The sequence below is a fragment of the Calonectris borealis genome, unplaced genomic scaffold (assembly GCF_964195595.1).
Source record: "Calonectris borealis unplaced genomic scaffold, bCalBor7.hap1.2 HAP1_SCAFFOLD_40, whole genome shotgun sequence".
Taxonomy (NCBI): domain Eukaryota; kingdom Metazoa; phylum Chordata; class Aves; order Procellariiformes; family Procellariidae; genus Calonectris; species Calonectris borealis.
The window spans coordinates 515,074-1,086,573 of NW_027441454.1; the positions used below are offsets into that span (position 1 = coordinate 515,074).

General features: G+C 54.0%; 2 protein-coding genes, 1 long non-coding RNA gene, 9 other non-coding genes and 10 pseudogenes across 12 annotated transcripts; 7 read left to right on the forward strand and 15 right to left on the reverse strand.

Moving 5' to 3' along the window:
* Positions 1 to 15,764: 15,764 nt before the first annotated feature.
* Positions 15,765 to 16,674, reverse strand: LOC142076276 (olfactory receptor 14C36-like; annotated as a pseudogene).
* A 20,724-nt stretch (positions 16,675 to 37,398) lies between these two features.
* On the reverse strand, positions 37,399 to 331,413 carry LOC142076277 (scavenger receptor cysteine-rich type 1 protein M130-like; annotated as a pseudogene).
* On the reverse strand, positions 73,850 to 77,145 carry LOC142076247 (olfactory receptor 5AP2-like; annotated as a pseudogene).
* TRNAF-GAA (transfer RNA phenylalanine (anticodon GAA)) lies at positions 89,941 to 90,013 on the forward strand. The gene has a single exon. It is a non-coding gene; the product is annotated as a tRNA-Phe (tRNA).
* On the reverse strand, positions 96,948 to 98,958 carry LOC142076257 (antigen WC1.1-like). The gene is made up of 4 exons (XM_075138627.1): positions 98,708 to 98,958; positions 98,255 to 98,290; positions 97,833 to 97,970; positions 96,948 to 96,961 (listed from the first exon to the last, which is right to left on the reverse strand). Exons 1-4 carry the CDS (start codon positions 98,916 to 98,918, stop codon positions 96,948 to 96,950), a joined length of 399 nt encoding a protein of 132 aa, XP_074994728.1. The 5' UTR covers positions 98,919 to 98,958.
* LOC142076258 (scavenger receptor cysteine-rich type 1 protein M130-like) lies at positions 182,605 to 263,848 on the forward strand. The gene is made up of 13 exons (XM_075138628.1): positions 182,605 to 182,614; positions 183,590 to 183,904; positions 190,442 to 190,456; positions 236,757 to 237,062; positions 238,341 to 238,346; positions 239,711 to 240,017; positions 248,119 to 248,200; positions 249,039 to 249,342; positions 249,429 to 249,743; positions 250,021 to 250,335; positions 250,946 to 251,260; positions 251,678 to 251,739; positions 263,678 to 263,848. The coding sequence occupies exons 1-13, from the start codon at positions 182,605 to 182,607 to the stop codon at positions 263,846 to 263,848; spliced, it is 2,523 nt and encodes an 840-aa protein (XP_074994729.1).
* On the reverse strand, positions 193,463 to 193,534 carry TRNAA-CGC (transfer RNA alanine (anticodon CGC)). The gene has a single exon. It is a non-coding gene; the product is annotated as a tRNA-Ala (tRNA).
* Positions 202,009 to 202,081, reverse strand: TRNAF-GAA (transfer RNA phenylalanine (anticodon GAA)). The gene has a single exon. It is a non-coding gene; the product is annotated as a tRNA-Phe (tRNA).
* TRNAA-CGC (transfer RNA alanine (anticodon CGC)) lies at positions 261,454 to 261,525 on the reverse strand. The gene has a single exon. It is a non-coding gene; the product is annotated as a tRNA-Ala (tRNA).
* Positions 264,033 to 264,105, reverse strand: TRNAF-GAA (transfer RNA phenylalanine (anticodon GAA)). The gene has a single exon. It is a non-coding gene; the product is annotated as a tRNA-Phe (tRNA).
* On the reverse strand, positions 278,868 to 279,818 carry LOC142076259 (olfactory receptor OR9H1-like; annotated as a pseudogene).
* TRNAA-CGC (transfer RNA alanine (anticodon CGC)) lies at positions 311,307 to 311,378 on the forward strand. The gene has a single exon. It is a non-coding gene; the product is annotated as a tRNA-Ala (tRNA).
* LOC142076252 (uncharacterized) lies at positions 316,317 to 317,271 on the reverse strand. The gene is made up of 3 exons (XR_012671132.1): positions 317,213 to 317,271; positions 316,864 to 317,016; positions 316,317 to 316,635 (listed from the first exon to the last, which is right to left on the reverse strand). It is a non-coding gene; the product is annotated as an uncharacterized LOC142076252 (long non-coding RNA).
* A 53,967-nt stretch (positions 331,414 to 385,380) lies between the features above and the next one.
* Positions 385,381 to 386,364, reverse strand: LOC142076278 (olfactory receptor 5AP2-like; annotated as a pseudogene).
* A 27,847-nt stretch (positions 386,365 to 414,211) lies between these two features.
* LOC142076248 (olfactory receptor 14C36-like) lies at positions 414,212 to 415,121 on the reverse strand (annotated as a pseudogene).
* A 15,116-nt stretch (positions 415,122 to 430,237) lies between these two features.
* On the forward strand, positions 430,238 to 430,310 carry TRNAF-GAA (transfer RNA phenylalanine (anticodon GAA)). Its single transcript has one exon. It is a non-coding gene; the product is annotated as a tRNA-Phe (tRNA).
* A 4,902-nt stretch (positions 430,311 to 435,212) lies between these two features.
* On the reverse strand, positions 435,213 to 447,640 carry LOC142076279 (scavenger receptor cysteine-rich type 1 protein M130-like; annotated as a pseudogene).
* Positions 447,641 to 474,149: 26,509 nt separating this feature from the next.
* On the reverse strand, positions 474,150 to 477,444 carry LOC142076280 (olfactory receptor 11L1-like; annotated as a pseudogene).
* A 21,067-nt stretch (positions 477,445 to 498,511) lies between these two features.
* On the forward strand, positions 498,512 to 498,583 carry TRNAA-CGC (transfer RNA alanine (anticodon CGC)). Its single transcript has one exon. It is a non-coding gene; the product is annotated as a tRNA-Ala (tRNA).
* Positions 498,584 to 501,680: 3,097 nt separating this feature from the next.
* On the reverse strand, positions 501,681 to 513,253 carry LOC142076281 (scavenger receptor cysteine-rich type 1 protein M130-like; annotated as a pseudogene).
* Positions 513,254 to 547,835: 34,582 nt separating this feature from the next.
* On the forward strand, positions 547,836 to 554,328 carry LOC142076282 (olfactory receptor OR9H1-like; annotated as a pseudogene).
* A 16,986-nt stretch (positions 554,329 to 571,314) lies between these two features.
* TRNAA-CGC (transfer RNA alanine (anticodon CGC)) lies at positions 571,315 to 571,386 on the forward strand. Its single transcript has one exon. It is a non-coding gene; the product is annotated as a tRNA-Ala (tRNA).
* The last annotated feature ends 114 nt before the right edge of the window (positions 571,387 to 571,500 follow it).

Genomic DNA, 571,500 nt, shown 5'->3' on the forward strand with positions numbered 1-571,500 from the left:
TCTCTCAGAGGACCCTTCTGTTGTGGGGTTGTTAAAGGTCCAAGAACAACAGGTGCCGACCGCTACCACAACAGTGCACCGGCGGCAATACCGCACCAACCGAGACTCCCTGATCCCCATCCATGAGCTGATTCATCGACTGGAGAGCCAAGGAGTGATCAGCAAGACTCGCTCACCCTTTAACAGTCCCATATGGCCAGTGCGAAAGTCTAATGGAGAGTGGAGACTAACAGTAGACTATCGTGGCCTGAACGAAGTGACGCCACCACTGAGTGCTGCTGTGCCGGACATGCTAGAACTTCAATACGAACTGGAGTCAAAGGCAGCCAAGTGGTACGCCACCATTGATATCGCTAATGCGTTCTTCTCCATCCCTTTTGCAGCAGAGTGTAGGCCACAGTTTGCTTTCACTTGGAGGGGCGTCCAGTACACCTGGAACCGACTGCCCCAGGGGTGGAAACACAGCCCTACCATTTGTCATGGACTGATCCACACCGCACTGGAACAGGGTGAGGCTCCAGAACACCTGCAATACATTGACGACATCATCGTGTGGGGCAACACAGCAGAGGAAGTTTTCAAGAAAGGGGAGAGAATAGTCCAAATCCTTCTGAAGGCTGGTTTTGCCATAAAACGAAGTAAGGTCAAGGGACCTGCACTTGAGATCCAGTTTTTAGGAATAAAATGGCAAGATGGACGTCGTCAGATCCCAACAGATGTGATCAATAAAATAACAGCCATGTCTCCACCAACTAACAAAAAGGAAACGCAAGCTTTCTTAGGCGTTGTGGGCTTTTGGAGAATGCATATTCCAAATTACAGTCAGATCGTAAGCCCTCTCTATCACGTGACCAGGAAGAAGAACGACTTCAAATGGGGCCCTGAGCAACGACAAGCCTTTGAACAAATTAAACAGGAGATAGTTCAGGCAGTAGCCCTTGGGCCAGTCCGGGCAGGACAAGATGTGAAGAATGTGCTCTACACCGCAGCCGGGGAGAATGGCCCTACCTGGAGCCTCTGGCAGAAAGCACCAGGGGAGACTCGAGGTCGACCCTTAGGGTTCTGGAGTCGGGGATACAGAGGATCCGAGGCCCGCTACACTCCAACTGAGAAGGAGATATTGGCAGCATATGAAGGGGTTCGAGCTGCTTCGGAAGTGGTTGGTACTGAAGCACAGCTCCTCCTGGCACCCCGACTGCCAGTGCTGGGCTGGATGTTCAAAGGGAGCGTCCCCTCTACACATCATGCAACCGATGCTACGTGGAGTAAGTGGGTCGCACTGATCACACAACGGGCCCGAATAGGAAACCCCAGTCGCCCAGGAATCTTGGAGGTGATCACGGACTGGCCAGAAGGCAAAGATTTTGGAATATCCCCAGAGGAGGAGGTGACACGTGCTGAAGAAGCCCCACTGTATAATAAACTACCAGAAAACGAGAAGCAATATGCCCTGTTCACGGATGGGTCCTGTCGCCTTGTGGGAAAACATCGGAGATGGAAGGCTGCTGTATGGAGTCCTATACGCCAAGTTGCAGAAACTGCTGAAGGAGAAGGTGAATCGAGTCAGTTTGCAGAGGTGAAAGCCATCCAGCTGTCCTTGGACATTGCCGAACGAGAAAAATGGCCAGTACTTTATCTCTATACTGACTCATGGATGGTGGCGAATGCCCTGTGGGGGTGGTTGCAGCAGTGGAAGCAGAACAACTGGCAGCGCAGAGGTAAACCCATCTGGGCTGCCGCATTGTGGCAAGATATTGCTGCCCGAGTAGAGAACCTGACTGTAAAAGTACGACACGTAGATGCTCACGTACCCAAGAGTCGGGCCAGTGAAGAGCACCAAAACAACCAGCAGGTGGATCAGGCTGCCAAGATCGAAGTAGCTCAGGTAGATCTGGACTGGCAACATAAAAGTGAATTATTTATAGCTCGGTGGGCCCATGACACTTCAGGCCACCAAGGGAGAGATGCAACATATAGATGGGCTCGTGATCGAGGGGTGGACTTAACCATGGACACTATTGCACAGGTTATCCACGAATGTGAAACATGCGCTGCAATCAAGCAAGCCAAACGAGTAAAGCCTCTTTGGTATGGAGGACGATGGTTGAAGTATAAATATGGGGAGGCTTGGCAGATTGATTATATCACGCTCCCACAAACCCGACAGGGCAAGCGCTATGTGCTCACCATGGTGGAAGTAACCACAGGATGGCTGGAAACATACCCTGTGCCTCATGCCACTGCCCGGAACACCATCCTGGGCCTTGAAAAGCAAGTCCTGTGGCGACATGGCACCCCAGAAAGAATTGAGTTAGACAACGGGACTCACTTCCGAAATGCCCTCATAGACACCTGGGCCAAAGAGCACGGCATTGAGTGGGTCTATCACATCCCCTACCATGCACCAGCCTCCGGGAAAATTGAACGATACAACGGGCTGTTAAAGACAACACTGAGGGCAATGGGTGGTGGGACATTCAAGCATTGGGACACACATTTAGCAAAGGCCACCTGGTTAGTCAACACTAGGGGATCTGTCACTCGAGCTGGCCCTGCCCTATCCAAACCCTTACGTGCTGTAGATGGAGATAAAGTCCCTGTCGTGCATATGAGAAATATGCTGGGGAAGGCAGTCTGGGTTGCTCCTGCCTCTGGCAAGGGAAAACCCATCCGTGGGGTTGCTTTTGCTCAGGGACCTGGGTGCACTTGGTGGGTGATGAGAAAGGATGGGGAAGTCCGGTGTGTACCTCAGGGGGATTTAATTTTGGGTGAAAATAGCCAATGAACTGAATTGACGATGTTAGTTATTACATAGTACTGTATGTCATCACTTTTATGGTTACCATATGCCATATTAACAGTATTACAGTAAGAATCACCCAGATTAATTTAGGATGAACGCCGATGAAACTGAGCAAGGTGCAACAATGATAGAACCAGACGAGCGCCCAGAACTGGCCTCCGCATGCAAGAGCCCGACACCACACACCATCTCTCCTGCCCTGCAAGACTGTTACGACAGGTGGAACCCGAAGTCATGGACTAAATGAACTCAACGGACGTTTTAGAGGGATGGCCCATGGACTAAGGGAATGATATCTCTGTGTGTGTATATATATCAAAAGGCAGGGAAAAGGAGCGGTGACTAATTGGAATGTATGGGAAAATGTGAGACCTGGGCATGATGTAGATGGTATAGAATAAGGGGTGGATATTGTCCTGGTTCCAGCTGGGACAGGGTTAACTTTCTTCCCAGTAGCCTGGGGGGTGTGCTGTGTTTTGGGTTCGGTGTGAAAGGAGCGTTGATGGCCCATTGATGCTTTGGCTGTTGCTGGGTGATGCTTACACCGGGAGGGGGGAGCACAGCCGGGGTGGTGGACCCAGCTGGCCAATGGGGTATTCTATACCACGTGACATCATGCTCAGTATAAAAACCGGTGTGTGGCGGGGCTCGCCCCCCCGTTCGTGACACGCGGTCGGTGAGCGGTTCTGTTGTGCATTGCCTGCTTTGTGTATTCTGTTATTGTTGTTGTTCTCACTGTTATTATTACTGTTCTACTTAGTTTTATTTCAATTATTAAACTGTTTTTATCTCAACCCGGGAGCTTTCCTACTTGTGCCCTCCCAATTCTCTCCCCCATCCCACCGGGGGGGGGGTGATCGAGCGGCTGCGTGGCGTTTATTTTTGCTGGCTGGGGTTAAACCACGACATCGACCCACGAGCCTTTCATTATATTTTCTCTCCCCTGTCCAGCTGAGGAGGGGGAGTGGTAGAGCGGCTGGGTGGGCACCTGCGTCCGGGCAGGGTCAACCCACCACACCACACTTCCTGAAACAGCAATGTAGGCACTTGCTAATTAATTGTAATATCACCCATATTATGTCATAATGAAGTATTTGAGCTCTACAAGCAGTTGGTAAGCTAACTTGAAGCAAGTGCAAAGAACTCCTGGGTGATTTCACACTTTCCCAGGAGCCCAGATGGGAGGATCACCAGCAAATGCTGCACAGTCAGGTGCTTTTGCTGCAAGAAAAGCAGCCCTCTCCCAGCCACGGCAAAGTAGAGCTTTGTAAGGAAAAAGGGGGCAGGGAGGGGTGGGGAAAAGGGAAACGGGTTTGTAGCTGATTTTACCACGGGTGTCCTCAACGTGCCGTACACCTCTCTGATCCTCATTTTACCTGGTGTTGCTGGGACTGAGTATTTGGGTGCAGGGCTGGTGAACTGGGCCATGACAGGGTCCCATGGGCGATGAGGTCTCTAGGGCCCCACCCAGGCTCCGTCCATGCTGGGAGATGCTTACAAAGCCTGAGGAAAGAGCAGAAGAGTTACTAACGGGCTTCCCTGAAAGCAGCCAGGTTTTGGTTTGTTTAGTTTTGTTTTTTTCTATTTCAGTTAAAATTTCTCCACTTGGTCTTGGTCCTGTACCATCCGAGTCCTGTCTTACCAGAGAATACCAATGCTCTTGGTAAAAGAACATTTTTACGATGAGGGTAACCCCTGGAACAGGTTGCCCAGAGAAGCTGTGGGTTCCCCACCATTGGATTTGTTCAAGGTCAGGTTGGGCGGGGCTTTGAGCCACCGGATCTAATGAAAGATGTCCCTTTCACTAGGCAGGGAAGAGCATCTAAAAGCTAATTGGCTTGTGCTTGCCTCAGAGCTGGATGGATCATTTGCTCTGTGCACCCTGTAATGGGAGAGGAAGGAGGGTGATTGCCACCATTTCAGTCCTCCCTCTTAATAAAGAAGAGTCTGAAATTATTTCTCATCCTATAGAATAAAATTCAAGCCTAGTGATGAAATTCCCATCAGGCACAATGGAGCTCATCATTGATGCTAAACTATGGCGAGGAAGGACGAGTCTCAGTTCTTCACCCGTCTCGGCCGCAGCAGTTGAAGGGATGCGGACGACCTTGTCTGCGGCTTCTGCTCTCCGTCACTGAGCGTGGGGAGTGGTGAGGGCAGGCAGAAATCCAGCAAGAGAGGTTGTGGTGTCAGCTGCCAGGTGACCTTGGGGAGAGCACGGGATCCTCACGGAAATGCACTATGACATCTGGAGCCTGGGTGATATAATCTGTGCTACTGCATCACCGGGCTGATGCGGGGCTGGGGATGTCCAGCCTGCAGGGCCAGACCTTCATGAGATCTGCTTGTCCTGTCTCAATGCGTATTTTCAGAGTGCCCGCGAGACAGAGTTTGAACGTCAGCAGAGACCGAGGGAGCTTTCAAAAGCGCCTGGTTTTTGCACTGTCCTTGCACTCAGTGACAGAGGTGACAAGTGACGAGCAGTCGCAGAGGACAGCTGGGCGGCAGAGGGTTCGCCTGCTGAGTCTTCTGAGGAGACAGGCAACCCACAAACTGAAGTGAGGGAGGAAGGGAACCCGCACAGGTTTTTGAAGAAGAGAATGAGCACAGTAGTGCTGGTGCTGGGAGAGACTTTTCTGCAGGTGCTGGGTTGTGGAGAGCTGGTGCGTGGCAGCCAGAGAGAGATCGCTGCAGGGTTGAGAGCAGCTGAGCCCAGCTGAGCAGCGAGCCCAGCTGGAAGCTCCACAGCAGCATCCACTGGCAGTGTTGGAGGATCTGAAATGGGGATTTGCTGAGCCCAGAAATTAGAAGAAGGGAGAATCGGCGTAAAAGAGGTAGTGGCAAAAGAGCTTAAAGGAAAAGTCCTGAATCAGCAGGGAGTGGTGCTTCGCTCGTAGAGAAGGTTGTGAAATATTTCAGGAGAAACATGAGCAGCAGCTACCAGCAGTTTGTGAATAAGGAGGACAGGCCAGGAGTCAAAAAGAAAATGCCTGAACAGCATTGATCTGAAAATCGTCTGCCACTCTGGCAGAGTTTCACATGCATGCCATCCCATGCTGTAAAAATAACGTGGCTTTTGGGGAAAAGGAGGAAAAAAACCGCACCAAACCTAAACCAAGGTCTTTTTTTTTCAGACCAAACCTGCTGCCTGCCACACAAACCTCTCACTTGTGCTCTGGTTTTCCCTGTTGAAAGGCTTCGCTTACGCGGTTCTCTTACCCTCCTGCAACAACCACCTCTCCAGGACTAAAGCACTCCTCCTCTCATTTTACCGTCTCCCTCCTCTCCAAAAGCCTTGGCTTATCACAGGTGGGATGTTTCCTTTGGCCTTGCCCGCGTATCTGTTAGGAACTCCTTTGTCCTGGATTGACTTGGGTCTGGATCTGCAAATGGCCTCTCCTGTCCTGTGCTCCAGCCGTACCAAACCGCTAACAAAGTCCTACCGTAGCTGGAGGAGGAGCCTTTTTCCCAAGCTTGGGGAAGACTGTGCAGTGCAGGTGAGTAGGAAAGGAGGCAGCAGCGACTTTGGTTCTTGTTTCTGCTCCTCTGGTAAGATGGGGCAGTTCCCAACGCTGCTCTCACCTGGGCTGCAGAGGGAAGGGCCTGGGGGGAGCCTGGACTTGGATGATTTGCGATGGCAAACCGAACATTTCCACTTGAGCACTCTAACTACGACGTCACGATCCCAAGCCTGTAAGATTTGGAAAGACTTAGTTGAGAAAATAATGAGCCCAAATGAACAATAGCTCCACGGTGTGAGCAAAGCAAACCTCCACTTTTCTACACAAATGCTAGCGATCTCCATAGAAAGAAAGCTGGTTTCGCCAGTTCTCCTCCAAAGCCCTCACATTGGTAAACCCAAACAAACAGGAAGGCCCTTCTGCAGATAGCCAGAGCAAGCAGAAAGGCAATCCTTTGTTACATCCATCTGGAAACCCATTCCAGCAGAAAACAGAATCCTTACCGGACTGTTAGCAAAACTCCCCACATCTCCGGGCCAGAGGGACATCAGCAACATATCCGCACCTTTGACGTTTGGGGTTGTCCTGGTTTCGGCTGGGATAGAGATAATTTTCTTCCTAGTAGCTGGCATATTGCTGTGGTTTGGATTTAGCATGAGAATGATGTTGATAACACGCTGATGTTTTAGTTGTTGCTAAGTAGCGCTTGTACTGAGTCAAGGACTTTTCAGCTTCCCGTGCTCTGCCAGGTGCACAAGAAGCTGGGAGGGAGCATAGCCAGGATAGTTGACCTAAACTGGCCAACGGAATATTCCATACCATATGATGTCTTGCTCAGTAAATAAACAGGGCAGAATTGGCCGGGGAGTAGCAATTGCTGCTCAGGGACTGGCTGGGCATCAGTCAGCGGGCGGTGACCTGTTGCATCACTTGTGGTTTTTTGCCCCAAGTTTGGATGCTCGCTCTCCCTTCCTCTCTCTCTCGTTGTTTTACTTTTCATTACAAGTTGTTGTTGTTGTTGTTGTTGTTGTTGTTGTTGTTGTTATTATTATCATCTTTTATTTCAGGTGTTAAACTGTTCTTATCTCAACCCATGAGTTTTCTTACTTTTGCTCTTCTGAGTCTCTCCCCCATCCCACCGGGGGCGAGGGGGAGGGGGAGCGAGCGGCTGTGTGGTGCTTAGTTGCCGACTGGGGTTAAACCACGACAGGGGTCCACCACAAAGATGGTTTCCACTCTGTCACATCCTCTGACTTAAAACTGTCGGCAGGAGCTGGCTCATCCTGGGACTTTGTGTCACCCACGCACATGACCTGCAGACCAGAAGTACTCCTGAAAAGACCTCAACAGCCTGCATTAACACACCAGCGTGCACCCGAGATGTAAACACTGCCAAGTCATCTCTTATTTGCAACAGGTATAGAGGACCAAACTCAGCAAATCTAGCCTTACTTCTACTGAAACTTTCCTTACAGACAGCTCATCTTCTGTGTTTGTAAACTGTAATAAAGACCTGTTCTAGCGCAAAGGCTCGAACCCTGCCTACAGTGAAGAAGCCCCAGTTTTCTTTCCTCCCTGCTGCCTTGCCTCCCAGAAATCAATCAATACCCAAAGCTCTGGATGAACACTGCATAAAAAAGCCAACTGCAAGTGCCTTTACTCGCTACTACTTTTGTGAGGCAGCATTCTAGGAAGAAACTAGCTTTTCCCACTAGTTTGGCTACAGCTTCATTACCTTCAAAGACGACACTTCTTACCTCCGCTACGCCAATACAGCCTCACAGCTCAGCAAAATCGTACTGCAGGTAGGAACCCTTCACCGTACAAAGACAGGCAGGCTACAGGAATACGTTACTCTCAAAGAACAGACTCTTTCAACCACTCTTCCCTTTGCTTACCAAAGTTCAGAGAGCATTAGAAAACAACAACAAAAAAGCAGGGTTCTCTCTCACATTTTACGGAGTCCATTATATCGGCTGTTCTACATTAAGTCCAACTCCAGCCTGAACCCCCGAATAAGAAATGCCATCTTAAAATTTCCAGAATGTGCTGGTGCATTTCCCCCCTTCCCTGGGCCACTCTAGGATCTCAGGAACTCCTGTTAGGCCTTAGCCATTGTGTAACGAGTTGGGCAGCTGAGCGTCCCTTGACCGTAGCAGGCACTCTTGCATGGCTAAGGTGGGGAGCGACACTGATGGCACCAGGAACACCAGCTACCTGATCAAGGTAGGGAACAAGAGCAGGGGGTAATTCGTCATCTCTGACAGCCCTGAAGCGTTCCCTACCTGGGTCATAGCTCAAGTGGAATGATACCATGGTTACCATGGAGCAATACCATAATTACTACCCCGGACCATCTCGGATAGTGGCCAAGATGGAAATTTACTGATGACTAAAGCCAATCATCTTGCAAACCTATGAACAGCGGTCCCAAGCGAGACCCTTTGAGTTCTCCTGGACCGCAGCGGGCTGCGCCTAGAGCCTCCCCCTGAGTGGGACGCCTCTCAGAGTTCACAAACTCTCCAGTTTGTGATGTTCAGAGGACGACTGGAACCTGGGCTGAAACACTCCTCGGCCGAGACACTCCTTGGGGCTCACCCCTTCGCCCACTGAGAAATGCCCAGGCATTTAACGTGAGTATTTCACAGACTCGAAGGGAATTTTTAACCGATATCTTTATCTAGCTATAAGCCTTTGTCTGTCATGAATTTACCTAGCTATGGGCCCCTGCGTGTGAATAGATCTATATTGTGTGTGTGTGTGTATTGATTTAGACAACTAACAATACGCATAATCTGTAATTTAGTAATTGTAGTAAACTTGATTAACTTGCTTTGTAATTGTTAAATTAGGCAATGATTAAGTGCTGTCAAAATCTTATGATCTACCTTAAAACTGTAAATGAACTTTAGATTGCTGCTGGACACTTTAAATTGCTGAACATATATAACATCTTAGGCATAAACCGTTGCCCAAGTCTGAGACTAGGGGTAGATCCAGCCGCACCTGGACTCCTGTCTGAGAAGGAGTTTAGAAAGCCAGGGGGTCTACTCTGAACCTCGTGACTCAACGGGAGGGTCTTCCTTACCCTTTTTGTTCTTGGTCTTTCTATCAATCATTCCAACGTAATTCTGACGCGATTTTCCCTGTGTATACTTAATCCATGTAATGAGTAATAGAGTGAACCTTGCCATTGAATTCTGTTAAGTCGCGCTTTTACAAATTTCTATTAAAATCACCTTTTGCTGATACCTTTGCCACTGATTCTTTAAGTGGCCTCAAAACCACTCACTCGCAACAAATTGGCATAGCCGGCAGGATCCTAAATCAGTATTTCGCAACACGGAAGAAGGAAGGGCTTTAAAGTGGCAAGACCAGAGCATGTTCATGAAAGCACCGTCATGCAAGTACACATCCCTTATCACAGACCAACTGCATGGTGACCTCAGTAAGTGACGTTGCCTGCTAATTTGCAGCTCAGGGTCTCTTCTTCATCAGCGCCGAGCAGTAGGTTGGAATTGGAGCTGGGAAGAAAACCATATGCAGTCAGTCTGGTTTCGTTCAAGTTCACATTTACTAGGAATCACAGCAGGTCCCATCTGTCTCTCCAGACCCCAACACCACTTCTGTGCAGCGTCCCGAGGAGCAATGAGCGCAGAACAAGAAACCTTCCTTCAAAATAAGGCCCACAGCCTGCTCTTTCAACAGGACGCACAGAGCACCAGCTGAGAACAACCTCTGCTTTAACTATGCCTAGCTCCGCTGCCTACGTAAGGAGACCAGCTCCTAAATGATCCCTAGCCCTAAAACCACAGATCTTCCCTAGGGCAATGCTAAGGAAATACCAGAGCCCAGGGACACCTGGTCACTCAGCTTCAGTTGACGGGGAGAAGGACAGTGGACTAGAAAGAGAAAAATATGGTGAGAGAAAAGATAGAGGAGCTGAAGAGAAAGAAAGGTATGGGGAAAAGGCTAGAGAGCTGGAGAAATCAAGAGAAATAGGGATGAGGAGCCCTGCAGAGAGATGGAGGAAGAAAAAGCAGGGTCAAGGAGCAGGACAGAGAGGCAGAGATGGGCGTGGGGAAGGAGAGGAAGAAGGAAGGGGGGGCTAGGGAAAGACAGGGACAGGGAGCAGGACGTCCAGATGGAGAGAGAGAAGGAAGGACAGGGAGCAGGACAAAGGGACTGAGAAATAAAGAGAGGGTCAGATCCTGATGAAGAGACCAAGAAGGGGGAAAAAAATCAGCCACGGGCTTGAGGACAGAGACAGGGGAAGAGGAAAAGAAGGCTGAGAAGCAGAAAGAGGAAGAGAGGACAAATAAAAGGGAGAGCCAGCTGGACGGGGTGGCAGGGTATAACAAGAAATGATGGGACAGGCAGCGGGACAGAGAAATAAAGACAGAAACGATGGGGACAGGAAGCAGGGCAGAGGGACAGCGAGAGGAAAAAAGGGGCAGGGAGCAGGACAGAGGTGGAAAAAGAAGCAGCAGGAACAGAGGGGGAGAGAGAAGAAAAAGAAAGGTAGGAAGAAGGACGGGAGGCAGAGAGGGAAAGACAAGGAAAGGGAGTAGGACACAGATTGTCAGGGAAAGACAAGGACAGGGAGCAGGACAGGGCGATACAGAGAGAGAAGAAAGGCACAGGGAGGCAGGACAAAGGGAAAGACAGGCAAAACTAAGGGACGTGGAGCAGGACACAGAAGGAGGTAAAAGAGCCTGGGCTGGGCAGCAGGACAGAGAGATGGAAGGAAAAAACAGCACTGGGCTGCAGGACAGAGATGGAGTGAGAAATAGCCGCGGCAGGGAGCAGGACAGAGTGAGAGAGAGGGGGGGAACCTGAAAAGGGAGTAGGACAGAAAAATAGGGTGGGGGAGAGACAGGGAGCAGGACAGAGAAACAGAGAAAGACTTAGAGGGCCAGGGAGCAGGACAGAGAGATGGAGCAAGAAGGGGAACAGAGATGGGCAGCAGAACAAAGGGAAGGAAAGACAAAAACAGCAACTGGGAGCAAGAGAAAGGGATGGGAGAAGAAAAAAATAGTGACAGGCTGCAGGACCGAGATGGAGGAATTAAAAAATGGACACAGGGAGCAGGCCAGAATGACTGCGAGATAAAAAAGGAACGGCGGACAGGACGCCATTGGAGGGCAACGCCAACTGTGATGGGCAGTGGGACAGAGAGATGAAGAAAGGAAAAATACAGAGCAAGACAGAGAGGAAAGAAGGCACAGCCAGCTGGGCAGGGCGGGTAGTGAGAAAGGGTGGGACAGGGCATGGGACAGAGAGACAGAAAAGAGAAAAAGGACCGAAGGACAGCAAGAGAAAAAAAAGGACAGGGATCTGGACAGAGGTGGAGAAAGAAGCAGCAGGGAAAGAGGAAGAGAGCAGAAAGAGGGGGAGGGAGCAGGAGAGAGAGAGAAATAAGGGCTAGGGGCAGGACAGAGGTCGCAAGAGATGAACAGTAAGGAGGACAGGGACAGTGGGATACAGAATGGAAAACCACAGTGGCGGAGATAATTCAGTTAGAGAGAGTGCCTGTTTGGGGGTTTTAGGAGTTTGAGGACTGTGGTGGTGCATTCCCCCTCCCCTCCCCTTCCTGGGCTGCTCCCCGATCTCAGAAACTCCCATTAAACCTTGGCCTTGGTGTAATGAGTCAGGCGGTGAAGCGTCCCCTTACTGTACCAGGAACTCCGTGGAGCTGAGGTGGGGGAATGTACTCATTGTACCAGAAACTTCCGCCGCCTGGCCCAAGCGGAGGACGAGGGCAAGGGTAATTGTCGTCGTCTGATACCCTTATCTGAGTCATAGCTCAAGTGGAACGATACCACTGAGAGTTTTGACGGATGGCTGAAGTCAATCATCTTGCGACCCTATAAACAGCGGTTCCAAGTGAGGCCCTCTGAGCTCTCCTGGACGGCAGCGGGCTGTGCCCAGAATCTCCCTCTGAGTGGGACGCTTCTCAGAGCTCGTGAACTCTCAAGTTTGTGATATTCAGAGGACCGTCACGACTGGCATGGGACCTGGGCTGCAACACTGCTCGGCCGAAACACCCCTCGAGGCTCAACCCTTTGCCCGTTGAGAAATGCCAAGACATTTGACGTGAGCATTTCACTGAACTCAAGGGGAATTTTTAACAGGTATACCTTTGTATATTTATCTATTTTTTGTGTCTATGCGTGCGTGTGTGAATTGATGGAGGTACCTACTAGCAAATACAGTTTGCTTAAATCTTATGATCTATCTTAAGATTGGGAATGAACCTTAGACTACTGCTAAACACATATCATCCTTTAGACATAAACCGTTGACCAAGTCTGGGACTAGAGGTGGATCCAGCCGGGTCTACTCTGAATCGTGTGACTCAATGGGAGGGTTTCTTTACCCTTTTTTATATTAGATATAAACCGTTGTCCAAGTCTGAGACTAAGATTGGATCCAGCTGAGTCTTCTCTGAACCTCGTGACTCAACAGGAGGGTCTCCCTTAACCTTTTCATCCTCAGCCTCTGTATAAGTCATTCCAACTCAATTCTAACACGATGTTCTGGTTTTGGCTGCGATAGAGTTAATTGTCTTCCTAGTGGCTGGTATAGTACTCTGTTTTGGATTTAGTATGAGAATAAGGTTGATAACAGACCGATGGTTTAGTGGTTGCTAGGTAGTGTTTACCCTAGTCAAGGACTTTTCAGCTTCCCATCGTCTTTTCCTTCGTGTGCTTCATCCGAGTAGTAAGTGATAGAGTGAACCTCGCTATCGAACTCTGTTAAGTCGCGCTTTTATAATTTTCTATTAAAATCACTCTCTGCTAACACCTTTGACAGTGATTCTTTGAGCGGCCTCTAAACCACTCATTCGTGACACCTCACCATGAGCTTCTGAACCACATGACTGCTGCTGGCCTTTCAGCTTCTCTGATGGACACGACCAAGGCACGTGCCTGCTACTGTCGCATCATGGACGCAGGTGGAATGGACGTGACAACTCGCATACAAGCCCTTTTCCTGGAGAGGGCCTATGGGTACTTTGGCAGAGGTACTTTCCCAGCCATGTTCCTGCTGCTGGCCTATCGCCTCCAGAGACAGAACCGACCTCACAGTCCCCTTCACAGCCATGTGCTTCCTACTGGATTATGGGTTTCTGAGACACAGCTGACTTCATAATACCATGCCCATCCATCACTCTCCTTGTGGCCCAGGACCTGACCAGATAAAAGTATGCTTGTTTGGTCAAATCTATCAAATATATTTCCTACCAACGATTTGAGTGGAGAAATTTTCTTCACAGGAACTGCTGTATTTATGTTGACACATTTCATATCTCCTGCCTCTCTTTTTTTTTTCTTCTTCCTCTGCCTATTCTGTCTTCAAAAATCTCTCCAAGGGAAAGATTCACTGAAGCATAGAATAACTCAGGAAGGGATCCCTGAACATCATCTCGTCCGACTCTCATGCTCAAGGCAGAGTGAACTAGACGAGGTTGCTCAAGGCCTCTGCCCAGCTTTGTATCATCCACAAAGGAGCTGAAAGTGCACTCCGTCACATCATACAGGGGGATAGTAAAGACGTTCAACAGTGTTGGCCCAAGTGTTGGTCACTGAGAGATGCCGACTGGCTTCTAGGAGGACTTTGTACCACTGATGGCATTTGGGCCTGGTTATCCAGCCAGCTTCCCACCCCTCATAACATCCACCTCTTCAGCCCAGATAGCACCATCTGGCTGTAAGGACACCATGGGAGACCAGGTCCAAGGGCTTGCAAAATTCCAGGTACACAACATGCTCTTCTTTCCCCCGGACCATTTTGGTTCAGCAATCCCTTTCTTGTCCTTCAAGTGCCTGGAAATGGCTGCAGGAGGATGTGCACCATCACCTTTCCAGGGACGGAGGTAGGCTGACCAGTCTGTAATCCTCCCAATTCTTGCTCCTGCCCTTCTTGAAGATGGGTTTGACATCTGCCTTTTCCAAGGACCCCAGAACCTCTCTGATTGCTTCTGGCACTTCTGAGGGCATAGTCCAGAATCCCAGGCAAGGGTGACGTAGCAGACAGGAGCACTTGCAATGAACCTGTCCAAGGCAGCTGAGATGAATGTCACTGGGACAGTGAGGGTTGTTCCTGGAGTAACCCACAGAAATGTCAGGATTCTGTCAGGTGTCCACATCTGAGCTGCCTTTGTGCACTCCTTATGTACACAGGGGTGGTCAGAGACAGAGTCTTTCCCTTTTACACACAGAGGCAGCGCACTGCAGGAGTCACAGTGTCTCTCTGAATTCCTCCAGAGGATAGGAGACATCTCAGCCCTGCGGTGTATCACCCTGCTCTGCACCCATCTGAGATCCCCCAAGGCATGAAGAATGGACACAGGGACCTCAATTCAAGGGATTTCCCTGGTTTCCCAGGGAAAGTTACTCTCAATGTGAAGTGACCTCAAGGCACTCTCTCTCAGGCCTTCATGGAACCCCTGGGAATAGCCGGTGGCATTTGTGCTCACTGGGGTTCATCTCACCTCACATACATGATGTGCATGCTTACGTCTCATCCCTACAATGCAAACAGGGACTTCTGACCTAGTCATTCGGTGTCCCTCCGTGGAGGGACAAAGGACCTCTCCGGGCTGGGGTGAGAGGCCAGTGCTGGAAATGGTGCTTTTGAGGGGCTCGTCCATTATGATTGCCCTGGGGCAGCTTCCCCAGGGTGTCCAGCGAACACGGGCACAGAGCAGGCCCTGCTCTGCTGGTCCTTCAGGTCTCTCGCAGGAGGCCTGGCTGTGCAAGGACATTGCTGCATGCCCCAACCTTGCACACTCACATTGTTTAGCTGTTCACTGGTGTTTTCATCTGCGGGCCACTTGCTTGGGCATGTTCTTGAGAGCAGCTTTGGAACAAGACCTAAGCCTTCAGGCAGTGCCCTGAGAAGATCACCTTGCTTTATGGAAATGCTGTTGTGGAGGCCAGCTCTGTCCCAGAAGTGCCCATTGCCTGTCCCTGCCTGCAGTCACAGGACTACCACGCAGCAGGACTGTGACCAAGCTGCCAGAGCACTCAGGCCTTACACCAGCGCAAGAGCTGAGAAGGACAGGGTAGAAGTGGAAAGTGAGCAGCTCTGGAAAGACCAAGCGCTGGTGCTCCCTGGCAGTGCTGCTGTGCTGGGACTCTTTTCCCCTCCACCTCTGCACACCGGCACTGCCCCTGTAGCTCCAGAGAAGGTCTCGAAGGAAGGATCTCAGACAAGACACTGCGGGGTTCATTGTTTTGTTTAAACACACAGACAGCACAGCTCCTTATTTACACAGACTCTGGGTAACACCAAAGTTGGATAGACACGTAATTAAAAATGGCACAAATAATGACATTTCTTTAGGGACAACATTCTGTGAAGTAAAACAAAGCAAATAAACCCCAACCCCACAACCAAAACCAACAAAAACTACAGAAGATGGGCTTGGCCTGTAAGGAGTTACGTTATGAGTGATTTGCAGAAGATGAAAAGCAGTTTATTGCTTTTGAAAATCATCTGGTCACCAGTCTCCACACTGCATCCTTGAGCTCCTTGTTCTTCGTGCTGTACATGACAGGGTTCACAGCTGGAGGCACCACTGAGTCCAGAACTGCCACCACCAGATCCAGGGATAGGGAGGAAATGGAGGGAGGCTTCAGGTAGGCAAACGTGCCAGTGCTGATAAACAGGGAGACCACAGCCAGGTGAGGGAGGCACGTGGAGAAGGCTTTGTGCCGGCCCTGCTCAGAGGGGATCCTCAGCACAGCCCTGAAGATCTGCACATAGGACAGCACGATGAAAACAAACACCCAATTCTACACAGATACTAACCACAATGACCCAAACTTCCCTGAGGTAGGCATCTGAGCAGGAGAGCTTGAGGATGTGGGGGATTTCACAGAAGAACTGGTCCCCAGCATTGCCTTGGCAGAGTGGTATTGAAAAGGTATTGGCAGTGTGTACCACAGAAGTGAGTGAACCACCACCCCAGGCAGCTGCTGCCATGTGGACACAAGCTCTGCTGCCCAGGAGGGTCCCGTAGTGCAGGGGTTTGCAGATGGTAACGTAGCGGTCATAGGCCATGATGGTGAGAAGATAAAACTGCTGTAGCACCGAAAAAGAAAAAAAAGACCTGTGCAGCACATCCCAAGTAGGAAATGGCCCTGGTTTCCCAGAGGGAGATGGTCATGGCTTTGGGAACAGTGGTGGAAATGGAGCCCAGGAGGGAGAGGTTGAGAAGGAAGAAGTACATATGGGGGTGTGGAGGCGGTGATCACAGGCTACGGCGGTGATGATGAGGCCATTGCCCAGGAGGGCAGCCAGGTAGATGCCCAGGAATATCCAGAAGTGCAAGAGCTGCAGCTCCCATGTGTCCGTGAATGCCAGGAGAAGGAACTGGGTGATGGAGCTGCTGTTGGACATTTGTTCACTCTGGGCATGGGGGACTGCTGAAAGAGGAGAAGACATTGACTTCTTTGAGCCAATCCTATGCTTGTTTCCCAAAAAATCCCCCCCCAATTACTTCTCTTTCTTTGGTGTAACTTTGTTCTGCTCCTTATGGTGATCTCAGGTTTGTGCTGCTGAGTGCGGGCACTTTCTCTGAAGGGGCAGAAATCATCATCTTCCACATTGCTCTCCGCCTGAACACTGGTGAGCCCTGAGGGACAAAAGGGTTCCCTGTGCCCCCCAGTGCAGAATCAGGAGAGCGGCTCTGCCCGCGAGTGACCTCCTGGTCACCACACGGGTGCCCTGTGCTTACACCACTCTCTGCTGCAGGATGACATCACTAACAACATACTTGAAGAAGAAACTGGACTTTTGTGAGCGTGGAAGAGTCCAGTTTCAAATTCCATTACTGTTCTCCTTCCCTGTGCAGCTGAGCAGAGAGGGATGCAGAGGGGTGGCATGGCTCCCTGCTACCTGGAGCTGTCCCTGATGGGGGCTGTTTCTCTGTCGCCAGCTCTCCTCCCTGTCAGTGCATCCCACCCTCTCTGTGCTCAGCTCTGCCCTGAAGACACCTTCTGGCAGCAGGGCACTGCCCAGGGGCATCTCCCTGTTTTCAGGTCCTAAGGAGCAAATCAGACAAAACCTCAAGCCTCAAGCAAAGGCGATGTCGGTGCTGTCTGTAGGTAGAGAAGTGGTTGAAGGCACTTTCTGAGGTTTCTGGCAGATCTGCTAATCCCTCAGTGTAACAGTTCAGGAGTCTCGGAGACTTATTCAAACTTGACAGCCGCTTTCCCCTTTTCCTTAGAAGAAAGCTGAGATCACAGACCCTGAAAAGGTCCTCGTCTTTAAGGTAGCCCCTGCCTTGACTTTACTCTTGAAATGCGCAGCTTGAGGCCATTTCCTCTCGTCCTATTGCTGTTACTTGCGAGAAGAGACCAACCCCCACCTCGCTACAACCTCCTTTCAGGTAGTTGTAGAGCACGATAACGTCTCCCCTCAGCCTCCTCTTCTCCAGGCTAAACAGTCCCAGTTCCCTCAGCTGCTCCTCATCAGACTTGTGCTCCAGGCCCTTCACCAGCTTCGTTGCCCTCCTCTGGACACGCTCCAGCACCTCCATGTCCTTCTTGTAGTGAGGGGCCCAAAACTGAACACAGTATTCGAGGTGTGGCCTCACCAGTGCCCAGTACAGGGGCACGATCACCTCCCTGCTCCTGCTGGCCACACTATTTCTGATACAGGCCAGGATGCCGTTGGCTTTCTTGGCCACCTGGGCACACTGCCGGCTCATGTTCAGCCGGCTGTCGACCACCTGTCCCTCACACATTGCTTAGGGCTCTTCTAGGGGCAGTGTGATGTGGGGATGTGCAATGCCTAGTGCAGGACTACAGCACGACCCTTCTGGGTCTCTCCTGGGTGGGGCAAAGCGGTGATGAGGTCTTGGTGAATAAGGGTAAGGTATCTCCTGGCAGGCCTTGTTTGCAGAGACAACAGCCATAGCCAAGGTGACGAAAGGTCAGCTCTGTTGTGGGCTTTCAGCCTTGTCACAGCTCCACCACAGTCTGTCCTACGGTGTCCCATGCCTGCAACTCTTTCTTTGAAGACTGTGGACACCCAAGTCTCTTCTCACTCCAACATCTCACTACCCTTACTGATAGTTCTCTGGTCATCCCTGGCTGTTCCTTGAAACACAAAGCCATGGGCTGATCCAGACTCCCTCTGGGTGGCCTGTTATACCACAGCACTGCCTTTGGAATGACATTTCTTTCTGCTCATGTCTAGTCTCAACCTCCCATGGTGCACTTTGTGTCACTCTTCCGTTCTCCTGCTTTTTTCCACTATGAAGAAAAGCGCCACCGTCTCAGAAACCACCCTTCAAGCTGTTGCATGTTCTGACTGTGCTGCTCTGAGCCTCCACTTCACCAGGCTGAAGAAGCTCAAGTCCCTCAGCCTCCCACACCGGCCATGTGCTTGAGGCCCCAAACCCCATCTTGGCAGACCTCCTCTGGACCCTCTCCAGTTCCTCCTCACTTGTCCAGAGCAGGAAGCCCCACAGAGGGGCACACTAGTCCACTAGTGGCCACACCGGGGCTGACTAAAGGAGGATATTTACTCCACTTGTCTGGGTGGCCACCTTCTTCCTCATGAAGTCCTATATGCAGCTGGCCTTATTCATGGTGAGCGTGCACCACTGCCTTGTATGGTGTCCCTCATAGTGCCCAGGCCCTTTTCCTCAAGGTCTTTGCTCAGCTTGTCAGGTCCCAGCCTGCCCTGTTGTATGGGGTTATTCTCCCCGCCTCAAGCAGGACTAGCCACTTCTCCTTGTAAACTTTAAGAGGTTTCTGTTGGCTTAATCACAAAGTTTCTCAGGGGCTCCCTGGACTGAAGCTTTCTTTGGTCAGGTGTTAAAGTTTGTCTACAGATGGCTCACCCTGATGGTGGTGTCTCTTACGAGATAAGAGTACGAGGAGTTACAAGGCACTACAAACACTAAAAGGAGGTACTACTTTAATGGAATTGCTGTCCAATGTAGTATTAACCACTGTCGCAAAATCCTGATGTAGTATCCTGCCAACTCTGCAATTTGTTGTGAATGAGTGGTTTAGAGGCCGCTTCAAGAATCACTGTGAAAGCTATTAGCAGGAAGTGATTTTAATAGAAATTTATAAAAGCGCGACTTAACAGAGTTCGATGGCAAGGTTCACTCTATCACTCACTACACGCATGAAGCACACAAAGGAAAAGAGCATGGGGAACTGAGAAGTCCTTGGCTAGGGTAAACACTACTTAGCAACAACTAAAACCTCAGCGTGTTATCAACATTATTCTCATACTAAAGCCAAAACACAGCACTATACCAGCTATTAGCAAGAAAATTAACTCTATCCCAGCCGAAGCCAGGGTATCATGTTAAAACTGAGTTGGGACGATTTATACAGAGGCCGAGAATAAAAAAGTTTAAGGGAGACCCTCCCGTTGAGTGACGAGCTTCAGAGTAGATCCGGCTGGACCTACCCCTAGTCCCAGACTTGGTCAACGGTTTATGTCTAAAGATTATGTGTTTAGCAGCAGTCTAAAGTTCATTCACAACCTTCAGAAAGATCATAAGATTTTAGCAGACTCTGTTTGCTAGCAGGTACTTCCATCAATACACACAAACATGCAGACAGATGCACAGATGGATAAATATACAAAGATACACCTGTTAAAAATCCCCCTCGAGTTCAGTGAAATACTCACATAAAATGTCTTGGCATTTCTCAACGGGAGAAGGGTTGAGCCTTGAGGAGCATTGCAGCCCAGGTCCCGTGCCAGCCGGTGACGGTCCTCCGAATATCACAAACTCGAGAGTTTGCAAACTCTGAGGAGCATTCATCTGAGAGGGAGATTCTGGGCACAGCCCGCTGCGGTCCAGGAGAGCTCAAAGGGTCCCACTTAGGACCACCATCTATAGGTGCGCAAGATGATTGACTTTAGTCATCTGTAAATTTCCATCCTGGCCACAGTCCAAGGCGGTAGCGACTAAAATTCTGACGGTTTAAGTGTTTTTACAACTGAGCTACAACTCAGATAAGATGGCGCCTGGGCCAGGCAGGGGGAGTATGTTCCCAGCCTCAGCCGTGCAGAGTTTCTGATATGGTCAAGGAGCGCTCAACCGCCAGACTCAGTGCACCAAGGCCGAGGTTTCACGTGAATTTCTGAGATCAACAAGCGGCCTAGGGAAAAGGTGTGGGTGGGGAGGCACCACCACACCAACACAAAGGTGTGTGCATCACAGCTCAACACACACACTCCTTGTTTCGGGAGTGCTGGTACATGGGAGACCCTCATGCAGGGGAAGCCAGTGCAGCTCAGCTCTCACAGCGTATCTCTGGCTTCCAGTTGCCCTTTGGGAAAAGCTGAGAATCAAATCAAAGCCCTGTGTCACATCTCCCCAGCTCCCTTGGCCCTCTCAAAGACCCAGGAGCATCAGAATAGTCCCAGAGATACATGTCAGAAGATGAAAGGATAATTCAGGTTGGAAGAGACCTCCAGAGGTCAAACCTCCACTCAAAGCAGGGTCAGTTCTGAGGTCAAACCAAGTGGCTCAGGCCTTTATCCATCAAGTTTTGCAAACCTCCAAGGATGGAAACTGATCAGCATCCCTGGGTAACCTCTTCCAATGCTTAATTGTCTTAGTGGGGAAAAATATTTTCCTTCTCTCCAGTCTGAACCTCTCTTCTCTCAAGTTCTGCCCGCTGCTCTCATCCTCTTCCTTGGCACCACTGTGAGGACCCTGGTGGTTCAATCTCGTTGACAGCCTCCTGCCCCTTCTCTGCTAGTATTTCCCTTCTCTCTAAAGCCATCTCTTCTCCAGGCTCAGCAAGCGACTTTTCTTAACCTCTCAGGAAATGACTTGCCAGCAGCGTGGGGCAGATACTCAGAGGTCATGAAGGGCATCACAAAGCTGCCCCCAACAAGATGACACATTTGGGGAGGCCAAGAGGAGCCTGGATGAGAGAGATGGGAGATTTGGGGGAGGGAAGAGGGGCTTGGCCAACAGAGATAAAGATTTTGATAAGGTAAAAAGGGATTCAGGTAATGTTGATGCCTCTGCCACGCTGACTGTGAAAACATTCATGATAGGCCCTTACCCTTTTTCTATCCAGTAACCTTACGCCCTAACCCTACCATTAGATGTTACTTCTCATCCCAACAGGAATCCACTACTGTAATCCCTAACCTCAAACCTTACTTCTAAGCCAAAACCCAAACTCCTAACTGCCTAGCCTTACTCTGGCCTTATCTCTCACCTTAATCCCTAGCCCATTTTCCTAGCATTAAAATGTTGGCCTTAATCCTAGCCCTCACCCCAGCCCTTAAAAAAACCCTAACCCATAAAGTTAGCCCATATCCTAAACACTAACCAGACACCCTAAGCAGAACACCAGAGCTTTCCCCTAAGCCTCTGCCTAATCCCTAACCCTGAAAGGCAAGCTCTAATCCCCAAACGCTAACCTGAACACCTAATCCCTGAAGCCCTCTTTCCTGTGCTCGAACCTGCTCATCTTTGTCCCCTCCCCAACCCTAACTTAAGTGGCTTGGCCAGGGCAGGGATCGTGAGATCCTGGAGCAGTTGCATGGCATTGGAAGAGGAAAGTGAGGTGACCTGTATCTGATCAGCTCATAGGCCACAAGGAGGAGATGGGTGGGAATGCTATGATAAGTCAGCTGTGCCTCGGGATCTTAAGGCCCAGCAGGAGGCACGTGGGCTGTGAAGGCGGCTGTGAGCCACTTCTGTCTCTGGAGTTGAAAGGCCAGCAGCAGGAACAGGGCTGGGAAAGGGCCTGTGAGATCACTTCTTTCTGAAGCAGCTGATAGGTCAGCCCTTGACTCATGGCTGGGATATGTGCTCTCAGGCTCACATCTGCCAGTATCTTTGACAGGCGAGAGGTATGTTGATTGTGAGAATCCCTTTCCCTAAGTACCTGGTAGACCCATCCAGGAAGAGGGCTTGGATATGGTTTGTCACGTCCCTTTCACCTGAGTACATGATGGCTTAGTCATGTCCACCTGAGAAACTGAAAGACCAGCAGCAGGCACGTGGCTTGGAAGATCATGGTGAGGTTACTTCCATCTGGTCAGTTGATAGGCCACAAGAAGGCTGATGAGTTGGGCTATCATTATGACATTAATTATGTCTGAGAAGCTCACAGGCCAGTAGGAGGCACATGGCCATGAATGCAAGTGTGAGGTCATTGGAGACTCCAATCTCCTTGGGTGACTGGCAGTCAGCAGACCAGTTTGTTACGACCCCAGTAAGAAAGGCACTCAGACTCTGTGAAGTCTCATTTAAAATGCCATTTGTTAGAGCCAACACCATCCACAAAGAGACAATTGCGTAGGCTATATTACGTTCCTTCAGATGCTGGGAACACTGAGTTGACAGCATGGCAAGAGATGTGGTGCAGCAAGATGTGCAGATCCCACCCACGGCAGGGTTATCCCATTTTGGTCCTGCGAGCTCTTGAAGTGTTTTCTTACAGGGAAAAATTCTAGTCATAATTTCTACTGGTTTAGGATGAGATGTGCACTTGGGAATTTGTAACTACAGTTTCAGAGAAAGGTAGGGACATGCGGTTGGCCTAAGCGCCAGTAGCTTCCTGCAGACTTCTCTGTTACAATCAAGCTCATCCTGCAAGCCAGGGATAGACTCAGCACAGCACGGCCTGAAGGCCAAGCTGTCCACGGAGCACAGTCCAGCACAGCACAGGCCTAGGCCTGTGCAGGTTTACTGTTACGTGGATCGCTAACTCCTCCATGCACAATGGTCTTCTGCTCAGGATCACCAAACCTCCTGGTGAAGGTTAGAAGGAGGATGACATCTCCTTTAGACAAATAGAGGAACGGACACAGTTTTAGGCCCTGGTAATCACTGAAAAATTTGAAGACCATGGACCTTTACTTGAGGGCCTGGGTTGAAGGGAAGGTAGATGGTGATCCCTGACCTGACATGGGGCCATGCTCTCCTGGACTTGTTTTTAACAAAAAGACAAGGCAGGACTGGTGGAAGATGTGGAGGGTGACTTTGGCTGAAGTGTGGGAGAAGGTGGTAGAGTAGAAAACGGCGAGGGAAGTGAGCAAGACAAATTGTAGCAGGGCTGAGTAGAGAGGAGGGATCACCTTCACCAACCCTCTGGCAGTGCTCTTCCTAACGCAGCCCAGGATGCCGTTGGCCGTCTTTGCTGCAAAGGTGTAAACCAGGAGAGGACAAGGCTTTGGGGAGACCTATTAACAACCTTCCCATATCTTCTTGGGTATCAGCAAGAAAATGCAGGCAGGTTCTTCCCTGTTGTGCACGATGAGAGGATGAGGGCCAGCGGGCTGAAACAAGTGAGGAAAAACTTTCTCCCCATCAAGACAGTCAAGCACTGGAGCAGATTTCCCAGCGAGCTTGTGTCATCTCCATCCGTGGAGCTTTTCATGCCCAAGACGAATAAAGCCCCGAGCAGCCTGCTCTGACTCTATAGCTGACCCTGCTGTGAGCAGGAGGTTGGCCTAGAGACCTCCTGACCTCCCTTCCAGCATGAAGGATTCTGCATTTCCATCCACCATGGATCTTGCCTTCATGATGGAAAGGAAATCACGCAGGTTCCTGGTGACCACTGAAGCCAAACAGAAAGTTTGGTCAGATGATCGGTGGCTTTCTTGTCCCACTCCAGGCATTGTTGCTCAGATGCAGGGCTGCTTGGCAGGTCCCCCAAAGCAGCCCTGATTAATGCCTATTCTCCACCTTTTCTTTTCTTTTTCCCTTTTTTCCCTGCTCACAATTTCTTCCCCTTGACCATCCTTGTATGCTCCCAGGCAAACAGCCCACCTGTGTTTTCCCTTTTCTCCCTGGCCCTTGTTTTACTTCCTTTGTATGCTCATTTGGTGTTTCTGAGCTTGTCACCATAGAAATTCCGACCTTGGTCAGCAATATCATTGAATGAGTGCAGCGTCCTGCAATTTCTCATGCTGTTATCTTGTCAGAGGCACCCCATGTCAGCATGAGCCATCTGCGTGCACATATTAAAAGCTGGTCCAATGGTGCTTCACTCCTGGGGCACCTTGAAAAACTCTGGGATTTGGCAATAGAAACCTCATGAAGTTTTACAAGTAGAAGTGGTCAGTCCTTTACTGGGGGCAGAGTAACCCCGTACAAGAGGGCAGGTTGGGACCTGAACAGCTCAGGACTTACCCTGAGGAGAAGGGCCTGGGCATTAGGAGGGATGCCATATGAGCCAGTGGTGCACGCTCACCATGCATAAGGCCAGCTGCTGTGGGGCTGCATTATGGGGTGCGTGGCCACCCAGACAACAGAGTTATCATTCCTCTTATCTCAGCACTGCTGTGGCCACATCTGGATTATCGGTGTCTGGCTTTGGGGCTCCCTGGTCTGGAGGAATGGGGAGGAACTGTAGAGGCTCCAGAGGAGATCTGCCAGGAGGAAGTTTGGAGCCTGTGTAGGCTGAGGATCCTGGAATTCTTTAGACTGGTGAAGTGGAGGCTCAGGGCACATCAGTAGTAGCCAGCAACTGCTTGAAGGGTGGTTTCAGAGATGATGGAGCTTTTCTTTGTAGTGGGAAGAGAAGAAAACCTCCACAGATTGCAGCTTGGAAGGTTCAGACTGCAGGTGAGGAAAAAGAAATGTTAATCAAAGGGTCATGTTGTGGTGCAAGAGGTCACCCAGAGGGAGTCTGGATCATCACATGGTTTTGTATTTCAAGGTACAGCCAGCGAAGGTGGAGCGATGTCAGTGAAGGCAGAGAAACTCCAGGGTGAGAGCTAGATGGGAAAGCAAGATGGGTGTCTGCAGCCTGAATGAAAAGAGGTGCAGGCATGGACAGTGTAGGACAGCCTGCAGTAGAGATGGCCACGGGTTCTGGCAAGGCTGAAAGGCCCAAGGGAACCAAGGTCTTTGTCCCCTTGGCTATGGCAGCTGCCTCTGCCACCAAAGCCTACCAGGAGAAACTTTATTTTGAGGCTCTGGACTTTGTTTCTTCTTCACCCCTTCTTGGAGAGGCCGGGAAGGGTTGCACAGTTTTTCTACACTTGGCATTCCTCACCCTCACACCCCACTGCCCCGGGAAGAACCCTGGTCTAACGAGGGACAGGATCTGCCTTCCCAGGGTCTGGGGTCAGGGCTTGGCCTTTCTGCTTCATAAAAGAAACCAAGGGTTTTCTCAGCATTACAGCCACCTGCTCAGTGCCTTTGCCTACCTGCAATCACAGCCTCCAATTATCTGCTCTAACGAGTCCATGGGGAGGCTTTGTCAGTGATGGTCCTCAGTGGGGCCAACTAATGCTTCAAGGTACTTTGAGTTTTGTTTCTCACTTTGACTTCTTGAGCAATTTGTTCAGTCTTCTCTCAGTGTCTGTGGTTCATGGACAGCCCCAAATACCACATGGGGGTCATTAAAATACAGAAAGCCCTAACAAGCCCTGTCTCTTCCTGTAATTTTATTCAAGTCTCCAAGGCTTGTACAGCTAATTGGAGTCGTTTCATAGTGTAGTTACAGAGGAAGATTTCAAAGTGCACCTAATAAAAAACATTTTTTATTTTAAAGGTTATATTTTATTACTTTTCAGTTTAGAGAAGAGGTGATAGCGGCATTCTCCAATTGATATTGATCCAGAGTGTCTCCTCAGAAGGTCTGGACAGCTAGGAAAATCAGTCTCTTGAGTCTGACACTGTATGGACAACCTTGCTCCTCACCTCCCAGACCCCACCATTTCTGTCATTGGCCACCAGGGATTTACATCACTTTGCCTTACATCAGACTTCTCCACTGAAGTCTGCAGCTGAATGTTACAGCTCCTTTGCACCATCTCCCACCAGCTCTCCTTGGAGAACTGGCTGTGCACAGGCACAGAAGGATTCTTCTGTTTGCAAGCAAAGAAAAGTAAAGCATGATAAATTTTCAAAAACAACAAAACACACTCTGCAATCATATGCTAAGTATAAGATGCCTCTAATAAGGTTGTCTTTCTGCAAGGGATAATTTATGAGAAATGTTCTCGATAGATAGATACAAAAAGCGAGATATGAACATAATTAAAGAGTTGGCTAAAGAGAAAATGAGACTACTGAAAGACAGGCCGGCTTTTAGTCCCTGCAGTTCAAAACAGCAGCAGAGGTTAGAGGTATCTGAATGAACGACCAGTAAGAGAGACATGTGGAAAGATTACAGCCGCCAGCCAGGTGAGTGGATTGCTGCCTGGCTGCTCTGATGAACACAAAGAAGATCAAACCGCTGTCTACCCTGCCCGGCCTCTTGGAAAATCCCTTTGTTATGGGACTGCTGCAAGTTGAAATACAACTGCCGATTGCTACCAGGACAGTGCACCAGCGACAACATCGCACCAGCCGAGACTCCCTGGTTCCCATCCATAAGCTGATTCAGCGTCTGCAAGGCCAAGGAGTGATCAGCAGGACTCACTCGCCTTTTAATAGACCCATACGGCCAGTGCAAAAATCTAACGGAGAGTGGAGGTTAACAGTGGGTTATCGTGGCCCGAATGAATTCACGCCACCACTGAGTGCTGCCGTACCAGGCATGCTGAAGCTCCAACATGAACTGGAGTCAAAGGCAGCCAAGTGGTATGCTACAACTGACATTGCCAATGCGGTGTTTTTCAATTCCTTTGGCAGCAGAATGCAGGCCACAGTTTGCTTTCACTTGGAGGGACGTCCGTTCACTTGGGGAACCGACTGCCCCAGGGGTGGAAACACAGCCCTACCATTTGCCATGGACTGATCCACACCGCACTGGAACAGGGTGAGGCTCCGGAACACCTGCAATACATTGATGACATCATTGCGTGGGGCAACACAGCAGAAGAAGTTTTTGAGAAAGGGAAGAGAATAGTCCAAATCCTTCTGAAGGCTGGCTTTGCCATAAAACAAAGCAAGGTCAAGGGACCTGCACAGGAGATCCAGTTTTTAGGAATAAAATGGCAAGACGGATGTCGTCAGATCCCAATGGATGTGATCAACAAAATAACAGCCATGTCCCCACCAACTAGCAAAAAGGAAACACAAGCTTTCTTAGGCGTTGTGGGCTTTTGGAGAATGCATATTCCAGATTACAGTCAGATCGTAAGCCCTCTCTATCAAGTGACCAGGAAGAAGAACGACTTCAAATGGGGCCCTGAGCAACATCAAGCCTTTGAACAAATTAAAGGGGAGATAGTTCAGGCAGTAGCCCTTGGGCCAGTCCGGGCAGGACAAGATGTGAAGAATGTGCTCTACACCGCAGCCGGGGAGAATGGCCCTACCTGGAGCCTCTGGCAGAAAGCCCCAGGGGAGACTCGAGGTCGACCCTTAGGGTTCTGGAGTCGGGGATACAGAGGATCCGAGGCCCGCTACACTCCAACTGAGAAGGAGATATTGGCAGCACATGAAGGGGTTGGAGCTGCTTCGGAAGTGGTTGGTACTGACGCACAGCTCCTCCTGGCACCCCGACTGCCGGTGCTGGGCTGGATGTTCAAAGGGAGGGTCCCCTCTACACATCATGCAACCGATGCTACGTGGAGTAAGTGGGTCGCACTGATCACACAACGGGCCCGAATAGGAAACCCCAGTCGCCCAGAAATCTTAGAGGTGATCACGGACTGGCCAGAAGGCAAAGATTTTGGAATATCCCCAGAGGAGGAGGTGACACGTGCTGAAGAAGCCCCACTGTATAATAAACTACCAGAAAACGAGAAGCAATATGCCCTGTTCACTGATGGGTCCTGTCGCCTTGTGGGAAAGCATCGGAGGTGGAAAGCTGCTGTATGGAGTCCTATACGCCAAGCTGCAGAAAATGCTGAAGGAGAAGGTGAATCGAGCCAGTTTGCAGAGGTGAAAGCCATCCAGCTGGCCTTGGACATTGCTGAACGAGAAAAATGGCCAGTACTTTATCTCTATACTGACTCATGGATGGTGGCAAATGCCCTGTGGGGGTGGTTGCAGCAGTGGAAGCAGAACAACTGGCAGCGCAGAGGTAAACCCATCTGGGCTGCCGCGTTGTGGCAAGATATTGCTGCCCGAGTAGAGAACCTGGCTGTAAAAGTACGTCACGTAGATGCTCACGTGCCCAAGAGTCGGGCCACTGAGGAACATCAAAAGAACCAGCAGGTGGACCAGGCTGCTAAGATTGAAGTGGCTCAGGTGGATCTGGACTGGCAACATAAGGGTGAATTATTTATAGCTCGGTGGGCCCATGACACGTCAGGCCATCAAGGAAGAGATGCAACATATAGATGGGCTCGTGATCGAGGGGTGGACTTAACCATGGACACTATTGCACAAGCTATCCATGAATGTGAAACATGCGCTGCAATCAAGCAAGCCAAGCGAGTAAAGCCTCTTTGGTATGGAGGACGATGGTTGAAATATAAATATGGGGAGGCTTGGCAGATGGATTATATCACGCTCCCACAAACCCACCACAGCAAGCGCTATGTGCTCACGATGGTGGAAGCAACCACCGGATGGCTGGAAACATATCCTGTGCCCCATGCCACTGCCCGGAACACCATCCTGGGCCTTGAAAAGCAAGTCCTATGGCGACATGGCACCCCAGAAAGAATTGAGTCAAGGGGACTCACTTCCGAAACACCTTCATAAAAACCTGGGCCAAAGAGCATGGCATGGAGTGGGTCTATCACATCCCCTACCATGCACCAGCCTCTGGGAAAATCGAACTATACAACGGACTGCTAAAGACAACACTGAAGGCAATGGGTGGTGGGACATTCAAGCATTGGGACACACATTTAGCAAAGACCACCTGGTTAGTCAACACCAGGGGATCTGTCACTCGAGCTGGCCCTGCCCAATCAAAACTCTTACGTACTGTAGAGGGGGATAAAGTCCCTGTCGTGCACATAAGAAATATGCTGGGGAAGACAGTCTGGGTTACTCCTGCCTCTGGCAAGGGAAAACCCACCCGTGGGATTGCTTTTGCTCAAGGACCTGGGTGCACTTGGTGGGTGATGCGAAAGGATGGGGAAGTCCGGTGTGTACCTCAAGGGGATTTGATTTTGGGTGAAAATAGCCGATGAACTGAATTGTATGATGTTAAATGTTATATGATATTATATATCATTATTTCTATGGTTGCTATCAATGGTATAGCAGTAAAAATCACCCAGATTAATGAAGAATGAACTAACTCTGATGAAACCGAGCAAAGTGCAACGATGATAGAACCAGGCGAGCGCAGCAGTACCGAAATGAGAACTGGCTTCAGGATGCAACAGTCCAACACCACACACCATCTCTCCTGCCCTGAAAGACTGTTATGACAGATGGAGCCCAAAGTCATGGACTAAATGAACTCGATGGACATTTTAGAGGGATGTCCCTTGGACTAAGGGAATCATATCTGTGTGTATATATAAACATAAAGACAAGAAAGGTGATGGTGATTAATTAGAATGTATTGGAAATTGTGAAACCTAAGCATGACGTAAATGGTATAGCATAAGGGGTGGATACTGTCCTGGTTTCAGCTGGCATAGAGTTAAATTTCTTCCTAGTGCTGTGTTTTGGATTCAATATGAGAAGAATGCTGATAAGACACTGATGTTTTCAGTGGTTGCTAAGTATCTTGTCAAGGACAACTACCCTCTGCTACCAAGCTAGACTGGGAGGAGGGAACACAGCCAGGACAGCCAGCCCAGCTGGCCAACGGGGTATTCCATACCATGTGACATCATGCTCAGTATATGAATGGTAGGCGTGATCCAGGAAGTACCGATCGCTACTTGGTTATCGGTCAGCGTGGGTGGTGAGCAATTGCATTGTGCCTCACTCATTTTTTTGTATTCTATCATTATCATTATTATTTTCCCTTTTCTGTTCTATTAAACTGTCTTCATCTCAACTCACGAGTTTTTCTCACTCTTACCTTTCCGATTCACCTCCTCTTTTACTAGCAAGACTGGCCTTCAGGAATACCAGGTGGCAGAGATGAGGGGGGCAAGTCTGGAGCCCAGCAGACATACTCCTGGTGCAAGAGGATCAGGTCAGGGAGTACTTACGTGACCTGGATATACATAAGTCCATGGGCCCTGGTGCGATGCACCCATGAGTGCTGAGGGAGCTGGCAGATGTCCTTGTGAGGACACTCTCAATAATCTTTTATCAATCATTGAAACTGGGGGAAGTGCCTGAAGACTGGAAGAAATCAAATGTCACTCCTATTTTCAAGAAGGGCAAGAAGGAGGACCTGGGGAACTACAGGCCAGTCAGTGTCTCCTCGATCCCTGGGAAGGTGATAGAGCACCTAATCCTGGAAAATATTTCCAGGTACATTGCACTGGTTTTGGCTGAGATGGAGTTAATTTTCTGCAGAGTTAATTTTCTGCAGCTCTCACAGACCATAGGTGCTATGGTTGGGATTTATGACCAACACGGTGTTGGTGTGGTCACACTGTGACCACATCACATTGGTATGTTGTAGCTATTGGCTGGACAGTGCTTTCACAGCATCAAGGCCTTCTCTGTTTCTCTCTCTTCCTTCCCAGCAACTAGGTTGGATTTCTTGATGAGGGAAGAGCAGGGGATGTCATTTAGCGAGGCAAAGATTTACACGGCGTATTGGTGTCCATGTCCAGGTTTTGGTAGTGAGGGGGCTGCATGTGTGGCCTCTCTGAGGTAAGACCAAGGGCTGCCTCTGTGCCGGACAGGGCTGGTTCCAGCCAGCTTCAGAATGGACCCACCGCTGGCCAAAACTGAGCCCATCAACAAAGCTGGTGGAACCTCTGTGACAAAGTATTTAAGAAAGGGAACAATTGCCAGACTGGGGTAGGAGTTAGGAGAAAAAAAGAAGTGTGAGTAACAGCCCTGCAAGCACCGTGGTCGGTGAAGAAGGAGGGGCAGGAGGTGGTCCAGGCACCAGAGCACATATTCCCCTGCAGCCCATGGAGAATACCCCAGCAGAGCAGGTCTTTTCCTGCAGCCCATGGAGAAGACCATAGTGGAGAAGGTAATCCCCGCAGTCCGTGGAGGAGCCAACACCAGAGAAATTGAATAATTCCTGGAAGAACTGTGGCCTGTGGAGAGCCCACAGTGGAGCAGGTTCACCTCGAAGGACTGTAGCTTGTAGGAGGAACCCCATGGGAAAAGTGTGAGAAGGAAGGAGCAGCAGAGCGGAACTGTTATGGCCTGACTACAACCCCCATTCCCCATCTGCTAGCGCTGCTCAAGGGGGAGGAGGTAGAAGAGCTGGGAACAAAGGAGGGAAGTTGAGCTGGGGCAAAAAGGGTGGGGAGGAGGCCTTCCATGGGGAAGGAGATAAGGTCTTCCAACAGCCCCACACTTCTTCCACCCTCAGCCTGTGCAGTTCCACGTGCTTGGCCTGCCCCCTTGCTTTGCCACTGTCGTGTTGGTACTAAAGTCCCCCACACATTTTGGCATGCTCCAAATCTGGAGCCCACCTGGCCATGGAGGCAGGGAGAGGCCAGGCCCCCTCTGCCCAGGGCTGGGAGCAGCTTTTCCTGGGCTATAGTCCCACAGCAACGTGCATGTTCTAACCCTGTGCGGTTCTGGTGCCTCATAGCTGGCTCCTCAGGGATGCACCTCCAGAGAAGTTCGGCTTTTGTCGTGAGTGATCGCAAGTGCGAGGAGGGGAGAGGGAGAGACGGTCTATCCAAGCAAAGTTACTGTCTTGTCAGCTTTGAGCACGAGCTTGAAAATGCTTGGCCGCGGGGGTAGTGCCTGCAGGATTATCACTGCTCCAAAAGAGTCCTTCTAGATCTTTCTGGAGCAAGAACGGGAGAGTCATTGCTGAGGATAGGCTTTGGGGCCATGTATGCAAAGCAGAAGAGATGAGCAGTCCATCCCCTTAACTCCACTCAACAACTCCAGAAGTTCACAGTGACTGTGGTCTGGTTTTGATTCCCCTAAACCCTCTCTGCTAGGCAGGGGCTCAGCAGGGAAAAATCTATGGCATTGGGCAACACAATTGCTCCAGCTGTACCACCATGAGGACACCATCCCTGCGTGTGGTTGTCCTGGTTTCAGCTGGCATGGAGTTAAATTTCTTCCCAGTGCTGTGGTTTGGATTTAGTATGAGAAGAATGTTGATAAGACACTGATGTTTTCAGTGGTTGCTAAGTACCCTGCTGGTCAAGGACTTTTGAGCTTCCCATGCTCTGCCAAGTGCACAAGCCGCTGGGAGGGAGCATAGCCAGGACAACTGGCCCAGCTGGCCAACAGGGTATTCCATACCATGTGACGTCATGCTCGGTATATAAATAAGTGGTGTTTGGGCATTGCTTGGCGGGTGGTGAGTAATTGCGTTGTGCATCACTTACTTTGTATATTCTATCATTGTTATTATTGTTATTATTATTATTTTCCGTTCCTTTTCTGTTCTATTAAACTGTTGTTCTCTTAATCCCTGAATTTTACTCATTTTCTGATTCTTCCCCCATCCCACTGCGGGGCGAGGAGTGAGCGAGCAGCCGTGTGGTGTTTGGCTCCCTGCCGGGTTAAACCACTCCAGCGGTCAAACCCTCACCTTTGAGTTAAGAGCTGCACATGCCCACCCCCCCTGCCACAGAGACCCCAGCCAGGGCCGTCCAGGGCACTGCTTTGCTGTCAGGACAGTCACCAGTGCTGGAGGAACGGGAAGGTCCCTGAGCCCGACCCACCTCCCCAGCCCCGTGGAGATGGAAGCCTGTGGTCCAACTCACCTCCAGGGAGGCTGGGAACAGAGGGGTGCAGGGGGAGGCCCGGTGCCCGGAGGAGGGCGTGTAAGATGTCTGCCTCCATGTCCCCTCCATGGCATGCCCTGGGATGCCATCAGAGCCTGGGGGCACATCAACCCAGGGAGCGCATTTCCCTCACCCTGCTGCACTGCTCCTGCTGTGGAGTTCGGGACAGATGTGGCCCAAAGGGGTGTTGCTCTGGGTGGCAGAGGAGGCTCAGGGGAAGGGGTTTTCTCCTCTTCATTGACCCATGCTGGAGTGGGCCCGAGCGTGGGAGCAGCACCCGCAGCAAGAGCCTTCTCCTGCCCCCTTGCCCTGCAGAGACGTTGAAGGGGCAGCGCTCTGCAGTGCAGCCCTGTGCCAGGATCAGACCCCAGCGGAGATGCAGTCCCAACTTCTGCCATCTCAGGAGGATTCAAGTGCTGTTTTCTGCAGAGGGTCCCTGGGCACCCAGGGGACAACAGGGCTGTGCTGTCATAGACACGTCACGGGAGGAGGGTGTCTCTGCCGCTGGCCGGTGTCAAGGGGATGTAGCTCAGTGGCAGAGCGCCTGCTTCGCGTGTGGAAGGTCCTGGGTTCAACCCCCAGCATCTCCAGGGGTGCTTTTGCCCTGACTCCCCAGCCTCAGGCAGGTGTGGGCTGGAGCTGGGCACTGGTCCTCCTGCCCACCCAGGGCTGGCTGTGAGGTGAGGAGGGCTGTGGGAGGGCTGTGTGCCCTGCTGAGTCCTCTCCTGGAGGAGAAGCTGTGCTGGACCTGAGCTCAGGGTACTGCCCTGCGCCACAGACCCACCCCACCCGCTGCCCAGGGACAATGCTTGGCAGCAGAGTGTGCTTGTGGGGAGACCCAGGGAGGGGACAGATGTCAGCAGCACACTACAATCCTTTCTGGCTGCACCGAGAGATGTGGTGTGAGGGTGCTGGTCCAGCCCAGGTGTCCTCTGGGACCAGGGCCACTCTGCCCTGGTGGCTTTCCAGGGGTAAGGGTCTGAGATTGTCTCCAGGTGGAGATCCCATACCACATGGGAAGCACCCCTCTGTGCCAGCAGGTAGGGGCGTCTGAGTTGGACAAGCCTGGGCAGGGCTGTGGGACTCCCAGCTGGAGGAATGACATTTCTTACCCTGAGCCTGTCTCCAGGTCCTTCTTCCACCATCACCGCTGGCTTGAGCAGAGCTTCAGCTCAGGGAACCTGGAACTGCTGAGGTCAGGCACAGCCCTGCAGAGGTGGGACTGGTGGGGCCGGTGCCCACCTCTTGTTCCTGGGGTGTTTGGTGTCTCTGTCGACGCTGTGCCGGTGGGATCAGGGAGGCACAGGCCTGTCCACAGCCGTGCACAGGCGGGGAGGGCCAGATGGTGCCTCGGCTGCACCCCCAGCAAAAACACCCACAACAAAAATGGGGAGCGAGACACCTTCCACTGCAGGGTGCCCAGCCCCTGGGAATGGTGACCCCAGACTAAGAGCAATAAGGCTGCTCTGCCATGGGCTTTCCACAGCCGTGCTCTGCCTGGCGTGGGGCAGCAGTGCTGAGGGTTGTTCTCCCTGTGACCACCCTCAGTTCCCCCTCGGGAGCTGCAGGAGAAACCACAGGTCTGGGGCACAGTGACAATCCTGCTTTCATAGAATTATAGAATCATTAAGGTCGGAAAAGACCTCTAAGATCATAAATTCCAACCGTCAACTCAACACCACCATGCCCACTACACCATGTCCCTAAGGGCCTCATCTACACGTCTTTTAAATACCTCCAGGGATGGTGATTCCACCACTTCCCTGGGCAGCCTGTTCCAAGGCCTGACCACTCTTTCAGTTAAGAAATTTCTCCTAATGTCCAGTCTAAACCTCCCTTGGTGCAACTTGGGGCCATTTCCTCTCGTCCTATCGCTTGTTATTTGGGAGAAGAGACCAACACCCACCTCTCTACAACCTCCTTTCAGGTAGTTGTAGAGCGCCATGAGGTCTCCCCTCAGCCTCCTCTTCTCCAGACTAAACAACCCCAGTTCCCTCAGCCGCTCCCCATCAGACTTGTGCTCCAGGCCCTTCACCAGCTTCGTTGCCCTCCTCTGGACACACTCCAGCACCTCCATGTCCTTCTTGTAGTGAGGGGTCCAAAACTGAACACAGGATTCGAGGTGCGGCCTCACCAGTGCCGAGTACAGGGGCACGATCACCTCCCTACTTCTGCTGGCCACACCAGTTCTGATACAGGCCAGGATGCCGTTGGCATTCTTGGCCACCTGGGCACACTGCTGGCTCATGTTCGACCAGCACTCCCAGGTCCTTTTCCTCTGGGCAGCTTTCCAGCCACTCTTCCCCAAGCCTGTAGCATTGCCTGGGGTTGTTGTGACCCAAGTGCAGGACCCGGCACTTGACCTTGTTGAACCGCATACAATTGGCCTTTGCTGCAGAGAATGGACCCAGCCTGCAGGGCCAGACTGTTCAGGTCCCAAAACGCCGTGAAACAGGCTCTTTCTGCTCAGGTGTGCTGCCCCCCAAGCACACCCAGGCCTGTGGCTTATCTCCACGAGGAATAGGAGGCAAACCTTTACCAGGTGCCAGAGTAAGGGAGAAATATTCCACCTGTGGGAGGGCAGAGCTGGTGGAGAGGTGGCACAGGACAGGCACTGGGCTCTTCTCCCCGGTCCCCACTTGGGCCACCTTGAGTCTGAAGGTCAATGTCCATGCTGCCCATAGGCCCCCACCGTCCTGCGTTCAGAAGAGAACACTCCCCTCTTCTTCTTTACTTCACTTTTATACCGTATTTCTCCGAGATGCAGGGCTGGAGCTTACCCTAGTGGGAGTTTTCCAGGGGAAGTAGGCTGGGTTTGCAGTGCCCATGTATGTCACCCATCACCGTGGGAGTCTCACCCTGGGCACGCTGCTCTCCCACAGGGGCTGCCAGCAAAAAGGCTCCAGGGTATGGAGCAGAGGGATGTGGCAGCCTGGGCTTCCTCCAGATCCCCCCAGGGTGACCCCAGGGGTGGAGTAGCTCCCAGCAGGGAACAGGGCAATGATGAAGTGGGAGAGGATGTTGGCAAGAGCTGCCTCCTGCCCTCTCCTCCTCCAGGGCCAGACCCTGCTGTTGGCAGCAGTCCTGAGATGCAGCAGCTCCCACAGGGAGCCAACGCACCTTCCAGCCTGCAGCAGAGGAGCCTTTCAGGGAGGAACCGGAGGGTGTGCAGACCCACCAGCGGGAGAGGGAGGGCACTTTGGGCTCCAGGTCCTGCCCAAGTGCAAAGCCTTCTCCCCGCCTGACTCCTGTGTAAGAGGGTTTTCTGCCCATGGGCACTGGGGCTGGTGAAAGCCCTGGCCAAGGGAGAGGGACCCTGGCTCAGCTCCCAGCAGCACCTCTTTTAGGGGAGGGACACAAAATCTCCTCTGCCACGGAAACGTTCCCGCATGAGCGTCCTCCTGGATGGGCCCTTCTCCAGGCCAGGGGCTAGACCATGGCTTTTGGCTGCTGCACGCGTCTCACGGGGATCCTTTCTCCATCCTCCTGGCCCTCCAACAGTGCTGAGGGAAAGGTGCCCCCAAGCCCCCTGCTCCCATCCCTCCTGTACCTGCACACGAGTGCTGCCCCGACACAAACCCAAACGGACGCCTCTGGCGAGGCAGCAGGAGGACAAGGGTGGGGGCTGGAGGGGAGCAGGGGAAGGGGGTCTCAGGGCTGCTGTGGGGCCTTACAGCCCCTGCTCAGGAAGAAGGCAGCTCTGTGGCTGTGACAAGAGCGCTCGGGCTCTGCGAGGGCCCAAGGCAGCAGGAACAGCTCATGGAAAGTGGGGCACTGGCAGAGCATGAGGAGAGGGAATCCCAGCCCCGTGTGTCCCAGAAAGTGGCTCTGCACCCTGTGCTGGGGCAGTGGGGAGCAGAGCTGCCTCTTAACCATTGTGGGAGTTAATCCATGGGCCGTGAGGTCCCCTGGGGCTGGCTGGGGTGTTCAGGGCACTGCGGCCACCTTCGGGCTCACTTGTGTGGGGCCACAGCCCAGGGCTTACCCTGACACGGCAGCTCTGTTATGGCCTCTGCACTGTGGGCCCAGCATGGCCCGGGCAGGGCCTGGGGGAAAGAGCAGCTGGAAAGCCAAGGGTGAGGAAATGGGTGCTCCCGCTGGGGTGCATCACGGGACCATCAGAGAGACACTTGGACTAGAAACTGGCTGTGGGCAGCAGGATGGAAATGCCTCTGTCAGCAGGATTATTCCCCAGGGACCATGGGCTCTCGCAGCCCCACAGCCTGACCCCAAGCCTGCTGTCCCTGAGACGCGCCCCTTCCCTACCACCGTGTCCTTCTTCTCTGCGCCCCCTCATCAGACTCAGGGAGACAACCCGACACCTGGGCCCGCCAGCACCAGCTCTGGGTCAAAGTCCTCACAGACTTTTCATAGGAACAAATATGGATGCACCGTGTAAAAATGGGAATAAAGATAGAGGAAACACCAGGCGGTTTCTGCTGCCCATGGCACCGGGAGATGTTTCACAGCTCACAGCTCTCCCAGCTGCACAGACCTCTCCTCCCTCCTGGCGGCACCCAGCGGCACAGCAGAGATGGGCTCTGCTGGCCTGGGGCTCAGGGACGGTTGCGTAGCAAGCTCTGGTGTCACAGCCTTTGTGTCCTCACGGGGATGTGCCAGAGACACCTCTTCAGCATCGTCATAGCCCATGCTCCCCAGGGTCAGGGATGAGGTGTCTCCTTCAGCTCCAGGGACCCCGTCACTTCTCCGGGAGCACAGGCTACCCCCTGCAAGCAGCAAGGCAGGACACTGCAGTTCGTCCCATGGGGTCTGTACATCACCTTCCTCCCTGCTCCTCACCACATTCAGCTCCTTCTCCCACGCCCAGTCCCTCCAAGGAAAACTCCTGGGTCAGGTTCCCCCTTCCCAGGGGGTTTGGGTGTCAGTACGGTAGAGACTTGGGTGGCACCAGGGATGGCACCCCAGGAACCAGCAGCGCGCTCTTTCCCTCTCACCTCCCAGTGCATCCTTGGGCCCTGCTCCCTCCTCTGGTGCCCTGGGCATTTCCCAAGCTCCCTGCCCAGGGGCAGCATCATCGCCAGGGTCAGAAACCTCCCTGGCATCATCATAGCCATCTGCTGGGTCACCTCCGGGCAGGACAAGAACATCTGAAAGGAGAGGGGAGCTGGTGACAGGGAGAAGATAGGTCCTGCAGAGCAGAGGAGGGGAGGACGAGCAGGGACAGAGGGCTGAGACAATGCTGTTGGCAGCACCATGTCCTCCCCATCTCTGACGGTGACGCTCAGTGACACCCCTGTCTATCACATGTCTGCAGGGAGATCAACCCCTTCCTGCCTCCGTTACCTGGTGCTGATCCCAGACCATCCTCCTCCTCGGTGTTCCCAGGGTAGGGCTGCAGCTGGCTCGGGGATTCCTCTGAATAGGAGTCTGGAGAGATGCACAGCGCGGGTCAGGGAGTGAGCCCCACTGCCCTGCCGCATGGTCAGCACTGCGGGGGAAGGGGGACCCACAGAGCTGGGGCTGCATGGGGAGGAAGGCTGGGAATTGACCCTGCTCCCCTGGGACAAACACTGTCTCAAAGCTGCTCCCAGAGCTGCCCTAGGACAGCCCCTTCCCTCGCTCCTCGGGTGCCCCATTGGGTGCAGGGGCAGGAAGAGAGGGGCTGTCCAGCTGGTTGGCGGAAGCTCCTCTCCCGGGCCCAGGACCTCGATGCTCTCCCCACAGACCACATGGCCCCAGCACTGCAGGAACCATGGGCTGGGGGGCTTCAGGGGATCAGCCCTGGTTGGGGCCAGGGGAAAGGGTCCTGCAGATGTGCCTCCCGCTCAGGGAGGACCCCCACCCACCTGAGCGACCAAACCTTTCCTGCTTCTCCCACGCTGGGCTGTAACTGATCTCCTCATACACGGCCTCGGGGAAGAGCTCCTGAGCTCTCCTGGAGCCTGTGGACAGAGACAGGGCTGGCCCAGGGAAAGGCAGAGGGGGATGGGACCCCACTCTGCTCCCCCAAACCTGTTCCTTTGGCCAGCCCAGGACTGGTCCGACAGCACAGCCCAACTGTGCCGTCCAGGCACATCCCCAGTGAGGGCAACGTTGCTGTGGAGATTATCTGGGGCAGCGTCACCCTTGCATCATCCTTTCGGAGACAGCGCTCATGCCCCTCTGGCCCCTGGGTCCTGCCTCCCTTGCCTGACCCCGGAGCAGCTCCCATGTCTCCTCTCCACCTGGAGCTGCCCCCTATCTGCCCCACGGGTCTATAGCAGGGCCCCTCTCCTGCCGGGTGGTGGGCAGGGCTGGGCAGAGGGACAGCCTGGGGGCCTGACACCACGGAGATGGGCCCTACTGCCTCACGCTCCTCCTGTTCTCTCCCTTGCCCCAGAGCCCCCTCCAGCACTACCCAGAGCGCTGCCAGCCTTGGCCATCCCCACTCTGCCATTTCCCTGCTCGCCCCATCGCGAGCTCCCCCCGCCTCCGGGCTCTCTCCACCCTTTGCTGCTCGTGCCCCACAGCCAGGCAGTCAGTGGGGTGGTGCATGAGGCAGATGGCAGCACACAGCCTCATCCCCCCAGCCCTGCCTGTGCCTGACAGCCCGCAGCACCCCACAGCCCTTCCAGCAGGCTACTCCCCCTGGCACCGCTGTGGAAGGACCCACCTCTGCGCCCAGCCCTGGCACGGAGCACTTGCCCGGCCAGGAAGGCCAGGAGCAGGCAGAGGAGGGCCCCCAGGATGATGCAGATGATGACGGGCACTGAGACTCTCCCGCTGCTGCTCAAACGGCCCCGGGTGGGATCTGCATGGGCGAGAACATGGAAGGGGCAGCACCAGGCCTGGAGAGGTGGGGGCAGCCCCATTCTGACTCCCATCACACATGGCAGCAGGGGGTGCAGAGCCCCAGGGGTGAGTGATGGGGAAGCTTCCACCCTGCTGAGTAAATTAAAACCCTCCCCAACCCCCACCACCACCCCAGTGCCTCCTCCTGGGAGTTTCACACCCCAGCAAGGAGCCCCTTCCATCCAGCAGTGGGGCACAGCCTGGCCCCGGGGATACCCAGCCCCAGCGGGAGGACAAATTACCTGCTCGGGCTGGGGATGCTGTTGTCCTGGGTGTAGCTGCAGAGGAGGAAAAGGAGAGCTGGGCTGAGAGGGTGGGGGTGTGGGTACTGGGGAGCCTCCTCCCCAACACACTGTGTGTGTGTCTGTAGATGTCCCTGGCACATCCCACCCAAATTGCCCCTCCGGTAGTGCTAGAAAGGGAGGTCAGGACAGGGTCCAGCGCCGCTGCTCTGGGCAGCAGGCAGGATGGCACAGGCAGCCCAGGGCATAGCCCTGGGGCTGCAGGACCCCATGGGCAGTGGCCGGAAGACACCCAGTCCCACCACGGCTGCTCCCCACCTGGCACCAGGCTCCTGCACTCTGCAGGAACCTTCGTGCTCTTGGCAGGTCAGGGGCCATGCCAGCACCAAGTGGGCGAAAGGTCTTCCCCAGCTCCCTGCCAATACCCGAGCAAGGGGTCCCAGCCCTGCCGCTCACCTGAGCAGCGTACGGCCGCGTCTTCCTTATGCCGGCAAGCACCGCCATCCCCGGGCCGGGCCCAGCAGTCCTGCAGGGACGGCTCCGTCCCCTGGCACTCCACCTGCTCCAGCCAGATGGGGCCGTGCCCCATCCCAAATGCAGCCTCCTTCAGGGCAGACAGCGCGGGGCCACAGCCCAGCTGCCTGCACGCCACCTCGGCATCCCGCATGTCCCAGGAGTCGTCGCACACCGTCCCCCAGGAGCCACGGTGCCAGACCTCCACTCTGCCTGAGCACCCATCCTCACCTCCCACGGCACGAATCTTCTCCCTGTCTGGAGAAAGCAAAGACCTCCCAAGGCACTGAGACAGCCCGCAGAGCCCTGCCAGACAAGAAGGGTGCACAGAGGAGCAGCTCAATACCTGTGCAGCTCGTGGAGTTGGGGCACGGGGCCAATGGGGCCGGGGACCTTTCTGGGCGTTCCCCTGAAGAGAGAAACACTGTAGTGAAGGGGATGGTGCAGAAGAGAGCGAGGTTGAGCTCTGCTTGTGCCTCCCCGTACCATCTTTGTCACGGCAGCAACTGAACCCCGGTCATTCAGCGGGCATGCGCAGGCCTGGGGGGACCCTGATTGCTCAGCCCCTAAAGGTCCCTGGTTCACAGAGCAGCAGTAGTGTGTCTGTGGAGGGGAGGCTCTTCTGAGCCCTGTCTGGTCTCTTCTGAGACCTCACCTGGGGATGCCTCTGCCTCCGCCAGGCGCTGCTGGCAACCTGGGTGGCAACTGCTGCTGGATGTGTGTGGCTGTGGTGACATTTGTGCCACCGGGGTGACATGGAAAGGAAAAGCCCCTCCAAGCTCTTTCTCTGCCTTTGTGGCAGCGGGGAGCAGGAGTTGGGGTGACACTGGTGCCCGAGTGGCTCAGAGTTACCTTTGCAGGTGATGTGGATCTCGTCTCGCAGGTCTTCGCATGACTGCGGGTCCCAGGGAGTGGAGGGACACTGCCAGAAGGAGCTGGTTTTCTCCCCACACTGCACATTATCCAGCCACGCAGGGCCAGACACCCTGCCGTAGGGCAGGCGTGTTTCCAGGGATCCTCCGTCCCCGCAGCCCAGCTCCTTGCATGCCAGCGACACCGTATCGAGAGTCATCGAGTTGGAGCAAATGCTCCCCCACGTCCCGTTGTAGAAAACCTGCAGGCGCCCGGAGCAGCCGTCGCTGTTCTCCAGCCTGAGGGCCATGAACTCTGGGAGGAAAGGCAGCAAGGGGGAAGAGGCTGGTCTGGGGCTGTGGGAGAGGGGACGCCTCTGCGCTCGCCAGGCCCTCAGCCAGGCAGGGGCACGGCCAGCACGTCCCCCTTGCACCCAGGGGCAGAGGGAGGTCCCTGATGGGCACTGAGGGTCCGCAGGACAGGCTCGGGCAGGAGCTTAGAGGCAGCCAGGGACAGCCTTGGCCATGCGCGGCTCTCCCCACGTCCTGGCCTCCCCGGGAACCAGGCTCCCACCACACCACCCAGCACAGACCTGAGCAGATGACTCCCGCGTCCTCTTTGTGCCCACAGTCGTGCTGCCCCCAGGGCCCGGCAGGGCAGTCCCAGAGAGCAGCTTCGGCCCCGGAGCAATTCACGGCACCCATCCAGATCTGCCCAGAGCCTTCCCCGAACCGAGCGGAGCCGGCCGCCTCCACCGCCCCTCCACAGCCCAGCTGCTGGCAAACGACGGCAGCATCAGAGAGGTCCCAGCCATCATCGCAGACAGTCCCCCAGCTGCCCTGGTAGTAGATCTCCACTCTCCCGGCGCAGCGCCCGGCCCCGTTCACCAGCCGGACCTGCCGGCTCCCTGCAGTGGGGAGAAACCCCAGTTGCTGCCAGGGGCTGGCTGCCCACCCACCCCATCATCTGGGGGGCCCGGGCAGTGCCGCTCACCCCGGCAAATGACTCCCACGTCCTCCGCAACCCCTGCTGCCAGCGCACTCTCGGGCAGGGAGGTGTTGCAGAGGCTCAGGTTGGTCTCATGCCCTGCGCACCGGACCCCTCGCAGCCCTACGGGGCCCGTCCCTCGCTCAGGCTTTGGGGGGTTGTAGGCTGTCTCTGCCTGTCCGCACTGCAGCTGCCAGCACACCACGTTGGCCTCCTGCACATCCCACTGGTCATCCAGGACTCTGCCCCAAGTCCCGCGCTGGAAGATCTCCACTTGCCCGTCGCACCGGCTCCCTCCACCCACCAGCCGCAGGGATGCAAAGCCGGCTGACCCTGCGGAGAGCAGAGATGCCACGGCCATTGGCGGCACTGGGGAGCACGGCACCCTTCAGGAGCAGGGTGAGGGGGAATTCTCCGACCAAACAGGACAAGATTGGGCCTTGGGCTGACGAGAAGTGAGGGCAAAGCATGGGCCCGCTCTGCAGCTCACACCCAGCTCTGCTGCTGCTGAGGCACCCAGGAGCTCCTGCCTGGGTGGTGGGATGAAGCTCTGCAGGGCGCTCTGTGGAGGTGGGATGTGGTTGTCTGCAGCCAGAGGGTGGAGCACAGCCCCACAGCCCCATCCTGGATTCATCCCACAGTAGGAAAAGCCAGGAGGCCAGGCCTGGCAGTGGCGCTGCCCTGGGGGCAGATGCCTGCTTCCGTTCAGCCCTCAGCTCTCCCACGGTAGAGCAGTCAGTCTGAGCAGGCAAAGCCCTCCAGAAGGCTCCTGGGGAAGCAAGGGTTTCTCCAGGGAGAAATTCAGCCTGGGGCTGCTCTGGGAGTCCTGCTTTGGGTGGCCATGTCGCACACAAAGGGCAAATGGAGTTAATGCAGCATTTTCCCGGCACTCACCTGAGCAAATGACAGCGGCGTTGTTCCCATGGGAGCAGGGTGAGGCCCCCAGGGTGATCCCTGGGCACTGTCCCAGGTGGGCTTCAGTCCCGTCACAGTGGAATGAGTCTCTCCAGACAGGTCCGATTCCTCTCCCAAAATGCCCTCCTCCAGGAATGGACTCAGCAAACCCGCAGTTGAGTTGACGACAGAGAACGTGGGCATCCGAGAGATGCCAGCGGGAGGCACAGAGGGTGCCCCAGGTCCCCAACACCTGGACCTCCACTCTCCCCACACACGCCGTGCTGCCGTTCACCAGCCTGAACCCTGTGTACTCTGGGGACAGAGGAGGAGAACTGAGGGTGGACCGGTGCTCTTGTACCCTTGGTAGCTGGCGGAGCGGCCAGCGGGACAGCATGCCTTTCTTCTCCTTCTGCACTCTTTTCATGCTGCAGACAACCCATCACCCCTTCTGTCCTCGTGCCCGGCCCAGCACGGTCCTTGCTCTGTTTCCCACCCTGGGGTTCAGCACCCCACCCTGAGTCCTTACGTGTGCAGGTGACAACAGCGCTGTTCATGTGGGTGCAGGGCTGGTCCCTGGGGGACCCCCTGGGGCAGGAGGCGAGGAGGGATTCATTCCCCACACACTGCAGCTCTCCGGCCCAGATGGGACCCACCCCTTCTTCAAAGGGAGCTGGCCCAGCCACAGGCAGGGCCACACCGCACTGCAACTCCCTGCAGACCACACCAGCAGCTTTGGCACCAAAGTGGGAATCACAGACAGTCTTCCACTGGTCCCCGTCATGGACCTCCACACGTCCTGAGCAGTGGCTCTTCCCTTCCACCAGCCGGAAAAATCCTGGAGAAACCAAAACAACTGAGAGCTCTCTGGCAGTTAAATGCCCACTTTCCCACATCACCTCCAAGCAAGCTGTGACCAAATTACCCATTGCGCATCCCAGAGGAAGCTGTTGGGGGACTGTTGGTGACACAAACACGTCCAGGCCCCCCAGCACCCCTTCTCTACACCATCACAGCACTAGAGGGTCTGTGTCTGTCACAGCACCAGGCACCGCTCAGACAATCTGCTGCGGCACAAGGTGCCCTGTGCTGCCCGGCGTGGTCCCCCCAGCACTGCAGTGGGGTGCGCAGATCAGGTCTGGGAGAACTGGCCCAGATGGTAATGACTGCTGCAGCCTGCTCAGCCTCTGCAGAGCTTGGGACCAGGCAGGACCATCACCCTGATGCAGCCGGAAATGCACCCTGCTCCCAGGGCTGTTCCGGGTGTTGGGAGGTTCCTGTTAGGGGCAGATGTCACAGAGCACAGAAATGGTGCAGCTGTTCCCATGGCTGGTGCCTGTCCAGACCTCTCCGATGCCTGCTCGGAGGGCACGTCCTCAGCTAGGCACACAGTGCTCTGCCTGGAGGTGCACAGGTCCCAAGCCAACGGCCAGGCAGAGGGGCAGGAGACCTGCATGCCCCCTCGGCTCGCACTGGCTCAGAGGGTAACAGCAGGCACAGATGAGAGTCAGTAAGTGCTGCCAAAGCCTCTGTTTCGTGGGGCAGTGTGGGGAGCCATGGGAAGGCAGGAGAGGTTGGGCAGCAGGTCAGCGCTGCCTGCATGGGGCCGTGTCCCCGTGGGGCTGTCACAGCCCCAGGGATGTCCCAGGACCAGCCTGGGCACGTGGTGATGCAGAAGGGAGCAGCCAGAGTCAAGCAGCTGCCAAGCTCCTAAGCCTCGCAGTGCTGGACCACACAGCCGAGCCCTGGGGACAGGCAGCCAAGGGCTCTGTGCCACCCTGTTCCTCTCCCAGGGCCCAGCGCTCACGCCCTCTGAAAAGCCCTTTGGATTCAGCTGAGGTACTCATGCCTGTGAAGGGGAATGACCCAGGGGGACCAGCATCTCATGCCATTCCTCCAAGGGGTGGAGTGCCACGCAAGTGCCCCCTGGTTTCTCCAGCACAGGGACCCTCAGCATTGTTGGCTGGGAAGTGGCAGAATGGGTAGAGATCAGTGGAGATCAGTGGACACCCCGGGGCAGGGATGGAGGATCCATCTGCAGCCCAAGACACTGACTGAAGAGGGGCTGAGACACTGTGGCAGGGTTAGTTCACCCTGGGGTGGGCTCCCTCTGGGCTTTCCCAGGGACTGGGAACACCAGCAATGACAGCCCCAGCTCGGCCGTGTGCCCGGCCACATTGGGCAATGTTCCGGTGCTCATTTGGTGCTCCCTGAGGGCACAGCCAAGGTCCCTTCCCCCATCACATCCCCAAAGGTGAGCAACAGGTTGTTCTCTTACCTGAACATGTCACTCCAGCGTCACGTCTACGACCACAGTTATGTTTACCCCATCCTCTATGTGGGCAGTCAGACAGGGCAGATTCGGTGCCATTACAGCCAACATCATCCATCCAAATGGGGCCAGATCCTGGCCCAAAGTGTCCGTACTGAGGAGCTCCAACAGCAGACCCACAGCCCAGCTGCTTACAAACCACTGCCGCATCGTTCATGCTCCAGTAGTCACCACACACGGTCCCCCACTTGCCCCTGTGTTTCACCTCCACTCTCCCAGCACAGCGCCTGCCGCCATCCACCAGCCTCACCTCTGCAGCACCTTCAAACACCAACATGGGACCAGTCAGGAGAGTGCCAAGGCCCAGCTCTGCAGGTCTGGGGGAACGCCCTGGCCATGTCCGAGATACCAGGGTGGGAGCCCTCTCCCCTCCAGGCTGTCCCCAGTGCAGTGCGGGGGTCCCTTCTATCCCCACGCGCTGCACAAGGCTGGAGGTGTGCAGTTCTGGCCCTGCCGGGTCATTCACCATCCCACCACACAAGGCACCTTTGCCCACCCCAACGGCCACCTACCCCCTGCCCACGCACACCTCCACACTGTGCCCAGCCCTGCACAGGGCACCCGCTCTTCCCCAGCCCACCCCTCTTCCCCTGAACAGCCCCGTGTACCCAGGCCGGCTTCCCATGCAAACCACCTGCCCCCGCACCATCCAAACCCACCCCCACCCCCAGGGCTTTCCGAGCTCCCACCGAGACGATTCCAATGATCTCCCCACCCACAGCCCCTCCTTGCCCCTGCTGTCAGCCCAGCCCCTGCGCTGGGCCGGGCCCCCCAGGAAGGATGTCTCTCTACGCAGATGTCCCCGTCCCCTTCTCTCTTCGGGGCACAAACTGCCCTCAGGGGGTCAGGGCTCCCCTGGAACCGGGAGGCAGGGAGCAGCACACAGACCCTCCGGGGCACCCCAGAGGTTGACAGTGCCCTGGGCATCTCTGGGTGCTGCCATCGCCAGCTGGGCCACCACCGGCTCCAGAGGCCACCACCGGCTGGGGAAGAGAGGGTCCCAAAAGGGTGTCTACGAGGGTCTATGAATCCAGCCAGGCACAGGCTGCCCTAAACGCCGGAGCCCTGGAAAAGGAGATTCTCTCTCCCACCCAGACAGGCAGGCACAGGGTCCATGGACTCGAGCACCTTCTGACCCTCAGCTCAGTAGCACCTCAAAGAAACCCATTCCCAGACAGATCCTATGACCATGCTGGCGCCCGCTGGCCCTGGGCTGTGGGACAAGGGAACGGGCACTTACCGCTGCACAGCTGTACCCAGAGGAGCAACCACAGCATCTGAGGGGACAGGAGTCCCTCTGTGCCCATCCTGAGCCTCCTGCCCTGCCAGCACATCCCTGCTGCGCCACGCTCCCTGCCTCAGCTCCTGGGGCCTCCTGGGGCCAATGATGACAGGAGGGCAATATATCTCTGCAGATCCCAGCCCAGCTGCAGGAGGAGCCAATCAAAGCAGCAGGACCTTTTTAGACATTATCGGGAGCTATCTCCCCTCCGACACAGCCCAGCCCTCCAATGAACTTCTCCAGCGCCGTTCGTGACCATATATGAGAGACGGCTCTGCTGCAGGTGTCACGTCACTGTGGTGGGGGGCCGTCACAGGACAGGGCAGGTTGTTGGGGGGGAAATGGGGTTTTCACCCCTGGAACCCTCTTGTGTTGACCAGGAGCACTGAGCATCTCCTACGCCAGGCTCATCCAAGAGCCCAAGGTGAGAGAGTCCAGCCGTCCCCGTGCCAGGGGGACCCGAGGGCTGGGATTGCAGCAGGGTCTGTGTCAGGAAGGGAAGGAAACAGCCCCTGCCCCTGCTACAGACCCCCCTCTGCTGGCAGCAGCAGCTGCGAATGGGCCTTAGCCCAGGCCAGAACCTCACCCCAGCAGTGCTGGCTCCCCCTTCCTTCCCTGGAGAGCCCATGGAAGACCCCTCCCAGGAGCCAGCGCTGGGACACGTCCCTGCCCTGGCAGCAGACGAACAGCCCAGAGGCTCAGACACATCCCTGGCTCTCAGCGTGTCACCACGGGGCCGTTATTCCCCGCCGGCGCATCGGGAGCCGCAGCCTGCAGGTGCACAAACCACAGCCCACGTGGCCTCACGGCGCTCGCCGTGCTCCCCCCGCAGCGCCCAGGCAGGAAGTCTGTGGTTTCCTCGTGGCACCGTGCCCGGGCACAGCCCTGGGGTGCCCCCGAGCCACCCCCACCCCGACTGCTCCAGCCAGGGCTGCAGGGGCTGCTCCTTCGGCCTCGCAGACACAGGGCCGGGCAGCTCCCATCCCCCGGGATGCCCTTGTGGCAGCACACGGCCGCTCTGCACCGAGCCCCACAGCCACGGGGTGCCATCGGTGCCACGGCTGCTGCCAACCTCCTCCTGCCACTGCTGCGTGCCCATGAGTTATACTGGTGGTGACCTCACACCCTCCTACTGCCGACACCGTGTGTACGAGTTACGCTGTCACACGTGTGCGCGGCGTACGGACTTCTGCTGACCTTGGTTCTTCCAAAAGGCCGCATTTGGGCATGGCCTGAATATTATTCTGGTGACATCAGAAGCACCTACACAAGCTATGTGCCAGCTCCTGGCCTATCAGCTACTCAGGCACCAGTGACAACACAAGCTCATACACAGCCCCTGGCCTATCTGCTGCTCAGCCACAGATGATGTCATAGCATCTGCCTCTCATATTGGCCTGCTCCTGGCCTATCGGCTATCCAGGCACCAATGACCTCATACCACCTACAGAGACTATGGGCCTGCTCCTGCCCTATCAGCTCCTCAGGCAGCAATGACATTATAAGCACCTACACATGTCATGGCCTATCTGCTACTCAGCCACAGATGATGTCATAGCATCTGCCTCTCATATTGGCCTGCTCCTGGCCTATCGGCTATTCAGGCACCAATGACCTCATACCACCTACAGAAACTATGGACTTGCTCCTGCCCTATCAGCTCCTCAGGCAGCAATGACATTATAAGCACCTACACATGCCATGGCCTATCTGCTGCTCAGCCACAGATGACGTCATAGCATCTGCCTCTCATATTGGTCTGCTCCTGGCCTATGGGCTATTCAGGCACCAATGACCTCATACCACCTACAGAAACTATGGGCCTGCTCCTGCCCTATCAGCTCCTCAGGCAGCAATGACATTATAAGCACCTACACATGCCATGGCCTATCTGCTGCTCAGCCACAGATGACGTCATAGCATCTGCCTCTCATATTGGCCTGCTCCTGGCCTATCGGCTATCCAGGCACCAATGACCTCATACCACCTACAGAAACTACGGGCCTGCTCCTGCCCTATCAGCTCCTCAGGCAGCAATGACATTATAAGCACCTACACATGCCATGGCCTATCTGCTGCTCAGCCACAGATGATGTCATAGCATCTGCCTCTCATATTGGCCTGCTCCTGGCCTATCGGCTATCCAGGCACCAATGACCTCATACCACCTACAGAAACTACGGGCCTGCTCCTGCCCTATCAGCTCCTCAGGCAGCAATGACATTATAAGCACCTACACATGCCATGGCTTATCTGCTGCTCAGCCACAGATGATGTCATAGCATCTGCCTCTCATATTGGCCTGCTCCTGGCCTATCGGCTATCCAGGCACCAATGACCTCATACCACCTACAGAAACTACGGGCCTGCTCCTGCCCTATCAGCTCCTCAGGCAGCAATGACATTATAAGCACCTACACATGCCATGGGCCTACTCCCGGCCTGTGAGCTACTCAGGCATGAGTGACCTCATAAGCACCTCCACATGCCATGGGCCTGCTCCTGCCCTATCAGCTACTCGGGCACCAGTGACCTCAAAACAACCTACACGTACCTGTCGTGGTTTAACCCCGGCCAGCAGCTAAGTCCCATACAGTCGCGCGCTCACTGTTTCATTAAATAGAAAGTTAATTCTGTCCCAGCCAAAACCAGTACAATGCCAGGTGCCTGCTCCTGCCCTATCAGCTCCTCAGGCACCAGGGACCTCACAAGAACATGTACACCCATTTGCCGTGTACTTGCTGTTGAGGGCCTCAGCCTCCGGTGACCTCACAAGCACCTAGAAAGGCCATGCACCTGGTCCTGGCCTATCAGCTATTCAGCCAAGAGTGACATCACAAGTACATACCCAAGCCATGTGCCTCCCTCTTGCCTATCATCTACTCAGGCATCAGTGACCTGACCACCACAAAGCCACCTACTTGCTACCTACTCGCCTACGAGATATGAAGGTACAAGTGACCTCACAAGCTACATGCCTACTCTTGGCCTATCAGCTACTCAGGTATCAGTAATGTCACAACCACTTACACAAGCCATGTGCCAGCTCTCGGCCTATGATCTACTTAGGCACCAGTGACCTCACAAGCACATACCAACCTATTTGCTATGTGCCCATGTGGGGGAGTGGCCCCATGTGGCAGCCCCCACCCAGTCACTTGCTCACTCCCCAGCAGTGGGATGGAGGAGGGAACTGGAAGAAAAAAAGCGAGAAAAAAAAATCTCCTGGGTCGAGATGAAGACAGTTTAATAAGTGCAGAATCAATCGCTCACAGCAGGAGATCAATGCCCAGCCAGTCTCTGAGGACACTTCAAAGAACACACCCTCCTCCCCAGTTTTATTGCTGACCATGATATCACGTGGTGTGGAATATCCCTTTGGTCACTTGGGGGTCAGCTGTGCTGGCTTTGTCCCCTCCCAGCCTCTTGCCACCCCCAGCCCCCTCACTGTTGGGGCAGAGGGAGAAACAGAGCAGGCCTTGACGCTGGGCAAGCGCTGCTCAGCAATAGCTACGATGTCAGTGTGTTATCAGAGCTGTTTGGGCCACCAAGGCAAAGCACGGCACCAGAGGGGCTGCTAACAAGAAAATTCACTTCATCCCAGCCAGACCCAGTACAACCTCCACCCCTTATTCCATACCGTGTGCGTCCTGCTCAGGTCCTACATTATTCAGTACATTTACATCCACCACCACCACTCCCTTCCCCATCCCTTGGCATGACACGCACACAGCATACTGGGTTTGGCTGGTGTGGCTCAGGTGGACGTGGGCAAGTGCCAGCACCCTCCTGACTTCTCCCCTCACTCATTCAGCCAGAGCTTTTTGAAACATGCAATCAGGTCATCAACCTAAGGACAAGGAAACCTATATAGCCCCCACCTGCACCCCACAGGGGTCTTACAGGTAGCTGTCAGATCCCCCACAACCACGGGGAAAGGGAGTTCCCCACCAGCACCCTTCCTCTCTCTTTGGCACCTCGAAATCCAGTTTGGAGTTCATGGGCTCATTGGCTGGTTTGTCTGGCTCACGTGATTTTTTGGGGGATTCCTTTTGCCTCTTTTCCATAGTGTCCCCACGCACATCTTCTTCTGAAGTTAACATTTTGTCCTGGTTTTCCACGTTCGCAGACAGGGCTTCCACAGGTCTGTTCCATGACCTGTGGAGTTTGGGGGTGTCCAGCCCATGTCCTGGCCCTAACTCACGGGGTCTGGGTTTTCCTGTCGCTCTCTGGTTCTGGTCCCCTTTGTCTGGTCCATGACCTGTGGGGTTTGGGAGTGTCCTGCCAGTGTCCTAGCTGCGACCCACGTGTGTTGGGGTGTCCTGTCCCTGTCTGGTCCATGATCTGTGGGTTTCGGAGATGTCCTGCACGTGTCTTGTCTCTGAGCCTCGGGGTTTGGGGTGCCCTGTCCCTTTCTGTTCCATGGCCTGTGGGGTTTGGGGATATTCTGCCAGTGCCTGTGCGCTGAGCCATGTTGTTTGAGGTGTCCTGTCCCTGTCTGGGCCATGACCTGTGAGGTTTGGGGTTGTCCTGCCCATATCCTTGCCCTGACCCTTGGGGTTTGTGATTCCGGGAGCCTGTCTGGTCCAGGATCTTTGGGGTTTGGGGAATTCCTGCCCATGTCCTGGCCCTGAGCCTCGGGGTTTTGTGTTCCCTGTCCTTCTCCGGTCCATGACCTGTGGGGTTTGGGCTTGTCCAGCCCATGTTGTGGCTTTGACCCATGGGGTTTGGGGTGCCCTTTCTTTGTCTGGTCCATGGCCTGTGGGGTTTGGGGATATCCTGCCAGTGTCCTTGCGCTGAGTCATGTTGTTTGGGGTGTCCTGTGCCTGTCTAGACCATGACCTGTGGGGTTTTGGGTGTCCTGCACGTGTCTTGGCGCTGAGCCACGGGGTTTGGGGTGCCCTGTCCCTTTCTGGTCCATGGCCTGTGGGGTTTGGGGGTGTCTTGCACGTATCTTGGCACTCAGCCACGGCGTTTTGGATGCCCTGTCCCCGTCTGGTTCATGACCTGTGGTGTGTTGAAGTGTCCTGTCCTCATCGTGGCCCTTATGCATGAGTTTTGGGGTTGCACGTCTCCGTCTGGTCCATGACCTGTGGGCTTAGGGGGTGTCAAGACCATGTCCTGGCCCACTCCCACAGGATTCGGATTTCCCTGTCCCTCTCTGGTCCATGACCTGTGGGTTTTGGGCTTGTCCAGCCCATGTCGTTGGTCTAACCGATGGGGTTTTGGTGCCCTTTCTCTGTCTGGTCCATGGCCTGTGGGGTTTGGGGATATCCTGCCAGTGTCCTTGCGCTGAGTCATGTTGTTTGGGGTGTCCTGTGCCTGTCTAGACCATGACCTGTGGGGTTTTGGGTGTCCTGCACGTGTCTTGGCGCTGAGCCACGGGGTTTGGGGTGCCCTGTCCCTTTCTGGTCCATTGCCTGTGGGGTTTGGGGGTGTCTTGCACGTATCTTGGCACTCAGCCACAGCGTTTTGGATGCCCTGTCCCCGTCTGGTTCATGACCTGTGGTGTGTTGAAGTGTCCTGTCCTCATCGTGGCCCTTATGCATGAGTTTTGGGGTTGCACGTCTCCGTCTGGTCCATGACCTGTGGGCTTAGGGGGTGTCAAGACCATGTCCTGGCCCACTCCCACAGGATTCGGATTTCCCTGTCCCTCTCTGGTCCATGACCTGTGGGTTTTGGGCTTGTCCAGCCCATGTCGTTGGTCTAACCGATGGGGTTTTGGTGCCCTTTCTCTGTCTGGTCCATGGCCTGTGGGGTTTGGGGATGTCCTGCCTATGTCCTGGAACTGAGTCATGGTGTTATGGGTTCACTGTCCCTGTCTGGTTCACGACCTGTGGGGTTTGGGGCTGTCAGACTCATACCCTGGCCCTAACCCACAGGGTTTGGGTTTCCCTGTCCCTCTCTGGTCCATGACCTCTGGGGTTTGGCCTTCTCCAGCCCATTTCATTGGTCTAACCGAAGGGGTTTGAGGTGCCCTTTCTTTGTCTGGTCCATGACCTGTGGGGTTTGGGAGTGTCCTGCCAGTGTCCTAGCTGCGAACCACGTGTATTGGCGTGGCCCGTCCCTGTCTGGTCCATGGCCTGTCGGGTTTGGGGATATCCTGCCAGTGTCCTTGCGCTGAGTCATGTTGTTTGGGGTGTCCTGTGCCTGTCTAGACCATGACCTGTGGGGTTTTGGGTGTCCTGCACGTGTCTTGGCGCTGAGCCACGGGGTTTGGGGTGCCCTGTCCCTTTCTGGTCCATGGCCTGTGGGGTTTGGGGGTGTCCTGCACGTATCTTGGCCCTCAGCCAAGGGGTTTCGGATGCCCTGTCCCTGTCTGGTTCATGACCTTTGGTGTGTTGATGTGTCCTGTCCCCATCCTGGCCCTTACACACGGGGTTTGGGGTGGCCCGTCCCTGTCTGGTCCATGACCTGTGAGGTTTGGGGCAGTCCTGCCCATATCCTTCTCCTGACCCACAGGGTTTGGCGTGTCCTGTCCCTGTCTGGTCCATGACCTGTGGGGTTTGGGGATGTCGTGCCCATGTGCTGGACCTGAGCCACGGGGTTGAGGGTCCCGGGTCCCTGTCTGGTCCATGACCTGTTTGTTTTGGGGGTGTCAAAAATCACCTCCCTGCTCCTGCTGGCCACACAATTCTGCTACAGACCAGGATGCCGTTGGCCTTCTTGGCCACCTGGGCACACTGCCGGCTCATGTTCAGCCGCTGTCGACCAGCACCCGCAGGTCCTTTTCCTCTGGGCAGCTTTCCAGCCACTCTTCCCCAAGCCTGTGGCGTTGCCTGGGGTTGTTGTGGCCCAAGTGCAGGACCCGGCACTTGGCCTTGTTGAACCTCATGCAGTTGGCCTCAGGCATCGATCCAGCCTGTCCAGGTCCCTCTGCAGAGCCTTCCCACCCTCCAGCAGATCAACACTCCCGCCCAACTTGGTGTCATCTGCAAACTTACTGAGGGAGCACTCGATCCCCTCATCCAGATCGTTGATAAAGATATTGAACAGGACCAGCCCCAGTACTGAGCCCTGGGGAACACCGCTCGTGACCGGCCGCCAACTGGATTTAACTCCGTTCACCACAACTCTCTGGGCTCGGCCGTCCAGCCAGTTTTTTACCCAGCGAAGAGTGCACCTGTCTAGGCCGTGAGCCGCCAGCTTCTCTAGGAGAATGCTGTGGGAGACAGTGTCAAAGGCTTTACTGAAGTCCAGGTAGACCACATCCACAGCCTTTCCCTCATCCACTAGGCGGGTCACCTGGTCATAGAAGGAGATCAAGTTGGTTGTCGCCTTCGTGAGGCGTGGTGACCTGGTTCAGGAACGGCACGGCGACCCCCCTCCCCCAGGGCGCTCGGGCCATCGGCTCACAGACACCAATGTGGTGAACGGCAAATGGCGTTTATTGGTATGTAACACGGCGTTATATACCTTGGGTTTACGACGTCACTTCCGTCTGCTTACTTCACAACCTAAATGCTACTGGCTATCAGGGGAGGGGTCCTATCTTTCCATACAGCGTGATATCTTCCGGCCGCCTGATCCTAACTACCCACATTTCCCCCCCCCCTATGCATAATGAAACTAGCTAAATGTAAAAATCTTAAAAAGATATATATCATAATCTTGGGTAAAAAACGTTAAAATATATACTATAAACTTGAATAGAAAATACAAGGCACGCTTATGCAAGAGATAACTAGGGTGTAACAGGGAGTAACAGGGTAACAGGGTAGAACTAGAGGTAGGTAAAAAATTCTAAGCAAGAACATTCTTAGAGCAATTGCCGGCGTTCTATCATCATGATGTTAACTTGTTCTAGCCGGCTCTTGGCAAACGACACGAGCTTATTCAATATACAGGGTCCAAAGATCAATGCTATTATGATTGTTACTATTGGCCCTATCAGGGTAGATATCAGGGTGGCAAGCCACGGTGAATGGTTAAACCATGATGCAAACCAATTTTGCTGCGCCTCTCGTTCCCTTTTTCGTTTTTCTAGTCCTTCTCGCAATTTGGCCATGGTGTCTCTCACTATTCCAGTGTGGTTGGCATATACACAACATTCTTCTCTCAGCGCGGCGCATACTCCTCCTTGTTGTAAGAACACTAAGTCTAATCCTCGTCGATTTTGCAGCACTACTTCAGATAGTGATCTAATTGAACTTTCTAACGCACTTATTGATTGTTCGATTCTAGCTAAGTCCTCATCTACTGCCATTCTCAAGGCACTGAATTCTTTATTTTGTTGCACTAAGGATGCTACTCCTGTACCCACTCCCGTCCCTGCTATGATCATTAGAGTGGCTACTGTTAGTGCTGTAAAGAGTTCCCGTTTTGACAGATGGTGTGCTGGGGTAATCTGTGAGTCATAGACAAAGTCTTCGGAATGGTAAAAGATTTTAGGGATTATAGCTACCTGGACACAATATTCCGAGGATTCATCAAATTTGCCCAACGACAAACAGGGTGTAACTCCCATAATAGAACAAACCCACTTGGTATTGTTGGCCGGTATTAACCACTTTGCAGGGGTTTTATCCTGTGTCTCATTAACACATAGGTGTTTTTTATGGTTTGGGACTTCACCTACGCACACGCCGCTTCCTACTACTCCTGCTAATGTAATCCCTTGTTTTTCTATGTCCCATGTGCACTGGGCTGGATTTGAACCATTTACTCGCATGGGCTTGTTATCTACTCCTACAGCCTCGTAAAAGGGTGGCCGTATTCCATAACACAACCAACAATGCTCCGTAAGATTTGGGTTAGTTTTGTTCAGCAGTTGATAGCTAGCTTGCATCATTTTCCAGAGAGAATTTTGGTCAGAAATTTTGGCGGTGTGTGCAATAACTGTGGTATTATTTACAATACTATATGGTAATGGTGTAGGTGTCGTTGGGTCAGGTGGCTTTTGGTGAAGAACCGGGTTAGGCCCAATTACTCGGTTGGGGCCTGCTGGCAGTGGATCTTTCGGAACAATCTCCTTTTTTATGAGGATAAAACCACCTCTGTCTGACCCTGATTCTAGTACCTTACTCCCCACATTTTCCCAAGAAGCCAAGCGTCTTCTCGGCGGTTGGTAACATTTAGAAAGAGGAATGAGCAAGCTTGGTGATGCGCTCGTTTTGGCCCTTGTGCCGGGGCACTTCCCCGGCAAGCGATCTGCCATTTTGGACGGTTTGCCTCTGCTAGCTGTTTGGAACACTTATACGGACCCCACCGGACTTTTAGGTGTTTATCCTTACCGTCACTCGGTATCCAAGTAGGGGCTATGGTCTCACATCCCCAATAACCGCAAAAATATTGATCAGGGTAGTTACAATAACCTTTCCCAGGATTAGAGCTGGGGCACATATAAAATTCCAGGTATTCCCAGCATGGGTTTATCGGGACAAGCTGACACAGAGTGGCAGTGAAGCTCGGCGCACCTGATGTAATCCGAGTAGCGATAACGTGCTGATCTTCAACTGGAATGAGGGACTATTTAAATGGACGATGGGGATGGTGTTCTGATACTGCTTGTCCCATAGCAACGAGCTCTAAAATGAAGATTAGACATTGTGGGTGTAAACATTGTAGCCTCTGCTTATGGGGGTTGTGTCGCCGTTGTCCGGATTCTGCTGGTGCGGAACTCTCAGGTGTGGGCAGGACGTTTGCTGATTTGTCGTCTTCTCCTGCTACCGGAGCATACGGATTACGAGGGCGTCCGATAATCCGGTTCTGTGGAGAAAAACTCACAATTTTTATTAGTTTTATTCTGGAGGTCTGGTTTGATGGACTTAAGCGGACACCACTTAACTGTTCCATCTCTTTTGACCGCGGCATATCCTCGCCCTGTAAGGACTAGCCTCCACCCTTGTTCCCATTCTCCTAGCTCATTTCTGATTATGACCAACGGGCCTTCTTCTAGCGCCCGAGTGGCCCAATGTTTTTGGGTGGGGCTATTTCTCTCTTCCCCCCTGGGAAATTGATTTAATGCTAAAAGAGCGGTTGCTAACAGGCGTGCTTGGTCTCCCGGGGGAATGGCGCTGGTGAAACCTTCTGTTTTTGCCAGAACCTCTAATTTAGACTTTAGAGTGTGATTCGCTCGTTCGACTATGGCTTGTCCTGTGCTATTATACGGAATGCCGTGTGTCAGGGTAATACCCCATTTCAAAGCAAATGCCTGAACTGATTTGGAGACAAAATTCGGACCGTTGTCTGTTTTGATCTGATTAGGAATGCCAAGCCACGCCATAACCGTTAACCAATGTTGGATGGTTGCTTTGGAGTTGGTTCTAAGGTGTTGTGTGGCTACGATCATTCCGCTATATGTATCTACAGTTACTGCTAGCCACGCTCGGGGTTTTAGCAACTGACAGAGCGTAAAGTCTGTTTGCCACAATTCGGAGGCTTTGAGACCTCTGGGGTTGACTCCACTGGACCACAGTGGTGTTTTCTGACAGTGGGGACATGTGGCTACTACGTGTTTTGCGTCAGTGACCGAGATTCCGCATTTCTTCGCTAGCGCTTTAGCTCCGATGTGGAGGGACTCGTGTAGCTGACGGGCGTCCCTTAGCGTCCACAACCCTTTCGCTGCGGCGTCTGCTTTGTCATTACCGGTTTGGAAAAACCCTTTGATTGGGTCGTGGCTGTTAACGTGGATGACCGATATGGTGCCTTTTCGAGAAAAAAGTGCTTCTTCCAGCATCAGGGCTGTTGTGGATGTTGACACGCCGGGCCCCGCCATGGCCAAGCAAAGTTTGGCCACGAACATCGAATCGGTCACGATATCGAGATGTTCCTCTGGGAATAGTCCACACGCCAGTACTACGGCCATCGCTTCTAGCTGCTGGGCTGAAAGCGCACAGTCGGTCATTTTAATGCAGTGCCATTTTTCTCCAGATTGCCATACTGCCGCCGCGGTTGAGGTTGTTGAGGATGCATCTGTAAAGACCATTGGTCCCTGTTGGGGCCGGTCCATGATCTTCTGTGGGAGGTCGATGTCGACAATGGCCAGCATTTGAGTCCAGGGAGGCTTTGTAGCATACCGGACTTCTCCGCCAAACCCAACAAGAGCTATAGCTAGATACTCTGACATCGCTGCTGATTGCTTTGGGAGCTGCTTGCGGAAGGGTAGGTATATCTTGGCGGGTTCAATGCCTAGGTGTCTTAGGGCGAGTTTTCTGCCTTTCATGATGAGATTACCAAGGCACTCGACTCCTGGAGAGAATGCACGTGATGGTTTTCCCAGGACTATCCATTGTATTGGTCGAGCCTTTTCAGGGGGCCCCTGGGCTAGTGCCCCTACTCCCCCGCCCTCCGTGAAATGTACATACAGATCAAGCGGTACACCAGGGTTCCACCTGGCGAGCGTGCTCGACGATACCTGTTGCTCGATAAAGTCAAGAGAGTTCATTGATTTCGTCGTCAGAGTTTTTTGTTCCCAGGGGTTTTTTCCTTTCAGAAGATCGTATAGGGGGGCCATGATTTCGGGAGGGATCAGGACAATGTTACGGAGCTATTGCAAGGATCCCACTAATTGTTGCATATCATGGAGTGTTTTGATGTTCCAACGGATTTTTATTTGGGGGGGGGTTACGTAAGAACTGGTGATCCCCACCCCCAGGAAAGTTACACATGGTCCCCTTTTGACTTTCGCGCCCACGATTTCGAACCCGTTCGTTTTTAAAGTTTCCGAAACCGCTGTTACTAGCTGGTTCACCTGATTTTCTGTCGGCGCGGCGATTAGAATATCGTCCATGTATTGAATGATAGTCGCAGTCGGATCATTGTGCCGAACCGGTGCTACTGCGCGATCCACTATAATTTGGTAGATAGTAGGCGAGTTGATCATTCCTTGAGGCAGCACTTTCCACTGGAAACGTAGGTTGGGGCGTGAGCTGTTTGGGAACACTACAGAAAAAGCAAACCGCTCTTTGTCCTCCTCATGCAGTGGTATTGAAAAGAAACAGTCTTTAATATCAAGGACGGCACACGGTTGTCCTTCTGGTATCATAGAGTTCATGGGCAGCAGCGTTTGGACGGGACCCATTGGTTGAATTTTCTTGTTTACTTCGCGCAGGTCATGGAGGAGACGAAACCCCTCGCCAGTTCGTTTGGGTATTACAAAAACTGGGGTGTTCCATGGGCTAGCGGAAGGCTCTATATGACCTCGCTGTAACTCGCGGTCGACTAGCTTAAGAAGAGCGTCCATTCGAGGCTTTGACAGGGGCCACTGCTCGACCCACACTGGGTCGGACGATTTCCACGTGAGTCTAATAGGTGGAAGTGGGTGTGCGGCAGTGGCCCTCACAATAAATTTGTCACCCTGGCTTTCAAAAGGGCTAGAGCGTCCCTTCCCAGCAGGGGTGGGACTCCTGACATAACATATGGGAAGAGGGTAATGGTTTTCTCCGGCCCTTTTTCAGTGTGAAGCGTGATTGCTGTTAGTTGAGCACTTTTCCGAGCCCAGGTTAACCCCCCGACTCCACCCACCATGGGGGCATTTTCTAATTTCCAATGCGGGGGCCAGTTTGTCTTGGGAATAACTGTAACATCTGCTCCGGTGTCAATCAAAAGGGGGACACTAATGGTGGTGTCATCTAGGGTATTATAGAGGGAACAGATGCCCCACACCACTGGCGGGCTATCGCATTTTACTGCCAGGGCCACCCTGGGGTTTCGCCCCCAGGAGATGGTTGTTGCTGCCCTTGAGGTAGGGACTGGTTCGGATGGATCGTCGGTTGGGCCATAAAGTTGGTCGTTTCTCGAGGGGGCAGCGGGTTCGGGGGTGTTGTGCCCCATCGGGGTTGGCATAACTGGGCCGCATTATGTCCCAAGTGGGAGAGGGCTGTGCGCGGCCCGGGTGCCCTCTCCCCTTCCCGTTTCCCGGGTTTTTAGATCTGCATTCTTTGGCGAAATGCCCTTTCTTTCCACAGGCCCAACACGGTCCTCTCGGTCGATTTTGGTGGGGGGGGAGCGCTGTGGGCGGGTTCCCCAACCGAGGGCAGTTTGCCACCACGTGGCCCGCCTGACCACAATTAAAACGTGCCATCACATTAGCTATTGCAGTGCGAACAGCTACCTGAATTGGGGCTAAGTGCTCTTCCTTTGCGACATGCTTGATCATGTCTGCGATGCTTGACCCCACTGGCAGTGATCGTAGGATCTCTTTGGTTGCCGAATTACACTGCTGACGTAAGCAATCTGCAACAACCGGGCCTTTCGCTTCCGCGGGCAGGGTCGAGGAGTCGACCGCTGCCTGAAGGCGATCCACAAACTGCGTAAAGCTCTCGCTTTCATTTTGCTTAATTGTGGACCATGGCGACGGCTTGGCAATAACTCTAGAAGCGGTGCGAATAGCTTCTCTAGCCGCGCGGGTAGTTGTCATAATTTCATGGGCCCGCAGGCCCTGGGCCTGCGCCTGGGGGGTAATCATGGTGGGGTCTGTACCCATCAGGCGCTGCAGGCTGGAACCATGCAGCGGGTGATCCACCCCGGCCACTTGGGCTAATTGTCTCGCACAGTTGTCCTCCCATTCTTGTTTAAAAACGATCATCCCTGCCCCATCAAAAATCAATCTACAAGTTTGTTTTATATCGAACGGGAGCATATCGTCTCCCCCAAAGACACCATCTATGAGGGTGGAGACCATGGCAGAATTAAGGCCTTTATCTGCAATCGACTTAACGATCGCTTGTACATCCTTAGGGTTTACTGGCGAGTAAACCCTCTGTCCCCCATCCGTCACTCGGACCGGGAACGCTAGCCTGGCTGATGGAACCCACTCGGCACACGCAGTCTTTATTTTCCTCCAGTCGGTGAGGGGGAGGTTTTTGTTTTTATTTTGGATGAAAGTGTTTTGGCTTTTGACTGTGTGTACTCCCATTTCCTCCTCCTCTGAGCTTGGATCAGTCACGAGCCACTCGTCCCAGCTCGTGTCTGATCCGGAGCCGGAACTCGACTGACCGGCTGCTTCCGGTTTCTGATACCTTTTTGTCGGGCTCCAGCCCCGCCCGCTTCTCCTGCGGGCGGGCCATTCCCTCCCTCTTGGCCCGCCCCTCCTTTCTGGTTCGCCCCGCCCTTTGCTCGGGGGGGGGCCTGCCCTCTGAGGGCATTTTTTCAGATGGTCGCTCTGATTGGCTTTCCGCCCTTCGCTCACGCTCCCCTCCTCCTCCTGGCCACTCCCGCCGCCTTTCTTCTTCTCGGTTTCCTCCCCTTTTTGTTCATGTGCGCTTGTTAATGCTAGCGCCTCCTCCCAGTTCCCGCCGCGGGCACCTTCGGCCCGCCCATCCCCTTTGTGCTCGGCGCCATCTTGGGGCGTGTAAGGCGGTGGTTTAGCCCGGGCTTCCTCAGACTCTGTTTTTATCGTGACGCCCCTGGCCTCCTCAGCCAACCCACCCCAGAAGGATTTAGCTCTCTCTTGCGCCTCTGTAAGTGGGTCAGGGTTCGGGGATTGAGGGGACATGTCGTCCTCTTGCAGAACTTTAGGCTCAGCAGAATCATCACCATCTAGGGGGTGCAAAGTCTGCGTGGCTGCCCCGACTCCCAATTTCGGGGTGGCCAACAAACAGTCCTTTGCCGCCCTCCAAGTCTCCTGTTCTTGTATTGCCTTCTGCAGGGCCTGTACGACTTTTCCCCACGACTTAAGGTTTTTCCCACAACCCGAGGACATCGTCTCCTCGGCTCACGCTTTAGTACATTTATCCCACACTTCAGGGTGGAGAATATCGACCGGCTGGTCAATGACCCCAATTTGCAAAAGCCTCGCAACGGCGAGAGTAAAATCTTTGGGCTTACAATCAATACCCCACTGCTTATGTAATTGCGATACGACCTTCACAAGAGCTTCCGTCTTCCTTGTTGGTCCGGGAGCGTCCTCCCTGCCGGGCTGGTCCTGCCGCTCCGGCCGCCGTTCACCCGATTCCAGGTGGGCTCTCCCGGGTTTCGGTACCACTTGTTGCCTTTGTAAGGCGTGGTGACCTGGTTCAGGAACGGCACGGCGACCCCCCTCCCCCAGGGCGCTCGGGCCATCGGCTCACAGACACCAATGTGGTGGACGGCAAATGGTGTTTATTGGTAGGTAACAGAGCATTATATACCTTGGGTTTACGACGTCACTTCCGTCTGCTTACTTCACAACCTAAATGCTACTGGCTATCAGGGGAGGGGTCCTATCTTTCCATACAGCGCGATATCTTCCGGCTGCCTGATCCTAACTACCCACAGGTTCCACCCGCTTTGTTGATGGGCTCAGTTTTGGCCAGCGGTGGGTCCATTCTGAAGCTGACTGGAACCAGCCCTGTCCGGCACGGAGGCAGCCCTTGGTCTTATCTCACAGAGGCCACACATGCAGCCCACTCACTACCAAACTACATGGACACCAATACGCCGTGTAAATCTTTGCCTCGCTAAATGACATCCCCTGCTCTTCCCTCATCAAGAAATCCATCCTAGTTGCTATGAAGGAAGAGAGAGAAACAGAGAACCATAGAATCATAGAATCATACAGGTTGGAAAAGACCTCTAAGATCATCGTGTCCAACCGTCAACCCAACACTAAACCATGTCCCTAAGGGCCTCATCTACACATCTTTTAAATACTTCCAGGGATGGTGACTCCACCACTTCCCTGGGCAGCCTGTTCCAAGGCCTGACCACTCTTTCAGTAAAGAAATTTCTCCTATTGTCCAATCTAAACCTCCCTTGCCGCCACTTGAGGCCATTTCCTCTTGTCCTATCGCTAGTTACTTGGCAGAAGGGACCAACCCCCACCTCGCTACAACCTCCTTTCAGGTAGTTGTAGAGCGCGATGAGGTCTCCCCTCAGCCTCCTCTTCTCCAGGCTAAACAACCCCAGGTCCCTCAGCTGCTCCCCATCAGACTTGTGCTCCAGGCCCTTCACCAGCTTCGTTGCCCTCCTCTGGACACACTCCAGCACCTCAGTGTCCCTCTTGTAGTGAGGGGCCCAAAACTGAACACAAGATTCGAGGTGTGGCCTCACCAGTGCCAAGTACAGGGGCACAATCACCTCCCTGCTCCTGCTGGCCACACCAGTTCTGATACAGGCCAGGATGCCGTTGGCCTTCTTGGCCACCTGGGCACATGGCCGGCTCATGTTCAGCCGGCTGTCAACCAGCACCCCCAGGTCCTTTTCCTCTGGGCACTTTCCAGCCACTCTTCCCCAAGCCTGTAGCGTTGCCTGGGGTTGTTGTGGCCGAAGTGCAGGACCCGACACTTGGCCTTGTTGAACCTCATGCAGTTGGCCTCAGGCATCGATCCAGCCTGTCCAGGTCCCTCTGCAGAGCCTTCCCACCCTCCAGCAGATCAACACTCCCGCCCAGCTTGGTGTCGTCTGCAAACTTACTGAGGGAGCTCTCGAAACAGAGAAGGCCTTGATGCTGTGAAAGCACTGTCCAGCCAATAGCTACAACATACCAATGTGATGTGGTCACAGTGTGACCACATCAACACCGTGTTGGTCACAAATCCCAACCATAGCACCTATGGTCTGTGAGAGCTGCAGAAAATTAACTCTGCAGAAAATTAACTCCATCTCAGCCAAAACCAATGCAATGTACCTGGAAATATTTTCCAGGATTAGGTGCTCTATCACCTTCCCAGGGATCGAGGAGAGGCTGAAGGTAGTTCCTGTAGTCCCCAGGTCCTCCTTCTTGCCCTTCTTGAAAATAGGAGTGACATTTGATTTCTTCCAGTCTTCAGGCACATCCCCCAGTTTCCATGATTGATAAAAGATTATTGAGAGTGTCCTCACAAGGACATCTGCCAGCTCCCTCAGCACTCATGGGGGCATCGCACCAGGGCCCATGGACTTATGTATATCCAGGTCACGTAAGTACTCCCTGACCTGATCCTCTTCCACCAGGAGTATGTCTGCTGGGCTCCAGACTTGCCCCCCTCATCTCTGCCACCTGGTATTCCTGAAGGCCGGTCTTGCTAGAAAAAGAGGAGGTGAAGGCGGCATTCAGTACCTCAGCCTTTTCCGTTCCTGTGTCACCAGGTCCCTTGCCTCATTCAAGTTTTCCCTGGTCTTCCTTTTCTCACCTGTATCATTACAGAAAACCTCCTGTTGCCGTCAACATGCCAGAATCAATTCCACTTGGGCTTCCGCTTTCCCAATGGCATCTCTGCATGCTTGGACAGTGTCTCTGCATTCCTCACAGGTTACCCATCCCTGTTTCCACCCTCTCTACGCTTTTTTCATGTTTGAGTTTTGCCGGGAGGTCCTTGTTCATCCATGCAGGCCTCATGGCATTTTTGCCTGACCACTTCTGGCACCTCCAATGATACCATGTGTTTGTGTCTGAGCAGCTCACTTGTGGCCTCCATATCCATTAACTAGCACGGGAGCTGAGACAAGGAGCTTACATGCAGGTGCCTATTTTCATAGAATCATTGAATCATAGAATCATAGAATCGTAGAATCATAGAATCATAAAATGTTTTGGGTTGGAAGGAACCTTTAAATGTCACCAAGTCCAAGCCCCTGCAATAAACAGGGACATCTTCAACTAGATCAGGTTGTTCAAAGCCCTGTCCAAACTGACCTTGAATGTTTCCAGGGATGGGGCATCTACCACCTCTCTGGGCAACCTGTGCCAGTGTTTCACCACTGTTGTGGTTTAACCTGGCAGGCAGCCAAATACCACGCAGCCGCTCGCTCACTCCCCCCCACCCCCGCAGTGGGACAGGGAGAGAATCGGAAGGATAAGAGTGAGAAAACCTCATGGGTTGAGATAAAGACAGTTTAATAGAACAGAAAAGGAAAAATAATAATGATAATGATAGAATATACAAAATGAGTGATGCACAATGCAATTGTTCACCACCCGCGCTGACCGATAACCAAGTAGCGATCGGTACTTCCTGGATCACGCCTACCATTCATATACTGAGCATGACGTCACATGGTATGGAATACCCCGTTGGCCAGCTGGGCTGGCTGTCCTGGCTGTGTTCCCTCCTCCCAGTCTAGCTTGGTAGCAGAGGGTAGTTGTCCTTGACAAGATACTTAGCAACAACTGAAAACATCAGTGTCTTATCAGCATTCTTCTCATACTGAATGCAAAACACAGCACTAGGAAGAAATTTAACTCTATGCCAGCTGAAACCAGGACAGTATCCACCCCTTATGCTATACCATTTACGTCATGCTTAGGTTTCACAATTTCCAATACATTCCAATTAATCACCATCACCTTTCTTGTCTTTATATTTATATATACACACAGATATGATTCTCTTAGTCCAAGGGACATCCCTCTAAAATATCCATTGAGTTCATTTAGTCCATGACTTTGGGCTCCATCTGTCATAACAGTCTTTCAGGGCAGGAGAGATGGTGTGTGGTGTTGGACTGTTGCATCCTGAAGCCAGTTCTCATTTCGGTACTGCTGCACTTGTCCGGTTCTATCACCATTGCACTTTGCTCAGTTTCATCGGAGTTAGTTCATTCTTCATTAATCTGGGTGATTTTCACTGCTATACCATTGATAGCAACCATAGAAAAAATGATATACAATATCATATAACATTTAACACCATACAATTCAGTTCATCGGCTATTTTCACCCAAAATAAGTTCCCTTGAGATACACACTGGACTTCCCCATTCTTTTGCATTACTCACCAAGTGCACTCAGGTCCTTGAGCAAAAGCAATCCCACGGGTGGATTTTCCCTTGCCAGAGGCAGGAGTAACCCAGACTGTCTTCCCCAGCATATTTCTTATGTGCACGACAGGGACTTTATCCCCCTCTACAGTACGTAAGGGTTTGGATTGGGCAGGGCCAGCTCGAGTGACAGATCCCCTGGTGTTGACTAACCAGGTGGCCTTTGCTAAATGTCTGTCCCAATGCTTGAATGTCCCACCACCCATTGCCCTCAGTGTTGTCTTTAGCAGTCCGTTGTATCGTTCGATTTTCCCGGAGGCTGGTGCATGGTAGGGGATGTGATAGACCCACTCCATGCCATGCTCTTTGGCCCAGGTGTCTATGAGGGTGTTTCGGAAGTGAGTCCCGTTGTCTGACTCAATTCTTTCTGGGGTGCCATGTCGCCATAGGACTTGCTTTTCAAGGCCCAAGATGGTGTTCCGGGCGGTGGCATGGGGCACAGGGTATATTTCCAGCCATCCGGTGGTTGCTTCCACCATGGTGAGCACATAGCGCTTGCCGTGGCGGGTTTGTGGGAGTGTGATATAATCCATCTGCCAAGCCTCCCCATATTTATATTTCCACCATTGTCCCCCATACCAAAGAGGCTTTACTCGCTTGGCTTGCTTGATTGCAGCGCATGTTTCACATTCATGGATAACCTGTGCAATAGCGTCCATGGTCAAGCCCTCGATCACGAGCCCATCTATATGTTGCATCTCCTCCTTGATGGCCCGAGGCGTCATGGGCCCACCGAGCTATAAATAATTCACCCTTATGTTGCCAGTCCAGATCCACCTAAGCTACTTCAATCTTACAAGCCTGGTCCGCCTGCTGGTTGTTTTGATGTTCCTCAGTGGCCCGACTCTTGGGTACGTGAGCATCTACGTGACGTACTTTTACAGCCAGATTCTCTACTCGGGCAGCAATATCTTGCCACAACGCGGCAGCCCAGATGGGTTTACTTCTGCGCTGCCAGTTGTTCTGCTTCCACTGCTGCAACCACCCCCACAGGGCATTTGCCACCATCCATGAGTCAGTATAGAGATAAAGTACTGGCCATTTTTCTCGTTCAGCAATGTCCAAGGCCAGCTGGATGGCTTTCACCTCTGCAAACTGGCTCGATTCACCTTCTCCTTCAGCACTTTCTGCAACCTCCATACATGTATAGGACTCCATACAGCAGCTTTCCATCTCTGATGCTTCCCCACAAGGCGACAGGACCCATCAGTGAACAGGGCATATTGCTTCTCGTTTTCTGGCAGTTTGTTATACAGTGGGGCCTCTTCAGCATGCGTCACCTCCTCCTCTGGGGATATTCCAAAATCTTTGCCTTCTGGCCAGTCCGTGATCACCTCCAAGATTCCTGAGCGACTGGGGTTTCCTATTCGGGCCCGTTGTGTGATCAGTGCGACCCACTTACTCCACGTAGCATCGGTTGCATGATGTGTAGAGGGGACCCTCCCTTTGAACATCCAGCCCAGCACCAGCAGTCGGGGTGCCAGGAGGAGCTGTGCTTCAGTACCAACCACTTCCGAAGCAGCTCGAACCCCTTCATATGCTGCCAATATCTCCTTCTCAGTTGGAGTGTAGCGGGCCTCCGATCCTCTGTATCCCCGACTCCAGAACCCTAAGGGTCGACCTCGAGTCTCCCCTGGTGCTTTCTGCCAGAGGCTCCAGGTAGGGCCATTCTCCCCGGCTGCGGTGTAGAGCACATTCTTTACATCTTGTCCTGCCCGGACTGGCACAAGGGCTACTGCCTGAACTATCTCCCCTTTAATTTGTTCAAAGGCTTGTCGTTGCTCAGGGCCCCATCTGAAGTCGTTCTTCTTCCTGGTCACGTGATAGAGAGGGCTTACGATCTGACTGTAATCTGGAATATGCATTCTCCAAAAGCCCACAACGCCTAAGAAGGCTTGTGTTTCCTTTTTGCTAGTTGGTGGGGACATGGCTGTTATTTTGTTGATCACATCCATTGGGATCTGACGACATCCGTCTTGCCATTTTATTCCTAAAAACCGGATCTCCTGTGCAGGTCTCTTCACCTTACTTTGTTTTATGGCAAAGCTGGCCTTCAGAAGGATTTGAATTATTCTCTCCCCTTTCTCAAAAACTTCTTCTGCTGTGTTGCCCCACACGATGATGTCATCAATGTACTGCAGGTGTTCTGGAGCCTCACCCTGTTCCAGTGCGGTGTGGATCAGTCCATGGCAAATGGTAGGGCTGTGTTTCCACTCCTGGGGCAGTCGGTTCCAGGTGTACTGGACGCCCCTCCAAGTGAAAGCAAACTGTGGCCTGCACTCTGCTGCAAAAGGGATGGAGAAGAACGCATTAGCGATATCAATGGTGGCGTACCACTTGGCTGCCTTCGACTCCAGTTCCTGTTGGAGTTCTAGCATGTGCGGCACGGCAGCACTCAGTGGCGGCGTGACTTCGTTCAGGCCACGATAGTCTACTGTTAGTCTCCACTCTCCATTGGACTTTTGCACTGGCCATATGGGACTGCTAAAGGGTGAGCGAGTCTTGCTGATCACTCCTTGGCTCTCCAGTCGACGAATCAGCTCATGGATGGGGATCAGGGAGTCTCGGTTGGTGCGATATTGCCGCCAGTGCACCGTCGTGGTAGCGATTGGTACCTGTTGTTCTTCAACCCTCAGCAACCCCACAATAGAAGGGTCCTCTGAGAGACCGGGCAAGGTGGACAGTTCTTTAATTTCCTCCGTCTCCAGGGCAGCTATACCAAAAGCCCACCGGTACCCTTTTGGGTCCTTGAAATACCCTCTCCTGAGGTAGCCTATGCCAAGGATGCACGGAGCCTCTGGGCCAGTCACAATGGGGTGCTTCTGCCACTCGTTCCCAGTCAGGCTCACTTCGGCCTCCAATACAGTTAACTCTTAGGATCCCCCTGTCACTCCAGAAATACAGATGGGTTCTGCCCCTTTAGAGCTTGATGGCATCAGGGTACACTGTGCACCGTGTCTACGAGAGCCTTATACTCCTGTGGCTCTGATGTGCCAGGTCATCGAATCCACACAGTCCAGTAAACCCGGTTGCCCCTTTCCTCCACCTGGCCGGAGGCAGGGCCCCTCTAGTTCTGGTCATAGTAACCAACTCTCACTTCTTGCAAACGTGAGTCAAGAATTTCTTCATCATGATTACAATCCAAAGTAAGATCAGCCCTGCTACTCTGTCTGGGGAACTGCTCACTGGAATCTGACCGTCGTGAGACAGATTTTTCCTGAAAACTGGAGCAGCATTCTTCCTTGGAGAACACCCTTGTGTCATTGTTTTTCCTTGCAACTCGCGTACCCCTGCCTCTAGGATGAAGGTAGGTTTTCCATCCCACTGCCTCATGTCCTCTCTGTGGTCATGCAGGTAAAACCACAGGGTGCCCCGTGGTGTGTACTTTCTATATCCTCTCTCTTGAGTAGAAGAACACTGACTCCTAATGGCTGAGATACTGGTCCGTACAAGTGGCGGATAGGACCTATCATCTTTGAGTTGCTGGAGCTCCCGGGACAGTTTCTCCACAGCTGAGACAAGGGAGGAGGCGACAGTTTCTTCGAAATCCCAGAGTCTGCTAACCACGTCATCCACCATTGGTGCTTCTTCCTTTTTCCAGCACAGTACTGCCAACAAACTGGCATGCGACGCTGGTGCACTCCGTACAAACTTCCACCACATGGGTCGTGTGCACTGGACTTCATCTGGATCTTTGGGCATTTGGTTGTTGTCCAGGTCACTATAAACCACCTCCAGCACGCCTAATTCTCTCAGGTACTGGATACCTCTCTCCATAGTGGTCCATTTGCCTGGGCGATATATAACATCTTCCCTGAAGGGATACCTTTCCTTCACGCCTGACAGCAGTCGCCTCCAGAGATTGAGGACCTGTGTCCCTTTTCCCATTGCTTTGTCAATACCCGCTTCCCTAGCAAGGGATCCCAGCTGTTTGGCTTCCTTCCCCTCTAATTCCAGGCTACTGGCCCCATTATCCCAGCATCGGAGCAGCCAGGTAACAATATGCTCATTAAGGGATAGGGATCAGGTGGTTTCCATTTCGTTTATGAGTTCTTCCTCTTCTTCCTCCCCTCCTCGTGATGGCCCTGCTTTTCCATTATCCCTTTCTAAATGACCTGACCTCTGCTTCCAAGATTTCTTCTTCTGTACAGGGGCGATGGATACCAGCAAGGGTTGGTCCTCTGGTTCAGCTGTAGTGCCTGTTGCTGGGGTTTGGGTAGCTGCAGTGCTTGTCATGGGGGTTGGAGTAACTGCAGTGACTGTTGCCAGGGTTTGAGTAGCCATAGTGGTTGTCGTGGGGGTTGAAGTAGCCACAGTGCCTGTCCTGGGGGTTTGAGTAGTCACCGTGTCTGTTGCCGGGGTTGATCTCTGGACAGTATTCCTGAATAGTTGTTTAACCCTAAACAAGACCTGAACCACATTCAGGAGACATAGCAATATGAACATGCTTGTTTGAACATCACAAGGATATTCAAAATTCTCAGGGAATATTGTGGACATCTTCGTGAAGAGGATAGAAGAAAAAGGAGTTTCTGACAATATGGAAGGGAAGATGAATAAGTGGGAGAAAGTGTCCCATTCTGTCTCCCCCTTAAATTCATTCTCCGAGGAGAAAAAAGTGCAATTACTAATAATTTCTAAGAGGTGATTCCCGAGGTACAGAAATGACGGCAGTGCCGAGTACAGATACCAGATTAGACTTATGACCAATGATTTTATCACCTCATAAAACAGCAGCAAAATGATAATCTTGGCCCAGTTCCGAATAATGATAAACAGCACAATAGGGAACACATACTGCACGCAAGGTATTACATGACCCAACATTGAGAGCCAGCCCCACAACTTTGACAGCAAATACATCAACATTGTGACCAATCAATATAACGAATGCTTATAACAATTTTGCCTTAACACCCTTTGGTCAGATCTATCGTTATCTCAACCCTTCGAGCCCCACGTTGGGCGCCAAAAAGGACTGTCGTGGTTCAACCTGGCACGCAGCCAAATACCACGCAGCCGCTCACTCACTCCCCCCATCCCCACCGGGACGGGGAGAGAATCGGAAGGGTAAGAGTGAGAAAAACTCGTGGGTTGAGATGAAGACAGTTTAATAGAACAGAAAAGGGAAAATAATATTAATAAATAATGATAGAATATACAAAATGAGTGATGCACAATGCAATTGCTCACCACCCGCGCTGACCGATAACCAAGTAACGATCGGTACTTCCTGGATCACGCCTACCATTCATATACTGAGCATGACGTCACATGGTATGGAATACCCCAGTTAGCCAGCTGGGCTGGCTGTCCTGATTATGTTCCCTCCCATCTTGTGTACCTAGCTCAGTCTGTAGGCACGGGAGCTGTCCTTGGACTAGGAGGGCACTTAGCAACAACTGAAAATATCAGTGTGTTATCAACATTCTCCTCATGCTAAATCCAAAACACAGCACTAGGAAGAAACTTAACCCTATCCCAGCCAAAACCAGGACACTCCGAAACCCACAGGTCATGGACCAGACAGGGACAGGACACCCCAACACGTCGGTCGCAGCTAGGACACTGGCAGGACACTCCCAAACCCTACAGGTCATGGACCAGACAAAGAAAGGGCACCCCAAACACAATGGATCAGAGGCACGACATGGGCTGGACAGCCCCAAACCCACAGGTCATGGACCAGAGAGGGACAGTGAACCCAAAACCCTGTGGCTCAGGGCCAGGACATGGGCAGGACATTACGAAACCCCACAGGTCACAGACCAGACAGGGACTTGGAACCCCAAACCCCATGGGTCAGGGTAAGGATATGGGCTGGATCTCCCCAAACACCACAAGTCATGGACAGGACAGAGAAAGGGCACCCCAAACCCTATGGGTCAGGGCCAGGACATGGGCTGGACAAGCCCAAAATCCACAGGTCATGGACCAGACAGGAACGGGGCACCACAAAAGCCTTGCCGAAGGGTCAAGACACGTGCAGGACACCCCCACCAACGCCACAGGTCATGGTCTAGACAGGGACAGGACACCCCAAAACACGTGTGTCACAGCTAGGACACTGGCAGGACACTCCCAAATCCCACAAGTTATGGACAGACAGAGAAAGGGCACCCCAAACCCCGTGGGTCAGAGCCACGACATGGGCTGGACAAGCCCATACCCCACTGGTCATGGAGCAGACAGGGATAGGGCACCCCAAATAACCCCATGGCTCAGCGCAAGGACACTGGCAGGATATCCTCAAACCCCACAGGCCATGGACCAGAAGGGGACAGGGAACCCCAAACCCCGAGGCTCAGGGCCAAGACATGTGCAGGACACCCCAAACCCCACTGGTCATTGTCTAGACAGGGACAGGACACCCCAAACCATGTGCATCAGAAATAGGACGCTGGCAGGACACCCCCAAACCCCACAGGTCATGGAGCAGACAGAGAAATGGCTCCGAAAACCCCGTGGGTTAGAGCCAGGGCATGGGCTGGACAAGCCCAAAACCCACAGGTCATGGACCAGACAGAGAAAGGGCACCCCAAACCCCATGGGTCAGAGCCACAACATGGACTGGATAAGCCCAAACCCCACAGCTCATGGACCAGACAGGCACCCGGAACCACAAACCCCATAGGTCAGGGCAAGGATATGGGCAGGACATCCCGAAACATCACAGGTCATGGACCAGACAGGGACGGGCCACCCCAAACCCCATGCGTAAGGGCCATGATGGGGACAGGAGACCTCAACACACCACAGGTCATGAACCAGAGAGGGACAGGGCACCCCAAACCCCATGGCTCACGGCCAAGACACCTGCAGGACACCCCCAAGCCCCACAGGTCTTGGACCAGATAGCAACCCGGAACCCCAAACCCCGTGGCTTAGGGCCAGGACATGGGCAGGACATCCCCAAACCCCACATGTCATGGACCAGACAGGGACAGGACACCCCAAACCTGGTGTGTCAGGGCAAGTATATGGGCAGGACTCCCCCAAACCTCACAGGTCATGGACCAGACAGGGAGAGGGCACCCCAAACCCTGTGGCTCAAGGCGAAGACACATGCAGGACACCCCAAACCCCACAGATCATGGTCTAGACAGGGACAGGACACCCCAAAACACGTGGGTCACAGCTAGGATGCTGGCAGGACACTCCCAAACCCCACAGGTTATGGAACAGAAAGGGACAGGGCACCCCAAACCCCGTGGGTCAGAGCCAGGACATGGGCTGGACAAGCCCAAAACTCACAGGTCATGGACCAGAGAGGGACAGGGAACGCCAAACCCCATGGGTCACCGTCCGGATGGCACACAACACCTCCAAAACCCACAGGTCATGGACCAGACAGAGAAAGGGCACCCCAAACCCCATGGGTCAGAGCCAGGACATGGGCTCGTGTGGAGGAATCAATGTCTGAGAGTACAAGCAGTATCATAGCGTTGGTAAACAAGAAGCCATGGGAAGATGGGAAGTGAAAGAAGCCCTGGGAAAAAGGAAGATAAGAGGTGGCAGTTCACGGTTCTGAGGGCGTGACAAAGATAAGGAAATCAGCGGAAGAGTGTCGAGATGACCTTTGCTTAGGGGATGTACTAGGGAATTCTTTGAAGTGCACACGTGGCATAATGTGAGGTATAAAAAGGCGCTTGTGCTGTATAATAAAGGGATTTTCATCTTCGTCTTTGTGCCCTCTCAGACGGAGTCCGTGTCCTTATTCGCCACACAGGTTGGCTCTGGAGTCCCTTCCTGCAGGTGTGAGTGCTGTGGGGCTCGCTTTGGCACTGAGGGCTCTTTCCGATGCCCCCATGTCTCCCTCCTGCCTCCATTATCACTCTGCTTTTGAACCCAGCAAACCCCTTCCCAAGTCCCATTCTCTACCTGCCAGTCTCACAACCTAGTTCTGGAAGGCCTGCGGGCATCTGAGATCACGGGAAGCACCTGCATGGGGGTGGGCAGCCATGCTGAACTGGGCCTCTCCACTGAACACAGCAGCGACCGGGGTCACTGGCTGGCACACAGGCCTCTACGATGGATAGAGCTCACGTTTCAGCAGCCATCCCTTTATTCCTCCCACAGAAAGAAAACCAAGAACATTTCCACAGTACCTAAAGAAGGAACCATCAACTGGCTTTAAAGAAAGAAGCAAGTCATTGGCTTTACAGAAACAAGCAATATTTACCCAATTGTCTCCCACACCCTTCCCAAAGGAAATCTCTTCTCCCTGACCCTTCCCATCCCACAAACATGCTCAATATTGCACACTCCTAAAGCAATGTCTGGGGCATTGCGCACCACATGCCTGTCCAAGTCCTCCTTACCTACACAAAACTGAAACACAAACAATTCATTCCTGCAGGTGAAACATTATTGTGCGCCCTGGGTGCAGGCCTTGGCTTTCCTGAGCCCTTTCCTCAGGGCTTCCCTGACCTCCCTGTTTCTCAGGCTGTAGATGAGGAGGTTGACCAGGGGCGTGAGGACAGTGTAGAAAAAGGAGAGCACTTTGTTGAGCTGCCTCAGTGGGGCTGTTCTGGGCAGCAGGTAGACAACAGTGATGACGGTGAGGTGGGAAGAGCAGGTGGAGAAGGCCTTCTGCCTGACCATGCTGGATGGGATCCTCAGGATGGAAGCTATGATGTATACATAGGAGGCCAGCATGAACAGGAAGGGGAAGACAACACTCAGGAAAGACCGGATGAAGGATGTGAGTGTGACCATGCTGGTGTCACAGCAGGAAAGTTCCAGCAGAGGGGTAAGGTCTCAGGAGTAGTGGTCAATTGCCTTGGGGCCACAGAACTTCAGCTGGGATAAGAAGTCCGTGACTATTGCACACATCAGCATACCCACTAGCCAAGATGCAACCACCTGCTGAAGACAGACTTTCCAGGTCATGAAGCTTGCATAGAGCAGGGGCCGGCGTATGGCCAAGTACCCATCATAGGACATGGCTGCCAGCAGGTAGCACTCAGTACTTGCAAAGAGCCAAAAAACTAGAGCTGAGCCATACAGCCATTAGCAGACATCGCCTTGTCCCCAGTCAGGAAGATGGCCAGCAGCCGGGCAAGATGGTGGAGCTGTAGCAGGTGTCCGAGGAGGACAAGTACATGGGGGTGTGCAGATGTTACTCTGTGTTGCAAATGAGTGGTTTAGAGGCCGCTTAAAGAATCACCATCAAAGATATTAGCACCACACTGACACCACCAACACAACGATGAGGATGTTCCCAACCACGGTCATGGAATAGGTGATGAGTGATAGGAGGAAGAGTGGAGTGTGGAGTGTGGGCACATTCCCCACTCCCAGCAGCAGGAACTCGTGGGTGATGTCTGTTTGGCCTCTTTCCTTTTTTCCATACAGCTTTGGTTATTTTTGTTTTCCCAGTTGTCAGGAAGGAGGCCTGTGACAAAACACATGCATTCCTGCATTAAGTGGAAGAAGAGCTGTGATGGACAATGCTGCCAAAAAAAGATACAAACGAACAAAAATCTCATATACTTTGCCTTTGTTCGTAGTCCGTTTTGTCTCCCTCCAAACTAAAAGAAGGGACCCTTCTTCAAGAGGGCAAACCTGCTTGTCCCAAGAGCACTCCCTCTGGCCACAGGGCTGACTCTGACCATGGACCTGCCTCTTCCTCACGCTGGAATAAAAACATCATGTGCATTTGCTGAAATTTTGACATTCTGCTTTCCTGTGCTCAGGGGTTTTCCCAACATGGCCAGAATAGCTGTTTAGAACTGAGATCCTTTGCGCTCTGCCAAGGAAAACCAGTGCCATGATTCAAAATAAATTGTTTCTGTGAAACGATCAAGGCAGATGTGCTTCCTCCAAATGAGAGAAGGCTGAGCACAGTGCCGGGTGAGTGGTCTCAGCTCTGAAACACTGCCCTTCCGAGGAGAGTATTCCTGCCCTGAGCAGGCCGATTTCTTGCATTGACAAAGAGCAGGTCAGGAGTTTCCAGCTCAGACAAAGAAGGGACTGTTTAATGGGGTCATGACAGAGGATGCTTGAACCCCTCACTGTGTGTGAAACAGTAAAAAGAAGGAAAAAGTGTAACTGTGCATCAACCAGGCAGCATGTGAGAGACTTTGTGCAGGGAGGAAAATGACAGGGAGGACCATCCACTCCCCATCGTCCTCTTCTCAGCACAGGTTCCTCAGGGCTTTGGGGCTGCACGTCCAGCCCAGCGGCAGGGCCTCAGCACGGCCAGCTGTGCTCACAGGCTTCCTGCTCAGCACTGCCAGGCTGGGAGGAGTGTCCCAGGGGCGCCTGGGGGTTGAGGTGGGAGAGGAGCAGGACATGCCTGGGTGAACAGCCAGGGAGAATGCATGCCTGAGAAACAGCCCCCTGAGCCTTGCTCCTTGAAATACTTGTTACTGTAAACATTGTCAAACCCACCTCCCGGGCTGGGATGGTTTGCTTCTGGAAGAGATGAAGACAACCAGCTTTAGCAGAGCTGACCAGGGTGAATGAAGTCGCCAGCCCTCCCCACTGGATGAGAGTCAATGTGAGAAAGCTGAGGGTCTGAGCCTTTCTGGCGATGAGGGAGGGAGAAAAAAAGTAGAAGGCTGAGAAAGGACACAGCCCTGTGGGAGGAGAAGGGCTCAGGCAGTCTGGCCCTAAACACTCTTCCCAGACTCTTCCCCCATCCCAGCTGAGGTAGGTGAGTGCCCAGGCTGGCTCCAACACACCCCAGCACCACCAGCCCCTCCCCAGCATCTCTGCTCCATGGTACTGGGGCTCGGGGTATCTGTGGCAGGAGGGAGCTGGGGTGGGGACACAGGCAGACAGAGACTCAGCTCTCGCTCACAAACTTTCACTGCACAAACACCCAGAAGCACAATCAACAGTAGCCTGACTCAGGACATCCAGCACCCACCTGCAATGCTCAGCATGAAGGGGTGACCTCTGTGCTGACTGGGAACAAAGACCTGGGGTCTCACTCTCTGCCTCTGCCCCACCACATCTTCCCTTCCGTGATCTCTCTGCAAACCCTGACCCAGGTCTAATGCCCTGCTCTGGCCTTGCCCTCTTCTCCCCACAGCTCACTCAGTGAGTCTCCAGCAGCACCCGAATGCCCTCGGCTCTGCACTGTTTCCTGGGGTTTATAGCACCAACATTCCTTCAAGGACCCAGACACAGCTCGGGTCTCCCGGGGACTGCAGCAAGGGAGCGTTACTGCATTGACTCTCAAAGGAGGCTGCAATTTCTGGGCTCCTGGAAAGTTTGTAAACGCCTCTGGCAAGGCCTGCCTTTCTCCATAACCCTGAATCCTTTGAACTCTGGGTCAAGAACCTCTAGAGAGGAGGGTGAGGCAGGGCAATCATCAGGACTCATCCCAGCTCATGACACAATGCCAGAATAGTTCCCAAGGTTAAGACCGTTGTCACCTCCCTGCAGCTGACTATATATTCACTGACTCTTCTAGGTGTAGGGAGCCCTGACTGCCCGAGCTGACCCCTCCAGCCTCCCCCAGTGGTCAGAGGAAGGAAGAGGACGAGCCAGCAGGAATTTCCTCTCAGCCACAGAGACTTGGAGTGGGGTGAGACCCCTCGGATGCCAGGCTCTCTCCCTGTGGGGAGCGGCCTCCCTGAGGCACAGGGAACTTGCATGTTGGGGGCTGAAGGGAGCGGAAGTACCGAGATGTCCTCACACTTAGGGTCCATCTCTGCTACCTGGGTGGGCCCAGGGCCTCCTTTACTCCTGTTGTGGCACAAATAGGGTTGATTCCTCACGGCCCTCTTGGACTTGCATGTCATGAGATACCATGTCCTTGGCCTCTACTCTGGCTGGAAAGGCGGGAGAAGGTGGCACTGTGGGTGAACACCACATTTGTGCTGTAGCTGCTAAGGATAATGAATCTCAGCAGGAAGATTCATTTCTTATGAATACCACAATCATTTTAATGTAATGGCCAACGGTCGCGAATGAGTGGTTTAGAGGCTGCTCAAAGAATCACTGTCGAAGTTATTAGCAGAAAGTGATTTTAACAGAAATTTATAAAAGCGCGACTTAACAGAGTTCGATGGCAAGGTTCACTCTATCACTCACTACACGCATGAAGCACACAAAGGAAAAGAGCATGGGGAACTGAGAAGTCCTTGGCTAGGGTAAACACTACTTAGCAACAACTAAAACCTCAGCGTGTTATCAACATTATTCTCATACAAAAGCCAAAACACAGCACTTTACCAGCTATTAGCAAGAAAATTAACTCTATCCCAGCCGAAGCCAGGGTATCATGTTAAAACTGAGTTGGGACGATTTATACAGAGGCCGAGAATAAAAAAGTTTAAGGGAGACCCTCCCGTTGAGTGACGAGCTTCAGAGTAGACCCGGCTGGACCTACCCCTAGTCCCAGACTTGGTCAATGGTTTATGTCTAAGGATTATGTGTTTAGCAGCAGTCTAAGGTTCATTCACAACCTTCAGAAAGATCATAAGATTTTAGCAGACTCTATTTGCTAGCAGGTACTTCCATCAATACACACACACACGCAGACAGATGCAAAGATGGATAAATATACAAAGATACACCTGTTAAAAATCCCCCTCGAGTTCAGTGAAATACTCACATAAAATGTCTTGGCATTTCTCAACCGGAGAAGGGTTGAGCCTCGAGGAGCATTGCAGCCCAGGTCCCGTGCCAGCCGGTGACGGTCCTCCGAATATCACAAACTCGAGAGTTTGCAAACTCTGAGGAGCATTCATCTGAGAGGGAGATTCTGGGCACAGCCCGCTGCGGTCCAGGAGAGCTCAAAGGGTCCCACTTAGGACCACCATCTATAGGTGCGCAAGATGGTTGACTTTAGTCATCTGTAAATTTCCATCCTGGCCACAGTCCAAGGCGGTAGCAACTAAAATTCTGACGGTTTAAGTGTTTTTACAACTGAGCTACAACTCAGATAAGATGGCACCTGGGCCAGGCAGGGGGAGTATGTTCCCAGCCTCAGCCGTGCAGAGTTTCTGATATGGTCAAGGAGCGCTCAACCGCCAGACTCAGTGCACCAAGGCCGAGGTTTCACGCGAATTTCTGAGATCAACAAGCGGCCTAGGGAAAAGGTGTGGGTGGGGAGGCACCACCACACCAACACAAAGGTGTGTGCATCACAGCTCAACACACACACTCCTTGTTTCGGGAGTGCTGGTACATGGGAGACCCTCATGCAGGGGAAGCCAGTGCAGCTCAGCTCTCACAGCGTATCTCTGGCTTCCAGTTGCCCTTTGGGAAAAGCTGAGAATCAAATCAAAGCTCTGTGTCACGTCTCCCCAGCTCCCTTGGCCCTCTCAAAGACCCAGGAGCATCAGAATAGTCCCAGAGATACATGTCAGAAGATGAAAGGATAATCCAGGTTGGAAGAGACCTCCAGAGGTCAAACCTCCTACTCAAAGCAGGGTCCGTTCTGATGTCAAACCAAGTGGCTCAGGCCTTTATCCATCAAGTTTTGCAAACCTCCAAGGATGGAAACTGATCAACATCCCTGGGTAACCTCTTCCAATGCTTAATTGTCTTAGTGGGGAAAAATATTTTCCTTCTCTCCAGTCTGAACCTCTCTTCTCTCAAGTTCTGCCTGATGCTCTCATCCTCTTCCTTGGCACCACTGTGAGGACCCTGGTGATTCAATCTCGTTGACAGCCTCCTGCCCCTTCTCTGCTAGTATTTCCCTCCTCTCTAAAGCCATCTCTTCTCCAGGCTCAGCAAGCGACTTTTCTTAACCTCTCAGGAAATGACTTGCCAGCAGCGGTGGGGCAGATACTCAGAGGTCATGAAGGTCATCACAAAGCTGCCCCCAACAAGATGACACATTTGGGGAGGCCAGGAGGAGCCTGGATGAGAGAGATGGGAGATTTTGGGGAAGGAAGAGGGGTTTTGCCAACAGAGATAAAGATTTTGATAAGGCAAAAAGGGATTCGGGTAATGTTGATGCCTCTGCCACGCTGACTGTGAAAACATTCATGATAGGCCCTTACCCTTTTTCTATCCAGTAACCTTACGCCCTAACCCTACCATTAGATGTTACTTCTCATCCCAACAGGAATCCACTACTGTAATCCCTAACCTCAAACCTTACTTCTAAGCCAAAACCCAAACTCCTAACTGCCTAGCCTTACTCTTGCCTTATCTCTCACCTTAATCCCTAGCCCATTTTCCTAGCATTAAAATGTTGGCCTTAATCCTAGCCCTCACCCCAGCCCTTAAAAAAACCCTAACCCATAAAGTTAGCCCATATCCTAAACACTAACCAGACACCCTAAGCAGAACACCAGAGCTTTCCCCTAAGCCTCTGCCTAATCCCTAACCCTGAAAGGCAAGCTCTAATCCCCAAACGCTAACCTGAACACCTAATCCCTGAAGCCCTCTTTCCTGTGCTCGAACCTGCTCATCTTTGCCCCTCCCCAACCCTAACTTAAGTGGCTTGGCCAGGGCGGGGATCGTGAGATCCTGGAGCAGTTGCATGGCATTGGAAGAGGAAAGTGAGGTGACCTGTATCTGATCAGCTCATAGGCCACAAGGAGGAGATGGGTGGGAATGCTATGATAAGTCAGCTGTGCCTCGGGATCTTAAGGCCCAGCAGGAGGCACGTGGGCTGTGAAGGCGGCTGTGAGCCACTTCTGTCTCTGGAGTTGAAAGGCCAGCAGCAGGAACAGGGCTGGGAAAGGGCCTGTGAGATCACTTCTTTCTGAAGCAGCTGATAGGTCAGCCCTTGACTCATGGCTGAGATATGTGCTCTCAGGCTCACATCTGCCAGTATCTTTGACAGGCGAGAGGTATGTTGATTGTGAGAATCCCTTTCCCTAAGTACCTGGTAGACCCATCCAGGAAGAGGGCTTGGATATGGTTTGTCATGTCCCTTTCACCTGAGTACATGATGGGACAGCAGCAGGCACACGGCTTAGTCATGTCCACCCGAGAAACTGAAAGACCAGCAGCAGGCACGTGGCTTGGAAGATCATGGTGAGGTTACTTCCGTCTGGTCAGTTGATAGGCCACAAGAAGGCTGATGAGCTGGGCTATCATTATGACATTAATTATGTCTGAGAAGCTCATAGGCCAGTAGGAGGCACATGGCCATGAATGCAAGTGTGAGGTCATTGGAGACTCCAATCTCCTTGGGTGACTGGCAGTCAGCAGACCAGTTTGTTACGACCCCAGTAAGAAAGGCACTCAGACTCTGTGAAGTCTCATTTAAAATGCCATTTGTTAGAGCCAACACCATACACAAAGAGACAATTGCGTAGGCTATATTACGTTCCTTCAGATGCTGGGAACACTGAGTTGACAGCATGGCAAGAGATGTGGTGCAGCAAGATGTGCAGATCCCACCCACGGCAGGGTTATCCCATTTTGGTCCTGTGAGCTCTTTAAGTGTTTTCTTACAGGGAAAAATTCTAGTCATAATTTCTACTGGTTTAGGATGAGATGTGCACTTGGGAATTTGTAACTACAGTTTCAGAGAAAGGTAGGGACATGCGGTTGGCCTAAGCGCCAGTAGCTTCCTGCAGACTTCTCTGTTACAATCAAGCTCATCCTGCAAGCCAGGGATAGACTCAGCACAGCACGGCCTGAAGGCCAAGCTGTCCACGGAGCACAGTCCAGCACAGCACAGGCCTAGGCCTGTGCAGGTTTACTGTTACGTGGATCGCTAACTCCTCCATGCACAATGGTCTTCTGCTCAGGATCACCGAACCTCCTGGTGAAGGTTAGAAGGAGGATGACATCTCCTTCAGACAAATAGAGGAACAGACACAGTTTTAGGCCCTGGTAATCACTGAAAAATTTGAAGACCATGGACCTTTACTTGAGGGCCTGGGTTGAAGGGAAGGTAGATGGTGATCCCTGACCTGACATGGGGCCATGCTCTCCTGGACTTGTTTTTAACAAAAAGACAAGGCAGGACTGGTGGAAGATGTGGAGGGTGACTTTGGCTGAAGTGTGGGAGAAGGTGGTAGAGTAGAAAACGGCGAGGGAAGTGAGCAAGACAAATTGTAACAGGGCTGAGTAGAGAGGAGGGATCACCTCCACCAACCCTCTGGCAGTGCTCTTCCTAACGCAGCCCAGGATGCCGTTGGCCGTCTTTGCTGCAAAGGTGTAAACCAGGAGAGGACAAGGCTTTGGGGAGACCTATTAACAACCTTCCCGTATCTTCTTGGGTATCAGCAAGAAAATGCAGCCAGGCTCTTCCCTGTTGTGCACGATGAGAGGATGAGGGCCAGCGGGCTGAAACAAGTGAGGAAAAACTTTCTCCCCATCAAGACAGTCAAGCACTGGAGCAGATTTCCCAGCGAGCTTGTGTCATCTCCATCCCTGGAGCTTTTCAAGCCCAAGACGAATAAAGCCCTGAGCAGCCTGCTCTGACTCCATAGCTGACCCTGCTGTGAGCAGGAGGTTGGCCTAGAGACCTCCTGACCTCCCTTCCAGCATGAAGGATTCTGCATTTCCATCCACCATGGATCTTGCCTTCATGATGGAAAGGAAATCACGCAGGTTCCCGGTGACCATTGAAGCCAAACAGAAAGTTTGGTCAGATGATCGGTGGCTTTCTTGTCCCACTCCAGGCATTGTTGCTCAGATGCAGGGCTGCTTGGCAGGTCCCCCAAAGCAGCCCTGATTAATGCCTATTCTCCACCTTTTCTTTTCTTTTTCCCTTTTTTCCCTGCTCACAATTTCTTCCCCTTGACCATCTTTGTATGCTCCCAGGCAAACAGCCCACCCGTGTTTTCCCTTTTCTCCCTGGCCCTTGTTTTACTTCCTTTGTATGCTCATTTGGTGTTTCTGAGCTTGTCACCATAGAAATTCCGACCTTGATCAGCAATATCATTGAATGAGTGCAGCTTCCTGCAATTTCTCATGCTGTTATCTTGTCAGAGGCACCCCATGTCAGCATGAGCCATCTGCGTGCACATATTAAAAGCTGGTCCAATGGTGCTTCACTCCTGGGGCACCTTGAAAAACTCTGGGATTTGGCAATAGAAACCTCATGAAGTTTTACAAGTAGAAGTGGTCAGTCCTTTACTGGGGGCAGAGTAACCCCATACGAGAGGGCAGGTTGGGACCTGAACAGCTCAGGACTTACCCCGAGGAGAAGGGCCTGGGCATTAGGAGGGATGCCATATGAGCCAGTGGTGCACGCTCACCATGTATGAGGCCAGCTGCTGTGGGGCTGCATTATGGGGTGCGTGGCCACCCAGACAACAGAGTTATCATTCCTCTTATCTCAGCACTGCTGTGGCCACATCTGGATTATCGGTGTCTGGCTTTGGGACTCCCTGGTCTGGAGAAATGGGGAGGAACTGTAGAGGCTCCAGAGGAGATCTGCCAGGAGGAAGTTTGGAGCCTGTGTAGGCTGAGGATCCTGGAATTCTTTAGACTGGTGAAGTGGAGGCTCAGGGCACATCAGTAGTAGCCGGCAACTGCTTGAAGGGTGGTTTCAGAGATGATGGAGCTTTTCTTTGTAGTGGGAAGAGAAGAAAACCTCCACAGATTGCAGCTTGGAAGGTTCAGACTGCAGGTGAGGAAAAAGAAATGTTAATCAAAGGGTCATGTTGTGGTGCAGGAGGTCACCCAGAGGGAGTCTGGATCATCACATGGTTTTGTATTTCAAGGTACAGCCAGCGAAGGTGGAGCGATGTCAGTGAAGGCAGAGAAACTCCAGGGTGAGAGCTAGATGGGAAAGCAAGATGGGTGTCTGCAGCCTGAATGAAAAGAGGTGCAGGCATGGACAGTGTAGGACAGCCTGCAGTAGAGATGGCCACGGCTTCTGGCAAGGCTGAAAGGCCCAAGGGAACCAAGGTCTTTGTCCCCTTGGCTATGGCAGCTGCCTCTGCCACCAAAGCCTACCAGGAGAAACCTTATTTTGAGGCTCTGGACTTTGTTTCTTCTTCACCCCTTCTTGGAGAGGCCGGGAAGGGTTGCACAGTTTTTCTACACTTGGCATTCCTCACCCTCACACCCCACTGCCCCAGGAAGAACCCTGATCTAACGAGGGACAGGATCTGCCTTCCCAGGGTCTGGGGTCAGGGCTTGGCCTTTCTGCTTCATAAAAGAAACCAAGGGTTTTCTCAGTGTTACAGCCACCTGCTCAGTGCCTTTGCCTACCTGCAATCACAGCCTCCAATTATCTGCTCTAACGAGTCCATGGGGAGGCTTTGTCAGTGATGGTCCTCAGTGGGGCCCATTAATGCTTCAAGGTACTTTGAGTTTTGTTTCTCACTTTGACTTCTTGAGCAATTTGTTCAGTCTTCTCTCAGTGTCTGTGGTTCATGGACAGCCCCAAATACCACATGGGGGTCATTAAAATACAGAAAGCCCTAACAAGCCATGTCTCTTCCTGTAATTTTATTCAAGTCTCCAAGGCTTGTACAGCTAATTGGAGTGATTTCATAATGTAGTTACAGAGGAAGATTTCAAAGTGCACCTAATAAAAAATATTTTTTATTTTAAAGGTTATATTTTATTACTTTTCAGTTTAGAGAAGAGGTGATAGCGTCATTCTCCAATTGATATTGATCCAGAGTGTCTCCTCAGAAGGTCTGGACAGCTAGGAAAATCAGTCTCTTGAGTCTGACACTGTATGGACAACCTTGCTCCTCACCTCCCAGACCCCACCATTTCTGTCATTGGCCACCAGGGATTTACATCACTTTGCCTTACATCAGACTTCTCCACTGAAGTCTGCAGCTGAATGTTACAGCTCCTTTGCACCATCTCCCACCAGCTCTCCTTGGAGAACTGGCTGTGCACAGGCACAGAAGGATTCTTCTGTTTGCAAGCAAAGTAAAGCATGATAAATTTTCAAAAACAACAAAACACACTCTGCAAACATATGCTAAGTATAAGATGCCTCTAATAAGGTTGTCTTTCTGCAAGGGATAATTTATGAGAAATGTTCTCGATAGATAGATACAAAAAGCGAGATATGAACATAATTAAAGAGTTGGCTAAAGAGAAAATGAGACTACTGAAAGACAGGCCGGCTTTTAGTCCCTGCAGTTCAAAACAGCAGCAGAGGTTAGAGGTATCTGAATGAACGACCAGTAAGAGAGACATGTGGAAAGATTACAGCCGCCAGCCAGGTGAGTGGATTGCTGCCTGGCTGCTCTGATGAACACAAAGAAGATCAAACCGCTGTCTACCCTGCCCGGCCTCTTGGAAAATCCCTTTGTTATGGGATTGCTGCAAGTTGAAATACAACTGCCGATTGCTACCAGGACAGTGCACCAGCGACAACATCGCACCAGCCGAGACTCCCTGGTTCCCATCCATAAGCTGATTCAGCGTCTGCAAGGCCAAGGAGTGACCAGCAGGACTCACTCGCCTTTTAATAGACCCATACGGCCAGTGCAAAAATCTAACGGAGAGTGGAGGTTAACAGTGGACTATTGTGGCCCGAATGAATTCACGCCACCACTGAGTGCTGCCGTACCAGGCATGCTGAAGCTCCAACATGAACTGGAGTCAAAGGCAGCCAAGTGGTATGCTACAACTGACATTGCCAATGCGGTGTTTTTCAATTCCTTTGGCAGCAGAATGCAGGCCACAGTTTGCTTTCACTTGGAGGGGCGTCCGTTCACTTGGGGAACCGACTGCCCCAGGGGTGGAAACACAGCCCTACCATTTGCCATGGACTGATCCACACCGCACTGGAACAGGGTGAGGCTCCGGAACACCTGCAATACATTGATGACATCATTGTGTGGGCCAACACAGCAGAAGAAGTTTTTGAGAAAGGGAAGAGAATAGTCCAAATCCTTCTGAAGGCTGGTTTTGCCATAAAACAAAGCAAGGTCAAGGGACCTGCACAGGAGATCCAGTTTTTAGGAATAAAATGGCAAGATGGACGTCGTCAGATCCCAATGGATGTGATCAACAAAATAACAGCCATGTCCCCACCAACTAGCAAAAAGGAAACACAAGCCTTCTTAGGCGTTGTGGGCTTTTGGAGAATGCATATTCCAAATTACAGTCAGATCGTAAGCCCTCTCTATCACGTGACCAGGAAGAAGAACGACTTCAAATGGGGCCCTGAGCAACAACAAGCCTTTGAACAAATTAAACAGGAGATAGTTCAGGCAGTAGCCCTTGGGCCAGTCCGGGCAGGACAAGATGTGAAGAATGTGCTCTACACCGCAGCCGGGGAGAATGGTCCTACCTGGAGCCTCTGGCAGAAAGCCCCAGGGGAGACTCGAGGTCGACCCTTAGGGTTCTGGAGTCGGGGATACAGAGGATCTGAGGCCCGCTACACTCCAACTGAGAAGGAGATATTGGCAGCATATGAAGGGGTTCGAGCTGCTTCGGAAGTGGTTGGTACTGACGCACAGCTCCTCCTGGCACCCCGACTGCCGGTGCTGGGCTGGATGTTCAAAGGGAGGGTCCCCTCTACACATCATGCAACCGATGCTACGTGGAGTAAGTGGGTCGCACTGATCACACAACGGGCCCGAATAGGAAACCCCAGTCGCCCAGGAATCTTGGAGGTGATCACGGACTGGCCAGAAGGCAAAGATTTTGGAATATCCCCAGAGGAGGAGGTGACGCGTGCTGAAGAGGCCCCACTGTATAACAAACTGCCAGAAAACGAGAAGCAATATGCCCTGTTCACTGATGGGTCCTGTCGCCTTGTGGGAAAACATCAGAGATGGAAAGCTGCTGTGTGGAGTCCTATACGCCAAGTTGCAGAAACTGCTGAAGGAGAAGGTGAATCGAGCCAGTTTGCAGAGGTAAAAGCCATCCAGCTGGCCTTCGACATTGCTGAACGAGAAAAATGGCCAGTGCTTTATCTCTATACTGACTCATGGATGGTGGCAAATGCCCTGTGGGGGTGGTTGCAGCAGTGGAAGCAGAACAACTGGCAGCGCAGAGGTAAACCCATCTGGGCTGCCGCGTTGTGGCAAGATATTGCTGCCCGAGTAGAGAACCTGGCTGTAAAAGTACCTCACGTAGGTGCTCACGTACCCAAGAGTCGGGCCACTGAAGAACATAAAAATAACCAGCAGGTGGACCAGGCTGCTAAGATTGAAGTGGCTCAGGTGGATCTGGACTGGCAACATAAGGGTGAATTATTTATAGCTCGGTGGGCCCATGACGCCTCAGGCCATCAAGGAAGAGATGCAACATATAGATGGGCTCGTGATCGAGGGGTGGACTTAACCATGGACACTATTGCACAAGCTATCCATGAATGTGAAACATGCGCTGCAATCAAGCAAGCCAAGCGAGTAAAGCCTCTTTGGTATGGGGGACGATGGTTGAAATATAAATATGGGGAGGCTTGGCAGATGGATTATATCACGCTCCCACAAACCCACCACAGCAAGCGCTATGTGCTCACCATGGTGGAAGCAACCACCGGATGGCTGGAAACATACCCTGTGCCTCATGCCACTGCCCGGAACACCATCCTGGGCCTTGAAAAGCAAGTCCTATGGCGACATGGCACCCCAGAAAGAATTGAGTCAAGGGGACTCACTTCCGAAACACCCTCATAGACACCTGGGCCAAAGAGCATGGCATGGAGTGGGTCTATCACATCCCCTACCATGCACCAGCCTCTGGGAAAATCGAACGATACAACGGACTGCTAAAGACAACACTGAGGGCAATGGGTGGTGGGACATTCAAGCATTGGGACACACATTTAGCAAAGGCCACCTGGTTAGTCAACACCAGGGGATCTGTCACTCGAGCTGGCCCTGCCCAATCAAAACTCTTACGTACTGTAGAGGGGGATAAAGTCCCTGTCGTGCACATAAGAAATATGCTGGGGAAGGCAGTCTGGGTTACTCCTGCCTCTGGCAAGGGAAAACCCATCCGTGGGATTGCTTTTGCTCAAGGACCTGGGTGCACTTGGTGGGTGATGCGAAAGGATGGGCAAGTCCGGTGTGTACCTCAAGGGGATTTGATTTTGGGTGAAAATAGCCGATGAACTGAATTGTATGATGTTAAATGTTATATGATATTATATATCATTATTTCTATGGTTGCTATCAATGGTATAGCAGTAAAAATCACCCAGATTAACGAAGAATGAACTAACTCTGATGAAACCGAGCAAAGTGCAACGATGATAGAACCGGATAGCAGTACCGAAATGAGAACTGGCTTCAGGATGCAACAGCCCAACACCACACACCATCTCTCCTGCCCTGAAAGACTGTTATGACAGATGGAGCCCAAAGTCATGGACTAAATGAACTCGATGGACATTTTAGAGGGATGTCCCTTGGACTAAGGGAATCATATCTGTGTGTATATATAAATATAAAGACAAGAAAGGTGATGGTGATTAATTGGAATGTATTGGAAATTGTGAAACCTAAGCATGACGTAAATGGTATAGCACAAGGGGTGGATACTGTCCTGGTTTCAGCTGGGATAGAGTTAAATTTCTTCCTAGTGCTGTGTTTTGGATTTAGTATGAGAAGAATGCTGATAAGACACTGATGTTTTCAGTTGTTGCTAAGTATCTTGTCAAGGACAACTACCCTCTGCTACCAAGCTAGACTGGGAGGAGGGACACAGCCAGGACAGCCAGCCCAGCTGGCCAACGGGGTATTCCATACCATGTGACATCATGCTCAGTATATGAATGGTAGGCGTGATCCAGGAAGTACCGATCGCTACTTGGTTATCGGTCAGCGCGGGTGGTGAGCAATTGCATTGTGCCTCACTCATTTTTTTGTATTCTATCATTATCATTATTATTTTCCCTTTTCTGTTCTATTAAACTGTCTTCATCTCAACTCATGAGTTTTTCTCACTCTTACCTTTCCGATTCACCTCCTCTTTTACTAGCAAGACTGGCCTTCAGGAATACCAGGTGCCAGAGATGAGGGGGGCAAGTCTGGAGCCCAGCAGACATACTCCTGGTGGAAGAGGATCAGGTCAGGGAGTACTTACATGACCTGGATATACATAAGTCCATGGGCCCTGGTGCGATGCACCCATGAGTGCTGAGGGAGCTGGCAGATGTCCTTGTGAGGACACTCTCAATAATCTTTTATCAATCATTGAAACTGGGGGAAGTGCCTGAAGACTGGAAGAAATCAAATGTCACTCCTATTTTCAAGAAGGGCAAGAAGGAGGACCTGGGGAACTACAGGCCAGTCAGTGTCTCCTCGATCCCTGGGAAGGTGATAGAGCACCTAATCCTGGAAAATATTTCCAGGTACATTGCACTGGTTTTGGCTGAGATGGAGTTAATTTTCTGCAGAGTTAATTTTCTGCAGCTCTCACAGACCATAGGTGCTATGGTTGGGATTTGTGACCAACACGGTGTTGGTGTGGTCACACTGTGACAACATCACATTGGTATGTTGTAGCTATTGGCTGGACAGTGCTTTCACAGCATCAAGGCCTTCTCTGTTTCTCTCTCTTCCTTCCCAGCAACTAGGTTGGATTTCTTGATGAGGGAAGAGCAGGGGATGTCATTTAGCGAGGCAAAGATTTACACGGCGTATTGGTGTCCATGTCCAGGTTTTGGTAGTGAGGGGTCTGCATGTGTGGCCTCTGTCAGGTAAGACCAAGGGCTGCCTCTGTGCCGGACAGGGCTGGTTCCAGTCAGCTTCAGAATGGACCCACCGCTGGCCAAAACTGAGCCCATCAACAAAGCGGGTGGAACCTCTGTGACAAAGTATTTAAGAAAGGGAACAATCGCCAGACTGGGGTAGGAGTTAGGAGAAAAAAAAAGTGTGAGTAACAGCCCTGCAAGCACCGTGGTCGGTGAAGAAGGAGGGGCAGGAGGTGGTCCAGGCACCAGAGCACATATTCCCCTGCAGCCCATGGAGAATACCCCAGCAGAGCAGGTCTTTTCCTGCAGCCCATGGAGAAGACCATAGTGGAGAAGGTAATCCCCGCAGTCCGTGGAGGAGCCAACACCAGAGAAATTGAATAATTCCTGGAAGAACTGTGGCCTGTGGAGAGCCCACAGTGGAGCAGGTTCACCTCGAAGGACTGTAGCTTGTAGGAGGGACCCCATGGGAAAAGTGTGAGAAGGAAGGAGCAGCAGAGAGGAACTGTTATGGCCTGACTACAACCCCCATTCCCCATCTGCTAGCGCTGCTCAAGGGGGAGGAGGTAGAAGAGCTGGGAACAAAGGAGGGAAGTTGAGCTGGGGCAAAAAGGGTGGGGAGGAGGCCTTCCATGGGGAAGGAGATAAGGTCTTCCAACAGCCCCACACTTCTTCCACCCTCAGCCTGTGCAGTTCCACGTGCTTGGCCTGTCCCCTTGCTTTGCCACTGTCGTGTTGGTTCTAAAGTCCCCCACACATTTTGGCATGGCCAGTGTAAGCTGGCCTCCACCCAAATCTGGAGCCCACCTGGCCATGGAGGCAGGGAGAGGCCAGGTCCCCTCTGCCCAGGGCTGGGAGCAGCTTCTCCCTGGGAACCTCCCCAAGGAATGCTCCTCACGTGTGTCAGCGTGTGGCCTGGCAGGGGTGGAACTGGGACAAGGGCTGCTGGAACAGGGCCTAAGTAGCTCAGCTGGGAGAGCATTAGACTGAAGATCTAAAGGTCCCTGGTTCAACCCTGGGCTTCTGCAGGAGTTTCCTCCCTTAGCTTTTTGCAGAGCCTCTCAGCCTTCTTCCAGCCTACCCTGGCCCTCCTTGCTCCTTCACCTCTTGCCAGAGCACTGCCCCTGCACTGTAGCTGCAGACCTGCGGGTTAGAAGGAGCCTTCCTCTTGCACCACAAGTCCCCAGCCTCCCTCTGGGTAGGTCTCTACATTCAGTGCTTCTTTGGGGTGGTCTCCATCTGTCGCTCCTTCCCTGCTCCACAGCAACTGGGATCTTTCCTTTGTGGGGTCTCTGCAAACACCTTGTCTCTCTCCTCTTTGTCATTCTTGATGGTGCGCAGACAGCTCCCATCCTCACACACATCCTTCGCCTGGACCTTCACCTGGCAGTACCCAGACCAGAACATACTGCCCATCGGGGAGGCCACTGTCCCCCCAGTCCCAGGGAGACGCACTCCCTGGAGCTGAGGCCCCAATGGCAGCATCCTCCCTCCCTCTTGTCACAGCAAGACCTCTGACGTGCCAAGGACAGAGGACAAAGCCATGCCCAAATATACTCACCCACCAGATAGGACTGTCTAGACCAGCTGCAGCCCCCCACAGCCATCAGTCCCTGCACAGAGGAAGAAAGACCTGCTCATGAGCTCCAACAAGCTGCGGGGCTCCCCTCTTGCAGCCTCCTGCTGTTACAGAGCCTTGCTCGTCCATCAGGAACACAGTGACAGCTGTGACCCAGACCGTCTCCCTCTGTCTCCAGTCTCAGCCTCTCCCCAGTCAGGCCAAGGAATGGCACATACTGGGCTATAGTCCCACAGCAACGTGCATGTTCTAACCCTGTGCGGTTCTGGTGCCTCATAGCTGGCTCCTCAGGGATGCACCTCCAGAGAAGTTTGGCTTTTGTCGTGAGTGAGCGCAAGTGCGAGGAGGGGAGAGGGAGAGACGGTCTGTCCAAGCAAAGTTACTGTCTTGTCAGCTTTGAGCACGAGCTTGAAAATGCTTGGCCGCGGGGGTAGTGCCTGCAGGATTATCACTGCTCCAAAAGAGTCCTTCTAGATCTTTCTGGAGCAAGAACGGGAGAGTCATTGCTGAGGATAGGCTTTGGGGCCATGTATGCAAAGCAGAAGAGATGAGCAGTGCATCCCCTTAACTCCACTCAGCGACTCCAGAAGTTCACAGTGACTGTGGTCTGGTTTTGATTCCCCTAAACCCTCTCTGCTAGGCAGGGGCTCAGCAGGGAAAAATCTATGGCATTGGGCAACACAATTGCCCCAGCTGTACCACCATGAGGACACCATCCCTGCGTGTGGTTGTCCTGGTTTCAGCTGGCATGGAGTTAAATTTCTTCCGAGTGCTGTGGTTTGGATTTAGTATGAGAAGAATGTTGATAAGACACTGATGTTTTCAGTGGTTGCTAAGTACCCTGCTAATCAAGGACTTTTGAGCTTCCCATGCTCTGCCAAGTGCACAAGAGGCTGGGAGGGAGCATAGCCAGGACAACTGGCCCAGCTGGCCAACAGGGTATTCCATACCATGTGACGTCATGCTCGGTATATAAATAAGTGGTGTTTGGGCATTGCTTGGCGGGTGGTGAGTAATTGCGTTGTGCATCACTTACTTTGTATATTCTCTCATTGTTATTATTGTTATTATTATTATTTTCCGTTCCTTTTCTGTTCTATTAAACTGTTGTTCTCTTAATCCCTGAATTTTACTCATTTTCTGATTCTTCCCCCATCCCACTGCGGGGCGACGAGTGAGCGAGCAGCTGTGTGGTGTTTGGCTCCCTGCCGGGTTAAACCACTCCAGTGGTCAAACCCTCACCTTTGAGTTAAGAGCTGCACATGCCCACCCCCCCTGCCACAGAGACCCCAGCCAGGGCCGTCCAGGGCACTGCTTTGCTGTCAGGACAGTCACCAGTGCTGGAGGAACGGGAAGGTCCCTGAGCCCAACCCACCTCCCCAGCCCCGTGGAGATGGAAGCCTGTGGTCCAACTCACCTCCAGGGAGGCTGGGAACAGAGGGGTGCAGGGGGAGGCCCGGTGCCCGGAGGAGGGCGTGTAAGATGTCTGCCTCCATGTCCCCTCCATGGCATGCCCTGGCTTGCCATCAGAGCCTGGGGGCACATCAACCCAGGGAGCGCATTTCCCTCACCCTGCTGCACTGCTCCTGCTGTGGAGTTCGGGACAGATGTGGCCCAAAGGGGTGTTGCTCTGGGTGGCAGAGGAGGCTCAGGGGAAGGGGTTTTCTCCTCTTCATTGACCCATGCTGGAGTGGGCCCGAGCGTGGGAGCAGCACCCGCAGCAAGAGCCTTCTCCTGCCCCCTTGCCCTGCAGAGACGTTGAAGGGGCAGCGCTCTGCAGTGCAGCCCTGTGCCAGGATCAGACCCCAGCGGAGATGCAGTCCCAACTTCTGCCATCTCAGGAGGATTCAAGTACTGTTTTCTGCAGAGGGTCCCTGGGCACCCAGGGGACAACAGGGCTGTGCTGTCATAGACACGTCACGGGAGGAGGGTGTCTCTCCCGCTGGCCGGTGTCAAGGGGATGTAGCTCAGTGGCAGAGCGCCTGCTTCGCGTGTGGAAGGTCCTGGATTCAACCCCCAGCATCTCCAGGGGTGCTTTTGCCCTGACTCCCCAGCCTCAGGCAGGTGTGGGCTGGAGCTGGGCACTGGTCCTCCTGCCCACCCAGGGCTGGCTGTGAGGTGAGGAGGGCTGTGGGAGGGCTGTGTGCCCTGCTGAGTCCTCTCCTGGAGGAGAAGCTGTGCTGGACCTGAGCTCACGGTACTGCCCTGCACCACAGACCCACCCCACCCGCTGCCCAGGGACAATGCTTGGCAGCAGAGTGTGCTTGTGGGGAGACCCAGGGAGGGGACAGATGTCAGCAGCACACTACAATCGTTTCTGGCTGCACCGAGAGATGTGGTGTGAGGGTGCTGGTCCAGCCCAGGTGTCCTCTGGGACCAGGGCCACTCTGCCCTGGTGGCTTTCCAGGGGTAAGGGTCTGAGATTGTCTCCAGGTGGAGATCCCATACCACATGGGAAGCACCCCTCTGTGCCAGCAGGTAGGGGCATCTGAGTTGGACAAGCCTGGGCAGGGCTGTGAGACTCCCAGCTGGAGGAATTACATTTCTTACCCTGAGCCTGTCTCCAGGTCCTTCTTCCACCATCACCGCTGGCTTGAGCAGAGCCTCAGCTCAGGGAACCTGGAACTGCTGAGGTCAGGCACAGCCCTGCAGAGGTGGGACTGGTGGGGCCGGCGCCCACCTCTTGTTCCTGGGGTGTTTGGTGTCTCTGTCGACGCTGTGCCGGTGGGATCCGGGAGGCACAGGTCTGTCCACAGCCGTGCACAGGCGGGGAGGGCCAGATGGTGCCTCGGCTGCTCCCCCGGCAAAAACACCCACAACAAAAATGGGGTGTGAGGCACCTTCCACTGCAGGGTGCCCAGCCCCTGGGAATGGTGACCCCAGACTAAGAGCAATAAGGCTGCTCTGCCATGGGCTTTCCACAGCCGTGCTCTGCCTGGCGTGGGGCAGGAGTGCTGAGGGTTGGTCTCCCTGTGACCACCCTCAGTTCCCCCTCGGGAGCTGCAGGAGAAACCACAGGTCTGGGGCACAGCGAGAATCCTGCTTTGCTGCAGAGAATGGACCCAGCCTGCAGGGCCAGACTGTTCAGGTCCCAAAACGCCATGAAACAGGCTCTTTCTGCTCAGGTGTGCTGCCCCCCAAGCACACCCAGGCCTGTGGCTTATCTCCACGAGGAATAGGAGGCAAACCTTTACCAGGTGCCAGAGTAAGGGAGAAATATTCCACCTGTGGGAGGGCAGAGCTGGTGGAGTGGTGGCACAGGACAGGCACTGGGCTCTTCTCCCTGGTCCCCACTTGGGCCACCTTGAGTCTGCAGGTCAATGTCCATGCTGCCCATAGGCCCCCACCGTCCTGCGTTCAGAAGAGAACACTCCCCTCTTCTTCTTTACTTCACTTTTATACCGTATTTCTCCGAGATGCAGGGCTGGAGCTTACCCTAGTGGGAGTTTTCCAGGGGAAGTAGGCTGGGTTTGCAGTGCCCATGTATGTCACCCATCACCGTGGGAGTCTCACCCTGGGCACGCTGCTCTCCCTTAGGGGCTGCCAGCAAAAAAGCTCCAGGGTATGGAGCAGAGGGATGTGGCAGCCTGGGCTTCCTCCAGATCCCCCCAGGGTCGCCCCAGGGGTGGAGTAGCTCCCAGCAGGGAACGGGGCAATGATGAAGTGGGAGAGGATGTTGGCAAGAGCTGCCTCCTGCCCTCTCCTCCTCCAGGGCCAGACCCTGCTGTTTGCAGCAGTCCTGAGCTGCAGCAGCTCCCACAGGGAGCCAACGCACCTTCCAGCCTGCAGCAGAGGAGCCTTTCAGGGAGGAGCCGGAGGGTGTGCAGACCCACCAGCGGGAGAGGGAGGGCAGTTTGGGCTCCAGGTCCTGCCCAAGGGTCAAAGCCTTCTCCTCGCCTGACTCCTGTGTAAGAGGGTTTTCTGCCCATGGGCACTGGGGCTGGTGAAAGCCCTGGCCAAGGGAGAGGGACCCTGGCTCAGCTCCCAGCAGCACCTCTTTTAGGGGAGGGACACAAAATCTCCTCTGCCATGGAAACGTTCCCGCATGAGCGTCCTCCTGGATGGGCCCTTCTCCAGGCCAGGGGCTAGGCCATGGCTTTTGGCTGCTGCACGCGTCTCATGGGGATCCTTTCTCCATCCCTGTGGCCCTCCAAGAGTGCTGAGGGAAAGGTGCCCCCAAGCCCCCTGCTCCCATCCCTCCTGTACCTGCACACGAGTGCTGCCCCGACACAAACCCAAACGGACGCCTCTGGCGAGGCAGCAGGAGGACAAGGGTGGGGGCTGGAGAGGAGCAGGGGAAGGGGGTCTCAGGGCTGCTGTGGGGCCTTACAGCCCCTGCTCAGGAAGAAGGCAGCTCTGTGGCTGTGACAAGAGCGCTCGGGCTCTGCGAGGGCCCAAGGCAGCAGGAACAGCTCATGGAAACTGGGGCACTGGCAGAGCATGAGGAGAGGGAATCCCAGCCCCGTGTGTCCCAGAAAGTGGCTCTGCACCCTGTGCTGGGGCAGTGGGGAGCAGAGCTGCCTCTTAACCATTGTGGGAGTTAATCCATGGGCCGTGATGTCCCCTGGGGCTGGCTGGGGTGTTCAGGGCACTGCGGCCACCTTAGGGCTCACTTGTGTGGGGCCACAGCCCAGGGCTTACCCTGACACGGCAGCTCTGTTATGGCCTCAGCACTGTGGGACCAGCATGGCCCGGACAGGGCCTGGGGGAAAGAGCAGCTGGAAAGCCAAGGGTGAGGAAATGGGTGCTCCCGCTGGGGTGCATCACGGGACCATCAGAGAGACACTTGGACTAGAAACTGGCTGTGGGCAGCAGGATGGAAATGCCTCTGTCAGCAGGATTATTCCCCAGGGACCATGGGCTCTCGCAGCCCCACAGCCTGACCCCAAGCCTGCTGTCCCTGAGACGCGCCCCTTCCCTACCACCGTGTCCTTCTTCTCTGCGCCCCCTCAGCAGACTCAGGGAGACAACCCGACACCTGGGCCCGCGAGCACCAGCTCTGGCTCAAAGCCCTCACAGACTTTTCATAGGAACAAATATGGATGCACCATGTAAAAATGGGAATAAAGATAGAGGAAACGCCAGGCGGTTTCTGCTGCCCATGGCACAGGGAGATGTTTCACAGCTCACAGCTCTCCCAGCTGCACAGACCTCTCCTCCCTCCTGGCGGCACCCAGCGGCACAGCAGAGATGGGCTCTGCTGGCCTGGGGCTCAGGGACGGTTGCGTAGCAAGCTCTGGTGTCACAGCCTTTGTGTCCTCACAGGGATGTGCCAGAGACACCTCTTCAGCATCGTCATAGCCCATGCTCCCCAGGGTGAGGGATGAGGAGTCTCCTTCAGCTCCAGGGACCCCGTCACTTCTCCGGGAGCACAGGCTACCCCCTGCAAGCAGCAAGGCAGGACATTGCAGTTCATCCCATGGGGTCTGTACATCACCTTCCTCCCTGCTCCTCACCACATTCAGCTCCTTCTCCCACGCCCAGTCCCTCCAAGGAAAACTCCTGGGTCACGTTCCCCCTTCCCGGGAGGTTTGGGTGTCAGTACGGTAGAGACCTGGGTGGCACCAGGGACGGCACCCCAGGAACCAGCAGCGCTCTCTTTTCCTCTCACCTCCCAGTGCATCCTTGCGCCCTGCTCCCTCCTCTGGTGCCCTGGGCATTTCCCAAGCTCCCTGCCCAGGGGCAGCATCATCGCCAGGGTCAGAAACCTCCCTGGCATCATCATAGCCATCTGCTGGGTCACCTCCGGGCAGGACAAGAACATCTGAAAGGAGAGGGGAGCTGGTGACAGGGAGAAGATAGGTCCTGCAGAGCAGAGGAGGGGAGGACGAGCAGGGACAGAGGGCTGAGACACTGCTCTTGGCAGCACCATGTCCTCCCCATCTCTGACGGTGACGCTCAGTGACACCCCTGTCTATCACATGTCTGCAGGGAGGTCAACCCCTTCCTGCCTCCGTTACCTGGTGCTGATCCCAGACCATCCTCCTCCTCGGTGTTCCCAGGGTAGGGCTGCAGCTGGCTCGGGGATTCCTCTGAATAGGAGTCTGGAGAGATGCACAGCGGGGGTCAGGGAGTGAGCCCCACTGCCCTGCCGCATGGTCAGCACTGCGGGGGAAGGGGGACCCACAGAGCTGGGGCTGCATGGGGAGGAAGGCTGGGAATTGACCCTGCTCCCCTGGGACAAACACTGTCTCAAAGCTGCTCCCAGAGCTGCCCTAGGACAGCCCCTTCCCTCGCTCCTCGGGTGCCCCATTGGGTGCAGGGGCAGGAAGAGAGGGGCTGTCCAGCTGGTTGGGAGAAGTCCTCTCCCGGGCCCAGGACCTGGATGCTCTCCCCATAGACCACATGGCCCCAGCGCTGCAGGAACCATGGGCTGGGGGGCTTCAGGGGATCAGCCCTGGTTGGGGCCAGGGGAAAGGGTCCTGCAGATGTGCCTCCCGCTCAGGGAGGACCCCCACCCACCTGAGTGACCAAACCTTTCCTGCTTCTCCCACGCTGGGCTGTAACTGATCTCCTCATACACGGCCTCGGGGAAGAGCTCCTGAGCTCTCCTGGAGCCTGTGGACAGAGACAGGGCTGGCCCAGGGAAAGGCAGCGGGGGATGGGACCCCACTGTGCTCCCCCAAACCTGTTCCTTTGGCCAGCCCAGGACTGGTCCGACAGCACAGCCCAACTGTGCTGTCCAGGCACATCCTCCGTGAGGGCAACGTTGCTGTGGAGATTATCTGGGGCAGCGTCACCCTTGCATCATCCTTTCGGAGACAGCGCTCATGCCCCTCTGGCCCCTGGGTCCTGCCTCCCTTGTCTGACCCCGGAGCAGCTCCCATGTCTCCTCTCCACCTGGAGCTGCCCCCTATCTGCCCCACGGGTCTATAGCAGGGCCCCTGTCCTGCCGGGTGGTGGGCAGGGCTGGGCAGAGGGACAGCCTGGGGGCCTGACACCACGGAGATGGACCCTACTGCCTCACGCTCCTCCTGTTCTCTCCCTTGCCCCAGAGCCCCCTCCAGCACTACCCAGAGCGCTGCCAGCCTTGGCCATCCCCACTCTGCCATTTCCCTGCTCGCCCCATCGTGAGCTCCCCCCGCCTCCGGGCTCTCTCCACCCCTTGCTGCTCATGCCCCACAGCCAGGCAGTCAGTGGGGTGGTGCATGAGGCAGATGGCAGCACACAGCCTCATCCCCCCAGCCCTGCCTGTGCCTGACAGCCCGCAGCACCCCACAGCCCTTCCAGCAGGCTTCTCCCCCTGGCACCGCTGTGGAAGGACCCACCTCTGCGCCCAGCCCTGGCACGGAGCACTTGCCCGGCCAGGAAGGCCAGGAGCAGGCAGAGGAGGGCCCCCAGGATGATGCAGATGATGACGGGCACTGAGACTCTCCCGCTGCTGCTCAAACGGCCCCGGGTGGGATCTGCATGGGCGAGAACATGGAAGGGGCAGCACCAGGCCTGGAGAGGTGGGGGCAGCCCCACTCCTGACTCCCATCACACACGGCAGCAGGGGGTGCAGAGCCCCAGGGCTGAGTGATGGGGAAGCTTCCACCCTGCTGAGGAAACTAAAACCCTCCCCAACCCCCACCACCACCCCAGTGCCTCCTCCTGGGAGTTTCACACCCCAGCAAGGAGCCCCTTCCATCCACCAGTGGGGCACAGCCTGGCCCCGGGGATACCCAGCCCCAGCGGGAGGACAAGTTACCTGCTCGGGGTGGGGATGCTGTTGTCCTGGGTGTAGCTGCAGAGGAGGAAAAGGAGAGCTGGGCTGAGAGGGTGGGGGTGTGGGTACCGGGGAGCCTCCTCCCCAACACACTGTGTGTGTGTCTGTAGATGTCCCTGGCACATCCCATCCAAATTGCCTCTCCGGTAGTGCTAGAAAGGGAGGCCGGGACAGGGTCCAGCGCCGCTGCTCTGAGCAGCAGGCAGGATGGCACAGGCAGCCCAGGGCATAGCCCTGGGGCTGCAGGGCCCCATGGGCAGTGGCCGGAGGACACCCAGTCCCACCACGGCTGCTCCCCACCTGACACCAGGCTCCTCACTGCAGGAACCTTCGTGCTCTTGGCACGTCAGGGGCCATGCCAGGACCAAGCGGGCGAAAGGCCTTCCCCAGCTCCCTGCCAATACCCGAGCAAGGGGTCCCAGCCCTGCCGCTCACCTGAGCAGCGTACGGCCGCGTCTTCCTTATGCCGGCAAGCACCGCCATCCCCGGGCCGGGCCCAGCAGTCCTGCAGGGACGGCTCCGTCCCCTGGCACTCCACCTGCTCCAGCCAGATGGGGCCTTGCCCCATCCCAAATGCAGCCTCCTTCAGGGCAGACAGCGCGGGGCCACAGCCCAGCTGCCTGCACGCCACCTCGGCATCCCGCATGTCCCAGGAGTCGTCGCACACCGTCCCCCAGGAGCCACGGTGCCAGACCTCCACTCTGCCAGAGCACCCATCCTCGCCTCCCACGGCACGAATCTTCTCCCTGTCTGGAGAAAGCAAAGACCTCCCAAGGCACTGAGACAGCCCGCAGAGCCCTGCCAGACAAGAAGGGTACACAGAGGAGCAGCTCAATACCTGTGCAGCTCGTGGAGTTGGGGCACGGGGCCAATGGGGCCGGGGACCTTTCTGGGCGTCCCCCTGAAGAGAGAAACACTGTAGTGAAGGGGCTGGTTGGGGGATGGTGCAGAAGAGAGCGAGGCTGAGCTCTGCTTGTGCCTCCCCGTACCATCTTTGTCACGGCAGCAACTGAACCCCGGTCATTCAGCGGGCATGCGCAGGCCTGGGGGGACCCTGATTGCTCAGCCCCTAAAGGTCCCTGGTTCACAGAGCAGCAGTAGTGTGTCTGTGGAGGGGAGGCTCTTCTGAGCCCTGTCTGGTCTCTTCTGAGACCTCACCTGGGGATGCCTCTGCCTCCGCCAGGCGCTGCTGGCAACCTGGGTGGCAACTGCTGCTGGATGTGTGTGGCTGTGGTCACATTTGTGCCACCGGGGTGACATGGAAAGGAAAAGCCCCTCCAAGCTCTTTCTCTGCCTTTGTGGCAGCGGGGAGCAGGAGCTGGGGTGACACTGGTGCCCGAGTGGCTCAGAGTTACCTTTGCAGGTGATGTGGATCTCGTCTCGCAGGTCTTCGCATGACTGCGGGTCCCAGGGAGTGGAGGGACACTGCCAGAAGGAGCTGGTTTTCTCCCCACACTGCACATTATCCAGCCACGCAGGGCCAGACACCCTGCCATAGGGCAGGCGTGTTTCCAGGGATCCTCCGTCCCCGCAGCCCAGCTCCTTGCATGCCAGCGACACCGTATCGGGAGTCATCGAGTTGGAGCAAATGCTCCCCCACGTCCCGTTGTAGAAAACCTGCAGGCGCCCGGAGCAGCCGTCGCTGTTCTCCAGCCTGAGGGCCATGAACTCTGGGAGGAAAGGCAGCAAGGGGGAAGAGGCTGGTCTGGGGCTGTGGGAGAGGGGACGCCTCTGCGCTCGCCAGGCCCTCAGCCAGGCAGGGGCACGGCCAGCACGTCCCCCTTGCACCCAGGGGCAGAGGGAGGTCCCTGAGGGGGACTGAGGGTCCGCAGGACAGGCTCGGGCAGGAGCTTAGAGGCAGCCAGGGACAGCCTTGGCCATGCGCGGCTCTCCCCACGTCCTGGCCTCCCCGGGAACCAGGCTCCCACCACACCACCCAGCACAGACCTGAGCAGATGACTCCCGCGTCCTCTTTGTGCCCACAGTCGTGCTGCCCCCAGGGCCCCGCAGGGCAGTCCCAGAGAGCAGCTTCGGCCCCGGAGCAATTCACGGCACCCATCCAGATCTGCCCAGAGCCTTCCCCGAACCGAGCGGAGCCGGCCACCTCCACCGCCCCTCCACAGCCCAGCTGCTGGCAAACGACGGCAGCATCAGAGAGGTCCCAGCCATCATCGCAGACAGTCCCCCAGCTGCCCTGGTAGTAGATCTCCACTCTCCCGGCGCAGCGCCCGGCCCCGTTCACCAGCCGGACCTGCCGGCTCCCTGCAGTGGGGAGAAACCCCAGTTGCTGCCAGGGGCTGGCTGCCCACCCACCCCATCATCTGGGGGGCCCGGGCAGTGCCGCTCACCCCGGCAAATGACTCCCACGTCCTCCGCAACCCCTGCTGCCAGCGCACTCTCGGGCAGGGAGGTGTTGCAGAGGCTCAGGTTGGTCTCATGCCCTGCGCACCGGACCCCTCGCAGCCCTACGGGGCCCGTCCCTCGCTCAGGCTTTGGGGGGTTGTAGGCTGTCTCTGCCTGTCCGCACTGCAGCTGCCGGCACACCACGTTGGCCTCCTGCACATCCCACTGGTCGTCCAGGACTCTGCCCCAAGTCCCGCGCTGGAAGATCTCCACTCGCCCGTCGCACCGGCTCCCTCCACCCACCAGCCGCAGGGATGCAAAGCCGGCTGACCCTGCGGAGAGCAGAGATGCCACGGCCATTGGCGGCACTGGGGAGCACGGCACCCTTCAGGAGCAGGAGGAGGGGGAATTCTCCGACCAAACAGGGCAAGATTGAGCCTTGGGCCGACGAGAAGTGAGGGCAAAGCATGGGCCCGCTCTGCAGCTCACACCCAGCTCTGCTGCTGCTGAGGGCACCCAGGAGCTCCTGCCTGGGTGGTGGGATGAAGCTCTGCAGGGCGCTCTGTGGAGGTGGGATGTGGTTGTCTGCAGCCAGAGGGTGGAGCAGAGCCCCGCAGCCCCGTCCTGGATTCATCCCACAGTAGGAAAAGCCAGGAGGCCAGGCCTGGCAGTGGCGCTGCCCTGGGGGCAGATGCCTGCTTCCGTTCAGCCCTCAGCTCTCCCACGGTAGAGCAGTCAGTCTGAGCAGGCAAAGCCCTCCAGAAGGCTGCTGGGGAAGCAAGGGTTTCTCCAGGGAGAAATTCAGCCTGGGGCTGCTCTGGGAGCCCTGCTTTGGGTGGCCATGTCGCACACAAAGGGCAAATGGAGTTAATGCAGCATTTTCCCGGCACTCACCTGAGCAAATGACAGCGGCGTTGTTCCCATGGGAGCAGGGTGAGGCCCCCAGGGTGATCACTGGGCACTGTCCCAGGTGGGCTTCAGTCCCGTCACAGTGGAATGAGTCTCTCCAGACAGGTCCGGTTCCTCTCCCAAAATGCCCTCCTCCAGGAATGGACTCAGCAAACCCGCAGTTGAGTTGACGACAGAGAACGTGGGCATCCGAGAGATGCCAGCGGGAGGCACAGAGGGTGCCCCAGGTCCCCAACACCTGGACCTCCACTCTCCCCGCACACGCCGTGCTGCCGTTCACCAGCCTGAACCCTGTGTACTCTGGGGACAGAGGAAGAGAACTGAGGGTGGACCGGTGCTCTTGTACCCTCGGTAGCTGGCGGAGCGGCCAGCGGGACAGCATGCCTTTCTTCTCCTTCTGCCCTATTTTCATGCTGCAGACAACCCATCACCCCTTCTGTCCTCGTGCCCGGTCCTTGCTCTGTTTCCCACCCTGGGATCCAGCACCCCACCCTGAGTCCTTACTTGTGCAGGTGACAACAGCGCTGTTCATGTGGGTGCAGGGCTGGTCCCTGGGGGACCCCCTGGGGCAGGAGGCGAGGAGGGATTCATTCCCCACACACTGCAGCTCTCCGGCCCAGATGGGACCCACCCCTTCTTCAAAGGGAGCTGGCCCAGCCACAGGCAGGGCCACACCGCACTGCAACTCCCTGCAGACCACACCAGCAGCTTTGGCACCAAAGTGGGAGTCACAGACAGTTTTCCACTGGTCCCCGTCATGGACCTCCACACGTCCTGAGCAGTGGCTCTTCCCTTCCACCAGACGGACAAATCCTGGAGAAACCAAACCAACTGAGAGCTCTCTGGCAGTTAAATGTCCTCTTTCCCACATCACCTCCAAGCAAGCTGTGACCAAATTACCCATTGTGCATCCCAGAGGAAGCTGTTGGGGGACTGTTGGTGACACAAACATGTCCAGGCCCCCCAGCACCCCTTCACTACACCATCAGAGCACTCAAGGTCATGTGTCTATTGCAGACACACAGCAGACGCTGCAGACCATGGTGGCACCTTTGGGACCAAGGTGTGAGTCACAGACAGTTTTCCAAGGGTCCCCGTCATGGATCACTATATGTCCTTAGCAGGGGCTATTCCCTCTGACCAACCAGCCAGATCCCAGAGCAACCAAAGACCCCTGGGAGGTCCCACAGCCCTCTGGCAGTCCCCTGACCATATCCCACGTCCAAGGTGGCCTAAGGCAAAAAGCCCCACGACCACCCCAGCGGCTCTCAGGGGGTGCTGATGGCACAAATACAGCAGGGCCCGCCTGCCGCTCCTCAGAAATCAGCCCAGCACTTGTGGGCTTGCTTCTCTCCCAAACCCACTGCCACGGGCACTGCTCAGACAAACTGCTGCTGCCCCACAGGCCTTGGGCTGCCCGGCACTGGTCCCTGGGCACTGCAGCTCCCAGAGCACTTGGGCTCCAGGGAAATGAGCCCAGGCGCTGTTGCCTGCTGCAGCTTGCTCTGCCCCATGGAGCTCAGGGCCTCATGAGGAACCTCTTGGTGCCACCAGAAACGTGCCCTCTTCCCAGGGGGGTCTTGGGCTGTGGGGCACTGCTGGTAGATGGGACATGTCACAGGGCAAAAGAAGAGTGAGGCTGTACCTGCGGTCGGTGTCTGTGCCAGCCCCTGCTCCGGCACCTGCCCAGCAAAAAGGTCCTCAGCCATGGCCAGAGTGCGCTGCTGGATGCTCATGTCCCTGGACAACAGCCAGGCGGAGGGCGGGAGAGTGGACAGAGAGCAACCCTGGGCTTACACGAGCTCCCAGTGCAAGGGCAGGCACAGGGGAGTGCCAGTAAATGCTGGCAAACCCAAAAGTGCAAGGCAGCCAGGGGCTGGGACAGACATGAGAGGCTGGGCAGCAGGTCAGCCCTCCTGGACGGGGCCATGTCCCCACGGGCAGGCTCTCATGGGGTGACCCTGGGAAAGGTGCCACATGCCACCCCGCTCCTCAGACCAGGCCAAGCGCTCCTCCTCTCCAAGCAACCCCTTTGATTCAGCCAAGGGACTTGTGTCTGCCAGGGAGCACAACCCCAAAGTAGCTAGCCATCTCACGCCCTTCCCCGGTACTGTGGGTGGCCACCTGGGTCACTCTTGGTGCCTCTGCATGGGGGGACCTGGCCCTTGGCACTGCCAGACAGGTCCTGGGTGAACAGGAGGAGAAAGATGGGAATCAACAGACAATGCAGGGCAGGGTGGGGGATTAATCAGAGCCAGTGCAGGGGCCAGGCAGGGTATGGGCACCCTTGGGCAGGTTCCCACTGGCCTTTCCCGAGGGACCGGGGACACCAGCAATGACAGTCCCAGCTCGGCAGTGCAACCGGCCACGTTGAACAATGCTCCGGTGCCCACTTGTTGCTCCCTGAGGACAAGCCAGGTCTCTTCACCCGTCCCAGCCCCACAGAAGGGGAATAGGCTCTGCCCTTACCTGAACACATCACTCCAGCGTCCTCAGCATGAACGCAGTCATTTTCACCCCATCCTCTGTGTTGGCAGTCAGACAGGGCAGATTCGGTGCCATTACAGCCAACATCATCCATCCAAATGGGGCCAGATCCTGGCCCAAAGTGTCCATACCGAGGAGCTCCAACAGCAGACCCACAGCCCAGCTGCTTACAAACCACTGCCGCATCGTGCATGTCCCAGTCGTCACCACACACGGTCCCCCACTGGCCCTGTTGTTTCACCTCCACTCTCCCAGCACAGCGCCTGCCGCCATCCACCAGCCTCACCTCCACAGCACCTTCAAACACTGACACAGGACCAGTCAGGACAGTGCTGAGCCCACCGGCACTGTGGGTCTGGGGGAACCCCTGCCCGGGTGGAGTCAGAGGTGCCAGGGTGGGAGCCCACTCCCCTCCAGGCTGTCCCCGGGGTAGTGCAGGGTCCTTTCTATCTCCATGGGCTGTGCAAGGCTGGGGATGCCCAGTTCCAGCCCTGCTGGCTCATTCGTGGCCCCACAGACTTTGGCACCCCAGCCTTCCTTCCACCCCAATGACCCCCTGCAACCTGCCCCCGGCCCATGCCCACCCAGGGCACCCGTTCCTCCCCAGCCAGCACCCCGAGAAGAGACCTGCCCCCACCAGGACTCCCCCAAGCACACACTGCTGCTTCTGCCCAGGGCCCCGAGCTCCCCTGGACCACAGCCTGCCCTGGGCATCTGCCAGGACATCCTCCACCCTCAGGCCTTTCTGTGTCCCCTGCGGTGCAACATGATGGTCCCAGTGAGCCCTCCCAACCCATGGCCCCTCCTTGTCCTTGGGCATCAGCCCAGCCCTGCCCTTGTCTGGGATCCCCCAGAAGGTCCCCTCTCTGCCAGCCTGTGGGAACACACCCCCCAGTTCCCTTGTCTCCACAGGCACAGCCTGCACCGCCTCAAGCTGGAGCTCACCCCAGTGTTCAGCACCCCACCCTGAGTCCTTACTTGTGCAGGTGACAACAGCGCTGCTCATGTGGGTGCAGGGCTGGTCCCTGGGGGACCCCCTGGGGCAGGAGGCGAGGAGGGATTCATTCCCCACACACTGCAGCTCTCCGGCCCAGATGGGACCCACCCCTTCTTCAAAGGGAGCTGGCCCAGCCACAGGCAGGGCCACACCGCACTGCAACTCCCTGCAGACCACACCAGCAGCTTTGGCACCAAAGTGGGAGTCACAGACAGTTTTCCACTGGTCCCCGTCATGGACCTCCACATGTCCTGAGCAGCGGTTCTTCCCTTCCACCAGACGGACAAATCCTGGAGAAACCAAACCAACTGAGAGCTCTCTGGCAGTTAAATGCCCACTTTCCCACATCACCTCCAAGCAAGCTGTGACCAATTTACCCATTGCGCATCCCAGAGGAAGCTGTTGGGGGACTGTTGGTGACACAGACACGTCCAGACCCCCCAGCACCCCTTCTCTACACCATCACAGCACTCAAGGTCATGTGTCTATTGCAGACACACAGCAGATGCTGCAGACCATGGTGGCACCTTTGGGACCAAAGTGTGAGTCACAGACAGTTTTCCAAGGGTCCCCGTCATGGATCACTATATGTCCTTAGCAGGGGCTATTCCCTCTGACCAACCAGCCAGATCCCAGAGCAACCAAAGACCCCTGGGAGGTCCCACAGCCCTCTGGCAGTCCCCTGACCATATCCCACGTCCAAGGTGGCCTAAGGCAAAAAGCCCCACGACCACCCCAGCGGCTCTCAGGGGGTGCTGATGGCACAAACACAGCAGGGCCCGCCTGCCGCTCCTCAGAAATCAGCCCAGCACTTGTGGGCTTGCTTCTCTCCCAAACCCACTGCCACGGGCACTGCTCAGACAAACTGCTGCTGCCCCACAGGCCTTGGGCTGCCCGGCACTGGTCCCTGGGCACTGCAGCTCCCAGAGCACTTGGGCTCCAGGGAAATGAGCCCAGGCGCTGTTGCCTGCTGCAGCTTGCTCTGCCCCATGGAGCTCCGCGCCAGGCATGAGGAACCTCTTGGTGCCACCAGAAACGTGCCCTCTTCCCAGGGGGGTCTTGGGCTGTGGGGCACTGCTGGTAGATGGGACATGTCACAGGGCAAAAGAAGAGTGAGGCTGTACCTGCGGTCGGTGTCTGTGCCAGCCCTTGCTCCGGCACCTGCCCAGCAAAAAGGTCCTCAGCCATGGCCAGAGTGCGCTGCTGGATGCTCATGTCCCTGGACAACAGCCAGGCGGAGGCCAGGAGAGTGGACAGAGAGCAACCCTGGGCTTACACGAGCTCCCAGTGCAAGGGCAGGCACAGGGGAGTGCCAGTAAATGCTGGCAAACCCAAAAGTGCAAGGCAGCCAGGGGCTGGGACAGACATGAGAGGCTGGGCAGCAGCTCAGCCCTCCTGGACGGGGCCATGTCCCCACGGGCAGGCTCTCATGGGGTGACCCTGGGAAAGGTGCCACATGCCACCCCGCTCCTCAGACCAGGCCAAGCGCTCCTCCTCTCCAAGCAACCCCTTTGATTCAGCCAAGGGACTTGTGTCTGCCGGAGCACAACCCCAAAGTAGCTAGCCATCTCACGCCCCTCCCCGGTACTGTGGGTGGCCACCTGGGTCACTCTTGGTGCCTCTGCATGGGGGGACCTGGCCCTTGGCACTGCCAGACAGGTCCTGGGTGAACAGGAGGAGAAAGATGGGAATCAACAGACAATGCAGGGCAGGGTGGGGGATTAATCAGAGCCAGTGCAGGGGCCAGGCAGGGTATGGGCACCCTTGGGCACGTTCGCAATGGGCTATCCTGAGGGACCGGGGACACCAGCAATGACAGTCCCAGCTCGGCAGTGCAACCGGCCACATTGAACAATGCTCCGGTGCCCACTTGTTGCTCCCTGAGGGCAAAGCAAGGTCTCTTCCCCCGTCCCAGCCCCACAGAAGGGGAATAGGCTCTGCCCTTACCTGAACACATCACTCCAGCGTCCTCAGCATGATCGCAGTCATTTTCACCCCATCCGCTGTGTGGGCAGTCAGACAGGGCAGATTCGGTGCCATTACAGCCAACATCATCCATCCAAATGGGGCCAGATCCTGGCCCAAAGTGTCCGTACTGAGGAGCTCCAACAGCAGACCCACAGTCCAGCTGCTTACAAACCACTGCCGCATCGTTCATGCTCCAGTAGTCATCACACACGGTCCCCCACTGGCCCTGTTGTTTCACCTCCACTCTCCCAGCACAGCGCCTGCCACCATCCACCAGCCTCACCTCTGCAGCCCCTTCAAACACCAACATGGGACCAGTCAGGAGAGTGCCAAGGCCCAGCTCTGCAGGTCTGGGGGAACGCCCTGGCCATGTCCGAGATACCAGGGTGGGAGCCCACTCCCCTCCAGGCTGTCCCCAGTGCAGTGCGGGGGTCCCTTCTATCCCCACGCGCTGCACAAGGCTGGGGGTCTGCAGTTCTGGCCCTGCTGGGTCATTCGCCATCCCACCACACAAGGCACCTTTGCCCACCCCAACGGCCACCTACCCCCTGCCCACGCACACCTCCACACTGTGCCCAGCCCTGCACAGGGCACCCGCTCTTCCCCAGCCCACCCCTCTTCCCCTGAACAGCCCCGTGTACCCAGGCCGGCTTCCCATGCAAACCACCTGCCCCCGCACCATCCAAACCCACCCCCACCCCCAGGGCTTTCCGAGCTCCCACCGAGACGATTCCAATGATCTCCCCACCCACAGCCCCTCCTTGCCCCTGCTGTCAGCCCAGCCCCTGCGCTGGGCCGGGCCCCCCAGGAAGGATGTCTCTCGACGCAGATGTCCCCGTCCCCTTCTCTCTTCGGGGCACAAACTGCCCTCATGGGGTCAGGGCTCCCCTGGAACCGGGAGGCAGGGAGCAGCACACAGACCCTCCGGGGCACCCCAGAGGTTGACAGTGCCCTGGGCATCTCTGGGTGCTGCCATCGCCAGCTGGGCCACCACTGGCTCCAGAGGCCACCACCGGCTGGGGAAGAGAGGGTCCCAAAAGGGTGTCTACGAGTGTCTATGAATCCAGCCCGGCACAGGCTGCCCGAAACGCCGGAGCCCTGGAAAAGGAGATTCTCTCTCCCACGCAGACAGGCAGGCACAGGGTCCATGGACTCGAGCACCTTCTGACCCTCAGCTCAGTAGCACCTCAAAGAAACCCATTCCCAGACAGATCCTATGACCATGCTGGCGCCCGCTGGCCCTGGGCTGTGGGACAAGGGAACGGGCACTTACCGCTGCACAGCTGTACCCAGAGGAGCAACCACAGCATCTGAGGGCACAGGAGTCCCTCTGTGCCCATCCTGAGCCTCCTGCCCTGCCAGCACATCCCTGCTGCGCCACGCTCCCTGCCTCAGCTCCTGGGGCCTCCTGGGGCCAATGATGACAGGAGGGCAATATATCTCTGCAGATCCCAGCCCAGCTGCAGGAGGAGCCAATCAAAGCAGCAGGACCTTTTTAGACATTATCGGGAGCTATCTCCCCTCCGACACAGCCCAGCCCTCCAATGAACTTCTCCAGCGCCGTTCGTGACCATATATGAGAGACGGCTCTGCTGCAGGTGTCACGTCACTGTGGTGGGGGGCCCTCACAGGAGAGGGCAGGTTGTTGGGGGGGAAATGGGGTTTTCACCCCTGGAACCCTCTTGTGTTGACCAGGAGCACTGAGCATCTCCTACGCCAGGCCCATCCAAGAGCCCAAGGTGAGAGAGTCCAGCCGTCCCCGTGCCAGGGGGACCCGAGGGCTGGGATTGCAGCAGGGTCTGTGTCAGGAAGGGAAGGAAACAGCCCCTGCCCCTGCTACAGACCCCCCTCTGCTGGCAGCAGCAGCTGCGAATGGGCCTTAGCCCAGGCCAGAACCTCACCCCAGCAGTGCTGGCTCCCCCTTCCTTCCCTGGAGAGCCCATGGAAGACCCCTCCCAGGAGCCAGCGCTGGGACACGTCCCTGCCCTGGCAGCAGACGAACAGCCCAGAGGCTCAGACACATCCCTGGCTCTCAGCGTGTCACCACGGGGCCGTTATTCCCCGCCGGCGCATCGGGAGCCGCAGCCTGCAGGTGCACAAACCACAGCCCACGTGGCCTCACGGCGCTCGCCGCGCTCCCCCCGCAGCGCCCAGGCAGGAAGTCTGTGGTTTCCTCGTGGCACCGTGCCCGGGCACAGCCCTGGGGTGCCCCCGAGCCACCCCCACCCCGACTGCTCCAGCCAGGGCTGCAGGGGCTGCTCCTTCGGCCTCGCAGACACAGGGCCGGGCAGCTCCCATCCCCCGGGATGCCCTTGTGGCAGCACACGGCCGCTCTGCACCGAGCCCCACAGCCACGGGGTGCCATCGGTGCCACGGCTGCTGCCACCCTCCTCCTGCCACTGCTGCGTGCCCATGAGTTATACTGGTGGTGACCTCACACCCTCCTGCTGCCGACACCGTGTGTATGAGTTACGCTGTCACACGTGTGCGCGGCGTACGGACTTCTGCTGACCTTGGTTCTTCCAAAACGCCGCATTTGGGCATGGCCTGAGTATTATTCTGGTGACATCAGAAGCACCTACACAAGCTATGTGCCAGCTCCTGGCCTATCAGCTACTCAGGCACCAGTGACAACACAAGCTCCTACACAGCCCCTGGCCTATCTGCTACTCAGCCACAGATGATGTCATAGCATCTGCCTCTCATATTGGCCTGCTCCTGGCCTATCGGCTATTCAGGCACCAATGACCTCATACCACCTACAGAAACTATGGGCCTGCTCCTGCCCTATCAGCTCCTCAGGCAGCAATGACATTATAAGCACCTACACATGCCATGGGCCTACTCCAGGCCTGTGAGCTACTCAGGCGTGAGTGACCTCATAAGCACAGACACAAGCCATGGGCCTGCTCCTGCCCTTTCAGCTCCTCAGGCACCAGTGACCTCAAAACAACCTACACGTACCTGTCGTGGTTTAACCCCGGCCAGCATCTAAGTCCCATACAGTCGCGCGCTCACTGTTTCACTAAATAGAAAGTTAATTCTGTCCCAGCCAAAACCAGTACAATGCCAGATGCCTGCTCCTGCCCTATCAGCTCCTCAGGCACCAGGGACCTCACAAGAACATGTACACCCATTTGCCATGTACTTGCTGTTGAGGGCCTCAGCCTCCGGTGACCTCACAAGCACCTAGAAAGGCCATGCACCTGGTCCTGGCCTATCAGCTATTCAGCCAAGAGTGACATCACAAGTACATACCCAAGCCATGTGCCTCCCTCTTGCCTATCATCTACTCAGGCATCAGTGACCTGACCACCACAAAGCCACCTACTTGCTACCTACTCACCTACGAGATGTGAAGGTACAAGTGACCTCACAAGCTACGTGCCTACTCTTGGCCTATCAGCTACTCAGGTATCAGTAATGTCACAACCACTTACACAGCCATGTGCCAGCTCTCGGCCTATGATCTACTTAGGCACCAGGGACCTCACAAGCACATACCAACCTATTTGCTATGTGCCCACGTGGTGGAGTGGCCCCATGTGGCAGCCCCCACCCAGTCACTTGCTCACTCCCCACCAGTGGGATGGAGGAGGGAACTGGAAGAAAAAAAACGAGAAAAAAAAAATCTCCTGGGTCGAGATGAAGACAGTTTAATAAGTGCAGAATCAATCGCTCACAGCAGGAGATCAATGCCCAGCCAGTCTCTGAGTAAAGGACACTTCAAAGAACACACCCTCCTCCCCAGTTTTATTGCTGACCATGACATCACGTGGTGTGGAATATCCCTTTGGTCACTTGGGGGTCAGCTGTGCTGGCTTTGTCCCCTCCCAGCCTCTTGCCACCCCCAGCCCCCTCACTGTTGGGGCAGAGGGAGAAACAGAGCAGGCCTTGACGCTGGGCAAGCGCTGCTCAGCAATAGCTACGATGTCAGTGTGTTATCAGAGCTGTTTGGGCCACCAAGGCAAAGCACGGCACCAGAGGGGCTGCTAACAAGAAAATTCACTTCATCCCAGCCAGACCCAGTACAACCTCCACCCCTTATTCCATACCGTGTGCGTCCTGCTCAGGTCCTACATTATTCAGTACATTTACATCCACCACCACCACTCCCTTCCCCATCCCTTGGCGTGACACGCACACAGCATACTGGGTTTGGCTGGTGTGGCTCAGGTGGACGTGGGCAAGTGCCAGCACCCTCCTGACTTCTCCCCTCACTCAGTCAGCCAGAGCTTTTTGAAACATGCAATCAGGTCATCAACCTAAGGACAAGGAAACCTATATAGCCCCCACCTGCACCCCACAGGGTCTTACAGGTACCTGTCAGATCCCCCACAACCACGGGGAAAGGGAGTTCCCCACCAGCACACTTCCTCTCTCTTTGGCACCTCGAAATCCAGTTTGGAGTTCATGGGCTCATTGGCTGGTTTCTCTGGCTCACGTGATTTTTTGGGGGATTCCCTTTGGCTCTTTTCTATGTTGTCCCCATGCACATCTTCTTCCGAAGTTAGCATTTTGTCCTGGTTCTCCACGTTCGCAGACAGGGCTTACAGGAAAGTTTTTGCAATAGTGATAAATTCTCCATCTCTCTCCACAAATGACTCCCAGGATATTCCACCCAAAACTGGTGCTTTGGTGTATTATCGTTATGGGCATCATTATCATTAACTTTATCATTCTTGTTTCTTGTGGTTATTATGTTCCCAGAGAAATGTTGGAATTTGTTTCACTTCTCCGGAGGCATGAACCTGCTCTGTCTCACCTGGAGCCTGTGTAAGAGTGTGTCTAACCCTGGGGCGGAGCTCCCCCATAATCTCTCTGTAATAAAACGGGATCTCCCCAGTGCACTGGTGTATCAGCCTTTCCTCCCAATTTTGTATCATCCACAAACTTGCTCAGGATGCCCTTGGTCCCATCACCCAGAACTGAAATGAAAACTTGAATGGAACGGGACCCAGTATCAGCCCTTGGGCTACACCACTGGTGACTCTCCTCCAGCTGGACTTTGTGCCACTGGACACAACCCTCTGGGCTTCAGTCAGGTTTCCATCCATCTCATTTCCCACTTAACTAGTCCATACTTGCTCGCCTTGTCTATAGGGATATAACGGGAGACATGCTGACTGCTCCCTGCATCCTCCTCCTTGCCCTGCTTCAAGATGGGATTTACATTTGCTTTCTTCCAGTCCTCAGGAACCTCACCCAATCCCCATGACCTCTCAAACTTGATTTCAAGTGGCCTTACAATGACATCAGCCAACTTCCTCAGCACTCAGGAGTGCATGCCCTCAGGTCCCAAGGACTTACGCATGTGCAGTGTGTTTAATTGTTCCCTAACCTGAGACTCTTGCACCAAGAGTAAGTCTTCCTTGCTCCTTGTCTCTGGTCTTGGGGGCCTGGGATTCCTGAAGGTTGGTCTTACCAGTAAACTTCCTCCTCCAGAGAGGAAGAAGGCATGGAGTACCTTGGCTCTTTCTGTGTTCTCTGTCACCAGGGTCCCACCCCATCTAGCAGCAGGCCCACTTTTTCCTGAGCCTTCCTTTTGCTGCTGGCGTCATTGTTAAATCCTTTCATGATGCCCTTCGCGTCCAGATTGAATTACCAGACTGAGATCGAGATGGGCTTTGGCTTTCCTAACACCCTTTCTGAATGCTCAGGGGGTTCTTGGTGCCCTCTAGAGACCTCCTGGGTGTCTTGTGCCCTGCTGTGCTGTCCCTCAGGCAGTTGTCCAGCTGGGTAATGTCCCCCATGAGGACCAGGGCCTGCAAACGAGAAGCTGCTTCTACTTGTCTGAAGAAGGCCTCATCTGCTGCTTCTTCCTAATATGCAGACACCATAGCAGACACCAACTACAGCGTCACCAACGTTGGTCTGCCCACTAATCCTGAGCCATCAGCTCTCATCTGGCTCATCACCTGTCACCAGGCAGAGCTCCACGGTTTCCTTCTGCTCGCCCACATACCGGGCAACTTTCCTTCCTCACTGACCTGCCCCATCTTTCCTAAAGAGGCACCTTCCATCCATGGCCATACTCCAGTGGTGGTGTGTGCTATCTGACCGTGTCTCTGCTATCTAAGTGAAATTATAGCTCGGAAATTGCCCACGGACTCCTAATTCCTCCTCTTTGCTCCCCAAGCTGTGTGCATTCCTGTGTGGGCACATCAGAGGTGTGCCCAGCCATGCTGACTTCCCTGCCGAGATTGAGGGCTACTTGATAGGTGCCCACAAACAGCCCTGCTTGTACCCTTTGCTTCACCTCCGACTCTCTTCCTCCCTGTTTCCCCCCTCCCAGGTTCTTCCCTTTGGTCATCCTCAAACCCTCTCATACAAGAAGCCTGCCTCTGTTTTCCCTTTCCTCACTGGCCCTGGTTTTGCTTGCCTGGTGCCCTCTGTTGGTGGTTCTGGCAATTCTGCATTGGGAATTCTTACTTTGCTCAGCAAGTCCACTAGTACCTCCTTTTATTGTCCGTCATGTCCCACAATTCCTCATGCTGTCATCTTGTTAGAGGCACCACAGGACAGGGTGGCCAACAGAAACCTCACCAAGTTTTGCATGGAGAAGTGGCCAGTCCTGCCTCAGGGGCAGAGTAGCTCCATGTATCAGGGCAAGCTTGGAGCTGACCGGCTAAGGAGTGAGCCTGAGGAGAAGGCCATGGTTGCTACAAGGGATGCTTATAAGAGCCAGCTGACCACTTATAAGAGCTGACCACTTATAAGAGCATGCTGACCACTACTAAGGGCAGCTGCATATGGGGCTGAATTAGGAGGAACGTGGCCACCCAGCCAAGGGCAGTTACCCTCTCCCTTGACTCAGCACTGGTGAGGCCACATCTGAAATAAATCTGTTGTGGTGTGGGGCTCCATGTTCTGCAGAAGTAGGGAGGATCTGGAGAAGGTCCAGAGGACATCTGCCAAGATGGGGTGAAGGGGCTGAATCCCATGACTTGTGTGGAGAGGCTGAGGGAGCTGGGCTGCTTTGGCCTCATGATGTTGTAATAGCCAAGGGCAATGCTGTAATAGCCTGCAGCTGCTTGAAGGGTGCTTTCAGAGAGGATGAAGCTTTTCTTTGTAGAGGAAACAGCATGAGAAAGGAGAAATTTCTTTACTGAAAGAGTGGTCAAGCCTTGGAACAGGCTGCCCAGGGAAGTGGTGGAGTCACCATCCCTGGAAGTATTTAAAAGACGTGTAGATGAGGCCCTTAGGGACATGGTTTAGTGGACATGGTGTGCTGGGTTGACAGTTGGACACGACGATCTTAGAGGTCTTTTCCAACCTGTATGATTCTATGATTCTATGGTCCATGACATGTGGGGTTTGGGGGTGTCGATGCCATGTCCTGGCCCTAACCCACAGGGTTTGGGTTTTCCTGTCCCTCTCTGGTTCTGGTCCCCTTTGTCTGGTCCATGACCCGTGGGGTTTGGGAGAGTCCTGCCAGTGTCCTAGCTGCAACCCATGTGTGTTGGGGTGTCCTGTAACTGTCTGATCCATGATCTGTGGGTTTTGGAGGAGTCCTGCATGTGTCTTGTCTCTGAGCCTCGGGGTTTGGGGTACCCTGTCCCTTTCTGGTCCATGGCCTGTGGGGTTTGGAGATATTCTGCCAGTGCCCTTGCGCTGAGCCATGTTGTTTGGGGTGAGCCCATGTCGTTGGTCAAACCGATGGGGATTGGGGTGCCCTTTCTCTACAAGGTCCATGACCTGTGGGGTTTGGGAGTGTCCTGATAGTGTCCTACCTGTGACCTGGGTTGAGGTGTCCTGTCCCTGTCTGGTTCATGACCTGTGGGGTTTGGGGCTGTCAAGCTCATGCCCTGGCCCTAACTGTGACCTGGTTTGAGATGTCCTGTCCCTGTCTGGTTCATGACCTGTGGGGTTTGGGGCTGTCACACTCATGCCCTGGCCCTAACCCACAGGGTTCATTGTTCCCTGTCCCTCTCTGGTCCATGACCTGTGGGTTTTGGGCTTGTCCAGCCCATGTCGTGGCTCTGACCCATGGGGTTTCTGGTGCCCTTACTTTGTCTGGTCTATGACCTGTGGGGTTTAGGAGTGTCCTGCCAGTGTCCCAGCTGCGACCCACGTGAGTAAGGGTGGACCGTCCCTGTCTGGTCCATGACCTCTGGGGTTTCGGAGGTGTTCCTGCACGTGTCTTGGCCATGAGCCTCGGGGGTTTGGAGTTCCCTGTCCCTGTCTGGTCCATGAACTTTGGGGTTTGGGGGTGTTCTGCCCATGTCCTGGCCCTGAGCCACAGGGTTTGGTGTTGCCCGTCTCTGCCTGGTCCATGACCTTTGGGGTTTGGGGATGTTCTGCCCATGTCCTGGCCCTGAGCCACGGGGTTTTGGGTTCCCTGTCCTTGTCTGGTCCATGACCTGTGGGTTTTGGGCTTGTCCAGCCCATGTCGTGGCTCTGACCCATGGGGTTTGGGGTGCCCTTTCTTTGTCTGGTCCATGGCCTGTGGGGTTTGGGGATATCCTGCCAGTGTCCTTGTGCTGAGCCATGTTGTTTGGGGTGTCCTGTGCCTGTCTAGACCATGACCTGTGGGGTTTTGAGTGTCCTGCACGTGTCTTGGCCCTGAGCGAAGGGATTTGGGGTGCCCTGTCCCTTTCTGGTCCATGGCCTGTGGGGTTTGGGGGTGTCCTGCCCATGTCCTGGCCCTGAGCCACAGGGTTTGGGGTTGCGGGGCCCTGTCTGGTCCATGAGCTGTGGGTTTTGGGCTTGTCCAGCCCATGTCATCGCTCTGACCCACGGGGTTTGGGGTGCCCTTTCTTTGTCTGGTCCATGGCCTGTGGGGTTTGGGGATATCCTGCCAGTGTCCTTGCGCTGAGCCATGTTGTTTGGGGTGCCCTGTCCCTTTCTGGTCCATGGCCTGTGGGGTTTGGGGGTGTCCTGCACATATCTTGGCCCTCAGCCATGGGGTTTGGGGTGCCCTGTCCCTGTCTTGTCCATGACCTGTGGTGTGTTGAAGTGTCCTGTCCCCATCGTGGCCCTTACACACGGGGTTTGGGGTGGCCCGTCCCTGTCTGGTCCATGACCTGTGAGGTTTGGGGCAGTCCTGTCCATATCCTTGTCCTGACCCACAGGGTTTGGCGTGTCCTCTCCCTGTCTGGTCCATGACCTGTGGGGTTTGGTGATGTCCTGCCCATGTCCCAGACCTGAGCCACGGGGTTGAGGGTCCCTGTTCCCTGTCTGATCCATGACCTGTTAGGTTTGGGGGTGTCCAGCCCATGTCCTGGCCCTAACCCACAAGGTTCGGCGTTCCCTGTCCCGCTCTGGTCCATGGCCTGTGGGTTTTGGGCTTGTCCAGCCCATGTCGTGGCTCCGACCCATGGGGTTTGGGGTGCCCTTTCTATGTTTGTCCATGACCTTGGGGTTTGGGGACGTCTTGCCAGTGCCCGAGCTGTGAACCACATGTTTTCGGGTGCCCTTTCTCTGACTGTCCATGACCTCTGGGGTTTGGGAGTGTCCTGCCAGTGTCCTTGCTGTAACTCACGTGTTTTGGCGTGTCCTGTCCCTTTCTGTGACATGGCCTGTGGGATTTGGGGATATCCTGCCATTGGTCTTGTGCTGAGCCATGTTGTTTGGGGTGACCTGTCCCTGTCTGGTCCATCACCTGTGGGGTTTGGGCTTGTGCAGCCCATGCCGTGGCTCCGACCCATGGGGTTTTGGGTGCCCTTTCTCTGTCTGGTCCATGACCTGTGGGGTTTGGGAGTGTCCTGCCAGTGTCCTAGGTGCGACCCACGTGTGTTGCGGTGTCCTGTCCCTGTCTGGTCCATGACCTGTGAGGTTCGGAGGTGTCCTGCACGTGTCTTGGCCCTGAGCCTTGGGTTTTGGGGTACCCTGTCCCTTTCTGGTCCATGGCCTGTGCTGTTTGGGGATATCCTGCCAGTGTCCTTGCGCTGAGCCATGGGGTTTTGCGTGTCCTCTCCCTGTCTGTTCCATGACCTGTGGGGTTTGGGGGTGTCCTGCACGTGTCCTGGCTCTGACCCATGGGGTTTGGGGTCCCGTGTCCCCATCTGTTTCATGACCTGTGGTGTGTTGAAGTGTCCTGTCCCCATCGTGGCCCTTACGCACGGGTTTTGGGGTTGCCCGTCTCTGTCTGGTCCATGACCTGTGGGCTTTGGGGGTGTCCTGCCCATACCATTGTCCTGGCCCGCGCGCTTTGGGGTTCTGGGTCCCTGTCTGGTCCATGACCTGAGGGATTTGGGGATGTCCTGCCCATGTCCCAGCCCTGAGCCACGGGGTCGGGGATCCCAGGTCCCTCTCTGGTCCATGACCTGTTTGGTTTGGGGGTGTCCAGACCATGTCCTGGCCCAAACCCACAGGATTTGGATTTCCCTGTCCCTGTCTGGTCCATGACCTGTGGGTTTTGGGCTTGTCCAGCCCATGTCGTGGCTCTGACCCATGGGGTTCGGGTGCCCTTTCTCTGTCTGGTCCATGACCTGTGGGGTTTGGGAGTGTCCTGCCAGTGTCCTTGCTGTGATGCACATCCTTTGGGGTGCCCTGTCCCTGTCTGGTTCATGATCTCTCGGGTTTGGGGATGTCCTGCCCATGTCCTGGCCCTGAGGCACAGGGTCTGGGGTTGCGGGTCCCTGTCTGGTCCATGACCTGTGGGTTTTGGGGTTGTCCAGCCCATGTCGTGGCTCTGACCCATGTGGTTTGGGGTGCCCTTTCTTTGTCTGGTCCATGGCCTGTGGGGTTTGGGGATATCCTGCCAGTGTCCTTGCGCTGAGCCATGTTGTTTGGGGTGTCCTGTGCCTGTCTAGACCATGACCTGTGGGGTTTTGGAAGTCCTGCACGTGTCTTGGCCCTGAGCCACAGGGTTTGGGGTGCCCTGTCCCTTTCTGGTCCATGGCCTGTGGGGTTTAGGGGTGTCCTGCACGTATCTTGGCCCTCAGCCACGGGGTTTGGGGTGCCGTGTCCCTCTCTTGTCCATGACCTGTGGTGTGTTGAAGTGTCCTGTCCCCATCGTGGCCCTTACACACGGGGCTTGGGGTGGCCCGTCCCTGTCTGGTCCATGACCTGTGAGGTTTGGGGCAGTCCTGCCCATATCCTTGTCCTGACCCACAGGGTTTGGGGTGTCCTGTCCCTCTCTGGTCCATGACCTGTGGGGTTTGGTGATGTCCTGCCCATGTCCCAGCCCTGAGCCATGGGGTTGGGGGTCCCAGGTCCCTCTCTGGTCCATGACCTGTTTGGTTTGGGGGTGTCCAGACCATGTCCTGGCCCAAACCCACAGGATTTGGATTTCCCTGTCCCTGTCTGGTCCATGACCTGTGGGTTTTGGGCTTGTCCAGCCCATGTCGTGGCTCTGACCCATGGGGTTTGGGTGCCCTTTCTCTGTCTGGTCCATGACCTGTGGGGTTTGGGAGTGTCCTGCCAGTGTCCTAGCTGCGACCCACGTGTGTTGCGGTGTCCTCTCATTTCTGGTCCATGACCTGTGAGGTTCGGAGGTGTCCTGCACGTGTCTTGGCCTTGAGCCTTGGGTTTTGGGGTACCCTGTCCCTTTCTGGTCCATGACCTGTGCTGTTTGGGGATATACTGCCAGTGTCCTTGCGCTGAGCCATGGGGTTTTGCGTGTCCTGTCCCTTTCTGGTCCATGACCTGTGGGGTATGGGGATGTCCTGCACGTGTCTTGCGCCTGAGTCACGGGGTTTGGGGTGCCCTGTCCCTCTCTGGTTCATGGCCTCTGGGGTATGGGGATGTCCTGCCCATGTCCCCGCCCTGAGCCACGGGGTTTGGGGTTGCGGGTCCCTGTCTGGTCCATGACGTTTGGGGTTTGGGGATGTTCTGCCCATGTCCTGGCCCTGAGCCACGGGGATTTGGTTTCCCTGTCCTTGTCTGGTTCATGACCTGTGGGTTTTGGGCGTGTCCAGCCCATGTCGTGGCTCTGACCCTTGGGGTTTGGGGTGCCCTTTCTTTGTCTGGTCCATGACCTGTGGGTTTTGGGCTTGTCCAGCCCATGTCGTGGCTCTGACCATGGGGTTTGGGTTCCCTGTCCCTGTCTGATCCATGACCTGTGGAGTTTGGGAGTGTCCTGCCAGTGTCCTAGCTGCGAGTCACATGTGTTGGGGTGTCTTGTCCCTGTCTGTTCCATGACCTGTGTGGTTTTGGAGGTGTTCTGCACGTGTCTTGGCCCTGATCCTCGGGGTTTGGTTTACCCTGTCCCTTTCTTGTCCATGGCCTGTGCTATTTGGGGATATCCTGCCAGTGTCCTTGCGCTGAGCCATGGGGTTTTGCGTGTCCTGTCCCTTTCTGGTCCATGACCTGTGGGGTTTGGGGGTGTCCTGCACTTGTCCTGGCTCTGAGCCACGGTGTTTGGAGTGTCCTGTCCCTTTCTGTTCCATGGCCTTTGGGGTTTGTGGATATCATAGAATCTTGGAATCATTAAAGTTGGAAAAAACATCTAAGGTCATCGAGTCCAACCATCAGCGTAACACCACCATACCCGCTACACCATGTCCCTAAGGGCCTCATCTACCCGTCTTTTAAATACTTCCAGGGATGGTGACTCCACCACTTCCCTGGGCAGCCTGTTCCAAGGCCTGACCACTCTTTCAGTAAAGAAATTTCTCCTAATGTCCAATCTAAACCTCCCCTGGCACAACTTGAGGCCATTTCCTCTCGTCCTATCGCTGTTACTTGGCAGAAGAGACCAACACCCACCTCGCTACAACCTCCTTTCAGGGAGTTGTAGAGCGCAATGAGGTCTCCCCTCAGCCTCCTCTTCTCCAGACTGAACAACCCCAGTTCCCTCAGCCGCTCCCCATCAGACTTGTGCTCCAGGCCCTTCACCAGCTTCGTGCCCTCCTCTGGACACGCTCCAGCACCTCCATGTCCTCCTTGTGGTGAGGGGCCCAAAACTGAACACAGGATTCGAGGTGCGGCCTCACCAGTGCCGAGTACAGGGGCACGATCACCTCCCTAGTCCTGCTGGCCACACTATTCCTGATACAGGCCAGGATGCCGTTGGCCTTCTTGGCCACCTGGGCACACTGCCGGCTCACGTTCAGCCGGCTGTCAACCAGCACCCCCAGGTCCTTTTCCTTCGGAATATCTCAGAGAGGGACCCTTGTCAAATGCTCACAGCTGCTTAAAAGTCGAAGGGGTAAGGAAGCTTTCAATTTTCAGCTAAAAAGGATTTTAAAATATATATTTATTTGAGAAGGAAGCATCACTACAGATGTAGTGTGGCTTGTAAATTAATCAGTTAACGTCTCATCATTTGTAAACGCACATGGTTATGCTTTTAGGAACACAGTAGTTGCCTGTCAAAGTAAAGCACAGCCGTATCAGCCCTGAAAGATGAACTCTGCCCCTCCTGTCAGTAAGTTTAAAAATGCAACCTCACCAGACCCCACAAAACCCAAATAAAAACACCAGTCCAAGACATCAGCCATAAAAGGAACCCACCACTTTGTCTAGAAAAAGAATAAACTGCTCAAATTATTGAATTAAAGGGCTTTACCGTCAAGGAGTAGCCTTCAAAAACTGACAAAACTGGTTTCTTGTATTTTATTAGGCCACAGGCCGTACTATCCAAATAGTTTGGGAAGTGTGAGAATTTAATAGTATTCTCCTTGCTATCAGACCCAAACCAATTTTTAATAATGATGAAAACATGGGTTCAGAGCACAATCCTGTGATTTTTTTCTCCATTGCAACCACACTCCTGCCTCCCAGCTCCCTACTGGAAGAGCTTGCAGGAACAAAGTCCTCAGGCCACTGGTTAGTAATGGGCTGCAGTGCTTATTGAGGACTAATACTGACGTGCAGTTTTTCCACAAGTAAAAAGGGTAACTCGTATCTTGTTCCTTTTCCAGTATATTGAATTATATTACGCCACTAGCAGCAGTTAAGCTGACCCTAGTAAAACATTATCAGAAAGACACTTGAATCACTGCTTATTATGCCTCAAAACCATAGAATGTAAATGCAACTGCTCTCCTCAAGAGGTCACTAAACTGATCAGAAGAGAGATTAAAACCCTTCCTTGGAAAAAGCTCTTGTCCTTTATTACCTAATGTAGTGGAAGAATTCAAGGGAGCAGTTTTTGCAGACTATGGGGAAAAAAAAAATCTACATGCAAAAGATGATTCCTCACTCCAGTTCATCATGCCTTCTCTATACGTTTAGGAAAGCACATCCAACAGTACTGTATTACGAACTCAAGAGTTCTTGAAAATGGGCCTTTGGAGAGGAGCACCCAGATCTGGAAAAAAAGACCTTCTTTCAAATTTCCTTCTTTTCAGAATGTTTTGTACCTAGTTATGATAAAAAGGAAGGCTGATTAAGTATTTTGCAGCTTCACGCTCCATATGCCACTCCTTTTTACATGTGGGAAAACAGCCTATGTTCCCTCATGGCAGGCACAACCACTGTCATTTAGTGGCTTTTCAGAAGCAAACAAGAAGTTAGGAAAGCTCTCTGTTGAAGTCTAGCATGAAACAGTCTAGTATTGACCAGTAACTGAAACAGAACAGTTCATAAACTATTAACTAGTTCTTGTCTTTTTTAGGAAGCAGTTATTATATGGCCTGCAGGCAACAGACTAATTTCTTAAAGGAAATGATTGCATAACAACAATTATCAAAAGCAGCAGATAGATAATTAATGTACTATTTAGTACGTTTGCCCAAAGGCCATCTTCCAATGATCCTACATTCTTGTGTCTTTTTTTTCCCTTTAAATTTCTACTGAAGTAGAATTTCTTCCTGCCAGTTCCTCCAATCAGTCAAGTAGAAACAACATCTCCATGGAACTTGTATACAGCCCTCAGATAATACTGCAGAAGAATTGGGAAAAAAAAACCAAACCCAAAAAACAAAAACCAAACCCAAAACCCCAGCATCGACAGTCAATGTATTCACTCCCATTTCAAACAGAAGACTAAACAGAAACTAACACAAAGCAAGTGGGAAAGGGGACAGGAAATAGGAGGAACAGGCTGGTCTCACTGCTGGAGTGCTACATTTAAATTACAGTGGTTTCCTAAAACCCGATAGCTTGGCTAAACTAAAGCTTCAGCCAGGAAGGATCACAGTGGTGCTGGACGGCGCTAAAACAACGGGCATGACTCTGCATTTCTGCAGCCTGTAAGGACAAATACCAACCAGAGACCCTTGCAGTTACTGAACTAGTAACACTAAAACAAAAAGGATCCACTTTCTTGATTTGGCTGTAGTAACAGTAGGACAGCAGCACAAATTTGGAAGTGTAGAATGACAGCTAACAGAAGAGCAAGACAATGAAGAAATATTCAAAGTATAACCTTTTGTGCATCCTTTTTAAAAAAATCTCAACTAATTTTAATTTTGCTGCTTTACTGTTCAACAATAATTGGCGAGCTTTGCAGTGATTTATTCCTACCACACTAAGATCCAGGTTCTGCTTTGAAATACATACAGAAATATGTGTATTTAAAAAAAAACAACAAAAAAACCCCACCATACTTTAGACCAAGACCTGAGTTAGCTTTAAGAATAAAGCTAATTGTGTCTCCAACACCAGAAGCACCTGAGGCCGCAGTGCTTCTACAGTGAGAGAGAGAGAGGACGTGTAAAGAGAGATGCAAGGCTTCCACCCTCCCTATGGCTACCCACAACCCAAATCAGGTACAGTCAGAGCAAACAAGAAGGAATGTTTTTGCTTTGTCTTTCCTTTACTTTAATTAGTTCTAACTAACACTAAGTCTTCCCTCCCATTCCAGGATTTTTCCTTTTTTTTAATTTTTTTTTTGAGACATCTATGTTAGCTTATGGCAAGGTGCCACTTAGACATGTAATACAGACATGCCAGGGAACACACGAGACTAAAGGAATGTTAACTTTATTTATGAACACGTGATTTGTGTTTATAGACATGCTAGCAAACAAAGAGAAAAATAACTTGTCAAGAAAGAAAACCCCATCTGAATCAGATCAAATACTATAAATGCGGTTTACATAAATGCATTACATTAACTGCTAGGGTCACTGTTAAACTAACTCAAACTCCCAATGAGAGGCATTCATGTCCAAAAAGGAATTCAAACCAGTCAGTGATAGAATTACGGATGCCAGATTTAGACTTAGTGCTTTCAGACCTACCTACGAAAAGTTTTTGATTTTAAGTTGATTGTATACCATTCCACGAGAATCAGAGGCTGTATTCTTCACAGAACACAGACCAGAGTTCATGAATTTCTAGATTAAGTTATCCTAACAGCTTATCAAGTGATCAGATCCAGTGATCCAGGGTCAGTGTAATGCCTCACGCTATTCTAGTGAAGAAAAAGCAGTTATACTTAAAGATTAAATAAAAAATACCACATAGTAATTTTTATCCTATAAGGACTATTTTGAAATGTGTAGTTACAGATAGTATTTGACCCAAGCGGCAAATCAAGATCTAGACCATTACCAGCCAAGTATTTCCTTGTGTTACTTATTTCTATTTTAGCAGCAGAACGACAGTGTTTTCAAACCTGAAGAAAAATGCTGCCCCTTTTCCAAATGTAAATTCAAAGTGGCAGTATCCTAAAGAAAAGCTTAGCCTTTGGAAAATTAAAGCAGCATCCAGCCCTGAAGTCACCCAGATCCAAAAATGTACTGCAGGCGGAGGTTAAGAAAAATGACAGGGATTTTACCCTTTACAAGTGCACCAGGCTCTAACCTTGTGCCAAAATTTGTACACTGGGTTTTAGGTGTTCTCATTTGCAAACAAACTATTAAAATAAACTGCTTCGACAGATAAAGTGGAAAGATCAAATGCAGAACTTTAGCATACCACTCTGTGTAGCAACGATATTTACATTCACGGCAATCTATTAAAGACAGTTATGCACTCGGAGGGGCCCAAACAATATCACTTCAGTTAACACAGTTTTAGGAACAAATACCCAAGTCTTTAAGGACATGAAAAGGAAGCATTCAGCTGCACGGAACTGTCCTCAGAACGTATGGGATATGTTGGTTTTGGTATTTGTTTGAACCCCCAAGTCAAAAGTAAGAAACAGTACCAAGTTTAACAATAATGGTTTCTCAGTGGTTTTTGATAACATTTTCAAAAACCATTAGGCAAAAAAAAGTATTTAAAAACAAATCCTAAGTGATACAACGTCAGAATGGCAAAAAATACACTCCAAACAATTTTTATTGCAAGAAGCAAAAAGCACACAACAAGCTACACAAACATACTTATTCCTAGCTATACACAGGCAGATGTAGGACATGGCACCATGTTCAGTTGTGCAAACCTTGAACCTGCGTGATCTAAAAACGATCGTGCATTACCTGCAGAACACAAAGTCATTCAGGAAATAGTCTGGCGTATCCAATATGAAATACAATGCATTACTAGGCACGAACACCAATAGCCACATTAGAACTGTGCAAATGATGGCATTACTCAGTTTTGACTATGCTGAATCAAATACATTGTATTTACAACATATACTATGTTTTACTGGAACATATATTAAGTTAATGTTTGGAAAATTAATCCAAGGCTACATTGTTTAGAATTAAGTGCAGTGTGCAGAAAAAAGGGTGAGATTGTGTTTTTACATACTGCTTTTGGTGTTCCACTCCCTGGCTCAGTTTGACTTCTAGAAGAAGAAATAAAGGTGATCAGAACTTCAAATAAAGCACTTGTACCAAAAACATAAAGCAGTGAAAACAGATTATAAAACCTGAACATCAAAACTTTATGTTCTGATAGTCTAGTGAATGTGGAAATTTATTCGTATAAATAACCTGCTCTCTCTTGGTACATTCAGTGCAACTAAAAAAAACCCCCAAAATCCTATTTCGACTTTGTCACAAATTACTCTAAGACTTACAGGTATAGAACACAACAGTGCAAGAGGAAGTCCTCAAATATTTTGTCTCTGCTATGTATCAAAAATATGAAGTCTGTACAACAGTTCTGTGTTCTTAAATAACCATCAAAATACGAAGGTAACTTTAGCCAACCTGTCTATCGCTAGTATTACAAATAGGTACCAGATAGAGTCCTTTAGTTTCTAAGAAAGAACAGTGATAGTCTAGACACTTCCAAGTGCACGTTTACTTAAGTGAAATAAACCAGTCACCTGACAAATAACAAAAATGTCAGCAGCATCGTCTTTAGAACAGGGTTTCTCTGTGGAAGCCCAAGCACTGTTGGCTTAGCCATGAAAGTGCCAAAATACTAAATGTGTTACATATGCTATATTGACTAAAAACAGTGGTAGAAATGTCACCTGAAAGCAGGTCCTAGGCCTTTGTGCGATTTAGGAGACCTGTGACAAAAAAAAAAAAAGGTCTTTGCCAGAATTTGCTTCAAGATAATCTTGAAAATGCTACAATATTTTAGGAAATATTTATTAAATTTGAAAACTTGCTGAGATTCCACATACTCATTGATCTGTATCTGCACACTACTCATCATGAATCAGCCATGCAACCATTGATGTCGTTAACAAACAATTCACACATCATCCAAAGTGTCCCATGAGCAGAGGCAATTCAAAGGCTGCTGTGCAACTGGTGTACAAATAGAAAGGCGCATGCTCCCTGCCACTGCTAGAACACCACCAGGCTCGCAATGACAGCCACGTACCTCCTGAAGTTGAGGAAGGACAAGGACATCCTTTAGATTACCACAGCATGGATTCTTCATACATTTACCTTCAAGAGCGTACTAAAAGGAGAGTAACGCATTTTTGAAGGCCTCTCCACCATTACAGCATACATTCATCATTCCCAAACATCCACCACTCTACCAGTTGTTTCTGCAAAGCTGAAGGACTAGAAAGCTAATCTGCCTGGTTAATTTTCAACGCTACAACAGCAGTGCCATTCTTTCCTTTTCCCCACATGCAGGTATGTATTTGACCTTTGATGCTAGCAGCATCTATCCTCTCATTTTAGGGCAGCATTACAGTACCAGGAGAGGGTGCCATCCAACCAGAAACGCAGGATGCACTGACAAGACAGCACTAAGCAGACATGTTTAAACTGGTGGGAGGATCGGGAGCACAGGTAGTGTTTCCCTCGATCCCTTTAGTGGCAGGGCGGAACACTGAAAGGAACAGGAAAACTCATCGGATCAACACGTGGCTCAGGGGCTGGTGCCATCGGCAGAATTTTGGCTTCTTTGACCACGGGGAGGTTTACACGGCACTGGGGCTGCTGGCGACGGACGGAGTTCAGCTGTCTCACAGGGGGAAAAGGATTCTCGCGTGTGAGTTGGCCGGGCTCATCGAGAGGGCTTTAAACTAGATTTGAAGGGGGAAGGGGATAAAACCAGGCTCACTAGAGAAGAGCCTAGGGACCGCACGCCAATGTCGGGGGAGAAATCGGCAGCCCAGCTCAAGTGCATCTACACCAATGCAGGCAGCATGGGCGGCAAACAGGAGGAGCTGGAAGCCATTGTGCAGCGGGGCAGCTATGACTTAGTCGCCATCACGGAAACATGGTGGGATGAGTCTCACGACTGGAGTGCTGCAATGGATGGCTATAAGCTCTTCAGAAGGGACAGGCGAGGAAGGAGAGGCGGTGGGGTAGCCCTGTATGTTAGGGAGTGCTTTGACCGTCTAGAGCTCAATGGTAGTGATGACGAGGTTGAGTGCTTGTGGGTAAGGATGAGGGGGAAGGCCAACAAGGCAGATGTCCTGCTGGGAGTCTGTTATAGACCACCTAACCAGGACGAGGAGGCAGACGAAATATTCTACCAGAGGCTCACAGAAGTCTCACAGTCGCGAGCCCTTGTTCTCGTGGGGGACTTCAACTTTCCGGACGCCTTCTGGAAACACCACATGGCAGAGAGGAAAAAGTCGAGGAGGTTCCTGGAGTGTGTGGAGGATAACTTCCTGACGCAGCTGGTAAGCGAGCCCACTAGGGGAGGTGCCTCGCTTGACCTGCTGTTCACAAACAGAGAAGGACTGGTGGGAGATGTGGTGGTCGGAGGCCGGCTTGGGCTTAGTGACCATGAAATGGTAGAATTCTCGATACTTGGTGAAGTAAGGAGGGGGGCCAGCAGAACCGCTACCATGGACTTCTGGAGGGCGGACTTTGGCCTGCTCAGGACACTGGTCGAGAGGGTCCCTTGGGAGACAGTCCTGAAGGGCAAAGGGGTCCAGGAAGGCTGGACGTTCTTCAAGAAGGAAATCTTAAAGGCGCAGGAGCGGGCTGTCCCCATGTGCCGCAAGAAGAACGGGCGGGGAAGACGACCGGCCTGGCTGAACGGGGAGCTCTGGCTGGGACTCAGGGAAAAAAGGAGAGTTTATCACTTGTGGAGGAAGGGTCAGGCAACTCAGGAAGAGTACAGGGATCGCGTTAGGTCGTGCAGAGAGGAAATTAGAAAGGCAAAAGCCCGGCTAGAAGTCAACCTGGCCACTGTCGTGAGAGACAACAAAAAATGCTTTTACAAGTATACTAATGACAAAAGGAGAGCCAAGGAGAATCTCCATCCTCTATTGGATGCGGGGGGGTACGTTGCCACCAAGAATGAGGAAAAGACTGAGGTACTCAACGCCTTCTTTGCCTCAGTCTTTAGTAGTCAGAGTGGTTATCCTCAGGGTACTCAGCCCCCTGAGCTGGAAGACAAGGACGACGAGCAGGATAAACCGCCCATAATTCAAGAGCATGAAGTTAATGACCTGCTACGCCACCTGGACGTTCACAAGTCTATGGGGCCGGATGGGATCCACCCAAGGGTACTGAGGGAGCTGGCGGAGGAGCTTGCCGAGCTGCTCTCCATCATTTACCAGCAGTCCTGGTTAACTGGGGAGGTCCCAGATGACTGGAGGCTCGCCAATGTGACGCCGATCTATAAGAAGGGCCGGAAGGAGGATCCGGGGAACTACAGGGTGGTCAGCCTGACCTCGGTGCCAGGGAAGATCATGGAGCGGTTTGTTTTCAGGGCGCTCACAAGCCGTGTGTGGGACAACCAGGGGATCAGGCCCAGCCAGCCCGGGTTCATGGAAGGCAGGTCCTGCTTGACCAACCTGATCTCCTTCTATGACCAGGTGACCCGCCTGGTGGATGAGGGAAAGGCAGTGGATGTGGTCTACCTGGACTTCAGTAAGGCCTTTGACACTGTCTCCCACAGCATTCTCCTAGAGAAGCTGGCGGCTCACAGCCTAGACAGGTCCACTCTTCGCTGGGTAAAAAACTGGCTGGACGGCCGAGCCCAGAGAGTTGTGGTGAATGGAGATAAATCCAGTTGGCGGCCAGTCACGAGCGGTGTTCCCCAGGGCTCAGTACTGGGGCTGGTCCTGTTCAATATCTTTATCAACGATCTGGACGAGGGGATCGAGTGCTCCCTCAGTAAGTTTGCAGACAACACCAAGTTGGGCGGGAGCGTTGATCTGCTCGGGGGTAGGAAGGCTCTGCAGAGGGACCTGGACAGGCTGGATCGATGGGCCGAGGCCAATGTATGAGGTTCAACAAGGCCAAGTGCCAGGTCCTGCCCTTCAGCCACAACAACCTCAGACAACGCTACAGGCTTGGGGAAGAGTGGCTGGAAAGCTGCCCAGAGGAAAAGGACCTGGCGGTGCTGATTGACAGCTGGCTGAACATGAGCCGGCAGTGTGCTCAGGTGGCCAAGAAGGCCAACGGCATCCTGGCCTGTATTAGGAATAGTGTGGCCAGCAGGAGTAGGGAGGTGATCGTGCCCCTGTACTGGGCACTGGTGAGGCCGCACCTCGAATCCTGTGTTCAGTTTTGGGCCCCTCACTCCAAGAAGGACATGGAGGTGCTGGAGCGTGTCCAGAGGAGGGCAACGAAGCTGGTGAAGGGCCTGGAGCACAAGTCTGATGAGGAGCGGCTGAGGGAACTGGGGTTGTTTAGTCTGGAGAAGAGGAGGCTGAGGGGAGACCTCATGGCGCTCTACAACTCCCTGAAAGGAGGTTGTAGCGAGGTGGGGGTTGGTCTCTTCTGCCAAGTAACAGCGATAGGACGAGAGGAAATGGCCTCAAGTGGCGGCAAGGGAGGTTTAGATTGGACATAGGAGATGGGATAGGAGAAATTTCTTTACTGAAAGAGTGGTCAGGCCTTGGAACAGGCTGCCCAGGGAAGTGGTGGAGTCACCATCCCTGGAGGTATTTAAAAGACGTGTAGATGAGGCCCTTAGGGACATGGTTTAGTGGACATGGTGTGTTGGGTTGACGGTTGGACACGATGATCTTAGAGGTCTTTTCCAGCCTGTATGATTCTATGATTCTATGATTCTAAATTAACCCCTCAAACAAGGCCATGTTTATAAGCACAACGCTGTGGTGTCCGGAATTACTAGAGAGTGCCTGAAAGCACTGCAACAGCTACTGCAGGAATACGCCCAAAGTTTACATGCAGAGCCACATAAATTCAGGGTTTTTTGCTTGCAGATGCCTCGTGGGTACCGGGAGGCTGCTGTACTCTTTGTTCGAGACACACTGTAACTCATCCGTCTACTTGATTTATTGAGAACCAACATTAGAAAGACATGGCAAAACCACAAGCTAATAATATCTACTAATTGTGGCGGAGAGGCCTATCTTTAAGAAGGCTGGACCATTCAAAACAATGCTAATGTAGCTGATACAGAACTGGACTGTATGAATACATAAATGACAGCAATAATCCTCTAGTTAGGATTGCATTTGAATAGCTGTAAGTTTAATCAATACACCTAATTCTCTGTCCTCTGTAAATCTTAGGAATACAGAATTAAAACCTGGAGCACAGATATCAGCTTAGGGTAAAAACAGACTTAGAAAGATAACTACTAACATTTGGTAATGTGCTAAACTGCTTACTGAGTTTCAAGTTTGGAAAGGATTAACAATTCCTTCATCGTACTCGCACAAAAGGCCATACGCTTTAGGATATTGTTCTTTTTCTCTTGCCTGAAATGGACATTGTCTTTAGGAAACTAATAGGAATCACTTACGAATGGAACTTTTTGTTTGCGTGGTTCGCCAACTGTCATGGTTTAACCTGGCAGGCAGCCAAATACCACGCAGCCGCTCGTTCACTCTCCCCCCCACAGTGGGACGGGGAAAGAATCGGAAGGGTGAGTGTGGGTAGTTAGGATCAGGCGGCCGGAAGATATCGCGCTGTACGGAAAGATAGGACCCCCTCCCCTAATGGCCAGTAGCATTTAGGTGTGAAGTAAGCAGGCGGAAATGACGTCGTAAACCCAAGGTATATAACACCGTGTTATCCACCAATAAACGCCATTCGCCGTCCACCACATTGGTGTCTGCGCGCCGATGGCCTGAGCGGCCCGGGGCCGGTCGCCGTGCCGTTCCTGAACCAGGTCGCCTCGCCTCACGAAGGTGACAAGTGGTGCCGAAACCCGGGAAAGCCCACCTGGAATCGGGTGAACGGTGGCCGGAGCGGCAGGACCAGCCCGGCGGGGAGGACGCTCCCGGACCAACAAGGAGGATGGAAGCTCTTGTGAAGGTCGTATCGCAATTACATAAGCAGTGGGGTATTGATTGTAGGCCCAAAGATTTTACCCTCGCCGTTGCGAGGCTTTTACACATTGGGGTCATTGACCAGCTGGTCGATATCCTTCACCCAGAAGTGTGGGATAAATGTACTAAAGCGTGAGCCGAGGAGACGATGTCCTCGGGTTGTGGGAAAAACCTTAAGTCGTGGGGGAAAGTCGTACAGGCCCTGCAGAAGGCAATACAAGAACAGGAGACTTGGAGGGCAGCAAAGGACTGTTTGCTGGCCATCCCAAAATTGGGAGTCGGGGCAGCCACGCAGACTTTGCACCCCTTAGATGGTGATGATTCTGCTGAGCCTAAAGTTCTGCAAGAGGACGACATGTCCCCTCAATCCCCGAACCCTGACCCACTTACGGAGGCGCAAGAGAGAGCTAAATCCTTCTGGGGAGGGTTGACTGAGGAAGCCAGGGGCGTTGCGAGAAGGATAGAGTCTGAGGAAGCCCGGGCTAAACCACCGCCCTATACGCCCCAAGATGGCGCCGAGCACAAAGGGGATGGGCGGGCCGAAGGTGCCCGCGGCGGGAACTGGGAGGAGGCGCTAGCATTAACAAGCGCACATGAACAAAAAGGGGAGGAGAACGAGAAGAAGAAAGGCGGCGGGAGTGGCCAGGAGGAGGAGGGGAGCGTGAGCGAAGGGCGGAAAGCCAATCAGAGCGACCATCTGAAAGAATGCCCTCAGAGGGCAGGCCCCCCCCCGAGCAAAGGGTGGGGCGAACCAGCAAGGAGGGGCGGGCCAAGAGGGAGGGAATGGCTCGCCCGCAGGAGAAGCGGGCGGGGCTGGAGCCCGACAAAAAGGTATCAGAAACCGGAAGCAGCCGGTCAGTCGAGTTCCGGCTCCGGACCAGACACTACCTGGGACGAGTGGCTCGTGACCGATTCAAGCTCAGAGGAGGAGGAAATGGGAGTATACACAGTCAAAAGCCAAAACACTTTCATCCGAAATAAAAACAAAAACCTCCCCCTCACCGACTGGAGGAAAATAAAGACTGCGTGTGCCGAGTGGGTTCCATCAGCCAGGCTAGCATTCCCGGTCCGAGTGACGGATGGGGGACAGAGGGTTTACTCGCCAGTAAACCCTAAGGATGTACAAGCGATCGTTAAGTCGATTACAGATAAAGGCCTTAATTCTGCCATGGTCTCCACCCTCATAGATGGTGTCTTTGGGGGAGACGACATGCTCCCGTTCGATATAAAACAAACTTGTAGATTGATTTTTGATGGGGCAGGGATGATCGTTTTTAAACAAGAATGGGAGGACAACTGTGCGAGACAATTAGCCCAAGTGGCCGGGGCGGATCACCCGCTGCATGGTTCCAGCCTGCAGCGCGTGATGGGCACAGACCCCACCATGATTACCCCCCAGGCGCAGGCCCAGGGCCTGCGGGCCCATGAAGTTATGACAACTACTCGCGCGACTAGAGAAGCTATTCGCACCGCTTCTAAAGTTACTGCCAAGCCGTCGCCATGGTCCACAATTAAGCAAAATGAAAGCGAGAGCTTTACGCAGTTTGTGGATCGCCTTCAGGCAGCGGTCGACTCCTCGTCCCTGCCCGCGGAGGCGAAAGGCCCGGTTGTTGCAGATTGCTTACGTCAGCAGTGTAATTCGGCAACCAAAGAGATCCTACGATCACTGCCAGTGGGGTCAAATATCGCAGACATGATCAAGCATGTCACAAAGGAAGAGCACTTAGCCCCAATTCAGGTAGCTGTTCGCACTGCGATAGCTAATGTGATGACATGTTTTAATTGTGGTCAGGCGGGCCACGTGGCGGCAAACTGCCCTCGGTTGGGGAACCCCCCCACAGCGCTCCCCCCGCGCCAAAATCGACCGAGAGGACCGTGTTGGGCCTGTGGAAAGAAAGGGCATTTCGCCAAAGACTGCAGATCTAAAAAGCAGGGAAACGGGAAGGGGAGAGGGCACTTGGGCCGCGCACAGCCCTCTCCCACTTGGGACATAATGCGGCCCAGTTATGCCAACCCCGGATGGGGCACAACACCCCCGAACCCGCTGCCCCCTCGAGAAACGACCAACTTTATGGCCCAACCGACGATCCATCCGAACCAGTCCCTACCTCAAGGGCAGCAACAACCATCTCCTGGGGGCGAGACCCCAGGGTGGCCCTGGCAGTAAAATGTGATAGCCCGCCAGTGGTGTGGGGCATCTGTTCCCTCTATAATACCCTAGATGACACCACCATTAGTGTCCCTTTTTTGATTGACACTGGAGCAGATGTTACAGTTATTCCTGAGACAAACTGGCCCCCGCATTGGAAATTAGAAAATGCTCCCATGGTGGGTGGAGTCGGGGGGTTAACCCGGGCTCGGAAAAGTGCTCAACTAACAGCAATCACGCTTCACACTGAAAAAGGGCCGGAGAAAACCATTACCCTCTTCCCATATGTCATGTCAGGAGTCCCACCCCTGCTGGGAAGGGACGCTCTAGCCCTTTTGAAAGCCAGGGTGACAAATTTAGCGTGAGGGCCACTGCCGCACACCCACTTCCACCTATTAAACTGACGTGGAAATCGTCCGACCCAGTGTGGGTCGAGCAGTGGCCCCTGTCAAAGCCTCGAATGGACGCTCTTCTTAAGCTAGTCGACCGCGAGTTACAGCGAGGTCATATAGAGCCTTCCACTAGCCCATGGAACACCCCAGTTTTTGTAATACCCAAACGAACTGGCGAGGGGTTTCGTCTCCTCCATGACCTGCGCGAAGTAAACAAGAAAATTCAACCAATGGGTCCCGTCCAAACACTGCTGCCCATGAACTCTATGATACCAGAAGGACAACCGTGTGCCGTCCTTGATATTAAAGACTGTTTCTTTTCAATACCACTGCATTCGCCTACTATCTGCCAAATTATAGTGGACCGCGCAGTAGCACCGGTTCGGCACAATGATCCAACTGCGACTATCATTCAATACATGGATGATATTCTAATCGCCGCACCGACAGAGAATCAGGTGAACCAGCTAGTAACAGCGGTTTCGGAAACTTTAAAAACGAACGGGTTCGAAATCGCGGGCGCGAAAGTCAAAAGGGGACCATGTGTAACTTTCCTGGGGGTGGGGATCACCAGTTCTTACGTAACCCCCCCCCAAATAAAAATCCGTCGGAACATCAAAACACTCCATGATATGCAGCAATTGGTGGGATCCTTGCAGTGGCTCCGTAACATTGTCCTGATCCCTCCTGAAATCATGGCCCCCCTATACGATCTCCTGAAAGGAAAAAATCCCTGGGACCAAAAAGCTCTGACGACGGAAGCAATGAACTCTCTCGACTTTATCGACCAACAGGTATCGTCGAGCACGCTCGCCAGGTGGAACCCTGGTGTACCGCTTGATCTGTATGTACATTTCACGGAGGGCGGGGGAGTAGGGGCATTAGCCCAGGGGCCCCCTGAAAAGGCTCGACCAATACAATGGATAGTCCTGGGAAAACCATCACGTGCATTCTCTCCAGGAGCCGAGTGCCTTGGTAATCTCATCATGAAAGGCAGAAAACTCGCCCTAAGACACCTAGGCATCGAACCCGCCGGGATATACCTACCCTTCCGCAAGCAGCTCCCAAAGCAATCAGTGGCGATGTCAGAGTATCTCGCTATAGCTCTTGTTGGGTTTGGCGGAGAAGTCCGGTGTGCTACAAAGCCCCCCTGGACTCAAATGCTGACCATTGTCGACATCGACCTCCCACAGAAGATCATGGACCGGCCCCAACAGGGACCAACGGCCTTTACAGACGCATCCTCAACGACCTCAACCGCGGCGGCGGTATGGCAATCTGGAGAAAAATGGCACTGCATTAAAATGACCGACTGTGCGCTTTCAGCCCAGCAGCTAGAAGCGATGGCCGTAGTGCTGGCATGTGGACTGTTCCCAGAGGAACATCTCAATATCGTGACCGATTTGATGTTCGTGGCCAAGCTTTGCTTGGCCACGGCGGGGCCCGGCGTGTCAACATCCACAACAGCCCTGATGCTGGAAGAAGCACTTTTTTCTCGAAAGGGCACCATATCGGTCATCCACGTTAACAGCCACGACCCAATCAAAGGGTTTTTCCAAACCGGTAACGACAAAGCAGACGCCGCAGCGAAAGGGTTGTGGACGCTAAGGGACGCCCGTCAGCTACACAAGTCCCTCCACATCGGAGCTAAAGCGCTAGCGAAGAGATGCGGAATCTCGGTCACTGACGCAAAACACGTAGTAGCCACATGTCCCCACTGTCAGCAAACACCACTGTGGGCCAGCGGAGTCAACCCCAGAGGTCTCAAAGCCTCCGAATTGTGGCAAACAGACTTCACGCTCTGTCAGTTGCTAAAACCCCGAGCGTGGCTAGCCGTAACTGTAGATACATATAGCGGAATGATCGTAGCCACACAACACCTTAGAACCAACTCCAAAGCAACCATCCAACATTGGTTAATGGTTATGGCGTGGCTTGGCATTCCTAAGCAGATCAAAACAGACAACGGCCCGAATTTTGTCTCCAAATCAGTTCAGGCATTTGCTTTGAAATGGGGTATTACCCTGACACACGGCATTCCATATAATAGCACAGGACAAGCCATAGTCGAACGAGCGAATCACACTCTAAAGTCTAAATTAGAGGTGCTGGCAAAAACAGAAGGTTTCACCAGCGCCATTCCCCTGGGAGACCAAGCACGCCTGTTAGCAACCGCTCTTTTAGCGCTAAACCAATTTCCTAGGGGGGAAGAGAGAAATACCCCCACCCAAAAACATTGGGCCCCTCGGGCGCTGGAAGAAGGCCCATTGGTCAAAATCAGGAATGAGCTAGGAGAATGGGAACAAGGGTGGAGGCTCGTCCTTACAGGGCGAGGGTATGCCGCCGTCAAAAGAGATGGAACAGTTAAGTGGTGTCCGCTTAAGTCCATCAAACCAGACCTCTAGAATAAAACTAATAAAAATTGTGAGTTTTTCTCCACAGAACCGGATTATCGGACGCCCTCGTAATCCGTATGCTCCGATAGCAGGAGAAGACGACAAATCAGCAAACGTCCTGCCCACACCTGAGAGTTCCGCACCAGCAGAATCCGGACAACAGCGACACAACCCCCATAAGCGGAGGCCACAACGTTTACACCCACAATGTGTAATCTTCATTTTAGGGCTCGTCACTATAGGACAAGCAGCATCAGAACACCATCCCCACCAGCCATTCAGGTGGGTCCTACGAGACCCCGCACGCAGCGATAGAGTGATAAAGGAAAACATAACAACAGGTGCCCCGACTTTCACGGTAAGAGTAGGCGACTTATTCCCCATGGTGGGAGGGCCCCGCTCGAGATCATTATGGGGTACATATTGGTGCCCCAGTTCAAACCCAGGAAAGAGTTATTGTAACTCTCCACATCATTTGTTCTGTGGATATTGGGGATGTGAGACCATAGCCCCTACTTGGATACCGGGTGACGGTAAGGATAAATACCTGAAAGTCCGGTGGGGCCCGTATAAGTGTTCCATACACCTCGCAGAAGCAACCCGTCCAAAATGGCAAATCGCTCGCCGGGGACATGCCCCGGTACAAGGGCCAAAACGACCGCATCACCAAGCTTGCTCATTCCTCTTTCTAAATGTTACCAACCCCCGAGAAGACGCTTGGCTTCTTGGGAAAATGTGGGGAGTAAGGTATCTAGAATCAGGGTCAGACAGAGGCGGTTTTATCCTCATAAAAAAGGAGATTGTTCCGAAAGATCCCCTGCCAGCAGGCCCTAACCGAGTAATCGGGCCTAACCCGGTTCCTCACCCAAAAATACCTGACCCGACAATACCTGCACCATTGCCACATAGTACAGTAAGTAGTACCGAACATATTGTACACACCACCAGACTTACTGCACACACCGCCATAATTTCTGACCGACATTCTCTCTGGAAAATGATGCAAGCTAGCTATCAGCTGCTGAACAAAACTAACCCCAATCTTACGGAGCATTGTTGGTTGTGTTACGGAATACGGCCACCCTTTTACGAGGCTGTAGGAGTAAATAACAAGCCCATGCGAGTAAATGGTTCAAATCCAGCCCAGTGCACATGGGACATAGAAAAACAAGGGATTACATTAGCAGAAGTAGTAGGAAGCGGCGTGTGCGTGGGTAAAGTCCCAAACCACAAAAAACAACTATGTGTTAATGAGACACAGGATAAAACTCCTGCAAAGTGGTTAATACCGGCCGACAATACCAAGTGGGTTTGTTCTATTATGGGAGTTACACCCTGTTTGTCCTTGGACAAATTTGATGAATCCTCGGAATATTGTGTCCAGGTAGCTATAATCCCTAAAATCTTTTACCATTCCGAAGACTTTGTCTATGACTCACAGATTACCCCAGCACACCATCTGTCAAAACGGGAACTCTTTACAGCACTAACAGTAGCCACTCTAATGATCATAGCAGGGACGGGAGTGGGTACAGGAGTAGCATCCTTAGTGCAACAAAATAAAGAATTCAGTGCCTTGAGAATGGCAGTAGATGAGGACTTAGCTAGAATCGAACAATCAATAAGTGCGTTAGAAAGTTCAATTAGATCGCTATCTGAAGTAGTGCTACAAAATCGGAGAGGGTTAGACCTAGTGTTCTTACAACAAGGAGGAGTATGCGCCGCGCTGAGAGAAGAATGCTGTGTGTATGCCGACCACACTGGAATAGTGAGAGACACCATGGCCAAATTGCGAGAAGGACTGGAAAAACGAAAAAGGGAACGAGAGGCGCAGCAAAATTGGTTTGCATCATGGTTTAACCATTCACCGTGGCTTGCCACCCTGATATCTACCCTGGTAGGGCCAGTAGTAACAATCATAATAGCATTGATCTTCGGACCCTGTATATTGAATAAGCTCGTGTCGTTTGCCAAGAGCCGGCTAGAACAAGTTAACATCATGATGATAGAACGCCGGCAATTGCTCTAAGAATGTTCTTCCTTAGAATTTTTTACCTACCTCTAGTTCTACCTCTAATTGCACTGTTATTCCCTGTTACACCCTAGTTATCCCTTGCATTAGCGTGCCTTATATTTTCTATTCAAGTTTATAGTATATATTTCAACGTTTTTTACCCAAAGATCATGATACATATCTTTTTAAGATTTTTACATTTAGCTAGTTTCATTATGCATAGGGAGGGGGGAAATGTGGGTAGTTAGAATCATAGAATCATAGAATCATACAGGCTGGAAAAGACCTCTAAGATCATCGTGTCCAACCGTCAACCCAACACCACCATGCCCACTACACCATGTCCCTAAGGGCCTCATCTACACGTCTTTTAAATACCTCCAGGGATGGGGACTCCACCACTTCCCTGGGCAGCCTGTTCCAAGGCCTGACCACTCTTTCAGTAAAGAAATTTTTCCTAATGTCCAATCTAAACCTCCCTTGGCGCAACTTGAGGCCATTTCCTCTTGTCCTATCGCTGTTACTTGGCAGAAGAGACCAACACCCACCTCGCTACAACCTCCTTTCAGGTAGTTGTAGAGCGTGATGAGGTCTCCTCTCAGCCTCCTCTTCTCCAGGCTAAACAACCCCAGTTCCCTCAGCCGCTCCTCATAAGACTTGTGCTCCAGGCCCTTCACCAGCTTCGTGCCCTCCTCTGGACGCGCTCCAGCACCTCCATGTCCTTCTTGTAGTGAGGGGCCCAAAACTGAACACAGGATTCGAGGTGCGGCCTCACCAGTGCCGAGTACAGGGGCACGATCACCTCCCTATTCCTGCTGGCCACACTATTTCTGATACAGGCCAGGATGCCGTTGGCCTTCTTGGCCACCTGAGCACACTGCCGGCTCATGTTCAGCCGGCTGTCAACCAGTACCCCCAGGTCCTTTTCCTCTGGGCAGCTTTCCAGCCACTCTTCCCCAAGCCTGTAGCGTTGCCTGGGGTTGTTGTGGCCGAAGTGCAGGACCCGGCACTTGGCCTTGTTGAATCTCATACATTGGCCTCAGCCCATCGATCCAGCCTGTCCAGGTCCCTCTGCAGAGCCTTCCTACCCTCCAGCAGATCAACATTCCCGCCCAACTTGGTGTCGTCTGCAAACTTACTGAGGGAGCACTCGATCCCCTCGTCCAGATCATTGATGAAGATATTGAACAGGACCGGCCCCAGTACTGAGCCCTGGGGAACACCGCTCGTGACCGGCCGCCAACTGGATTTAACTCCGTTCACCACAACTCTCTGGGCTCGGCCGTCCAGCCAGTTTTTTACCCAGCGAAGAGTGGACCTGTCTAGGCCGTGAGCCGCCAGCTTCTCTAGGAGAATGCTGTGGGAGACAGTGTCAAAGGCCTTACTGAAGTCCAAGTAGACCACATCCACTGCCTTTCCCTCATCCACTAGGCGGGTCACCTGGTCATAGAAGGAGATCAGGTTGGTCAAGCAGGACCTGCCTTCCATGAACCCGTGCTGGCTGGGCCTGATCCCCTGGTTGTCCCGGACATGACTCGTGAGCGCCCTCAAAACCAACCGCTCCATGATCTTCCCCGTCACCGAGGTCAGGCTGACCGGCCTGTAGTTCCCCGGATCCTCCTTCCGGCCCTTCTTGTAGATGGGAGTCACATTGGCGAGCCTCCAGTCATCCGGGACCTCCCCAGTTAACCAGGACTGCTGGTAAATGATGGAGAGCGGCTCGGCAAGCTCCTCCGCCAGCTCCCTCAGAACCCTCGGGTGGATCCCATCCGGCCCCATAGACTTGTGAACGTCCAGGTGGCATAGCAGGTCATGAACTTCATCCTCTTGAATTATGGGCGGTTTATCCTGCTCGTCGTCCCTGTCTTCCAGCTCAGGGGGCTGAGTACCCTGAGGATAACCATTCTGACTACTAAAGACTGAGGCAAAGAAGGCGTTGAGTACCTCAGCCTTTTCCTCGTCCTCGGTGGCAACGTTCCCCCCCGCATCCAATAGAGGATGGAGATTCTCCTTGGCTCTCCTTTTGTCATTAACATACTTATAAAAGCATTTTTTGTTGTCTCTCACGACAGTGGCCAGGTTGAGTTCTAGCTGGGCTTTTGCCTTTCTAATTTCCTCTCTGCACGACCTAACGAGATCCCTGTACTCTTCCTGAGTTGCCTGACCCTTCCTCCACAAGTGATAAACTCTCCTTTTTTCCCTGAGTCCCAGCCAGAGCTCCCCGTTCAGCCAGGCCGGTCGCCTTCCCCGCCCGTTCTTCTTGCGGCACATGGGGACAGCCCGCTCCTGCGCCTTTAAGACTTCCTTCTTGAAGAACGTCCAGCCTTCCTGGACCCCTTTGCCCTTCAGGACTGTCTCCCAAGGGACCCTCTCGACCAGTGTCCTGAGCAGGCCAAAGTCCGCCTGCCGGAAGTCCATGGTAGCGGTTTTGCTGGCCCCCCTCTTTACTTCACCAAGTATCGAAAATTCTACCATTTCATGGTCGCTAAGCCCAAGCCGGCCTCCGACCACCACATCTCCCACCAGCCCTTCTCTGTTCGTGAACAGCAGGTCAAGCGAGGCATCTCCCCTGGTGGGCTCGCTTACCAGCTGCGTCAGGAAGTTATCCTCCACACACTCCAGGAACCTCCTCGACTGTTTCCTCTCTGCCGTGTGGTATTTCCAGCAGACATCCGGAAAGTTGAAGTCCCCCACGAGAACAAGGGCTAGCGACTGGGAGACTTCTGCCAGCCTCTGGTAGAATATTTCGTCTGCCTCCTCTTCCTGGCTAGGTGGTCTATAACAGACCCCCAGCAGGACATCTGCCTTGTTGGCCTTCCCCCTCATCCTTACCCACAAGCACTCGACCTCGTCATCACTACCATCGAGCTCTAGACAGTCGAAGCATTCCCTAACATACAGGGCTACCCCACCGCCTCTCCTTCCTCGCCTGTCCCTTCTGAAAAGCTTATAGCCATCCATTGCAGCACTCCAATCGTGCGACTCATCCCACCATGTTTCCGTGATGGCGACTAAGAATCAGACTCTTCTGAGATGGTAACAAATTATGCGTTTATGCTACAATGCGTATCTGTCTTTACTATAAAAGCAATAAAAGCAAACACATATAATAAGGAATCTCCGCACATAGAGGAAACAGGATCTAGAATTTGGGTCTCAGAACAATCAACCCCAAGAACAAACCCAGTAGAATAATTTTAAAAGTTGCCATGGTTGGAGTTCAAACTTCATGTCCCAGCAGGCCTAAAAATGTAAGTCCGCTTTGGGACAGATACATTAAAATCTACCCCATGCCAACAAAAATTAACAGCAGCTTTAACAAGAAAGAACGCCTCTGTAAACTAATATCCATAAAAAAAGTTGACACACTGAAACCCCTAACAAAGAATACAATGCTTTATGGATACTTACATAACATCGGTTTTGCCGGTAGCTTTAACTCCTCCAACAGGGATTCTTCTAACAATTACCGATGAGTTCTCAGGAATCAGGGCATTCTCATCTGTGTATTCTGAAAGCAACATACAATTCATAAGAATGTATATTCATATGTAATTACATAGCACTTCAGAGAATCCCTTTACAGATATAAAAGCAAAATTTTATATGTATCATTGCGCTTTTATCTAACATCGCGCTTTTATCATCTCAACATACTAACAGTATATTTCAAGAAATCTTCAGGTTTGAGAATCAAACACAAGCAGCCAAATCTTTTTCCTTTTTTTAAAACAGTTTGAATGCCAACAGCAAAATGGACTCAAAGGTCACTAAAGGAGAGTCTGCTAATGCACGAGGTTCTTTCCTGACCTAGCTTAAAGTTGCTTTTGCTTCCGTTAGGCTACAAAACCGATAGATCTTTGGAGAAAAACAAACCACAGCAAAGTCTCACCTGCCTAAACCAGATTCTAAAGTCTGACTAGCTTGCCCTGCAACCAAACAGGCACTTAGCTAAAGCACGAGAACTCTGCGCCATTGCTTTCATAGCTGTTAACTAAAAACCAGTCACCTGTGCTGCCAGTGCTCCAGCCTGACAGAACACAGAAGAGAGCCTGCCGCCTCTGCCTGTTTCTTGCAGCTTAATCCATCAACAACCACACTTCTCAGCTGCTCAGGGCTTTACGTTTGAATGGAAACAGAACTGGCAGTGCTAGAATTTGGATCACAGACATTTGGGGGTTTTTTTGAGCTTGCTTTCACAAGTAGGGCAGAATTGGCTCAAACTCAAGTGGTATCTCCCCTCTTAAGCTAATCATCTAGTTTGAATTAACCAAAGGGACGTGAATTCGTTCAATCGATTCCCTTTTTGCAGAGCAGAGAGGCCCAAACGAAATTACTTAGGAAGACAGCCTTGAAAAGCCTTTCAGGAACAGCGTGTGCCTGAAGCTCTCCATGCTTTGCCTTGGCTTACACCCTGTTAGTCTTCTGAAGAGGAGGAAAGCCTTCTGACCTTCTACATGAGGCCCAAACAAAAAAACACAACTACCTGAGACACTTGGACTGAGTAAGCTTAAAATGCAAAGATCTCTCCATGAGAATGCTTTTTCTATTGTACTTACACAAGCTGGATATGACTAAATATTTTAAAGCACTATCAGCAGGCATCCCCTGTAATCTGCCTACAGTTTTAAATATTCAAAGCCCTTACCTTTGCAGAGCGAACCAGAACAATGGTCTGAAAACCAAAGATACTGTATACCTCGCCAAGCTCTGTCAGGGTGGTTTTGCCCAGTGATCACACACAAAATAGGAGTATTTCAGCATTTATACTCCATCTTTCAGTATATTATTCCTACGGGCAGGAACCTCTCTTAAAGCAAAACATACCTACCAGAAGATATTATTTCAACCATGAAATGAAAATTTTACTTCGATTTCCAGATGACAGAATGCTTCTTCAGAAAACTGAGAAATCATTTTGCTGAAACTCACTCCTGCTCTTCCCCCCTAGGAACAGCGAGCTTCCTCTGGACTTCAGAGCAGTTTCAAACTGTAGGAGAAAGGACTACCAATGATGAGAACAGAAGCTTTTACAGAAGTCATATCCTGAAAGCGACCCCTAGAGCTCTTCTCAAAAGGGAAATCTCACCACTGCACCGCCACCTGCCAAGAAAGGCCTCACTGGGACTTTTTGATGGAGAAGGAGCTCACCCAGTGCTGAGGCCCAGACAAACAACGGGGAGATGCCGCCAGCTGCAGCTCTAGAAGCCCACAGCAGCTGTTCCTACCTGCTGAACGGAGTCACACAGAGTATTCCTTCTGGTCCAGATCACAAACCACTGGATTGAGGCCAGTTCAGAGGCCCATCGTTGGGTGGTTTTTTTTTTTTGTATTTTGCCTGATAAGCAGAAGAGCGCATTCTCCAGGTGTTTGGGGTCAGAATGTTACAGGGCAGGAAAGAGTACTCAAGGAACCGGAGGTCTGGAGTTCGCGGTTCTTCCACAATATTGCGAATTTATTATAAAAGACAGGTCAAGAAATTCAGATCAAATTAAAAGGAGGCAAGTTTAAATGCATCATTCTTGATTATAGGCTTTTTGAAGGGAATTCTGCCTTTGTAGAACATGCCTCTATAGCAAGCATGGGAGAGGACACACTCCCCCTCCCCCGCCTTTTCAAATAGGTCCCATTTTGCCTTCCCAGCATCTTAGAAAGAGTCCACCATATAATTTTTTTCCACTGATATTCAAAATCCTGTTTACTTTTAGCTTATATTAGCATTGCTTCTATTACCAGATTTCCATTATGAAAAGTAACAGTTTCTGAACTGTAAAAGGTTAAAGTACTCGAAAAAATCTGAACAAGTAGGCCATCTTCACTCAAGGTTCACTTTGTTCTTTCCGAGATCTTTTCAACATTTAGTCAGGACTCCTGCACAGACCAAGTTATAAAAAACCAATACTTTATGTCCACATGTAAGAATTCCAAACATCCCATTTAGGCAGAATATCCGGGTCTAGTTTTTTCCTTTATCTTCTGAAGGTGAGTTTAAGCATCTACATCTGATTAATAAAAAATGAAATTCACGGTTATGCATATAAACCAAAAATACGGCATACATATATATTACACTGAAATGTGTTCTCTAGCTTTGCTCTGTAAACCACTGGGGGATTTTTGCCTTTTCACATGGAAAACCACCCTTACGAAAGCTTCAGTAAGCACCTGTGTCACTAATATACCAAGTTCAAAACTTTATACTCATTTTACAAAGGTCAAAGTGCAACACAACCTACCTAGAGGAGGATCTTGTCACTGTTAAACAAGAGTGATGCTCTTTAAAGTACGAAAGATACTCCTTCTTTAACTTCACCGTTAGGCAACACCACATTTCACAGAACCCAGTGAAGCAGATGCTTTTTATTCACTGGATTCTGATTATGTATGAAAACAAAGCAACACACTTTGTAAAACTGGTATTATGTGTATTAGAGTAACACTTTATGGGTAACATATTTATGAGCATAAATTTTTCTTCTAAAACTTTGCTTTCTGTTCCTCACCAGTTTATTTTATGCAGCTATGCAGCATGGTACATTTTGGAAGGAACGCTGGGATGATGGATCAGAAGTTACTGAAAATGAGATGATCCTGGTAGTGTTTTATTCTCGGTGCCTGGTTTGGGAAAGAATAGACTCAAATATTCTAACATACGGATCTACTAGAGAAAAATGAGTGCAAGGTAAATTCATAATTCCTAAATTCGTGCTGCATTTGTTGCTAAATGAACGTTTTAATTTCATTCAAACGAGAAAGTAAACCAAGATTGTATCTGCAAAAGAATTTGAAGAGCTGTCTTTGTTTCCCAGAGTGAGCATACAAGCACCGGGGAGCAGTTTGCAGGATCAGACCTTCGGCCTGCTCTGGGTGATTGATAAACCTTCAGGAGAGGAAAGAGACACCCCACTTTTTTAAATAGAGCTCTGCTTCTCTTAATATTTCTTCTTGTTAAATTGTGTTGGAAGTCAGAGTCTAAGCACGTGATTGAACTGTTAAAAAATCAAGATGTTTAAGGATTATTTACTGTATTAGATCATCTTACAAGCAGTGCATTCTGTTGCCCTGTGGATAGTAGAATGGCATGACTGGTAATTTTCCTTTTCTTTTCTAGTAGAAGGATGCATTTAGGAAGGCAAAGGCAGGGTACGAGTGGTGCCCCACAACAGACCAACCTGTGAAAACCCAGACATCCACTGCCACAAAGAGGAAGAAGCTATGGGCCTTTGCTTCAGACTCTGCAAAAGATTGACCAGGCCCGAGGAAAGCGACAAAAAGTGAAGAAATGCCGCAGCGTAACTTCGGGATGGCAGGTGAGATTCCATCCTTGTTCCTCAGATGTAGCAGCCTCGTCTGGTTTGAGGATGCGGCGTTGGAATCGAACCGCAAGACCAGTTTTCTTTACTGCACGTGGTGCTGTAGTGCAAGTGCCTTTCATGTCCCAAATTAAGTTGCCAAGACTCTCGTTAAACCTCTGCGTAAGAACCTAAAATTCCTTAGTGCTTTCGAGAGTCAAGTCCAGATCTGTGGCATACCCTAACCCATACATCCATTTGGATTGGATTGATTTTTAATTCAGGCTTATGTGCTGTTAGAGATTTTAATTTTCCAGTCAAAAAGGAAAATGCTGATTGTGTGCATTCTTTTTCCCTTTCATAGAGTGTTGTACTATGTTTAGTAATTTGCTGTTTACAAAGATAATTTATGGGTGTCTATGAAGTTGGAGGCGTTAACGTTCGTGTGGATGAATGTACCAGGGGAGCTAACTTTTTGCATTTAAATCAAGAGAAGCGTAATTTAAGTTCACTTAAAATGTGCTCTTTTGCCCACTATACCTTGAAGGAGCGGATTCTATCCTTTTAAACATTTAAAAAAAAAAAAGAAATCCATGAATAAGTGTAGGTGGGGCGCCTGAACTGTTGAAAGGCAGATAATCTCTCCCTGATATCCACAAATGGCAGCCCTGTTGCAATGCTGACCTTGAAATACAGAGACGTTAATGTTAAATACTGGCAGCTTAAGAACCTAACATTCAAGGTAGAAAATATATTTTCCCCCCACCAGCCTTCTTTCTTTTTTTTTTTCTTTTTTGCATTGTAAAGTTTCTAATTTTCTAAATACTGATGTATTTGAAACTTTGTCATATCCTACCTAGTTTATGACAAGTGTGTGGCAGATAGGACTTTTCTGCTTAGAGAGATCGTGAGCTGGAGAGTGGGAAATGGTTTTCTGGAACAAGTGTGAAAGGATAAAACGGGATAAAAAGGCTTGTATACCTTTTTACCGGTTGAGTGGTATGAAAATTCCTTAATGAAATTCTTTCTGGCTATGAAGGAACTGTGAAATGTGACCAAAATAAAGTTCTAGAAGTCTCAAGCCCCTTCATCCCGTTCTGCTGTCAGAGGAATAACTCTTATGCTCCTCAAGGTTTCTTGACTTGCCAGGAAGAAGAAGTAGGAGGTCTTGGTCTATGTGGCTGCTGTCCCCACTGCTCCTGCTGGGGTATCCAGCAGTAGAGCTTCTGAGTACAGGGAGATCTTGAATCAGCACCTGTCAAAGCAGAGGACAGAGAACTTAGGAATTAATTAGAAACTGATCTAACCCACTGTTTTATCTGCAGAGCCCTTCATTTCTGAAGAAGGCCCTCTTCTGTGCTACATGTGGGTTTTTTTTAATTTTTATTTATTTGTTTATTTCCTGCAGACTGAGTCAGAGAGCACAGTAATTCACAGGGTCTCACGCCAGTCCTCACGCCAGTGAAGGCTGGCTGTTTCATGGGTATAACAATAGCCCGTAACGTAGCAACAGCTTCTGACAGAGACGTTAGCAGCATCTCGAGCATGGCAAGTCTGCCGTGCCAAACGGATTCCTGCTTTGTCAAGTATACACCAGTTTGTGGTAAATACGTTTTGTTGTATTCTCCTCCCGTCGACTTCGTGTGATAGTTCAATTCAGCTCTGACCCTTCTATCCACTAGAACCTCTTTTAAAACCCAGGCTGTGTGCTAAGAGATGAACTAAAATGTAGCTGAGCAACCGTAGAAATGCCACTGACTGTCTTGCATCTTCAGGGAGATCGTTTCCTTAGGAGAGGGATTATATGATTCCAGAAGAAATCCGGGAAATCTGTTTTACTTGTTGGTGTTGTTAATCCTGTCTCGATTGCCTTTTCCATATCACATTTCATTTTGGAAAATGTAATACAGAGAGAGTAAGACCTTCCTTTCTTTTTCTTAAGACCCACCCAGGCCATATCTCTCCTTTATTTTTGGCATTCCAGCAGTAAGCACGCCACTTTGAAGTTTCTCACGTTGACCTGTCATGGTGTCAAGAACCTGAGGTGCGGCACCAGCACTGGGCTTCTGACCTGCAGACCCACGAGCGGTGTCCTTGCTCATCCGGCCGGGAAGTTGTGATTGAGCACGTTTTTCTCGTGACACGGCTCACGTGTGATATGTTAGGGCGTAAGGCAAAGCCAACGGCTGTTTGCAGCCCCGCTCGCCCCCTGCAGCTGCCCCGGCCCCAGCCCCTCCCCTGGGGCCTGTCCCACAGTCCCAGGCCCCCATGGCCTGTCCTGGCAGCAGCGAGCGGGGCCTCGGGCGCGCTCCATCCTCCGTTAACGCGGGTGCCGCCAGCGCCAGCGCGGGGACGGAGCGGTGCCTGCAGGAGCTCCTGCAGCAGGAAGGGCTCCAGCCTGGGGCCGGCTGCGGTAATGACGGTTCTTTCCCTCTCCCAGAGGCCGCGCTGAGGGCTCGGTTGTCCGATCCTCCCCCGGGGATGTCGTTGGCTGCATCTGGCTCAGGCTGAAGGTGAAGAGATCGGAAAAAGGTGAAGCGGCTGGAGAAGGACAGGAAGGGGATCTGGCTGGAAGCTGCCCCCGTCTGCCGACAAGAGGCAGATGGCCTCTCTGGGTGAGGAAGGGTCCCTCTGAGTATTCCTCAGCAGACCAGATCGCCGACATGCACCGCGGGGGGCTTTTGCCTAACCAAAAGTGCGGTTCGGCCAGGCAGTGTGTGTGTCTGTGTGCGTGCGTGGGGCTGTGTGTCCAGGAAGCCTCATGTTGTAAGAGCTGAGAGAGGCAGGACAGAAGTGTCTGAGCTGTAACATTCTCCTGGCAGCACGGAGAGCGGGAACTGCGGTGAGTCCTGGGCCCCTGGGGCCGTGTCACCCCTCTTCTGCGTCCGGGTCCCTCCCTGTGCCCCTGCCCCCCCTGCCTTTCCCTCACTGGTGTCACCTTTTTGCTTCCCTGTGCCCCTCTTCTTCTGTCTGTTCTTGTATCCTGCTCCCTGTTCCTCCCTCTCCGGTTTCCAAGCCCCTCTCTTTCTCTGCCCTTCTACCCCCCCTTTGTTTTTTCTTGCTCCCCCTGTCCTGGTCCCTGCCCCTCTTTTTTCCTTCCTCTGTCTCTGTCCTGCAGCCCAGTGCTGTTTTTTTTCGTTCTCTGCCTCTTTGTCCTGATCTGCATCCCTCTCCGTCTTTCACAATCTCTCTGGCCTCCTCCCTGTCCTGCCTTTTCTCTCTCTGCTTATGTGTCCCCCTCCCTGTCCCCGCCCTCCTCTTTCTCTCTCTCACTCCCACTCCTTCTCTTTCTCTTTCTCTCCCTCTGTCCTCTCACCATCTCTGGGTTTTTGGTCATTCTGTATCCCACTGTCGCTGTCCTTCCTGTCCATCTCTTACTCTCGCTGTCCCTCTCTGCTGCTCCCTGACCCCCTTTCTTTTTCAGTCTTCCCCCAACTCTCCACAGGGCTCCTGACCCCTCTCTTTCTTTCTCCATCCCTCTGTGAGGCTCAAAATCCCGGTCTTTCTCTCTCTGTCGTTATTCTTGTGTGTCCCTCTGTCCTGCTCCCTGACCCTATTCCTTTTTCACTCCCTCTCTGTCCTGCTGCCCACCCCAGATTATTTCTCCATCTCCCTCTGCTCCCTATCCTTATTTTTCTTTCTCTGTCCTGCTCCCTCTTTCTGCCTCTCTTCCTCTCTCCCTGCTGCTTCTTTCTCCACCTCTGTCCTGCTCCCTGACCCTTTTCTCCTCTCGCTGTGCCTCTGTCCTGCTTCCTCTCCCATCTTTTCTGTCTTTATTTCTCTGTCCCACTGCCTGTCCCATCGTTTCTCGCTATACCCCCCGTCCAGCCGGCTCTCCCTTTTTTCTGTTCTCTCTTCCTCTGTCCTGCTTCTCGGCCTTTCTTTCCTCTTCCTCCACCTCTGTCCTCCAGGCCATTGCTGTTATTTTTCCTCTTGGTCTCTTTGTCCGGATCTGACCCTCTCTTTATTTCTTAGTCTTCTCCGTCCTGTTCACTGTCCTTCTTTTTCTCTCTCTGTCTGTATGTCGCGTTCCCTCTCCCCGCCTTTCTCTGTCCCTCCTTCCTTCTTCTCCTTCCCCCCTTCTCTATCCCTCTGTGCTGCTCCCCAGCCCTACTTTTTCTTTCTCCATCTCTCTGCAAGAGTCCTTGTCCCTGTTTTTCTTGATTTCTCCATCTCTCTGGCCTTTTCCCTGCACCTTTCTTTCTCTCTCAGCTCCTCAGTCTTTTCCCTCATCTTTCTTTTCTCTTTCTGGTCCTTCTCCCCACCAGCTTAACCTGATGACCAGGCGTCCCTGTGCTCTGGTATTTACCCGTGTCGTGGTTTAACCCGGCGGCAGCTAAGCGCCACACAGCTGTTTGCTCACTCCCCCGCAGTGGGGTGGGGGAGAGAATCGGAAAAAAGGTCAAACTCGTGGGTTGAGACAAAGACAATTTAATAGGACAGAAAAGGAAGGGAAAATAATAATAATGGTAAAAGAATATACAAAACAGGTGATGCACAATGCGATTGCTCACCACCTGCTGACCAATGCCCAGCCAGTTCCCGAGCAGCAGCCCCATCCCCCGGCCAAACTCCCCAGTTTTTTGTTCAGCATGACGTCATACGGTACGGAATATCCCTTTGGCCAGTTTGGGTGAGCTCTCCTGGCTGTGTCCCCTGCCAGCTTCTTGTGCACCTCCAGCCTCCTCGCTGGCAGGGCAGTCTGAGAAGCTGAAAAGTCCTTGACTTGGTGTGAGCACTGCTCATCGAGAACTGAAACATCAGTGTGTTATCAACATTATTCTCATCCTAAATCCAAAACACAGCACTATACCAGCTACTAGGAGGAACGTTAACTCTATCCCAGCCGAAACCAGGACAACCTAGCATTGCCCTAGGGAAGATCTGTGGTTTTAGGGCTAGGGATCATTTGGGAGCGGATCTCCTTATGTAGACGGTGGAGCTAGGCGTAGTGAAAGCAGGGGTTGTTCTCAGCTGGTGCTCTGTGCATCCTGTTGAAAGAGCAGGCTCTGGGCCTTATTTTGAAGGAAGGTCTCTTGTTCTGCGCTTATTGCTGCTAGGGAGGCTGCACAGGAGTGGTGTTGGGGTCTGCAGGGATGGGTGGGACCTGCTGTGATTCCTCGTAAATGTGAACTGGACTTCTCTTAAGGGACTTGAATGAAACCAGACTGACTGCCTATGGTTTTCTTCCCCAGCTCCAATTCCAACCTACGTCCTTTGTGCTAATAAACAAGAGACCCTGAGCTATTTTCCAGATGTCAGTGGCTGCCAGTTTGCATGGAACATGGCTTACTCAGGTGACGGTGCAGTTGGTCTGTGATCAGGGATGTGTACTTGCATGATGGGGCTTTCATGAACGTTTTCTGGTCTTGCCACTTCAAAGGCCTTCTTTTTTCTGGAAATTTTTAAGACGGCATTTCTTATTCTGGGGTTCAGACTGGAGTTGGACTTAATGTTGAACAGCTGATATAATGGGCTCCATAAAACATGGAGCGCGCTGCTTTTTTGCTGTTGTTTTCTAACACTGCCTGGACTTTGGTAAGCAAGAGGAAGAGTGAAGGTTTCCTCCTGCAGTACGATTTTGCTGGGCTGTGAGGCTGTATTGGAGTAGCACAGGTAAAAAGTGTCGTCTTTGAAAGTAACGAAGCTGTAGCAAAAGAAGCAGGACAAGCTAGTTTCTTCCTAGAATGCTGCCTGACAAAAACAGTGGCAAGTAAAGGCACTTGCAGTTGGCTTTTTTATGCAGTCTTCATAGAGAGCTTTGGGTATTGATTGATTTCTGGGAAGCAAGCCAGCAGCGAGGAAAGAAAACTGGGGCTTGTCTAAACGGCTTCTTCGCCGTAGGCAGGGTTCGAGCCTTTGCGCTAGCACAGGTCTTAACTACAGTTTACGAACACAGAAAATGAGCTGTCTGTAAGGAAGGTTTCAGCAGAAGTAAGGGTCAATTTGCTAAATTGGCTGCTCTGTATGTGATGCAAATAAGAGATGACTTGTCAGCGTTTACATCTCAAGTGCAGTCGAGGTCTTTTCACGGGTACTTCTGGATGGCAGGTTGTGTGCCTGAGTGGTCCCAAGTCCCAGGATGAGCCAGCTCCTGCCGACAGTTTTATCTCCTGGAGATACGTTTCATTTGGACTCATTTTCTCAGCTAAGTCTATCGAGTCTTACAGACTTGGGCCCCTTGGGATGGTGCCGTTGTAGTTCGAGTGCTCAAGCGGCACTGTTTGGTTTGCCGCTGCTTTGCCAAGGCAAAGCCCATTGCAGGATAACGCTCCCACAAAAAGCCTGGCACTGCAGTCTTCTCGGTAGTCGTCTGTAACCTTCACGCTGCCAGGCTGTTGCTGCTGTTTCCTCAGAAGTAAAATTCACCCTAATCCTGGGACGTCTCTCCTGCCCTCTCTGGACGGAGTAATCGCTGGTCATTCATGAACTGGTCATGCTCTGCCTTCAACCTAGGCAGGGTATTTTCCCTCATTCCCATCTTCTTCTGAAGTAAACATCACAGTTGTTATAATCATGAAAAAGCTGAATTTTTTTCTTCCTTGTACAAATACTGCTTTATACAATACTTTCTTGATTTCCCTGTTCTGTGTTGGTAGCTCTGAGCATTTAATCTGGTCTACCTGAGCCTCCTGAACCCTGAAGCAGTGTTCTGAAGGAGGCCTTATTAGGGATTTCTTCAACGCTGTTAAAATAAAGCTGCTTGTTCTGCTTTAAATCGGGGTGATGGAAAAGGCCGCTGTGGTTTTTGAGTCCTTTTTTCCCTTCAATTTTTAGATCAGCAGAGAAAACTTCTGTCGGGCTTTCTCTTTGCGTGCGTCCTGGTGCCTTTCTCGCCAGCTTTCTTTGCCAAACGTGGGCTATTGCTTAAGACTTCCATCAGAGGTGAACGCCTGTCACACAGCAAGGGTTCTTTGGGTATCGGACGATAAAACAACAGCAGCCTACAGACCACGTCTGATCAACCTCATTATAATAACATAAATTGACAATCAATATAATGAAGCCTGAGTGGAGCAAGCTGAGCATGAGCAAAAGAGAGAAGGGGGAATCTCACTTGCCGTTGTCGTGGTTTAACCTGGCAGGCAGCCAAATACCACGCAGCCGCTCACTCACTCCCCCCGCCCCCCCAGTGGGACGGGGAGAGAATCGGAAGGGTAAGAGTGAGAAAAACTCGTGGGTTGAGATAAAGACAGTTTAATAGAACAGAAAAGGGAGAATAATGATAATAAATAATGATAGAATATACAAAATGAGTGATGTACAATGCAATTGCTCACCACCCGCGCTGACCGATAACCAAGTAGCGATCGGCACTTCCTGGATCACGCCTACCCTTCATATACTGAGCATGACGTCACATGGTATGGAATACCCCATTGGCCAGCTGGGCTGGCTGTCCTGATTATGTTCCCTCCCATCTTGTGTACCTAGCTCAGTCAGTAGGCACGGGAGCTGTCCTTGGACTAGGAGGGCACTTAGCAACAACTGAAAACATCAGTGTGTTATCAACATTCTCCTCATACTAAATCCAAAACACAGCACTAGGAAGAAATTTAACCCTATCCCAGCCGAAACCAGGACAGTATCCACCCCTTATTCCATACCATTTACGTTATGCTTAGGTCTCACATTTTTCGATACCTTTCAATTAATCACCACTATCTTTTTTATATATATATACATATATAATACATATACATACATATATACATATAATACATATACATACATATATATACATAAATATATATAAATGTCCATTGAGTTCTTTTAGTCCACAACTTTGGGCTCCATCTGCCGTAACAGTCTTTCAGGGCCAGAAGGATGGTGTGTGGTGTTGAGCTGTTGCATCCTGAAGCCAGTTCTCATTTCAGTACTGCTGCGCTCGTTCAGTTCTATCATCGTTGCACTTTGCTCGGTTTCATCGGAGTTAGTTCATTCTTCATTAATCTGGGTGATTTTCACTGCTACACCATTGATAGCAACCATAGAAATAATGATATACAATATCATATAACAATTGACATCATAAAATTCAGTTCATTGGCTATTTTCACCCAAAATCAAATCCCCTTGAGGTACACACCGGACTTGCCCATCCTTTCGCATCACCCACCAAGTGCACCCAGGTCCTTGAGCAAAAGCAATCCCACGGATGGGTTTTCCCTTGCCAGAGGCAGGAGTAACCCAGACTGTCTTCCCCAGCATATTTCTTATGTGCACGACAGGGACTTTATCTCCATCTACAGTACGTAAAAGTCTTGATTGGGCAGGGCCAGCTCGATTAACAGACCCCCTAGTGTTGACTAACCAGGTGGCTTTTGCTAAATGTGTATCCCAATGCTTGAATGTCCCACCACCCATTGCCTTCAGTGTTGTCTTTAACAGCCCGTTGTATCGTTCGATTTTCCCGGAGGCTGGTGCGTGGTAGGGGATGTGATAGACCCACTCAATGCCATGCTCTTTGGCCCAGGTGTCTATGAGGGTGTTTCGGAAATGAGTTCCGTTGTCTGACTCAATTCTTTCTGGGGTGCCATGTCGCCATAGGACTTGCTTTTCAAGACCCAGGATGGTGTTCCGGGCAGTGGCATGAGGCACAGGGTATGTTTCTAGCCAGCCGGTGGTTGCTTCCACCATGGTGAGCACATAGCGTTTGCCGTGGCGGGTTTGTGGGAGTGTGATATAATCAATCTGCCAGGCCTCCCCATATTTGTATTTCAACCATCGTCCCCCATACCAAAGAGGCTTTACTCGCTTGGCTTGTTTGATTGCAGCGCACGTTTCACATTCATGGATAACCTGTGCAATAGCGTCCATGGTTAAGTCCACCCCTCGATCACGAGCCCATCTATATGTTGCATCTCTTCCTTGATGGCCTGAGGCATCATGGGCCCACCGAGCTATAAATAATTCACCCTTATGTTGCCAGTCCAGATCCACCTGAGCCACTTCAATCTTAGCAGCCCGGTCCACCTGCTGGTTGTTTTGGTGCTCTTCACTGGCCCGACTCTTGGGTACGTGAGCATCTACGTGACGTACTTTTACAACCAGGTTCTCTACTCGGGCAGCAATATCTTGCCACAATGCGGCAGCCCAGATGGGCTTACCTCTGCGCTGCCAGTTGTTCTGCTTCCACTGATGCAACCACCCCCACAGGGCATTTGCCACCATCCATGAGTCAGTATAGAGATAGAGTACTGGCCATTTTTCTCGTTCAGCAATGTCCAAGGCCAGCTGGATGGCTTTTACCTCTGCAAACTGGCTGGATTCACCTTCTCCTTCAGCAGTTTCTGCAACTTGGCGTATAGGACTCCATACAGCAGCTTTCCACCTCCGATGCTTTCCCACAAGGCGACAGGACCCATCAGTGAACAGGGCATATTGCTTCTCGCTTTCTGGTAGTTTATTATACAGTGGGGCTTCTTCAGCACGTATCACCTCCTCCTCTGGGGATATTCCAAAATCTTTGCCTTCTGGCCAGTTCGTGATCACCTCCAAGATTCCTGGGCGACTGGGGTTTCCTATTCGGGCCCGTTGTGTGATCAGTGCGACCCACTTACTCCACGTAGCATCGGTTGCATGATGTGTAGAGGGGACCCTCCCTTTGAACATCCAGCCCAGCACTGGCAGTCGGGGTGCCAGGAGGAGCTGTGCTTCAGTACCAACCACTTCCGAAGCAGCTCGAATCCCTTCATATGCTGCCAATATCTCCTTCTCAGTTGGAGTGTAGCGGGCCTCGGATCCTCTGTATCCCCGACTCCAGAACCCTAAGGGTCGACCTCGAGTCTCCCCTGGTGCTTTCTGCCAGAGGCTCCAGGTAGGACCATTCTCCCCGGCTGCGGTGTAGAGCACATTCTTCACATCTTGTCCTGCCCGGACTGGCCCAAGGGCTACTGCATGAACTATCTCCTGTTTAATTTGTTCAAAGGCTTGTTGTTGCTCAGGGCCCCATTTGAAGTCGTTCTTCTTCCTGGTCACTTGATAGAGAGGGCTTACGATCTGACTGTAATTTGGAATATGCATTCTCCAAAAGCCCACAACGCCTAAGAAAGCTTGTGTTTCCCTTTTGCTAGTCGGTGGGGACATGGCTGTTATTTTGTTGATCACATCCATTGGGATCTGACGACGTCCATCTTGCCATTTTATTCCTAAAAACTGGATCTCCTGTGCAGGTCCCTTGACCTTACTTTGTTTTATGGCAAAACCAGCTTTCAGAAGGATTTGAATTATTCTCTCCCCTTTCTCAAAAACTTCTTCTGCTGTGTTGCCCCACACGATGATGTCATCAATGTATTGCAAGTGTTCTGGAGCCTCACCCTGTTCCAGTGCGGTGTGGATCAGTCCATGGCAAATGGTAGGGCTGTGTTTCCACCCCTGGGGCAGTCGGTTCCAGGTGTACTGGACGCCCCTCCAAGTGAAAGCAAACTGTGGCCTGCACTCTGCAGCCAAAGGGATGGAGAAGAAGGCATTAGCAATGTCAATGGTGGCGTACCACTTGGCTGCCTTTGACTCCAGTTCGTATTGGAGTTCTAGCATGTCCGGCACGGCAGCACTCAGTGGCGGCGTGACTTCGTTCAGGCCACGGTAGTCTACTGTTAGTCTCCACTCTCCATTAGACTTTCGCACTGGCCATATGGGACTGTTGAAGGGTGAGCGAGTCTTGCTGATCACTCCTTGGCTCTCCAGTCGACGAATCAGCTCATGGATAGGGATCAGGGAATCTCGGTTGGTGCGGTATTGTCGCCGATGCACTGTTGTGGTAGCGATTGGTACTTGTTGTTCTTCAACCCTCAACAACCCCACAACAGAAGGGTCCTGTGAGAGACCAGGCAAGGTGGACAGCTGTTTAATTTCCTCCGTCTCCAGGGCAGCTATACCAAAAGCCCACCGATACCCTTTTGGGTCCTTAAAATACCCTCTCCTGAGGTAGCCTATGCCAAGGATGCACGGAGCCTCTGGGCCAGTCACAATGGGGTGCTTCTGCCACTCGTTCCCGGTCAGGCTCACTTCGGCCTCCAACACAGTTAACTCTTGGGATCCCCCTGTCACTCCAGAAATACAGATGGGTTCTGCCCCTTTATAGCTTGATGGCATTAGGGTGCACTGTGCACCGGTGTCTACGAGAGCCTTATACTCCTGTGGCTCTGATGTGCCAGGCCATCGAATCCACACAGTCCAGTAAACCCAGTTGTCCCTTTCCTCCACCTGGCCGGAGGCAGGGCCCCTCTAGTTCTGGTCATAGTATCCGCTTCTCACTTCTTGCAAACGTGAGTCAAGAATTCCTTCATTACAGTCCAAAGTAAAATCAGCCCTTCTACTCTGTCTGGGGAACTGTTCACTGGAAACTGGACCGTCGTGAGACAGGGTTTTCCTGAAAACTGGAGCAGCATTTTTCCTGAGAGAACCCCCTTGTGTGATTGTTTTTCCTTGCAACTCACGTACACGTGCCTCTAGGGTCAAGGTAGGTTTTCCATCCCACTGCCTCATGTCCTCTCCGTGGTCACGCAGGTAAAACCACAGGGTGCCCCGTGGTGTGTACTTTCTATATCCTCTCTCTTGAGGAGAAAAACGCTGACTCCTAATGGCTGAGATACTGGTCTGTACAGGTGGAGAATAGGACCTATTGTCTTTGAGTTGCTGGACCTCTCGGGACAGCTTCTCTACAGCCGAGACAAGGGAGGAGGAGATAGTTTCTTCAAAATCCCGAAGTCTGCTAACCACCTCATCCACCGTTGGTGCTTCTTCCTCTTTCCAGCACAGTACTGCCAACGAACTGGCGTACGATGCTGGTGCGCTCCGTACCAACTTCCGCCACATGGGTCGCGTGCACTGGACGTCATCTGGATCTTTGGGCGTTTGGTTGTCGTTCAGGTCACTATAAACCACCTCCAGCACGCCTAGTTCTCTCAGGTACTGGATACCTCTCTCCATAGTGGTCCATTTGCTTGGGCGATATATAACATCTTCCTTGAAGGGATACCTTTCCTTCACGCCTGACAGCAGTCGCCTCCAGAGGCTGAGGACCTGTGTCCCTTTTCCAATTGCTTTGTCAATGCCTCCTTCCCTAGCAAGGGATCCCAGCTGTTTGGCTTCCTTCCCCTCCAATTCCAGGCTACTGGCCCCATTATCCCAGCATCGGAGCAGCCAGGTAACAATATGCTCGCCTGGACGACGGCTGAAATCTTTCCGCATATCTCTCAGCTCACTCAGGGATAGGGATCGGGTGGTTTCCGTCTCGTTTATGAGTTCTTCCTCTTCCTCCTCCTCTCCTCGTGATGTCCCTGCTCTTTCATCATCCCTTTCTAAACGACCTGATCTCCGCTTCCAAGATTTCCTCTTCTGTACAGGGGCAACGGATACCAGCAAGGGTTGGTCCTCTGGTTCAGCTGTAGTGCCTGTTGCTGGGGTTTGAGTGGCTGCAGTGCTTGTCGCAGGGGTTGGAGAAGCTACGGTGACTGTTGCCGGGGTTTGAGTAGCCACAGGGGTTGTCATGGGGGTTGGAGTAGCTGCAGTGCCTGTCGTGGGGTTTTGAGTAGCCACCGTGTCTGTAGCCGCCCCCGAGACTCGCCGCTCCGCCTGCCCCAATGAGGCACCGCTGCTTGCCCTCCCTCTTTTCTTGTTCCTGAGGGTTGATCTCTGGACAGTATTCCTGAATAGTTGTTTCACCCTAAACAAGGCCTGAACCACATTCAGGAGACATAATACCAATATGAACATGCTTGTTTGAGCATCCCAAAGATATTCAAAATTCTCAGGGAATATTGTGGACATCTTTGTGAAGAGGATAGAAGAAAAAGGAGTTTCTGACGATATGGAAGGGAAGATGAACAAGTGGGAGAGAGTGTCCCATCCCGTCTCCCCCTTAAATTCATTCTCCAAGGAGAAACAAGTGCAATTACCAATAATTTCTAAGAGGTGCTTCCCGAGGTACAGAAATGATGGCAGTGCCGAGTACAGATACCAGATTAGACTTACGACCAATGATTTTATCACCTCATAAAACAGCAACAAAATGATAATCTTGGCCCAGTTCCGACTGATGATAAACAGCACAAAAGGGAACACATACTGCAAGCAAGGTATTACATGACCCATCATTGAGAGCCAGCCCCACAACTTTGACAGCCAATACATCAACATTGTGACCAATCAATATAATGGATGCTTATAACAATTTTGCCTTAACACACTTTGGTCAGATCTATCGTTATCTCAACCCTTCGAGCCCCACGTTGGGCGCCAAAAAGGACTGTCGTGGTTTAACCTGGCAGGCAGCCAAATACCACGCAGCCGCTCACTCACTCCCCCCGCCCCCCCAGTGGGATGGGGAGAGAATCGGAAGGGTAAGAGTGAGAAAAACTCGTGGGTTGAGATAAAGACAGTTTAATAGAACAGAAAAGGGAGAATAATGATAATAAATAATGATAGAATATACAAAATGAGTGATGTACAATGCAATTGCTCACCACCCGCGCTGACCGATAACCAAGTAGCGATCGGCACTTCCTGGATCACGCCTACCCTTCATATACTGAGCATGACGTCACATGGTATGGAATACCCCATTGGCCAGCTGGGCTGGCTGTCCTGATTATGTTCCCTCCCATCTTGTGTACCTAGCTCAGTCAGTAGGCACGGGAGCTGTCCTTGGACTAGGAGGGCACTTAGCAACAACTGAAAACATCAGTGTGTTATCAACATTCTTCTCATACTAAATCCAAAACACAGCACTAGGAAGAAATTTAACCCTATCCCAGCCGAAACCAGGACAGCCGTGTACAACAAGGCAAGGTGCAACACCTTTAACGATTAATCTTACCTGCTGATGAGCAGCAGTCGGGGAAATTGTCGACCTGTTGTGTTCTCCGTCATGACGTAAGGACATCTCCTTCGCTGGGCAGCACCCCTGGACCTCGAGTCAGTGTTGGGGCACCTTATTGATGGGATCACGCCTTCTCTGTTCAGTCGTAAGACTGACAGGTTGACGTAAGCACGACCTTTACGTACAAAGCTGGACGTGTCTCAGAAGGGCTGGTGATCCGCAAGGAGTTATATGCAATTGGTCACAGGTTTCTGTGTGCGAGTGGGTCCGTGCAGCTGTGTGAGCAGCGCAAGCACGCTATGTAAGCGCTTTCCACTGTCCCGTGCCATCCCGGAGGCCAGGAGCGTCTCGCCACACTCCACCCCTTACGGCGTGGTAACGGCGTGATCCAGCAGTGGGGGTAACAGCCCTGCAGAGTGAGAGCGCGAGCCTCTCTTGCCTCTCCACGTGCGAAATGGCTGGGCGGTGAACGGAGAGGTGGTGGAGGAGGAGGAGGGCTTTCCCAAGCGGGGGGAAATGCGAGATTAATCCCTATCAGTGTGTTTGATCGTTTGCTTCTAGGACATATGGCAAAGCAAAGCTTAATCACAATCCACACCAAACTTCTTAACCGGCTAAAGAATATTAGACTAATAAGAGTTTTTGTTCCTATGTTTTGCAAATTTACGGATGGTGCCCAACTAAACAGGTCAGAAGGTGAAACTCCACCAGGAGGTATTGCGATTTGATGTATCGTTTGTCAATGTTTGGAAATGGCACGGACGTTGTGTTCGATTTGTCGAGATTGTTAACGTCGGTGCCACAGGTGGTGTGAGTCGATGCTCAGACACCTCCTTGTTGCAGGGTAAGCACATCAAGTACGAGACGATTCGTCCTACTATCAAAGCTCAAGAAGAATTTCCCTGTTGCAAGGCTGAAGTGGCATCTACTGTGCGATTGCCTGCGGCTTCCATGGTAGCGGATAGATTGTTAAGAGCTCCTTCTAGTTCGTTTACCCCGAGTCCAGGAATTAAGGTTCTGATTAAATATCTCCATCTGGAATCATGGGGGGTTCCTCATATACTGGGGTGAAGAGGTGGAGGGTCAGATCTACGCATGCGGCCGGGGCTGCATTAACCCCCCCCCACCTCCCGCTGCACGAATGACCGCAGGCAGAGGCGCTGTGAAACGAACATCAAACCTTTAATGCCTTAAGAAAGAAAGAGAGATATGGGCGAGGGCTGGGGCTGGAGTGGGCGGGTGCAGGTCGCACGTCGCAGGGATCCGTGCTCCACGCCTTCTCTATCAGCCTATCAACAGCGGTCAGGGGGGCGTGGAGCACTTTGTCCCCTGGCTCAAGAACCCCTCAGGGTTCTGGCTCGCTTGGTGGGCACGTTGTTGCCGTGAGATGCCCTGCGCTTGCTGCTGCCCGCTTGCTGCCTGCTGCTGCCTGCTGCCGCACCGTCCCCATCCGGCTTCCCCTCCCGCAGGGTTTTTGAGTGTTTTACCACCCGGCGCACCACCATCTTCTTCCTCTTCTTGGGTGGCGTGTTGTCCCACGGGGAGGTCTCTTGTGTCCTGGGGGTGCCGGCTGGCGCAGGGCGCTTGGCCTGCTGGCCACCCTCCTCACCCGATCTGGGCACCACCCGGCGGGAGACGATGCCCAGCAACAGTGGCAAGCGGGTCAAAACCACTCGGGACTGCCTCCGCAGCGCCTCCTCCGCCAGTTGGGCCATGCGGGGCGGATGGCGCTGGGGGGCAGCCACGGGGCTCAGCAGAGGGCACTTCAGGGGATTCTCTGGAGGACTCTCTGGGCGACCCTTCAAGGGACTCTCCACAGGACTCTCCACAGAAGTCTCCACGGGACTCACCGTCAGCCCGGTGGGGAGGACCGCTGCCACCTCGCCCTGCTTCCCCTTGGTGTCCAGCAAGGGGGGAGTCGCCACTCCCGAGAAGGGGTCGGCGTCCCCCAGCATCGCTGCCGCCACTCGGCCCACGGGGCATTCGCCCTCCGCCCCGTGCTCTGAGAAGTCGGGGGGCTGGTTGGGGAAGGCGGTGCTGGTGAGACTGTCGGAGATGTCGAGGACATCAGGGATGGTGTCCTCGCTGTCTCCCAGCCCCGCCACTGACGCTGGCTCCTTGGGGCAGCTGCCCTCTGCCACGCACTTGGAGAGCTCGTTGAGGAGGGCGGTCAAGGTGCAGCTGTTGGGCTCATCAGGGGTGGTGTCCTCACTGTCCCCCAGCCCTGCGGCTGCCGCTGGCTCCTTGGGGCAGCTGCCCTCCGCCACGTACTCTGAGAGGTCGGGGAACTTGTTGAGGAGGGCGATCAAGCAGGGGCTGATGGGAACTTCGGGGACATCAGGGACGGTGTCCTTGCCGTCCATGGTGTCGAGCCAGGCGAGCGTGTCGGCGATGTCCACGCTGAACGACTGCTCGTCCTGAAACTGCAGGTTGTCCCCTGCCAGCTCAGGAAAGGCCTCAGCAAAGGCATCTGGCCCCAGGTCGGGCAGGTCCAGGGGCTTCTCCGGGGCCTCTGGGATGGTCACCCCTGCTGAAAAAGCAATCAAAGCCAGCCCAACCCCGGGGCGACGCATGCTTTCCTGGGCACGGGACGCCCGCCTGCGGCCTCTGCCATCCCCCAAACCTCACCTTTAGGCTTTGTCTCGGTTCTGCTGCGTGGCAGAGCCGGGGCGGGCCAGTGGGGGCTGGCAGCAGGGACGTTGTCCTCGATGACCACCACGTCATTGTCAGAGGCCTCCAACGGCTGCTTGGTGCTGCCGGGCAGGGTGTGGACCACAGGGAGGCCCTGCACCCAATGCTGAGCTATCAGCTGGCAGGGCACCAGCGTCCCTATCACCACCTGCTGTCCCCAGCCATAGGCAGGGGGACAGGGAGCAGCCACGGGGGTAAGTGGCACCACGCCGGGGAGCTGCACCACCTGCCCCGGGGCCCCCCGGGGCCCTGGCACCCCCTGCAAGGCGGTGTCCTGGGCCAGCTGGGAGGTGACGGTGTGGAGCTGGGCAGGCTCACAGGACACTGGCAGCCCCAGGACAGGGGGCAGCATGCCGGCAGTGACCCGTGGCGGCATGGCCGGGGCGGTGAAGCTCACGCCGGGCACCTCCGACACCATCGGGAGCCGGAGAGGGAACCTCTCTGTTGGGGGAAGCGACGAGAGGTGATGGGGTGAGATATTGGCGGGCAGCGCGGGTTGGGGGGTTACCCGGGGGGCAGGAGCACCAGGAGGAGCGGGAGCCTGCTGCTGTACCTGCCGTGGCGGTCGGTCAGAGTGGGGTTGGTTTGGGGCAATCAGCGTTCCGGGGGGTCCGTCCCCGTGGCGATCATTATGACAGCGCCTGCTTCAGCCAGCCTTGCGATGGTTTCATTTTTCATAGCACAGCAACTTCCCATCTCAGTGGTTTCCCATCCTGCTGCTGATGTCCTCTCCTCAATGCTGATTTCGCATCCCCACCATGGTTTCCCATCTCAACGATGTCTTTTTTTGGGAGGTGATTTTTGTGTCCAAGGAGAAGGCATGGGGCCAGCACCGCTGGTCCTGCGTTGCTGACGTGTGTGTGCTGCCCCATCTTCCACGATGGCGGAGATGGGAGGGGGGCCTGGGGCACTTTTGGGTTGTTTTTGTCCTCCCCCCTCTCTGGTCTGGGCCAGAGGTCAGTCTTGGTCTTGCTGTCGAGGAAGCGAAGCTCTGTGACGTTCGTGTGGCCCATGGGACTCTAATGGTATCTTTCTTAGCAGATCAGTCAGCCCCGATATTAAGAAAGACTTTTCTAAGTATGTGCCAGGATGGCAGGCGAAGGATTGGATGAAATAGTCAGCATTGCTACATCCGTGTTTAATAGAAAAGATGAAAGACAGCTCAAGCAAAAGGATAAAAAAAAAAAAAAGGAAAAGAACAGGAACAGCGAGCTAGTCTATTGGCAGCAGGGTTGAAGAATAATCCTAGATTAAGGGGGCAAGGAGATGGAGATTTCCAAGGTAGGGCCAGAGGAAAAAGTTCTAAAAGCAGTGGATCTCAAGGAAGAGGAGGCTGTTGTAAACTGTTGTAATTATTGTGGACAACAAGGGCGTTGGAAGTGGGAGTGCCCAGTATGAGAAAACAAAACGAAACAAAACAACAACCACCAACAAAAACCAGCCTCCGAAAAGGACCTCTCAATCCGATGCTGCAATCTTTCCCTGCTCTATGCAGCAGGGGCAGCTAGATTTCACCCCCGATTGGCAGTTAGCAGGGACCTATGGTGCAGTCACTGTAGGAGCCTCTGAATATGAAATACTTTCCCTTCTGATGAGAATCCGGTCTTAAACCTTTCTATTGATGAACATCATCACCCCTGTCTAGTAGATACAGGGGCAACTTTTCCTCCCTTAAATCCGTATACCTATTCATCCAGCCTTTTGCATTTACCTGGGGAAAGATAGAGCTCACACGGACAAGGCTCCCTCAGGGCTTTGCTGGGCCGTCCACTACTTTTTCTAAGGATTTTAGTAAAAGATTTGCAGGATGCTGTGTTTAAAAATGTACATTTTGGTACAATCTGTTGACGATTTATTAGTAGCCAAGGAATCTTACATAGCTGACAGCCGTACCTTGCTGTTTGCCTTTGCTGAGAAGGGCCATCGGGCTTCTCCACCTAAGTGACGATGTTTGTAAGAGAAGTGTAAAATGCCTGGGTTACATTCTCCAACAAGGGGAGTGTCGTTTATCCAAGGACTGTATTAAAGCCATTCAAAATCTTCCCCGGCCAGTTACTAAAAGCAAATGCGAGCCTTTTCAGGTGCTGTAGGATTCTGCCACCCCTCGATAGCTGCTTCTGGGGAAATGGCCAAACCCCGAGACAGACCGCTGCTCAAGATGCTGGAGCACCCCTTCACCGGACAACAGACAAGGTAAAGCCATTTGAGATTTTGGAAGCAAGCGGAGTGACTGCACTGCTCTGGGATTGCCAGACTACCTGGTTTGTACATGAAGAAATTTAACCATCCTGTCCAAAACCAGTAGAGTCTGGTAGCTCAAGGATCCTTTGCTTGTGTCCCTAGGACAGCTGCTGCAGCTCTCCTAGTTGAACAGAGTAAAAACGTGGTGCTTGGATCCCCGCTAGCGGTACCAGTACCAGATGAAATTGAAATGCTGCTGTCGCAGCACCTTACCCAGGCACTGTCACCACGGCGAGCACATCGCTGTGATGAGAGAAGGGATTAAGGAATTTTAGTAGTTGAATGATTAATAGGAGTTAGAAGATTGAATCAGTAGGTAGGGGCTTGATACTTTGCTCCTCACAAGGCCGGCTCAGCCTGATAAGGCCGACTTAGCTATGGTGTAAATTAACTGAGGCGCCTCACAAGGACAGCTCCTGATAAAGACTAAAAACTTGTCTCAAGAAGCCAGCTAAAACTGACCCTGCGGGATGGACAAAAGTAAGAAGGCAACTGAGCCTGCGCAAGAACAAAAGGTCACTAGCGGTGACGAAGAGGAACTATCAGCCTTCATCCCCACGACCCCCGACGACCACCACTAGGAGGCAATGTGCAAGCGCAGATGGGAGGGGTCTATGGAAATGACTTCTTGGAACTCATTTTAATACAAAGCGGGGACAGGTCATGCATATGTATAGGCGTATTACAAAACTCTATGAATATGTAATATTTTACTGTATATATTTATGGTGAGTGCCGCGTTGAGGCGCGCACGACTTTGGTGGGACTACCCCCCGTGCCGCCCAGCGCTGAATAAACATACCTACTTTACAATCTCATAGATTGTGCAGTCCGGTTTCCGTAAGTCAGCTTTGGCGAGCCAGGCAGGAGACTCTCTGCTTCACCGCGGGATCGGCTGGGGAGCGGATGCCCCTGGGCGCGCCCCGAGCATTTCCTCGGAGGGGACTCCGCTGCCAGCCGCTCACCGTGGGAGCAGACAAGAACCTCCTGAGCCCGCGGAAAGGAAAGGTATGTTTTAGGAGAGGGGCCTGTAAGTCGTACGCATGGCTGGGGCTGCTGGTAAATCGCACAGAGACGTCTGGCGTGCAGCATAGTCCCCGTATGGTAGGAGGGTACCCTGCACGGTAATAGGGGGCATTCGCTGACCGATAGAGCGGCCGCTAGCGATCTTGGGAGTAGATCGAGTGAATCCGAGGTTTCTGCTGTATCCCAGTGTTGGGAGCCAGGACGGACCTGCTCATGACTGGTATATACGAAGCAGGAGAAGGGTAAGCAATTGCGATTGGGTCATCTTTACGGTTGCAGCTGCTGGGTGGGAGTACAACTAGTCTGAGGAGTTGTACGTGGCATGGCCATAAATATTATCATCTGTTGCAACAACTTATTGTGTGACTGAGTGTCTGTGTTGTGTGAGTGAGACGCAGCACAGCTGCGAAGCGAGTGCGGAGTTCTGATCCGCGGTTCCGTAATCTCTGCAGGGAGAGCGGCCGGAGACGAACGAAGTGAATGATAGCATAGAGCCTTCGTCTTTCGTGTACGAAAACATTGTAGAATTTTGTGGAAAAGCAGTATTGTATATCTAGAGGGTTCTATGATAAGAAAACCTCCGATAAAATCACTGAGACAGTGTGGGAAGGAAAACCAGTCCCGGCATCTTATTAAAGGTTAAAAGAAAAGATCAATAAAGGGAAGATACGAAATGGGTAACACTCAAAAGGGAGTCTTGAAGAAAAGCCCCTTGGGCTGTGTGCTTGCTCATTGGAAAGACATTGTTGGGACTGGAGGGACAGAAAGTAAAAAGACTCTTATTAAGTATTGTAATCAATGGTGGCCGTTGTATAAATTAGAAAGTGAAGCTAAGTGGCCACTTAATGGATCAATAGACTACAATACTCTCCTACAATTGATGCTATTTCTAAGGAGAGAAGAGAAGTGGGATGAAGTTTCATATGCAGATATGTTTGTCACCCTCCGAAACCATCCGGAGTGGCAAAGGGACTGTGGAATGGTGCCACCACAGGACCCTATGGTACTCGCACTTGAGCGAGAAAATAATAAAGAATTTAAAGGTAAATTGAAGCGGTGTTGCTCGGCACGCAGTATTGGACAGAGGTGTATGAAAGCAAATAAAATTCACCAGGCACCGGAACCAGATCTAACTGACCTGTTTAAGCCTCCCCCTCGACCACAGGAACAGGATGCGGACTCGGACGAAACTTCCACCCCTCTGGACAGCCCGTACCAGAAAGAAAACTGCCCCAGTAGCCTTACAGGCACCTCTTCGAGAGGCGGTGGCGCCTGATGGCGGGACGATGCTAATCAAGGTACCTTTTTCCACTACTGATTTAGGGGAATGGAAAAGGGTTGCAAAGGATTATAGGAGCGATCTGATCAGTGTAACTAAACATTTTCAGTTTATTGTGAAACAGCATAACCCTGATTGGAAGGACATACAGTTATTATTAAACTATATGACTGAAACAGAAAAGCAATTGATTTAAAAAAACAGCAGGGAGTTTGGCTGATGAATACTATAAGACTACAGGAGGGGATGTTAAGGAATATTTCCCTCTCCAAGATCCAAAGTGGGATGTTAATAGATCTGCACATATGGAAAAATTACAGGGGTATCAGGAGTGGATTTTGAAAGGAATGGAGAGGGCTATCCCCAAAACTATAAACTGGTCAGCTTTATATGCAGTTAAGCAAGATCCCTCCGAGTCCCCATCCGAATTCCTGGATCGATTGAGGGATGCAATGCGCCGTTACACACCGCTGGATCCTGGATCCGAGGTAGGAATACAACAACTAGTCTCTCTGGTTTTGGGTCAGTCCACAGGGGACATTAGGCGCAAGCTCCAGAAGCTACGTACTACAGAAAGTAGAAATTTGGAGGTGTTGCTAGATGAAGCATGGAGAGTATTTAGTAACAGGGAAGAAGCATACAAACAGGTACGAAGGAGAATAATAGCAGCTGTCAGGGAAGAGGAAGAAAGGAGGCCTAGACGAGAACCATCTCGGTTAGGCAAGGATCAATGTGCACTGTGCAAGGAATTTGGTCATTGGAAAAGGGAATGTCCAATAAACTGAATCAAGGCTTGATGCCCCTTCAAGCCCCAGGCTTGAAGCCCTGGATGTAAAGGCTTGATGCCCCTCTTTACATCATGGTAAAGGGGGCAACTGGCCAAAGTGAAAAGGCGTATTTCTGTAAACCTTTAAAATATAAACTGGGAAAACAATGGGGAATTCACAGATTTCTATATATGCCCGACTCTCCAAAGGCCCTATTGGGAAGAGACTTGCTAGAATAATTAGGTGCAAAAATTATATTCGAAAAAGGAGAAATTTCTCTGAAAGTAAAAGATCAAGAATACATTCAAATCCTAAGTTTATTCTTAACCAGTCCTTCCATAAAAGGAGAAATTAGGGAGGAAGTCTTAAATCAGGTATACCCTGGGGTATGGGCTACTGATGTACCCGGAAGAGCAAAGAATGCATTACCTGTTGAAGTTAGACTTAAAAAGGGAAACCAACAACCAGTAAGGATTAAGCAATATCCCCTAAAGAGAGAAGATAGAGAAGGGATTCGGCCGATAATTGAAAAATTTTTACAATTCGGACTATTAAAAGAATGTGAGTCTAATTTTAACACACCCATATTACCAGTTCGTAAACCTGACGGGTCGTACCGTGTGGTCCAGGATCTTCGGGCCATAAACAAGGTAACTGAGGATCTCTACCCCGTGGTGGCGAATCCATATACTCTGTTGACTACACTAACACCTGAATTAGCCTGGTTTACTGTTATAGACTTGAAAGATGCCTTCTTTTGCCTCCCTCTCCATGAAGCCAGCCAAAGATCGTTTGCATTCGAATGGGAAAACCCCAAAACCGGTCGCAAGACTCAACTCACCTGGACGGTGTTGCCACAAGGATTCAAAAATAGTCCTACCATTTTTGGCAATCAGCTTGCAAAGGACTTGGAATCATGGGAAATCCCGTCTGAAAAGGGAAAACTGCTACAATACGTGGATGATATCCTGATTGCCACCGAAACAGAGAACGATTGTGTCACCTGGACGGTGAGTCTATTAAATTTCTTGGGGCTCCAAGGGTAGCGGGTGTCTAAGAAGAAAGCCCAAGTAATACAGCGCAAAGTGATTTATTTAGGCTATGAAATTAGTGCTGGGGAAAGAACTTTGGGACAAGCCCGCAAAGAGGCAATCTGCCAAACCCGGGACCTCGAACAGTGAAAGAGTTACGGACTTTCTTGGGAATGACTGGGTGGTGTCAGCTGTGGATTTATAATTATGGACTGCTTGTTAAACCATTATATGCCCTAATAACTACCGACCAGGGACACCTTGAATGGAACAACCAGGCCGTACGAGCCTTTGAGAAACTAAAGAAAGCCTTGATGTCAGCTCCAGCCCTGGGGCTCCCAGATGTGAGTAAGCCATTTCTCCTCTTTTCCCACGAAAAACAAGGGGTTGCTCTGGGGATACTAGCACAGAATTTGGGTCCCGATCGACGAGCAGTTGCCTACTTTTCCAAACAGTTGGATACAACTGCGAAGGGCTGGCCTGGATGCTTGCGGGCAGTCGCAGCTGTAATACTAAACATACAAGAAGCCCGAAAATTCACTCTGGGTCAGAAAATGACTGTGCTGGTGTCCCATACAGTATCTGCAGTGATATTTATTGGTATTAATTGATATTTATTGGTATTAACTGACACCTTTTCAGGTTGGCCAGAGGCATTCCTTACCAGAACAGCCAAGGCTCGGGAGGTAACTAGAACATTAATACAAGAAATAATACCATATTTTGGGGTTCCAGCAACCATATCTTCTGACAGAGGACCACATTTCATCTCCAAAGTAGTACAACAAATTAGCCGCCATTTGGGCATAGATTGGCCGCTTCATACCCCATATCGCCCTCAGTCGAGTGGCCAAGTAGAAAAAATGAACCACTTAATCAAACAGCAGATTGGGACAGGAAACTAACTTGGCCTTTTTGAAATCTTGTATGGACGACCCTACAGAGTACAGAAAGGGATGTCCACACAAGTTGGGGATGAAGTCATGACCTCCTACATGAAAACAACTTGCTTCCTCCTACATGGAAACAACTCAGGAAAGTTGAGAAATATGTGGTTGGGACTCGAAGCAGGGGTTTGGATGGGCCTGTACATAACATACAACCTGGAGACTATGTGTATGTAAAGTCTCTTGCAGAGAAAAGGCTTTGGAACTGCAGTGGGAAGGACCATTCCAGGTACTCCTCACCTCCTTCACAGCAATCAAAATCAAAGAACAGAATGCCTGGATCCATCATACCAGAGTGAAGGCGGCACACAAATCTCCATGGAAGGTCACGCAAGCCCAACCGGGAAAATTATTTTTTTCACGGTCATAATTATGATTTGGGGGTGGGAAAGCACTTCTAGCCAGGATAATACTAAGCAGCTTTGGTCTCAGGCTTATATCAAATATACTGGATCCATGGGGTATATTTGGGATCCATGGGGTCTGATCTGAGAGGCTTAAATCTATCTACTGTGGTCATACACGGAAGCCAGGTATACTTGAGAGGGGAATGGGGTAACACTACAGAAACTCATCAGCTCCAGGGGACTGTAGGAGAAGAAATCAAAGTGGGATGCCGAATGACTAATGGGACGACTACCCATAAAAAGGCATCCCAGATTAGTAATCGGAACATCTGTCCCATAGGTGATACCACAGAAGTCTGCCCTAAAAACAAGGAGGACTGCATGACAAATACAGTCTGCCCTCCAAATAACATAACGGCCTGTACCGGAAAGGAATTAGAATGTTGGCATAACTTCACACTAATACGAACCACTGAGGTGGTTTGTCTCTGGGCCAGGGATAACATTGGACTCTCATTTAAATTTAGGATAAATGCTGTGGCAAGGCCTGTTGCACCGGTCACACCGGTCACACCGGTCACACCTCATGCACTCAAGCTCAAACCTAGAGTGTATGAAGTCGGGCCATATGTAATAAGGAATACAGGACAACAAGAAATGCTATTTAACCCGGATTGGTCCCTTAAACAAGTTAAATAACAAATGCAGAACAATGTCTCAGAAATTCAACCGGCCTGTTCTCCTTTTTTGCAAACCTCTTACGAGGGGTGGACTACCTGGCTGCATAAAAGACGAATATCAAGAGACTTAACTGGTATTTTAGGTACAGGGTGAGGGGTCCTAAATAGCATTGACGCAGAGGTAATAATGAATAAATTGGCTGCCTCTACTACCGAGCCGACAAAATTACACCAGCCTTTACGATCTTCCCTATTGGCTCTGGGAACCCATCAGTGGCTACTGTCAAAAGTGTTACCTGATTGGGAAAGAATAAACAGAGGAGACCATGAGATAATCATGAACTCACTCGGTGGGCTCCAAAATAATGTTTCTCTAACTCTCAGCTGTATTCAGGCACAATTGTGGATGCAATCAGTAACTGCTTCAGTCCTAAGAGAGGGTGAAGAGGGAATCTTCCCTACTGAAATTCGGAACATAATTTGGGACAACGCAAATGACTTCGAAAACAAATTTCAGTCTTAATGGAACTTAGTGAATTTTACTTATGATCCTGCTACAAACACAGTTGAGGCTTTTGTATTAACTATTAGCAAAGCTACAGTATATATGATCCACCCTATTATAGTGTTAGGACTGAATCACAAGACTCTACTTTACCCTTTTGAACATACGGCAGGGGCTCGAAAAACAGGGAATGAGTGGCAGACTGTAAATTTAGAATCTTGCATTGTACGAGAACAACAAGGGTTCATTTGTGAGAATAATGCTATCGATACGCAAGATATTTGTCTTGACACTGATCAGAAAGTTTGTCATTTTGAAATTCACCCCAATGCTGACCTTAAAACCATATTAATATACACTGCAAAGGTTGCGTATGTTTGAGAACTACTTGTAGTTTTATATCTGTAGAGGGCACGAAGGTAGACACTAAAAATCACTCAAATTTTTGCATTTGCAATTTTACTAAAATCATAGGATGTGACTTTAATTATATAGCTCCAGTCATATCCCATCAGGTTCTTAGATCTAATTATAGATGTATAGATTACTGTACTCCCTCAGTAAGTTTGCAGACGAGACCGAGCTGGGCGGGAGTGTTGATCTGCTGGAGGGTGGGAAGGCTCTGCAGAGGGACCTGGACAGGCTGGATCGATGGGCTGAGGCCAATGTATGAGGTTCAACAAGGCCAAGTGCCGGGTCCTGCACTTGGGCCACAACAACCCCAGGCGACGCTACAGGCTTGGGGAAGAGTGGCTGGAAAGCTGCCCAGAGGAAAAGGACATGGGGGTGCTGATCGACAGCCGGCTGAACATGAGCCGGCAGTGTGCTCAGGTGGCCAAGAAGGCCCACGGCATCCTGGCCTGTATCAGGAATAGTGTGGCCAGCAGGAGTAGGGAGGTGATTGTGCCCCTGTACTGGGCACTGGTGAGGCTGCACCTCGAATCCTGTGTTCAGTTTTGGGCCCCTCACCACAAGAAGGACATGGAGGTGCTGGAGCGTGTCCAGAGGAGGGCAACGAAGCTGGTGAAGGGCCTGGAGCACAAGTCTGATGAGGAGTGGCTGAGGGAACTGGGGTTGTTTAGACTGGAGAAGAGGAGGCTGAGGGGAGACCTCATGGCGCTCTACAACTCCCTGAAAGGAGGTTGTAGCGAGGTGGGTGTTGGTCTCTTCTCCCAAGTGACAGCGATAGGACAAGAGGAAATGGCCTCAAGTGGCGGCAAGGGAGGTTTAGATTGGACAATAGGAGAAATTTCTTTACTGAAAGAGTGGTCAGGCCTTGGAACAGGCTGCCCAGGGAAGTGGTTGAGTCACCATCCCTGGAAGTATTTAAAAGACGGGTAGATGAGGCGCTTAGGGACATGGTGTAGTGGGTACGGTGGTGTTGCGCTGATGGTTGGACTCGATGACCTTAGATGTCTTTTCCAACCTTAATGATTCTATGATTCTATGATATACACAAACCCCACAGGCCATGGAACAAAAAGGGACAGGACACTCCAAACACCGTGGCTCATGGCCAAGACACGTGCAGGACACGCAAAACCCAACAGGTCATGGTCTAGACAGGCACAGGACACCCCAAACAACATGGCTCAGCGCAAGGACACTGGCAGGACACTCCCAAACCCCACAGGCCATGGACCAGACAAAGAAAGGGCACCCCAAACCCCATGGGTCAGAGCCACGACATGGGCTGGACAAGCCCAAAACCCACAGGTCATGGACCAGACAGGGACAGGGAACCCAAAACTCCGTGGCTCAGGGCCAGGACATGGACAGAACATCCCCAAACCCCAGAGGTCATGAACCAGACAGGGACAGGCCACCCCAAACCCCGTGACTCAGGCGCAAGACACCTGCAGGACACCCCTAAATCCCACAGGTCATGGACCAGACAGGGACAGGACACCCAAAACCCCACGGCTCAGCACAAGGACACTGGCAGGATATGCCCAAACAGCAAAGGCTATGGACCAGAAAGGGACAGGGCACCCCAAACCCCGAGGCTCAGGGCCAAGACACGTGCAGGACACCTCCGAAACCCCACAGGTCATGGAACAGACAGGGACAGGACACCCCAACACACGTGAGTCGCACCTAGGACACTGGCAGGACACTCCCAAACCCCACAGGTCATGGACCAGACATAGAAAGGGCACCCCAAACCCCATGGGTCAGAGCCACGACATGGGCTGGACAAGCCCAAAACCCACAGCTCATGGACCAGACAAGGACTGGGAACCCAAAACCCCGTGGCTCAGTGCCAGGACATGGGCAGAACATCCCCATACCCCAAAGGTCATGGACCAGACAGGGACCCGGAACCCCAAATCCCATGGCTCAGGGCCAGGACATCGGCAGGATATCCCCAAACCCCACAGGTCATGGACCAGAAAGGGACAGGGCACCCCAAACCCCGAGGCTCAGGGCCAAGACACGTGCAGGACACCTCCAAAACCCCACAGGTCATGGACCAGACAGGGACAGGACACTCCAACACACGTGGGTCGCAGCTAGGACACTGGCATGACACTCCCAAACCCCACAGGTCATGGACCAGACAGAGAAAGGGCACCCCAAACCCCATGAGTCAGAGCCATGACATGGGCTGGACAAGCCCAAACCCCACAGGTCATGGACCAGAGAGGGACAGGGAAATCCAGATCCTGTGGGTTTGGGCCAGGATATGGGCTGGACATCCCCAAACGAAACAGGTCATGTACCAGAAAGGGACCCGGAACCTCTAACCCCGTGGCTCAGGGCTGGGACATGGGCAGGACATCCCCAAATCCCTCAGGTCATGGACCAGACAGGGACCCAGAACCCCAAACCACGCGGGCCAGGACAATGGTATGGGCAGGACACCCCCAAAGCCCACAGGTCATGGACCAGACAGAGACGGGCAATCCCAAAACCCGTGCGTAAGGACCACGATGGGGACAGGACAATTCAACACACCAGAGCTCATGAATCAGACAGGGACACGGGACCCCAAACCCCATGAGTCAGAGCCAGGACACGTGCAGGACACCCCCAAAGCCCACAGCTCATGGAACAGACAGGGACAGGACACCCCAAAACAAGTGGGTCACAGCTAGGACACTGACAGGATCCTCCCAAACCCCAGAGCTCATGGACCAGACAAAGAAAGGGCACCACAAACCCCATGAGTAAGAGCCATGACATGGGCTGGACAAGCCCAAAACCCACAGGTCATGGACCAGACAGGGACAGGACACCCCAAAACAAGTGGGTCACAGCTAGGACACCGGCAGGACACTCCCAAACCCCCCAGGTCATGGACCAGACAAAGAAAGGGCACCCCAAACCCCATGGGTCAGAGCCACGACATGGGCTGGACAAGCCCAAAACCCACAGCTCATGGACCAGACAGGGACAGGTCACCCCAAAGAACATGGCTCAGTGCAAGACCAATGGCAGGATATCCCCAAATCCCACAGGCCATGGCACAGAAAGGGACAGGACACCCCAAAACACGTGAGTTACAGCAAGGACACTGGCGGGACACTCCCAAACCCCACAGGTCATGGACAGTCAGAGAAAGGGCACCCGAAAACATGTGGTTCACAGCTCGGGCACTGGCAAGACGTCCCCAAACCCCAAGGTCATGGACAGACATAGAAAGGGCACCCCAAACCGCAAGGTTCAGAGCCACGACATGGGCTGGACAAGCCCAAAACCCACAGGTCATGGACCAGAGAGGGACAGGGAACCCAAAACCCTGTGGGTTAGGGCCAGGACATGGGCTGGACACCCCAAAACCAAACAGGTCATGGACCAGACAGGGACCCGGGACCCTCAACCCCGTAGCTCAGGGCTGGGACATGGGCAAGACATCCCCAAACCCCAGAGGTCATGAACCAGACAGGGACAGGGCACCCCAAACCCCGTGACTCAGGCGCAAGACACGTGCAGGACTGCCCCAAACCTCACAGGTCATGGACCAGACAGGGACGGGCCACGCCAAACCCCGTGTGTAAGGGCCACGATGGGGACAGGATACTTCAACACACCACAGGTCATGAACCAGACAGGGACAGGGCACCCAAATCCCCATGGCTGAGCGCCAAGATACGTGCAGGACATCCCCAAACCCCACAGGCCATGGACCAGAAAGGACAGGGCATCCCAAACCCCGTGGCTCAGGGCCAAGACACGTGCAGGACACCCAAAACCCCACAGGTCATGGTCTAGACAGGCACAGGACACCCCAATCAACATGGCTCAGCGCAAGGACACTGGCAGGACACTCTCAAACCCCACAGGCCATAGACCAGAGAAAGAAAGGGCACCCCAAACCCCATGGGTCAGAGCCACGACATGGGCTGGACAAGCCCAAAATCCACAGGTCATGGACCAGACAGGGACAGGGAACCCAAAACCCCGTGGCTCAGGGCCAGGACATGGACAGAACATCCCCAAACCCCAGAGGTCATGAACCAGACAGGGACAGGCCACCCCAAACCCCGTGACTCAAGCGCAAGACACGTGCAGGACACTCCCAAACCCCACAGGTCATGGACCAGACAGGGACAGGACACCCAAAACCCCATGGCTCAGCGCAAGGACACTAGCAGGATATGCCCAAACAGCAAAGGCCATGGACCAGAAAGGGACAGGAAACCCCAAACCCCGAGGCTCAGGGCCAAGACACGTGCAGGACACCTCCGAAACCCCACAGGTCATGGAACAGACAGGGACAGGACACCCCAACACACGTGGGTCGCAGCTAGGACACTGGCAGGACACTCCCAAACCCCACAGGTCATGGACCAGACAAAGAAAGGGCACCCGAAACCCCATGGGTCAGAGCCACGACATGGGCTGGACAAGCCCAAAACCCTACAGGTCATGGACCAGAGAAGGACAGGGAACACAAAACCCCGTGGCTCAGGGCCAGGACATGGGCAAGACATCCCCAAACCCCAGAGGTCATGGACCAGACAGGCTCCCGGAATCACAAACCCCAAGGGTCAGGGCAAGGATATGGGCAGGACAACCCCAAACCTCACAGGTCATGGACCAGACAGGGACGGGCCACCCCAAACCCCGTGCCTAAGGGCCACGATGGGGACAGGACACTTCAACACACCACAGGTCATGAAACACACAGGGACAGGACACCTCAAACAACATGGCTCAGCGCACGGGCACTGGCAGAATATCCCCAAACCCCACAGGCCATGGACCAGAAAGGGACAGGGCACCCCAAACCCCGAGGCTCAGAGACAAGACACGTGCAGGACATCTCCGAAACCCACAGGTCATGGACCAGACAGGGACAGGACACCCCAACACATGTGGGTCGCAGCTAGGACACTGGCAGGACACACCCAAACCCCACAGGTCATGGACCAGACAAAGCAAGGGCAACCCAAACCCCATGGGTCAGAACCACGTCATGGGCTGGACAAGCCCAAACCCCACAGGTCATGGACCAGACAAAGGGGACCAGAACCAGAGAGCGACAGGAAAACCCAGACCCTGTGAGTTAGGGCCAGGACATGGGCTGGACACCCCCGAACTCCACAGGTCATGGAACAGACCTGTGGAAGCCCTGTCTGCGAACGTGGAAAACCAGGACAAAATGCCAACTTCAGAAGAAGATGTGCGTGGGGACAATATGGAAAAGAGGCAAAGGGAATCCCCCAAAAAATCACGTGAGCCAGACAAACCAGCCAATGAGCCCATGAACTCCAAACTGGATTTCGAGGTGCCAAAGAGAGAGGAAGGGTGCTGGTGGGGAACTCCCTTTCCCCGTGGCTGTGGGGGATCTGACAGCTACCTGTAAGACCCCTGTGGGGTGCAGGTGGGGGCTATATAGGTCTCCTTGTCCTTAGGTTGATGACCTGATTGCATGTTTCAAAAAGCTCTGGCTGACTGAGTGAGGGGAGAAGTCAGGAGGGTGCTGGCACTTGCCCACGTCCACCTGAGCCACACCAGCCAAACCCAGTATGCTGTGTGCGTGTCATGCCAAGGGATGGGGAAGGGAGTGGTGGTGGTGGATGTAAATGTACTGAATAATGTAGGATCTGAGCAGGACGCACACGGTATGGAATAAGGGGTGGAGGTTGTACTGGGTCTGGCTGGGATGAAGTGAATTTTCTTGTTAGCAGCCCCTCTGGTGCCGTGCTTTGCCTTGGTGGCCCAAACAGCTCTGATAACACACTGACATCGTAGCTATTGCTGAGCAGCGCTTGCCCAGCATCAAGGCCTGCTCTGTTTCTCCCTCTGCCCCAACAGTGAGGGGGCTGGGGGTGGCAAGAGGCTGGGAGGGGACAAAGCCACAACAGCTGACCCCCAAGTGACCAAAGGGATATTCCACACCAGGTGATGTCATGGTCAGCAATAAAACTGGGGAGGAGGGTGTGTTCTTTGAAGTGGCCTTTACTCAGAGACTGGCTGGGCATTGATCTCCTGCTGTGAGCGATTGATTCTGCACTTATTAAACTGTCTTCATCTCGACCCAGGAGATTCTTTTTTTCTCGTTTTTTTTCTTCCAGTTCCCTCCTCCATCCCACTGGTGGGGAGTGAGCAAGTGACTGGGTGGGGGCTGCCACATGGGGCCACTCCACCACGTGGGCACATAGCAAATAGGTTGGTATGTGCTTGTGAGGTCCCTGGTGCCTAAGTAGATCATAGGCCGAGAGCTGGCACATGGCTTGTGTAAGTGGTTGTGACATTACTGATACCTGAGTAGCTGATAGGCCAAGAGTAGGCACGTAGCTTGTGAGGTCACCTGTACCTTCACATCTCGTAGGCGAGTAGGTAGCAAGTAGGTGGCTTTGTGGTGGTCAGGTCACTGATGCCTGAGTAGATGATAGGCAAGAGGGAGGCACAAGGCTTGGGTATGTACTTGTGATGTCGCTCTTGGCTGAATAGCTGATAGGCCAGGACCAGGTGCATGGCCTTTCTAGGTGCTTGTGAGGTCACCGGAGGCTGAGGCCCTCAACAGCAAGTACATGGCAAATGGGTGTACATGTTCTTGTGAGGTCCCTGGTGCCTGAGGAGCTGATAGGGCAGGAGCAGACACCTGGCATTGTACTGGTTTTGGCTGGGACAGAATTAACTTTCTATTTAGTGAAACAGTGAGCGCACGACTGTATGGGACTTAGCTGCTGGCCGGGCTTAAACCACGACAGGTACGTGTAGGTTGTTTTGAGGTCACTGGTGCCTGAGGAGCTGATAGGGCAGGAGTAGGCCCATGGCTTGTGTCTGTGCTTATGAGGTCACTCATGTCTGAGTAGCTCACAGGCCGGGAGTAGGCCCATGGCATGTGGAGGTGCTTATAATGTCATTGCTGCCTGAGGAGCTGATAGGGCAGGAGCAGGCCCATAGTTTCTGTAGGTGGTATGAGGTCATTGGTGCCTGAATAGCCGATAGGCCAGGAGCAGGCCAATATGAGAGGCAGATGCTATGACGTCATCTGTGGCTGAGTAGCAGATAGGCCAGGGGCTGTGTATGAGCTTGTCTTGTCACTGATGCCTGAGTAGCTGATAGGCCAGGAGCTGGCACATAGCTTGTGTAGGTGCTTCTGATGTCACCAGAATAATATTTAGGCCATGCCCAAATGCGGCTTTTTGGAAGAACCAAGGTCAGCAGAAGTCCGTACGTTGTGCACACGTGTGACAGCGTAACTCGTACACACGGTGTCGGTAGTAGGAGGGTGTGAGGTCACCACCAGTATAACTCATGGGCACGCAGCAGTGGCAGGAGGAGGGTGGCAGCAGCCGTGGCACCGATGGCACCCCGTGGCTGTGGGGCTCGGTGCAGAGCGGCCGTGTGCTGCCACAAGGGCATCCCGGGGGATGGGAGCTGCCCGGCCCTGTGTCTGCGAGGCCGAAGGAGCAGCCCCTGCAGCCCTGGCTGGAGCAGTCGGGGTGGGGGTGGCTCGGGGGCACCCCAGGGCTGTGCCCGGGCACGGTGCCATGAGGAAACCACAGACTTCCTGCCTGGGCGCTGCGGGGGGAGCGCGGCGAGCGCCGTGAGGCCACGTGGGCTGTGGTTTGTGCACCTGCAGGCTGCGGCTCCCGATGCGCCGGCGGGGAATAACGGCCCCGTGGTGACACGCTGAGAGCCAGGGATGTGTCTGAGCCTCTGGGCTGTTCGTCTGCTGCCAGGGCAGGGACGTGTCCCAGCGCTGGCTCCTGGGAGGGGTCTTCCATGGGCTCTCCAGGGAAGGAAGGGGGAGCCAGCACTGCTGGGATGAGGTTCTGGCCTGGGCTAAGGCCCATTCGCAGCTGCTGCTGCCAGCAGAGGGGGGTCTGTAGCAGGGGCAGGGGCTGTTTCCTTCCCTTCCTGACACAGACCCTGCTGCAATCCCAGCCCTCGGGTCCCCATGGCACGGGGACGGCTGGACTCTCTCACCTTGGGCTCTTGGATGGGCCTGGCGTAGGAGATGCTCAGTGCTCCTGGTCAACACAAGAGGGTTCCAGGGGTGAAAATCCCATTTCCCCCCCAACAACCTGCCCTGTCCTGTGAGGGCCCCCCACCACAGTGACGTGACACCTGCAGCAGAGCCGTCTCTCATATATGGTCACGAACGGCGCTGGAGAAGTTCATTGGAGGGCTGGGCTGTGTCGGAGGGGAGATAGCTCCCGATAATGTCTAAAAAGGTCCTGCTGCTTTGATTGGCTCCTCCTGCAGCTGGGCTGGGATCTGCAGAGATATATTGCCCTCCTGTCATCCTTGGCCCCAGGAGGCCCCAGGAGCTGAGGCAGGGAGCGTGGCGCAGCAGGGATGTGCTGGCAGGGCAGGAGGCTCAGGATGGGCACAGAGGGACTCCTGTGCCCTCAGATGCTGTGGTTGCTCCTCTGGGTACAGCTGTGCAGCGGTAAGTGCCCGTTCCCTTGTCCCACAGCCCAGGGCCAGCGGGCGCCAGCATGGTCATAGGATCTGTCTGGGAATGGGTTTCTTTGAGGTGCTACTGAGCTGAGGGTCAGAAGGTGCTTGAGTCCATGGACCCTGTGCCTGCCTGTCTGGGTGGGAGAGAGAATCTCCTTTTCCAGGGCTCCAGCGTTTAGGGCAGCCTGTGCCTGGCTGGATTCATAGACCCTCGTAGAGACCCTTTTGGGACCCTCTCTTCCCCAGCCGGTGGTGGCCTCTGGAGCCGGTGGTGGCCCAGCTGGCGATGGCAGCACCCAGAGATGCCCAGGGCACTGTCAACCTCTGGGGTGCCCCGGAGGGTCTGTGTGCTGCTCCCTGCCTCCCGGTTCCAGGGGAACCCTGACCCCATGAGGGCAGTTTGTGCCCCGAAGAGAGAAGGGGACGGGGACATCTGCGTCGAGAGACATCCTTCCTGGGGGGCCCGGCCCAGCTCAGGGGCTGGGCTGACAGCAGGGGCAAGGAGGGGCTGTGGGTGGGGAGATCATTGGAATCGTCTCGGTGGGAGCTCGGAAAGCCCTGGGGGTGGGGGTGGGTTTGGATGGTGCGGGGGCAGGTGGTTTGCATGGGAAGCCGGCCTGGGTACACGGGGCTGTTCAGGGGAAGAGGGGTGGGCTGGGGAAGAGCGGGTGCCCTGTGCAGGGCTGGGCACAGTGTGGAGGTGTGCGTGGGCAGGGGGTAGGTGGCCATTGGGGTGGGCAAAGGTGCCTTGTGTGGTGGGATGGCGAATGACCCAGCAGGGCCAGAACTGCACACCCCCAGCCTTGCGCAGCGCGTGGGGATAGAAGGGACCCCCGCACTGCACTGGGACAGCCTGGAGGGGAGAGGGCCCCCACTCTGGTATCTCGGACATGGCCAGGGCGTTCCCCCAGACCTGCAGAGCTGGGCCTTGGCACTCTCCTGACTGGTCCCATGTTGGTGTTTGAAGGTGCTGCAGAGGTGAGGCTGGTGGATGGCGGCAGGCGCTGTGCTGGGAGAGTGGAGGTGAAACAACAGGGCCAGTGGGGGACCGTGTGTGGTCACTACTGGGGCATGCACGATGCGGCAGTGGTTTGTAAGCAGCTGGACTGTGGGTCTGCTGTTGGAGCTCCTCAGTACGGACACTTTGGGCCAGGATCTGGTCCCACTTGGATGGCTTTTGTTGGCTGTAATGGCACCGAATCTGCCCTGTCTGACTGCCCACACAGCGGATGGGGTGAAAATAACTGCATTCATGCTGAGGACGCTGGAGTGATGTGTTCAGGTAAGGGCAGAGCCTATTCCCCACCTCTGGGGCTGGGACGGGGGAAGAGACCTGGCTTTGCCCTCAGGGAGCAACAAGTGGGCACCGGAGCATTGTTCAATGTGGCCGGTCGCACTGCCGAGCTGGGACTGTCATTGCTGGTGTCCCCTGTCCCTCGGGAAAGCCCAGTGGGAACCTGCCCAAGGGTGCCCATACCCTGCCTGGCTCCTGCACTGTCTCAGATTAATCCCCCACCCTGCCCTGCATTGTCTGTTGATTCCCATCTTTCTCCTCCTATTCACCCAGGACCTGTCTGGCAGTGCCAAGGGCCAGGTCCCCCCATGCAGAGGCACCAAGAGTGACTCCTGTGGCCACCCACAGTACCGGGGAGGGGCGTGAGATGGCTAGCTACTTTGGGGTTGTGCTCCCTGGCAGACACAAGTCCCTTGGCTGAATCAAAGGGGTTGCTTGGAGAGGAGGAGCGCTTGGCCTGGTCTGAGGAGCGGGGTGGCATGTGGCACCTTTCCCAGGGTCACCCCATGAGAGCCTGCCCGTGGGGACATGGCCCCGTCCAGGAGGGCTGACCTGCTGCCCAGCCTCTCATGTCTGTCCCAGCCCCTGGCTGCCTTGCACTTTTGGGTTTGCCAGCATTTACTGGCACTCCCCTGTGCCTGCCCTTGCACTGGGAGCTCGTGTAAGCCCAGGGTTGCTCTCTGTCCACTCTCCTGGCCTCCGCCTGGCTGTTGTCCAGGGACATGAGCATCCAGCAGCGCACTCTGGCCATGGCTGAGGACCATTTTGCTGGGCAGGTGCTGGAGCAGGGGCTGGCACAGACACCGACCGCAGGTACAGCCTCACTCTACTTTTGCCCTGTGCCATGTCCCATCTACCAGCAGTGCCCCACAGCCCAAGACCCCCCTGGGAACAGGGCACGTTTCTGGTGGCACCAAGAGGTTCCTCATGCCTGGCCCTGAGCTCCATGGGGCAGAGCAAGCTGCAGCAGGCAACAGCGCCTGGGCTCATTTCCCTGGAGCCCAAGTGCTCTGGGAGCTGCAGTGCCCAGGGACCAGTGCCGGGCAGCCCAAGGCCTGTGGGGCAGCAGCAGTTTGTCTGAGCAGTGCCTGTGGCAGTGGGTTTGGGAGAGAAGCAAGCCCACAAGTGCTGGGCTGATTTCTGAGGAGCGGCAGGCGGGCCCTGCTCTGTTTGTGCCATCAGCACCCCCTGAGAGCCGCTGGGGTGGTCGTGGGGCTTTTTGCCTTAGGCCACCTTGGACGTGGGATGTGGTCAGGGGACTGCCAGAGGGCTGTGGGACCTCCCAGGGGTCTTTGGTTGCTCCGGGATCTGGCTGGTTGGTCAGAGGGAATAGCCCCTGCTAAGGACATAGAGCGATCCATGACGGGGACCCTTGGAAAACTGTCTGTGACTCACACCTTGGTCCCAAAGGTGCCACCATGGTCTGCAGCGTCTGCTGTGTGTCTGCAATAGACACATGACCTTGAGTGCTGTGATGGTGTAGAGAAGGGGTGCTGGGGGGCTGGATGTGTTTGTGTCACCAACAGTCCCCCAACAGCTTCCTCTGGGATGCACAATGGGTAAATTGGTCACAGCTTGCTTGGATGTGATGTGGGAAAGTGGGCATTTAACTGCCAGAGAGCTCTCAGTTGTTTTGGTTTCTCCAGGATTTGTCCGGCTGGTGGAAGGGAAGAGCCACTGCTCAGGACGTGTGGAGGTCCATGACGGGGACCAGTGGAAAACTGTCTGTGATTCCCACTTTGGTGCCAAAGCTGCTGGTGTGGTCTGCAGGGAGTTGCAGTGCGGTGTGGCCCTGCCTGTGGCTGGGCCAGCTCCCTTTGAAGAAGGGGTGGGTCCCATCTGGGCCGGAGAGCTGCAGTGTGTGGGGAATGAATCCCTCCTCGCCTCCTGCCCCAGGGGGTCCCCCAGGGACCAGCCCTGCACCCACATGAACAGCGCTGTTGTCACCTGCACACGTAAGGACTCAGGGTGGGGTGCTGAACCCCAGGGTGGGAAACAGAGCAAGGACCGTGCTGGGCCGGGCACGAGGACAGAAGGGGTGATGGGTTGTCTGCAGCATGAAAATAGGGCAGAAGGAGAAGAAAGGCATGCTGTCCCGCTGGCCGCTCCGCCAGCTACCGAGGGTACAAGAGCACCGGTCCACCCTCAGTTCTCCTCCTCTGTCCCCAGAGTACACAGGGTTCAGGCTGGTGAACGGCAGCACGGCGTGTGCGGGGAGAGTGGAGGTCCAGGTGTTGGGGACCTGGGGCACCCTCTGTGCCTCCCGCTGGCATCTCTCGGATGCCCACGTTCTCTGTCGTCAACTCAACTGCGGGTTTGCTGAGTCCATTCCTGGAGGAGGGCATTTTGGGAGAGGAACCGGACCTGTCTGGAGAGACTCATTCCACTGTGACGGGACTGAAGCCCACCTGGGACAGTGCCCAGTGATCACCCTGGGGGCCTCACCCTGCTCCCATGGGAACAACGCCGCTGTCATGTGCTCAGGTGAGTGCCGGGAAAATGCTGCATTAACTCCATTTGCCCTTTGTGTGCGACATGGCCACCCAAAGCAGGGCTCCCAGAGCAGCCCCAGGCTGAATTTCTCCCTGGAGAAACCCTTGCTTCCCCAGGAGCCTTCTGGAGGGCTTTGCCTGCTCAGACTGACTGCTCTACCGTGGGAGAGCTGAGGGCTGAACGGAAGCAGGCATCTGCCCCCAGGGCAGCGCCACTGCCAGGCCTGGCCTCCTGGCTTTTCCTACTGTGGGATGAATCCAGGACGGGGCTGCGGGGCTCTGCTCCACCCCCTGGCTGCAGACAACCACATCCCACCTCCACAGAGCGCCCTGCAGAGCTTCATCCCACCACCCAGGCAGGAGCTCCTGGGTGCCCCCAGCAGCAGCAGAGCTGGGTGTGAGCTGCAGAGCGGGCCCATGCTTTGCCCTCACTTCTCGTCGGCCCAAGGCTCAATCTTGTCCTGTTTGGTCGGAGAATTCCCCCTCCTCCTGCTCCTAAAGGGTGCCGTGCTCCCCAGTGCCGCCAATGGCCGTGGCATCTCTGCTCTCCGCAGGGTCAGCCGGCTTTGCATCCCTGCGGCTGGTGGGTGGAGGGAGCCGGTGCGACGGGCGAGTGGAGATCTTCCAGCGCGGGACTTGGGGCAGAGTCCTGGATGACCAGTGGGATGTGCAGGAGGCCAACGTGGTGTGCCGGCAGCTGCAGTGCGGACAGGCAGAGACAGCCTACAACCCCCCAAAGCCTGAGCGAGGGACGGGCCCCGTAGGGCTGCGAGGGGTCCGGTGCGCAGGGCATGAGACCAACCTGAGCCTCTGCAACACCTCCCTGCCCGAGAGTGCGCTGGCAGCAGGGGTTGCGGAGGACGTGGGAGTCATTTGCCGGGGTGAGCGGCACTGCCCGGGCCCCCCAGATGATGGGGTGGGTGGGCAGCCAGTCCCTGGCAGCAACTGGGGTTTCTCCCCACTGCAGGGAGCCGGCAGGTCCGGCTGGTGAACGGGGCCGGGCGCTGTGCCGGGAGAGTGGAGATCTACTACCAGGGCAGCTGGGGGACTGTCTGCGATGATGGCTGGGACCTCTCTGATGCTGCCGTCGTTTGCCAGCAGCTGGGCTGTGGAGGGGCGGTGGAGGCGGCCGGCTCCGCTCGGTTCGGGGAAGGCTCTGGGCAGATCTGGATGGGTGCCGTGAATTGCTCCGGGGCCGAAGCTGCTCTCTGGGACTGCCCTGCCGGGCCCTGGGGGCAGCACGACTGTGGGCACAAAGAGGACGCGGGAGTCATCTGCTCAGGTCTGTGCTGGGTGGTGTGGTGGGAGCCTGGTTCCCGGGGAGGCCAGGACGTGGGGAGAGCCGCGCATGGCCAAGGCTGTCCCTGGCTGCCTCTAAGCTCCTGCCCGAGCCTGTCCTGCGGACCCTCAGTCCCCCTCAGGGACCTCCCTCTGCCCCTGGGTGCAAGGGGGACGTGCTGGCCGTGCCCCTGCCTGGCTGAGGGCCTGGCGAGTGCAGAGGCGTCCCCTCTCCCACAGCCCCAGACCAGCCTCTTCCCCCTTGCTGCCTTTCCTCCCAGAGTTCATGGCCCTCAGGCTGGAGAACAGCGACGGCTGCTCCGGGCGCCTGCAGGTTTTCTACAACGGGACGTGGGGGAGCATTTGCTCCAACTCGATGACTCCCGATACGGTGTCGCTGGCATGCAAGGAGCTGGGCTGCGGGGACGGAGGATCCCTGGAAACACGCCTGCCCTATGGCAGGGTGTCTGGCCCTGCGTGGCTGGATAATGTGCAGTGTGGGGAGAAAACCAGCTCCTTCTGGCAGTGTCCCTCCACTCCCTGGCACCCGCAGTCATGCGAAGACCTGCGAGACGAGATCCACATCACCTGCAAAGGTAACTCTGAGCCACTCGGGCACCAGTGTCACCCCAGCTCCTGCTCCCCGCTGGGCACAGCCAAAGGCAGAGAAAGAGCTTGGAGGGGCTTTTCCTTTCCATGTCACCCCGGTGGCACAAATGTGACCACAGCCACACACATCCAGCAGCAGTTGCCACCCAGGTTGCCAGCAGCGCCTGGCGGAGGCAGAGGCATCCCCAGGTGAGGTCTCAGAAGAGACCAGACAGGGCTCAGAAGAGCCTCCCCTCCACAGACACACTACTGCTGCTCTGTGAACCAGGGACCTTTAGGGGCTGAGCAATCAGGGTCCCCCCAGGCCTGCGCATGCCCGCTGAATGACCGGGGTTCAGTTGCTGCCGTGACAAAGATGGTACGGGGAGGCACAAGCAGAGCTCAGCCTCGCTCTCTTCTGCACCATCCCCAACCAGCCCCTTCACTACAGTGTTTCTCTCTTCAGGGGGACGCCCAGAAAGGTCCCCGGCCCCATTGGCCCCGTGCCCCAACTCCACGAGCTGCACAGGTATTGAGCTGCTCCCCTGTGCACCCTTCTTGTCTGGCAGGGCTCTGCGGGCTGTCTCAGTGCCTTGGGAGGTCTTTGCTTTCTCCAGACAGGGAGAAGATTCGTGCCATGGGAGGCGAGGATGGGTGCTCAGGCAGAGTGGAGGTCTGGCACCGTGGCTCCTGGGGGACGGTGTGCGACGACTCCTGGGACATGCGGGATGCCGAGGTGGCGTGCAGGCAGCTGGGCTGTGGCCCCGCGCTGTCTGCCCTGAAGGAGGCTGCATTTGGGATGGGGCAAGGCCCCATCTGGCTGGAGCAGGTGGAGTGCCAGGGGACGGAGCCGTCCCTGCAGGACTGCTGGGCCCGGCCCGGGGATGGCGGTGCTTGCCGGCATAAGGAAGACGCGGCCGTACGCTGCTCAGGTGAGCGGCAGGGCTGGGACCCCTTGCTCGGGTATTGGCAGGGAGCTGGGGAAGGCCTTTCGCCCACTTGGTGCTGGCATGGCCTCTGACCTGCCAAGAGCACGAAGGTTCCTGCAGAGTGCAGGAGCCTGGTGCCAGGTGGGGAGCAGCCGTGGTGGGACTGGGTGTCCTCCGGCCACTGCCCATGGGGCCCTGCAGCCCCAGGGCTATGCCCTGGGCTGCCTGTGCCATCCTGCCTGCTGCTCAGAGCATCGGCGCTGGACCCTGTCCCGGCCTCCCTTTCTAGCACTACCGGAGGGGCAATTTGGGTGGGATGTGCCAGGGACATCTACAGACACACACACAGTGTGTTGGGGAGGAGGCTCCCCGGTACCCACACCCCCACCCTCTCAGCCCAGCTCTCCTTTTCCTCCTCTGCAGCTACACCCAGGACAACAGCATCCCCACCCCGAGCAGGTAATTTGTCCTCCCGCTGGGGCTGGGTATCCCCGCGGACAGGCTGTGCCCCACTGCTGGATGGAAGGGGCTCCTTGTTGGGGTGTGAAACTCCCAGGAGGAGGCACTGGGGTGGTGGTGGGGGTTGGGGAGGGTTTTAGTTTGCTCAGCAGGGTGGAAGCTTCCCCATCACTCACCCCGGGGGCTCTGCACCCCCTGCTGCCGTGTATGATGGGAGTCAGGAGTGGGGCTGCCCCCACCTCTCCAGGCCTGGTGCTGCCCCTTCCATGTTCTCGCCCATGCAGATCCCACCCGGGGCCGTTTGAGCAGCAGCGGGAGAGTCTCTGTGCCCGTCATCATCTGCATCATCCTGGGGGCCCTTCTCTGCCTGCTCCTGGCCTTCCTGGCCGGGCAAGTGCTGCGTGCCAGGGCTGGGCGCAGAGGTGGGTCCTTCCACAGCGGTGCCAGGGGGAGAAGGCTGCTGGAAGGGCTGTGGGGTGCTGCGGGCTGTCAGGCACAGGCAGGGCTGGGGGGATGAGGCTGTGTGCTGCCATCTGCCTCATGCACCACCCCACTGACTGCCTGGCTGTGGGGCACGAGCAGCAAGGGGTGGAGAGAGCCCGGAGGCGGGGGGAGCTCGCGATGGGGCGAGCAGGGAAATGGCAGAGTGGGGATGGCCAAGGCTGGCAGCGCTCTGGGTAGTGCTGGAGGGGGCTCTGGGGCAAGGGAGAGAACAGGAGGAGCGTGAGGCAGTAGGGTCCATCTCCGTGGTGTCAGGCCCCCAGGCTGTCCCTCTGCCCAGCCCTGCCCACCACCCGGCAGGACAGGGGCCCTGCTATAGACCCGTGGGGCAGATAGGGGGCAGCTCCAGGTGGAGAGGAGACATGGGAGCTGCTCCGGGGTCAGACAAGGGAGGCAGGACCCAGGGGCCAGAGGGGCATGAGCGCTGTCTCCGAAAGGATGATGCAAGGGTGACGCTGCCCCAGATAATCTCCACAGCAACGTTGCCCTCACGGGCGATGTGCCTGGACGGCACAGTTGGGCTGTGCTGTCGGACCAGTCCTGGGCTGGCCAAAGGAACAGGTTTGGGGGAGCACAGTGGGGTCCCATCCCCCGCTGCCTTTCCCTGGGCCAGCCCTGTCTCTGTCCACAGGCTCCAGGAGAGCTCAGGAGCTCTTCCCCGAGGCTGTGTATGAGGAGATCGGTTACAGCCCAGCGTGGGAGAAGCAGGAAAGGTTTGGTCGCTCAGGTGGGTGGGGGTCCTCCCTGAGCAGGAGGCACATCTGCAGGACCCTTTCCCCTGGCCCCAACCAGGGCTGATCCCCTGAAGCCCCCCAGCGCATGGTTCCTGCAGCGCTGGGGCCATGTGGTCTATGGGGAGAGCATCGAGGTCCTGGGCCCGGGAGAGGAGCTTCCCCCAACCAGCTGGACAGCCCCTCTCTTCCTGCCCCTACACCCAATGTGGCACCCGAGGAGCGAGGGAAGGGGCTGTCCTAGGGCAGCTCTGGGAGCAGCTTTGAGACAGTGTTTGTCCCAGGGGAGCAGGGTCAATTCCCAGCCTTCCTCCCCATGCAGCCCCAGCTCTGTGGGTCCCCCTTCCCCCGCAGTGCTGTCCATGCGGCAGGGCAGTGGGGCTCACTCCCTGACCCCCGCTGTGCATCTCTCCAGACTCCTATTCAGAGGAATCCCCGAGCCAGCTGCAGCCCTACCCTGGGAACACCGAGGAGGAGGATGGTCTGGGATCAGCACCAGGTAACGGGGGCATGAAGGGGCTGATCTCCCTGCAGACATGTGATAGACAGAGGTGTCACTGAGCGTCACCATCAGAGATGGGGAGGACATGGTGCTGCCAACAGCAGTGTCTCAGCCCTCTGTCCCTGCTCGTCCTCCCCTCCTCTGCTCTGCAGGACCTATCTTCTCCCTGTCACCAGCTCCCCTCTCCTTTCAGATGTTCTTGTCCTGCCCGGAGGTGACCCAGCAGATGGCTATGATGATGCCAGGGAGGTTTCTGACTCTGGCGATGATGCTGCCCCTGGGCAGGGAGCTTGGGAAATGCCCAGGGCACCAGAGGAGGGAGCAGGGCCCAAGGATGCACTGGGAGGTGAGAGGGAAAGAGCGCGCTGCTGGTTCCTGGGGTGCCGTCCCTGGTGCCACCCAAGTCTCTACTGTACTGACGCCCAAACCTCCTGGGAAGGGGGAACCTGACCCAGGAGTTTTCCTTGGAGGGACTGGGCGTGGGAGAAGGAGCTGAATGTGGTGAGGAGCAGGGAGGAAGGTGATGTACAGACCCCATGGGACGAACTGCAATGTCCTCCCTTGCTGCTTGCAGGGGGTAGCCTGTGCTCCCGGAGAAGTGACGGGGTCCCTGGAGCTGAAGGAGACACCTCATCCCTGACCCTGGGGAGCATGGGCTATGACGATGCTGAAGAGGTGTCTCTGGCACATCCCCGTGAGGACACAAAGGCTGTGACACCAGAGCTTGCTACGCAACCGTCCCCGAGCCCCAGGCCAGCAGAGCCCATCTCTGCTGTGCCGCTGGGTGCCGCCAGGAGGGAGGAGAGGTCTGTGCAGCTGGGAGAGCTGTGAGCTGTGAAACATCTCCCTGTGCCATGGGCAGCAGAAACCGCCTGACGTTTCCTCTATCTTTATTCCCATTTTTACATGGTGCATCCATATTTGTTCCTATGAAAAGTCTGTGAGGGCTTTGACCCAGAGCTGGTGCTGGCGGGCCCAGGTGTCGGGTTGTCTCCCTGAGTCTGATGAGGGGGCGCAGAGAAGAAGGACACGGTGGTAGGGAAGGGGCGCGTCTCAGGGACAGCAGGTTTGGGGTCAGGCTGTGGGGCTGTGAGAGCCCATGGTCCCTGGGGAATAATCCTGCTGACAGAGGCATTTCCATCCTGCTGCCCACAGCCAGTTTCTAGTCCAAGTGTCTCTCTGATGGTCCCGTGATGCACCCCAGCGGGAGCACCCATTTCCTCACCCTTGGCTTTCCAGCTCCTCTTTCCCCCAGGCCCTGTCCGGGCCATGCTGGTCCCACAGTGCAGAGGCCATAACAGAGCTGCTGTGTCAGGGTAAGCCCTGGGCTGTGGCCCCACACAAGTGAGCCCGAAGGTGGCCGCAGTGCCCTGAACACCCCAGCCAGCCCCAGGGGACATCACGGCCCATGGATTACCTCCCACAACAGTTAATCATAGAATCATAGAATCATAGCATCATACAGGTTGGAAAAGACCTCTAAGATCATCGTGTCCAACCGTCAACCCAACACCACCATGCCCTCTACACCATGTCCCTAAGGGCCTCATCTACATGTCTTCTAAATACCTCCAGAGATGGTGACTCCACCACTTCCCTGGGCAGCCTGTTCCAAGGCCTGACCACTCTTTCAGTAAAGAAATTTCTCCTAATGTTCAATCTAAACCTCCCTTGGTGCAACTTGAGGCCATTTCCTCTTGTCCTATCACTGTTACTTGGGAGAAGAGGCCAAACCCCACCTCGCTACCACCTCCTTTCAGGTAGTTGTAGAGCGCGATGAGGTCTCCCCTCAGCCTCCTCTTCTCCAGACTGAACAACCCCAGTTCCCTCAGCCGCTCCTCATCAGACTTGTGCTCCAGGCCCTTCACCAGCTTCGTTGCCCTCCTCTGGACACGCTCCAGCACCTCCATGTCCTTCTTGTGGTGAGGGGCCCAAAACTGAACACAGGATTCGAGGTGCGGCCTCACCAGTGCCCAGTACAGAGGCACGATCACCTCCCTACTCCTGCTGGCCACACTATTCCTGATACAGGCCAGGATGCCGTGGGCCTTCTTGGCCACCTGGGCACACTGCCGGCTCATGTTCAGCCGGCTGTCAATCAGCACCCCCAGGTCCTTTTCCTCTGGGCAGCTTTCCAGCCACTCTTCCCCAAGCCTGTAGCGTTGCCTGGGGTTGTTGTGGCCAAAGTGCAGGACCCGGCACTTGGCCTTGTTGAACCTCATACATTGGCCTCGGCCCATCGATCCAGCCTGTCCAGGTCCCTCTGCAGAGCCTTCCTGCCCTCCAGCAGATCAACACTCCCGCCCAACTTGATGTCGTCTGCAAACTTACTGAGGGAGCACTCGATCCCCTCATCCAGATCATTGATAAAGATATTGAACAAGACCGGCCCCAGCACTGAGCCCTGGGGAACACCGCTCGTGACCGGCCGCCAACTGGATTTAACTCCATTGACCACAACTCTCTGGGCTCGGCCGTCCAGCCAATTTTTTACCCAGCGAAGAGTGCACCTGTCTAGGCCGTGAGCCGCCAGTTTCTCTAGGAGAATGCTGTGGGAGACAGTGTCAAAGGCCTTACTGAAGTCCAAGTAGACCACATCCACTGCCTTTCCCTCATCCACTAGGCGGGTCACCTGCTCATAGAAGGAGATCAGGTTGGTCAAGCAGGACCTGCCTTCCATGAACCCGTGCTGGCTGGGCCTGATCCCCTGGTTGTCCTGGACATGGCTCGTGAGCACCCTCAAAACTAACCGCTCCATGATCTTCCCCGGCACCGAGGTCAGGCTGACCGGTCTGTAGTTCCCCGGATCCTCCCTCCGGCCCTTCTTGTAGATGGGAGTCACATTGGCAAGCCTCCAGTCATCCGGGACCTCCCCAGTTAACCAGGACTGCTGGTAAATGATGGAGAGCGGCTCGGCAAGCTCCTCCGCCAGCTCCCTCAGTACCCTCGGGTAGATCCCATCCAGCCCCATAGACTTGTGAACGTCCAGGTGGCGTAGCAGGTCGTTAACTGCTTCCTCTTGGATTATGGGGGGTTTATCCTGCTCGTCGTCCCTGTCTTCCAGCTCAGGGGGCTGAGTACCCTGAGGATAACCACTCTGACTACTAAAGACTGAGGCAAAGAAGGCGTTGAGTACCTCAGCCTTTTCCTCCTCCTTGGTGGCAACGTTCCCCCCCGCATCCAGTAGAGGATGGAGATTCTCCTTGGCTCTCCTTTTGTCATTAACATACTTATAAAAGCATTTTTTGTTGTCTCTCACAACAGTGGCCAGGTTGAGTTCTAGCCGGGCTTTTGCCTTTCTAATTTCCTCTCTGCACGACCTAACGTGATCCCTGTACTCTTCTTGAGTTGCCTGCCCCTTCTTCCACAAGTGATAAACTCTCCTTTTTTTCCTGAGTCCCAGCCAGAGCTCCCCGTTCAGCCAGGCCGGTCGCCTTCCCCGCCCGTTCTTCTTGCGGCACATGGGGACAGCCCGCTCCTGTGCCTTTAAGACTTCCTTCTTGAAGAACGTCCAGCCTTCCTGGACCCCTTTGCCCTTCAGGACTGTCTCCCAAGGGACCCTCTTGACCAGTGTCCTGAGCAGGCCAAAGTCCACCCTCCAGAAGTCCATGGTAGCGGTTTTGCTGGCCCCCCTCTTTACTTCACCAAGTATCGAGAATTCTACCATTTCATGGTCGCTAAGCCCAGGCCGGCCTCTGACCACCACATCTCCCACCAGTCCTTCTCTGTTTGTGAACAGCAGGTCAAGCGAGGCACCTCCCCTCGTGGGCTCGCTTACCAGCTGCGTCAGGAGTCAGTTCCTGACTGGAACTGAGTTAACGCAGTCCCGCTCATGCGGGAACGTTTCTGTGGCAGAGGAGATTTTGTGTCCCTCCCCTAAAAGAGGTGCTGCTGGGAGCTGAGCCAGGGTCCCTCTCCCTTGGCCAGGGCTTTCACCAGTCCCAGTGCCCATGGGCAGAAAACCCTCTTACACAGGAGTCAGGCGGGGAGAAGGCTTTGACCCTTGGGCAGGACCTGGAGCCCAAAGTGCCCTCCCTCTCCCGCTGGTGGGTCTGCACACCCTCCGGCTCCTCCCTGAAAGGCTCCTCTGCTGCAGGCTGGAAGGTGCGTTGGCTCCCTGTGGGAGCTGCTGCAGCTCAGGACTGCTGCCAACAGCAGGGTCTGGCCCTGGAGGAGGAGAGGGCAGGAGGCAGCTCTTGCCAACATCCTCTCCCACTTCATCATTGCCCCGTTCCCTGCTGGGAGCTACTCCACCCCTGGGGTCACCCTGGGGGGATCTGGAGGAAGCCCAGGCTACCACATCCCTCTGCTCCATACCCTGGAGCCTTTTTGCTGGCAGCCCCTATGGCAGAGCAGCGTGCCCAGGGTGAGACTCCCACGGTGATGGGTGACATACATGGGCACTGCAAACCCAGCCTACTTCCCCTGGAAAACTCCCACTAGGGTAAGCTCCAGCCCTGCATCTCGGAGAAATACGGTATAAAAGTGAAGTAAAGAAGAAGAGGGGAGTGTTCTCTTCTGAACGCAGGACGGTGGGGGCCTATGGGCAGCATGGACATTGACCTGCAGACTCAAGGTGGCCCAAGTGGGGACCGGGGAGAAGAGCCCAGTGCCTGTCCTGTGCCACCTCTCCACCAGCTCTGCCCTCCCACAGGTGGAATATTTCTCCCTTACTCTGGCACTTGGTAAAGGTTTGCCTCCTATTCCTCATGGAGATAAGCCACAGGCCTGGGTGTGCTTGGGGGGCAGCACACCTGAGCAGAAAGAGCCTGTTTCATGGCATTTTGGGGCCTGAACAGTCTGGCCCTGCAGGATGGGTCCATTCTCTGCAGCAAAGCAGGATTGTCACTGTGCCCCAGACCGGTGGTTTCTCCTGCAGCTCCCGAGGGGGAACTGAGGGTGGTCACAGGGAGACCAACCCTCAGCACTGCTGCCCCACGCCAGGGAGAGCACGGCTGTGGAAAGCCCATGGGAGAGCAGCCTTATTGCTCTTAGTCTGGGGTCACCATTCCCAGGGGCTGGGCACCCTGCAGTGGAAGGTGCCTCACACCCCATTTTTGTTGCGGGTGTTTTTGCCGGGGGAGCAGCCGAGGCACCATCTGGCCCTCCCCGCCTGTGCACGGCTGTGGACAGGCCTGTGCCTCCGTGATCCCACCGGCACAGCGTCGACAGAGACACCAAACACCCCAGGAACAAGAGGTGGGCACCGGCCCCACCAGTCCCACCTCTGCAGGGCTGTGCCTGACCTCAGCAGTTCCAGGTTCCCTGAGCTGAAGCTCTGCTCAAGCCAGCGGTGATGGTGGAAGAAGGACCTGGAGACCGGCTCAGGGTAAGAAATGTCATTCCTCCAGCTGGGAGTCCCACAGCCCTGCCCAGGCTTGTCCAACTCAGACGCCCCTACCTGCTGGCACAGAGGGGTGCTTCCCATGTGGTATGGGATCTCCACCTGGAGACAATCTCAGACCCTTACCCCTGGAAAGCCACCAGGGCAGAGTGGCCCTGGTCCCAGAGGACACCTGGGCTGGACCAGCACCCTCACACCACATCTCTCGGTGCAGCCAGAAAGGATTGTAGTGTGCTGCTGACATCTATCCCCTCCCTGGGTCTCCCCACAAGCACACTCTGCTGCCAAGCATTGTCCCTGGGCAGCGGGTGGGGTGGGTCTGTGGCACAGGGCAGTACCCTGAGCTCAGGTCCAGCACAGCTTCTCCTCCAGGAGAGGACTCAGCAGGGCACACAGCCCTCCCACAGCCCTCCTCACCTCACAGCCAAGCCCTGGGTGGGCAGGAGGACCAGTGCCCAGCTCCAGCCCACACCTGCCTGAGGCTGGGGAGTCAGGGCAAAAGCACCCCTGGAGATGCTGGGGGTTGAACCCAGGACCTTCCACACGCGAAGCAGGCGCTCTGCCACTGAGCTACATCCCCTTGACACCGGCCAGCAGCAGAGACACTCTCCTCCCGTGACGTGTCTATGACAGCACAGCCCTGTTGTCCCCTGGGTGCCCAGGGACCCTCTGCAGAAAACAGCACTCGAATCCTCCTGAGATGGCAGAAGTTGGGACTGCATCTCCGCTGGGGTCTGATCCTGGCACAGGGCTGCACTGCAGAGCGCTGCCCCTTCAACGTCTCTGCAGGGCAAGGGGGCAGGAGAAGGCTCTTGCTGCGGGTGCTGCTCCCACGCTCGGGCCCACTCCAGCATCGGTCAATGAAGAGGAGAAAACCCCTTCCCCTGAGCCTCCTCTGCCACCCAGAGCAACACCCCTTTGGGCCACATCTGTCCCGAACTCCACAGCAGGAGCAGTGCAGCAGGGTGAGGGAAATGCGCTCCCTGGGTTGATGTGCCCCCAGGCTCTGATGGCATCCCAGGGCATGCCATGGAGGGGACATGGAGGCAGACATCTTACACGCCCTCCTCCGGGCACCGGGCCTCCCCCTGCACCCCTCTGTTCCCAGCCTCCCTGGAGGTGAGTTGGACCACAGGCTTCCATCTCCACGGGGCTGGGGATGTGGGTCGGGCTTAGGGACCTTCCCGTTCCTCCAGCACTGGTGACTGTCCTGACAGCAAAGCAGTGCCCTGGACGGCCCTGGCTGGGGTCTCTGTGGCAGGGGGGGTGGGCATGTGCAGCTCTTAACTCAAAGGTGAGGGTTTGACCGCTGGAGTGGTTTAACCCGGCAGGGAGCCAAACACCACACAGCTGCTCGCTGAAATTTAACTCCATGCCAGCTGAAACCAGGACAACCACACGCAGGGATGTTGTCCTCATGGTGGTACAGCTGGGGCAATTGTGTTGCCCAATGCCATAGATTTTTCCCTGCTGAGCCCCTGCCTAGCAGAGAGGGTTTAGGGGAATCAAAACCAGACCACAGTCACTGTGAACTTCTGGAGTCGTTGAGTGGTGTTAAGGGGATGCACTGCTCATCTCTTCTGCTTTGCATACATGGCCCCAAAACCTATCCTCAGCAACGACTCTCCCGTTCTTGCTCCAGAAAGATCTAGAAGGACTCTTTTGGAGCAGTGATAATCCTGCAGGCACTACCCCTGCGGCCAAGCATTTTCAAGCTCGTGCTCAAAGCTGACGAGACAGTAACTTTGCTTGGACAGACAGTCTCTCCCTCTCCCCTCCTCACACTTGCGCTCACTCACGACAAAAGCCAAACTTCTCTGGAGGTGCATCCCTGAGGAGCCGGCTATGAGGCACCAGAACCGCACAGGGTTAGAACATGCACGTTGCTGTGGGACTATAGCCCAGTATGTGCCATTCCTTGGCCTGACTGGGGAGAGGCTGAGACTGGAGACAGAGGGAGATGGCCTGGGTCACAGCTGTCACTGTGTTCCTGATGGGCGAGCAAGGTTCTGTAACAGCAGGAGGCTGCAAGAGGGGAGCCCCGCAGCTTGTTGGAGCTCATGAGCAGGTCTTTCTTCCTCTGTGCAGGGACTGATGGCTGTGGGGGGCTGCAGCTGGTCTAGACAGTCCTGTCTGGTGGGTGAGTATATTTGGGCATGGCTTTGTCCTCTGTCCTTGGCACAACAGAGGTCTTGCTGTGACAAGAGGGAGGGAGGATGCTGCCATTGGGGCCTCAGCTCCAGGGAGTGCGTCTCCCTGGGACTGGGGGGACAGTGGTCTCCCCGATGGGCAGTATGTTCTGGTCTGGGTACTGCCAGGTGAAGGTCCAGGCGAAGGATGTGTGTGAGGATGGGAGCTGTCTGCGAGAGCTGACAGGTGAGAGAAGGGATTAAGGAATTTTAGTAGTTGAATGATTAATAGGAGTTAGAAGATTGAATCAGTAGGTAGGGGCTTGATACTTTGCTCCTCACAAGGCCGGCTCAGCCTGATAAGGCCGACTTAGCTATGGTGTAAATTAACTGAGGTGCCTCACAAGGACAGCTCCTGATAAAGACTAAAAACTTGTCGCAAGAAGCCAGCTAAAACTGACCCTGCGGGATGGACAAAAGTAAGAAGGCAACTGAGCCTGCGCAAGAACAAAAGGTCACTAGCGGTGATGAAGAGGAACTATCAGCCTTCATCCCCACGACCCCCGACGACCCCCACTAGGAGGCAATGCGCAAGCGCAGATGGGAGGGGTCTATGGAAATGACTTCTTGGAACTCATTTTAATACAAAGCGGGGACAGGTCATGCATATGTATAGGCGTATTACAAAACTCTATGAATATGTAATATTTTACTGTATATATTTATGGTGAGTGCCGCGTTGAGGCGCGCACAACTTTGGTGGGACTACCCCCCGTGCCGCCCAGCGCTGAATAAACATACCTACTTTACAGTCTCATAGATTGTGGAGTCCGGTTTCCGCAAGTCAGTTTTGGCGAGCCAGGCAGGAGACTCTCTGCTTCACCGCGGGATCGGCTGGGGAGCGGACGCCCCTGGGCGCGCCCCGAGCATTTCCTCGGAGGGGACTCCGCTGCCAGCCGCTCACCGTGGGAGCAGACAAGAACCTCCTGAGTCCGTGGAAAGGAAAGGTATGTTTTAGGAGAGGGGCCTGTAAGTCGTACGCATGGCTGGGGCTGCTGGTAAATCGCACAGAGGCGTCTGGCGTGCAGCATAGTCCCCGTATGGTAGGAGGGTACCCTGCACGGTAATAGGGGGGATTCGCTGACCGATAGAGCGGCCGCTAGCGATCTTGGGAGTAGATCGAGTGAATCCGAGGTTTCTGCTGTATCCCAGTGTTGGGAGCCAGGACGGACCTGCTCATGACTGGTATATAAGAAGCAGGAGAAGGGTAAGCGGACCTCCTTGCAATTGCGATTGGGTCATCTTTAAGGTTGCAGCTGCTAGGTGGGAGTACAACTAGTCTGAGGAGTTGTACGTGGCATGGCCATAAATATTATCATCTGTTGCAACAACTTATTGTGTGACTGAGTGTCTGTGTTGTATGAGTGAGACGCAGCACAGCTGCGAAGCGAGTGTGGAGTTCTGATCCGCGATTCCGTAATCTCCGCGAGGAGAGCAGCCGGAGATGAACGAAGTGAATGATAGGATCGAGCCTTTGTCTTTTGTGTACGAAAACATTGTAGAATTTTGTGAGAAAGCAGTATTGTATATCTAGAGGGTTCTATGATAAGAAAACCTCCGATAAAGTCACTAAGACAGTGCGGGAAGGAAAACCAGTCCCGGCATCTTATTAAAGGTTAAAAGAAAAGATCAATAAAGGGAAGATATGAAATGAGTAACACTCAAAAGGGAGTCTTGAAGAAAAGCCCCTTGGGCTGTGTGCTTGCTCATTGGAGAGATATCGTTGGGATCGGAGGGATGGAAAATAGAAAAATTCTTATTAAATATTGTAATCAATGGTGGCCATTGTATAAATTGGAAAGTGAGGCTAAGTGGCCACTTAATGGATCAATAGACTACAATACTCTCCTACAATTGATGCTATTTCTAAGGAGAGAAGGGAAGTGGGGTGAAGTTTCATATGCAGATATGTTTGTCACCCTCCGAAACCATCCGGAGTGGCAAAGGGACTGTGGAATGGTGCCACCACAGGACCCTATGGTACTCGCACTTGTGGGAGAAAATAATAAAGAATTTAAAGGTAAACTGAAGCGGTGTTGCTCGGCATGCAGTATTGGACAGAGGTGTTTGAAAGCAAACAAAATTCACCAGGCACCGGAACCAGATCTAACTGACCTGTTTAAGCCTCCCCCTCGACCACAGGAACAGGATGCAGACTCGGACGAAACTTCCACCCCTCTGGACAGCCCGTACCAGAAAGAAAACTGCCCCAGTAGCCTTACAGGCACCTCTTTGAGAGGCGGTGGCGCCTGATGGCGGGACGATGCTAATCAAGGTACCTTTTTCCACTACTGATTTAGGGGAATGGAAAAGGAATTGCAAAGGATTATAGGAGCGATCTGATCAGTGTAACTAAACATTTTCAGTTTGTTGTGAAACAACATAACCCTGATTGGAAGGACATACAATTATTATTAGACTATATGACCGAAACAGAAAAGCAATTGATTTAAAAAAACAGCAGGGAGTTTGGCTGATGAATACTATAGGACTACAGGAGGGGATGTTAAGGAATATTTCCCTCTCCAAGATCCAAAGTGGGATGCGAACAGATCTGCAGAAATGGTAAAACTACAGGGGTATCAGGAGTGGATTTCGAAAGGAATGGAGAGGGCTATCCCCAAAACTATAAACTGGTCAGCTTTATATGCAGTTAAGCAAGATCCCTCCGAGTCCCCATCCGAATTCCTGGATCGATTGAGGGATGCAATGCGCCGTAACACACCGCTGGATCCTGGATCCGAGGTAGGAATACAACAACTAGTCTCTCTGGTTTTGGGTCAGTCCACAGGGGACATTAGGTGCAAGCTCCAGAAGCTACGTACTACAGAAAGTAGAAATTTGGAGGTGTTGCTAGATGAAGCATGGAGAGTATTTAGTAACAGGGAAGAAGCATACAAACAGGTACGAAGGAGAATAATAGCAGCTGTCAGGGAAGAGGAAGAAAGGAGGCCTAGACGAGAACCATCTCGGTTAGGCAAGGATCAATGTGCACTGTGCAAGGAATTTGGTCATTGGAAAAGGGAATGTCCAATAAACTGAATCAAGGCTTGATGCCCCTTCAAGCCCCAGGCTTGAAGCCCTGGATGTAAAGGCTTGATGCCCCTCTTTACATCATGGTAAAGGGGGCAACTGGCCAAAGTGAAAAGGCGTATTTCTGTAAACCTTTAAAATATAAACTGGGAAAACAATGGGGAATTCACAGATTTCTATATATGCCCGACTCTCCAAAGGCCCTATTGGGAAGAGACTTGCTAGAACAATTAGGTGCAAAAATTATATTCGAAAAAGGAGAAATTTCTCTGAAAGTAAAAGATCAAGAATACATTCAAATCCTAAGTTTATTCTTAACCAGTCCTTCCATAAAAGGAGAAATTAGGGAGGAAGTCTTAAATCAGGTATACCCTGGGGTATGGGCTACCGATATACCCGGAAGAGCAAAGAATGCACTACCTGTTGAAGTTAGACTTAAAAAGGGAAACCGACAACCAGTAAGGATTAAGCAATATCCCCTAAAGAGAGAAGATAGAGAAGGGATTTGGCCGATAATTGAAAAATTTTTACAATTCGGACTATTAAAAGAATGTGAGTCTAATTTTAACACACCCATATTACCAGTTCGTAAGCCTGACGGGTCGTATCGTGTAGTCCAGGATCTACGGGCCGTAAACAAGGTAACTGAGGATCTCTACCCCGTGGTGGCGAATCCATATACTCTGTTGACTACACTAACACCTGAATTAGCCTGGTTTACTGTTATAGACTTGAAAGATGCCTTCTTTTGCCTCCCTCTCCATGAAGCCAGCCAAAGATTGTTTGCATTCAAATGGGAAAACCCCAAAACCGGTCGCAAGACTCAACTCACCTGGACGGTGTTGCCACAAGGATTCAAAAATAGCCCTACCATTTTTGGCAATCAGCTTGCAAAGGACTTGGAATCATGGGAAATCCCGTCTGAAAAGGGAAAACTGCTACAATACGTGGACGATATCCTGATTGCCACCGAAACAGAGAACGATTGTGTCACCTGGACGGTGAGTCTATTAAATTTCTTGGGGCTCCAAGGGTAGCGGGTGTCTAAGAAGAAAGCCCAAGTAATACAGCGCAAAGTGATTTATTTAGGCTATGAAATCAGTGCTGGGGAAAGAACCTCGGGACAAGCCCGCAAAGAGGCAATCTGCCAAACCCCGGGACCTCGAACAGTGAAAGAGTTACGGACCTTCTTGGGAATGACTGGGTGGTGTCAGCTGTGGATTTATAATTATGGACTGCTTGTTAAACCATTATATGCCCTAATAACTACCGACCAGGGACACCTTGAATGGAACAACCAGGCCGTACGAGCCTTTGAGAAACTAAAGAAAGCCTTGATGTCAGCTCCAGCCTTGGGGCTCCCAGATGTGAGTAAGCCATTTCTCCTCTTTTCCCACAAAAAACAAGGGGTTGCTCTGGGGATACTAGCACAGAATTTGGGTCCCGATCGACGAGCAGTTGCCTACTTTTCCAAACAGTTGGATACAACTGCGAAGGGCTGGCCTGGACGCTTGCGGGCAGTCGCAGCTGTAATACTAAACATACAAGAAGCCCGAAAATTCACTCTGGGTCAGAAAATGACTGTGCTGGTGTCCCATACAGTATCTGCAGTACTGGAAGCGAAGGGTGGACATTGGCTTTCTCAACAAAGATTTCTAAGATATCAGGCTATATTGGTAGAACAGGATGATGTAGAAATAACAGTCACTAACATTGCCAACCCAGCTTCCTTCCTAGAGGGAAACACAGGAGAACCAGTGCATCGTGACTGCTTAGAAACCATTGAAGCAACATACGCAAGCCGACCAGATTTGAAAGACAGCCCCATAGAAGACGGAGAAAACTGGTTCACAGATGGAAGCAGCTATGTCCTGAGTGGTAAAAGATACGCGGGATACGCTATTACCACTCGTCAGGAGATAATAGAATTAAGGCCTTTGCCCCTAAATACCTCGGCACAGAAAGCGGAGGCCCTATATAAACAACTAATCAAAGAAATTGTAGCTAGGAATCTATACACTACTGTAAGGCAAGTGACACAGCAGTGTGATCTCTCTCTCCAGACAAATCCCACGAATACCCCCAAACCAGAAATGGGCCAAATCGGAAAAGGCAACGAGCCTGGGCAACAATGGCAGATCCATTTTTCAGAACTCCCAAGGAAAGGGGGGTATCGATATTTATTGGTATTAACTGACACCTTTTCAGGTTGGCCAGAGGCATTCCCTACCAGGACAGCCAAGGCTCGGGAGGTAACTAAAATATTAATACAAGAAATAATACCACGTTTTGGGGTTCCAGCAACCATATCTTCTGACAGAGGACCACATTTTATTTCAAAATTGGTACAACAAATTAGCCGCCATTTGGGCATAGATTGGCAGCTTCATACCCCATATCACCCTCAGTCGAGTGGCCAAGTAGGAAAAATGAACCACTTAATTAAACAGCAGATTGTGAAATTGGGATAGGAAACTAACTTGGCCTGGCCTCAGTCTCTTCCTTTGGCTCTTTTGCGCATACGAACTAGGCCAAGAGCAAAGGAAGGACTGAGCCCTTTTGAAATCTTGTATGGACGACCCTATAGAGTACAGAAAGGGATGTCCACACAAGTCGGGGATGAAATCATGACCTCCTACATGGTTGCATTGGGGAAACAACTCAGGAAGGTTGAGAAATATGTGGTTGGGACTCGAAGCAGGGGTTTGGATGGGCCTGTACATAATATACAACCTGGAGAAGAATGGGATAATATAAAGAAAATTAGTATAGGGTTTAGTATAGAGTGAAAGAATTTACTAACTTTTTAGAAAAGGGGGGACTGAGAGAAGGGATTAAGGAATTTTAGTAGTTGAATGATTAATAGGAGTTAGAAGATTGAATCAGTAGGTAGGGGCTTGATACTTTGCTCCTCACAAGGCCGGCTCAGCCTGATAAGGCCGACTTAGCTATGGTGTAAATTAACTGAGGCGCCTCACAAGGACAGCTCCTGATAAAGACTAAAAACTTGTCGCAAGAAGCCAGCTAAAACTGACCCTGCGGGATGGACAAAAGTAAGAAGGCAACTGAGCCTGCGCAAGAACAAAAGGTCACTAGCGGTGATGAAGAGGAACTATCAGCCTTCATCCCCACGACCCCCGACGACCCCCACTAGGAGGCAATGCGCAAGCGCAGATGGGAGGGGTCTATGGAAATGACTTCTTGGAACTCATTTTAATACAAAGCGGGGACAGGTCATGCATATGTATAGGCGTATTACAAAACTCTATGAATATGTAATATTTTACTGTATATATTTATGGTGAGTGCCGCGTTGAGGCGCGCACAACTTTGGTGGGACTACCCCCCGTGCCGCCCAGCGCTGAATAAACATACCTACTTTACAGTCTCATAGATTGTGGAGTCCGGTTTCCGCAAGTCACTGGGGGGACAGTGGTCTCCCCGATGGGCAGTATGTTCTGGTCTGGGTACTGCCAGGTGAAGGTCCAGGCGAAGGGTGTGTGTGAGGATGGGAGCAGTCTGTGCACCATCAAGAATGACAAAGAGGAGAGAGACAAGGTCTTTGCAGAGACCCCACAAAGGAAAGATCCCAGTTGCTGTGGAGCAGGGAAGGAGCGACAGATGGAGACCACCCCAAAGAAGCACTGAATGTAGAGTCCTGCCCAGAGGGAGGCTGGGGACTTGTGGTGCAAGAGGAAGGCTCCTTCTAACCCGCAGATCTGCAGCTACAGTGCAGGGGCAGTGCTCTGGCAAGAGGTGAAGGAGCAAGGAGGGCCAGGGTAGGCTGGAAGAAGGCAGACAGGCTCTGCAAAAAGCTAAGGGAGGAAACTCCTGCAGAAGCCCAGGGTTGAACCAGGGACCTTTAGATCTTCAGTCTAATGCTCTCCCAGCTGAGCTACTTAGGCCCTGTTCCAGCAGCCCTTGTCCCAGTTCCACCCCTGCCAGGCCACACGCTGACACACGTGAGGAGCATTCCTTGGGGAGGTTCCCAGGGAGAAGCTGCTCCCAGCCCTGGGCAGAGGGGACCTGGCCTCTCCCTGCCTCCATGGCCAGGTGGGCTCCAGATTTGGGTGGAGGCCAGCTTACACTGGCCATGCCAAAATGTGTGGGGGACTTTAGGACCAACATGACAGTGGCAAAGCAAGGGGACAGGCCAAGCACGTGGAACTGCACAGGCTGAGGGTGGAAGAAGTGTGGGGCTGTTGGAAGACCTTATCTCCTTCCCCATGGAAGGCCTCCTCCCCACCCTTTTTTCCCCAGCTCAACTTCCCTCCTTTGTTCCCAGCTCTTCTACCTCCTCCCCCTTGAGCAGCGCTAGCAGATGGGGAATGGGGGTTGTAGTCAGGCCATAACAGTTCCTCTCTGCTGCTCCTTCCTTCTCACACTTTTCCCATGGGGTCCCTCCTACAAGCTACAGTCCTTCGAGATGAACCTGCTCCACTGTGGGCTCTCCACAGGCCACAGTTCTTCCAGGAATTATTCAATTTCTCTGGTGTTGGCTCCTCCACGGACTGCGGGGATTACCTTCTCCACTGTGGTCTTCTCCATGGGCTGCAGGAAAAGACCACACCAACACTGTGTTGGTCACAAATCCCAACCATAGCACCTATGGTCTGTGAGAGCTGCAGAAAATTAACTCTGCAGAAAATTAACTCCATCTCAGCCAAAACCAGTGCAATGTACCTGGAAATATTTTCCAGGATTAGGTGCTCTATCACCTTCCCAGGGATCGAGGAGAGGCTGACTGGCCTGTAGTTCCCCAGGTCCTCCTTCTTGCCCTTCTTGAAGATAGGAGTGACATTTGATTTCTTCCAGTCTTCAGGCACTTCCCCCAGTTTCAATGATTGATAAAAGATTATTGAGAGTGTCCTGACAAGGACATCTGCCAGCTCCCTCAGCACTCATGGGTGCATCGCACCAGGGCCCATGGACTTATGTATATCCAGGTCACGTAAGTATTCCCTGACCTGATCCTCTTCCACCAGGAGTATGTCTGCTGGGCTCCAGACTTGCCCCCCTCATCTCTGCCACCTGGTATTCCTGAAGGCCGGTTTTGCTAGTAAAAGAGGAGGTGAATCGGAAACGTAAGAGTGAGAAAAACTCATGAGTTGTGATAAAGACAGTTTAATAGAACAGAAAAGGGAAAATAATAATGATAATGATAGAATATACAAAATGAGTGATGCACAATGCAATTGCTCACCACCCACGCTGACCGATAACCAAGTAGCGATCGGTACTTCCTGGATCACGCCTACCGTTCATATACTGAGCATGACGTCACATGGTATGGAATACCCCGTTGGCCAGCTGGGCTGGCTGTCCTGGCTGTGTTCCCTCCTCCCAGTCTAGCTTGGTAGCAGAGGGTAGTTGTCCTTGACAAGATACTTAGCAACAACTGAAAACATCAGTTTCTTATCAACATTCTCCTCATACTGAATCCAAAACACAGCACTAGGAAGAAATTTAACTCTATCCCAGCTGAAACCAGGACAGTATCCACCCCTTGTGCTATACCATTTACGTCATGCTTAGGTTTCATAATTTCCAATACATTCCAATTAATCACCATCACCTTTCTTGTCTTTATATTTATATATACACACAGATATCATTCCCTTAGTCTATGGGCCATCCCTCTAAAATGTCCATTGAGTTCATTTAGTCCATGACTTTGGGCTCCATCTGTCATAACAGTCTTTCAGGGCAGGAGAGATGGTGTGTGGTGTTGGACTGTTGCATCCTGAAGCCAGTTCTCATTTCAGTATTGCTGCGCTCGTCCGGTTCTATCATCGTTGCACTTTGCTCGGTTTCATCAGAGTTAGTTCATTCTTCGTTAATCTGGGTGATTTTTTACTGCTATACCATTGATAGCAACCATAGAAATAATGATATACAATATCATATAACATTTAACATCATACAATTCAGTTCATTGGCTATTTTCACCCAAAATCAAGTCCCCTTGAAGTACACACCGGACTTCCCCATCCTTTCGCATTACCCACCAAGTGTACCCAGTTCTTGAGCAAAAGCAATCCCACGGATGGGTTTTCCCTTGCCAGAGGCAGGAGTAACCCAGACTGTCTTCCCCAGCATATTTCTCATATGCACGACAGGGACTTTATCCCCCTCTACAGTACGTAAGGGTTTGGATTGGGCAGGGCCAGCTCGAGTGACAGATCCCCTGGTGTTGACTAACCAGGTGGCCTTTGCTAAATGTGTGTCCCAATGCTTGAATGTCCCACCACCCATTGCCCTCAGCGTAGTCTTTAGCAGTCCGTTGTATCGTTCGATTTTCCCGGAGGCTGGTGCATGGTAGGGGATGTGATAGACCCACTCCATGCCGTGCTCTTTGGCCCAGGTGTCTATGAGGGTGTTTCGGAAATGAGTCCTGTTGTCTGACTCAATTCTTTCTGGGGTGCCATGTCGCCATAGGACTTGCTTTTCAAGGCCCAGGATGGTGTTCCGGGCGGTGGCATGGGGCACAGGGTATGTTTCCAGCCATAGAATCATAGAATCATAGAATCATAGAATCATACAGGTTGGAAAAGACCTCTAAGATCATCGTGTCCAACCGTCAACCCAACACACCATATCCACTACACCATGTCCCTAAGGGCCTCATCTACACGTCTTTTAAATACCTCCAGGGATGGTGACTCCACCACTTCCCTGGGCAGCCTGTTCCAAGGCCTGATCACTCTTTCAGTAAAGAAATTTCTCCTCATGTCCAATCTAAACCTCCCTTGCCGCCACTTGAGGCCATTTCCTCTTGTCCTATCGCTAGTTACTTGGGAGAAGAGACCAACACCCGCCTCGCTACAACCTCCTTTCAGGTAATTGTAGAGCGCGATGAGGTCTCCCCTCAGCCTCCTCTTCTCCAGGTTAAACAGTCCCAGTTCCCTCAGCCGCTCCTCATCAGACTTGTGCTCCAGGCCCTTCACCAGCTTTGTTGCCCTCCTCTGGACACGCTCCAGCACCTCCATGTCCTTCCTGGAGTGAGGGGCCCAAAACTGAACCCAGGATTCGAGGTGCGGCCTCACCAGTGCCCAGTACAGGGGCACGATCACCTCCCTGCTCCTGCTGGCCACACCAGTTCTGATACAGGCCAGGATGCCGTTGGCCTTCTTGGCCACCTGGGCACACTGCCGGCTCATGTTCAGCCGGCTGTCAATCAGCACCCCCAGGTCCTTTTCCTCTGGGCACTTCCCCAAGCCTGTAGCATTGCCTGGGGTTGTTGTGGCCGAAGTGCAGGACCTGGCACTTGGCCTTGTTGAACCTCATACAGTTGGCCTCGGCCCATCGATCCAGCCTGTCCAGGTCCCTCTGCAGAGCCTTCCCACCCTCGAGCAGATCAACACTCCCGCCCAACTTGGTGTCGTCTGCAAACTGACTGAGGGAGCACTCGATCCCCTCGTCCAGATCATTGATAAAGATACTGAACAAGACCGGCCCCAGTACTGAGCCCTGGGGAACACCGCTTGTGACCGGCCGCCAACTGGATTTAACTCCGTTCACCACAACTCTCTGGGCTCGGCCGTCCAGCCAGTTTTTTACCCAGGGAAGAGTGCACCTGTCTAGGCTGTGAGCCGCCAGCTTCTCTAGGAGAATGCTGTGGGAGACAGTGTCAAAGGCCTTACTGAAGTCCAGGTAGACCACATCCACAGCCTTTCCCTCATCCACGAGGCGGGTCACCTGGTCATAGAAGGAGATCAGGTTGGTCAAGCAGGACCTGCCTTCCATGAACCTGTGCTGCCTGGGCCATCCGGTGGTTTCTTCCACCATGGTGAGCACATAGCGCTTGCTGTGGCGGGTTTGTGGGAGTGTGATATAATCCATCTGCCAAGCCTCCCCATATTTATATTTCAACCATTGTCCCCCATACCAAAGAGGCTTTACTCGCTTGGCTTGCTTGATTGTAGCGCATGTTTCACATTCATGGATAGCTTGTGCAATAGTGTCCATGGTCAAGTTCACCCCTCGAACACGAGCCCATCTATATGTTGCATCTCTTCCTTGGTGGCCTGAAGTGTCATGGGCCCACCGAGCTATAAATAATTCACCCTTATGTTGCCAGTCCAGATCCACCTGAGCCACTTCAATCTTAGCAGCCTGGTCCACCTGCTGGTTGTTTTGATGTTCCTCAGTGGCCCGACTCTTGGGTACATGAACAACTACATGACGTACTTTTACAGCCAGGTTCTCTACTCGGGCAGCAATATCTTGCCACAACGCGGCAGCCCAGATGGGTTTACCTCTGCGCTGCCAGTTGTTCTGCTTCCACTGCTGCAACCACCCCCACAGGGCATTTGCCACCATCCATGAGTCAGTATAGAGAGAAAGTACTGGCCATTTTTATCATTCAGCAATGTCCAAGGCCAGCTGGATGGCTTTCACCTCTGCAAACTGGCTCGATTCACCTTCTCCTTCAGCACTTTCTGCAGCCTGGCATATAGGACTCCATATCGCAGCTTTCCACCTCTGATGCTTCCCCACAAGGCGACAGGACCCATCCGTGAACAGGGCATATTGCTTCTCGTTTTCTGGCAGTTTGTTATACAGTGGGGCCTCTTCAGCACGCGTCACCTCCTCCTCTGGGGATATTCCAAAATCTTTGCCTTCTGGCCAGTTCGTGATCACCTCCAAGATTCCTGGGCGACTGGGGTTTCCTATTCGGGCCCGTTGTGTGATCAGTGCGACCCACTTACTCCACGTAGCATCGGTTGCATGATGTGTAGAGGGGACCCTCCCTTTGAACATCCAGCCCAGCACCGGCAGTCGGGGTGCCAGGAGGAGCTGGGCTTCAGTACCAACCACTGCCGAAGCAGCTCCAACCCCTTCATATGCTGCCAATATCTCCTTCTCAGTTGGAGTGTAGCGGGCCTCGGATCCTCTGTATCCCCGACTCCAGAACCCTAAGGGTCGACCTCGAGTCTCCCCTGGTGCTTTCTGCCAGAGGCTCCAGGTAGGGCCATTCTCCCCGGCTGTGGTGTAGAGCACATTCTTCACATCTTGTCCTGCCCGGACTGGCCCAAGGGCCACTGCATGAACTATCTCCCCTTTAATTTGTTCAAAGGCTTGTTGTTGCTCAGGGCCCCATTTGAAGTCGTTCTTCTTCCCGGTCATGTGATAGAGAGGGCTTACGATCTGACTGTAATTTGGAATATGCATTCTCCAAAAGCCCACAACGCCTAAGAAAGCTTGTGTTTCCTTTTTGCTAGTTGGTGGGGACATGGCTGTTAATTTGTTGATCACATCCATTGGGATCTGACGACATCCGTCTTGCCATTTTATTCCTAAAAACTGGATCTCCTGTGCAGGTCTCTTCACCTTACTTTGTTTTATGGCAAAGCCAGCCTTCAGAAGGATTTGAATTATTCTCTCCCCTTTCTTGAAAACTTCCTCTGCTGTGTTGCCCCACACGATGATGTCGTCAATGTATTGCAGGTGTTCTGGAGCCTCACCCTGTTCCAGTGCGGTGTGGATCAGTCCATGGCAAGTGGTAGGGCTGCGTTTCCACCCCTGGGGCAGTCGGTTCCAGGTGTACTGGACACCCCTCCAAGTGAAAGCAAACTGTGGCCTGCACTCTGCCGCCAAAGGGATTGAGAAGAACGCATTAGCGATGTCAATGGTAGCGTACCACCTGGCTGCCTTTGACTCCAGTTCATATTGGAGTTCTAACATGTCCGGCACGGCAGCACTCAGTGGCGGCGTGATTTCGTTCAGGCCACGGTAGTCTACTGTTAGTCTCCACTCTCCATTAGACTTTTGCACTGGCCATGTGGGACTGTTAAAGGGTGAGCGAGTCTTGCTGATCACTCCTTGGCTCTCCAGTCGACGAATCAGCTCGTGGATGGGAATCAGGGAGTCTCGGTTGGTGCGATATTGCCGCCGGTGCACTGTTGTGGTATCGATTGGTACCTGCTGTTCTTCAACCCTCAGCAACCCCACAACAGAAGGGTCCTCCGAGAGACTGGGCAAGGTGGACAGCTGTTTAATTTCCTCCGTCTCCAGGGCAGCTATACCAAAAGCCCACCGGTACCCTTTTGGGTCCTTAAAATACCCTCTCCTGAGGTAGTCTATGCCAAGGATGCACGGAGCCTCTGGGCCAGTCACAATGGGGTGCTTCTGCCACTCATTCCTGGTCAGGCTCACTTCGGCCTCCAATACAGTTAACTCTTGGGATCCCCCTGTCACTCCAGAAATACAAATGCCCCTTTATAGCTTGATGGCATCAGGGTTCACCAGTGTCTACGAGCGCCTTATACTCCTGTGGGTCTGATGTGCCAGGCCATCGAATCCACACAGTCCAGTAAACCCGGTTGTCCCTTTCCTCCACCTGGCCGGAGGCAGGGCCCCTCTAGTTCTGGTCATAGTATCCGCTTCTCACTTCTTGCAAACGCGAGTCAAGAATTTCTTCATCATGATTACAATCCAAAGTAAGATCAGCCCTTCTACTCTGTCTGGGGAACTGTTCACTGGAAACTGGACCGTCGTGAGACAGGTTTTTCCTGAAAACTGGAGCAGCATTTTTCTTTGGAGAACCCCCTTGTGTCACTGTTTTTCCTTGCAACTCGCGTACCCGTGCCTCTAGGATGAAGGTAGGTTTTCCATCCCGCTGCCTCATGTCCTCTCCGTGGTCACACAGGTAAAACCACAGGGTGCCCCGTGGTGTGTACTTTCTATATCCTCTCTCTTGAGCAGTAGGACGCTGACTCCTAATGGATGAGATACTGGTCCATACAGGTGGAGAATAGGACATACCTTCTTCGAGTTGCTGGACCTTCCGGGACAGCTCCTCCACAGCTGAGACAAGGGAGGAGGAGACACTTTCTTCGTATTCCCAGAGTCTGCTAACCACAACATCTACCATTGGTGCTTCTTCCTCTTTCCAGCACAGTACTGCCAATGAACTGGCACGCGACGCTGGTGCGCTCCGTACCAACTTCCGCCACATGGGTCGCGTGCACTGGACTTCATCTGGATCTTTGGGTGTTTGGTCATCGTCCAGGTCACTATAAACCACCTGCAGCATGCCTAATTCTCTCAGGTACTGGATACCTCTCTCCATAGTGGTCCATTTGCCTGGGCAATATACATCATCTTCCCTGAAGGGATACCTTTCCTTTACGCCTGACAGCAGTCGCCTCCAGAGGCTGAGGACATGTGTCCCTTTTCCAATCGCTTTGTCAATGCCCCCTTCCCTAGCAAGGGATCCCAGCTGTTTGGCTTCCTTCCCCTCTAATTCCAGGCTACTGGCCCCATTATCCCAGCACCGGACCAGCCAGGTAACAATGTGCTTGCCTGGACGACGGCTGAAATCTTCCCGCATATCTCGCAGCTCACTCAGGGATATTGATCCGGGTGGTTTCTGTCTCGTTTATGAGTTCTTCCTCTTCCTCGTCCTCTCCTCGTGATGTCCCTGCTCTTCCATCATCCCTTTCTAAATGATCTGACCTCTGCTTCCAAGATTTCCTCTTCCGTACAGGGGCAACGGATGCCAGCAAGGGTTGGTCCTCTGGTTCAGCTGTAGTGCCTGTTGCTGGGGTTTGGGTAGCTGCAGTGCTTGTCATGGGGGTTGGAATAACTATAGTGCCTGTTGCCGGAGTTTGAGTGGCTGCAGTGCTTGTCGCAGGGGTTGGAGAAGCTACGGTGACTGTTGCCAGGGTTTGAGTAGCCACAGGGGTTGTCATGGGGGTTGGAGTAGCCGCAGTGCCTGTCGTGGGGTTTTGAGTAGCTACCGTGTCTGTTGCCGGGGTTGATCTCCTGCTGCCCACCGCCCCTGAGACTCGCCGCTCCGCCCGTCCCAACGAGGCACCGCCGTTTGCCCTCCCTCTTTTCTTGTTCCTGAGGGTTGATCTCTGGACAGTATTCCTGAAGAGTTGTTTAAACCTAAACAAGGCCTGAACCACATTCAGGAGACATAGCAATATGAACATGCTTGTTTGAACATCCCAAGGATATTCAAAATTCTCAGGGAATATTGTAGACATCTTTGTGAAGAGGATAGAAGAAAAAGGACTTTCTGACAATATGGAAGGGAAGATGAACAAGTGGGAGAAAGTGTCCCATCCCGTCTCCCCCTTAAATTCATTCTCCGAGGAGAAAAAAGTGCAAATACTAATAATTTCTAAGAGGTGATTCCCGAGGTACAGAAATGACGGCAGTGCCGAGTACAGATACCAGATTAGACGTATGACCAATGATTTTATCACCTCATAAAACAGCAGCAAAATGATAATCTTGGCCCAGTTCCGACTAATGATAAACAGCACAAAAGGGAACACATACTGCAAGCAAGGTATTACATGACCCAATATTGAGAGCCAGCCCCACAACTTTGACAGCCAATACATCAACATTGTGACCAATCAATACAATGAATGCTTATAACAATTTTGCCTTAACACACTTTGGTCAGATCTATCGTTATCTCAACCCGTCGAGCCCCACGTTGGGCGCCAAAAAGGACTGTCGTGGTTCAACCTGGCAGGCAGCCAAACACCACGCAGCCACTCACTCACTCCCCCCATCCCCAGTGGGACGGGGAGAGAATCGGAAGGGTAAGAGTGAGAAAAACTCGTGGGTTGAGATGAAGACAGTTTAATAGAACAGAAAAGGGAAAATAATAATAATAAATAATGATAGAATATAGAAAATGAGTGATGCACAATGCAATTGCTCACCACCAGCGCTGACCAATAACCAAGTAGCAATCGGTACTTCCTGGATCACGTCTACTGTTCATATACTGAGCATGACGTCACATGGTATGGAATACCCCATTAGCTAGCTGGGCTGGCTGTCCTGATTATGTTCCCTCCCATCTTGTGTACCTAGCTCAGTCAGTAGGCACGGGAGCTGTCCTTGGACTAGGAGGGCGCTTAGCAACAACTGAAAACATCAGTGTGTTATCAACATTCTCCTCATGCTAAATCCAAAACACAGCACTAGGAAGAAATTTAACCCTATCCCAGCCGAAACCGGGACACTCCGAAACCCACAGGTCATGGACCAGACAGGGACAGGGAGCCCCAACACACGTGGGCCGCAGCTAGGACACTGGCAGGACACTCCCAAACCCTACAGGTCATGGACCGGACAAAGAAAGACCACACCAAACCCCATGGGTCAGAGCCACGACATGGCTGGACAAGCCCAAAGCCAAAAGGTCCTGGACCAGACAGGGACAGGGAACCCAAAACCCATGGGTCACAGTCCGGATGGCACACAACACCTCCAAACTCCACAGCTCATGGACCAGACAGGCACCCGGAACCACAAACCCTGTGGGTCAGGGCAAGGATATGGGCAGGACAACCCCAAACCTCACAGGTCATGAACCAGAAAGGGACAGGGCACCCCAAACCCTGTAGCTCACCAAAAGTGCACTGGCAGGATATCCTCAAATGCCACAGGTCATGATCTAGACAGAGAAAGGGCACCCCAAAACATGTGGTTCACAGCTAGGACACTGGCAGGACACACCCAAACCCCACAGGTCATGGACCAGGCAAAGAAAGGGCACCCCAAACCCAATGGGTCAGAGCCACGACATGGGCTGGACAAGCCCAAACCCCACAGGTCATAGACCAGAGAGGGACAGGGAACCCCAAACCCTGTGGGTTAGGGCCAGGACATGAGTTGGACATCCCCAAACCCCACAGTTCATGGACCAGAGAGGGACAGGGAACCCTAAAGCCCATGGCTCAGGGCCAAGACATGGGCAAGTGTGAAAGACTGAATTATAGAACTTTTGTCTCAAAGACTGCTTATCTGGGCGAGGGTTCCTTTGGCTGCTGAATATGATAAGAATGGCTGCAAGGCCACAGAGATCTCCGGCTAGTAAGGTGTGAAAGATCTCCGGCTGGCACGTGCTTGGACAGTCAAGACTCAGGAATGCGGAGACATGTCATTGCCATGGAAACTGCAGCCCTCGAGCGAGAATAAAAGGGACTGCCAAGAGGACCCCAGTGCGATTGCCGACGCCGCCGAAACACCGCGGACCCCAGAGCGACCGCCCACCGCTGGAACACCGAGAGACTTGGACCCCTGGGACGCCACGGATCCATGGTGGGGACTATTCTTGCAAATCTATCCTGAATACCTGCTTGACTTCTGTCTTTTTACTCTATTCTATCCTATCGCTACTAATTTTCTACTTTTGATATTAAAAGTTGCTGGTTTGGGTATACGGCATTTGATCTCGTTTTGTGTCTTAATCTCGCTCTTGGGATCATATTGAAATCTCCCCCGACTTCGGATCGGGACATTCCTGACATCGGATCGGGACATTAAATTGGCGTCACGGACAGGATCCCTTGAGACGAGAGTGCCGTACTATTTCCCAAATACGTGAGACCTCTCAGGAAAGTAAGGGGTGCGGGTCTGTGTTTGCTGTGTTAGAAATTTACGTGCTGCCTTCCTGAGACGACCGCTTCCCGCTTTGTCTGTGTTTAAAACTTACGTGCTGTTTTGTTTTCTAAATACGTGAGACCTCTCGGGAGAGTGAAGGGGTGCAGGGCTGTGTTTGTAACTTACGTGCTGCCTTCCTGAGAAGACTGCTTTCCCGCTTTGTTTTGCAAATACGTGAAACCTCTCAGGAGAGTGAAGGGGGGTGGGTTTTTGTGCGAAACTTAGGCGCTGCCTTCCTGAGATGACCGCTTCCCCGCTTTGTATAAAGATGAGTGATACTAAAACTGTCCCTTTGGGGAGAGAAGTTTTGTTTGAGTTTTTGGAGAAATATAATGCACGACCTTCTGTACCCGGAATGGACTGGGCTCAGGGAAATTGGTATAATTTGCAGAGTGTGGTTGATCGGATGAGTGCTTTGCAAAAGGATGCGAGAGTGAGATCTGGAAGAGGAAAAGCGATTGTTTGTGCTGTTCTTGGTGCCAGTTTAGCCGCTGCTGTAGAGGTGAGAGAACGTTGTCGCGTTGAGGAATCCCTAATTGTTGAATCCCTCCAAAACCTCGTTCGGTCCCTTCAGGGGCAAGTGGCGGAATTAAAGGAACAGCTTGAAGGAGAGAGAGACCAGGTGAAATATCTGCAGATTGCTCTTAAGGAGCAACTCCTTGCGGGCACTGCCCATGAGGAAATACCCCCAAGATCGGAAACTGGTTATCCTTTTAACGACTTGCAGGCAGCAAGAGAAAAGGTAGAGAAATTGGAACCGCCCTCGCTGCAACCCTTGGTTAAGACCGAGTGTATTTATGATGATGATGAGGATCAGTTCCCCCAGGTTACAACCAAGGAGGTCCCCTATACTGCCACTGAATTGGTGAAGCTAAAAAAGGATTTTGGCCAAACCCCTAGGGAGTCGGAGACAGAGTATGTGTGGAGAGTGTCGTTATCTGGGGGGGATCAGATTTTGTTAAGTGAAAAGGAGGCGGAGGGGTATTGGGGACCGGGAGTATTTTTAACTACCGGAAATTACCACGCCCCTTGGTCTTTAACCCAGCGGGCAGCCTATTGGGCGGGGGGATTGAACCGCTTGGAGAGGGGGGATCCCCTCGCAATCACGGGGACTGTTGATCAGTTGGTGGAAAGTGTGCAGAAGGCAGCTTGCTTGCAGATGATGTATGATCGGAAGTTGGAGCCCAGGCAGGAGTCCCCGACGCTGATGCCTGTAGATCCTGAGCGAATGACTCCCCTTATAAGGGGACTTCCCGATTCCTTAAAGCCGATGAGTATACAGTTAAGGGGAAAATACAAGCAATACCTCAGGGTGAAAGAGTTGCAGCTGCTTTAGAAGGACTGACACCCGATCGGCACTGCCGGTCCCCGGATAGGAAGATGTGGACTTGGGGGGAGGTCGCCCAAGAATTGATCAATTACGGGTGCAAGTATGGCCCTGTAAACCTTCCGGCCACTAAAACAGACTCTAGAGGCCTGAGGCGAACTGAAGTAAAAATGGTTCCACACCCTGAGGGCGATGGAAAAACACCCCTCGCTAGACATCCCCAAACCCCACAGGTCATGGACCAGACAGGGACAGAACACTCCAAAAGAGGTCACAGCTAGGACACTGGCAGGACACTCCCAAACCCCACAGCTCATGGACAGACAGGGACTGGGCACCTCAGAAAACGTGGGTCACAGATAGGACACTGGCAGGACACTCCCGAACCCCACAGCTCATGGACAGACAGGGACAGGGAATTCTAAACCCCTATGGCTCAGGGCCAGGGCATGGGCTGGACACGCTCAAATGCCACAGGTCATGGACTAGACAGGGACAGGGAACTCCAAAGCCTGTGGGTCAGGGCAAGGACACGAGCTGGACATCCCCAAACCCCACAGTTCATGGAGCAGACAGGGACAGGCCACCCCAAATCCCGTACTAAGGGCCAGGAAGGGGACAGGACAAATCTATACACCACAGGTCATGAACCAGACAGGGACAGGGCACCCCAAACCCCATGGGTCAGGGCCAGGACATGGGCAGGACATCCCCAAACCCCACAGGTCATGGACCAGACAGGGAGGGGACACCCCAAACCCCGTGGGTCAGGGTAAGGATATGGGCAGGACAAGCCCAAACCCCACAGGTCATGGACCAGGCAGGGATAGAGCACCCTAAACCCTGTGGAACAGGCCTTGGACACATGCATGACACATGCAGGACACCCCCAAACCCCACAGGTTATGGACCAGACAGGGACAGGACACCCCAAAACACATGGGTCACAGCTAGGACACTGGCAGGTACTCCCAAACCCCACAGGTCATGGACCACACAGAGAAAGGGCACCACAAACCCCATGGGTCAGGGCCAGGACATGGGCTGGACAAGCCCAAAATCCCACAGGTCATGGACCAGACAGGGACAGGGCACGCCAAACACCATGCGTCAGGGCCACGTTGAGGACAGGACACCCCCAAACCCCACAGGTCATGGACCAGACACTGACAGGGCACCCCATACCCCATGGGTCAGGACCAGCATGGGGACAGGACACCTCCCAACCCCACAGGTCAAGGACCAGAAAGGGACAGGGCACTCCAAACACGGTGGGTCAGGGCCATGACAGGGACAGAGCACACCCATACCTCACAGGTTATGGACCAGAAAGAGACAGGGCACTCCAAATCCCATGGGTCAGGGCCAAGATACAGTTGGGAGACCCCCAAAGTCCACAAATCATGGACCAGACAGGGACAGTCTAACCAAACCCCATGGGTCAGTGCCAGGATACGGGGAGGACATCCCCATACCGCACTGGTCATGGACCAGACAGGGACAGGGCACCCCCAACCCTGTGGTCAGGGCCAGGATTGAGACAGGACACCTCCTAACCTCACAGGTCATGAATGAGACAGGGACAGGACACCCTAAACCCCATGGGTCTGGGTCCAGGACACTGCCAGGACATCCCCAAACCCCACAGGTCATGCACCAGACAGGGACAGGGCACCCCAAACCCCATGGGTCAGAGCCAAGATGGGGACAGGGCACCCCGAAACTCCAGAGGTCATGGACCAGACAGGGACAGGTTACCCCAAATCCTGTCTGTCAGGGCCAGGACAAGGGCAGGATATCCCCAAACCCCACAGGTCATGGACCAGACAGGTATAGGGCACCCCAAACCCCAGGGGTCAGGGCCAGGATACGGTTATGAGACCCTCGAACTCCACAGGTCATGGGCCAGACAGGGACAGGGCACCCCAAACTCCATGGGTTAGGGCCAGGTCACAGGCAGGACATCCCGAAACCGTACAGGTCATGCACCAGACAGGGACAGGACACCCCAAGCCCCATGGGTCAGCTGCAGGATAGGGATAGGCCACTCCCGAAAAAAGTTGCATATGGCAAGAGCAGAGGCAGAGAACCCCAAACCCCATGGGTCAGGACTAGGACAGGGACAGGCATCCCCAGACTCTGCAGTTCTATGCCAGGAGAGAGGAAAGCCACCACAAACCCTGATGTTCATGGCAGTTCACCCTAAAATCCAGTAAATGTCGGCAGCAGCAGGGAATCTCCAATCTCCAGAGAAAAGGGCCAGGACTGGGCCAGGGCACCTCATAACCCCATAAGTCAAGGCCAGGACAGGTGAAGGGAACCCCCAAACCCCATGGGTTGGTCAGTGAAGAAGGAAGGGGAGGAGGTGCTCCAGGCGCCAGAGTGGAGCTTCCCCTGCAGCCCCTGGTGATGACCGTGGTGAGGCAGGCTGTTGCCCTGCAGCCCATGGAGGTCCACAGCAGAGCAGATATCCACCTGCAGCCCGAGGAGGACCCCACACCAGAGCAGGTGGATGCCCGAAGGAGGCTGTCACCCCATGGGAAGCCCGCGCTGGAGCAGGCTCCTGGCAGGAGCCTCATGGAGAGAGGAGCCCATGCTGGAGCAGGTTTGCTGGTGGCACTTGTGACCCCGTGGGGGACCCATGCTGGAACAGTCCATTCCCGAAGGACTGCACCCGTGCAAGGGACCCACGCTGGAGCAGTTCATGAAGAACTGCAGCCTGTGGGAAAGACCCACCTTGGAGAAGTTCGTGGAGGACTGTCTCCTGTGGGTGGGACCCCACGCTGGAGCAGGGGAAGAGTGTGCGGAGGAAGAAGTGGCAGAGACAATGAGTGATGAACTCATCGCAACCCCCATTCCCCGTCCTCCTGTGCCACTCGGGGGGAGGAGGGAGAGAAAATGGGGAGTGAAGTTGAGCCTGGGAAGAAGGGAGGGGTGGAGGGAAGGTGTTTGAAAATTTGGGTTTATTTCTCATTACCCTGCTCTGATTTGACTGGCAATAAACTAAATTAATTTCCCTGAGTCGAGTCTGTTTTGCCCGTGACGGTAATTGCTGAGTGATTTCCCCGTCCTTATCTCGACCCACGAGCCTTTCATTATATTTTCTCTCCCCTGTCCAGCTGAGGAGGGGGAGTGGTAGAGTGGCTGGGTGGGCACCTGCGTCCAGGCAGGGTCAACCCACCACACCACACTTCCTGAAACAGCAATGTAGGCACTTGCTAATTAATTGTAATATCACCCATATTATGTCATAATGAAGTATTTGAGCTCTACAAGCAGTTGGTAAGCTAACTTGAAGCAAGTGCAAAGAACTCCTGGGTGATTTCACACTTTCCCAGGCGCCCAGATGGGAGGATCACCAGCAAATGCTGCACAGTCAGGTGCTTTTGCTGCAAGGAAAGCAGCCCTCTCCCAGCCACGGCAAAGTAGAGCTTTGTAAGGAAAAAGGGGGCAGGGAGGGGTGGGGAAAAGGGAAACGGGTTTGTAGCTGATTTTACCACGGGTGTCCTCAACGTGCCGTACACCTCTCTGATCCTCATTTTACCTGGTGTTGCTGGGACTGAGTATTTGGGTGCAGGGCTGGTGAACTGGGCCATGACAGGGTCCCATGGGCGATGAGGTCTGTAGGGCCGCACCCAGGCTCCATCCATGCTGGGAGATGCTTACAAAACCTGAGGAAAGAGCAGAAGAGTTACTAACGGGCTTCCCTGACAGCGGCCAGGTTTTGGTTTGTTTAGTTTTGTTTTTTTCTATTTCAGTTAAAATTTCTCCACTTGGTCTTGGTCCTGTACCGTCCGAGTCCTGTCTTACCAGAGAATACCAATGCTCTTGGTAAAAGAACATTTTTATGATGAGGGTAACCCCTGGAACAGGTTGCCCAGAGAAGCTGTGGATTCCCCACCATTGGATTTGTTCAAGGTCAGGTTGGGCGGGGCTTTGAGCCACCGGATCTAATGAAAGATGTCCCTTTCACTAGGCAGGGAAGAGCATCTAAAGGCTAATTGGCTTGTGCTTGCCTCAGAGCTGGATGGGTCATTTGCTCTCTGCACCCTGTAATGGGAGAGGAAGGAGGGTGATTGCCACCATTTCAGTCCTCCCTCTTAATAAAGAAGAGTCTGAAATTATTTCTCATCCTATAGAATAAAATTCAAGCCTAGTGATGAAAATCCCATCAGGCACAATGGAGCTCATCATTGATGCTAAACTACGGCGAGGAAGGACGAGTCTCAGTTCTTCACCCGTCTCGGCCGCAGCAGTTGAAGGGATGAGGACGACCTTGTCTGCGGCTTCTGCTCTCCGTCACTGAGCGTGGGGAGTGGTGAGGGCAGGCAGAAATCCGGCAAGAGAGGTTGTGGTGTCAGCTGCCAGGTGACCTTGGGGAGAGCACGGGATCCTCACGGAAATGCACTATGACATCTGGAGCCTGGGTGATATAATCTGTGCTATTGCATCACCGGGCTGATGCGGGGCTGGGGATGTCCAGCCTGCAGGGCCAGACCTTCATGACATCTGCTTGTCCTGTCTCAATGCGTATTTTCAGAGTGCCCGCGAGACAGAGTTTGAACGTCAGCAGAGACCGAGGGAGCTTTCAAAAGCGCCTGGTTTTTGCACTGTCCTTGCACTCAGTGACAGAGGTGACAAGTGACGAGCAGTCGCAGAGGACAGCTGGGCGGCAGAGGGTTCGCCTGCTGAGTCTTCTGAGGAGACAGGCAACCCACAAACTGAAGTGAGGGAGGAAGGGAACCCGCACAGGTTTTTGAAGAAGAGAATGAGCACAGTAGTGCTGGTGCTGGGAGAGACTTTTCTGCAGGTGCTGGTTGTGGAGAGCTGGTGCGCGGCAGCCAGAGAGAGATCGCTGCAGGGTTGAGAGCAGCTGAGCCCAGCTGAGCAGCGAGCCCAGCTGGAAGCTCCACAGCAGCATCCACTGGCAGTGTTGGAGGATCTGAAATGGGGATTTGCTGAGCCCAGAAATTAGAAGAAGGGAGAATCGGTGTAAAAGAGGTAGTGGCAAAAGAGCTTAAAGGAAAAGTCCTGAATCAGCAGGGAGTGGTGCTTCGCTCGTAGAGAAGGTTGTGAAATATTTCAGGAGAAACATGAGCAGCAGCTACCAGCAGTTTGTGAATAAGGAGGACAGGCCAGGAGTCAAAATGAAAATGCCTGAACACATTGATCTGAAAATCGTCTGCCACTCTGGCAGAGTTTCACATGCATGCCATCCCATGCTGTAAAAATAACGTGGCTTTTGGGGAAAAGGAGGAAAAAAACCGCACCAAACCTAAACCAAGGTCTTTTGTTTTCAGAGCAAACCTCTGCTGCCTGCCACACAAACCTCTCACTTGTTCTCTGGTTTTCCCTGTTGAAAGGCTTCGCTTACGCGGTTCTCTTACCCTCCTGCAACAACCACCTCTCCAGGACTAAAGCACTCCTCCTCTCATTTTACCGTCTCCCTCCTCTCCAAAAGCCTTGGCTTATCACAGGCGGGATGTTTCCTTTGGCCTTGCCCGCGTATCTGTTAGGAACTCCTTTGTCCTGGATTGACTTGGGTCTGGATCTGCAAATGGCCTCTCCTGTCCTGTGCTCCAGCCGTACCAAACCGCTAACAAAGTCCTACCACAGCAATTGCTGCTCAGGGACTGGCTGGGCATGAGTCAGCGGGCGGTGAGCTGTTGCATCACTTGTGGTTTTTTGCCCCAAGTTTGGATGCTCTCTCCCTCTCTCTCTCTCTCGTAGAATTTGGGTGGTTTGTTTTCATCGTGCTGTCCTATGGGTGGCCTGTTATACCACAGCACTGCCTTTGGAATGACATTTCTTTCTGCTCATGTCTAGTCTCAACCTCCCATGGTGCACTTTGTGTGACTCTTCCGTTCTCCTGCTTTTTTCCACTATGAAGAAAAGCGCCACCGTCTCAGAAACCACCCTTCAAGCTGTTGCATGTTCTGACTGTGCTGCTCTGAGCCTCCACTTCACCAGGCTGAAGAAGCTCAAGTCCCTCAGCCTCCCACACAGGCCATGTGCTTGAGGCCCCAAACCCCATCTTGGCAGACCTCCTCTGGACCCTCTCCAGTTCCTCCTCACTTGTCCAGAGCAGGAAGCCCCACAGAGGGGCACACTAGTCCACTAGTGGCCACACCGGGGCTGACTAAAGGAGGATATTTACTCCACTTGTCTGGGTGGCCACCTTCTTCCTCATGAAGTCCTATATGCAGCTGGCCTTATTCATGGTGAGCGTGCACCACTGCCTTGTATGGTGTCCCTCATAGTGCCCAGGCCCTTTTCCTCAAGGTCTTTGCTCAGCTTGTCAGGTCCCAGCCTGCCCTGTTGTATGGGGTTATTCTCCCCGCCTCAAGCAGGACTAGCCACTTCTCCTTGTAAACTTTAAGAGGTTTCTGTTGGCTTAATCACAAAGTTTCTCAGGGACTCCCTGGACTGAAACTTTCTTCGGTCAGGTGTTAAAGTTTGTCTACAGATGGCTCACTCTGATGGTGGTGTCTCTTACAAGATAAGAGTACGAGGAGTTACAAGGCACTACAAACACTAAAAGGAGGTACTACTTTAATGGAATTGCTGTCCAATGTAGTATTAACCACTGTCGCAAAATCCTGATGTAGTATCCTGCCAACTCTGCAATTTGTTGTGAATGAGTGGTTTAGAGGCCGCTTCAAGAATCACTGTGAAAGGTATTAGCAGGAAGTGATTTTAATCGAAATTTATAAAAGCGCGACTTAACAGAGTTCGATGGCAAGGTTCACTCTATCACTCACTACACGCATGAAGCACACAAAGGAAAAGAGCATGGAGAACTGAGAAGTCCTTGGCTAGGGTAAACACTACTTAGCAACAACTAAAACCTCAGCGTGTTATCAACATTATTCTCATACTAAAGCCAAAACACAGCACTATACCAGCTATTAGCAAGAAAATTAACTCTATCCCAGCCGAAGCCAGGGTATCATGTTAAAACTGAGTTGGGACGATTTATACAGAGGCCGAGAATAAAAAAGTTTAAGGGAGACCCTCCCGTTGAGTGACGAGCTTCAGAGTAGACCCGGCTGGACCTACCCCTAGTCCCAGACTTGGTCAACGGTTTATGTCTAAAGATTATGTGTTTAGCAGCAGTCTAAGGTTCATTCACAACCTTCAGAAAGATCATAAGATTTTAGCAGACTCTATTTGCTAGCAGGTACTTCCATCAATACACACAAACATGCAGACAGATGCACAGATGGATAAATATACAAAGATACACCTGTTAAAAATCCCCCTCGAGTTCAGTGAAATACTCACATAAAATGTCTTGGTATTTCTCGACGGGAGAAGGGTTGAGCCTCGAGGAGCATTGCAGCCCAGGTCCCGTGCCAGCCGGTGACGGTCCTCCGAATATCACAAACTCGAGAGTTTGCAAACTCTGAGGAGCATTCATCTGAGAGGGAGATTCTGGGCACAGCCCGCTGCGGTCCAGGAGAGCTCAAAGGGTCCCACTTAGGACCACCATCTATAGGTGCGCAAGATGATTGACTTTAGTCATCTGTAAATTTCCATCCTGGCCACAGTCCAAGGCGGTAGTGACTAAAATTCTGAAGGTTTAAGTGTTTTTACAACTGAGCTACAACTCAGATAAGATGACGCCTGGGCCAGGCAGTGGGAGTATGTTCCCAGCCTCAGCCGTGCAGAGTTTCTGATATGGTCAAGGAGCGCTCAACCGCCAGACTCAGTGCACCAAGGCCGAGGTTTCACGTGAATTTCTGAGATCAACAAGCGGCCTAGGGAAAAGGTGTGGGTGGGGAGGCACCACCACACCAACACAAAGGTGTGTGCATCACAGCTCAACACACACACTCCTTGTTTCGGGAGTGCTGGTACATGGGAGACCCTCATGCAGGGGAAGCCAGTGCAGCTCAGCTCTCACAGCGTATCTCTGGCTTCCAGTTGCCCTTTGGGAAAAGCTGAGAATCAAATCAAAGCCCTGTGTCACATCTCCCCAGCTCCCTTGGCCCTCTCAAAGACCCAGGAGCATCAGAATAGTCCCAGAGATACATGTCAGAAGATGAAAGGATAATTCAGGTTGGAAGAGACCTCCAGAGGTCAAACCTCCTACCCAAAGCAGGGTCAGTTCCGAGGTCAAACCAAGTGGCTCAGGCCTTTATCCATCAAGTTTTGCAAACCTCCAAGGATGGAAACTGATCAGCATCCCTGGGTAACCTCTTCCAATGCTTAATTGTCTTAGTGGGGAAAAATATTTTCCTTCTCTCCAGTCTGAACCTCTCTTCTCTCAAGTTCTGCCCGCTGCTCTCATCCTCTTCCTTGGCACCACTGTGAGGACCCTGGTGGTTCAGTCTCGTTGACAGCCTCCTGCCCCTTCTCTGCTAGTATTTCCCTTCTCTCTAAAGCCATCTCTTCTCCAGGCTCAGCAAGCGACTTTTCTTAACCTCTCAGGAAATGACTTGCCAGCAGCGTGGGGCAGATACTCAGAGGTCATGAAGGGCATCACAAAGCTGCCCCCAACAAGATGACACATTTGGGGAGGCCAAGAGGAGCCTGGATGAGAGAGATGGGAGATTTGGAGGAGGGAAGAGGGGCTTGGCCAACAGAGATAAAGATTTTGATAAGGTAAAAAGGGATTCAGGTAATGTTGATGCCTCTGCCACGCTGACTGTGAAAACATTCATGATAGGCCCTTACCCTTTTTCTATCCAGTAACCTTACGCCCTAACCCTACCATTAGATGTTACTTCTCATCCCAACAGGAATCCACTACTGTAATCCCTAACCTCAAACCTTACTTCTAAGCCAAAACCCAAACTCCTAACTGCCTAGCCTTACTCTGGCCTTATCTCTCACCTTAATCCCTAGCCCATTTTCCTAGCATTAAAATGTTGGCCTTAATCCTAGCCCTCACCCCAGCCCTTAAAAAAACCCTAACCCATAAAGTTAGCCCATATCCTAAACACTAACCAGACACCCTAAGCAGAACACCAGAGCTTTCCCCTAAGCCTCTGCCTAATCCCTAACCCTGAAAGGCAAGCTCTAATCCCCAAACCCTAACCTGAACACCTAATCCCTGAAGCCCTCTTTCCTGTGCTCGAACCTGCTCATCTTTGTCCCCTCCCCAACCGTAACTTAAGCGGCTTGGCCAGGGCAGGGATCGTGAGATCCTGGAGCAGTTGCATGGCATTGGAAGAGGAAAGTGAGGTGACCTGTATCTGATCAGCTCATAGGCCACAAGGAGGAGATGGGTGGGAATGCTATGATAAGTCAGCTGTGCCTCGGGATCTTAAGGCCCAGCAGGAGGCACGTGGGCTGTGAAGGCGGCTGTGAGCCACTTCTGTCTCTGGACTTGAAAGGCCAGCAGCAGGAACAGGGCTGAGAAAGGGCCTGTGAGATCACTTCTTTCTGAAGCAGCTGATAGGTCAGCCCTTGACTCATGGCTGGGATATGTGCTCTTAGGCTCACATCTGCCAGTATCTTTGACAGGCGAGAGGTATGTTGATTGTGAGAATCCCTTTCCCTAAGTACCTGGTAGACCCATCCAGGAAGAGGGCTTGGATATGGTTTGTCACGTCCCTTTCACCTGAGTACATGATGGCTTAGTCATGTCCACCAGAGAAACTGAAAGACCAGCAGCAGGCACGTGGCTTGGAAGATCATGGTGAGGTTACTTCCGTCTGGTCAGTTGATAGGCCACAAGAAGGCTGATGAGTTGGGCTATCATTATGACATTAATTATGTCTGAGAAGCTCATAGGCCAGTAGGAGGCACATGGCCATGAATGCAAGTGTGAGGTCATTGGAGACTCCAATCTCCTTGGGTGACTGGCAGTCAGCAGACCAGTTTGTTACGACCCCAGTAAGAAAGGCACTCAGACTCTGTGAAGTCTCATTTAAAATGCCATTTGTTAGAGCCAACACCATCCACAAAGAGACAATTGCGTAGGCTATATTACGTTCCTTCAGATGCTGGGAACACTGAGTTGACAGCATGGCAAGAGATGTGGTGCAGCAAGATGTGCAGATCCCACCCACGGCAGGGTTATCCCATTTTGGTCCTGCGAGCTCTTTAAGTGTTTTCTTACAGGGAAAAATTCTAGTCATAATTTCTACTGGTTTAGGATGAGATGTGCACTTGGGAATTTGTAACTACAGTTTCAGAGAAAGGTAAGGACATGCGGTTGGCCTAAGCGCCAGTAGCTTCCTGCAGACTTCTCTGTTACAATCAAGCTCATCCTGCAAGCCAGGGATAGACTCAGCACAGCACGGCCTGAAGGCCAAGCTGTCCACGGAGCACAGTCCAGCACAGCACAGGCCTAGGCCTGTGCAGGTTTACTGCTACGTGGATCGCTAACTCCTCCATGCACAATGGTCTTCTGCTCAGGATCACCAAACCTCCTGGTGAAGGTTAGAAGGAGGATGACATCTCCTTTAGACAAATAGAGGAACAGACACAGTTTTAGGCCCTGGTAATCACTGAAAAATTTGAAGACCATGGACCTTTACTTGAGGGCCTCTGTTGAAGGGAAGGTAGATGGTGATCCCTGATCTGACATGGGGCCATCCTCTCCTGGACTTGTTTTTAACAAAAAGACAAGGCAGGACTGGTGGAAGATGTGGAGGGTGACTTTGGCTGAAGTGTGGGAGAAGGTGGTAGAGTAGAAAACGGCGAGGGAAGTGAGCAAGACAAATTGTAGCAGGGCTGAGTAGAGAGGAGGGATCACCTCCACCAACCCTCTGGCAGTGCTCTTCCTAACGCAGCCCAGGATGCCGTTGGCCGTCTTTGCTGCAAAGGTGTAAAGCCAGGAGAGGACAAGGCTTTGGGGAGACCTATTAACAACCTTCCCATATCTTCTTGGGTATCAGCAAGAAAATGCAGCCAGGCTCTTCCCTGTTGTGCACGATGAGAGGATGAGGGCTGAAACAAGTGAGGAAAAACTTTCTCCCCATCAAGAGAGTCAAGCACTGGAGCAGATTTCCCAGCGAGCTTGTGTCATCTCTATCCATGGAGCTTTTCATGCCCAAGGTGAATAAAGCCCTGAGCAGCCTGCTCTGACTCCATAGCTGACCCTGCTGTGAGCCGGAGGTTGGCCTAGAGACCTCCTGACCTCCCTTCCAGCATGAAGGATTCTGCATTTCCATCCACCATGGATCTTGCCTTCATGATGGAAGGGAAATCACACAGGTTCCCGGTGACCATTGAAGCCAAACAGAAAGTTTGGTCAGATGATCGGTGGCTTTCTTGTCCCACTCCAGGCATTGTTGCTCAGATGCAGGACTGCTTGGTAGGTCCCCCAAAACAGCCCTGATTAATGCCTATTCTCCACCTTTTCTTTTCTTTTTCCCTTTTTTCCCTGCTCACAATTTCTTCCCCTTGACCATCCTTGTATGCTCCCAGGCAAACAGCCCACCCGTGTTTTCCCTTTCCTCCCTGGCCCTTGTTTTACTTCCTTTGTATGCTCATTTGGTGTTTCTGAGCTTGTCACCATAGAAATTCCGACCTTGGTCAGCAATATCATTGAACGAGTGCCTCCTTTTATTATCTGCAGCGTCCTGCAATTTCTCATGCTGATATCTTGTCAGAGGCACCCCATGTCAGCATGAGCCATCTGCGTGCACATATTAAAAGCTGGTCCAATGGTGCTTCACTCCTGGGGCACCTTGAAAAACTCTGGGATTTGGCAATAGAAACCTCATGAAGTTTTACAAGTAGAAGTGGTCAGTCCTTTACTGGGGGCAGAGTAACCCCATACAAGAGGGCAGGTTGGGACCTGAACAGCTCAGGACTTACCCTGAGGAGAAGGGCCTGGGCATTAGGAGGGATGCCATATGAGCCAGTGGTGCACGCTCACCATGTATGAGGCCAGCTGCTGTGGGGCTGCATTATGGGGTGCGTGGCCACCCAGACAACAAAGTTATCATTCCCCTTGTCTCAGCACTGCTGTGGCCACATCTGGATTATCGGTGTCTGGCTTTGGGGCTCCCTGATCTGGAGGAATGGGGAGGAACTGTAGAGGCTCCAGAGGCGATCTGCCAGGAGGAAGTTTGGAGCCTGTGTAGGCTGAGGATCCTGGAATTCTTTAGACTGGTGAAGTGGAGGCTCAGGGCACAACAGGCGTAGCCAGCAACTGGTTGAAGGGTGGTTTCAGAGATGATGGAGCTTTTCTTTGTAGTGGGAAGAGAAGAAAACCTCCACAGATTGCAGCTTGGAAGGTTCAGACTGCAGGTGAGGAAAAAGAAATGTTAATCAAAGGGTCATGTTGTGGTGCAAGAGGTCACCCGGAGGGAGTCTGGATCATCACATGGCTTTGTATTTCAAGGTACAACCAGCGAAGGTGGAGAGACATCAGTGAAGGCAGAGAAATTCCAGGGTGAGAGCTAGATGGGAAAGCAAGATGGGTGTCTGCAGCCTGAATGAAAAGTAAAGTTGCCCCTCAGCCTCCTTTTCTCCAAACTAGGCAGACCCAGAGTCCTCAGCCGCTCCTCATAGGACATTCCTTCCAGCCCTTTCACCAGCTTTGTTGCCCTCTTCTGGACGCATTCAGGTACCTTCAGATCCTTCTTAAATTGTGGGGCCCAGAACTGCACACAGTGCTCAAGGTGAGGCTGCACCAGCACTAAATACAGCGGTAGGATCACCTCTTGACTGGCTGGTTCTACTGTGTTTAACGCACCCCAGGGTGCAGTTTGCCCTCTGGGCTGCCAGGGCACACTGCTGACTCCTGTTGAGCCTGCTGTCGACCAGCACGCCCAGATCCCTTCCTGCAGGGCTGCTCTCCAGCCACTCCTTTCCCAATTTATACTTTGCCTGGCGTTATTCCGTCCCAGGTGCAGAATCCGGCATTTGGACTTGTTAAATTTCATCCTATTAATCATTGCCCAATGCTCCAACCTATCGAGATCCCTCTGCAAGGCATCTTGTCCCTCAAGAGAGTCAACGCACCTCCCAGTTTGGCATCATCAGCAAACTTGCTAATGGTGCATTCAACTCCTGCATCCAGATCATTGATAAAAATATTGAACAGAACTGGCCCTAGAATTGAGCCCTGAGGAACACCGCTGGTGACCGGTCACCAGCCAGATGTAGTCCCATTCACCACAACTTCGCCACCAAGGCGAAGGGCTCCGGAGCGGAGGATCGCGCCAGGGAACCCTTCCTAAAGCGGCAAAACCGCAGCAAAAACCGCGAAGGCAAAAGCGCAGGGAGCGAGAGGGAGCCCCAGCACCCCCCCTCCCCCGAGCCGGAGGAGCGAGCTCCTGACGAGCGGCGGCTCTGACTCAGCGCGGGCGGGGACAGGCGGGACGGTGGCCAAACCCCCTTGGTTACAAGAGCAGCGCGGAGGATGTGCGAGCGACCCGGAGCTCAGTGAACAGGGCGGGCAAACAGGGCGTGGTGCGTCAGCAGGGCGTGGCGCGGCAGTTTGGGCGGCAGTTCGCGCCGGCAGGGCGTGCGGGGAAGGCGAGCGGGCAGGGCGCAGCCCCCCTCCAGGCTCCAGAGGCTAGCTCAACTCGTGGTCATCGCCCTCCCAGAAGAGGACCTGGCCATGGTATCCACTCGGCCGAAAGCCATCGCCAGGAGAAACGTGGCGACCCAGCCCGACCCCCACGCAAACACACATCTGTCCAGGTCTCCGGCTGCAGGGAGTGCCTGAGCCTGTCCCTGGTACAGGAGGGCAGCAGAGACGACGCCTGTGTGCGCTGTGACCAGGCGGATGATCTGCTCAGCCTGGTGGCAGAGCTGAAGAAGGAGTGGAGAGGTTAAGGAGTATCAGGGAGTGCGAGAGGGAGATAGATTGGTGGAGCCGCACCCTGCCGTCCCTGAGGCAAGGACAGCACATGGAGGCTCCACAAGAAGCAGAGGATCCCCTGGCCTCTTGCCACCAGGCAGAGGGAGGGGACCCAGGAGACGGGGGGAATGGACACAGGTCCCTGCTCGGGGCGCCAGGCGAACCCCCGCCCGGCCTCCCTCACCCCAATCTTCCCAGTTGCCCTTATAGAACAGATACAGGGCCCTGGAACTTGAGGGCCAGACAAACGAGGACGCAGATGAAGGCCCATCCAGGGGGTTGCCTGAGGCGAGGCAGTCAGCCCCACGCATTACGACTGCCTCCGCTAAGAAAAAAAGGAGGGTAATTGTCGTAGGTGATTCCCTCCTGAGGGGGACCGAGGGCCCAATTTGCCCGCCAGACCCATCCCACAGGGAAGTCTGCTGCCTCCCTGGGGCCCGGGTGAAGGACATTACTAGGAAGCTCCCTAGTCTCATGCAGGCCTCCGATTACTACCTGCTACTGGTTATACAGGCTGGCAGTGAGGAGGGCCGGATGGGATCCACCCGAGGGTACTGAGGGAGCTGGTGGAGGAGCTTGCCGAGCCGCTCTCCATCATTAACCAGCAGTCCTGGTTAGCTGGGGAGGTCCCGGACGACTGGAGGCTCGCCAATGTGACTCCCATCTACAAGAAGGTCTGGAAGGAGGATCCAGAGAACTACAGGCCGGTCAGCCTGACCTCGGTGCCGGGGAAGATCATGGAGCGGTTCGTTTTGAGGGCACTCACGAGCCATGTCCGGGACAACCAGGGGATCAGGCCCAGCCAGCACGGGTTCATGGAAGGCAGGTCCTGCTTGACCAACCTGATCTCCTTCTATGTCCAGGTGACCCGCCTAGTGGATGAGGGAAAGGCAGTGGATGTGGTCTACTTGGACTTCAGTAAGGCCTTTGACACTGTCTCCCACAGCATTCTCCTAGAGAAGCTGGCGGCTCACGGCCTAGACAGGTCCACTCTTCGCTGGGTAAAAAACTGGCTGGACGGCCGAGCCCAGAGAGTTGTGGTGAACGGAGTTAAATCCAGTTGGCGGCCGGTCACGAGCGGTGTTCCCCAGGGCTCAGTACTGGGGCCGGTCCTGTTCAATATCTTTATCAATGATCTGGACGAGGGGATCGAGTGCTCCCTCAGTAAGTTTGCAGACGACACCAAGCTGGGCGGGAGTGTTGATCTGCTGGAGGGTGGGAAGGCTCTGCAGAGGGACCTGGACAGGCTGGATCGATGGGCCGAGGCCAATGTATGAGGTTCAACAAGGCCAAGTGCCGGGTCCTGCACTTGGGCCACAACAACCCCAGGCAACGCTCCAGGCTTGGGGAAGAGTGGCTGGAAAGCTGCCCGGAGGAAAAGGACCTGGGGGTGCTGGTCGACAGCGGCTGAACATGAGCCGGCAGTGTGCTCAGGTGGCCAAGAAGGCCAACGGCATCCTGGTCTGTAGCAGAACTAGTGTGGCTAGCAGGGGCAGGGAGGTGATTTTTGACACCCCCAAAACAAACAGGTCATGGACCAGACATGGACCTGGGACGCGCAACCCCGTGGCTCAGGTCCAGCACATGGGCACGACATCCCCAAACCCCACAGGTCATGGACCAGACAGGGACAGGACACGCCAAACCCTGTGGGTCAGGAGAAGGACATGGGCAGGACTGCCCCAAACCTCACAGGTCATGGACCAGACACGGACGGGCCACCCCAAACCCCGTGTGTAAGGGCCACGATGGGGACAGGACACTTCAACACACCACAGATCATGAACCAGACAGGGACAGGGCATCCAAAACCCCTTGGCTGAGGGCCAAGATACGTGCAGGACACCCCCAAACCCCACAGGCCATGGACCAGACAGGGACAGGGCACCCCAAACCCCGTGGCTCAGCGCCAAGACACGTGCAGGACACCCAAAACCCCACAGGTCATGGTCTAGACAGAGAAAGGACACCCCAAACAACATGGCTCAGCGCAAGGACACTGGCAGGATATCCCCAAACCCGACAGGCCATGGACCAGACAAAGAAAGGGCACCTCAAACCCCTTCGGTTAGACCAATGAAATGGGCTGGAGAAGGCCAACCCCCAGAGGTCATGGACCAGAGAGGGACAGGGAAACCCAAACCCTGTGGGTTAGGGCCAGGGTATGAGTCTGACAGCCCCAAACCCCACAGGTCGTGAACCAGACAGGGACAGTGAACCCATAACACCGTGGCTCAGTTCCAGGACATAGGCAGGACATCCCCAAACCCCACAGGTCATGGACCAGACAGAGAAAGGGCACCCCAAACCCCATCGGTTAGACCAACGACATGGGTTGGACAAGCCCAAAACCCACAGGTCATGGACCAGAGAGGGACAGGGAAATACAAATCCTGTGGGTGTGGGCCAGGACATGGTCTTGACACCCCCTAAGCCCACAGGTCATGGACCAGACGGAGACGGGCAATCCCAAAACTCGTGCGTAAGGGCCACGATGAGGACAGGACACTTCAACACACCAGAAGTCATGAAACAGACAGGGACACGGGACCCCAAACCCCATGGGTCAGAGCCAGGACACGTGCAGGACACCCCCAAACCCCACAAGTCATGGACCAGACAGGGACACGACAACCCAAAAAATGTGGGTCACAGCTAGGACACAGGCAGGACACTCCCAAACCCCACAGGTCATGGACCAGCAAAGCAAGGGCACCCCCAACCCCATGGGTCAGAGCCACGACATGGGCTGGACAAGCCCAAACCCCACAGGTCATGGACCAGACAGGGACAGGTCACCCCAAACAACATGGCTCAGCGCAAGGCCAATGGCAGGATATCCCCAAACCCCACAGGCAATGGCACAGAAAGGGACAGGACACACCAAAACACGTGAGTTACAGCAAGGACACTGGCAGGACACTCCCAAACCCCACAGGTCATGGACAGTCAGAGAAAGGGCACCCGAAAACATGTGGTTTAAAGCTCGGGCACTGGCAAGACGTCCCCAAACCCCAAGGTCATGGACAGACATAGAAAGGGCACGCCAAACCCCATGGGTTGGAGCCACGACATGGGCTGGACAAGCCCAAAACCGACAGATCATGGACCAGACATGGACAGGGCATCCGAAACACCCTGGCTGAGGGCCAAGATACGTGCAGGACACCCCCAAACCCCACAGGCCATGGACCAGAAAGGGACAGGGCACCCCAAACCCCGTGGCTCAGCGCCAAGACACGTGCAGGACACCGAAAACCCCACAGGTCATGGTCTAGACAGGCACAGGACACCGCAAACAACATGGCTCAGTGCAAGGACACTGGAAGGATATCCCCAAACCCCACAGGTCATGGACCAGACAAAGAAAGGGCACCCCAAACCCCATGGGTCAGAGCCACGACATGGGCTGGACAAGCCCAAAACCCACAGGTCATGGACCAGACAAGGACAGGGATCCCAAAACCCTTTGGCTTAGGGCCAGGACATGGGCAGAACATCCCCAAACCCCAAAGGTCATGGACCAGACAGGGACCCGGAACCCCAAACCCTGTGGCTCAGGGCCAGGACATGGGCAGGACATCGCCAAACCCCAGAGGTCATGAACCAGACAGGGACAGGGCACCCCAAACCCCATGACTCAGTCTCAAGACATGTGCAGGACATCCCCAAACCCCAAAGGTCATGGACCAGAAAAGGACAGTACACCAAAAACCCCATGGCTCAGCGCAAGGACACTGGCAGGATATCCCCAAACCCCACAGGCCATGGAATAGAAAGTGACAGGGCACTCCAAATCCCGAGGCTAAGGGCCAAGACAGATGCAGGACACCCCAAACCCCACAGGTCATGGACCAGAAAAGGACAGTACACCAAAAACCCCATGGCTCAGCGCAAGGACACTGGCAGGATATCCCCAAACCCCACAGGCCATGGAATAGAAAGTGACAGGGCACTCCAAATCCCGAGGCTAAGGGCCAAGACAGATGCAGGACACCCCAAACCCCACAGGTCATGGTCTCGACAGGGACAGGACATCCCAAAACACGTGGGTCACAGCTAGGACACTGGCAGGACACTCCCAAACCCCACAGGTCATGGACCAGACAAAGAAAGGGCACCCCAAACCCCATGGGTCAAAGCCATGACATGGGCTGGACAAGCCCAAAGCCCACAGGTCATTGACCAGAGAAGGACAGGGAACACAAAACCCCGAGACTCTGGGCCAGGACATGGGCAGGACTTCCCCAAACCCCAAAGATCCTGGACCAGACAGGCTCCCGGAATCACAAACCTCATGGGTCAGCGCAAGGATATGGGCAGGACAACCCCAAACCTCACAGGTCATGGACCAGACAGAGACGGGCCAGCCCAAACCCTGTGCGTAAGAGCCATGATGGGGACAGGACACTTCAACACACCACAGGTCATGAAACACACAGGGACAGGACACCTCAAACAACATGGCTCACCGCATGGGCACTGGCAGAATATCCCCAAACCCCACAGGCCATGGAACAGAAAGGGACAGGGCACCCCAAACCCCGAGGCTCAGAGACAAGACACGTGCAGGACATCTCCGAAACCCACAGGTCATGGACCAGACAGGGACAGGACACCCCAACACACGTGGGTTGAAGCTAGGACACTGGCAGGACACACCCAAACCCCACAGGTCATGGACCAGACAAAGGGGACCAGAACCAGAGAGCGACAGGAAAACCCAAACCCTGTGAGTTAGGGCCAGGACATGGGCTGGACACCCCCGAACTCCACAGGTCATGGAACAGGCCTGTGGAAGCCCTGTCTGAGAACGTGGAAAACCAGGACAAAATGCTAACTTCAGAAGAAGATGTGCGTGGGGACAATATGGAAAAGAGCCAAAGGGAATCCCCCAAAAAATCACGTGAGCCAGACAAACCAGCCAATGAGCCCATGAACTCCAAACTGGATTTCGAGGTGCCAAAGAGAGAGGAAGGGTGCTGGTGGGGAACTCCCTTTCCCCGTGGTTGTGGGGGATCTGACAGGTACCTGTAAGACCCCTGTGGGGTGCAGGTGGGGGCTGTATAGGTCTCCTTGTCCTTAGGTTGATGACCTGATTGCATGTTTCTAAAAGCTCTGGCTGACTGAGTGAGGGGAGAAGTCAGGAGGGTGCTGGCACTTGCCCACGTCCACCTGAGGCACACCAGCCAAACCCAGTATGCTGTGTGCGTGTCATGCCAAGGGATGGGGAAGGGAGTGGTGGTGGTGGATGTAAATGTACTGAATAATGTAGGACCTGAGCAGGACGTACACGGTATGGAATAAGGGGTGGAGGTTGTACTGGGTCTGGCTGGGATGAAGTGAATTTTCTTGTTAGCAGCCCCTCTGGTGCCGTGCTTTGCCTTGGTGGCCCAAACAGCTCTGATAACACACTGACATCGTAGCTATTGCTGAGCAGCGCTTGCCCAGCGTCAAGGCCTGCTCTGTTTCTCCCTCTGCCCCAACAGTGAGGGGGCTGGGGGTGGCAAGAGGCTGGGAGGGGACAAAGCCAGCACAGCTGACCCCCAAGTGACCAAAGGGATATTCCACACCACGTGATGTCATGGTCAGCAATAAAACTGGGGAGGAGGGTGTGTTCTTTGAAGTGTCCTTTACTCAGAGACTGGCTGGGCATTGATCTCCTGCTGTGAGCGATTGATTCTGCACTTATTAAACTGTCTTCATCTCGACCCAGGAGATTTTTTTTTCTCGCTTTTTTTCTTCCAGATCCCTCCTCCATCCCACTGGTGGGGAGTGAGCAAGTGACTGGGTGGGGGCTGCCACATGGGGCCACTCCACCACGTGGGCACATAGCAAATAGGTTGGTATGTGCTTGTGAGGTCCCTGGTGCCTAAGTAGATCATAGGCCGAGAGCTGGCACATGGCTTGTGTAAGTGGTTGTGACATTACTGATACCTGAGTAGCTGATAGGCCAAGAGTAGGCACGTAGCTTGTGAGGTCACTTGTACCTTCATATCTCGTAGGCGAGTAGGTAGCAAGTAGGTGGCTTTGTGGTGGTCAGGTCACTGATGCCTGAGTAGATGATAGGCAAGAGGGAGGCACATGGCTTGGGTATGTACTTGTGATGTCACTCTTGGCTGAATAGCTGATAGGCCAGGACCAGGTGCATGGCCTTTCTAGGTGCTTGTGAGGTCACCGGAGGCTGAGGCCCTCAACAGCAAGTACACGGCAAATGGGTGTACATGTTCTTGTGAGGTCCCTGGTGCCTGAGGAGCTGATAGGGCAGGAGCAGGCACCTGGCATTGTACTGGTTTTGGCTGGGACAGAATTAACTTTCTATTTAGTGAAACAGTGAGCGCGCGACTGTATGGGACTTAGCTGCTGGCCGGGGTTAAACCACGACAGGTACGTGTAGGTTGTTTTGAGGTCACTGGTGCCTGAGTAGCTGATAGGGCAGGAGCAGGCCCATGGCTTGTGTCTGTGCTTATGTGGTCACTCATGCCTGAGTAGCTCACAGGCCGGGAGTAGGCCCATGGCATGTGGAGGTGCTTATAATGTCATTGCTGCCTGAGGAGCTGATAGGGCAGGAGCAAGTCCATAGTTTCTGTAGGTGGTATGAGGTCATTGGTGCCTGAATAGCCGATAGGCCAGGAGCAGGCCAATATGAGAGGCAGATGCTATGACATCATCTGTGGCTGAGTAGCAGATAGGCCAGGGGCTGTGTAGGAGCTTGTGTTGTCACTGGTGCCTGAGTAGCTGATAGGCCAGGAGCTGGCACATAGCTTGTGTAGGTGCTTCTGATGTCACCAGAATAATATTTAGGCCATGCCCAAATGCGGCCTTTTGGAAGAACCAAGGTCAGCAGAAGTCCGTACGCCGCGCACACGTGTGACAGCGTAACTCGTACACACGGTGTCGGCAGTAGGAAGGTGTGAGGTCACCACCAGTATAACTCATGGGCACGCAGCAGTGGCAGGAGGAGGGTGGCAGCAGCCGTGGCACCGATGGCACCCCGTGGCTGTGGGGCTCGGTGCAGAGCGGCCGTGTGCTGCCACAAGGGCATCCCGGGGGATGGGAGCTGCCCGGCCCTGTGTCTGCGAGGCCGAAGGAGCAGCCCCTGCAGCCCTGGCTGGAGCAGTCGGGGTGGGGGTGGCTCGGGGGCACCCCAGGGCTGTGCCCGGGCACGGTGCCACGAGGAAACCACAGACTTCCTGCCTGGGCGCTGCGGGGGGAGCGCGGCGAGCGCCGTGAGGCCACGTGGGCTGTGGTTTGTGCACCTGCAGGCTGCGGCTCCCGATGCGCCGGCGGGGAATAACGGCCCCGTGGTGACACGCTGAGAGCCAGGGATGTGTCTGAGCCTCTGGGCTGTTCGTCTGCTGCCAGGGCAGGGACGTGTCCCAGCGCTGGCTCCTGGGAGGGGTCTTCCATGGGCTCTCCAGGGAAGGAAGGGGGAGCCAGCACTGCTGGGATGAGGTTCTGGCCTGGGCTAAGGCCCATTCGCAGCTGCTGCTGCCAGCAGAGGGGGGTCTGTAGCAGGGGCAGGGGCTGTTTCCTTCCCTTCCTGACACAGACCCTGCTGCAACCCCAGCCCTCGGGTCCCCCTGGCACGGGGACGGCTGGACTCTCTCACCTTGGGCTCTTGGATGGGCCTGGCGTAGGAGATGCTCAGTACTCCTGGTCAACACAAGAGGGTTCCAGGGGTGAAAACCCCATTTCCCCCCCAACAACCTGCCCTGTCCTGTGACGGCCCCCCACCACAGTGACGTGACACCTGCAGCAGAGCCGTCTCTCATATATGGTCACGAACGGCGCTGGAGAAGTTCATTGGAGGGCTGGGCTGTGTCGGAGGGGAGATAGCTCCCGATAATGTCTAAAAAGGTCCTGCTGCTTTGATTGGCTCCTCCTGCAGCTGGGCTGGGATCTGCAGAGATATATTGCCCTCCTGTCATCATTGGCCCCAGGAGGCCCCAGGAGCTGAGGCAGGGAGCGTGGCGCAGCAGGGATGTGCTGGCAGGGCAGGAGGCTCAGGATGGGCACAGAGGGACTCCTGTGCCCTCAGATGCTCTGGTTGCTCCTCTGGGTACAGCTGTGCAGCGGTAAGTGCCCGTTCCCTTGTCCCACAGCCCAGGGCCAGCGGGCGCCAGCATGGTCATAGGATCTGTCTGGGAATGGGTTTCTTTGAGGTGCTACTGAGCTGAGGGTCAGAAGGTGCTCGAGTCCATGGACCCTGTGCCTGCCTGTCTGGGTGGGAGAGAATCTCCTTTTCCAGGGCTCCGGCGTTTAGGGCAGCCTGTGCCTGGCTGGATTCATAGACGCTCGTAGACACCCTTTTGGGACCCTCTCTTCCCCAGCCGGTGGTGGCCTCTGGAGCCAGTGGTGGCGCAGCTGGCGATGGCAGCACGCAGAGATGCCCAGGGCACTGTCAACCTCTGGGGTGCCCCGGAGGGTCTGTGTGCTGCTCCCTGCCTCCCGGTTCCAGGGGAGCCCTGACCCCCTGAGGGCAGTTTGTGCCCTGAAGAGAGAAGGGGACGGGGACATCTGCGTCGAGAGACATCCTTCCTGGGGGGCCCGGCCCAGCGCAGGGGCTGGGCTGACAGCAGGGGCAAGGAGGGGCTGTGGGTGGGGAGATCATTGGAATCGTCTCGGTGGGAGCTCGGAAAGCCCTGGGGGTGGGGGTGGGTTTGGATGGTGCGGGGGCAGGTGGTTTGCATGGGAAGCCAGCCTGGGTAGACGGGGCTGTTCAGGGGAAGAGGGGTGGGCTGGGGAAGAGCGGGTGCCCTGTGCAGGGCTGGGCACAGTGTGGAGGTGTGCGTGGGCAGGGGGTAGGTGGCCGTTGGGGTGGGCAAAGGTGCCTTGTGTGGTGGGATGGTGAATGACCCGGCAGGGCCAGAACTGCACACCCCCAGCCTTGTGCAGCGCGTGGGGATAGAAGGGACCCCTGCACTACACTGGGGACAGCCTGGAGGGGAGTGGGCTCCCACCCTGGTATCTCGGATATGGCCAGGGCGTTCCCCCAGACCTGCAGAGCTGGGCCTTGGCACTCTCCTGACTGGTCCCATGTTGATATTTGAAGGGGCTGCAGAGGTGAGGCTGGTGGATGGCGGCAGGCGCTGTGCTGGGAGAGTGGAGGTGAAACAACAGGGCCAGTGGGGGACCGTGTGTGATGACTACTGGAGCATGAACGATGCGGCAGTGGTTTGTAAGCAGCTGGACTGTGGGTCTGCTGTTGGAGCTCCTCAGTACGGACACTTTGGGCAAGGATCTGGCCCCATTTGGATGGATAATGTTGGCTGTAAAGGCACCGAATCTGCCCTGTCTGACTGCCCACACAGAGGATGGGGTGAAAATAACTGCGATCATGCTGAGGACGCTGGAGTGATGTGTTCAGGTAAGGGCAGAGCCTATTCCCCTTCTGTGGGGCTGGGACAGGGGAAGAGACCTGGCTTTGCCCTCAGGGAGCAACAAGTGGGCACCGGAGCATTGTTCAACGTGGCCGGTTGCACTGCCGAGCTGGGACTGTCATTGCTGGTGTCCCCTGTCCCTCGGGAAAGCCCAGTGGGAACCTGCCCAAGGGTGCCCATACCCTGCCTGGCCCCTGCACTGGCTCAGATTAATCCCCCACCCTGCCCTGCATTGTCTGTTGATTCCCATCTTTCTCCTCCTGTTCACCCAGGACCTGTCTGGCAGTGCCAAGGGCCAGGTCCCCCCATGCAGAGGCACCAAGAGTGACTCCTGTGGCCACCCACAGTACCGGGGAGGGGCGTGAGATGGCTAGCTACTTTGGGGTTGTGCTCCCTAGCAGACACAAGTCCCTTGGCTGAATCAAAGGGGTTGCTTGGAGAGGAGGAGCGCTTGGCCTGGTCTGAGGAGCGGGGTGGCATGTGGCACCTTTCCCAGGGTCACCCCATGAAAGCCTGCCCGCGGGGACATGGCCCCGTCCAGGAGGGCTGAGCTGCTGCCCAGCCTCTCATGTCTGTCCCAGCCCCTGGCTGCCTTGCACTTTTGGGTTTGCCAGCATTTACTGGCACTCCCCTGTGCCTGCCCTTGCACTGGGAGCTCGTGTAAGCCCAGGGTTGCTCTCTGTCCACTCTCCTGCCCTCCGCCTGGCTGTTGTCCAGGGACATGAGCATCCAGCAGCGCACTCTGGCCATGGCTGAGGACCTTTTTGCTGGGCAGGTGCTGGAGCAGGGGCTGGCACAGACACCCACCGCAGGTACAGCCTCACTCTTCTTTTGCCCTGTGACATGTCCCATCTACCAGCAGTGCCCCACAGCCCAAGACCCTCCTGGGAAGAGGGCACGTTTCTGGTGGCACCAAGAGGTTCCTCATGCCTGGCCCTGAGCTCCATGGGGCAGAGCAAGCTGCAGCAGGCAACAGCGCCTGGGCTCATTTCCCTGGAGCCCAAGTGCTCTGGGAGCTGCAGTGCCCAGGGACCAGTGCCGGGCAGCCCAAGGCCTGTGGGGCAGCAGCAGTTTGTCTGAGCAGTGCCTGTGGCAGTGGGTTTGGGAGAGAAGCAAGCCCACAAGTGCTGGGCTGATTTCTGAGGAGCGGCAGGCGGGCCCTGCTGTGTTTGTGCCATCAGCACCCCCTGAGAGCCGCTGGGGTGGTCGTGGGGCTTTTTGCCTTAGGCCACCTTGGACGCGGGATGTGGTCAGGGGACTGCCAGAGGGCTGTGGGACATCCCAGGAGTCTTTGGTTGCTCTGGGATCTGGCTGGTTGGTCAGAGGGAGTAGCCCCTGCTAAGGACATATAGTGATCCATGACGGGGACCCTTGGAAAACTGTCTGTGACTCACACCTTGGTCCCAAAGGTGCCACCATGGTCTGCAGCGTCTGCTGTGTGTCTGCAATAGACACATACCCTTGAGTGCTGTGATGGTGTAGAGAAGGGGTGCTGGGGGTCTGGACGTGTCTGTGTCACCAACAGTCCCCCAACAGCTTCCTCTGGGATGCGCAATGGGTAAATTGGTCACAGCTTGCTTGGAGGTGATGTGGGAAAGTGGGCATTTAACTGCCAGAGAGCTCTCAGTTGGTTTGGTTTCTCCAGGATTTGTCCGGCTGGTGGAAGGGAAGAACCGCTGCTCAGGACGTGTGGAGGTCCATGACGGGGACCAGTGGAAAACTGTCTGTGATTCCCACTTTGGCCCCAAAGCTGCTGGTGTGGTCTGCAGGGAGTTGCAGTGCGGTGTGGCACTGCCTGTGGCTGGGCCAGCTCCCTTTGAAGAAGGGGTGGGTCCCATCTGGGCCGGAGAGCTGCAGTGTGTGGGGAATGAATCCCTCCTCGCCTCCTGCCCCAGGGGGTCCCCCAGGGACCAGCCCTGCACCCGCATGAACAGCGCTGTTGTCACCTGCACAAGTAAGGACTCAGGGTGGGGTGCTGAACACTGGGGTGAGCTCCAGCTTGAGGGGGGGCAGGCTGTGCCTGTGGAGACAAGGGAACTGGGGGGTGTGTTCCCACAGGCTGGCAGAGAGGTGACCTTCTGGGGGATCCCAGACAAGGGCAGGGCTGGGCTGATGCCCAAGGACAAGGAGGGGCCATGGGTTGGGAGGGCTCACTGGGATCATCATGTTGCACCCCAGGGGACACAGAAAGGCCTGAGGGTGGAGGATGTCCTGGCAGATGCCCAGGGCAGGCTGTGGTCCAGGGGAGCTCGGGGCCCTGGGCAGAAGCAGCAGTGTGTGCTTGGGGGAGTCCTGGTGGGGGCAGGTCTCTTCTCGGGGTGCTGGCTGGGGAGGAACGGGTGCCCTGGGTGGGCATGGGCCGGGGGCAGGTTGCAGGGGGCCGTTGGGGTGGAAGGAAGGCTGGGGTGCCAAAGTCTGTGGGGCCACGAATGAGCCAGCAGGGCTGGAGCTGGGCATCCCCAGCCTTGCACAGCCCATGGAGATAGAAAGGACCCTGCACTACCCCGGGGACAGCCTGGAGGGGAGTGGGCTCCCACCCTGGCACCTCTGACTCCACCCGGGCAGGGGTTCCCCCAGCCCCACAGTGCCGGTGGGCTCAGCGCTGTCCTGAGTGGTCCTGTGTCAGTGTTTGAAGGTGCTGTGGAGGTGAGGCTGGTGGATGGCGGCAGGCGCTGTGCTGGGAGAGTGGAGGTGAAACAACAGGGCCAGTGGGGGACCGTGTGTGGTGACGACTGGGACATGCACGATGCGGCAGTGGTTTGTAAGCAGCTGGACTGTGGGTCTGCTGTTGGAGCTCCTCAGTACGGACACTTTGGGCCAGGATCTGGCCCCATTTGGATGGATGATGTTGGCTGTAATGGCATCGAATCTGCCCTGTCTGACTGCCCACACAGCGGATGGGGTGAAAATGACTGCGATCATGCTGAGGACGCTGGAGTGATGTGTTCAGGTAAGGGCAGAGCCTATTTCCCTTCTGTGGGGCTGGGACGGGGGAAGAGACCTGGCTTGCCCTCAGGGAGCAACAAGTGGGCACCGGAGCATTGTTCAATGTGGCCGGTCGCACTGCCAAGCTGGGACTGTCATTGCTGGTGTCCCCGGTCCCTCGGGAAAGCCCAGTGGGAACCTGCCCAAGGGTGCCCATACCCTGCCTGACCCTGCGCTGGCTCAGATTAATCCCCCACCCTGCCCTGCATTGTCTGTTGATTCCCATCTTTCTCCTCCTGTTCACCCACGACCTGTCTGGCAGTGCCAAGGGCCAGGTCCCCCCATGCAGAGGCACCAAGAGTGACTCCTCTGGCCACCCACAGTACCGGGGAGGGGCGTGAGATGGCTAGCTGCTTTGGGGTTGTGCTCCCTGGCAGACACAAGTCCCTTGGCTGAATCAAAGGGGTTGCTTGGAGAGGAGGAGCGCTTGGCCTGGTCTGAGGAGCGGGGTGGCATGTGGCACCTTTCCCAGGGTCACCCCATGAGAGCCTGCCCGTGGGGACATGGCCCCGTCCAGGAGGGCTGACCTGCTGCCCAGCCTCTCATGTCTGTCCCAGCCCCTGGCTGCCTTGCACTTTTGGGTTTGCCAGCATTTACTGGCACTCCCCTGTGCCTGCCCTTGCACTGGGAGCTCGTGTAAGCCCAGGGTTGCTCTCTGTCCACTCTCCTGGCCTCCGCCTGGCTGTTGTCCAGGGACATGAGCATCCAGCAGCGCACTCTGGCCATGGCTGAGGACCTTTTTGCTGGGCAGGTGCTGGAGCAGGGGCTGGCACAGACACCCACCGCAGGTACAGCCTCACTATACCTTTGCCCTGTGCCATGTCCCATCTACCAGCAGTGCCCCACAGCCCAAGACCCCCCTGGGAACAGGGCACATTTCTGGTGGCACCAAGAGGTTCCTCATGCCTGGCCCTGAGCTCCATGGGGCAGAGCAAGCTGCAGCAGGCAACAGCGCCTGGGCTCATTTCCCTGGAGCCCAAGTGCTCTGGGAGCTGCAGTGCCCAGGGACCAGTGCCGGGCAGCCCAAGGCCTGTGGGGCAGCAGCAGTTTGTCTGAGCAGTGCCTGTGGCAGTGGGTTTGGGAGAGAAGCAAGCCCACAAGTGCTGGGCTGATTTCTGAGGAGCGGCAGGCGGGCCCTGCTGTGTTTGTGCCATCAGCACCCCCTGAGAGCCGCTGGGGTGGTCGTGGGGCTTTTTGCCTTCGGCCACCTTGGACGTGGGATGTGGTCAGGGGACTGCCAGAGGGCTTGGGACCTCCCAGAGGTCTTTGGTTGCTCTGGGATCTGGCTGGTTGGTCAGAGGGAGTAGCCCCTGCTAAGGATATATAGTGATCCGTGACGGGGACCCTTGGAAAACTGTCTGTGACTCACACCTTGGTCGCAAAGGTGCCACCATGGTCTGCAGCGTCTGCTGTGTGTCTGCAATAGACACATGCCCTTGAGTGCTGTGATGGTGTAGAGAAGGGGTGCTGGGGGTCTGGACGTGCTTGTGTCACCAACAGTCCCCCAACAGCTTCCTCTGGGATGTGCAATGGGGGCGATTGGGTCACGGCTTTATTGGAGGTGATGCAGGATGTGGTCATGAATCTGTCAGAGGGCTCTGGGAACTCCCAGTTATTTTGATTTTTTCCAGGATTTGTCCGGCTGGTGGAAGGGAAGAGCCGCTGCTCAGGACGTGTGGAGGTCCGTGACGGGGACCAGTGGAAAACTGTCTGTGATTCCCACTTTGGTGCCAAAGCTGCTGGTGTGGTCTGCAGGGAGTTGCAGTGCGGTGTGGCCCTGCCTGTGGCTGGGCCAGCTCCCTTTGAAGAAGGGGTGGGTCCCATCTGGGCCGGAGAGCTGCAGTGTGTGGGGAATGAATCCCTCCTCGCCTCCTGCCCCAGGGGGTCCCCCAGGGACCAGCCCTGCACCCACATGAGCAGCGCTGTTGTCACCTGCACAAGTAAGGACTCAGGGTGGGGTGCTGAACACTGGGGTGAGCTCCAGCTTGAGGGGGGGCAGGCTGTGCCTGTGGAGACAAGGGAACTGGGGGGTGTGTTCCCACAGGCTGGCAGAGAGGTGACCTTCTGGGGGATCCCAGACAAGGGCAGGGCTGGGCTGATGCCCAAGGACAAGGAGGGGCCATGGGTTGGGAGGGCTCACTGGGATCATCATGTTGCACCGCAGGGGACACAGAAAGGCCTGAGGGTGGAGGATGTCCTGGCAGATGCCCAGGGCAGGCTGTGGTCCAGGGGAGCTCGGGGCCCTGGGCAGAAGCAGCAGTGTGTGCTTGGGGGAGTCCTGGTGGGGGCAGGTCTCTTCTCGGGGTGCTGGCTGGGGAGGAACGGGTGCCCTGGGTGGGCATGGGCCGGGGGCAGGTTGCAGGGGGCCGTTGGGGTGGAAGGAAGGCTGGGGTGCCAAAGTCTGTGGGGCCACGAATGAGCCAGCAAGGCTGCAGCTGGTCATCCCCAGCCTTGCACAGCCCATGGAGATAGAAAGGACCCTGCACTACCCCGGGGACAGCCTGGAGGGGAGTGGGCTCCCACCCTGGCACCTCTGACTCCACCCGGGCAGGGGTTCCCCCAGACCCACAGTGCCGGTGGGCTCAGCGCTGTCCTGAGTGGTCCTGTGTCAGTGTTTGAAGGTGCTGTGGAGGTGAGGCTGGTGGATGGCGGCAGGCGCTGTGCTGGGAGAGTGGAGGTGAAACAACAGGGCCAGTGGGGGACCGTGTGTGATGACTACTGGAGCATGAACGATGCGGCAGTGGTTTGTAAGCAGCTGGACTGTGGGTCTGCTGTTGGAGCTCCTCAGTACGGACACTTTGGGCAAGGATCTGGCCCCATTTGGATGGATAATGTTGGCTGTAATGGCACCGAATCTGCCCTGTCTGACTGCCCACACAGCGGATGGGGTGAAAATGACTGCGTTCATGCTGAGGACGCTGGAGTGATGTGTTCAGGTAAGGGCAGAGCCTATTCCCCACCTCTGGGGCTGGGACGGGGGAAGAGACCTGGCTTGTCCTCAGGGAGCAACAAGTGGGCACCGGAGCATTGTTCAATGTGGCCGGTCGCACTGCCAAGCTGGGACTGTCATTGCTGCTGTCCCCGGTCCCTTGGGAAAGCCCATTGCGAACTTGCCCAAGGGTGCCCATACCCTGCCTGGCCCCTGCACTGGCTCAGATTAATCCCCCACCCTGCCCTGCATTGTCTGTTGATTCCCATCTTTCTCCTCCTGTTCACCCAGGACCTGTCTGGCAGTGCCAAGGGCCAGGTCCCCCCATGCAGAGGCACCAAGAGTGACCCATGTGGCCACCCACAGTACCGGGGAAGGGCGTGAGATGGCTAGCTACTTTGGGGTTGTGCTCCCTGGCAGACACAAGTCCCTTGGCTGAATCAAAGGGGTTGCTTGGAGAGGAGGAGCGCTTGGCCTGGTCTGAGGAGCGGGGTGGCATGTGGCACCTTTCCCAGGGTCACCCCATGAGAGCCTGCCTGTGGGGACATGGCCCCGTCCAGGAGGGCTGAGCTGCTGCCCAGCCTCTCATGTCTGTCCCAGCCCCTGGCTGCCTTGCACTTTTGGGTTTGCCAGCATTTACTGGCACTCCCCTGTGCCTGCCCTTGCACTGGGAGCTCGTGTAAGCCCAGGGTTGCTCTCTGTCCACTCTCCTGCCCTCCGCCTGGCTGTTGTCCAGGGACATGAGCATCCAGCAGCGCACTCTGGCCATGGCTGAGGACCTTTTTGCTGGGCAGGTGCTGGAGCAGGGGCTGGCACAGACACCCACCGCAGGTACAGCCTCACTCTACTTTTGCCCTGTGCCATGTCCCATCTACCAGCAGTGCCCCACAGCTCAAGACCCCCCTGGGAACAGGGCACGTTTCTGGTGGCACCAAGAGGTTCCTCATGCCTGGCCCTGAGCTCCATGGGGCAGAGCAAGCTGCAGCAGGCAACAGCGCCAGGGCTCATTTCCCTGGAGCCCAAGTGCTCTGGGAGCTGCAGTGCCCAGGGACCAGTGCCGGGCAGCCCAAGGCCTGTGGGGCAGCAGCAGTTTGTCTGAGCAGTGCCTGTGGCAGTGGGTTTGGGAGAGAAGCAAGCCCACAAGTGCTGGGCTGATTTCTGAGGAGCGGCAGGCGGGCCCTGCTCTGTTTGTGCCATCAGCACCCCCTGAGAGCCGCTGGGGTGGTCGTGGGGCTTTTTGCCTTAGGCCACCTTGGACGTGGGATGTGGTCAGGGGACTGCCAGAGGGCTGTGGGACCTCCCAGGGGTCTTTGGTTGCTCTGGGATCTGGCTGGTTGGTCAGAGGGAATAGCCCCTGCTAAGGACATATAGTGATCCATGACGGGGACCCTTGGAAAACTGTCTGTGACTCACACCTTGGTCGCAAAGGTGCCACCATGGTCTGCAGCGTCTGCTGTGTGTCTGCAAGAGACACATGACCTTGAGTGCTGTGATGGTGTAGAGAAGGGGTGCTGGGGGGCCTGGACGTGTTTACGTCACCAACAGTCCCCCAACAGCTTCCTCTGGGATGCACAATGGGTAAATTGGTCACAGCTTGCTTGGAGGTGATGTGGGAAAGTGGGCATTTAACTGCCAGAGAGCTCTCAGTTGGTTTGGTTTCTCCAGGATTTGTCCGGCTGGTGGAAGGGAAGAACCGCTGCTCAGGACGTGTGGAGGTCCATGACGGGGACCAGTGGAAAACTGTCTGTGATTCCCACTTTGGTGCCAAAGCTGCTGGTGTGGTCTGCAGGGAGTTGCAGTGCGGTGTGGCCCTGCCTGTGGCTGGGCCAGCTCCCTTTGAAGAAGGGGTGGGTCCCATCTGGGCCGGAGAGCTGCAGTGTGTGGGGAATGAATCCCTCCTCGCCTCCTGCCCCAGCGGGTCCCCCAGGGACCAGCCCTGCACCCCCATGAACAGCGCTGTTGTCACCTGCACACGTAAGGACTCAGGGTGGGGTGCTGAACACTGGGGTGAGCTCCAGCTTGAGGGGGGGCAGGCTGTGCCTGTGGAGACAAGGGAACTGGGGGGGGTGTTCCCACAGGCTGGCAGAGAGGTGACCTTCTGGGGGATCCCAGACAAGGGCAGGGCTGGGCTGATGCCCAAGGACAAGGAGGGGCCATGGGTTGGGAGGGCTCACTGGGATCATCATGTTGCACCCCAGGGGACACAGAAAGGCCTGAGGGTGGAGGATGTCCTGGCAGATGCCCAGGGCAGGCTGTGGTCCAGGGGAGCTCGGGGCCCTGGGCAGAAGCAGCAGTGTGTGCTTGGGGGAGTCCTGGTGGGGGCAGGTCTCTTCTCGGGGTGCTGGCTGGGGAGGAACGGGTGCCCTGGGTGGGCATGGGCCGGGGGCAGGTTGCAGGGGGCCGTTGGGGTGGAAGGAAGGCTGGGGTGCCAAAGTCTGTGGGGCCACGAATGAGCCAGCAGGGCTGGAGCTGGGCATCCCCAGCCTTGCACAGCCCATGGGGATAGAAAGGACCCTGCACTACCCCGGGGACAGCCTGGAGGGGAGTGGGCTCCCACCCTGGCACCTCTGACTCCACCCGGGCAGGGGTTCCCCCAGACCCACAGTGCTGGGGGGCTCAGCGCTGTCCTGACTGGTCCTGTGTCAGTGTTTGAAGGTGCTGTGGAGGTGAGGCTGGTGGATGGCGGCAGGCACTGTGCTGGGAGAGTGGAGGTGAAACAACAGGGCCAGTGGGGGACCGTGTGTGGTCACTACTGGAGCATGAACGATGCGGCAGTGGTTTGTAAGCAGCTGGGCTGTGGGTCTGCTGTTGGAGCTCCTCAGTACGGACGCTTTGGGCAAGGATCTGGCCCCATTTGGATGGATGATGTTGGCTGTAATGGCACCGAATCTGCCCTGTCTGACTGCCCACACAGCGGATGGGGTGAACATAACTGCGTTCATGCTGAGGACGCTGGAGTGATGTGTTCAGGTAAGGGCAGAGCCTATTCCCCTTCTGTGGGGCTGGGACAGGGGAAGAGACCTGGCTTGCCCTCAGGGAGCAACAAGTGGGCACCGGAGCATTGTTCAACGTGGCCGGCTGCACTGCCGAGCTGGGACTGTCATTGCTGGTGTCCCCTGTCCCTCGGGATAGCCCAGTGGGAACCTGCCCAAGGGTGCCCATACCCTGCCTGACCCTGCACTGGCTCAGATTAATCCCCCACCCTGCCCTGCATTGTCTGTTGATTCCCATCTTTCTCCTCCTGTTCACCCAGGACCTGTCTGGCAGTGCCAAGGGCCAGGTCCCCCCATGCAGAGGCACCAAGAGTGACTCCTGTGGCCACCCACAGTACCGGGGAAGGGCGTGAGATGGCTAGCTACTTTGGGGTTGTGCTCCCTGGTGACACAAGTCCCTTGGCTGAATCAAAGGGGTTGCTTGGAGAGGAGGAGCGCTTGGCCTGGTCTGAGGAGCGGGGTGGCATGTGGCACCTTTCCCAGGGTCACCCCATGAGAGCCTGCCCGTGGGGACATGGCCCCGTCCAGGAGGGCTGAGCTGCTGCCCAGCCTCTCATGTCTGTCCCAGCCCCTGGCTGCCTTGCACTTTTGGGTTTGCCAGCATTTACTGGCACTCCCCTGTGCCTGCCCTTGCACTGGGAGCTCGTGTAAGCCCAGGGTTGCTCTCTGTCCACTCTCCTGGCCTCCGCCTGGCTGTTGTCCAGGGACATGAGCATCCAGCAGCGCACTCTGGCCATGGCTGAGGACCTTTTTGCTGGGCAGGTGCTGGAGCAGGTGCTGGCACAGACACCGACCGCAGGTACAGCCTCACTCTACTTTTGCCCTGTGCCATGTCCCATCTACCAGCAGTGCCCCACAGCCCAAGACCCCCCTGGGAACAGGGCACGTTTCTGGTGGCACCAAGAGGTTCCTCATGCCTGGCCCTGAGCTCCATGGGGCAGAGCAAGCTGCAGCAGGCAACAGCGCCTGGGCTCATTTCCCTGGAGCCCAAGTGCTCTGGGAGCTGCAGTGCCCAGGGACCAGTGCCGGGCAGCCCAAGGCCTGTGGGGCAGCAGCAGTTTGTCTGAGCAGTGCCTGTGGCAGTGGGTTTGGGAGAGAAGCAAGCCCACAAGTGCTGGGCTGATTTCTGAGGAGCGGCAGGCGGGCCCTGCTCTGTTTGTGCCATCAGCACCCCCTGAGAGCCGCTGGGGTGGTCGTGGGGCTTTTTGCCTTCGGTCACCTTGGACGTGGGATGTGGTCAGGGGACTGCCAGAGGGCTGTGGGACCTCTCAGGGGTCTTTGGTTGCTCCGGGATCTGGCTGGTTGGTCAGAGGGAATAGCCCCTGCTAAGGACATATAGTGATCCATGACGGGGACCCTTGGAAAACTGTCTGTGACTCACACCTTGGTCGCAAAGGTGCCACCATGGTCTGCAGCGTCTGCTGTGTGTCTGCAATAGACACATGCCCTTGAGTGCTGTGATGGTGTAGAGAAGGGGTGCTGGGGGGCCTGGACGTGTCTGTGTCACCAACAGTCCCCCAACAGCTTCCTCTGGGATGCGCAATGGGTAAATTGGTCACAGCTTGCTTGGAGGTGATGTGGGAAAGTGGGCATTTAACTGCCAGAGAGCTCTCAGTTGGTTTGGTTTCTCCAGGATTTGTCCGGCTGGTGGAAGGGAAGAGCCGCTGCTCAGGACGTGTGGAGGTCCATGACGGGGACCAGTGGAAAACTGTCTGTGATTCCCACTTTGGTGCCAAAGCTGCTGGTGTGGTCTGCAGGGAGTTGCAGTGCGGTGTGGCCCTGCCTGTGGCTGGGCCAGCTCCCTTTGAAGAAGGGGTGGGTCCCATCTGGGCCGGAGAGCTGCAGTGTGTGGGGAATGAATCCCTCCTCGCCTCCTGCCCCAGGGGGTCCCCCAGGGACCAGCCCTGCACCCGCATGAACAGCGCTGTTGTCACCTGCACAAGTAAGGACTCAGGGTGGGGTGCTGGATCCCAGGGTGGGAAACAGAGCAAGGACCGTGCTGGGCCGGGTACGAGGACAGAAGGGGTGATGGGTTGTCTGCAGCATGAAAATAGGGCAGAAGGAGAAGAAAGGCATGCTGTCCCACTGGCCGCTCCGCCAGCTACCGAGGGTACAAGAGCACCGGTCCACCCTCAGTTCTCCTCCTCTGTCCCCAGAGTACACAGGGTTCAGGCTGGTGAACGGCAGCACGGCGTGTGCAGGGAGAGTGGAGGTCCAGGTGTTGGGGACCTGGGGCACCCTCTGTGCCTCCCGCTGGCATCTCTCGGATGCCCACGTTCTCTGTAGTCAACTCAACTGCGGGTTTGCTGAGTCCATTCCTGGAGGAGGGCATTTTGGGAGAGGAACCGGACCTGTCTGGAGAGACTCATTCCACTGTGACGGGACTGAAGCCCACCTGGGACAGTGCCCAGTGACCACCCTGGGGGCCTCACCCTGCTCCCATGGGTACAACGCCGCTGTCATTTGCTCAGGTGAGTGCCGGGAAAATGCTGCATGAACTCCATTTGCCCTTTGTGTGCGACATGGCCACCCAAAGCAGGGCTCCCAGAGCAGCCCCAGGCTGAATTTCTCCCTGGAGAAACCCTTGCTTCCCCAGGAGCCTTCTGGAGGGCTTTGCCTGCTCAGACTGACTGCTCTACCGTGGGAGAGCTGAGGGCTGAACGGAAGCAGGCATCTGCCCCCAGGGCAGCGCATCTGCCAGGCCTGGCCTCCTGGCTTTTCCTACTGTGGGATGAATCCAGGGCAGGGCTGCGGGGCTCTGCTGCACCCCCTGGCTGCAGACAACCACATCCCACCTCCACAGAGCGCCCTGCAGAGCTTCATCCCACCACCCAGGCAGGAGCTCCTGGGTGCCCCCAGCAGCAGCAGAGCTGGGTGTGAGCTGCAGAGCGGGCCCATGCTTTGCCCTCACTTCTCGTCAGTCCAAGGCTCAATCTTGTCCTGTTTGGTCAGAGAATTCCCCCTCACCCTGCTCCTGAAGGGTGCCGTGCTCCCCAGTGCCGCCAATGGCCGTGGCATCTCTGCTCTCCGCAGGGTCAGCCGGCTTTGCATCCCTGCGGCTGGTGGGTGGAGGGAGCCGGTGCGACGGGCGAGTGGAGATCTTCCAGCGCGGGACTTGGGGCAGAGTCCTGGATGACCAGTGGGATGTGCAGGAGGCCAACGTGGTGTGCCGGCAGCTGCAGTGCGGACAGGCAGAGACAGCCTACAACCCCCCAAAGCCTGAGCGAGGGACGGGCCCCGTAGGGCTGCGAGGGGTCCGGTGCGCAGGGCATGAGACCAACCTGAGCCTCTGCAACACCTCCCTGCCCGAGAGTGCGCTGGCAGCAGGGGTTGCGGAGGACGTGGGAGTCATTTGCCGGGGTGAGCGGCACTGCCCGGGCCCCCCAGATGATGGGGTGGGTGGGCAGCCAGCCCCTGGCAGCAACTGGGGTTTCTCCCCACTGCAGGGAGTCGACAGGTCCGGCTGGTGAACGGGGCCGGGCGCTGCGCCGGGAGAGTGGAGATCTACTACCAGGGCAGCTGGGGGACTGTCTGCGATGATGGCTGGGACCTCTCTGATGCTGCCGTCGTTTGCCAGCAGCTGGGCTGTGGAGGGGCGGTGGAGGCGGCCGGCTCCGCTCGGTTCGGGGAAGGCTCTGGGCAGATCTGGATGGGTGCCGTGAATTGCTCCGGGGCCGAAGCTGCTCTCTGGGACTGCCCTGCCGGGCCCTGGGGGCAGCACGACTGTGGGCACAAAGAGGACGCGGGAGTCATCTGCTCAGGTCTGTGCTGGGTGGTGTGGTGGGAGCCTGGTTCCCGGGGAGGCCAGGACGTGGGGAGAGCCGCGCATGGCCAAGGCTGTCCCTGGCTGCCTCTAAGCTCCTGCCCGAGCCTGTCCTGCGGACCCTCAGTCCCCATCAGGGACCTCCCTCTGCCCCTGGGTGCAAGGGGGACGTGCTGGCCGTGCCCCTGCCTGGCTGAGGGCCTGGCGAGTGCAGAGGCGTCCCCTCTCCCACAGCCCCAGACCAGCCTCTTCCCCCTTGCTGCCTTTCCTCCCAGAGTTCATGGCCCTCAGGCTGGAGAACAGCGACGGCTGCTCCGGGCGCCTGCAGGTTTTCTACAACGGGACGTGGGGGAGCATTTGCTCCAACTCGATGACTCCCGATACGGTGTCGCTGGCATGCAAGGAGCTGGGCTGCGGGGACGGAGGATCCCTGGAAACACGCCTGTCCTATGGCAGGGTGTCTGGCCCTGCGTGGCTGGATAATGTGCAGTGTGGGGAGAAAACCAGCTCCTTCTGGCAGTGTCCCTCCACTCCCTGGCACCCGCAGTCATGCGAAGACCTGCGAGACGAGATCCACATCACCTGCAAAGGTAACTCTGAGCCACTCGGGCACCAGCGTCACCCCAGCTCCTGCTCCCCGCTGGGCACAGCCAAAGGCAGAGAAAGAGCTTGGAGGGGCTTTTCCTTTCCATGTCACCCCGGTGGCACAAATGTGACCACAGCCACACACATCCAGCAGCAGTTGCCACCCAGGTTGCCAGCAGCGCCTGGCGGAGGCAGAGGCATCCCCAGGTGAGGTCTCAGAAGAGACCAGACAGGGCTCAGAAGAGCCTCCCCTCCACAGACACACTACTACTGCTCTGTGAACCAGGGACCTTTAGGGGCTGAGCAATCAGGGTCCCCCCAGGCCTGCGCATGCCCGCTGAATGACCGGGGTTCAGTTGCTGCCGTGACAAAGATGGTACGGGGAGGCACAAGCAGAGCTCAGCCTCGCTCTCTTCTGCACCATCCCCCAACCAGCCCCTTCACTACAGTGTTTCTCTCTTCAGGGGGACGCCCGGAAATGTCCCCGGCCCCATTGTCCCCGTGCCCCAACTCCACGAGCTGCACAGGTATTGAGCTGCTCCTCTGTGCACCCTTCTTGTCTGGCAGGGCTCTGCGGGCTGTCTCAGTGCCTTGGGAGGTCTTTGCTTTCTCCAGACAGGGAGAAGATTCGCGCCATGGGAGGCGAGGATGGGTGCTCAGGCAGAGTGGAGGTCTGGCACCGTGGCTCCTGGGGGACGGTGTGCGACGACTCCTGGGACATGCGGGATGCCGAGGTGGTGTGCAGGCAGCTGGGCTGTGGCCCCGCGCTGTCTGCCCTGAAGGAGGCTGCATTTGGGATGGGGCAAGGCCCCATCTGGCTGGAGCAGGTGGAGTGCCAGGGGACGGAGCCGTCCCTGCAGGACTGCTGGGCCCGGCCCGGGGATGGCGGTGCTTGCCGGCATAAGGAAGACGCGGCCGTACGCTGCTCAGGTGAGCGGCAGGGCTGGGACCCCTTGCTCGGGTATTGGCAGGGAGCTGGGGAAGGCCTTTCACCCGCTTGGTCCTGGCATGGCCCCTGACCTGCCAAGAGCACGAAGGTTCCTGCAGTGAGGAGCCTCGTGCCAGGTGGGGAGCAGCCGTGGTGGGACTGGGTGTCCTCCGGCCACTGCCCATGGGGCCCTGCAGCCCCAGGGCTATGCCCTGGGCTGCCTGTGCCATCCTGCCTGCTGCCCAGAGCAGCGGCGCTGGACCCTGTCCCGGCCTCCCTTTCTAGCACTACCGGAGGGGCAATTTGGGTGGGATGTGCCAGGGACATCTACAGACACACACACAGTGTGTTGGGGAGGAGGCTCCCCGGTACCCACACCCCCACCCTCTCAGCCCAGCTCTCCTTTTCCTCCTCTGCAGCTACACCCAGGACAACAGCATCCCCACCCCGAGCAGGTAATTTGTCCTCCCGCTGGGGCCAGGTTGTGCCGCACTGCTGGATGGAAGGGGCTCCTTGCTGGGGTGTGAAACTCCCAGGAGGAGGCACTGGGGTGGTGGTGGGGGTTGGGGAGGGTTTTAGTTTGCTCAGCAGGGTGGAAGCTTCCCCATCACTCACCCCGGGGGCTCTGCACCCCCTGCTGCCGTGTATGATGGGAGTCAGGAGTGGGGCTGCCCCCACCTCTCCAGGCCTGGTGCTGCCCCTTCCATGTTCTCGCCCATGCAGATCCCACCCGGGGCCGTTTGAGCAGCAGCGGGAGAGTCTCAGTGCCCGTCATCATCTGCATCATCCTGGGGGCCCTCCTCTGCCTGCTCCTGGCCTTCCTGGCCGGGCAAGTGCTCCGTGCCAGGGCTGGGCGCAGAGGTGGGTCCTTCCACAGCGGTGCCAGGGGGAGAAGGCTGCTGGAAGGGCTGTGGGGTGCTGCGGGCTGTCAGGCACAGGCAGGGCTGGGGGGATGAGGCTGTGTGCTGCCATCTGCCTCAGGCACCACCCCACTGACTGCCTGGCTGTGGGGCACGAGCAGCAAGGGGTGGAGAGAGCCCGGAGGCGGGGGGAGCTCGCGATGGGGCGAGCAGGGAAATGGCAGAGTGGGGATGGCCAAGGCTGGCAGCGCTCTGGGTAGTGCTGGAGGGGGCTCTGGGGCAAGGGAGAGAACAGGAGGAGCGTGAGGCAGTAGGGTCCATCTCCGTGGTGTCAGGCCCCCAGGCTGTCCCTCTGCCCAGCCCTGCCCACCACCCGGCAGGACAGGGGCCCTGCTATAGACCCGTGGGGCAGATAGGGGGCAGCTCCAGGTGGAGAGGAGACATGGGAGCTGCTCTGCGGTCAGACAAGGGAGGCAGGACCCAGGGGCCAGAGGGGCATGAGCACTGTCTCCGAAAGGATGATGCAAGGGTGACGCTGCCCCAGATAATCTCCACAGCAACGTTGCCCTCACGGGCGATGTGCCTGGACAGCACAGTTGGGCTGTGCTGTCGGACCAGTCCTGGGCTGGCCAAAGGAACAGGTTTGGGGGAGCACAGTGGGGTCCCATCCCCCTCTGCCTTTCCCTGGGCCAGCCCTGTCTCTGTCCACAGGCTCCAGGAGAGCTCAGGAGCTCTTCCCCGAGGCTGTGTATGAGGAGATCGGTTACAGCCCAGCGTGGGAGAAGCAGGAAAGGTTTGGTCGCTCAGGTGGGTGGGGGTCCTCCCTGAGCAGGAGGCACATCTGCAGGACCCTTTCCCCTGGCCCCAACCAGGGCTGATCCCCTGAAGCCCCCCAGCCCATGGTTCCTGCAGCGCTGGGGCCATGTGGTCTATGGGGAGAGCATCGAGGTCCTGGGCCCGGGAGAGGAGCTTCCCCCAACCAGCTGGACAGCCCCTCTCTTCCTGCCCCTGCACCCAATGTGGCACCCGAGGAGCGAGGGAAGGGGCTGTCCTAGGGCAGCTCTGGGAGCAGCTTTGAGACAGTGTTTGTCCCAGGGGAGCAGGGTCAATTCCCAGCCTTCCTCCCCATGCAGCCCCAGCTCTGTGGGTCCCCCTTCCCCCGCAGTGCTGACCATGCGGCAGGGCAGTGGGGCTCACTCCCTGACCCCCGCTGTGCATCTCTCCAGACTCCTATTCAGAGGAATCCCCAAGCCAGCTGCAGCCCTACCCTGGGAACACCGAGGAGGAGGATGGTCTGGGATCAGCACCAGGGAACGGGGGCAGGAAGGGGTTGATCTCCCTGCAGACGTGTGATAGACAGAGGTGTCACTGAGCGTCACCGTCAGAGATGGGGAGGACATGGTGCTGCCAAGAGCAGTGTCTCAGCCCTCTGTCCCTGCTCGTCCTCCCCTCCTCTGCTCTGCAGGACCTATCTTCTCCCTGTCACCAGCTCCCCTCTCCTTTCAGATGTTCTTGTCCTGCCCGGAGGTGACCCAGCAGATGGCTATGATGATGCCAGGGAGGTTTCTGACCCTGGCGATGATGCTGCCCCTGGGCAAGGAGCTTGGGAAATGCCCAGGGCACCAGAGGAGGGAGCAGGGCCCAAGGACGCACTGGGAGGTGAGAGGGAAAGAGAGCGCTGCTGGTTCCTGGGGTGCCGTCCCTGGTGCCACCCAAGTCTCTACCGTACTGACACCCAAACCTCCTGGGAAGGGGGAACCTGAGCCAGGAGTTTTCCTTGGAGGGACTGGGTGTGGGAGAAGGAGCTGAATGTGGTGAGGAGCAGGGAGGAAGGTGATGTACAGACCCCATGGGCCGAACTGCAATGTCCTGCCTTGCTGCTTGCAGGGGGTAGCCTGTGCTCCCGGAGAAGTGACGGGGTCCCTGGAGCTGAAGGAGACACCTCATCCCTGACCCTGGGGAGCATGGGCTATGACGATGCTGAAGAGGTGTCCCTGGCACATCCCCGTGAGGACACAAAGGCTGTGACACCAGAGCTTGCTACGCAACCGTCCCCGAGCCCCAGGCCAGCAGAGCCCATCTCTGCTGTGCCGCTGGGTGCCGCCAGGAGGGAGGAGAGGTCTGTGCAGCTGGGAGAGCTGTGAGCTGTGAAACATCTCCCTGTGCCATGGGCAACAGAAACCGCCTGACGTTTCCTCTATCTTTATTCCCATTTTTACACGGTGCATCCATATTTGTTCCTATGAAAAGTCTGTGAGGGCTTTGAGCCAGAGCTGGTGCTGGCGGGCCCAGGTGTCGGGTTGTCTCCCTGAGTCTGATGAGGGGGCGCAGAGAAGAAGGACACGGTGGTAGGGAAGGGGCGCGTCTCAGGGGCAGCAGGCTTGGGGTCAGGCTGTGGGGCTGCGAGAGCCCATGGTCCCTGGGGAATAATCCTGCTGACAGAGGCATTTCCATCCTGCTGCCCACAGCCAGTTTCTAGTCCAAGTGTCTCTCTGATGGTCCCGTGATGCACCCTAGCGGGAGCACCCATTTCCTCACCCTTGCCTTTCCAGATCCTCTTTCCCCCAGGCCCTGTCCGGGCCATGCTGGTCCCACAGTGCAGAGGCCATAACAGAGCTGCCGTGTCAGGGTAAGCCCTGGGCTGTGGCCCCACACAAGTGAGCCCTAAGGTGGCCGCAGTGCCCTGAACACCCCAGCCAGCCCCAGGGGACATCACGGCCCATGGATTACCTCCCACAACAGTTAATCATAGAATCATAGAATCATAGAATCATACAGGTTGGAAAAGACCTCTAAGATCATCGTGTCCAACCGTCAACCCACCACCACCATGCCCTCTACACCATGTCCCTAAGGGCCTCATCTACACGTCTTTTAAATACCTCCAGGGATGGTGACTCCACCACTTCCCTGGGCAGCCTGTTCCAAGGCCTGACCACTCTTTCAGTAAAGAAATTTCTCCTAATGTTCAATCTAAACCTCCCTTGGTGCAACTTGAGGCCATTTCCTCTTGTCCTATCGCTGTTACTTGGGAGAAGAGGCCAAACCCCACCTCGCTACACCCTCCTTTCAGGTAGTTGTAGAGCGCGATGAGGTCTCCCCTCAGCCTCCTCTTCTCCAGGCTGAACAGTCCCAGTTCCCTCAGCCGCTCCTCATCAGACTTGTGCTCCAGGCCCTTCACCAGCTTCGTTGCCCTCCTCTGGACACGCTCCAGCACCTCCATGTCCTTCTTGTAGTGAGGGGCCCAAAACTGAACACAGGATTCGAGGTGCGGCCTCACCAGTGCCGAGTACAGGGGCACGATCACCTCCCTACTCCTGCTGGCCACACTATTCCTGATACAGGCCAGGATGCCATGGGCGTTCTTGGCCACCTGAGCACACTGCCGGTTCATGTTCAGCCGGCTGTCAATCAGCACCCCCAGGTCCTTTTCCTCTGGGCAGCTTTCCAGCCACTCTTCCCCAAGCCTGTAGCGTTGCCTGGGGTTGTTGTGGCCCAAGTGCAGGACCCGGCACTTGGCCTTGTTGAATCTCATACATTGGCCTCGGCCCATCGATCCAGCCTGTCCAGGTCCCTCTGCAGAGCCTTCCTGCCCTCCAGCAGATCAACACTCCCGCCCAACTTGATGTCGTCTGCAAACTTACTGAGGGAGCACTCGATCCCCTCATCCAGATCATTGATAAAGATATTGAACAAGACCGGCCCCAGCATTGAGCCCTGGGGAACACCGCTCGTGACCGGCCGCCAACTGGATTTAACTCCATTGACCACAACTCTCTGGGCTCGGCCGTCCAGCCAATTTTTTACCCAGCGAAGAGTGTACCTGTCTAGGCCGTGAGCCGCCAGCTTCTCTAGGAGAATGCTGTGGGAGACAGTGTCAAAGGCCTTACTGAAGTCCAAGTAGACCACATCCACAGCCTTTCCCTCATCCACGAGGCGGGTCACCTGGTCATAGAAGGAGATCAGGTTGGTCAAGCAGGACCTGCCTTCCATGAACCCGTGCTGGCTGGGCCTGATCCCCTGGTTGTCCTGGACATGGCTCGTGAGCACCCTCAAAACCAACCGCTCCATAATCTTCCCCGGCACCGAGGTCAGGCTGACCGGTCTGTAGTTCCCCGGATCCTCCCTCCGGCCCTTCTTGTAGATGGGAGTCACATTGGCGAGCCTCCAGTCGTCCGGGACCTCCCCAGTTAACCAGGACTGCTGGTAAATGATGGAGAGCGGCTCGGCAAGCTCCTCCGCCAGCTCCCTCAGTACCCTCGGGTAGATCCCATCCGGCCCCATAGACTTGTGAACGTCCAGGTGGCATAGCAGGTCATTAACTTCATCCTCTTGAATTATGGGGGGTTTATCCCGCTCGTCGTCCCTGTCTTCCAGCTCAGGGGGCTGAGTACCCTGAGGATAACCACTCTGACTACTAAAGACTGAGGCAAAGAAGGCGTTGAGTACCTCAGCCTTTTCCTCCTCCTTGGTGGCAACGTTCCCCCCCGCATCCAGTAGAGGATGGAGATTCTCCTTGGCTCTCCTTTTGTCATTAACATACTTATAAAAGCATTTTTTGTTGTCTCTCACGACAGTAGCCAGGTTGAGTTCTAGCCAGGCTTTTGCCTTTCTAATTTCCTCTCTGCACGACCTAACGCGATCCCTGTACTCTTCTTGAGTTGCCTGCCCCTTCTTCCACAAGTGATAAACTCTCCTTTTTTTCCTGAGTCCCAGCCAGAGCTCCCCGTTCAGCCAGGCCGGTCGCCTTCCCCGCCCGTTCTTCTTGTGGCACGTGGGGACAGCCCGCTCCTGCGCCTTTAAGACTTCCTTCTTGAAGAACGTCCAGCCTTCCTGGACCCCTTTGCCCTTCAGGACTGTCTCCCAAGGGACCCTCTCGACCAGTGTCCTGAGCAGGCCAAAGTCCACCCTCCAGAAGTCCAAGGTAGCGGTTTTGCTGGCCCCCCTCCTTACTTCACCAAGTATCGAGAATTCTACCATTTCATGGTCGCTAAGCCCAAGCCGGCCTCTGACCACCACATCTCCCACCAGTCCTTCTCTGTTTGTGAACAGCAGGTCAAGCGAGGCACCTCCCCTAGTGGGCTCGCTTACCAGCTGCGTCAGGAGTCAGTTCCTGACTGGAACTGAGTTAACGCAGTCCCGCTCATGCGGGAACGTTTCCGTGGCAGAGGAGATTTTGTGTCCCTCCCCTAAAAGAGGTGCTGCTGGGAGCTGAGCCAGGGTCCCTCTCCCTTGGCCAGGGCTTTCACCAGCCCCAGTGCCCATGGGCAGAAAACCCTCTTACACAGGAGTCAGGCGGGGAAAAGGCTTTGACCCTTGGGCAGGACCTGGAGCCCAAAGTGCCCTCCCTCTCCCGCTGGTGGGTCTGCACACCCTCCGGCTCCTCCCTGAAAGGCTCCTCTGCTGCAGGCTGGAAGGTGCGTTGGCTCCCTGTGGGAGCTGCTGCAGCTCAGGACTGCTGCCAACAGCAGGGTCTGGCCCTGGAGGAGGAGAGGGCAGGAGGCAGCTCTTGTCAACATCCTCTCCCACTTCATGATTGCCCCTTTCCCTGCTGGGAGCTACTCCACCCCTGGGGTCACCCTGGGGGGATCTGGAGGAGGCCCAGGCTGCCACATCCCTCTGCTCCATACCCTGGAGCCTTTTTGCTGGCAGCCCCTATGGCAGAGCAGCGTGCCCAGGGTGAGACTCCCACGGTGATGGGTGACACACATGGGCACTGCAAACCCAGCCTACTTCCCCTGGAAAACTCCCACTAGGGTAAGCTCCAGCCCTGCATCTCGGAGAAATACGGTATAAAAGTGAAGTAAAGAAGAAGAGGGGAGTGTTATCTTCTGAAGGCAGGACGGTGGGGGCCTATGGGCAGCATGGACATTGACCTGCAGACTCAAGGTGGCCCAAGTGGGGACAGGGGAGAAGAGCCCAGTGCCTGTCCTGTGCCACCTCTCCACCAGCTCTGCCCTCCCACAGGTGGAATATTTCTCCCTTACTCTGGCACTTGGTAAAGGTTTGCCTCCTATTCCTCGTGGAGATAAGCCACAGGCCTGGGTGTGCTTGGGGGGCAGCACACCTGAGCAGAAAGAGCCTGTTTCATGGCATTTTGGGGCCTGAACAGTCTGGCCCTGCAGGCTGGGTCCATTCTCTGCAGCAAAGCAGGATTGTCACTGTGCCCCAGACCGGTGGTTTCTCCTGCAGCTCCCGAGGGGGAACTGAGGGCGGTCACAGGGAGACCAACCCTCAGCACTGCTGCCCCACGCCAGGCAGAGCACGGCTGTGGAAAGCCCATGGGAGAGCAGCCTTATTGCTCTTAGTCTGGGGTCACCATTCCCAGGGGCTGGGCACCCTGCAGTGGAAGGTGTCTCACACCCCATTTTTGTTGCGGGTGTTTTTGCCGGGGGAGCAGCCGAGGCACCATCTGGCCCTCCCCGCCTGTGCACGTCTGTGGACAGGCCTGTGCCTCCCTGATCCCACCGGCACAGCGTCGACAGAGACACCAAACACCCCAGGAACAAGAGGTGGGCGCTGGCCCCACCAGTCCCACCTCTGCAGGGCTGTGCCTGACCTCAGCAGTTCCAGGTTCCCTGAGCTGAGGCTCTGCTCAAGCCAGCGGTGATGGTGGAAGAAGGACCTGGAGACAGGCTCAGGGTAAGAAATGTCATTCCTCCAGCTGGGAGTCCCACAGCCCTGCCCAGGCTTGTCCAACTCAGACGCCCCTACCTGCTGGCACAGAGGGGTGCTTCCCATGTGGTATGGGGTCTCCACCTGGAGACAATCTCAGACCCTTACCCCTGGAAAGCCACCAGGGCAGAGTGGCCCTGGTCCCAGAGGACACCTGGGCTGGACCAGCACCCTCTCACCACATCTCTCGGTTGTCCTGGTTTTGGCTGGGATGGAGTTGATTTTCTTCCTATTATCTGGTATAGTGCTGTGTTTTGGATGTAGTGTGAGAATAATGTTGATGACACGCTGATGTTTTGGTTGTTGCTAGGTATTGTTTACGCTAGTCAAGGACTTTGCATCTTCCCATGCCCTGCCAGATGTGCAGGGGGCTGGGAGGGAGTGTGGCCAGGGCGGCTGGCCCAGCTGGCCAATAGGCTATTCCATACCATATGACGTCATGCTCAGCATATAAGGTTGGGTGAAGAAGAAGGAGGGGGGGCGGCGTTCGGAGTGATGGCGTGTGTCTTCCCAAGTAACCGTTACGCGTGATGGAGCCCTGCTTTCCTGGCGATGGCTGAACACCTGCCTGCCGATGGGAAGTGGTGAATGAATTCCTTGTTTTGCTTTGCTTGCGTGCGCGGCTTTTGCTTTCCCTTTTAAACTGTCTTTATCTCAACCCATGAGTTTTTCTCACTTTTACCCTTCTGATTCTCTCCCCCATCCCACCCGGCGGGGGGGGTGAGCGAGCGGCTGCGTGGTATTTGGCTGCTGCCAGGTTAAACCACGACAGTCCTTTTTGGCGCCCAACGTGGGGCTCGAAGGGTTCGAGATAACGACAGGTTTGATTGGAATGTGCTAGATCAAATTTATAGCTGTTACTGCTGCACTGCTGATCGTCTTACTGTGCTGTGCCTGGGAACATTCTGATAACAGCAATGGGGATGTGCCTGGGCTGGCAGGTGGCCAGGGCATCGCTGCTGCTTCTGTGCTGCTGTGCTGGGCAGGCTGGAACTGCAGCATGAACTCGAATTGAAGGGACTGTGACCTGTGGCTGAGTCCATGCGGGACAGGACACCCCGAGGCATCTGTGACTGTGGATAAGCCCATGCCCAAGCAGGTACATCTTGAAGCGTCTGTGGCCGTGATTATGTCCGTGCCGCAGCAGGTATACCTCTGAAGGGATTGTGGCCTAAGGATAAGTCCACGCTGGAGAAGGTACACCTCGAAGCATCTGTGGCTGTGGATAAGTCCATGCTGCAGTAGGTACACCCTAAGGGACTGCAGTCTGTGGATAAAACCAAGGCGGAGCAGGGGCAAGGGGAGGAGTTCATTGCAATGTTAAACCCTATGGTCTGGCCCAAAGGGACCAGGGGTGGAGATTGTAACGGATATACCTTTAAATTGTTGTAACCCATGATTTGAGTTGCATGTTATAGGAATTACTATAGCAGGAACCACCTGAACCAACGGAGGACAAACTTTACAAGAAGCAGCACAGGTGCAGCAGTGACCTGACCTGAGCTGGCTTTGGTGCCCAGTAACTCCACGCAACACACCACCTCTGCTGACCTGAGTAACCACCATAACAGATGGAGCCCAAAGTCATGGACGCAGTGGACATTTTGTGGACATTTATGGATATTTTATGGACATTTCACAGCGGTGGTCCATAGACTAAGGGAATGATATCTGTGTATTATATCAAAAGATGGGAAGGGGGATGGTGGGTAATGAGAATGTATTGGATAGTGTGGGACCTGAGCATGATGTAAATGGTATGGAATAAGGGGTGGATACTGTCCTGGTTTTGGCTGGGATGGAGTTGATTTTCTTCCTATTAACTGGTATAGTGCTGTGTTTTGGATGTAGTGTGAGAATGATGTTGATGACACGCTGATGTTTTGGTTGTTGCTAGGTATTGTTTACGCTAGTCAAGGACTTTGCATCTTCCCATGCCCTGCCAGATGTGCAGGGGGCTGGGAGGGAGTGTGGCCAGGGCGGCTGGCCCAGCTGGCCAATAGGCTATTCCATACCATATGACGTCATGCTCAGCATATAAGGTTGGGTGAAGAAGAAGGAGGGGGGGCAACGTTCGGAGTGATGGCGTGTGTCTTCCCAAGTAACCGTTACGCGTGATGGAGCCCTGCTTTCCTGGCGATGGCTGAACACCTGCCTGCCGATGGGAAGTGGTGAATGAATTCCTTGTTTTGCTTTGCTTGCGTGCGCGGCTTTTGCTTTCCCTATTAAACTGTCTTTATCTCAACCCATGAGTTTTTCTCACTTTTACCCTTCTGATTCTCTCCCCCATCCCACCCGGCGGGGGGGGTGAGCGAGCGGCTGCATGGTATTTGGCTGCTGCCAGGTTAAACCACGACACGGTGCAGCCAGAAAGGATTGTAGTGTGCTGCTGACATCTGTCCCCTCCCTGGGTCTCCCCACAAGCACACTCTGCTGCCAAGCATTGTCCCTGGGCAGTGGGTGGGGTGGGTCTGTGGCGCAGGGCAGTACCCTGAGCTCAGGTCCAGCACAGCTTCTCCTCCAGGAGAGGACTCAGCAGGGCACACAGCCCTCCCACAGCCCTCCTCACCTCACAGCCAAGCCCTGGGTGGGCAGGAGGACCAGTGCCCAGCTCCAGCCCACACCTGCCTGAGGCTGGGGAGTCAGGGCAAAAGCACCCCTGGAGATGCTGGGGGTTGAACCCAGGACCTTCCACATGCGAAGCAGGCGCTCTGCCACTGAGCTACATCCCCTTGACACCGGCCAGCAGCAGAGACACTCTCCTCCCGTGACGTGTCTATGAGAGCACAGCCCTGTTGTCCCCTGGGTGCCCAGGGACCCTCTGCAGAAAACAGCACTCGAATCCTCCTGAGATGGCAGAAGTTGGGACTGCATCTCCGCTGGGGTCTGATCCTGGCACAGGGCTGCACTGCAGAGCGCTGCCCCTTCAACGTCTCTGCAGGGCAAGGGGGCAGGAGAAGGCTCTTGCTGCGGGTGCTGCTCCCACGCTCGGGCCCACTCCAGCATGGGTCAATGAAGAGGAGAAAACCCCTTCCCCTGAGCCTCCTCTGCCACCCAGAGCAACACCCCTTTGGGCCACATCTGTCCCTAACTCCACAGCAGGAGCAGTGCAGCAGGGTGAGGGAAATGCGCTCCCTGGGTTGATGTGCCCCCAGGCTCTGATGGCATCCCAGGGCATGCCATGGAGGGGACATGGAGGCAGACATCTTACACGCCCTCCTCCGGGCACCGGGCCTCCCCCTGCACCCCTCTGTTCCCAGCCTCCCTGGAGGTGAGTTGGACCACAGGCTTCCATCTCCACGGGGCTGGGGATGTGGGTCGGGCTCAGGGACCTTCCCGTTCCTCCAGCACTGGTGACTGTCCTGACAGCAAAGCAGTGCCCTGGACGGCCCTGGCTGGGGTCTCTGTGGCAGGGGGGGTGGGCATGTGCAGCTCTTAACTCAAAGGTGAGGGTTTGACCGCTGGAGTGGTTTAACCCGGCAGGGAGCCAAACACCACACAGCTGCTCGCTCACTCCTCGCCCCGCAGTGGGATGGGGGAAGAATCAGAAAATGAGTAAAATTCAGGGATTAAGAGAACAACAGTTTAATAGAACAGAAAAGGAACGGAAAATAATAATAATAACAATAATAACAATGATAGAATATACAAAATAAGTGATGCACAACGCAATTGCTCACCACCTGCCAAGCAATGCCCAAACACCACTTATTTATATACCGAGCATGACGTCACATGGTATGGAATACCCCGTTGGCCAGCTGGGCCAGTTGTCCTGGCTATGCTCCCTCCCAGCGGCTTGTGCACTTGGCAGAGCATGGGAAGCTGAAAAGTCCTTGACTAGCAGGGTACTTAGCAACCACTGAAAACATCAGTGTCTTATCAACATTCTTCTCATACTAAATCCAAACCACAGCACTCGGAAGAAATTTAACTCCATGCCAGCTGAAACCAAGACAACCACACGCAGGGATGGTGTCCTCATGGTGGTACAGCTGGGGCAATTGTGTTGCCCAATGCCATAGATTTTTCCCTGCTGAGCCCCGGCCTAGCAGAGAGGGTTTAGGGGAATCAAAACCAGACCACAGTCACTGTGAACTTCTGGAGTCGTTGAGTGGAGTTAAAGGGATGCACTGCTCATCTCTTCTGCTTTGCATACATGGCCCCAAAGCCTATCCTCAGCAATGACTCTCCCGTTCTTGCTCCAGAAAGATCTAGAAGGACTCTTTTGGAGCAGTGATAATCCTGCAGGCACTACCCCTGCGGCCAAGCATTTTCAAGCTCGTGCTCAAAGCTGACGAGACAGTAACTTGGCTTGGACAGACCGTCTCTCCCTCTCCCCTCCTCGCACTTGCGCTCACTCACGACAAAAGCCAAACTTCTCTGGAGGTGCATCCCTGAGGAGCCGGCTATGAGGCACCAGAACCGCACAGGGTTAGAACATGCACGTTGCTGTGGGACTATAGCCCAGTATGTGCCATTCCTTGGCCTGACTGGGGAGAGGCTGAGACTGGAGACAGAGGGAGATGGCCTGGGTCACAGCTGTCACTGTGTTCCTGATGGGCGAGCAAGGTTCTGTAACAGCAGGAGGCTGCAAGAGGGGAGCCCCGCAGCTTGTTGGAGCTCATGAGCAGGTCTTTCTTCCTCTGTGCAGGGACTGATGGCTGTGGGGGGCTGCGGCTGGTCTAGACAGTCCAGTCTGGTGGGTGAGTATATTTGGGCATGGCTTTGTCCTCTGTCCTTGGCACGTCAGAGGTCTTGCTGTGACAAGAGGGAGGGAGGATGCTGCCATTGGGGCCTCAGCTCCAGGGAGTGCGTCTCCCTGGGACTGGGGGGACAGTGGTCTCCCCGATGGGCAGTATGTTCTGGTCTGGGTACTGCCAGGTGAAGGTCCAGGCGAAGGATGTGTGTGAGGATGGGAGCTGTCTGCGCACCATCAAGAATGACAAAGAGGAGAGAGACAAGGTCTTTGCAGAGACCCCACAACGGAAAGATCCCAGTTGCTGTGGAGCAGGGAAGGAGCGACAGATGGAGACCACCCCAAAGAAGCACTGAATGTAGAGACCTACCCAGAGGGAGGCTGGGGACTTGTGGTGCAAGAGGAAGGCTCCTTCTAACCCGCAGATCTGCAGCTACAGTGCAGGGGCAGTGCTCTGGCAAGAGGTGAAGGAGCAAGGAGGGCCAGGGTAGGCTGGAAGAAGGCAGACAGGCTCTGCAAAAAGCTAAGGGAGGAAACTCCTGCAGAAGCCCAGGGTTGAACCAGGGACCTTTAGATCTTCAGTCTAATGCTCTCCCAGCTGAGCTACTTAGGCCCTGTTCCAGCAGCCCTTGTCCCAGTTCCACCCCTGCCAGGCCACACGCTGACACACGTGAGGAGCATTCCTTGGGGAGGTTCCCAGGGAGAAGCTGCTCCCAGCCCTGGGCAGAGGGGACCTGGCCTCTCCCTGCCTCCATGGCCAGGTGGGCTCCAGATTTGGAGCATGCCAAAATGTGTGGGGGACTTTAGGACCAACACGACAGTGGCAAAGCAAGGGGGCAGGCCAAGCACGTGGAACTGCACAGGCTGAGGGTGGAAGAAGTGTGGGGCTGTTGGAAGACCTTATCTCCTTCCCCATGGAAGGCCTCCTCCCCACCCTTTTTGCCCCAGCTCAACTTCCCTCCTTTGTTCCCAGCTCTTCTACCTCCTCCCCCTTGAGCAGCGCTAGCAGATGGGGAATGGGGGTTGTAGTCAGGCCATAACAGTTCCTCTCTGCTGCTCCTTCCTTCTCACACTTTTCCCATGGGGTCCCTCCTACAAGCTACAGTCCTTCGAGGTGAACCTGCTCCACTGTGGGCTCTCCACAGGCCACAGTTCTTCCAGGAATTATTCAATTTCTCTGGTGTTGGCTCCTCCACGGACTGCGGGGATTACCTTCTCCACTATGGTCTTCTCCATGGGCTGCAGGAAAAGACCACACCAACACTGTGTTGGTCACAAATCCCAACCATAGCACCTATGGTCTGTGAGAGCTGCAGAAAATTAACTCTGCAGAAAATTAACTCCATCTCAGCCAAAACCAGTGCAATGTACCTGGAAATATTTTCCAGGATTAGGTGCTCTATCACCTTCCCAGGGATCGAGGAGAGGCTGACTGGCCTGTAGTTCCCCAGGTCCTCCTTCTTGCCCTTCTTGAAGATAGGAGTGACATTTGATTTCTTCCAGTCTTCAGGCACTTCCCCCAGTTTCAATGATTGATAAAAGATTATTGAGAGTGTCCTCACAAGGACATCTGCCAGCTCCCTCAGCACTCATGGGTGCATCGCACCAGGGCCCATGGACTTATGCATATCCAGGTCACGTAAGTATTCCCTGACCTGATCCTCTTCCACCAGGAGTATGTCTGCTGGGCTCCAGACTTGCCCCCCTCATCTCTGCCACCTGGTATTCCTGAAGGCCGGTCTTGCTAGTAAAAGAGGAGGTGAATCGGAAATGTAAGAGTGAGAAAAACTCGTGAGTTGAGATAAAGACAGTTTAATAGAACAGAAAAGGGAAAATAATAATGATAATGATAAAATATACAAAAGGAGTGATGCACAATGCAACTGCTCACCACCCGCGCTGACCGATAACCAAGTAGCGATCGGTACTTCCTGGATCACGCCTACCGTTCATATACTGAGCATGACGTCACATGGTATGGAATACCCCATTGGCCAGCTGGGCTGGCTGTCCTGGCTGTGTTCCCTCCTCCCAGTCTAGCTTGGTAGCAGAGGGTAGTTGTCCTTGACAAGATACTTAGCAACAACTGAAAACATCAGTGTCTTATCAGCATTCTTCTCATACTGAATCCAAAACACAGCACTAGGAAGAAATTTAACTCTATGCCAGCTGAAACCAGGACAGTATCCACCCCTTGTGCTATACCATTTACGTCATGCTTAGGTTTCACGATTTCCAATACATTCTAATTAATCACCATCACCTTTCTTGTCTTTATATTTATATATACACACAGATATGATTCCCTTAGTCCAAGGGACATCCCTCTAAAATGTCCATTGAGTTCATTTAGTCCATGACTTTGGGCTCCATCTGTCATAACAGTCTTTCAGGGCAGGAGAGATGGTGTGTGGTGTTGGGCCGTTGCATCTTGAAGCCAGTTCTCATTTTGGTACTGCTGCGCTCGCCTGGTTCTATCATCGTTGCACTTTGCTCGGTTTCATCAGAGTTAGTTCATTCTTCATTAATCTGGGTGATTTTTACTGCTATACCATTGATAGCAACCATAGAAATAATGATATACAATATCATATAACATTTAACACCATACATTCAGTTCATCGGCTATTTTCACCCAAAATCAAGTCCCCTTGAGGTACACACCGGACTTCCCCATCCTTTCGCATCACCCACCAAGTGCACCCAGGTCCTTGAGCAAAAGCAATGCCATGGATGGGTTTTCCCTTGCCAGAGGCAGGAGCAACCCAGACTGCCTTCCCCAGCATATTTCTTATGTGCACGACAGGGACTTTATCCCCCTCTACAGTACGTAAGGGTTTGGATAGGGCAGGGCCAGCTCGAGTGACAGATCCCCTGGTGTTGACTAACCAGGTGGCCTTTGCTAAATGTCTGTCCCAATGCTTGAATGTCCCACCACCCATTGCCCTCAGTGTTGTCTTTAGCAGTCCGTTGTATCGTTCGATTTTCCCGGAGGCTGGTGCATGGTAGGGGATGTGATAGACCCACTCCATGCCATGCTCTTTGGCCCAGGTGTCTATGAGGGTGTTTTGGAAGTGAGTCCCCTTGTCTGACTCAATTCTTTCTGGAGTGCCATGTCGCCATAGGACTTGCTTTTCAAGGCCCAGGATGGTGTTCCTGGCGGTGGCATGGGGCACAGGGTATGTTTCCAGCCATCCTGTGGTTGCTTCCACCATGGTGAGTACATAGCGCTTGCCGTGGTGGGTTTGTGGGAGCGTGATATAATCCATCTGCCAAGCCTCCCCATATTTATATTTCAACCATTGTTCTCCATACCAAAGAGGTTTTACTCCTTTGGCTTGCTTGATTGCAGCGCATGTTTCACATTCATGGATAACCTGTGCAATAGCGTCCATGGTTAAGTCCACCCCTCGATCATGAGGCCATCTATATGTTCTCTCATATGATGTTCTCTCATCTCTTCCTTGATGGCCCAAGGCGTCATGGGCCCACTGAGCTATAAATAATTCACCCTTATGTTGCCAGTCCAGATCCACCTGAGCCACTTCAATCTTAGCAGCCTGGTCCACCTGCTGGTTGTTTTGATGTTCTTCAGTGCCCGACTCTTGGGTACGTGAGCATCTACGTGACGTACTTTTACAGTCAGGTTCTCTACCCGGGCAGCAATATCTTGCCACAATGCGGCAGCCCAGATGGGTTTACCTCTGCGCTGCCAGTTGTTCTGCTTCCACTGCTGCAACTACCCCCACAGGGCTTTTGCCACCATCCATGAGTCAGTATAGAGATAAAGTACTGGCCATTTTTCTCGTTCAGCAATGTCCAAGGCCAGCTGGATGGCTTTCACCTCTGCAAACTGGCACGATTCACCTTCTCCTTCAGCAGTCTCTGCGACCTGGTGTATAGGACTCCATACAGCAGCTTTCCACCTCTGATGCTATCCCTATCTCCTCTAGGGATATTCCAAAATCTTTGCCTTCTGGCCAGTCCGTGATCACCTCCAAGATTCCTGGGTGACTGGGGTTTCCTATTCGGGCCCGTTGTGTGATCAGTGCGACCCACTTACTCCACGTAGCATCGGTTGCATGATGTGTAGAGGGGACCCTCCCTTTGAACATCCAGCCCAGCACCGGCAGTCGGGGTGCCCCGTGGTGTGTACTTTCTATATCCTCTCTCTTGAGTAGAAGAACGCTGACTCCTAATGGCTGAGATACTGGTCCGTACAAGTGGCGGATAGGACCTATCGTCTTTGAGTTGCTGGAGCTCCCGGGACAGTTTCTCCACAGCTGAGACAAGGGAGGAGGCGACAGTTTCTTCGAAATCCCAGAGTCTGCTAACCACGTCATCCACCATTGGCGCTTCTTCCTTTTTCCAGCACAGTACTGCCAACGAACTGGCATGCGACGCTGGTGCACTCCGTACAAACTTCCACCACATGGGTCGTGTGCACTGGACTTCATCTGGATCTTTGGGCATTTGATTGTTGTCCAGGTCACTATAAACCACCTCCAGCACGCCTAATTCTCTCAGGTACTGGATACCTCTCTCCATAGTGGTCCATTTGCCTGGGCGATATATAACATCTTCTTTGAAGGGATACCTTTCCTTCACGCCTGACAGCAGTCGCCTCCAGAGGTTGAGGACCTGTGTCCCTTTTCCCATTGCTTTGTCAATACCCACTTCCCTAGCAAGGGATCCCAGCTGTTTGGCTTCCTTCCCCTCTAATTCGAGGCTACTGGCCCCATTATCCCAGCATCGGAGCAGCCAGGTAACAATATGCTCATTAAGGGATAGGGATCAGGTGGTTTCCATTTCGTTTATGAGTTCTTCCTCTTCTTCCTCCCCTCCTCGTGATGGCCCTGCTTTTCCATTATCCCTTTCTAAATGACCTGACCTCCGCTTCCAAGATTTCTTCTTCTGTACAGGGGCGATGGATACCAGCAAGGGTTGGTCCTCTGGTTCAGCTGTAGTGCCTGTTACTGGGTTTTGGGTAGTTGCAGTGCTTGTCATGGGGGTTGGAGTAACTGCAGTGACTGTTGCCAGGATTTGAGTAGCCATAGTGGTTGTCGTGGGGATTGAAGTAGCCACAGTGCCTGTCGTGGGGGTTTGAGTAGTCACCGTGTCTGTTGCCGGGGTTGATCTCTGGACAGTATTCCTGAATAGTTGTTTAACCCTAAACAAGACCTGAACCACATTCAGGAGACATAGCAATATGAACATGCTTGTTTGAACATCCCAAGGATATTCAAAATTCTCAGGGAATATTGTGGACATCTTCGTGAAGAGGATAGAAGAAAAAGGAGTTTCTGACAATATGGAAGGGAAGATGAACAAGTGGGAGAGAGTGTCCCATCCCGTCTCCCCCTTAAATTCATTCTCCAAGGAGAAAAAAGTGCAAATACTAATAATTTCTAAGAGGTGATTCCCGAGGTACAGAAATGACGGCAGTGCCGAGTACAGATACCAGATTAGACTTATGACCAATGATTTTATCACCTCATAAAACAGCAACAAAATGATAATCTTGGCCCAGTTCCGAATAATGATAAACAGCACAAAAGGGAACACATACTGCAAGCAAGGTATTACATGACCCAACATTGAGAGCCAGCCCCACAACTTTGACAGCCAATACATCAACATTGTGACCAATCAATATAACGAATGCTTATAACAATTTTGCCTTAACACACTTTGGTCAGATCTATCGTTATCTCAACCCTTCGAGCCCCACGTTGGGCGCCAAAAAGGACTGTCGTGGTTCAACCTGGCACGCAGCCAAATACCACGCAGCCGCTCACTCACTCCCCCCATCCCCACCGGGACGGGGAGAGAATCGGAAGGGTAAGAGTGAGAAAAACTCGTGGGTTGAGATGAAGACAGTTTAATAGAACAGAAAAGGGAAAATAATATTAATAAATAATGATAGAATATACAAAATGAGTGATGCACAATGCAATTGCTCACCACCCGCGCTGACCGATAACCAAGTAGCCATCGGTACTTCCTGGATCACGCCTACCATTCATATACTGAGCATGACGTCACATGGTATGGAATACCCCATTGGCCAGCTGGGCTGGCTGTCCTGATTATGTTCCCTCCCATCTTGTGTACCTAGCTCAGTCAGTAGGCACGGGAGCTGTCCTTGGACTAGGAGGGCACTTAGCAACAACTGAAAACATCAGTGTGTTATCAACATTCTCCTCATGCTAAATCCAAAACACAGCACTAGGAAGAAACTTAACCCGATCCCAGCCGAAACCAGGACACTCCGAAACCCACAGGTCATGGACCAGACAGGGACAGGACACCCCAACACGTCGGTCGCAGCTAGGACACTGGCAGGACACTCCCAAACCCTACAGGTCATGGACCAGACAAAGAAAGGGCACCCCAAACACAATGGATCAGAGGCACGACATGGGCTGGACAGCCCCAAACCCACAGGTCATGGACCAGAGAGGGACAGTGAACCCAAAACCCTGTGGCTCAGGGCCAGGAGATGGGCAGGACATTACGAAACCCCACAGGTCACAGACCAGACAGGGACCTGGAACCCCAAACCCCATGGGTCAGGGTAAGGATATGGGCAGGATCTCCCCAAACACCACAAGTCATGGACAGGACAGAGAAAGGGCACCCCAAACCCTATGGGTCAGGGCCAGGACATGAGATGGACAAGCCCAAAACCCACAGGTCATGGACCAGACAGGAACGGGGCACCACAAAAGCCTTGCCGAAGGATCAAGACACGTGCAAGACACCCCCAAACGCCACAGGTCATGGTCTAGACAGGGACAGGACACCCCAAAACACGTGTGTCACAGCTAGGGCACTGGCAGGACACTCCCAAACCCCACAAGTTATGGACAGACAGAGATGGGCACCCCAAACCCCATGGGTCAGAGCCATGACATGGGCTGGACAAGCCCATACCCCACTGGTCATGGAGCAGACAGGGATAGGGCACCCCAAATAACATGGCTCAGTGCAAGGACAGTGGCAGGATATCCTCAAACCCCACAGGCCATGGACCAGAAGGGGACAGGGAACCCCAAACCCCGAGGCTCAGGGCCAAGACATGTGCAGGACACCCCAAACCCCACTGGTCATTGTCTAGACAGGGACAGGACACCCCAAACCATGTGCATCAGAAATAGGACGCTGGCAGGACACCCCCAAACCCCACAGGTCATGGACCAGACAGAGAAAGAGCACCCCAAACCCCATGGGTCAGAGCCACGACATGGGCTGGATAAGCCCAAACCCCACAGCTCATGGACCAGACAGGCACCCGGAACCACAAACCCCGTAGGTCAGGGCAAGGATATGGGCAGGACATCCCGAAACATCACAAGTCATGGACCAGACAGGGACGGGCCACCCCAAACCCCGTGCGTAAGGGCCATGATGGGGACAGGAGACCTCAACACACCACAGGTCATGAACCAGAGAGGGACAGGGCACCCCAAACCCCATGGCTCACGGCCAAGACACGTGCAGGACACCCCCAAGCCTCAAAGGTCTTGGACCAGATAGCAACCCGGAACCCCAAACCCTGTGGCTTAGGGCCAGGACATGGGCAGGACATCCCCAAACCCCACATGTCATGGACCAGACAGGGACAGGACACCCCAAACCTGGTGTGTCAGGGCAAGTATATGGGCAGGACTCCCCCAAACCTCACAGGTCATGGACCAGACAGGGAGAGGGCACCCCAAACACTGTGGCTCAAGGCGAAGACACATGCAGGACACCCCAAACCCCACAAATCATGGTCTAGACAGGGACAAGACACCCCAAAACACATGGGTCACAGCGAGGATGCTGGCAGGACACTCCCAAACCCCACAGGTTATGGAACAGAAAGGGACAGGGCACCCCAAACCCCATGGGTCAGAGCCAGGACATGGGCTGGACAAGCCCAAACCCCACAGGTCATGGACCAGAGAGGGACAGGGAACGCCAAACCCCATGGGTCACCGTCCGGATGGCACACAACACCTCCAAAACCCACAGGTCATGGACCAGACAGAGAAAGGGCACCCCAAACCCCATGGGTCAGAGCCAGGACATGGGCTGGTGTGGAGGAATCAATGTCTGAGAGTACAAGCAGTATCATAGAGTTGGTAAACAGGAAGCCATGGGAAGTGAAAGTGAAGTGAAAGAAGCCCTGGGAAAAAGGAAGATAAGAGGTGGCAGTTCACGGTTCTGAGGGCGTGACAAAGATAAGGAAATTAGCGGAAGAGTGTCGAGATTACCTTTGCTTAGGGGATGTACTAGGGAATTCTTTGAAGTGCATACGTGGCATAATGTGAGGTATAAAAAGGCGCTTGTGCTGTATAATAAGGGATTTTCATCTACGTCTTTGTGCCCTCTCAGACGGAGTCTGTGTCCTTATTCACCACAAATGGCGCCCGAACAGGGACAGGGACATTCTGTCTGAAAGGCCATAAAGTCGGCAATTGCCGATCCGGTGACGATCCCCCGCTTAACTGCAAAGCCGTTGAAAGGAAACGGGAGAAAAGCTATTGAAAGGAAACAGGATAGTGACGTCGCGTAATTGTCTCTGCAGAACAGAGGTGAGCAGCGGGGGGCGGTAGTCATGGGTTTAAACATGACAAAGGAGGAAAAAACTTTTTGCAGGACCATGGAATTGATCCTGAAGAAATATCAAGTAACCATGGATAATGGGGACTTGAGACGACTCCTGAAGTGGGTGACAACCACCGTTAAGGGAGTCGATTCTACTAACATTTATGATCCAAAAATTTGGGATGAAGCAGGCACCCAGCTTTGGGATGCTGCCACTCATTCGGACTCGGTGGCTGCGGGACTGCTAGCGCCTTGGAGGACTCTGAATGAGAACCTAAAAAAGCATGTCAGTGCTAAAGACAAGCTGAGAGGTGAAAACTCAGGAGGGAGTGCATCTGTGGCCAAAGGGCCTTCTGCGCCCCCGGCCACCGAGGCTGGACCGGTGGCTGCCTGCGGGGAGCAGGGTAGTGGCAGTGATGATCCCAATCCGTTCGATCCGGGACCGGTCGATCCAGAGAAAGAGCCGGATTTATATCCCTCGCATCTGCATGATGTGTGGAAGAGGATTCAAAGGGAGGCACAGAAAGAAGGGGACTCTGACCTCGCAGTTAAGCTCCGTGAGGTCCGGGCGTTCCCGGTGATTTATGAAGCTCATCAAAGGCCCCGGTGGGAGGCTCTGAATTTCCAAGTAGTGAAGGAGTTGGGAAGGGGAGTGATTGAATTTGGCCTCAGTGCCCCCTACTCTGCGAACATGCTAGGGTCGGTCATGAGGAGTTATACGTTGTGTCCGCTCGATTGCAAAACGCTGGCGCAGTTGTTGCTCTCCTCTGCTCAGTTTATGCTCTGGAATGGGGAGTGGCGGCGACGCTGTGAGGCAAAAGCACTGGAATATTCGGAGCGTCCCGTGGCAGATCCACTGAGATTCTTGGGAGTTAACGCATTGGTAGGAGAGGGTCGATATGCCACTGCCTCTGTCCAGGCACAACTCCCGATGGAAGCCCTAAATGATTCAAAGAATCCTGCCTACCTAGCATTTATGAAGGTCCCCAATGTAGGGAAGCCCCAACGCTCGTTTACTAATATTAGGCAGGGACCGCAGGAACTGTATATGAAATTTATCAAGACATTAAAAGATGCTTTGGACAAACAAGTAGAGAATGAGGAAGCGCGGAAAATATTATTACAAAAATTGGCAATTGAAAAACGCTAACGCAGATTGCCAGAAGGTTCTCCGTCCGTTAAAAAACCCTACGGTAGTTGAAATGATAGAGGAATGCAACCGTGTGGGGATCACGGAGCACCAGGCTGTGGCGATGGCTACTGCTTTTGCAAACTTTAAGTTTAGTCAAGAGCCATGCTTCACCTGTGGCCATCCCGGTCACTTTAAGAGGCAGTGCCCGCAGGCAGGCGGGCGGAGGCAGGAACTGGCTGACTCACAGCTGGGAACGTGTCCAAAATGTAGGAAGGCCCAGCACGTTGCGAATCAATGCCAGTCGCGGTATGATAAAGACGGTCAGCCTATCCAGGGAAACGGTTGCAGGAGCGCGGGGAGGGGCCGTGCGATGATACAAGCAGCCCCCCATGCGATGATGGAAACTGCCCCCAGCCCCCTGCTGGCATCCGTGCCTCCGAATTATCCGCCTGGACATGGGGAAGTGCCGGCGTGGACTTGGCCCCCTCCCACCCAGCGAACCTGACTTCTACGGCTGTTCAAGCGGTGCCCACCGGAGTGTGGGGGCCGCTAGGTGGCAGTTACAGCGCACTCTTACTGCGACGTTCATCCGCCACGTTACAGGGCTTGTTCACTCTCCCTGGGTTTATTGATGCAGACTATACGGGAGAAATTAAAATCATGTTGTGGACGCCTACTCCGCCCTGTTACGTGCCGGCAGGAGCACGAATAGCACAGCTCGTCTACTTTCGAGCTGCCCCTCCTGCGGCGGAGCCCCAGGAACAGAGGGGTGAAGGTTTTGGTTCCACCGGCACGCCACAACTCTGGTGGGCGCAGCCTGTCGCTGCGGGGCGACCGCAGTTGACTTGCTGCCTGTCAGGCGGTGGCCCTCAGCAGTCTGTGCGCATCAGCGGCCTTATTGATACCGGAGCTGACGTGACAGTCATTGTGCAGTCACACTGGCCAGCTCAATGGCCGACAAAACAGGTCCCGATTGCCCTTACAGGTATCGGAGGGCAAACAGCACCACTGCAGAATGTTCAATTAATTCAAATCGAGGGACCGGAGGGTCAGCGGGCCAATGTCCGACCGTTCGTTCTTCCGGCCCCTCTCATGCTGTGGGGACGAGACTGTTTGTCACAATGGGGAATCATGCTGGGGACAAATTTATCCTAGGGGCTACTCATCGGCAGCACACCCTGAAGTTGCAATGGTCCTGTGAAAAGCCTACATGGGTGGATCAGTGGCCCCTCCCCACGGATAAGCTGCATCACTTGCAGGACCTTGTTGCTGAGCAGCTGCGCACTGGGCACATTGTGCCATCCACGAGCTCATGGAACTCACCAGTTTTTGTTATCCAGAAGAAATCAGGAAAGTGGAGGCTCCTTCATGATCTAAGACGTATAAATGAGGCTATAGAGGACATGGGAGCTCTACAGCCAAGTCTCCCTTCACCAACCATGATACCTATGAACTGGCACAACACTATAATAGACCTTAAGGACTGTTTTTTTACCATTCCGCTACACCCAGATGACGCGCTGCGGTTTGCTTTTACTGTACCCGCGACCAATGTAGCCCAGCCGAGTCAACGGTACCATTGGACGGTGCTCCCGCAAGGCATGAAGAATAGTCCCACCATATGTCAATGGTTCGTGGCTCGGGCCCTTAGTCCAGCCCGCGCCCAATTGCCTGAAGTCGTAATTTATCATTATATGGATGATATCCTTGTAGCAACCCCCTCTGAGGCCATGATACGAGGGGCCATGGAGGTTGTCGTAACGAGCCTCCAGCATAACGGCTTGATAGTTGCCCCAGAAAAGGTGCAGCAGACCGCTCCCTGGAAATATCTAGGGTGGCACATTACTGAGCAAAGTGTGATACCGCAAGGGCTCAAGATCAGTAGTCAGGTCCACACCCTGACTGATTTGCAGAAATTATTGGGCACCATCAGTTGGGTAAGACCTCTGCTGGGAATCAACAACAAGCTCTTTAATTTGCCAAAAGGTGATCCTGCGTTGGGGTCTCGACGAACGTTAACCCCTGAGGCTCAGCAAGCGTTGTAGTTGTTGCTACAATGATATCGGCTCGGCAAGCACAGCGCTGTGATCCAGAGCTTCCTTTTCAGTTAGCAATAGTGAACACTGACTTCCAACCGTATGGTTTGTTGTTTCAATGGAAGCCAACACCCAGCAGCGAACAGTTGTTGGTCATAGAATGGCTGTTTCTTCCCCATCAATTTGGAAAAACCATCACCACTTGTCCTAGTTTCGGCTGGGATAGAGTTAAATTTCTTCCTAGTGCTGTGGTTTGGATTTAGCATGAGGAGAATGTTGATAACACACTGATGTTTTCAGTTGTTGCTAAGTGCCCTCCTAGTCCAAGGACAGCTCCCGTGCCTACTGACTGAGCTAGGTACACAAGATGGGAGGGAACATAATCAGGACAGCCAGCCCAGTTGGCCAATGGGGTATTCCATACCATGTGACGTCATGCTCAGTATATGAACGGTGGCGTGATCCAGGAAGAACCGATCGCTACTTGGTTATCGGTCAGCGCGGGTGGTGAGCAATTGCATTGTGCATCACTCATTTTGTATATTCTATCATTATTTATTATCATTATTCTCCCTTTTCTGTTCTATTAAACTGTCTTCATCTCAACCCACGAGTTTTTCTCACTCTTACCCTTCCGATTCTCTCCCCGTCCCACTGGGGGGCAGGGGGACTGAGTGAGCGGCTGCGTGATATTTGGCTGCCTGCCAGGTTAAACCATGACACCACTAGAGCAGAAATGTTTGCATCCCTGGTCATGAGAGGGAGGCAACGGTTGATAGCGCTGTGCGGAAAGGAGCCGCATACCATTTCCATTCCTGTCGTGATGCCTATGTTAACTTGGTTGATGCAAATGTCTGTACCTTTTCAAATGGCTATGGAAGGTTTTACAGGAGCGATTTCTATTCACCCTCCCAGTCAGAAATGTCTGCAGTCCCCACTACCACTGCAGCAATTGCTGAAATGTAGCGTGACCCCTTTGGACGCTCTAACGGTCTTCACGGATGGGTCCGGGCGTACGGGTAAGTCTGTCCTTGTCTGGAAAGACGACCACGATCAATGGCAATGTGATATCCGGAAACAAGATGGTTCACCACAAGTCGTGGAGTTGGCGGCAGTGGTACGAGTGTTTGAAAAATGGCAACGCCCCGTCAACATCGTGACTGACTCTGCATATGTTGCAGGGGTAGTGTCCCGCATGGAGTTTGCTCATTTGAAAGATGTAAATAATGCCCAGCTTTTTGCTCTGTTTAAAACCCTCAGAGAACGCATTCATCAAAGGATCCACTCTTTTTTTATATTACATATCAGATCTCATACTGCATTGCCGGGGGCCCTGGTTGAGGGAAACCGGTTGGCTGATTCGCTTGCAGGGGCTGCTGTTGTCCTGGGGAAATTTGAGCAAGCGAGGCGTTCACATAACTTTTATCATCATAACGCTAAGGCCTTGGCTAGAATGTTTCATTTACCACTTACGCAAGCACGCCAAATTGTCACTGCATGCCCTGAGTGCCAGTGTGCGGGCCCTCCACAGCCGGGGGGAGTCAACCCTTGTGGCTTGCAGGCGCTCGAACTTTGGCAGACTGATGTTACACATCTTCCCAACTTTGGTCGACTCAAATGTGTCCACGTCTCAGTGGATACCTTTTCGGGAGCAATTGCAGCCACAGCCTGCACTGGGGAAAAGTCCCGGGATGTCCGAAAACATTTCCTTCTTGCTTTTTCCATTCTCGGAGTACCGAGCAAAATAAAAACAGATAACGGCCCCGGGTACGTTGCCCAAGCCACACGGACCTTCCTGCAAACGTGGGGAATCACTCATATCACGGGAATTCCACACAGCCCCACAGGACAAGCCATTGTTGAGCGCGCGCATGGTTCACTCAAAGACATGTTAACAAAACAAAAAGGGGGAGTAGGGGATTTAACCCCACAGGAAAGATTGGCAAAAGCCGTTTATGTTCTTAATCTTCTCAGTCAGTGGGCTGGGGAAGGTGGACCCCCCATTTGCAGACATTTTGATTCTGTTGAAGGTCATGAGGCAATCATAAGGGACAAGGCGTGGGTAAAGGTGAGAAACCTGGAATCTCATGAGTGGGAAGGCCTGTTTTGATAACCTGGTGTCGAGGGTATGCTTGTGTCTCCACAGATCGAGGACCAAGATGGGTACCAGCGCGGTTCGTCAAGCCGTCTTTTTCGCCGTTGTCGCAGGCGTAAGCGCGTTTTGGGCCCCACTGCAGCCCAAAGAGAACGTCTGGATGGCCCTTGCGAATCAGACAGGCCAGGAGACCATTTGCCTTTCGCTCTCATCACCTGGAGATCCTTTTTGCACCTGCTTAGTGGGACTCCCGTGGAACAATTGGACCCTAGGTCTCACGGAGCCACATGCAACACTTTGTAGTGGCGGCCGCAATGTGACTGACAATTGGGACGGATGTTTGGTGTACCGTCCGCCCCTGAGTGTAGAGCCACAAGAGATAGAATTATTGGGGCTTGGCAAAATGGGTAATGAGTTTGATTGAACTGGGAATTATATGTTTGATTGTATTTGTATGTATTCTTGTGTGTGTACTATGTTTATTGCAATGTGTGAAACGAATAATAGAAAAGTCAGTTAGCTTAGTGTTTGTTGTAAAAGAAAAAGGGGGAGATGTGGAGGAATCAATGTCTGAGAGTACAAGCAGTATCGTAGCGTTGGTAAACAAGAAGCCATGGGAAGATGGGAAGTGAAAGAAGCCCTGGGAAAAAGGAAGATAAGAGGTGGCAGTTCATGGTTCTGAGGGCATGACAAAGATAAGGAAATTAGCGGAAGAGTGTTGAGATGACCTTTGCTTAGGGGATGTACTAGGGAATTCTTTGAAGTGCACACGTGGCATAATGTGAGGTATAAAAAGGTGCTTGTGCTGTATAATAAAGGATTTTCGTCTTTGTCTTTGTGCCCTCTCAGATGGAGTCCGTGTCCTTATTCGCCACACAGGTTGGCTCTGGAGTCCCTTCCTGCAGGTGTGAGTGCCGTGGGGCTCGCTTTGGCACTGAGGGCTCTTTCCGATGCCCCCATGTCTCCCTCCTGCCTCCATTATCACTCTGCTTTTGAACCCAGCAAACCCCTTCCCAAGTCCCATTCTCTACCTGCCAGTCTCACAACCTAGTTCTGGAAGGCCTGCGGGCATCTCAGATCATGGGAAGCACCTGCATGGGGGTGGGCAGCCATGCTGAACTGGGCCTCTCCACTGAACACAGCAGCGACCGGGGTCACTGGCTGGCATGCAGGCCTCTACGATGGATAGAGCTCACGTTTCAGCAGCAATCCCTTTATTCCTCCCACAGAAAGAAAACCAAGAACATTTCCACAGTACCTAAAGAAGGAGCCATCAACTGGCTTTAAAGAAAGAAGCAAGTCATTGGCTTTACAGAAACAAGCAATATTTACCCAGTTGTCTCCCACACCCTTCCCAAAGGAAATCTCTTCTCCCTGACCCTTCCCATCCCACAAACATGCTCAATATTGCACACTCCTAAAGCAATGTCTGGGGCATTGCGCACCACATGCCTGTCCAAGTCCTCCTTACCTACACAAAACTGAAACACAAACAATTCATTCCTGCAGGTGAAACGTTATTGTGCGCCCTGGGTGCAGGCCTTGGCTTTCCTGAGCCCTTTCCTCAGGGCTTCCCTGACCTCCCTGTTTCTCAGGCTGTAGGTGAGGAGGTTGACCAGGGGCATGAGGACAGTGTAGAAAAAGGAGAGCACTTTGTTGAGCTGCCTCAGTGGGGCTGTTCTGGGCAGCAGGTAGACAACAGTGATGACGGTGAGGTGGGAAGAGCAGGTGGAGAAGGCCTTCTGCCTGACCATGCTGGATGGGATCCTCAGGATGGAAGCTATGATGTATACATAGGAGGCCAGCATGAACAGGAAGGGGAAGACAACACTCAGGAAAGACCGGATGAAGGATGTGAGTGTGACCATGCTGGTGTCACAGCAGGAAAGTTCCAGCAGAGGGGTAAGGTCTCAGGAGTAGTGGTCAATTGCCTTGGGGCCACAGAACTTCAGCTGGGATAAGAAGTCTGTGACTATTGCACACATCAGCATACCCACTAGCCAAGATGCAACCACCTGCTGAAGACAGACTTTCCAGGTCATGAAGCTTGCATAGAGCAGGGGCTGGCGTATGGCCAAGTACCCATCATAGGACATGGCTGCCAGCAGGTAACGCTCAGTACTTGCAAAGAGCCAAAGAACTAGAGCTGAGCCATACAGCCATTAGCAGACATCGCCTTGTCCCCAGTCAGGAAGATGGCCAGCAGCCGGGAAAGATGGTGGAGCTGTAGCAGGTGTCCGAGGAGGACAAGTACATGGGGGTGTGCAGATGTTACTCTGTGTCACGAATGAGTGGTTTAGAGGCCGCTTAAAGAATCACCATCAAAGATATTAGCACCACACTGACACCACCAACACAACGATGAGGATGTTCCCAATCACGGTCATGGAATAGGTGATGAGTGATAGGAGGAAGAGTGGAGTGTGGAGTGTGGGCACATTCCCCACTCCCAGCAGCAGGAACTCCATCGGTGATGTCTGATTGGCCTCTTCCCTCTTTTCCATACAGCTTTGGTTATTTTTGTTTTCCCAGGTGTCAGGAAGGAGGCCTGTGACAAAACACATGCATTCCTGCATTAAGTGGAAGAAGAGCTGTGATGGACAATGCTGCCAAAAAAAGATACAAACGAACAAAAATCTCATATACTTTGCCTTTGTTCGTAGTCCGTTTTGTCTCCCTCCAAACTAAAAGAAGGGACCCTTCTTCAAGAGGGCAAACCTGCTTGTCCCAAGAGCACTCCCTCTGGCCACAGGGCTGACTCTGACCATGGACCTGCCTCTTCCTCACGCTGGAATAAAAACATCATGTGCATTTGCTGAAATTTTGACATTCTGCTTTTCTGTGCTCAGGGGTTTTCCCAACATGACCAGAATAGCTGTTTAGAACTGAGATCCTTTGCGCTCTGCCAAGGAAAACCAGTGCCATGATTCAAAATAAATTGTTTCCGTGAAAAGATCAAGGCAGATGTGCTTCCTCCAAATGAGAGAAGGCTGAGCACAGTGCCGGGTGAGTGGTCTCAGCTCTGAAACACTGCCCTTCCGAGGAGAGTATTCCTGCCCTGAGCAGGCCGATTTCTTGCATTGACAAAGAGCAGGTCAGGAGTTTCCAGCTCAGACAAAGAAGGGACTGTTTAATGGGGTCATGACAGAGGATGCTTGAACCCCTCACTGTGTGTGAAACAATAAAAAGAAGGAAAAAGCGTAACTGTGCATCAACCAGGCAGCATGTGAGAGACTTTGTGCAGGGAGGAAAATGACAGGGAGGACCATCCACTCCCCATCGTCCTCTTCTCAGCACAGGTTCCTCAGGGCTTTGGGGCTGCACGTCCAGCCCAGCGGCAGGACCTCAGCACGGCCAGCTGTGCTCACAGGCTCCCTGCTCAGCACTGCCAGGCTGGGAGGAGTGTCCCAGGGGTGCCTGGGGGTTGAGGTGGGAGAGGAGCAGGACATGCCTGGGTGAACAGCCAGGGAGAATGCATGCCTGAGAAACAGCCCTCTGAGCATTGCTCCTTGAAATACTTGTTACTGTAAACATTGTCAAACCCACCTCCCGGGCTGGGATGGTTTGCTTCTGGAAGAGATGAAGACAACCAGCTTTAGCAGAGCTGACCAGGGTGAATGAAGTCGCCAGCCCTCCCCACTGGATGAGAGTCAATGTGAGAAAGCTGAGGGTCTGAGCCTTTCTGGCGAGGAGGGAGGGAGAAAAAATGTAAAAGGCTGAGAAAGGACACAGCCCTGTGGGAGGAGAAGGGCTCAGGCAGTCTGGCCCTAAACACTCTTCCCAGACTCTTCCCCCATCCCAGCCGAGGTAGGTGAGTGCCCAGGCTGGCTCCAACACACCCCAGCACCACCAGCCCCTCCCCAGCATCTCTGCTCCATGGTACTGGGGCTCGGGGTATCTGTGGCAGGAGGGAGCTGGGGTGGGGACACAGGCAGACAGAGACTCAGCTCTCGCTCACAAACTTTCACTGCACAAACACCCAGAAGCAAAATCAACAGTAGCCTGACTCAGGACATCCAGCACCCACCTGCAATGCTCAGCATGAAGGGGTGACCTCTGTGCTGACTGGGAACAAAGACCTGGGGTCTCACTCTCTGCCTCTGCCCCACCACATCTTCCCTTCCGTGATCTCTCTGCAAACCCTGACCCAGGTCTAATGCCCTGCTCTGGCCTTGCCCTCTTCTCCCCACAGCTCACTCAGTGAGTCTCCAGCAGCACCCGAATGCCCTCGGCTCTGCACTGTTTCCTGGGGTTTATAGCACCAATATTCCTTCAAGGACCCAGGCACAGCTCGGGTCTCCCGGGGACTGCAGCAAGGAAGCGTTACTGCATTGATTCTCAAAGGAGGCTGCAATTTCTGGGCTCCTGGAAAGTTTGTAAACGCCTCTGGCAAGGCCTGCCTTTCTCCATAACCCTGAATCCTTTGAACTCTGGGTCAAGAACCTCTAGAGAGGAGGGTGAGGCAGAGCAATCATCCCAGCTCATGACACAATGCCAGAATAGTTCCCAAGGTTAAGACCGTTGTCACCTCCCTGCAGCTGACTATGTATTCACTGACTCTTCTAGGTGTAGGGAGCCCTGACTGCCCGAGCTGACCCCTCCAGCCTCCCCCAGTGGTCAGAGGAAGGAAGAGGACGAGCCAGCAGGAATTTCCTCTCAGCCACAGAGACTTGGAGTGGGGTGAGACCCCTCGGATGCCAGGCTCTCTCCCTGTGGGGAGCGGCCTCCCTGAGGCACAGGGGACTTGCGTGTTGGGGGCTGAAGGGAGCGGAAGTACCGAGATGTCCTCACACTTAGGGTCCATCTCTGCTACCTGGGTGGGCCCAGGGGCCTCCTTTACTCCTGTTGTGGCACAAATAGGGTTGATTCCTCACGGCCCTCTTGGACTTGCATGTCATGAGATACCGTGTCCTTGGCCTCTACTCTGGCTGGAAAGGCGGGAGAAGGTGGCACTGTGGGTGGACACCACAGTTGTGCTGTAGCTGCTAAGGATAATGAATCTCAGCAGGAAGATTCATTTCTTATGAATACCACAATCATTTTAATGTAATGGCCAACGGTCGCGAATGAGTGGTTTAGAGGCTGCTCAAAGAATCACTGTCGAAGTTATTAGCAGGAAGTGATTTTAACAGAAATTTATAAAAGCGCGACTTAACAGAGTTCGATGGCAAGGTTCACTCTATCACTCACTACACGCATGAAGCACACAAAGGAAAAGAGCATGGGGAACTGAGAAGTCCTTGGCTAGGGTAAACACTACTTAACAACAACTAAAACCTCAGCGTGTTATCAACATTATTCTCATACAAAAGCCAAAACACAGCACTTTACCAGCTATTAGCAAGAAAATTAACTCTATCCCAGCCGAAGCCAGGGTATCATGTTAAAACTGAGTTGGGACGATTTATACAGAGGCCGAGAATAAAAAAAGGTTAAGGGAGACCCTCCCGTTGAGTGACGAGCTTCAGAGTAGACCCGGCTGGACCTACCCCTAGTCCCAGACTTGGTCAACGGTTTATGTCTAAAGATTATGTGTTTAGCAGCAGTCTAAGGTTCATTCACAACCTTCAGAAAGATCATAAGATTTTAGCAGACTCTATTTGCTAGCAGGTACTTCCATCAATACACACGCACACGCAGACAGATGCAAAGATGGATAAATATACAAAGATACACCTGTTAAAAATCCCCCTCGAGTTCAGTGAAATACTCACATAAAATGTCTTGGCATTTCTCGACGGGAGAAGGGTTGAGCCTCGAGGAGCATTGCAGCCCAGGTCCCGTGCCAGCCGGTGACAGTCCTCCGAATATCACAAACTCGAGAGTTTGCAAACTCTGAGGAGCATTCATCTGAGAGGGAGATTCTGGGCACAGCCCGCTGCGGTCCAGGAGAGCTCAAAGGGTCCCACTTAGGACCACCATCTATAGGTGCGCAAGATGATTGACTTTAGTCATCTGTAAATTTCCATCCTGGCCACAGTCCAAGGCGGTAGCGACTAAAATTCTGAAGGTTTTGGTGTTTTTACAACTGAGCTACAACTCAGATAAGATGGCGCCTGGGCCAGGCAGGGGGAGTATGTTCCCAGCCTCAGCTGTGCAGAGTTTCTGATACGGTCAAGGAGCGCTCAACCGCCAGACTCAGTGCACCAAGGCCGAGGTTTCACGCGAATTTCTGAGATCAACAAGCGGCCTAGGGAAAAGGTGTGGGTGGGGAGGCACCACCACACCAACACAAAGGTGTGTGCATCACAGCTCAACACACACACTCCTTGTTTCGGGAGTGCTGGTACATGGGAGACCCTCATGCAGGGGAAGCCAGTGCAGCTCAGCTCTCACAGCGTATCTCTGGCTTCCAGTTGCCCTTTGGGAAAAGCTGAGAATCAAATCAAAGCCCTGTGTCACATCTCCCCAGCTCCCTTGGCCCTCTCAAAGACCCAGGAGCATCAGAATAGTCCCAGAGATACATGTCAGAAGATGAAAGGATAATCCAGGTTGGAAGAGACCTCCAGAGGTCAAACCTCCTGCTCAAAGCAGGGTCAGTTCTGAGGTCAAACCAAGTGGCTCAGGCCTTTATCCATCAAGTTTTGCAAACCTCCAAGGATGGAAACTGATCAACATCCCTGCGTAACCTCTTCCAATGCTTAATTGTCTTAGTGGGGAAAAATATTTTCCTTCTCTCCAGTCTGAACCTCTCTTCTCTCAAGTTCTGCCTGCTGCTCTCATCCTCTTCCTTGGCACCACTGTGAGGACCCTGGTGGTTCAATCTCGTTGACAGCCTCCTGCCCCTTCTCTGCTAGTATTTCCCTCCTCTCTAAAGCCATCTCTTCTCCAGGCTCAGCAAGCGACTTTTCTTAACCTCTCAGGAAATGACTTGCCAGCAGCGGTGGGGCAGATACTCAGAGGTCATGAAGGTCATCACAAAGCTGCCCCCAACAAGATGACACATTTGGGGAGGCCAGGAGGAGCCTGGCTGAGAGAGATGGGAGATTTTGGGGAAGGAAGAGGGGCTTTGCCAACAGAGATAAAGATTTTGATAAGGCAAAAAGGGATTCGGGTAATGTTGATGCCTCTGCCACGCTGACTGTGAAAACATTCATGATAGGCCCTTACCCTTTTTCTATCCAGTCACCTTACGCCCTAACCCTACCATTAGATGTTACTCCTCACCCCAACAGGAATCAACTACCGTAATCCCTAACCTCAAACCTTACTTCTAAGCCAAAACCCAAACTCCTAACTGCCTAGCCTTACTCTGTCCTTATCTCTCACCTTAATCCCTAGCCCATTTTCCTAGCATTAAAATGTTGGCCTTAATCCTAGCCCTCACCCCAGCCCTTAAAAAAACCCTAACCGATAAAGTTAGCCCATATCCTAAACACTAACCAGACACCCTAAGCAGAACACCAGAGCTTTCCCCTAAGCCTCTGCCTAATCCCTAACCCTGAAAGGCAAGCTCTAATCCCCAAACGCTAACCTGAACACCTAATCCCTGAAGCCCTCTTTCCTGTGCTCGAACCTGCTCATCTTTGTCCCCTCCCCAACCCTAACTTAAGTGGCTTGGCCAGGGCGGGGATCGTGAGATCCTGGAGCAGTTGCATGGCATTGGAAGAGGAAAGTGAGGTGACCTGTATCTGATCAGCTCATAGGCCACAAGGAGGAGATGGGTGGGAATGCTATGATAAGTCAGCTGTGCCTCGGGATCTTAAGGCCCAGCAGGAGGCACGTGGGCTGTGAAGGCGGCTGTGAGCCACTTCTGTCTCTGGACTTGAAAGGCCAGCAGCAGGAACAGGGCTGGGAAAGGGCCTGTGAGATCACTTCTTTCTGAAGCAGCTGATAGGTCAGCCCTTGACTCATGGCTGGGATATGTGCTCTCAGGCTCACATCTGCCAGTATCTTTGACAGGCGAGAGGTATGTTGATTGTGAGAATCCCTTTCCCTAAGTACCTGGTAGACCCATCCAGGAAGAGGGCTTGGATATGGTTTGTCACGTCCCTTTCACCTGAGTACATGATGGCTTAGTCATGTCCACCTGAGAAACTGAAAGACCAGCAGCAGGCACGTGGCTTGGAAGATCATGGTGAGGTTACTTCCGTCTGGTCAGTTGATAGGCCACAAGAAGGCTGATGAGTTGGGCTATCATTATGACATTAATTATGTCTGAGAAGCTCATAGGCCAGTAGGAGGCACATGGCCATGAATGCAAGTGTGAGGTCATTGGAGACTCCAATCTCCTTGGGTGACTGGCAGTCAGCAGACCAGTTTGTTACGACCCCAGTAAGAAAGGCACTCAGACTCTGTGAAGTCTCATTTAAAATGCCATTTGTTAGAGCCAACACCATCCACAAAGAGACAATTGCGTAGGCTATATTACGTTCCTTCAGATGCTGGGAACACTGAGTTGACAGCATGGCAAGAGATGTGGTGCAGCAAGATGTGCAGATCCCACCCACGGCAGGGTTATCCCATTTTGGTCCTGCGAGCTCTTGAAGTGTTTTCTTACAGGGAAAAATTCTAGTCATAATTTCTACTGGTTTAGGATGAGATGTGCACTTGGGAATTTGTAACTACAGTTTCAGAGAAAGGTAGGGACATGCGGTTGGCCTAAGCGCCAGTAGCTTCCTGCAGACTTCTCTGTTACGATCAAGCTCATCCTGCAAGCCAGGGATAGACTCAGCACAGCACGGCCTGAAGGCCAAGCTGTCCACGGAGCACAGTCCAGCACAGCACAGGCCTAGGCCTGTGCAGGTTTACTGTTACGTGGATCGCTAACTCCTCCATGCACAATGGTCTTCTGCTCAGGATCACCGAACCTCCTGGTGAAGGTTAGAAGGAGGATGACATCTCCTTCAGACAAATAGAGGAACGGACACAGTTTTAGGCCCTGGTAATCACTGAAAAATTTGAAGACCATGGACCTTTACTTGAGGGCCTGGGTTGAAGGGAAGGTAGATGGTGATCCCTGACCTGACATGGGGCCATGCTCTCCTGGACTTGTTTTTAACAAAAAGACAAGGCAGGACTGGTGGAAGATGTGGAGGGTGACTTTGGCTGAAGTGTGGGAGAAGGTGGTAGAGTAGAAAACGGCGAGGGAAGTGAGCAAGACAAATTGTAGCAGGGCTGAGTAGAGAGGAGGGATCACCTCCACCAACCCTCTGGCAGTGCTCTTCCTAACGCAGCCCAGGATGCCGTTGGCCGTCTTTGCTGCAAAGGTGTAAAGCCAGGAGAGGACAAGGCTTTGGGGAGACCTATTAACAACCATCCCATATCTTCTTGGGTATCAGCAAGAAAATGCAGGCAGGCTCTTCCCTGTTGTGCACGATGAGAGGATGAGGGCCAGCGGGCTGAAACAAGTGAGGAAAAACTTTCTCCCCATCAAGACAGTCAAGCACTGGAGCAGATTTCCCAGCGAGCTTGTGTCATCTCCATCCCTGGAGCTTTTCATGCCCAAGATGAATAAAGCCCTGAGCAGCCTGCTCTGACTCCATAGCTGACCCTGCTGTGAGCAGGAGGTTGGCCTAGAGACCTCCTGACCTCCCTTCCAGCATGAAGGATTCTGCATTTCCATCCACCATGGATCTTGCCTTGATGATGGAAGGGAAATCACGCAGGTTCCCGGTGACCATTGAAGCCAAACAGAAAGTTTGGTCAGATGATCGGTGGCTTTCTTGTCCCACTCCAGGCATTGTTGCTCAGATGCAGGGCTGCTTGGCAGGTCCCCCAAAGCAGCCCTGATTAATGCCTATTCTCCACCTTTTCTTTTCTTTTTCCCTTTTTTCCCTGCTCACAATTTCTTCCCCTTGACCATCCTTGTATGCTCCCAGGCAAACAGCCCACCTGTGTTTTCCCTTTTCTCCCTGGCCCTTGTTTTACTTCCTTTGTATGCTCATTTGGTGTTTCTGAGCTTGTCACCATAGAAATTCCGACCTTGGCCAGCAATATCATTGAATGAGTGCAGCGTCCTGCAATTTCTCATGCTGTTATCTTGTCAGAGGCACCCCATGTCAGCATGAGCCATCTGCGTGCACATATTAAAAGCTGGTCCAATGGTGCTTCACTCCTGGGGCACCTTGAAAAACTCTGGGATTTGGCAATAGAAACCTCATGAAGTTTTACAAGTAGAAGTGGTCAGTCCTTTACTGGGGGCAGAGTAACCCCATACGAGAGGGCAGGTTGGGACCTGAACAGCTCAGGACTTACCCTGAGGAGAAGGGCCTGGGCATTGGGAGGGATGCCATATGAGCCAGTGGTGCACGCTCACCATGCATAAGGCCAGCTGCTGTGGGGCTGCATTATGGGGTGCGTGGCCACCCAGACAACAGAGTTATCATTCCTCTTATCTCAGCACTGCTGTGGCCACATCTGGATTATCGGTGTCTGGCTTTGGGGCTCCCTGGTCTGGAGGAATGGGGAGGAACTGTAGAGGCTCCAGAGGAGATCTGCCAGGAGGAAGTTTGGAGCCTGTGTAGGCTGAGGATCCTGGAATTCTTTAGACTGGTGAAGTGGAGGCTCAGGGCACATCAGTAGTAGCCAGCAACTGCTTGAAGGGTGGTTTCAGAGATGATGGAGCTTTTCTTTGTAGTGGGAAGAGAAGAAAACCTCCACAGATTGCAGCTTGGAAGGTTCAGACTGCAGGTGAGGAAAAAGAAATGTTAATCAAAGGGTCATGTTGTGGTGCAAGAGGTCACCCAGAGGGAGTCTGGATCATCACATGGTTTTGTATTTCAAGGTACAGCCAGCGAAGGTGGAGCGATGTCAGTGAAGGCAGAGAAACTCCAGGGTGAGAGCTAGATGGGAAAGCAAGATGGGTGTCTGCAGCCTGAATGAAAAGAGGTGCAGGCATGGACAGTGTAGGACAGCCTGCAGTAGAGATGGCCACGGGTTCTGGCAAGGCTGAAAGGCCCAAGGGAACCAAGGTCTTTGTCCCCTTGGCTATGGCAGCTGCCTCTGCCACCAAAGCCTACCAGGAGAAACTTTATTTTGAGGTGCTGGACTTTGTTTCTTCTTCACCCCTTCTTGGAGAGGCCGGGAAGGGTTGCACAGTTTTTCTACACTTGGCATTCCTCACCCTCACACCCCACTGCCCCGGGAAGAACCCTGGTCTAACGAGGGACAGGATCTGCCTTCCCAGGGTCTGGGGTCAGGGCTTGGCCTTTCTGCTTCATAAAAGAAACCAAGGGTTTTCTCAGCGTTACAGCCACCTGCTCAGTGCCTTTGCCTACCTGCAATCACAGCCTCCAATTATCTGCTCTAACGAGTCCATGGGGAGGCTTTGTCAGTGATGGTCCTCAGTGGGGCCAACTAATGCTTCAAGGTACTTTGAGTTTTGTTTCTCACTTTGACTTCTTGAGCAATTTGTTCAGTCTTCTCTCAGTGTCTGCGGTTCATGGACAGCCCCAAATACAACATGGGGGTCATTAAAATACAGAAAGCCCTAACAAGCCATGTCTCTTCCTGTAATTTTATTCAAGTCTCCAAGGCTTGTACAGGTAATTGGAGTCGTTTCATAGTGTAGTTACAGAGGAAGATTTCAAAGTGCACCTAATAAAAAACATTTTTTATTTTAAAGGTTATATTTTATTACTTTTCAGTTTAGAGAAGAGGTGATAGCGGCATTCTCCAATTGATATTGATCCAGAGTGTCTCCTCAGAAGGTCTGGACAGCTAGGAAAATCAGTCTCTTGAGTCTGACACTGTATGGACAACCTTGCTCCTCACCTCCCAACCCCACCATTTCTGTCATTGGCCACCAGGGATTTACATCACTTTGCCTTACATCAGACTTCTCCACTGAAGTCTGCAGCTGAATGTTACAGCTCCTTTGCACCATCTCCCACCAGCTCTCCTTGGAGAACTGGCTGTGCACAGGCACAGAAGGATTCTTCTGTTTGCAAGCAAAGAAAAGTAAAGTTGCCCCTCAGCCTCCTTTCCTCCAAACTAGGCAGACCCAGAGTCCTCAGCCGCTCCTCATAGGACATTCCTTCCAGCCCTTTCACCAGCTTTGTTGCCCTCTTCTGGACGCATTCAGGTACCTTCAGATCCTTCTTAAATTGTGGGGCCCAGAACTGCACACAGTGCTCAAGGTGAGGCCGCACCAGCACTAAATACAGAGGTAGGATCACCCCTTGACTGGCTGGTTCTACTGTGTTTAATGCACCCCAGGGTGCAGTTTGCCCTCTGGGCTGCCAGGGCACACTGCTGACTCCTGTTGAGGCTGCTGTCGACCAGCACCCCCAGATCCCTTCCTGCAGGGCTGCTCTCCAGCCACTCCTTTCCCAATTTATACTTTGCCTGGCGTTATTCCGTCTCAGGTGCAGAATCCGGCATTTGGACTTGTTAAATTTCATCCCATTAATCATTGCCCAATGTCCAATCTATCTAGATCCCTCTGCAAGGCATCTTGTCCCTCAAGAGAGTCAACGCACCTCCCAGTTTGGCATCATCAGCAAACTTGCTAATGGTGCATTCAACTCCTGCATCCAGATCATTGATAAAAATATTGAACAGAACTGGCCCTAGAATTGAGCCCTGAGGAACACCGCTGGTGACCGGTCACCAGCCAGATGTAGCCCCATTCACTACAACTTCGCCACCAAGGCGAAGGGCTCCGGAGCGGAGGATCGCGCCAGGGAACCCTTCCTAAAGTGGCAAAACCGCAGCAAAAACCGCGAAGGCAAAAGCGCAGGGAGCGAGAGGGAGCCCCAGCCCCCCTGCTCCCCCGAGCCGGAAGAGCGAGCTCCTGACGAGCGGCGGCTCTGACTCAGCGCGGGCGGGGACAGGCGGGACGGTGGCCAAACCCCCTTGGATACAAGAGCAGCGCGGAGGATGTGCGAGCGACCCGGAGCTCAGTGAACAGGGTGGGCAAACAGGGCGTGGTGCGTCAGCAGGGCGTGGCGCGGCAGTTTGGGCGGCAGTTCGCGCCGGCAGGGCGTGCGGGGAAGGCGAGCGGGCAGGGCGCAGCCCCCCTCCAGGCTCCAGAGGCTAGCTCAACTCGTGGTCATCGCCCTCCCAGAAGAGGACCTGGCCATGGTATCCACTCGGCCGAAAGCCATCGCCAGGAGAAACGTGGCGACCCAGCCCGACCCCCACGCAAACACACATCTGTCCAGGTCTCCGGCTGCAGGGAGTGCCTGAGGCTGTCCCTGGTACAGGAGGGCAGCAGAGATGACGCCTGTGTGCGCTGTGACCAGGTGGATGATCTGCTCAGCCTGGTGGCAGAGCTGAAGAAGGACTGGAGAGGTTAAGGAGTATCAGGGAGTGTGAGAGGGAGATGGATTGGTGGAGCCGCACCCTGCCATCCCTGAGGCAAGGGCAGCACATGGAGGCTCCACAAGAAGCGGAGGATCCCCTGGCCTCTTGCCACTAGGCAGAGGGAGGGGACCCAGGACACGGGGGGAATGGACACAGGTCCCTGCTCGGGGCGCCAGGCGAACCCCCGCCCGGCCTCCCTCACCCCAATCTTCCCAGTTGCCCTTATAGAACAGATACGGGGCCCTGGAACTTGAGGGCCAGACAAACGAGGACGCAGATGAAGGCCCATCCAGGGGGTTGCCTGAGGCGAGGCAGTCAGCCCCACGCATTACGACTGCCTCCGCTAAGAAAAAAAGGAGGGTAATTGTCGTAGGTGATTCCCTCCTGAGGGGGACCGAGGGCCCAATTTGCCCGCCAGACCCATCCCACAGGGAAGTCTGCTGCCTCCCTGGGGCCCGGGTGAAGGACATTACTAGGAAGCTCCATAGTCTCATGCAGGCCTCCGATCACTACCCGCTACTGGTTATACAGGCTGGCAGTGAGGAGGGTGCAGAGAGAAGTCCCGAAGGGATCAAAAGGGACTTCAGGGCACTGGGGCGACTGGTGGGAGGATCGGGAGCACAGGTGGTGTTTTCCTCGATCCCTTCGGTGGCAGGGAGGAATACTGACGGGAACAGGAAAACTCATCAGATCAACACGTGGCTCAGGGGCTGGTGCCATCGGCAGAATTTTGGCTTCTTTGACCACGGGGAGGTTTACACGGCACCAGGCCTGCTGGCGACGGACGGAGTTCAGCTGTCTCACAGGGGGAAAAGGATTCTCGCGTGTGAGTTGGCGGGGCTCATCGAGAGGGCTTTAAACTAGGTTCGAAGGGGGAAGGGGATAAAACCAGGCTCACTAGAGAAGCTCCTAGGGACCGCACGCCAATGTCGGGGGAGAAATCGGCAGCCCAGCTCAAGTGCATCTACACCAATGCACGCAGCATGGGCGGCAAACAGGAGGAGCTGGAAGCCATTGTGCAGCGGGGTAGCTATGACTTAGTCACCATCACGGAAACACGGTGGGATGAGTCTCACGACTGGAGTGCTGCAATGGATGGCTATAAGCTCTTCAGAAGGGACAGGCGAGGAAGGAGAGGCGGTGGGGTAGCCCTGTATGTTAGGGAGTGCTTCGACTGTCTAGAGCTCAATGGTAGTGACAACGAGGTCGACTGCTTGTGGGTAAGGATGAAGGGGAAGGCCAACAAGGCAGATATCCTGCTGGGAGTCTGTTATAGACCACCTAACCAGGACGAGGAGGCAGACAAAATATTCTACCAGAGGCTGGCAGAAGTCTCCCAGTCGCTAACCCTTGTTCTCGTGGGGGACTTCAACTTTCCGGACGTCTGCTGGAAATACCACATGGCAGAGAGGAAACAGTCGAGGAGGTTCCTGGAGTGTGTGGAGGATAACTTCCTGACGCAGCTGGTAAGCGAGCCCACGAGGGGAGGTGCCTCGCTTGACCTGCTGTTCACAAACAGAGAAGGACTGGTGGGAGATGTGGTGGTTGGAGGCCGGCTTGGGCTTAGCGACCATGAAATGGTAGAATTCTCGATACTTGGTGAAGTAAGGAGGGGGGCCAGCAGAACCGCTCCCATGGACTTGCGGAGGGCGGACTTTGGCCTGCTCAGGACACTGGTCGAGAGGGTCCCTTGGGAGGCAGTCCTGAAGGGCAAAGGGGTCCAGGAAGGCTGGACATTCTTCAAGAAGGAAGTCTTAAAGGCGCAGGAGTGGGCTGTCTCCACGTGCAGTAAGAAGAACGGGCAGGAAAGTTGAAGTCCCCCACGAGAACAAGGGCTAGCGACTGGGAGACTTCTGCGAGCCTCTGGTAGAATATATCGTCTGCCTCCTTGTCCTGGTTAGGTGGTCTATAACAGACTCCCAGCAGGATATCTGCCTTGTTGGCCTTCCCCCTCATCCTTACCCACAAGCACTCGACCTCGTCATCACTACCATTGGCTCTAGACAGTCAAAGCACTCCCTAACATACAGGGAAGCTCTGAACGGGGAGCTCTGGCTGGGACTCAGGAAAAAAGGAGAGTTTATCACTTGTGGAGGAAGGGTCAGGCAACTCAGGAAGAGTACAGGGATCGCGTTAGGTCGTGCAGAGAGGAAATTAGAAAGGCAAAAGCCCAGCTAGAACTCAACCTGGCCACTGTTGTGAGAGACAACAAAAAATGCTTTTACAAGTATATTAATGACAAAAGGAGAGTCAAGGAGAATCTTCATCCTCTATTGGATGTGGGGGGGAACGTTGCCACCAAGGACGAGGATAAGGCTGAGATACTTAACACCTTCTTTGCCTCAGGCTTTAATAGTCAGAGCAGTTATCCTCAGGGTACTCAGCCCCCTGAGTTGGAAGACAGGGACGACGAGCAGGATAAACCACCCATAATTCAAGAGGATGAAGTTAATGACCTGCTACGCCACCTGGACGTTCACAAGTCTATGGGGCCGGATGGGATCCACCTGAGGGTACTGAGGGAGCTGGCGGAGGAGCTTGCCGAGCTGCTCTCCATCATTTACCAGCAGTCCTGGTTAACTGGGGAGGTCCCGGATGACTGGAGGCTTGCCAATGTGAGGCCCATCTACAAGAAGGGCCGGAGGGAGGATCCGGGGAACTACAGGCCGGTCAGCCTGACCTCGGTGCCGGGGAAGATCATGGAGCGGTTGGTTTTGAGGGTGCTCACGAGCCATGTCCGGGACAACCAGGGGATCAGGCCCAGCCAGCCCGGGTTCATGGAAGGCAGGTCCTGCTTGACCAACCTGATCTCCTTCTATGAGCAGGTGACCCGCCTAGTGGATGAGGGAAAGGCAGTGGATGTGGTCTACTTGGACTTCAGTAAGGCCTTTGACACTGTCTCCCACAGCATTCTCCTAGAGAAGCTGGCGGCTCACGGCCTAGACAGGTCCACTCTTCGCTGGGTAAAAAACTGGCTAGACGGCCGAGCCCAGAGAGTTGTGGTCAACGGAGTTAAATCCAGTTGGCTGCTGGTCACGAGCAGTGTTCTCCAGGGCTCAGTACTGGGGCCGGTCTTGTTCAACATCTTTATCAACGGTCTGCACGAGGGAATCGAGTGCTCCCTCAGTAAGTTTGCAGACGACACCAAGTTGGGCGGGAATGTTGATCTGCTAGAGGGTGGGAAGGCTCTGCAGAGGGACCTGGACAGGCTGGATCGATGGGCCGAGGCCAACTGTATGAGGTTCAACAAGGCCAAGTGCCGGGTCCTGCACTTCGGCCACAACAACCCCAGGCAACGCTACAGCCTTGGGGAAGAGTGGCTGGAAAGCTGCCCGGAGGAAAAGGACCTGGGGGTGCTGGTCGACAGCCGGCGGAACATGAGCCGGCAGTGTGCCCAGGTGGTCAAGAAGGCCAACGGCATCCTGGCCTGTATCAGAAGTAGTGTGGCCAGCAGGAGTAGGGAGGTGATCATGTCCCTGTACTGGGCACTGGTGAGGCCGCACCTCGAATCCTGTGTTCAGGGCCCCTCACTCCAAGAAGGACATGGAGGTGCTGGAGCGTGTCCAGAGAAGGGCAACGAAGCTGGTGAAGGGCCTGGAGCACAAGTCTGATGAGGAGCGGCTGAGGGAACTGGGGTTGTTTAGCCTGGAGAAGAGGAGGCTGAGGGGAGACCTCATCGCGCTCTACAACTACCTGACAGGAGGTTGTAGCGAGGTGGGGGTCGGTCTCTTCTCCCAAGGAACAAGCGATTGGACGAGAGGAAATGGCCCCAAGTTGCGCCAAGGGAGGTTTAGACTGGACATTAGGAGAACTTTCTTTACTGAAAGAGTGGTCAGGCCTTGGAACAGGCTGCCCAGGGAAGTGGTGGAGTCACCATCCCTGGAGGTATTTAAAAGACGTGTAGATGGGGTGCTTATGGACATGGTGTAGTGGGCATGGTGGTGGGTTGGGTTGACTGTGCGGATATGTTGCTGATGTCCCTCTGACCTGGAGATGTGGGGAGTTTTGCTAACAGTCCGGTAAGGATTCTGTTTTCTGCTGGAATGGGTTTCCAGATGGATGTAACAAAGGATTGCCTTTCTGCTTGCTGTGGCTATCTGCAGAAGGGTCTTCCTGTTCGTTTGGATTTACCAATGTGAGGGCTTTGGAGGAGAACTGGTGAAACCAGCTTTCTTTCTATGGAGATCACTAGCATTTGTGTAGAAAAGTGGAGGTTAAGTCAGTAAAGCTTACAGCGTAGTGCTGTGCTCAGACCGAGGAGCTACTGTTCATTTGGGCTCATTATTTTCTCAACTAAGCCTTTCCGAATCTTACAGGCTTGGGATCGTGACGTTGTAGTTGGAGTGCTCAAGTGGAAATGTTCGGTTTGCCATCGCAAATCATCCAAGTCCAGGCTCCCCCCAGGCCCTTCCCTCTGCAGCCCAGGTGAGAGCAGCGTTGGGAACTGCCCCATCTTACCAGAGGAGCAGAAACAAGAACCAAAGTCGCTGCTGCCTCCTTTCCTACTCACCTGCACTGCACAGTCTTCCCCAACCTTGGGAAAAAGGCTCCTCCTCCAGCTACGGTAGGACTTTGTTAGCGATTTGGTACAGCTGGAGCACAGGACAGGAGAGGCCATTTGCAGATCCAGACCCAAGTCAATCCAGGACAAAGGAGTTCCTAACAGATACGCGGGCAAGGCCAAAGGAAACATCCCGCCTGTGATAAGCCAAGGCTTTTGGAGAGGAGGGAGACGGTAAAATGAGAGGAGGAGTGCTTTAGTCCTGGAGAGGTGGTTGTTGCAGGAGGGTAAGAGAACCGCATAAGCGAAGCCTTTCAACAGGGAAAACCAGAGCACAAGTGAGAGGTTTGTGTGGCAGGCAGCAGAGGTTTGCTCTGAAAACAAAAGACCTTGGTTTAGGTTTGGTGCGGTTTTTTTCCTCCTTTTCCCCAAAAGCCACGTTATTTTTACAGCATGGGATGGCATGCATGTGAAACTCTGCCAGAGTGGCAGACGATTTTCAGATCAATGTGTTCAGGCATTTTCATTTTGACTCCTGGCCTGTCCTCCTTATTCACAAACTGCTGGTAGCTGCTGCTCATGTTTCTCCTGAAATATTTCACAACCTTCTCTACGAGCGAAGCACCACTCCCTGCTGATTCAGGACTTTTCCTTTAAGCTCTTTTGCCACTACCTCTTTTACGCCGATTCTCCCTTCTTCTAATTTCTGGGCTCAGCAAATCCCCATTTCAGATCCTCCAACACTGCCAGTGGATGCTGCTGTGGAGCTTCCAGCTGGGCTCGCTGCTCAGCTGGGCTCAGCTGCTCTCAACCCTGCAGCGATCTCTCTCTGGCTGCCACGCACCAGCTCTCCACAACCAGCACCTGCAGAAAAGTCTCTCCCAGCACCAGCACTACTGTGCTCATTCTCTTCTTCAAAAACCTGCGCGGGTTCCCTTCCTCCCTCACTTCAGTTTGTGGGTTGCCTGTCTCCTCAAAAGACTCAGCAGGCGAACCCTCTGCCGCCCAGCTGTCCTCTGCGACTGCTCGTCACTTGTCACCTCTGTCACTGGGTGCAAGGACAGTGCAAAAACCAGGCGCTTTTGAAAGCTCCCTCGGTCTCTGCTGACGTTCAAACTCTGTCTCGCGGGCACTCTGAAAATACACATTGAGACAGGACAAGCAGATCTCATGAAGGTCTGGCCCTGCAGGCTGGACATCCCCAGCCCCGCATCAGCCCGGTGATGCAGTAGCACAGATTATATCACCCAGGCTCCAGATGTCATAGTGCATTTCCGTGAGGATCCCGTGCTCTCCCCAAGGTCACCTGGCAGCTGACACCACAACCTCTCTTGCCGGATTTCTGCCTGCCCTCACCACTCCCCACGCTCAGTGACGGAGAGCAGAAGCCGCAGACAAGGTCGTCCTCATCCCTTCAACTGCTGCGGCCGAGACGGGTGAAGAACTGAGACTCGTCCTTCCTCGCCGTAGTTTAGCATCAATGATGAGCTCCATTGTGCCTGATGGGAATTTCATCACTAGGCTTGAATTTTATTCTATAGGATGAGAAATAATTTCAGACTCTTCTTTATTAAGAGGGAGGATTGAAATGGTGGCAATCACCCTCCTTCCTCTCCCATTACAGGGTGCACAGAGCAAATGACCCATCCAGCTCTGAGGCAAGCACAAGCCAATTAGCTTTTAGATGCTCTTCCCTGCCTAGTGAAAGGGACATCTTTCATTAGATCTGGTGGCTCAAAGCCCCGCCCAACCTGACCTTGAACAAATCCAATGGTGGGGAATCCACAGCTTCTCTGGGCAACCTGTTCCAGGGGTTACCCTCATCGTAAAAATGTTCTTTTACCAAGAGCATTGGTATTCTCTGGTAAGACAGGACTCGGATGGTACAGGACCAAGACCAAGTGGAGAAATTTTAACTGAAATAGAAAAAACCAAAACTAAACAAACCAAAACCTGGCCGCTGTCAGGGAAGCCCGTTAGTAACTCTTCCGCTCTTTCCTCAGGTTTTGTAAGCATCTCCCAGCATGGATGGAGCCTGGGTGGGGCCTTAGAGACCTCATCGCCCGTGGGACCCTGTCATGGCCCAGTTCACCAGCCCTGCACCCAAATACTCAGTCCCAGCAACACCAGGTAAAATGAGGATCAGAGAGGTGTACGGCACGTTGAGGACACCCGTGGTAAAATCAGCTACAAACCCGTTTCCCTTTTCCCCACCCCTCCCTGCCCCCTTTTTCCTTACAAAGCTCTACTTTGCCGTGGCTGGGAGAGGGCTGCTTTCCTTGCTGCAAAAGCACCTGACTGTGCAGCATTTGCTGGTGATCCTCCCATCTGGGCTCCTGGGAAAGTGTGAAATCACCCAGGAGTTCTTTGCACTTGCTTCAAGTTAGCTTACCAACTGCTTGTAGAGCTCAAATACTTCATTATGACATAATATGGGTGATATTACAATTAATTAGCAAGTGCCTACATTGCTGTTTCAGGAAGTGTGGTGTGGTGGGTTGACCCTGCCCGGATGCAGGTGCCCACCCAGCCGCTCTACCACTCCCCCTCCTCAGCTGGACAGGGGAGAGAAAATATAATGAAAGGCTCATGGGTCGAGATAAGGACGGGGAAATCACTCAGCAATTACCGTCACGGGCAAAACAGACTCGACTCAGGGAAATTAATTTAGTTTATTGCCAGTCAAATCAGAGCAGGGTAATGAGAAATAAACCCAAATTTTCAAACACCTTCCCTCCACCCCTCCCTTCTTCCCAGGCTCAACTTCACTCCCCATTTTCTCTCCCTCCTCCCCCCGAGTGGCGCAGGAGGACGGGGAATGGGGGTTGCGATGAGTTCATCACTCATTGTCTCTGCCACTTCTTCCTCCGCACACTCTTCCCCTGCTCCAGCGTGGGGTCCCACCTACAGGAGACAGTCCTCCACGAACTTCTCCAAGGTGGGTCTTTCCCACAGGCTGCAGTTCTTCATGAACTGCTCCAGCGTGGGTCCCTTGCACGGGTGCAGTCCTTCGGGAATGGACTGTTCCAGCATGGGTCCCCCACGGGGTCACAAGTGCCACCAGCAAACCTGCTCCAGCATGGGCTCCTCTCTCCATGAGGCTCCTGCCAGGAGCCTGCTCCAGCGCGGGCTTCCCATGGGGTGACAGCCTCCTTCGGGCATCCACCTGCTCTGGTGTGGGGTCCTCCTCGGGCTGCAGGTGGATATCTGCTCTGCTGTGGACCTCCATGGGCTGCAGGGCAACAGCCTGCCTCACCACGGTCTTCACCAGGGGCTGCAGGGGAAGCTCCACTCTGGCGCCTGGAGCACCTCCTCCCCTTCCTTCTTCACTGACCAACCCATGGGGTTTGGGGGTTCCCTTCACCTGTCCTGGCCCTGACTTATGGGGTTATGGGGTGCCCTGGCCCAGTCCTGGCCCTTTCCTGTGGGGGTTGGGGTGCCCTTTCCCTGCTGCTGCCGACATTTACTGGATTTTAGGGTGAACTGCCATGAACATCAGGGTTTGTGGTGGCTTTCCTCTCTCCTGGCATAGAACTGCAGAGTCTGGGGATGCCTGCCCCTGTCCTAGTCCTGACCCATGGGGTTTGGGGTTCTCTGCCTCTGCTCTTGCCATATGCAACTTCTTTCGGGAGTGGCCTATCCCTATCCTGCAGCTGACCCATGGGGCTTGGGGTGCCCTGTCCCTGTCTGGTGCATGACCTGTGCGGTTTCAGGATGTCCTGCCCGTGACCTGGCCCAAACCCATGGAGTTTGGGGTGCCCTGTCCCTGTCTGGCCCATGACCTGTGGAGTTTGAGGGTCTCATAACCGTATCCTGGCCCTGACCCCTGGGGTTTGGGGTGCCCTATACCTGTCTGGTCCATGACCTGTGGGGTTTGGGGATATCCTGCCCTTGTCCTGGCCCTGACAGACAGGATTTGGGGTAACCTGTCCCTGTCTGGTCCATGACCTCTGGAGTTTCGGGGTGCCCTGTCCCCATCTTGGCTCTGACCCATAGGGTTTGGGGTGCCCTGTCCCTGTCTGGTGCATGACCTGTGGGGTTTGGGGATGTCCTGGCAGTGTCCTGGACCCAGACCCATGGGGTTTAGGGTGTCCTGTCCCTGTCTCATTCATGACCTGTGAGGTTAGGAGGTGTCCTGTCTCAATCCTGGCCCTGACCACAGGGTTGGGGGTGCCCTGTCCCTGTCTGGTCCATGACCAGTGCGGTATGGGGGTGTCCTCCCCGTATCCTGGCGCTGACCCATGGGGTTTGGTTAGACTGTCCCTGTCTGGTCCATGATTTGTGGACTTTGGGGGTCTCCCAACTGTATCTTGGCCCTGACCCATGGGATTTGGAGTGCCCTGTCTCTTTCTGGTCCATAACCTGTGAGGTATGGGTGTGCTCTGTCCCTGTCATGGCCCTGACCCACCGTGTTTGGAGTGCCCTGTCCCTGTCTGGTCCTTGACCTGTGGGATTGGGAGGTGTCCTGTCCCCATCTTGGACCTGACCCATAGGGTTTGAGGTGCCCTGTCCGTGTCTGGTCCATGACCTGTGGGGTTTGGGGGTATCCTGTCCCCATGCTGGTCCTGACCCATGGGGTATGGGGTGCCCTGTCAGTGTCTGGTCCATGACCTCTGCACTTTGGAGGTGTCCTGTCCCCATACTAACCCAGATCCAAAAGGTTTAGGGAGCCCAGTCCCTGTCTGGTCCATGACCTGTGGGGTTTGGGGGTATCCTGTCCCCATGCTGGTCCTGACCCATGGGGTATGGGGTGCCCTGTCAGTGTCTGGTCCATGACCTCTGCACTTTGGAGGTGTCCTGTCCCCATACTAACCCAGATCCAAAAGGTTTAGGGAGCCCAGTCCCTGTCTGGTCCATGGCCTGTGGGGTTTGGGGGTGTCCTGTCCTCAACGTGGCCCTGACGCATGGTGTTTGGCGTGCCCTGTCCCTGTCTGGTCCATGACCTGTGGGATTTTGGGCTTGTCCAGCCCATGTCCTGGCCCTGACCCATGGGGTTTGTGGTGCCCTTTCTCTGTGTGGTCCATGACCTGTGGGGTTTGGGAGTACCTGCCAGTGTCCTAGCTGTGACCCACGTGTTTTGGGGTGTCCTGTCCCTGTCTGGTCCATGACCTGTGGGGTTTGGGGGTGTCCTGCATGTGTCATACATGTGTCCAAGGCCTGTTCCACAGGGTTTAGGGTGCCCTGTCCCTGCCTGGTCCATGACCTGTGGGTTTTGGGCTTGTCCTGCCCATATCCTTACCCTGACCCATGGGGTTTGGGGTGTCCCCTCCCTGTCTGGTCCATGACCTGTGGGGTTTGGGGATGTCCTGCCCATGTCCTGGCCCTGACCCATGGGGTTTGGGGTGCCCTGTCCCTGTCTGGTTCATGACCTGTGGTGTATAGATTTGTCCTGTCCCCTTCCTGGCCCTTAGTACGGGATTTGGGGTGGCCTGTCCCTGTCTGCTCCATGAACTGTGGGGTTTGGGGATGTCCAGCTCGTGTCCTTGCCCTGACCCACAGGCTTTGGAGTTCCCTGTCCCTGTCTAGTCCATGACCTGTGGCGTTTGGGCATGTCCAGCCCATGCCCTGGCCCTGAGCCATAGGGGTTTAGAATTCCCTGTCCCTGTCTGTCCATGAGCTGTGGGGTTCGGGAGTGTCCTGCCAGTGTCCTAGCTGTGACCTCTTTTGGAGTGTTCTGTCCCTGTCTGGTCCATGACCTGTGGGGTTTGGGGATGTCTAGCGAGGGGTGTTTTTCCATCGCCCTCAGGGTGTGGAACCATTTTTACTTCAGTTCACCTCAGGCCTCTAGAGTCTGTTTTAGTGGCCGGAAGGTTTACAGGGCCATACTTGCACCCGTAATTGATCAATTCTTGGGCGACCTCCCCCCAAGTCCACATCTTCCTATCCGGGGACCGGCAGTGCCGATCGGGTGTCAGTCCTTCTAAAGCAGCTGCAACTCTTTCACCCTGAGGTATTGCTTGTATTTTCCCCTTAACTGTATACTCATCGGCTTTAAGGAATCGGGAAGTCCCCTTATAAGGGGAGTCATTCGCTCAGGATCTACAGGCATCAGCATCGGGGACTCCTGCCTGGGCTCCAACTTCCGATCATACATCATCTGCAAGCAAGCTGCCTTCTGCACACTTTCCACCAACTGATCAACAGTCCCCGTGATTGCGAGGGGATCCCCCCTCTCCAAGCGGTTCAATCCCCCCGCCCAATAGGCTGCCCGCTGGGTTAAAGACCAAGGGGCGTTGTAATTTCCGGTAGTTAAAAATACTCCCGGTCCCCAATACCCCTCCGCCTCCTTTTCACTTAACAAAATCTGATCCCCCCCAGATAACGACACTCTCCACACATACTCCGTCTCCAACTCCCTAGGGGTTCGGCCAAAATCCTTTTTTAGCTTCACCAATTCAGTGGCAGTATAGGGGACCTCCTTGGTTGTAACCTGGGGGAACTGATCCTCATCATCATCATAAATATACTCGGTCTTAACCAAGGGTTGCAGCGAGGGCGGTTCCAATTTCTCTACCTTTTCTCTTGCTGCCTGCAAGTCGTTAAAAGGATAACCAGTTTCCGATCTTGGGGGTATTTCCTCATGGGCAGTGCCCGCAAGGAGTTGCTCCTTAAGAGCAATCTGCAGATATTTCACCTGGTCTCTCTCTCCTTCAAGCTGTTCCTTTAATTCTGCCACTTACCCCTGAAGGGACCGAACGAGGTTTTGGAGGGATTCAACAATTAGGGATTCCTCAACGCGACAACGTTCTCTCACCTCTACAGCAGCGGCTAAACTGGCACCAAGAACAGCACAAACAATCGCTTTTCCTCTTCCAGATCTCACTCTCGCATCCTTTTGCAAAGCACTCATCCGATCAACCACACTCTGCAAATTATACCAACTTCCCTGAGCCCAGTCCATTCCGGGTACAGAAGGTCGTGCATTATGTCTCTCCAAAAACTCAAACAAAACTTCTCTCCCCAAAGGGACAGTTTTAGTATCACTCATCTTTATACAAAGCGGGGAAGCGGTCATCTCAGGAAGGCAGCGCCTAAGTTTCGCACAAAAACCCGCCCCCCTTCACTCTCCTGAGAGGTTTCACGTATTTGCAAAACAAAGCGGGAAAGCAGTCTTCTCAGGAAGGCAGCACGTAAGTTACAAACACAGCCCTGCACCCCTTCACTCTCCCGAGAGGTCTCACGTATTTAGAAAACAAAACAGCACGTAAGTTTTAAACACAGACAAAGCGGGAAGCGGTCGTCTCAGGAAGGCAGCACGTAAATTTCAAACACAGCAAACACAGACCCGCACCCCTTACTTTCCTGAGAGGTCTCACGTATTTGGGGAATAGTACGGCACTCTCGTCTCAAGGGATCCTGTCCGTGACGCCAATTTAATGTCCCGATCCGATGTCGGGAATGTCCTGATCCGAAGTCGGGGGAGGTTTCGATATGATCCCAAGAGCGAGATTAAGACACAAAACGAGATCAAATGCCGTATACCCAAACCAGAAACTTTTAATATCAAAAGTAGAAAATTAGTAGCGATAGGATAGAATAGAGTAAAAAGACAGAAGTCAAGCAGGCATTCAGGATAGATTTGCAAGAATGGTCCCCACCATGGATCCGTGGCGTCCCGGGGGTCCAAGTCTCTCGGTGTTCCAGCGGTGGGCGGTTGCTCTGGGGTCCGCGGTGTTTCGGCGGGGTCGGCAATCGCACTGGGGTCCTCTTGGCAGTCCCTTTTATTCTCGTTCGAGGGCTGCAGTTTCCATGGCAACGACATGTCTCCGCATTCCTGAGTCTTGACTGTCCAAGCACTTGCCAGCCGGAGATCTTTCACACCTTGCTAGCCGGAGATCTCTGTGGCCTTGCAGCCATTCTTATCATGTTCAGCAGCTAAAGGAACCCTCGCCCAGATCTTTCACGCCTTGCAGCTGATCTTATCATATTCAGCAGCCAAAGGAACCCTCGCCCAGATAAGCAGTCTTTGAGACAAAAGTTCTATAATTCAGTCTTGGCCCATGTCTTGGCCCTGAGCCACAGGCTTTAGGGTTCCCTGTCCCTCTCTGGTCCATGAATTGTGGGGTTTGGGGATGTCCAACTCATGTCCTGGCCCTAACCCACAGGGTTTGGGGTTCCCTGTCCCTCTCTGGTCCATGACCTGTGGGGTTTGGGCTTGTCCAGCCCATGTCGTGGCTCTGACCCATTGGGTTTGGGGTGCCCTTTCTTTGCCTGGTCCATGACCTGTGGGGTTTGGGTGTGTCCTGCCAGTGTCCTAGCTGTGAACCACATGTTTTGGGGTGCCCTTTCTCTGTCTAGATCATGACCTGTGGCGTTTGGGGATATCCTGCCAGTGTCCTTTTGGTGAGCTACAGGGTTTGGGGTGCCCTGTCCCTTTCTGGTTCATGACCTGTGAGGTTTGGGGTTGTCCTGCCCATATCCTTGCCCTGACCCACAGGGCTTGTGGTTCCGGGTGCCTGTCTGGTCCATGAGCTGTGGAGTTTGGAGGTGGTGTGTGCCATCCAGACTGTGACCAATGGGTTTTGGGTTCCCTGTCCCTGTCTGGTCCAGGACCTTTTGGCTTTGGGCTTGTCCAGCCATGTCGTGGCTCTGACCCATGGGGTTTGGTGTGGCCTTTCTTTGTCTGGTCCATGACCTGTGGGGTTTGGGAGTGTCCTGCCAGTGTCCTAGCTGCGGCCCACGTGTGTTGGGGTTCCCTGTCCCTGTCTGGTCCATGACCTGTGGGTTTCGGAGTGTCCCGGTTTCGGCTGGGATAGGGTTAAGTTTCTTCCTAGTGCTGTGTTTTGGATTTAGCATGAGGAGAATGTTGATAACACACTGATGTTTTCAGTTGTTGCTAAGTGCCCTCCTAGTCCAAGGACAGCTCCCGTGCCTACTGACTGAGCTAAGTACACAAGATGGGAGGGAACATAATCAGGACAGCCAGCCCAGCTGGCCAATGGGGTATTCCATACCATGTGACGTCATGCTCAGTATATGAACGAGAGGCGTGATCCAGGAAGTACCGATTGCTACTTGGTTATCGGTCAGCGCGGGTGGTGAGCAATTGCATTGTGCATCACTCATTTTGTATATTCTATCATTATTTATTATTATTATTTTCCCTTTTCTGTTCTATTAAACTGTCTTCATCTCAACCCATGAGTTTTTCTCACTCTTACCCTTCCGATTCGCTCCCCGTCCCACTGGGGATGGGGGGAGTGAGTGAGCGGCTGCGTGGTGTTTGGCTGCCTGCCAGGTTGAACTACGCCAGTCCATTTTGGCGCCCAACGTGGGGCTCGAAGGGTTGAGATAATGATAGATCTGACCAAAGTATGTTAAGGCAAAATTGTTATAAGCATTCGTTATATTGATTGGTCACAATGTTGATGTATTGGCTGTCAAAGTTGTGGGGCTGGCTCTCAATATTGGGTCATGTAATACCTTGCTTGCAGTATGTGTTCCCTTTTGTGCTGTTTATCATCAGTCGGAACTGGGCCAAGATTATCATTTTGTTGCTGTTTTATGAGGTGATAAAATCATTGGTCATAAGTCTAATCTGGTATCTGTACTCGGCACTGCCGTCATTTCTGTACCTCGGGAATCACCTCTTAGAAATTATTGGTGATTGCACTTTTTTCTCTTCGGAGAATGAATTTAAGGGGGAGACGGGATGGGACACTTTCTCCCACTTGTTCATCTTCCCTTCCATATTGTCAGAAACTCCTTTTTCTTCTATCCTCTTCACGAAGATATCCACAATATTCCCTGAGAATTTTGAATATCCTTGGGATGTTCAAACAAGCATGTTCATATTGCTATGTCTCCTGAATGTGGTTCAGGCCTTGTTTAGGGTTAAACAACTATTCAGGAATACTGTCCAGAGATCAACCCTCAGGAACAAGAAAAGAGGGAGGGCAAACGGCGGTGCCTCGTCGGGGCGGGCGGAGCGGCGAGTCTCAGGGGCAGTGGGCAGCGGGAGATCAACCCCAGCAACAGACACGGTGGCTACTCAAAACCCCACGACAGGCACTGCGGCTACTTCAACCCACACGACAACCCCTGTGGCTACTCAAACCCTGGCAACAGTCACCGTAGCTTCTCCAACCCCTGCAACAGGCACTGCAGCCACTCAAACTCCAGCAACAGGCACTACAGTTACTCCAATCCCCATGACAAGCACTGCAGCTACCCAAACCCCAGCAACAGGCACTACAGCTGAACCAGAGGACCAACCCTTGCTGGTATCCGCTGCCCCTGTACAGAAGAGGAAATCTTGGAAGCGGAGATCATGTCGTTTAGAAAGGGATGATGGAAGAGCAGGGCCATCACGAGGAGGGGAGGAGGAAGAGGAAGAACTCATAAACAAGACAGAAACCACCTGATCCCTATCCCTGGGTGAGCTGCGAGATATGCGGAAAGACTTCAGCCGTCGTCCAGGCGAGCATATTGTTACCTGGCTGCTCCGATGCTGGGACAATGGGCCAGTAGCCTGGAATTAGAGGGGAAGGAAGCCAAACAGCTGAGATCCCTTGCTAGGGAAGGGGACATTGACAAAGCAATTGGAAAAGGGACACAGGTCCTCAGCCTCTGGAGGCGACTGCTGTCAGGTGTGAAGGAAAGGTATCCCTTCAGGGAAGATGTTATATATCGCCCAAGCAAATGGACCACTATGGAGAGACGTATCCAGTACCTGAGAGAACTAGGCGTGCTGGAGGTGGTTTATAGTGACCTGGACAACGACCAAACGCCCAAAGATCCAGATGAAGTCCAGAGCACGCGACCCACGTGGCGGAAGTTGGTACGGAGCGCACCAGCATCGTATGCCAGTACATTGGCAGTACTGTCCTGGGCAGAGGAAGAAGCACCAACGGTGGATGTCTTAGTTAGCAGACTTCAGGATTTTGAAGAAACTATCTCCTCCTCCCTTGTCTCGGCTGTGGAGAAACTGTCCCGGAAGGTCCAGCAACTCGAAGAAGGTATGTCCTATTCTCCACCTGTATGGACCAGTATCTCAGCGTTTTTCTACTCAAGAGAGAGGATATAGAAAGTACACACCACGGGGCACCCTGTGGTTTTACCTGCGTGACCACGGAGAGGACATGAGGCAGTGGGATGGAAAACCTACCTTCATCCTAGAGGCACGGGTACGTGAGTTGCAAGGAAAAACAATGACACAAGGGGGTTCTCCCAGGAAAAATGCTGCTCCAGTTGTCAGGAAAAACCTGTCTCACGACAGTCCAGTTTCCAGTGAACAGTTCCCCAGACAGAGTAGAAGGGCTGATCTTACTTTGGATTGTAATTGTGATGAAGAAATTCTTGACTTGCGTTTGCAAGAAGTGAGAGTTGGTTACTATGACCAGAACTAGAGGGGCCCTGCCTCCGGCCAGGTGGAGGAAAGGGGCAACCGGGTTTACTGGACTGTGTGGATTCGATGGCCTGGCACATCAGATCCACAAGAATATAAGGCTCTCGTAGACACCGGTGCACAGTGTACCCTGATGCCATCAAGCTATAAAGGGGCAGAACCCATTTGTATTTCTGGAGTGACAGGGGGATCCCAAGAGTTAACTGTATTGGAGGCCGAAGTGAGCCTAACCGGGAACGAGTGGCAGAAGCACCCCATTGTGACTGGCCCAGAGGCTCCGTGCATCCTTGGCATAGGCTACCTCAGGAGAGGGTATTTCAAGGACCCAAAAGGGTACCGGTGGGCTTTTGGTATAGCTGCCCTGGAGACGGAGGAAATTAAACAGCTGTCCACCTTGCCTGGTCTCTCAGGGGACTCTTATGTTGTGGGGTTGCTGAGGGTTGAAGAACAACAGGTACCAATCACTACCACGACAGTGCACCGGCGCCAATATCGCACCAACCGAGACTCCCTGATCCCCATCCATGAGCTGATTCATCGACTGGAGAGCCAAGGAGTGATCAGCAAGACTCGCTCACCCTTTAGCAGTCCCATATGGCCAGTGCGAAAGTCCAATGGAGAGTGGAGACTAAGAGTAGACTACCGTGGCCTGAACGAAGTCACACCGCCACTGAGTGCTGCCGTGCCGGACATGCTAGAACTCCAATGGGAACTGGAGTCAAAGGCAGCCAAGTGGTACGCCACAACTGACATCACTAATGCGTTCTTCTCAATCCCTTTGGCGGAGGAGTGCAGGCCACAGTTTGCTTTCACTTGGAGGGGTGTCCAGTACACCTGGAACCGACTGCCCCAGGGGTGGAAACACAGCCCTACCATTTGCCATGGACTGATCCACACCGCACTGGAAGAGGGTGAGGCTCCAGAACACCTGCAATACATTGATGACATCATCGTATGGGGCAACACAGCAGAAGAAGTTCTTGAGAAAGGGAAGAAAATAATTCAAATCCTTCTGAAAGCCGGTTTTGGCATAAAACAAAGTAAGGTCAAGGGACCTGTACAGGAGATCCAGTTTTTAGGAATAAAATGGCAAGATGGACGTCATCAGATCCCAAGGGATGTGATCAACAAAATAACAGCCATGTCCCCACCAACTAGCAAAAAGGAAACACAAGCTTCCTTAGGCGTTGTGGGTTTTTGGAGAATGCATATTCCAAATTACAGTCAGATCGTAAGCCCTCTCTATCACGTGACCAGGAAGAAGAACGACTTCAAATGGGGCCCTGAGCAACGACAAGCCTTTGAACAAATTAAACAGGAGATAGTTCAGGCAGTAGCCCTTGGGCCAGTCCGGGCAGGACAAGATGTGAAGAATGTGCTCTACACCGCAGCCGGGGAGAATGGCCCTACCTGGAGCCTCTGGCAGAAAGCCCCAGGGGAGACTCGAGGTCGACCCTTAGGGTTCTGGAGTCGGGGATACAGAGGATCCGAGGCCCGCTACACTCCAACTGAGAAGGAGATATTGGCAGCATATGAAGGGGTTCGAGCTGCTTCGGAAGTGGTTGGTACTGAAGCACAGCTCCTCCTGGCACCCCGACTGCCGGTGCTGGGCTGGATGTTCAAGGGGAGGGTCCCCTCTACACATCATGCAACCGATGCTACATGGAGTAAGTGGGTCGCGCTGATCACACAACGGGCCCGAATAGGAAACCCCAGTCGCCCAGGAATCTTGAGGTGGCCAGAAGGCAAAGATTTTGGAATATCCCCAGAGGAGGAGGTGACATGTGCTGAAGAGGCCCCACTGTATAACAAACTGCCAGAAAACGAGAAGCAATATGCCCTGTTCACTGATGGGTCCTGTCGCCTTGTGGGAAAGCATCAGAGGTGGAAAGCTGCTGTATGGAGTCCTATACGCCAGGTCGCAGAGACTGCTGAAGGAGAAGGTGAATCGAGCCAGTTTGCAGAGGTGAAAGCCATCCAGCTGGCCTTGGACATTGCTGAAGGAGAAAAATGGCCAGGACTTTCTCTCTATACTGACTCATGGATGGTGGCAAATGCCCTGTGGGGGTGGTTGCAGCAGTGGAAGCAGAACAACTGGCAGCGCAGAGGTAAACCCATCTGGGCTGCCGTGTTGTGGCAAGATATTGCTGCCCGGGTAGAGAACCTGGCTGTAAAAGTACGTCACATAGATGCTCACGTACCCAAGAGTCGGGCCAGTGAAGAACATCAAAACAACCAGCAGGTGGACCAGGCTGCTAAGATTGAAGTGGCTCAGGTGGATTTGGACTGGCAACACAAGGGTGAATTATTTATAGCTCAGTGGGCGCATGACGCCTCAGGCCATCAAGGAAGAGATGCAACATATAGATGGGCTCGTGATCGAGGGGTGGACTTGACCATGGACGCTATTGCACAGGTTGTCCATGAATGTGAAACATGCGCTGCAATCAAGCAAGCCAAGCGAGTAAAGCCTCTTTGGTATGGAGGACAATGGTTGAAGTATAAATATGGGGAGGCCTGGCCGATGGATTATATCACACTCCCACAAACCCGCCATGGCAAGCCCTATGTGCTCAGCATGGTGGAAGCAACCACTGGACGGCTGGAAACATATCCCGTGCCCCATGCCACTGCCCGGAACACCATCCTGGGCCTCGAAAAGCAAGTCCTGTGGCGACATGGCACCCCAGAAAGAATTGAGTCAGACAAGGGGACTCATTTCCGAAACACCCTCATAGACACCTGGGCCAAAGAGCATGGCATGGAGTGGGTCTATCACATCCCCTACCACGCACCAGCCTCTGGGAAAATCGAACGATACAACGGACTGCTAAAGACAACACTGAGGGCAATGGGTGGTGGGACATTCAAGCATTGGGACACACATTTAGCAAAGGCCACCTGGTTAGTTAACACCAGGGGATCTGTCACTCGAGCTGGCCCTGCCCTATCCAAACCCTTACGTACTGTAGAGGGGGATAAAGTCCCTGTCGTGCACATAAGAAATATGCTGGGGAAGACAGTCTGGGTTACTCCTGCCTCTGGCAAGGGAAAACCCATCCGTGGGATTGCTTTTGCTCAAGGACCTGGGTGCACTTGGTGGGTGATGCGAAAGGATGGGGAATTCCGGTGTGTACCTCAAGGGGATTTAATTTTGGGTGAAAATAGCCAATGAACTGAATTGTATGATGTTAAATGTTATACAATATTGTATATCATTATTTCTATGGTTGCTATCAATGGTATAGCAGTAAAAATCACCCAGATTAATGAAGAATGAACTAACTGCAATGAAACTGAGCAAAGTGCAACGATGTTAGAACCAGACGAGCGCAGCAGTACCGAAATGAGAACTGGCTTCAGGATGCAACAGTTCAACACCACACACCATCTCTCCTGCCCTGTCCTGTTATGACAGATGGAGCCCGAAGGCATGGACTGAATGAACTCAATGGACATTTTAGAGGGATGGCTCTTGGACTAAGGGAAAAATATCTGTGTGTATATGTAAATATAAAGACAAGAAAGGTGATGGTGATTAATTAGAATATATTGGAAATTGTGAAACCAAAGCATGATGTAAATGGTATAGCATAAGGGGTGGATACTGTCCTGATTTCAGCTGGGATAGAGTTAAATTTCTTCCTAGTGCTGTGGTTTGGATTCAGTATGAGAAGAACGTTGATAAGACACTGATGTTGTCAGTTGTTGCTAAGTACCCTGCTTGTCAAGGACTTTTGAGCTTCCCATGCTCTGCCAAGTGCACAAGAGGCTGGGAGGAAGCATAGCCAGGACAACTGGCCCAGCTGGCCAATGGGGTATTCCATACCATGTGATGTCATGCTCGGTATATAAATAAGTGGCGTGGTCCAGGAAGTAGCGATCGCTGTTTGGACATTGCTTGGCGGGTGGTGAGCAATTGCGTTGTGCATCACTTATTTTGTATATTCTATCATTGTTATTATTGTTATTATTATTATTTTCCATTTCTTTTCTGTTCTGTTAAACTGTTGTTATCTTAATCCATGAATTTTACTCGTTTTCTGATTCTTCCCCCCGTCCCACTGCGGGGCGAGGAGTGAGCGAGCAGCTGTGTGGTGTTTGGCTCCCTGCCGGGTTAAACCACTCCAGCGGTCAAACCCTCACCTTTGAGTTAAGAGCTGCACATGCCCACCCCCCCTGCCACAGAGACCCCAGCCAGGGCCGTCCAGGGCACTGCTTTGCTGTCAGGACAGTCACCAGTGCTGGAGGAACGGGAAGGTCCCTGAGCCCAACCCACCTCCCCAGCCCCGTGGAGATGGAAGCCTGTGGTCCAACTCACCTCCAGGGAGGCTGGGAACAGAGGGGTGCAGGGGGAGGCCCGGTGCCCGGAGGAGGGCGTGTAAGATGTCTGCCTCCATGTCCCCTCCATGGCATGCCCTGGCTTGCCATCAGAGCCTGGGGGCACATCAACCCAGGGAGCGCATTTCCCTCACCCTGCTGCACTGCTCCTGCTGTGGAGTTCGGGACAGATGTGGCCCAAAGGGGTGTTGCTCTGGGTGGCAGAGGAGGCTCAGGGGAAGGGGTTTTCTCCTCTTCATTGACCCATGCTGGAGTGGGCCCGAGCGTGGGAGCAGCACCCGCAGCAAGAGCCTTCTCCTGCCCCCTTGCCCTGCAGAGACGTTGAAGGGGCAGCGCTCTGCAGTGCAGCCCTGTGCCAGGATCAGACCCCAGCGGAGATGCAGTCCCAACTTCTGCCATCTCAGGAGGATTCGAGTGCTGTTTTCTGCAGAGGGTCCCTGGGCACCCAGGGGACAACAGGGCTGTGCTCTCATAGACACGTCACGGGAGGAGAGTGTCTCTGCTGCTGGCCGGTGTCAAGGGGATGTAGCTCAGTGGCAGAGCGCCTGCTTCGCATGTGGAAGGTCCTGGGTTCAACCCCCAGCATCTCCAGGGGTGCTTTTGCCCTGACTCCCCAGCCTCAGGCAGGTGTGGGCTGGAGCTGGGCACTGGTCCTCCTGCCCACCCAGGGCTTGGCTGTGAGGTGAGGAGGGCTGTGGGAGGGCTGTGTGCCCTGCTGAGTCCTCTCCTGGAGGAGAAGCTGTGCTGGACCTGAGCTCAGGGTACTGCCCTGCGCCACAGACCCACCCCACCCACCGCCCAGGGACAATGCTTGGCAGCAGAGTGTGCTTGTGGGGAGACCCAGGGAGGGGACAGATGTCAGCAGCACACTACAATCGTTTCTGGCTGCACCGAGAGATGTGGTGTGAGGGTGCTGGTCCAGCCCAGGTGTCCTCTGGGACCAGGGCCACTCTGCCCTGGTGGCTTTCCAGGGGTAAGGGTCTGAGATTGTCTCCAGGTGGAGATCCCATACCACATGGGAAGCACCCCTCTGTGCCAGCAGGTAGGGGCGTCTGAGTTGGACAAGCCTGGGCAGGGCTGTGGGACTCCCAGCTGGAGGAATGACATTTCTTACCCTGAGCCTGTCTCCAGGTCCTTCTTCCACCATCACCGCTGGCTTGGGCAGAGCCTCAGCTCAGGGAACCTGGAACTGCTGAGGTCAGGCACAGCCCTGCAGAGGTGGGACTGGTGGGGCCGGCACCCACCTCTTGTTCCTGGGGTGTTTGGTGTCTCTGTCGACGCTGTGCCGGTGGGATCAGGGAGGCACAGGCCTGTCCACAGCCGTGCACAGGTGGGGAGGGCCAGATGGTGCCTCGGCTGCTCCCCCGGCAAAAACACCCGCAACAAAAATGGGGAGTGAGACACCTTCCACTGCAGGGTGCCCAGCCCCTGGGAATGGTGAGCCCAAACTAAGAGCAATAAGATTGCTCTGCCATGGGCTTTGACAGCTGTGCTCTGCCTGGCGTGGGGCAGCAGTGCTGAGGGTTGGTCTCCCTGTGACCACCCTCAGTTCCCCCTCGGGAGCTGCAGGAGAAACCACAGGTCTGGGGCACAGTGACAATCCTGCTTTGCTGCAGAGAATGGACCCAGCCTGCAGGGCCAGACTGTTCAGGCCCCAAAATGCCATGAAACAGGCTCTTTCTGCTCAGGTGTGCTGCCCCCAAGCACACCCAGGCCTGTGGCTTATCTCCATGAGGAATAGGAGGCAAACCTTTACCAAGTGCCAGAGTAAGGGAGAAATATTCCACCTGTGGGAGGGCAGAGCTGGTGGAGAGGTGGCACAGGACAGGCACTGGGCTCTTCTCCCTGGTCCCCACTTGGGCCACCTTGAGTCTGCAGGTCAATGTCCATGCTGCCCATAGGCCCCCACCGTCCTGCATTCAGAAGATAACACTCCCCTCTTCTTCTTTACTTCACTTTTATACCGTATTTCTCCGAGATGCAGGGCTGGAGCTTACCCTAGTGGGAGTTTTCCAGGGGAAGTAGGCTGGGTTTGCAGTGCCCAGGTATGTCACCCATCACCGTGGGAGTCTCACCCTGGGCACGCTGCTCTCCCTTAGGGGCTGCCAGCAAAAAGGCTCCAGGGTATGGAGCAGAGGGATGTGGGAGCCTGGGCCTCCTCCAGATCCCCCCAGGGTCGCCCCAGGGGTGGAGTAGCTCCCAGCAGGGAACGGGGCAATGATGAAGTGGGAGAGGATGTTGGCAAGAGCTGCCTCCTGCCCTCTCCTCCTCCAGGGCCAGACCCTGCTGTTGGCAGCAGTCCTGAGCTGCAGCAGCTCCCCACAGGGAGCCAACGCACCTTCCAGCCTGCAGCAGAGGAGCCTTTCAGGGAGGAGCCGGAGGGTGTGCAGACCCACCAGCGGGAGAGGGAGGGCACTTTGGGCTCCAGGTCCTGCCCAAGGGTCAAAGCCTTCTCCCCGCCTGACTCCTGTGTAAGAGGGTTTTCTGCCCATGGGCACTGGGGCTGGTGAAAGCCCTGACCAAGGGAGAGGGACCCTGGCTCAGCTCCCAGCAGCACCTCTTTTAGGGGAGGGACACAAAATCTCCTCTGCCACGGAAACGTTCCCGCATGAGCGGGACTGCGTTAACTCAGTTCCAGTCAGGAACTGACTCCTGACGCAGCTGGTAAGCGAGCCCACGAGGGGAGGTGCCTCGCTTGACCTGCTGTTCACAAACAGAGAAGGACTGGTGGGAGATGTGGTGGTCAGAGGCCGGTTTGGGCTTAGCGACCATGAAATGGTAGAATTCTCGATACTTGGTGAAGGAGGGGGGCCAGCAAAACCACTCCCATGGACTTCTGGAGGGCGGACTTTGGCCTGCTCAGGACACTGGTCGAGAGGGTCCCTTGGGAGACAGTCCTGAAGGGCAAAGGGGTCCAGGAAGGCTGGACGTTCTTCAAGAAGGAAGTCTTAAAGGCGCAGGAGCGGGCTGTCCCCATGTGCCGCAAGAAGAACGGGCGGGGAAGGCGACCGGCCTGGCTGAACGGGGAGCTCTGGCTGGGACTCAGGAAAAAAAGGAGAGTTTATCACTTGTGGAGGAAGGGGCAGGCAACTCAAGAAGAGTACAGGGATCGCGTTAGGTCGTGCAGAGAGGAAATTAGAAAGGCAAAAGCCCGGCTAGAACTCAACCTGGCTACTGTTGTGAGAGACAACAAAAAATGCTTTTATAAGTATGTTAATGACAAAAGGAGAGCCAAGGAGAATCTCCATCCTCTACTGGATGTGGGGGGGAACGTTGCCACCAAGGACAAGGAAAAGGCTGAGGTACTCAACGCCTTCTTTGCCTCAGTCTTTAGTAGTCAGAGTGGTTATCCTCAGGGTACTCAGCTCCCTGAGCTGGAAGACATGGACGACGAGCAGGATAAACCACCCATAATTCAAGAGGATGAAGTTAATGACCTGCTGTGCCACCTGGACGTTCACAAGTCTATGGGGCTGGATGGGATCCACCCGAGGGTACTGAGGGAGCTGGCGGAGGAGCTTGCCGAGCCGCTCTCCATCATTTACCAGCAGTCCTGGTTAACTGGGGAGGTCCCGGACGACTGGAGGCTCGCCAATGTGACTCCCATCTACAAAAAGTGCCGGAGGGAGGATCCGGGGAACTACAGACCGGTCAGCCTGACCTCGGTGCCGGGGAAGATCATGGAACGGTTGATTTTGAGGGTGCTCATGAGCCATGTCCGGGACAACCAGGGGATCAGGCCCAGCCAGCACGGGTTCATGGAAGGCAGGTCCTCCTTGACCAACCTGATCTCCTTCTATGACCAGGTGACCCGCCTAGTGGATGAGGGAAAGGCAGTGGATGTGGTCTACCTGGACTTCAATAAACCCTTTGACACTGTCTCCCACAGCATTCTCCTAGAGAAGCTGGCGACTCACGGCCTAGACAAGTACACTCTTCGCTGGGTAAAAAACTGGCTGGACGGCCGAGCCCAGAGAGTTGTGGTCAATGGAGTTAAATCCAGTTGGCGGCCGGTCACGGCTCAGTGCTGGGGCCGGTCTTGTTCAACATCTTTATCAACGATCTGGACGAGGGGATCGAGTGCTCCCTCAGTAAGTTTGCAGATGACACCAAGTTGGGCGGGAGTGTTGATCTGCTGGAGGGTAGGAAGGCTCTGCAGAGGGACCTGGACAGGCTGGATCGATGGGCCGAGGCCAATGTATGAGGTTCAACAAGGCCAAGTGCTGGGTCCTGCACTTCGGCCACAACAACCCCAGGCAACGCTACAGCCTTGGGGAAGAGTGGCTGGAAAGCTGCCCAGAGGAAAAGGACCTGGGGGTGCTGGTTGACAGCCGGCTGAACATGAGCCGGCAGTGTGCCCAGGTGGCCAAGAAGGCCCACGGCATCCTGGCCTGTATCAGAAATAGTGCGGCCAGCAGGAGTAGGGAGGTGATCGTGCCCCTGTACTCGGCACTGGTGAGGCTGCACCTCGAATCCTGTGTTCAGTTTTGGGCCCCTCACTACAAGAAGGACATGGAGGTGCTGGAGCGTGTCCAGAGGAGGGCAACGAAGCTGGTGAAGGGCCTGGAGCACAAGTCTGATGAGGAGTGGCTGAGGGAACTGGGGTTGTTCAGTCTGGAGAAGAGGAGGCTGAGGGGAGACCTCATCGTGCTCTACAACTACCTGAAAGGAGGTTGTAGCGAGGTGGGTGTTTGTCTCTTCTCCCAAGTAACAGCGATAGGACAAGAGGAAATGGCCTCAAGTTGCACCAAGGGAGGTTTAGATTGAACATTAGGAGAAATTTCTTTACTGAAAGAGTGGTCAGGCCTTGGAACAGGCTGCCCAGGGAAGTGGTGGAGTCACCATCCCTGGAGGTATTTAAAAGACGTGTAGATGGGGTGCTTAGGGACATGGTGTAGAGGGCATGGTGGTGTTGGGTTGACGGTTGGACACGATGATCTTAGAGGTCTTTTCCAACCTGTATGATTCTATGATTCTATGATTCTATGATTAACTGTTGTGGGAGGTAATCCATGGGCCGTGATGTCCCCTGGGGCTGGCTGGGGTGTTCAGGGCACTGCGGCCACCTTCGGGCTCACTTGTGTGGGGCCACAGCCCAGGGCTTACCCTGACACGGCAGCTCTGTTATGGCCTCTGCACTGTGGGACCAGCATGGCCCGGGCAGGGCCTGGGGGAAAGAGCAGCTGGAAAGCCAAGGGTGAGGAAATGGGTGCTCCCGCTGGGGTGCATCACGGGACCATCAGAGAGACACTTGGACTAGAAACTGGCTGTGGGCAGCAGGATGGAAATGCCTCTGTCAGCAGGATTATTCCCCAGGGACCATGGGCTCTCGCAGCCCCACAGCCTGACCCCAAGCCTGCTGTCCCTGAGACGCGCCCCTTCCCTACCACCGTGTCCTTCTTCTCTGCGCCCCCTCATCAGACTCAGGGAGACAACCCGACACCTGGGCCCGCCAGCACCAGCTCTGGCTCAAAGCCCTCACAGACTTTTCATAAGAACAAATATGGATGCACCGTGTAAAAATGGGAATAAAGATAGAGGAAACGCCAGGCGGTTTCTGCTGCCCATGGCACAGGGAGATGTTTCACAGCTCACAGCTCTCCCAGCTGCACAGACCTCTCCTCCCTCCTGGCGGCACCCAGCGGCACAGCAGAGATGGGCTCTGCTGGCCTGGGGCTCAGGGACGGTTGCGTAGCAAGCTCTGGTGTCACAGCCTTTGTGTCCTCACGGGGATGTGCCAGAGACACCTCTTCAGCATCGTCATAGCCCATGCTCCCCAGGGTCAGGGATGAGGTGTCTCCTTCAGCTCCAGGGACCCCGTCACTTCTCCGGGAGCACAGGCTACCCCCTGCAAGCAGCAAGGCAGGACATTGCAGTTCGGCCCATGGGGTCTGTACATCACCTTCCTCCCTGCTCCCCACCACATTCAGCTCCTTCTCCCACGCCCAGTCCCTCCAAGGAAAACTCCTGGGTCAGGTTCCCCCTTCCCGGGAGGTTTGGGTGTCAGTACGGTAGAGACTTGGGTGGCACCAGGGACGGCACCCCAGGAACCAGCAGCGCTCTCTTTCCCTCTCACCTCCCAGTGCATCCTTGGGCCCTGCTCCCTCCTCTGGTGCCCTGGGCATTTCCCAAGCTCCCTGCCCAGGGGCAGCATCATCGCCAGGGTCAGAAACCTCCCTGGCATCATCATAGCCATCTGCTGGGTCACCTCCGGGCAGGACAAGAACATCTGAAAGGAGAGGGGAGCTGGTGACAGGGAGAAGATAGGTCCTGCAGAGCAGAGGAGGGGAGGATGAGCAGGAACAGAGGGCTGAGACACTGCTCTTGGCAGCACCATGTCCTCCCCATCTCTGACGGTGACGCTCAGTGACACCCCTGTCTATCACATGTCTGCAGGGAGATCAACCCTTTCCTGCCTCCGTTACCTGGTGCTGATCCCAGACCATCCTCCTCCTCGGTGTTCCCAGGGTAGGGCTGCAGCTGGCTCGGGGATTCCTCTGAAGAGGAGTCTGGAGAGATGCACAGCGGGGATCAGGGAGTGAGCCCCACGGACCTGCCGCATGGTCAGCACTGCGGGGGAAGGGGGACCCACAGAGCTGGGGCTGCATGGGGAGGAAGGCTGGGAATTGACCCTGCTCCCCTGGGACAAACACTGTCTCAAAGCTGCTCCCAGAGCTGCCCTAGGACAGCCCCTTCCCTCGCTCCTCGGGTGCCCCATTGGGTGCAGGGGCAGGAAGAGAGGGGCTGTCCAGCTGGTTGGGGGGAAGCTCCTCTCCCAGGCCCAGGACCTGGATTCTCTCCAGCGCTGCAGGAACCATGGGCTGGGGGGCTTCAGGGGATCAGCTCTGGCTGGGGCCAGGGGAAAGGGTCCTGCAGATGCGCCTCCCGCTCAGGGAGGACCCCCACCCACCTGAGCGACCAAACCTTTCCTGCTTCTCCCACGCTGGGCTGTAACCGATCTCCTCATACACGGCCTCGGGGAAGAGCTCCTGAGCTCTCCTGGAGCCTGTGGACAGAGACAGGGCTGGCCCAGGGAAAGGCAGCGGGGGATGGGCCCCCACTGTGCTCCCCCAAACCTGTTCCTTTGGCCAGCCCAGGACTGGTCCGACAGCACAGCCCAACTGTGCTGTCCAGGCACATCCCCCGTGAGGGCAACGTTGCTGTGGAGATTATCTGGGGCAGCGTCACCCTTGCATCATCCTTTCGGAGACAGCGCTCATGCCCCTCTGGCCCCTCGGTCCTGCCTCCCTTGTCTGACCCCGGAGCAGCTCCCATGCCTCCTCTCCACCTGGAGCTGCCCCCTATCTGCCCCACGGGTCTATAGCAGGGCCCCTGTCCTGCCGGGTGGTGGGCAGGGCTGGGCAGAGGGACAGCCTGGGGGGCTGACACCACGGAGATGGACCCTACTGCCTCACGCTCCTCCTGTTCTCTCCCTTGCCCCAGAGCCCCCTCCAGCACTACCCAGAGCGCTGCCAGCCTCGGCCATCCCCACTCTGCCATTTCCCTGCTCGCCCCATCGCGAGCTCCCCCCGCCTCCGGGCTCTCTCCACCCCTTGCTGCTCGTGCCCCACAGCCAGGCAGTCAGTGGGGTGGTGCATGAGGCAGATGGCAGCACACAGCCTCATCCCCCCAGCCCTGCCTGTGCCTGACAGCCCGCAGCACCCCACAGCCCTTCCAGCAGGCTTCTCCCCCTGGCACCGCTGTGGAAGGACCCACCTCTGCGCCCAGCCCTGGCACGCAGCACTTGCCCGGCCAGGAAGGCCAGGAGCAGGCAGAGGAGGGCCCCCAGGATGATGCAGATGATGACGGGCACTGAGACTCTCCCGCTGCTGCTCAAACGGCCCCGGGTGGGATCTGCATGGGCAAGAACATGGAAGGGGCAGCACCAGGCCTGGAGAGGTGGGGGCAGCCCCACTCCTGACTCCCATCACACACGGCAGCAGGGGGTGCAGAGCCCCAGGGGTGAGTGATGGGGAAGCTTCCACCCTGCTGAGGAAACTAAAACCCTCCCCAACCCCCACCACCACCCCAGTGCCTCCTCCTGGGAGTTTCACACCCCAGCAAGGAGCCCCTCCCATCCAGCAGTGGGGCACAGCCTGTCCGCGGGGATACCCAGCCCCAGCGGGAGGACAAATTACCTGCTCGGGGTGGGGATGCTGTTGTCCTGGGTGTAGCTGCAGAGGAGGAAAAGGAGAGCTGGGCTGAGAGGGTGGGGGTGTGGGTACCGGGGAGCCTCCTCCCCAACACACTGTGTGTGTGTCTGTAGATGTCCCTGGCACATCCCATCCAAATTGCCCCTCCGGTAGTGCTAGAAAGGGAGGCCGGGACAGGGTCCAGCGCCGCTGCTCTGAGCAGCAGGCAGGATGGCACAGGCAGCCCAGGGCATAGCCCTGGGGCTGCAGGGCACCATGGGCAGTGGCCGGAGGACACCCAGTCCCACCACGGCTGCTCCCCACCTGACACCAGGCTCCTCACTGCAGGAACCTTCGTGCTCTTGGCAGGTCAGGGGCCATGCCAGGACCAAGCGGGCGAAAGGCCTTCCCCAGCTCCCTGCCAATACCCGAGCAAGGGGTCCCAGCCCTGCCGCTCACCTGAGCAGCGTACGGCCGCGTCTTCCTTATGCCGGCAAGCACCGCCATCCCCGGGCCGGGCCCAGCAGTCCTGCAGGGACGGCTCCGTCCCCTGGCACTCCACCTGCTCCAGCCAGATGGGGCCTTGCCCCATCCCAAATGCAGCCTCCTTCAGGGCAGACAGCGCGGGGCCACAGCCCAGCTGCCTGCACGCCACCTCGGCATCCCGCATGTCCCAGGAGTCGTCGCACACCGTCCCCCAGGAGCCACGGTGCCAGACCTCCACTCTGCCTGAGCACCCATCCTCGCCTCCCATGGCACGAATCTTCTCCCTGTCTGGAGAAAGCAAAGACCTCCCAAGGCACTGAGACAGCCCGCAGAGCCCTGCCAGACAAGAAGGGTGCACAGAGGAGCAGCTCAATACCTGTGCAGCTCGTGGAGTTGGGGCACGGGGCCAATGGGGCCGGGGACATTTCTGGGCGTCCCCCTGAAGAGAGAAACACTGTAGTGAAGGGGCTGGTTGGGGGATGGTGCAGAAGAGAGCGAGGCTGAGCTCTGCTTGTGCCTCCCCGTACCATCTTTGTCACGGCAGCAACTGAACCCCGGTCATTCAGCGGGCATGCGCAGGCCTGGGGGGACCCTGATTGCTCAGCCCCTAAAGGTCCCTGGTTCACAGAGCAGCAGTAGTGTGTCTGTGGAGGGGAGGCTCTTCTGAGCCCTGTCTGGTCTCTTCTGAGACCTCACCTGGGGATGCCTCTGCCTCCGCCAGGCGCTGCTGGCAACCTGGGTGGCAACTGCTGCTGGATGTGTGTGGCTGTGGTCACATTTGTGCCACCAGGGTGACATGGAAAGGAAAAGCCCCTCCAAGCTCTTTCTCTGCCTTTGTGGCAGCGGGGAGCAGGAGCTGGGGTGACACTGGTGCCTGAGTGGCTCAGAGTTACCTTTGCAGGTGATGTGGATCTCGTCTCGCAGGTCTTCGCATGACTGCGGGTGCCAGGGAGTGGAGGGACACTGCCAGAAGGAGCTGGTTTTCTCCCCACACTGCACATTATCCAGCCACGCAGGGCCAGACACCCTGCCATAGGACAGGCGTGTTTCCAGGGATCCTCCGTCCCCGCAGCCCAGCTCCTTGCATGCCAGCGACACCGTATTGAGAGTCATCGAGTTGGAGCAAATGCTCCCCCACGTCCCGTTGTAGAAAACCTGCAGGCGCCCGGAGCAGCCGTCGCTGTTCTCCAGCCTGAGGGCCATGAACTCTGGGAGGAAAGGCAGCAAGGGGGAAGAGGCTGGTCTGGGGCTGTGGGAGAGGGGACGCCTCTGCACTCGCCAGGCCCTCAGCCAGGCAGGGGCACGGCCAGCACGTCCCCCTTGCACCCAGGGGCAGAGGGAGGTCCCTGAGGGGGACTGAGGGTCCGCAGGACAGGCTCGGGCAGGAGCTTAGAGGCAGCCAGGGACAGCCTTGGCCATGCGCGGCTCTCCCCACGTCCTGGCCTCCCCGGGAACCAGGCTCCCACCACACCACCCAGCACAGACCTGAGCAGATGACTCCCGCGTCCTCTTTGTGCCCACAGTCGTGCTGCCCCCAGGGCCCGGCAGGGCAGTCCCAGAGAGCAGCTTCGGCCCCGGAGCAATTCACGGCACCCATCCAGATCTGCCCAGAGCCTTCGCCGAACCGAGCGGAGCCGGCCGCCTCCACCGCCCCTCCACAGCCCAGCTGCTGGCAAACGACGGCAGCATCAGAGAGGTCCCAGCCATCATCACAGACAGTCCCCCAGCTGCCCTGGTAGTAGATCTCCACTCTCCCGGCGCAGCGCCCGGCCCCGTTCACGAGCCGGACCTGCCGGCTCCCTGCAGTGGGGAGAAACCCCAGTTGCTGCCAGGGGCTGGCTGCCCACCCACCCCATCATCTGGGGGGCCCGGGCAGTGCCGCTCACCCCGGCAAATGACTCCCACGTCCTCCGCAACCCCTGCTGCCAGCGCACTCTCGGGCAGGGAGGTGTTGCAGAGGCTCAGGTTGGTCTCATGCCCTGCGCACCGGACCCCTCGCAGCCCTACGGGGCCCGTCCCTCGCTCAGGCTTTGGGGGGTTGTAGGCTGTCTCTGCCTGTCCGCACTGCAGCTGCCGGCACACCACGTTGGCCTCCTGCACATCCCACTGGTCATCCAGGACTCTGCCCCAAGTCCCGCGCTGGAAGATCTCCACTCGCCCGTCGCACCGGCTCCCTCCACCCACCAGCCGCAGGGATGCAAAGCCGGCTGACCCTGCGGAGAGCAGAGATGCCACGGCCATTGGCGGCACTGGGGAGCACAGCACCCTTCAGGAGCAGGGTGAGGGGGAATTCTCCGACCAAACAGGACAAGATTGAGCCTTGGGCCGACGAGAAGTGAGGGCAAAGCATGGGTCCGCTCTGCAGCTCACACCCAGCTCTGCTGCTGCTGGGGGCACCCAGGAGCTCCTGCCTGGGTGGTGGGATGAAGCTCTGCAGGGCGCTCTGTGGAGGTGGGATGTGGTTGTCTGCAGCCAGGGGGTGGAGCAGAGCCCCGCAGCCCTGCTCTGGATTCATCCCACAGTAGGAAAAGCCAGGAGGCCAGGCCTGGCAGTGGCGCTGCCCTGGGGGCAGATGCCTGCTTCCGTTCAGCCCTCAGCTCTCCCACGGTAGAGCAGTCAGTCTGAGCAGGCAAAGCCCTCCAGAAGGCTCCTGGGGAAGCAAGGGTTTCTCCAGGGAGAAATTCAGCCTGGGGCTGCTCTGGGAGCCCTGCTTTGGGTGGCCATGTCGCACACAAAGGGCAAATGGAGTTAATGCAGCATTTTCCCGGCACTCACCTGAGCACATGACAGCGGCGTTGTTCCCATGGGAGCAGGGTGAGGCCCCCAGGGTGATCACTGGGCACTGTCCCAGGTGGGCTTCAGTCCCGTCACAGTGGAATGAGTCTCTCCAGACAGGTCCGGTTCCTCTCCCAAAATGCCCTCCTCCAGGAATGGACTCAGCAAACCCGCAGTTGAGTTGACGACAGAGAACGTGGGCATCCGAGAGATGCCAGCGGGAGGCACAGAGGGTGCCCCAGGTCCCCAACACCTGGACCTCCACTCTCCCCGCACACGCCGTGCTGCCGTTCACCAGCCTGAACTCTGTGTACTCTGGGGACAGAGGAGGAGAACTGAGGGTGGACCGGTGCTCTTGTACCCTCGGTAGCTGGCGGAGCGGCCAGCGGGACAGCATGCCTTTCTTCTCCTTCTGCACTCTTTTCATGCTGCAGACAACCCATCACCCCTTCTGTCCTCGTGCCCGGCCCAGCACGGTCCTTGCTCTGTTTCCCACCCTGGGGTCCAGCACCCCACCCTGAGTCCTTACGTGTGCAGGTGACAACAGCGCTGTTCATGTGGGTGCAGGGCTGGTCCCTGGGGGACCCCCTGGGGCAGGAGGCGAGGAGGGATTCATTCCCCACACACTGCAGCTCTCCGGCCCAGATGGGACCCACCCCTTCTTCAAAGGGAGCTGGCCCAGCCACAGGCAGGGCCACACCGCACTGCAACTCCCTGCAGACCACACCAGCAGCTTTGGCACCAAAGTGGGAATCACAGACAGTTTTCCACTGGTCCCCGTCATGGACCTCCACACGTCCTGAGCAGTGGCTCTTCCCTTCCACCAGCCGGACAAATCCTGGAGAAACCAAACCAACTGAGAGCTTTCTGGCAGTTAAATGCCCACTTTCCCACATCACCTCCAAGCAAGCTGTGACCAAATTACCCATTGCGCACCCCAAAGGAAGCTGTTGGGGGAGTGTTGGTGACACAAACACGTCCAGCCCCCCAGCACCCCTTCTCTACACCATCACAGCACTCAAGGGCATGTGTCTATTGCAGACACACAGCAGACGCTGCAGACCATGGTGGCACCTTTGGGACCAAGGTGTGAGTCACAGACAGTTTTCCAAGGGTCCCCGTCATGGATCACTATATGTCCTTAGCAGGGGCTATTCCCTCTGACCAACCAGCCAGATCCCGGAGCAACCAAAGACCCCTGGGAGGTCCCACAGCCCTCTGGCAGTCCCCTGACCACATCCCGCGTCCAAGGTGGCCTAAGGCAAAAAGCCCCACGACCACCCCAGCGGCTCTCAGGGGGTGCTGATGGCACAAACAGAGCAGGGCCCGCCTGCCGCTCCTCAGAAATCAGCCCAGCACTTGTGGGCTTGCTTCTCTCCCAAACCCACTGCCACAGGCACTGCTCAGACAAACTGCTGCTGCCCCACAGGCCTTGGGCTGCCCGGCACTGGTCCCTGGGCACTGCAGCTCCCAGAGCACTTGGGCTCCAGGGAAATGAGCCCAGGCGCTGTTGCCTGCTGCAGCTTGCTCTGCCCCATGGAGCTCAGGGCCAGGCATGAGGAACCTCTTGGTGCCACCAGAAACGTGCCCTGTTCCCAGGGGGACCTTGGGCTGTGGGGCACTGCTGGTAGATGGGACATGGCACAGGGCAAAAGTAGAGTGAGGCTGTACCTGCGGTGGGTGTCTGTGCCAGCCCCTGCTCCAGCACCTGCCCAGCAAAAAGGTCCTCAGCCATGGCCAGAGTGCGCTGCTGGATGCTCATGTCCCTGGACAACAGCCAGGCGGAGGGCAGGAGAGTGGACAGAGAGCAACCCTGGGCTTACACGAGCTCCCAGTGCAAGGGCAGGCACAGGGGAGTGCCAGTAAATGCTGGCAAACCCAAAAGTGCAAGGCAGCCAGGGGCTGGGACAGACATGAGAGGCTGGGCAGCAGCTCAGCCCTCCTGGACGGGGCCATGTCCCCACGGGCAGGCTCTCATGGGGTGACCCTGGGAAAGGTGCCACATGCCACCCCGCTCCTCAGACCAGGCCAAGCGCTCCTCTTCTCCAAGCAACCCCTTTGATTCAGCCAAGGGACTTGTGTCTGCCAGGGAGCACAACCCCAAAGTAGCTAGCCATCTCACGCCCCTCCCCGGTACTGTGGGTGGCCACAGGAGTCACTCTTGGTGCCTCTGCATGGGGGGACCTGGCCCTTGGCACTGCCAGACAGGTCCTGGGTGAATAGGAGGAGAAAGATGGGAATCAACAGACAATGCAGGGCAGGGTGGGGGATTAATCAGAGTCACCGCAGGGTCAGGCAGGTAAGGGCACCCTTGGGCAGGTTCCCACTGGGCTTTCCCGAGGGACAGGGGACACCAGCAATGACAGTCCCAGCTCGGCAGTGCGACCGGCCACGTTGAACAATGCTCGGGTGCCCACTTGTTGCTCCCTGAGGACAAGCCAGGTCTCTTCCCCCGTCCCAGCCCCACAGAAGGGGAATAGGCTCTGCCCTTACCTGAACACATCACTCCAGCGTCCTCAGCATGATCGCAGTTATGTTCACCCCATCCGCTGTGTGGGCAGTCAGACAGGGCAGATTCGGTGCCATTACAGCCAACATCATCCATCCAAATGGGGCCAGATCCTTGCCCAAAGTGTCCGTACCGAGGAGCTCCAACAGCAGACCCACAGTCCAGCTGCTTACAAACCACTGCCACATCGTGCATGTCCCAGTCGTCATCACACACGGTCCCCCACTGGCCCTGTTGTTTCACCTCCACTCTCCCAGCACAGTGCCTGCCGCCATCCACCAGCCTCACCTCTGCAGCACCTTCAAGCACTGACACAGGACCAGTCAGGACAGCGCTGAGCCCCCCAGCACTGTGGGGCTGGGGGAACCCCTGCCGGGGTGGAGTCAGAGGTGCCAGGGTGGGAGCCCACTCCCCTCCAGGCTGTCCCCGGGGTAGTGCAGGGGTCCCTTCTATCTCCATGGGCTGTGCAAGGCTGGGGATGCCCAGCTCCAGCCCTGCTGGCTCATTCGTGGCCACACAGACTTTGGCACCCCAGCCTTCCTTCCACCCCAACGGCCCCCTGCAACCTGCCCCCGGCCCATGCCCACCCAGGGCACCCGCTCCTCCCCAGCCAGCACCCCGAGAAGAGACCTGCCCCCACCAGGACTCCCCCAAGCACACACTGCTGCTTCTGCCCAGGGCCCCGAGCTCCCCTGGACCACAGCCTGCCCTAGGCATCTGCCAGGACATCCTCCATCCTCAGGCCTTTCTGTGTCCCCTGCGGTGCAACATGGTGATCCCAGTGAGCCCTCCCAGCCCATGGCCCCTCCTTGTCCTTGGGCATGAGCCCAGCCCTGCCCTTGTCTGGGATCCCCCAGAAGGTCCCCTCTCTGCCAGCCTGTGGGAACACACCCCCCAGTTCCCTTGTCTCCACAGGCACAGCCTGCCCCCCCTCAAGCTGGAGCTCACCCCAGTGTTCAGCACCCCACCCTGAGTCCTTACGTGTGCAGGTGACAACAGCGCTGTTCATGGGGGTGCAGGGCTGGTCCCTGGGGGACCCCCTGGGGCAGGAGGCGAGGAGGGATTCATTCCCCACACACTGCAGCTCTCCGGCCCAGATGGGACCCACCCCTTCTTCAAAGGGAGCTGGCCCAGCCACAGGCAGGGCCACACCGCACTGCAACTCCCTGCAGACCACACCAGCAGCTTTGGCACCAAAGTGGGAATCACAGACAGTTTTCCACTGGTCCCCATCATGGACCTCCACACGTCCTGAGCAGCGGCTCTTCCCTTCCACCAGCCGGACAAATCCTGGAGAAACCAAACCAACTGAGAGCTCTCTGGCAGTTAAATGCCCACTTTCCCACATCACCTCCAAGCAAGCTGTGACCAAATTACCCATTGCACATCCCAGAGGAAGCTGTTGGGGGACTGTTGGTGACGTAAACACGTCCAGGCCCCCCAGCACCCCTTCTCTACACCATCACAGCACTCAAGGGCATGTGTCTATTGCAGACACACAGCAGACGCTGCAGACCATGGTGGCACCTTTGGGACCAAGCTGTGAGTCACAGACAGTTTTCCAAGGGTCCCCGTCATGGATCACTATATGTCCTTAGCAGGGGCTATTCCCTCTGACCAACCAGCCAGATCCCGGAGCAACCAAAGACCCCTGGGAGGTCCCACAGCCCTCTGGCAGTCCCCTGACCACATCCCACGCCCAAGGTGGCCTAAGGCAAAAAGCCCCACGACCACCCCAGCGGCTCTCAGGGGGTGCTGATGGCACAAACAGAGCAGGGCCCGCCTGCCGCTCCTCAGAAATCAGCCCAGCACTTGTGGGCTTGCTTCTCTCCCAAACCCACTGCCACAGGCACTGCTCAGACAAACTGCTGCTGCCCCACAGGCCTTGGGCTGCCCGGCACTGGTCCCTGGGCACTGCAGCTCCCAGAGCACTTGGGCTCCAGGGAAATGAGCCCAGGCGCTGTTGCCTGCTGCAGCTTGCTCTGCCCCATGGAGCTCAGGGCCAGGCATGAGGAACCTCTTGGTGCCACCAGAAACGTGCCCTGTTCCCAGGGGGGTCTTGGGCTGTGGGGCACTGCTGGTAGATGGGACATGGCACAGGGCAAAAGTAGAGTGAGGCTGTACCTGCGGTGGGTGTCTGTGCCAGCCCCTGCTCCAGCACCTGCCCAGCAAAAAGGTCCTCAGCCATGGCCAGAGTGCGCTGCTGGATGCTCATGTCCCTGGACAACAGCCAGGCAGAGGGCAGGAGAGTGGACAGAGAGCAACCCTGGGCTTACACGAGCTCCCAGTGCAAGGGCAGGCACAGGGGAGTGCCAGTAAATGCTGGCAAACCCAAAAGTGCAAGGCAGCCAGGGGCTGGGACAGACATGAGAGGCTGGGCAGCAGCTCAGCCCTCCTGGACGGGGCCATGTCCCCACGGGCAGGCTCTCATGGGGTGACCCTGGGAAAGGTGCCACATGCCACCCCGCTCCTCAGACCAGGCCAAGCGCTCCTCCTCTCCAAGCAACCCCTTTGATTCAGCCAAGGGACTTGTGTCTGCCAGGGAGCACAACCCCAAAGTAGCTAGCCATCTCACGCCCCTCCCCGGTACTGTGGGTGGCCACAGGAGTCACTCTTGGTGCCTCTGCATGGGGGGACCTGGCCCTTGGCACTGCCAGACAGGTCCTGGGTGAACAGGAGGAGAAAGATGGGAATCAACAGACAATGCAGGGCAGGGTGGGGGATTAATCTGAGCCAGCGCAGGGTCAGGCAGGTAAGGGCACCCTTGGGCAGGTTCCCACTGGGCTTTCCCGAGGGACAGGGGACACCAGCAATGACAGTCCCAGCTCGGCAGTGCGACCGGCCACGTTGAACAATGCTCGGGTGCCCACTTGTTGCTCCCTGAGGACAAGCCAGGTCTCTTCCCCCGTCCCAGCCCCACAGAAGGGGAATAGGCTCTGCCCTTACCTGAACACATCACTCCAGCGTCCTCAGCATGATCGCAGTTATGTTCACCCCATCCGCTGTGTGGGCAGTCAGACAGGGCAGATTCGGTGCCATTACAGCCAACATCATCCATCCAAATGGGGCCAGATCCTTGCCCAAAGTGTCCGTACCGAGGAGCTCCAACAGCAGACCCACAGTCCAGCTGCTTACAAACCACTGCCACATCGTGCATGTCCCAGTCGTCATCACACACGGTCCCCCACTGGCCCTGTTGTTTCACCTCCACTCTCCCAGCACAGTGCCTGCCGCCATCCACCAGCCTCACCTCTGCAGCACCTTCAAGCACTGACACAGGACCAGTCAGGACAGCGCTGAGCCCCCCAGCACTGTGGGGCTGGGGGAACCCCTGCCGGGGTGGAGTCAGAGGTGCCAGGGTGGGAGCCCACTCCCCTCCAGGCTGTCCCCGGGGTAGTGCAGGGGTCCCTTCTATCTCCATGGGCTGTGCAAGGCTGGGGATGCCCAGCTCCAGCCCTGCTGGCTCATTCGTGGCCACACAGACTTTGGCACCCCAGCCTTCCTTCCACCCCAACGGCCCCCTGCAACCTGCCCCCGGCCCATGCCCACCCAGGGCACCCGCTCCTCCCCAGCCAGCACCCCGAGAAGAGACCTGCCCCCACCAGGACTCCCCCAAGCACACACTGCTGCTTCTGCCCAGGGCCCCGAGCTCCCCTGGACCACAGCCTGCCCTAGGCATCTGCCAGGACATCCTCCATCCTCAGGCCTTTCTGTGTCCCCTGCGGTGCAACATGGTGATCCCAGTGAGCCCTCCCAGCCCATGGCCCCTCCTTGTCCTTGGGCATGAGCCCAGCCCTGCCCTTGTCTGGGATCCCCCAGAAGGTCCCCTCTCTGCCAGCCTGTGGGAACACACCCCCCAGTTCCCTTGTCTCCACAGGCACAGCCTGCCCCCCCTCAAGCTGGAGCTCACCCCAGTGTTCAGCACCCCACCCTGAGTCCTTACGTGTGCAGGTGACAACAGCGCTGTTCATGTGGGTGCAGGGCTGGTCCCTGGGGGACCCCCTGGGGCAGGAGGCGAGGAGGGATTCATTCCCCACACACTGCAGCTCTCCGGCCCAGATGGGACCCACCCCTTCTTCAAAGGGAGCTGGCCCAGCCACAGGCAGGGCCACACCGCACTGCAACTCCCTGCAGACCACACCAGCAGCTTTGGCACCAAAGTGGGAATCACAGACAGTTTTCCACTGGTCCCCATCATGGACCTCCACACGTCCTGAGCAGCGGCTCTTCCCTTCCACCAGCCGGACAAATCCTGGAGAAACCAAACCAACTGAGAGCTCTCTGGCAGTTAAATGCCCACTTTCCCACATCACCTCCAAGCAAGCTGTGACCAAATTACCCATTGCACATCCCAGAGGAAGCTGTTGGGGGACTGTTGGTGACGTAAACACGTCCAGGCCCCCCAGCACCCCTTCTCTACACCATCACAGCACTCAAGGGCATGTGTCTATTGCAGACACACAGCAGACGCTGCAGACCATGGTGGCACCTTTGGGACCAAGCTGTGAGTCACAGACAGTTTTCCAAGGGTCCCCGTCATGGATCACTATATGTCCTTAGCAGGGGCTATTCCCTCTGACCAACCAGCCAGATCCCGGAGCAACCAAAGACCCCTGGGAGGTCCCACAGCCCTCTGGCAGTCCCCTGACCACATCCCACGCCCAAGGTGGCCTAAGGCAAAAAGCCCCACGACCACCCCAGCGGCTCTCAGGGGGTGCTGATGGCACAAACAGAGCAGGGCCCGCCTGCCGCTCCTCAGAAATCAGCCCAGCACTTGTGGGCTTGCTTCTCTCCCAAACCCACTGCCACAGGCACTGCTCAGACAAACTGCTGCTGCCCCACAGGCCTTGGGCTGCCCGGCACTGGTCCCTGGGCACTGCAGCTCCCAGAGCACTTGGGCTCCAGGGAAATGAGCCCAGGCGCTGTTGCCTGCTGCAGCTTGCTCTGCCCCATGGAGCTCAGGGCCAGGCATGAGGAACCTCTTGGTGCCACCAGAAACGTGCCCTGTTCCCAGGGGGGTCTTGGGCTGTGGGGCACTGCTGGTAGATGGGACATGGCACAGGGCAAAAGTAGAGTGAGGCTGTACCTGCGGTGGGTGTCTGTGCCAGCCCCTGCTCCAGCACCTGCCCAGCAAAAAGGTCCTCAGCCATGGCCAGAGTGCGCTGCTGGATGCTCATGTCCCTGGACAACAGCCAGGCAGAGGGCAGGAGAGTGGACAGAGAGCAACCCTGGGCTTACACGAGCTCCCAGTGCAAGGGCAGGCACAGGGGAGTGCCAGTAAATGCTGGCAAACCCAAAAGTGCAAGGCAGCCAGGGGCTGGGACAGACATGAGAGGCTGGGCAGCAGCTCAGCCCTCCTGGACGGGGCCATGTCCCCACGGGCAGGCTCTCATGGGGTGACCCTGGGAAAGGTGCCACATGCCACCCCGCTCCTCAGACCAGGCCAAGCGCTCCTCCTCTCCAAGCAACCCCTTTGATTCAGCCAAGGGACTTGTGTCTGCCAGGGAGCACAACCCCAAAGTAGCTAGCCATCTCACGCCCCTCCCCGGTACTGTGGGTGGCCACAGGAGTCACTCTTGGTGCCTCTGCATGGGGGGACCTGGCCCTTGGCACTGCCAGACAGGTCCTGGGTGAACAGGAGGAGAAAGATGGGAATCAACAGACAATGCAGGGCAGGGTGGGGGATTAATCTGAGCCAGCGCAGGGTCAGGCAGGTAAGGGCACCCTTGGGCAGGTTCCCACTGGGCTTTCCCGAGGGACAGGGGACACCAGCAATGACAGTCCCAGCTTGGCAGTGCGACCGGCCACGTTGAACAATGCTCCGGTGCCCACTTGTTGCTCCCTGAGGACAAGCCAGGTCTCTTCCCCCGTCCCAGCCCCACAGAAGGGGAATAGGCTCTGCCCTTACCTGAACACATCACTCCAGCGTCCTCAGCATGAATGCAGTTATGTTCACCCCATCCGCTGTGTGGGCAGTCAGACAGGGCAGATTCGGTGCCATTACAGCCAACATCATCCATCCAAATGGGGCCAGATCCTGGCCCAAAGTGTCCGTACTGAGGAGCTCCAACAGCAGACCCACAGTCCAGCTGCTTACAAACCACTGCCGCATCGTGCATGTCCCAGTCGTCACCACACACGGTCCCCCACTGGCCCTGTTGTTTCACCTCCACTCTCCCAGCACAGTGCCTGCCGCCATCCACCAGCCTCACCTCTGCAGCACCTTCAAACACTGACACAGGACCAGTCAGGACAGCGCTGAGCCCCCCAGCACTGTGGGGCTGGGGGAACCCCTGCCCGGGTGGAGTCAGAGGTGCCAGGGTGGGAGCCCACTCCCCTCCAGGCTGTCCCCGGGGTAGTGCAGGGGTCCCTTCTATCTCCATGGGCTGTGCAAGGCTGGGGATGACCAGCTCCAGCCCTGCTGGCTCATTCGTGGCCACACAGACTTTGGCACCCCAGCCTTCCTTCCACCCCAACGACCCCCTGCAACCTGCCCCCGGCCCATGCCCACCCAGGGCACCCGCTCCTCCCCAGCCAGCACCCCGAGAAGAGACCTGCCCCCACCAGGACTCCCCCAAGCACACACTGCTGCTTCTGCCCAGGGCCCCGAGCTCCCCTGGACCACAGCCTGCCCTGGGCATCTGCCAGGACATCCTCCATCCTCAGGCCTTTCTGTGTCCCCTGCAGTGCAACATGATGATCCCAGTGAGCCCTCCCAGCCCATGGCCCCTCCTTGTCCTTGGGCATGAGCCCAGCCCTGCCCTTGTCTGGGATCCCCCAGAAGGTCCCCTCTCTGCCAGCCTGTGGGAACACACCCCCCAGTTCCCTTGTCTCCACAGGCACAGCCTGCCCCCCGTCAAGCTGGAGCTCACCCCAGTGTCCAGCACCCCACCCTGAGTCCTTACGTGTGCAGGTGACAACAGCACTGTTCATGTGGGTGCAGGGCTGGTCCCTGGGGGACCCCCTGGGGCAGGAGGCGAGGAGGGATTCATTCCCCACACACTGCAGCTCTCCGGCCCAGATGGGACCCACCCCTTCTTCAAAGGGAGCTGGCCCAGCCACAGGCAGGGCCACACCGCACTGCAACTCCCTGCAGACCACACCAGCAGCTTTGGCACCAAAGTGGGAATCACAGACAGTTTTCCACTGGTCCCCGTCATGGACCTCCACACGTCCTGAGCAGCGGCTCTTCCCTTCCACCAGCCGGACAAATCCTGGAGAAACCAAACCAACTGAGAGCTCTCTGGCAGTTAAATGCCCACTTTCCCACATCACCTCCAAGCAAGCTGTGACCAAATTACCCATTGCACATCCCAGAGGAAGCTGTTGGGGGAGTGTTGGTGACACAAACACGTCCAGCCCCCCAGCACCCCTTCTCTACACCATCACAGCACTCAAGGGCATGTGTCTATTGCAGACACACAGCAGACGCTGCAGACCATGGTGGCACCTTTGGGACCAAGGTGTGAGTCACAGACAGTTTTCCAAGGGTCCCCGTCATGGATCACTATATGTCCTTAGCAGGGGCTATTCCCTCTGACCAACCAGCCAGATCCCGGAGCAACCAAAGACCCCTGGGAGGTCCCACAGCCCTCTGGCAGTCCCCTGACCACATCCCACGTCCAAGGTGGCCGAAGGCAAAAAGCCCCACGACCACCCCAGCGGCTCTCAGGGGGTGCTGATGGCACAAACAGAGCAGGGCCCGCCTGCCGCTCCTCAGAAATCAGCCCAGCACTTGTGGGCTTGCTTCTCTCCCAAACCCACTGCCACAGGCACTGCTCAGACAAACTGCTGCTGCCCCACAGGCCTTGGGCTGCCCGGCACTGGTCCCTGGGCACTGCAGCTCCCAGAGCACTTGGGCTCCAGGGAAATGAGCCCAGGCGCTGTTGCCTGCTGCAGCTTGCTCTGCCCCATGGAGCTCAGGGCCAGGCATGAGGAACCTCTTGGTGCCACCAGAAACGTGCCCTGTTCCCAGGGGGGTCTTGGGCTGTGGGGCACTGCTGGTAGATGGGACATGGCACAGGGCAAAAGTAGAGTGAGGCTGTACCTGCGGTGGGTGTCTGTGCCAGCCCCTGCTCCAGCACCTGCCCAGCAAAAAGGTCCTCAGCCATGGCCAGAGTGCGCTGCTGGATGCACATTTCCCTGGACAACAGCCAGGCGGAGGCCAGGAGAGTGGACAGAGAGCAACCCTGGGCTTACACGAGCTCCCAGTGCAAGGGCAGGCACAGGGAAGTGCCAGTAAATGCTGGCAAACCCAAAAGTGCAAGGCAGCCAGGGGCTGGGACAGACATGAGAGGCTGGGCAGCAGCTCAGCCCTCCTGGACGGGGCCATGTCCCCACGGGCAGGCTCTCATGGGGTGACCCTGGGAAAGGTGCCACATGCCACCCCGCTCCTCAGACCAGGCCAAGCGCTCCTCCTCTCCAAGCAACCCCTTTGATTCAGCCAAGGGACTTGTGTCTGCCAGGGAGCACAACCCCAAAGTAGCTAGCCATCTCACGCCCCTCCCCGGTACTGTGGGTGGCCACAGGAGTCACTCTTGGTGCCTCTGCATGGGGGGACCTGGCCCTTGGCACTGCCTGACAGGTCCTGGGTGAATAGGAGGAGAAAGATGGGAATCAACAGACAATGCAGGGCAGGGTGGGGGATTAATCTGAGCCAGCGCAGGGTCAGGCAGGTAAGGGCACCCTTGGGCAGGTTCCCACTGGGCTTTCCCGAGGGACAGGGGACACCAGCAATGACAGTCCCAGCTCGGCAGTGCGACCGGCCACGTTGAACAATGCTCCGGTGCCCACTTGTTGCTCCCTGAGGGCAAGCCAGGTCTCTTCCCCCGTCCCAGCCCCACAGAAGGGGAATAGGCTCTGCCCTTACCTGAACACATCACTCCAGCGTCCTCAGCATGAACGCAGTTATGTTCACCCCATCCGCTGTGTGGGCAGTCAGACAGGGCAGATTCGGTGCCATTACAGCCAACATCATCCATCCAAATGGGGCCAGATCCTTGCCCAAAGTGTCCGTACCGAGGAGCTCCAACAGCAGACCCACAGTCCAGCTGCTTACAAACCACTGCCGCATCGTGCATGTCCCAGTCGTCACCACACACGGTCCCCCACTGGCCCTGTTGTTTCACCTCCACTCTCCCAGCACAGCGCCTGCCGCCATCCACCAGCCTCACCTCCACAGCACCTTCAAGCACTGACACAGGACCAGTCAGGACAGCGCTGAGCCCCCCAGCACTGTGGGGCTGGGGGAACCCCTGCCCGGGTGGAGTCAGAGGTGCCAGGGTGGGAGCCCACTCCCCTCCAGGCTGTCCCCGGGGTAGTGCAGGGGTCCCTTCTATCTCCATGGGCTGTGCAAGGCTGGGGATGCCCAGCTCCAGCCCTGCTGGCTCATTCGTGGCCCCACAGACTTTGGCACCCCAGCCTTCCTTCCACCCCAACGGCCCCCTGCAACCTGCCCCCGGCCCATGCCCACCCAGGGCACCCGCTCCTCCCCAGCCAGCACCCCGAGAAGAGACCTGCCCCCACCAGGACTCCCCCAAGCACACACTGCTGCTTCTGCCCAGGGCCCCGAGCTCCCCTGGGCCACAGCATGCCCTGGGCATCTGCCAGGACATCCTCCATCCTCAGGCCTTTCTGTGTCCCCTGCGGTGCAACATGATGGTCCCAGTGAGCCCTCCCAACCCATGGCCCCTCCTTGTCCTTGGGCATCAGCCCAGCCCTGCCCTTGTCTGGGATCCCCCAGAAGGTCACCTCTCTGCCAGCCTGTGGGAACACACCCCCCAGTTCCCTTGTCTCCACAGGCACAGCCTGCCCCCCCTCAAGCTGGAGCTCACCCCAGTGTTCAGCACCCCACCCTGAGTCCTTACGTGTGCAGGTGATAACCGCGCTGTTCATGTGGGTGCAGGGCTGGTCCCTGGGGGACCCCCTGGGGCAGGAGGCGAGGAGGGATTCATTCCCCACACACTGCAGCTCTCCGGCCCAGATGGGACCCACCCCTTCTTCAAAGGGAGCTGGCCCAGCCACAGGCAGGGCCACACCGCACTGCAACTCCCTGCAGACCACACCAGCAGCTTTGGCACCAAAGTGGGAATCACAGACAGTTTTCCACTGGTCCCCGTCATGGACCTCCACACGTCCTGAGCAGCGGCTCTTCCCTTCCACCAGCCGGACAAATCCTGGAGAAACCAAACCAACTGAGAGCTCTCTGGCAGTTAAATGCCCACTTTCCCACATCACCTCCAAGCAAGCTGTGACCAAATTACCCATTGCACATCCCAGAGGAAGCTGTTGGGGGACTGTTGGTGACGTAAACACGTCCAGGCCCCCCAGCACCCCTTCTCTACACCATCACAGCACTCAAGGGCATGTGTCTATTGCAGACACACAGCAGACGCTGCAGACCATGGTGGCACCTTTGGGACCAAGGTGTGAGTCACAGACAGTTTTCCAAGGGTCCCCGTCATGGATCACTATATGTCCTTAGCAGGGGCTATTCCCTCTGACCAACCAGCCAGATCCCGGAGCAACCAAAGACCCCTGGGAGGTCCCACAGCCCTCTGGCAGTCCCCTGACCACATCCCGCGTCCAAGGTGGCCAAAGGCAAAAAGCCCCACGACCACCCCAGCGGCTCTCAGGGGGTGCTGATGGCACAAACACAGCAGGGCCCGCCTGCCGCTCCTCAGAAATCAGCCCAGCACTTGTGGGCTTGCTTCTCTCCCAAACCCACTGCCACAGGCACTGCTCAGACAAACTGCTGCTGCCCCACAGGCCTTGGGCTGCCCGGCACCGGTCCCTGGGCACTGCAGCTCCCAGAGCACTTGGGCTCCAGGGAAATGAGCCCAGGCGCTGTTGCCTGCTGCAGCTTGCTCTGCCCCATGGAGCTCAGGGCCAGGCATGAGGAACCTCTTGGTGCCACCAGAAACGTGCCCTGTTCCCAGGGGGGTCTTGGGCTGTGGGGCACTGCTGGTAGATGGGACATGTCACAGGGCAAAGGTATAGTGAGTCTGTACCTGCGGTGGGTGTCTGTGCCAGCCCCTGCTCCAGCACCTGCCCAGCAAAAAGGTCCTCAGCCATGGCCAGAGTGCGCTGCTGGATGCTCATGTCCCTGGACAACAGCCAGGCGGAGGCCAGGAGAGTGGACAGAGAGCAACCCTGGGCTTACACGAGCTCCCAGTGCAAGGGCAGGCACAGGGAAGTGCCAGTAAATGCTGGCAAACCCAAAAGTGCAAGGCAGCCAGGGGCTGGGACAGACATGAGAGGCTGGGCAGCAGCTCAGCCCTCCTGGACGGGGCCATGTCCCCACGGGCAGGCTCTCATGGGGTGACCCTGGGAAAGGTGCCACATGCCACCCCGCTCCTCAGACCAGGCCAAGCGCTCCTCCTCTCCAAGCAACCCCTTTGATTCAGCCAAGGGACTTGTGTCGCCAGGGAGCACAACCCCAAAGTAGCTAGCCATCTCACGCCCCTCCCCGGTACTGTGGGTGGCCACAGGAGTCACTCTTGGTGCCTCTGCATGGGGGGACCTGGCCCTTGGCACTGCCAGACAGGTCCTGGGTGAATAGGAGGAGAAAGATGGGAATCAACAGACAATGCAGGGCAGGGTGGGGGATTAATCTGAGCCAGTGTAGGGGCCAGGCAGGGTATGGGCACCCTTGGGCAGGTTCCCACTGGGCTTTCCCGAGGGACAGGGGACACCAGCAATGACAGTCCCAGCTCGGCAGTGCGACCGGCCACATTGAACAATGCTCCGGTGCCCACTTGTTGCTCCCTGAGGGCAAAGCCAGGTCTCTTCCCCCGTCCCAGCCCCACAGAAGGGGAATAGGCTCTGCCCTTACCTGAACACATCACTCCAGCGTCCTCAGCATGATCGCAGTTATGTTCACCCCATCCGCTGTGTGGGCAGTCAGACAGGGCAGATTCGGTGCCATTACAGCCAACATCATCCATCCAAATGGGGCCAGATCCTGGCCCAAAGTGTCCGTACTGAGGAGCTCCAACAGCAGACCCACAGCCCAGCTGCTTACAAACCACTGCCGCATCGTGCATGTCCCAGTCGTCACCACACACGGTCCCCCACTGGCCCTGTTGTTTCACCTCCACTCTCCCAGCACAGCGCCTGCCACCATCCACCAGCCTCACCTCTGCAGCACCTTCAAACACCAACATGGGACCAGTCAGGAGAGTGCCAAGGCCCAGCTCTGCAGGTCTGGGGGAACGCCCTGGCCATGTCCGAGATACCAGGGTGGGAGCCCTCTCCCCTCCAGGCTGTCCCAGTGCAGTGCGGGGGTCCCTTCTATCCCCACGCTCTGCACAAGGCAGGGGGTGTGCAGTTCTGGCCCTGCTGGGTCATTTGCCATCCCACCACACAAGGCACCTTTGCCCACCCCAACGGCCACCTACCCCCTGCCCACGCACACCTCCACACTGTGCCCAGCCCTGCACAGGGCACCCGCTCTTCCCCAGCCCACCCCTCTTCCCCTGAACAGCCCCGGGTACCCAGGCCGGCTTCCCATGCAAACCACCTGCCCCCGCACCATCCAAACCCACCCCCACCCCCAGGGCTTTCCGAGCTCCCACCGAGATGATTCCAATGATCTCCCCACCCACAGCCCCTCCTTGCCCCTGCTGTCAGCCCAGCCCCTGCGGGCACCCCAGAGGTTGACAGTGCCCTGGGCATCTCTGGGTGCTGCCATCGCCAGCTGGGCCACCACCGGCTCCAGAGGCCACCACCGGCTGGGGAAGAGAGGGTCCCAAAAGGGTGTCTACGAGGGTCTATGAATCCAGCCAGGCACAGGCTGCCCGAAACGCCCGAGCCCTGGAAAAGGAGATTCTCTCCCACCCAGACAGGCAGGCACAGGGTCCATGGACTCGAGCACCTTCTGACCCTCAGCTCAGTAGCACCTCAAAGAAACCCATTCCCAGACAGATCCTATGACCATGCTGGCGCCCGCTGGCCCTGGGCTGTGGGACAAGGGAACGGGCACTTACCGCTGCACAGCTGTACCCAGAGGAGCAACCACAGCATCTGAGGGGACAGGAGTCCCTCTGTGCCCATCCTGAGCCTCCTGCCCTGCCAGCACATCCCTGCTGCGCCACGCTCCCTGCCTCAGCTCCTGGGGCCTCCTGGGGACAATGATGACAGGAGGGCAATATATCTCTGCAGATCCCAGCCCAGCTGCAGGAGGAGCCAATCAAAGCAGCAGGACCTTTTTAGACATTATCGGGAGCTATCTCCCCTCCGACACAGCCCAGCCCTCCAATGAACTTCTCCAGCGCCGTTCGTGACCATATATGAGAGACGGCTCTGCTGCAGGTGTCACGTCACTGTGGTGGGGGGCCGTCACAGGAGAGGGCAGGTTGTTGGGGGGGAAATGGGGTTTTCACCCCTGGAACCCTCTTGTGTTGACCCGGAGCACTGAGCATCTCCTACGCCAGGCCCATCCAAGAGCCCAAGGTGAGAGAGTCCAGCCGTCCCCGTGCCAGGGGGACCCGAGGGCTGGGATTGCAGCAGGGTCTGTGTCAGGAAGGGAAGGAAACAGCCCCTGCCCCTGCTACAGACCCCCCTCTGCTGGCAGCAGCAGCTGCGAATGGGCCTTAGCCCAGGCCAGAACCTCATCCCAGCAGTGCTGGCTCCCCCTTCCTTCCCTGGAGAGCCCATGGAAGACCCCTCCCAGGAGCCAGCGCTGGGACACGTCCCTGCCCTGGCAGCAGACGAACAGCCCAGAGGCTCAGACACATCCCTGGCTCTCAGCGTGTCACCACGGGGCCGTTATTCCCCGCCGGCACATCGGGAGCCGCAGCCTGCAGGTGCACAAACCACAGCCCACGTGGCCTCACGGCACTCGCCGCGCTCCCCCTGCAGCGCCCAGGCAGGAAGTCTGTGGTTTCCTCGTGGCACCGTGCCCGGGCACAGCCCTGGGGTGCCCCCGAGCCACCCCCACCCCGACTGCTCCAGCCAGGGCTGCAGGGGCTGCTCCTTCGGCCTCGCAGACACAGGGCCGGGCAGCTCCCATCCCCCGGGATGCCCTTGTGGCAGCACACGGCCGCTCTGCACCAAGCCCCACAGCCACGGGGTGCCATCGGTGCCACGGCTGCTGCCACCCTCCTCCTGCCACTGCTGCGTGCCCATGAGTTATACTGGTGGTGACCTCACACCCTCCTACTGCCGACACCGTGTGTACGAGTTACGCTGTCACACATGTGCGCGGCGTACGGACTTCTGCTGACCTTGGTTCTTCCAAAAAGCCGCATTTGGGCATGGCCTGAATATTATTCTGGTGACATCAGAAGCACCTACACAAGCTATGTGCCAGCTCCTGGCCTATCAGCTACTCAGGCACCAGTGACAACACAAGCTCATACACAGCCCCTGGCCTATCTGCTAATCAGCCACAGATGATGTCATAGCATCTGCCTCTCATATTGGCCTGCTCCTGGCCTATCGGCTATTCAGGCACCAATGACCTCATACCACCTACAGAAACTATGGGCCTGCTCCTGCCCTATCAGCTCCTCAGGCAGCAATGACATTACAAGCTCCTACACAGCCCCTGGCCTATCTACTACTCAGCCACAGATGATGTCATAGCATCTACCTCTCATATTGGCCTGCTCCTGGCCTATCGGCTATTCAGGCACCAATGACCTCATACCACTTACAGAAACTACGGGCCTGCTCCTGCCCTATCAGCTCCTCAGGCAGCAATGACATTATAAGCACCTACACATGCCATGGCTTACCTGCTGCTCAGCCACAGATGACGTCATAGCATCTGCCTCTCATATTGGCCTGCTCCTGGCCTATCGTCTATTCAGGCACCAATGACCTCATACCACCTACAGAAACTACGGGCCTGCTCCTGCCCTATCAGCTCCTCAGGCAGCAATGACATTATAAGCACCTACACATGTCATGGCCTATCTGCTGCTCAGCCACAGATGATGTCATAGCATCTGCCTCTCATATTGGCCTGCTCCTGGCCTATCAGCTATTCAGCCAAGAGTGACATCACAAGTACATACCCAAGCCATGTGCCTCCCTCTTGCCTATCATCTACTCAGGCATCAGTGACCTGACCACCACAAAGCCACCTACTTGCTACCTACTCGCCTACGAGATATGAAGGTACAAGTGACCTCACAAGCTACGTGCCTACTCTTGGCCTATCAGCTACTCAGGTATCAGTAATGTCACAACCACTTACACAAGCCATGTGCCAGCTCTCGGCCTATGATCTACTTAGGCACCAGGGACCTCACAAGCACATACCAACCTATTTGCTATGTGCCCACGTGGTGGAGTGGCCCCATGTGGCAGCCCCCACCCAGTCACTTGCTCACGCCCCACCAGTGGGATGGAGGAGGGCACTGGAAGAAAAAAAAAGAGAAAAAAAGAATCTCATGGGTTGAGATAAAGAAAGTTTAATAAGTGCAGAATCAATCGCTCACAGCAGGAGATCAATGCCCAGCCAGTCTCTGAGTAAAGGCCACTTCAAAGAACACACCCTCCTCCCCAGTTTTATTGCTGACCATGACATCACGTGGTGTGGAATATCCCTTTGGTCACTTGGGGGTCAGCTGTGCTGGCTTTGTCCCCTCCCAGCCTCTTGCCACCCCCAGCCCCCTCACTGTTGGGGCAGAGGGAGAAACAGAGCAGGCCTTGACGCTGGGCAAGCGCTGCTCAGCAATAGCTACGATGTCAGTGTGTTATCAGAGCTGTTTGGGCCACCAAGGCAAAGCACGGCACCAGAGGGGCTGCTAACAAGAAAATTCACTTCATCCCAGCCAGACCCAGTACAACCTCCACCCCTTATTCCATACCGTGTGCGTCTGCTCAGGTCCTACATTATTCAGTACATTTACATCCACCACCACCACTCCCTTCCCCATCCCTTGGCATGACATGCACACAGCATACTGGGTTTGGCTGGTGTGGCTCAGGTGGACGTGGGCAAGTGCCAGCACCCTCCTGACTTCTCCCCTCACTCAGTCAGCCAGAGCTTTTTGAAACATGCAATCAGGTCATCAACCTAAGGACAAGGAAACCTATATAGCCCCCACCTGCACCCCACAGGGGTCTTACAGGTAGCTGTCAGATCCCCCACAGCCACGGGGAAAGGGAGTTCCCCACCAGCACCCTTCCTCTCTCTTTGGCACCTCGAAATCCAGTTTGGAGTTCATGGGCTCATTGGCTGGTTTGTCTGGCTCACGTGATTTTTTGGGGGATTCCCTTTGGCTCTTTTCCATATTGTCCCCATGCACATCTTCTTCTGAAGTTAGCATTTTGTCCTGATTCTCCACGTTCGCAGACAGGGCTTACAGGAAAGTTTTTGCAATAGTGATAAATTCTCCATCTCTCTCCACAAACGACTCCCAGGATATTCCACCCAAAACTGGTGCTTTGGTGTATTATCGTTATTGGCATCATTATCATTAACTTTATCATTCTTGTTTCTTGTGGTTATTATGTTCCCAGACAAATGTTGGAATTTGTTTCACTTCTCCGGAGGCATGAACCTGCTCTGTCTCACCTGGAGCCTGTGTAAAAGTGTGTCTAACCCTGGGGCGGAGCTCCCCCATAATCTCTCTGTAATAAAACGGGATCTCCCCAGTGCACTGGTGTATCAGCCTTTCCTCCCAATTTTGTATCATCCACAAACTTGCTCAGGATGCCCTCGGTCCCATCACCCAGAACTGAAATGAAAGGTTGAATGGAATGGGACCCAGTATCAGCCCTTGGGCTACACCACTGGTGACTCTCCTCCAGCTGGACTTTGTGCCACTGGACACAACCCTCTGGGCTTCAGTCAGGTTTCCATCCGTCTCATTTCCCACTTAACTAGTCCATACTTGCTCGCTTTGTCTATAGGGATATAACGGGAGACATGCTGACTGCTCCCTGCATCCTCCTCCTTGCCCTGCTTCAAGATAGGATTTACATTTGCTTTCTTCCAGTCCTCAGGAACCTCACCCAATCCCCATGACCTCTCAAAGTTGATTTCAAGTGGCCTTACAATGACATCAGCCAACTTCCTCAGCACTCAGGAGTGCATGCCCTCAGGTCCCAAGGAATTACGCATGTGCAGTGAGTTTAAATGTTCCCTAACCTGAGACTCTTGCACCAAGAGTAAGTCTTCCTTGCTCCTTGTCTCTGGTCTTGGGGGCCTGGGATTCCTGAAGGTTGGTCTTACCAGTAAACTTCCTCCTCCAGAGAGGAAGAAGGCATGGAGTACCTTGGCTCTTTCTGTGTTCTCTGTCACCAGGGTCCCACCCCATCTAGCAGCAGGCCCACTTTTTCCTGAGCCTTCCTTTTGCTGCTGGCGTCATTGTTAAATCCTTTCATGATGCCCTTCGCGTCCAGGTTGAATTACCAGACTGAGATCGAGATGGGCTTTGGCTTTCCTAACACCCTCTCTGAATGCTCGGGAGGTTCTTGGTGCCCTCTAGAGACCTCCTGGGTGTCTTGTGCCCTGCTGTGCTGTCCCTCAGGCAGTTGTCCAGCCGGGTAATGTCCCCCATGAGGACCAGGGCCTGCAAACGAGAAGCTGCTTCTACTTGTCTGAAGAAGGCCTCATCTGCTGCTTCTTCCTAATATGTAGACACCATAGCAGACACCAACTACAGCGTCACCCACGTTGGTCTGCCCACTAATCCATCAGCTCTCATCTGGCTCATCACCTGTCACCAGGCAGAGCTCCACGCTTTCCTTCTGCTTGCCCACATACCGGGCAACTTTCCTTCCTCACTGACCTGCCCCATCTTTCCTAAAGAGGCACCTTCCATCCATGGCCATACTCCAGCGGTGGTGTGTGCTATCTGACCGTGTCTCTGCTATCTAAGTGAGATTATAGCTCGGGCATTGCCCACAGACTCCTAATTCCTCCTCTTTGCTGTGTGCATTCCTGTGCGGGCACATCAGAGGTGTGCCCAGCCATGCTGATTTCCCGCCGAGATTGAGGGCTACTTGATAGGTGCCCACAAACAGCCCTGCTTGTACCCTTTGCTTCACCTCCAACTCTCTTCCTCCCTGTTTCCCCCCTCCCAGGTTCTTCCCTTTGGTCATCCTCAAACCCTCTCATACAAGAAGCCTGCCTCTGTTTTCCCTTTCCTCACTGGCCGTGGTTTTGCTTGCCTGGTGCCCTCTGTTGGTGGATCTGGGAATTCTGCATTGGGAATTCTTACTTTGCTCAGCAAGTCCACTAGTACCTCCTTTTATTGTCCGTCATGTCCCACAATTCCTCATGCTGTCATCTTGTTAGAGGCACCACAGGACAGGGTAGCCAACAGAAACCTCACCAAGTTTTGCATGGAGAAGTGGCCAGTCCTGCCTCAGGGGCAGAGTAGCTCCACGTATCAGGGCAAGCTTGGAGCTGACCGGCTAAGGAGTGAGCCTGAGGAGAAGGCCATGGTTGCTACAAGGGATGCTTATAAGAGCCAGTGGAGCATGCTGACCACTACTAAGGGCAGCTGCATATGGGGCTGAATTAGGAGGAACATGGCCACCCAGCCAAGGGCAGTTACCCTCTCCCTTGAGTCAGCACTGGTGAGGCCACATCTGAAATAAATCTGTTGTGGTGTGGGGCTCCATGTTCTGCAGAAGTAGGGAGGATCTGGAGAAGGTCCAGAGGACATATGCCAAGATGGGGTGAAGGGGCTGAATCCCATGACTTGTGTGGAGAGGCTGAGGGAGCTGGGCTGCTTTGGCCTCATGATGTTGTAATAGCCAAGGGCAATGCTGTAATAGCCTGCAGCTGCTTGAAGGGTGCTTTCAGAGAGGATGCAGCTTTTCTTTGTAGAGGAAACAGCATGAGAAAGGAGAAATTTCTTTACTGAAAGAGTGGTCAAGCCTTGGAACAGGCTGCCCAGGGAAGTGGTGGAGTCACCATCCCTGGAAGTATTTAAAAGACGTGTAGATGAGGCCCTTAGGGACATGGTTTAGTGGACATGGTGTGCTGGGTTGACAGTTGGACACGACGATCTTAGAGGTCTTTTCCAACCTGTATGATTCTATGATTCTATGGTCCATGACATGTGGGGTTTGGGGGTGTCCATCCCATGTCCTGGCCCTAACCCACAGGGTTTGGGTTTTCCTGTCCCTCTCTGGTTCTGGTCCCCTTTGTCTGGTCCATGACCTGTGGGGTTTGGGAGAGTCCTGCCAGTGTCCTAGCTGCAACCCACGTGTGTTGGGGTGTCCTGTAACTGTCTGATCCATGATCTGTGGGTTTTGGAGGAGTCCTGCACGTGTCTGGTCTCTGAGCCTCGGGGTTTGGGGTACCCTGTCCTTTTCTGGTCCATGGCCTGTGGGGTTTGGGGATATTCTGCCAGTGCCCTTGCGCTGAGCCATGTTGTTTGGGGTGAGCCCATGTCGTTGGTCAAACCGATGGGGATTGGGGTGCCCTTTCTCTGCAAGGTCCATGACCTGTGGGGTTTGGGAGTGTCCTGGCAGGGTCCTACCTGTGACCTGGTTTGAGGTGTCCTGTCCCTGTCTGGTTCATGACCTGTGGGGTTTGGGGCTGTCAAGCTCATGCCCTGGCCCTAACCCACAGGGTTTGGCGTTCCCTGTCCCTCTCTGGTCCATGACCTGTGGGTTTTGGACTTGTCCAGCCCATGTCGTGGCTCTGACCCATGGGGTTTCTGGTGCCCTTACTTTGTCTGGTCTATGACATGTGGGGTTTAGGAGTGTCCTGCCAGTGTCCCAGCTGTGACCCACGTGAGTAAGGGTGGACCGTCCCTGTCTGGTCCATGACCTCTGGGGTTTCGGAGGTGTTCCTGCACGTGTCTTGGCCATGAGCCTCGGGGGTTTGGAGTTCCCTGTCCCCGTCTGGTCCATGAACTCTGGGGTTTGGGGATGTTCTGCCCATGCCCTGGCCCTGAGCCACAGGGTTTGGGGTTGCCCGTCTCTGCCTGGTCCATGACCTTTGGGGTTTGGGGATGTTCTGCCCATGTCCTGGCCCTGAGACACGGGGGTTTGGGTTCCCTGTCCTTGTCTGGTCCATGACCTGTGGGTTTTGGGCTTGTCCAGCCCATGTCGTGGCTCTGACCCATGGGGTTTGGGGTGCCCTTTCTTTGTCTGGTCCATGGCCTGTGGGGTTTGGGGATATCCTGCCAGTGTCCTTGCGCTGAGCCATGTTGTTTGGGGTGTCCTGTGCCTGTCTAGACCATGACCTGTGACGTTTTGGGTGTCCTGCATGTGTCATGGCCCTGAGCGACGGGATTTGGGGTGCCCTGTCCCTTTCTGGTCCATGGCCTGTGGGGTTTGGGGGTGTCCTGCATGTATCTTGGCCCTCAGCCATGGGGTTTGGGGTGCCCTGTCCCTCTCTTGTCCATGACCTGTGGTGTGTTGAAGTGTCCTGTCCCCATCGTGGCCCTTACACACGGGGTTTGGGGTGGCCCGTCCCTGTCTGGTCCATGACCTGTGAGGTTTGGGGTTGTCCTGCCCATATCCTTGTCCTGACCCACAGGGTTCGGCGTTCCCTGTCCTGCTGTGGTCCATGGCCTGTGGGTTTTGGGCCTGTCCAGCCCATGTCGTGGCTCCGACCCATGGGGTTTCGGGTGCCCTTTCCATGTCTGTCCATGACCTTGGGGTTTGGGGACGTCTTGCCAGTGCCCGAGCTGTGAACCACATGTTTTCGGGTGCCCTTTCTCTGACTGTCCATGACCTGTGGGCTTTGGGAGTGTCCTGCCAGTGTCCTTGCTGTAACTCACATGTTTTGGCGTGTCCTGTCCCTTTCTGTGCCATGGCCTGTGGGATTTGGGGATATCCTGCCATTATCCTTGTGCTGAGCCATGTTGTTTGGGGTGACCTGTCCCTGTCTGTTCCATCACCTGTGGGGTTTGGGCTTGTGCAGCCCATGTCGTGGCTCTGACCCATGGGGTTTTGGGTGCCCTTTCTCTGTCTGGTCCATGACCTGTGGGGTTTGGGAGTGTCCTGCCAGTGTCCTAGCTGCGACCCACGTGTGTTGCGGTGTCCTGTCCCTGTCTGGTCCATGACCTGTGAGGTTCGGAGGTGTCCTGCACGTGTCTTGGCCCTGAGCCTTGGGTTTTGGGGTACCCTGGCCCTTTCTGGTCCATGGCCTGTGCTGTTTGGGGATATCCTGCCAGTGTCCTTGCGCTGAGCCATGGGGTTTTGCGTGTCCTGTCCCTTTCTGGTCCATGACCTGTGGGGATTGGGGGTGCCCTGCACGTGTCTTGCGCCTGAGTCACGGGGTTTGGGGTGCCCTGTCCCTGTCTGATGCATGATCTCTGGGGTATGGGGGTGTCCAGACCATGTCCTGGCCCTGAGGCACAGGGTTTGGGGTTGCGGGGCCCTGTCTGGTCCATGACCTGTGGGTTTTGGGCTTGTCCAGCCCATGTCATCGCTCTGACCCACGGGGTTTGGGGTGCCCTTTCTTTGTCTGGTCCATGGCCTGTGGGGTTTGGGGATATCCTGCCAGTGTCCTTGCACTGAGCCATGTTGTTTGGGGTGCCCTGTCCCTTTCTGGTCCATGGCCTGTGGGGTTTGGGGGTGTCCTGCACATATCTTATCCCTCAGCCATGGGGTTTGGGGTGCCGTGTCCCTCTCTTGTCCATGACCTGTGGTGTGTTGAAGTGTCCTGTCCCCATCGTGGCCCTTACACACGGGGTTTGGGGTGGCCCGTCCCTGTCTGGTCCATGACCTGTGAGGTTTGGGACAGTCCTGCCCATATCCTTGTCCTGACCCACAGGGTTTGGTGTGTCCTCTCCCTGTCTGGTCCATGACCTGTGGGGTTTGGGGATGTGCTGCCCATGTCCCAGCCCTCAGCCACGGGGTTGAGGGTCCCTGTTCCCTGTCTGATCCATGACCTGTTAGGTTTGGGGGTGTCCAGCCCATGTCCTGGCCCTAACCCACAGGGTTCGGCGTTACCTGTCCCGCTCTGGTCCATGACCTGTGGGTTTTGGGCTTGTCCAGCCCATGTCGTTGCTCCGACCCATGGGGTTTCGGGTGCCCTTTCTATGTCTGTCCATGACCTTGGGGTTTGGGGACGTCTTGCCAGTGCCCGAGCTGTGAACCACATGTTTTCGGGTGCCCTTTCTCTGACTGTCCATGACCTGTGGGGTTTGGGAGTGTCCTGCCAGTGTCCTTGCTGTAACTCACGTGTTTTGGCGTGTCCTGTCCCTTTCTGTGCCATGGCCTGTGGGATTTGGGGATATCCTGCCATTGGCCTTGTGCTGAGCCATGTTGTTTGGGGTGACCTGTCCCTGTCTGTTCCATCACCTGTGGGGTTTGGGCTTGTGCAGCCCATGTCCTGGCTCTGAGCCATGGGGTTTGGGGTGCCCTTTCTCTGTCTGGTCCATGGCCTGTGGGGTTTGGGAGTTTCCTGCCAGTGTCCTAGCTGTGACCCACATCTTTTGGAGTGTCCTGTCCCTGTCTGTTCCATGACCTGTGGGGTTTGGGGGTGTCCTGCACATGTCCTGGCTCTGACCCATGGGGTTTGGGGTCCCCTGTCCCCATCTGTTTCATGACCTGTGGTGTGTTGAAGTGTCCTATCCCCATCGTGGCCCTTACGCACGGGTTTTGGGGTTGCCCGTCTCTGTCTGGTCCATGACCTGTGGGCTTTGGGGGTGTCCTGCCCATACCATTGTCCTGGCCCGCGCGCTTTGGGCTTCTGGGTCCCTGATTGGTCCATGACCTGTAGGATTTGGGGATGTCCTGCCCATGTCCCAGCCCTGAGCCACGGGGTTGGGGGTCCCAGGTCCCTCTCTGGTCCATGACCTGTTTGGTTTGGGGGTGTCCAGACCATGTCCTGGCCCAAACCCACAGGATTTGGATTTCCCTGTCCCTCTCTGGTCCATGACCTGTGGGTTTTGGGCTTGTCCAGCCCATGTCGTGGCTCTGACCCATGGGGTTTGGGTGCCCTTTCTCTGTCTGGTCCATTACCTGTGGGGTTTGGGAGTGTCCTGCCAGTGTCCTTGCTGTGACGCACATCTTTTGTGGTGCCCTGTCCCTGTCTGGTTCATGATCTCTGGGGTTTGGGGATGTCCTGCCCATGTCCTGGCCCTGAGGCACAGGGTCTGGGGTTGCGGGTCCCTGTCTGGTCCATGACCTGTGGGTTTTGGGGTTGTCCAGCCCATGTCGTGGCTCTGACCCATGGGGTTTGAGGTGCCCTTTCTTTGTCTGGTCCATGGCCTGTGGGGTTTGGGGATATCCTGCCAGTGTCCTTGCGCTGAGCCATGTTGTTTGGGTTGTCCTGTGCCTGTCTAGACCATGACCTGTGGGGTTTTGGAAGTCCTGCACGTGTCTTGGCCCTGAGCCACAGGGTTTGGGGTGCCCTGTCCCTTTCTGGTCCATGGCCTGTGGGGTTTGGGGGTGTCCTGCACGTATCTTGGCCCTCAGCCACGGGGTTTGGGGTGCCCTGTCCCTGTCTGGTCCATGACCTGTGGGGTTTGAGCTTGTCCAGCCCATGTCGTGGCTCTGACCCATGGGGTTTGGGGTGCCCTTTCTTTGTCTGGTCCATGGCCTGTGGGGTTTGGGGATATCCTGCCAGTGTCCTTGCGCTGAGCCATGTTGTTTGGGGTGTCCTGTGCCTGTCTAGGCCATGACCTGTGGGTTTTTGGGTGTCCTGCACGTGTCTTGGCCGTGAGCGACGGGATTTGGGGTGCCCTGTCCCTTTCTGGTCCATGGCCTGTGGGGTTTAGGGGTGTCCTGCACGTATCTTGGCCCTCAGCCACGGGGTTTGGGGTGCCCTGTGCCTGTCTGGTTCATGACCTTTGGTGTGTTGAAGTGTCCTGTCCCCATCGTGGCCCTTACACACGGGGTTTGGGGTGGCCCGTCCCTGTCTGGTCCATGACCTGTGAGGTTTGGGGTTGTCCTGCCCATATCCTTGTCCTGACCCACAGGGTTCGGCGTTCCCTGTCCCGCTCTGGTCCATGGCCTGTGGGGTTTGGGAGTGTCCTGCCAGTGTCCTAGCTGCGACCCACATGTGTTGCGGTGTCTTGTCCCTGTCTGGTCCATGGCCTGTGAGGTTCGGAGGTGTCCTGCACGTGTCTTGGCCCTGAGCCTTGGGTTTTGGGGTACCCTGGCCCTTTCTGGTCCATGGCCTGTGCGGTTTGGGGATATCCTGCCAGTGTCCTTGCGGTGAGCCATGGGGTTTTGCGTGTCCTGTCCCTTTCTGGTCCATGACCTGTGGGGTTTGGGGGTGCCCTGCACGTGTCTTGCGCCTGAGTCACGGGGTTTGGGGTGCCCTGTCCCTGTCTGATTCCTGATCTCTGGGGTATGGGGATGTCCTGCCCATGTCCTGGCCCTGAGCCACAGGGTTTGGTGTTACGGGGCCCTGTCTGGTCCATGACCTGTGGGTTTTGGGCTTGTCCAGCCCATGTCATCGCTCTGACCCACGGGGTTTGGGGTGCCCTTTCTTTGTCTGGTCCATGGCCTGTGGGGTTTGGGGATATCCTGCCAGTGTCCTTGCACTGAGCCATGTTGTTTGGGGTGCCCTGTCCCTTTCTGGTCCATGGCCTGTGGGGTTGCGGGTGTCCTGCACATATCTTGGCCCTCAGCCATGGGGTTTGGGGTGCCGTGTCCCTCTCTTGTCCATGACCTGTGGTGTGTTGAAGTGTCCTGTCCCCATCGTGGCCCTTACACACGGGGTTTGGGGTGGCCCGTCCCTGTCTGGTCCATGACCTGTGAGGTTTGGGGCAGTCCTGCCCATATCCTTGTCCTGACCCACAGGGTTTGGCGTGTCCTCTCCCTGTCTGGTCCATGACCTGTGGGGTTTGGGGATGTGCTGCCCATGTCCCAGCCCTGAGCCACAGGGTTGCGCGTCCCTGTTCCCTGTCTGATCCATGACCTGTTAGGTTTGGGGGTGTCCAGCCCATGTCCTGGCCCTAACCCACAAGGTTTGGCGTTCCCTGTCCCGCTCTGGTCCATGACCTGTGGGTTTTGGGCTTGTCCAGCCCATGTCGTTGCTCCGACCCATGGGGTTTCGGGTGCCCTTTCTATGTCTGTCCATGACCTTGGGGTTTGGGGACGTCTTGCCAGTGCCCGAGCTGTGAACCACATGTTTTCGGGTGCCCTTTCTCTGACTGTCCATGACCTGTGGGGTTTGGGAGTGTCCTGCCAGTGTCCTTGCTGTAACTCACGTGTTTTGGCGTGTCCTGTCCCTTTCTGTGCCATGGCCTGTGGGGTTTGGGGATATCCTGCCATTGGCCTTGCGCTGAGCCATGTTGTTTGGGGTGACCTGTCCCTGTCTGTTCCATCACCTGTGGGGTTTGGGCTTGTGCAGCCCATGTCGTGGCTCTGACTGATGGGGTTTGGGGTGCCCTTTCTTTGTGTGGTCCATGACCTGTGGGTTTTGGGCTTGTCCAGCCCATGTCATCGCTCTGACCCATGGGGTTTGGGGTGCCCTTTCTTTGTCTGGTCCATGGCCTGTGGGGTTTGGGGATATCCTGCCAGTGTCCTTGCGCTGAGCCATGTTGTTTGGGGTGTCCTGTGCCTGTCTAGACCATGACCTGTGAGGTTCGGAGGTGTCTTGCACGTGTCTTGGCCCTGAGCCTTGGATTTTGGGTTACCCTGTCCCTTTCTGGTCCATGGCCTGTGCTGTGTGGGGATATCCTGCCAGTGTCCTTGCGCTGAGCCATGTTGTTTGGGGTGCCCTGTCCCTTTATGGTCCATGGCCTGTGGGGTTTGGGGGTGTCCTGCACATATCTTGGCCCTCAGCCATGGGGTTTGTGGTGCCCCGTGCCTGTCTTGTCCATGACCTGTGGTGTGTTGAAGTGTCCTGTCCCCATCGTGGCCCTTACACACGGGGTTTGGGGTGGCCCGTCCCTGTCTGGTCCATGACCTGTGAGGTTTGGGGCAGTCCTGCCCATATCCTTGTCCTGACCCACAGGGTTTGGTGTGTCCTCTCCCTGTCTGGTCCATGACCTGTGGGGTTTGGGGATGTCCTGCCCATGTCCCAGCCCTCAGCCACGGGGTTGCGCGTCCCGGTTCCCTGTCTGATCCATGACCTGTTAGGTTTGGGGGTGTCCAGCCCATGTCCTGGCCCTAAACCACAGGGTTCGGCGTTCCCTGTCCCGCTCTGGTCCATGACCTGTGGGTTTTAGGCTTGTCCAGCCCATGTTGTTGCTCCGATCCATGGGGTTTGGGGTGCCCTTTCTATGTCTGTCCATGACCTTGGGGTTTGGGGACGTCTTGCCAGTGCCCGAGCTGTGAACCACATGTTTTCGGGTGCCCTTTCTCTGACTGTCCATGACCTGTGGGCTTTGGGAGTGTCCTGCCAATGTCCTTGCTGTAACTCACGTGTTTTTGCGTGTCCTGTCCCTTTCTGTGCCATGGCCTGTGGGGTTTGGGGATATCCTGCCATTGGTCTTGCGCTGAGCCATGTTCTTTGGGGTGCCCTGTCCCTTTTTGGTCCATGACCTGTGGGGTTTGGGCTTGTCCAGCCCAAAAAAAAAAATACAGAAAATACAGCGCGTCTGTGGGTCAGCGGTCCCTGCAGGTTTTTATTATTTATAGCCGTTTCTACAAACACAGGACTTCACACCGCGGGTTCACACGGTGCTGTGCTGCTTGTAAACGGAATCGTTTTTACCCTTGCTGCAGTCTGGAGGTAGCAAGTGCCAGCTGATAGCTTAAGATGGAAATGAAAGCGAGCGATACGCATGCGATGGTGATCCTGCCCCAAGGCACGCTGTTTGTTGATCTGGGGAAACACGGCAGTGACTCTGTCAGAGGACAAGGGTTTCCGTGCTATTTCTGTATTTGATACCCAGGGATTTCTTCCCTCTGCCTGTGTTTCTGTGCGGGCACGTGCATGAAACAGAGGTGTTTCTCTGTGCCGTAACTGGGACTGGTGACGGCTGGGTGGGTGGGAAGATGTGCAACCACGGAAGAAACTTCCTGCAGCTGCCCTGCCACGTGCTTCAGGACAAAACAGCTCTTCTGGTCGTTTGCTGCCATGGAGAGCTGCCGAGTGCATGGGGAGGTGTTGGGCTCCTCCTCCCTGCGGTCGGCACTGGTCCTTACTGGGTAGCCTCCCCCGGCAGCCAGTGCTGTACGTCCCTGTCAGCTTTAGGCAGACCTCTGCAGCTGGAATGTGTGCCACGTTCCTCTGATTCGTCCATCCTCCACCTTGCATAGCAAGACGTTTAAAATACTGCAATGTGCTCTTTTCATTGCTGCTGACGTTCAAAAACGTTGTTTTGGTCTGGTCAGCAGGGTATTTGGAAAACCTCACTGTTGCATTCTGAGAATAAAGTGGGTTCCCATCCTTCCCCTCATCCCCCAAACTGTGCAGGATCCAGACCTTTTCCCCCCACCCCGCTGTGTGTAGCCTGGCTTCGTTCGTTTTGCTGCCTCAGACCCAGAATCTAGCAAACAGCTGAGATGTGCGCTGTGTGCTCCAGGCCAAAGGAAGTTTCAAATGGTCCCAGTTTATTTTATGCAGCCATGCAGCATGGTACATTTTGGAAGGAACGCTGGGATGATGGATCAGAAGTTACTGAAAATGAGATGATCCTGGTAGTGTTTTATTCTCGGTGCCTGGTTTGGGAAAGAATAGACTCAAATATTCTAACATACGGATCTACTAGAGAAAAATGAGTGCAAGGAAAATTCATAATTCCTAAATTCATGCTGCATTTGTTGCTAAATGAACGTTTTAATTTCATTCAAACGAGAAAGTAAACCAAGATTGTATCTGCAAAAGAATTTGAAGAGCTGTCTTTGTTTCCCAGAGTGAGCATACAAGCACCGGGGAGCAGTTTGCAGGATCAGACCTTCGGCCTGCTCTGGGTGATTGATAAACCTTCAGGAGAGGAAAGAGACACCCCACTTTTTTAAATAGAGCTCTGCTTCTCTTAATATTTCTTCTTGTTAAATTGTGTTGGAAGTCAGAGTCTAAGCACGTGATTGAACTGTTAAAAAATCAAGATGTTTAAGGATTATTTACTGTATTAGATCATCTTACAAGCAGTGCATTCTGTTGCCCTGTGGATAGTAGAATGGCATGACTGGTAATTTTCCTTTTCTTCTCTAGTAGAAGGATGCATTTAGGAAGGCAAAGGCAGGGTACGAGTGGTGCCCCACAACAGACCAACCTGTGAAAACCCAGACATCCACTGCCACAAAGAGGAAGAAGCTATGGGCCTTTGCTTCAGACTCTGCAAAAGATTGACCAGGCCCGAGGAAAGCGACAAAAAGTGAAGAAATGCCGCAGCGTAACTTCGGGATGGCAGGTGAGATTCCATCCTTGTTCCTCAGATGTAGCAGCCTCGTCTGGTTTGAGGATGCGGCGTTGGAATCGAAGCGCAAGACCAGTTTTCTTTACTGCACGTGGTGCTGTAGTGCAAGTCCCTTTCATGTCCCAAATTAAGTTGCCAAGACTCTCGTTAAACCTCTGCGTAAGAACCTAAAATTCCTTAGTGCTTTCGAGAGTCAAGTCCAGATCTGTGGCATACCCTAACCCATACATCCATTTGGATTGGATTGATTTTTAATTCAGGCTTATGTGCTGTTAGAGCTTTTATTTTTCCAGTCAAAAAGGAAAATGCTGATTGTGTGCATTCTTTTTCCCTTTCATAGAGTGTTGTACCATTTTTAGTAATTTGCTGTTTACAAAGATAATTTATGGGTGTCTATGAAGTTGGAGGCGTTAACGTTCTTGTGGATGAATGTACCAGGGGAGCTAACTTTTTGCATTTAAATCAAGAGAAGTGTAATTTAAGTTCACTTAAAATGTGCTCTTTTGCCCACTATACCTTGGAGGAGCGGATTCTATCCTTTTAAACATTTAAAAAAAAAAAGAAATCCATGAATAAGTGTAGGTGGGGCGCCTGAACTGTTGAAAGGCAGATAATCTCTCCCTTATATCCACAAATGGCAGACCTGTTGCAATGCTGACCTTGAAATACAGAGACGTTAATGTTAAATACTGGCAGCTTAAGAACCTAACATTCAAGGTAGAAAATACATTTTCCCCCCACCAGCCTTCTTTCTTTTTTTTTTTTCTTTTTTGCATTGTAAAGTTTCTAGTTTTCTAAATACTGATGTATTTGAAACTTTGTCATACCCTACCTCGTTTATGACAAGTGTGTGGCAGATAGGACTTTTCTGCTTAGAGAGATCGTGAGCTGGAGAGTGGGAAATGGTTTTCTGGAACAAGTGTGAAAGGATAAAACGGGATAAAAAGGCTTGTATACCTTTTTACCAGTTGAGTGGTATGAAAATTCCTTAATGAAATTCTTTGTGGCTATGAAGGAACTGTGAAATGTGACCAAAATAAAGTTCTAGAAGTCTCAAGTCCCTTCATCCCGTTCTGCTGTCAGAGGAATAACTCTTATGCTCCTCAAGGTTTCTTGACTTGCCAGGAAGAAGAAGTAGGAGGTCTTGGTCTATGTGGCTGCTGTCCCCACTGCTCCTGCTGGGGTATCCAGCGGTAGAGCTTCTGAGTACAGGGAGGTCTTGAATCGGCACCTGTCAAAGCAGAGGACAGAGAACTTAGGAATTAATTAGAAACTAATCTAACCCACTGTTTTATCTGCAGAGCCATTCATTTCTGAAGAAGGCCCTCTTCTGTGCTACATGTGGGTTTTTTTTAATTTTTATTTATGTGTTTATTTCCTGCAGACTGAGTCAGTGAGCACAGTAATTCACAGGGTCTCACGCCAGTCCTCACGCCAGTGAAGGCTGGCTGTTTCATGGGTATAACAATAGCCCGTAACGTAGCGACAGCTTCTGACAGAGACGTTAGCAGCATCTCGAGCATGGCAAGTCTGCCGTGCCAAACGGATTCCTGCTTTGTCAAGTATACACCAGTTTGTGGTAAATACGTTTTGTTGTATTCTCCTCCCGTCGACTTCATGTGATAGCTCAATTCAGCTCTGACCCTTCTATCCACTAGAACCTCTTTTAAAACCCAGGCTGTGTGCTAACAGATGAACTAAAATGTAGCTGAGCAACCGTAGAAATGCCACTGACTGTCTTGCATCTTCAGGGAGATCGTTTCCTTAGGAGAGGGATTATATGATTCCAGAAGAAATCCAGGAAATCTGTTTTACTTGTTGGTGTTGTTAATCCTGTCTGGATTGCCTTTTACATATCACATTTCATTTTGGAAAATGTAATACAGAGAGAGTAAGACCTTCCTTTCTTTTTCTTAAGTCCCACCCAGGCCATATCTCTCCTTTATTTTTGGCATTCCAGCCGTAAGCCCGCCACTTTGAAGTGTCTCACGTTGACCTGTCATGGTGTCAAGAACCTGAGGGGCGGCACCAGCACTGGGCTTCTGACCTGCAGACCCACGAGTGGTGTCCTTGCTCATCCGGCCGGGAAGTTGTGATTGAGCACGTTTTTCTCGTGACACGGCTCACGTGTGATATGTTAGGGAGTAAGGCAAAGCCAACGGCTGTTTGCAGCCCCGCTCGCCCCCTGCAGCTGCCCCAGCCCCAGCCCCTCCCCTGGGGCCTGTCCCGCAGCCCCAGGCCCCCATGGCCTGTCCTGGCAGCAGCGAGCGGGGCCTCGGGCGCGCTCCATCCTCCATTAACGTGGGTGCCGCCAGCGCCAGCGCGGGGATGGAGCGGTGCCTGCAGGAGCTCCCGCTGCAGGAGGGGCTCCAGGCTGGGGCTGGCTGCGGTAATGACGGTTCTTTCCCTCTCCCAGAGGCCGCGCTGAGGGCTCGGTTGTCCGATCCTCCCCCGGGGATGTCGTTGGCTGCATCTGGCTCAGGCTGAAGGTGAAGAGATGGGAAAAAGGTGAAGCGGCTGGAGAAGGACAGGAAGGGGACCTGGCTGGAAGCTGCCCCCGGCTGCCGACAAGAGGCAGAGGGCCTCTCCGGGTGAGGAAGGGTCCCTCTGAGTATTCCTCAGCAGACCAGATCGCCGACACGCACCGCGGGGGGCTTTTGCCTAACCAAAAGTGCGGTTCGGCCAGGCAGTGTGTGTGTCTGTGTGCGTGCGTGGGGCTGTGTGTCCAGGAAGCCTCATGTTGTAAGAGCTGAGAGAGGCAGGACAGAAGTGTCTGAGCTGTAACATTCTCCTGGCAGCAGGGAGAGCGGGAACTGCAGTGAGTCCTGGGCCCCTGGGGCCGTGTCGCCCCTCTTCTGCGTCCGGGTCCCTCCCTGTGCCCCTGCCCCCCCTGCCTTTCCCTCACTGGTGTCACCTTTTTGCTTCCCTGTGCCCCTCTTCTTCTGTCTGTTCTTGTATCCTGCTCCCTGTTCCTCCCTCTCCAGTTTCCAAGCCCCTCTCTGTCTCTGCCATTCTACCCACCCCTTTGTTTTTTCTTGCTCCCCCTCTGTCCTGCTCCCTGCCCCTCTTTTTTCCTTCCTCTGTCTCTGTCCTGCAGCCCAGTGATGGTTTTTTTCGTTCTCTGCCTCTTTGTCCTGATCTGCATCCCTCTCCATCTTTCACAATCTCTCTGGCCTCTTCCCTGTCCTGCCTTTTCTCTCTCTGCTTGTGTGTCCCAGTCCCTGTCCCCATCCTCCTCTTTCTCTCTCTCACTCCCACTCCTTCTCTTTCTCTCTCTCTCCCTCTGTCCTCTCGCCATCTCTGGGTTTTTGGTCATTCTGTATCCCACTGTCGCTGTCCTTCCTGTCCATCTCTTACTCTCGCTGTCCCTCTCTGCTGCTCCCTGACCCCCTTTCTTTTTCAGTCTTCCCCCATCTCTCCACAGGGCTCCTGACCCCTCTCTTTCTTTCTCCATCCCTCTGTGAGGCTCAAAATCCCGGTCTTTCTCTCTCTGTCGTTATTCTTGTGTGTCCCTCTGTCCTGCTCCCTGACCCTATTCCTTTTTCACTCCCTCTCTGTCCTGCTGCCCACCCCAGATTATTTCTCCATCTCCCTCTGCTCCCTATCCTTATTCTTCTTTCTCTGTCCTGCTCCCTCTTTCTGCCTCTCTTCCTCTCTCCCTGCTGCTTCTTTCTCCACCTCTGTCCTGCTCCCTGACCCTTTTCTTCTCTCACTGTGCCTCTGTTCTGCTTCCTCTCCCATCTTTTCTGTCTTTATTTCTCTGTCCCACTGCCTGTCCCATCGTTTCTCGCTATGCCCCCCGTCCAGCCGGCTCTCCCTTTTTTCTGTTCTCTCTTCCTCTGTCCTGCTTCTCGGCCTTTCTTTCCTCTTCCTCCACCTCTGTCCTCCAGGCCATTGTCCGGATCTGACCCTCTTTTTATTTCTTAGTCTTCTCCGTCCTGTTCACTGTCCTTCTTTTTCTCTCTCTGTCTGTATGTCACGTTCCCTGTCCCCGCCTTTCTCTGTCCCTCCTTCCTTCTTCTCCTTCCCCCCTTCTCTATCCCTCTGTGCTGCTCCCCAGCCCTACGTTTTCTTTCTCCATCTCTCTGCAAGAGTCCTTGTCCCTGTTTTTCTTGATTTCTCCATCTCTCTGGCCTTTTTCCTGCACCTTTCTTTCTCTCTCAGCTCCTCAGTCTTTTCCTTCATCTTACTTTTCTCTTTCTGGTCCTTCTCCCCACCAGCTTAACCTGATGACCAGGCGTCCCTGTGCTCTGGTATTTACCCGTGTCGTGGTTTAACCCGGCGGCAGCTAAGCGCCACACAGCTGTTTGCTCACTCCCCCGCAGTGGGGTGGGGGAGAGAATCGGAAAAAAGGTCAAACTCGTGGGTTGAGACAAAGACAATTTAATAGGACAGAAAAGGAAGGGAAAATAATAATAATGGTAAAAGAATATACAAGTGATGCACAGTGCGATTGCTCACCACCTTCTGACCAATGCCCAGCCAGATCCCGAGCAGCAGCCCCACCCCCCCGGCCAAACTCCCCAGTTTTTTGTTCAGCATGACGTCACACGGTACGGAATATCCCTTTGGCCAGTTTGGGTGAGCTCTCCTGGCTGTGTCCCCTGCCAGCTTCTTGTGCACCTCCAGGCTCCTCGCTGGCAGGGCGGTCTGAGAAGCTGAAAAGTCCTTGACTTGGTGTAAGCACTGCTTATCGAGAACTGAAACATCAGTGTGTTATCAACATTATTCTCGTCCTAAATCCAAAACACAGCACTATACCAGCTACTAGGAGGAAAGTTAACTCTATCCCAGCCGAAACCAGGACAACCTAGCATTGCCCTAGTTAGGGCTAGGGATCATTTGGGAGCGGATCTCCTTATGTAGACGGTGGAGCTAGGCGTAGTGAAAGCAGGGGTTGTTCTCAGCTGGTGCTCTGTGCATCCTGTTGAAAGAGCAGGCTCTGGGCCTTATTTTGAAGGAAGGTCTCTTGTTCTGCGCTTATTGCTGCTAGGGAGGCTGCACAGGAGTGGTGTTGGGGTCTGCAGGGATGGATGGGGCCTGCTGTGATTCCTCGTAAATGTGAACTGGACTTCTCTTAAGGGACTTGAATGAAACCAGACTGACTGCCTATGGTTTTCTTCCCCAGCTTCAATTCCAACCTACGTGCTTTGTGCTAATAAACAAGAGACCCTGAGCTATTTTCCAGATGTCAGTGGCTGCCAGTTCGCATGGAACATGGCTTTCTCAGGTGACGGTGCAGTTGGTCTGTGATCAGGGATGTGTACTTGCATGATGGGGCTTTCATGAACGTTTTCTGGTCTTGCCACTTCAAAGGCCTTCTTTTTTCTGGAAATTTTTAAGACGGCATTTCTTATTCTGGGGTTCAGACTGGAGTTGGACTTAATGTTGAACAGCTGATATAATGGGCTCCGTAAAACATGAGAGCGCGCTGCTTTTTTGCTGTTGTTTTCTAACACTGCCTGGACTTTGGTAAGCAAGAGGAAGAGTGAAGGTTTCCTCCTGCAGTACGATTTTGCTGGGCTGTGAGGCTGTATTGGAGTAGCAGAGGTAAGAAGTGTCGTCTTTGAAAGTAACGAAGCTGTAGCAAAAGAAGCAGGACAAGCTAGTTTCTTCCTAGAATGCTGCCTGACAAAAACAGTGGCAAGTAAAGGCACTTGCAGTTGGCTTTTTTATGCAGTCTTCATAGAGAGCTTTGGGTATTGATTGATTTCTGGGAAGCAAGCCAGCAGCGAGGAAAGAAAACTGGGGCTTGTCTAAACGGCTTCTTCGCCGTAGGCAGGGTTCGAGCCTTTGCGCTAGCACAGGTCTTAACTACAGTTTACGAACACAGAAAATGAGCTGTCTGTAAGGAAGGTTTCAGCAGAAGTAAGGGTCAATTTGCTAAATTGGCTGCTCTGTATGTGATGCAAATAAGAGATGACTTGGGCAGCGTTTACATCTCAAGTGCAGTCGAAGTCTTTTCACGGGTACTTCTGGACAGCAGGTCGTGTGCCTGAGTGGTCCCGAGTCCCAGGATGAGCCAGCTCCTGCCGACAGTTTTATCTCCTGGAGATACGTTTCATTTGGACTCATTTTCTCGCTAAGTCTATCGAGTCTTACAGACTTGGGCCCCTTGGGATTGTGCCATTGTAGTTCCAGTGCTCAAGCGGCACTGTTTGGTTTGCCGCTGCTTTGCCGAGGCAAAGCCCATTGCAGGATAACGCTCCCACAAAAAGCCTGGCACTGCAGTCTTCTCGGTAGTCGTCTGTAGCCTTCACGCTGCCAGGCTGTTGCTGCTGTTTCCTCAGAAGTAAAATTCACCCTAATCCTGGGACGTCCCTCCTGCCCTCTCTGGACGGAGTAATCGCTGGTCATTCATGAACTGGTCATGCTCTACCTTCAACCTAGGCAGGGTATTTTCCCTCATTCCCATCTTCTTCTGAAGTAAACATCACAGTTGTTTTAAACATGAAAAAGCTGAATTTTTTTCTTCCTTGTACAAATACTGCTTTATACAATACTTTCTTGATTTCCCTGTTCTGTGTTGGTAGCTCTGAGCATTTAATCTGGTCTACCTGAGCCTCCTGAACCCTGAAGCAGTGTTCTGAAGGAGGCCTTATTAGGGATTTCTTCAACGCTGTTAAAATAAAAGCTGCTTGTTCTGCTTTAAATCGGGGTGACGGAAAAGGCCGCTGTGGTTTTTGAGTCCTTTTTTCCCTTCAATTTTTAGATCGGCAGAGGAAACTTCTGTCGGGCTTTCTCTTTGCGTGCGTCCTGGTGCCTTTCTCGCTAGCTTTCTTTGCCAAACGTGGGCTATTGCTTAAGACTTCCATCAGAGGTGAACGCCTGTCACACAGCAAGGGTTTTTGGGTATCGGACGATAAAACAACAACAGCCTACAGACCAAGTCTGATCAACCTCATTATAATAACATAAATTGACAATCAATATAATGAAGCCTGAGTGGAGCAAGCTAAGCATGAGCAAAAGAGAGAAGGGGGAATCTCACTTGCCGTGTACAAGGCAGCAAGGTACAACACCGTTAACGATTAATCTTACCTGCTGATGAGCAGCAGTCGGGGAAATTGTCGACCTGTCGTGTTCTCCGTCATGACGTAAGGACATCTCCTTCGCTGGGCAGCACCCCTGGACCGCGAGTCAGTGTTGGGGCACCTTATTGATGGGATCACGCCTTCTCTGTTCAGTCGTAAGACTGACAGGTTGACGTAGACACGTCCTTTACGTACAAAGCTGGACGTGTCTCAGAAGGGCTGGTGGTCCGCAAGGAGTTATATGCAATTGGTCACAGGTTTCTGTGTGCGAGTGGGTCCGTGCAGCTGTGTGAGCAGCGCAAGCACACTATGTAAGCGCTTTCCACTGTCCCGTGCCATCCCGGAGGCCAGGAGCGTCTCGCCACACTCCACCCCTTACGGCGTGGTAACAGCGTGATCCAGCGGTGGGGGTAACAGCCCTGCAGAGTGGGAGCGCGAGCCTCTCTTGCCTCTCCACGTGTGAAATGGCTGGGCGGTGAACGGAGAGGTGGTGGAGGAGGAGGAGGGCTTTCCCAAGCGGGGGGAAATGCGAGATTAATCCCTATCAGTGTGTTTGGTCGTTTGCTTCTAGGACATATGGCAAAGCAAAGCTTAATCACAATCCAAACCAAACTTCTTAACGGGCTAAAGAATATTAGACTAATAAGAGTTTTCGTTCCTATGTTTTGCAAATTTACGGATGGTGCCCAACTAAACAGGTCAGAAGGTGAAACTCCACCAGGAGGTATTGCGATTTGATGTATCGTTTGTCAATGTTTGGAAATGGCACGGACGTTGTGTTCGATTTGTCGAGATTGTTAACGTCGGTGCCACAGGTGGTGTGAGTCGATGCTCAGACACCTCCTTGTTGCAGGGTAAGCATATCAAGTACAAGACGATTCGTCCTACTATCAAAGCTCAAGAAGAACTTCCCTGTTGCAAGGCTGAAGTGGCACCTACTGTGCGATTGCCTGCGGCTTCCATGGTAGCGGGTAGATTGTTAAGAGCTCCTTCTAGTTCATTTACCCCGAGTCCAGGAATTAAGGTTCTGATTAAATGTCTCCATCTGGAATCATGGGGGGTTCCTCATATACTGGGGTGAAGAGGTGGAGGGTCAGATCTACGCATGCGGCCGGGGCTGCGTTAACCCCCCCCCACCTCCCGCTGCACGAATGACCGCAGGCAGAGGCGCTGTGAAACGAACATCAAACCTTTAATGCCTTAAGAAAGAAAGAGAGATATGGGCGAGGGCTGGGGCTGGAGTGGGCGGGTGCAGGTCGCACGTCGCAGGGATCCGTGCTCCACGCCTTCTCTATCAGCCTATCAACAGCGGTCAGGGGGGCGTGGAGCACTTTGTCCCCTGGCTCAAGAACCCCTCAGGGTTCTGGCTCGCTTGGTGGGCACGTTGTTGCCGTCAGATGCCCTGCGCTTGCTGCTGCCCGCTTGCTGCCTGCTGCTGCCTGCTGCCACACCGTCCCCATCCGGCTTCCCCGCCCGCAGGGTTTTTGAGTGTTTTACCACCCGGCACACCACCATCTTCTTCCTCTTCTTGGGTGGCGTGTTGTCCCACGGGGAGGTCTCTTGTGTCCTGGGGGTGCCGGCTGGCGCGGGGCGCTTGGCCTGCTGGCCACCCGCCTCACCCGATCTGGGCACCACCCGGCGGGAGACGATGCCCAGCGACAGCGGCAAGCAGGTCAAAACCACCCGGGGCTGCCTCCGCAGCGCCTCCTCCGCCAGTTGGGCCATGTGGGGCGGATGGCGCTGGTGGGCAGCCACGGGGCTCAGCAGAGGACACTTCAGGGGATTCTCCGGAGGACTCTCTGGGCGACCCTTCAAGGGACTCTCCACGGGACTCTCCACAGAAGTCTCCACGGGACTCACCATCAGCCCGGTGGGGAGGACCGCTGCCACCTCGCCCTGCTTCCCCTTGGGGTCCAGCAAGGGGGAAGTCGCCACCCCCGAGAAGGGGTCGGCGTCCCCCAGCATCGCTGCCGCCACTCGGCCCACGGGGCATTCGCCCTCCGTGCCGTGCTCTGAGAAGTCGGGGGGCTGGTTGGGGAAGGCGGTGCTGGTGAGACTGTCGGAGATGTCGAGGACATCAGGGGTGGCGTCCTCGCTGTCCCCCAGCCCCGCCACTGACGCTGGCTCCTTGGGGCAGCTGCCCTCTGCCACGCACTTGGAGAGCTCGTTGAGGAGGGCGGTCAAGGTGCAGCTCTTGGGCTCATCAGGGGTGGTGTCCTCGCTGTCCCCCAGCCCTGCGGCTGCCGCTGGCTCCTTGGGGCAGCTGCCCTCCACCACGTACTCTGAGAGGTCGGGGAACTTGTTGAGGAGGGCGATCAAGCAGGGGCTGATGGGAACTTCGGGGACATCAGGGACGGTGTCCTTGCCGTCCATGGTGTCGAGCCAGGCGAGCGTGTCGGTGATGTCCACGGTGAACGACTGATTGTCCTGAAACTGCAGGTTGTCCCCTGCCAACTCAGGAAAGGCCTCAGCAAAGGCATCTGGCCCCAGGTCGGGCAGGTCCAGGGGCTTCTCCAGGGCCTCCAGGATCGTCACCCCTGCTGAAAAAGCAATCAAAGCCAGCCCAACCCCGGGGCAACGCAAGCTTTCCTGGGCACGGGACGCCCGCCTGCGGCCTCTGCCATCCCCCAAACCTCACCTTTAGGCTTTGTCTTGGTTCTGCTGGGTGGCAGAGCCGGGGCGGGCCAGTGGGGGCTGGCAGCAGGGACGTTGTCCTCGATGACCACCACGTCATTGTCAGAGGCCTCCAACGGCTGCTTGGTGCTGCTGGGCAGGGTGTGGACCACAGGGAGGCCCTGCACCCAATGCTGAGCTATCAGCTGGCGGGGCACCAGCGTCCCCGTCACCACCTGCTGTCCCCAGCCATAGGCAGGGGGACAGGGAGCAGCCACGGGGGTAAGCGGCACCACGCCGGGGAGCTGCACCACCTGCCCCGGGGCCCCCCAGGGTCCTGGCACCCCCTGCAAGGCGGTGTCCTGGGCCAGCTGGGAGGTGACGGTGTGGAGCTGGGCAGGCTCACAGGACACCGGCAGCCCCGGGACAGGGGGCAGCATGCCGGCAGGGACCCGTGGCGTCATGGCCGTGGCGGTGAAGCTCACGCCGGGCACCTCCAACGCCATCGGGAGCCGGAGAGGGAACCTCTCTGTTGGGGGAAGCGACAAGAGGTGATGGGGTGAGATACTGGCGGGCAGCGTGGGTTGGGGGGTTACCGGGGGGGCAGGAGCACCAGGAGTAGCGGGAGCCTCCTGCTGTACCTGCCGTGGCGGTCGGTCAGAGTGGGGTTGGTTTGGGGCAATCAGCGTTCCGGGGGGTCCGTCCCCGTGGCGATCATTATGACAGCGCCTGCTTCAGCCAGCCTTGCGATGGTTTCATTTTTCATAGCACAGCAACTTCCCATCTCAGTGGTTTCCCATCCTGCTGCTGATGTCCTCTCCTCAATGCTGATTTCGCATCCCCACCATGGTTTCCCATCTCAACGATGTCTTTTTTTGGGAGGTGATTTTTGTGTCCAAGGAGAAGGCATGGGGCCAGCACCGCTGGCCCTGCGTTGCTGACATGTGTGCGCTGCCCCATCTTCCACGATGGCGGAGATGGGAGGGGGGCCTGGGGCACTTTTGGGTTTTTTTTGTCCTCCCCCCTCTCTGGTCTGGGCCAGAGGTCAGCCTTGGTCTTGCTGTCAGGGAAGCGAAGCTCTGTGACGTTCGTGTGGCCCATGGGACTCTAATGGTATCTTTCTTAGCAGATCAGTCAGTCCCGATATTAAGAAACACTTTTCTAAGTATGTGCCAGGATGGCAGGCGAAGGATTGGATGAAATAGTCAGCATTGCTACATCCGTGTTTAATAGAAAAGATGAAAGACAGCTCAAGCAAAAGGATAAAAAAAAAAAAAAGGAAAAGAACAGGAACAGCGAGCTAGTCTATTGGCAGCAGGGTTGAAGAATAATCCTAGATTAAGGGGACAAGGAGAAGGAGATTTCCAAGGTAGGGGCAGAGGAGAAAGTTCTAGAAGCAATGGATCTCAAGGAAGAGGAGGCTGTTGTAAACTGTTGTAATTATTGTGGACAACAAGGGCGTTGGAAGTGGGAGTGCCCAGTATGAGAAAACAAAACGAAACAAAACAACAACCACCAACAAAAACCAGGCTCCGAAAAGGACCTCTCAATCCGATGCTGCAATCTTTCCCTGCTCTATGCAGCAGGGGCAGCTAGATTTCACCCCCGATTGGCAGTTAGCAGGGACCTATGGTGCAGTCACTGTAGGAGCCTCTGAATATGAAATACTTTCCCTTGTGATGAGAATCCGGTCTTAAACCTTTCTATTGATGAACATCATCACCCCTGTCTAGTAGATACAGGGGCAACTTTTCCTCCCTTAAATCAGTACACCTATTCATCCAGCCTTTTGCATTTACCTGGGGAAAGATAGAGCTCACACGGACAAGGCTCCCTCAGGGCTTTGCTGGGCCGTCCACTACTTTTTCTAAGAATTTTAGTAAAAGATTTGCAGGATGCTGTGTTTAAAAATGTACATTTTGGTACAATCTGTTGACGATTTATTAGTAGCCAAGGAATCTTACATAGCTGACAGCCGTACCTTGCTGTTTGCCTTTGCTGAGAAGGGCCATCGGGCTTCTCCACCTAAGTGACGATGTTTGTAAGGGAAGCGTAAAATGCCTGGGTTACATTCTCCAACAAGGGGAGTGTCGTTTATCCAAGGACTGTATTAAAGCCATTCAAAATCTTCCCCGGCCAGTTACTAAAAGCAAATGCGAGCCTTTTCAGGTGCTGTGGGATTCTGTCGCCCCTCGATAGCTGCTTCTGGGGAAATGGCCAAACCCCCGAGACAGACCGCTGCTCAAGATGCTGGAGCACCCCTTCACCGGACAACGGACAAGGTAAAGCCATTTGAGATTTTTGAAGCAAGCGTGAGTGACTGCACTGCTCTGGGATTGCCAGACTACCTGGTTTGTACATGAAGAAATTTAACCATCCTGTCCAAAACCAGTACAGTCTGGTAGCTCAAGGATCCTTTGCTTGTGTCCCTAGGACAGCTGCTGCAGCTCTCCTAGTTGGACGGAGTAAAAACGTGGTGCTTGGATCCCCGCTAGCGGTACCAGTACCAGATGAAATTGAAATGCTGCTGTCGCAGCACCTTACCCAGGCACTGTCACCACGGCGAGTACACCGCTGTGATGAGAGAAGGGATTAAGGAATTTTAGTAGTTGAATGATTAATAGGAGTTAGAAGATTGAATCAGTAGGTAGGGGCTTGATACTTTGCTCCTCACAAGGCCGGCTCAGCCTGATAAGGCCGACTTAGCTATGGTGTAAATTAACTGAGGCGCCTCACAAGGACAGCTCCTGATAAAGACTAAAAACTTGTCTCAAGAAGCCAGCTAAAACTGACCCTGCGGGATGGACAAAAGTAAGAAGACAACTGAGCCTGCACAAGAACAAAAGGTCACTAGCGGTGACGAAGAGGAGCTATCAGCCTTCATCCCCACGACCCCCGACGACCCCCACTAGGAGGCAATGCGCAAGCGCAGATGGGAGGGGTCTATGGAAATGACTTCTTGGAACTCATTTTAATACAAAGCGGGGACAGGTCATGCATATGTATAGGCGTATTACAAAACTCTATGAATATGTAATATTTTACTGTATATATTTATGGTGAGTGCCGCGTTGAGGCGCGCACGACTTTGGTGGGGTTACCCCCCGTGCCGCCCAGCGCTGAATAAACATACCTACTTTACAGTCTCATAGACTGTGGAGTCCGGTTTCTGCAAGTCAGCTTTGGCGAGCCAGGCAGGAGACTCTCTGCTTCACCGCAGGATCGGGTGGGGAGCGGACGCCCCTGGGCGCGCCCCGAGCATTTCCTCGGAGGGGACTCCGCTGCCAGCCGCTCACCGTGGGAGTAGACAAGAACCTCCTGAGTCCGCGGAAAGGAAAGGTATGTTTTAGGAGAGGGGCCTGTAAGTCGTACGCATGGCTGGGGCTGCTGGTAAATCGCGCAGAGACGTCTGGCGTGCAGCATAGTCCCCGTATGGTAGGAGGGTACCCTCACGGTAATAGGGGGGATTCGCTGACCGATAGAGCGGCCGCTAGCGATCTTGGGAGTAGATCGAGTGGATCCGAGGTTTCTGCTGTATCCCAGTGTTGGGAGCCAGGACGGACCTGCTCATGACTGGTATATAAGAAGCAGGAGAAGGGTAAGCAATTGCGATTGGGTCATCTTTACGGTTGCAGCTGCTGGGTGGGAGTACAACTAGTCTGAGGAGTTGTACGTGGCATGGCCATAAATATTATCATCTGTTGCAACAACTTATTGTGTGACTGAGTGTCTGTGTTGTATGAGTGAGACGCAGCACAGCTGCGAAGCGAGTGCGGAGTTCTGATCCGCGGTTCCGTAATCTCTGCAGGGAGAGCGGCCGGAGACGAACGAAGTGAATGATAGCATAGAGCCTTCGTCTTTCGTGTACGAAAACATTGTAGAATTTTGTGGAAAAGCAGTATTGTGTATCTAGAGGGCTCTATGATAAGAAAACCTCCGATAAAATCACTGAGACAGTGCGGGAAGGAAAACCAGTCCCGGCATCTTATTAAAGGTTAAAAGAAAAGATCAATAAAGGGAAGATACGAAATGGGTAACACTCAAAAGGGAGTCTTGAAGAAAAGCCCCTTGGGCTGTGTGCTTGCTCATTGGAAAGACATTGTTGGGACTGGAGGGACAGAAAGTAAAAAGACTCTTATTAAGTATTGTAATCAATGGTGGCCGTTGTATAAATTAGAAAGTGAAGCTAAGTGGCCACTTAATGGATCAATAGACTACAATACTCTCCTACAATTGATGCTATTTCTAAGGAGAGAAGGGAAGTGGGGTGAAGTTTCATATGCAGATATGTATTTCACCCTCCGAAACCATCCGGAGTGGCAAAGGGACTGTGGACTGGCACCACCACAGGACCCTATGGTACTCGCACTTGAGCGAGAAAATAAAGAATTTAAAGGTAAACTGAAGCGGTGTTGCTCGGCACGCAGTATTGGACAGAGGTGTATGAAAGCAAACAAAATTCACCAGAACCAGATCTAACTGACCTGTTTAAGCCTCCCCCTCGACCACAGGAACAGGATGCGGACTCGGACGAAACTTCCACCCCCCCGGACAGCCCTGTATCGTCCCGCACCAGAAAGAAAACTGCCCCAGTAGCCTTACAGGCACCTCTTCGAGAGGCGGTGGCGCCTGATGGCGGGACGATGCTAATCAAGGTACCTTTTTCCACTGCTGATTTAGGGGAATGGAAAAGGGTTGCAAAGGATTATAGGAGCGATCCGATCGGTGTAACTAAACATTTTCAGTTTATTGTGAAACAACATAACCCTGATTGGAAGACATACAATTATTATTAGACTATATAACTGAAACAGAAAAGCAATTGTTTTTAAAAACAGCAGGGAGTTTGGCTGATGAATACTATAGGACTACAGGAGGGGATGTTAAGGAATATTTCCCTCTACAAGATCCAAAATGGGTTGCGAACAGATCTGCAGAAATGGTAAAACTACAGGGGTATCAGGAGTGGATTTCGAGAGGAATGGAAAAGGCTATACCCAAAACCATAAACTGGTCAGCTCTATATGCAATTAAGCAAGATCCCTCCGAGTCCCCATCCGAATTCCTGGATCGACTGAGGGATGCAATGCGCCGTAACACACCGCTGGATCCTGGATCCGAGGTAGGAATACAACAACTAGTCTCTCTGGTTTTGGGTCAGTCCACAGGGGACATTAGGCGCAAGCTCCAGAAGCTACGTACTACAGAAAGTAGAAATTTGGAGGTGTTGCTAGATGAAGCATGGAGAGTATTTAGTAACAGGGAAGAAGCATACAAACAAGTACGAAGGAGAATAATAGCAGCTGTCAGGGAAGAGGAAGAAAGGAGGCCTAGACGAGAACCATCTCGGTTAGGCAAGGATCAATGTGCACTGTGCAAGGAATTTGGTCATTGGAAAAGGGAATGTCCAATAAACTGAATCAAGGCTTGATGCCCCTGGAGAACGATTACATCATGGTAAAGGGGGCAACTGGCCAAAGTGAAAAGGCGTATTTCTGTAAACCTTTGAAATATAAACTGGGAAAACAATGGGGAATTCACAGATTTCTATATATGCCCGACTCTCCAAAGGCCCTATTGGGAAGAGACTTGCTAGAACAATTAGGTGCAAAAATTATATTCGAAAAAGGAGAAATTTCTCTGAAAGTAAAAGATCAAGAATACATTCAAATCCTAAGTTTATTCTTAACCAGTCCTTCCATAAAAGGAGAAATTAGGGAGGAAGTCTTAAATCAGGTATACCCTGGGGTATGGGCTACCGATGTACCCAGAAGAGCAAAGAATGCATTACCTATTGAAGTTAAACTTAAAAAGGGAAACCAACAACCAGTAAGGATTAAGCAATATCCCCTAAAGAGAGAAGATAGAGAAGGGATTTGGCCGATAATTGAAAAATTTTTACAATTCGGACTATTAAAAGAATGTGAGTCTAATTTTAACACACCCATATTACCAGTTCGTAAACCTGACGGGTCGAACACCACACAGCTGCTCGCTCACTCCTCGCCCCGCAGTGGGACGGGGGGAAGAATCAGAAAATGAGTAAAATTCAGGGATTAAGATAACAACAGTTTAATAGAACAGAAAAGGAACGGAAAATAATAATAATAACAATAATAACAATGATAGAATATACAAAATAAGTGATGCACAACGCAATTGCTCACCACCTGCCAAGCAATGCCCAAACACCACTTATTTATATACCGAGCATGACGTCACATGGTATGGAATACCCCGTTGGCCAGCTGGGCCAGTTGTCCTGGCTATGCTCCCTCCCAGCGGCTTGTGCACTTGCAGAGCATGGGAAGCTGAAAAGTCCTTGACTAGCAGGGTACTTAGCAACCACTGAAAACATCAGTGTCTTACCAACATTCTTCTCATACTAAATCCAAACCACAGCACGGGGAAGAAATTTAACTCTATGGCAGCTGAAACCAAGACAACCACACGCAGGGATGGTGTCCTCATGGTGGTACAGCTGGGGCAATTGTGTTGCCCAATGCCATAGATTTTTCCCTGCTGAGCCCCTGCCTAGCAGAGAGGGTTTAGGGGAATCAAAACCAGACCACAGTCACTGTGAACTTCTGGAGTCGCTGAGTGGAGTTAAGGGGATGCACTGCTCATCTCTTCTGCTTTGCATACATGGCCCCAAAGCCTATCCTCAGCAATGACTCTCCCGTTCTTGCTCCAGAAAGATCTAGAAGGACTCTTTTGGAGCAGTGATAATCCTGCAGGCACTACCCCTGCGACCAAGCATTTTCAAGCTCGTGCTCAAAGCTGACGAGACAGTAACTTTGCTTGGACAGACAGTCTCTCCCTCTCCCCTCCTCGCACTTGCGATCACTCACGACAAAAGCCGAACTTCTCTGGAGGTGCATCCCTGAGGAGCCGGCTATGAGGCACCAGAACTGCACAGGGTTAGAACATGCACGTTGCTGTGGGACTATAGCCCAGGAAAAGCTGCTCCCAGCCCTGGGCAGAGGGGACCTGGCCTCTCCCTGCCTCCATGGCCAGGTGGGCTCCAGATTTGGAGCATGCCAAAATGTGTGGGGGACTTTAGGACCAACACGACAGTGGCAAAGCAAGGGGACAGGACAAGCACATGGAACTGCACAGGCTGAGGGTGGAAGAAGTGTGGGGCTGTTGGAAGACCTTATCTCCTTCCCCATGGAAGGCCTCCTCCCCACCCTTTTTGCCCCAGCTCAACTTCCCTCCTTTGTTCCCAGCTTTTCTACCTCCTCCCCCTTGAGCAGCGCTAGCAGATGGGGAATAGGGGTTGTAGTCAGGCCATAACAGTTCCTCTCTGCTCCTCCTTCCTTCTCACACTTTTCCCATGGGGTCCCTCCTACAAGCTACAGTCCTTCGAGGTGAACCTGCTCCACTGTGGGGTCTCCACAGGCCACAGTTCTTCCAGGAATTATTCAGTTTCTCTGGTGTTGGCTCCTCCACGGACTGCGGGGATTACCTTCTCCACTATGGTCTTCTCCATGGGCTGCAGGAAAAGACCTGCTCTGCTGGGGTATTCTCCATGGGCTGCAGGGGAATATGTGCTCTGGTGCCTGGACCCCCTCCTGCCCCTCCTTCTTCACCGACCACGGTACTTGCAGGGCTGTTGCTCACACTTTTTTCCCCCTAAGTCCTATCCCAGTCTGGCGATTGTTCCCTTTCTTAAATACTTTGTCACAGAGGTTCCACCAGCTTTGTTGATTGGCCAGCGGTGGGTCCATTCTGAAGCTGGCTGGAACCAGCCCTGTCCGGCACGGAGGCAGCCCTTGGTCTTACCTCACAGAGGCCACACTTGCAGCCCCCTCACTACCAAAACCTGGACATGGACACCAATACGCCGTGTAAATCTTTGCCTCGCTAAATGACATCCCCTGCTCTTCCCTCATCAAGAAATCCAACCTAGTTGCTGGGAAGGAAGAAACAGAGAAGGCCTTGATGCTGTGAAAGCACTGTCCAGCCAATAGCTACAACATACCAATGTGATGTGGTCACAGTGTGACCACACCAACACCGTGTTGGTCACAAATCCCAACCATAGCACCTATGGTCTGTGAGAGCTGCAGAAAATTAACTCTGCAGAAAATTAACTCCACCTCAGCCAAAACCAGTGCAATGTACCTGGAAATATTTTCCAGGATTAGGTGCTCTATCACCTTCCCAGGGATTGAGGAGAGGCTGACTGGCCTGTAGTTCCCCAGGTCCTCCTTCTTGCCCTTCTTGAAAATAGGAGTGACATTTGATTTCTTCCAGTCTTCAGGCACTTCCCCCAGTTTCAGTGATTGATAAAAGATTATTGAGAGTGTCCTCACAAGGACATCTGCCAGCTCCCTCAGCACTCATGGGTGCATCGCACCAGGGCCCATGGACTTATGTATATCCAGGTCACGTAAGTATTGCCTGACCTGATCCTCTTCCACCAGGAGTATGTCTGCTGGGCTCCAGACTTGCCCCCCTCATCTCTGCCACCTGGTTTTCCTGAAGGCCGGTCTTGCTAGTAAAAGAGGAGGTGAAGGCGGCATTCAGTACCTCAGCCTTTTCCATTCCTGTGTCACCAGGACCCCTGCCTCATTCAAATTTTCCCTGGTCTTCCTTTTCTCACCCATTCTTTTGCACTACTCACCAAGTGCACTCAGGTCCTTGAGCAAAAGCAATCCCACGGGTGGGTTTTCCCTTGCCAGAGGCAGGAGTAACCCAGACTGTCTTCCCCAGCATATTTCTTATGTGCACGACAGGGACTTTATCCCCCTCTACAGTACGTAAGGGTTTTGATTGGGCAGGGCCAGCTCGAGTGACAGATCCCCTGGTGTTGACTAACCAGGTGGCCTTTGCTAAATGTGTGTCCCAATGCTTGAATGTCCCACCACCCATTGCCCTCAGTGTTGTCTTTAGCAGTCCGTTGTATCGTTCAATTTTCCCGGAGGCTGGTGCATGGTAGGGGATGTGATAGACCCACTCAATGCCGTGCTCTTTGGCCCAGGTGTCTATGAGGGTGTTTCGGAAGTGAGTCCCCTTGTCTGACTCAATTCTTTCTGGGGTGCCATGTCGCCATAGGACTTGCTTTTCAAGGCCCAGGATGGTGTTCCGGGCAGTGGCATGGGGCACAGGGTATGTTTCCAGCCATCCGGTGGTTGCTTCCACCATGCTGAGCACATAGCGCTTGCCGTGCCGGGTTTGTGGGAGTGTGATATAATCCATCTGCCAAGCCTCCCCATATTTATATTTCCACCATTGTCCCCCATACCAAAGAGGCTTTACTCGCTTGGCTTGCTTGATTGCAGCGCACGTTTCACATTCATGGATAACCTGTGCAATAGCGTCCATGGTCAAGTCCACCCCTCGATCACGAGCCCATCTATATGTTGCATCTCCTCCTTGATGGCCCGAGGCGTCATGGGCCCACCGAGCTATAAATAATTCACCCTTATGTTGCCAGTCCAGATCCACCTAAGCTACTTCAATCTTACAAGCCTGGTCCGCCTGCTGGTTGTTTTGATGTTCCTCAGTGGCCCGACTCTTGGGCACGTGAGCATCTACGTGACGTACTTTTACAACCAGGTTCTCTACTCGGGCAGCAATATCTTGCCAGAACGCGGCAGCCCAGATGGGTTTACTTCTGTGCTGCCAGTTGTTCTGCTTCCACTGCTGCAACCACCCCCACAGGGCATTTGCCACCATCCATGAGCCAGTATAGAGATAAAGTACTGGCCATTTTTCTCGTTCAGCAATGTCCAAGGCCAGCTGGATGGCTTTCACCTCTGCAAACTGGCTCGATTCACCTTCTCCTTCAGCACTTTCTGCAACCTCCATACATGTATAGGACTCCATACAGCAGCTTTCCATCTCTGATGCTTCCCCACAAGGCGACAGGACCCATCAGTGAACAGGGCATATTGCTTCTCGTTTTCTGGTAGTTTGTTATATGGTGGGGCCTCTTCAGCACGTGTCACCTCCTCCTCTGGGGATATTCCAAAATCTTTGCCTTCTGGCCAGTCCGTGATCACCTCCAAGATTCCTGAGCGACTGGGGTTTCCTATTCGGGCCCGTTGTGTGATCAGTGCAACCCACTTACTCCACGTAGCATCGGTTGCATGATGTGTAGAGGGGACCCTCCCTTTGAACATCCAGCCCAGCACCGGCAGTCGGGGTTCCAGGAGGAGCTGTGCTTCAGTACCAACCACTTCCGAAGCAGCTCGAACCCCTTCATATGCTGCCAATATCTCCTTCTCAGTTGGAGTGTAGCGGGCCTCGGATCCTCTGTATCCCCGACTCCAGAACCCTAAGGGTCGACCTCGAGTCTCCCCTGGTGCTTTCTGCCAGAGGCTGCAGGTAGGGCCATTCTCCCCGGCTGCGGTGTAGAGCACATTCTTTACATCTTGTCCTGCCCGGACTGGCCCAAGGGCTACTGCATGAACTATCTCCCCTTTAATTTGTTCAAAGGCTTGTCGTTGCTCAGGGCCCCATCTGAAGTCGTTCTTCTTCCTGGTCACGTGATAGAGAGGGCTTACGATCTGACTGTAATCTGGAATATGCATTCTCCAAAAGCCCACAACGCCTAAGAAGGCTTGTGTTTCCTTTTTGCTAGTTGGTGGGGACATGGCTGTTATTTTGTTGATCACATCCATTGGGATCTGACGACGTCCATCTTGCCATTTTATTCCTAAAAACCGGATCTCCTGTGCAGGTCTCTTCACCTTACTTTGTTTTATGGCAAAGCCAGCCTTCAGAAGGATTTGAATTATTCTCTCCCCTTTCTCAAAAACTTGTTCTGCTGTGTTGCCCCACACGATGATGTCATCAATGTACTGCAGGTGTTCTGGAGCCTCACCCTGTTCCAGTGCGGTGTGGATCAGTCCATGGCAAGTGGTAGGGCTGTGTTTCCACCCCTTGGGCAGTCGGTTCCAGGTGTACTGGACGCCCCTCCAAGTGAAAGCAAACTGTGGCCTGCACTCTGCTGCCAAAGGGATGGAGAAGAACGCATTAGCGATATCAATGGTGGCGTACCACTTGGCTGCCTTCGACTCCAGTTCCTGTTGGAGTTCTAGCATGTGCGGCACGGCAGCACTCAGTGGCGGCGTGACTTCGTTCAGACCACGATAGTCTACTGTTAGTCTCCACTCTCCATTGGACTTTTGCACTGGCCATATGGGACTGCTAAAGGGTGAGCGAGTCTTGCTGATCACTCCTTGGCTCTCCAGTCGACGAATCAGCTCATGGATGGGGATCAGGGAGTCTCGGTTGGTGCGATATTGCCGCCAGTGCACCGTCGTGGTAGCGATTGGTACCTGTTGTTCTTCAACCCTCAGCAACCCCACAACAGAAGGGTCCTCTGAGAGACCGGGCAAGGTGGACAGTTCTTTAATTTCCTCCGTCTCCAGGGCAGCTATACAAAAAGCCCACCCGTACCCTTTTGGGTCTTTGAAATACCCTCTCCTGAGGTAGCCTATGCCAAGGATGCACGGAGCCTCTGGGCCAGTCACAATGGGGTGCTTCTGCCACTCATTCCCAGTCAGGCTCACTTCGGCCTCCAATACAGTTAACTCTTAGGATCCCCCTGTCACTCCAGAAATACAGATGGGTTCTGCCCCTTTAGAGCTTGATGGCATCAGGGTACACTGTGCACCGTGTCTACGAGAGCCTTATACTCCTGTGGCTCTGATGTGCCAGGTCATCGAATCCACACAGTCCAGTAAACCCGGTTGCCCCTTTCCTCCACCTGGCCGGAGGCAGGGCCCCTCTAGTTCTGGTCATAGTATCCATCTCTCACTTCTTGCAAACGTGAGTCAAGAATTTCTTCATCATGATTACAATCCAAAGTAAGATCAGCCCTTCTACTCTGTCTGGGGAACTGCTCACTGGAATCTGACCGTTGTGAGACAGATTCTTCCTGAAAACTGGAGCAGCATTCTTCCTTGGAGAACCCCCTTGTGTCATTGTTTTTCCTTGCAACTCGCGTACCCGTGCCTCTAGGATGAAGGTAGGTTTTCCATTCCACTGCCTCATGTCCTCTCCGTGGTCACGCAGGTAAAACCACAGGGTGCCCCGTGGTGTGTACTTTCTATATCCTCTCTCTTGAGTAGAAGAATGCAGACTCCTAATGGCTGAGATACTGGTCCGTACAAGTGGCGGATAGGACCTATCGTCTTTGAGTTGCTGGAGCTCCCGGGACAGTTTCTCCACAGCTGAGACAAGGGAGGAGGCGACAGTTTCTTCGAAATCCCAGAGTCTGCTAACCACGTCATCCACCATTGGTGCTTCTTCCTTTTTCCAGCACAGTACTGCCAACGAACTGGCATGCGACGCTGGTGCACTCCGTACAAACTTCCACCACATGGGTCGTGTGCACTGGACTTCATCTGGATCTTTGGGCATTTGGTTGTTGTCCAGGTCACTATAAACCACCTCCAGCACGCCTAATTCTCTCAGGTACTGGATACCTCTCTCCATAGTGGTCCATTTGCCTAGGTGATATATAACATCTTCTTTGAAGGGATACCTTTCCTTCACGCCTGACAGCAGTCGCCTCCAGAGGTTGAGGACCTGTGTCCCTTTTCCCATTGCTTTGTCAATACCCGCTTCCCTAGCAAGGGATCCCAGCTGTTTGGCTTCCTTCCCCTCTAATTCCAGGCTACTGGCCCCATTATCCCAGCATCGGAGCAGCCAGGTAACAATATGCTCATTAAGGGATAGGGATCAGGTGGTTTCCGTTTCGTTTATGAGTTCTTCCTCTTCTTCCTCCCCTCCTCGTGATGGCCCTGCTTTTCCATTATCCCTTTCTAAATGACCTGACCTCCGCTTCCAAGATTTCTTCTTCTGTACAGGGGCGATGGATACCAGCAAGGGTTGGTCCTCTGGTTCAGCTGTAGTGCCTGTTGCTGGGGTTTGGGTAGCTGCAGTGCTTGTCATGGGGGTTGGAGTAACTGCAGTGACTGTTGCCAGGGTTTGAGTAGCCATAGTGGTTGTCGTGGGGGTTGAAGTAGCCACAGTGCCTGTCGTGGGGGTTTGAGTAGTCACCGTGTCTGTTGCCGGGGTTGATCTCTGGACAGTATTCCTGAATAGTTGTTTAACCCTAAACAAGACCTGAACCACATTCAGGAGACATAGCAATATGAACATGCTTGTTTGAACATCCCAAGGATATTCAAAATTCTCAGGGAATATTGTGGACATCTTCGTGAAGAGGATAGAAGAAAAAGGAGTTTCTGAGAATATGGAAGGGAAGATGAACAAGTGGGAGAAAGTGTCCCATTCTGTCTCCCCCTTAAATTCATTCTCCGAGAGAAAAAAGTGCAATTACTAATAATTTCTAAGAGGTGATTCCCGAGGTACAGAAATGACGGCAGTGCTGAGTACAGATACCAGATTAGACTTATGACCAATGATTTTATCACCTCATAAAACAGCAGCAAAATGATAATCTTGGCCCAGTTCCGACTAATGATAAACAGCACAAAAGGGAACACATACTGCAAGCAAGGTATTACATGACCCAATATTGAGAGCCAGCCCCACAACTTTGACAGCCAATACATCAACATTGTGACCAATCAATATAACGAATGCTTATAACAATTTTGCCTTAAAACACTTTGGTCAGATCTATCGTTATCTCAACCCTTCGAGCCCCATGTTGGGCGCCAAAAAGGACTGGCGTGGTTCAACCTGGCAGGCAGCCAAATACCACGCAGCCGCTCGTTCACTCCCCCCATCCCCAGCGGGACGGGGAGAGAATCGGAAGGGTAAGAGTGAGAAAAACTCGTGGGTTGAGATGAAGACAGTTTAATAGAACAGAAAAGGGAAAATAACATTAATAAATAATGATAGAATATACAAAATGAGTGATGCCCAATGCAATTGCTCACCACCCGCGCTGACCGATAACCAAGTAGCGATCTGTACTTCCTGGATCACGCCTACCGTTCATATACTGAGCATGACGTCACATGGTATGGAATACCCCATTAGCCAGCTGGGCTGGCTGTCCTGATTATGTTCCCTCCCACCTTGTGTACCTAGCTCAGTCAGTAGGCACGGGAGCTGTCCTTGGACTAGGAGGACACTTAGCAACAACTGAAAACATCAGTGTGTTATCAACATTCTCCTCATGCTCAATCCAAAACACAGCACTAGGAAGAAACTTAACCCGATCCCAGCCGAAACCAGGACACTCCAAAACCCAGAGGTCATGGACCAGACAGGGACAGGACACCCCAACACGTCGGTCGCAGCTAGGACACTGGCAGGACACTCCCAAACCCTACAGGTCATGGACCAGACAAAGAAAGGGCACCCCAAACACAATGGATCAGAGGCACGACATGGGCTGGACAGCCCCAAACCCACAGGTCATGGACCAGAGAGGGACAGTGAACCCAAAACCCTGTGGCTCAGGGCCAGGACATGGGCAGGACATTACGAAACCCGACAGGTCACAGACCAGACAGGGACCTGGAACCCCAAACCCCATGGGTCAGGGTAAGGATATGGGCAGGATCTCCCCAAACACCACAAGTCATGGACAGGACAGAGAAAGGGCACCCCAAACCCTATGGGTCAGGGCCAGGACATGGGCTGGACAAGCCCAAAACCCACAGGTCATGGACCAGACAGGAACGGGGCACCACAAAAGCCTTGCCGAAGGGTCAAGACACGTGCAGGACACCCCCAAACGCCACAGGTCATGGTCTCGACAGGGACAGGACACCCCAAAACACGTGTGTCACAGCTAGGGCACTGGCAGGACACTCCCAAACCCCACAAGTTATGGACAGACAGAGAAAGGGCACCCCAAACCCCATGGGTCAGAGCCACGACATGGGCTGGACAAGCCCATACCCCACTGCTCATGGAGCAGACAGGGATAGGGCACCCCAAATAACATGGCTCAGTGCAAGGACAGTGGCAGGATATCCTCAAACCCCATAGGCCATGGACCAGAAGGGGACAGGGAACCCCAAACCCCGAGGCTCAGGGCCAAGACATGTGCAGGACACCCCAAACCCCACAGGTCATGGAGCAGACAGAGAAATGGCACCGAAAACCCCGTGGGTTAGAGCCAGGGCATGGGCTGGACAAGCCCAAAATCCACAGGTCATGGACCAGACAGAGAAAGGGCACCCCAAACCCCATGGGTCAGAGCCACGACATGGGCTAGATAAGCCCAAACCCCACAGCTCATGGACCAGACAGGCACCCGGAACCACAAACCCTGTAGGTCAGGGCAAGGATATGGGCAGGACATCCCGAAACAGCACAGGTCATGGACCAGACAGGGACGGGCCACCCCAAACCCCGTGCGTAAGGGCCATGATGGGGACAGGAGACCTCAACACACCACAGGTCATGAACCAGAGAGGGACAGGGCACCCCAAACCCCGTGGCTCTCGGCCAAGACACCTGCAGGACACCCCCAAGGCCTACAGGTCTTGGACCAGATAGCAACCCGGAACCCCAAACCCCGTGGCTTAGGGCCAGGACATGGGCAGGACATCCCCAAACCCCACATGTCATGGACCAGACAGGGACAGGACACCCCAAACCTGGTGTGTCAGGGCAAGTATATGAGCAGGACTCCCCCAAACCTCACAGGTCATGGACCAGACAGGGAGAGGGCACCCCAAACCCTGTGGCTCAAGGCGAAGACACATGCAGGACACCCCAAATCCCACAGATCATGGTCTAGACAGGGACAGGACACCCCAAAACACGTGGGTCACAGCTAGGATGCTGGCAGGACACTCTCAAACCCCACAGGTCATGGACCAGACATTGAAAGGGCACCCCAAACCCCGTGGGTCAGAGCCAGGACATGGGCTGGACAAGCCCAAACCCCACAGGTCATGGACCAGACAGAGAAAGGGCACCCCAAACCCCGTGGGTCAGAGCCAGGACATGGGCTGGACAAGCCCAAACCCCACAGGTCATGGACCAGAGAGGGACAGGGAACGCCAAACCCCATGGGTCACCGTCTGGATGGCACACAACACCTCCAAAACCCACAGGTCATGGACCAGACAGAGAAAGGGCACCCCAAACCCCGTGGGTCAGAGCCAGGACATGGGCTGGTGTGGAGGAATCAATGTCTGAGAGTACAAGCAGTATCATAGCGTTGGTAAACAAGAAGCCATGGGAAGATGGGAAGTGAATGAAGCCCTGGGAAAAAGGGAGATAAGAGGTGGCAGTTAACGGTTCTGAGGGCGTGACAAAGATAAGGAAATTAGCGGAAGAGTGTCGAGATGACCTTTGCTTAGGGGATGTACTAGGGAATTCTTTGAAGTGCATACGTGGCATAATGTGAGTTATAAAAAGGCGCTTGTGCTGTATAATACGGGATTTTCATCTACGTCTTTGTGCCCTCTCAGACAGAGTCTGTGTCCTTATTCACCACAAATGGCGCCCGAACAGGGCCAGGGACATTCTGTCTGAAGGGCCATAAAGTCGGCAATTGCCGATCCGGTGACGATCCCCCGCTTAACTGCAAAGCCATTGAAAGGAAACGGGATAAAAGCTATTGAAAGGAAACAGGATAGTGACGTCGCGTAATTGTCTCTGCAGAACAGAGGTGAGCAGCGGGGGGCGGTAGTCATGGGTTTAAACATGACAAAGGAGGAAAAAACTTTTTGCAGGACCATGGAATTGATCCTGAAAAAATATCAAGTAACCATGGATAATGGGGACTTGAGACGACTCCTGAAGTGGGTGACAACCACCGTTAAGGGAGTCGATTCTACTAACATTTATGATCCAAAAATTTGGGATGAAGCAGGCACCCAGCTTTGGGATGCTGCCACTCGTTCGGACTCGGTGGCTGCGGGACTGCTAGCGCCTTGGAGGACTCTGAATGAGACCCTAAAAAAGCATGTCAGTGCTAAAGACAAGCTGAGAGGTGAAAACTCAGGAGGGAGTGCATCTGTGGCCAAAGAGCCTTCTGCGCCCCCGGCCACCGAGGCTGGAGCGGTGGCTGCCTGCGGGGAGCAGGGTAGCGGCAGTGATGATCCCAATCCGTTCGATCCGGGACTGGTCGATCCAGAGAAAGAGCTGGATTTATATCCCCCGCATCTGCATGATGTGTGGAAGGGGATTCAAAGGGAGGCAGAGAAAGAAGGGGACTCTGACCTCGCAGTTAAGCTCCGTGAGGTCCGGGCGTTCCCGATGATTTATGAAGCTCATCAAAGGCCCCGGTGGGAGGCTCTGAATTTCCAAGTAGCGAAGGAGTTGGGAAGGGGAGTGATTGAATTTGGCCTCAGTGCCCCCTACTCTGCGAACATGCTAGGGTCGGTCATGAGGAGTTATACGTTGTGTCCGCTCGATTGCAAAACGCTGGCGCAGTTGTTGCTCTCCTCTGCTCAGTTTATGCTCTGGAATGGGGAGTGGCGGCGACGCTGTGAGGCAAAAGCACTGGAATATTCGGAGCGTCCCGCGGCAGATCCACTGAGATTATTGGGAGTTAACGCATTGGTAGGAGAGGGTCGATATGCCACTGCCTCTGTCCAGGCACAACTCCCGATGGTAGCCCTAAATGATTCAAAGAATCTTGCCTACCTAGCATTTATGAAGGTCCCCAATGTAGGGAAGCCCCAAAGCTCATTTACTAATATTAGGCAGGGACCGCAGGAACTGTATATGAAATTTATCAAGACATTAAAAGATGTTTTGGACAAACAAGTAGAGAATGAGGAAGCACGGAAAATATTATTACAAAAATTGGCAATTGAAAAACGCTAACGCAGATTGCCAGAGGGTGCTCCGTCCATTAAAAAACCCTACGGTAGTTGAAATGATAGAGGAATGCAACCGTGCGGGGATCACGGAGCACCAGGCTGTGGCGATGGCTACTGCTTTTGCAAACTTTAAGTTTAGTCAAGAGCCGTGCTTCACCTGTGGCCGTACCGGTCACTTTAAGAGGCAGTGCCCGCAGGCAGGCGGGCGGAGGCGGGAACTGGCTGACTCACAACTGGGAATGTGTCCAAAATGTAGGAAGGGCCGGCACGTTGCGAATCAATGCCAGTCGCGGTATGATAAAGACGGTCAGCCTATCCAGGGAAACGGTTGCAGGAGCGCAGGGAGGGGCCGTGCGATGATACAAGCAGCCCCCCATGCGATGATGGAAACTGCCCCCAGCCCCCCGCTGGCATCCGTGCCTCCGAATTATCCGCCCGAACATGGGGAAGTGCCGGCATGGACTTGGCCCCCTCCCACCCAGTGAACCTGACTTCTACGGCTGTTCAAGCGGTGCCCACCGGAGTGTGGGGGCCGCTAGGTGGCGGTTACAGCGCACTCTTACTGGGACGTTCATCCGCCACGTTACAGGGCTTGTTCGCTCTCCCTGGGGTTATCGATGCAGACTATACGGGAGAAATTAAAATCATGTTGTGGACGCCTACTCCGCCCTGTTACGTGCCGGCAGGAGCACGAATAGCACAGCTCGGCTACTTTCGAGCTGCCCCTCCTGCGGCAGAGCCTCAGGAATGGAGGGGTGAAGGTTTTGGTTCCACCGGCACGCCACAACGGTGGTGGGCGCAGCCTGTCGCTGCGGGGCGACCGCAGCTGACTTGCTGCCTGTCAGGCGGTGGCCCTCAGCAGTCTGTGCGCATCAGCGGCCTTATTGATACCGGAGCTGACGTGACAGTCATTGCGCAGTCACACTGGCCAGCTCAATGGCCGACGAAACAGGTCCCGATTGCCCTTACACGTATCAGAGGGCAAACAGCACCATTGCAGAGTGTTCAATTAATTCAAATCGAGGGACCGGAGGGTCGGCGGGCCAATGTCCGACCGTTCGTTCTTCCGGCCCCTCTCACGCTGTGGGGACGAGACTGTTTGTCACAATGGGGAATCATGCTGGGGACAAATTTATCCTAGGGGCTACTGATCGGCAGCACACCCTGAAGTTGCAATGGTCCTGTGAAAAGCCTACATGGGTGGATCAGTGGCCCCTCCCCACGGACAAGCTGCATCACTTGCAGGACCTTGTTGCTGAGCAGCTGTGCGCTGGGCACATTGTGCCATCCGCGAGCCCATGGAACTCACCAGTTTTTGTCATCTAGAGGAAATCAGGAAAGTGGAGGCTCCTTCATGATCTAAGACGTATAAATGAGGCTATAAAGCCTACATGGGAGCTCTACAGCCAGGTCTCCCTTCACCAACCATGATACCTATGAACTGGCACAACACTATAATAGACCTTAAGGACTGGTTTTTTACCATTCCGCTACACCCAGATGACGCGCTGCGGTTTGCTTTTACTGTACCCGCGACCAATGTAGCCCAGCCGAGTCAACGGTACCATTGGACGGTGCTCCCGCAAGGCATGAAAAATAGTCCCACCATATGTCAATGGTTCGTGGCTCGGGCCCTTAGTCCAGCCCGCGCCACATTGCCTGAAGTCGTAATTTATCATTATATGGATGATATCCTTGTAGCAATCCCCTCTGAGGCCATGATACGAGGGGCCATGGAGGTTGTCGTAACAAGCCTCCAGCATAACGGCTTGATAGTTGCCCCAGAAAAGGTGCAGCAGACCGCTCCCTGGAAATATCTAGGGTGGCGCATTACTGAGCAAAGTGTGATACCGCAAGGGCTCAAGATCAGTAGTCAGGTCCACACCCTGACTGATTTGCAGAAATTATTGGGCACCATCAGTTGGGTAAGGCCTCTGTTGGGAATCAACAAAGAGCTGTTGAGACCTCTGTTTAATTTGCCAAAAGGTGATCCTGCATTGGGGTCTCGACGAACGTTAACCCCTGAGGCTCAGCAAGCGTTGTAGTTGTTGCTACAATGATATCGGCTCGGCAAGCACAGCGCTGTGATCCAGAGCTTCCTTTTCAGTTAGCAATAGTGAACACTGACTTCCAACCGTATGGTTTGTTGTTTCAATGGAAGCCAACACCCAGCGGCGAACAGTTGTTGGTCATAGAATGGCTGTTTCTTCCCCATCAATTTGGAAAAACCATCACCACTAGAGCAGAAATGTTTGCATCCCTGGTCATGAGAGGGAGGCAACGGTTGATAGCGCTGTGCGGAAAGGAGCCGCATACCATTTCCATTCCTGTCGTGATGCCTATGCTAACTTGGTTGATGCAAATGTCTGTACCTTTTCAAATGGCTATGGAAGGTTTTACAGGAGCGATTTCTATTCACCCTCCCAGTCAGAAATGGCTGCAGTCCCCGCTACCGCTGCAGCAATTGCCAAAATGTAGCGTGACCCCTTGGGACGCTCTAACGGTCTTCACGGATGGGTCCGGGCGTAGGGGTAAGTCTGTCCTTGTCTGGAAAGACGACCACGATCAATGGCAATGTGATATCCGGAAACAAGACGGTCCACCACAAATCGTGGAGTTGGCGGCAGTGGTACGAGTGTTTGAAAAATGGCAACGCCCCCATCAACATCGTGACTGACTCTGCATATGTTGCAGGGGTAGTGTCCCGCATGGAGTTTGCTCATTTGAAAGATGTAAATAATGCCCAGCTTTTTGCTCTGTTTAAAACCCTCAGAGAACGCATTCATCAAAGGATCCACTCTTTTTTTATATTACATATCAGATCTCATACTGCATTGCCGGGGGCCCTGGTTGAGGGAAACCGGTTGGCTGATTCGCTTGCAGGGGCTGCTGTTGTCCCGGGGAAATTTGAGCAAGCGAGGCGTTCACATAACTTTTATCATCAGAACGCTAAGGCCTTGGCTGGAATGTTTCATTTACCACTTACGCAAGCACGCCAAATTGTCACTGCATGCCCTGAGTGCCAGTGTGCGGGCCCTCCACAGCCGGGGGGAGTCAACCCTCGTGGCTTGCAGGCGCTCGAACTTTGGCAGACTGATGTTACACATCTTCCCGACTTTGGTCGACTCAAATGTGTCCACGTCTCAGTGGATACCTTTTCGGGAGCAATTGCAGCCACAGCCTGCACTGGGGAAAAGTCCCGGGATGTCCGAAAACATTTTCTTCTTGCTTTTTCCATTCTCAGAGTACCGAGCAAAATAAAAACAGATAACGGCCCCGGGTACGTTGCCCAAGCCACACGGACCTTCCTGCAAACGTGGGGAATCACTCATATCACGGGAATTCCACACAGCCCCACAGGACAAGCCATTGTTGAGCGCGCGCACCATTCACTCAAAGACATGTTAACAAAACAAAAAGAGGGAGTAGGGGATTTAACCCCACAGGAAAGATTGGCAAAAGCCGTTTATGTTCTTCATCTTCTCAGTCGGTGGGCTGGGGAAGGTGGACCCCCCATTTGCAGACATTTTGATTCTGTTGAAGGTCATGATGCAATCATAAGGGACAAGGCGTGGGTAAAGGTGAGAAACCTGGAATCTCATGAGTGGGAAGGCCCGTTTTGATAACCTGGGGTCGAGGGTATGCTTGTGTCTCCACAGATCGAGGACCAAGATGGGTACCAGCGCGGTTCGTCAAGCCGTCTTTTTCGCCGTTGTCGCAGGCATAAGCGCATTTTGGGCCCCACTGCAGCCCAAAGAGAACGTCTGGATGGCCCTTGCGAATCAGACAGGCCAGGAGACCATTTGCCTTTCGCTCTCATCACCTGGAGATCCTTTTTGCACCTGCTTAGTGGGACTCCCGTGGAACAATTGGACCCTAGGTCTCACGGAGCCGCATGCCACGCTTTGTAGTGGTGGCCGCAATGTGACTGACAATTGGGACGGATGTTTGGTGTACCGTCCGCCCCTGAGCGTAGAGCCACAAGAGAGAGAATTATTGGGGCTTGGCAAAATGGGTAATGAGTTTGATTGAACTGGGAATTATACGTTTGATTGTATTTGTATGTATTCTTGTGTGTGTACTATGTTTATTGCAATGTGTGAAACGAATAATAGAAAAGTCAGTTAGCTTAGTGTTTGTTGTAAAAGAAAAAGGGGGAGATGTGGAGGAATCAATGTCTGAGAGTACAAGCAGTATCATAGCGTTGGTAAACAAGAAGCCATGGGAAGATGGGAAGTGAAAGAAGCCCTGGGAAAAAGGAAGATAAGAGGTGGCAGTTCATGGTTCTGAGGGCATGACAAAGATAAGGAAATTAGCGGAAGAGTGTCGAGATGACCTTTGCTTAGGCGATGTACTAGGGAATTCTTTGAAGTGCACACGTGGCATAATGTGAGGTATAAAAAGGCGCTTGTGCTGTATAATAAAGGATTTTCGTCTTTGTCTTTGTGCCCTCTCAGATGGAGTCCGTGTCCTTATTCGCCACACAGGTTGGCTCTGGAGTCCCTTCCTGCAGGTGTGAGTGCTGTGGGGCTCGCTTTGGCACTGAGGGCTCTTTCCGATGCCCCCATGTCTCCCTCCTGCCTCCATTATCACTCTGCTTTTGAACCCAGCAAACCCCTTCCCAAGTCCCATTCTCTACCTGCCAGTCTCACAACCTAGTTCTGGAAGGCCTGCGGGCATCTCAGATCATGGGAAGCACCTGCATGGGGGTGGGCAGCCATGCTGAACTGGGCCTCTCCACTGAACACAGCAGCGACCGGGGTCACTGGCTGGCACGCAGGCCTCTACGATGGATAGAGTTCACGTTTCAGCAGCAATCCCTTTATTCCTCTCACAGAAAAAAAACCGAGAACATTTCCACAGTACCTAAAGAAGGAACCATCAACTGGCTTTAAAGAAAGAAGCAAGTCATTGGCTTTACAGAAACAAGCAATATTTACCCAATTGTCTCCCACACCCTTCCCAAAGGAAATCTCTTCTCCCTGACCCTTCCCATCCCACAAACATGCTCAATATTGCACACTCCTAAAGCAATGTCTGGGGCATTGCGCACCACATGCCTGTCCAAGTCCTCCTTACCTACACAAAACTGAAGCACAAACAATTCATTCCTGCAGGTGAAACATTATTGTGCGCCCTGGGTGCAGGCCTTGGCTTTCCTGAGCCCTTTCCTCAGGGCTTCCCTGACCTCCCTGTTTCTCAGGCTGTAGATGAGGAGGTTGACCAGGGGCATGAGGACAGTGTAGAAAAAGGAGAGCACTTTGTTGAGCTGCCTCAGTGGGGCTGTTCTGGGCAGCAGGTAGACAACAGTGATGACAGTGAGGTGGGAAGAGCAGGTGGAGAAGGCCTTCTGCCTGACCATGCTGGATGGGATCCTCAGCATGGAAGCTATGATGTATACATAGGAGGCCAGCATGAACAGGAAGGGGAAGACAACACTCAGGAAAGACCAGATGAAGGACGTGAGTGTGACCATGCTGGTGTCACAGCAGGAAAGTTCCAGCAGAGGGGTAAGGTCTCAGGAGTAGTGGTCAATTGCCTTGGGGCCACAGAACTTCAGCTGGGATAAGAAGTCCGTGACTATTGCACACATCAGCATACCCACTAGCCAAGATGCAACCACCTGCTGAAGACAGACTTTCCAGGTCATGAAGCTTGCATAGAGCAGGGGCTGGCGTATGGCCAAGTACCCATCATAGGACATGGCTGCCAGCAGGTAACGCTCAGTACTTGCAAAGAGCCAAAGAACTAGAGCTGAGCCATACAGCCATTAGCAGACATCGCCTTGTCCCCAGTCAGGAAGATGGCCAGCAGCCGGGAAAGATGGTGGAGCTATAGCAGGTGTCCAAGGAGAAGTACATGGGGGTGTGCAGATGTTACTCTGTGTTGCGAATGAGTGGTTTAGAGGCCGCTTAAAGAATCACCATCAAAGATATCAGCACCACACTGACACCACCAATGCAACGATGAGGATGTTCCCAACCACGGTCATGGAATAGGTGATGAGTGATAGGAGGAAGAGTGGAGTGTGGAGTGTGGGCACATTCCCCACTCCCAGCAGCAGGAACTCCGTGGGTGATGTCTGATTGGCCTCTTCCCTCTTTTCCATACAGCTTTGGTTATTTTTGTTTTCCCAGTTGTCAGGAAGGAGGCCTGTGACAAAACACATGCATTCCTGCATTAAGTGGAAGAAGAGCTGTGATGGACAATGCTGCCAAAAAAAGATACAAATGAACAAAAATCTCATATACTTTGCCTTTGTTCGTAGTCCGTTTTGTCTCCCTCCAAACTAAAAGAAGGGACCCTTCTTCAAGAGGGCAAACCTGCTTGTCCCAAGAGCACTCCCTCTGGCCACAGGGCTGACTCTGACCATGGACCTGCCTCTTCCTCACGCTGGAATAAAAACATCATGTGCATTTGCTGAAATTTTGACATTCTGCTTTCCTGTGCTCAGGGGTTTTCCCAACATGACCAGAATAGCTGTTTAGAACTGAGATCCTTTGCGCTCTGCCAAGGAAAACCAGTGCCATGATTCAAAATAAATTGTTTCTGTGAAAAGATCAAGGCAGATGTGCTTCCTCCAAATGAGAGAAGGCTGAGCACAGTGCCGGGTGAGTGGTCTCAGCTCTGAAACACTGCCCTTCCGAGGAGAGTATTCCTGCCCTGAGCAGGCCGATTTCTTGCATTGACAAAGAGCAGGTCAGGAGTTTCCAGCTCAGACAAAGAAGGGACTGTTTAATGGGGTCATGACAGAGGATGCTTGAACCCCTCACTGTGTGTGAAACAGTAAAAAGAAGGAAAAAGTGTAACTGCATCAACCAGGCAGCATGTGAGAGACTTTGTGCAGGGAGGAAAATGACAGGGAGGACCATCCACTCCCCATCGTCCTCTTCTCAGCACAGGTTCCTCAGGGCTTTGGGGCTGCACGTCCAGCCCACCGGCAGGGCCTCAGCACGGCCAGCTGTGCTCACAGGCTTCCTGCTCAGCACTGCCAGGCTGGGAGGAGTGTCCCAGGGGCGCCTGGGGGTTGAGGTGGGAGAGGAGCAGGACATGCCTGGGTGAACAGCCAGGGAGAATGCATGCCTGAGAAACAGCCCCCTGAGCCTTGCTCCTTGAAATACTTGTTACTGTAAACATTGTCAAACCCACCTCCCGGGCTGGGATGGTTTGCTTCTGGAAGAGATGAAGACAACCAGCTTTAGCAGAGCTGACCAGGGTGAATGAAGTCGCCAGCCCTCCCCACTGGATGAGAGTCAATGTGAGAAAGCTGAGGGTCTGAGCCTTTCTGGCGATGAGGGAGGGAGAAAAAAAGTAGAAGGCTGAGAAAGGACACAGCCCTGTGGGAGGAGAAGGGCTCAGGCAGTCTGGCCCTAAACTCTCTTCCCAGACTTTTCCCCCATCCCAGCTGAGGTAGGTGAGTGCCCAGGCTGGCTCCAACACACCCCAGCACCACCAGCCCCTCCCCAGCATCTCTGCTCCATGGTACTGGGGCTCGGGGTATCTGTGGCAGGAGGGAGCTGGGGTGGGGACACAGGCAGACAGAGACTCAGCTCTCGCTCACAAACTTTCACTGCACAAACACCCAGAAGCACAATCAACAGTAGCCTGACTCAGGACATCCAGCACCCACCTGCAATGCTCAGCATGAAGGGGTGACCTCTGTGCTGACTGGGAACAAAGACCTGGGGTCTCACTCTCTGCCTCTGCCCCACCACATCTTCCCTTCCGTGATCTCTCTGCAAACCCTGACCCAGGTCTAATGCCCTGCTCTGGCCTTGCCCTCTTCTCCCCACAGCTCACTCAGTGAGTCTCCAGCAGCACCCGAATGCCCTCGGCTCTGCACTGTTTCCTGGGGTTTATAGCACCAACATTCCTTCAAGGACCCAGACACAGCTCGGGTCTCCCGGGGACTGCAGCAAGGGAGCGTTACTGCATTGACTCTCAAAGGAGGCTGCAATTTCTGGGCTCCTGGAAAGTTTGTAAACGCCTCTGGCAAGGCCTGCCTTTCTCCATAACCCTGAATCCTTTGAACTCTGGGTCAAGAACCTCTAGAGAGGAGGGTGAGGCAGGGCAATCATCAGGACTCATCCCAGCTCATGACACAATGCCAGAATAGTTCCCAAGGTTAAGACCGTTGTCACCTCCCTGCAGCTGACTATATATTCACTGACTCTTCTAGGTGTAGGGAGCCCTGACTGCCCGAGCTGACCCCTCCAGCCTCCCCCAGTGGTCAGAGGAAGGAAGAGGACGAGCCAGCAGGAATTTCCTCTCAGCCACAGAGACTTGGAGTGGGGTGAGACCCCTCGGATGCCAGGCTCTCTCCCTGTGGGGAGCGGCCTCCCTGAGGCACAGGGAACTTGCATGTTGGGGGCTGAAGGGAGCGGAAGTACCGAGATGTCCTCACACTTAGGGTCCATCTCTGCTACCTGGGTGGGCCCAGGGCCTCCTTTACTCCTGTTGTGGCACAAATAGGGTTGATTCCTCACGGCCCTCTTGGACTTGCATGTATGAGATACCGTGTCCTTGGCCTCTACGCTGGCTGGAAAGGCGGGAGAAGGTGGCACTGTGGGTGAACACCACATTTGTGCTGTAGCTGCTAAGGATAATGAATCTCAGCAGGAAGATTCATTTCTTATGAATACCACAATCATTTTAATGTAATGGCCAACGGTCGCGAATGAGTGGTTTAGAGGCTGCTCAAAGAATCACTGTCGAAGTTATTAGCAGAAAGTGATTTTAACAGAAATTTATAAAAGCGCGACTTAACAGAGTTCGATGGCAAGGTTCACTCTATCACTCACTACACGCATGAAGCACACAAAGGAAAAGAGCATGGGGAACTGAGAAGTCCTTGGCTAGGGTAAACACTACTTAGCAACAACTAAAACCTCAGCGTGTTATCAACATTATTCTCATACAAAAGCCAAAACACAGCACTTTACCAGCTATTAGCAAGAAAATTAACTCTATCCCAGCCGAAGCCAGGGTATCATGTTAAAACTGAGTTGGGACGATTTATACAGAGGCCGAGAATAAAAAAGTTTAAGGGAGACCCTCCCGTTGAGTGACGAGCTTCAGAGTAGACCCGGCTGGACCTACCCCTAGTCCCAGACTTGGTCAATGGTTTATGTCTAAAGATTATGTGTTTAGCAGCAGTCTGAGGTTCATTCACAACCTTCAGAAAGATCATAAGATTTTAGCAGACTCTATTTGCTAGCAGGTACTTCCATCAATACACACACACACGCAGACAGATGCAAAGATGGATAAATATACAAAGATACACCTGTTAAAAATCCCCCTCGAGTTCAGTGAAATACTCACATAAAATGTCTTGGCATTTCTCAACCGGAGAAGGGTTGAGCCTCGAGGAGCATTGCAGCCCAGGTCCCGTGCCAGCCGGTGACGGTCCTCCGAATATCACAAACTCGAGAGTTTGCAAACTCTGAGGAGCATTCATCTGAGAGGGAGATTCTGGGCACAGCCCGCTGCGGTCCAGGAGAGCTCAAAGGGTCCCACTTAGGACCACCATGTATAGGTGCGCAAGATGGTTGACTTTAGTCATCTGTAAATTTCCATCCTGGCCACAGTCCAAGGCGGTAGCAACTAAAATTCTGACGGTTTAAGTGTTTTTACAACTGAGCTACAACTCAGATAAGATGGCACCTGGGCCAGGCAGGGGGAGTACGTTCCCAGCCTCAGCCGTGCAGAGTTTCTGATATGGTCAAGGAGCGCTCAACCGCCAGACTCAGTGCACCAAGGCCGAGGTTTCACGTGAATTTCTGAGATCAACGAGCGGCCCAGGGAAAAGGTTTGTGGGGGGTATGCACCACCACACCAACACAAAGGTGTGTGCATCACAGCTCAATACACACACCTTGTTTCGGGAGTGCTGGTACATGGGAGACCCTCATGCAGGGGAAGCCAGTGCAGCTCAGCTCTCACAGCGTATCTCTGGCTTCCAGTTGCCCTTTGGGAAAAGCTGAGAATCAAATCAAAGCCCTGTGTCACATCTCCCCAGCTCCCTTGGCCCTCTCAAAGACCCAGGAGCATCAGAATAGTCCCAGAGATACATGTCAGAAGATGAAAGGATAATCCAGGTTGGAAGAGACCTCCAGAGGTCAAACCTCCTGCTCAAAGCAGGGTCAGTTCTGAGGTCAAACCAAGTGGCTCAGGCCTTTATCCATCAAGTTTTGCAAACCTCCAAGGATGGAAACTGATCAACATCCCTGCGTAACCTCTTCCAATGCTTAATTGTCTTAGTGGGGAAAAATATTTTCCTTCTCTCCAGTCTGAACCTCTCTTCTCTCAAGTTCTGCCTGCTGCTCTCATCCTCTTCCTTGGCACCACTGTGAGGACCCTGGTGGTTCAATCTCGTTGACAGCCTCCTGCCCCTTCTCTGCTAGTATTTCCCTCCTCTCTAAAGCCATCTCTTCTCCAGGCTCAGCAAGCGACTTTTCTTAACCTCTCAGGAAATGACTTGCCAGCAGCGTGGGGCAGATACTCAGAGGTCATGAAGGTCATCACAAAGCTGCCCCCAACAAGATGACACATTTGGGGAGGCCAAGAGGAGCCTGGATGAGAGAGATGGGAGATTTGGAGGAGGGAAGAGGGGCTTGGCCAACAGAGATAAAGATTTTGATAAGGTAAAAAGGGATTCAGGTAATGTTGTTGCCTCTGCCACGCTGACTGTGAAAACATTCATGATAGGCCCTTACCTTTTTTCTATCCAGTAACCTTACGCCCTAACCCTACCATTAGATGTTACTTCTCATCCCAACAGGAATCCACTACTGTAATCCCTAACCTCAAACCTTACTTCTAAGCCAAACCCAAACTCCTAACTGCCTAGCCTTACTCTGGCCTTATCTCTCACCTTAATCGCTAACCCATTTTCCTAGCATTAAAATGTTGGCCTTAATCCTAGCCCTCACCCCAGCCCTTAAAAAAACCCTAACCCATAGACTTAGCCCATATCCTAAACACTAACCAGACACCCTAAGCAGAACACCAAATCTTTCCCCTAAGCCTCTGCCTAATCCCTAACCCTGAAAGGCAAGCTCTAATTCCCAAACCCTAACCTGAACACCTAATCCGTGAAGCCCTCTTTCCTGTGCTCGAACCTGCTCATCTTTGTCCCCTCCCCAACCCTAACTTAAGTGGCTTGGCCAGGGCGGGGATCGTGAGATCCTGGAGCAGTTGCATGGCATTGGAAGAGGAAAGTGAGGTGACCTGTATCTGATCAGCTCATAGGCCACAAGGAGGAGATGGGTGGGAATGCTGTGATAAGTCAGCTGTGCCTCGGGATCTTAAGGCCCAGCAGGAGGCACGTGGGCTGTGAAGGCGGCTGTGAGCCACTTCTGTCTCTGGACTTGAAAGGCCAGCAGCAGGAACAGGGCTGGGAAAGGGCCTGTGAGATCACTTCTTTCTGAAGCAGCTGATAGGTCAGCCCTTGACTCATGGCTGGGATATGTGCTCTCAGGCTCACATCTGCCAGTATCTTTGACAGGCGAGAGGTATGTTGATTGTGAGAATCCCTTTCCCTAAGTACCTGGTAGACCCATCCAGGAAGAGGGCTTGGATATGGTTTGTCACGTCCCTTTCACCTGAGTACATGATGGCTTAGTCATGTCCACCTGAGAAACTGAAAGACCAGCAGCAGGCACGTGGCTTGGAAGATCATGGTGAGGTTACTTCCGTCTGGTCAGTTGATAGGCCACAAGAAGGCTGATGAGTTGGGCTATCATTATGACATTAATTATGTCTGAGAAACTCATAGGCCAGTAGGAGGCACATGGCCATGAATGCAAGTGTGAGGTCATTGGAGACTCCAATCTCCTTGGGTGACTGGCAGTCAGCAGACCAGTTTGTTACGACCCCAGTAAGAAAGGCACTCAGACTCTGTGAAGTCTCATTTAAAATGCCATTTGTTAGAGCCAACACCATACACAAAGAGACAATTGCGTAGGCTATATTACGTTCCTTCAGATGCTGGGAACACTGAGTTGACAGCATGGCAAGAGATGTGGTGCAGCAAGATGTGCAGATCCCACCCACGGCAGGGTTATCCCATTTTGGTCCTGCGAGCTCTTTAAGTGTTTTCTTATAGGGAAAAATTCTAGTCATAATTTCTACCGGTTTAGGATGAGATGTGCACTTGGAAATTTGTAACTACAGTTTCAGAGAAAGGTAGGGACATGCGGTTGGCCTAAGCGCCAGTAGCTTCCTGCAGACTTCTCTGTTACGATCAAGCTCATCCTGCAAGCCAGGGATAGACTCAGCACAGCACGGCCTGAAGGCCAAGCTGTCCACGGAGCACAGTCCAGCACAGCACAGGCCTAGGCCTGTGCAGGTTTACTGTTACGTGGATCGCTAACTCCTCCATGCACAATGGTCTTCTGCTCAGGATCACCGAACCTCCTGGTGAAGGTTAGAAGGAGGATGACATCTCCTTTAGACAAATAGAGGAACAGACACAGTTTTAGGCCCTGGTAATCACTGAAAACTTTGAAGACCATGGACCTTTACTTGAGGGCCTCTGTTGAAGGGAAGGTAGATGGTGATCCCTGACCTGACATGGGGCCATGCTCTCCTGGACTTGTTTTTAACAAAAAGACAAGGCAGGACTGGTGGAAGATGTGGAGGGTGACTTTGGTTGAAGTATGGGAGAAGGTGGTAGAGTAGAAAACGGCGAGGGAAGTGAGCAAGACAAATTGTAGCAGGGCTGAGTAGAGAGGAGGGATCACCTCCACCAACCCTCTGGCAGTGCTCTTCCTAACACAGCTCAGGATGCCGTTGGCCGTCTTTGCTGCAAAGGTGTAAAGCCAGGAGAGGACAAGGCTTTGGGGAGACCTATTAACAACCTTCCCATATCTTCTTGGGTATCAGCAAGAAAATGCAGGCAGGCTCTTCCCTGTTGTGCACGATGAGAGGATGAGGGCCAGCGGGCTGAAACAAGTGAGGAAAAACTTTCTCCCCATCAAGACAGTCAAGCACTGGAGCAGATTTCCCAGCGAGCTTGTGTCATCTCCATCCCTGGAGCTTTTCAAGCCCAAGACGAATAAAGCCCTGAGCAGCCTGCTCTGACTCCATAGCTGACCCTGCTGTGAGCAGGAGGTTGGCCTAGAGACCTCCTGACCTCCCTTCCAGCATGAAGGATTCTGCATTTCCATCCACCATGGATCTTGCCTTCATGATGGAAAGGAAATCACGCAGGTTCCCGGTGACCATTGAAGCCAAACAGAAAGTTTGGTCAGATGATCGGTGGCTTTCTTGTCCCACTCCAGGCATTGTTGCTCAGATGCAGGGCTGCTTGGCAGGTCCCCCAAAGCAGCCCTGATTAATGCCTATTCTACACCTTTTCTTTTCTTTTTCCCTTTTTTCCCTGCTCACAATTTCTTCCCCTTGACCATCCTTGTATGCTCCCAGGCAAACAGCCCACCTGTGTTTTCCCTTTTCTCCCTGGCCCTTGTTTTACTTCCTTTGTATGCTCATTTGGTGTTTCTGAGCTTGTCACCATAGAAATTCCGACCTTGATCAGCAATATCATTGAATGAGTGCAGCGTCCTGCAATTTCTCATGCTGTTATCTTGTCAGAGGCACCCCATGTCAGCATGAGCCATCTGCGTGCACATATTAAAAGCTGGTCCAATGGTGCTTCACTCCTGGGGCACCTTGAAAAACTCTGGGATTTGGCAATAGAAACCTCATGAAGTTTTACAAGTAGAAGTGGTCAGTCCTTTACTGGGGGCAGAGTAACCCCATACAAGAGGGCAGGTTGGGACCTGAACAGCTCAGGACTTACCCCGAGGAGAAGGGCCTGGGCATTAGGAGGGATGCCATATGAGCCAGTGGTGCACGCTCACCATGCATAAGGCCAGCTGCTGTGGGGCTGCATTATGGGGTGCGTGGCCACCCAGACAACAGAGTTATCATTCCCCTTGTCTCAGCACTGCTGTGGCCACATCTGGATTATCGGTGTCTGGCTTTGGGGCTCCCTGGTCTGGAGGAATGGGGAGGAACTGTAGAGGCTCCAGAGGAGATCTGCCAGGAGGAAGTTTGGAGCCTGTGTAGAGAGGCTGAGGATCCTGGAATTCTTTAGACTGGTGAAGTGGAGGCTCAGGGCACAACAGGAGTAGCCGGCAACTGCTTGAAGGGTGGTTTCAGAGATGATGGAGCTTTTCTTTGTAGTGGGAAGAGAAGAAAACCTCCATAGATTGCAGCTTGGAAGGTTCAGACTGCAGGTGAGGAAAAAGAAATGTTAATCAAAGGGTCATGTTGTGGTGCAAGAGGTCACCCCGAGGGAGTCTGGATCATCACATGGTTTTGTATTTCAAGCCAGCGAAGGTGGAGAGACATCAGTGAAGGCAGAGAAATTCCAGGGTGAGAGCTAGATGGGAAAGCAAGATGGGTGTCTGCAGCCTGAATGAAAAGAGGTGCAGGCATGGACAGTGTAGGACAGCCTGCAGTAGAGATGGCCACGGGTTCTGGCAAGGCTGAAAGGCCCAAGGGAACCAAGGTCTTTGTCCCCTTGGCTATGGCAGCTGCCTCTGCCACCAAAGCCTACCAGGAGAAACTTTATTTTGAGGCGCTGGACTTTGTTTCTTCTTCACCCCTTCTTGGAGAGGCCGGGAAGGGTTGCACAGTTTTTCTACACTTGGCATTCCTCACCCTCACACCCCACTGTGAAAGACTGAATTATAGAACTTTTGTCTCAAAGACTGCTTATCTGGGCGAGGGTTCCTTTGGCTGCTGAATATGATAAGATCAGCTGCAAGGTGTGAAAGATCTGGGCGAGGGTTCCTTTGGCTGCTGAATATGATAAGATCAGCTGCAAGGTGTGAAAGATCTGGGCGAGGGTTCCTTTGGCTGCTGAATATGATAAGATCAGCTGCAAGGCGTGAAAGATCTGGGCGAGGGTTCCTTTGGCTGCTGAATATGATAAGAATGGCTGCAAGGCCACAGAGATCTCCGGCTAGCAAGGTGTGAAAGATCTCCGGCTGGCACGTGCTTGGACAGTCAAGACTCAGGAATGCGGAGACATGTCGTTGCCATGGAAACTGCAGCCCTGAACGAGAATAAAAGGGACTGCCAAGAAGACCCCAGCGCGATTGCCGACCCCGCCGAAACACCGCGGACCCCGGAGCGACCGCCCACCGCCGGAACACCGAGAGACTTGGACCCCCGGGACGCCACGGATCCATGGTGGGGACTATTCTTGCAAATCTATCCTGAATACCTGCTTGACTTGTGTCTTTTTATCTATTCTATCCTATCGCTACTAATTTTCTACTTTTGATATTAAAAGTTGCTGTTTTGGGTATACGGCATTTGATCTCGTTTTGTGTCTTAATCTCGCTCTTGGGATCATATCGAAACCTCCCCCGACTTCGGATCAGGACATTCCCGACATCAGATCGGGACATTAAATTGGCGTCACGGACAGGATCCCTTGAGACGAGAGTGCCGTACTATTTCCCAAATACGTGAGACCTCTCAGGAAAGTAAGGGGTGCGGGTCTGTGTTTGCTGTGTTTGAAATTTACGTGCTGCCTTCCTGAGACGACCGCTTCCCCGCTTTGTCTGTGTTTAAAACTTACGTGCTGTTTTGTTTTCTAAATACGTGAGACCTCTCGGGAGAGTGAAGGGGTGCAGGGCTGTGTTTGTAACTTACGTGCTGCCTTCCTGAGAAGACTGCTTCCCCGCTTTGTTTTGCAAATACGTGAAACCTCTCAGGAGAGTGAAGGGGGGCGGGTTTGTGTTTGAAACTTGCGCGCTGCCTTCCTGAGATGACCGCTTCCCCGCTTTGTATAAAGATGAGTGATACTAAAACTGTCCCTTCGGGGAGAGAAGTTTTGTTTGAGTTTTTGGAGAAACATAATGCACGACCCTCTGTACCCGGAATGGATTGGGCTCAGGGAAATTGGTATAATTTGCAGAGTGTGGTTGATCGGACGAGTGCTTTGCAAAAGGATGCGAGAGTGAGATCTGGAAGAGGAAAAGCGATTGTTTGTGCTGTTCTTGGTGCCAGTTTAGCCGCTGCTGTAGAGGTGAGAGAACGTTGTTGCGTTGAGGAATCCCTAATTGTTGAATCCCTCCAAAACCTCGTTCGGTCCCTTCAGGGGCAAGTGGCGGAATTAAAGGAACAGCTTGAAGGAGAGAGAGACCAGGTGAAATATCTGCAGATTGCTCTTAAGGAGCAACTCCTTGCGGGCACTGCCCATGAGGAAATACCCCCAAGATCGGAAACTGGTTATCCTTTTAACGACTTGCAGGCAGCAAGAGAAAAGGTAGAGAAATTGGAACCGCCCTCGCTGCAACCCTTGGTTAAGACCGAGTGTATTTATGATGATGATGAGGATCAGTTCCCCCAGGTTACAACCAAGGAGGTCCCCTATACTGCCACTGAATTGGTGAAGCTAAAAAAGGATTTTGGCCGAACCCCTAGGGAGTCGGAGACAGAGTATGTGTGGAGAGTGTCGTTATCTGGGGGGGATCAGATTTTGTTAAGTGAAAAGGAGGCGGAGGGGTATTGGGGACCGGGAGTATTTTTAACTACCGGGAATTACCGCGCCCCTTGGTCTTTAACCCAGCGGGCAGCCTATTGGGCGGGGGGATTGAACCGCTTGGAGAGGGGGGATCCCCTCGCAATCACGGGGACTGTTGATCAGTTGGTGGAAAGTGTGCAGAAGGCAGCTTGCTTGCAGATGATGTATGATCGGAAGTTGGAGCCCAGGCAGGAGTCCCCGATGCTGATGCCTGTAGATCCTGAGCGAATGACTCCCCTTATAAGGGGACTTCCCGATTCCTTAAAGCCGATGAGTATACAGTTAAGGGGAAAATACAAGCAATACCTCAGGGTGAAAGAGTTGCAGCTGCTTTAGAAGGACTGACACCTGATCGGCACTGCCGGTCCCCGGATAGGAAGATGTGGACTTGGGGGGAGGTCGCCCAAGAATTGATCAATTACGGGTGCAAGTATGGCCCTGTAAACCTTCCGGCCACTAAAACAGACTCTAGAGGCCTGAGGCGAACTGAAGTAAAAATGGTTCCACACCCTGAGGGCGATGGAAAAACACCCCTCGCTAGACATCCCCAAACCCCACAGGTCATGGACCAGACAGGGACAGAACACGCCAAAAGAGGTCACAGCTAGGACACTGGCAGGACACTCCCGAACCCCACAGCTCATGGACAGACAGGGACTGGGCACCTCAGAAAACGTGGGTCACAGATAGGACACTGGCAGGACACTCCCGAACCCCACAGCTCATGGACAGACAGGGACAGGGAATTCTAAACCCCTATGGCTCAGGGCCAGGGCATGGGCTGGACACGCCCAAACGCCACAGGTCATGGACTAGACAGGGACAGGGAACTCCAAAGCCTGTGGGTCAGGGCAAGGACACGAGCTGGACATCCCCAAACCCCACAGGTCATGCACCAGACAGGGACAGGGCACCCCAAATCCCGTACTAAGGGCCAGGAAGGGGACAGGACAAATCTATACACCACAGGTCATGAACCAGACAGGGACAGGGCACCCCAAACCCCATGGGTCAGGGCCAGGACATGGGCAGGACATCCCCAAACCCCACAGGTCATGGACCAGACAGGGAGGGGACACCCCAAACCCCGTGGGTCAGGGTAAGGATATGGGCAGGACAAGCCCAAACCCCACAGGTCATGGACCAGGCAGGGACAGAGCACCCTAAACCCTGTGGAACAGGCCTTGGACACATGCATGACACATGCAGGACACCCCCAAACCCCACAGGTCATGGACCAGACAGGGACAGGACACCCCAAAACACATGGGTCACAGCTAGGACACTGGCAGGTACTCCCAAACCCCACAGGTCATGGACCACACAGAGAAAGGGCACCACAAACCCCATGGGTCAGGGCCAGGACATGGGCTGGACAAGCCCAAAATCCCACAGGTCATGGACCAGACAGGGACAGGGCACGCCAAACACCATGCGTCAGGGCCACGTTGAGGACAGGACACTCCCAAACCCCACAGGTCATGGACCAGACACTGACAGGGCACCCCATACCCCATGGGTCAGGACCAGCATGGGGACAGGACACCTCCCAACCACACAGGTCAAGGACCAGAAAGGGACAGGGCACTCCAAACACGGTGGGTCAGGGCCATGACAGGGACAGAGCACACCCATACCTCACAGGTTATGGACCAGAAAGAGACAGGGCACTCCAAATCCCATGGGTCAGGGCCAAGATACAGTTGGGAGACCCCCAAAGTCCACAAATCATGGACCAGACAGGGACAGTCTAACCAAACCCCATGGGTCAGCGCCAGGATACGGGGAGGACATCCCCATACCGCACTGGTCATGGACCAGACAGGGACAGGGCACCCCCAACCCTGTGGTCAGGGCCAGGATTGAGACAGGACACCTCCTAACCTCACAGGTCATGAATGAGACAGGGACAGGACACCCTAAACCCCATGGGTCTGGGTCCAGGACACTGCCAGGACATCCCCAAACCCCACAGGTCATGCACCAGACAAGGACAGGGCACCCCAAACCCCATGGGTCAGAGCCAAGATGGGGACAGGGCACCCCGAAACTCCAGAGGTCATGGACCAGACAGGGACAGGTTACCCCAAATCCTGTCTGTCAGGGCCAGGACAAGGGCAGGATATCCCCAAACCCCACAGGTCATGGACCAGACAGGTATAGGGCACCCCAAACCCCAGGGGTCAGGGACAGGATATGGTTATGAGACCCTCAAACTCCACAGGTCATGGGCCAGACAGGGACAGGGCACCCCAAACTCCATGGGTTAGGGCCAGGTCATGGGCAGGACATCCTGAAACTGCACAGGTCATGCACCAGACAGGGACAGGACACCCCAAGCCCCATGGGTCAGCTGCAGGATAGGGATAGGCCACTCCCGAAAGAAGTTGCATATGGCAAGAGCAGAGGCAGAGAACCCCAAACCCCATGGGTCAGGACTAGGACAGGGACAGGCATCCCCAGACTCTGCAGTTCTATGCCAGGAGAGAGGAAAGCCACCACAAACCCTGATGTTCATGGCAGTTCACCCTAAAATCCAGTAAATGTCGGCAGCAGCAGGGAATCTCCAATCTCCAGAGGAAAGGGCCAGGACTGGGCCAGGGCACCTCATAACCCCATAAGTCAAGGCCAGGACAGGTGAAGGGAACCCCCAAACCCCATGGGTTGGTCAGTGAAGAAGGAAGGGGAGGAGGTGCTCCAGGCGCCAGAGTGGAGCTTCCCCTGCAGCCCCTGGTGATGACCGTGGTGAGGCAGGCTGTTGCCCTGCAGCCCATGGAGGTCCACAGCAGAGCAGATATCCACCTGCAGCCCGAGGAGGACCCCACACCAGAGCAGGTGGATGCCCGAAGGAGGCTGTCACCCCATGGGAAGCCCGCGCTGGAGCAGGCTCCTGGCAGGAGCCTCATGGAGAGAGGAGCCCATGCTGGAGCAGGTTTGCTGGTGGCACTTGTGACCCCGTGGGGGACCCATGCTGGAACAGTCCATTCCCGAAGGACTGCACCCGTGCAAGGGACCCACGCTGGAGCAGTTCATGAAGAACTGCAGCCTGTGGGAAAGACCCACCTTGGAGAAGTTCGTGGAGGACTGTCTCCTGTGGGTGGGACCCCACGCTGGAGCAGGGGAAGAGTGTGCGGAGGAAGAAGTGGCAGAGACAATGAGTGATGAACTCATCGCAACCCCCATTCCCCGTCCTCCTGTGCCACTCGGGGGGAGGAGGGAGAGAAAATGGGGAGTGAAGTTGAGCCTGGGAAGAAGGGAGGGGTGGAGGGAAGGTGTTTGAAAATTTGGGTTTATTTCTCATTACCCTGCTCTGATTTGACTGGCAATAAACTAAATTAATTTCCCTGAGTCGAGTCTGTTTTGCCCGTGACGGTAATTGCTGAGTGATTTCCCCGTCCTTATCTTGACCCACGAGCCTTTCATTATATTTTCTCTCCCCTGTCCAGCTGAGGAGGGGGAGTGGTAGAGTGGCTGGGTGGGCACCTGCGTCCAGGCAGGGTCAACCCACCACACCACACTTCCTGCAACAGCAATGTAGGCACTTGCTAATTAATTGTAATATCACCCATATTATGTCATAATGAAGTATTTGAGCTCTACAAGCAGTTGGTAAGCTAACTTGAAGCAAGTGCAAAGAACTCCTGGGTGATTTCACACTTTCCCAGGAGCCCAGATGGGAGGATCACCAGCAAATGCTGCACAGTCAGGTGCTTTTGCTGCAAGGAAAGCAGCCCTCTCCCAGCCACGGCAAAGTAGAGCTTTGTAAGGAAAAAGGGGGCAGGGAGGGGTGGGGAAAAGGGAAACGGGTTTGTAGCTGATTTTACCACGGGTGTCCTCAACGTGCCGTACACCTCTCTGATCCTCATTTTACCTGGTGTTGCTGGGACTGAGTATTTGGGTGCAGGGCTGGTGAACTGGGCCATGACAGGGTCCCATGGGCGATGAGGTCTGTAGGGCCCCACCCAGGCTCCGTCCATGCTGGGAGATGCTTACAAAACCAGGAAAGAGCAGAAGAGTTACTAACGGGCTTCCCTGACAGCGGCCAGGTTTTGGTTTGTTTAGTTTTGTTTTTTTCTATTTCAGTTAAAATTTCTCCACTTGGTCTTGGTCCTGTACCATCCGAGTCCTGTCTTACCAGAGAATACCAATGCTCTTGGTAAAAGAACATTTTTACGATGAGGGTAACCCCTGGAACAGGTTGCCCAGAGAAGCTGTGGATTCCCCACCATTGGATTTGTTCAAGGTCAGGTTGGATAGGCTTTGAGCCACCGGATCTAATGAAAGATGTCCCTTTCACTAGGCAGGGAAGAGCATCTAAAGGCTAATTGGCTTGTGCTTGCCTCAGAGCTGGATGGGTCATTTGCTCTCTGCACCCTGTAATGGGAGAGGAAGGAGGGTGATTGCCACCATTTCAGTCCTCCCTCTTAATAAAGAAGAGTCTGAAACTATTTCTCATCCTATAGAATAAAATTCAAGCCTAGTGATGAAAATCCCATCAGGCACAATGGAGCTCATCATTGATGCTAAACTATGGCGAGGAAGGACGAGTCTCAGTTCTTCACCCAGCAGTTGAAGGGATGAGGACGATCTTGTCTGCGGCTTCTGCTCTCCGTCACTGAGCGTGGGGAGTGGTGAGGGCAGGCAGAAATCCGGCAAGAGAGGTTGTGGTGTCAGCTGCCAGGTGACCTTGGGGAGAGCACGGGATCCTCACGGAAATGCACTATGACATCTGGAGCCTGGGTGATATAATCTGTGCTACTGCATCACCGGGCTGATGCAGGGCTGGGGATGTCCAGCCTGCAGGGCCAGACCTTCATGAGATCTGCTTGTCCTGTCTCAATGCGTATTTTCAGAGTGCCCGCGAGACAGAGTTTGAACGTCAGCAGAGACCGAGGGAGCTTTCAAAAGCGCCTGGTTTTTGCACTGTCCTTGCACTCAGTGACAGAGGTGACAAGTGACGAGCAGTCGCAGAGGACAGCTGGGCGGCAGAGGGTTCGCCTGCTGAGTCTTCTGAGGAGACAGGCAACCCACAAACTGAAGTGAGGGAGGAAGGGAACCCGCACAGGTTTTTGAAGAAGAGAATGAGCACAGTAGTGCTGGTGCTGGGAGAGACTTTTCTGCAGGTGCTGGTTGTGGAGAGCTGGTGCGTGGCAGCCAGAGAGAGATCGCTGCAGGATTGAGAGCAGCTGAGCCCAGCTGAGCAGCGAGCCCAGCTGGAAGCTCCACAGCAGCATCCACTGGCAGTGTTGGAGGATCTGAAATGGGGATTTGCTGAGCCCAGAAATTAGAAGAAGGGAGAATCGGCGTAAAAGAGGTAGTGGCAAAAGAGCTTAAAGGAAAAGTCCTGAATCAGCAGGGAGTGGTGCTTCGCTCGTAGAGAAGGTTGTGAAATATTTCAGGAGAAACATGAGCAGCAGCTACCAGCAGTTTGTGAATAAGGAGGACAGGCCAGGAGTCAAAAAGAAAATGCCTGAACACATTGATCTGAAAATCGTCTGCCACTCTGGCAGAGTTTCACATGCATGCCATCCCACGCTGTAAAAATAACGTGGTTTTTGGGGAAAAGGAGGAAAAAAACCGCACCAAACCTAAACCAAGGTCTTTTTTTTTCAGACCAAACCTGCTGCCTGCCACACAAACCTCTCACTTGTGCTCTGGTTTTCCCTGTTGAAAGGCTTCGCTTACGCGGTTCTCTTACCCTCCTGCAACAACCACCTCTCCAGGACTAAAGCACTCCTCCTCTCATTTTACCATCTCCCTCCTCTCCAAAAGCCTTGGCTTATCACAGGCGGGATGTTTCCTTTGGCCTTGCCCGCGTATCTGTTAGGAACTCCTTTGTCCTGGATTGACTTGGGTCTGGATCTGCAAATGGCCTCTCCTGTCCTGTGCTCCAGCCGTACCAAACCGCTAACAAAGTCCTACCATAGCTGGAGGAGGAGCCTTTTTCCCAAGGTTGGGGAAGACTGTGCAGTGCAGGTGAGTAGGAAAGGAGGCAGCAGCGACTTTGGTTCTTGTTTCTGCTCCTCTGGTAAGATGGGGCAGTTCCCAACGCTGCTCTCACTTGGGCTGCACAGGGAAGGGCCTGGGGGCAGCCTGGACTTGGATGATTTGCGATGGCAAACCGAACATTTCCACTTGAGCGCTCCAACTACAACGTCACGATCCCAAGCCTGTAAGATTCGGAAAGACTTAGTTGAGAAAATAATGAGCCCAAATGAACAGTAGCTCCACGGTCTGAGCACAGCACTACGCTGTAAGCTTTACTGACTGAACCTCCACTTTTCTACACAAATGCTAGTGATCTCCATAGAAAGAAAGCTGGTTTCGCCAGTTCTCCTCCAAAGCCCTCACATTGGTAAACCCAAACAAACAGGAAGACCCTTCTGCAGATAGCCAGAGCAAGCAGAAAGGCAATCCTTTGTTACATCCATCTGGAAACCCATTCCAGCAGAAAACAGAATCCTTACCGGACTGTTAGCAAAACTCCCCACATCTCCAGGCCAGAGGGACATCAGCAACAAACCTTTGACATTTGGGGTTGTTCTGGTTTTGGCTGGGATAGAGATAATTTTCTTCCTAGTCGCTGGCATATTGCTGTGGTTTGGATTTAGCATGAGAATGATGTTGATAACACGCTGATGTTTTAGTTGTTGCTAAGTAGCGCTTGCATTGAGTCAAGGACTTTTCAGCTTCCTGTGCTCTGCCAGGTGCACAAGAAGCTGGGAGGGAGCATAGCCAGGATAGTTGACCTAAATTGGCCAACGGAATATTCCATACCATATGATGTCTTGCTCACTATATAAACAGGGCAGAGTTGGCCGGGGAGTAGCAATTGCTGCTCAGGGACTGGCTGGGCATCAGTCAGCGGGCGGTGACCTGTTGCATCACTTGTGGTTTTTTGCCCCAAGTTTGGATGCTCGCTCTCTCTCCCTCTCTCTCTCGTTGTTTTACTTTTCATTACAAGTTGTTGTTGTTGTTGTTGTTGTTGTTGTTGTTGTTGTTGTTGTTGTTATTATTATCATCTTTTATTTCAAGTGTTAAACTGTTCTTATCTCAACCCATGAGTTTTCTTACTTTTGCTCTTCTGAGTCTCTCCCCCATCCCACCGGCGGGGGGAGGGGGAGCGAGCGGCTGTGTGGTGTTTAGTTGCCGACTGGGGTTAAACCACGACAGGGGTCCACCACAAAGATGGTTTCCACTCTGTCACATCCTCTGAGTTAAAACTGTCGGCAGGAGCTGGCTCATCCTGGGACTTTGTGTCACCCACGCACATGACCTGCAGACCAGAAGTACCCCTGAAAAGACCTCAACGGCCTGCATTAACACACCAGCGTGCACCCGAGATGTAAACACTGCCAAGTCATCTCTTAGTTGCAACAGGTATAGAGGACCAAACTCAGCAAATCTAGCCTTACTTCTACTGAAACTTTCCTTACAGACAGCTCATCTTCTGTGTTTGTAAACTGTAGTAAAGACCTGTTCTAGCGCAAAGGCTCGAACCCTGCCTACAGTGAAGAAGCCCCAGTTTTCTTTCCTCCCTGCTGCCTTGCCTCCCAGAAATCAATCAATACCCAAAGCTCTGGATGAACACTGCATAAAAAAGCCAACTGCAAGTGCCTTTACTCGCTACTACTTTTGTGAGGCAGCATTCTAGGAAGAAACTAGCTTTTCCCACTAGTTTTGCTACAACTTCATTACCTTTAAAGACGACACTTCTTACCTCCGCTATGCCAATACAGCCTCACAGCTCAGCAAAATCGTACTGCAGGTAGGAACCCTTCACCGTACAAAGACAGGCAGGCTACAGGAATACGTCACTCTCAAAGAACAGACTCTTTCAACCACTCTTCCCTTTGCTTACCAAAGTTCAGAGAGCATTAGAAAACAACAACAAAAAAGCAGGGTTCTCTCTCACATTTTACGGAGTCCATGATATCAGCTGTTCAACATTAAGTCCAACTCCAGCCTGAACCCCAGAATAAGAAATGCCATCTTAAAATTTCCAGAATGTGCTGGTGCATTTCCCTCCTTCCCCTGGGCCACTCTAGGATCTCAGGAACTCCTGTTAGGCCTTAGCCATTGTGTAACGAGTTGGGCAGCTGAGCGTCCCTTGACCGTAGCAGACACTCTTGCATGGCTAAGGTGGGGAGCGACACTGATGGCACCAGGAACACCAGCTACCTGATCAAGGTAGGGAACAAGAGCAGGGGATAATTCGTCATCTCTGACAGCCCTGAAGCGTTCCCTACCTGGGTCATAGCTCAAGTGGAACAATACCATGGTTACCGTGGAACAATACCATAATTACTACCCCGGACCATCTCGGATAGTGGCCAAGATGGAAATTTACTGATGACTGAAGCCATTCATCTTGCAAACCTATGAACAGCGGTCCCAAGCGAGACCCTTTGAGTTCTCCTGGACCGCAGCGGGTTGCGCCTAGAGCCTCCCCCTGAGTGGGACGCCTCTCAGAGTTCACAAACTCTCCAGTTTGTGATGTTCAGAGGACAACTGGAACCTGGGCTGAAACACTCCTCGGCCGAGACACTCCTCGGGGCTCACCCCTTCGCCCACTGAGAAATGCCAAGGCATTTAACGTGAGTATTTCACAGACTCGAGGGGAATTTTTAACCGGTATCTTTATGTAGCTATAAGCCTTTGTCTGTCATGAATTTACCTAGCTATGGGCCCCTGCGTGTGAATAGATCTATACTGTGTGTGGGTGTGTATTGATTTAGATAACTAACAATACGCATAATCTGTAATTTAGTAATTGCAGTAAACTTGATTAACTTGCTTTGTAACTGTTAAATTAGGCAATGATTAAGTGCTGTCAAAATCTTATGATCTACCTTAAAACTGTAAATGAACTTTAGATTGCTGCTGGACACTTTAAATTGCTGAACACATATAACCCCTTAGGCATAAACCGTTGCCCAAGTCTGAGACTAGGGGTAGATCCAGCCGCACCTGGACTCCTCTCTGAGAAGGAGTTTAGAAAGCCAGGGGGTCTACTCTGAACCTCGTGACTCAACGGGAGGGTCTTCCTTACCCTTTTTGTTCTTGGTCTTTCTATAAATCATTCCAACGTAATTCTGACGTGATTTTCCCTGTGTATACTTAATCCATGTAATGAGTAATAGAGTGAACCTTGCCATTGAATTCTGTTAAGTCGCGCTTTTACAAATTTCTATTAAAATCACCTTTTGCTGATACCTTTGCCACTGATTCTTTAAGTGGCCTCAAAACCACTCACTCGCAACAAATTGGCATAGCCGGCAGGATCCTAAATCAGTATTTCGCGACACGGAAAACGGAAGGGCTTTGAAGTGGCAAGACCAGAGCATGTTCATGAAAGCACCATCATGCAAGTACACATCCCTTATCACAGACCAACTGCATGGTGACCTCAGTAAGTGACGTTGCCTGCTAATTTGCAGCTCAGGGTCTCTTCTTCATCAGCACCGAGCACGCAGGTTGGAATTGGAGCTGAGAAGAAAACCATATGCAGTCAGTCTGGTTTCGTTCAAGTTCACATTTACTAGGAATCACAGCAGGTCCCATCTGTCTCTCCAGACCTCACCACCACTTCTGTGCAGCGTCCCGAGGAGCAATAAGCGCAGAACAAGAAACCTTCCTTCAAAATAAGGCCCACAGCCTGCTCTTTCAACAGGACGCACAGAGCACCAGCTGAGAACAACCTCTGCTTTAACTATGCCTAGCTCCGCTGCCTACGTAAGGAGACCAGCTCCTAAATGATCCCTAGCCCTAAAACCACAGATCTTCCCTAGGGCAATGCTAAGGAAATACCAGAGCCCAGGGACACCTGGTCACTCAGCTTCAGTTGACGGGGAGAAGGACAGTGGACTAGAAAGAGAAAAATATGATGAGAGAAAAGAGAGAGGAGCTGAGAGAGAAAGAAAGGTATGGGGAAAAGGCTAGGGAGATGGAGAAATCAAGAGAAATAGGGATGAGGAGCCCTGCAGAGGGATGGAGGAAGAAAAAGGAGGGTCAAGGAACAGGACAGAAGGACAGAGATGGGTGTGGGGAAGGAGAGGAAGAAGGAAGGGGGGGATAGAGAATGACAGGGACAGGGAGCAGGACGTCCAGATGGAGAGAGAGAAGGAAGGACAGGGAGCAGGACAAAGGGACTGAGAAATAAAGAGAGGGTCAGATAAAAGGGAGAGCCAGCTGGACGGGGCAGCAGGATATAACAAGAAACGATGGGACAGGCAGCGGGACAGAGAAATAAAGACAGAAACGATGGGGACAGGAAGCGGGAGAGAGGGACAGCGAGAGGAAAAAAGGGGAAAGGAGCAGGACAGAGGTGGAAAAAGAAGCAGCAGGAACAGAGGGGGAGAGAGAAGAAAAAGAAAGGTAGGAAGAAGGATGGGGGGCAGAGAGGGAAAGACAAGGAAAGGGAGTAGGACACAGATTGTCAGGGAAAGGCAAGGACAGGGAGCAGGACAGGGCGATACAGAGAGAGAAGAAAGGCACAGGGAGGCAGGACAAAGGGAAAGACAGGCAAAACTAAGGGACGGGGAGCAGGACACAGAAGGAGGTAAAAGAGCCTGGGCTGGGCAGCGGGACAGAGAGATGGAAGGAAAAAACAGCACTGGGCTGCAGGACAGAGATGGAGTGAGAAATAGCAGCGACAGGGAGCAGGACAGAGTGAGGGGGGGGGGGAACCTGAAAAGGGAGTAGGACAGAAAAATAGGGTGGGGGAGAGACAGGGAGCGGGACAGAGAAACAGAGAGAGACTTAGAGGGCCAGGGAGCAGGACAGAGAGATGGAGCAAGAAGGAGAAAGAGATGGGCAGCAGAACAAAGGGAAGGAAAGACAAGAACAGCAACTGGGAGCAAGACAAAGGGATGGGAGAAGAAAAAAATAGTGACGGGCTGCAGGACTGAGATGGAGGAATTAAAAAATGAACACAGGGAGCAGGCCAGAATGACTGCGAGATAAAAAAGGAATGGCGGACAGGACACCACTGGAGGGCAACGCCAACTGTGATGGGCAGTGGGAGAGAGAGATGAAGAAAGGAAAAATACAGAGCAAGAGAGAGAGGAAAGAAGGCACAGCCAGCTGGACGGGGCAGGTAGTGAGAAAGGGTGGGACAGGGCATGGGACAGAGAGACAGAAAAGAGAAAAAGGACAGAAGGACAGCAAGAGAAAAAAAAGGACAGGGATCTGGACAGAGGTGGAGAAAGAAGCAGCAGGGAAAGAGGAAGAGAGGCAGAAAGAGGGGGAGGGAGCAGGAGAGAGAGAGAAATAAGGACTAGGGGCAGGATAGAGATCGCAAGAGATGAACAGGAAGGAGGACAGGGACAGTGGGATACAGAATGGAAAACCGCAGTGGCAGTGAGCAGGACAGAGAGAGAGAGAGAAGCAGAAGGAAGGAGAGAGAGGGGAAGACAAGGGCAGGGAGTGGGACATACAGGCAGAGAGACAAAGGACAGGGAACAGGCCAGAGAGACTGTGAAAAGCAGAGCGGGATGCAGATCAGGACAAAGAGAGAAGAAAACAACAGCAATGTGCTGCAGGGCAGAGACAGAGGAAGGAAAAAAGAGGGGCAGGGAGCAGGGGAGAGGGACAGCAAGAAAAAGACAGGGGCAGGTAGAGCGACAGAGAAAGAGGGACTTGGGGAAGAGAGGACGGGGAGCAGAACACAGCAATAGAAGAAGAGAGGTTCAGGGAAGTGAAAAAAATGAGACAGAGGGAAGTGGGAGGGGAGGGCTGGGAGGGACTGAGATGCAGAGGAGGGGGGACATGGCCCCAAGGGCCTGGGACTCACCGCCTACACTTTTCCTTTTTTCCACCTTTTCTTTCTTCCCCTTTCTCCTCAGTTGCATTCTTTATGAAAAGTAATTATGATTTGGCTTTCTGGACAGATCATAGAGTAGGTAGCTACAGGATGTAAGTACAGGCTGGTCTATATGTTCAGAGCAGTAGGCTATAGACTAGAGAGATATGGGCTACGAGTAGAGTTCCTGTTTGCTGATTATAATTTCTTTTCCATATTCTAAAATAGGTAAGCATGGGGACAGCTGTGCAGCCCTCCTGCTGAGAAGCTGGGCTCAGTCTAGAATGACAAGAAGCCCACCCTGCTGATAGGGTAGGAAGCGAGACAGAAAAGGAGCACAGCAGAGAGAGTCGTCAAAGTAGCAGCTGCAGGCCGGTCACTCGGGCATAGAAGGTGGGAAAGTGTGGGCTGGAGAGCCAGAGGGCTCTGCTGCTAACGCTGGCAACAGGTAAGCAGCAGGTCCTCTTCAGAGAAGGTGACATGCATGTGAGTTGTTCAAAAGGGGCTTCATAATTGCTGTGAACTGGGGTCCTGCGACACTGATGGTAAGGTCGTCAGCCTGCAGCTCTGCAGCAGTTAAAACCACCACTGAAACAGTTTTGCTGGTGGATGCTGGTCTGTGTTTCGTTGTGGGTACTCATTTTATTGAGCTAGAATTATTTCTTTGCAATTAGGTGACAGGGATCTTCTTGCACTGGTCTTCTCTTTCTGGAGCACGTCCTGACATCCTTTGTCATCCAGAACCTTCCCCTCTGTTCCCGAGAGGAGCGGTGGCCACAATGGGGAACGACTCCTGTGAGTAAGGGCTTCAGCAGCAGGCTTGGATTTTGTGAAGCCCAAAGGCGACGGACGTGGCTGGTGCTCCATCCCTGAATGTTGATGTGCTGCCAACCTAGAGTGAGTTCTGGGGTGTTTCCCGATAGCACCCAGACTGACCCAGGTGTTTTCTGTTAGACACAGAACTTAAAAATGACTTAAAACTGGAGAGTGTGAACACAAGAGAGCTTGGTGATGGGTGGGAAGTGGAATGGATGGTGTCCTTCTGCGGAGGCCATGGCAGTGGTCTCCCTGCAGGTGCTGGCTTGAGGCTGGACAAGCACGCATGATCCTCTCTGCACCCTTGACGCACTCTCTTCCTTCTTCCTCCCTCAATACTCGTGTGACTCCTGGGCTGACGGGTTCTATTGTTGTCATTATGGATGACCCTGCACACCATCGGTAGCTGAACTGTGTGGTGCCACAGAGAAGTAGCTCTTGATAGCCCCGGGGATCCCTGGGAATGAGGGAAATGTTGGAAGGTGTTTCACCCTCCTGCTGGGAGCAGGCACCAGGGCTTTGTTGTCAGAGAGGCCAGTGGGGAGTGCTCCTGGTTGGATGCAGCTCCCTCGGCAGATGCTTGTGCTCCTCTCTCGGCCCCCAGGTCTGATACGAGCCTTTCCCCACACCCAGGCTGTGCTGCGGGCTCTTGGGAAATGGGGGTACCGAGGGCGGATGGTTTTACCACAGCCGGGAAGTTCCCGTCAACCCGTCAGGGATGTTTTCTTGCAGTTACAGGTTTTAAAACAACCCAGCAAAGACTTTTTCCAAGGATACTGTCCCAAGGGAAGTGCAGGGTTTAGCTCTGATTGCTCTCTGTGTGAATTGTGCCTGTCCTCAGCCAGTTAGAGAGAGTGCCTGTTTGGGGGTTTTAGGAGTTTGAGGACTGTGGTGGTGCATTCCCCCTCCCCTCCCCTTCCTGGGCTGCTCCCCGATCTCAGAAACTCCCATTAAACCTTGGCCTTGGTGTAATGAGTCAGGCGGTGAAGTGTCCCCTTACTGTACCAGGAACTCCTGTGGAGCTGAGGTTGGGGAATGTACTCATTGTACCAGAAACTTCCGCCGCCTGGCCCAAGCGGAGGACGAGGGCAAGGGTAATTGTCATCCTCTGATACCCTTATCTGAGTCATAGCTCAAGTGGAACGATACCACTGAGAGTTTTGACGGATGGCTGAAGTCAATCATCTTGCGACCCTATAAACAGCGGTCCCAAGTGAGGCCCTCTGAGCTCTCCTGGACGGCAGCGGGCTGTGCCCAGAATCTCCCTCTGAGTGGAACGCTTCTCAGAGCTCGCGAACTCTCAAGTTTGCGATATTCAGAGGACCGTCACGACTGGCATGGGACCTGGGCTGCAACACTGCTCGGCCGAAACACCCCTCGAGGCTCAACCCTTCGCCCGTTGAGAAATGCCAAGACATTTGACGTAAGCATTTCACTGAACTCAAGGGGAATTTTTAACAGGTATACCTTTGTATATTCATCTATTTTTTGTGTCTGTGTGAATTGATGGAGGTACCTACTAGCAAATATAGTTTGCTTAAATCTTATGATCTATCTTAAGATTGGGAATGAACCTTAGACTACTGCTAAACACATATCATCCTTTAGACATAAACCGTTGACCAAGTCTGGGACTAGAGGTGGATCCAGCCGGGTCTACTCTGAATCTTGTGACTCAATGGGAGGGTTTCTTTACCCTTTTTTGTTGTCCAAGTCTGAGATTAAGATTGGATCCAGCTGGGTCTTCTCTGAACCTCGTGACTCAACAGGAGGGTCTCCCTTAACCTTTTCATCCTCAGCCTCTGTCTAAGTCATTCCAGCTCAATTCTAACACGATGTTCTGGTTTTGGCTGCGATAGAGTTAATTGTCTTCCTAGTGGCTGGTATAGTACTCTGTTTTGGATTTAGTATGAGAATAAGGTTGATAACAGACCGATGGTTTAGTTGTTGCTAAGTAGTGTTTACCCTAGTCAAGGACTTTTCAGCTTCCCATCCTCTTTTCCTTTGTGTGCTTCATCCGAGTAGTAAGTGATAGAGTGAACCTCGCTATCGAACTCTGTTAAGTCACGCTTTTATAATTTTCTATTAAAATCTCTCTTTGCTAACACCTTTGACAGTGATTCTTTGAGCAGCCTCTAAACCACTCATTCGTGACACCTCACCATGAGCTTCTGAACCACATGACTGCTGCTGGCCTTTCAGCTTCTCTGATGGACACGACCAAGGCACGTGCCTGCTACTGTCGCATCATGGACGCAAGTGGAATGGACGTGACAACTCGCATACAAGCCCTTTTCCTGGAGAGGGCCTATGGGTACTTTGGCAGAGGTACTTTCCCAGCCATGTTCCTGCTGCTGGCCTATCACCTCCAGAGACAGAACCGACCTCACAGTCCCCTTCACAGCCATGTGCTTCCTACTGGATTATGGGTTTCTGAGACACAGCTGACTTCATAATACCATGCCCATCCATCACTCTCCTTGTGGCCCAGGACCTGACCAGATAAAAGTATGCTTGTTTGATCAAATCTATCAAATATATTTCCTACCAACGATTTGAGTGGAGAAATTTTCTTCACAGCAACTGCTGTATTTAGGTTGACACATTTTATATCTCCTGCCTCTCTTTTTTTTTTCTTCTTCCTCTGCCTATTCTGCCTTCAAAAATCTCTCCAAGGGAAAGATTCACTGAAGCATAGAATAACTCAGGAGGGGATCCCTGAACATCATCTCGTCCGACTCTCATGCTCAAGGCAGAGTGAACTAGACGAGGCCTCTGCCCAGCTTTGTATCATCCACAAAGGAGCTGAAAGTGCACTCCGTCACATCATACAGGGGGATAATAAAGACGTTCAACTGTGTTGGCCCAAGTGTTGGTCACTGAGAGATGCCGACTGGCTTCTAGGAGGACTTTGTACCACAGATGGCTTTTGGGCCTGATTATCCAGCCAACTTCCCACCCCTCATAACATCCACCTCTTCAGCCCAGATAGCACCAATCTGGCTGTAAGGACACCATGGGAGACTAGGTCCAAGGGCTTGCAAAATTCCAGGTACACAACATGCTCTTCTTTCCCCCGGACCATTTTGGTTCAGCAATCCCTTTCTTGTCCTTCAAGTGCCTGGAAATGGCTGCAGGAGGATGTGCACCATCACCTTTCCAGGGACGGCGGTAGGCTGACCAGTCTGTAATTCTCCCAATTCTTGCTCCTGCCCTTCTTGAAGATGGGTTTGACATCTGCCTTTTCCAAGGACCCCAGAACCTCTCTGATTGCTTCTGGCACTTCTGAGGGCATAGTCCAGAATCCCAGGCAAGGGTGACGTAGCAGACAGGAGCACTTGCAATGAACCTGTCCAAGGCACCTGAGATGAATGTCACTGGGACAGTGGGGGTTGTTCCTGGAGTAACCCACAGAAATGTCAGGATTCTGTCAGGTGTCCACATCTGAGCTGGCTTTGTGCACTCCTTATGTACACAGGGGTGGTCAGAGACAGAGTCTTTCCCTTTTACACACAGAGGCAGTGCACTGCAGGAGTCACAGTGTCTCTCTGAATTCCTCCAGAGGATAGGAGACATCTCAGCCCTGCGGTGTATCGCCCTGCTCTGCACCCATCTGAGATCCCCCAAGGCATGAAGAATGGACACAGGGACCTCAATTCAAGGGATTTCCCTGGTTTCCCAGGGAAAGTTACTCTCAATGTGAAGTGACCTCAAGGCACTCTCTCTCAGGCCTTCATGGAACCCCTGGGAATAGCCGGTGGCATTTGTGCTCACTGGGGTTCATCTCACCTCACATACATGATGTGCATGCTTACGTCTCATCTCTACAATGCAAACAGGGACTTCTGACCTAGTCATTCGGTGTCCCTCCGTGGAGGGACAAAGGACCTCTCCGGGCTGGGGTGAGAGGCCAGTGCTGGAAATGGTGCTTTTGAGGGGCTCGTCCATTATGATTGCCCTGGGGCAGCTTCCCCAGGGTGTCCAGCGAACACGGGCACAGAGCAGGCCCTGCTCTGCTGGTCCTTCAGGCCTCTCGCAGGAGGCCTGGCTGTGCAAGGACATTGCTGCAGGCCCCAACCTTGCACACTCACATTGTTTAGCTGTTCACTGGTGTTTTCATCTGCGGGCCACTTGCTTGGGCATGTTCTTGAGAGCAGCTTTGGAACAAGACCTAAGCCTTCAGGCAGTGCCCTGAGAAGATCACCTTGCTTTATGGAAATGCTGTTGTGGAGGCCAGCTCTGTCCCAGAAGTGCCCATTGCCTGTCCCTGCCTGCAGTCACAGGACTACCACGCAGCAGGACTGTGACCAAGCTGCCAGAGCACTCAGGCCTTAACCAGTGCAAGAGCTGAGAAGGACAGAGTAGAAGTGGAAAGTGAGCAGCTCTGGAAAGACCAAGCGCTGGTGCTCCCTGGCAGTCCTGCTGTGCTGGGACTCTTTTCCCCTCCACCTCTGCACACAGGCACTGCCCCTGTAGCTCCAGAGAAGGTCTCAAAGGAAGGATCTCAGACAAGACACTGCGGGGTTCATTGTTTTGTTTAAACACACAGACAGCACAGCTCCTTATTTACACAGACTCTGGGTAACACCAAAGTTGGATAGACACGTAATTAAAAATGGCACAAATAATGACATTTCTTTAGGGACAACATTCTGTGAAGTAAAACAAAGCAAATAAACCCCAACCCCACAACCAAAACCAACAAAAACTACAGAAGATGGGCTTGGCCTGTAAGGAGTTACATTATGAGTGATTTGCAGAAGATGAAAAGCAGTTTATTGCTTTTGAAAATCATCTGGTCACCAGTCTCCACACTGCATCCTTGAGCTCCTTGTTCTTCGTGCTGTACATGACAGGGTTCACAGCTGGAGGCACCACTGAGTCCAGAACTGCCACCACCAGATCCAGGGATAGGGAGGAAATGGAGGGAGGCTTCAGGTAGGCAAACGTGCCAGTGCTGATAAACAGGGAGACCACAGCCAGGTGGGGGAGGCACGTGGAGAAGGCTTTGTGCCGGCCCTGCTCAGAGGGGATCCTCAGCACAGCCCTGAAGATCTGCACATAGGACAGCACGATGAAAACAAACCACCCAAATTCTACACAGATACTAACCACAATGACCCAAACTTCCCTGAGGTAGGCATCTGAGCAGGAGAGCTTGAGGATGTGGGGGATTTCACAGAAGAACTGGTCCCCAGCATTGCCTTGGCAGAGTGGTATTGAAAAGGTATTGGCAGTGTGTACCACAGAAGTGAGTGAACCACCACCCCAGGCAGCTGCTGCCATGTGGACACAAGCTCTGCTGCCCAGGAGGGTCCCGTAGTGCAGGGGTTTGCAGATGGTAACGTAGCGGTCATAGGCCATGATGGTGAGAAGATAAAACTGCTGTAGCACCGAAAAAGAAAAAAAAGACCTGTGCAGCACATCCCAAGTAGGAAATGGCCCTGGTTTCCCAGAGGGAGATGGTCATGGCTTTGGGAACAGTGGTGGAAATGGAGCCCAGGAGGGAGAGGTTGAGAAGGAAGAAGTACATGGGGGTGTGCAGGTGGTGATCACAGGCTACGGCGGTGATGATGAGGCCATTGCCCAGGAGGGCAGCCAGGTAGATGCCCAGGAATATCCAGAAGTGCAAGAGCTGCAGCTCCCATGTGTCCGTGAATGCCAGGAGAAGGAACTGGGTGATGGAGCTGCTGTTGGACATTTGTTCACTCTGGGCATGGGGGACTGCTGAAAGAGGAGAAGACATTGACTTCTTTGAGCCAATCCTATGCTTGTTTCCCAAAAAATCCCCCCCCAATTACTTCTCTTTCTTTGGTGTAACTTTGTTCCGCTCCTTATGGTGATCTCAGGTTTGTGCTGCTGAGTGCGGGCACTTTCTCTGAAGGGGCAGAAATCATCATCTTCCACATTGCTCTCAGCCTGAACACTGGTGAGCCCTGAGGGACAAAAGGGTTCCCTGTGCCCCCCAGTGCAGAATCAGGAGAGCTGCTCTGCCCACGAGTGACCTCCTGGTCACCACACGGGTGCCCTGTGCTTACACCACTCTCTGCTGCAGGATGACATCACTAACAACATACTTGAAGAAGAAACTGGACTTTTGTGAGCATGGAAGAGTCCAGTTTCAAATTCCGTTACTGTTCTCCTTCCCTGTGCAGCCGAGCAGAGAGGGATGCAGAGGGGTGGCATGGCTCCCTGCTACCTGGAGCTGTCCCTGGTGGGGGCTGTTTCTCTGTCGCCAGCTCTCCTCCCTGTCAGTGCATCCCCCCCGCTCTGTGCTCAGCTCTGCCCTGAAGACACCTTCTGGCAGCAGGGCACTGCCCAGGGGCATCTCCCTGTTTTCAGGTCCTAAGGAGCAAATCAGACAAAACCTCAAGCCTCAAGCAAAGGCGATGTCGGTGCTGTCTGTAGGTAGAGAAGTGGTTGAAGGCACTTTCTGAGGTTTCTGGCAGATCTGCTAATCCCTCAGTGTAACAGTTCAGGAGTCTCGGAGACTTATTCAAACTTGACAGCCCCTTTCCCCTTTTCCTTAGAAGAAAGCTGAGATCACAGACCCTGAAAAGGTCCTCGTCTTTAAGGTAGCCCCTGCCTTGACTTTACTCTTGAAATGCGCAGCTTGAGGCCATTTCCTCTCGTCCTATTGCTGTTACTTGCGAGAAGAGACCAACCCCCACCTCGCTACAACCTCCTTTCAGGGAGTTGTAGAGCACGATAACGTCTCCCCTCAGCCTCCTCTTCTCCAGGCTAAACAGTCCCAGTTCCCTCAGCCGCTCCTCATCAGACTTGTGCTCCAGGCCCTTCACCAGCTTCATTGCCCTCCTCTGGACACGCTCCAGCACCTCCATGTCCTTCTTGTAGTGAGGGGCCCAAAACTGAACACAGGATTCGAGGTGTGGCCTCACCAGTGCCGAGTACAGGGGCACGATCACCTCCCTGCTCCTGCTGGCCACACTATTTCTGATACAGGCCAGGATGCCGTTGGCTTTCTTGGCCACCTGGGCACACTGCCGGCTCATGTTCAGCCGGCTGTCGACCACCTGTCCCTCACACATTGCTTAGGGCTCTTCTAGGGGCAGTGTGATGTGGGGATGTGCAATGCCAAGTGCAGGACTACAGCACGACCCTTCTGGGTCTCTCCTGGGTGGGGCAAAGCGGTGATGAGGTCTTGGTGAATAAGGGTAAGGTATCTCCTGGCAGGCCTTGTTTGCAGAGACAACAGCCATAGCCAAGGTGACGAAAGGTCAGCTCTGTTGTGGGCTTTCAGCCTTGTCACAGCTCCACCACAGTCTGTCCTACGGTGTCCCATGCCTGCACCTCTTTCTTTGAAGACTGTGGACACCCAAGGCTCTTCTCACTCCAACATCTCACTACCCTTACTGATAGTTCTCTGGTCATCCCTGGCTGTTCCTTGAAACACAAAGCCATGGGCTGATCCAGACTCCCTCTGGGTGGCCTGTTGTACCACAGCACTGCCTTTGGAATGACATTTCTTTCTGCTCATGTCTAGTCTCAACCTCCCATGGTGCACTTTGTGTCACTCTTCCGTTCTCCTGCTTTTTTGCACTATGAAGAAAAGCGCCACCGTCTCAGAAACCACCCTTCAAGCTGTTGCATGTTCTGACTGTGCTGCTCTGAGCCTCCACTTCACCAGGCTGAAGAAGCTCAAGTCCCTCAGCCTCCCACACAGGCCATGTGCTTGAGGCCCCAAACCCCATCTTGGCAGACCTCCTCTGGACCCTCTCCAGTTCCTCCTCACTTGTCCAGAGCAGGAAGCCCCACAGAGGGACACACTAGTCCACTAGTGGCCACACCGGGGCTGACTCAAGGGGGATAATTACTCCACTTGTCTGGGTGGCCACCTTCTTCCTCATGAAGTCCTATATGCAGCTGGTCTTCTCCATGGTGAGCGTGCACCACTGCCTTGTATGGTGTCCCTCATAGTGCCCAGGCCCTTTTCCTCAAGGTCTTTGCTCAGCTTGTCAGGTCCCAGCCTGCCCTGTTGTATGGGGTTATTCTCCCCCCCTCAAGCAGGACTAGCCACTTCTCCTTGTAAACTTTAAGAGGTTTCTGTTGGCTTAATCACAAAGTTTCTCAGGGGCTCCCTGGACTGAAGCTTTCTTTGGTCAGGTGTTAAAGTTTGTCTACAGATGGCTCACCCTGACGGTGGTGTCTCTTACGAGATAAGAGTACGAGGAGTTACAAGGCACTACAAACACTAAAAGGAGGTACTACTTTAATGGAACTGCTGTCCAATGTAGTATTAACCACTGTCGCAAAATACTGATGTAGTATCCTGCCAACTCTGCCAATTTGTTGTGAATGAGTGGTTTAGAGGCCGCTTCAAGAATCACTGTGAAAGGTATTAGCAGGAAGTGATTTTAATAGAAATTTATAAAAGCGCGACTTAACAGATTTCGATGGCAAGGTTCACTCTATCACTCACTACACGCATGAAGCACACAAAGGAAAAGAGCATGGGGAACTGAGAAGTCCTTGGCTACTGTAAACACTACTTAGCAACAACTAAAACCTCAGCGTGTTATCAACATTATTCTCATACTAAAGCCAAAACACAGCACTATACCAGCTATTAGCAAGAAAATTAACTCTATCCCAGCCGAAGCCAGGGTATCATGTTAAAACTGAGTTGGGACGATTTATACAGAGGCTGAGAATAAAAAAAGGTTAAGGGAGACCCTCCCGTTGAGTGACGAGCTTCAGAGTAGACCCGGCTGGACCTACCCCTAGTCCCAGACTTGGTCAACGGTTTATGTCTAAAGATTATGTGTTTAGCAGCAGTCTAAGGTTCATTCACAACCTTCAGAAAGATCATAAGATTTTAGCAGACTCTATTTGCTAGCAGGTACTTCCATCAATACACACACACATGCAGACAGATGCACAGATGGATAAATATACAAAGATATACCTGTTAAAAATCCCCCTCGAGTTCAGTGAAATACTCACATAAAATGTCTTGGCATTTCTCAACAGGAGAAGGGTTGAGCCTCGAGGAGCATTGCAGCCCAGGTCCCGTGCCAGCCGGTGACGGTCCTCCGAATATCACAAACTCGAGAGTTTGCAAACTCTGAGGAGCATTCATCTGAGAGGGAGATTCTGGGCACAGCCCGCTGCGGTCCAGGAGAGCTCAAAGGGTCCCACTTAGGACCACCATCTATAGGTGCGCAAGATGATTGACTTTAGTCATCTGTAAATTTCCATCCTGGCCACAGTCCAAGGCGGTAGCGACTAAAATTCTGACGGTTTAAGTGTTTTTACAACTGAGCTACAACTCAGATAAGATGGCACCTGGGCCAGGCAGGGGGAGTATGTTCCCAGCCTCAGCCGTGCAGAGTTTCTGATATGGTCAAGGAGCGCTCAACCGCCAGACTCAGTGCACCAAGGCCGAGGTTTCACGTGAATTTCTGAGATCAACGAGCGGCCCAGGGAAAAGGCGTGGATGGGAATGCACCACCACACCACACAAAGGTGTGTGCATCACAGCTCAACACACACACTCCTTGTTTCGGGAGTGCTGGTACATGGGAGACCCTCACGCAGGGGAAGCCAGTGCAGCTCAGCTCTCACAGCGTATCTCTGGCTTCCAGTTGCCCTTTGGGAAAAGCTGAGAATCAAATCAAAGCCCTGTGTCACATCTCCCCAGCTCCCTTGGCCCTCTCAAAGACCCAGGAGCATCAGAATAGTCCCAGAGATACATGTCAGAAGATGAAAGGATAATCCAGGTTGGAAGAGACCTCCAGAGGTCAAACCTCCACTCAAAGCAGGGTCAGTTCCGAGGTCAAACCAAGTGGCTCAGGCCTTTATCCATCAAGTTTTGCAAACCTCCAAGGATGGAAACTGATCAGCATCCCTGGGTAACCTCTTCCAATGCTTAATTGTCTTAGTGGGGAAAAATATTTTCCTTCTCTCCAGTCTGAACCTCTCTTCTCTCAAGTTCTGCCCGCTGCTCTCATCCTCTTCCTTGGCACCACTGTGAGGACCCTGGTGGTTCAATCTCGTTGACAGCCTCCTGCCCCTTCTCTGCTAGTATTTCCCTCCTCTCTAAAGCCATCTCTTCTCCAGGCTCAGCAAGCGACTTTTCTTAACCTCTCAGGAAATGACTTGCCAGCAGCGTGGGGCAGATACTCAGAGGTCATGAAGGTCATCACAAAGCTGCCCCCAACAAGATGACACATTTGGGGAGGCCAAGAGGAGCCTGGATGAGAGAGATGGGAGATTTGGAGGAGGGAAGAGGGGCTTGGCCAACAGAGATAAAGATTTTGATAAGGTAAAAAGGGATTCAGGTAATGTTGATGCCTCTGCCACGCTGACTGTGAAAACATTCATGATAGGCCCTTACCTTTTTTCTATCCAGTAACCTTACGCCCTAACCCTACCATTAGATGTTACTCCTCACCCCAACAGGAATCCACTACTGTAATCCCTAACCTCAAACCTTACGTCTAAGCCAAAACCCAAACTCCTAACTGCCTAGCCTTACTCTGGCCTTATCTCTCACCTTAATCCCTAGCCCATTTTCCTAGCATTAAAATGTTGGCCTTAATCCTAGCCCTCACCCCAGCCCTTAAAAAAACCCTAACCCATAAAGTTAGCCCATATCCTAAACACTAACCAGACACCCTAAGCAGAACACCAGAGCTTTCCCCTAAGCCTCTGCCTAATCCCTAACCCTGAAAGGCAAGCTCTAATCCCCAAACCCTAACCTGAACACCTAATCCCTGAAGCCCTCTTTCCTGTGCTCGAACCTGCTCATCTTTGTCCCCTCCCCAACCCTAACTTAAGTGGCTTGGCCAGGGCAGGGATCGTGAGATCCTGGAGCAGTTGCATGGCATTGGAAGAGGAAAGTGAGGTGACCTGTATCTGATCAGCTCATAGGCCACAAGGAGGAGATGGGTGGGAATGCTATGATAAGTCAGCTGTGCCTCGGGATCTTAAGGCCCAGCAGGAGGCACGTGGGCTGTGAAGGCGGCTGTGAGCCACTTCTGTCTCTGGAGTTGAAAGGCCAGCAGCAGGAACAGGGCTGGGAAAGGGCCTGTGAGATCACTTCTTTCTGAAGCAGCTGATAGGTCAGCCCTTGACTCATGGCTGGGATATGTGCTCTCAGGCTCACATCTGCCAGTATCTTTGACAGGCGAGAGGTATGTTGATTGTGAGAATCCCTTTCCCTAAGTACCTGGTAGACCCATCCAGGAAGAGGGCTTGGATATGGTTTGTCACGTCCCTTTCACCTGAGTACATGATGGCTTAGTCATGTCCACCTGAGAAACTGAAAGACCAGCAGCAGGCACGTGGCTTGGAAGATCATGGTGAGGTTACTTCCGTCTGGTCAGTTGAGAGGCCACAAGAAGGCTGATGAGTTGGGCTATCATTATGACATTAATTATGTCTGAGAAGCTCACAGGCCAGTAGGAGGCACATGGCCATGAATGCAAGTGTGAGGTCATTGGAGACTCCGATCTCCTTGGGTGACTGGCAGTCAGCAGACCAGTTTGTTACGACCCCAGTAAGAAAGGCACTCAGACTCTGTGAAGTCTCATTTAAAATGCCATTTGTTAGAGCCAACACCATCCACAAAGAGACAATTGCGTAGGCTATATTACGTTCCTTCAGATGCTGGGAACACTGAGTTGACAGCATGGCAAGAGATGTGGTGCAGCAAGATGTGCAGATCCCACCCACGGCAGGGTTATCCCATTTTGGTCCTGCGAGCTCTTGAAGTGTTTTCTTACAGGGAAAAATTCTAGTCATAATTTCTACTGGTTTAGGATGAGATGTGCACTTGGGAATTTGTAACTACAGTTTCAGAGAAAGGTAGGGACATGCGGTTGGCCTAAGCGCCAGTAGCTTCCTGCAGACTTCTCTGTTACGATCAAGCTCATCCTGCAAGCCAGGGATAGACTCAGCACAGCACGGCCTGAAGGCCAAGCTGTCCACGGAGCACAGTCCAGCACAGCACAGGCCTAGGCCTGTGCAGGTTTACTGTTATGTGGATCGCTAACTCCTCCATGCACAATGGTCTTCTGCTCAGGATCACCGAACCTCCTGGTGAAGGTTAGAAGGAGGATGACATCTCCTTCAGACAAATAGAGGAACGGACACAGTTTTAGGCCCTGGTAATCACTGAAAAATTTGAAGACCATGGACCTTTACTTGAGGGCCTGGGTTGAAGGGAAGGTAGAAGGTGATCCCTGACCTGACATGGGGCCATGCTCTCCTGGACTTGTTTTTAACAAAAAGACAAGGCAGGACTGGTGGAAGATGTGGAGGGTGACTTTGGCTGAAGTGTGGGAGAAGGTGGTAGAGTAGAAAACCGCGAGGGAAGTGAGCAAGACAAATTGTAGCAGGGCTGAGTAGAGAGGAGGGATCACCTCCACCAACCCTCTGGCAGTGCTCTTCCTAACGCAGCCCAGGATGCCGTTGGCCGTCTTTGCTGCAAAGGTGTAAAGCCAGGAGAGGACAAGGCTTTGGGGAGACCTATTAACAACCTTCCCGTATCTTCTTGGGTATCAGCAAGAAAATGCAGCCAGGCTCTTCCCTGTTGTGCACGATGAGAGGATGAGGGCCAGCGGGCTGAAACAAGTGAGGAAAAACTTTCTCCCCATCAAGACAGTCAAGCACTGGAGCAGATTTCCCAGCGAGCTTGTGTCATCTCCATCCCTGGAGCTTTTCATGCCCAAGATGAATAAAGCCCTGAGCAGCCTGCTCTGACTCCATAGCTGACCCTGCTGTGAGCAGGAGGTTGGCCTAGAGACCTCCTGACCTCCCTTCCAGCATGAAGGATTCTGCATTTCCATCCACCATGGATCTTGCCTTGATGATGGAAGGGAAATCACGCAGGTTCCCGGTGACCATTGAAGCCAAACAGAAAGTTTGGTCAGATGATCAGTGGCTTTCTTGTCCCACTCCAAGCATTGTTGCTCAGATGCAGGGCTGCTTGGCAGGTCCCCCAAAGCAGCCCTGATTAATGCCTATTCTCCACCTTTTCTTTTCTTTTTCCCTTTTTTCCCTGCTCACAATTTCTTCCCCTTGACCATCCTTGTATGCTCCCAGGCAAACAGCCCACCTGTGTTTTCCCTTTTCTCCCTGGCCCTTGTTTTACTTCCTTTGTATGCTCATTTGGTGTTTCTGAGCTTGTCACCATAGAAATTCCGACCTTGGCCAGCAATATCATTGAACGAGTGCAGCGTCCTGCAATTTCTCATGCTGTTATCTTGTCAGAGGCACCCCATGTCAGCATGAGCCATCTGCATGCACATATTAAAAGCTGGTCCAATGGTGCTTCACTCCTGGGGCACTTTGAAAAACTCTGGGATTTGGCAATAGAAACCTCATGAGGTTTTACAAGTAGAAGTGGTCAGTCCTTTACTGGGGGCAGAGTAACCCCATACAAGAGGGCAGGTTGGGACCTGAACAGCTCAGGACTTACCCCGAGGAGAAGGGCCTGGGCATTAGGAGGGATGCCATATGAGCCAGTGGTGCACGCTCACCATGCATAAGGCCAGCTGCTGTGGGGCTGCATTATGGGGTGCGTGGCCACCCAGACAACAGAGTTATCATTCCTCTTATCTCAGCACTGCTGTGGCCACATCTGGATTATCGGTGTCTGGCTTTGGGGCTCCCTGGTCTGGAGGAATGGGGAGGAACTGTAGAGGCTCCAGAGGAGATCTGCCAGGAGGAAGTTTGGAGCCTGTGTAGGCTGAGGATCCTGGAATTCTTTAGACTGGTGAAGTGGAGGCTCAGGGCACATCAGTAGTAGCCGGCAACTGCTTGAAGGGTGGTTTCAGAGATGATGGAGCTTTTCTTTGTAGTGGGAAGAGAAGAAAACCTCCACAGATTGCAGCTTGGAAGGTTCAGACTGCAGGTGAGGAAAAAGAAATGTTAATCAAAGGGTCATGTTGTGGTGCAAGAGGTCACCCAGAGGGAGTCTGGATCATCACATGGTTTTGTATTTCAAGGTACAGCCAGCGAAGGTGGAGCGATGTCAGTGAAGGCAGAGAAACTCCAGGGTGAGAGCTAGATGGGAAAGCAAGATGGGTGTCTGCAGCCTGAAGGGAAAGAGGTGCAGGCATGGACAGTGTAGGACAGCCTGCAGTAGAGATGGCCACGGGTTCTGGCAAGGCTGAAAGGCCCAAGGGAACCAAGGTCTTTGTCCCCTTGGCTATGGCAGCTGCCTCTGCCACCAAAGCCTACCAGGAGAAACTTTATTTTGAGGCTCTGGACTTTGTTTCTTCTTCACCCCTTCTTGGAGAGGCCGGGAAGGGTTGCACAGTTTTTCTACACTTGGCATTCCTCACCCTCACACCCCACTGCCCCGGGAAGAACCCTGGTCTAACGAGGGACAGGATCTGCCTTCCCAGGGTCTGGGGTCAGGGCTTGGCCTTTCTGCTTCATAAAAGAAACCAAGGGTTTTCTCAGCATTACAGCCACCTGCTCAGTGCCTTTGCCTACCTGCAATCACAGCCTCCAATTATCTGCTCTAACGAGTCCATGGGGAGGCTTTGTCAGTGATGGTCCTCAGTGGGGCCAACTAATGCTTCAAGGTACTTTGAGTTTTGTTTCTCACTTTGACTTCTTGAGCAATTTGTTCAGTCTTCTCTCAGTGTCTGTGGTTCATGGACAGCCCCAAATACCACATGGGGCTCATTAAAATACAGAAAGCCCTAACAAGCCATGTCTCTTCCTGTAATTTTATTCAAGTCTCCAAGGCTTGTACAGCTAATTGGAGTGATTTCATAATGTAGTTACAGAGGAAGATTTCAAAGTGCACCTAATAAAAAATATTTTTTATTTTAAAGGTTATATTTTATTACTTTTCAGTTTAGAGAAGAGGTGATAGCGTCATTCTCCAATTGATATTGATCCAGAGTGTCTCCTCAGAAGGTCTGGACAGCTAGGAAAATCAGTCTCTTGAGTCTGACACTGTATGGACAACCTTGCTCCTCACCTCCCAGACCCCACCATTTCTGTCATTGGCCACCAGGGATTTACATCACTTTGCCTTACATCAGACTTCTCCACTGAAGTCTGCAGCTGAATGTTACAGCTCCTTTGCACCATCTCCCACCAGCTCTCCTTGGAGAACTGGCTGTGCACAGGCACAGAAGGATTCTTCTGTTTGCAAGCAAAGTAAAGCATGATAAATTTTCAAAAACAACAAAACACACTCTGCAAACATATGCTAAGTATAAGATGCCTCTAATAAGGTTGTCTTTCTGCAAGGGATAATTTATGAGAAATGTTCTCGATAGATAGATACAAAAAGCGAGATATGAACATAATTAAAGAGTTGGCTAAAGAGAAAATGAGACTACTGAAAGACAGGCCGGCTTTTAGTCCCTGCAGTTCAAAACAGCAGCAGAGGTTAGAGGTATCTGAATGAACGACCAGTAAGAGAGACATGTGGAAAGATTACAGCCGCCAGCCAGGTGAGTGGATTGCTGCCTGGCTGCTCTGATGAACACAAAGAAGATCAAACCGCTGTCTACCCTGCCCGGCCTCTTGGAAAATCCCTTTGTTATGGGATTGCTGCAAGTTGAAATACAACTGCCGATTGCTACCAGGACAGTGCACCAGCGACAACATCGCACCAGCCGAGACTCCCTGGTTCCCATCCATAAGCTGATTCAGCGTCTGCAAGGCCAAGTAGTGACCAGCAGGACTCACTCGCCTTTTAATAGACCCATACGGCCAGTGCAAAAATCTAACGGAGAGTGGAGGTTAACAGTGGACTATTGTGGCCCGAATGAATTCACGCCACCACTGAGTGCTGCCGTACCAGGCATGCTGAAGCTCCAACATGAACTGGAGTCAAAGGCAGCCAAGTGGTATGCTACAACTGACATTGCCAATGCGGTGTTTTTCAATTCCTTTGGCAGCAGAATGCAGGCCACAGTTTGCTTTCACTTGGAGGGGCGTCCGTTCACTTGGGGAACCGACTGCCCCAGGGGTGGAAACACAGCCCTACCATTTGCCATGGACTGATCCACACCGCACTGGAACAGGGTGAGGCTCCGGAACACCTGCAATACATTGATGACATCATTGCGTGGGCCAACACAGCAGAAGAAGTTTTTGAGAATGGGAAGAGAATAGTCCAAATCCTTCTGAAGGCTGGTTTTGCCATAAAACAAAGCAAGGTCAAGGGACCTGCACAGGAGATCCAGTTTTTAGGAATAAAATGGCAAGATGGACGTCGTCAGATCCCAATGGATGTGATCAACAAAATAACAGCCATGTCCCCACCAACTAGCAAAAAGAAAACACAAGCTTTCTTAGGCGTTGTGGGTTTTTGGAGAATGCATATTCCAAATTACACTCAGATCGTAAGCCCTCTGTATCACATGACCGGGAAGAAGAACAACTTCAAATGGGGCCCTGAGCAAAAAGCCTTTGAACAAATTAAAGGGGAGATAGTTCATGCAGTAGCCCTTGGGCCAGTCCGGGCAGGACAAGATGTGAAGAATGTGCTCTACACCGCAGCCGGGGAGAATGGCCCTACCTGGAGCCTCTGGCAGAAAGCCCCAGGGGAGACTCGAGGTCGACCCTTAGGGTTCTGGAGTCGGGGATACAGAGGATCTGAGGCCCGCTACACTCCAACTGAGAAGGAGATATTGGCAGCATATGAAGGGGTTCGAGCTGCTTCGGAAGTGGTTGGTACTGAAGCCCAGCTCCTCCTGGCACCCCGACTGCCGGTGCTGGGCTGGATGTTCAAAGGGAGGGTCCCCTCTACACATCATGCAACCGATGCTACGTGGAGTAAGTGGGTCGCACTGATCACACAACGGGCCCGAATAGGAAACCCCAGTCGCCCAGGAATCTTGGAGGTGATCACGGACTGGCCAGAAGGCAAAGATTTTGGAATATCCCCAGAGGAGGAGGTGACACGTGCTGAAGAAGCCCCACTGTATAATAAACTACCAGAAAACGAGAAGCAATATGCCCTGTTCACTGATGGGTCCTGTCGCCTTGTGGGAAAGCATCGGAGGTGGAAAGCTGCTGTGTGGAGTCCTATACGCCAAGTTGCAGAAACTGCTGAAGGAGAAGGTGAATCGAGCCAGTTTGCAGAGGTGAAAGCCATCCAGCTGGCCTTCGACATTGCTGAACGAGAAAAATGGCCAGTGCTTTATCTCTATACTGACTCATGGATGGTGGCAAATGCCCTGTGGGGGTGGTTGCAGCAGTGGAAGCAGAACAACTGGCAGCGCAGAGGTAAACCCATCTGGGCTGCCGCGTTGTGGCAAGATATTGCTGCCCGAGTAGAGAACCTGGTTGTAAAAGTACCTCACGTAGGTGCTCACGTACCCAAGAGTCGGGCCACTGAAGAACATAAAAATAACCAGCAGGTGGAGCAGGCTGCTAAGATTGAAGTGGCTCAGGTGGATCTGGACTGGCAACATAAGGGTGAATTATTTATAGCTCGGTGGGCCCATGACGCCTCAGGCCATCAAGGAAGAGATGCAACATATAGATGGGCTCGTGATCGAGGGGTGGACTTAACCATGGACACTATTGCACAAGCTATCCATGAATGTGAAACATGCGCTGCAATCAAGCAAGCCAAGCGAGTAAAGCCTCTTTGGTATGGGGGACGATGGTTGAAATATAAATATGGGGAGGCTTGGCAGATGGATTATATCACGCTCCCACAAACCCACCACAGCAAGCGCTATGTGCTCACCATGGTGGAAGCAACCACCGGATGGCTGGAAACATACCCTGTGCCCCATGCCACTGCCCGGAACACCATCCTGGGCCTTGAAAAGCAAGTCCTATGGCGACATGGCACCCCAGAAAGAATTGAGTCAAGGGGACTCACTTCCGAAACACCCTCATAGACACCTGGGCCAAAGAGCATGGCATGGAGTGGGTCTATCACATCCCCTACCATGCACCAGCCTCCGGGAAAATCGAACGATACAACGGACTGCTAAAGACAACACTGAGGGCAATGGGTGGTGGGACATTCAAGCATTGGGACACACATTTAGCAAAGGCCACCTGGTTAGTCAACACCAGGGGATCTGTCACTCGAGCTGGCCCTGCCCAATCAAAACTCTTACGTACTGTAGAGGGGGATAAAGTCCCTGTCGTGCACATAAGAAATATGCTGGGGAAGGCAGTCTGGGTTACTCCTGCCTCTGGCAAGGGAAAACCCATCCGTGGGATTGCTTTTGCTCAAGGACCTGGGTGCACTTGGTGGGTGATGCGAAAGGATGGGCAAGTCCGGTGTGTACCTCAAGGGGATTTGATTTTGGGTGAAAATAGCCGATGAACTGAATTGTATGATGTTAAATGTTATATGATATTATATATCATTATTTCTATGGTTGCTATCAATGGTATAGCAGTAAAAATCACCCAGATTAATGAAGAATGAACTAACTCTGATGAAACCGAGCAAAGTGCAACGATGATAGAACCGGATAGCAGTACCGAAATGAGAACTGGCTTCAGGATGCAACAGTCCAACACCACACACCATCTCTCCTGCCCTGAAAGACTGTTATGACAGATGGAGCCCAAAGTCATGGACTAAATGAACTCGATGGACATTTTAGAGGGATGTCCCTTGGACTAAGGGAATCATATCTGTGTGTATATATAAATATAAAGACAAGAAAGGTGATGGTGATTAATTGGAATGTATTGGAAATTGTGAAACCTAAGCATGACGTAAATGGTATAGCACAAGGGGTGGATACTGTCCTGGTTTCAGCTGGGATAGAGTTAAATTTCTTCCTAGTGCTGTGTTTTGGATTCAGTATGAGAAGAATGCTGATAAGACACTGATGTTTTCAGTTGTTGCTAAGTATCTTGTCAAGGACAACTACCCTCTGCTACCAAGCTAGACTGGGAGGAGGGACACAGCCAGGACAGCCAGCCCAGCTGGCCAACGGGGTATTCCATACCATGTGACATCATGCTCAGTATATGAATGGTAGGCGTGATCCAGGAAGTACCGATCGCTACTTGGTTATCGGTCAGCGCGGGTGGTGAGCAATTGCATTGTGCCTCACTCATTTTTTTGTATTCTATTATTATCATTATTATTTTCCCTTTTCTGTTCTATTAAACTGTGTTCATCTCAACTCATGAGTTTTTCTCACTCTTACCTTTCCGATTCACCTCCTCTTTTACTAGCAAGACTGGCCTTCAGGAATACCAGGTGCCAGAGATGAGGGGGGCAAGTCTGGAGCCCAGCAGACATACTCCTGGTGGAAGAGGATCAGGTCAGGGAGTACTTACATGACCTGGATATACATAAGTCCATGGGCCCTGGTGCGATGCACCCATGAGTGCTGAGGGAGCTGGCAGATGTCCTTGTGAGGACACTCTCAATAATCTTTTATCAATCATTGAAACTGGGGGAAGTGCCTGAAGGCTGGAAGAAATCAAATGTCACTCCTATTTTCAAGAAGGGCAAGAAGGAGGACCTGGGGAACTACAGGCCAGTCAGTGTCTCCTCGATCCCTGGGAAGGTGATAGAGCACCTAATCCTGGAAAATATTTCCAGGTACATTGCACTGGTTTTGGCTGAGATGGAGTTAATTTTCTGCAGAGTTAATTTTCTGCAGCTCTCACAGACCATAGGTGCTATGGTTGGGATTTGTGACCAACACGGTGTTGGTGTGGTCACACTGTGACAACATCACATTGGTATGTTGTAGCTATTGGCTGGACAGTGCTTTCACAGCATCAAGGCCTTCTCTGTTTCTTCCTTCCCAGCAACTAGGTTGGATTTCTTGATGAGGGAAGAGCAGGGGATGTCATTTAGCGAGGCAAAGATTTACACGGTGTATTGGTGTCCATGTCCAGGTTTTGGTAGTGAGGGGGCTGCACGTGTGGCCTCTGTGAGGTAAGACCAAGGGCTGCCTCCGTGCCGGACAGGGCTGGTTCCAGCCAGCTTCAGAATGGACCCACCGCTGGCCAAAACTGAGCCCATCAACTGGTGGAACCTCTGTGACAAAGTATTTAAGAAAGGGAACAATCGCCAGACTGGGGTAGGAGTTAGGAGAAAAAAAAAGTGTGAGTAACAGCCCTGCAAGCACCGTGGTCGGTGAAGAAGGAGGGGCAGGAGGTGGTCCAGGCACCAGAGCACATATTCCCCTGCAGCCCATGGAGAATACCCCAGCAGAGCAGGTCTTTTCCTGCAGCCCATGGAGAAGACCACAGTGGAGAAGGTAATCCCCGCAGTCCGTGGAGGAGCCAACACCAGAGAAATTGAATAATTCCTGGAAGAACTGTGGCCTGTGGAGACCCCACAGTGGAGCAGGTTCACCTCGAAGGACTGTAGCTTGTAGGAGGGACCCCATGGGAAAAGTGTGAGAAGGAAGGAGCAGCAGAGAGGAACTGTTATGGCCTGACTACAACCCCCATTCCCCATCTGCTAGCGCTGCTCAAGGGGGAGGAGGTAAAAGAGCTGGGAACAAAGGAGGGAAGTTGAGCTGGGGCAAAAAGGTTGGGGAGGAGGCCTTCCATGGGGAAGGAGATAAGGTCTTCCAACAGCCCCACACTTCTTCCACCCTCAGCCTGTGCAGTTCCACGTGCTTGGCCTGTCCCCTTGCTTTGCCACTGTCGTGTTGGTTCTAAAGTCCCCCACACATTTTGGCATGGCCAGTGTAAGCTGGCCTCCACCCAAATCTGGAGCCCACCTGGCCATGGAGGCAGGGAGAGGCCAGGTCCCCTCTGCTCAGGGCTGGGAGCAGCTTCTCCCTGGGAACCTCCCCAAGGAATGCTCTTCACGTGTGTCAGCGTGTGGCCTGGCAGGGGTGGAACTGGGACAAGGGCTGCTGGAACAGGGCCTAAGTAGCTCAGCTGGGAGAGCATTAGACTGAAGATCTAAAGGTCCCTGGTTCAACCCTGGGCTTCTGCAGGAGTTTCCTCCCTTAGCTTTTTGCAGAGCCTGTCTGCCTTCTTCCAGCCTACCCTGGCCCTCCTTGCTCCTTCACCTCTTGCCAGAGCACTGCCCCTGCACTGTAGCTGCAGATCTGCGGGTTAGAAGGAGCCTTCCTCTTGCACCACAAGTCCCCAGCCTCCCTCTGGGCAGGACTCTACATTCAGTGCTTCTTTGGGGTGGTCTCCATCTGTCGCTCCTTCCCTGCTCCACAGCAACTGGGATCTTTCCGTTGTGGGGTCTCTGCAAAGACCTTGTCTCTCTCCTCTTTGTCATTCTTGATGGTGCGCAGACAGCTCCCATCCTCACACACATCCTTCGCCTGGACCTTCACCTGGCAGTACCCAGACCAGAACATACTGCCCATCGGGGAGACCACTGTCCCCCCAGTCCCAGGGAGACGCACTCCCTGGAGCTGAGGCCCCAATGGCAGCATCCTCCCTCCCTCTTGTCACAGCAAGACCTCTGACGTGCCAAGGACAGAGGACAAAGCCATGCCCAAATATACTCACCCACCAGACTGGACTGTCTAGACCAGCCGCAGCCCCCCACAGCCATCAGTCCCTGCACAGAGGAAGAAAGACCTGCTCATGAGCTCCAACAAGCTGCGGGGCTCCCCTCTTGCAGCCTCCTGCTGTTACAGAACCTTGCTCGCCCATCAGGAACACAGTGACAGCTGTGACCCAGGCCATCTCCCTCTGTCTCCAGTCTCAGCCTCTCCCCAGTCAGGCCAAGGAATGGCACATACTGGGCTATAGTCCCACAGCAACGTGCATGTTCTAACCCTGTGCGGTTCTGGTGCCTCATAGCCGGCTCCTCAGGGATGCAGCTCCAGAGAAGTTTGGCTTTTGTCGTGAGTGAGCGCAAGTGCGAGGAGGGGAGAGGGAGAGACTGTCTGTCCAAGCAAAGTTACTGTCTTGTCAGCATTGAGCACGAGCTTGAAAATGCTTGGCCGCGGGGGTAGTGCCTGCAGGATTATCACTGCTCCAAAAGAGTCCTTCTAGATCTTTCTGGAGCAAGAACGGGAGAGTCATTGCTGAGGATAGGCTTTGGGGCCATGTATGCAAAGCAGAAGAGATGAGCAGTGCATCCCCTTAACTCCACTCAGCGACTCCAGAAGTTCACAGTGACTGTGGTCTGGTTTTGATTCCCCTAAACCCTCTCTGCTAGGCAGGGGCTCAGCAGGGAAAAATCTATGGCATTGGGCAACACAATTGCCCCAGCTGTACCACGATGAGGACACCATCCCTGCGTGTGGTTGTCCTGGTTTCAGCTGGCATGGAGTTAAATTTCTTCCGAGTGCTGTGGTTTGGATTTAGTATGAGAAGAATGTTGATAAGACACTGATGTTTTCAGTGGTTGCTAAGTACCCTGCTAGTCAAGGACTTTTGAGCTTCCCATGCTCTGCCAAGTGCACAAGAGGCTGGGAGGGAGCATAGCCAGGACAACTGGCCCAGCTGGCCAACAGGGTATTCCATACCATGTGGCGTCATGCTCGGTATATAAATAAGTGGTGTTTGGGCATTGCTTGGCGGGTGGTGAGTAATTGCGTTGTGCATCACTTACTTTGTATATTCTCTCATTGTTATTATTGTTATTATTATTATTTTCCGTTCCTTTTCTGTTCTATTAAACTGTTGTTCTCTTAATCCCTGAATTTTACTCATTTTCTGATTCTTCCCCCATCCCACTGCGGGGCGAGGAGTGAGCGAGCAGCTGTGTGGTGTTTGGCTCCCTGCCGGGTTAAACCACTCCAGCGGTCAAACCCTCACCTTTGAGTTAAGAGCTGCACATGCCCACCCCCCTGCCACAGAGACCCCAGCCAGGGCCGTCCAGGGCACTGCTTTGCTGTCAGGACAGTCACCAGTGCTGGAGGAACGGGAAGGTCCCTGAGCCCAACCCACATCCCCAGCCCCGTGGAGATGGAAGCCTGTGGTCCAACTCACCTCCAGGGAGGCTGGGAACAGAGGGGTGCAGGGGGAGGCCCGGTGCCCGGAGGAGGGCGTGTAAGATGTCTGCCTCCATGTCCCCTCCATGGCATGCCCTGGGATGCCATCAGAGCCTGGGGGCACATCAACCCAGGGAGCGCATTTCCCTCACCCTGCTGCACTGCTCCTGCTGTGGAGTTCGGGACAGATGTGGCCCAAAGGGGTGTTGCTCTGGGTGGCAGAGGAGGCTCAGGGGAAGGGGTTTTCTCCTCTTCATTGACCCATGCTGGAGTGGGCCCGAGCGTGGGAGCAGCACCCGCAGCAAGAGCCTTCTCCTGCCCCCTTGCCCTGCAGAGACGTTGAAGGGGCAGCGCTCTGCAGTGCAGCCCTGTGCCAGGATCAGACCCCAGCGGAGATGCAGTCCCAACTTCTGCCATCTCAGGAGGATTCGAGTGCTGTTTTCTGCAGAGGGTCCCTGGGCACCCAGGGGACAACAGGGCTGTGCTGTCATAGACACGTCACGGGAGGAGGGTGTCTCTGCCGCTGGCCGGTGTCAAGGGGATGTAGCTCAGTGGCAGAACGCCTGCTTCGCATGTGGAAGGTCCTGGGTTCAACCCCCAGCATCTCCAGGGGTGCTTTTGCCCTGACTCCCCAGCCTCAGGCAGGTGTGGGCTGGAGCTGGGCACTGGTCCTCCTGCCCACCCAGGGCTGGCTGTGAGGTGAGGAGGGCTGTGGGAGGGCTGTGTGCCCTGCTGAGTCCTCTCCTGGAGGAGAAGCTGTGCTGGACCTGAGCTCAGGGTACTGCCCTGCGCCACAGACCCACCCCACCCGCTGCCCAGGGACAATGCTTGGCAGCAGAGTGTGCTTGTGGGGAGACCCAGGGAGGGGACAGATGTCAGCAGCACACTACAATCGTTTCTGGCTGCACCGAGAGATGTGGTGTGAGGGTGCTGGTCCAGCCCAGGTGTCCTCTGGGACCAGGGCCACTCTGCCCTGGTGGCTTTCCAGGGGTAAGGATCTGAGATTGTCTCCAGGTGGAGACCCCATACCACATGGGAAGCACCCCTCTGTGCCAGCAGGTAGGGGCGTCTGAGTTGGACAAGCCTGGGCAGGGCTGTGGGACTCCCAGCTGGAGGAATGACATTTCTTACCCTGAGCCTGTCTCCAGGTCCTTCTTCCACCATCACCGCTGGCTTGAGCAGAGCTTCAGCTCAGGGAACCTGGAACTGCTGAGGTCAGGCACAGCCCTGCAGAGGTGGGACTGGTGGGGCCGGCGCCCACCTCTTGTTCCTGGGGTGTTTGGTGTCTCTGTCGACGCTGTGCCGGTGGGATAAGGGAGGCACAGGTCTGTCCACAGCCGTGCTCTGCCTGGCGTGGGGCAGCAGTGCTGAGGGTTGGTCTCCCTGTGACCACCCTCAGTTCCCCCTCGGGAGCTGCAGGAGAAACCACAGGTCTGGGGCACAGTGACAATCCTGCTTTGCTGCAGAGAATGGACCCAGCCTGCAGGGCCAGACTGTTCAGGCCCCAAAATGCCATGAAACAGGCTCTTTCTGCTCAGGTGTGCTGCCCCCCAAGCACACCCAGGCCTGTGGCTTATCTCCACGAGGAATAGGAGGCAAACCTTTTCCAGGTGCCAGAGTAAGGGAGAAATATTCCACCTGTGGGAGGGCAGAGCTGGTGGAGAGGTGGCACAGGACAGGCACTGGGCTCTTCTCCCCGGTCCCCACTTGGGCCACCTTGAGTCTGCAGGTCAATGTCCATGCTGCCCATAGGCCCCCACCGTCCTGCGTTCAGAAGAGAACACTCCCCTCTTCTTCTTTACTTCACTTTTATAACGTATTTCTCCGAGATGCAGGGCTGGAGCTTACCCTAGTGGGAGTTTTCCAGGGGAAGTAGGCTGGGTTTGCAGTGCCCATGTGTGTCACCCATCACCGTGGGAGTCTCACCCTGGGCACGCTGCTCTCCCTTAGGGGCTGCCAGCAAAAAGGCTCCAGGGTATGGAGCAGAGGGATGTGGGAGCCTGGGCCTCCTCCAGATCCCCCCAGGGTGACCCCAGGGGTGGAGTAGCTCCCAGCAGGGAACGGGGCAATGATGAAGTGGGAGAGGATGTTGGCAAGAGCTGCCTCCTGCCCTCTCCTCCTCCAGGGCCAGACCCTGCTGTTTGCAGCAGTCCTGAGATGCAGCAGCTCCCACAGGGAGCCAACGCACCTTCCAGCCTGCAGCAGAGGAGCCTTTCAGGGAGGAGCCGGAGGGTGTGCAGACCCACCAGCGGGAGAGGGAGGGCACTTTGGGCTCCAGGTCCTGCCCAAGTGCAAAGCCTTCTCCCCGCCTGACTCCTGTGTAAGAGGGTTTTCTGCCCATGGGCACTGGGGCTGGTGAAAGCCCTGGCCAAGGGAGAGGGACCCTGGCTCAGCTCCCAGCAGCACCTCTTTTAGGGGAGGGACACAAAATCTCCTCTGCCACAGAAACGTTCCTGCATGAGCGTCCTCCTGGATGGGCCCTTCTCCAGGCCAGGGGCTAGGCCATGGTTTTTGGCTGCTGCATGCGTCTCATGGGGACCCTTTCTCCATCCCCCTGGCCCTCCAACAGTGCTGAGGGAAAGGTGCCCCCAAGCCCCCTGCTCCCATCCCTCCTGTACCTGCACACGAGTGCTGCCCCGACACAAGCCCAGCAGGATTATTCCCCAGGGACCATGGGCTCTCGCAGCCCCACAGCCTGACCCCAAGCCTGCTGTCCCTGAGACGCGCCCCTTCCCTACCACCGTGTCCTTCTTCTCTGCGCCCCCTCAGCAGACTCAGGGAGACAACCCGACACCTGGGCACCAGCTCTGGGTCAAAGCCCTCACAGACTTTTCATAGGAACAAATATGGATGCACCGTGTAAAAATGGGAATAAAGACAGAGGAAACGCCAGGCGGTTTCTGCTGCCCATGGCACAGGGAGATGTTTCACAGCTCACAGCTCTCCCAGCTGCACAGACCTCTCCTCCCTCCTGGCGGCACCCAGCGGCACAGCAGAGATGGGCTCTGCTGGCCTGGGGCTCAGGGACGGTTGCGTAGCAAGCTCTGGTGTCACAGCCTTTGTGTCCTCACGGGGATGTGCCAGGGACACCTCTTCAGCATCATCATAGCCCATGCTCCCCAGGGTCAGGGATGAGGTGTCTCCTTCAGCTCCAGGGACCCCGTCACTTCTCCGGGAGCACAGGCTACCCCCTGCAAGCAGCAAGGCAGGACACTGCAGTTCGTCCCATGGGGTCTGTACATCACCTTCCTCCCTGCTCCTCACCACATTCAGCTCCTTCTCCCACGCCCAGTCCCTCCAAGGAAAACTCCTGGCTCAGGTTCCCCCTTCCCAGGGGGTTTGGGTGTCAGTACGGTAGAGACTTGGGTGGCACCAGGGACGGCACCCTAGGAACCAGCAGCACTCTCTTTCCCTCTCACCTCCCAGTGCGTCCTTGGGCCCTGCTCCCTCCTCTGGTGCCCTGGGCATTTCCCAAGCTCCTTGCCCAGGGGCAGCACCATCGCCAGGGTCAGAAACCTCCCTGGCATCATCATAGCCATCTGCTGGGTCACCTCCGGGCAGGACAAGAACATCTGAAAGGAGAGGGGAGCTGGAGTGAGAAGATAGGTCCTGCAGAGCAGAGGAGGGGAGGATGAGCAGGGACAGAGGGCTGAGACACTGCTGTTGGCAGCACCATGTCCTCCCCATCTCTGACGGTGACGCTCAGTGACACCGCTGTCTATCACATGTCTGCAGGGAGATCAACCCCTTCCTGCCTCCGTTACCTGGTGCTGATCCCAGACCATCCTCCTCCTCGGTGTTCTCAGGGTAAGGCTGCAGCTGGCTCGGGGATTCCTCTGAATAGGAGTCTGGAGAGATGCACAGCGGGGGTCAGGGAGTGAGCCCCACTGCCCTGCCGCATGGACAGCACTGCGGGGGAAGGGGGACCCACAGAGCTGGGGCTGCATGGGGAGGAAGGCTGGGAATTGACCCTGCTCCCCTGGGACAAACACTGTCTCAAAGCTGCTCCCAGAGCTGCCCTAGGACAGCCCCTTCCCTCGCTCCTCGGGTGCCCCATTGGGTGCAGGGGCAGGAAGAGAGGGGCTGTCCAGCTGGTTGGGGGAAGCTCCTCTCCCGGGCCCAGGACCTGGATGCTCTCCCCACAGACCACATGGCCCCAGCGCTGCAGGAACCATGGGCTGGGGGGCTTCAGGGGATCAGCCCTGGTTGGGGCCAGGGGAAAGGGTCCTGCAGATGTGCCTCCCGCTCAGGGAGGACCCCCACCCACCTGAGCGACCAAACCTTTCCTGCTTCTCCCACGCTGGGCTGTAACCGATCTCCTCATACACAGCCTCGGGGAAGAGCTCCTGAGCTCTCCTGGAGCCTGTGGACAGAGACAGGGCTGGCCCAGGGAGAGGCAGAGGGGGATGGGACCCCACTGTGCTCCCCCAAACCTGTTCCTTTGGCCAGCCCAGGACTGGTCCGACAGCACAGCCCAACTGTGCTGTCCAGGCACATCCCCCGTGAGGGCAACGTTGCTGTGGAGATTATCTGGGGCAGCGTCACCCTTGCATCATCCTTTCGGAGACAGCGCTCATGCCCCTCTGGCCCCTGGGTCCTGCCTCCCTTGTCTGACCCCGGAGCAGCTCCCATGTCTCCTCTCCACCTGGAGCTGCCCCCTATCTGCCCCACGGGTCTATAGCAGGGCCCCTGTCCTGCCGGGTGGTGGGCAGGGCTGGGCAGAGGGACAGCCTGGGGGCCTGACACCACGGAGATGGACCCTACTGCCTCACGCTCCTCCTGTTCTCTCCCTTGCCCCAGAGCCCCCTCCAGCACTACCCAGAGCGCTGCCAGCCTTGGCCATCCCCACTCTGCCATTTCCCTGCTCGCCCCATCGCGAGCTCCCCCCGCCTCCGGGCTCTCTCCACCCCTTGCTGCTCGTGCCCCACAGCCAGGCAGTCAGTGGGGTGGTGCATGAGGCAGATGGCAGCACACAGCCTCATCCCCCCAGCCCTGCCTGTGCCTGACAGCCCGCAGCACCCCACAGCCCTTCCAGCAGGCTTCTCCCCCTGGCACCGCTGTCGAAGGACCCACCTCTGTGCCCAGCCCTGGCACGGAGCACTTGCCCGGCCAGGAAGGCCAGGAGCAGGCAGAGGAGGGCCCCCAGGATGATGCAGATGATGACGGGCACTGAGACTCTCCCGCTGCTGCTCAAACGGCCCCGGGTGGGATCTGCATGGGCGAGAACATGGAAGGGGCAGCACCAGGCCTGGAGAGGTGGGGGCAGCCCCACTCCTGACTCCCATCACACACGGCAGCAGGGGGTGCAGAGCCCCCGGGGTGAGTGATGGGGAAGCTTCCACCCTGCTGAGCAAACTAAAACCCTCCCCAACCCCCACCACCACCCCAGTGCCTCCTCCTGGGAGTTTCACACCCCAGCAAGGAGCCCCTTCCATCCAGCAGTGGGGCACAGCCTGGCCCCGGGGATACCCAGTCCCAGCGGGAGGACAAGTTACCTGCTCGGGGTGGGGATGCTGTTGTCCTGGGTGTAGCTGCAGAGGAGGAAAAGGAGAGCTGGGCTGAGAGGGTGGGGGTGTGGGTACCGGGGAGCCTCCTCCCCAACACACTGTGTGTGTCTGTAGATGTCCCTGGCACGTCCCACCCAAATTGCCCCTCCGGTAGTGCTAGAAAGGGAGGCCGGGACAGGGTGCAGCGCCTCTGCTCTGGGCAGCAGGCAGGATGGCACAGGCAGCCCAGGGCATAGCCCTGGGGCTGCAGGGCCCCATGGGCAGTGGCCGGAGGACACCCAGTCCCACCACGGCTGCTCCCCACCTGGCACCAGGCTCCTCACTGCAGGAACCTTCGTGCTCTTGGCAGGTCAGGGGCCATGCCAGCACCAAGCGGGCGAAAGGCCTTCCCCAGCTCCCTGCCAATACGCGAGCAAGGGGTCCCAGCCCTGCCGCTCACCTGAGCAGCGTACGGCCGCGTCTTCCTTATGCCGGCAAGCACCGCCATCCCCGGGCCGGGCCCAGCAGTCCTGCAGGGACGGCTCCGTCCCCTGGCACTCCACCTGCTCCAGCCAGATGGGGCCTTGCCCCATCCCAAATGCAGCCTCCTTCAGGGCAGACAGCGCGGGGCCACAGCCCAGCTGCCTGCACGCCACCTCGGCATCCCGCATGTCCCAGGAGTCGTCGCACACCGTCCCCCAGGAGCCACGGTGCCAGACCTCCACTCTGCCTGAGCACCCATCCTCGCCTCCCACGGCACGAATCTTCTCCCTGTCTGGAGAAAGCAAAGACCTCCCAAGGCACTGAGACAGCCCGCAGAGCCCTGCCAGACAAGAAGGGTGCACAGAGGAGCAGCTCAATACCTGTGCAGCTCGTGGAGTTGGGGCACGGGGCCAATGGGGCCGGGGACCTTTCTGGGCGTCCCCCTGAAGAGAGAAACACTGTAGTGAAGGGGCTGTTTGGGGGATGGTGCAGAAGAGAGCGAGACTGAGCTCTGCTTGTGCCTCCCCGTACCATCTTTGTCACGGCAGCAACTGAACCCCGGTCATTCAGCGGGCATGCGCAGGCCTGGGGGGACCCTGATTGCTCAGCCCCTAAAGGTCCCTGGTTCACAGAGCAGCAGTAGTGTGTCTGTGGAGGGGAGGCTCTTCTGAGCCCTGTCTGGTCTCTTCTGAGACCTCACCTGGGGATGCCTCTGCCTCTGCCAGGCGCTGCTGGCAACCTGGGTGGCAACTGCTGCTGGATGTGTGTGGCTGTGGTGACATTTGTGCCACCGGGGTGACATGGAAAGGAAAAGCCCCTCCAAGCTCTTTCTCTGCCTTTGTGGCAGCGGGGAGCAGGATCTGGGGTGACACTGGTGCCCAAGTGGCTCAGAGTTACCTTTGCAGGTGATGTGGATCTCGTCTCGCAGGTCTTCGCATGACTGCGGGTGCCAGGGAGTGGAGGGACACTGCCAGAAGGAGCTGGTTTTCTCCCCACACTGCACATTATCCAGCCACGCAGGGCCAGACACCTTGCCATAGGACAGGCGTGTTTCCAGGGATCCTCCGTCCCCGCAGCCCAGCTCCTTGCATGCCAGCGACACCGTATCGGGAGTCATCGAGTTGGAGCAAATGCTCCCCCACGTCCCGTTGTAGAAAACCTGCAGGCGCCCGGAGCAGCCGTCGCTGTTCTCCAGCCTGAGGGCCATGAACTCTGGGAGGAAAGGCAGCAAGGGGGAAGAGGCTGGTCTGGGGCTGTGGGAGAGGGGACGCCTCTGCGCTCGCCAGGCCCTCAGCCAGGCAGGGGCACGGCCAGCACGTCCCCCTTGCACCCAGGGGCAGAGGGAGGTCCCTGAGGGGGACTGAGGGTCCGCAGGACAGGCTCAGGCAGGAGCTTAGAGGCAGCCAGGGACAGCCTTGGCCATGCGCGGCTCTCCCCACGTCCTGGCCTCCCCGGGAACCAGGCTCCCACCACACCACCCAGCACAGACCTGAGCAGATGACTCCCGCGTCCTCTTTGTGCCCACAGTCGTGCTGCCCCCACGGCCCGGCAGGGCAGTCCCAGAGAGCAGCTTCGGCCCCGGAGCAATTCACGGCACCCATCCAGATCTGCCCAGAGCCTTCCCCGAACCGAGCGGAGGCGGCCGCCTCCACCGCCCCTCCACAGCCCAGCTGCTGGCAAACGACGGCAGCATCAGAGAGGTCCCAGCCATCATCGCAGACAGTCCCCCAGCTGCCCTGGTAGTAGATCTCCACTCTCCCGGCGCAGCGCCCGGCCCCGTTCACCAGCCGGACCTGCCGGCTCCCTGCAGTGGGGAGAAACCCCAGTTGCTGCCAGGGGCTGGCTGCCCACCCACCCCATCATCTGGGGGGCCCGGGCAGTGCCGCTCACCCCGGCAAATGACTCCCACGTCCTCCGCAACCCCTGCTGCCAGCGCACTCTCGGGCAGGGAGGTGTTGCAGAGGCTCAGGTTGGTCTCATGCCCTGCGCACCGGACCCCTCGCAGCCCTACGGGGCCCGTCCCTCGCTCAGGCTTTGGGGGGTTGTAGGCTGTCTCTGCCTGTCCGCACTGCAGCTGCCGGCACACCACGTTGGCCTCCTGCACATCCCACTGGTCATCCAGGACTCTGCCCCAAGTCCCGCGCTGGAAGATCTCCACTCGCCCGTCGCACCGGCTCCCTCCACCCACCAGCCGCAGGGATGCAAAGCCGGCTGACCCTGCGGAGAGCAGAGATGCCACGGCCATTGGCGGCACTGGGGAGCACGGCACCCTTCAGGAGCAGGGTGAGGGGGAATTCTCCGACCAAACAGGACAAAATTGGGCCTTGGGCCGACGAGAAGTGAGGGCAAAGCATGGGCCCACTCTGCAGCTCACACCCAGCTCTGCTGCTGCTGGGGGCACCCAGGAGCTCCTGCCTGGGTGGTGGGATGAAGCTCTGCAGGGCGCTCTGTGGAGGTGGGATGTGGTTGTCTGCAGCCAGGGGGTGGAGCAGAGCCCAACAGCCCCGACCTGGATTCATCCCACAGTAGGAAAAGCCAGGAGGCCAGGCCTGGCAGTGGCGCTGCCCTGGGGGCAGATGCCTGCTTCCGTTCAGCCCTCAGCTCTCCCGCAGTAGAGCAGTCAGTCTGAGCAGGCAAAGCCCTCCAGAAGGCTCCTGGGGAAGCAAGGGTTTCTCCAGGGAGAAATTCAGCCTGGGGCTGCTCTGGGAGCCCTGCTTTGGGTGGCCATGTCGCACACAAAGGGCAAATGGAGTTAACGCAGCATTTTCCCGGCACTCACCTGAGCAAATGACAGCGGCGTTGTTCCCATGGGAGCAGGGTGAGGCCCCCAGGGTGGTCACTGGGCACTGTCCCAGGTGGGCTTCAGTCCCGTCACAGTGGAATGAGTCTCTCCAGACAGGTCCGGTTCCTCTCCCAAAATGCCCTCCTCCAGGAATGGACTCAGCAAACCCGCAGTTGAGTTGACGACAGAGAACGTGGGCATCCGAGAGATGCCAGCGGGAGGCACAGAGGGTGCCCCAGGTCCCCAACACCTGGACCTCCACTCTCCCTGCACACGCCGTGCTGCCGTTCACCAGCCTGAACCCTGTGTACTCTGGGGACAGAGGAGGAGAACTGAGGGTGGGCCGGTGCTCTTGTACCCTCGGTAGCTGGCGGAGCGGCCAGCGGGACAGCATGCCTTTCTTCTCCTTCTGCACTCTTTTCATGCTGCAGACAACCCATCACCCCTTCTGTCCTCGTGCCCGGCCCAGCACGGTCCTTGCTCTGTTTCCCACCCTGGGATCCAGCACCCCACCCTGAGTCCTTACGTGTGCAGGTGACAACAGCGCTGTTCATGTGGGTGCAGGGCTGGTCCCTGGGGGACCCCCTGGGGCAGGAGGCGAGGAGGGATTCATTCCCCACACACTGCAGCTCTCCGGCCCAGATGGGACCCACCCCTTCTTCAAAGGGAGCTGGCCCAGCCACAGGCAGGGCCACACCGCACTGCAACTCCCTGCAGACCACACCAGCAGCTTTGGCACCAAAGTGGGAATCACAGACAGTTTTCCACTGGTCCCCGTCATGGACCTCCACACGTCCTGAGCAGTGGCTCTTCCCTTCCACCAGCTGGACAAATCCTGGAGAAAACCAAACCAACTGAGAGCTCTCTGGCAGTGAAATGCCCACTTTCCCACATCACCTCCAAGCAAGCTGTGACCAATTTACCCATTGTGCATCCCAGAGGAAGCTGTTGGGGGACTGTTGGTGACACAGACACGTCCAGACCCCCAGCACCCCTTCTCTACACCATCACAGCACTCAAGGTCATGTGTCTCTTGCAGACACACAGCAGACGCTGCAGACCATGGTGGCACCTTTGGGACCAAGCTGTGAGTCACAGACAGTTTTCCAAGGGTCCCCATCATGGATCACTATATGTACTTAGCAGGGGCTATTCCCTCTGACCAACCAGCCAGATCCCGGAGCAACCAAAGACCTCTGAGAGGTCCCACAGCCCTCTGGCAGTCCCCTGACCACATCCCACGTCCAAGGTGGCCAAAGGCAAAAAGCCCCACGACCACCCCAGCGGCTCTCAGGGGGTGCTGATGGCACAAACAGAGCAGGGCCCGCCTGCCGCTCCTCAGAAATCAGCCCAGCACTTGTGGGCTTGCTTCTCTCCCAAACCCACTGCCACAGGCACTGCTCAGACAAACTGCTGCTGCCCCACAGGCCTTGGGCTGCCCGGCACTGGTCTCTGGGCACAGCAGCTCCCAGAGCACTTGGGCTCCAGGGAAATGAGCCCAGGCGCTGTTGCCTGCTGCAGCTTGCTCTGCCCCATTGAGCTCAGGGCCAGGCATGAGGAACCTCTTGGTGCCACCAGAAACGTGCCCTGTTCCCAGGGGGGTCTTGGGCTGTGGGGCACTGCTGGTAGATGGGACATGTCACAGGGCAAAAGTAGAGTGAGGCTGTACCTGCGGTCGGTGTCTGTGCCAGCCCCTGCTCCGGCACCTGCCCAGCAAAAAGGTCCTCAGCCATGGCCAGAGTGCGCTGCTGGATGCTCATGTCCCTGGACAACAGCCAGGCGGAGGGCACGAGAGTGGACAGAGAGCAACCCTGGGCTTACACGAGCTCCCAGTGCAAGGGCAGGCACAGGGGAGTGCCAGTAAATGCTGGCAAACCCAAAAGTGCAAGGCAGCCAGGGGCTGGGACAGATATGAGAGGCTGGGCATCAGGTCAGCCCTCCTGGACGGGGCCATGTCCCCACGGGCAGGCTTTCATGGGGTGACCCTGGGAAAGGTGCCACATGCCACCCCGCTCCTCAGACCAGGCCAAGCGCTCCTCTTCTCCAAGCAACCCCTTTGATTCAGCCAAGGGACTTGTGTCTGCCAGGGAGCACAACCCCACAGTAGCTAGCCATCTCACGCCCTTCCCCGGTACTGTGGGTGGCCACATGAGTCACTCTTGGTGCCTCTGCATGGGGGGACCTGGCCCTTGGCACTGCCAGACAGGTCCTGGGTGAATAGGAGGAGAAAGATGGGAATCAACAGACAATGCAGGACAGGGTGGGGGAATAATCTGAGCCAGCGCAGGGGCCAGGCAGGGTATGGGCACCCTTGGGCAGGTTCCCACTGGGCTTTCCCGAGGGACCGGGGACACCAGCAATGATAGTCCCAGCTTGGCAGTGCGACCGGCCACATTGAACAATGCTCCGGTGCCCACTTGTTGCTCCCTGAGGACAAGCCAGGTCTCTTCACCCGTCCCAGCCCCACAGAAGGGGAATAGGCTCTGCCCTTACCTGAACACATCACTCCAGCATCACGTGCATGATCGCAGTTATGTTCACCCCATCCTCTGTGTGGGCAGTCAGACAGGACAGATTCGGTGCCATTACAGCCAACATTATCCATCCAAATGGGGCCAGATCCTGGCCCAAAGTGTCCGTACTGAGGAGCTCCAACAGCAGACCCACAGCCCAGCTGCTTACAAACCACTGCCGCATCGTTCATGCTCCAGTAGTCACCACACACGGTCCCCCACTGGCCCTGTTGTTTCACCTCCACTCTCCCAGCACAGTGCCTGCCGCCATCCACCAGCCTCACCTCCACAGCACCTTCAAACACTGACACAGGAGCAGTCAGGACAGTGCTGAGCCCCCCGGCACTGTGGGTCTGGGGGGACCCCTGCCCGGGTAGAGTCAGAGGTGCCAGGGTGGGAGCCCACTCCCCTCCAGGCTGTCCCCGGGGTAGTGCAGGGTTCCCTTCTATCTCCATGGGCTGTGCAAGGCTGGGGATGCCCAGCTCCAGCCCTGCTGGCTCATTCGTGGCCCCACAGACTTTGGCACCCCAGCCTTCCTTCCACCCCAACGACCCCCTGCAACCTGCCCCCGGCCCATGCCCACCCAGGGCACCCGCTCCTCCCCAGCCAGCACCCCGAGAAGAGACCTGCCCCCACCAGGACTCCCCCAAGCACACACTGCTGCTTCTGCCCAGGGCCCCGAGCTCCCCTGGACCACAGCCTGCCCTGGGCATCTGCCAGGACATCCTCCACCCTCAGGCCTTTCTGTGTCCCCTGCGGTGCAACATGATGGTCCCAGTGAGCCCTCCCAACCCATGGCTCCTCCTTGTCCTTGGGCATCAGCCCAGCCCTGCCCTTGTCTGGGATCCCCCAGAAGGTCACCTCTCTGCCAGCCTGTGGGAACACACACCCCAGTTCCCTTGTCTCCACAGGCACAGCCTGCCCCCCCTCAAGCTGGAGCTCACCCCAGTGTTCAGCACCCCACCCTGAGTCCTTACTTGTGCAGGTGACAACAGCGCTGTTCATGTGGGTGCAGGGCTGGTCCCTGGGGGACCCCCTGGGGCAGGAGGCGAGGAGGGATTCATTCCCCACACACTGCAGCTCTCCGGCCCAGATGGGACCCACCCCTTCTTCAAAGGGAGCTGGCCCAGCCACAGGCAGGGCCACACCGCACTGCAACTCCCTGCAGACCACACCAGCAGCTTTGGCACCAAAGTGGGAATCACAGACAGTTTTCCACTGGTCCCCGTCATGGATCTCCACACGTCCTGAGCAGCGGTTCTTCCCTTCCACCAGCCGGACAAATCCTGGAAAAAACCAAAACAACTGGGAGTTCCCGGAGCCCTCTGACAGATACATGACCACATCCTGCATCACCTCCAAGCAAGCCATGACCCAATCGCCCCCATTGCACATCCCAGAGGAAGCTGTTGGGGGACTGTTGGTGACACAAACACGTCCAGGCCCCCCAGCACCCCTTCTCTACACCATCACAGCACTAGAGGGTCTGTGTCTGTCTCAGCACCAGGCACCGCTCAGACAATCTGCTGCGGCACAAGGTGCCCTGTGCTGCCCGGTGTGGTCCCCCCAGCACTGCAGTGGGGTGCGCAGTTCAGGTCTGGGAGAACTGGCCCAGATGGTAATGCCTGCTGCAGCCTGCTCAGCCTCTGCAGAGCTTGGGACCAGGCAGGACCATCACCCTGATGCAGCCAGAAATGCACCCTGCTCCCAGGGCTGTTCTGAGTGTTGGGAGGTTCCTCTTAGGGGCAGATGTCACAGAGCACAGAAATGGTGCAGCTGTTCCCATGGCTGGTGCCTGTCCAGACCTCTCCGATGCCTGCTCGGAGGGCACGTCCTCAGCCAGGCACACAGTGCTCTGCCTGGAGGTGCACAGGTCCCAAGCCAACGGCCAGGCAGAGGGACAGGAGACCTGCATGCCCCCTCGGCTCGCACTGGCTCAGAGGGTAACAGCAGGCACAGATGAGAGTCAGTAAGTGCTGCCAAAGCCTCTGTTTCGTGGGGCAGTGTGGGGAACCATGGGAAGGCAGGAGAGGTTGGGCAGCAGGTCAGCGCTGCCTGCATGGGGCCGTGTCCCCGTGGGACTGTCACAGCCCCAGGGATGTCCCAGGACCAGCCTGGGCACGTGGTGATGCAGAAGGGAGCAGCCAGAGTCAAGCAGCTGCCAAGCTCCTAAGCCTCGCAGTGCTGGACCACACAGCTGAGCCCTGGGGACAGGCAGCCAAGGGCTCTGTGCCACCCTGTTCCTCTCCCAGGGCCCAGCGCTCACGCCCTCTGAAAAGCCCTTTGGATTCAGCTGAGGTACTCATGCCTGTGAAGGGGAATGTCCCAGGGGGACCAGCATCTCATGCCATTCCTCCAAGGGGTGGAGTGCCACGCAAGTGCCCCCTGGTTTCTCCAGCACAGGGACCCCCAGCATTGTTGGCTGGGAAGTGGCAGAATGGGTAGAGATCAGTGGAGATCAGTGGACACCCCGGGGCAGGGATGGAGGATCCATCTGCAGCCCAAGACACTGACTGAAGAGGGGCTGACACACTATGGCAGGGTTAGTTCACCCTGGGGTGGGCTCCCTCTGGGCTTTCCCAGGGACTGGGAACACCAGCAATGACAGCCCCAGCTCGGCAGTGTGCCCGGCCACATTGGGCAATGTTCCGGTGCTCATTTGTTGCTCCCTGAGGGCACAGCCAAGGTCCCTTCCCCGTCACATCCCCAAAGGTGAGGAACAGGTTGTTCTCTTACCTGAACACATCACTCCAGCATCATCAGCACGACCGCAGTCATTTTCACCCCATCCTCTGTGTGGGCACTCAGACAGGGCAGATTCGGTGCCTTTACAGCCAACATCATCCATCCAAATGGGGCCAGATCCTGGCCCAAAGTGTCCGTACTGAGGAGCTCCAACAGCAGACCCACAGTCCAGCTGCTTACAAACCACTGCCGCATCGTTCATGCTCCAGTAGTCACCACACACGGTCCCCCACTCGCCCCTGTGTTTCACCTCCACTCTCCCAGCACAGCGCCTGCCGCCATCCACCAGCCTCACCTCTGCAGCACCTTCAAACACCAACATGGGACCAGTCAGGAGAGTGCCAAGGCCCAGCTCTGCAGGTCTGGGGGAACGCCCTGCCCATGTACGAGATACCAGGGTGGGAGCCCTCTCCCCTCCAGGCTGTCCCCAGTGCAGTGCAGGGGTCCCTTCTATCCCCACACGCTGCGCAAGGCTGGGGGTGTGCAGTTCTGGCCCTTCTGGGTCATTCGCCATCCCACCACACAAGGCACCTTTGCCCACCCCAACGGCCACCTACCCCCTGCCCACGCACACCTCCACACTGTGCCCAGCCCTGCACAGGGCACCCGCTCTTCCCCAGCCCACCCCTCTTCCCCTGAACAGCCCCGGGTACCCAGGCCGGCTTCCCATGCAAACCACCTGCCCCCGCACCATCCAAACCCACCCCCACCCCCAGGGCTTTCCGAGCTCCCACCGAGACGATTCCAATGATCTCCCCACCCACAGCCCCTCCTTGCCCCTGCTGTTAGCCCAGCCCCTGCGCTGGGCCGGGCCCCCCAGGAAGGATGTCTCTCGACGCAGATGTCCCCGTCTCCTTCTCTCTTTGGGGCACAAACTGCCCTCAGGGGGTCAGGGCTCCCCTGGAACCGGGAGGCAGGGAGCAGCACACAGACCCTCCGGGGCACCCCAGAGGTTGACAGTGCCCTGGGCATCTCTGGGTGCTGCCATCGCCAGCTGGGCCACCACCGGCTCCAGAGGCCACCACCGGCTGGGGAAGAGAGGGTCCCAAAAGGGTGTCTACGAGTGTCTATGAATCCAGCCAGGCACAGGCTGCCCGAAACGCCGGAGCCCTGGGAAAGGAGATTCTCTCTCCCACCCAGACAGGCAGGCACAGGGTCCATGGACTCGAGCACCTTCTGACCCTCAGCTCAGTAGCACCTCAAAGAAACCCATTCCCAGACAGATCCTATGACCATGCTGGCGCCCACTGGCCCTGGGCTGTGGGACAAGGGAACGGGCACTTACCGCTGCACAGCTGTACCCAGAGGAGCAACCACAGCATCTGAGGGGACAGGAGTCCCTCTGTGCCCATCCTGAGCCTCCTGCCCTGCCAGCACATCCCTGCTGCGCCACGCTCCCTGCCTCAGCTCCTGGGGCCTCCTGGGGCCAATGATGACAGGAGGGCAATATATCTCTGCAGATCCCAGCCCAGCTGCAGGAGGAGCCAATCAAAGCAGCAGGACCTTTTTAGACATTATCGGGAGCTATCTCCTCTCCGACACAGCCCAGCCCTCCAATGAACTTCTCCAGCGCCGTTCGTGACCATATATGAGAGACGGCTCTGCTGCAGGTGTCACGTCACTGTGGTGGGGGGCCGTCACAGGACAGGGCAGGTTGTTGGGGGGGAAAAGGGGTTTTCACCCCTGGAACCCTCTTGTGTTGACCAGAAGCACTGAGCATCTCCTACGCCAGGCCCATCCAAGAGCCCAAGGTGAGAGAGTCCAGCCGTCCCCGTGCCAGGGGGACCCGAGGGCTGGGATTGCAGCAGGGTCTGTGTCAGGAAGGGAAGGAAACAGCCCCTGCCCCTGCTACAGACCCCCCTCTGCTGGCAGCAGCAGCTGCGAATGGGCCTTAGCCCAGGCCAGAACCTCACCCCAGCAGTGCTGGCTCCCCCTTCCTTCCCTGGAGAGCCCATGGAAGACCCCTCCCAGGAGCCAGCGCTGGGACACGTCCCTGCCCTGGCAGCAGACGAACAGCCCAGAGGCTCAGACACATCCCTGGCTCTCAGCGTGTCACCACGGGGCCGTTATTCCCCGCCGGCGCATCGGGAGCCGCAGCCTGCAGGTGCACAAACCACAGCCCACGTGGCCTCACGGCGCTCGCCGCGCTCCCCCCGCAGCGCCCAGGCAGGAAGTCTGTGGTTTCCTCGTGGCACCGTGCCCGGGCACAGCCCTGGGGTGCCCCCGAGCCACCCCCACCCCGACTGCTCCAGCCAGGGCTGCAGGGGCTGCTCCTTCGGCCTCGCAGACACAGGGCCGGGCAGCTCCCATCCCCCGGGATGCCCTTGTGGCAGCACACGGCCGCTCTGCACCGAGCCCCACAGCCACGGGGTGCCATCGGTGCCACGGCTGCTGCCACCCTCCTCCTGCCACTGCTGCGTGCCCATGAGTTATACTGGTGGTGACCTCACACCCTCCTACTGCTGATACCGTGTGTACGAGTTACGCTGTCACACGTGTGCGCGGCGTACGGACTTCTGCTGACCTTGGTTCTTCCAAAAGGCCGCATTTGGGCATGGCCTGAATATTATTCTGGTGACATCAGAAGCACCTACACAAGCTATGTGCCAGCTCCTGGCCTATCAGCTACTCAGGCACCAGTGACAACACAAGCTCCTACACAGCCCCTGGCCTATCCGCTACTCAGCCACAGATGATGTCATAGCATCTGCCTCTCATATTGGCCTGCTCCTGGCCTATCGGCTATCCAGGCACCAATGACCTCATACCACCTACAGAGACTATGGGCCTGCTCCTGCCCTATCAGCTCCTCAGGCAGCAATGACATTATAAGCACCTACACATGTCATGGCCTATCTGCTACTCAGCCACAGATGATGTCATAGCATCTGCCTCTCATATTGGCCTGCTCCTGGCCTATCGGCTATTCAGGCACCAATGACCTCATACCACCTACAGAAACTATGGACTTGCTCCTGCCCTATCAGCTCCTCAGGCAGCAATGACATTATAAGCACCTACACATGCCATGGCCTATCTGCTGCTCAGCCACAGATGATGTCATAGCATCTGCCTCTCATATTGGTCTGCTCCTGGCCTATGGGCTATTCAGGCACCAATGACCTCATACCACCTACAGAAACTATGGGCCTGCTCCTGCCCTATCAGCTCCTCAGGCAGCAATGACATTATAAGCACCTACACATGCCATGGCCTATCTGCTGCTCAGCCACAGATGACGTCATAGCATCTGCCTCTCATATTGGCCTGCTCCTGGCCTATCGGCTATCCAGGCACCAATGACCTCATACCACCTACAGAAACTACGGGCCTGCTCCTGCCCTATCAGCTGCTCAGGCAGCAATGACATTATAAGCACCTACACATGCCATGGCCTATCTGCTGCTCAGCCACAGATGATGTCATAGCATCTGCCTCTCATATTGGCCTGCTCCTGGCCTATCGGCTATCCAGGCACCAATGACCTCATACCACCTACAGAAACTACGGGCCTGCTCCTGCCCTATCAGCTCCTCAGGCAGCAATGACATTATAAGCACCTACACATGCCATGGCTTATCTGCTGCTCAGCCACAGATGATGTCATAGCATCTGCCTCTCATATTGGCCTGCTCCTGGCCTATCGGCTATCCAGGCACCAATGACCTCATACCACCTACAGAAACTACGGGCCTGCTCCTGCCCTATCAGCTCCTCAGGCAGCAATGACATTATAAGCACCTACACATGCCATGGGCCTACTCCTGGCCTGTGAGCTACTCAGGCATGAGTGACCTCATAAGCACCTCCACATGCCATGGGCCTGCTCCTGCCCTATCAGCTACTCGGGCACCAGTGACCTCAAAACAACCTACACGTACCTGTCGTGGTTTAACCCCGGCCAGCAGCTAAGTCCCATACAGTCGCGCGCTCACTGTTTCATTAAATAGAAAGTTAATTCTGTCCCAGCCAAAACCAGTACAATGCCAGGTGCCTGCTCCTGCCCTATCAGCTACTCAGGCACCAGGGACCTCACAAGAACATGTACACCCATTTGCCGTGTACTTGCTGTTGAGGGCCTCAGCCTCCGGTGACCTCACAAGCACCTAGAAAGGCCATGCACCTGGTCCTGGCCTATCAGCTATTCAGCCAAGAGTGACATCACAAGTACATACCCAAGCCATATGCCTCCCTCTTGCCTATCATCTACTCAGGCATCAGTGACCTGACCACCACAAAGCCACCTACTTGCTACCTACTCGCCTACGAGATATGAAGGTACAAGTGACCTCACAAGCTACATGCCTACTCTTGGCCTATCAGCTACTCAGGTATCAGTAATGTCACAACCACTTACACAAGCCATGTGCCAGCTCTCGGCCTATGATCTACTTAGGCACCAGTGACCTCACAAGCACATACCAACCTATTTGCTATGTGCCCATGTGGGGGAGTGGCCCCATGTGGCAGCCCCCACCCAGTCACTTGCTCACTCCCCACCAGTGGGATGGAGGAGGGAACTGGAAGAAAAAAAGCGAGAAAAAAAAATCTCCTGGGTCGAGATGAAGACAGTTTAATAAGTGCAGAATCTTCTCTCACAGCAGGAGATCAATGCCCAGCCAGTCTCTGAGGACACTTCAAAGAACACACCCTCCTCCCCAGTTTTATTGCTGACCATGACATCACGTGGTGTGGAATATCCCTTTGGTCACTTGGGGGTCAGCTGTGCTGGCTTTGTCCCCTCCCAGCCTCTTGCCACCCCCAGCCCCCTCACTGTTGGGGCAGAGGGAGAAACAGAGCAGGCCTTGACGCTGGGCAAGCGCTGCTCAGCAATAGCTACGATGTCAGTGTGTTATCAGAGCTGTTTGGGCCACCAAGGCAAAGCACGGCACCAGAGGGGCTGCTAACAAGAAAATTCACTTCATCCCAGCCAGACCCAGTACAACCTCCACCCCTTATTCCATACCGTGTGCATCCTGCTCAGGTCCTACATTATTCAGTACATTTACATCCACCACCACCACTCCCTTCCCCATCCCTTGGCATGACACGCACACAGCATACTGGGTTTGGCTGGTGTGGCTCAGGTGGACGTGGGCAAGTGCCAGCACCCTCCTCACTTCTCCCCTCACTCATTCAGCCAGAGCTTTTTGAAACATGCAATCAGGTCATCAACCTAAGGACAAGGAGACCTATATAGCCCCCACCTGCACCCCACAGGGGTCTTACAGGTAGCTGTCAGATCCCCCACAACCACGGGGAAAGGGAGTTCCCCACCAGCACCCTTCCTCTCTCTTTGGCACCTCGAAATCCAGTTTGGAGTTCATGGGCTGATTGGCTGGTTTGTCTGGCTCACGTGATTTTTTGGGGGATTCCTTTTGCCTCTTTTCCATATTGTCCCCACGCACATATTCTTCTGAAGTTAACATTTTGTCCTGGTTTTCCACGTTCGCAGACAGGGCTTCCACAGGTCTGTTCCATGACCTGTGGAGTTCGGGGGTGTCCAGCCCATGTCCTGGCCCTAACTCACAGGGTCTGGGTTTTCCTGTCGCTCTCTGGTTCTGGTCCCCTTTGTCTGGTCCATGACCTGTGGGGTTTGGGAGTGTCCTGCCAGTGTCCTAGCTGCGACCCACGTGTGTTGGGGTGTCCTGTCCCTGTCTGGTCCATGATCTGTGGGTTTCGGAGATGTCCTGCACGTGTCTTGTCTCTGAGCCTCGGGGTTTGGGGTGCCCTGTCCCTTTCTGTTCCATGGCCTGTGGGGTTTGGGGATATTCTGCCAGTGCCTGTGCGCTGAGCCATGTTGTTTGAGGTGTCCTGTCCCTGTCTGGGCCATGACCTGTGAGGTTTGGGGTTGTCCTGCCCATATCCTTGCCCTGACCCTTGGGGTTTGTGATTCCGGGAGCCTGTCTGGTCCAGGATCTTTGGGGTTTGGGGAATTCCTGCCCATGTCCTGGCCCTGAGCCTCGGGGTTTTGTGTTCCCTGTCCTTCTCCGGTCCATGACCTGTGGGGTTTGGGCTTGTCCAGCCCATGTTGTGGCTTTGACCCATGGGGTTTGGGGTGCCCTTTCTTTGTCTGGTCCATGGCCTGTGGGGTTTGGGGATATCCTGCCAGTGTCCTTGCGCTGAGTCATGTTGTTTGGGGTGTCCTGTGCCTGTCTAGACCATGACCTGTGGGGTTTTGGGTGTCCTGCACGTGTCTTGGCGCTGAGCCACGGGGTTTGGGGTGCCCTGTCCCTTTCTGGTCCATGGCCTGTGGGGTTTGGGGGTGTCTTGCACGTATCTTGGCACTCAGCCACGGCGTTTCGGATGCCCTGTCCCCGTCTGGTTCATGACCTGTGGTGTGTTGAAGTGTCCTGTCCTCATCGTGGCCCTTATGCATGAGTTTTGGGGTTGCACGTCTCCGTCTGGTCCATGACCTGTGGGCTTAGGGGGTGTCAAGACCATGTCCTGGCCCACTCCCACAGGATTCGGATTTCCCTGTCCCTCTCTGGTCCATGACCTGTGGGTTTTGGGCTTGTCCAGCCCATGTCGTTGGTCTAACCGATGGGGTTTTGGTGCCCTTTCTCTGTCTGGTCCATGGCCTGTGGGGTTTGGGGATGTCCTGCCTATGTCCTGGAACTGAGTCATGGTGTTATGGGTTCACTGTCCCTGTCTGGTTCACGACCTGTGGGGTTTGGGGCTGTCAGACTCATAGCCTGGCCCTAACCCACAGGGTTTGGGTTTCCCTGTCCCTCTCTGGTCCATGACCTCTGGGGTTTGGCCTTCTCCAGCCCATTTCATTGGTCTAACCGAAGGGGTTTGAGGTGCCCTTTCTTTGTCTGGTCCATGACCTGTGGGGTTTGGGAGTGTCCTGCCAGTGTCCTAGCTGCGAACCACGTGTATTGAGGTGGCCCGTCCCTGTCTGGTCCATGGCCTGTCGGGTTTGGGGATATCCTGCCAGTGTCCTTGCGCTGAGTCATGTTGTTTGGGGTGTCCTGTGCCTGTCTAGACCATGACCTGTGGGGTTTTGGGTGTCCTGCACGTGTCTTGGCACTGAGCCACGGGGTTTGGGGTGCCCTGTCCCTTTCTGGTCCATGGCCTGTGGGGTTTGGGGGTGTCCTGCACGTATCTTGGCCCTCAGCCAAGGGGTTTCGGATGCCCTGTCCCTGTCTGGTTCATGACCTTTGGTGTGTTGATGTGTCCTGTCCCCATCGTGGCCCTTACACACGGGGTTTGGGGTGGCCCGTCCCTGTCTGGTCCATGACCTGTGAGGTTTGGGGCAGTCCTGCCCATATCCTTCTCCTGACCCACAGGGTTTGGCGTGTCCTGTCCCTGTCTGGTCCATGACCTGTGGGGTTTGGGGATGTCGTGCCCATGTGCTGGACCTGAGCCACGGGGTTGAGGGTCCCGGGTCCCTGTCTGGTCCATGACCTGTTTGTTTTGGGGGTGTCAAAAATCACCTCCCTGCTCCTGCTGGCCACACAATTCTGCTACAGACCAGGATGCCGTTGGCCTTCTTGGCCACCTGGGCACACTGCCGGCTCATGTTCAGCCGCTGTCGACCAGCACCCGCAGGTCCTTTTCCTCTGGGCAGCTTTCCAGCCACTCTTCCCCAAGCCTGTGGCGTTGCCTGGGGTTGTTGTGGCCCAAGTGCAGGACCCGGCACTTGGCCTTGTTGAACCTCATGCAGTTGGCCTCAGGCATCGATCCAGCCTGTCCAGGTCCCTCTGCAGAGCCTTCCCACCCTCCAGCAGATCAACACTCCCGCCCAACTTGGTGTCATCTGCAAACTTACTGAGGGAGCACTCGATCCCCTCATCCAGATCGTTGATAAAGATATTGAACAGGACCAGCCCCAGTACTGAGCCCTGGGGAACACCGCTCGTGACCGGCCGCCAACTGGATTTAACTCCGTTCACCACAACTCTCTGGGCTCGGCCGTCCAGCCAGTTTTTTACCCAGCGAAGAGTGCACCTGTCTAGGCCGTGAGCCGCCAGCTTCTCTAGGAGAATGCTGTGGGAGACAGTGTCAAAGGCTTTACTGAAGTCCAGGTAGACCACATCCACAGCCTTTCCCTCATCCACTAGGCGGGTCACCTGGTCATAGAAGGAGATCAAGTTGGTTGTCGCCTTCGTGAGGCGTGGTGACCTGGTTCAGGAACGGCACGGCGACCCCCCTCCCCCAGGGCGCTCGGGCCATCGGCTCACAGACACCAATGTGGTGAACGGCAAATGGCGTTTATTGGTATGTAACACGGCGTTATATACCTTGGGTTTACGACGTCACTTCCGTCTGCTTACTTCACAACCTAAATGCTACTGGCTATCAGGGGAGGGGTCCTATCTTTCCATACAGCGTGATATCTTCCGGCCGCCTGATCCTAACTACCCACATTTCCCCCCCCCCATGCATAATGAAACTAGCTAAATGTAAAAATCTTAAAAAGATATATATCATAATCTTGGGTAAAAAACGTTAAAATATATACTATAAACTTGAATAGAAAATACAAGGCACGCTTATGCAAGAGATAACTAGGGTGTAACAGGGAGTAACAGGGTAACAGGGTAGAACTAGAGGTAGGTAAAAAATTCTAAGCAAGAACATTCTTAGAGCAATTGCCGGCGTTCTATCATCATGATGTTAACTTGTTCTAGCCGGCTCTTGGCAAACGACACGAGCTTATTCAATATACAGGGTCCAAAGATCAATGCTATTATGATTGTTACTATTGGCCCTATCAGGGTAGATATCAGGGTGGCAAGCCACGGTGAATGGTTAAACCATGATGCAAACCAATTTTGCTGCGCCTCTCATTCCCTTTTTCGTTTTTCTAGTCCTTCTCGCAATTTGGCCATGGTGTCTCTCACTATTCCAGTGTGGTTGGCATATACACAACATTCTTCTCTCAGCGCGGCGCATACTCCTCCTTGTTGTAAGAACACTAAGTCTAATCCTCGTCGATTTTGCAGCACTACTTCAGATAGTGATCTAATTGAACTTTCTAACGCACTTATTGATTGTTCGATTCTAGCTAAGTCCTCATCTACTGCCATTCTCAAGGCACTGAATTCTTTATTTTGTTGCACTAAGGATGCTACTCCTGTACCCACTCCCGTCCCTGCTATGATCATTAGAGTGGCTACTGTTAGTGCTGTAAAGAGTTCCCGTTTTGACAGATGGTGTGCTGGGGTAATCTGTGAGTCATAGACAAAGTCTTCGGAATGGTAAAAGATTTTAGGGATTATAGCTACCTGGACACAATATTCCGAGGATTCATCAAATTTGCCCAACGACAAACAGGGTGTAACTCCCATAATAGAACAAACCCACTTGGTATTGTTGGCCGGTATTAACCACTTTGCAGGGGTTTTATCCTGTGTCTCATTAACACATAGGTGTTTTTTATGGTTTGGGACTTCACCTACGCACACGCCGCTTCCTACTACTCCTGCTAATGTAATCCCTTGTTTTTCTATGTCCCATGTGCACTGGGCTGGATTTGAACCATTTACTCGCATGGGCTTGTTATCTACTCCTACAGCCTCGTAAAAGGGTGGCCGTATTCCATAACACAACCAACAATGCTCCGTAAGATTTGGGTTAGTTTTGTTCAGCAGTTGATAGCTAGCTTGCATCATTTTCCAGAGAGAATTTTGGTCAGAAATTTTGGCGGTGTGTGCAATAACTGTGGTATTATTTACAATACTATATGGTAATGGTGTAGGTGTCGTTGGGTCAGGTGGCTTTTGGTGAAGAACCGGGTTAGGCCCAATTACTCGGTTGGGGCCTGTTGGCAGTGGATCTTTCGGAACAATCTCCTTTTTTATGAGGATAAAACCACCTCTGTCTGACCCTGATTCTAGTACCTTACTCCCCACATTTTCCCAAGAAGCCAAGCGTCTTCTCGGCGGTTGGTAACATTTAGAAAGAGGAATGAGCAAGCTTGGTGATGCGCTCGTTTTGGCCCTTGTGCCGGGGCACTTCCCCGGCAAGCGATCTGCCATTTTGGACGGTTTGCCTCTGCTAGCTGTTTGGAACACTTATACGGACCCCACCGGACTTTTAGGTGTTTATCCTTACCGTCACTCGGTATCCAAGTAGGGGCTATGGTCTCACATCCCCAATAACCGCAAAAATATTGATCAGGGTAGTTACAATAACCTTTCCCAGGATTAGAGCTGGGGCACATATAAAATTCCAGGTATTCCCAGCATGGGTTTATCGGGACAAGCTGACACAGAGTGGCAGTGAAGCTCGGCGCACCTGATGTAATCCGAGTAGCGATAACGTGCTGATCTTCAACTGGAATGAGGGACTATTTAAATGGACGATGGGGATGGTGTTCTGATACTGCTTGTCCCATAGCAACGAGCTCTAAAATGAAGATTAGACATTGTGGGTGTAAACATTGTAGCCTCTGCTTATGGGGGTTGTGTCGCCGTTGTCCGGATTCTGCTGGTGCGGAACTCTCAGGTGTGGGCAGGACGTTTGCTGATTTGTCGTCTTCTCCTGCTACCGGAGCATACGGATTACGAGGGCGTCCGATAATCCGGTTCTGTGGAGAAAAACTCACAATTTTTATTAGTTTTATTCTGGAGGTCTGGTTTGATGGACTTAAGCGGACACCACTTAACTGTTCCATCTCTTTTGACCGCGGCATACCCTCGCCCTGTAAGGACTAGCCTCCACCCTTGTTCCCATTCTCCTAGCTCATTTCTGATTATGACCAACGGGCCTTCTTCTAGCGCCCGAGTGGCCCAATGTTTTTGGGTGGGGCTATTTCTCTCTTCCCCTCTGGGAAATTGATTTAATGCTAAAAGAGCGGTTGCTAACAGGCGTGCTTGGTCTCCCGGGGGAATGGCGCTGGTGAAACCTTCTGTTTTTGCCAGTACCTCTAATTTAGACTTTAGAGTGTGATTCGCTCGTTCGACTATGGCCTGTCCCGTGCTATTATACGGAATGCCGTGTGTCAGGGTAATACCCCATTTCAAAGCAAATGCCTGAACTGATTTGGAGACAAAATTCGGACCGTTGTCTGTTTTGATCTGATTAGGAATGCCAAGCCACGCCATAACCGTTAACCAATGTTGGATAGTTGCTTTGGAGTTGGTTCTAAGGTGTTGTGTGGCTACGATCATTCCGCTATATGTATCTACAGTTACTGCTAGCCACGCTCGGGGTTTTAGCAACTGACAGAGCGTGAAGTCTGTTTGCCACAATTCGGAGGCTTTGAGACCTCTGGGGTTGACTCCACTGGACCACAGTGGTGTTTTCTGACAGTGGGGACATGTGGCTACTACGTGTTTTGCGTCAGTGACCGAGATTCCGCATTTCTTCGCTAGCGCTTTAGCTCCGATGTGGAGGGACTCGTGTAGCTGACGGGCGTCCCTTAGCGTCCACAACCCTTTCGCTGCGGCGTCTGCTTTGTCATTACCGGTTTGGAAAAACCCTTTGATTGGGTCGTGGCTGTTAACGTGGATGACCGATATGGTGCCTTTTCGAGAAAAAAGTGCTTCTTCCAGCATCAGGGCTGTTGTGGATGTTGACACGCCGGGCCCCGCCATGGCCAAGCAAAGTTTGGCCACGAACATCGAATCGGTCACGATATCGAGATGTTCCTCTGGGAATAGTCCACATGCCAGCACTACGGCCATCGCTTCTAGCTGCTGGGCTGAAAGCGCACAGTCGGTCATTTTAATGCAGTGCCATTTTTCTCCAGATTGCCATACTGCCGCCGCGGTTGAGGTTGTTGAGGATGCATCTGTAAAGACCATTGGTCCCTGTTGGGGCCGGTCCATGATCTTCTGTGGGAGGTCGATGTCGACAATGGCCAGCATTTGAGTCCAGGGAGGCTTTGTAGCATACCGGACTTCTCCGCCAAACCCAACAAGAGCTATAGCTAGATACTCTGACATCGCTGCTGATTGCTTTGGGAGCTGCTTGCGGAAGGGTAGGTATATCTTGGCGGGTTCAATGCCTAGGTGTCTTAGGGCGAGTTTTCTGCCTTTCATGATGAGATTACCAAGGCACTCGACTCCTGGAGAGAATGCACGTGATGGTTTTCCCAGGACTATCCATTGTATTGGTCGAGCCTTTTCAGGGGGCCCCTGGGCTAGTGCCCCTACTCCCCCGCCCTCCGTGAAATGTACATACAGATCAAGCGGTACACCAGGGTTCCACCTGGCGAGCGTGCTTGACGATACCTGTTGCTCGATAAAGTCAAGAGAGTTCATTGATTTCGTCGTCAGAGTTTTTTGTTCCCAGGGGTTTTTTCCTTTCAGAAGATCGTATAGGGGGGCCATGATTTCGGGAGGGATCAGGACAATGTTACGGAGCTATTGCAAGGATCCCACTAATTGTTGCATATCATGGAGTGTTTTGATGTTCCAACGGATTTTTATTTGGGGGGGGGTTACGTAAGAACTGGTGATCCCCACCCCCAGGAAAGTTACACATGGTCCCCTTTTGACTTTCGCGCCCGCGATTTCGAACCCGTTCGTTTTTAAAGTTTCCGAAACCGCTGTTACTAGCTGGTTCACCTGATTTTCTGTCGGCGCGGCGATTAGAATATCGTCCATGTATTGAATGATAGTCGCAGTCGGATCATTGTGCCGAACCGGTGCTACTGCGCGATCCACTATAATTTGGTAGATAGTAGGCGAGTTGATCATTCCTTGAGGCAGCACTTTCCACTGGAAACGTAGGTTGGGGCGTGAGCTGTTTGGGAACACTACAGAAAAAGCAAACCGCTCTTTGTCCTCCTCATGCAGTGGTATTGAAAAGAAACAGTCTTTAATATCAAGGACGGCACACGGTTGTCCTTCTGGTATCATAGAGTTCATGGGCAGCAGCGTTTGGACGGGACCCATTGGTTGAATTTTCTTGTTTACTTCGCGCAGGTCATGGAGGAGACGAAACCCCTCGCCAGTTCGTTTGGGTATTACAAAAACTGGGGTGTTCCATGGGCTAGCGGAAGGCTCTATATGACCTCGCTGTAACTCGCGGTCGACTAGCTTAAGAAGAGCGTCCATTCGAGGCTTTGACAGGGGCCACTGCTCGACCCACACTGGGTCGGACGATTTCCACGTGAGTCTAATAGGTGGAAGTGGGTGTGCGGCAGTGGCCCTCACAATAAATTTGTCACCCTGGCTTTCAAAAGGGCTAGAGCGTCCCTTCCCAGCAGGGGTGGGACTCCTGACATAACATATGGGAAGAGGGTAATGGTTTTCTCCGGCCCTTTTTCAGTGTGAAGCATGATTGCTGTTAGTTGAGCACTTTTCCGAGCCCAGGTTAACCCCCCGACTCCACCCACCATGGGGGCATTTTCTAATTTCCAATGCGGGGGCCAGTTTGTCTCGGGAATAACTGTAACATCTGCTCCGGTGTCAATCAAAAGGGGGACACTAATGGTGGTGTCATCTAGGGTATTATAGAGGGAACAGATGCCCCACACCACTGGCGGGCTATCGCATTTTACTGCCAGGGCCACCCTGGGGTTTCGCCCCCAGGAGATGGTTGTTGCTGCCCTTGAGGTAGGGACTGGTTCGGATGGATCGTCGGTTGGGCCATAAAGTTGGTCGTTTCTCGAGGGGGCAGCGGGTTCGGGGGTGTTGTGCCCCATCGGGGTTGGCATAACTGGGCCGCATTATGTCCCAAGTGGGAGAGGGCTGTGCGCGGCCCGGGTGCCCTCTCCCCTTCCCGTTTCCCGGGTTTTTAGATCTGCATTCTTTGGCGAAATGCCCTTTCTTTCCACAGGCCCAACACGGTCCTCTCGGTCGATTTTGGTGGGGGGGGAGCGCTGTGGGCGGGTTCCCCAACCGAGGGCAGTTTGCCGCTACGTGGCCCGCCTGACCACAATTAAAACATGTCATCACATTAGCTATCGCAGTGCGAACAGCTACCTGAATTGGGGCTAAGTGCTCTTCCTTTGCGACATGCTTGATCATGTCTGCGATACTTGACCCCGCTGGCAGTGATCGTAGGATCTCTTTGGTTGCCGAATTACACTGCTGACGTAAGCAATCTGCAACAACCGGGCCTTTCGCTTCCGCGGGCAGGGTCGAGGAGTCGACCGCTGCCTGAAGGCGATCCACAAACTGCGTAAAGCTCTCGCTTTCATTTTGCTTAATTGTGGACCATGGCGACGGCTTGGCAATAACTCTAGAAGCGGTGCGAATAGCTTCTCTAGCCGCGCGGGTAGTTGTCATAATTTCATGGGCCCGCAGGCCCTGGGCCTGCGCCTGGGGGGTAATCATGGTGGGGTCTGTACCCATCAGCCGCTGCAGGCTGGAACCATGCAGCGGGTGATCCACCCCGGCCACTTGGGCTAATTGTCTCGCACAGTTGTCCTCCCATTCTTGTTTAAAAACGATCATCCCTGCCCCATCAAAAATCAATCTACAAGTTTGTTTTATATCGAACGGGAGCATATCGTCTCCCCCAAAGACACCATCTATGAGGGTGGAGACCATGGCAGAATTAAGGCCTTTATCTGCAATCGACTTAACGATCGCTTGTACATCCTTAGGGTTTACTGGCGAGTAAACCCTCTGTCCCCCGTCCGTCACTCGGACCGGGAACGCTAGCCTGGCTGATGGAACCCACTCGGCACACGCAGTCTTTATTTTCCTCCAGTCGGTGAGGGGGAGGTTTTTGTTTTTATTTTGGATGAAAGTGTTTTGGCTTTTGACTGTGTGTACTCCCATTTCCTCCTCCTCTGAGCTTGGATCAGTCACGAGCCACTCGTCCCAGCTCGTGTCTGATCCGGAGCCGGAACTCGACTGACCGGCTGCTTCCGGTTTCTGATACCTTTTTGTCGGGCTCCAGCCCCGCCCGCTTCTCCTGCGGGCGGGCCATTCCCTCCCTCTTGGCCCGCCCCTCCTTTCTGGTTCGCCCCGCCCTTTGCCCGGGGGGGGAGCCTGCCCTCTGAGGGCATTTTTTCAGATGGTCGCTCTGATTGGCTTTCCGCCCTTCGCTCACGCTCCCCTCCTCCTCCTGGCCACTCCCGCCGCCTTTCTTCTTCTCGTTCTCCTCCCCTTTTTGTTCATGTGCGCTTGTTAATGCTAGCGCCTCCTCCCAGTTCCCGCCGCGGGCACCTTCGGCCCGCCCATCCCCTTTGTGCTCGGCGCCATCTTGGGGCGTGTAAGGCGGTGGTTTAGCCCGGGCTTCCTCAGACTCTGTTTTTATCGTGACGCCCCTGGCCTCCTCAGCCAACCCACCCCAGAAGGATTTAGCTCTCTCTTGCGCCTCTGTAAGTGGGTCAGGGTTCGGGGATTGAGGGGACATGTCGTCCTCTTGCAGAACTTTAGGCTCAGCAGAATCATCACCATCTAGGGGGTGCAAAGTCTGCGTGGCTGCCCCGACTCCCAATTTCGGGGTGGCCAACAAACAGTCCTTTGCCGCCCTCCAAGTCTCCTGTTCTTGTATTGCCTTCTGCAGGGCCTGTACGACTTTTCCCCACGACTTAAGGTTTTTCCCACAACCCGAGGACATCGTCTCCTCGGCTCACGCTTTAGTACATTTATCCCACACTTCAGGGTGGAGAATATCGACCGGCTGGTCAATGACCCCAATTTGCAAAAGCCTCGCAACGGCGAGAGTAAAATCTTTGGGCTTACAATCAATACCCCACTGCTTATGTAATTGCGATACGACCTTCACAAGAGCTTCCGTCTTCCTTGTTGGTCCGGGAGCGTCCTCCCTGCCGGGCTGGTCCTGCCGCTCCGGCCGCCGTTCACCCGATTCCAGGTGGGCTCTCCCGGGTTTCGGTACCACTTGTTGCCTTTGTAAGGCGTGGTGACCTGGTTCAGGAACGGCACGGCGACCCCCCTCCCCCAGGGCGCTCGGGCCATCGGCTCACAGACACCAATGTGGTGGACGGCAAATGGTGTTTATTGGTAGGTAACAGAGCATTATATACCTTGGGTTTACGACGTCACTTCCGTCTGCTTACTTCACAACCTAAATGCTACTGGCTATCAGGGGAGGGGTCCTATCTTTCCATACAGCGCGATATCTTCCGGCTGCCTGATCCTAACTACCCACAGGTTCCACCCGCTTTGTTGATGGGCTCAGTTTTGGCCAGCGGTGGGTCCATTCTGAAGCTGACTGGAACCAGCCCTGTCCGGCACGGAGGCAGCCCTTGGTCTTATCTCACAGAGGCCACACATGCAGCCCACTCACTACCAAACTACATGGACACCAATACGCCGTGTAAATCTTTGCCTCGCTAAATGACATCCCCTGCTCTTCCCTCATCAAGAAATCCATCCTAGTTGCTATGAAGGAAGAGAGAGAAACAGAGAACCATAGAATCATAGAATCATACAGGTTGGAAAAGACCTCTAAGATCATCGTGTCCAACCGTCAACCCAACACTAAACCATGTCCCTAAGGGCCTCATCTACACATCTTTTAAATACTTCCAGGGATGGTGACTCCACCACTTCCCTGGGCAGCCTGTTCCAAGGCCTGACCACTCTTTCAGTAAAGAAATTTCTCCTATTGTCCAATCTAAACCTCCCTTGCCGCCACTTGAGGCCATTTCCTCTTGTCCTATCGCTAGTTACTTGGCAGAAGGGACCAACCCCCACCTCGCTACAACCTCCTTTCAGGTAGTTGTAGAGCGCGATGAGGTCTCCCCTCAGCCTCCTCTTCTCCAGGCTAAACAACCCCAGGTCCCTCAGCTGCTCCCCATCAGACTTGTGCTCCAGGCCCTTCACCAGCTTCGTTGCCCTCCTCTGGACACACTCCAGCACCTCAGTGTCCCTCTTGTAGTGAGGGGCCCAAAACTGAACACAAGATTCGAGGTGTGGCCTCACCAGTGCCAAGTACAGGGGCACAATCACCTCCCTGCTCCTGCTGGCCACACCAGTTCTGATACAGGCCAGGATGCCGTTGGCCTTCTTGGCCACCTGGGCACATGGCCGGCTCATGTTCAGCCGGCTGTCAACCAGCACCCCCAGGTCCTTTTCCTCTGGGCACTTTCCAGCCACTCTTCCCCAAGCCTGTAGCGTTGCCTGGGGTTGTTGTGGCCGAAGTGCAGGACCCGACACTTGGCCTTGTTGAACCTCATGCAGTTGGCCTCAGGCATCGATCCAGCCTGTCCAGGTCCCTCTGCAGAGCCTTCCCACCCTCCAGCAGATCAACACTCCCGCCCAGCTTGGTGTCGTCTGCAAACTTACTGAGGGAGCTCTCGAAACAGAGAAGGCCTTGATGCTGTGAAAGCACTGTCCAGCCAATAGCTACAACATACCAATGTGATGTGGTCACAGTGTGACCACATCAACACCGTGTTGGTCACAAATCCCAACCATAGCACCTATGGTCTGTGAGAGCTGCAGAAAATTAACTCTGCAGAAAATTAACTCCATCTCAGCCAAAACCAATGCAATGTACCTGGAAATATTTTCCAGGATTAGGTGCTCTATCACCTTCCCAGGGATCGAGGAGAGGCTGAAGGTAGTTCCTGTAGTCCCCAGGTCCTCCTTCTTGCCCTTCTTGAAAATAGGAGTGACATTTGATTTCTTCCAGTCTTCAGGCACATCCCCCAGTTTCCATGATTGATAAAAGATTATTGAGAGTGTCCTCACAAGGACATCTGCCAGCTCCCTCAGCACTCATGGGTGCATCGCACCAGGGCCCATGGACTTATGTATATCCAGGTCACGTAAGTACTCCCTGACCTGATCCTCTTCCACCAGGAGTATGTCTGCTGGGCTCCAGACTTGCCCCCCTCATCTCCGGCACGTGGTATTCCTGAAGGCCGGTCTTGCTAGAAAAAGAGGAGGTGAAGGCGGCATTCAGTACCTCAGCCTTTTCCGTTCCTGTGTCACCAGGTCCCTTGCCTCATTCAAGTTTTCCCTGGTCTTCCTTTTCTCACCTGTATCATTACAGAAAACCTCCTGTTGCCGTCAACATGCCAGAATCAATTCCACTTGGGCTTCCGCTTTCCCAATGGCATCTCTGCATGCTTGGACAGTGTCTCTGCATTCCTCACAGGTTACCCATCCCTGTTTCCACCCTCTCTACGCTTTTTTCATGTTTGAGTTTTGCCGGGAGGTCCTTGTTCATCCATGCAGGCCTCATGGCATTTTTGCCTGACCACTTCTGGCACCTCCAATGATACCATGTGTTTGTGTCTGAGCAGCTCACTTGTGGCCTCCATATCCATTAACTAGCACGGGAGCTGAGACAAGGAGCTTACATGCAGGTGCCTATTTTCATAGAATCATTGAATCATAGAATCATAGAATCGTAGAATCATAGAATCATAAAATGTTTTGGGTTGGAAGGAACCTTTAAATGTCACCAAGTCCAAGCCCCTGCAATAAACAGGGACATCTTCAACTAGATCAGGTTGTTCAAAGCCCTGTCCAAACTGACCTTGAATGTTTCCAGGGATGGGGCATCTACCACCTCTCTGGGCAACCTGTGCCAGTGTTTCACCACTGTTGTGGTTTAACCTGGCAGGCAGCCAAATACCACGCAGCCGCTCGCTCACTCCCCCCCACCCCCGCAGTGGGACAGGGAGAGAATCGGAAGGATAAGAGTGAGAAAACCTCATGGGTTGAGATAAAGACAGTTTAATAGAACAGAAAAGGGAAAATAATAATGATAATGATAGAATATACAAAATGAGTGATGCACAATGCAATTGCTCACCACCCGCGCTGACCGATAACCAAGTAGCGATCGGTACTTCCTGGATCACGCCTACCATTCATATACTGAGCATGACGTCACATGGTATGGAATACCCCGTTGGCCAGCTGGGCTGGCTGTCCTGGCTGTGTTCCCTCCTCCCAGTCTAGCTTGGTAGCAGAGGGTAGTTGTCCTTGACAAGATACTTAGCAACAACTGAAAACATCAGTGTCTTATCAGCATTCTTCTCATACTGAATGCAAAACACAGCACTAGGAAGAAATTTAACTCTATCCCAGCTGAAACCAGGACAGTATCCACCCCTTATGCTATACCATTTACGTCATGCTTAGGTTTCACAATTTCCAATACATTCCAATTCATCACCATCACCTTTCTTGTCTTTATATTTATATATACACACAGATATGATTCTCTCAGTCCAAGGGACATCCCTCTAAAATATCCATTGAGTTCATTTAGTCCATGACTTTGGGCTCCATCTGTCATAACAGTCTTTCAGGGCAGGAGAGATGGTGTGTGGTGTTGGACTGTTGCATCCTGAAGCCAGTTCTCATTTCGGTACTGCTGCACTTGTCCGGTTCTATCACCATTGCACTTTGCTCAGTTTCATCGGAGTTAGTTCATTCTTCATTAATCTGGGTGATTTTCACTGCTATACCATTGATAGCAACCATAGAAAAAATGATATACAATATCATATAACATTTAACACCATACAATTCAGTTCATCGGCTATTTTCACCCAAAATAAGTTCCCTTGAGATACACACTGGACTTCCCCATTCTTTTGCATTACTCACCAAGTGCACTCAGGTCCTTGAGCAAAAGCAATCCCACGGGTGGATTTTCCCTTGCCAGAGGCAGGAGTAACCCAGACTGTCTTCCCCAGCATATTTCTTATGTGCACGACAGGGACTTTATCCCCCTCTACAGTACGTAAGAGTTTTGATTGGGCAGGGCCAGCTCGAGTGACAGATCCCCTGGTGTTGACTAACCAGGTGGCCTTTGCTAAATGTCTGTCCCAATGCTTGAATGTCCCACCACCCATTGCCCTCAGTGTTGTCTTTAGCAGTCCGTTGTATCGTTCGATTTTCCCGGAGGCTGGTGCATGGTAGGGGATGTGATAGACCCACTCCATGCCATGCTCTTTGGCCCAGGTGTCTATGAGGGTGTTTCGGAAGTGAGTCCCGTTGTCTGACTCAATTCTTTCTGGGGTGCCATGTCGCCATAGGACTTGCTTTTCAAGGCCCAAGATGGTGTTCCGGGCGGTGGCATGGGGCACAGGGTATATTTCCAGCCATCCGGTGGTTGCTTCCACCATGGTGAGCACATAGCGCTTGCTGTGGTGGGTTTGTGGGAGTGTGATATAATCCATCTGCCAAGCCTCCCCATATTTATATTTCCACCATTGTCCCCCATACCAAAGAGGCTTTACTCGCTTGGCTTGCTTGATTGCAGCGCATGTTTCACATTCATGGATAACCTGTGCAATAGCGTCCATGGTCAAGTCCACCCCTCGATCACGAGCCCATCTATATGTTGCATCTCCTCCTTGATGGCCCGAGGCGTCATGGGCCCACCGAGCTATAAATAATTCACCCTTATGTTGCCAGTCCAGATCCACCTAAGCTACTTCAATCTTACAAGCCTGGTCCGCCTGCTGGTTGTTTTGATGTTCCTCAGTGGCCCGACTCTTGGGCACGTGAGCATCTACGTGACGTACTTTTACAGCCAGATTCTCTACTCGGGCAGCAATATCTTGCCACAACGCGGCAGCCCAGATGGGTTTACTTCTGCGCTGCCAGTTGTTCTGCTTCCACTGCTGCAACCACCCCCACAGGGCATTTGCCACCATCCATGAGTCAGTATAGAGATAAAGTACTGGCCATTTTTCTCGTTCAGCAATGTCCAAGGCCAGCTGGATGGCTTTCACCTCTGCAAACTGGCTCGATTCACCTTCTCCTTCAGCACTTTCTGCAACCTCCATACATGTATAGGACTCCATACAGCAGCTTTCCATCTCTGATGCTTCCCCACAAGGCGACAGGACCCATCAGTGAACAGGGCATATTGCTTCTCGTTTTCTGGCAGTTTGTTATACAGTGGGGCCTCTTCAGCATGCGTCACCTCCTCCTCTGGGGATATTCCAAAATCTTTGCCTTCTGGCCAGTCCGTGATCACCTCCAAGATTCCTGAGCGACTGGGGTTTCCTATTCGGGCCCGTTGTGTGATCAGTGCGACCCACTTACTCCACGTAGCATCGGTTGCATGATGTGTAGAGGGGACCCTCCCTTTGAACATCCAGCCCAGCACCAGCAGTCGGGGTGCCAGGAGGAGCTGTGCTTCAGTACCAACCACTTCCGAAGCAGCTCGAACCCCTTCATATGCTGCCAATATCTCCTTCTCAGTTGGAGTGTAGCGGGCCTCCGATCCTCTGTATTCCCAACTCCAGAACCCTAAGGGTCGACCTCGAGTCTCCCCTGGTGCTTTCTGCCAGAGGCTCCAGGTAGGGCCATTCTCCCCGGCTGCGGTGTAGAGCACATTCTTTACATCTTGTCCTGCCCGGACTGGCACAAGGGCTACTGCCTGAACTATCTCCCCTTTAATTTGTTCAAAGGCTTGTCGTTGCTCAGGGCCCCATCTGAAGTCGTTCTTCTTCCTGGTCACGTGATAGAGAGGGCTTACGATCTGACTGTAATCTGGAATATGCATTCTCCAAAAGCCCACAACGCCTAAGAAGGCTTGTGTTTCCTTTTTGCTAGTTGGTGGGGACATGGCTGTTATTTTGTTGATCACATCCATTGGGATCTGACGACGTCCGTCTTGCCATTTTATTCCTAAAAACCGGATCTCCTGTGCAGGTCTCTTCACCTTACTTTGTTTTATGGCAAAGCTGGCCTTCAGAAGGATTTGAATTATTCTCTCCCCTTTCTCAAAAACTTCTTCTGCTGTGTTGCCCCACACGATGATGTCATCAATGTACTGCAGGTGTTCTGGAGCCTCACCCTGTTCCAGTGCGGTGTGGATCAGTCCATGGCAAATGGTAGGGCTGTGTTTCCACCCCTGGGGCAGTCGGTTCCAGGTGTACTGGACGCCCCTCCAAGTGAAAGCAAACTGTGGCCTGCACTCTGCTGCAAAAGGGATGGAGAAGAACGCATTAGCGATATCAATGGTGGCGTACCACTTGGCTGCCTTCGACTCCAGTTCCTGTTGGAGTTCTAGCATGTGCGGCACGGCAGCACTCAGTGGCGGCGTGACTTCGTTCAGGCCACGATAGTCTACTGTTAGTCTCCACTCTCCATTGGACTTTTGCACTGGCCATATGGGACTGCTAAAGGGTGAGCGAGTCTTGCTGATCACTCCTTGGCTCTCCAGTCGACGAATCAGCTCATGGATGGGGATCAGGGAGTCTCGGTTGGTGCGATATTGCCGCCAGTGCACCGTCGTGGTAGCGATTGGTACCTGTTGTTCTTCAACCCTCAGCAACCCCACAATAGAAGGGTCCTCTGAGAGACCGGGCAAGGTGGACAGTTCTTTAATTTCCTCCGTCTCCAGGGCAGCTATACAAAAAGCCCACCCGTACCCTTTTGGGTCCTTGAAATACCCTCTCCTGAGGTAGCCTATGCCAAGGATGCACGGAGCCTCTGGGCCAGTCACAATGGGGTGCTTCTGCCACTCGTTCCCAGTCAGGCTCACTTCGGCCTCCAATACAGTTAACTCTTAGGATCCCCCTGTCACTCCAGAAATACAGATGGGTTCTGCCCCTTTAGAGCTTGATGGCATCAGGGTACACTGTGCACCGTGTCTACGAGAGCCTTATACTCCTGTGGGTCTGATGTGCCAGGTCATCGAATCCACACAGTCCAGTAAACCCGGTTGCCCCTTTCCTCCACCTGGCCGGAGGCAGGGCCCCTCTAGTTCTGGTCATAGTAACCAACTCTCACTTCTTGCAAACGTGAGTCAAGAATTTCTTCATCATGATTACAATCCAAAGTAAGATCAGCCCTGCTACTCTGTCTGGGGAACTGCTCACTGGAATCTGACCGTCGTGAGACAGATTTTTCCTGAAAACTGGAGCAGCATTCTTCCTTGGAGAACACCCTTGTGTCATTGTTTTTCCTTGCAACTCGCGTACCCGTGCCTCTAGGATGAAGGTAGGTTTTCCATCCCACTGCCTCATGTCCTCTCCGTGGTCACGCAGGTAAAACCACAGGGTGCCCCGTGGTGTGTACTTTCTATATCCTCTCTCTTGAGTAGAAGAACACTGACTCCTAATGGCTGAGATACTGGTCCGTACAAGTGGCGGATAGGACCTATCGTCTTTGAGTTGCTGGAGCTCCCGGGACAGTTTCTCCACAGCTGAGACAAGGGAGGAGGCGACAGTTTCTTCGAAATCCCAGAGTCTGCTAACCACGTCATCCACCATTGGTGCTTCTTCCTTTTTCCAGCACAGTACTGCCAACAAACTGGCATGCGACGCTGGTGCACTCCGTACAAACTTCCACCACATGGGTCGTGTGCACTGGACTTCATCTGGATCTTTGGGCATTTGGTTGTTGTCCAGGTCACTATAAACCACCTCCAGCACGCCTAATTCTCTCAGGTACTGGATACCTCTCTCCATAGTGGTCCATTTGCCTGGGCGATATATAACATCTTCCCTGAAGGGATACCTTTCCTTCACGCCTGACAGCAGTCGCCTGCAGAGGTTGAGGACCTGTGTCCCTTTTCCCATTGCTTTGTCAATACCTGCTTCCCTAGCAAGGGATCCCAGCTGTTTGGCTTCCTTCCCCTCTAATTCCAGGCTACTGGCCCCATTATCCCAGCATCGGAGCAGCCAGGTAACAATATGCTCATTAAGGGATAGGGATCAGGTGGTTTCCATTTCGTTTATGAGTTCTTCCTCTTCTTCCTCCCCTCCTCGTGATGGCCCTGCTTTTCCATTATCCCTTTCTAAATGACCTGACCTCTGCTTCCAAGATTTCTTCTTCTGTACAGGGGCGATGGATACCAGCAAGGGTTGGTCCTCTGGTTCAGCTGTAGTGCCTGTTGCTGGGGTTTGGGTAGCTGCAGTGCTTGTCATGGGGGTTGGAGTAACTGCAGTGACTGTTGCCAGGGTTTGAGTAGCCATAGTGGTTGTCGTGGGGGTTGAAGTAGCCACAGTGCCTGTCGTGGGGGTTTGAGTAGTCACCGTGTCTGTTGCCGGGGTTGATCTCTGGACAGTATTCCTGAATAGTTGTTTAACCCTAAACAAGACCTGAACCACATTCAGGAGACATAGCAATATGAACATGCTTGTTTGAACATCACAAGGATATTCAAAATTCTCAGGGAATATTGTGGACATCTTCGTGAAGAGGATAGAAGAAAAAGGAGTTTCTGACAATATGGAAGGGAAGATGAACAAGTGGGAGAAAGTGTCCCATTCTGTCTCCCCCTTAAATTCATTCTCCGAGGAGAAAAAAGTGCAATTACTAATAATTTCTAAGAGGTGATTCCCGAGGTACAGAAATGATGGCAGTGCCGAGTACAGATACCAGATTAGACTTATGACCAATGATTTTATCACCTCATAAAACAGCAGCAAAATGATAATCTTGGCCCAGTTCCGAATAATGATAAACAGCACAATAGGGAACACATACTGCACGCAAGGTATTACATGACCCAACATTGAGAGCCAGCCCCACAACTTTGACAGCAAATACATCAACATTGTGACCAATCAATATAACGAATGCTTATAACAATTTTGCCTTAACACCCTTTGGTCAGATCTATCGTTATCTCAACCCTTCGAGCCCCACGTTGGGCGCCAAAAAGGACTGTCGTGGTTCAACCTGGCACGCAGCCAAATACCACGCAGCCGCTCACTCACTCCCCCCATCCCCACCGGGACGGGGAGAGAATCGGAAGGGTAAGAGTGAGAAAAACTCGTGGGTTGAGATGAAGACAGTTTAATAGAACAGAAAAGGGAAAATAATATTAATAAATAATGATAGAATATACAAAATGAGTGATGCACAATGCAATTGCTCACCACCCGCGCTGACCGATAACCAAGTAACGATCGGTACTTCCTGGATCACGCCTACCATTCATATACTGAGCATGACGTCACATGGTATGGAATACCTCAGTTAGCCAGCTGGGCTGGCTGTCCTGATTATGTTCCCTCCCATCTTGTGTACCTAGCTCAGTCTGTAGGCACGGGAGCTGTCCTTGGACTAGGAGGGCACTTAGCAACAACTGAAAATATCAGTGTGTTATCAACATTCTCCTCATGCTAAATCCAAAACACAGCACTAGGAAGAAACTTAACCCTATCCCAGCCAAAACCAGGACACTCCGAAACCCACAGGTCATGGACCAGACAGGGACAGGACACCCCAACACGTCGGTCGCAGCTAGGACACTGGCAGGACACTCCCAAACCCTACAGGTCATGGACCAGACAAAGAAAGGGCACCCCAAACAAAATGGATCAGAGGCACGACATGGGCTGGACAGCCCCAAACCCACAGGTCATGGACCAGAGAGGGACAGTGAACCCAAAACCCTGTGGCTCAGGGCCAGGACATGGGCAGGACATTACGAAACCCCACAGGTCACAGACCAGACAGGGACTTGGAACCCCAAACCCCATGGGTCAGGGTAAGGATATGGGCTGGATCTCCCCAAACACCACAAGTCATGGACAGGACAGAGAAAGGGCACCCCAAACCCTATGGGTCAGGGCCAGGACATGGGCTGGACAAGCCCAAAATCCACAGGTCATGGACCAGACAGGAACGGGGCACCACAAAAGCCTTGCCGAAGGGTCAAGACACGTGCAGGACACCCCCACCAACGCCACAGGTCATGGTCTAGACAGGGACAGGACACCCCAAAACACGTGTGTCACAGCTAGGGCACTGGCAGGACACTCCCAAATCCCACAAGTTATGGACAGACAGAGAAAGGGCACCCCAAACCCCGTGGGTCAGAGCCACGACATGGGCTGGACAAGCCCATACCCCACTGGTCATGGAGCAGACAGGGATAGGGCACCCCAAATAACCCCATGGCTCAGCGCAAGGACACTGGCAGGATATCCTCAAACCCCACAGGCCATGGACCAGAAGGGGACAGGGAACCCCAAACCCCGAGGCTCAGGGCCAAGACATGTGCAGGACACCCCAAACCCCACTGGTCATTGTCTAGACAGGGACAGGACACCCCAAACCATGTGCATCAGAAATAGGACGCTGGCAGGACACCCCCAAACCCCACAGGTCATGGAGCAGACAGAGAAATGGCTCCGAAAACCCCGTGGGTTAGAGCCAGGGCATGGGCTGGACAAGCCCAAAACCCACAGGTCATGGACCAGACAGAGAAAGGGCACCCCAAACCCCATGGGTCAGAGCCACAACATGGACTGGATAAGCCCAAACCCCACAGCTCATGGACCAGACAGGCACCCGGAACCACAAACCCCGTTGGTCAGGGCAAGGATATGGGCAGGACATCCCGAAACATCACAGGTCATGGACCAGACAGGGACGGGCCACCCCAAACCCCGTGCGTAAGGGCCATGATGGGGACAGGAGACCTCAACACACCACAGGTCATGAACCAGAGAGGGACAGGGCACCCCAAACCCCATGGCTCACGGCCAAGACACCTGCAGGACACCCCCAAGCCCCACAGGTCTTGGACCAGATAGCAACCCGGAACCCCAAACCCCGTGGCTTAGGGCCAGGACATGGGCAGGACATCCCCAAACCCCACATGTCATGGACCAGACAGGGACAGGACACCCCAAACCTGGTGTGTCAGGGCAAGTATATGGGCAGGACTCCCCCAAACCTCACAGGTCATGGACCAGACAGGGAGAGGGCACCCCAAACCCTGTGGCTCAAGGCGAAGACACATGCAGGACACCCCAAACCCCACAGATCATGGTCTAGACAGGGACAGGACACCCCAAAACACGTGGGTCACAGCTAGGATGCTGGCAGGACACTCCCAAACCCCACAGGTTATGGAACAGAAAGGGACAGGGCACCCCAAACCCCGTGGGTCAGAGCCAGGACATGGGCTGGACAAGCCCAAAACTCACAGGTCATGGACTAGAGAGGGACAGGGAACGCCAAACCCCATGGGTCACCGTCCGGATGGCACACAACACCTCCAAAACCCACAGGTCATGGACCAGACAGAGAAAGGGCACCCCAAACCCCATGGGTCAGAGCCAGGACATGGGCTCGTGTGGAGGAATCAATGTCTGAGAGTACAAGCAGTATCTAGCGTTGGTAAACAAGAAGCCATGGGAAGATGGGAAGTGAAAGAAGCCCTGGGAAAAAGGAAGATAAGAGGTGGCAGTTCACGGTTCTGAGGGCGTGACAAAGATAAGGAAATCAGCGGAAGAGTGTCGAGATGACCTTTGCTTAGGGGATGTACTAGGGAATTCTTTGAAGTGCACACGTGGCATAATGTGAGGTATAAAAAGGCGCTTGTGCTGTATAATAAAGGGATTTTCATCTTCGTCTTTGTGCCCTCTCAGACGGAGTCCGTGTCCTTATTCGCCACACAGGTTGGCTCTGGAGTCCCTTCCTGCAGGTGTGAGTGCTGTGGGGCTCGCTTTGGCACTGAGGGCTCTTTCCGATGCCCCCATGTCTCCCTCCTGCCTCCATTATCACTCTGCTTTTGAACCCAGCAAACCCCTTCCCAAGTCCCATTCTCTACCTGCCAGTCTCACAACCTAGTTCTGGAAGGCCTGCGGGCATCTGAGATCACGGGAAGCACCTGCATGGGGGTGGGCAGCCATGCTGAACTGGGCCTCTCCACTGAACACAGCAGCGACCGGGGTCACTGGCTGGCACACAGGCCTCTACGATGGATAGAGCTCACGTTTCAGCAGCCATCCCTTTATTCCTCTCACAGAAAGAAAACCGAGAACATTTCCACAGTACCTAAAGAAGGAACCATCAACTGGCTTTAAAGAAAGAAGCAAGTCATTGGCTTTACAGAAACAAGCAATATTTACCCAATTGTCTCCCACACCCTTCCCAAAGGAAATCTCTTCTCCCTGACCCTTCCCATCCCACAAACATGCTCAATATTGCACACTCCTAAAGCAATGTCTGGGGCATTGCGCACCACATGCCTGTCCAAGTCCTCCTTACCTACACAAAACTGAAACACAAACAATTCATTCCTGCAGGTGAAACATTATTGTGCGCCCTGGGTGCAGGCCTTGGCTTTCCTGAGCCCTTTCCTCAGGGCTTCCCTGACCTCCCTGTTTCTCAGGCTGTAGATGAGGAGGTTGACCAGGGGCGTGAGGACAGTGTAGAAAAAGGAGAGCACTTTGTTGAGCTGCCTCAGTGGGGCTGTTCTGGGCAGCAGGTAGACAACAGTGATGACGGTGAGGTGGGAAGAGCAGGTGGAGAAGGCCTTCTGCCTGACCATGCTGGATGGGATCCTCAGGATGGAAGCTATGATGTATACATAGGAGGCCAGCATGAACAGGAAGGGGAAGACAACACTCAGGAAAGACCGGATGAAGGATGTGAGTGTGACCATGCTGGTGTCACAGCAGGAAAGTTCCAGCAGAGGGGTAAGGTCTCAGGAGTAGTGGTCAATTGCCTTGGGGCCACAGAACTTCAGCTGGGATAAGAAGTCCGTGACTATTGCACACATCAGCATACCCACTAGCCAAGATGCAACCACCTGCTGAAGACAGACTTTCCAGGTCATGAAGCTTGCATAGAGCAGGGGCTGGCATATGGCCAAGTACCCATCATAGGACATGGCTGCCAGCAGGTAGCACTCAGTACTTGCAAAGAGCCAAAGAACTAGAGCTGAGCCATACAGCCATTAGCAGACATCGCCTTGTCCCCAGTCAGGAAGATGGCCAGCAGCCGGGCAAGATGGTGGAGCTGTAGCAGGTGTCCGAGGAGGACAAGTACATGGGGGTGTGCAGATGTTACTCTGTGTTGCAAATGAGTGGTTTAGAGGCCGCTTAAAGAATCACCATCAAAGATATTAGCACCACACTGACACCACCAACACAACGATGAGGATGTTCCCAACCACGGTCATGGAATAGGTGATGAGTGATAGGAGGAAGAGTGGAGTGTGGAGTGTGGGCACATTCCCCACTCCCAGCAGCAGGAACTCGTGGGTGATGTCTGTTTGGCCTCTTTCCTTTTCTCCATACAGCTTTGGTTATTTTTGTTTTCCCAGTTGTCAGGAAGGAGGCCTGTGACAAAACACATGCATTCCTGCATTAAGTGGAAGAAGAGCTGTGATGGACAATGCTGCCAAAAAAAGATACAAACGAACAAAAATCTCATATACTTTGCCTTTGTTCGTAGTCCGTTTTGTCTCCCTCCAAACTAAAAGAAGGGACCCTTCTTCAAGAGGGCAAACCTGCTTGTCCCAAGAGCACTCCCTCTGGCCACAGGGCTGACTCTGACCATGGACCTGCCTCTTCCTCACGCTGGAATAAAAACATCATGTGCATTTGCTGAAATTTTGACATTCTGCTTTCCTGTGCTCAGGGGTTTTCCCAACATGACCAGAATAGCTTTTAGAACTGAGATCCTTTGCGCTCTGCCAAGGAAAACCAGTGCCATGATTCAAAATAAATTGTTTCTGTGAAACGATCAAGGCAGATGTGCTTCCTCCAAATGAGAGAAGGCTGAGCACAGTGCCGGGTGAGTGGTCTCAGCTCTGAAACACTGCCCTTCCGAGGAGAGTATTCCTGCCCTGAGCAGGCCGATTTCTTGCATTGACAAAGAGCAGGTCAGGAGTTTCCAGCTCAGACAAAGAAGGGACTGTTTAATGGGGTCATGACAGAGGATGCTTGAACCCCTCACTGTGTGTGAAACAGTAAAAAGAAGGAAAAAGTGTAACTGTGCATCAACCAGGCAGCATGTGAGAGACTTTGTGCAGGGAGGAAAATGACAGGGAGGACCATCCACTCCCCATCGTCCTCTTCTCAGCACAGGTTCCTCAGGGCTTTGGGGCTGCACGTCCAGCCCAGCGGCAGGGCCTCAGCACGGCCAGCTGTGCTCACAGGCTTCCTGCTCAGCACTGCCAGGCTGGGAGGAGTGTCCCAGGGGCGCCTGGGGGTTGAGGTGGGAGAGGAGCAGGACATGCCTGGGTGAACAGCCAGGGAGAATGCATGCCTGAGAAACAGCCCCCTGAGCCTTGCTCCTTGAAATACTTGTTACTCTAAACATTGTCAAACCCACCTCCCGGGCTGGGATGGTTTGCTTCTGGAAGAGATGAAGACAACCAGCTTTAGCAGAGCTGACCAGGGTGAATGAAGTCGCCAGCCCTCCCCACTGGATGAGAGTCAATGTGAGAAAGCTGAGGGTCTGAGCCTTTCTGGCGATGAGGGAGGGAGAAAAAAAGTAGAAGGCTGAGAAAGGACACAGCCCTGTGGGAGGAGAAGGGCTCAGGCAGTCTGGCCCTAAACACTCTTCCCAGACTTTTCCCCCATCCCAGCTGAGGTAGGTGAGTGCCCAGGCTGGCTCCAACACACCCCAGCACCACCAGCCCCTCCCCAGCATCTCTGCTCCATGGTACTGGGGCTCGGGGTATCTGTGGCAGGAGGGAGCTGGGGTGGGGACACAGGCAGACAGAGACTCAGCTCTCGCTCACAAACTTTCACTGCACAAACACCCAGAAGCACAATCAACAGTAGCCTGACTCAGGACATCCAGCACCCACCTGCAATGCTCAGCATGAAGGGGTGACCTCTGTGCTGACTGGGAACAAAGACCTGGGGTCTCACTCTCTGCCTCTGCCCCACCACATCTTCCCTTCCGTGATCTCTCTGCAAACCCTGACCCAGGTCTAATGCCCTGCTCTGGCCTTGCCCTCTTCTCCCCACAGCTCACTCAGTGAGTCTCCAGCAGCACCCGAATGCCCTCGGCTCTGCACTGTTTCCTGGGGTTTATAGCACCAACATTCCTTCAAGGACCCAGACACAGCTCGGGTCTCCCGGGGACTGCAGCAAGGGAGCGTTACTGCATTGACTCTCAAAGGAGGCTGCAATTTCTGAGCTCCTGGAAAGTTTGTAAACGCCTCTGGCAAGGCCTGCCTTTCTCCATAACCCTGAATCCTTTGAACTCTGGGTCAAGAACCTCTAGAGAGGAGGGTGAGGCAGGGCAATCATCAGGACTCATCCCAGCTCATGACACAATGCCAGAATAGTTCCCAAGGTTAAGACCGTTGTCACCTCCCTGCAGCTGACTATATATTCACTGACTCTTCTAGGTGTAGGGAGCCCTGACTGCCCGAGCTGACCCCTCCAGCCTCCCCCAGTGGTCAGAGGAAGGAAGAGGACGAGCCAGCAGGAATTTCCTCTCAGCCACAGAGACTTGGAGTGGGGTGAGACCCCTCGGATGCCAGGCTCTCCCCCTGTGGGGAGCGGCCTCCCTGAGGCACAGGGAACTTGCATGTTGGGGGCTGAAGGGAGCGGAAGTACCGAGATGTCCTCACACTTAGGGTCCATCTCTGCTACCTGGGTGGGCCCAGGGCCTCCTTTACTCCTGTTGTGGCACAAATAGGGTTGATTCCTTACGGCCCTCTTGGACTTGCATGTATGAGATACCGTGTCCTTGGCCTCTACGCTGGCTGGAAAGGCGGGAGAAGGTGGCACTGTGGGTGAACACCACATTTGTGCTGTAGCTGCTAAGGATAATGAATCTCAGCAGGAAGATTCATTTCTTATGAATACCACAATCATTTTAATGTAATGGCTAACGGTCGCGAATGAGTGGTTTAGAGGCTGCTCAAAGAATCACTGTCGAAGTTATTAGCAGGAAGTGATTTTAACAGAAATTTATAAAAGTGCGACTTAACAGAGTTCGATGGCAAGGTTCACTCTATCACTCACTACACGCATGAAGCACACAAAGGAAAAGAGCATGGGGAACTGAGAAGTCCTTGGCTAGGGTAAACACTACTTAGCAACAACTAAAACCTCAGCGTGTTATCAACATTATTCTCATACAAAAGCCAAAACACAGCACTTTACCAGCTATTAGCAAGAAAATTAACTCTATCCCAGCCGAAGCCAGGGTATCATGTTAAAACTGAGTTGGGACGATTTATACAGAGGCCGAGAATAAAAAAGTTTAAGGGAGACCCTCCCGTTGAGTGACGAGCTTCAGAGTAGACCCGGCTGGACCTACCCCTAGTCCCAGACTTGGTCAATGGTTTATGTCTAAAGATTATGTGTTTAGCAGCAGTCTGAGGTTCATTCACAACCTTCAGAAAGATCATAAGATTTTAGCAGACTCTATTTGCTAGCAGGTACTTCCATCAATACACACACACACGCAGACAGATGCAAAGATGGATAAATATACAAAGATATACCTGTTAAAAATCCCCCTCGAGTTCAGTGAAATACTCACATAAAATGTCTTGGCATTTCTCAACGGGAGAAGGGTTGAGCCTCGAGGAGCATTGCAGCCCAGGTCCCGTGCCAGCCGGTGACGGTCCTCCGAATATCACAAACTCGAGAGTTTGCAAACTCTGAGGAGCATTCATCTGAGAGGGAGATTCTGGGCACAGCCCGCTGCGGTCCAGGAGAGCTCAAAGGGTCCCACTTAGGACCACCATGTATAGGTGCGCAAGATGGTTGACTTTAGTAATCTGTAAATTTCCATCCTGGCCACAGTCCAAGGCGGTAGCGACTAAAATTCTGAAGGTTTTGGTGTTTTTACAACTGAGCTACAACTCAGATAAGATGCGCCTGGGCCAGGCAGGGGGAGTATGTTCCCAGCCTCAGCCGTGCAGAGTTTCTGATACGGTCAAGGAGCGCTCAACCGCCAGACTCAGTGCACCAAGGCCGAGGTTTCACGTGAATTTCTGAGATCAACAAGCGGCCTAGGGAAAAGGTGTGGGTGGGGAGGCACCACCACACCAACACAAAGGTGTGTGCATCACAGCTCAACACACACACTCCTTGTTTCGGGAGTGCTGGTACATGGGAGACCCTCATGCAGGGGAAGCCAGTGCAGCTCAGCTCTCACAGCGTATCTCTGGCTTCCAGTTGCCCTTTGGGAAAAGCTGAGAATCAAATCAAAGCCCTGTGTCACATCTCCCCAGCTCCCTTGGCCCTCTCAAAGACCCAGGAGCATCAGAATAGTCCCAGAGATACATGTCAGAAGATGAAAGGATAATCCAGGTTGGAAGAGACCTCCAGAGGTCAAACCTCCTGCTCAAAGCAGGGTCAGTTCTGAGGTCAAACCAAGTGGCTCAGGCCTTTATCCATCAAGTTTTGCAAACCTCCAAGGATGGAAACTGATCAACATCCCTGCGTAACCTCTTCCAATGCTTAATTGTCTTAGTGGGGAAAAATATTTTCCTTCTCTCCAGTCTGAACCTCTCTTCTCTCAAGTTCTGCCTGCTGCTCTCATCCTCTTCCTTGGCACCACTGTGAGGACCCTGGTGGTTCAATCTCGTTGACAGCCTCCTGCCCCTTCTCTGCTAGTATTTCCCTCCTCTCTAAAGCCATCTCTTCTCCAGGCTCAGCAAGCGACTTTTCTTAACCTCTCAGGAAATGACTTGCCAGCAGCGTGGGGCAGATACTCAGAGGTCATGAAGGGCATCACAAAGCTGCCCCCAACAAGATGACACATTTGGGGAGGCCAAGAGGAGCCTGGATGAGAGAGATGGGAGATTTTGGGGAGGGAAGAGGGGCTTTGCCAACAGAGATAAAGATTTTGATAAGGTAAAAAGGGATTCGAGTAATGTTGATGCCTCTGCCACGCTGACTGTGAAAACATTCATGATAGGCCCTTACCCTTTTTCTCTCCAGTAACCTTACACCCTAACCCTACCATTAGATGTTACTCCTCACCCCAACAGGAATCCACTACCGTAATCCCTAACCTCAAACCTTACTTCTAAGCCAAACCCAAACTCCTAACTGCCTAGCCTTACTCTGGCCTTATCTCTCACCTTAATCGCTAGCCCATTTTCCTAGCATTAAAATGTTGGCCTTAATCCCAGCCCTCACCCCAGCCCTTAAAAAAACCCGAACCCATAGACTTAGCCCATATCCTAAACACTAACCAGACACCCTAAGCAGAACACCAGAGCTTTCCCCTAAGCCTCTGCCTAATCCCTAACCCTGAAAGGCAAGCTCTAATCCCCAAACCCTAACCTGAACACCTAATCCGTGAAGCCCTCTTTCCTGTGCTCGAACCTGCTCATCTTTGTCCCCTCCCCAACCCTAACTTAAGTGGCTTGGCCAGGGCGGGGATCGTGAGATCCTGGAGCAGTTGCATGGCATTGGAAGAAGAAAGTGAGGTGACCTGTATCTGATCAGCTCATAGGCCACAAGGAGGAGATGGGTGGGAATGCTGTGATAAGTCAGCTGTGCCTTGGGATCTTAAGGCCCAGCAGGAGGCACGTGGGCTGTGAAGGTGGCTGTGAGCCACTTCTGTCTCTGGAGTTGAAAGGCCAGCAGCAGGAACAGGGCTGGGAAAGGGCCTGTGAGATCACTTCTTTCTGAAGCAGCTGATAGGTCAGCCCTTGACTCATGGCTGGGATATGTGCTCTCAGGCTCACATCTGCCAGTATCTTTGACAGGCGAGAGGTATGTTGATTGTGAGAATCCCTTTCCCTAAGTACCTGGTAGACCCATCCAGGAAGAGGGCTTGGATATGGTTTGTCACGTCCCTTTCACCTGAGTACATGATGGGACAGCAGCAGGCACACGGCTTAGTCATTTCCACCCGAGAAACTGAAAGACCAGCAGCAGGCACGTGGCTTGGAAGATCATGGTGAGGTTACTTCCGTCTGGTCAGTTGAGAGGCCACAAGAAGGCTGATGAGCTGGGCTATCATTATGACATTAATTATGTCTGAGAAGCTCATAGGCCAGTAGGAGGCACATGGCCATGAATGCAAGTGTGAGGTCATTGGAGACTCCAATCTCCTTGGGTGACTGGCAGTCAGCAGACCAGTTTGTTATGACCCCAGTAAGAAAGGCACTCAGACTCTGTGAAGTCTCATTTAAAATGCCATTTGTTAGAGCCAACACCATCCACAAAGAGACAATTGCGTAGGCTATATTACGTTCCTTCAGATGCTGGGAACACTGAGTTGACAGCATGGCAAGAGATGTGGTGCAGCAAGATGTGCAGATCCCACCCACGGCAGGGTTATCCCATTTTGGTCCTGCGAGCTCTTGAAGTGTTTTCTTACAGGGAAAAATTCTAGTCATAATTTCTACTGGTTTAGGATGAGATGTGCACTTGGGAATTTGTAACTACAGTTTCAGAGAAAGGTAGGGACATGGGGTTGGCCTAAGCGCCAGTAGCTTCCTGCAGACTTCTCTGTTACAATCAAGCTCATCCTGCAAGCCAGGGATAGACTCAGCACAGCACGGCCTGAAGGCCAAGCTGTCCACGGAGCACAGTCCAGCACAGCACAGGCCTAGGCCTGTGCAGGTTTACTGTTACGTGGATCGCTAACTCCTCCATGCACAATGGTCTTCTGCTCAGGATCACCGAACCTCCTGGTGAAGGTTAGAAGGAGGATGACATCTCCTTCAGACAAATAGAGGAACAGACACAGTTTTAGGCCCTGGTGATCACTGAAAAATTTGAAGACCATGGACCTTTACTTGAGGGCCTGGGTTGAAGGGAAGGTAGAAGGTGATCCCTGACCTTTCATGGGGGGCATGCTCTCCTGGACTTGTTTTTAACAAAAAGACAAGGCAGGACTGGTGGAAGATGTGGAGGGTGACTTTGGCTGAAGTGTGGGAGAAGGTGGTAGAGTAGAAAACGGCGAGGGAAGTGAGCAAGACAAATTGTAGCAGGGCTGAGTAGAGAGGAGGGATCACCTCCACCAACCCTCTGGCAGTGCTCTTCCTAACGCAGCCCAGGATGCCGTTGGCCGTCTTTGCTGCAAAGGCGTAAAGCCAGGAGAGGACAAGGCTTTGGGGAGACCTGTTAACAACCATCCCATATCTTCTTGGGTATCAGCAAGAAAATGCAGCCAGGCTCTTCCCTGTTGTGCACGATGAGAGGATGAGGGGCAACGGGCTGAAACAAGTGAGGAAAAACTTTCTCCCCATCAAGAGAGTCAAGCACTGGAGCAGATTTCCCAGCGAGCTTGTGTCATCTCCATCCCTGCAGCTTTTCATGCCCAAGATGAATAAAGCCCTGAGCAGCTTGCTCTGACTCCATAGCTGACCCTGCTGTGAGCAGGAGGTTGGCCTAGAGACCTCCTGACCTCCCTTCCAGCATGAAGGATTCTGCATTTCCATCCACCATGGATCTTGCCTTGATGATGGAAGGGAAATCACGCAGGTTCCCGGTGACCATTGAAGCCAAACAGAAAGTTTGGTCAGATGATCGGTGGCTTTCTTGTCCCACTCCAGGCATTGTTGCTCAGATGCAGGGCTGCTTGGCAGGTCCCCCAAAGCAGCCCTGATTAATGCCTATTCTCCACCTTTTCTTTTCTTTTTCCCTTTTTTCCCTGCCCACAATTTCTTCCCCTTGACCATTCTTGTATGCTCCCAGGCAAACAGCCCACCTGTGTTTTCCCTTTCCTCCCTGGCCCTTGTTTTACTTCCTTTGTATGCTCATTTGGTGTTTCTGAGCTTGTCACCATAGAAATTCCGACCTTGGCCAGCAATATCATTGAACGAGTGCAGCGTCCTGCAATTTCTCATGCTGTTATCTTGTCAGAGGCACCCCATGTCAGCATGAGCCATCTGCGTGCACATATTAAAAGCTGGTCCAATGGTGCTTCACTCCTGGGGCACCTTGAAAAACTCTGGGATTTGGCAATAGAAACCTCATGAGGTTTTACAAGTAGAAGTGGTCAGTCCTTTACTGGGGGCAGAGTAACCCCATACAAGAGGGCAGGTTGGGACCTGAACAGCTCAGGACTTACCCCGAGGAGAAGGGCCTGGGCATTGGGAGGGATGCCATATGAGCCAGTGGTGCACGCTCACCATGCATAAGGCCAGCTGCTATGGGGCTGCATTATGGGGTGCGTGGCCACCCAGACAACAGAGTTATCATTCCCTTTGTCTCAGCACTGCTGTGGCCACATCTGGATTATCGGTGTCTGGCTTTGGGGCTCCCTGGTCTGGAGGAATGGGGAGGAACTGTAGAGGCTCCAGAGGAGATCTGCCAGGAGGAAGTTTGGAGCCTGTGTAGAGAGGCTGAGGATCCTGGAATTCTTTAGACTGGTGAAGTGGAGGTTCAGGGCACAACAGGAGTAGCCAGCAACTGCTTGAAGGGTGGTTTCAGAGATGATGGAGCTTTTCTTTGTAGTGGGAAGAGAAGAAAACCTCCACAGATTGCAGCTTGGAAGGTTCAGACTGGAGGTGAGGAAAAAGAAATGTTAATCAAAGGGTCATGTTGTGGTGCAAGAGGTCACCCCGAGGGAGTCTGGATCATCACATGGTTTTGTATTTCAAGGTACAGCCAGCGAAGGTGGAGAGACATCAGTGAAGGCAGAGAAATTCCAGGGTGAGAGCTAGATGGGAAAGCAAGATGGGTGTCTGCAGCCTGAAGGGAAAGAGGTGCAGGCATGGACAGTGTAGGACAGCCTGCAGTAGAGATGGCCACGGGTTCTGGCAAGGCTGAAAGGCCCAAGGGAACCAAGGTCTTTGTCCCCTTGGCTATGGCAGCTGCCTCTGCCACCAAAGCCTACCAGGAGAAACTTTATTTTGAGGCTCTGGACTTTGTTTCTTCTTCACCCCTTCTTGGAGAGGCCGGGAAGGGTTGCACAGTTTTTCTACACTTGGCATTCCTCACCCTCACACCCCACTGCCCCAGGAAGAACCCTGATCTAACGAGGGACAGGATCTGCCTTCCCAGGGTCTGGGGTCAGGGCTTGGCCTTTCTGCTTCATAAAAGAAACCAAGGGTTTTCTCAGCGTTACAGCCACCTGCTCAGTGCCTTTGCCTACCTGCAATCACAGCCTCCAATTATCTGCTCTAACGAGTCCATGGGGAGGCTTTGTCAGTGATGGTCCTCAGTGGGGCCCATTAATGCTTCAAGGTACTTTGAGTTTTGTTTCTCACTTTGACTTCTTGAGCAATTTGTTCAGTCTTCTCTCAGTGTCTGTGGTTCATGGACAGCCCCAAATACCACATGGGGGTCATTAAAATACAGAAAGCCCTAACAAGCCATGTCTCTTCCTGTAATTTTATTCAAGTCTCCAAGGCTTGTACAGCTAATTGGAGTGATTTCATAATGTAGTTACAGAGGAAGATTTCAAAGTGCACCTAATAAAAAATATTTTTTATTTTAAAGGTTATATTTTATTACTTTTCAGTTTAGAGAAGAGGTGATAGCGTCATTCTCCAATTGATATTGATCCAGAGTGTCTCCTCAGAAGGTCTGGACAGCTAGGAAAATCAGTCTCTTGAGTCTGACACTGTATGGACAACCTTGCTCCTCACCTCCCATACCCCACCATTTCTGTCGTTGGCCACCAGGGATTTACATCACTTTGCCTTACATCAGACTTCTCCACTGAAGTCTGCAGCTGAATGTTACAGCTCCTTTGCACCATCTCCCACCAGCTCTCCTTGGAGAACTGGCTGTGCACAGGCACAGAAGGATTCTTCTGTTTGCAAGCAAAGAAAAGTAAAGCATGATAAATTTTCAAAAACAACAAAACACACTCTGCAATCATATGCTAAGTATAAGATGCCTCTAATAAGGTTGTCTTTCTGCAAGGGATAATTTATGAGAAATGTTCTCGATAGATAGATACAAAAAGCGAGATATGAACATAATTAAAGAGTTGGCTAAAGAGAAAATGAGACTACTGAAAGACAGGCCGGCTTTTAGTCCCTGCAGTTCAAAACAGCAGCAGAGGTTAGAGGTATCTGAATGAACGACCAGTAAGAGAGACATGTGGAAAGATTACAGCCGCCAGCCAGGTGAGTGGATTGCTGCCTGGCTGCTCTGATGAACACAAAGAAGATCAAACCGCTGTCTACCCTGCCCGGCCTCTTGGAAAATCCCTTTGTTATGGGATTGCTGCAAGTTGAAATACAACTGCCGATTGCTACCAGGACAGTGCACCAGCGACAACATCGCACCAGCCGAGACTCCCTGGTTCCCATCCATAAGCTGATTCAGCGTCTGCAAGGCCAAGGAGTGATCAGCAGGACTCACTCGCCTTTTAATAGACCCATACGGCCAGTGCAAAAATCTAACGGAGAGTGGAGGCTAACAGTGGGTTATCGTGGCCCGAATGAATTCACGCCACCACTGAGTGCTGCCGTACCAGGCATGCTGAAGCTCCAACATGAACTGGAGTCAAAGGCAGCCAAGTGGTATGCTACAACTGACATTGCCAATGCGGTGTTTTTCAATTCCTTTGGCAGCAGAATGCAGGCCACAGTTTGCTTTCACTTGGAGGGGCGTCCGTTCACTTGGGGAACCGACTGCCCCAGGGGTGGAAACACAGCCCTACCATTTGCCATGGACTGATCCACACCGCACTGGAACAGGGTGAGGCTCCGGAACACCTGCAATACATTGATGACATCATTGCGTGGGGCAACAGAGCAGAAGAAGTTTTTGAGAAAGGGAAGAGAATAGTCCAAATCCTTCTGAAGGCTGGCTTTGCCATAAAACAAAGCAAGGTCAAGGGACCTGCACAGGAGATCCAGTTTTTAGGAATAAAATGGCAAGATGGACGTCGTCAGATCCCAATGGATGTGATCAACAAAATAACAGCCATGTCCCCACCAACTAGCAAAAAGGAAACACAAGCTTTCTTAGGCGTTGTGGGCTTTTGGAGAATGCATATTCCAGATTACAGTCAGATCGTGAGCCCTCTCTATCACGTGACCGGGAAGAAGAACGACTTCAAATGGGGCCCTGAGCAACGACAAGCCTTTGAACAAATTAAAGGGGAGATAGTTCATGCAGTAGCCCTTGGGCCAGTCCGGGCAGGACAAGATGTGAAGAATGTGCTCTACACCGCAGCTGGGGAGAATGGCCCTACCTGGAGCCTCTGGCAGAAAGCCCCAGGGGAGACTCGAGGTCGACCCTTAGGGTTCTGGAGTCGGGGATACAGAGGATCCGAGGCCCGCTACACTCCAACTGAGAAGGAGATATTGGCAGCATATGAAGGGGTTCGAGCTGCTTCGGAAGTGGTTGGTACTGATGCAAGCTCCTCCTGGCACCCCGACTGCCGGTGCTGGGCTGGATGTTCAAAGGGAGGGTCCCCTCTACACATCATGCAACCGATGCTACGTGGAGTAAGTGGGTCGCACTGATCACACAACGGGCCCGAATAGGAAACACCAGTCGCCCAGGAATCTTGGAGGTGATCACGGACTGGCCAGAAGGCAAAGATTTTGGAATATCCCCAGAGGAGGAGGTGACGCGTGCTGAAGAAGCCCCACTGTATAATAAACTACCAGAAAGTGAGAAGCAATATGCCCTGTTCACGGATGGGTCCTGTCACCTTGTGGGGAAGCATCGGAGGTGGAAAGCTGCTGTATGGAGTCCTATACGTCAAGCTGCAGAAACTGCTGAAGGAGAAGGTGAATCGAGCCAGTTTGCAGAGGTGAAAGCCATCCAGCTGGCCTTCGACATTGCTGAACGAGAAAAATGGCCAGTACTTTATCTCTATACTGACTCATGGATGGTGGCAAATGCCCTGTGGGGGTGGTTGCAGCAGTGGAAGCAGAACAACTGGCAGCGCAGAGGTAAACCCATCTGGGCTGCCACGTTGTGGCAAGATATTGCTGCCCGAGTAGAGAACCTGGCTGTAAAAGTACCTCACGTAGATGCTCACGTGCCCAAGAGTCGGGCCACTGAGGAACATCAAAACAACCAGCAGGTGGACCAGGCTGCTAAGATTGAAGTGGCTCAGGTGGATCTGGACTGGCAACATAAGGGTGAATTATTTATAGCTCGGTGGGCCCATGACGCCTCAGGCCATCAAGGAAGAGATGCAACATATAGATGGGCTCGTGATCGAGGGGTGGACTTAACCATGGACACTATTGCACAAGCTATCCATGAATGTGAAACATGCGCTGCAATCAAGCAAGCCAAGCGAGTAAAGCCTCTTTGGTATGGGGGACGATGGTTGAAATATAAATATGGGGAGGCCTGGCAGATTGATTATAGCACGCTCCCACAAACCCACCACAGCAAGCGCTATGTGCTCACCATGGTGGAAGTAACCACCGGATGGCTGGAAACATACCCTGTGCCTCATGCCACTGCCCGGAACACCATCATGGGCCTTGAAAAACAAGTCCTATGGCGACATGGCACCCCAGAAAGAATTGAGTCAAGGGGACTCACTTCCGAAACACCCTCATAGACACCTGGGCCAAAGAGCATGGCATGGAGTGGGTCTATCACATCCCCTACCATGCACCAGCCTCTGGGAAAATCGAACGATACAACGGACTGCTAAAGACAACACTGAGGGCAACGGGTGGTGGGACATTCAAGCATTGGGACACACATTTAGCAAAGGCCACCTGGTTAGTCAACACCAGGGGATCTGTCACTCGAGCTGGCCCTGCCCAATCAAAACTCTTACGTACTGTAGAGGGGGATAAAGTCCCTGTCGTGCACATAAGAAATATGCTGGGGAAGGCAGTCTGGGTTACTCCTGCCTCTGGCAAGGGAAAACCCATCCGTGGGATTGCTTTTGCTCAAGGACCTGGGTGCACTTGGTGGGTGATGCGAAAGGATGGGCAAGTCCGGTGTGTACCTCAAGGGGATTTGATTTTGGGTGAAAATAGCCGATGAACTGAATTGTATGATGTTAAATGTTATATGATATTATATATCATTATTTCTATGGTTGCTATCAATGGTATAGCAGTGAAAATCACCCAGCTTAATGAAGAATGAACTAACTCTGATGAAACCGAGTAAAGTGCAACGATGATAGAACCGGACGAGCGCAGCAGTACCGAAATGAGAACTGGCTTCAGGATGCAACAGTCCAACACCACACACCATCTCTCCTGCCCTGAAAGACTGTTATGACAGATGGAGCCCAAAGTCATGGACTAAATGAACTCGATGGACATTTTAGAGGGATGTCCCTTGGACTAAGGGAATCATATCTGTGTGTATATATAAATATAAAGACAAGAAAGGTGATGGTGATTAATTAGAATGTATTGGAAATCATGAAACCTAAGCATGACGTAAATGGTATAGCATAAGGGGTGGATACTGTCCTGGTTTCAGCTGGCATAGAGTTAAATTTCTTCCTAATGCTGTGTTTTGGATTCAGTATGAGAAGAATGCTGATAACACACTGATGTTTTCAGTTGTTGTTAAGTATCTTGTCAAGGACAACTACCCTCTGCTACCAAGCTAGACTGGGAGGAGGGAACACAGCCAGGACAGCCAGCCCAGCTGGCCAACGGGGTATTCCATACCATGTGACATCATGCTCAGTATATGAATGGTAGGCGTGATCCAGGAAGTACTGATCGCTACTTGGTTATCGGTCAGCGCGGGTGGTGAGCAATTGCATTGTGCATCACTCATTTTTTATATTCTATCATTATCATTATTATTTTCCCTTTTCTGTTCTATTAAACTGTCTTCATCTCAACCCACGAGTTTTTATCACTCTTACCTTACCGATTCACCTCCTCTTTTACTAGCAAGACCGGCCTTCAGGAATACCAGGTGCCAGAGATGAGGGGGGCAAGTCTGGAGCCCAGCGGACATACTCCTGGTGGAAGAGGATCAGGTCAGGGATTACTTACGTGACCTGGATATACATAAGTCCATGGGCCCTGGTGCGATGCACCCATGAGTGCTGAGGGAGCTGGCAGATGTCCTTGTCAGGACACTCTCAATAATCTTTTATCAATCATTGAAACTGGGGGAAGTGCCTGAAGGCTGGAAGAAATCAAATGTCACTCCTATTTTCAAGAGGGGCAAGAAGGAGGACCTGGGGAACTACAGGCCAGTCAGCCTCTCCTCGATTCCTGGAAAGGTGATAGAGCACCTAATCCTGGTGCATATTTCCAGGTACATTGCACTGGTTTTGTCTGAGATGGAGTTAATTTTCTGCAGAGTTAATTTTCTGCAGCTCTCACAGACCATAGGTGCTATGGTTGGGATTTGTGACCAACACAGTGTTGGTGTGGTCACACTGCGACCACATCACATTGGTATGTTGTAGCTATTGGCTGGACAGTGCTTTCACAGCATCAAGGCCTTCTCTGTTTCTCTCTCTTCCTTCCCAGCAACTAGGTTGGATTTCTTGATGAGGGAAGAGCAGGGGATGTCATTTAGCGAGGCAAAGATTTACACGGCGTATTGGTGTCCATGTCCAGGTTTTGGTAGTGAGGGGGCTGCATGTGTGGCCTCTCTGAGGTAAGACCAAGGGCTGCCTCCGTGCCGGACAGGGCTGGTTCCAGCCAGCTTCAGAATGGACCCACCGCTGGCCAAAACTGAGCCCATCAACAAAGCTGGTGGAACCTCTGTGACAAAGTATTTAAGAAAGGGAACAATTGCCAGACTGGGGTAGGAGTTAGGAGAAAAAAAGAAGTGTGAGTAACAGCCCTGCAAGCACCGTGGTCGGTGAAGAAGGAGGGGCAGGAGGTGGTCCAGGCACCAGAGCACATATTCCCCTGCAGCCCATGGAGAATACCCCAGCAGAGCAGGTCTTTTCCTGCAGCCCATGGAGAAGATCATAGTGGAGAAGGTAATCCCCGCAGTCCGTGGAGGAGCCAACACCAGAGAAATTGAATAATTCCTGGAAGAACTGTGGCCTGTGGAGAGCCCACAGTGGAGCAGGTTCACCTCGAAGGACTGTAGCTTGTAGGAGGGACCCCATGGGAAAAGTGTGAGAAGGAAGGAGCAGCAGAGAGGAACTGTTATGGCCTGACTACAACCCCCATTCCCCATCTGCTAGCGCTGCTCAAGGGGGAGGAGGTAGAAGAGCTGGGAACAAAGGAGGGAAGTTGAGCTGGGGCAAAAAGGGTGGGGAGGAGGCCTTCCATGGGGAAGGAGATAAGGTCTTCCAACAGCCCCACACTTCTTCCACCCTCAGCCTGTGCAGTTACACGTGCTTGGCCTGCCCCCTTGCTTTGCCACTGTCGTGTTGGTACTAAAGTCCCCCACACATTTTGGCATGCTCCAAATCTGGAGCCCACCTGGCCATGGAGGCAGGGAGAGGCCAGGTGCCCTCTGCCCAGGGCTGGGAGCAGCTTTTCCTGGGCTATAGTCCCACAGCAACGTGCATGTTCTAACCCTGTGCAGTTCTGGTGCCTCATAGCCGGCTCCTCAGGGATGCACCTCCAGAGAAGTTCGGCTTTTGTCGTGAGTGAGCGCAAGTGCGAGGAGGGGAGAGGGAGAGACTGTCTGTCCAAGCAAAGTTACTGTCTTGTCAGCTTTGAGCACGAGCTTGAAAATGCTTGGCCGCAGGGGTAGTGCCTGCAGGATTATCACTGCTCCAAAAGAGTCCTTCTAGATCTTCCTTGAGCAAGAACGGGAGAGTCATTGCTGAGGATAGGCTTTGGGGCCATGTATGCAAAGCAGAAGAGATGAGCAGTGCATCCCCTTAACTCCACTCAACGACTCCAGAAGTTCACAGTGACTGTGGTCTGGTTTTGATTCCCCTAAACCCTCTCTGCTAGGCAGGGGCTCAGCAGGGAAAAATCTATGGCATTGGGCAACACAATTGCCCCAGCTGTACCACCATGAGGACACCATCCCTGCGTGTGGTTGTCCTGGTTTCAGCTGCCATAGAGTTAAATTTCTTCCCAGTGCTGTGGTTTGGATTTAGTATGAGAAGAATGTTGATAAGACACTGATGTTTTCAGTGGTTGCTAAGTACCCTGCTAGTCAAGGACTTTTCAGCTTCCCATGCTCTGCCAAGTGCACAAGCCGCTGGGAGGGAGCATAGCCAGGACAACTGGCCCAGCTGGCCAACGGGGTATTCCATACCATGTGACGTCATGCTCGGTATAAAAATAAGTGGTGTTTGGGCATTGCTTGGCAGGTGGTGAGCAATTGCGTTGTTGTCCTGGTTCCAGCTGGGACAGGGTTAACTTTCTTCCCAGTAGCCTGGGGGGTGTGCTGTGTTTTGGGTTCGGTGTGAAAGGAGCGTTGATGGCCCATTGATGCTTTGGCTGTTGCTGGGTGACGCTTGCACCGGGAGGGGGGAGCACAGCCGGGGTGGTGGACCCAGCTGGCCAATGGGGTATTCTATACCATGTGACATCATGCTCAGTATAAAAACCAGGTGTGGGGGGGGGCTCGCCCCCCGTTCGTGACACGCGGTCGGCGGTCGGTGAGCGGTTGTGTTGTGCATTGCCTGCTTTGTGTATTCTGTTATTGTTGTTGTTCTCATTGTTATTATTACTGTTCTACTTAGTTTTATTTCAATTATTAAACTGTTTTTATCTCAAGCCGGGAGCTTTCCTACTTGTGCCCTCCCGATTCTCTCCCCCATCCCACCGGGGGGGGGATGATCGAGCGGCTGCGTGGCGTTTATTTTTGCTGGCTGGGGTTAAACCACGACAGTCCTTTTTGGCGCCCAACGTGGGGCACAAAGGGTTGAGATAACGACAGATTATTTAGAACATATTAAGGAATTTTATATCTGGTAACATATTCGTTTGTTCTACACCATGCTCTTGTTTTTACTGTACCTGTTAAAAATTGGAGTTGGGTTTTGTAGCCTGTTGTGCTCTGCCCTGATTAATGATGTTTTGCCTGGGAGGTTTGTTACTAAAACGCTGGCATTGGGGGTTATTTGGTATTTGGGATTCGTAATGAAGCCGTTTCTGCATTTCGGGTACCACCTCATGGAGACCATTAGCAATTATACCTTTTCCTCCGAGAGATTTTTTATGGAGGAAATAGAGAATGGCACCCTCACTACCTTCATCTCCTTTGTTAAAATAACTTGCCAGTACCTTGAACATCCCTGGGTAGTTAAGATACATCTCTTGGTACTCCTTGGGAATATTGTTGCGGTTTTATCCAAGGTTAGTAAGCAATTTAAGAATGTCATCCAGAGATCTGCCCCAAGGTTGGATAGTTATGAGTGGCAGGGCGAGTGGGATAGCATGGGCAAATGCCTAGGGCGATGGGCACCCCCAGTGTTCTGGAACTTTACCCCTGAACAAGTGAAGAACCCTGAAAAATTAGTAGAATATTTGGAAGAAGTGTGCTGTCACCCTGGCCATTCCAGGGAGACGCAAATCACTACAATGTGCTGGGGCCTGGCCCACGCCTACCGAGCCCTATTTAACACCACTCAGAACCCCCAAGGGGAAGGAAACATCTCTGCAGCTGATGACAAAGCAACAGGCCCTGCGGCTACCCCACCCCCCACGGCAAGCACAGCGGCTCCCTCACCCCCCACGGCAGGCACGGCAGCTACTCCGCCCCCTGCGATAGAGAACCAACCTGTGCCGGTATCAGTCGCCCCTATACAAAAAAGAAAATGCACAAGAAAATCAGCTCGTCTAGTAAGGGATGAAGATGAACCAGGGCCATCACGAGAACAGGAGGAGGAGGAGGCAGAACCCGTAAATGAGATGGTGACCACCCGATCCCTATCTCTGGGTGAGCTGCGAGATATGCGAAAAGACTTCAGCTGTCGTCCAGGCGAGCACATTGTCACCTGGCTGCTCCGATGCTGGGATAACGGGGCCAGTAGCCTGGAATTAGAGGGTAGGGAAGCCAAGCAGCTGGGATCCCTTTCTAGGGAAGGGGGCATTGACAAAGCAATTGGACAAGGGGCACAAGTCCTCAGCCTCTGGAGGCGACTCCTGTCAGGTGTGAAGGAAAGGTATCCCTTCAAGGAAGATGTTATATGCCACCCAGGCAAGTGGACCACCATGGAGAGAGGTATCCAGTACCTGAGAGAATTAGTCGTGCTGGAAGTGATTTATGATGACCTGAACAACGAGCAGTTATCCAAAGACCCAGATGAGGTCAAATGCACTCGACCCATGTGGCGGAAGTTTGTACGGAGCGCACCAGCGTCACATGCAAACTCATTGGCAGTAATGACCTGGAGAGATGGAGAGGAACAAACAGTGGATGAACTGGCTGGCCAGCTCCGTCAATATGAAGAAAGTCTCTCTTCCTCCCTACGAGCCTGTGTCTCTGCTGTGGAGAAACTGTCTCAGGAGGTCCAGCAACTCAAAGAGGATATGTCCTGCTCCCCCCCTGCACGGGCCAGCGTCTCAGCCATTAGGAGCAAACGTCCCTCTGCTCAAGAGAGGAGACATCGTGGGTACACACCCCGGGGCACCCTGTGGTTTTACCTGCGTGACCACGGAGAGGACATGAGGAAGTGGGATGGAAAACCTACCTCAGTCCTACAGGCACGGGTACATGAGTTGCAAGGGAAAACAACCACAAAAGGGGGTTCTTCCAGGAAAACCGCTGCTCCAGTCTCCAGTGAGTTCCCCAGACAGAGTAGAAGGGCTGATTCCACTTCCGACCTTAACAAAGGGACTTCTGACTCATACTTACAAGAAGTAGATAGCGAATATGATGACCAGGACTAGAGGGGCCCTGCCTCCGGCCAGGTGGAGGAAAGGGACAACCGGGTTTACTGGACTGTGTGGATTCGATGGCCTGGCACATCAGATCCACAAGAATATAAGGCTCTCGTAGACACCGGTGCACAGTGTACCCTGATGCCATCAAGCTATAAAGGGGCAGAACCCATCTGTATTTCTGGAGTGACAGGGGGATCGCAAGAGTTAACTGTATTGGAGGCCGAAGTGAGCCTGACCGGGAATGAGTGGCAGAAGCACCCCATTGTGACTGGCCCAGAGGCTCCGTGCATCCTTGGCATAGACTACCTCAGGAGAGGGTATTTCAAGGACCCAAAAGGGTACTGGTGGGCTTTTGGTGTAGCTGCCCTGGAGACGGAGGAAATTAAACAGCTGTCCACCTTGCCCGGTCTCTCAGAGGACCCTTCTGTTGTGGGGTTGTTAAAGGTCCAAGAACAACAGGTGCCGACCGCTACCACAACAGTGCACCGGCGGCAATACCGCACCAACCGAGACTCCCTGATCCCCATCCATGAGCTGATTCATCGACTGGAGAGCCAAGGAGTGATCAGCAAGACTCGCTCACCCTTTAACAGTCCCATATGGCCAGTGCAAAAGTCTAATGGAGAGTGGAGGCTAACAGTAGACTACCGTGGCCTGAACGAAGTGACGCCACCACTGAGTGCTGCTGTGCCGGACATGCTAGAACTTCAATACGAACTGGAGTCAAAGGCAGCCAAGTGGTACGCCACCATTGATATCGCTAATGCGTTCTTCATCCCTTTTGCAGCAGAGTGTAGGCCACAGTTTGCTTTCACTTGGAGGGGCGTCCAGTACACCTGGAACCGACTGCCCCAGGGGTGGAAACACAGCCCTACCATTTGCCATGGACTGATCCACACTGCACTGGAACAGGGTGAGGCTCCAGAACACCTGCAATACATTGACGACATCATCGTGTGGGGCAACACAGCAGAGGAAGTTTTCAAGAAAGGGGAGAGAATAGTCCAAATCCTTCTGAAGGCCGGCTTTGCAATAAAACGAAGTAAGGTCAAGGGACCTGCACTTGAGATCCAGTTTTTAGGAATAAAATGGCAAGATGGACGTCGTCAGATCCCAACAGATGTGATCAATAAAATAACAGCCATGTCTCCACCAACTAACAAAAAGGAAACGCAAGCTTTCTTAGGCGTTGTGGGCTTTTGGAGAATGCATATTCCAAATTACAGTCAGATCGTAAGCCCTCTCTATCACGTGACCAGGAAGAAGAACGACTTCAAATGGGGCCCTGAGCAACGACAAGCCTTTGAACAAATTAAAGGGGAGATAGTTCAGGCAGTAGCCCTTGGGCCAGTCCGGGCAGGACAAGATGTGAAGAATGTGCTCTACACTGCAGCCGGGGAGAATGGTCCTACCTGGAGCCTCTGGCAGAAAGCACCAGGGGAGACTCGAGGTCGACCCTTAGGGTTCTGGAGTCCGGGATACAGAGGATCCGAGGCCCGCTACACTCCAACTGAGAAGGAGATATTGGCAGCATATGAAGGGGTTCAAGCTGCTTCGGAAGTGGTTGGCACTGAAGCGCAGCTCCTCCTGGCACCCCGACTGCCGGTGCTGGGCTGGATGTTCAAAGGGAGCGTCCCCTCTACACATCATGCAACCGATGCTACGTGGAGTAAGTGGGTCGCGCTGATCACACAACGGGCCCGAATAGGAAACCCCAGTCACCCAGGAATCTTGGAGGTGATCACGGACTGGCCAGAAGGCAAAGATTTTGGAATATCCCCAGAGGAGGAGGTGACGCGTGCTGAAGAGGCCCCACCATATAACAAACTACCAGAAAACGAGAAGCAATATGCCCTGTTCACGGATGGGTCCTGTCGCCTTGTGGGAAAACATCGGAGGTGGAAAGCTGCTATATGGAGTCCTATATGCCAGGTTGCAGAAAATGCTGAAGGAGAAGGTGAATCGAGTCAGTTTGCAGAGGTGAAAGCCATCCAGCTGGCCTTGGGCATTGCCGAACGAGAAGGATGGCCAGTGCTTTATCTCTATACTGACTCATGGATGGTGGCAAATGCCCTGTGGGGGTGGTTGCAGCAGTGGAAGCAGAACAACTGGCAGCGCAGAGGTAAACCCATCTGGGCTGCCGCACTGTGGCAAGATATTGCTGCCCGAGTAGAGAACCTGGTTGTAAAAGTACGTCACGTAGATGCTCACGTACCCAAGAGTCGGGCCAGTGAAGAGCACCAAAACAACCAGCAGGTGGATCAGGCTGTCAAGATCGAAGTAGCTCAGGTAGATCTGGACTGGCAACATAAGGGTGAATTATTTATAGCTCGGTGGGCCCATGACACTTCAGGCCACCAAGGGAGAGATGCAACATATAGATGGGCTCGTGATCGAGGGGTGGACTTAACCATGGACACTATTGCACAGGTTATCCACGAATGTGAAACATGCGCTGCAATCAAGCAAGCCAAGCGAGTAAAGCCTCGTTGGTATGGAGGACGATGGTTGAAGTATAAATATGGGGAGGCTTGGCTGATGGATTATATCACGCTCCCACAAACCCACCACAGCAAGCGCTATGTGCTCACCATGGTGGAAGTAACCACCGGATGGCTGGAAACATACCCTGTGCCCCATGCCACCGCCCGGAACACCATCCTGGGCCTTGAAAAGCAAGTCCTGTGGCGACATGGCACCCCAGAAAGAATTGAGTCAGACAACGGGACTCACTTCCGAAACACCCTCATAGACACCTGGGCCAAAGAGCACGGCATTGAGTGGGTCTATCACATCCCCTACCATGCACCAGCCTCTGGGAAAATTGAACGATACAATGGGCTGTTAAAGACAACACTGAGGGCAATGGGTGGTGGGACATTCAAGCATTGGGACACACATTTAGCAAAGGCCACCTGGTTAGTCAACACCAGGGGATCTGTCACTCGAGCTGGCCCTGCCCAATCCAAACCCTTACGTACTGTAGAGGGGGATAAAGTCCCTGTCGTGCATATGAGAAATATGCTGGGGAAGACGGTCTGGGTTGCTCCTGCTTCTGGCAAGGGAAAACCCATCCGTGGGATTGCTTTTGCTCAGGGACCTGGGTGCACTTGGTGGGTGATGAGAAAGGATGGGGAAGTCCGGTGTGTACCTCAGGGGGATTTAATTTTGGGTGAAAATAGCCAATGAACTTAATTGTACGATGTTAGTTATTACATAGCACTGTATGTCATCACTTTTATGGTTACCATATGCCATATTAACAGTATTACAGTAAGAATCACCCAGATTAATTTAGGATGAACGCCGATGAAACTGAGCAAGGTGCAACAATGATAGAACCGGACGTGCGCCCAGAACTGGCCTCTGCATGCAAGAGCCCAACACCACACACCATCTCTCCTGCCCTGAAAGTCTGTTACGACAGGTGGAACCCGAAGTCATGGACTAAATGAACTCAACGGACGTTTTAGAGGGATGGCCCATGGACTAAGGGAATGATATCTCTGTGTGTATATGTATGAAAAGGCAGGGAAAAGTAGTGGTGACTAATTGGAATGTATGGGAAAATGTGAGACCTGGGCATGATGTAGATGGTATAGAATAAGGGGTGGATATTGTCCTGGTTCCAGCTGGGACAGGGTTAACTTTCTTCCCAGTAGCTTGGGGGGTGTGCTGTGTTTTGGGTTCGTGTGAAAGGAGCGTTGATGGCCCATTGATGCTTTGGCTGTTGCTGGATGATGCTTGCACCGGGAGGGGGGAGCACAGCCGGGGTGGTGGACCCAGCTGGCCAATGGGGTATTCTATACCATGTGACATCATGCTCAGTATAAAAACCAGGTGTGGGGGGGGGCTCGCCCTCCGTTCGTGACACGCGGTCGGCGGTCGGTGAGCGGTTCTGTTGTGCATTGCCTGCTTTGTGTATTCTGTTGTTGTTGTTGTTCTCATTGTTATTATTACTGTTCTACTTAGTTTTATTTCAATTATTAAACTGTTTTTATCTCAAGCCGGGAGCTTTCCTACTTGTGCCGTCCCGATTCTCTCCCCCATCCCACTGGGGGGGGGGTGATCGAGCGGCTGCGTGGCGTTTATTTTTGCTGGCTGGGGTTAAACCACGACAGTTGTGCATCACTTATTTTGTATATTCTCTCATTGTTATTATTGTTATTATTATTATTTTCCATTCCTTTTCTGTTATATTAAACTGTTGTTATCTTAATCCCTGAATTTTACTCATTTTCTGATTCTTCCCCCCGTCCCACTGCGGGGCGAGGAGTGAGCGAGCAGCTGTGTGGTGTTTGGCTCCCTACCGGGTTAAACCACTCCAGCGGTCAAACCCTCACCTTTGAGTTAAGAGCTGCACATGCCCACCCCCCCTGCCACAGAGACCCCAGCCAGGGCCGTCCAGGGCACTGCTTTGCTGTCAGGACAGTCACCAGTGCTGGAGGAACGGGAAGGTCCCCGAGCCCGACCCACATCCCCAGCCCCGTGGAGATGGAAGCCTGTGGTCCAACTCACCTCCAGGGAGGCTGGGAACAGAGGGGTGCAGGGGGATGCCCGGTGCCCGGAGGAGGGCGTGTAAGATGTCTGCCTCCATGTCCCCTCCATGGCATGCCCTGGGATGCCATCAGAGCCTGGGGGCACATCAACCCAGGGAGCGCATTTCCCTCACCCTGCTGCACTGCTCCTGCTGTGGAGTTCGGGACAGATGTGGCCCAAAGGGGTGTTGCTCTGGGTGGCAGAGGAGGCTCAGGGGAAGGGGTTTTCTCCTCTTCATTGACCCATGCTGGAGTGGGCCCGAGCGTGGGAGCAGCACCCGCAGCAAGAGCCTTCTCCTGCCCCCTTGCCCTGCAGAGACGTTGAAGGGGCAGCGCTCTGCAGTGCAGCCCTGTGCCAGGATCAGACCCCAGCGGAGATGCAGTCCCAACTTCTGCCATCGCAGGAGGATTCGAGTGCTGTTTTCTGCAGAGGGTCCCTGGGCACCCAGGGGACAACAAGGCTGTGCTGTCATAGACACGTCACGGGAGGAGGGTGTCTCTGCCGCTGGCCGGTGTCAAGGGGATGTAGCTCAGTGGCAGAGCGCCTGCTTCGCGTGTGGAAGGTCCTGGGTTCAACCCCCAGCATCTCCAGGGGTGCTTTTGCCCTGACTCCCCAGCCTCAGGCAGGTGTGGGCTGGAGCTGGGCACTGGTCCTCCTGCCCACCCAGGGCTTGGCTGTGAGGTGAGGAGGGCTGTGGGAGGACTGTGTGCCCTGCTGAGTCCTCTCCTGGAGGAGAAGCTGTGCTGGACCTGAGCTCAGGGTACTGCCCTGCGCCACAGACCCACCCCACCCGCTGCCCAGGGACAATGCTTGGCAGCAGAGTGTGCTTGTGGGGAGACCCAGGGAGGGGATAGATGTCAGCAGCACACTACAATCCTTTCTGGCTGCACTGAGAGATGTGGTGTGAGGGTGCTGGTCCAGCCCAGGTGTCCTCTGGGACCAGGGCCACTCTGCCCTGGTGGCTTTCCAGGGGTAAGGGTCTGAGATTGTCTCCAGGTGGAGACCCCATACCACATGGGAAGCACCCCTCTGTGCCAGCAGGTAGGGGCGTCTGAGTTGGACAAGCCTGGGCAGGGCTGTGGGACTCCCAGCTGGAGGAATGACATTTCTTACCCTGAGCCTGATTCCAGGTCCTTCTTCCACCATCACCGCTGGCTTGAGCAGAGCTTCAGCTCAGGGAACCTGGAACTGCTGAGGTCAGGCACAGCCCTGCAGAGGTGGGACTGGTGGGGCCGGCGCCCACCTCTTGTTCCTGGGGTGTTTGGTGTCTCTGTCGACGCTGTGCCGGTGGGATCAGGGAGGCACAGGCCTGTCCACAGCCGTGCACAGGCGGGGAGGGCCAGATGGTGCCTCGGCTGCTCCCCCGGCAAAAACACCCGCAACAAAAATGGGGAGTGAGACACCTTCCACTGCAGGGTGCCCAGCCCCTGGGAATGGTGAGCCCAAACTAAGAGCAATAAGGTTGCTCTGCCATGGGCTTTGACAACCGTGCTCTGCCTGGCGTGGGGCAACAGTGCTGAGGGTTGGTCTCCCTGTGACCACCCTCAGTTCCCCCTCGGGAGCTGCAGGAGAAACCACCGGTCTGGGGCACAGTGACAATCCTGCTTTGCTGCAGAGAATGGACCCAGCCTGCAGGGCCAGACTGTTCAGGCCCCAAAATGCCATGAAACAGGCTCTTTCTGCTCAGGTGTGCTGCCCCCCAAGCACACCCAGGCCTGTGGCTTATCTCCACGAGGAATAGGAGGCAAACCTTTACCAGGTGCCAGAGTAAGGGAGAAATATTCCACCTGTGGGAGGGCAGAGCTGGTGGAGAGGTGGCACAGGACAGGCACTGGGCTCTTCTCCCCGGTCCCCACTTGGGCCACCTTGAGTCTGCAGGTCAATGTCCATGCTGCCCATAGGCCCCCACCGTCCTGCGTTCAGAAGATAACACTCCCCTCTTCTTCTTTACTTCACTTTTATACCGTATTTCTCCGAGATGCAGGGCTGGAGCTTACCCTAGTGGGAGTTTTCCAGGGGAAGTAGGCTGGGTTTGCAGCGCCCATGTGTGTCACCCATCACCGTGGGAGTCTCACCCTGGGCACGCTGCTCTCCCACAGGGGCTGCCAGCAAAAAGGCTCCAGGGTATGGAGCAGAGGGATGTGGGAGCCTGGGCTTCCTCCAGATCCCCCCAGGGTGACCCCAGGGGTGGAGTAGCTCCCAGCAGGGAACGGGGCAATCATGAAGTGGGAGAGGATGTTGGCAAGAGCTGCCTCCTGCCCTCTCCTCCTCCAGGGCCAGACCCTGCTGTTTGCAGCAGTCCTGAGCTGCAGCAGCTCCCACAGGGAGCCAACGCACCTTCCAGCCTGCAGCAGAGGAGCCTTTCAGGGAGGAGCCGGAGGGTGTGCAGACCCACCAGCGGGAGAGGGAGGGCACTTTGGGCTCCAGGTCCTGCCCAAGTGCAAAGCCTTCTCCCCGCCTGACTCCTGTGTAAGAGGGTTTTCTGCCCATGGGCACTGGGGCTGGTGAAAGCCCTGGCCAAGGGAGAGGGACCCTGGCTCAGCTCCCAGCAGCACCTCTTTTAGGGGAGGGACACAAAATCTCCTCTGCCACGGAAACGTTCCCGCATGAGTGTCCTCCTGGATGGGCCCTTCTCCAGGCCAGGGGCTAGACCATGGCTTTTGGCTGCTGCACGCGTCTCACGGGGATCCTTTCTCCATCCTCCTGGCCCTCCAACAGTGCTGAGGGAAAGGTGCCCCCAAGCCCCCTGCTCCCATCCCTCCTGTACCTGCACACGAGTGCTGCCCCGACACAAACCCAAACGGACGCCTCTGGCGAGGCAGCAGGAGGACAAGGGTGGGGGCTGGAGGGGAGCAGGGGAAGGGGGTCTGAGGGCTGCTGTGGGGCCTTACAGCCCCTGCTCAGGAAGAAGGCAGCTCTGTGGCTGTGACAAGAGCGCTCGGGCTCTGCGAGGGCCCAAGGCAGCAGGAACAGCTCATGGAAAGTGGGGCACTGGCAGAGCATGAGGAGAGGGAATCCCAGCCCCGTGTGTCCCAGAAAGTGGCTCTGCACCCTGTGCTGGGGCAGTGGGGAGCAGAGCTGCCTCTTAACCATTGTGGGAGTTAATCCATGGGCCGTGAGGTCCCCTGGGGCTGGCTGGGGTGTTCAGGGCACTGCGGCCACCTTAGGGCTCACTTGTGTGGGGCCATAGCCCAGGGCTTACCCTGACACGGCAGCTCTGTTATGGCCTCTGCACTGTGGGACCAGCATGGCCCGGGCAGGGCCTGGGGGAAAGAGCAGCTGGAAAGCCAAGGGTGAGGAAATGGGTGCTCCCGCTGGGGTGCATCACGGGACCATCAGAGAGACACTTGGACTAGAAACTGGCTGTGGGCAGCAGGATGGAAATGCCTCTGTCAGCAGGATTATTCCCCAGGGACCATGGGCTCTCGCAGCCCCACAGCCTGACCCCAAGCCTGCTGTCCCTGAGACGCGCCCCTTCCCTACCACCGTGTCCTTCTTCTCTGCGCCCCCTCATCAGACTCAGGGAGACAACCCGACACCTGGGCCCGCCAGCACCAGCTCTGGGTCAAAGCCCTCACAGACTTTTCATAGGAACAAATATGGATGCACCGTGTAAAAATGGGAATAAAGATAGAGGAAACGCCAGGCGGTTTCTGCTGCCCATGGCACTGGGAGATGTTTCACAGCTCACAGCTCTCCCAGCTGCACAGACCTCTCCTCCCTCCTGGCGGCACCCAGCGGCACAGCAGAGATGGGCTCTGCTGGCCTGGGGCTCAGGGACGGTTGCGTAGCAAGCTCTGGTGTCACAGCCTTTGTGTCCTCACGGGGATGTGCCAGAGACACCTCTTCAGCATCGTCATAGCCCATGCTCCCCAGGGTCAGGGATGAGGTGTCTCCTTCAGCTCCAGGGACCCCGTCACTTCTCCGGGAGCACAGGCTACCCCCTGCAAGCAGCAAGGCAGGACACTGCAGTTCGTCCCATGGGGTCTGTACATCACCTTCCTCCCTGCTCCTCACCACATTCAGCTCCTTCTCCCACGCCCAGTCTCTCCAAGGAAAACTCCTGGGTCAGGTTCCCCCTTCCCAGGGGGTTTGGGTGTCAGTACGGTAGAGACTTGGGTGGCACCAGGGATGGCACCCCAGGAACCAGCAGCACTCTCTTTCCCTCTCACCTCCCAGTGCATCCTTGGGCCCTGCTCCCTCCTCTGGTGCCCTGGGCATTTCCCAAGCTCCCTGCCCAGGGGCAGCATCATCGCCAGGGTCAGAAACCTCCCTGGCATCATCATAGCCATCTGCTGGGTCACCTCCGGGCAGGACAAGAACATCTGAAAGGAGAGGGGAGCTGGTGACAGGGAGAAGATAGGTCCTGCAGAGCAGAGGAGGGGAGGACGAGCAGGGACAGAGGGCTGAGACAATGCTGTTGGCAGCACCATGTCCTCCCCATCTCTGACGGTGACGCTCAGTGACACCCCTGTCTATCACATGTCTGCAGGGAGATCAACCCCTTCCTGCCTCCGTTACCTGGTGCTGATCCCAGACCATCCTCCTCCTCGGTGTTCCCAGGGTAAGGCTGCAGCTGGCTCGGGGATTCCTCTGAATAGGAGTCTGGAGAGATGCACAGCGGGGGTCAGGGAGTGAGCCCCACTGCCCTGCCGCATGGTCAGCACTGCGGGGGAAGGGGGACCCACAGAGCTGGGGCTGCATGGGGAGGAAGGCTGGGAATTGACCCTGCCCCCCTGGGACAAACACTGTCTCAAAGCTGCTCCCAGAGCTGCCCTAGGACAGCCCCTTCCCTCACTCCTCGGGTGCCCCATTGGGTGCAGGGGCAGGAAGAGAGGGGCTGTCCAGCTGGTTGGCGGAAGCTCCTCTCCCGGGCCCAGGACCTCGATGCTCTCCCCACAGACCACATGGCCCCAGCACTGCAGGAACCATGGGCTGGGGGGCTTCAGGGGATCAGCCCTGGTTGGGGCCAGGGGAAAGGGTCCTGCAGATGTGCCTCCCGCTCAGGGAGGACCCCCACCCACCTGAGCGACCAAACCTTTCCTGCTTCTCCCACGCTGGGCTGTAACTGATCTCCTCATACACGGCCTCGGGGAAGAGCTCCTGAGCTCTCCTGGAGCCTGTGGACAGAGACAGGGCTGGCCCAGGGAAAGGCAGAGGGGGATGGGATCCCACTCTGCTCCCCCAAACCTGTTCCTTTGGCCAGCCCAGGACTGGTCCGACAGCACAGCCCAACTGTGCCGTCCAGGCACATCCCCAGTGAGGGCAACGTTGCTGTGGAGATTATCTGGGGCAGCGTCACCCTTGCATCATCCTTTCGGAGACAGCGCTCATGCCCCTCTGGCCCCTGGGTCCTGCCTCCCTTGTCTGACCCCGGAGCAGCTCCCATGTCTCCTCTCCACCTGGAGCTGCCCCCTATCTGCCCCACGGGTCTATAGCAGGGCCCCTGTCCTGCCGGGTGGTGGGCAGGGCTGGGCAGAGGGACAGCCTGGGGGCCTGACACCACGGAGATGGGCCCTACTGCCTCACGCTCCTCCTGTTCTCTCCCTTGCCCCAGAGCCCCCTCCAGCACTACCCAGAGCGCTGCCAGCCTTGGCCATCCCCACTCTGCCATTTCCCTGCTCGCCCCATCGCGAGCTCCCCCCGCCTCCGGGCTCTCTCCACCCTTTGCTGCTCGTGCCCCACAGCCAGGCAGTCAGTGGGGTGGTGCATGAGGCAGATGGCAGCACACAGCCTCATCCCCCCAGCCCTGCCTGTGCCTGACAGCCCGCAGCACCCCACAGCCCTTCCAGCAGGCTACTCCCCCTGGCACCGCTGTCGAAGGACCCACCTCTGCGCCCAGTCCTGGCACGGAGCACTTGCCCGGCCAGGAAGGCCAGGAGCAGGCAGAGGAGGGCCCCCAGGATGATGCAGATGATGACGGGCACTGAGACTCTCCCGCTGCTGCTCAAACGGCCCCGGGTGGGATCTGCATGGACGAGAACATGGAAGGGGCAGCACCAGGCCTGGAGAGGTGGGGGCAGCCCCATTCTGACTCCCATCACACATGGCAGCAGGGGGTGCAGAGCCCCCGGGGTGAGTGATGGGGAAGCTTCCACCCTGCTGAGCAAACTAAAACCCTCCCCAACCCCCACCACCACCCCAGTGCCTCCTCCTGGGAGTTTCACACCCCAGCAAGGAGCCCCTTCCATCCAGCAGTGGGGCACAGCCTGGCCCCGGGGATACCCAGCCCCAGCGGGAGGACAAATTACCTGCTCGGGGTGGGGATGCTGTTGTCCTGGGTGTAGCTGCAGAGGAGGAAAAGGAGAGCTGGGCTGAGAGGGTGGGGGTGTGGGTACCGGGGAGCCTCCTCCCCAACACACTGTGTGTGTGTCTGTAGATGTCCCTGGCACATCCCACCCAAATTGCCCCTCCGGTAGTGCTAGAAAGGGAGGCCGGGACAGGGTCCAGCGCCGCTGCTCTGGGCAGCAGGCAGGATGGCACAGGCAGCCCAGGGCATAGCCCTGGGGCTGCAGGGCCCCATGGGCAGTGGCCGGAAGACACCCAGTCCCACCACGGCTGCTCCCCACCTGGCACCAGGCTCCTGCACTCTGCAGGAACCTTCGTGCTCTTGGCAGGTCAGGGGCCATGCCAGCACCAAGTGGGCGAAAGGTCTTCCCCAGCTCCCTGCCAATACCCGAGCAAGGGGTCCCAGCCCTGCCGCTCACCTGAGCAGCGTACGGCCGCGTCTTCCTTATGCCGGCAAGCACCGCCATCCCCGGGCCGGGCCCAGCAGTCCTGCAGGGACGGCTCCGTCCCCTGGCACTCCACCTGCTCCAGCCAGATGGGGCCGTGCCCCATCCCAAATGCAGCCTCCTTCAGGGCAGACAGCGCGGGGCCACAGCCCAGCTGCCTGCACGCCACCTCGGCATCCCGCATGTCCCAGGAGTCGTCGCACACCGTCCCCCAGGAGCCACGGTGCCAGACCTCCACTCTGCCTGAGCACCCATCCTCGCCTCCCATGGCGCGAATCTTCTCCCTGTCTGGAGAAAGCAAAGACCTCCCAAGGCACTGAGACAGCCCGCAGAGCCCTGCCAGACAAGAAGGGTACACAGAGGAGCAGCTCAATACCTGTGCAGCTCGTGGAGTTGGGGCACGGGGCCAATGGGGCCGGGGACATTTCTGGGCGTCCCCCTGAAGAGAGAAACACTGTAGTGAAGGGGATGGTGCAGAAGAGAGCGAGGCTGAGCTCTGCTTGTGCCTCCCCGTACCATCTTTGTCACGGCAGCAACTGAACCCCGGTCATTCAGCGGGCATGCGCAGGCCTGGGGGGACCCTGATTGCTCAGCCCCTAAAGGTCCCTGGTTCACAGAGCAGCAGTAGTGTGTCTGTGGAGGGGAGGCTCTTCTGAGCCCTGTCTGGTCTCTTCTGAGACCTCACCTGGGGATGCCTCTGCCTCCGCCAGGCGCTGCTGGCAACCTGGGTGGCAACTGCTGCTGGATGTGTGTGGCTGTGGTCACATTTGTGCCACCGGGGTGACATGGAAAGGAAAAGCCCCTCCAAGCTCTTTCTCTGCCTTTGGCTGTGCCCAGCAGGGAGCAGGAGCTGGGGTGACACTGGTGCCCGAGTGGCTCAGAGTTACCTTTGCAGGTGATGTGGATCTCGTCTCGCAGGTCTTCGCATGACTGCGGGTGCCAGGGAGTGGAGGGACACTGCCAGAAGGAGCTGGTTTTCTCCCCACACTGCACATTATCCAGCCACGCAGGGCCAGACACCCTGCCGTAGGGCAGGCGTGTTTCCAGGGATCCTCCGTCCCCGCAGCCCAGCTCCTTGCATGCCAGCGACACCGTATCGAGAGTCATCGAGTTGGAGCAAATGCTCCCCCACGTCCCGTTGTAGAAAACCTGCAGGCGCCCGGAGCAGCCGTCGCTGTTCTCCAGCCTGAGGGCCATGAACTCTGGGAGGAAAGGCAGCAAGGGGGAAGAGGCTGGTCTGGGGCTGTGGGAGAGGGGACGCCTCTGCGCTCGCCAGGCCCTCAGCCAGGCAGGGGCACGGCCAGCACGTCCCCCTTGCACCCAGGGGCAGAGGGAGGTCCCTGATGGGGACTGAGGGTCCACAGGACAGGCTCGGGCAGGAGCTTAGAGGCAGCCAGGGACAGCCTTGGCCATGCGCGGCTCTCCCCACGTCCTGGCCTCCCCGGGAACCAGGCTTCCACCACACCACCCAGCACAGACCTGAGCAGATGACTCCCGCGTCCTCTTTGTGCCCACAGTCGTGCTGCCCCCACGGCCCGGCAGGGCAGTCCCAGAGAGCAGCTTCGGCCCCGGAGCAATTCACGGCACCCATCCAGATCTGCCCAGAGCCTTCCCCGAACCGAGCGGAGCCGGCCGCCTCCACCGCCCCTCCACAGCCCAGCTGCTGGCAAACGACGGCAGCATCAGAGAGGTCCCAGCCATCATCGCAGACAGTCCCCCAGCTGCCCTGGTAGTAGATCTCCACTCTCCCGGCGCAGCGCCCGGCCCCGTTCACCAGCCGGACCTGCCGGCTCCCTGCAGTGGGGAGAAACCCCAGTTGCTGCCAGGGGCTGGCTGCCCACCCACCCCATCATCTGGGGGGCCCGGGCAGTGCCGCTCACCCCGGCAAATGACTCCCACGTCCTCCGCAACCCCTGCTGCCAGCGCACTCTCGGGCAGGGAGGTGTTGCAGAGGCTCAGGTTGGTCTCATGCCCTGCGCACCGGACCCCTCGCAGCCCTACGGGGCCCGTCCCTCGCTCAGGCTTTGGGGGGTTGTAGGCTGTCTCTGCCTGTCCGCACTGCAGCTGCCGGCACACCACGTTGGCCTCCTGCACATCCCACTGGTCATCCAGGACTCTGCCCCAAGTCCCGCGCTGGAAGATCTCCACTCGCCCGTCGCACCGGCTCCCTCCACCCACCAGCCGCAGGGATGCAAAGCCGGCTGACCCTGCGGAGAGCAGAGATGCCACGGCCATTGGCGGCACTGGGGAGCACGGCACCCTTTAGGAGCAGGGTGAGGGGGAATTCTCCGACCAAACAGGACAAGATTGGGCCTTGGGCCGACGAGAAGTGAGGGCAAAGCATGGGCCCACTCTGCAGCTCACACCCAGCTCTGCTGCTGCTGGGGGCACCCAGGAGCTCCTGCCTGGGTGGTGGGATGAAGCTCTGCAGGGCGCTCTGTAGAGGTGGGATGTGGTTGTCTGCAGCCAGGGGGTGGAGCAGAGCCCCGCAGCCCCGTCCTGGATTCATCCCACAGTAGGAAAAGCCAGGAGGCCAGGCCTGGCAGTGGCGCTGCCCTGGGGGCAGATGCCTGCTTCTGTTCAGCCCTCAGCTCTCCCACAGTAGAGCAGTCAGTCTGAGCAGGCAAAGCCCTCCAGAAGGCTCCTGGGGAAGCAAGGGTTTCTCCAGGGAGAAATTCAGCCTGGGGCTGCTCTGGGAGTCCTGCTTTGGGTGGCCATGTCGCACACAAAGGGCAAATGGAGTTCATGCAGCATTTTCCCGGCACTCACCTGAGCAAATGACAGCGGCGTTGTTCCCATGGGAGCAGGGTGAGGCCCCCAGGGTGGTCACTGGGCACTGTCCCAGGTGGGCTTCAGTCCCGTCACAGTGGAATGAGTCTCTCCAGACAGGTCCGGTTCCTCTCCCAAAATGCCCTCCTCCAGGAATGGACTCAGCAAACCCGCAGTTGAGTTGACGACAGAGAACGTGGGCATCCGAGAGATGCCAGCGGGAGGCACAGAGGGTGCCCCAGGTCCCCAACACCTGGACCTCCACTCTCCCCGCACACGCCGTGCTGCCGTTCACCAGCCTGAACCCTGTGTACTCTGGGGACAGAGGAGGAGAACTGAGGGTGGGCCGGTGCTCTTGTACCCTCGGTAGCTGGCGGAGCGGCCAGCGGGACAGCATGCCTTTCTTCTCCTTCTGCCCTCTTTTCATGCTGCAGACAACCCATCACCCCTTCTGTCCTCGTGCCCGGCCCAGCACGGTCCTTGCTCTGTTTCCCACCCTGGGGTTCAGCACCCCACCCTGAGTCCTTACGTGTGCAGGTGACAACAGCGCTGTTCATGCGGGTGCAGGGCTGGTCCCTGGGGGACCCCCTGGGGCAGGAGGCGAGGAGGGATTCATTCCCCACACACTGCAGCTCTCCGGCCCAGATGGGACCCACCCCTTCTTCAAAGGGAGCTGGCCCAGCCACAGGCAGGGCCACACCGCACTGCAACTCCCTGCAGACCACACCAGCAGCATTGGCACCAAAGTGGGAATCACAGACAGTTTTCCACTGGTCCCCGTCATGGACCTCCACACGTCCTGAGCAGTGGCTCTTCCCTTCCACCAGCTGGACAAATCCTGGAGAAAACCAAACCAACTGAGAGCTCTCTGGCAGTGAAATGCCCACTTTCCCACATCACCTCCAAGCAAGCTGTGACCAATTTACCCATTGTGCATCCCAGAGGAAGCTGTTGGGGGAGTGTTGGTGACACAGACACGTCCAGACCCCCAGCACCCCTTCTCTACACCATCACAGCACTCAAGGTCATGTGTCTCTTGCAGACACACAGCAGACGCTGCAGACCATGGTGGCACCTTTGGGACCAAGCTGTGAGTCACAGACAGTTTTCCAAGGGTCCCCATCATGGATCACTATATGTCCTTAGCAGGGGCTATTCCCTCTGACCAACCAGCCAGATCCCGGAGCAACCAAAGACCTCTGAGAGGTCCCACAGCCCTCTGGCAGTCCCCTGACCACATCCCACGTCCAAGGTGGCCAAAGGCAAAAAGCCCCACGACCACCCCAGCGGCTCTCAGGGGGTGCTGATGGCACAAACAGAGCAGGGCCCGCCTGCCGCTCCTCAGAAATCAGCCCAGCACTTGTGGGCTTGCTTCTCTCCCAAACCCACTGCCACAGGCACTGCTCAGACAAACTGCTGCTGCCCCACAGGCCTTGGGCTGCCCGGCACTGGTCTCTGGGCACAGCAGCTCCCAGAGCACTTGGGCTCCAGGGAAATGAGCCCAGGCGCTGTTGCCTGCTGCAGCTTGCTCTGCCCCATTGAGCTCAGGGCCAGGCATGAGGAACCTCTTGGTGCCACCAGAAACGTGCCCTGTTCCCAGGGGGGTCTTGGGCTGTGGGGCACTGCTGGTAGATGGGACATGGCACAGGGCAAAAGTAGAGTGAGGCTGTACCTGCGGTGGGTGTCTGTGCCAGCCCCTGCTCCGGCACCTGCCCAGCAAAAAGGTCCTCAGCCATGGCCAGAGTGCGCTGCTGGATGCTCATGTCCCTGGACAACAGCCAGGCGGAGGGCAGGAGAGTGGACAGAGAGCAACCCTGGGCTTACACGAGCTCCCAGTGCAAGGGCAGGCACAGGGGAGTGCCAGTAAATGCTGGCAAACCCAAAAGTGCAAGGCAGCCAGGGGCTGGGACAGACATGAGAGGCTGGGCAGCAGCTCAGCCCTCCTGGACGGGGCCATGTCCCCACGGGCAGGCTTTCATGGGGTGACCCTGGGAAAGGTGCCGCATGCCACCCCGCTCTTCAGACCAGGCCAAGCGCTCCTCTTCTCCAAGCAACCCCTTTGATTCAGCCAAGGGACTTGTGTCGCCAGGGAGCACAACCCCACAGTAGCTAGCCATCTCACGCCCTTCCCCGGTACTGTGGGTGGCCACATGAGTCACTCTTGGTGCCTCTGCATGGGGGGACCTGGCCCTTGGCACTGCCAGACAGGTCCTGGGTGAATAGGAGGGGAAAGATGGGAATCAACAGACAATGCAGGACAGGGTGGGGGATTAATCTGAGCCAGCGCAGGGTCAGGCAGGGTATGGGCACCCTTGGGCAGGTTCCCACTGGGCTTTCCCGAGGGACCGGGGACACCAGCAATGACAGTCCCAGCTTGGCAGTGCGACCGGCCACATTGAACAATGCTCCAGTGCCCACTTGTTGCTCCCTGAGGGCAAGCCAGGTCTCTTCACCCGTCCCAGCCCCAGAGGTGGGGAATAGGCTCTGCCCTTACCTGAACACATCACTCCAGCGTCCTCAGCATGATCGCAGTTATGTTCACCCCATCCGCTGTGTGGGCAGTCAGACAGGGCAGATTCGGTGCCATTACAGCCAACATTATCCATCCAAATGGGGCCAGATCCTGGCCCAAAGTGTCCATACCGAGGAGCTCCAACAGCAGACCCACAGCCCAGCTGCTTACAAACCACTGCCGCATCGTTCATGCTCCAGTAGTCACCACACACAGTCCCCCACCGGCCCTGTTGTTTCACCTCCACTCTCCCAGCACAGTGCCTGCCGCCATCCACCAGCCTCACCTCCACAGCACCTTCAAACACTGACACAGGAGCAGTCAGGACAGTGCTGAGCCCCCCGGCACTGTGGGTCTGGGGGGACCCCTGCCCGGGTAGAGTCAGAGGTGCCAGGGTGGGAGCCCACTCTCCTCCAGGCTGTCCCCAGGGTAGTGCAGGGGTCCTTTCTATCTCCATGGGGATGCCCAGCTGCAGCCTTGCTGGCTCATTCGTGGCCCCACAGACTTTGGCACCCCAGCCTTCCTTCCACCCCAACGACCCCCTGCAACCTGCCCCCGGCCCATGCCCACCCAGGGCACCCGCTCCTCCCCAGCCAGCACCCCGAGAAGAGACCTGCCCCCACCAGGACTCCCCCAAGCACACACTGCTGCTTCTGCCCAGGGCCCCGAGCTCCCCTGGACCACAGCCTGCCCTGGGCATCTGCCAGGACATCCTCCACCCTCAGGCCTTTCTGTGTCCCCTGCGGTGCAACATGATGGTCCCAGTGAGCCCTCCCAACCCATGGCTCCTCCTTGTCCTTGGGCATCAGCCCAGCCCTGACCTTGTCTGGGATCCCCCAGAAGGTCACCTCTCTGCCAGCCTGTGGGAACACACACCCCAGTTCCCTTGTCTCCACAGGCACAGCCTGCCCCCCCTCAAGCTGGAGCTCACCCCAGTGTTCAGCACCCCACCCTGAGTCCTTACTTGTGCAGGTGACAACCGCGCTGTTCATGTGGGTGCAGGGCTGGTCCCTGGGGGACCCCCTGGGGCAGGAGGCGAGGAGGGATTCATTCCCCACACACTGCAGCTCTCCGGCCCAGATGGGACCCACCCCTTCTTCAAAGGGAGCTGGCCCAGCCACAGGCAGGGCCACACCGCACTGCAACTCCCTGCAGACCACACCAGCAGCTTTGGCACCAAAGTGGGAATCACAGACAGTTTTCCACTGGTCCCCGTCATGGATCTCCACACGTCCTGAGCAGCGGTTCTTCCCTTCCACCAGCCGGAAAAATCCTGGAAAAAACCAAAACAACTGGGAGTTCCCGGAGCCCTCTGACAGATACATGACCACATCCTGCATCACCTCCAAGCAAGCCGTGACCCAATCGCCCCCATTGCACATCCCAGAGGAAGCTGTTGGGGGACTGTTGGTGACACAAACACATCCAGGCCCCCCAGCACCCCTTCTCTACACCATCACAGCACTAGAGGGTCTGTGTCTGTCTCAGCACCAGGCACCGCTCAGACAATCTGCTGCGGCACAAGGTGCCCTGTGCTGCCCGGCGTGGTCCCCCCAGCACTGCAGTGGGGTGCGCAGTTCAGGTCTGGGAGAACTGGCCCAGATGGTAATGACTGCTGCAGCCTGCTCAGCCTCTGCAGAGCTTGGGACCAGGCAGGACCATCACCCTGATGCAGCCAGAAATGCACCCTGCTGCCAGGGCTGTTCTGGGTGTTGGGAGGTTCCTGTTAGGGGCAGATGTCACAGAGCACAGAAATGGTGCAGCTGTTCCCATGGCTGGTGCCTGTCCAGACCTCTCCGATGCCTGCTCGGAGGGCACGTCCTCAGCCAGGCACACAGTGCTCTGCCTGGAGGTGCACAGGTCCCAAGCCAACGGCCAGGCAGAGGGACAGGAGACCTGCATGCCCCCTCGGCTCACACGGGCTCAGAGGGTAACGGCAGGCACAGACGAGAGTCAGTAAGTGCTGCCAAAGCCTCTCTTTCGTGGGGCAGTGTGGGGAACCATGGGAAGGCAGGAGAGGTTGGGCAGCAGGTCAGCGCTGCCTGCATGGGGCCGTGTCCCCGTGGGGCTGTCACAGCCCCAGGGATGTCCCAGGACCAGCCTGTGCACGTGGTGATGCAGAAGGGAGCAGCCAGAGTCAAGCAGCTGCCAAGCTCCTAAGCCTCGCAGTCCTGGACCACACAGCCGAGCCCTGGGCACAGGCAGCCAAGGGCTCTGTGCCACCCTGTTCCTCTCCCAGGGCCTAGCGCTCACGCCCTCTGAAAAGCCCTTTGGATTCAGCTGAGGTACTCATGCCTGTGAAGGGGAGTGACCCAGGGGGACCAGCATCTCATGCCATTCCTCCAAGGGGTGGAGTGCCACGCAAGTCCCCCCTGGTTTCTCCAGCACAGGGACCCCCAGCATTGTTGGCTGGGAAGTGGCAGAATGGGTAGAGATCAGTGGAGATCAGTGGACACCCCGGGGCAGGGATGGAGGATCCATCTGCAGCCCAAGACACTGACTGAAGAGGGGCTGAGACACTGTGGCAGGGTTAGTTCACCCTGGGATGGGCTCCCTGTGGGCTTTCCCAGGGACTGGGAACACCAGCAATGACAGCCCCAGCTCGGCCGTGTGCCCGGCCACATTGGGCAATGTTCCGGTGCTCATTTGTTGCTCCCTGAGGGCACAGCCAAGGTCCCTTCCCCGTCACATCCCCAAAGGTGAGGAACAGGTTGTTCTCTTACCTGAACACATCACTCCAGCATCATCAGCATGACCGCAGTCATTTTCACCCCATCCTCTGTGTGGGCACTCAGACAGGGCAGATTCGGTGCCATTACAGCCAACATCATCCATCCAAATGGGGCCAGATCCTGGCCCAAAGTGTCCGTACTGACGAGCTCCAACAGCAGACCCACAGCCCAGCTGCTTACAAACCACTGCCGCATCGTTCATGCTCCAGTAGTCACCACACACGGTCCCCCACTCGCCCCTGTGTTTCACCTCCACTCTCCCAGCACAGCGCCTGCCGCCATCCACCAGCCTCACCTCTGCAGCCCCTTCAAACACCAACATGGGACCAGTCAGGAGAGTGCCAAGGCCCAGCTCTGCAGGTCTGGGGGAACGCCCTGCCCATGTCCGAGATACCAGGGTGGGAGCCCTCTCCCCTCCAGGCTGTCCCAGTGCAGTGCGGGGGTCCCTTCTATCCCCACGCGCTGCGCAAGGCTGGGGATGTGCAGTTCTGGCCCTGCTGGGTCATTCGCCATCCCACCACACAAGGCACCTTTGCCCACCCCAACGGCCACCTACCCCCTGCCCACGCACACCTCCACACTGTGCCCAGCCCTGCACAGGGCACCCGCTCTTCCCCAGCCCACCCCTCTTCCCCTGAACAGCCCCGTGTACCCAGGCCGGCTTCCCATGCAAACCACCTGCCCCCGCACCATCCAAACCCACCCCCACCCCCAGGGCTTTCCGAGCTCCCACCGAGACGATTCCAATGATCTCCCCACCCACAGCCCCTCCTTGCCCCTGCTGTCAGCCCAGCCCCTGCGCTGGGCCGGGCCCCCCAGGAAGGATGTCTCTCGACGCAGATGTCCCCGTCTCCTTCTCTCTTTGGGGCACAAACTGCCCTCAGGGGGTCAGGGCTCCCCTGGAACCGGGAGGCAGGGAGCAGCACACAGACCCTCCGGGGCACCCCAGAGGTTGACAGTGCCCTGGGCATCTCTGGGTGCTGCCATCGCCAGCTGGGCCACCACCGGCTCCAGAGGCCACCACCGGCTGGGGAAGAGAGGGTCCCAAAAGGGTGTCTACGAGGGTCTATGAATCCAGCCCGGCACAGGCTGCCCTAAACGCTGGAGCCCTGGAAAAGGAGATTCTCTCTCCCACCCAGACAGGCAGGCACAGGGTCCATGGACTCGAGCACCTTCTGACCCTCAGCTCAGTAGCACCTCAAAGAAACCCATTCCCAGACAGGTCCTATGACTATGCTGGCGCCCGCTGGCCCTGGGCTGTGGGACAAGGGAACGGGCACTTACCGCTGCACAGCTGTACCCAGAGGAGCAACCACAGCATCTGAGGGCACAGGAGTCCCTCTGTGCCCATCCTGAGCCTCCTGCCCTGCCAGCACATCTCTGCTGCGCCACGCTCCCTGCCTCAGCTCCTGGGGCCTCCTGGGGACAATGATGACAGGAGGGCAATATATCTCTGCAGATCCCAGCCCAGCTGCAGGAGGAGCCAATCAAAGCAGCAGGACCTTTTTAGACATTATCGGGAGCTATCTCCCCTCCGACACAGCCCAGCCCTCCAATGAACTTCTCCAGCGCCGTTCGTGACCATATATGAGAGACGGCTCTGCTGCACGTGTCACGTCACTGTGGTGGGGGGCCCTCACAGGACAGGGCAGGTTGTTGGGGGGGAAATGGGGTTTTCACCCCTGGAACCCTCTTGTGTTGACCAGGAGCACTGAGCATCTCCTACGCCAGGCCCATCCAAGAGCCCAAGGTGAGAGAGTCCAGCCGTCCCCGTGCCATGGGGACCCGAGGGCTGGGATTGCAGCAGGGTCTGTGTCAGGAAGGGAAGGAAACAGCCCCTGCCCCTGCTACAGACCCCCCTCCGCTGGGAGCAGCAGCTGCGAATGGGCCTTAGCCCAGGCCAGAACCTCATCCCAGCAGTGCTGGCTCCCCCTTCCTTCCCTGGAGAGCCCATGGAAGACCCCTCCCAGGAGCCAGCGCTGGGACACGTCCCCGCCCTGGCAGCAGACGAACAGCCCAGAGGCTCAGACACATCCCTGGCTCTCAGCGTGTCACCACGGGGCCGTTATTCCCCGCCGGCGCATCGGGAGCCGCAGCCTGCAGGTGCACAAACCACAGCCCACGTGGCCTCACGGCGCTCGCCGCGCTCCCCCCGCAGCGCCCAGGCAGGAAGTCTGTGGTTTCCTCGTGGCACCGTGCCCGGGCACAGCCCTGGGGTGCCCCCGAGCCACCCCCACCCCGACTGCTCCAGCCAGGGCTGCAGGGGCTGCTCCTTCGGCCTCGCAGACACAGGGCCGGGCAGCTCCCATCCCCCGGGATGCCCTTGTGGCAGCACACGGCCGCTCTGCACCGAGCCCCACAGCCACGGGGTGCCATCGGTGCCACGGCTGCTGCCACCCTCCTCCTGCCACTGCTGCGTGCCCATGAGTTATACTGGTGGTGACCTCACACCCCCCTACTGCCGACACCGTGTGTACGAGTTACGCTGTCACACGTGTGCGCGGCGTACGGACTTCTGCTGACCTTGGTTCTTCCAAAAGGCCGCATTTGGGCATGGCCTAAATATTATTCTGGTGACATCAGAAGCACCTACACAAGCTATGTGCCAGCTCCTGGCCTATCAGCTACTCAGGCACCAGTGACAACACAAGCTCATACACAGCCCCTGGCCTATCTGCTACTCAGCCACAGATGATGTCATAGCATCTGCCTCTCATATTGGCCTGCTCCTGGCCTATCGGCTATCCAGGCACCAATGACCTCATACCACCTACAGAAACTACGGGCCTGCTCCTGCCCTATCAGCTCCTCAGGCAGCAATGACATTATAAGCATTTACACATGTCATTGCCTCTCTGCTGCTCAGCCACAGATGATGTCATAGCATCTGCCTCTCATATTGGCCTGCTCCTGGCCTATCGGCTATTCAGGCACCAATGACCTCATACCACCTACAGAAACTACGGGCCTGCTCCTGCCCTATCAGCTCCTCAGGCAGCAATGACATTATAAGCACCTCCACATGCCATGGGCCTACTCCCGGCCTGTGAGCTACTCAGGCATGAGTGACCTCATAAGCACAGACACAAGCCATGGGCCTGCTCCTGCCCTATCAGCTCCTCAGGCACCAGTGACCTCAAAACAACCTTCACGTGCCTGTCGTGGTTTAACCCCGGCCAGCAGCTAAGTCCCATACAGTCGCGTGCTCACTGTTTCACTAAATAGAAAGTTAATTCTGTCCCAGCCAAAACCAGTACAATGCCAGGTGCCTGCTCCTGCCCTATCAGCTCCTCAGGCACCAGGGACCTCACAAGAACATGCACACCCATTTGCCATGTACTTGCTGTTGAGGACCTCAGCCTCCACAAGCACCTAGAAAGGCCATGCACCTGGTCCTGGCCTATCAGCTATTCAGCCAAGAGTGACATCACAAGTACATACCCAAGCCATGTGCCTCCCTCTTGCCTATCATCTACTCAGGCATCAGTGACCTGACCACCACAAAGCCACCTACTTGCTACCTACTCGCCTATGAGATATGAAGGTACAAGTGACCTCACAAGCTATGTGCCTACTCTTGGCCTATCAGCTACTCAGGTATCAGTAGTGTCACAACCACTTACACAAGCCATGTGCCAGCTCTCGGCCTATGATCTACTTAGGCACCAGGGACCTCACAAGCACATACCAACCTATTTGCTCTGTTCCCACGTGGGGGAGTGGCCCCATGTGGCAGCCCCCGCCCAGTCACTTGCTCACTCCCCACCAGTGGGATGGAGGAGGGAACTGGAAGAAAAAAAGCGAGAAAAAGAAATCTCCTGGGTCGAGATGAAGACAGTTTAATAAGTGCAGAATCAACCGCTCACAGCAGGAGATCAATGCCCAGCCAGTCTCTGAGTAAAGGCCACTTCAAAGAACACACCCTCCTCCCCAGTTTTATTGCTGACCATGACATCACGTGGTGTGGAATATCCCTTTGGTCACTTGGGGGTCAGCTGTGCTGGCTTTGTCCCCTCCCAGCCTCTTGCCACCCCAGCCCCCTCACTGTTGGGGCAGAGGGAGAAACAGAGCAGGCCTTGACGCTGGGCAAGCGCTGCTCAGCAATAGCTACGATGTCAGTGTGTTATCAGAGCTGTTTGGGCCACCAAGGCAAAGCACGGCACCAGAGGGGCTGCTAACAAGAAAATTCACTTCATCCCAGCCAGACCCAGTACAACCTCCACCCCTTATTCCATACCGTGTGCATCCTGCTCAGGTCCTACATTATTCAGTACATTTACATCCACCACCACCACTCCCTTCCCCATCCCTTGGCATGACACGCACACAGCATAGTGGGTTTGGCTGGTGTGGCTCAGGTGGACATGGGCAAGTGCCAGCACCCTCCTGACTTCTCCCCTCACTCAGTCAGCCAGAGCTTTTTGAAACATGCAATCAGGTCATCAACCTAAGGACAAGGAAACCTATATAGGCCCCACCTGCACCCCACAGGGGTCTTACAGGTAGCTGTCAGATCCCCCACAGCCACGGGGAAAGGGAGTTCCCCACCAGCACCCTTCCTCTCTCTTTGGCACCTCGAAATCCAGTTTGGAGTTCATGGGCTCATTGGCTGGTTTGTCTGGCTCACGTGATTTTTTGGGGGATTCCCTTTGGCTCTTTTCCATATTGTCCCCACGCACATCTTCTTCTGAAGTTGGCATTTTGTCCTGGTTTTCCACGTTCGCAGACAGGGCTTCCACAGGTCTGTTCCATGACCTGTGGAGTTCGGGGGTGTCCAGCCCATGTCCTGGCCCTAACTCACAGGGTCTGGGTTCTTCTGTCGCTCTCTGGTTCTGGTCCCCTTTGTCTGGTCCATGACCTGTGGGGTTTGGGAGTGTCCAGCCCATGTCGTGGCTCTGACCCATGGGGTTTGGGTTGCCCTTGCTTCATCTGGTCAAAGACCTGTGGGGTTTGGGTGTGTCCTGCCAGTGTCCTAGCTGCGACCCACGTGTGTTGGGGTGTCCTGTCCCTGTCTGGTCCATGATCTGTGGGTTTCGGAGATGTCCTGCACGTGTCTTGTCTCTGAGCCTCGGGGTTTGGGGTGCCCTGTCCCTTTCTGTTCCATGGCCTGTGGGGTTTGGGGATATTCTGCCAGTGCCCGTGCGCTGAGCCATGTTGTTTGAGGTGTCCTGTCCCTGTGTGTTTCATGACCTGTGGTGTGTTGAAGTGTCCTGTCCCCATCGTGGCCCTTAGGCACGGGGTTTGGGGTGGCCCCTCCCTGTCTGGTCCATGACCTGTGAGGTTTGGGGTTGTCCTGCCCATATCCTTGCCCTGACCCTTGGGGTTTGTGATTCCGGGAGACTGTCTGGTCCAGGATCATTGCGGTTTGGGGAAGTCCTGCCCATGTCCTGGCTCTGAGCCTCGGGGTTTTGTGTTCCCTGTCCTTCTCCGGTCCATGACCTGTGGGGTTTGGGCTTGTCCAGCCCATGTTGTGGCTTTGACCCATGGGGTTTGGGGTGCCCTTTCTTTGTCTGGTCCATGACCTGCGGGGTTTGGGAGTGTCCTGCCAGTGTCCTAGCTGGGACCCACGTGTTTTGGGCAGTCCTGTCCCTGTCGAGACCATGACCTGTGGGGTTTGGGATGTCCTGCATCTGTCTTGGCCCTTAGCCTCGGGATTTGGAGTGCCCTGTCGCTTTCTATTCCATAGCCTGTGGGGTTTGGGATGTCCTGCATCTGTCTTGGCCCTTAGCCTCAGGATTTGGAGTGCCCTGTCGCTTTCTATTCCATAGCCTGTGGGGTTTGGGGATATCCTGCCAGTGTCCTTGCGCTGAGCCATGGGGTTTTGGGTGTCCTGTCCCTTTCTGGTCCATGACCTGTGGGGTTTGGGGGTGTCCTGCACGTGTCTTGCGACTGAGTCATGGGGTTTGGGGTGCCCTGTCCCTGTCTGGTCCATGACCTCTGAGGTTAGGGGATGTCCTGCCCATGTCCTGGCCCTGAGCCACAGGGTTTGGGGTTCCGCGTCCCTGTCTGGTGCATGACCTTTGGCGTTTGGGGATGTTCCACTCATGTCATGGCCCTGAGCCACGGGGTTTTGGGTTCCCTGTCCCTGTCTGGTCCATGAGCTGTGGGTTTTGGGCTTGTCCAGCCCATGTCGTGGCTCTGACGCATGGGGTTTTGGGTGCCCTTTCTTTGTCTGGTCCATGGCCTGTGGGGTTTGGGGATATCCTGCCAGTGTCCTTGCGCTGAGCCATGTTGTTTGGGCTGTCCTGTGCCTGTCTAGACCATGACCTGTTGGGTTTTGCGTGTCCTGCACGTGTCTTGGCGCTGAGCCACGGGGTTTGGGGTGCCCTGTCCCTTTCTGGTCCATGGCCTGTGGGGTTTCGGGGTGTCCTGCACGTATCTTGGCCCTCAGCCACCGCGTTTTGGATGCCCTGTCCCCGTCTGGTTCATGACCTGTGGTGTGTTGAAGTGTCCTGTCCTCATCGTGGCCCTTACGCACGAGTTTTGGGGTTGCCCGTCTCCGTCTGGTCCATGACCTGTGGGCTTAGGGCGTGTCAAGACCATGTCCTGGCCCACACCCACAGGATTCGGATTTCCCTGTCCCGCTCTGGTCCATGACCTGTGGGTTTTGGGCTTGTCCAGCCCATGTCGTTGGTCTAACCGATGGGGTTTTGGGGTGCCCTTTCTCTGTCTGGTTCATGACCTGTGGGGTTTGGGGATGTCCTGCCTATGTCCTGGAAGTGAGTCACGGTGTTATGGGTTCACTGTCCCTGTCTGGTTCACGACCTGTGGGGTTTGGGGCTGTCAGACTCATACCCTGGCCCTAACCCACAGGGTTTGGGTTTCCCTGTCCCTCTCTGGTCCATGACCTCTGGGGTTTGGCCTTCTCCAGCCCATTTAATTGGTCTAACTGAAGAGGTTTGAGGTGCCCTTTCTTTGTCTGGTCCATGACCTGTGGGGTTTGGGAGTGTCCTGCCAGTGTCCTAGCTGCGAACCACGTGTATTGGCGTGGCCCGTCCCTGTCTGGTCCATGGCCTGTCGGGTTTGGGGATACCCTGCCAGTGTCCTTGTGCTGAGCCATGTTGTTTGGGGTGTCCTGTGCCTGTCTAGACCATGACCTGTGGGGTTTTGCGTGTCCTGCACGTGTCTTGGCGCTGAGCCACGGGGTTTGGGGTGCCCTGTCCCTTTCTGGTCCATGGCCTGTGGGGTTTCGGGGTGTCCTGCACGTATCTTGGCCCTCAGCCACGGGGTTTGGGGTGCCCTGTGCCTGTCTGGTTCATGACCTGTGGTGTGTTGAAGTGTCCTGTCCCCATCGTGGCCCTTACACACTGGTTTTGGGGTGTCATGTCCCTCTCTGGTCCATGACCTGTGAGGTTTGGGGTTGTCCTGCCCATATCCTTCTGCTGACCCACAGGGTTCGACGTGTCCTGTCCCTGTCTGGTCAATGGCCTGTGGGTTTTGGGCTTGTCCAGCCCATGTCGTGGCTCCGACCCATGGGGTTTCGGGTGCCCTTTCTATGTCTGTCTATGACCTTGGGGTTTGGGGACGTCTTGCCAGTGCCCGAGCTGTGAACCACATGTTTTCGGGTGCCCTTTCTCTGACTGTCCATGACCTGTGGGGTTTGGGAGTGTCCTGCCATTGTCCTTGCTGTAACTCACGTGTTTTGGCGTGTCCTGTCCCTTTCTGTGCCATGGCCTGTGGGATTTGGGGATATCCTGCCATTGGCCTTGTGCTGAGCCATGTTCTTTGGGGTGACCTGTCCCTGTCTGGTCCATGAGCTGTGGGGTTTGGGCTTGTGCAGCCCATGTCGTGGCTCTGACCCATGGGGTTTGGGGTGCCCTTTCTTTGTCTGGTCCATGACCTGTGGGGTTTGGGAGTGTCCTGCCAGTGTCCTAACTGCGACCACGTGTGTTGCGGTGTCCTGTCCCTTTCTGGTCCATGACCTGTGTGGTTTGGGGGTGTCCTGCACGTGTCTTGCGCCTGAGTCACGGGGTTTGGTGTGCCCTGTCCCTGTCTGATTCATGATCTCTGGGGTATGGGGATGTCCTGCCCATGTCCTGGCCCTGAGCCACAGGGTTTGGGGTTGCGGGGCGCTGTCTGGTCCATGACCTGTGGGTTTTGGGCTTGTCCAGCTCATGTCGTGGCTCTGACCCATGGGGTTTGGGGTGCCCTTTCTTTGTCTGGCCCATGACCTGTGGGGTTTGGGGATATCCTGCCAGTGTCCTTGTGCTGAGCCATGTTGTTTGGGGTGCCCTGTCCCTTTCTGGTCCATGGCCTGTGGGGTTTGGGGGTGTCCTGCACGTATCTTGGCCCTCAGCCATGGGGTTTGGGGTGCCCTGTCCCTGTCTTGTCCATGACCTGTGGTGTGTTGAAGTGTCCTGTCCCCATCGTGGCCCTTACACACGGGGTTTGGGGTGGCCCGTCCCTGTCTGGTCCATGACCTGTGAGGTTTGGGGCAGTCCTGCTCATATCCTTGTCCTGACCCACAGGGTTTGGTGTGTCCTCTCCCTGTCTGGTCCATGACCTGTGGGGTTTGGGGATGTCCTGCCCATGTCCCAGCCCTGAGCCACGGGGTTGAGGGTCCCGGGTCCCTGTCTGGTCCATGACCTGTTTGGTTTGGGGGTGTCCAGCCCATGTCCTGGCCCTAACCCACAGGGTTCGGCGTTCCCTGTCCCGCTCTGGTCCATGACCTGTGGGTTTTGGGCTTGTCCAGCCCATGTCGTGGCTCCGACCCATGGGGTTTAGGGTGCCCTTTCTATGTCTGTCCATGACCTTGGGGTTTGGGGACGTCTTGCCAGTGCCCGAGCTGTGAACCACATGTTTTCGGGTGCCCTTTCTCTGACTGTCCATGTCCTGTGGGGTTTCGGAGGTGTCCTGCCAGTGTCCTTGCTGTAACTCACGTGTTTTGGCGTGTCCTGTCCCTTTCTGTGCCATGGCCTGTGGGGTTTGGGGATATCCTGCCATTGGCCTTGCGCTGAGCCATGTTGTTTGGGGTGACCTGTCCCTGTCTGGTCCATGAGCTGTGGGTTTTGGGGTTGTCCAGCCCATGTCGTGGCTCTGACCCATGGGGTTTGGGGTGCCCTTTCTTTGTCTGGTCCATGGCCTGTGGGGTTTGGGGATATCCTGCCAGTGTCCTTGTGCTGAGCCATGGGGTTCTGCGTGTCCTGTCCCTTTCTGGTCCATGACCTGTGGGTTTTGGGGGTGTCCTGCAAGTGTCTTGCGCCTGAGTCACGGGGTTTGGTGTGCCCTGTCCCTGTCTGGTTCATGATCTCTGGGGTTTGGGGATGTCCTGCCCCTGTCCTTGCCCTGAGCCACAGGGTTTGGGGTTCCGGGTCCCTGTCTGGTCCATGACCTGTGGGGTTTGGGGATGTTCTACCCATGTCCTGGCCCTGAGCCACGGGGTTTTGGGTTCCCTGTCCTTGTCTGGTCCATGACCTGTGGGTTTTGGGCTTGTCCATCCCATGTCGTGGCTCTGACCCATGTGGTTTGGGGTGCCCTTTCTTTGTCTGGTCCATGACCTGTGGGGTTTGGAGGTGTCCTGCACATGTCTTGCGCCTGAGTCACGGGGTGTGGGGTGCCCTGTCCCTGTCTGGTCCATGACCTCTGTGGTTTGGGGGTGTCCTGCACGTGTCTTGCGCCTGAGTCACGGGGTTTGGGTTGCCCTTTCCCTGTCTGGTTCATGACCTGTGGGGTTTGGGGATATCCTGCCTATGTCCCAGCCCTGAGCCACGGGGTTGAGGGTCCCGGTTCCCTGTCTGATCCATGACCTGTTTGGTTTGGGGGTGTCCAGCCCATGTCCTGGCCCTAACCCACAGGGTTCGGCGTTCCCTGTCCCGCTCTGGTCCATGACCTGTGGGTTTTGGGCTTGTCCAGCCCATGTCGTGGCTCTTACCCTTGGGGTTTGGGGTGCCCTTTCTATGTCTGTCCATGACCTTGGGGTTTGGGGACGTCTTGCCAGTGCCCGAGCTGTGAACCACATGTTTTCGGGTGCCCTTTCTCTGACTGTCCATAACCTGTGGGGTTTCGGAGGTGTCCTGCCAGTGTCCTTGCTGTGACCCACATCTTTTGGGGTGCCCTGTCCCTGTCTGATTCATGATCTCTGGGGTTTGGGGATGTCCTGCCAATGTCCTGGCCCTGAGCCACAGGGTCTGGGGTTGCGGGTCCCTGTCTGGTCCATGACCTGTGGGTTTTGGGGTTGTCCAGCCCATGTCGTGGCTCTGACCCATGTGGTTTGGGGTGCCCTTCCTTTGTCTGGTCCATGGCCTGTGGGGTTTGGGGATATCCTGCCAGTGTCCTTGCGCTGAGCCATGTTGCTTGGGCTGTCCTGTGCCTGTCTAGACCATGGCCTGTGGGGTTTTGGGTGTCCTGCACGTGTCTTGGCGCTGAGCCACGGGGTTTGGGGTGCCCTGTCCCTTTCTGGTCCATGGCCTGTGGGGCTTGGGGGTGTCCTGCACGTATCTTGGCCCTCAGCCAAGGGGATTCGGATGCCCTGTCCCTGTCTGGTTCATGATCTGTGCGTTTTGGGGTTGTCCAGCCCATGTCGTGGCTCTGACCCATGGGGTTTGGGTTGCCCTTTCTTTGTTTGGTCCATGACCTCTGCGGATTGGGAGTGTCCTGCCAGTGTCCTAGCTGTGACCCACATCTTTTGGAGTGTCCTGTCCCTGTATGTTCCATGACCTGTGGGGTTTGGGGGTGTCCTGCACGTGTCCTGGCTCTGACCCATGGGGTTTGGGGTCCCGTGTCCCCGTCTGTTTCATGACCTCTGGTGTGTTGAAGTGTCCTGTCCCCATCGTGGCCCTTACACACGGGTTTTGGGGTTGCCCGTCTTTATCTGGTCTATGACCTGTGGGGTTTGGGGGTGTCCTGCCCATATCATTGTCCTGGCCCACAGGCTTTGGGGTTCTGGGTCCCTATCTGGTCCATGACCTGTAGGATTTGGGGATGTCCTGCCCATGTCCCAGCCCTGAGCCACGGGGTTGGGGGTTCCGGGTCCCTCTCTGGTCCATGACCTGTTTGGTTTGGGGGTGTCCAGACCATGTCCTGGCCTAAACCCACAGGATTTGGATTTCCCTGTCCCTCTCTGGTCCATGACCTGTGGGTTTTGGGCTTGTCTAGCCCATGTCGTGGCTGTGACCCATGGGGTTTGGCGTGCCCTTTCTTTGTCTGGTCCATGACCTCTGCGGTTTGGGAGTGTCCTGCCAGTGTCCTAGGTGCGACCCACGTGTGTTGGAGTGTCCTGTCCCTGTCTGTTCCATGACCATTGGGATTTCGGAGGTGTCCTGCACATGTCTTGGCCCTGAGCCTCGGGGTTTAGGGTACCCTGGCCCTTTCTGGTCCATGGCCTGTGGGGTCTGGGGATATCCTGCCAGTGTCCTTGCGCTGAGCCATGGGGTTTGGGGTGTCCTGTCCCTTTCTGGTCCATGACCTGTGGGGTTTGGGGGTGTCCTGCACTTGTCCTGGCTCTAAGCCACGGCGTTTGGAGTGTCCTGTCCCTTTCTGTTCCATGGCCTTTGGGATTTGTGGATATCATAGAATCATGGAATCATTAAAGTTGGAAAAAACATCTAAGGTCATCGAGTCCAACCATCAGCGTAACACCACCATACCCGCTACACCATGTCCCTAAGGGCCTCATCTACACGTCTTTTAAATACCTCCAGGGATGGTGACTCCACCACTTCCCTGGGCAGCCTGTTCCAAGGCCTGACCACTCTTTCAGTAAAGAATTTTCTCCTCATGTTCAATCTAAACCTCCCTTGGTGCAACTTGAGGCCATTTCCTCTTGTCCTATCGCTAGTGACTTGGCAGAAGAGACCAACACCCACCTCGCTACAACCTCCTTTCAGGTAGTTGTAGAGCGCGATGAGGTCTCCCCTCAGCCTCCTCTTCTCCAGGCTAAACAACCCCAGTTCCCTCAGCCGCTCCCCATCAGACTTGTGCTCCAGGCCCTTCACCAGCTTCGTTGCCCTCCTCTGGACACGCTCCAGCACCTCCATGTCCTTCTTGTGGTGAGGGGCCCAAAACTGAACACAGGATTCGAGGTGCGGCCTCACCAGTGCCCAGTACAGGGGCACGATCACCTCCCTACTCCTGCTGGCCACACTATTTCTGATACAGGCCAGGATGCCGTTGGCCTTCTTGGCCACCTGAACACACTGCCGGCTCATGTTCAGCCGGCTGTCAATCAGCACCCCCAGGTCCTTTTCCTCTGGGAAGCTTTCCAGCCACTCTTCCCCAAGCCTGTACCGTTGCCTGGGGTTGTTGTGGCCCAAGTGCAGGACCCGGCACTTGGCCTTGTTGAACCTCATACAGTTGGCCTCGGCCCATCGATCCAGCCTGTCCAGGTCCCTCTGCAGAGCCTTCCTACCCTCCAGCAGATCAACACTCCCACCCAGCTTGGTGTCGTCTGCAAACTTACTGAGGGAGCACTCGATCCCCTCGTCCAGATCGTTAATAAAGATATTAAACAAGACCGGCCCCAACACTGAGCCCTGGGGAACACCGCTCGTGACTGGCCGCCAACTGGATTTAACTCCGTTCACCACAACTCTCTGGGCTCGGCCGTCCAGCCAGCTTTTTACCCAGCGAAGAGTGGACCTGTCTAGGCCGTGAGCCGCCAGCTTCTCTAGGAGAATGCTGTGGGAGACAGTGTCAAAGGCCTTACTGAAGTCCAAGTAGACCACATCCACTGCCTTTCCCTCATCCACTAGGCGGGTCACCTGGTCATAGAAGGAGATCAGGTTGGTCAAGCAGGACCTGCCTTCCATGAACCTGTGCTGGCTGGGCCTGATCCCCTGGTTGTCCCGCACATGGCTCGTGAGCACCCTCAAAACCAACCGCTCCATGATCTTCCCCGGCACCGAGGTCAGACTGACCGGTCTGTAGTTCCCCGGATCCTCCTTCTGGCCCTTCTTGTAGATGGGAGTCACATTGGCGAGCCTCCAGTCGTCCGGGACGTCCCCAGTTAACCAGGACTGCTGGTTAATGTCTTGGCATTTCTCAACGGGTGAAGGGTTGAGCCTCGAGGGGTGTTTCGGCCGAGGAGTGTTGCAGCCCAGGTCCCATGCCAGTCGGTGACGGTCCTCTGAATATCGCAAACTTGAGAGTTCGTGAGCTCTGAGAAGCGTTCCACTCAGAGGGCGATTCTGGGCACAGCCCGCTGCCGTCCAGGAGAGCTCAGAGGGCCTCACTTGGGACCGCTGTTTATAGGGTCGCAAGATGATTGACTTCAGCCATCCGTCAAAACTCTCAGTGGTATCGTTCCACTTGAGCTATGACTCAGATAAGGGTATCAGAGGACGACAATTACCCTCGCCCTCGTCCTCCACTTGGGCCAGGCGGTGGAAGTTTCTGGTACAATGAGTACATTCCCCCACCTCAGCTCCACAGGAGTTCCTGGTACAGTAAGGGGATGCTTCACCGCCTGACTCATTACACCAAGGCCAAGGTTTAATGGGAGTTTCTGAGATCGGGGAGCAGCCCAGGAAGGGGAGGGGAGGGGGAATGCACCACCACAGCCCTCAAACTCCTAAAACCCCCAAACAGGCACTCTCTCTAACTGAATTATCTCCAGTTTGGAGAAAAGAAACCGTATACTTCCAGATTCAGTAGTCTAAGACTGGTAGAGAGAGACTTGGGCTTCAATTTCCAGAACAAAAGAACTTCCATTACACAATCTCAATCCATGACCATAGTCACTGACCCACAAGAGCTGTGTGGTAAAAAGTCTAATTGCTAATTAAGTGTCTCCTCTCTTCCCCAAAGCTTTGTTTCCCTCATACCTCAGACTACCACATGTCACGAATGGGTGGTTTTAAGGCCACGTAAAGAATCACTGGCAAGGTATTGGCAAAGGGTGATTTTAATAGAAATTTATAGAGACGTGACTTAACAGAATTTGATGGCAAGGTTCACTCTATTACTTATTACATGGATTAAGTTACACAGGGGAAAATCATATTAGAATTGTGTTAGAATGATTTGTACAGAGATTAAGAGTAAAAGGGTTAAAAGGTAAAAGGGTAAAAAGGGTAAAAGGTAAAAAGGGTTAAAAGGTAAACAAGGTAAAAGGGGGACCCTCTCGTTGAGTCACGAGGTTCACAAGAGATCCAACTGGACCCATCTTAGTCTCAGACTTGGACAACGGTTTATGTCTAATCCAGAAAGGGATAGGAAGGACCTCCCGTTGGGTCTCGAGGGTCAGGTAGACCCCTTTGTTTTCTAAACTCCTTCTCAAAAAGGAGCCTGGGTGCGGCTGGATCTACCCTTAGTCTCAGACCTGGGCAACGGTTTATGACTAAAGGGTTAAGGGTTTTTTAGCAGCAACTTAGTGTCTTACAATGCTTAAACATTGATCAATTTGACAGCTTGCACAAAGAATTAGTCAAGATACTACAAAGATTAAAACAACTTAACTACAGGTTATACTTGTTAGTAACCATATAGATAAGTGCGTAAAAAGATCTAGATCAATTTATACATATATATATAACTATAGGTTATAATTTTAAGCACGCAAGAAGATCTAGATCGATCAATAACTACAGATAACTGTAAGCACGCAAGAAGATCTAGATCAATCAATAACTACAGATAACTGTAAGCGCGCAAAAGCTCTAGGTCAATCAATACATGTATATGTAACAACAGATTATAACTGTAAGCGCGCAGAAGATCTAGATCTATCAATACACACATATATATATGTGCATATGAATATGGTACCAAAGCTAAATGAAAGGCCTACAGTTAGTTAATTTATAAAGGTTACCTGTTAAAAATTCCCCTCAAGTCCCGTGAAATACTCACGTTAAATACTTTGGCATTTCCCAACGGGCGAAGAGTTGAGCCCTGAGGAGTGTCTCAGCCCAAAATATCGGGGATCCTCCGAGTATCGCAAATTCGAGTTTGTGGACTCTGAGAGGCGTCCCACTCAGAGGGAGGTTCTGGAAGCAGCCCGCTGCGGTCCAGGAGAGCTCAAAGGGTCCCACTTGGGACCGCTGTTTATAGGTTTGCAAGATGAATGGCTTTAGGCATCAGTAAATTTCCATCTTGGCTATTATCCGAGGTGGTCCAGGGTAGTAATTATGGTATTGTTTCACGGTAACAATGGTATTGTTCCACTTGAGCTATGATCCAGGTAGGGAAAGCTTCAGAGCTGTCAGAGATGAGGAATTATCTCTTGTTTCTGTTCCCTACCTTGATCATGTAGCTAGTGTCCCTGGTACGATCAGTGTTGTTCCCCACCTTAGCCACGCAAGAGTGCTTGGTACGGCCAAGGGACGCTTAACCGCCCCACTCATACACAATGGCTAAAGCTTAACAGAAGGTTCTGAGATCGTATCGTAGCCCAGAGGAAAAGGGGGGGCGGGAATGCACCACCACACCACAGTAATAATCACACTATTGTTCTGTAATTACACCTGAGAACCCTCCAAAGCTCCTGTCGTTAGACAATCACACACCACTCTGCAGGAGGACAGGACAACACAGGCTCAGCCACTGTGACTGTCAGTGGCACAGAGGTCCTTGTGTCTGAAAACGCTCCGTAAGTCCCTGATCCAATGAAATCGAGATTTGAGGGCCTTCTACGGATCTTTAAAAGATCCTGACGTTAAAATGGCAACAATTCAGGCACAGGGGATGGGTCAGGTCATTTGTTTCAGTGTTCTCATAAAACCCAAGGCATGTGTTTTACGTATTCCTAAACTATTTTTCTCTTTTCTTCACATTCCTCCCCCAAAAGAGAAAAAAAAAGCCAATGAATCACAGCACCAGGGCGTTTCGAATGCTCTGCTAATACATGAGGTTTCCAACAAGCGTGCCACGGGAATAGGTGCAGCGAGCTGGAAGCTGCAGGGCACGCACACAGCCATGTGCAATGAGGAACGGCCGGTGCACCTCAGCACCCTTGTTCTGACAGACGGCCATCGCTGAAGACAAGTCTGCTCGGTCAGGACGCTAAACCTCCACTGCACCCACACCCAGCCCTGACCAAAAGGGGACAGGGAGAGAAGCAGAGTGACTGTCCAGAAATGGCATTTGGCTCGGGGGGTGTGCCGGGCAACAGGCACCCAGACCAACGGATGACAAGTCCCCATGGTCACCTCTTCTCCTTTTCCCCTTCCAGGTGACGCTGGTCAAGCCCCAGGCACCTGCACCCATTCGCTGTACACAGCTCCCCTGACGCTGGATATCCCGCATGTCCCCGGAGATTTTCTCTGTTCACCTTGAGCTGGGAGGAGGGTGCGTGGGTGGGGAAGATCTGCGTTCTCCATTTAAACACTGCAAGATTCGGATTAAAGGACAGCACTGAAATGAAAAGGGTAAGTAAGCGACTGAGGAGGCTTTAACCACCCACTTCCACCTGATTGCCTTAAACAGAACAGACTTTGGATCCCGATTGCTCACTTCAGCCTGGAATAGTCCGTTTCCCCCTCTGAAAGCTCTGGTGCGCCTGGCTGAGGACAGACCCAATTCACACAGAGAGCAATCAGAGCTAAACCCTGCACTTCCCTTGGGACAGTATCCTTGAAAAATGTCGTTGCTGGGTTGTTTTAAAACCTGTAACTGCAAGAAAAGATGCCTGACGGATTGACGGGAACTTCCCGGCTGTGGTAAAACCATCCGCCCTCGGTACCCCCATTTCCCAAGAGCCGGCAGCACAGTCTGGGTGTGGGGAAAGGCTCGTATTAGACCTGGGGGCTGAGAGAGGAGCACAAGCATCTGCCGAGGGAGCTGCATCCAACCAGGAGCACTCCCCACTGGCCTCTCTGACAACAAAGCCCTGGTGCCTGCTCCCAGCAGGAGGGTGAAACACCTTCCAACATTTCCCTCATTCCCAGGGATCCCCGGGGCTATCAAGAGCTACTTCTCTGTGGCACCACACAGTTCAGCTACCGATGGTGTGCAGGGTCATCCATAATGACAACAATAGAACCCGTCAGCCCAGGAGTCACACGAGTATTGAGGGAGAAAGAAGGAAGAGAGTGCGTCAAGGGTGCAGAGAGTATCATGTGTGCTTGTCCAGCCTCAAGCCAGCACCTGCAGGGAGACCACTGCCATGGCCTCCGCAGAAGGACACCATCCATTCCACTTCCCACCCATCACCAAGCTCTCTTGTGTTCACACTCTCCAGTTTTAAGTCATTTTTAAGTTCTGTGTCTAACAGAAAACACCTGGGTAAGTCTGGGTGCTATCAGGAAACACCCCAGAACTCACTCTAGGTTGGCAGCACATCAACATTCAGGGATGGAGCACCAGCCACGTCCGTCGCCTTTGGGCTTCACAAAATCCAAGCCTGCTGCTGAAGCCCTTACTCACAGGAGTCGTTCCCCATTGTGGCCTCCGCTCCTCTCGGGAACAGAGGGGAAGGTTCTGGATGACAAAGGATGTCAGGACGTGCTCCAGAAAGGGAAGACCAGTGCAAGAAGATCCCTGTCACCTAATTGCAAAGAAATAATTCTGGCTCAATAAAATGAGTACCCACAACGAAACACAGACCAGCATCCACCAGCAAAACTGTTTCAGTGGTGGTTTTAACTGCTGCAGAGCTGCAGGCTGACGACCTTACCATCAGTGTCGCAGGACCCCAGTTCACAGCAATTATGAAGCCCCTTTTGAACGACTCACATGCATGTCACCTGCTCTGAAGAGGACCTGCTGCTTACCTGTTGCCAGCATTAACAGCAGAGCCCTCTGGCTCTCCTGCCCACACTTTCCCACCTTCTATGCCCGAGTGACCAGCCTGCAGCTGCTACTTTGATGACTCTCTCTGCTGTGCTCCTTTTCTGTCTCGCTTCCTACCCTATCAGCAGGGTGGGCTTCTTGTCATTCTAGACTGAGCCCAGCTTCTCAGCAGGAGGGCTGCACAGCTGTCCCCATGCTTACCTATTTTAGAATATGGAAAAAAATTATAATCAGCAAACAGTAACTCTACTCGTAGCCCATATCTCTCTAGTCTATAGCCTACTGCTCTGAAGGTATAGACCAGCCTGTACTTACATCCTGTAGCTACCTACTCTATGATCTGTCCAGAAAGTCAAATCATAATTACTTTTCATAAAGAATGCAACTGGGGAGAAAGGGGAAGAAAGAAAAGGTGGAAAAAAGGAAAAGTGTAGGCGGTGAGTCCCAGGCCCTTGGGGCCATGTCCCCCCTCCTCTGCATCTCAGTCCCTCCCAGCCCCCACCTCCCACTTCCCTCTGTCTCATTTTTTTCACTTCCCTGAACCTCTCTTCTTCTATTATTGTGTTCTGCTCCCCGTCCTCTCTTCCCCAAGTCCCTCTTTCTCTGTCGCTCTACCTGCCCCTGTCTTTTTCTTGCTGTCCCTCTCCCCTGCTCCCTGCCCCTCTTTTTTTCTTCCTCTGTCTCTGCCCTGCAGCACATTGCTGTTGTTTTCTTCTCTGTCTCTTTGTCCTGATCTGCATCCTGCTCTGCTTTTCACAGTCTCTCTGGCCTGTTCCCTGTCCTTTGTCTCTCTGCCTGTATGTCCCACTCCCTGCCCTTGTCTTCCCCTCTCTCTCCTTCCTTCTGCTTCTCTCTCTCTCTCTGTCCTGCTCACTGCCACTGTGGTTTTCCATTCTGTATCCCACTGTCCCTGTCCTCCTTCCTGTTCATCTCTTGTGATCTCTATCCTGTCCCTAGTCCTCATTTCTCTCTCTCTCCTGCTCCCCCTCCCTCTTTCTGCCTCTCTTCTTCTTTCCCTGCTGCTTCTCTCTCCACCTCTGTCCAGATCCCTGTCCTTTTTTTTTCTCTTGCTGTCCTTCTGTCCTTTTTCTCTTTTCTGTCTTTCTCTCTGTGTCCCATGCCCTGTCCCACCCTTTCTCACTACCCACCCCATCCAGCTGGCTGTGCCTTCTTTCCTTTCTGTCTTGCTCTGTATTTTTGCTTTCTTCATCTCTCTGTCCCATGGCCCATCACAGTTGGCGTTGCCCTCCAGTGGTGTCCTGTCCGCCGTTCCTTTTTTATCTCTCTGTCATTCTGGCCTGCTCCCTGTGTCTATTTTTTAATTCCTCCATCTCGGTCTGGAGAAGAGGAGGCTGAGGGGAGACCTCATCGTGCTCTACAACTCCGTGAAAGGAGGTTGTAGCCAGGTGGGGGTCAGTCTCTTCTGCTAAGTAACAAGTGATAGGACGAGAGGAAATGGCCTCAAGTTGCACCAAGGGAGGTTTAGATTGAACATTAGGAGAAATGTCTTTACTGAAAGAGTGGTCAGTCCTTGGAACAGGCTGCCCAGGGAAGTGGTGGAGTCCCCATCCCTGGAGGTATTTAAAAGACGTGTAGATGAGGCGCTTAGGGACATGGTTTAATGGGCATGGTGGTGTTGGGTTGACGGTTGGACTCGATGATCTTAGAGGTCTTTTCCAACCTTAATGATTCTATTCTATGATTCTATGATTCTATGATATGCCCCCAGGCAGTGTGGTTATGGGTGGCAAGGCATATGGGAGAATATGGGCAGGTACCTAGAAGGGCTGTCACCTCTGATGGTCTGGGACCTCACCCCAAACAAGTGTGGGAAACTGAATAAGTGACAGAATGTTTGAAAAAAGGGTGTCCTGGCCCTGGCTATGTGTCGCGAATGAATCGTTTAGAGGCCGCTTAAAGAATCACCATCAAAGGTATTAACAGAAAGTGATTTTAATAGAGATTTATAAAGGCGTGACCTAACAAAGTTCGATGGCAAGGTTCACTCTATTACTTGCTACATGGATGAAACATATAAAGGAATTTATCTAAGGTTTTATATCTAAGGGTTTATATCTTAGGGACTATATGTGTTTAGCAGCAGTCTAGGGTTCATTCACAGTTTAGCAGCACTTAATTATCAACTAATCATTAACAAACTTTAGTAGCACTTAATCATTAATAATTTAATATTTATGAAATAAGTATTAGTAGAGTCTACTATAATCACGACTTAATTACAGATTATGCTTACTATTAGTCCACACATACAGACAGACAGAAATATATATATATATACACACACAGAGAAGGTATACCTCTTGAAAATTCCCCTCGAGTTCAGTGAAGAAATATTCACGTCAAATGTCCAGGCATTTTTTTCTCAATGGGCGAAGGGTTGAGCTTCGAGGAGTGAAGGGGTTCAGCCCAGGTCCCGTCGCCAGCTTTCGGTGACGATCCTCCGAATATCGCAGACTCGAGAGGTCGCGAGCTCCGAGAAGCTCCCACTCAAAGGGAGATGCTGGGCGCAGCCGCTGCGGTCCAGGAGAGCTCAAAGGGCCTCACGTAGGACCAGCGTTTATAGGTTCGCAAGATGATTGGCTTTGGTCACCTGTAAATTCCCATCCTGGCCACAGTCCGAGGCGGTAATGACTAAAAATTCTCCAGGTTTCAGTGTTGTTCTGCCTGACACCTGGGCCAGGCAGTGGGAGCACGTTCCCAGCCTCAGCCGTGCAGAGTTTCTGATACGGTCAAGGAGCGCTCAACCGCCAGACTCAGTGCACCAAGGCCGAGCTTTCACGGGAATTTCTGAGATCAACGAGCGGCCTAGGAGAGGCGGGGGAGGAAATGCTCCATCACACCATGTCAAAGAGACCCAACTGGATGCCCTGTGCTGGGGCCTGGCCTACGCCTGCTGAGCACTATTCAACACTCTTCAGCACCCTCAGGGGAGGAGAGGGTCTCTGGATCTGAAGATATACAGACACTGTGGCTAAATTGGAGACCCAACCCTCAACTGTATCAGTCACCCCTACAGCCAAGAAGAAACAACGGAAGCAGAGGTCAACTCATTTACTAAAGGAGGAGAAAGCTTCTCCTAAGCGGGAACAGGAGAGGGAATGAGAGGAGGGAGCCTGGTCTGCAGCAGCACAGTCACAAGAACAGAGGGGGACGGGACTGAAGTCATAAATGAATCAGAAACCACCCAATCCCTGTCCCTCAGTGAGGTGTGAGATATGCACAAACATTTCAACCATCCTCCAGGCAAGGGAATTACTGGCTGGTTGCTCCGATGCTGGGATACTGGGCCAACAGTCAGGAATTAGAGGGTAAGGAAGCCCGGCAGCTGGGATCCCTTCACAGGGATCATGCCATTGACAAAGGGGTTGGAGCAGGGGCAGCAGTCCTCAACCTCTGGAGGCGGCTCCTTCCAAGCGTGAAGGAAAAGTACTCCTTCAGGGAAGATCTTGTAAATCACCGAGGCAAGTGGACTTCTCAGCTGCAGCTGCTGATGGAGATACTGTTGAAGGCAGGTGCCATTGCAGATGCAGATGGTATTACAGACACCGCTGGAGAAACGGCATCTGAACTGGGATCTGCAATGGTAGTTGCAATGGTATCTGCATCTGCATCTGCCTGCAGGTTACAAAATCTTGGAAGATAAGCTGCTCTGCAAAATATTCTTGGCTTCTTTTTTTCTTTTTTATTCTGCTCTGGCAGAACAAAGCAAACATGTACAGGGTCTTAGTGGATTAAGACAGAAGTGTCATGTTAACTAGAACTTCAGATTCTACAAGCTTTTTTCTTTTTACTTTTCATTTTTACAATCAGATACACCCATATGCTCTGGCTGCCCCATTTCCCAGACCCTGGGGCGGCATAAGCACGCTGACTAATAACACCGGCTTGCCCCTGCCTTTACTGTTTTATAAATTGCCTGGCTCACACCATCCCCCACTGCGGAGGAAGTAGCATCTGCAAAAAGCAAGTGCAGAGCATGTTCTCCAGTGGGGTCTGGAGATACAGAAGCTGGCTCTGCTGCGGTTCTTGGTGGCTCCTTATCCCCTTCTGCAAGACGGTAGGGAAAACTCCGGTCAGGTCCATGTTGAAGCCGTCTGAGTGTCAGAGGCAATGAATGGATTTCGTGTGGCCCTCTCCCACAAATGCAGTATGGGCTGTGAGTGAGAGTGTCGCAGTGGTCAGGACGGCGTTTTCTTCCTCACCAAGATGACAGTACCTCCTTTCCATGCGGGGCTCAACCCGCGAATCCCCAGCAGAAGGTTTCTGTAGCAGCACTGTGGCCACCTTCCCCCAGCTCTGAGCTCCTTGGTCCCTTGGGGAGGCAGGAGGAGGGCAGCGACTGTGGGAACCAGCGGCAGAGACCAGGAGAAGGGAGGACAGAGGCAGGCAAGGGGGCGGTGTGGTGGAAGGTGACATTGCTGGGGTGTGCTGAGGTCACTTGTGTGGGAGGAAGCTGATTGGTCAGGAGCATCAGGCAGCACTGAGGTGCTCAGTGCCTGCCACTGACAGCACAGAGAGACGAGAACTGGGGGGGCAGAGGAGAGGCAGGTTGGGGGAACGGCAAGGGGCCAGCAGCGAGGTGACGGCTGGGGCGGGGCTGGTGAGGTCACTTCTAGCTGAGATGCAGATAGGGTAGAAGTAGGCATGTGGCTTGGCTATTCTGTGTGAGGTCACCTCTGTCTCTGCAGGTGATGGGCCAGCAGCATGCAAATGGCTTGGAAGTTCCTTGTGAGGTCACTATTTCCCGAGACCCTGATAGGCCAGCAGCCGGCTGATGGCTGGGTGGTGCTTGTGAGGTCACTTCTTCCTGAGACCCTGATAGGCCAGCAGCAGGCTTGCGGCAGGGCAGGTGTTGGTGAGGTCCCTTCAGCTGGAGCTGTGCTGGGCCAGCAGCAGGCTGGAGGGGCATTGCCGGGTGTCTCCTCTCCACTGTGGCCCGTGGCGTCTCCTCCTCCTGCCACCTACCAGGACGAAGACCCTGGCTGGAGGTCCTGGCGGGCTGCGTTGAGCCCTGGAGCCTTCTCCTGCTGCCCCGTGCCCTCGGCCTCTCCCGCAGTGACGAGTGCTCCCGCGTCCTCCCCCCACAGCCAAGGGCCCCAACTGAGGTGACTCCAGCTGGTCGATGTCTGTTCTGCACCGGGGTGGGGGGAACGTGTGGGTGTGGAGGGGGGAAGCCCTGTACGCGGTGCGGTGTTGTATATGTGGGCTGAGCAGTCTGCGCTGGGGGGATCATGCCCTGATGTGCTGGTGTGCATCTGTAGTGGTGTTGATATCTCCATCGGTCTGCGTAATGCTATTGATACCTGCATCGGGATCAGTATCTGCCATGGCCTCTGCATCTGCAGTGGGATTTGGATCTGCAATGGCATCTGCAAAGGTGTCTGCACCTGGAATGCTGTGTGTGCAACTGTCCTGTCGCCTGCAGCTCTCCAGTGCAGACACCATTGCAGATGCAGATACCATTGCAGACACCATTGCAGATGCAGATACCATTGAAGGTTCAGATGCCACAGCAGACCCTCTTGCAGAGGAGGATGCTATTGCAGATGTAGGTACCACGGCAGATGCAGGCACCACTACAGACACCACTGAAAATGCAAATGGCATGTCAGACACCATTGCAGATGCAGATGGCATTGCATGTAAGATTGCAGATGCAGATAGCATCTCAGAGGTGGGTACCACTGCAGGAGTCATTGCAGATGCAGGGACAAGTGCCCACGCCATTGCAGATGCCACAGGAGATGCAGATACCGTTGAAGATATGATGGCAGATGCAGATAAAATTTCAGATGCAATCAAAGGTCTTGATAGCAGTGTCTCTGTCTATGGGTGTCAGTGTCTGTAATGGTATTTACATGAGTAGCTGTAGGTGTAGAATAGAATAGAATAGAATAGAATAGAATAGAATAGAATAGAATAGAATAGAATAGAATAGAATAGAATTAGAATAATAGTGTAATTGTACCTGTATCTGCATCTGTACTGGTATCTGTTTCTGCATCTAAGATTGTATTTGTATCTGCACCTTTCTGTGTAATGGTACTTCCATCTCTAATTTTATCTCCAATGGACTCTGTTTCTTTAATTGTTTGTGTAATTGAATCTGTACCTGTAATTGTATCTGCAGTTATAGGTGTAGTGGTGTCTGTGATTGTACTTGCACCTGTGTTAGTATGGTTAGTTGTATCTTTATCTGTCGTTGTACCTGAGACTTTTCATATTCTGTATCTGTATCTGCAATTGTATCCAGAATTCAATGTCACTCTGCGTCTAATTATAATGGCTTATGTGATAGTATTGCTGATGGTACCAGTACCTGTAGTTGTGATGGTACTGGTAGTATCTGTGCCTCTGTCACGAATGAGTGCTTTTAACTCTTTGCCGTCCAGCTCGCATGCCCAACTTCTTGGCATCTTGTTGTGTTAGTATAGAAATTTGTGCTCCCGTATCTATTAGAAATTTTACCGATTGTTGTCGAGGGCCAACTGGAATTAAAATATATGGGCCATTATCACTTATCCACTGAGAAGCCTCCACTTTCCAGACAGGCAGGCCCAATTGCCTTCCAGACGCTACTCTTTTTTTGACTTCGTGCCCAGCAATTCCTCCCTAAGGGGGAGGAAGGGGTTGTTTCCCCTTCTGGGGACTGGCTCTACCTGTACCGCTAATGGTCTCAGTATGGGTGTGACTGTCTGTAACGGTATTGTGGTCTCTGTACTGGTATCAGGATCTGTAATGGTATCGGTGATGGCATCTGTAATGGGAATTGGATCTGTATCAGCCTGTGTAATGTTATTGATCTCTGCAATGGGATCAGTATCTGCAGTGGTACCTGCATCTACAGTGGCGTTTGTAACAGTATGAGTATCTGCAATGGCGTCTGCATCTTCAGCGATACCTGCCTCTGCAATGGCGTATCCGTCTCCGAGGGTATCTGCATCTGACTTTGCATTTGCAATGGTATCTGCTGTGGTTTCTGCATCTGCAATGGTATTGGCTTTGGTGTCTGCCTCCGCAACTTTACCAGGAACAGTACGTGCATCTGAGAGGTATATGCAGTGGGTTTTGCGATGGTATTTGAACCTGCAATGCCACCTGCCATGGTATCTGCATCTGCTGTGGCATCAGCAAGGCTATCTGCATCATCAATAGCACCTGCACTGAAAACTTCTGCTGCAATGGTGCCTGCATCAGTATTGCTACCTGCGTCTGGAATCGTATCTGGAACGGTATCTGCATCTGCAGTGTTGTCAACACCTTCAGTGGCATCTGCATTTGTAGTGGGCATCTGCATCTTCAATGGTATCTCCATCTGCAATAGTATGTTCATCTGCAATGGCACTTGCACCTGGAATGGCATCTGCAATGGTTTCTGCATCTGCAGTGGTATCTCCTGCGATGCCATCTGCATCTGCAAGGATGCCTGCAGCTGCAATGGCACCTGCAAAGGTACCTCTGTCTGCAGTGGTACTGGCTTCTTCAAAGGCATCTGCAGCTGCTTTGAAATCTGTAATGGTATTTGCATCTGATGCGGTATCTCCATCTGCAGTGCCACCTGCAGCGCTCTTTGAATTCGTACCTGCACCTGCACCATTCTCAAGAATGGAGCGAGCATCTGCAACGGTATCTGCAATGCTGTCTGCAGTGGTATTTCATTCCGCAGGGCCATCTTTAATGGTGTTTCCATCTGCAATGGGATCTGTGTTTGCAATGGAATCTGTAACGTTATCTGTATCTGCACCTTCTAGGTGTTTATCAGCATGCGTAGTGGTATCCGTACGTGTAATGCTGGCTGTAAGTGTAATTGTATTCGTACCTCCAACTGTATCTGTATCGGCAATTGTATCTGTCTGTGTTTCAGTGTCTGTACCTGTAGTTCTTTCTCTGCCTGTATCTCTATGTGTATTTGTGTCCATCTCTGTAACTGTACCTCTGACGGTCATTGTATTTGTATCCACATCAGTATCCGCATCCGTATGCCTATCGGTGACTGTCTAGTTATCTGTGTATTTATCTGGACCTCTGCCTGCAGCAGCACATCTGTGTGTAGTTGGTAGCTGTGTTTACATCAGTGCCTTTATGTGTAATGGTTCACCTGTCTGTCACGGAACCTGGGTGGGTAACGGTGTCACTTGCTGTATCTGCTGCTGTTTGTGTAGCTGAATGGGCACTTGTACCTGTGACTGTACTTGTATCCTTAATCGTGAGTGTAATTGTGTCTGTGTCTGGAATTGTACCTGGTTTGTGCCTGTATCTGCAATTCCGTGTGAATCTATGCCTGTGATTATATCAGTCTCTGTGATGGTACTGGTACCTGTATTTCTGATGGTGCCAGGATCTGTGTCTGCAATGGTACCTGTATCTGTACCTGTAACTGTACCTGAAATTGTATCTGCGTTGCTAATGGTCTGTGTCTCTGCACGTGTACTTGCAGTGATTTGTGCATGTGTACCTGTGTTTGGTTTGTGTACGTGTACATGTGATTCCCTCTCTAGCTGAAACAGTACCAGCAAGGGTACCTCTAATGGTATCTGTACCACCAGCGGTCTCGGTATCGTTGTGACTGTAATGGTATCGCTGTCTCTGTGCTGGTATCAGGTTCTGTAATAATGGTGGTGGTGTCTGCAATGGTATTGGGATCTGCATCGGTATGTGTATTGCTGTTGATATCTGCAGTGGCCTCTGCATCTGCCGTGTTTTCCGTATCTGCAATGGCATCTGCAATGGTTTCTTCAGCTGCAGTGGTACCTGCTCCTGCAGTGTTCTTTGCTTTGCTAATGGCATCTGCAGGGTTATCAGCAATGGTATGTGCATCTGCAATGGTATTTGAACCTGCCATGCCATCTGTGAGGGTATCTGCATCTGGAATGCTGTGTGTGCAACTGCACTGTCGTCTGCAACTCTGCAGTGCAGACACCATTGCAGATGTAGGTGTATAGCTGATAGCACCGCAGATGCAGAAAGCATGGAAGGTTCAGATGCCACAGCAGACGCTATGGCAAATGAGGATACCGTTGCAGATGTAGGTACCATGGCAGATGCAGATCCCATTACAGACCCCACTGAAAACGCAGATGCCATGTCAGCCAGCACTGTAGATGCAGATGGCATTGCAGATGGCATTGCAGATGGCATTGCAGATGCAGATAGCATTTCAGAGGCGGGTGCCGTTGCAGGTAACATTGCAGACACAAGGACAAGTGCAGATGCTGTTGCAGATGCCATAAGAGATGCAGATACCATTGAAGGTGCGATGGCAAATGCAGATACAATTTCAGATGCAATTGCAGGCCTTGGTATATGTGTCTCTGTCTGTGTTGCTGTGATGGATTGACCTTGGCTGGATGCCAGGTGCCCACCAACCCACTCTATCACTCCCTTCCTCAGCAGGACAGCGGGGTGGAGAAAATAAGATGGAAAAAACTCGTGGGTCAAGATAAAGGCAGTTTAATAAAGCAAAAGCAAAGGTCACATGTGGAAGCAAAGGCAAACAAAAGATTTATTCTCTACTTCCCATCAGCAGGTGATGTCCAGCCACTTCCTGGGAAGTAGGGCTTCAGTATGCGTAGCGGTTGCTCCAGAAGACAAATGTTGTAATAACAAATGCCCCCCCCCCTCGCCTTCTCCTTTCTCTTAGCTTTCATGGCTGAGCAGACGTCATATGGTATGGAATATCCCTTCGATCAGGCTTTTGGGTCAGCTGTCCTGGCTATGTCCCCTCTCAAGATCTTGCCCACCCCCAGCCTACTGGTGAGGGGGGAATGTTGGAGAGACAGCCTTGATGCTGTGCAAGCACTGCTCAGCAGTAGCCAAAGCGCTGCTGTGTTATCAACACCTTTCTAGCTACCAATACAAAGCACAGCACTATGGGGGCTGCTATGGGGAAAATTAACTCCATCTCAGCCAGACCCAATACAATCTCCACCCCATATTCCATACCATTTGCATCATGCTCAGGTCCCGCATAATTTGATACATATATATATATATCTTCTAACCATCCCATTGTATTTAATTCTCATTACTGAAATCCCTTCTTACCAACACTTACAACTTAAACTACATACTTAAACCATCTTTATACCCAATGTACAGATTTATACATTCTCATTAACTACCATCCTCTGTCCTTTAACAGACAGATATTATTCTCCCATTCCATGGGCTTTCTGCACTCCTCCAGATGTTCATAAGAACAGGCTATGACTTGGGCCCCATCTGTCAGGACAGGAGCAGCAGTCTGTTCGATTGTTGGGCACCAACACTGGCTTGGTTTGGGTCATCGTTGCAATTGTCTGGTTCCTTGCAAAACTCTCTCTTCGTCGTCTCAGGTCGTTCCTGCTGCGTTACTTTTTCCTACAACATACAACTCACATCACAGATTATTTTCCCCCCAAGGTTAAATCTCCTTGAGGCACACACTGGGTCTCCCCATCCTTCCGTATTACCCGCCAAGTACACCCAGGTCCTTGAGTGAAGACAATCCCACAAATGGGTTTGCCTTTTCCCACGGGAGGACCGATCCACACTGCCTTCCCCAGCCACTTCCCTGTGTGCACTATGGGGACTTGATGTCCTCCCACAGTAGGCAGGGGTTTTGTTTGGGCAGGACCAGGATGATTAGCAGATCCTCTGGTGTTAACCAGCCAAGCGGATTCTGCTAACTTTGTATCGCAGTGCTGCCATGCTCCATTGCCCAACGCTCTCAACATAGTCCTTAACAGTCCATTATTCTCTCAATCTCTCCAGAGGCTTGTGGGTGATAGGGGATGCGATACACCCACTCAGTCCCGTGTTTCTTCGCTCACGAGTTTATGAGGTTATTTTGAAAATGGGTCTCATTGTCTGATTCGATTCTTTCTAGGGTAACATGTTGCCACAAAATTTGCCTTTCAAAGCCTCAGATGGTGTTTTCGGCAGTGGCATGGTTTACAGGGTATGTGTCTAGCCAACCAGTAGTTGCTTCCACCATGGTGAGTATGTAGCGCGTGCCTCGGTGTGTTCATGGCAGTGGTCCAATACAGTCAATTTGCCAGGCCTTGCCATATCGAGAACCCAGCCACCGCCCTCTATTCCAAGGAGACTTTACTCGTGTGGCTCACTTGATTGCGGCACATTTCACATTCATGAGTGACCTGTGTGATGGCCTCCATGGTCAGGTCCACCCCTTGATCACGAGCCCATCTGTATGTTGCATCTCTCCCTAGATGTCCCAATGTTTCATGGGCCCACTGAAGTACAAATAGCTCTCCTTTATGCTCCCAGTCCAGGTCCACCTGAGCTACTTCAATTTTGACAGCCTTGTCTACCTGGTCATTGTTTTGATGTTCTTCAGTGGCGTGGCTTTTCGGCATGCGAGCATCTACATGACGTACCTGTAGAGTGATGTTTTCTATCCGGGCAGCGACGTCCTGCCACAATGCAGCAGCCCAGATGGTTTTACCCCTGTGCTGCCTATTGGTCTTCTTCCACTGCTGTAGCCACCCCCATAGGGCATTGGCCACCATCCAGGAATCAGTATAAAGGTAGAGTACTGGCCACTGTTCTCGTTCAGCAATCTCTAGGGCTTGTTGGATGGCTTTCACTTCTGCAAACTGACTTGACTACCTTCTCCTTCAGTGGCTTCAACAACTTGTTGTGTGGGCAGCTTTCCACTTCTGATGGTTTCCTACAACATGACAGGATCCATCAGTAAACAAAGCATGATGCCTTTCATCTTCTGATAATTTTTATATGGTGGCGCCTCTTGGGCACAAGCCACCTCCTCAAGCAATGCTCCAAAATCTCTGCCTTCTGGCCAGTCCATGATGTCTTCCAGGATTCCTGAGCGGTTGGGTTTCCCCAGCCGAGCTCGTTGCATGATCAACGCTACCCACTTACTCCATGTAGTGCTGGTTGTGTGATGCGTAGAGGGGATGTTTCCTTTTAACATCCAGTGTAGCACGGGCAATCGCGATGCCGAGTGGAGATATGTTCCTATACCAACAACTTCTGAAGTGGCTCAAGCCCACTCATATGCTGCTAATATCTTTTTCAGTCGGCGTGTAGTGGGCTTCTGATCCTCGATACCCCCGGCTCCAAAACCCTAGTGGTTGACCTTGGGTTTCTTCTGATGTTTTCTGCCAGAGGCTCCAGATGAGACCATGCTCTCTGGCTGCAGTGTAGAGTACATTTTGCACAGCTGGTCCTGTCCAGACAGGCCCAAGAGCTCCCGCACGAGCTATCTCCTGTTTGATCTGGTCAAAGGCTTGCTATTGCTCACGGCCCCACTCAAAATAGTTCTTCTTCCGGGTTACTCAACAGGGAGAGCTCACAAGCTGACTATAACCTGGAATATGCATTCTCCAGAATCCCACAAGGCCTAGGAAAGCTTGTGTTTCTTTCTCGTTAGCTGGTGGAGACATAGCTGCTGTCTTGTTGATCACATCCATAAGGATGCAACGGCGTCCCTCCTGCCATTTTATTCCCAAGAACTGAACCTCCTGTGCAGGTCCCTTGACCTTGCTTCTCTTTATGGAAACCAGCTTTCAGAAGAATCTGAATTACTCTTTTTCCCTTCTCAAAAACAACTTCTGCCTTGTAGCCCCACACGATGATGTCATTGATGTATCGTAGATGTTCAGGGGCATCACCCTTTTCCAGTGCAGTTTGGATTAGTCCATGACAAATGGTAGGGCTGTGCTTCCACCCCTGGGGCAGTGGATTCCAGGTGCATTGTACACCCTCCACATGAAAGCAAACTGTGGCCTGCATTCTGCTGCCAAAGGAATTGAAAAACACCGCATTGGCAATGTCAGTTGTAGCATACCACTTGGCTGCCTTTGACTCCAGTTCATGTTGGAGCTTCAGCATGCCTGGTACGGCAGCACTCAGTGGTGGCGTGAATTCATTCGGGCCACGATAACCCACTGTTAGCGTCCACTCTCCGTTAGATTTTTGCACTGGCCGTATGGGTCTATTAAAAGGCGAGTGAGTCCTGCTGATCACTCCTTGGCCTTGCAGACGCTGAATCAGCTTATGGATGGGAACCAGGGAGTCTCGGCTGGTGCGATGTTGTCGCTGGTGCACTGTCCTGGTAGCAATCGGCAGTTGTATTTCAACTTGCAGCAATCCCATAACAAAGGGATTTTCCAAGAGGCCGGGCAGGGTAGACAGCGGTTTGATCTTCTTTGTGTTCATCAGAGCAGCCAGGCAGCAATCCACTCACCTGGCTGGCGGCTGTAATCTTTCCACATGTCTCTCTTACTGGTCGTTCATTCAGATACCTCTAACCTCTGCTGCTGTTTTGAACTGCAGGGACTAAAAGCCGGCCTGTCTTTCAGTAGTCTCATTTTCTCTTTAGCCAACTCTTTAATTATGTTCATATCTCCCTTTCTGTATCTATCTATTGAGAACATTTCTCATAAATTATCCCTTGCAGAAAAACAACCTTATTAGAGGCATCTTATACTTAGCATATGATTGCAGAGTGTGTTTTGTTGTTTTTGAAAATTTATCATGCTTTACTTTTCTTTGCTTGCAAACAGAAGAATCCTTCTGTGCCTGTGCACAGCCAGTTCTCCAAGGAGAGCTGGTGGGAGATGGTGCAAAGGAGCTGTAACATTCAGCTACAGACGTCAGTGGAGAAGTCTGATGTAAGGCAAAATGATGTAAATCCCTGGTGGCCAATGACAGAAATGGTGGGGTTTGGGAGGTGAGGAGCAAGGTTGTCCATACAGTGTCAGACTCAAGAGTCTGATTTTCCTAGCTGTCCAGACCTTCTGAGGAGACACTCTGGATCAATATCAATTGGAGAATGCCGCTATCACCTCTTCTCTAAACTGAAAAGTAATAAAATATAACCTTTAAAATAAAAAATGTTTTTTATTAGGTGCACTTTGAAATCTTCCTCTGTAACTACACTATAAAACGACTCCAATTAGCTGTACAAGCCTTGGAGACTTGAATAAAATTACAGGAAGAGACATGGCTTGTTAGGGCTTTCTGTATTTTAATGAGCCCCATGTTGTATTTGGGGCTGTCCATGAACCACAGACACTGAGAGAAGACTGAACAAATTGCTCAAGAAGTCAAAGTGAGAAACAAAACTCAAAGTACCTTGAAGCATTAGTTGGCCCCACTGAGGACCATCACTGACAAAGCCTCCCCATGGACTCGTTAGAGCAGATAATTGGAGGCTGTGATTGCAGGTAGGCAAAGGCACTGAGCAGGTGGCTGTAATGCTGAGAAAACCCTTGGTTTCTTTTATGAAGCAGAAAGGCCAAGCCCTGACCCCAGACCCTGGGAAGGCAGATCCTGTCCCTCGTTAGACCAGGGTTCTTCCTGGGGCAGTGGGGTGTGAGGGTGAGGAATGCCAAGTGTAGAAAAACTGTGCAACCCTTCCCGGCCTCTCCAAGAAGGGGTGAAGAAGAAACAAAGTCCAGAGCCTCAAAATAAAGTTTCTCCTGGTAGGCTTTGGTGGCAGAGGCAGCTGCCATAGCCAAGGGGACAAAGACCTTGGTTCCCTTGGGCCTTTCAGCCTTGCCAGAACCCGTGGCCATCTCTACTGCAGGCTGTCCTACACTGTCCATGCCTGCACCTCTTTCCCTTCAGGCTGCAAACACCCATCTTGCTTTCCCATCTAGCTCTCACCCTGGAATTTCTCTGCCTTCACTGACATCTCTCCACCTTCGCTGGCTGTACCTTGAAATACAAAACCATGTGATGATCCAGACTCCCTCTGGGTGACCTCTTGCACCACAACATGACCCTTTGATTAACATTTCTTTTTCCTCACCTCCAGTCTGAACCTTCCAAGCTGCAATCTGTGGAGGTTTTCTTCTCTTCCCACTACAAAGAAAAGCTCCATCATCTCTGAAACCACCCTTCAAGCAGTTGCCGGCTACTCCTGTTGTGCCCTGAGCCTCCACTTCACCAGTCTAAAGAATTCCAGGATCCTCAGCCTCTCTACACAGGCTCCAAACTTCCTCCTGGCAGATCTCCTCTGGAGCCTCTACAGTTCCTCCCCATTCCTCCAGACCAGGGAGCCCCAAAGCCAGACAACGATAATCCAGATGTGGCCACAGCAGTGCTGAGACAAGGGGAATGATAACTCTGTTGTCCAGGTGGCCACACACCCCATAATGCAGCCCCATAGCAGCTGGCCTTATGCATGGTGAGCGTGCACCACTGGCTCATATGGCATCCCTCCTAATGCCCAGGCCCTTCTCCTCAGGGTAAGTCCTGAGCTGTTCAGGTCCCAACCTGCCCTCTTGTATGGGGTTACTCTGCCCCCAGTAAAGGACTGACCACTTCTACTTGTAAAACCTCATGAGGTTTCTATTGCCAAATCCCAGAGTTTTTCAAGGTGCCCCAGGAGTGAAGCACCATTGGACCAGCTTTTAATATGTGCACACAGATGGCTCATGCTGACATGGGGTGCCTCTGACAAGATAACAGCATGAGAAATTGCAGGACGCTGCACTCATTCAATGATATTGCTGACCAAGGTCGGAATTTCTATGGTGACAAGCTCAGAAACACCAAATGAGCATACAAAGGAAGTAAAACAAGGGCCAGGGAGGAAAGGGAAAAGAGGGGTGGGCTGTTTGCCTGGGAGCATACAAGGATGGTCAAGGGGAAGAAATTGTGGGCAGGGAAAAAAGGGAAAAAGAAAAGAAAAGGTGGAGAATAGGCATTAATCAGGGCTGCTTTGGGGGACCTGCCAAGCAGCCCTGCATCTGAGCAACAATGCCTGGAGTGGGACAAGAAAGCCACCGATCATCTGACCAAACTTTCTGTTTGGCTTCAATGGTCACCGGGAACCTGCGTGATTTCCCTTCCATCATGAAGGCAAGATCCATGGTGGATGGAAATGCAGAATCCTTCATGCTGGAAGGGAGGTCAGGAGGTCTCTAGGCCAACCTCCTGCTCACAGCAGGGTCAGCTATGGAGTCAGAGCAGGCTGCTCAGGGCTTTATTCGTCTTGGGCTTGAAAAGCTCCAGGGATGGAGATGACACAAGCTCACTGGGAAATCTGCTCCAGTGCTTGACTGTCTTGATGGGGAGAAAGTTTTTCCTCACTTGTTTCAGCCCGCTGGCCCTCATCCTCTCATCGTGCACAACAGGGAAGAGCCTGCCTGCATTTTCTTGCTGATACCCAAGAAGATATGGGAAGGTTGTTAACAGGTCTCCCCAAAGCCTTGTCCTCTCCTGGCTTTACACCTTTGCAGCAAAGACGGCCAACGGCATCCTGGGCTGCGTTAGGAAGAGCACTGCCAGAGGGTTGGTGGAGGTGATCCCTCCTCTCTACTCAGCCCTGCTACAATTTGTCTTGCTCACTTCCCTCGCCGTTTTCTACTCTACCACCTTCTCCCACACTTCAGCCAAAGTCACCCTCCACATCTTCCACCAGTCCTGCCTTGTCTTTTTGTTAAAAACAAGTCCAGGAGAGCATGCCCCCCATGAAAGGTCAGGGATCACCTTCTACCTTCCCTTCAACCCAGGCCCTCAAGTAAAGGTCCATGGTCTTCAAATTTTTCAGTGATCACCAGGGCCTAAAACTGTGTCCGTTCCTCTATTTGTCTAAAGGAGATGTCATTCTCCTTCTAACCTTCACCAGGAGGTTTGGTGATCCTGAGCAGAAGACCATTGTGCATGGAGGAGTTAGCGATCCACGTAACAGTAAACCTGCACAGGCCTAGGCCTGTGCTGTGCTGGACTGTGCTCCGTGGACAGCTTGGCCTTCAGGCCGTGCTGTGCTGAGTCTATCCCTGGCTTGCAGGATGAGCTTGATTGTAACAGAGAAGTCTGCAGGAAGCTACTGGCGCTTAGGCCAACCGCATGTCCCTACCTTTCTCTGAAACTGTAGTTACAAATTCCCAAGTGCACATCTCATCCTAAACCAGTAGAAATTATGACTAGAATTTTTCCCTGTAAAAAAACACTTAAAGAACTCACAGGACCAAAATGGGATAACCCTGCCGTGGGTGGGATCTGCACATCTTGCTGCACCACATCTCTTGCCATGCTGTCAACTCAGTGTTCCCAGCATCTGAAGGAACGTAATATAGCCTACGCAATTGTCTCTTTGTGGATGGTGTTGGCTCTAACAAATGGCATTTTAAATGAGACTTCACAGAGTCTGAGTGCCTTTCTTACTGGGGTCATAACAAACTGGTCTGCTGACTGCCAGTCACCCAAGGAGATTGGAGTCTCCAATGACCTCACACTTGCATTCATGGCCATGTGCCTCCTACTGGCCTATGAGCTTCTCAGACATAATTAATGTCATAATGATAGCCCAACTCATCAGCCTTCTTGTGGCCTATCAACTGACCAGACGGAAGTAACCTCACCATGATCTTCCAAGCCACGTGCCTGCTGCTGGTCTTTCAGTTTCTCAGGTGGACATGACTAAGCCATCATGTACTCAGGTGAAAGGGACATGACAAACCATATCCAAGCCCTCTTCCTGGATGGGTCTACCAGGTACTTAGGGAAAGGGATTCTCACAATCAACATACCTCTCGCCTGTCAAAGATACTGGCAGATGTGAGCCTGAGAGCACATATCCCAGCCATGAGTCAAGGGCTGACCTATCAGCTGCTTCAGAAAGAAGTGATCTCACAGGCCCTTTCCCAGCCCTGTTCCTGCTGCTGGCCTTTCAACTCCAGAGACAGAAGTGGCTCACAGCCACCTTCACAGCCCACGTGCCTCCTGCTGTGCCTTAAGATCCCGAGGCACAGCTGACTTATCACAGCATTCCCACCCATCTCCTCCTTGTGGCCTATGAGCTGATCAGATACAGGTCACCTCACTTTCCTCTTCCAATGCCATGCAACTGCTCCAGGATCTCACGATCCCTGCCCTGGCCAAGCCGCTTAAGTTAGGGTTGGGGAGGGGACAAAGATGAGCAGGTTCGAGCACAGGAAAGAGGGCTTCAGGGATTAGGTGTTCAGGTTAGGGTTTGGGGATTAGAGCTTGCCTTTCAGGGTTAGGGATTAGGCAGAGGCTTAGCGGAAAGATTTGGTGTTCTGCTTAGGGTGTCTGGTTAGTGTTTGGGATATGGGCTAACTTTATGGGTTAGGGTTTTTTTAAGGGCTGGGGTGAGGGCTGGGATTAAGGCCAACATTTTAATGCTAGGAAAATGGGCTAGGGATTAAGGTGAGAGATAAGGCCAGAGTAAGGCTAGGCAGTTAGGAGTTTGGGTTTGGCTTAGAAGTAAGGTTTGAGGTTAGGGATTACGGTAGTGGATTCCTGTTGGGGTGAGGAGTAACATCTAATGGTAGGGTTAGGGTGTAAGGTTACTGGATAGAAAAAGGGTAAGGGCCTATCATGAATGTTTTCACAGTCAGCGTGGCAGAGGCATCAACATTACCCGAATCCCTTTTTACCTTATCAAAATCTTTATCTCTCTTGGCAAAGCCCCACTTCCCTCCCCCAAATCTCCCATCTCTCTCATCCAGGCTCCTCTTGGCCTCCCCAAATGTGTCATCTTGTTGGGGGCAGCTTTGTGATGACCTTCATGACCTCTGAGTATCTGCCCCACGCTGCTGGCAAGTCATTTCCTGAGAGGTTAAGAAAAGTCGCTTGCTGAGCCTGGAGAAGAGATGGCTTTAGAGAGGAGGGAAATACTAGCAGAGAAGGGGCAGGAGGCTGTCAACGAGATTGAACCACCAGGGTCCTCACAGTGGTGCCAAGGAAGAGGATGAGAGCAGCAGGCAGAACTTGAAAGAAGAGAGGTTCAGACTGGAGAGAAGGAAAATATTTTTCCCCACTAAGACAATTAAGCATTGGAAGAGGTTACCCAGGGATGTTGATCAGTTTCCATCCTTGGAGGTTTGCAAAACTTGATGAATAAAGGCCTGAGCAACTTGGTTTGACCTCAGAACTGACCCTGCTTTGAGTAGGAGGTTTGACCTCTGGAGGTCTCTTCCAACCTGAATTATCCTTTCATCTTCTGCCATGTATCTCTGGGACTATTCTGATGCTCCTGGGTCTTTGAGAGGGCCAAGGGAGCTGGGGAGATGTGACACAGGGCTTTGATTTGATTCTCAGCTTTTCCCAAAGGGCAACTGGAAGCCAGAGATACGCTGTGAGAGCTGAGCTGCACTGGCTTCCCCTGCATGAGGGTCTCCCATGTACCAGCACTCCCGAAACAAGGAGTGTGTGTGTTGAGCTGTGATGCACACACCTTTGTGTTGGTGTGGTGGTGCCTCCCCACCCACACCTTTTCCCTGGGCCGCTTGTTGATCTCAGAAATTCCCATGAAACCTCGGCCTTGGTGCACTGAGTCTGGCGGTTGAGCGCTCCTTGACCATATCAGAAACTCTGCACGGCTGAGGCTGGGAACGTACTCCCACTGCCTGGCCCAGGCGCCATCTTATCTGAGTTGTAGCTCAGTTGTAAAAACACTTAAACCGTCAGAATTTTAGTCGCTACCGCCTTGGACTGTGGCCAGGATGGAAATTTACAGATGACTAAAGTCAATCATCTTGCGCACCTATAGATGGTGGTCCTAAGTGGGACCCTTTGAGCTCTCCTGGACCGCAGCGGGCTGTGCCCAGAATCTCCCTCTGAGATGAATGCTCCTCAGAGTTTGCAAACTCTCGAGTTTGTGATATTCGGAGGACTGTCACTGGCTGGCACGGGACCTGGGCTGCAATGCTCCTCGAGGCTCAACCCTTCTCCCGTTGAGAAATGCCAAGACATTTTATGTGAGTATTTCACTGAACTCGAGGGGGATTTTTAACAGGTATATCTTTGTATATTTATCTATCTTTGCATCTGTCTGCGTGTGTGTGTGTATTGATGGAAGTACCTGCTAGCAAATAGAGTCTGCTAAAATCTTATGATCTTTCTGAAGGTTGTGAATGAACCTTAGACTGCTGCTAAACACATAATCTTTAGACATAGACCATTGACCAAGTCTGGGACTAGGGGTAGGTCCATCCGGGTCTACTCTGAAGCTCGTCACTCAACGGGAGGGTCTCCCTTAACCTTTTCATTCTCGGCCTCTGTATAAATCGTCCCAACTCAGTTTTAACATGATACCCTAGCTTCGGCTGGGATAGAGTTAATTTTCTTGCTAATAGCTGGTAAAGTGCTGTGTTTTGGCTTTTGTATGAGAATAATGTTGATAACACGCTGAGGTTTTAGTTGTTGCTAAGTAGTGTTTACCCTAGCCAAGGACTTCTCAGTTCCCCATGCTCTTTTCCTTTGTGTGCTTCATGCGTGTAGTGAGTGATAGTGAACCTTGCCATCGAACTCTGTTAAGTCGCGCTTTTATAAATTTCTATTAAAATCACTTCCTGCTAATACCTTTCACAGTGATTCTTGAAGCGGCCTCTAAACCACTCATTCGCGACCGTTAGCCATTACATTAAAATGATTGTGGTATTCATAAGAAATGAATCTTCCTGCTGAGATTCATTATCCTTAGCAGCTACAGCACAACTGTGGTGTCCACCCACAGTGCCACCTTCTCCCGCCTTTCCAGCCAGCGTAGAGGCCAAGGACACGGTATCTCATGACATGCAAGTCCAAGAGGGCCGTGAGGAATCAACCCTATTTGTGCCACAACAGGAGTAAAGGAGGCCCTGGGCCCACCCAGGTAGCAGAGATGGACCCTAAGTGTGAGGACATCTCGGTACTTCCGCTCCCTTCAGCCCCCAACACGCAAGTCCCCTGTGCCTCAGGGAGGCCGCTCCCCACAGGGGGAGAGCCTGGCATCCGAGGGGTCTCACCCCACTCCAAGTCTCTGTGGCTGAGAGGAAATTCCTGCTGGCTCGTCCTCTTCCTTCTTCTGACCACTGGGGGAGGCTGGAGGGGTCAGCTCGGGCAGTCAGGGCTCCCTACACCTAGAAGAGTCAGTGAATATATAGTCAGCTGCAGGGAGGTGACAACGGTCTTAACCTTGGGAACTATTCTGGCATTGTGTCATGAGCTGGGATGAGTCCTGATGATTGCCCTGCCTCACCCTCCTCTCTAGAGGTTCTTGACCCAGAGTTCAAAGGATTCAGGGTTATGGAGAAAGGCAGGCCTTGCCAGAGGCGTTTACAAACTTTCCAGGAGCTCAGAAATTGCAGCCTCCTTTGAGAGTCAATGCAGTAACGCTCCCTTGCTGCAGTCCCCGGGAGACCCGAGCTGTGCCTGGGTCCTTGAAGGAATGTTGGTGCTATAAACCCCAGGAAACAGTGCAGAGCCGAGGGCATTCGGGTGCTGCTGGAGACTCACTGAGTGAGCTGTGGGGAGAAGAGGGCAAGGCCAGAGCAGGGCATTAGACCTGGGTCAGGGTTTGCAGAGAGATCACGGAAGGGAAGATGTGGTGGGGCAGAGGCAGAGAGTGAGACCCCAGGTCTTTGTTCCCAGTCAGCACAGAGGTCACCCCTTCATGCTGAGCATTGCAGGTGGGTGCTGGATGTCCTGAGTCAGGCTACTGTTGATTGTGCTTCTGGGTGTTTGTGCAGTGAAAGTTTGTGAGCGAGAGCTGAGTCTCTGTCTGCCTGTGTCCCCACCCCAGCTCCCTCCTGCCACAGATACCCCGAGCCCCAGTACCATGGAGCAGAGATGCTGGGGAGGGGCTGGTGGTGCTGGGGTGTGTTGGAGCCAGCCTGGGCACTCACCTACCTCGGCTGGGATGAGGGAAGAGTCTGGGAAGAGTGTTTAGGGCCAGACTGCCTGAGCCCTTCTCCTCCCACAGGGCTGTGTCCTTTCCAGCCTTCTACTTTTTTTCTCCCTCCCTCATCGCCAGAAAGGCTCAGACCCTCAGCTTTCTCACATTGACTCTCATCCAGTGGGGAGGGCTGGCGACTTCATTCACCCTGGTCAGCTCTGCTAAAGCTGGTTGTCTTCATCTCTTCCAGAAGCAAACCATCCCAGCCCGGGAGGTGGGTTTGACAATGTTTACAGTAACAAGTATTTCAAGGAGCAAGGCTCAGGGGGCTGTTTCTCAGGCATGCATTCTCCCTGGCTGTTCACCCAGGCATGTCCTGCTCCTCTCCCACCTCAACCCCCAGGCACCCCTGGGACACTCCTCCCAGCCTGGCAGTGCTGAGCAGGGAGCCTGTGAGCACAGCTGGCCGTGCTGAGGTCCTGCCGCTGGGCTGGACGTGCAGCCCCAAAGCCCTGAGGAACCTGTGCTGAGAAGAGGACGATGGGGAGTGGATGGTCCTCCCTGTCATTTTCCTCCCTGCACAAAGTCTCTCACATGCTGCCTGGTTGATGCACAGTTACACTTTTTCCTTCTTTTTATTGTTTCACACACAGTGAGGGGTTCAAGCATCCTCTGTCATGACCCCATTAAACAGTCCCTTCTTTGTCTGAACTGGAAACTCCTGACCTGCTCTTTGTCAATGCAAGAAATCGGCCTGCTCAGGGCAGGAATACTCTCCTCGGAAGGGCAGTGTTTCAGAGCTGAGACCACTCACCCGGCACTGTGCTCAGCCTTCTCTCATTTGGAGGAAGCACATCTGCCTTGATCGTTTCACAGAAACAATTTATTTTGAATCATGGCACTGGTTTTCCTTGGCAGAGCGCAAAGGATCTCAGTTCTAAACAGCTATTCTGGCCATGTTGGGAAAACCCCTGAGCACAGGAAAGCAGAATGTCAAAATTTCAGCAAATGCACATGATGTTTTTATTCCAGCGTGAGGAAGAGGCAGGTCCATGGTCAGAGTCAGCCCTGTGGCCAGAGGGAGTGCTCTTGGGACAAGCAGGTTTGCCCTCTTGAAGAAGGGTCCCTTCTTTTAGTTTGGAGGGAGACAAAACGGACTATGAACAAAGGCAAAGTATATGAGATTTTTGTTCGTTTGTATCTTTTTTTGGCAGCATTGTCCATCACAGCTCTTCTTCCACTTAATGCAGGAATGCATGTGTTTTGTCACAGGCCTCCTTCCTGACAACTGGGAAAACAAAAATAACCAAAGCTGTATGGAAAAAAGGGAAGAGGCCAAACTGACATCACCCACGAGTTCCTGCTGCTGGGAGTGGGGAATGTGCCCACACTCCAGACTCCACTCTTCCTCCTATCACTCATCACCTATTCCATGACCGTGGTTGGGAACATCCTCATCGTTGCGTTGGTGGTGTCAGTGTGGTGCTAATATCTTTGATGGTGATTCTTTAAGCGTCCTCTAAACCACTCATTTGCAACACAGAGTAACATCTGCACACCCCCATGTACTTGTCCTCCTCGGACACCTGCTACAGCTCCACCATCTTGCCCGGCTGCTGGCCATCTTCCTGACTGGGGACAAGGCGATGTCTGCTAATGGCTGTATGGCTCAGCTCTAGTTCTTTGGCTCTTTGCAAGTACTGAGTGTTACCTGCTGGCAGCCATGTCCTATGATGGGTACTTGGCCATACGCCAGCCCCTGCTCTATGCAAGCTTCATGACCTGGAAAGTCTGTCTTCAGCAGGTGGTTGCATCTTGGCTAGTGGGTATGCTGATGTGTGCAATAGTCACAGACTTCTTATCCCAGCTGAAGTTCTGTGGCTGCAAGGCAATTGACCACTACTCCTGAGACCTTACCCCTCTGCTGGAACTTTCCTGCTGTGACACCAGCATGGTCACACTCACGTCCTTCATTCTGTCTTTCCTGAGTGTTGTTTTCCCCTTCCTGTTCATGCTGGCCTCCTATGTATACATCATAGCTTCCATCCTGAGGATCCCATCCAGCATGGTCAGGCAGAAGGCCTTCTCCACCTGCTCTTCCCACCTCACCGTCATCACTGTTGTCTACCTGCTGCCCAGAACAGCCCCACTGAGGCAGCTCAACAAAGTGCTCTCCTTTTTCTACACTGTCCTCATGCCCCTGGTCAACCTCCTCACCTACAGCCTGAGAAACAGGGAGGTCAGGGAAGCCCTGAGGAAAGGGCTCAGGAAAGCCAAGGCCTGCACCCAGGGCGCACAATAATGTTTCACCTGCAGGAATGAATTGTTTGTGTTTCAGTTTTGTGTAGGTAAGGAGGACTTGGACAGGCATGTGGTGCGCAATGCCCCAGACATTGCTTTAGGAGTGTGCAATATTGAGCATGTTTGTGGGATGGGAAGGGTCAGGGAGAAGAGATTTCCTTCGGGAAGGGTGTGGGAGACAATTGGGTAAATATTGCTTGTTTCTGTAAAGCCAATGACTTGCTTCTTTCTTTAAAGCCAGTTGATGGTTCCTTCTTTAGGTACTGTGGAAATGTTCTCGGTTTTCTTTCTGTGAGAGGAATCAAGGGATTGCTGCTGAAACGTGAGCTCTATCCATCGTAGAGGCCTGCATGCCAGCCAGTGACCCCGGTCGCTGCTGTGTTCAGTGGAGAGGCCCAGTTCAGCATGGCTGCCCACCCCCATGCAGGTGCTTCCCGTGATCTGAGATGCCCGCAGGCCTTCCAGAACTAGGTTGTGAGACTGGCAGGTAGAGAATGGGACTTGGGAAGGGGTTTGCTGGGTTCAAAAGCAGAGTGATAATGGAGGCAGGAGGGAGACATGGGGGCATCGGAAAGAGCCCTCAGTGCCAAAGCGAGCCCCACGGCACTCACACCTGCAGGAAGGGACTCCAGAGCCAACCTGTGTGGCGAATAAGGACACGGACTCCATCTGAGAGGGCACAAAGACAAAGACGAAAATCCTTTATTATACAGCACAAGCGCCTTTTTATACCTCACATTATGCCACGTGTGCACTTCAAAGAATTCCCTAGTACATCCCCTAAGCAAAGGTCATCTCGACACTCTTCCGCTAATTTCCTTATCTTTGTCACGCCCTCAGAACCGTCAACTGCCACCTCTTATCTTCCTTTTTCCCAGGGCTTCTTTCACTTCCCATCTTCCCATGGCTTCTTGTTTACCAACGCTATGATACTGCTTGTACTCTCAGACATTGATTCCTCCACATCTCCCCCTTTTTCTTTTATAACAAACACTAAGCTAACTGACTTTTCTATTATTCGTTTCACACATTGCAGTAAACATAGTACACACACAAGAATACATACAAATACAATCAAACGTATAATTCCCAGTTCAATCAAACTCATTACCCATTTTGCCAAGCCCCAATAATTCTATTTCTTGTGGCTCTACGCTCAGGGGCGGACGGTACACCAAACATCCGTTCCAATTGTCAGTCACATTGCGGCCGCCACTACAAAGTGTTGCATGCGGCTCCGTGAGACCTAGGGTCCAATTGTTCCACGGGAGTCCCACTAAGCAGGTGGAAAAAGGATCTCCAGGTGATGAGAGTAAAAGGCAAATGGTCTCCTGGCCTGTCTGATTCGCAAGGGCCATCCAGACGTTCTCTTTGGGTTGCGGTGAGGCCCAAAACGCGCTTACGCCTGCGACAACGGCGAAAAAGACGGCTTGACGAACCGCGCTGGTACCCATCTTGGTGCTCGATCTGTGGAGACACAAGCATACCCTCGACCCCAGGTTATCAAAACGGGCCTTCCCACTCATGAGATTCCAGGTTTCTCACCTTTACCCACGCCTTGTCCCTTATGATTGCCTCATGACCTTCAACAGAATCAAAATGTCTGCAAATGGGGGGTCCACCTTCCCCAGCCCACCAACTGAGAAGATTAAGAACATAAACGGCTTTTGCCAATCTTTCCTGTGGGGTTAAATCCCCTACTCCCCCTTTTTGTTTCGTTATCACGTCTTTGAGCAAACGGTGCGCGCGCTCAGTAATGGCTTGTCCTGTGGGGCTGTGTGGAATTCCCGTGATATGAGTGATTCCCCACGTTTGCAGGAAGGTCCGTGTGGCTTGGGCAACGTACCCGGGGCCGTTACCTGTTTTTATTTTGCTCGGTACTCCGAGAATGGAAAAAGCAAGAAGAAAATGTTTTCGGACATCCCGGGACTTTTCCCCAGTGCAGGCTGTGGCTGCAATTGCTCCCGAATATGTATCCACTGAGACGTGGACACATTTGAGTCGACCAAAGTCGGGAAGATGTGTAACATCAGTCTGCCAAAGTTCGAGCGCCTGCAAGCCACGAGGGTTGACTCCCCCCGGCTGTGGAGGGCCTGCACACTGGCACTCAGGGCATGCAGTGACAATTTGGCGTGCTTGCGTAAGTGGTAAATGAAACATTCCAGCCAAGGCCTTAGCGTTCTGATGATAGAAGTTATGTGAACGCCTCGCTTGCTCAAATTTCCCCGGGACAACAGCAGCCCCTGCAAGCGAATCAGCCAACCGGTTTCCCTCAACCAGGGCCCCCGGCAATGCAGTATGAGATCTGATATGTAATATAAAAAAAGAGTGGATCCTTTGATGAATGCGTTCTCTGAGGGTTTTAAACAGAGCAAAAAGCTGGGCATTATTTACATCTTTCAAATGAGCAAACTCCATGCGGGACACTACCCCTGCAACATATGCAGAGTCAGTCACGATGTTGATGGGGCGTTGCCATTTTTCAAACACTCGTACCACTGCCGCCAACTCCACGATTTGTGGTGGACCGTCTTGTTTCCGGATATCAGATTGCCATTGACCGTGGTCGTACTTCCAGGCAAGGACAGACTTACCCGTGCGCCCAGACCCATCCGTGAAGACCGTTAGAGCGTCCAAAGGGGTCACGCTACATTTCGGCAATTGCTGCAGTGGTAGCGGGGACTGCAGCCATTTCTGACTGGGAGGGTGAATAGAAATCGCTCCTGTAAAACCTTCCATAGCCATTTGAAAAGGTACAGACATTTGCATCAACCAAGTTAGCATAGGCATCACGACAGGAATGGAAATGGTATGCGGCTCTTCTCCGCACAGCGCTATCAACCGTTGCCTCCCTCTCATGACCAGGGATGCAAACATTTCTGCTCTAGTGGTGATGGTTTTTCCAAATTGATGGGGAAGAAACACCCATTCTATGACCAACAACTGTTCGCCGCTGGGTGTTGGCTTCCATTGAAACAACAAACCATATGGTTGGAAGTCAGTGTTCACTATTGCTAACTGAAAAGGAAGCTCTGGATCACAGCGCTGTGCTTGCCGAGCCGATATCATTATAGCAACAACTACAATGCTTGCTGTGCCTCAGGGGTTAACGTTCGTCGACACCCCAACGCAGGATCACCTTTTGGCAAATTAAACAGAGGTTTCAACAGCTCATTGTTGATTCCCAGCAGAGGTCTTACCCAACTGATGGTGCCCAATAATTTCTGCAAATCATTCAGGGTGTGGACCTGACTACTGATCTTGAGCCCTTGCGGTATCACACTTTGCTCAGTAATGCGCCACCCTAGATATTTCCAGGGAGCGGTCTGATGCACCTTTTCTGGGGCAACTATGAAGCCGTTACGCTGGAGGCTCGTTACGACAACCTCCATGGCCCCTCGTATCATGGCCTCAGAGGGGGTTGCTACAAGGATATCATCCATATAATGATAAATTACGACTTCAGGCAATTGGGCGCAGGCTGGACTAAGGGCCCGAGCCACGAACCATTGACATATGGTGGGACTATTTTTCATGCCTTGCGGGAGCACCGTCCAATGGTACCGTTGACTCGGCTGGGCTACATTGGTCGCGGGTACAGTAAAAGCAAACCGCAGCGCGTCATCTGGGTGTAGCGGAATGGTAAAAAACCAGTCCTTAAGGTCTATTATAGTGTTGTGCCAGTTCATAGGTATCATGGTTGGTGAAGGGAGGCCTGGCTGTAGAGCTCCCATGTCCTCTATAGCCTCATTTATACGTCTTAGATCGTGAAGGAGCCTCCACTTTCCTGATTTCCTCTAGATGACAAAAACTGGTGAGTTCCATGGGCTCGCGGATGGCACAATGTGCCCAGCGCGCAGCTGCTCAGCAACAAGGTCCTGCAAGTGATGCAGCTTGTCCGTGGGGAGGGGCCACTGATCCACCCATGTAGGCTTTTCACAGGACCATTGCAACTTCAGGGTGTGCTGCCGATGAGTAGCCCCTAGGATAAATTTGTCCCCAGCATGATTCCCCATTGTGACAAACAGTCTCGTCCCCACCGTGAGAGGGGCCGGAAGAACGAACGGTCGGACATTGGCCCGCCGACCCTCCGGTCCCTCGATTTGAATTAATTGAACACTCTGCAGTGGTGCTGTTTGCCCTCTGATACCTGTAAGGGCAATCCGGACCTGTTTCGTCGGCCATTGAGCTGGCCAGTGTGACTGCGCAATGACTGTCACGTCAGCTCCGGTATCAATAAGGCCGCTGATGCGCACAGACTGCTGAGGGCCACCGCCTGACAGGCAGCAAGTCAGCTGCGGTCGCCCCGCAGCGACAGGCTGCGCCCACCACAGTTGTGGCGTGCCGGTGGAACCAAAACCTTCACCCCTCTGTTCCTGGGGCTCCGCCGCAGGAGGGGCAGCTCGAAAGTAGCCGAGCTGTGCTATTCGTGCTCCTGCCGGCACGTAACAGGGCGGAGTAGGCGTCCACAACATGATTTTAATTTCTCCTGTATCGTCTGCATCGATAACCCCAGGGAGAGCGAACAAGCCCTGTAACGTGGCGGATGAACGTCCCAGTAAGAGTGCGCTGTAACCGCCACCTAGCAGCCCCCACACTCCGGTGGGCACCGCTTGAACAGCCGTAGAAGTCAGGTTCACTGGGTGGGAGGGGGCCAAGTCCATGCTGGCACTTCCCCATGTCCAGGCGGATAATTCGGAGGCACGGATGCCAGCGGGGGGCTGGGGGCAGTTTCCATCATCGCATGGGGGGCTGCTTGTGTCATCGCGCGGCCCCTCCCCGCGCTCCTGCAACCGTTTCCCTGGATAGGCTGACCGTCTTTATCATATCGCGACTGGCATTGATTCGCAACGTGCCGGCCCTTCCTACATTTTGGACACGTTCCCAGCTGTGAGTCAGCCAGTTCGCGCCTCCGCCCGCCTGCCTGCGGGCACTGCCTCTTAAAGTGACAGGGACGGCCACAGGTGAAGCACGGCTGTTGACTAAACTTAAAGTTTGCAAAAGCAGTAGCCATCGCCACAGCCTGGTGCTCCGTGATCCCCACACGGTTGCATTCCTCTATCATTTCAACTACCATAGGGTTTTTTAACGGACGGAGCACCTTCTGGCAATCTGCGTTAGCGTTTTCAATTGCCAATTTTTGTAATAATATTTTCCACGCTTCCTCATTCTCTACTTGTTTGTCCAAAGCATCTTTTAATGTCTTGATAAATTTCATATACGGTTCCTGCGGTCCCTGCCTAATATTAGTAAATGAGCTTTGGGGCTTCCCTATATTGGGGACCTTCATAAATGCTAGGTAGGCAGGATTCTTTGAATCATTTAGGGCTTTCATCGGGAGTTGTGCCTGAACAGAGGCAGTGGCATATCGACCCTCTCCTACCAATGCGTTAACTCCCAAGAATCTCAGTGGATCTGCCGCGGGACGCTCCAAATATTCCAGTGCTTTTGCCTCACAGAGTCGCCGCCACTCCCCATTCCAGAGCATAAACTGAGCAGAGGAGAGCAACAACTGCGCCAGCGTTCTACAATCGAGCGGACACAACGTATAACTCCTCATGACCGACCCTCGCATGTTCGCAGAGTAGGGGGCACTGAGGCCAAATTCAATCACTCCCCTTCCCAAATCCTTCACTACTTGGAAATTCAGAGCCTCCCACCGGGGCCTTTGATGAGCTTCATAAATCACCGGGAACGTCCGGACCTCACGGAGCTTAACCGCGAGGTCAGAGTCCCCTTCTTTCTGTGCCTCCCTTTGAATCCCCTTCCACACATCATGCAGATGCGAGGGATATAAATCCGGCTCTTTCTCTGGATCGACCAGTCCCGGATCGAACGGATTGGGATCATCACTGCCGCTACCCTGCTCCCCGCAGGCAGCCACCGCTCCAGCCTCGGTGGCCGGGGGCGCAGAAGGCCCTTTGGCCACAGATGCACTCCCTCCTGAGTTTTCACCTCTCAGCTTGTCTTTAGCACTGACATGCTTTTTTAGGGTCTCATTCAGAGTCCTCCAAGGCGCTAGCAGTCCCGCAGCCACCGAGTCCGAACGAGTGGCAGCATCCCAAAGCTGGGTGCCTGCTTCATCCCAAATTTTTGGATCATAAATGTTAGTAGAATCGACTCCCTTAACGGTGGTTGTCACCCACTTCAGGAGTCGTCTCAAGTCCCCATTATCCATGGTTACTTGATATTTTTTCAGGATCAATTCCATGGTCCTGCAAAAAGTTTTTTCCTCCTTTGTCATGTTTAAACCCATGACTACCGCCCCCCGCTGCTCACCTCTGTTCTGCAGAGACAATTACGCGACGTCACTATCCTGTTTCCTTTCAACGGCTTTGCAGTTAAGCGGGGGATCGCCACCGGATCGGCAATTGCCGACTTTATGGCCCTTCAGACAGAATGTCCCTGTCCCTGTTCGGGCACCATTTGTGGTGAATAAGGACACAGACTCCGTCTGAGAGGGCACAAAGACGTAGATGAAAATCCCGTATTATACAGCACAAGCGCCTTTTTATACCTCACATTATGCCACGTATGCACTTCAAAGAATTCCCTAGTACATCCCCTAAGCAAAGGTCATCTCGACACTCTTCCGCTAATTTCCTTATCTTTGTCACGCCCTCAGAACCGTCAACTGCCACCTCTTATCTCCCTTTTTCCCAGGGCTTCTTTCACTTCCCATCTTCCCATGGCTTCTTGTTTACCAACGCTATGATACTGCTTGTACTCTCAGACATTGATTCCTCCACACCAGCCCATGTCCTGGCTCTGACCTATGGGGTTTGGGGTGCCCTTTCTCTGTCTGGTCCATGACCTGTGGGTTTTGGAGGTGTTGTGTGCCATCCGGACGGTGACCCATGGGGTTTGGCGTTCCCTGTCCCTCTCTGGTCCATGACCTGTGGGGTTTGGGCTTGTCCAGCCCATGTCCTGGCTCTGACCCACGGGGTTTGGGGTGCCCTGTCCCTTTCTGTTCCATAACCTGTGGGGTTTGGGAGTGTCCTGCCAGCATCCTAGCTGTGACCCACGTGTTTTGGGGTGTCCTGTCCCTGTCTAGACCATGATCTGTGGGATTTGGGGTGTCCTGCATGTGTCTTCGCCTTGAGCCACAGGGTTTGGGTGCCCTCTCCCTGTCTGGTCCATGACCTGTGAGGTTTGGGGGAGTCCTGCCCATATACTTGCCCTGACACACCAGGTTTGGGGTGTCCTGTCCCTGTCTGGTCCATGACCTGTGGGTTTCGGAGTGTCCTGGTTTAGGCTGGGATAGGGTTAAGTTTCTTCCTAGTGCTGTGTTTTGGATTTAGCATGAGGAGAATGTTGATAACACACTGATGTTTTCAGTTGTTGCTAAGTGCCCTCCTAGTCCAAGGACAGCTCCCGTGCCTACTGACTGAGCTAGGTACACAAGATGGGAGGGAACATAATCAGGACAGCCAGCCCAGCTGGCCAACGGGGTATTCCATACCATGTGACGTCATGCTCAGTATATGAATGGTAGGCGTGATCCAGGAAGTGCCGATCGCTACTTGGTTATCGGTCAGCGCGGGTGGTGAGCAATTGCATTGTGCATCACTCATTTTCTATATTCTATAATTATTTATTATCATTATTCTCCCTTTTCTGTTCTATTAAACTGTCTTTATCTCAACCCATGAGTTTTTCTCACTCCTACCCTTCCGATTCTCTCCCCGTCCCGCTGGGGGTGCGGGGGGAGTGAGTGAGCGGCTGCGTGGTATTTGGCTGCCTGCCAGGTTGAACCACGACAGTCCTTTTTGGCGCCCAACGTGGGGCTCGAAGGGTTGAGATAACGATAGATCTGACCAAAGTGTGTTAAGGCAAAATTGTTATAAACATCCATTATATGGATTGGTCACAATGTTGATGTATTGGCTGTCAAAGTTGTGGGGCTGGCTCTCAATGTTGGGTCATGTAATACCTTGCTTGCAGTATGTGTTCCCGTTTGTGCTGTTTATCATTAGTCGGAACTGGGCCAAGATTATCATTTTGTTGCTGTTTTATGAGGTGATAAAATCATTGGTCATAAGTCTAATCTGGTATCTGCACTCGGCACTGCCGTCATTTCTGTACCTCGGGAACCACCTCTTAGAAATTGTTGGTAATTGCACTTGTTTCTCCTCGGAGAATGAATTTAAGGGGGAGACGGGATGGGACACTTTCTCCCACTTGTTCATCTTCCCTTCCATATTGTCAGAAACTCCTTTTTCTTCTATCCTCTTCACGAAGATGTCCACAATATTCCCTGAGAATTTTGAATATCCTTGGGATGTTCAAACAAGCATGTTCATATTGCTATGTCTCCTGAATGTGGTTCAGGTCTTGTTTAGAGTTAAACAACTATTCAGGAATACTGTCCAGAGATCAACCCCGGCAACAGACACGGTGACTACTCAAACCCCCACGACAGGCACTGTGGCTACTTCAACCCCCATGACAACCACTATGGCTACTCAAACCCTGGCAACAGTCACTGCAGTTACTCCAACGCCCATGACAAGCACTGCAGCTACCCAAAACCCAGCAACAGGCACTACAGCTGATCCAGAGGACCAACCCTTGCTGGTATCCATCGCCCCTGTACAGAAGAAGAAATCTTGGAAGCGGAGGTCAGGTCATTTAGAAAGGGATAATGGAAAAGCAGGGCCATCACGAGGAGGGGAGGAAGAAGAGGAAGAACTCATAAATGAAACGGAAACCACCTGATCCCTATCCCTTAATGAGCATATTGTTACCTGGCTGCTCCAATGCTGGGATAATGGGGCCAGTAGCCTTGAATTAGAGGGGAAGGAAGCCAAACAGCTGGGATCCCTTGCTAGGGAAGTGGGTATTGACAAAGCAATGGGAAAAGGGACACAGGTCCTCAGCCTCTGGAGGCGACTGCTGTCAGGCGTGAAGGAAAGGTATCCCTTCAAAGAAGATGTTATATATCGCCCAGGCAAATGGACCACTATGGAGAGAGGTATCCAGTACCTGAGAGAACTAGGCGTGCTGGAGGTGGTTTATAGTGACCTGGACAACAACCAAATGCCCAAAGATCCAGATGAAGTCCAGTGCACACGACCCATGTGGTGGAAGTTTGTACGGAGTGCACCAGCGTCGCATGCCAGTTCGTTGGCAGTACTGTGCTGGAAAAAGGAAGAAGCACCAATGGTGGATGACGTGGTTAGCAGACTCTGGGGTTTTGAAGAAACTGTCACCTCCTCCCTTGTCTCAGCTGTGGAGAAACTGTCCCGGGAGCTCCACCAACTCAAAGACGATAGGTCCTATCCGCCACTTGTACGGACCAGTATCTCAGCCATTAGGAGTCAGCGTTCTTCTACTCAAGAGAGAGGATATAGAAAGTACACACCACGTGGCACCCTGTGGTTTTACCTGCGTGACCACGGAGAGGACATGAGGCAGTGGGATGGAAAACCTACCTTCATCCTAGAGGCACGGGTACGCGAGTTGCAAGGAAAAACAATGACACAAGGGGGTTCTCCCAGGAAGAATGCTGCTCCAGTTTTCAGGAAAAATCTGTCTCACGATGGTCAGATTCCAGTGAGCAGTTCCCCAGACAGAGTAGAAGGGCTGATCTTACTTTGGATTGAATCATGATGAAGAAATTCTTGACTCACGTTTGCAAGAAGTGAGAGTTGGTTACTATGACCAGGACTAGAGGGGCCCTGCCTCCGGCCAGGTGGAGGAAAGGGGCAACCGGGTTTACTGGACTGTGTGGATTCGATGGCCTCACACATCAGAGCCACAGGAGTATAAGGCGCTCGTAGACACGGTGCACAGTGTACCCTGATGCCATCAAGCTATAAAGGGGCAGAACCCATCTGTATTTCTGGAGTGACAGGGGGATCCCAAGAGTTAACTGTATTGGAGGCCGAAGTGAGCCTAACCAGGAATGAGTGGCAGAAGCACCCCATTGTGACTGGCCCAGAGGCTCCGTGCATCCTTGGCATAGACTACCTCAGGAGAGGGTATTTCAAAGACCCAAAAGGGTACGGGTGGGCTTTTTGTATAGCTGCCCTGGGACAGAGGAAATTAAACAGCTGTCCACCTTGCCCAGTCTCTCGGAGGACCCTTCTGTTGTGGGGTTGCTGAGGGTTGAAGAACAACAGGTACCAATCGCTACCACAACAGTGCACCGGTGGCAATATCGCACCAACCGAGACTCCCTGATTCCCATCCATGAGCTGATTCGTCGACTGGAGAGCCAAGGAGTGATCGGCAAGACTCGCTCACCCTTCAACAGTCCCATATGGCCAGTGCGAAAGTCTAATGGAGAGTGGAGACTAACAGTAGACTATTGTGGCCTGAACGAAGTCACGCCGCCACTGAGTGCTGCCGTGCCGGACATGCTAGAACTCCAACAGGAACTGGAGTCAAAGGCAGCCAAGTGGTACGTCACCATTGACATCGCTAATGCGTTCTTCTCCATCCCTTTTGCAGCAGAGTGCAGGCCACAGTTTGCTTTCACTTGGAGGGGCGTCCAGTACACCTGGAACCGACTGCCCAAGGGGTGGAAACACAGGCCTACCATTTGCCATGGACTGATCCACACCGCACTGGAACAGGGTGAGGCTCCAGAACACCTGCAATACATTGATGACATCATCGTGTGGGGCAACACAGCAGAAGAAGTTTTTGAGAAAGGGGAGAGAATAATTCAAATCCTTCTGAAGGCTGGCTTTGCCATAAAACAAAGTAAGGTGAAGAGACCTGCACAGGATCCAGTTTTTAGGAATAAAATGGCAAGACGGACGTCGTCAGATCCCAATGGATGTGATCAACAAAATAACAGCCATGTCCCCACCAACTAGCAAAAAGGAAACACAAGCTTTCTTAGGCGTTGTGGGCTTTTGGAGAATGCATATTCCAGATTACAGTCAGATCGTAAGCCCTCTCTATCACGTGACCAGGAAGAAGAACGACTTCAAATGGGGCCCTGAGCAACGACAAGCCTTTGAACAAATTAAAGGGGAGATAGTTCAGGCAGTAGCCCTTGGGCCAGTCCGGGCAGGACAAGATGTGAAGAATGTGCTCTACACCGCAGCCGGGGAGAATGGCCCTACCTGGAGCCTCTGGCAGAAAGCACCAGGGGAGACTCGAGGTCGACCCTTAGGGTTCTGGAGTCGGGGATACAGAGGATCCGAGGCCCGCTACACTCCAACTGAGAAGGAGATATTGGCAGCATATGAAGGGGTTCGAGCTGCTTCGGAAGTGGTTGGTACTGAAGCACAGCTCCTCCTGGCACCCCGACTGCCGGTGCTGGGCTGGATGTTCAAAGGGAGCGTCCCCTCTACACATCATGCAACCGATGCTACGTGGAGTAAGTGGGTCGCACTGATCACACAACGGGCCCGAATAGGAAACCCCAGTCACCCAGGAATCTTGGAAGTGATCACGGACTGGCCAGAAGGCAAAGATTTTGGAATATCCCCAGAGGAGGAGGTGACACGTGCTGAAGAGGCCCCACTGTACAACAAACTGCCAGAAAACGAGAAGCAATATGCCCTGTTCACTGATGGGTCCTGTCGCCTTGTGGGAAAACATCAGAGATGGAAAGCTGCGGTATGGAGTCCTATACGCCAAGTTGCAGAAAGTGCTGAAGGAGAAGGTGAATCGAGCCAGTTTGAAGAGGTGAAAGCCATCCAGCTGGCCTTGGACATTGCTGAACGAGAAGGATGGCCAGTACTTTATCTCTATACTGACTCATGGATGGTGGCAAATGCCCTGTGGGGGTGGTTGCAGCAATGGAAGCAGAACAACTGGCAGCACAGAGGTAAATCCATCTGTGCTGCCGCGTTGTGGCAAGATATTGCTGCCCGAGTAGAGAACCTGACTGTAAAAGTACGTCACGTAGATGCTCACGTACCCAAGAGTCGGGCCACTGAAGAACATCAAAACAACCAGCAGGTGGACCAGGCTGCTAAGATTGAAGTGGCTCAGGTGGATCTGGACTGGCAACATAAGGGTGAATTATTTATAGCTCGGTGGGCCCATGACGCCTCGGGCCATCAAGGAGGAGATGCAACATATAGATGGGCTCGTGATCGAGGGGTGGACTTAACCATGGACACTATTGCACAAGCTATCCATGAATGTGAAACATGCGCTGCAATCAAGCAAGCCAAGCGAGTAAAGCCTCTTTGGTATGGAGGACGATGGTTGAAATATAAATATGGGGAGGCCTGGCAGATTGATTATATCACGCTCCCACAAACCCACCACAGCAAGCACTATGTGCTCACCATGGTGGAAGCAACCACCGGATGGCTGGAAACATACCCTGTGCCCCATGCCACCGCCCGGAACACCATCCTGGGCCTTGAAAAGCAAGTCCTATGGCGACATGGCACCCCAGAAAGAATTGAGTCAGACAATGGGACTCACTTCCGAAACACCCTCATAGACACCTGGGCCAAAGAGCATGGCATGGAGTGGGTCTATCACATCCCCTACCATGCACCAGCCTCTGGGAAAATCGAACGATACAACGGACTGCTAAAGACAACACTGAGGGCAATGGGTGGTGGGACATTCAAGCATTGGGACACACATTTAGCAAAGGCCACCTGGTTAGTCAACACCAGGGGATCTGTCACTCGAGCTGGCCCTGCCCAAACAAAACTCTTAAGTACTGTAGAGGGGGATAAAGTCCCTGTCGTGCACATAAGAAATATGCTGGGGAAGGCAGTCTGGGTTACTCCTGCCTCTGGCAAGGGAAAACCCAACCGTGGGATTGCTTTTGCTCAAGGACCTGGGTGCACTTGGTGGGTGATGCGAAAGGATGGGCAAGTCCGGTGTGTACCTCAAGGGGATTTGATTTTGGGTGAAAATAGCCAATGAACTGAATTGTATGATGTTAAATGTTATATGATATTGTATATCATTATTTCTATGGTTGCTATCAATGGTATAGCAGTAAAAATCACCCAGATTAATGAAGAATGAACTAACTCCGATGAAACCAAGCAAAGTGCAACTATGATAGAACCGGACAAGCGCAGCAGTACTGAAATGAGAACTGGCTTCAGGATGCAACAGCCCAACACCACACACCATCTCTCCTGCCCTGAAAGACTGTTATGACAGATGGAGCCCAAAGTCATGGACTAAATGAACTCAATGGATATTTTAGAGGGATGTCCCTTGGACTAAGGGAATCATATCTGTGTGTATATATAAATATAAAGACAAGAAAGGTGATGGTGATTAATTGGAATGTATTGGAAATTGTGAAACCTAAGCATGACGTAAATGGTATAGCATAAGGGGTGGATACTGTCCTGGTTTCAGCTGGGATAGAGTTAAATTTCTTCCTAATGCTGTGTTTTGGATTCAGTATGAGAAGAATGTTGATAAGACTGATGTTTTCAGTTGTTGCTAAGTATCTTGTCAAGGACAACTACCCTCTGCTACCAAGCTAGACTGGGAGGAGGGAACACAGCCAGGACAGCCAGCCCAGCTGGCCAACGGGGTATTCCATACCATGTGACGTCATGCTCAGTATATGAATGGTAGGCGTGATCCAGGAAGTACTGATCACTACTTGGTTATCGGTCAGCGCGGGTGGTGAGCAATTGCATTGTGCATCACTCATTTTGTATATTCTATCATTATCATTATTATTTTCCCTTTTCTGTTCTATTAAACTGTCTTTATCACAACTCATGAGTTTTTCTCACTCTTACATTTCCGATTCACCTCCTCTTTTACTAGCAAGACCGGCCTTCAGGAATACCAGGTGCCAGAGATGAGGGGGGCAAGTCTGGAGCCCAGCAGACATACTCCTGGTGCAAGAGGATCAGGTCAGGGAGTACTTACATGACCTGGATATACATAAGTCCATGGGCCCTGGTGCGATGCACCCATGAGTGCTGAGGGAGCTGGCAGATGTCCTTGTCAGGACACTCTCAATAATCTTTTATCAATCATTGAAACTGGGGGAAGTGCCTGAAGACTGGAAGAAATCAAATGTCACTCCTATCTTCAAGAAGGGCAAGAAGGAGGACCTGGGGAACTACAGGCCAGTCAGTGTCTCCTCAATCCCTGGGAAGGTGATAGAGCACCTAATCCTGGAAAATATTTCCAGGTACATTGCACTGGTTTTGGCTGAGATGGAGTTAATTTTCTGCAGAGTTAATTTTCTGCAGCTCTCACAGACCATAGGTGCTATGGTTGGGATTTGTGACCAACACAGTGTTGGTGTGGTCTTTTCCTGCAGCCCATGGCGAAGACCATAGTGGAGAAGGTAATCCCCGCAGTCCGTGGAGGAGCCAACACCAGAGAAATTGAATAATTCCTGGAAGAACTGTGGCCTGTGGAGAGCCCACAGTGGAGCAGGTTCACCTCGAAGGACTGTAGCTTGTAGGAGGGACCCCATGGGAAAAGTGTGAGAAGGAAGGAGCAGCAGAGAGGAACTGTTATGGCCTGACTACAACCCCCATTCCCCATCTGCTAGCGCTGCTCAAGGGGGAGGAGGTAGAAGAGCTGGGAACAAAGGAGGGAAGTTGAGCTGGGGCAAAAAGGGTGGGGAGGAGGCCTTCCATGGGGAAGGAGATAAGGTCTTCCAACAGCCCCACACTTCTTCCACCCTCAGCCTGTGCAGTTCCACGTGCTTGGCCTGCCCCCTTGCTTTGCCACTGTCGTGTTGCTCCTAAAGTCCCCCACACATTTTGGCATGGCCAGTGTAAGCTGGCCTCCACCCAAATCTGGAGCCCACCTGGCCATGGAGGCAGGGAGAGGCCAGGTCCCCTCTGCCCAGGGCTGGGAGCAGCTTCTCCCTGGGAACCTCCCCAAGGAATGCTCCTCACGTGTGTCAGCGTGTGGCCTGGCAGGGGTGGAACTGGGACAAGGGCTGCTGGAACAGGGCCTAAGTAGCTCAGCTGGGAGAGCATTAGATTGAAGATCTAAAGGTCCCTGGTTCAACCCTGGGCTTCTGCAGGAGTTTCCTCCCTTAGTTTTTTGCAGAGCCTCTCTGCCTTCTTCCAGCCTACCCTGGCCCTCCTTGCTCCTTCACCTCTTGCCAGAGCACTGCCCCTGCACTGTAGCTGCAGACCTGCGGGTTAGAAGGAGCCTTCCTCTTGCACCACAAGTCCCCAGCCTCCCTCTGGGCAGGACTCTACATTCAGTGCTTCTTTGGGGTGGTCTCCATCTGTCGCTCCTTCCCTGCTCCACAGCAACTGGGATCTTTCCGTTGTGGGGTCTCTGCAAACACCTTGTCTCTCTCCTCTTTGTCATTCTTGATGGTGCGCAGACAGCTCCCATCCTCACACACACCCTTCGCCTGGACCTTCACCTGGCAGTACCCAGACCAGAACATACTGCCCATCGGGGAGACCACTGTCCCCCCAGTCCCAGGGAGACGCACTCCCTGGAGCTGAGGCCCCAATGGCAGCATCCTCCCTCCCTCTTGTCACAGCAAGACCTCTGACGTGCCAAGGACAGAGGACAAAGCCATGCCCAAATATACTCACCCACCAGACTGGACTGTCTAGACCAGCCGCAGCCCCCCACAGCCATCAGTCCCTGCACAGAGGAAGAAAGACCTGCTCACGAGCTCCAACAAGCTGCGGGGCTCCCCTCTTGCAGCCTCCTGCTGTTACAGAACCTTGCTCGCCCATCAGGAACACAGTGACAGCTGTGACCCAGGCCATCTCCCTCTGTCTCCAGTCTCAGCCTCTCCCCAGTCAGGCCAAGGAATGGCACATACTGGCCGGCTCCTCAGGGATGCACCTCCAGAGAAGTTTGGCTTTTGTCGTGAGTGAGCGCAAGTGTGAGGAGGGGAGAGGTAGAGACTGTCTGTCCAAGCAAAGTTACTGTCTCGTCAGCTTTGAGCACGAGCTTGAAAATGCTTGGCCGCAGGGGTAGTGCCTGCAGGATTATCACTGCTCCAAAAGAGTCCTTCTAGATCTTTCTGGAGCAAGAACGGGAGAGTCGTTGCTGAGGATAGGCTTTGGGGCCATGTATGTAAAGCAGAAGAGATGAGCAGTGCATCCCCTTAACTCCACTCAGCGACTCCAGAAGTTCACAGTGACTGTGGTCTGGTTTTGATTCCCCTAAACCCTCTCTGCTAGGCCGGGGCTCAGCAGGGAAAAATCTATGCCATTGGGCAACACAATTGCCCCAGCTGTACCACCATGAGGACACCATCCCTGCGTGTGGTTGTCCTGGTTTCAGCTGGCATAGAGTTAAATTTCAGCGAGCAGCTGTGTGGTGTTTGGCTCCCTGCCGGGTTAAACCACTCCAGCGGTCAAACCCTCACCTTTGAGTTAAGAGCTGCACATGCCCACCCCCCCTGCCACAGAGACCCCAGCCAGGGCCGTCCAGGGCACTGCTTTGCTGTCAGGACAGTCACCAGTGCTGGAGGAACGGGAAGGTCCCTGAGCCCAACCCACCTCCCCAGCCCCGTGGAGATGGAAGCCTGTGGTCCAACTCACCTCCAGGGAGGCTGGGAACAGAGGGGTGCAGGGGGAGGCCCGGTGCCCGGAGGAGGGCGTGTAAGATGTCTGCCTCCATGTCCCCTCCATGGCATGCCCTGGGATGCCATCAGAGCCTGGGGGCACATCAACCCAGGGAGCGCATTTCCCTCACCCTGCTGCACTGCTCCTGCTGTGGAGTTCGGGACAGATGTGGCCCAAAGGGGTGTTGCTCTGGGTGGCAGAGGAGGCTCAGGGGAAGGGGTTTTCTCCTCTTCATTGACCCATGCTGGAGTGGGCCCGAGCGTGGGAGCAGCACCCGCAGCAAGAGCCTTCTCCTGCCCCCTTGCCCTGCAGAGACGTTGAAGGGGCAGCGCTCTGCAGTGCAGCCCTGTGCCAGGATCAGACCCCAGCGGAGATGCAGTCCCAATTTCTGCCATCTCAGGAGGATTCAAGTGCTGTTTTCTGCAGAGGGTCCCTGGGCACCCAGGGGACAACAGGGCTGTGCTGTCATAGACACGTCACGGGAGGAGAGTGTCTCTGCCGCTGGCCGGTGTCAAGGGGATGTAGCTCAGTGGCAGAGCGCCTGCTTCGCGTGTGGAAGGTCCTGGGTTCAACCCCCAGCATCTCCAGGGGTGCTTTTGCCCTGACTCCCCAGCCTCAGGCAGGTGTGGGCTGGAGCTGGGCACTGGTCCTCCTGCCCACCCAGGGCTTGGCTGTGAGGTGAGGAGGGCTGTGGGAGGGCT

What these genes read in the sequence shown, in the direction of transcription:
- LOC142076258 (XM_075138628.1), top strand. An exon ending in CGTGGGAGTCATTTGCCGGG is followed by an intron (nt 249,343 to 249,428) that starts GTGAGCGGCACT and finishes TCCCCACTGCAG; the next exon opens with GGAGTCGACAGGTCCGGCTG. An exon ending in CGCGGGAGTCATCTGCTCAG is followed by an intron (nt 249,744 to 250,020) that starts GTCTGTGCTGGG and finishes CTTTCCTCCCAG; the next exon opens with AGTTCATGGCCCTCAGGCTG.
- LOC142076257 (XM_075138627.1), bottom strand. Translation starts at nt 98,918, where the DNA reads ATGCGGGATGCCGAGGTGGCGTGCAGGCAGCTGGGCTGTGGCCCCGCG. An exon ending in CGCGGCCGTACGCTGCTCAG is followed by an intron (nt 98,291 to 98,707) that starts GTGAGCGGCAGG and finishes CCTCCTCTGCAG; the next exon opens with CTACACCCAGGACAACAGCA. An exon ending in AGCATCCCCACCCCGAGCAG is followed by an intron (nt 97,971 to 98,254) that starts GTAACTTGTCCT and finishes TCGCCCATGCAG; the next exon opens with ATCCCACCCGGGGCCGTTTG.